The sequence below is a fragment of the Choloepus didactylus genome, chromosome 7 (genome assembly GCF_015220235.1).
Source record: "Choloepus didactylus isolate mChoDid1 chromosome 7, mChoDid1.pri, whole genome shotgun sequence".
Classification (NCBI taxonomy): Eukaryota; Metazoa; Chordata; class Mammalia; order Pilosa; family Megalonychidae; genus Choloepus; species Choloepus didactylus.
Window position 1 is genome coordinate 137,828,447 of NC_051313.1, and position 576,716 is coordinate 138,405,162.

The 576,716-nt window shown below is 40.7% G+C and overlaps 3 protein-coding genes and 1 pseudogene across 9 annotated transcripts; 1 reads left to right on the forward strand and 3 right to left on the reverse strand.

The window, feature by feature from the left end:
- Window positions 1-22,753: 22,753 nt before the first annotated feature.
- Window positions 22,754-23,122, reverse strand: LOC119540831 (glycine cleavage system H protein, mitochondrial-like). Its single transcript, XM_037844746.1, has one exon. It carries the CDS (start codon window positions 23,120-23,122, stop codon window positions 22,754-22,756), a length of 369 nt encoding a protein of 122 aa, XP_037700674.1.
- A 25,170-nt stretch (window positions 23,123-48,292) lies between these two features.
- DTNBP1 (dystrobrevin binding protein 1) lies at window positions 48,293-182,709 on the forward strand. 2 transcript variants are annotated; one of them, XM_037842111.1, is made up of 11 exons: window positions 48,293-48,426; window positions 59,859-59,912; window positions 64,070-64,120; window positions 67,832-67,892; window positions 71,897-72,029; window positions 81,716-81,848; window positions 96,398-96,565; window positions 119,003-119,025; window positions 168,241-168,396; window positions 178,718-178,861; window positions 180,276-182,709. In XM_037842111.1, exons 1-11 carry the CDS (start codon window positions 48,371-48,373, stop codon window positions 180,527-180,529), a joined length of 1,233 nt encoding a protein of 410 aa, XP_037698039.1. In that variant the 5' UTR covers window positions 48,293-48,370; the 3' UTR covers window positions 180,530-182,709. The 2 variants fall into 2 exon arrangements, with proteins under 2 accessions (XP_037698039.1, XP_037698040.1); XM_037842112.1 differs by lacking the exon at window positions 96,398-96,565.
- On the reverse strand, window positions 181,599-424,927 carry JARID2 (jumonji and AT-rich interaction domain containing 2). 6 transcript variants are annotated; one of them, XM_037842110.1, is made up of 18 exons: window positions 424,846-424,927; window positions 314,290-314,425; window positions 281,842-281,983; window positions 241,162-241,331; window positions 228,244-228,420; window positions 212,680-212,915; window positions 204,075-205,119; window positions 201,245-201,747; window positions 198,649-198,741; window positions 196,123-196,241; window positions 195,917-195,987; window positions 195,065-195,179; window positions 191,982-192,087; window positions 191,089-191,271; window positions 190,436-190,566; window positions 189,297-189,480; window positions 186,648-186,755; window positions 181,599-183,143 (listed from the first exon to the last, which is right to left on the reverse strand). In XM_037842110.1, the coding sequence occupies exons 5-18, from the start codon at window positions 228,395-228,397 to the stop codon at window positions 182,961-182,963; spliced, it is 3,231 nt and encodes a 1,076-aa protein (XP_037698038.1). In that variant the 5' UTR covers window positions 228,398-228,420; window positions 241,162-241,331; window positions 281,842-281,983; window positions 314,290-314,425; window positions 424,846-424,927; the 3' UTR covers window positions 181,599-182,960. The 6 variants fall into 6 exon arrangements, with proteins under 6 accessions (XP_037698038.1, XP_037698033.1, XP_037698035.1 ...); XM_037842105.1 differs by lacking the exon at window positions 424,846-424,927 and adding an exon at window positions 423,886-424,450; XM_037842107.1 differs by lacking the exon at window positions 424,846-424,927 and adding an exon at window positions 421,599-421,771.
- Window positions 424,928-425,481: 554 nt separating this feature from the next.
- LOC119540832 lies at window positions 425,482-467,025 on the reverse strand (annotated as a pseudogene).
- Window positions 467,026-576,716: the final 109,691 nt, after the last annotated feature.

Here is a 576,716-nt window from a genome sequence, read left to right on the forward strand (position 1 = left end):
AATCCCACGATAACAGGTCCAGATTCATCCCCGGGAATCATTTCCTGCATTGCCAGGGAGATATACACCCCTGGGAGTCAAGACCAATGTATTTTAATATAACAGAGTACAAAATTTTTATTGCTTTCTCCCCAGATTGATCTATAGAATCAATGTGATCACTCTCAAAATCCCAGTAGGTTTTATCTTGATAAAAATTGACAAGCTAATTCTAAAATTTATATAGGAATGCAAAGAAATTAGAAAAGACAAACAATAATGAAAAAGAAGAAGTTGAAGAATTCATGATACTTGACTTACTATTAGGGTGTAATAATCAAGATTGTGTGGTATTGGTATAAAGATCAGCATGTATATCAACGGAACAGAATAGGGATTCCAGAAATAAATCCGCACGTATGTGGTAATTCTGTTTTTGACAAAAGTGGCATGGCAATTCAATGGGGTAAAAATAATCTTTTCAACAAATGATTCTGAAACAATTGCATAGTCATTTGCAAAAACAACAACAACAAACATTAATTTCATCCTGACCTAACAGCATATACAAAAATTAACTCAAAATTACTACTTTCCTTAAATGTAAGAGCCAAAACTATAAAACTTGTACAGGAAACATAGAAGTGAGTGGCCCTGGATTTGGCAATATTTCTTAACACACAAAAAACACAAACTCTAAAAATAAAAACAAAATCAATTATCTTAATCAAAGTTTAAGTGTTTGCTCTTCAAAATGTTAAGAGAATGAAAAAGCAAGCTACAGACTGGGAGAAAATGTTTGCAAAACATATACCTGACAAAGGACTGGTATCTAGAATATACATATAGCTCTTATAACAATAAGAAAACAACCTAATAAAAAATGAGCAAAAGGTTTGAGCAGACACATCATCAAAGAAGATCTATGAAAGACAAGTAGCATGTCTAGAGATGTTTGACATAATTAGTGATTAGGGAAATGAAAATTAAAGTCACAACAAGATAACACTACTCATCCACAAGAATAGCTAAAATTAAAAAGAGTATTGGCAAGGATGGAGAACAATTGGGACTCTCATACATTGCTAGTGGGAATGTAAAATGGTACAACCAGTCTGGAAAACAGTTTGATAGAAAAGTTAAACATATTCCATATGACTTAGCTGTTCCACTCCTAGATATTTACCCAAGAAAAATGAAAGCATATGTCCACACATTACTTGTTCATGAATAGTCTAAACAATTTTATTTATAGTAGCCAAAATCTAGGGGGAAAAAAACAACTGTCTGTCAATGGATAAACAAATTGTGATATATCCTAACAATGTAACTCTACTTAGCAACAAAAAGGGTCAGATTACTGATACATGCTACAACATGGAAGCATTTCAAAATGTTTTTGCTGAGTGAAAGAAGCCAGTCAAAAAAGACTACATACTTTATAATTTTCATAATCCCATTTGGGATAAAATTTTAGAACTGCCCTCTCCTATATTGTAGCCACCAGCCAGATGTGGCTATTAAGCACTTGAAAGGTGACTAGTTCAAATTGAAATATGCTGTAACCATAAAATTCAAACCAGATTTTGAAGACTTAGTATGAAAAAAGAGAATGTAATATAGCTCATTAGTTTTACATTTGATGTTAAAATAGTTGTTTGATAGTTTGTGTTAAATATATTCTTAAGGTTAATTCCATCTATTTCTTTTTACTTTTTCCATCATGGCTATTAGAAAATTCACAGTTACATATGTGGCTCACATTTGTCATTCACATTGTGTTTCTTTTGGACAGTGATCCTATAGAAAATGCAAAGTAATCTATAGTGACAAAGCAAATCAACGATTGCCTGGGAACAGTTGGGGGGGGGATGAAAGATGGATTGCAAAGGGGCACAAAGAAACTTTTGGGGGTAATGAAAATGTTTATTATCTTGAATGTAGTGATGGCTTCATGAATGTATACAAATGCCAAAACTTATTAAAGTATACACTACAGATATGTATACATTCAAATATTTATGTCCATTAATATCTCAGTCTGTAAAAAATATTTTTAAATTTTATTGATATGTTTTCAGATTCCACATTGCAAATAACCTATAGGAGACTATCTGTTGTCCAGTTTTGGTATAGCAGCAAAGAAGAATATCCATAATTATTTGGAAAGGCTATTAAAATACTTCTTCCTTTTCAAATTATTTATCTATGTGAGGCCATATTTTTTTCAACCACTAACATATCTTGACAGATTGAATGCAGAGGCATAAATGATGATCCAGATGTCTTCTAGTAAGCCAGACACAAAGAGATTTGCAAAACTTTGAAACATTGCCACTCTTCTGGCTAAATATTTAGTGTTTGGGAAAATATAGTTTTTTTCACTTACGATATTTATGTTAAAATCTAATGGGCTTATTATTTATTACTTTTAATTGGTTTAATTAATGAATATTTAAAATTTTTTCTTTTACTTTAAAGATGGAACCAGTGCGACCATGTTTATACAAATAATTGTAGTTTATTTTGTTTACCATGACATTGGAATCCTATGGAATGTCTGGATGCCATGTTATACAAATAAACGTAGTATATTTTTTTAAACATGTCACTGGAATCCTAAAGAATGTCTGGATACATCATGTGATTTATAGCTATGATAATTTTACAACAAGCTTTTATGCAAGCAAGGAGAAAAAATCTAAGTTGTGTTTTTAAATCAGGTTTTATGTAGCCCAGCCAACTGGGCTTTTAGGAAAGCTCTCAGATCTAGAAATGAAGACACAATTTTTTTTCTCTTATCTGCACGAAGTCATCATGAGCCCTGTACATTTCATGAGTATTAACATAGACCTCACTCTCGTTGTAGGAGGCTGCATCAGTGAGGATCCAGAAAGGGGACAGAAATCACACCAGTTATTTTAACAGAGAGAATGCTGCATAAAGGATTGCTAGCCAGACACTGAAAAACTGGAAAAGCAAAAAAGGAACAGCAGGGTATCACAGAGAAAAATAGCAGCCACAGACGTAGCTACTACCCCTAGGACTGAGGAACTTGAGAAGGAGGCCAGAATTATTTAAAGGTAGAAGCTTAGAAAATGGGCTGCACAAACTGGAATTTAGACCTCTTAGAAGGGGCAGATGCTCAGGTAATAGGGTGCCTCAAAAACTTGGGAGAGGGGCCTCAGGGAGTTGGGACCCAGACCTCTGAGGAGGTGGGGGGATTCCCTATTGACTGAGGGCGCGATAAGGCTGGTTCTGTGAGTTTTAGAAAATCTGCAAAATGGAATTGACAGCTGCTTCTAGAAGGAACTACTGCTGAGGGAGTAAAGAAGCTTGACTGAGGTGATGATGAAAAAAACAGGCAGCAAACAGGAAAGAGAGCATCTCTTCTCCCTCCTCTAGCCTTTCAGTCTTCCTCCACTGGCAGACCTAAAGGACCCAACCAGCCAAGGAAAGAGTGGTTTGCAGAGCCCCAAACCTGGCATCACAAAACAGAATATTGAAGCGCGGATTTCAAGCTGAGAGATGATAGCTTAGTAAATAAGACAGTGGCAGCATTTAATTTCCAAGTTTTTATCAATATAATATTTACCTTGATGTGTTGTAATTCATATATATCTTTGTACAAACATATATGAATTATGTATGTATATAAATAATATATGTAGATATAAATTACATATATATGAATTAAGTATATGAATTACATTGTCTTTTCTTCCTCTCTATAACATTGATCCCCATAAACATGAATCTTGTTTTCATCATCTTTGTACCCCAAATCATTTTGGATTGCCTCTCATGGAGCACATTTGTCAAATAAACAATTAAGTAAAAACAGCAAAGGGTTGTATATTGTTGGATCCAAACTTTAAAGCTTAGCAAGGTAAAATCTAGTCTGAGGAATTGTCAGAAGCCTGGGTTATTTATTCCAAAGGAATAAATAAAACAAAAAATGTTGCACTCTTTTGCTCTAAATTTAATGGCATCAAAATAGGACAATTGTTGTGGACCATGATGTGAGATATAATTAATTTGAAGTGATTCTTTACCAATATGTGGAAAGAAATACCGTGAACCCTACTACTCCTTTTAAGTGCTATTAAAGAAATAAAAAATAAGCAACTCATAGCATCTGGGCACATAATTGATTTGCTTGACTTCAAAATAAAAGAGCTCCAAGGGATTAAGAATACAAGAGAGGCCTGTTTGCTTGTTGCATGCGCAATGAGAACATTAGTCTGCACTTCAAATACGGGGGCACCGATACAAAAACGTAATAAGGCCATCACTTACTTGATGTGAGGGACTCATACCTAGGAAGAAGCCTCTTGAAAGTCAACAGAGCCCCACCCGTAAATGGTTCCCTTCCTAGAACGCGTGGTACAGGGGTCCTGGGCCGCGGCCCCAGGATTCCTCTGGGATCCAGGATCCTTGCCCAATAGGGCTTACCGCTCTCCTTGGTCTCTTTTTTAGCGCCTTAACAGAGGCGTTTCCGAATTTTATTTTTTTAAAAACCATTGATGTCAAACGCATTAAAATTGGGAATTATTTTTTTCTGATGCTTTCTCACTCCTTGGTCTCACGTGTACCACCTTCTTTAAGAATGCACCTGGTTTTCAACCTGTGTGCGATGCCGTGGGGAATGCAAAAGTAATAAGACATAGCACTTGCTCGCTGTCATTTTTTTAACCTAGTTGGGGAAATAAGCCAACATCCATGAAACAATTAATAAGCCAGTAGCAAATACTTAATGTTATATATTAGTAAAAGGAAGTACTACTCTCCAGTATAAAACAGCACTCAATTCCTTTCAGCTAAACTAAACCAAAAAATTTTTCAACTACCTAAAAAGTCTTATTTGAATATTCCCTTTATAACGTGTAAGACTTCTAGGATCAAAAGATATGTTTTAAAGGAAGAGATAAATAAAGCTGATGATTTTATGAACATTTCTAATTAGTATTAAACTGTCATTTAGTGTTTGGGGGTAATAAGTGCCATATAATGAATACTGAAGAAAGACCCTGTGAAGTTCAAGTTATGATGGGGCTTCCCTTCTTTGTAGCCACCCAGCCTGGCTGTTAGCCTTTCTTTAACCTAAACCTGTTTGAATTTGTGTGTGTGTGTGTGTGTGTGTGTTTTATGCCGATTTTTAAAATATATACTTAACATAAATCTTAAGTGTACCATCCAGTGACGTTGAGTACATTTACAATGTTGTGTAACTATCACCATTATCTGTTTCCAGAACTTTTTCATCATTCCGCTAAGCAATAACTCCCCATTCCCTCCTGCCTCCAGCCCCTGGTAACCTGTATTCTACTTTCTGTCTCTATGAATTTGCTTGTTCAAGATACTTCATATAAGGTGAATTATATGTCCTTTTTATGTCTGGCTTATTTCATTTAGCATAGTGTCTTCAAAGTTCATTTTGTTGTTGCATGCATCAGAATTTCATTCCTCTTTATGGCTGAATAATATTCCATTGTGTGGATATACCACATGTTGTTTATCCATTCATCTGCTGGTGGACACTTGGGTTGTTTCCGCCTTTGGGCTATTGTGACTATAATGCTGCTGTGAACGTAGGTGTGCAAGTATCTGTTTGAGTTCCTGTTTTCCATTCTTTGGGGTATATACCTAGGAGTGGAATTGCTGAGTCATATGGATATTCTATGTGTAACTTTTGTGGAACCACCAAACTATTTTCCACAGTTTTGCAAAAGGCTCTGCATGTAAACAATGTTATATACTGTGACACTCTCAAACAAGCCCTTTTGATCTAAGAGTTACATAAATGTAGAGAAGGATCTGACCAAGAAGTCTTAGAGTTTCATTTGTAAGTAGAATTTAGCTATGGATTTCCTGTTCTACTCTATCTATCCCACTCCTAAATTCTGAAAAGAGAGAGAGAGCGATCAATACCAAAATGCAGAAATTTAAAGCTCCTAAGCAGTATGAACTCATCAATTAACGTTCGCTAAACATTTTCCTTTCTCAGGAAAATTATTTTAAAATAACAGTGCTTTAGTCGATGACTATCACCAGAAAATGTTTAAGGGTTTGAAACACTTGGCTTCAACCCCCTTTGTCATCAGCCAAATTCATTATGCCTTTCTGTTTTGTAATTATAGATCTTATTAATAGAGATGAGTTTAATCACATAAAAATAAGTCATTACAAATTACATGCTTTCCCAAGGGACTAGAGATTTGTGTCATTTCGTATACCAATATGACTTTGTTTTAACCCAGCCACTAGAGTCCTCTAAATATAGTGAAGTGATACAATTTAATAGTAGCATAAGCTGCACAAACTCCTTCTGAGAAAATGCCACTTGAACCCTCCTCTGAGGAAGTGAAAATGGTATATCATGCTTGTTCCATTAGATTTCTTTCTCCCATACACACAAGTCTATTCATTTGTAACCAATATAGAAATATGCCATTGCCTTAGAATTTTTGAAAATATCTTTGTTTTTTATCATAATGGTAATACGTGGTCACTGTAGAAAGTTTGGAAAATAAAGTATAAAGAAGAAAATAAAAATCACTTGTATTCTCACAATCCAAAAATAACCACTTGTTAGTATTTTAGTTTATTTTATTCCAGTATCTTTGTGAATATATATATTTTGTATAGTTGAGATACAATTTTGTACCATTTGCATGCTGCTTTTTTCATTTAACATAACATTGTGAGCAGTTTCTGATTTCATTAAAAATCTTGGTAACACAGGAGGGGGTGGTGTGGGGGTAGGGAATGGCGAATTAATTCTTAATTGGTGCAGAATTTCTGTTCGGGGTGATGGAAAAGTTTTGGCAATATATAGCAGTGATAGTTAACTCAACACTGTGAATATAATGAACACCACTGAATTATATTAAAAGGGGAAATTTTGGGTGGTATATATGTTGCTATACAAAAATTAAAAAACAAACCATAGGACTGTACAATGCAACCGTGAACCCTAATGTAGACTATGGACTGTAATTAATAGTACAATTATAATAATATTCTCTCTTCAGTTGTAACAAAGGTACCACACTAATGCAAAATGTTAAAAATGGGGGTGGGTATATGGGAACTCTGTATTTTCTGCATGATCTTTCTGTAAACCTACAACTTCTCTAATAAAAAGAAATCTTGGTATCCATATTTTTAATAGGTTTATCCTCCATAGTGTGTACTTTAAGTTAGTTCATCATTCCCCTGTTGATGAATGTTTAGATCACTTTTTTATGACTGTTAGAAATACTTGATGAATATGCATGCATATTAATTCCATGATTCCTATATTTTAAGAAAATAATCCTGGTAGAATTATAGGGTCAAAGAATATAAAAATGTTTGGAACTCTTAATATACAGTGGCAAATGGCTTTCCAACAGATTACCCAAATTTACTCCACTAGCAAAGTACAAAAATGCCTACTTCACCATATATATTTTTTATTAGAGAAGTTGTGGGTTTTCAGAACACTCATGCATAAAGTACAGGATTCCCATATACCAGCCCATTATTATCACCTTGTATTGGTGTGGAACAATTGTTACAATTGATGATAGCACATTTTTATAATTGCACTATTAACTATAGTTCATGGTTTAATGTGGGGTTCACTGTTCGTGTTGTGCAGTTCCATGGATTTTTTTTAAAATTTTATTCTAGTACTATATATACAACCTAAAATTTCCTCTTTTAACCACATCAAATATGTAACTCAGTGCTGTTGATTACATTCACAATGTTGTGCTACCATCACCAGCATCCATTACCAAAGGTTTCCCATTGTTGCAATAGGAAATCTACATTTTAAGCCTTAACACCCTATTCCCTGACCCCAACCTATCCCTGTAACTTACATACTAGATTCTGACTCTATGAATTTGCTTATTCTAATTGTGTCATATCAGTGAGATCATGCAATATTTTTCCTTTTGTGTCTGGCTTATTTCACTCAACATGATGTCTTCAGGGTTCATCCATGTGGTCGCATATATCAAAACGTCATTCTTTTTTGCGGCTGAATAATATTCCATTGTGGGTGTATACATTTTGTTTATTCATTCATCGGTTGATGGATACTTGGGTTACTTCCACCTTTTGAGTATTGTGAATAATACTGCTGTCTGTGTATAAATATTTGTTCAAGTCCCTGCTTTCAATTCTTTGGGGTATATACCCAGAAATGGTATTTTTTAAGGTGAAATGATTTCTCTTCTCAACTTTTTTTTATTTTATTATGGTAAAATATATATTACATAAAATTTGCCATTTTAACCATCTCAATATGTTTTCATTTACATTATTGGATTACTAGTGAGCTTGAATACTTTACTCCTAGGATATTTTAACTCTTGATGCAAGATTACAAAAATAAATTTTTGTGGAATACTTTCTGCTAATTTGGTATGGGGAATCCTCCTTTCAGCCAATTCAGAACACTTAGATGAAATTATCATTCTTAATTTGAAGGTTTTCTTTTCCAGACTAAAAAGGGCACTTCTTGCTTAACATTAAATTTTCTTCAAGCAAAATCTTCAAGTCAAGGACAGTTGGTGCTTTTTTAAAGCTGAAAAAGACCTAAGCATGTTAAGAAATGTAGCATTAAATACAATGATATGCAAAAAAAAAAAAAAAATTATGATTCAGAATTGTGCTGAAAATGTATTTATCCCCTGCAAGGAAACATTTTAATATCACGGGAAAGGCTTCTGAGAGTATGTATACACTTAAGGAAAATAATTTGTTTTGCATATCCATGGCAAATGATTGCCTGTTCAGTCAGAAGATTTTGCTCATTGATTTCTCCTACATGTTTCCTGTGTTTTGAAACTAGAATGTAACATTAATAGGGAATTGACTTTCTCTTCTAACACTTCTAGTTACAAACATAACCTCATTCACTCACAAAATGACTTCTTAAAGGGCTGCGGTTCATTTTTAAGAAGTAGTTCAACATTCAAAATTATGTGCAGTGCTGAGTGATTTCTTCATGATTTCAATACACACTAGTGAAAGAGAGAGATTGGATAAGAAGATAACAGTCAACAGAAGCTAAGGCAATTGTTGACCAAAGTTTACCCAACAGGATGCGGAAGTCCTGGCACAGTCCTCTACTTCACAGCACATGAACTTGATCCATATTAACACTTCCTGGGTACGTACTACTACGTGTATACCCTGTGCTGTTCTTTGTATGTGTTATTTATAAACTACCCGACAATACTGCCAACTCAGCATTATTATTCCCATTCTGTCGATGAAGAAACTAAAGCTCCGAGAAGCTAACACTGGGATTAGAATTTAAGTCTGTCTCATCACAGAATCTGTGCATGCTTTCTTTTATTTTTAATAAATATAACACATACAATGAGTGCATAGACGTGTATTACATCAGAAAATAAAATAAACACCATTTTGCCCACTATCAATTTACTTACATCTTAGAAGCCCCCCAGGTGCCCCTTGGCATCTCATCTTGCCCCTACCCCCACCACAAACTAACGATTCTCCTGGATTTTGTGTTACTAATCCACTTGCTTTTCTTTGTAATTTTACTCCAAGGAATCGGAAAACCCAATGAATGTTGCCTCGGAGGAGCAGAACCAGGGCCAGAGTGTGGGAGGGGCAGAGCAGGGAAGGCTGCTTTTCATGGTAAACTCTTTAATGATAGTTCCCTGTTTTTAACATCAGTTTTACTTTGGAAATTTGTAAATTGTTAAAATGGAAATGAAATGAAAACAATAAAACTAGGTTGAATGTTAAAATAATGCCTCCCTTATAGGGTTGAGAATAAAATGAGAACATGCATATAGAATTCTAAGAAAATTCTGAAGTTCATACCATGCCTGTCTTTTAGATAAGGAAAGGAATAGTATCACCCTGCTGTCCCTGAAGAAACCATCTGATAGCAGGAGAACTTCCCTCAGCTTATTTAATAGGTCATTCAACCTTGACAGGGCCTGTCTGTTTAGTCTTTCTAGTTCAGTGCTCAGAAGAGTACAATACAGCTGAAGGACTTTATAAATACTGTTTATGCCAATGATGGATTCAAGTCACAGGATTTAAATCTGAAGAGGAAAACTCCTCCTGTGCTTCTGATGCAAGGCAGTGTCTTGAGGAAGACAAGATGCCCCTGCCTAACTTTGCTTCTCAAATAACGTGGACGCTGGCTACCAGCTCAAGTGAAGAAATGACTGCCATGAGCCGTGATGATGGCGAGAGGGGTCGATTGCTTGTCAGGCAGCCTATGCCAGCAGCAGTGTTCTCTGGAGGGGAGATGGCACCGAGGAAACTGGTAGCCACATCTTCAGGCTCAGGTCTGCCCCCTCGTGGCTATAGGTGCCATTACTCGTAGAAGAAGTGCTTTTTTTTCTCTCAATTTCCCACAGGAGTGAGAATTAATTCTGAATAACTAAATAAATAAACTAGAGAGAAGGAGAAATGAAAAAACAATTCAGAAGGACACACATCTTTAAGCAGTGGGAAGCAGATTGGGTTTCTGCTTCTTTGGATTTCTTTCCTCTAAGCTGGTGGTTCCCCAGAAATCAGAAAAATTAAAACTAATCTACAAAGCAAAAAAATGCACTGAGTTAAAAAGCTGGTCCCTCGTTCTGAGAGTTTTGTTCTGCAGAATTTTGGGGGCTCTGTGAAATGGTAATAATAGTAAATAGTATTTTTTTTTATGTCCCATGTCATCTCCCAATGGTTTGGACATTTTTACTGATTGGTTGCACCCCTGCTTCTAGGAACCACTGATCCAACTCACTGTAGCAGCCTTTCAAATTCATAATCATAGACTTCCATTGGAATGGATGTCCAAAATCATTAGGTTCAGGGCAAATAAGGTATTCTCCTCTCCATTTACAATTTGACACCTACTCAGGTTAGGTGATCTGGCCATGGTAATTCAGTGCCCAGCACAAACAGGAACTTTATGCTAAAAAGAATGAAGGCAGCCGGTGTGATAGGGCCTGGAACCCAGGTTTTTAGCACCTAATGCAATGTCCTTTTCACCACACCAAGATCACTAAGTTTTCTGGGAAGGCACATGTAATCTGCTTGGTTGAAAACTGCTGGTTTTTTCATTATAAATGGGGGTTGGACTTGGGAGCTGAACAGCAGAATCCAGCAGGGAGAAAGCAGGGTTTGTCATGCTAATCTGAGCCTTGGAAAATCTCTTTAGAGGGCATCCGACAGGCCTCAGGGAAGGTTGGGGGAGATGTTAGCTCCTCTTGATGGTTCTCCCTATCTGCTGGCATTTTCCTTAGAGAGAAAAACAGGGAAATGAAGGCCTATTGGAAAGTGGGAATGTTCTACACCATGGAAGGAGCGAGAGTAAGGGACCTTAAAAGGAGCAGTGAGGTCAAACACATGGCTCCCAGAATATCCAGGCGCTGTCAGTACAGGCAAGCTCTAGATAATTCTGTGGTAAAAATTGAAAATTTTCCAAGCAATGTCTCAGATACCCCCAAAAGTTATATAAATTTAAGCGTCCATAAACTCTGTTTTTCATTTGCAGGAAATATAGTTTTCAAAACTATATTTAATGAGACTAATGATAAACAGATGTGATATATACCCAAAATGGAATATTATTCAGCCATAAAAAAGAATGAAGTTCTCATACATGCGACAACCTGGGTGAACATTGAAGGCATGTTGAGTGAAATAAGCGGCCACAAAAGGACAAATATTGTATGATATCCCTGATATGAAATAATTAGAATAGCAAATTCTAGAGTCAGAAACTAGAATATAAGTTACCAGGGGCTAGGTGGGGGTAGAAATAGGGAGTTAGTGCTTATTTGGTACAGAATTTCTGTTTGGGATGATGGAATAGTTTTGGTAATAGATGGTGGTGATGGTAACACAACCTTGTGAATGTAATCAACAGCACTGAATTATATATTTGAATGTAGTTAAAAGGGGATATTTTATGTTGTGTATACATGACTAGAATAAATTTTTTTAAAAAAGACATAGGATTGTTCAACACAGTGAACTCTAATATAAACTATGGGCTATAGGTAATAGCATAATTTTAATAATATTATTTCATCAATTGTAACAAAGATACCACACTAATGGGAAGTATTAATTATAGGGAAAACTGTGTGCATGGGGGGGGGGTGTCAATGATTTTCCTGTAAATCTACAGCTTCTCTAATAAAATTTATAAAAGTATGTATATATTTAATGAATAGTCACTTCAGTAACTAGGTACTGGTTAAAGAGAAAATGAAAAGAATATTGCAATTGTTTGTAATTTCCATGTGTTCCTCTTGGACCGAGGTAATCAAATTTTAAAGGATTATTTTTCTTCAACTGATTGTGTTTAAATCTTACCAACCCTTTAATAAGTTTTGATTACCCATGCAATTCACTTACGTGGCCTAAGATTAACATTGTGCAAATAATCAGAATGAATAAGAATGAAAAGCTTTCTTGATTGCGTATGCTGTAGATGAATTGCCAAGCTAATAAAATTGAAGCATTCCACAATAATAGAGAGAAAGAAATTTGAATTGCTTAAAAAAAGATTATTGTAGACTTTGGAAATAGGCATCTCGTATTCCTTATTTCACAACGTCTAAAATGCACATTTTTTTCACATTTTGATTTTGCTGCTATTGAGATGGGCCAGGCAGCAGTCAAGAGGTAAATGTCATTCCTGTGCATGTACATCAGCAAGTGACAACTGGATGTCAAAGACTTGGAAAATAGTCCCAAACGCAAGAGTTGAGCACTCTTTTAAGAACATTCTTGTTGGAAGAACATAAGCATTAAAGATTTAGTGTCAAAAGATGATTCCAAAGCATTGGATTCTGAATGTGAAGCTTTAGGAATGCTTAACCAATTCTTTTTAGTTACATTTTCCTATCTATTTGTGTACGAGCATGATCATAGAATATCTTTGTAAATAAGTCTAGATAGAGCTCTTTCAAGAACTGTAAACTAAAAGATCAAGTAATAAAAAAGCATTTTGGCATAATTTAATTTGCAACCTTTTTTTATTTCTTTATAGGACAACAAACATATTGGTGATTCTTATATAATTCAGTGATGCCTTAGATTTAGTGAAACCTGGTAATTATTTTCTATAAAAATCTTAAACATTTGCATAACTTTATAAAATTACCCATATTCCAAATAATAAAGCCAAATGCACTTTCTTATTTATGTGAACATGTTTCAGTTTAGTAGCATTTAGCTCATTTAATAAATATTTACTGAAAACCTGCAAAAACAAAGAAATATGTTAGGTACAATATTGAATACCAAAATATATAAGACAGTCCCTGCTCCAAAAGAATTCACAATCTAGTAAATAAGTGATACTACTGCTCTGGTGTGTTTCATTCATTCAAAAAGTGTTTATTGAGGAATTTCTAGGTATCAGGTCCTGTTCTAGGGGCTGGGAATACAACAGTAAAACACGCACGTGCGCGCACACACACACACCACACACACACACTTTGTCTACTCATAGACACTTACTTATAAAAGAAAAACATTTGATAAACATAGATAAACAAGTAAATACGTATTATGTCAGTGATAAGGGCTAAGGAAATAAAACAACGAAACCAAACTGAAGACTGGAAGAAGGACTATGAAATGTTGGGAGGAGGTTTTTCATTTTAAATAAGTATCCAGAAAGCCTTCACTGAAGAAACCTGAGGAAGTGAGGGAACTAAAGATGAGAATATCTGAAGGAAGAACTTCCCAGGTAGAAGGACCAGGCCAGGTATAGCAAAGGAACCAGCAAGGCAGAAGTCAGTGTGTCCATGTGTTTGAGGAACAAGGAGGCCAGTGTGACTGGAGTTTGAAGAAACAGGAAGAGAGAAGTAGGTGATGGAGTCAGAGAACTGGATGAGGAGCCTTTAGTCAGAAAAAGAACTTTCGCTTCTTCTCTGGCAGGGTGAGAAGTCACTGGAGATGTTTGAGCACAGAAGTGACAGGAGCCAGCTTTTGTTTTTAATGGGATCGTGCTGACTACTATGTTAAGATGAGACTGAAAAGAGGAAAGGCAGAAGCAAGGAGGCCAGTTAGGCAGTGTCTTGGTTTGCCAAGGCTGCTGTGACAAATACCGCAAAATGGGTTGACTTTACAACAGGAATTTATTGCCTCATGGTTTTGGAGGCTGGAAATCCAACATCAGGTTATCAACAGGGCTTACTTTCTCCAGGAGCCTGTAGCATTCCGGCAATCCTCTGTCACGTGGCCATCTCTCTCTTCTTATGTCTACTGCTTTGATTTCAGCCGACCTCTGGTTCTTCTGGCTTCTTTCTGATTTACTGCATCTGAATTTCCTTTGCTTATAAGGACTCCAGTCATGTGGATTAGGCCCTCCCTGATTCAATTTGGCATCATCTAAATAGGATCTTCAAAGATGCTATCAACAATGAGCCACACCTTAACTAGTAATAAATCTTCAGAGGTCCTACTACTAGATGGCTTCACCACCCCCAGGAACAACAGAGTAAGACATGATCATGTCTTTATGGAGTCCTCAACAGGAAAACATTTGAAATAACCCCAATAAGAAGTGATCAGATGTGCTATAATGGAAATCATGAGAAGTAGTTGAATTCTGAATATATTTTGAAGGTGGTACTAATAGGATTTGTTGAATGTGGGGCTTCAGATAAAAAGAGGAGTCACAGATTGTGACACCAAGATATCGGTTCTCAGCAGAATGGAACGTCATTAACAAGATGAGGAAGGCTCTAGGAGGCATTGGTTTGGGAGGTAAATCAGGAACTCAGATTTGGATATGTAACTTTGAGACACTGTCCTGTGAGGTCCATTCCAGCAGGCTTAAAAGGGGCCTGAAGTGTTTTACTGAAATGAGAATATACCTGCACAACACTGATCCCTGCTGAATCATTGTTTATTAATAATATGAGATTGATGATTTGCAACTGGTTTTGGTGAGACCTGCCCCCATCTGGAACAGAGGGCTCTGCCATTGGGCCTATGATGGTTAATTTTGTGTGTCAGCTTGGCTAGGTTATGGTATCCAGTTGTTTAGTCAAACACTAGCCCAGATATTGCTGTGAAGGTATTTTGTAGATGGGATTAGCACCTGGACTCAGTTGACTTTAAGTAAAAAAGATTACCCTTAGTAATGTAGGTGAGTGTCATGCAATCAGTAAAAGGCCTTAAGAGCAATGAACTGAAGTTTCCAGAGGAAGAAGAAATTCTGTCTCAACTGCCACATAACTCTTCTCTGAGTTTCTGGCCTGCTGGCCTCCCTTGTGGATTAAGGACTCAAGACTACAACATCAACTCTTCCTGGAATTTCCAGCCTGCCAGCCCACCTACAGATTTCAAACTTGCCAGCCCCTACGTATATCCTCTTGGTGCTGTTTCTCTGGATAGCACTGACTGATACAGCCTAATTGCATGGGAGTAGTATTCCTATGTGATGCTGATGAGATAAAAGAAACCCCATCTGAGTTCCTATTTTGGGCTCTGAAGTAGAAAGCAGGTCCAGTTTGTTCCTTCCAGAGGGAGGACAAGTGAAGCTTATGCCTCGCCTTTCTGGAGCCCTTGCTATGAGAGAGCCTTTGGCTGTGAAGTATGTCCTTACTTTAATGCTTTTGCTATATTGTATCCTTTCCCTGCAATAAATTGTAGATTGAGTCCTGTGAGCCGCCTTTAGCAATTGAATTCTACTCATCTTCTCCCATTAATGCAGTTGTCTATTAGACAGTATAGTAGATTGATTACAAAAGTGGACTGTAAATGTCCTCCAGAGAGGTGAGGTCTATTTCTCCACCCCTTGAATTGGCCTTGTGACCTTCTTTGGCCAATACAGAGTGGCAATAGTAAACAGAGTGTGCCAGTTCTGAGCCTGTCTCAAAAGACCCTGAGTGCCCCCCATCCCACCACACCCACCATTACCCTGTTCCTCCACTTTTGCCATTAAAAACTTGCCCGGCTAGCCTGCTGGAGGATGACACATGTGGAGCAGATGAGAGTCTTCCTGTTGTCTCAGCGGAGACCCCAGCCACATGAGAAAGCTCAGCGAAGATCAACAGAGCCATCTACCAAACACACAGCCAACTGCAGATGCGTGAGTGAGCCTTCCCAAGCCCAGTTTGAATCAGCACAACTTCCCAGCTGACCCACAGACTTGTGAGCAAAAATAATTGCTTATTCTGGATGCTACTAAGATTTTATGGTTGTATGTTACACGGCCTTATCGTGGCAATAGATAACTGATACAGATATCCAAGTAGAGATGTCAAGTGGCAGTTGAATATATGGGTCTGACATTCGGGGAAGAAGTCTAAGCTGGGAAAAACTTTGAGAGAGATCAGTATTGTAGTGGACACTGCCTGGTGCCCCACCCAGATCCCCTTGGATACCTTTTTATTATTTTTGAGAGCCTCACTCACCACTTCTATGGGCTTTTGCTTCTAACACCCAATTCCTGTGTCTTTTCTTCCGGAATATGGTTCTTGGGCTACAGGAGTTGCTTTGCCTCCATAGGCAGAGAGCCAGAAATGCCTGGAAATTCACTTCCACCCAGGACAAACCTTTGTACAGTGACTGAAACAGGTGCGGGGGACCAGGGGTGTGTGGGCTTGTATGAAGATCTAAAGGCCCAGCTCCCTTGCTTCGAGGAAACTGTCATGCACAACTTAGACTTCCTACATCCGAGGTCAGGTTAAAACTACCCTCTACAAGACTTTGCCTGAGATTGACCCTTTGCTTGGCTTCGTCTCCCCTTCTTTTTGGCTTTTGCCACCCCTTACCTGCCTCCCCTGGGAGCACTTTCTTAATAAATTACTTGCACACAAACCCTTCTCCCAGGGTCTGTTCCTGGGGCACCTGAACTAAGACAAATTCATGAAGGATATTTAAAACCATGAGACTTAGATGAACTATAAGATATCATAAGTCTTGATATTCATATTTATTCTCTTTATTTAATGTTTTAACAGATTTTGTGTTTTGAACTGTCCCTTTTTAGGGGAACCAAGACAGCACTGAATGTTTCCGTATATAAAGTCTGCCTTGCATTGCTACATGTATATAGAAAATGTTCAAGATCCAGCCAGGAATAGGATTTCATAACCAGGTGAGCATCCCCTCAATACATATTTATTGGCCTCTAGGTGCAAATATGTATACAAATGAGTCGAGGAATATGAGTGAGCATGAGTGTATTTGTGAGTGTGTGTAAGTGTGGTGGTTTGATGCTGTATGTACCCTAGAAAAACACATTCTTGAAGTTAAACCATTCCTGTGGGTATGAACCCATTGTAAGTAGGACCTTTTGATGAGGTTACTTCAGTTAAGGTGTGACCTCAATCAGGATGGGTCTTAATCCTATTACTGGCATCCTTCATAAGCAGAATGAAATTCAGATGCAGAGAAAAAACCACAGAGGTTGCAGCCAGAAGCTGAAATCAGTTGAACTTGGAAGAGGAGGGAGAGACTAGGAGATGCCACCAAGTGCATTGCCATGTGACAAACTAAGGAGCAAAGATTGCTGGCAACAAGCCCCAGAACACCACTGCCTTTGGGGAGAAAGCATCATCTTGATGACGCCTTGATTTGGACGTTTTCCCAGCCTCAAAACCGTGAGCAGATAAATTCCCGTTGTTTAACCTGAACCATTTTATGATATTTGTTTGAGCAGCCTAATAAACTGAAACAGTGAGTGTGAGGGTATGAGTGGGTGTGAGTGGGTTGTGTGTGTGTGAGTGTGCATTGAGGTGTGGATACAGGCAGAGGTAAACGAGTTATCTGAGTTTTGTTGGTCAACAGGTAAGGTGAGGAATAGTCCCAATGGAACTAGACAGACTAGAGAATATATTCTAGATTCTGGAATGATTTGCCCCAGATTTGAGAGTAATATGGTCAAGCTCCAAAAAGGGAAAATGACTATAAGTCACTATTCATTCAAAATGAAAATATTTACTGTATGTCTAGCACTGTGCTGGGCACCAGGGCTGTAGCTGAACTGGTCAGACAAATCCTGTCCTCAGTGCACTTGCAGCGTCATAGTAGGAGGTGGGGAAGGGAACGACAGATATTAAATAATACGTAAATAATTATTTACAGTCAGTCCTCATTATTTGCGGATTCTGTATTTGTGGATTCATGTACTTCCTAAAATTCATTTGTAACCCCAAAATCAATACTTGTAGCATTTTTGGAGTCGTTCATGGACATGCCCAGAGCAGTGAAAACTTTGAATCACCCGAGGTGCATGTTCCCAGCTGAGATCTAATGAGGCAACATTCTGCCTTCTTGTTTCAGCTCTCATACTGTAAACAAGTGTTCTTTTCACAGTACATTTAGTGCCATGTTTTTCACATTTTTGTGCTTTTTGTTGGTGATTTCACTGTTTAAAATGCCCCACCCCAAGCATAGTGCTGAAGTGCTGTCTAATATCTCTAAGCATAAGCAAGCTGTGATCCGCCTACAGAGAAAATACGTGTGTTAGACAAGCTTCATTCAAGCTTGAGTTATAGTGCTCTTGGCTGTCGGTTCAATGTTGTGTATGATGTCAATCCTTTTAAATTTATTGAGACTTGTTTTGTGTCCCAACATGCGGTCTATCCTGGGGAACGAACCATGTGCACTTGAGAAGAAGGTATGACTTGCTGTCTTGGGAGTGCAATGTTCTGTGTATGTCTGTTAGGTCTAGTTCATTTATCATATTATTCAAATTCTCTGTTTCCTTATTGAACTTCTGTCTAGATATTCTGTTTATTGATGAGAATGGTGTATTGAAGTCTCCAACTATTATTGTAGAGGTGACTATTTCTCCCTTCAGTTTTGCCAGTGTTTGCTTCATGTATTTTTGGCCACCATAGTTAGGTGCATAAATATATGATTGCTTTTTTTCTTGGTGGATTGACCCTTTTATTAATATATAATATCCTTCTTTGTCTCTTGTAACGGCTTTTGACTTAAAGTCTGTTTCATCTAATATTAGCATAGCTACCCTAACTCTCTTTTTGGGTTACTGTTTGCACGGGTTATCTTTTCCCATCCTTTCACTTTCAAACTCTTTGGGTCTTTGGGTCTAAGGTGAGTCTCTTGTAAACAACGTATAGTTGGATCATGCTTTTTTATCCATTCTATTGATCTGTGTCTTTTGATTGGACAGTTTAATCCATTAACATTCAATGTTATTACTGTAAAGGCAGTACCTCAGCCATTTTGTCCTCTGGTTTTTATATACTATATCTCCTTTTGTCTCTCTTTTCCTTTTTTGCAGCCTCATTTTCTGTATTATTGATCTTTTGGGATGTAACTGACTGATCCCTTTCTCATCTCTGTTTCTGTATATTTTTAAAATATTTTTTGCATTTACCCTGAGGTTTATATTACACAGTCTATGTCTATAACCTACTAATTTGAAAAAAGATAACGTCTTAGCTTCAATAGCATAAACATTCTCTGCTTCCATATTCTTCCTTTTCCTCTCTTTATGTTACTCATATGTTACTTCTTACTGTATAATTTCAATTGTCCTGTCTTCTAGTTTACTGATATTACCTCTTTATATATTGTTTTCCATTATCAGGACACAGACCCGATATGTGTCCATTATCGGGAAATATGACTTTTTCTTGTTCGTTTGCATTCTTACTCTTATAGGAATTAAAGAGTAGAATTGTATGTTGAGGATACTGTACTGTTGGGTTTTGCACTTACCTTTTTAGTTACCCTAACTGAAGATCTTCACTTCTTCAAAATACTCCAAGTCACTCTCTCCTGTTTTTTCCTTTTGACCTGCAGAACTCCCTTTAGTAATTCTTGCAGGGCAAATCTTTTCGTGATGAATTCTCTCAGTTTCTGTTTATTTGTCAATATTTTAAACTCTCCTTCATTTTTGAAGGATAGTTTTCCTGGATAAAGAAGTTGGGGCTAGCAGTTTTTCTCTCAGTACCTTAAATATATCATACCACTGCCTTCTCACCTCCATGGTTTCTGATGAGAAATGACATTAGTCTTATTGAAGATCCCTTGTATGTGATGAATTGCTTTTCTCTTGCTGCCTTCAGAATTCTCTCTTTATCTTTGGCATCTGACATTCTGATTAGTATGTGTCTCGGAATAGGTCTATTAGCACTTATTCTGTTTGGAGTATGTTGTGCTACTTGGACATGTATACTAATGTTTTTTGTAAAAGTTGGGAAATTTTGGGCCATTATTTCCTTAAATATTCTTTCTGCCCCCTTTCCCTTCTCTTCTCTTTCTGGGATATCTGATGATGCCTGTGTTTGTATGCTTCACCCTGTCACTCAAGTCTCTGAGACACTGCTCAATTTTTTCTGTTCTTTTATCCATCTTTCTTCTTACTCTATGATTTCAATTGTCCTGTCTTCTAGTTCACTGACTCTTTCTTCTGCCTCTTCAAACCTGCTCTTGTATGCCTCTAGTGTATTTTTAATCTCCATTGTTGTGCCTTTCATCCCTATAATATCTATGTTTCTCTTTAAACTTTTGAATTCTTTATGCTCACACATTGTCTTCTTTTTTTAATGGAGAAATAGAATGTTTTGTTATTATTAAATAGCTTCTTATTTTGCTGCAATAGTATATTGTAAAATTTTTTTTAATTATTCAATTTTACTGAGATATATTTACATACCATGCAGTCATACAAAGCGTACAATCAGTTGTTCACAGTACCATCATACAGTTGTGCATCCATCTCCAAAATCAATGTTTGAACCTTTTCATTACCACACACACAAAAGTAATAAGAATAAAGATTAAAGTGAAAAAGAACAATTAAAGTAAAAAAGAACACTGGGTGCCTTTTTTTTTTTTTTTTGCCCCCATTTTTCTACTCATTCATCCATACACTGGACAAAGGGGAGTGTGATCCACATGGCTTTCCCAATCACATTGTCACTCCTCATAAGCTGCATTCGTCTTCAAGATTCAAGGGTCCTGGGTTGCAATTTGATAGTTTCAAGTATTTACTGCTAGCTATTCCAAGTCATTAGAACCTAAAAAGGGTTATCTATATTGTGCATAAGAGTGCCCACCAGAGTGACCTCTCGGCTCCTTTTGGAATCTCTCAGCCACTGAAATTTATTTCATTTCATTTCACATCCTCCTTTTGGTCAAGAAGATGTTCTCTATCCCACGATGCCGGGTCCAGATTCCTCCCCAGGAGTCATATTCCACGTTGCCAGGGGGATTTACACCCCTGGGTATCAGATCTCACATATTGGGGAGGGCAGTGATTTCACCTGCCAAGTTGGCCTAGCTAGAGAGAGAGGGCCATATCTGAGCAACAAAGAGGCATTCAGGAGGAGACACTTAGGCACAATTATAAGCAGGCCTAGCCTCTCCTTTGCAGTAGCAGTCTTCCCAAGGGAAAGTCCTGTGATTGAGGGCTCAGCCCATCAAACCACCAGTCCCCAATGTCTGTGAGCACATCAGCAACCATCGAGGTGGGGAAGCCTGACACCCCTGCATTCTCCCCCAGCAATGTTCGCATTAGTGATAGCATATAATATTTCTCTTTCTGTGCCTGGCTTATTTTGCTCAGCATTATGTCTTCAAGGTTCATCCAAGCTGTCATATGTTTCACAACATTGTTCCTTCTTACTGCTGCATAGTATTCCATTGTGTGTATATACCACATTTTCTTTATCCACTCATCTGTTGGAGGACATTTGGGTTGTTTCCATCTCTTGGCAATTGTGAATAATGCTGCTATGAACATTGGTATGCAGATATCTGTTCATGTCACTGCTTTCAGATCTTCTGGGTATATACCAAGAAGTGCAATTGCTGGATCAAAGGGTGACTCTATATCTAGTTTTCTAAGAAACTGCCAGACTGTCTTCCAGAGTGGCTGAACCATTATACAGTCCCACCAACAATGAATAAGAGTTCCAATTTCTCCACATCCCCTCCAGCATTTGTAGTTTCCTGTTTGTTTAATGGCAGCCATTCTAATTGGTGTGAGATGGTATCTCACTGTGGTCTTAATTTGCATCTCTCTAATAGGTAGTGAAGCTGAACATTTTTTCATGTGTTTCTTGGCCATTTGTATTTCCCTTTCAGAGAACTGTCTCTTCTTATCTTTTGCCCGTTTTATAATCGGGCTGTCTGTACTATTGTCATTGAGTTATAGGATTTCTTTATATATGCAAGATATCAGTCTTTCAATATATTGCAAAATTAAGATAGTATTGTTCCTCATCTGACACTGTACAACTAACAAAAACTTATCTCCACTCCCAGTTATTTCAAAGAAAATATTAAGTATTTTGACCCAAATCCAGAGATGGATTAAGTAAGGCTTAAGGTAACAACGTTATCCTTGAATAACAAAATTTTTACAAGTAGTTTTTACCTCAGGCAATTTCATGAATTCTGAAAATAACAACTAGATCCTAGTCTAAATCACAGGATAATATGAACAAGATGCATATTTGTTTATCTTCTATCATTAGAAGGTTAAGGGATATTTTCTTTCTATAGCAAAGTTAGAATGAGTAGTTTCTGTTTTTCTATTGGTATTGCTAAATGTTGCTATTATAACTCTGTCCACCAGTAATTTAAAATATTGCTGGATTAAGTTCTTTCAGACTATTTTATTTAGGGGGTCCTTTTTCTCTCCTTAATATATTTTATGTCTTTCTCATATGCTTCTTCACTCATTAAGTTGATCAGGTTCTGAAGGATTACTCAGTCATCATCTTTATCAGCCACCCATCTTCATAACAAAATTTGTTGCCAGTCCTGGCTTTTCTGCAAGAGCTTAATTAATTTCTGTTACTTCTCCTGGTAGAGGAAAGTAAAGTTCACTAGCAGCTTTCACACTTTCCAAAGCACCATCTTGTTTGTTCAATTTTGTCCCAACCTCGGGAAAACAACAGTAAACAACATCTCCCAAAGCTTCCTGTGCAAAATTGCTGATTCCAACTGTTCCAATGCCATTTCCCTTTGTTATCCATTCATGTTTGTCTGTGAATTTCTGCACCAGGAGCCAAGCCAGGCTGGTGCACGGGGTCTGGATACCACCTGTCCCTAGCCCCGAGGGCCACAGTGGGCACAGTGTGGTAAGCGCCAAGGCCACATGCAGTGTGCACATGGTGGCCAGCAAGTGCCACGCCTCATACAGCGCCATGTTCCCAGAGGTGCAGAGGGTCTCCATGCAGCTGCTTGGACACCAGCCACTGGGGGCAGGACACATTGTCTTCTTAATATCCTTTGGTTCTTGACTGAGCTACATCTTCCTGTTTCTTAATATGGCTTGTAAATTCTGATTTTGATTTGTTAGCTTTGAAGGGCAGTTTCTCCCTTTTGCCTACGATTTTATTGTGTTAAACCTCTTCTTTGATGCTTAGTCCAATGTTTTCTAGACCTTTAAAGTAGCCCATGTTTAATTGCTCAGATTTTCTTAGCTCTTCTGTACCCCATTCTTGCCCTGGAGATGTGGTACAATTTTTAAGATTGCCCTTTTGTGTGCCATTGTTTCAGGATAAAGCCTCCTTTCCTCTCTTCCTTCTCTGGGAATCCTCATCTGTTCTATTTGTTTTGTGTAGAATTTTCTCCCCAGCTCCTCTTATTTGCTTAAAAAATGCAAATCAGTGTCTCCTCTTTGTTACAATGTTCAGTTCTAGGACCCATCCTGTCTTACAACAGTTCAGGCCCCCACCGCCTTTTTTTTTTCCACCAGGCTTTTCTGCTTCTGGTTTCTTCCCCATTAGGGTATCCTGCCTTGGGGAGCCAGCTGGGGTCAATCCAGAAAGATCTGTTTTGCATTTAGATGGTCCAGCAAACAGAGATGGGTTGAGTGTGTGCACCTCTTGCCAACAGTTCTGCTCTGGTCCCTTTTTTCCGTGGCGGCCCTTCGGTTTGCAGTACTCCTCAGCTGCTTGTGCTCTGTCCTGGGTCTCTGCAGACTCATGTCCCTGTGCCTGGATATGTGTGGGGTTCTAACTCACTGCTGTGAGTGGCTCTATCTAGTCTGCACCCACAGCAGGAGGGACCCAGGCCATGCTGCCTCTGTGCAACTCTTAAGTTGTGTGGGATTGAGTGAGGAGGTGGGTCTGCAACTGTCCTACCTGACTTTGGTGTTTTTGTTTTCCTTTTTCTTCAATTCAGCATTTGTGGAGTCCTTCCCCAGTCTCTATTGTTCTCCAGAGTTCCAAGTAAGTTGGATTTGTCCTTTTATTGGTTGATTCTGAGGGGAGACTTTTCCAGAGGATGTCTTACATCTCCATGTTGATAATGGTCACCTGCCAGTTCAATGAATCAACATATATATTAAATAAGGTGTCTTTAAACATAAAACAAGATTAGCTATTGGTTGGTTGACAAAAATATGACCAGAGTCCCACAGTAACCTACCTCTTTGTTTCCCCTTGGAGCAATGGTGTCATTTTCACTAATTCAGCCTTCACTGCCACTTTATAAGATATAACCATTGCAAATAACAAGAATCCACTGTACTTACAACTATGTGAGTTAGAAAGAAAAAGCACAAAGCGTTACTAAAGGAAATAACTGGGGAATAACATAATCTGGACTAACAAGAAAGCCTCTCTTAAGAAATGACCTCTTTTCCCTTGCCTGCATTTTCCCCACCTGGAGAACATCTACTCATCCTCAAGGTTCAGTGAATGCAACTTCTTTGAAGTTTTTGCTGACTTCAGGGTGAGTCAGACACTCCCTCTCTGTGTGTCTTGTGCATTCTTGGCACATCATAGGTACTTATTAAATGCTCATTGGATATTTTTGGAATAAATATAACAGCACTTTACTCAGTAACTTTTTCTCATTTGTTTGACGCATTGCCAGACTCTGAGCTCTCCAGGAGCAGAGGCTGTGTCTTGATCCTCCTCCAGCATGATGCTTGATTTGTGGGACTTTTTAAATGTTTTTTGAGTGAATGCTTGCAGTTAAGGAATTGGGACTATGATAAGGGAGTCATAGGAGATGAGATTCGTTCTCGTGAGACATTCGTCGTAAACTGAGGTCAGATCATGGAGGGCATTAACCATCACCTCATGTAGGGCATGGGAAGCCGTGACTGTTGTCTCAGCAAGAAACTGACATGTTTAGATTTGTGCTTTATGAAGATAACTCTTGTCGATGTTATCTTGGCTCACAATATGGACAAATGGGAAGAGACAGGAGGCAAGGAGGCCAGTTAGGAAGTCCTCAGAGTAGTCCAAACAAATCGGCCTTACTTTGATTAGCAGTGGTAGAAAGGGACAGGATGGAGGAGAAGGTAGGAAGGGAAAAACAGCAGTATCGAACCTGAGAACTGATTCCATGTAGGAGATTTACTCTGGGGCATTTGCCACCAGAGGCTGTAGTTCAAGTAAACTCTCTATGATGTTTCCTAAGAATGCTCCAGAGACACATGAGTTTTCTAGTTAAGTAATTAAGGAATAGTAAAGTTCTCCAGAGAATAGCTAAATGCCCTAGATAATGTCTGCAGTTTTGATTTAGCAAAAGGTTGTGATGAGTATGCCATAATCCGTTTTTGGTTAATGCCCAGTAGTTTCAAACTAAATAACCATTTAGTAATAAACAAACAACATCATTAGCTCAGTTGCTTCAAGAAGCTTTACCATATCAGCTCTTAGATTCTGGCTTCCTTCTGATAACTGCAGTTTATGTTTCATATTTATTGCTCTGTCACCCAGTAGCTTTAGTTACTAGTACTATTGACAATGCTGTGGATTTATTTGTTCATTAAATTAAATAAAATGAAAAGAAAAGAGAGCATACCGAAAAATTATACTACATTCCAAATTTTATACCAGAAATCAGGAAATAGGAAATGTAAGATTCTTGAGGCATGCAAAGGTTAATTTATCTGCCCTGCATACATTTTTAAAGATGTTTCAAATCTAATACTGAATCCATATCAATCGTACGTAATGTGATTGAGTTAACATTAGCATAATTTGGCTTTGATTTTTTACTTCATGAACAATATTTATGAGTGACTATTCTGTGTACTCATACACATTTATGAGGGTTTACTACATGCCAAGAGCTGTATTTTATATCTTTATGTACCTCAAAGTTCAGTCTTCACAAAACTCCTGCCAGATAGTGTAGAATCCCCATTTTACAATTGCGGAAACAGAGGCTTAGAGTGGCTCAGTGTCGTGCCTGAGACCACACAGCTCCTAAGTGATGGATCCTGATGGGAATTTAAGTCTGGCTGGCTCCAAACCCCCCTCCACCACGCTGCCTCTCGAAGAGAACCACATCCAGTTAGCTACACATAGCAACTCAATGAAAAATCTTCCCTAAAACAGGCAAGTAGAGTGAAATCTCTTGTTCATGCTATCCTGAAGTCACAGGAGGGAGCAAGCCTCAGTAAATTTATCAGTTTCAATGAACAAAGAGAAACTGATTCCCGGCAGCAAATTGTATAACCACTACAAAGTCTATGCTGGCTTTATAATAATTTCCTCTTTCTGATGTAACTGTTCTCTCAGAAAGAAGGTCATGGTCCTGTATCAAATATCACCAGACAGTGCAGTTCTGACAATATCACAGGACTCAGTGGACTGTATCGTGTGCTTTCATAAGGAAACTCACACTTTATAAGATTTCAGAATGATAAATACTTTGTTATGAAGTGGAATAATTCTTCAAAGTATGTAAAGTCAGTTGATTGCTGGTTAATATTTACAACAACCCTGTGAGCAGCTTGGAGCTGATTATTGCTGTTTGTATTTCTTTTCATTGGCAACTGGTATCTAGAAAAATTACGACGTCTTTATTGGATTGTGGAATTAAACCCTGGATTCTGACTCTAAGTCAGGTGTTCTTTTGTGCATTTAAAAGATGATCATTTATTAGTAAATCTAAGAAACATAGATACTTTCTTTAGGACTGCAGGATAGAATTAATACCCTGATTTTTTTTTTCTACCTCTGATTATGTAGAGGAAGGAAACTGATTTCTTGCCCTCTACACTACAATTTTGACACTGATTACCTAATTACAGGTTAAGGGTACAGTCCCCGCTAGACTGCCCTCACTTCAGACCTCAGGTGCAAGGTTGGGGGGTTCCCAGGCCCCACACACTTCTGACTAACTGGCTGTAAATTTGGGGGTCCCCACCATCCTCGTTCAATAGTACACTAGAATGCTCACCTAAGCTTCAGTGTCCAGACTTTAAATTGGGGTTTCATTACCTAGGCATGACTGATGGAATCACTGCCCATTTGGTGGAACGCAGTCCCCGGTCCCCTCCACTCCCCAGAGGTGGGATGGAGTCACCTGGCTCAAAGCCCTGACCTCTGATCACATGGTTGGGGTTTCTGGCCCACCCTAAGACGACCCAGTGGCTGGCCTGATAATTTATGCTAAGAGTCATCGCCTTAGCATAAATTATCAGGTGTGGTGGGTCATGAATAACAAAAACACTCCTATCTCTAGGAAATTCCAAGGATGTCAGGTTAAACACACACACACACACACACACACACACACACACTAGGAGCCAGGAGAAAAGGACAGAGACCTCTTCTTGGAGGCTAAATTCCTTATTATACCCTCTCCTACTGCGTACTGGTGCCAGTCATGTTGTGTCACACGTTGTGTCATTTTAACCCTCAGTCAACCACATGTGGTAGGTATTATCATCTCCATTTTACACACAGGGAAACGGAATCTCAGAGATGTTAAGGAAATTGCCCCAGTTGCTTGCCCAGCAAATTCAGGATTCAAATCCAGGTCAGACAAAAGCCCATGCCTGTTTTACCCCCTTTGTACTACTTCCCTTATTATTATATATATTTTTTAATATTGACATCCGTTAGTAAATTTCATAGATGGGACATGAGAAACAGAAGTTAAAATTCACAGATAACTGTCAACTCTTATTTTAGCTTTTCTCCCAGATCTTTAATTAGAAAATCGGATCTGTTAGGTAGTCATATTGGTTAGTTTGAATTTCCCTGCTTCACCCTGACCTATGCTCTGCTGAAAGGTGAATGTGAGAAGACACTGGGAAAACAATATGTTTCTGTAAAATCAGGATTTGCTTTGAAATATATGTTATTGTTTAAAAGAGTTAATTACAGAGTTCATAATTTTACATTTTAAATAGGAAATTCATAGCATCACTCAGAAGTCAAGTTGTATTTTTTCATCATGGAAGTTCAGGATGAATATTTTTATCATAACAAGCTACCATTTTTCATTTCTTTCCGTAAAGCATATCTGCATTATGACACAGATGTTCCAGGAAATAAATCCTTTTGTTTCTTTTTAAATGGATGTAGATATGGAGCTGATTGGAAAGGTTACTGAGCAACTGCTGGCATCAAAAAGAGAGAAAAAGTACCAAAATCCAGTCTCCTTTTATGGTAAAGTATTTTTAATCTGGGTTTAAAATAAATAGAAGCTGCATCTTTTAAGGATTTTTCCAAGATAGCCTTAGTATGGTATTTCTTCTTAGATTTCATCAAATTAATTGCTTTAAAACTCAAAAAATCATAACAAATTGAATATAATAAAAGACATATAACAGACTTTAAGAAATTACCTTACCTGAAAACTGACATTCATATGTGCCCTTTTTTTTAAAGCTTCTTTTAGAAACTGTTAGGAAACAGTTCATGGTACATTATCAAAACGTAGTCAAAATACAGGATGCCTCTGAGTTTATAAATATCCAGCTTATACAGAAAATTCATATAAACAAACACTCACGGCTGTTCTCACGCCACACTCGGGATCCCTAATAATTCTGCCATGACGTGAAATAAAATGGGTTCAGTAATAGAAGAAAGAATGATATGATGAAGCACAGTGACACCATCAGGGAGGTAACTCTAGAACGGTGAAGTGGAAAATCGTAGACATTGGGATCAACTGGATTTAAATATCGATTTGACTACTATGGTAGATTGAATTATGTACCCCCTCAAAAGACATGTTCTTAATCTTAATCCATGTTCCCGTGGGTGTGAACCCATTTGTAAAAAGGACACTTTGGAGATGTATTACCAGTTAAGGTGTGGACTCATTTGTGAATAGGATCTTCTAAGATCGTATTTAGGTAGAGCCTAGTCCATATGACTGGGGGCTTTATACAAAGCCAGAAGTTACGTAAACAATGAAAGAGATCAAGGACTTTGCCATGTGACCAGAGGCAGAGATAAAAGCCACAGAACCCCAGGGATTGTGGCAAGACAGCACCAGAATGCTACAGACTCCAGGAAAAAGCACAGCTTTGTGACATCTTGATGTTGGACTTCAAGCCTCCAAAACCATGAGCCAACAAATTCCTGTTGTTAAGTCAACCAGTGTGTGGTATTTGTCATAACAACCTGGCAAACTAAGACAACTGACTACAAACATATAAGCTTAAAGAATTTATTTAACCTCCCTGAGTCTTAGTTTCTGAATGTATAAAACAAGAGCAATAATATATGCCTCACAAAATTGTTGAAATGATTAAATGAGATGATATACATATAACCCTACTGAAGCCACAACCCATGTGGCTCAGACCCAGATTGACAGTTAAAGAAACACAGACTTTACAGGCAAATATCACAGAAAAGAAATTCAAGTTTCTCAGAATTAAAGAGAATCCAATTCATAGCCAATTGCAATATTTCTCATAGCTGCTTGCTTCTTCTACCTAGCTCACTTACATCCCTAGTCTCTGGAGTTCATCATTTACTATACCACCAAAAAACATCCCCTAACCCTCCTTGCTTTCTATGTCACTCCCTCCCCACTTCCCAAATATCCATTGCATTTCCGTATTACAAAGGTGAAAACCTCTCTTGGAAAGTCCCTTCTCTTCAACTCCAGTCTCTCAGATCCTATTTTCCTGTGGCCATTCTGCATCACAGAAATAGAGGGACCATTCTGAGAAAGACCAATGGTTTGTTTGGGGTGGGGGTAAAGATTGACAGGGAAGGGAGTTTTAATTAAATCCAGAATTATAGGCTTTTCCTTATTAATATGGGAGGATGATGTTGTAGAAAATCTTCCAACACTTCCATGTCGATCATTTTTTACCCCCATGATGTATGCCAGGAAAATAGCACAGTGTCTAGCACAAAGTTAACGATCTCTGTATTTGTTAGTTCCCTCTTCCAGTCAGCATCTGTTCCAAATATCTGTTAATGGGAAACAAACCACGCGAAAACTAAGTGGCTGAAAACAACAGTTATTATTATCTCTTATGGTTCTGTGGTTCACTGAGCTCAGCTGGCCTCTTCTCACTTGGGGCCTCTCATGTGATTGCAGCCAGATGAAAGCTACAGCTGGAGGAATCTGGAAGCAAGCTCAACTGGACAGTCTGGTTCCTCAGTGGGATGGATTTAAGAGCTAGAGGCTGGCCAGATAACTTTCTCTCTCTGTGTGGCTAGTTGGGGCTTCCTCACAGTATGGCATCCTCAGGGGAGTCAGACTACCTATGGCTGCTTTCTCAGAGCTAGTATTTCAAGACATCCAGGTAGAAGCTGCAAAGCTCCTTAGGAAGGAGCCTCAGAAGCCACAGACTATCGCTTTTGCCAAGTTAAAAGCAAGTCCCAGGGCCAGCTCAGATGCAAGGGGAAGAGACTACAACAGGACATGAATACTCAGGGAATATTGGGGGCCATCTCTGGAGACCAGCTGCCCTATGCTCAACTCATCCAAAAATGCCCCGCCATTCTGAAAATTTAGAAATGTTTTATTATACTTTATAGTTAATTTTGCTGAAGGATAGAGAGCCTGGGTCAGATTGGTGGTCTCCTACTCTAAGCCAACCAAAGCTCAATATGAAGGCATCCAGCCCCTTCCTTCTTGGAGAGGCAGTGTAGCACAGGTTGAGTGTGCGCTCTACTGTGTTTATGTCTGCCTATTCTGAACTAGAGAAAGAAAAATATAGGGCTGTCCATAATTGCTTTTTTTTTCCTCCATAAGTACTTTTTGAGGGCCACTTACATAGACCACTAAAGTCTGTATTCTAAACCAGAAGAGTAATTTAACCCTCCTGGGCCTCCAGTCTCCCTCAACTTTTCTGTGACCCCTCCTACCTCTGCCCTAAGACCTAGCAGGTGATCCTTGGCCTCGTCAAGTGACCCAGGGTCACGAAGAAATCAAGTGTAGCCATGAAGCCATGGGCCTAGTTTGAATCCTGGCTCAGACATGTTTCTGATAGTGGAATTAACCATATGAAATGGCAGTTACGCAACTTTTTAAAATTAAGCTTTTAATTTTGAGATAATTGTAGATTCAAATGCAATTGTGCGAACTAATAAGAGAGATCTCATGTATCCTTTATCACTGCCCCCTAATGGTAAGATCTTGCATAAGAACATCCCAACCAGGACATGGACATTAGAACAGTCAAGACACAACATTTCCATCAACACAGGAGCCCTCCTGTTGCTCTTTTATAGCCCCAGCCACCACTCTCTTCCCTGGAAAACACTGTTCTGACCTCTGTTTCTATAATTTCATTTCAAGAATGTTATATAAGTGGGACCATATGGTATGTAGTCCTTGAGGATTGACTGTTTTTCATTCAGCATGATTGCCTGGAAATTCATCCAGATTGTCATGTATGTAACAGTTCATTCCTTTTGATTGCTGAATGGTGTCCCATGGAATGGGTGTACCACTGTTTGTTCAACCACTCACCTGTTAGAAGGTATCTTGTCCCCAGTTTTTGCCTATTAAGAATGAAGCTTCTATGAACATTTGTGTTACACACAAAAAAAACTGTGGGTCCTAGAATCATACTGCCTGAGTTTGACTGTTGAGTACCCTGTGCTATTGCTATGAGCTTGAGCTGGTCTTGTAATTGCTCTGCTTCCTCATCCACCAAGCAAGACTAATATTGTTCATAAGGTGATGTAAATATGAAATGAGATAATGTATATAAAATGCAGATAATGCCTAGTACACAGTATGTGCTCAATACATGTATCATTTTTTAGTATGAATGCTTGGTCTATGTATCAAGAGAATTTTGCATCCCAGAGTTGCTAGCCCATAACTGCAGCAAGACACTCTGGTCAGGATATGTTTTAACCTCAATAAGGGATTCTGGACAGTTGATGTCAGTTTCAGATTATGAGACTGAACTCATGACCTTCAGATGATTCTAGTTTCAAAAAGTACAGGTAATAGAATTTGTAATGTGAACTTACTGAATAAATGGCAGGTATCTGGCAAGCACATTATGAACAGAGGCTAGTGAAATTTGCATGTATTTGGATTTGTGGCACTTCCAAAGTATTTTGTCTTGCACCACAAATGATGCAGAACAATACTCAGTCTGAACTTTTTCAACTCATTTTATTATACTGGTAGGATTTCAACTAGTGACAGATTCATTTGGGTGAACAAGCATAACCCAAGTTTTGCAGACAAATACAACAAAATCTGCTAAAAATCCTGGGTCACAGCTGGCTAGAAAGGAGAGCTTTCTAAACCAGATGGGAGGAGATGGAAGGTCTCAACCTCACCACTCCCAGAAAGAAAGCAAATCAGGCTCCACTGATCTTCCAACAAACCTGTAGGAATTAAACAAAAGAAACCTCAAAATGGCCCAAGGGTTTCCCAGGCCTGGGATTGGGTTTGGAGTATTAGGATTAGGTTTGGGGTAGGAGTGAGTCTCTCAATTGGAATAAGAACTATATCGACCTTTTGCAATCTTGTCCCTGAGTTCATGTGCAGATAGAGAAAGAGAGCGAGTGGAGAGCTGCTGCTTTGTGTCACGCAACAGAAACCAATTCTAGCTAACTTGAACAAGAAGTATTTTTTGTGGAAGGATACGGAGATAGAAGGACAAATTCAAAAAGGACAGGCCCAGAAGTTCTCAGGGGTGGGAATTACTAATATGTCTTGTCTGGACATCCCTACTACAAAGAATGAATCATCCCAACCATTTTCAGTCTTTTCATCATTGTGTTCAAGGAAGAAGATGGCAATTAGCCCTGCTTGGATCATGTGCCTGGCCTTTGGCTAGAGAAAACGTGAACATCATGATTCAAAATCCTACGGGAATATATCTTGTGAGAGAGGGACAATTCTTCCAGATGAGCGCTTTTATCCAAAGAATGTAGAACGGTGAAGGACTGTCAAAAGCAGCACATGTCAATTACGTAAGTCAGTACAAGCCCCACTGGTGAAATGAGGGGGCCTGCCCCAGTCAGAATATTCAGGCACCTGTATTAGGGGAGAGCGGTGTGCTGCTGTATTCCCAGAAGTGGCATGTTTTGTCCCAAGAAGCTAAGAGGCAGTTGGGAAAGAGGGATAATCACAACTTCAGACAATCCTTGGGAATAATAGATTTATTATTATCTTATACCCCATCTAAACCTCCAAATTCAGACAGCCAGGTGAAGTTCCAGACACTGACACATTCCTTTTCAAGACCAAAGCAAAAGGCTACTAAAAAATGAAGTGTTAATTTGAAGTAATTCTGTTTACTTTCCTGTTAATCTCAATGAGGGGTCAGGGTTTGTGTAAAGAAATGAGGAAGGACAGTGATTTGGGTACCCTTGACAACACAGGGCTAACCCAGGTGAAGTGCAAGCGATTAGGGCAAATGAAGGTACAGAGCCCCTGGGAAAGGGGCATTGCAGAGGATGAGGGCAACTAAGGCTGGCCCTGGCCTAGGAAAAAGGGGGAGAAGCGCTTCTTTCTCTTCCTTTCCCACTGAGGACACAGTTCCCCACTCCCAGCCCCAGAATCCAGGCTCCAATGTCATTCAGCCACATTGAGGTTAAGCAGGCTTCCGTAGACGGGGCCTTACAACATAACCACCATATATAACTCACTTTCAGGGTAGAGATGACAAGGGGAGGAATGCGTCATCTTTTTAAACACTGACTTAAAAACTCTTGAAGCACAACCTTTTCATAGATTGGTCACTGTCTATAACACATCATTTGTATTCTGTGATTTCGTTGGTTGAATTTATTCTGAGCGATCTGGCATGGGTAGTTCCATCATCAAGCAAGCATTTGTCACTTGCATGTAATTTGGTTAGGCCCTAGGATATACCCAGCTTTAACATGTCTGTCTCATGTCTTTATTTCGTCTGACTGATTTACTAATTTGCGGCTCAAATGCTGTGCTTCCATGGGGTACAGATAAACAAGGGTTTAAACAGGGTTTAAAATCAAGGATGCCTTACACTCTTCTAGGGGCAAGGAGAAACTTGGGTAGCTGCTCTGAGGTGTTCCAATCAGGAGGGCTGTCTGCCGGGCCAGAACATCCCAGAAACAAGAGGCTAAGGGAGTCAGGATTGCCCAGGTCAGGAAACTGCAGTGGGAAGCCCTCTCCCTCCAAGCTCTTTGCAGAGGATTAAATTGCATGGATTAGTCTGTCCTCTCTGCCCTACCCAGGAGAAGTTAAAACCAGAAGAGGGAAGAAGAGGAAAAATGAAAGGAAAACTAGGCCCCATCCCCTTTTCCTCACCACAGAGGTCCAATGAGCTTAGGCCAGACCTGAGGTGGGGAATGAAGGAGATGAGAATTGGACTTTTAAACTGGACTGCACTTTGTGTGTGTGTGTGTGTGTGTGTGTGTGTGTGTAAAATGGGAGTGTCAAGAAGACCATGCCCATGACAGCTTTTCAGTGTAAAAAAACAAAACTGCAGATACCTGTCAGTTAATTTATCTTGTTGCTTTCTCTGTTAAGTTAGCAAAGCCATAAAGGTGAGACTAGCACCTGACGGTATTTTGGCTTTAAATCATCTATATGGCTAATCATGAAGTTCATTAGGACCAGTCAGAAAACCGAGATGGTGCTTGGAAATTAAGCCAAAAATTACTCCAGCTTTGCATACTGAGGGTTAGAAAATTTCAAATTTATGACCTTAATGTTTCTGTGCCTCAATTTTCCCTCCTGGCAAACACTGGAGATTTTGAAAATAAAGTGAAAATGGAGAGTTCTCGTTCGGCAGTTGGGTCTGTGTTCCCAATGTGCAGCAGCAATATTCCCATAGGTGAAATGGAAGGACCATGTTAGTGGGTCTCCAAGTGTCATTTTAGTTCTGAAGGCTAATAAACCTGAAGGCTGCTGGGAATCACAGTAGTACCCTACAGGCCAGCCTCTAGGCTGAGAAAACAAATGTATCGTGGGGTCTGTATTAATCAGAGTTCTCCAGCAAAACAGAATCAACTGAACCAACCAAGGAGATTTGTTATTAGGAATTGACTCATGCAACTGCAGGGACTGGCCAGTCTGAAAGTTATAAGGCAGGCTGCAGCAAGCAGGAAACTCCAATAATGGTGATGTTGAAGGCCTTAGTCCAAATTCTCCAGGAGAGGCTGGCTGGCTGACAATTCTGACAAGAGTCAATGCTGAAGTTGAGGCAGAAATTCTTCTGGCTCTCAGTCCTGGCTCTTAAGACTGCCAAATGATTGGATGAGATCACCCACATTGTGGAGGGCAATCTTCCTTCTTGATTGTAGATGCAACAACTGATCATATATGTAACCACCGTCTATAAAATACCCTCACAGTAACAGTCAGGCCAGTGTTTACTTGACCAAATAACTGAACTCCATAACCTAGCCAAGTTGACACATGAAATTAACCATCACAGGGTCAGTCAGTACCTAGTATCACAGTGACTTAAACCCTGTGCCGGTTTGGATGTATTATGTCCTCCAAACACCATATTCTTTAATGCAATCTTGTGGGGGCAGACATATTAGTGTTGATTAGGTTGGAAGTTTTTGATTGTTACCATGGAGATGTGACTAGTAACACCTTTGATTAGGGTGGGACCTGTTGATGGGATTATTTCCTTGGAGATATGGACCCCACCCATTCAAGATGGTTCTTGATTTAATTGCTGAAGCCCTATAAAAAACCTCACAAACAGAAGGACCTCGGAGCAACTGAGAGTGACATTTTGGAGAGAGCTGCAGCTGAGAGACATTTTGAAGACAGCCATTGAAAGCTGACATTTTGGAAAATGCCATTTTGAAACACAACCTGGGAGCAAGCAGACACCAGCCACTTGCCTTCCCAGCTAACAGAGGTTTTTCAGACACCAATGACCTTTCTCCAGTGAAGGTACCCTATTTCTTATGCCTTACCTTGGACACTTTATGGCCTTCAGACTGTAACTTTCTAAACAAATAAACCCCCTTTATAAAAGCCAATCCATTTCTGGTATTTTGCATTCTGGCAGCATTAGCAAACCGGAACAGACCCCAAGATATATAGATGGTTTGGGTCATATGTTGTTTAATGGCCAATTTGCTACTAACAGTGGAATTCTCAGGAATCATTTATTCTATTCAAATGAATATATGAGCTAAACTCACAGCCAGGAACTGCACCCTTAATCCATCATCTGGAAATAAATAACTGCTGATTTTACTGCTGGGCAAATAGAGGACAGAATTAAAATATCAATAGAAAGCAATAAACTAAGATCTTTAAAAATCTAGACCCCCATGGCACCATTAAGTCTAAATTATAAGACCTACTGAGTGCCATTGCATGTAGTTCTATTGCAACCCACTTATTTTTCATTTTCTTTAAATAATCTGTGTGTGTGAATATGTGAGTGTTTATAGCTTAAGAATGCTGGATATTTCAATTTTGTGAAAAAATGAAAAATGACTTTGATGTGGTATTTTAATTGCTAGAATTTAAAGTTTCATTTCAATGGCATATATTTAGTATAAACCATTGTGGTTTTGCATTTCTAGTTAAAGTTGATAAGGTACATTGTATTGGTTTTGTTGGCAGGAAACATATTATTAATATTTGTACAGTTCCCTTTTGGTAGGATATTTTTCCAAAATATTTTAAAGGATGCTTAGTGCTTCATTGAGGTTTTCCTACCTAGTATTTACTAATATGGGATAATTCTGGTTGCCCGTCTTTGATTAAGAAAAGTGGAGGTGTGTCTAGATACAGCCCTCCCAGGGTGGATGTAAAGGCAAAGCAGGGGTCAAGAAAGGGGAATTTATTGCATTCACCATCAGTGAATTTCTGATGCTTAAAACCACAGCTGACACTGATATTTCTATTTCCATTTCCGTCCCTAGCTATTTTGGGAGGAAAGAACTTGAGACTTTGCATCGGAGATTATATTTAGTAATGGATGTGAAATGGTGATTTAATGGAAGTCCTCATGCTACCCATCACTGGGTTTGGGTAAAATGAACTTGCCTTAGATGCAAAAAGGAAGTTAAGAAGTGACAGTGAAGAGGGAATATAGGGCGAGTTGGAAGGCTGGCTCTGATCCTTGACTGAATTCCATTTGGTCTATGAGACAAGCTCCAAGATCTTATTTAATTTAGAGCTGCAATAGTGAAAATGCAATAAGGTATTACAAACATTTAGAGGTGATATTCTGTAGTAAAAGGATAAAATAACATGACCTATTTTCCCCAGACTATACCCCATGGGAGTACAAGCAATGGTTGTGGGTCAGGGTAACACATTTATGACTTTCCACATATATCCTGTGTCCTTAGCTTGAGGGGGTGGTGGGATAAAGTTATTATTCAAATTAGACTCCAACCCACCTATCATTTGACTATCTTTCTTCCTCGTCCCATAATCAACTCAAATAGTCAGATAGTCTTAGTTCAAGGAGCAAGATTTGCTTTCTCTTACCTCATGGTGGGAGCCAAAACTCAGATCTAGGCACTTGAGGTTAAAGGATGCCATAAGTACTACTATGTATTGATTGTTCCATGCCAAAATGGTCCTGGGCTTCCAACAAGATAATCTTTGGTGACTGTTTACACACACACACACACACACACACACTGCTTGACCCCTAGCCCCATGCCACCTCAGAACCTTTACTATGCTCACACTATCCCTTCCCTAATATAATTTAGGCCATGCTGTAGGTCCATGTGACCAGTTTGAACCTCTCCGCATGGACTCTTTCCTCTCCCTTCCACCAAGATGTTTTTCCCCTTGGGTGCCCCTAGTCTGGAGATCTTCCTGACAGCTGACCTCAGTGAGACCACTTTGACCTATCTGAGCTGTTTAATAATGTTGGATGATGTTCTGGTTTGCTAATGCTGCCACTATGCAAAATACCAGAAATGGATGGCTTTTATAAAGGGGGTTTATTTAGCTACAAATTTACAGTTCTACAGCCATAAAAGTGTCCAAACTAAGGCATCCTCAAGAGGATACCTTCACTGAAGAATGGTCAATGGCATCCAGAACACTTCTGTCAGCTGGGAAGGCATGTGGCTGGTGTCTGCTGGTCCTGGGTTGTGTTTCAAAATGGCTTTCTCCACAATGTCTCTCTCAGCTGCTCTCAGGGCATTTTGTCCTCTCTTAGCTTCTCCAGAGCAAACTCTGGGCTAGCATCTCAAAGCATCAGCAAGCGTCTGGGTCTGGGCCCACTCTTTTTAAAGGACTCCCGTAAACTAATCAAGACCCATACTGAATGGGTGGGGTAACACCTCCATGAAAATAATCTAATCAAAAGTATCACCTACAGTTGGGTGAGTCACATCTCCATAGAAGCAACCTAATCCAAATATCCCACAAGATTGGATTAAAACATGGGTTTTGGGGGACATAATATATCCAAACCAGCACAGATGACTTCAGAAGAGAAGGGGTTTCCATGAACCTCATGCAGATTTACCCATCTCTTTACCACAACCTTTAAGATCCATCTGTCAGAATGTTCCTCCTGAATTACAGGTACCTATTTGCTTTTATCTGTTTAACTATAAGAGACCACACAGTGGTTCCTTCCCAGAAGAAGATCTGCTCCAACATGACTTTCTGTCTCCACTATCTGGACCCACTGTATGCTTCTCTTTGTAAAAGGTTTACAGTCCCTTGAGAAGGGTGACTAACTCCTACCAAAAATCCTTTGTCAGAGATTGTGTACAGGGTAAGAGTGAGATAGGGCTTTGAGACTGTTCCTGGAGCTGGGCACTCCAGAAAGTTCACCTCGACAGGGTCGGCACTGGGGGCTCTGTGTGGTGCCCTGCGTAGAGACCCGATGCCATATGCGTCACTCCAAATACTCGTCCTCCAGCAGTCATAGGGGGAAGTCCTTAGTCCTCTGAGTTTGAGGAGGGGAGCTGAGAATGAACTGTCTGTGACTAAAACCTAAAGTGGGTAGTTCGGTTTGGTCAAAAGGGTGGACATATTACCAGCCTGAGCTTCCTGCCCCTCCTTCCCTCCCACAATTGGAGTTCAACACCTGATCCTCATGCACACTGGCAAACCTCTTGCTCCCATTAAGAGGGTTTCCGTACCCTTATTCTGTACAGTGGGGTTCAGGGCAGGGGCAGGGTAACCTTCTTCTAACTCCCTTTTTGATGGCAGAGTGTGAGGGTGCCTGGTGTGGACAGGGCCATCCTCTCCCACGCTCTGCTCCTGTGTTTTCTAGTTCCTCGCTCTTGGATCTTGCCAGTCTATGAGGGAAGAGGTGTCATGGCTCTGCTCCCTCTCAGGGGTACTTGAGTTTCCCCATAACCAGATGATATTTGCCAGGAGCCGACCCTGGGAGGCTAAGCCAGATGCCCAAGCCTCACCAAACCAATCACATACCCTTCTAGGAATATTTTCTGACCTGCCTGGATTTAAATTTCTGATGTGAAAACCAACAACAGGGTCCCCTTTTGTGACTCTTTCTTCCAAAGCAAAAGCAAGGTTAGCTACCCCTTGCCTGGGATGTCACAGCATGTTGTCTTGTCTCGATTAAAACACAGTCACCTTGTGGGCATTGCCTGACCACTAGACTGGAAGCTCTTTGTGGGTTAGTATGTGCCTTATGGTGCTTCCATTTCCTCATCTGTATAATGAGGAAAATAACGTGTGAGCATGCTTAGAATCCTCCCTGGCACGAGGGAGCTCTCATAAATGTTAGGCATTGTCAATATTATAATAATAATTTAAGACAAAATCAATACCATTACTGAGTCCCTGGCGTCTGGTGGAGTACCTGGCTTCAACAGTGACATTTGCAGAAAACAGTGAGGTGACCATCCTTGCTGTTCTGAAGGATGCCTGTTAAGAAGCAATGGGGGATGAGGGGCTGGAATGGGCTCCTCCACCCCAGCCCCCACAGCCCCCACCTTATGCTCTGCTCAGTGGTCCAGACTTTCCTCCTCCCAGCAGCCTCCAGGTGAGGCAAGGAGGGGGAACGAATTGGGGTTCCTGCTCTTGAGTATCTTTCTTCCCTTGGCATTTCCACTATTTTAAGAAGTGTGAGACTTCAGTAAAAGTCCTCGGTTGACTAACTCCGCCTCAGTGCTGCACTGCCTCACAGGATGCCACCAGGTGATGAGTGGAGGCTAATTCGGAAGGCCTCAGCAGGTAATTAGACTCACGTCATGGAGAGGACTCTGATGACAGAGGGGGAGACCATTCAACAGACCTCATGAGCTTCTCAGTGGCATATAAAATGGTTTATTAAGACAAATACATCTGTTTGCTTCAATGCTGTGTATAAATAGAGACAATACACTAGTTAAAGCAGAGGAAACCAGTATTTGAGTACATAAGAAATACTTTACTTCTTCTCATTCCCTCTCCCCTCCATTGGGATTCTCAACACAACACAGAGGCAGTGTTTGGAAACTTAAGATTTATTGTCCGTAAACCTCTGAATTGAAGCAACACAAGCGAAAACATTACCAGATACACACTGGATATGTTGTCTCTAATTTAGCTATCAAAGGCTTTTTCCCCTTGCATTGGTCTAAGAAACTGAGTCCTTTATAGACTCCTTCTAGGGGAAATAAAAATACCCCAAAGCAATTCTTGCCCTCGAGTCACCATGTTTTATGTCAGTTGACCCTGAAATCCTTCAGTTGGGATGGAAACTGGTACTTGGCCTATAGGCAGACATGTATAGCATGAGGTGGTTCAGTTCAAGAACTATGTGAGGCATTCTCTGATAAAGCAGCCAGAGCCGCCTTCTTGAGGGATTTAAACACTGGTCACACAGGGAAGGGCATAGTCAGTAGCAGCAGTGGAAGCCAAGAGACACACAGAGAGAAGACAGTAAGAAAGCCTGAGGCAGCAGAAGCCATAGGGAGTAGAATGTAAAAAGTGGAAGCAAAGAGGGTCAGAGATATACACGGGAACGGAGGAGTCGCTAGGAAAGGGAACAATGGACACTTTTACTGAAACGACACTAGAGCATTTGTTGTGTCCTGGGTGACAAGGATTTCCCTGTTTCATGAGGCCTGGCTGAGTTTCTAGACACAGTGGGCTCCTGAGGTTTCCTCACTTCACTGTGTATCCTGATATAAACAACCACAGCAACAAAAAACAAAAACACCACAATCCCTGAGATGGCCTGAGCACATCTGTCCTCCTTGCCACCTGACAGCGCTTCTACCTCCTCCTATCCGATGTCTGGCTCCACTTTCTTTTTTGCCTCCACCTTTTGCCTTCTGAGTCAGCCAGGGAAAGTGCCCGGGCAAGGCTGCCAGGGCTCAGGCCCGTGGTGTGGAGCATCCACTGTTACAAAGGAGATGGTGGGGCTGGGGCCCATTTGAATGAGCTGGGAAAGGTAGCAGCAAATGCCAGCTTTGGATCCTGAAGTCAGGGAGGGCATCGCTGGATTCTGAGGTCATGTTTGCTGCTTCTAGCAAGAGCTTCTGCTGCCTTTTCCTGCAAGCCAGCTTGGTCTGCACGCTCAGCTCAGTGGCACCCAGCCCTGAAAGCACATTAGAACCACCTGGGGGACTTTTTATTTTTTTAATCATAATTTTTTATTGTAGAATGTAACATATATACGTAAAAGTGATAGCTTTCCAAGTGCAATTTAACAAATAGCTCAAGAGCAAATTTCAAAGACTATTACAGGTTACAATTCCACAGCTCCAGTTATTTCCTTATTATGAAATATAACATATATACAAAAAGGTAGCATCTTTCAAAATATGGTTTAACAAGTAGATATATAGGAAATTTCCAAAGTTGTGGGTTATAGTACCATAGTTTCAGTTATTTCCTTTTTGTGAAATCTAACATATATACAAAAAGGTATAGCTTTCAAATTACCATTTAACAAGTAGCTACAGAACAATTTTCAGAAGATGCTATGGGTTACAGTTCCACCATTTCAGTTCTTTCCTTCTAACTATTCTAATACCCTAGCAGCTAAGAAAAAGAAAATTATGTATAGATTTGGTATTCCTAATTCTTTGTTAAATTCCATCTTGTCTGTTGCTACCCCTTCCTCTAGTTTAATCACTTTCCTGATCTTCAGGGATGTCTAGGAAGTGACTTTCCTTTTTTCTTTTTTAATGTTTTATTTTTAAAGTAAACATTTTGGGAAAAAAAAATGTTTCATTAGAACAGTTGTAGGTTCACAGCAACATTGTGCAGGAAGTACAAAGTTTCCATATACCACCCCCCTCTCACACACAGTTTTCCCTATTAACATTCTGCATTAGTATGGTATCTTTGTTACAATTCATGAAACAATACTGTTATAATTATGCTATTAACTTTAGCACACTGTTTACATTGTGTTGTACAGTTCTATGGTTTTTTGGTATGTGTGGTGACTTATATACAAACCTAAAATTTCCCTTTTTTTCCCATTTCAAATATCCAATTCAATAGTGTTAATTATGTAGAAAAAGTCAAGACTCCACCACTGTCATCCATTGCCAAAACTTTTCTATCACCCCAAACAGAAACTCTGTCTCAACTAAACATTAACTCTCCATTCCCCTTCCCCTCTTGGATCCTGATAACCTGTAAGTGCTCATTAGTGTCATCATGAATATACTTATTTTGCTTATTTTATGTAAGTGAGATCATATGGATTTGTCCTTTTGTTTCTGGCTTATTTCATTCAACATGATGTCTTCAAGGTTCATCTATGTTGTAGTATGCATCAGAACATCATTCCTTTTTATTGCCGAATAATATTCCTTTGTAGGAATATACCACATTGTGTTTATCCATTCATCTGTCGAGGGACACTTGGGTCGCTGCCACCTTTGGCAATTGTGAATCACCTGGGAGTTTTTTTACACAGCCTAGATGAGGAAGCTGCCCCTCAGACCAGGTAAATCACACTCTGGGCAGTGGATCGAGGAACTGGTATTTTAAAAATGCTCCCCAAGTAAGTCTGAAGTGCATCCAGAATTGAGAACCACCAACCTAACAGCACTTAACTCTGTCTAGTTTCCTGCTAGACTCAGTATCAGTTTCCACCGACATAGGCACCTCCCATGGGCAGAGGAGATCTTGGGACACAGGGAATTAATAAATGCCCTTCTCCTCATTTTCAATTATTAGGTGTTTTTTTTTTTTTCCACCTGTATTGAGCTGATACTTAATCTAGGTAATAATGATCTGAATCATTTTTTTCACAACGAATTCTTATCAAAAATTTTCATTTCTGTTTGTTTTGTTTTCTCACTCAAAATTTCTTTTCTTTAGTGGTTGAGAAGATATAATTTCTGAGCTATAGTTTCTCTAGGGGAAACATTTGTAGGAGTAAAGGATGTGGTTTCCTTTACTTGTGGAGGTCCCTACACTTTGATGAATGGAGTCACTTGGTTGCTTATGAATATTTTATAGATCATATAGATCCAAACATAGATTAAATAAATATAAATAAACATTAGGTACTAATGCTCTCTGTAGTACCGCTCTTTTTTCTCCTGAGCAGAAAGGCAAGATTAGGTTCCTGATTACTTTTTTTTCTATATACCGTGGTAAATTTCGGGACACAAACAAGATGCAGCTGTGAGGCCTTTCCTTGTTCCTTGAGTTTAGCTCATGTTTAAAGTATTCATTCCCAATTTTGCCACCCTGAGTGTACTTGATGTCCTCCCCTTCTCCCTTCCCTTAGGTTCTTTCACTGGGCTCTCCTCTAACCTTGGCTCCTGCATGCTGGAATTCCCCTCTACCACCCTTCCTCAATCCCATCTCTGATTTCTTTTTCAAAGGTGCCTTGCTGCCATTGCCCTTCCAGCTCTCTATAATTTACCCTGTTATTATAACTACTCATTGTTTCACAAGAAACAGTTATGTACCCCTAAAGATTGAGCAAGTGATTAAATGAGAGGAAGGGGTAGCAACAGATAAGATAGGATTTAACAAAGGATTACAAATACAAAAACTTTATATAAACATATATATACATATATATATTTAGATGCTAGGGTATTAGAATAGCTAGAAGGAAATAACTGAAATGGTGAAACAGTTACCTGTAACATTCTTTGAAATTTGCTGTATATCTATACGTTGAATTGTGCTTTGAAAGTTAGCACTTTTCTGTATATACCTTGTATTACATAATAAGGAAAGAACTGAAACTGGAACTGTAACCCATAACATTTTTTAAAATTACCTATATACGTATAACTGCTTGTTGAGCTATACTTTGAAAGTTAACACCTCTCTGTGTATATATTTTACAATAATGGAAATAACTGAAACTGTGGAACTGTAACCCATAGCATTTTTTGAAATTTGCTCTCTAACTACTTTTTGGACCATCCTTTGAAAGTTATCACTGTTATGTATGTATGTTAAAGTTCACCAAAAAAAAAAAAGCATTAAAAAAAACCCCACAAACATTTATGCCTTTTAAGTGGATTTTCCTGGTATCTTCAAATTCTTAAAAATTAAAGACATCAGAAATATTTACATGCAAGCTTTCTTCTTTGATCATGAAAGAGTTAATAACACACTGCTTTGTGGATAACTACAGATACCTTTAGAAAACTAAGTTAGGTTCCTGCAACTCAAATGACAATAGTGCCTCCCCAATTACTCTTAAAAACCTCTGCCATTAACATGGTGTTCTCTGAGTTCTGTAAATCTCTTCTTTAATACCATCTTCCTCCTTGGTTCCAATTCCACCAAATCCTCATTTATTACTTTGTCTGGAGTGATAATCAATTGGAGACCGGAAGTGCCTTTCCTCAGTGAGTGTCACAGAGCAGTGCTAATCACACATTAATATGAATATGAATCACCTGAGGATCTTGTTAAACTTCGGATTCATTAAAATTCAGGTCCAGGGCATGGGGTAGGGAGGAGGGGGGCGGTCCAAGGAGCTTCTAGGTGATGCTGGAGCTGCAGGTCTGAGGAAGCAGAGAGCAGTTGTCATTTGCCTTGTACGTTTTATCACCAATGCATTCTCTGTGCTTATCTAGTCAGTTCTCAAACTCCTGACTGATTCCTGAATTAACATTGGGCCAATAGCCTCTAACAATGATGCTGGTTCTTTGTACTTAAAAACTGTTTTCCATTTTGTCAATCACTCTTTCTAGTTTTTGGCTAATAACTGTTACTTACATAAAACATGTCACATGCTTTACTTAACTCTGGGTTCTTAATCTTCCTGAGCAACCCATGGGCAAACTTGTCATAGTCTCTCTACTTTGAATTTTTAAAATTTACTTTTGTTTCTTTGTAATGAATTGTCTCTTATTATTCACATTTGTAAAGCTCTCACTCTTTTTGGATTTGTCAGACATGGTGGGATTAAGAATGTTCATAAAACACCTAAAACGCACAAAAAGGCCATAGACTAACAACAATGCAACGTCAAAACACACAACCACTAAAGCTATTTTTTTTTTTTTAGTGACAGGCAGAGCTCTGGTTTGTGTTTGTTGGAATCTATGAAAGGGTAAATTGAAAGCTTGTAATTGAATGAAAAAAAAAAGATTTAATATTTCCCAGTAGCTGCAGTTCCCCAGTTTATTAGAAACTAAGATCTTCTGTCTCTACAGATTTGATCATTTGCTCACTTATTTTGTACCAGGTACTATTTCTGGGGTTGTGGAAGAAGGCTCAATAAACAGCACCCCTCTCTACTACTTATCTGAATCACCTGAGAAATAAGACAATAGAGTCAGCATACGGAAGCCATATCATCACTTTTAGTTTTGATAAGGCTGATGAAGCACGTGGCTTACATTCATGGGCAAGCAGAACTCCTAACACTGAACCTCAGATTCAGACTTGCCCACCTATCACAGAAAGCACTGGATCCCTCCCTGCCCCACCCCCAGTCTCCTCAGCTGGCAGTGTGTTGTTGTACAGCAGAATAAGTATTCTTTGTTGGCACCTTGCACACAAGAAAAAGACAAGAGGATAGAGCCAGCAAGGCTCCTTATTTCCCAGCTCACTAATCAGAGTAGACATCTCGCCTCCCCCACCCCCCACCAAGAAAGGCTGGGAATGTTATGCTAGTGGAGCTTCCTCCAGATAGAAGAGAAATTCAGCAGTGAGGAAGAGTTGTTACCCCCTAACCAGAAGCCTAGTGCTCTATCTGATTTAATCCATACCACCAAACAGTCCATATTGATTGAATGTCTACTATGTGCCTGTAATCATTTTAGGTGCAGGGAATACAGAGCTAAATAAGACAGGGTCTTAGCTTTCTGGCAGTTTACATCAGGGTCTGTGTTTCAATGACCCACCTTACTTGCCTTACCAACCCCAGCCTTCTCAGATCCTGCCTTTATTTAAATTTTGTACATCACAGATTTTTCTCATTAATTTTGATTTTTATAACATTAAAATAATATTTATTTTGATTATTGAGCTTTTTGGTTCCTCAAATTTTGCACGAGGTAAATGCCTTACTTGCCTCAACCTAGTCCCAGCCCTTAATTCAAAATAATTTTGTAAACAAATAAACTAATAAACACTTTTTTATTCATTATTATTAAAATAAATTATCAGATAATGGTAATGATAATGATTTACACTGAGTAGAGATATGGGGTGATGTGATAGGAAGTGATGGGGTCAGGGAAGACCTATCTAATGGGATGATATTTAAATTGAGACCTGAGATATTTAGCTTGTGAAAAGGCTTCACAGTGGGAATGACCCTGAAATTTTCAAGGACCACCAACAAAAAAAGTTAGTATGCCTTAAATGTTAAGGACAAGGTAAGTGAATAATAGTAGATTTGGATAGAGTATCAGGAAGAGTTCAGAGTTTAGGGCTTTGTAAGCCAGAGTAAGGAGTTGAAATTTTATTCTAAATGCACAGGAAGCAATTGAAGGCTGCTAAGCTGGAAAGTGGCATGATCTGATTGATTTTTCAAATAGTTCTTTCTGGATTACAGGGGTGGGGAAGGGGAAAGAATAGAAGCAGGGAGAACTGTCAGTATTCCTGGTAAAGATGATGGTACCTTGGACTAGGGTGATTATAGTGAAGATGTAGAAAAGCAGGGCTTGAATTAATTTGGAGAATGAGGAGAAGAAAAATTGAGTGATTTCAGGTCTTTTAGCTTGAGCAACTTGGTGGATGGTGGTGCCATTCTCTGAGATGGAAAAGACTGGCGCTTGGCACATTAGGAGGTGAGTTGGCAGTCATGTTTTCAATTTTGGATATGTTGAGCTTGAGATGTCTGTTAGACACATGTTGAATAAGCAACCCCAATGCACTGGGGAAAGGGAAGGGAGAACAGTGTTTAATAATGGAAATATGGGCATTATCTGTGGCTTGATGGAATTTACAGCATGGTAAGGGATAGAATAACCAAGGGATAGAGCATAGACAGAGAAGGGTGGTAGACTTAGGATGTAGCCTTGGGAGCAGATGTTGAAGTGGAGGTAAGGGGATAGGGTGGGTGAGGGGTGGAGAGAGAAAGAAGGGTGTCCTATAAGTCAGGAGAAGAATGTGTTTCAAGAAAGGGATGAGAGAGCCTTGCATTGAGTTCTACAGAGAAGTCGAGAAAAAAAATCAGGGCTGAGAAGTAACGAAGGACTGTGGCAACGTCGAGGTCACTGGTGACTTGACAAAGGCAGTATCCTTTAGTGTGAATGGGGACAAAAGGCTGATGGGGCGGGTTGAAGAGAGAACGTGAAGTAAGGATGCCGAGACACTTTACTGTTATTGCCATTTTATAAATAAAGAAACCGACCCTCATAATGGTTAACTGTTTCATCCAAGGTCAAAGCCTGTAGGGTCAGATCAGAGTCCGTGGAACAATTTGTTGCAGGGAGGTCCATGCTATGCGAGAGATTTATCCAACTCTTTCAAACGTTAAAAACCAACGCTTCATTCAAAGGAGCACTCGACTTATAAATTTCTTCCACGATGACACCTTCCATTTTAAGAAGAAAAAACCGCGAAGGCCCGTCTTCAGAAAGCAAAAGGCAGAAGGAGCATCTCTCCACAGCTCCGGGGAGGAAAGGGACCGCCCCTTTTCGCAGATAAATCGGGGCGCGGCCCACTGCGGCTGCGCAGCCAAGAGCGCGCGCGCGCGCGCGCGGGAGGGGGCGGGAACGCGGAAGAGGCGGCAGTGCGGGAGCAAGGCTGGGGCCGGGGGCGGGGCCGGGGGCGGGGCCGGCTGAGGGTGCACGGGGCGCGCGAGTGGGGGCCGCGCGGGGTTGAGAGCGGCGTCCGCAGAGAGAGCCCTGAGGCAGAAGACGCGGCGGCGGCGGCGGCGGCGGCGGCGGCGACGACGACGATGCTGGAGACACTGCGTGAGCGGCTGCTGAGCGTGCAGCAGGATTTCACCTCCGGGTGGGTACACGGTGGGGGTCGGAAAGGGACCCGAGGGGCCGGGGCCGGGCTGGGGTCGCCGCTTCCCTTCACTGCCCGCACGGCGCTCGCCGGTCCAGTCCCGTCCCCCCCCCCCCCGTCCCTGCCCCGCGGCAGGTTGTAACGAACTTTCCGGCGTCGGTCCGGAGACAGAAAGTAACTTATGTCCCTACTAGCTGCGTCTGACCTGCGTCCCCGGCACCGGGAGGAGGTCGGGGTCGTGGCGGACTGCGCTGGGAAGGGTGGGACCCCCTCCCGGGACCTCAGCCGGCCGGAGAAGGGGAGTCACGTGAGAGGCGGGCGCGCCCCTCGGCTTCCGCCCCTCGCGGGCGCAGTGACCCCGCGGCCGCTCGTCCGGTACGAACGCCTCCCGGACACCTGCCCGCCCCGGACCCGTTCCTCTGCGGCCCCGCCTGGAGCTGGCCCGTCGCTTCCTCCCGAGGCGGAGGGTCCGTCCTGCCCCGCAGCCTTCGGGACCCGGGCCGCGCCGTCCGCGTGCAGCCTTGGCCCTCGCTGTTGGCTCACTTTCGTAACCCTTGGCGAGGCTTCTTGCCTCTTTCCATTTCGCTTTCTGTCTGTACCTTTGCCCTGGGTTTAACGCCTCAGTGAAGAAACTTTGGGGCAAGAAAAGCAACAGAACTAAGGTAGCGGTGTTCGTGCATAGTGGTTAGGAGCACAGACCAATGGTTCCCAATTTTGCTGCATATTAGAATCACCGGGGAACCATTAGCCATTCCAATGTCCAGGTGGCATTCCATACCAATTCCATCAGAATAACTGAGGATGGGGCCAAGTTTAGGTAGTTTTAAAGATCACCAGCTGATTCCAATGTGCTGCGAAGTTTGAGAACCACAGGCCGATTGCGCCACCGCTTACCAGTGATCTCGGCCAAGTTGCTCGATCTGTTTTGCCTCAGTTTCCACGCCTATCAAATGGTGATGATGAGAGTATCTCATAGGGTTATTGTGAAGATTAATGAGTTAATGTATATGAAGCATGGAGTGAGCACTATATGAGTCACTGTCGTTATTTTCATTTGAATTTTTTCATTATCTTGGAATGTCACCGTTAGCTTACAAATCCTTCTGATAGCATCTTGGTCATACTATGCTTTAAATTTGAAATGGGAAAGATGTTAGCTAAAGTTTTATGGGAAAAAAAATCTGTACTATTTACCTTTTGGGCACTGAGGAATAAGCTGGCAAACATTTGAGTGCTTGTCATAGGTAAAGCATTTTTGCTAATTTGAGTTAGGTGTTCTTAATGTTAATTACAGATGACCTGCGAGCCACTGATTGATGGATGTGCTTGCATGCTTGCGTTTTTCCCCCATGAATTCAGGAAAAGTAACTTCCTTTTTTCAGAGTGTAAATTATTGTATTGAAAAAAATTTTGTATGATGCTGGAATGGTCCACTTGTAGCTTGAAAATGGTCACGGATCTGCTCATGTGCATACACCCATTTCTTCAAGGAATTCCTTGATGGTAGAACAGTCCATGTTTCTAATAGTTACTCTAATTTGGTTGCCTCAGAACCCATGTCTCCTCCTGACCTGTGCTTAAGAAGGTGATGTACTTAGGAATATGGTGCCTGGACTGCCCAGGCCCAAGCCATCCCGGGAAATCTGGGTAGCTCTAAAAGTTCAGGGTTTAGTAAAGAGAGAGGGTGGAGGGGATCTGGATTGGACTCCTTGGAAACTGACTTGACTTCATAAAGATGCCATGGAGTGAGGCCAGTTTGGGGTTAGCCATCCTGAGAAGGTTTGGTTCCATTTAAGCCCTTTGTTGGCTTCCTCCTTGCATCGGTCTCGTTAGGACTGTCTGTGCACCCTTAGTGTGTCACCTAGCAGAGAAATAACTCATCCCCAAGTGATGTCTTTCTACCAGCTGACTGGCAGCTGTACACTCTGATTTTTACTTTATTCAGGTCCTCAATTTTCTACACGATTCTTACTAACTAAAAAACCAGGTAATCCATTGTAGTAAACTCTTACTTAGCTTGAGATCAACCTATTTTTAAACATAATTGAGTAACATTTTGGAGAAAAGATGACGTTAAATACAGGACACATTGTCTATTGTGTGCCAAATGGAAAGCACCGATTCAAAGATGGAGATTTGCTTCCTGCCTTCCAAAACTATCAGATTTGACCTAGTGTTGCTTGAAAATGAGGGAGCAGTGAGCACAGAATCAAGAACCACTGGCTTCTAAAGTAATGGGAAACCTCAAGTGTTCGGGTTGCCCCAGGGACTCTTAGAAGGCCCAGTGTTTCTGGGCTGCTTCAGTGTGGCACTTACCCGGAGCAGACATTCCCTTTTCTGCTTGCTTTCAATTCCTGAAAATTCATATAACTGGAGTTTAAATGTAGATGAATTTACTTTTTCTTTAAGTGAAATAGGACTGTTCTTTATGAGTCTCATAGAATGTCACAGTGGTGATAAAAGCATGTCCGGTGAACCAAATGAGTTTCTGCCTTCCATTCAAACTTAGCAAAAATGCAATCATGTTAAGGTCATGGTTCTTAGAGGGCCATGTAGAGATTGCTAGTGGCTGGGAACTCTAGTAATTATGCCAAAATTGAGAAAAGCTTAGTAATTACATTGTTTTCTTTCTGCCTTAAGTAGGTTGACTTGGTTAAAGGCCATAAGAGTGAGGGGTATTGGTTCTGGGCCTCACTCAGAGATCTTTTTCACTTGCTCAAGTCAGTCCCAATTTGATCTTAACTCAGAATTCTTGTAGCTTTTTGGAGAATTCACGTAGACGGCCACTTTTTTAGAGATTGGATTGCACTCTGAGAAACTTTTGGACTTACTGAAGCACATACTTCAAATCTGCTCAGATCTTTGATTTTTGCCTTTGGAGCAGTCATGCCCAAGAAACTACATTAAAGTATTTAGACATGCAAAATCCTTCAGGGAACTAAAAATCAGATTTACTGAAGGTTTACAGCTGTCTGTAACAATTCAGTGTTCCTTGTGTGTAATGCTCAGGATTCCTGCGGTCAGGAATAGAAAACCTGTTGCTGTTATTTGTTACAATTAGACAGTGGGTGTTTCCTCTCAAAGCTGCCACTGCTTCCCACTCCCACCACTCCCTACTATCCTCATTCTCTCCCCTCTCCTCCCATAGTATCAAACGCTGCTCAAAAGAGAGACTCTAATAATCTCATTTACAGCTAGGTAATATGGTGATAGTGAGGCTTCGCCTAAAATGTTGACTCTTTGAGGATTACTCACGGTTTTAATAAAGATAAAAATCCCAATGTTCAGCTCTTTGAATACTTTTTAAGTTCTTTTTTTATTGTTTTATTGAGATATATTCACATACCATAAAATCTTCCATGGTGTACAATCAGTTGTTCTCAGTACCGTCGTATAGTTGTGCATTCATCACCACAATCAACTTTTTTTTTAAATTCAATTTTACTGAGATATGTTCACATGCCATACAGTCATCCATGATGAACAATCACCTGTTCACAGTACCATCATATAGTTGTGCATTTAATACCCCAATCTATTTTTTAATTAAATTCAGTTTTATTGAGATATATTCACATACCATACAGTCATCCATGGTGTACAATCAACTGTTCACAATACCATCATATAGTTATGTATGCATTCATCACCCCAGTCTATTTTTTTTAATTCAGTTTTATTGAAATATATTCGCATACCGTACAGTCATCCATGGTATACAATCAACTGTTCGTAGTACAATCACGTAGTTATGCATTCATCACTACAGTCTATTTCTGAACATTTTCCTTACATCAGAAAGAATCAGAATAAGAATAAAAAAATAGAAGTAAAAAAAGAACACCCAAACCATCCCCCCCATCCCACCCTATTTGTCATTCAGTTTTTGTCCCCACTTTTCTACCCATCCATCCACACACTGGACAAAGGGAGTGTGATCCACAAGGCCTTCACAATCACAGTGTCACCCCTTGTAATCTACATTATTATACAGTCGTCTTCAGGAGTCCAGACTACTGGGTTGGAGTTTGGTAGTTTCAGGTATTTACTTCTAGCTATTCCAATATATTAAAACCTAAGAGGTGTTATCTATATAGTGCATAAGAATGTCCACCAGAGTGACCTCTCGACTCCACTTGAAATCTCTCAGCCACTAAAAGTATTTTGTCTCATTTTGCATTCCCCTTTTGGTCAAGATGATATTCTCAATCCCATGATGCCGGGTCCAGATTCATCCCCAGGAGTCATATCCTGCGTTGCCAGGGAGATTTACATCCTTGCGAGTCGGGTGCCACATAGGGGGGGAGGGCAGTGAGTTCACCTGCTGAGGTGGCTCAGCTAGAGAGAGAGAGGGCCACATCTGAGCAACAAAGAGGTACTCAGGGGGAGACTCTTAGGCACAATTATATGCAAGTTTAGCCTCTCCTTTGCAGTAACGAGCCCCACAAGGGCAAGTCCCATGATAGAGGGCTCAGCACATCAAACCGCCAGTCCCAGTGTTTGTGACAACATTAACACCAGTCCAGGTGAGGAAGTCCAACACTTCTGCACCTTCCTCCAGCTCCTCGGGGGAAGGAGGGGCTGTAAATATTTATTTTATTCTCTGCCCAGGTTACTTTGGGATGTGTCACTATTTCTCTCTAACCTATACCAACCCACAGTATCTCACTTCCTATTCAAAGCTCCATGCAATCGTGGTGTTTGAACAAACCGACTGTAGAGTTATACTGTTTAGAAAATATAGATCCTACAGCAAATAGACATCTCTTCCCTTGGTCTCACATGAAGTTTTAAAACACAGTCAGTTTCGACCTTTACCCTTTGGCCCGGTTTGCCCTAGTCTTAACCAGATCTGCTTCATTCATATCACTAATTGAAGTCTGGGCTCTTTTTCAGCTTTTTTTTTTTTGACAGTGGCTGTATGCACTAATACTGACATTCATATCTGCCAAGCTCTAGCTCTGAGTTTCAGATGTCTCAGAGATACCCATTGTTCCAGAGATTAATCAGGTTATACACTTAGGGATCAGCATCTCAAAGTTTAGAGATAGGCATTGCAGTTCAGGAATAGAGTTGACTGCTGTAAGAGCTTACAATCTAAGGACCATTACAATAATTAAGTCCATGTTAGGCTATGTTCTAAGATTCAATTCTGAGTTTACACATTATAGTTAGTCCATATTGGCGAGGCCTTATAGTGTGTGTCTTTATTTCTGGTGTACTTCACTCAAATACTGTGTACAGGATCCATTCACCTTGTTGTGTGTCTCACAGCTTCACTCCTTCTCGTAGTTGCTCAATATTCCATTGTATGCATATGCCACAGTTCAGCATTCTATTCCTCACCCCAGTCTATTTTTGAACATTTTCCTTACACCAAGAAGAATCAGAATCAGAATTTAAAAAATAAAAATAAAAAAGAACATGCAAATCACCCCCCCATCCCCCCCTATTTTTCATTTAGGTTTTGTCCCCATTTTTCTACTCATCCATCCATACACTGGATAAAGGGAGTGTGATCCACAAGGCTTTCACAATCACACTGTCACCCCTTGTAAGCTACACTGTTATACAGTCGTCTTCAAGAGCCAAGGCTACTGGATTGGAGTTGGGTAGTTTCAGGTATTTACTTCTAGATATTCCAATACATTAAAACCTAAAAAGTGTTATCTATATAGTGTGTAAGAATGTCCACCAGAGTGACCTCTTGACTCCATTTGAAATCTCTCAGCCACTGAAGCTTTATTTCGTTTCATTTCGCATCCCCCTTTTGGTGAAGAAGATGTTCTCAATCCCATGATGCCAGGCCCAGATTCATCCCTGGGAGTCATATCCTGCATTGCTAGGGAGATTTACATCCCTGGGAGTCCCCACAGTCAAATTTTGAACATTTTTATTAATCCAAAAAAAAAAAAAAATAGAATAAAAGTAAAAAAGAATACCCAAACCTCCCCCCTCCTCCCAGTATTTATTTAATTTTTATCCCTATTTTTCTACTCATCTTTCCATACACTGGCTAAAGGAGTGTGAACCATAAGGTTTTCACATTCACATGGTCACTCATTGTAAGCTCTGTAGTTATATAATCATCTTCAAGAATCAAGGCTGCTGGGTTGCGGTTCAACTGTTTCAGGTATTTCCTTCTAGCTAATCTAATACACTAAAAACTGAAAATGGATGTCTATTTAACACTTAAGAATAACCTCCAGAATGACCTCTCAGCTCCATTTGAAATCTCTCAGCCACTGAAACTTTATTTTGTTTCATTTCTCTTCCCCCTTTTAGTCAAGAAGGGTTTCTCAGTCCCACTTACCGGGTCCAGTCCCACGTTGCCAGGGAGATTTACACCCCTGGGAGTCATGTCCCATATAGCGGGGAGGGCAGTGTCAGTTCAATAAGTATTTACTGAGTTCCTATCCAGTGCCAGACACCAGGCTGGGTACTCAAAGGGTCTTTTTTTTCATAGAAGCTTTTTTCATTTTATTTAAAAAAAAAAAAAAATTTAAGGGAGCATGCCCTCAGTTTATTAGGCAATGTCTATGTATTGGGCTAGGTCCTGGGGCTACCAAGTTGACTAAACAGTTTCTGCCCGCTGGGTGCCCTTGATTGGCAGTAACGTAAAGCAAAACAGAAGAAACTGATATTAAAGATGCAAGTGAGGTGGGATGTGAGCCCAGAAGAGTCATTAATTCTGATTCATTTATTGTGATTTGTTTACAGAAGGCTACAAAGAGGAGGTGGTTTCTGAACTGGGCCTTGAAGAATGGGTAGGGGTTGTGATAGAAAAATATTGGGCAAGGGCATGTGAGACATGGAAGTAGTTGTAGGAGAAGCTGGAAAGGAAGTTTAGTGCCTGGCAATAGAGGGTCTTGAATGCTTTGCTAAATTAGTTCATTTTTCAAATATTTATTGAGCCCTTATTCCTTGGCAAGCCCTATTCTAGGTGCTTAGGAAACAGCAGAGAACGATAAGACAGCGAATAATGTCCCCACTCATGAGCTTTCCATTCTCATGGCAGGAAACAGGATATCCAGAAGGTGACATGCTGTGGCTAACGATAAAGCAGGTTAAGGGGGAGAGGCGATGGAGTGATTGCTGTTTTACATAGAGTGACCCTGGCTTATTTATAAGTTGACTGACTCTTTTGAAGGTTTTTGCGGAGGGGTGTGGCATGAGCCTTCCTGTATTTCTGGAAAAATAGCTTGGGAGATGGTATGGGGGAGGATTAGAGACAGGGAACAGGGAGATTATTTAGAGGCTATAATTATGGGCCAGGTGAAAGATGATAAGGCAAGCTGGTAGGAGTTAAAAAGAGGGAATAGATGTGACAGTCTCTGATTAAATGTATCGGTGCTGGGATATGGGAGGTGACAAAGGTGGAGAAATTAAAGACGTTAACTTTGGGACATGTTAGATAAATCATGTCGTTTAGCAAATCAAAGAATTTAAAAACAGGTTTGTGGGAGAAGGAAAGGTTGGCTGTGAACATGTTGTGCCCTAAGGGCTTGACACCCAAGAAGCAGTTGGAAATTTTAGAAACACTCAGGAGGGAGGTCCGAACTGAAGCAATGCGTTTGCGGTTAATTAGAATAAAGATAGTCTAAATTATTCTCTGCTCCCCTGAGTCTGTGTAGTTTTTGTATGAATCTCTCAGGCTTTCATGCTGAAGGGGTCATATGTACTCAAGTGTGCTTGATGCTTTTGCTTTTCCTTGGTCTTGCTTAAAAAAAGAAATTTTTTTAAGAAATGAATTTTCACTCGTGAAAATACAGTAGATTTGATTTGTATTCGTAAGCAGAATTTAAAGGTAGAATAATGGAGACATGAATAGTTTCACACTGGTTCAAAGGAATTGAGCCTTTATGTCAAAATATGCTAATTAATATATTTTTATGTAGTATTTTAAAGCAGTAATCCTTACCATTCATAAAAGCTGGTGGGGTAGATGAGTAAAGTACCCCAGATGAGCACCTTGAAGTTGAGGTATAAATAAATGAAATAACATCAAGGTCACCCCACACAGTTGAGTCAGCCAGAGAAAGCAGATCTCCTGCTTATCAGATCTTTGTCGTGCTCTATACACCATTCTGTTTATCTGGTTTTTAAACTTTCTCTTTAAGCAGTTTTGCTAATTTCTACCATTTCTTAGTGAGATGCCTCTATTTTAGTATTTTCTACAAAGCTTGAAGAAATAAATGTGCTGGTGTCAAATTAAGGTAAATCTTTGCAGCAATCTAAAAGTAAATAATTGAACTGTTATGATGAATTTGAGGTCTTGTGCTTTGAACTCCAAAGTGTACATTAGTCTTTGCTGGTAGAAAAGTAATTGTCGGGTGGCTCACTTACGCCTGTGTGTTAATGGACTCACACAGCAGCCCTCAGGTCTTCCTGACGGTGTATGGAATAGGAAACAGGAATGGGGGTGGGGGACACTTTTTTAGGAAATTCTGTTTCTTTCACCCTGGCCTATACATATTGTCTTATTTTTCTGGATGATGGTGATGGTGGTGATCCCTTTCATTTGAATTAGCCCTGTCATTACCAGAATGCTACCAAAGTCATATTTGTAATTTTATTTCATTCTTGCTGGTCCTCACGGTTAAGTATAATGCTACCATTTTACATTTGAGGAAATAGAGGAATCCCACCTGGATCAGTATTTCCCTCCCAGCTTGTCATGACATTTTGGGACAGTAAATGGACCTTATTAATGGATTGTTTCCAGCAAAGGATCAGTGCGAGAAACTTAAACAGAGCTGTCACAAAAGAAAAACGGTATGCTACTTTCAGCTGAATTCTGGGTTTTTGAAGACATGTTTCAGAAAGGGCTCTTACTTTTTTATTGTTGAATGTATCTCACCTTATATTTTTTTCATCTTAAAATAGAAATAATAGTTGTCGTAACCCTTCATCCTTTTCTTTCCTGTGTTTTTTTGACTGCTTCCAACTTCCATTTAGCTGCTTTGTTTTCTCCAACCATTTCTATTCTGAATTTTGGCAGATTGAAGATTTATATGGAGAAGGTGTGTAAGAAAAGATAAATATTTGAAAGACTTTTTTTACAATTTTTTTTACTAAGTTTCAAATATACACACAAAAGAGTCACACTATATCCCCTTATATCCATGACTCAGATTCAATAATTGTCAGATATTGCCACCTTTGCTTTGTATCTCCCTTTATAAAGTAAATCTCAGACTTGTCATTACATCCCTCAAATGTCAGTTTGCATCTTAAAAAAAAAAAAAAAATACAGACATTACATAAATGCAATGCCAGTAGCATACCTAATATAATTAACAGTAATTCCTTGGTATTATCAATTATCCAGTCCATGATCAGACCTCCCTGATTCTTAGAAATGTCTTTGTACAGTTGGTTTGTTCAGATCAAGATCAAGTGAGATCCACACATTACATTTGGTAAAAGATCGGTTTTTAAAGTGGATAGTTTTTAAGGAGCCAATGGGGAAAGTCTTACTGGACATTCCAACAGTTTTATTTTTAGCTCCCTGAAACATTCCTTCCTTGCCTTTTATTTCAAGTTAATTTTTCCTTCTTTTTTTGGAGGGGGAGAACCCCATACTTAGTATGTTATAGTTGAGAAATTAAAAACTTGTTTTAGAAATAATTAATTGAAATTTCAACCTAGAGATTTGCTTGATCGAGTAATTAGAGTGGTCCAAGGAAGATCTTAGCAATTTCCTTTCAAAATCTTTGTCACACCTAACCTTAGGAAATTGTCCTGAATCACTAAAAATAGGACTAGAATCATTTTGTGTGTGATACACTGGTTTGCATGACTATCCTACAGTAATTCTACCTGGGATGTCACAACTAAGTGCCTTGCACAAGTTTTGGAGAGGAAATGGTAGGGCTTGGTTATCAAGATTAGTATTTGCTTAATCTTGGTTAAACTGGATTTACTAGTTTACAAGATAAGCTTAGAAATTTAAATTGTTCCTGTGGGACAGGTTAGATCTTTTTATCGAATTTTCTAGACTCTTCTGTTAGGATATATGCAAATTAGTTTTGTATTAAAGGGGTGGCTGAGTCTTTTGAACATTGTAGGGACGTTTTCATCAATGATTTTACTTTTTGAAATAGATCATGGAGTAACAAAAAAATCTTTGTATGGAACTGGCATTCCAATTTGGCTTAAAAATATGCATTTGATTGGAAGTCCCATTCTGGTGCTCAGCAGGCATAATTGACAAAAAGTGAAATCCCATGTCAGGGCTTGCATGTCCAGTTATGTTTGTGGACTGGGAACAGGGTTGGGGGTAGTCACACAGGAGCTTGTATATTAGGACAGTTTCTGACTGATGTCAGTAAAGTGTCTCAAGAAAGGAGCACTTGTTTCTAGTTTTACAGATGTATTTAGGGGCCAGCAGTGGAACTGTTGTCTATGTTTCTGTTTCTTTTAGAAATGAATATTTGTTGAAGTAGTCAAATTAAGACAAACATGTACAGTAATATCTCATTAATCTAGTGCTCCCTTACTGGCAATCACAATTATCTGCTACAGAGTCCACAGCCAAAAGAAAGTAAAAATAGGTCAGGAAGTGAAATAAAATTTACAAAGTTTACTAACTTGGTATTTTATGTACAGAAGAGCCGATTTAATTTAATTTTATAATTGCAATTCTAGTCCATTTATCTGGTTCCACCCCAATAATTTAAAAACAGAAAGGAGAAGGGAGGAAGGCTGCTAAAGTAAAGTAGCTAGCAGAAGCAGTAATAGCTGATGACCCATGATAGTCAGGAAATTTAGAAAAATTAGACAAAAGAGCCCAACAAACAAACATAAAACACCAACTGTAGCTTAAGTTTCAGGTTAGTAAATGGAGATACACTCCTAGAGTTCAGGAGAGTTCTCTCTTGCCACAAAATGCAGAGTGGTGTTCATAATAATGGCCTGGAGCTACCAGGAAATGTTAAATAGAATGTACCAAGTCCCATTTAATGAAAGAAATGTGTAATGTATTTCCAAGTGCTTTTTATCAAGTTAAAATTTTTAAAAATGTTGAGAGATTTGAGTGCCCAATGGTATCAGTAAAATGTGCTGCTTTGATGTCGTTTCCTATCTCTATTACCTGTGTCAACCACTTATTTTTCTAATGATGCCATATAAATGAGGTTTCTCTAGTCCAGTCAAGTTAAGAATCAGTGTTTCTAAATCAGTGTTTCTAAAAACGAGATTTGGTGCAAGTAAAAATATAAAGATTATAAAAATGTTTGCTACAAATTTTCCATTTGATATGTCTGATATATGGGAAGCATTCAAATATTATCTGTAGAAGTACTTAATTTTTGCTTAAAAAAGAAAAAAAATAGCTTATTCCACCTAAAATTTTAACAGCTGTATAATTTATGGTTGAAAAATCTCTTGACCTGTAATAAATATTATATTGTATACTTGTTGAATTGCAGGCTGAAGACTTTAAGTGACAAGTCGAGAGACGCTAAAGTAAAAAGCAAACCCAGGTAAGCTTAACATTTAATTTACCTTTACATAAATTTTATACAGCTTTTGGTTGTATTCATAATAGTATAATTACTTTAATGAGTTTACATCTGTTGAATATACTTGACTACTAAACAATTTATTGATTCTTTCCAAATTTGTAACACTGGGGAAATTTTCTGATATAATTGTAAAATGATTGAAAAAATGGCGAAGTGTCATTGTGTCACTCTATGAGAATCAGTGACTGATCACAGTTAATCATTTCTCTTTATGATTGGTTTTTTTTTTTTGAGATATATTCACATACTTTACAGTCATCCACAGTATACAATGAATTATTCACAGTACCATCATGTAATTGTGACAGTTAATCATTGCTAATTTGTGTATTAAGAGCAAAAGGAAAAGTCCTGTGTTATTGAAAAGCAAATTAAAAATGAAGCAGGGGAGAAACTAAGATGGCGGCTAGCTGAGACAGGGCGAGAAACGCCTCCATGAAAAACAGTAGCTAAAAACCAGAAAGTGACCCAGAATACCGGTTACAGCGATGCGCCAGCTGGACGAGGGCTCCTAGCTCCAGAGGGGCCGTATACTTGGTGAAACCAGGAGACGGCATTCTGAAACGAGTGAGTAAGCTGGCTGGAAGACCCGCAGCTGCGCGGCGGTCTGGGGAAGCCAGGGTTCAGCATTTGGAGACCAACTGGCTCTTTTTAAAAAAAAAAGTGGGGGGGAGAAACCCAGGAGCTGCTGCAGCCGCGATTGTGGGAACCACACAGTAAAACACAGCAAGAGGGGGCTGGGCCGGCCTCTCGGTGTCTGACCATGAAGATAGCCCGCTGCAGATACCCTTGGGGCTGGGGGAGCGGAGGGGAGAGCCGGAACCAGAAAGAAACCCCGCGGCTAGCAGCTGGCTCCCCGGAGGGCTGGATAAACTCCTGCCCGGGGCCGTGCCCACAGCCCAGAGCCCCACCAGTTATCCCGGAGCTGGGAAGGAGGAAGTGTGTGAGGAGGAGGAGGCTGAGACACCCTGTTCAGCCATTTTTGCTTCAGGCTGAGAGTGCGCCGCCGCATGGCCCAGCGGCCCGGGGCATCCCTTGAGGGATGGTGCACACTGGTGACGTAGCACGGCATTCGCTCGGCTGAGTTCCTGGAGGATCGCAGCTGGGAGAGGGGACCCACTCGGAGAACCCAGGGACGCTATGCCAAGTCCGGTGGTTTGTGGATCAGCGAGAGAGAGGGTCTGGGGCTGAACTGAAGGCTTAGACTCTTGTGGTGGCCTTGAATCTCTGGGAACCGGGGGGACTTGAACATTAAAACTGCCCTTCCTCCCTGGCCACCCATACACACGCCCCACACTCAGGGCGGACGGCTCCAGCAACACACCCAAACTGAGTTCTCCAACTGAACACACAAGAATCATTTCCCCACACACCGCGGGAACAAGGTTGTGAACTGACTTGAGGGATATAGGTGACTCACAGACGCCATCTGCTGGTTAGTTAGAGAAAGTGTACGTCACCAAACGGTGTTTCTGAAAAATTGGATCAATATCCCTTTTTTTTTTTAACAACTTGAAAGAACCCTATCAAGCAAAACAAATGCCAAGAGGCCAAAAACAACAGAACATCTTAATGCATGTGATAAAATCAGAAGATATGGAGAATCCAACTCCAAACACACAAATCAAGATATCGGAAGATACACAGTACCTCGCAAAATTAATCAACGAACTACAATCGAGGAACGAAAACATGGCAAAGGATTTAAAGGACATCAAGAAGACCATGGCCCAGGATATAATTGACATAAGACCCTAGAAGAGCATAAAGAAGACATTGCAAGAGTAAATAAAAAAATAGAAGATCTTATGGAAATAAAAGAAACTGTTGGCCAAATTAAAAAGACTCTGGATATTCACAATACAATACTAGAGGAAGGTGAACATCTCAGTGTCCTAGAAGCTCACAGAACAGAAAATGAAAGAACAAAAGAAAGAATGTAGAAAAAAATAAAAAAAAAATCGAAATGGATCTCAGGGATACGATAGATAAAATAAAACGTCCAAACTTAAGACTCATTGGTGTCCCAGAAGGGGAGAGAAGGGTAAAGGTCTAGAAAGAGTATTCAAAGAAATTGTTGGGGAAAACTTCCCCAACCTTCTACACAATATGAATACACAAAGCATAAATGCCCAGCAAATTCCAAATAGAATAAATCCAAATAAACCCACTCCAAGACATTCTGATCAGACTGTCAAATACTGAAGAGAAGGAGCAAGTTCTGAAAGCAGCAAGAGAAAAGCAGTTCACCACATACAAAGGAAACAATGTAAGACTAAGTAGTGACTACCCAGCGGCCACCATGGAGGCGAGAAGGCAGTGGCATGACATATTTAAAATACTGAGAGAGAAAAATTTCCAACCAAGAATACTTTATCCAGCAAAACTCTCCTTCAAATTTGCGGGAGAGCTTAAATTTTACACAAACAAATGCTGAGAGACTTTGCCAATAAAAGACCTGCCCTACTTCAGATTCTAAAGGGAGCCCTACTGACAGAGAAACAAAGAAAGGAGAAAGAGATATAGAGAATTTTAACAGACATATATAGTACCTTACATCCCAAATCACCAGGACACTCATTTTTCTGTAGTGATGACAGATCTTTCTCCAGAAGGGACCATAAGCTGGGACATAAAACAAGCCTCAAGAAATTAAAAACAAAAAAAAACAAAAAAAAACAAGGAAATTGAATATACTCAAAGCACATTCCCCAACCACAATGGAATATAAATAGAAGTCAATAATTTTTGATGTGTAACTCCATTATTTACTTCCTACATGATATAAAATACACAAACACTAAGGACAAATCAGTGGTTTTCAACTCAATGTAAAATATGTAATTTTAGACAACTGTATAAAGGTGGGGGAATGAAGGAGTATAGGAACATAGTTTATGTGTCCTACTGAAATGAAGGTGGTATCAAAGAAAAACAAGATTGATATGGATTTAAGAGGTTAATTTTAAGCCACACAGTAAACACAAAGAAATTATCAGAGAATATAACCATAGAGATGAAAAGTAGAGTTTGGGTTAAGAGAAATGGGGGAAGGGGCAATGGGGAGTTAAGAAATGAGTGTAGGGTTGCTGTTTGAGGTGAAGGGAAATTTCTAGTAATGGATGATGGGAAAGAGCATTACAACATTCTAAATGTGATTAGTCCCACTAATGGAAGGCTAGGGAGGGGGTGGAAGGGGAAGATTTAGACTGTATATAGGTTTCTACAACTGAAAAAAAAAAAGAAAGTCTAGATGACAATTGAATGCTAAGGATGAATTTGGATGGGATTGGAGGATAGAGGACAGGTGGCTCTAAGGGACACAGTTGAGACATAAAGAAAAGGAAATATAGAATGTAAGCTTTGTATCATTGTTGAATCTCTTCTACTTCTTAGCTGCGCTTAATGGAATTGCATAAAAGAATGTTCTTGTTCATGGGAAGTGTATACGTGAATTATAGTGTATCTTCAAGGATGTGTGCAGCTAGCTCTCATGTTCAGAAGACAGAGCAATAGATGATGGATGATAGATAGGGAAAGAAATAGCAATGTGACAGCATGTTAAAGTTGGTGAATTGAGCTATCGGGGAGGGGGGTCAGGGTATGATGGAATTCTGTGTATGGGGTTAGTATTGTTTTTGCAACTGTTCATATAACTTTGAATTTATTTCAAAATTAAAAAAAAAAAAAAAAAGAACCAGGACTTGGCAAATGAGCCTGTTTAGCTATGTTGTTTGTTTTGTATGAAAACATTGGTATTAGTTGTGCTAATTTTTCTTTCATTTTTTTAATAAGGTAAAGCATGTGCCCAAATTTCTCTTTCATTGTAGGTTTAATCATGCAGATTTATTCTTAGTATCTAGCATTCCATTAAAAATGTTTATTGTACACTAAAAACAATCTCTGTAGGGCAGAGTGACTATTGATAGATACTATAGGATATTACTTTGAAATAAAACAATATATTTCTCTGAAAGTTTAGACAAATTTGTCACTGATGGTTTAAAAGTATCTCATGTTACAATTGACTGTCACATTTTTTGTATGTGCCTTGTTTTTTTTTAGTTGGCCTAAATTAGAAATAATTTTAATAAAATAAGTGTTTCTTTGGGCAGGACTGTTCCGTATTTGCCAAAGTACTCTGCTGGACTAGAATTACTTAGCAGGTAAGTGTTTTCATTCAAACAGGAAGGTTATACTTCTTGCTATTTTATAGTCTAAAAATATTACATAATTTTATAGATAGAAAGCTTAAAACAACTAAATTTTCCTGTAATATAGTGATTGGAAATTGTTTACTTATTCTTTTCCCTAAAGGGCTTTCACTTTTCACTGGTTAGTTCAAAGGCCATTCCATTCAGACTTTGAGCAGATCATTATTGTATTTACTAGTCAGTACTTTATTGTGTGTGTTTTTCTTTTTTCTTTGTTGTAAGAAAAGTTATTGTGAATTTGATTGCTTAGTAATTTTTTGTTTCTTACTTTGATTCTTAATTGTATACCATTTTTTTCCCTCCAGTTCATTCCTATTGAAATTCTGCTGTGTAGACATGTGGATAACATGTTCAAGTATAGGGTTTTCTTAAACATGACCCCCAAATCACAAGCAACAAAAGAAAAAAATAGATATATTGGACTCATCAAAATTTAAAACTTTTGTGCTTTAAAGGACACCATCAAGAAAATGAAAAGACAGCTCACAGAATGGGAGAATATATTTGCAAATCGCATACATATCTGATAAGGAACTTGTATCCAGAATATATAAAGAACTCTTATAAGTCAACAGTAAACAGACAAATAACCCAATGAAGAGATAGTCAAAGAATTTGAATGGACATTTCTCCAAAGAAGGTATAGAAATGACCAATAAGCACATGAAAAGTTGTTTATCATCATTAGTCATCAAGGGAATGCAAATCAAAACCGCAGTGAAATAACCAGTTCACACCCACTAGGATGGCTATATTTTAAAGGCAGACAATAACAGGGATTGGCAAATATGTGGAGAAATTAGAACCCTCTTCCATTGTTGGTGGAAAAGTAAAATGGTGCAACCACTTTGGAAAACTTTTTGGTAGTTCCTCAAAAAGTTAAACATAGAATTACCATATGACCCAGCAATTCCACTGCTAGGTATATACCCAAAAGAATTGAAGGCATATGTCTACACAAAAACTTGTACACATATGTTCATAGCAGCATTATTCAAAATAGCCAAAAAGTGGAAATAACCCTAATGTCCATCAACTGATAAAGGGATAAATTAGCTGTGGCATAACCGTATGTTGCAGTATCATTTGGCCATAAAGAAAAATGAGATACTGATACATGCTGCAACATGGATGAACCTTGAAAACATACTAAGGGAAGGTAGCCAGATACAAAAGGTCATATATCGTATGATTCCATTTACATGAAATGGCCAGAATGGGAAATTCCCTAGAGACAGAAAGTCTGCCAGGGGTTAGGGAGAGGGAGGAAAAGAAAAAGACTGCTAATGGATACGGGGTTTCTTTTAGGGGTAAGAAAATGTTCTGGAATTAGTGCTGATAATTGCACAACTTTGTGGATATGCTAAAAACTACTGAATTGTACACTTTAACAGCATGAATTTTTTATTATGTGAATTATACCTCAATAAAGCTGTCATAAAAAGTTAGGTAAATGGTTTTGTTTTGTTTTTTAATTTTTATTGAGATATATTCACAGACTGTGTAGTCATACAAACAAAGCATACATTCAGTTGTTTACAGTACCATTATATAGTTGTGCATTCATCACCAAAATTAATTTTTGACATTTTCATTAGCACACACACAAAAGTAATAAGAATAAAAACTAAACTGAAAAAGAACAATTAAAGTAAAAAAGAACACTGGGTGCCTATTTTTTTTTTTCTTCCCGCATTTTTCTACTTATCCATCCATAAACTAGACAAAGGGGTGTGTGGTCCATATGGCTTTCCCAATCACCTTGTCACCCCTCATAAGCTACATTTTTATACAATCATCTTCAAGATTCATGGGTTCTGGGTTGTAGTTTGATAGTTTCAGGTATTTACTGCTAGCTATTCCAATTCATTAGAACCTAAAAAGGGTTGTCTAAAGTGTGCGTAAGAGTGCCCACCAGAGTGACCTCTTGGCTCCTTTTGGAATCTCTCTGTCACTGAAGCTTATTTCATTTCCTTTCACATCCTCCTTTTGGTCAAGAGATGTTCCCCATCCCACAATGCTGGGTCTGGATTCCTCCCCAGAAGTCATATTCCAGGTTGCCAGGAAGATTCACTCCCCTGGGTGTCAGATCCCACATAGTGGGGACGGCAGTGATTTCACCTGCCAAGTTGGCTTAGCCAGAGAGAGAGGGCCACATCTGAGCAACAAAGAGGCATTGGGGAGGAGGCTCTTAGGCACAATTATAGGGAGGCCTAGCCTCTCCTTTGCAGCAACAGTCTTCCCAAGGGCAAGTCCCGTGGTAGAGGGCTCAGTCCATCAAATCACTAGTCCTCTATGTTTGTGAGCACTTCAGCAACCATCGAAGTGGGGAAGCCCAACACCCCTGCATTCTTTCCCCGGCTCGTCAGGGGGCTCTGCATATTTTTTTCCCTTTTTTTTTTTTTTTTAATATATAGTTGACTTTAAAAAAAGTTAAAAAAAAAAGAGTAAATGGTTTAAGTTTGTAGTTATATGCAGTTCTAGAGTTAATAGCATGCTGTCTGACAGATGTGTGGCAGAGGCAAAAGGCATGCTGTTTTTCCTTATCTGCATTCGTAGTAATACACGATCATCTATACCTGCCTTTTGCTTTCTCTTTTCTAGCTCTTTATAGGGCTTCTTTTTCCATTTTTTCATTTCTTTGCTTTTTTCCCATTTTTTTTTTCTTAATAGAGCAGTTGTAGGTTTACATAAGAATCACGAAGAAAATATAGAGTTCCTATATTACACCCCCACCACCAGGCACACAGTTTTCACTATTAACATTTTCCAATAGTGTGTTACCTTTGTTACAATTGATGAACCAATATTATTATAATTATTTATTAACTAAAGTCCATAGTTTACATTAGAGTTCACACTTTGTGTTGTGCATTTCTATGGGTGTGTTTTTTTTAAAAGAAAGTTTATCATGGTAACATGTACAACAGAAAATTTCCCTTAAAGTATACAATTCAGTGGTGTTAATTACATTCAAAATGTTGTGCTACCAGCACTACCATCCATTACCAAAACTTCCACCACCCCAAACAGAAGCTCTGAATCAATTAAGCATTAACTCCCTTTTCTCTGTTCTCCTCCCCTTCCCCTGGTAACCGTAATCTCGTTTCTGACCTTATGAATTTGCGTATTCTGATTGTTTCATATAAATGAGATCATACAATATCATTTAGTACCCTGTGGGAAGATACTTGGAGACAATGTAAATATCTTGTTTCTCTTCATACTTCTACCCATTAAATTTACCATCTATTAGGATTCTTGCCTGAAATAGCTCTTACTGTTACGTTTGACAAACGGTAATTTTCTATTTCCTTCATTTCTTCTATGTTTACTAATTGGAAACCTACTCCAAGGAAGCATTTTCCCTTCTTCTTTATTTATTTATTCACTCATTTATTTTTATCAGTATGAACTCCTAGAAACTTGTTTAATTCTTTGAGTTATAATCTATTACTACTGTTATTTATTTTGTTGCTCAAATTGTCCCAGATATGGTCATTGGCAGCCTCTTTAAGTTGGCTCTATCTCCTCTTGACATGTCTCCATTATTTTTTGAGCTTTTTCTTTTTGGCACCACAGGGTATTCTAGCTTCATCTTTAGATAGTATTTTTTTTTTCCAACATGTGGTTTACGTTTCAAATAATTTTTTGCTTTTCTAGGTATGAGGATACATGGGCTGCACTTCACAGAAGAGCCAAGGAATGTGCAAGTGCTGGGGAGGTAAAGTATTTGTTAATCTTAAATTGTGGGAACATTTCTTTTTCAGTGTTGAGTGCTAATTTCTAAAAAATTAAATTTATAAATTGTTTGTATTAAAATGTTTTGCAGGATATCTGAAATAGAATTAATAGAATTTAGTAGATGACTCAAACTCCTTAAATAAAGCTGATTTTCATAATGTCTCAGCAAAGTAATTTCGTTTACTTGTCCTTATGACCTTTATTCTAAGGTCATAGGTAAATGTTTAGTACATCTAGGTATAAAGTTTATGATTTGAGTCTAATGACTGCAGTATGTGTAAATTATAGTTTATGATTTTTTTCCCCACTCACTAATTGAGAATTATTATTTGGGCAAAATTACCTTTGTTCATTCTACCTAAAATAATTTTCTTAGCAAATAAATACAAAAATTTCAAGGAGTCATCCTCACTTTACTTAAAAGAGCAAATGATTTTCAAACACTATGTATGAAAATTATTTGTAATTAAAAGTATTTGGTACATATACTTGAAATCTTTGTTAGTGAAGGTCAAATACTCTGTGTTGATGTCAGTAAGACTATATTTTTTTCCTAAAAATTTCTCTGATTCTAACTTTTAGTTAATTTAGACTGATTTTCTTTACCATTTACCTAAATTTTTGAAGCTGTAGTAGTTATTTGGAACATGGGAATACGTGTGATGAAATTTAGACATTAGTGTTTCTTTTAGAAATTACTGAAAAGGGGACCTTGGATTCTGAGAGTTAGGCAGACTAGATATTTTGAAAAGCTTCACAGCTGTAAAACACATAAATGCTGGGTAGATTTTTAGAAATACTCTCTATACTGAATTGAGTTTACAAAATTAAGGGAACTCATAAAAGGGCCAAAAAACTGAACAGGGAACTGAAATCAGAATTATTTAAAAAAAGAAAAGAAAAAAGAAAGCTGAGATGAAATACTAATACCAAAGTTTTTGGAAATTTATGGAGTTGGGAAACTCTTCCTAACAGGAAATGACTTTGGGAGTCCCATTGTAAAGCTCTTGGACCCTTGAAGTCGCTGCATCCCCAGTGAAAGGTTAGCTAGAAAAAAATCAACAAGAAATCCCATCTGACTTCATAACTACTTGGCGTAAATATAGTCTCTCCTTTCTGAATTTGTTACCATGGTCTTGGCCTTATGTGAATCTGGGGTTCTAATGTATTCTTCCTGCTTAATCGAGAAACCCCTAAGCTAAGAAATTAAAGGGTCACAAGTGACTGCTCTTTGACACTCAAAAAAAAACAAGTGCACATTCTCCATGAATGAATCTATCCTTACCTTTGGTCCCTCAAGATTCCTGCAGATTATTTCAGCCAAGTAAAAATTCAGACTAAAAGAAAAGTACCATGCACACAAAGAAATAAACCACCAAAAGGGTAAGTCACCAAAACCGAAACGTAAAATTGAGACCCACAAAGGACTTTAGATAACACATTATTGGATGTAGACTACTAAATAGGTAAATGTTAAAAGAGAAAAGATGTTAAAAGAGAAAAAATGGATTAAAAAATGAGAAAGGAATAAAATACTATATAAATGATTTTTAAAAGTTATTCAAATAAAAATTTCAACAGATGTTTTTAATAGCAATTAGATACAGCTGAAGAAAATTAGTGAACTAGAAAAGTGAGTCAAAGAAATTACCAAGAATGAAAATGGAAAATAGGTGAAAGAAGAGTTGATAGAGAATAAAACTCTAAAAGGTCTTTAGGTTGAACCAAGTTGAGATTACCAGTATTTTACCAATTTTGATCATAATACTGCAATTTCATATGGTTCTGCCTAATGTATTCAACAAACATTCTAGAAAGAAAGAATGAGGGAGAGACAGTGTAGGAAAGGATAAATGGCTGAGACAGTCTGTAAATGGGGTATGTAAATCCTTGGATCGAGAAAGCATAACATAGAAGTTAGATATAATTATCCACATCTAGATCCCTTGTATTGAAACTACAGAACAATCCAGACTTATCAGTTTCTTTCTCTGCAAAGTGGGGGTAATAGCTATTTCTGCAGTCTTGTTGTGATGATTAAAGATTGTAAAGCACCTAACAATCCCTCACATACAGTAGTGTTCAATAATGTTAGCTATTGTTAGCAGCAACATTCCAAATATCATTTGTCTGTTTTACTCAAACACACATCCAAAACCTGTTTTATGATTTGCTAATTATTAACTGCTTTGTAAATCAGAAATGGTTAAAATTCCCAAATTGTTTATTCTAGATTTTTCAAATTATTAATCTAATTAACTAGGGTAATTAAGATTTAACAAACTTGTTTAAAGATCCATCACAAATCAAGCGAAATGTGTTATTTATCCTCAAAATAGCCCTGTGATACAGGAATTATTTTCTCTTTTTTAGATTTTTAGAGTTTAAAATCTCAGAATTTGTGGAATGTGCTATTAGAATATGAGCACCTAGAAGGCAGGCATTTTTTTGTTTTCTTCACCATTGTATACCCAGTGCCTAACACAGTACCTGGAAAATTGTGGAAGGTCAGTAGAAATGTATTGAATTTTATAAACACAGAACCCTGTTTCAAATCTTAGTTTCCATCACAGCTGTATCTTTTAGCAGCATTCATCATTTTTAAACTACTTTTGGAGATCTTTATAAAGACCAGTTGGCAGCAGGTATTTTAAAAATACACAAAATTAATGAGAACTGCAACTCGAGTAAAGCTTGGTATCACCTCCCAGCTCAGTTGGGCCTTGTATTTGAGAGATGATGTTACCTCTCAGTGTGGGCTGAAAAACAACAGGGAGGCATATTGAACAGGGGGATAGAATGAGGAAACCAGCAGCTTTCTAACCTCTTTATTGTAGCATAGTTCTGTTATTTTATTTCAAAGGTTGTGAATTCCTAGAATATGAAAATCTAAGAACAAAAACAATACAACCCCACTTACAAATAATTTTATTTGGATATATTCCTCTCAAATTCTTATTTTAGTGAGATTCAGTACGAGTTGTATTCATATTTCAGTTCTTGAAGAATCAATCTTGGGGTGTGTAAACTCTTTTTTTTTTTTTTTTACACTTAACTGTGAACTCAGTAATTTACATATAAAATTCAGTTGCATTTTCTTCTGTTGTATAATGAGTTTTGCAGTTTTTACTGTACAGAGTGTATTTCTCAATTCTTGCTTATTTTTGGTGATATTTTCAAAAGAAGACCTTGCCTTGCTCCTTCTAAATCTTACTCAAGGCCCTTTCTCCTCCCACCGTGTTAAGACCAAAACAAAATTGCCTGGGAGAAACTGATGGCTGTCATTTTCTTTACAATCTTCAGGAAAAGAAGTTAGAATTATCTTAGGCTAGCCTAGTATCTAACAACCCTGCTATTAGGAATCTTTTACATCTGAATTCCTTCTTTAACTTAAATCCTTTTCTTTTTTTTCCCGTAATTGCTTCCATAATTCCTTCCTGTGCAGATATCGTTTACCTTACTTTATTGCTTCTTCTAAATCATCTTTTAGGCCCATTTAAAAGTTCTTATTTAAATACAGTTGAATCATAGTATACCCTACGTGGGAACTTTTTTGTTAAAAGAATTCCTTTTGTGAAACAAATGATTACCCGTTAATTATGTTTTGGGTTTCTTATTGTTTTGTTTTCTTTTTGGTTGTTAATGGTAGTTTTTTGTTTTATTTTTTCTGGATTTGGATTTTCAAATATTTAGTTTACTTAAAAATAGGGTATACTTATAAGTGATTTCTAAGGTCATTTCTGAGATTTCTCATCTCTGGGTTAAGATGCAGTGACACAGTCAGTAATTTGAGTTTTCCTGCACTGAATATTAAGTTGATTCTTTCCTAAAGAAGAAAACAACTTCAGTCTTCTTTAGAGTGTACTGTTGTCTATACTCGGTAGGGAGACTGTTAAAGAGAACATTGACCAAATCTCATTGTGCTAACTCTAGTTTCTTTGTGCCTGGACTCTGGTTTTACTTTGCCATTCCTCCTCTTTGCAGCTGGTGGATAGTGAGGTGGTTATGCTTTCAGCACACTGGGAGAAAAAGAAGACAAGCCTGGCAGAGTTACAGGAGCAGCTGCAGCAACTTCCAGGTTTAATTGCAGATTTAGAATCCATGACAGCAAATCTGAGTAAGTTTTATGTTTGTGTATGTTCATTACTTGTAGGAATGAAAGTAATTTGGACATGACTTGGTGTTATTTCAACAGCTTTTTGAGAATACAGTCAACTCTTGGTTAGCAGGAATTTTTGGAAAACAGTGAGTTCCAGTTAATTTCACATTCTGATTAATTGTGGATTAGACAGAAAACCATTTAAAGTGTGGAAATGATTTTTAAAATATACCAGTAACTTTTTCTGCCTCAGTTCAGCTCAGGAAACACCATGTTGTTGATTTTTCTTGTGTCTCGGGGTTGTCTTGTGGATATTGGCTTTCTTTGTTTAGATGTAGAAAATCTAAAGTAGAGTGACCTTGTCATCACTGTAGAATGTACTCAGGAAGTTTTTACTTTTAAAATTTAGTGTCTGCTTAGAGTGGCAGTGTTGCCATATGCTCCTTTCTCCTCAAATGTTGAATGGAGATGAATGAATCCAGTTAAATAAAAGGACCAGTTTGGCTAACGTATACCTGTGGAAGTTTATATATATATATTTTTTGTTTTGTTTTCAATTGGATGGATTATGCTGATGGTTTTTATTTTGGGGTTTATATTTTTAAAATTATCTTTTATGTTTTACACTGCTGTATCTTAGGATAACATTGTGGCTTACTATTTCGTAATCAAGATTAAGTTCTTAGTAAAGTAGGAAGAGATGCTAAGCTCTTATTTAGAAAATAAGTTCTCTTTGAGTGATAACCTGATCAGTCTCATAGTTGAGAAGCTAAGTTTACCCTTTTGTTTCTGTTGTCAGTATTTCCTTATTTAAAACAAACTGATTTTAAAAAGCAGTTAGAAAATCATAAAACAGATTTTTGTGTGTGAGTTAAATAGACAAATGATATTTGGAATGCTGCTGCTGGTAACAATAGCTAACGTTTTCAGGCACCTACTGTGTGAGGGGTTGTTAGGTGCTTTACAGTCTTTAATCATCACGACAAACCTGCAAAAATAGCTATTACCCCCACTTTTCAGGTAAAGAAACGGAGGTTTGAAAAGGTTGTGACTTGTTTTGGGTCACACAGTTAATAAGATACAGATCCAGCATCCCACCATAGAGAAAGAATGGTGTTCTCATGGGTGATGAGCCAGTTAAGAGGGCAGCTGTCAATAGGCCTGTGGGCCGTATCTTGGAAAAACTGTATTCTTAAGGCCACTTGCCTGTTTCAAATGCCTTATGTGGTCAGTGTTTGTTATTTCTAAAGGTAAGATATGGAAAACAGATTCTGGGTCTAGGAGAAATGTAGAATAGCTGTGACAAACAGCTGTGTGGTTGCACTCTGTATTTTTTTTCTCTTTTGTGGGTGTAAGAATAAACCTTCTCAAGCCTTGGATAACTGAGTGATGTAAATAGTCTCCAAGATATTTGGAATTTTCTTTTTTAGCCCCTCTCTTACTTACCTTCCTGCATATTTTTGAGTAACTTGCTTTTCGTTCATTATGTATTTCTTTGCATTTCCTATGGTAACTGCCATTCTTTTTTTTTCCCCAGGAGAAAATAAATTATGTTTATAGATAGATGTTCTTTGTTTAATGCCACCCTGCTAAATAAATACATTTTGCTGCAATTCTCATTATTTTCATTGTTAATTCTGCTTAGGAAATGTAGTCTATTTAAATCTGTCTTAAACTAGAATATACTGCATTTTTATTGTCAATTAGGATTGTAAAATCCTGAAAAAAATTGATATTCAGTGAGGCATGACCTTCTTCTTTAGAAAGTGCGTTTCATATTCTTAAATGAACGGAGTGCATTTCCCAAATGCTCACTTGAATTCTCTCTCGTTATTAACCTGAGAACATCTACCATTTAAGGCAAAGCTAAAGGACTCCCTGAAATACTATTCTTGTCATCTAGTCACTTCCAAATAGTTTGAATCAATGCTTTTTTCCTAATGTATGTTTGTCTTAGTTTGTTAGGCTGCTCTGACAAATACCACACAATGGGTTGGCTTAAACAATGGGATTTTATTGTCTCATGGTTTTAGAGGCTAAGAATCCAACATCAAGGTCTTAACAGGCCATGCTTCCTCCCTGTAGCGTCCTGGTGCTGGCTTGCCACCCTCTGTGGGGTTCTTGCATCACGTGACGATGTCTCCTTGTATCTACTCCCCTGATTTACTCTGGCTTCTGGCTTCAGCTGACTTCTGTTTCTTTTTCGAACCTCTCCTTCTCAGTCTTGTCTAGATTTCCTTTCCTTACAAGGACTCCCATCATATGGATTAAAGCCCCCTTGATTCAGTTTCGCCTCGTCTTAACTACTAATGAGTCGTAGATACCTTAACTACTGATAACATCTTCAAATGGGTTCACACCCACAGAAACACAGATTAAAACTTGAACATGTCTTTTATGGGTGACATGATTCAGTCTGCAAAAATGTCAAACCTATATTGACTTCTTTATGGTGACTTTTTCGGACTGCTTAGAAGAGGGTTAATACCTCTAAAATCTGCGTTGCTTTTATATATAGTTTTTATATACTGCTGATCTGAATTATCCCTTAACATTTGAAATATATACTATATTTGGGTTTTAATCAATTGCAGTTGTTTGTCTGATATTTATACTTGGTAATGAAAGATGACTTTAGAAGGTATCAGGTCAAAACTAGGAATTCCAGATGCCCAGAATTTGTTAGCTTCAAATAAGCTCGTAAAGAAATAATTTGAAATTGTGAAACTTTTGGCTGAGCATCTTAAGCTTCATGAAATCAATGCTGATACTTAAGTTCTTTATAACAGGAAAGCTTTTGAGGTTGTATAAACATATCATTAATGTCCTTTATGAATTCCTTTTAATGAGCTTATTCATCATTCTTATTATGTTGAAAGTACTCAGTGTTTTCAAAATCCACCCACTACTGGTTTTGTGTAGTTTTTTTTTTTTTTTTTTTTGTTAGTCTCAAAATATCTCATCACTTAAATACCTTGATATTATATTCCAAAGCTTAAATAGTTAAGTAATAATGAAATACCTTGATATAATATTCCAAGGCTTAAATACTTATGTAATAATGAAATGAAAACAGTATAGAAGAAAATAGTCAGCAACTTCTGTTTAATCACAGAATTCCCCTAACTTTCTTCAAACATTTTACCTTTCACTGTCAGGTCTAATACCATATCCAGTCCTCCATTTTCCAGACTACTTAACTCTTTTGGTCTTGCCTTGCTGTGTGTTAAAGAATAAAAGCTATATATGAGGTGAGCAATTTGGAAATTTGATGATGCTTTTAGCTGTGTTATCCCATGGCTTAATAAATACATCTGCAGGTTACCTGGCCCCTCAGGAATTACTAAGTAAGAACAGGTAATCCATATTTGATTGTTTCTTTTTTTAACCGGTATGATCCATCCAGCTTACAAAAGCCCATTTAGTTGATAATTACTGGAATTTAAAAAGAAATGATAAAGGTGTGCTAGGAACTGGAAAAGCAGGGGCTCTGGACTCTCAGACCATCTAGATTTCAATTCCACAACTTCTTAACCATAAGACCTCAAGCGGTTTTCTTAACTTCATTAGTTTCCTTGTCTGAAAAATCAGGATAATGAGCATACTTGTCTCGTAAGGTAGTTGAAGGATTAAGTGGATGACAAAAGTAAAGCATTTAGCACAGTGCCTGGTACATGCATCTGCTGTATGCCATGTGCTGTTTATAGGTCCCCAGGATAGAGTGAGAACAGTACTGCCATCAAGATGCTCACCTTCCAGTAGGAGTCTCTCTAGCCTCTGCAAATTTGCAAAACTATCGTTCTGCCCTGACAGAAGAGTTTGGACGAGGTGTCAGGTAAATTGGCTAGTTCTGCAAAATAGTTTAGAGTGCAAAAAATCACAGTATTAAAAGTGGTGAAATGAGCAATGTAGTGTTCTGTATTGATAGAAGGTGAATACAGGTAAAATGGAATATTTTCATCTAGATTCTGTTCACTTTCCTGTTCTGTAAGATAACCACAGTGTGTTTTGTCATAAAACTGGGAAAATTTTTGAAAGGTATTTATTGAATTCTCTTAAACTTCCACTAGAGGGTAGTCTAATCCTGTTCCTTTTTTTGAAGTATAAAATGTCACGGGCTTGTCTGCTTTTTCACTATGCTTATTTTATTATGCCCTACTTTAAAAAGACTGTTACTTTCATCTATAACAGAAGATTCTGTTAATCTGTGTCAGAGTTTGTATCTTTGTTTTGACCTAACCTGATGCATTATTGCTTTGTACAGTTTGAGAGGGCATCTAATAGGGAGACTGTTACAGCTATTAGTGTTTCATGAACTATATTATTCTGTTGTCTGGGGTTCTGTCTGAGATTAGACCCTTCAAGTGGCTCATTAATTTGCTTTATAGTTGCCTTTTAGTATACTGCATTTGTTCCATGATGGCTTTTGCAGGTTAATGCACCTCTTAAAGTTTCCTTCTTGCTATAAAAGAGTAACTTTAGCACTTGAGGAATCTTGCAGCCTTTCAATACCTGGCCTCTGTGATCTGTGGGTTTACAGCCAAAGGTTTGTTTCCTGAAACTAATTATTTTGTTGGAAAAGTACTCAATAAGTGTGAAATAATTAATTTTAGCGTGCTTCTTCATTCTTTAATCAGGGGTTACACTGCAGATAATATGTACTCAAAACAAATGGCACAAAGAAAAATTCCAAACAAAATTACTCTTCCTCTGGGACAGTCTTCTCACAAAGATTTGTGACGCTCTTTTTATGCACAGCTGTCAGGTGTTCCCAAATGGATTTTCACAATAAAATTCCACCTATCTTTTCCACTGATCACTAAATGAGACATATGCTGTTGTTACAATGAGTTAAATGATGAGGTTTGAGCTTCTTGTAAAGGTATATTTGTGCCCATGGAGGCCTACTAGTGTTTTATGTACGTGAATTCTAAGTTTGCTTATCAAATTTACTCATATTTGTGACTTGTTTAGAAATCAGAAATGACAGGGAAATTAAATTTCTGCCAATTATATTAAATTATATTCAGAATACATATCACATATATGCTTGTAATTATAGTTTGAAGAGATTTTTTAAAGTTTCTAAATACAGAAAAAAATTTTTGCTAATATAACTTTGATATTTTATTACTGATTTCAAGCCTGTAAAGAATTAAAATGGAAAATTTCCATTGCTTTAATTCCTTTAACTCACTGACAATATGGCCTAATTTGACACACTATAATAATAAAGCACCATCATGTTATTTAATGTTTTCTAAGTTCTCTGCCCATGCTTAATTTACTATTTTTACAAAATTTAACTTGATCTGTTAATATTTAAATTAGATGAACCTGAATCTTAGACTTGCTTTCTTAATTATTCTTTTAAGTTTTAAATGGGTAGAATTCTAGAAATCTGTCTTTACTGGATTTAACACACTAGGTGTTAAGACTTAGTTTAACTTTTTTTTTTTTTTTTTTGAATGGCAGAGGCAGGTATAATGGTGTCACCTTGTCTCTTTTGTACATTGTAATGAGCCGAACCCCCCCCCCAAAAAAAAAATGCAGGTAAGACAACAACTTTCACTCCCAGCACTTTATACAGATATTATAAAGTAATAGGCTTTCGCATCTCCACTTAACAACGCACTTCGGAAGCACGTCCCGGGTCACTAGGGGTGTTTCTCTAAAGAGATCCAGATCTGGGCTCCAGTGCCACGTTGTCCGTGCGTGGTCGGCTGGTCGAGCCTCCGCACTGCCGCGGGTGTGAAATGTGGCCTTTACCCTTAAAACTCTTCCTGCTTGTGGAAGAGATGGTCGTACACAGACATCGTGTCAGTCCGAATAGAAGTCCCATACTAGGTTCAACGGTCCGTGGAAGCACCGCGGAGGAGGAGAGCCCTGGCGGGTGGGGGGGCTGCATTGACGGGGCCTGAAGAGGTCCACCGGCCCGGGGGAGGGGGCAAGGGAAGGCGTTTCAGGGACAGCAAAGGTGGGAGGCAGAGCCCGAGGGGCTCGCCTCTTCCCTGGTTAGAATGTGTGCCGGAAAGTAGTGGTCAATTGTAAAGGTAGGTTGTGGCCAGAGGGTGAGAGGCTTTGAATGCTGAGTTAAGGAGTTGAGCTTAAATCTGAAAGTACGGAGATGTTGAAACTTTTTAAAGCGGAGAACATAATTTGATGGTAATAATAAAATGAACACTTACTATCCCAAGCATTTTTAATCTAAATTTGCCAGTCTACACAAGAACACAGTGCTGTTGACCTTCTCAGAAGGATGTGTGATTTCTTTCTTTTTCATTGGCTGTTCCCAGCTTGATACCAAACGGTTCACGTATCTTCATCTGGTCCCCATGTTATCTATCAACAGAAGACTGACCAGGGTGGTGTATTAGTTAGAGTTCTCTAGGGAAACAGAACCAGCAAGAGATATCTGTAAATATAAGAATTTATAAAAGTGTCTCACACAGCTATGGGGATGCACAAGTCCAAATTCCATAGGGCAGGCAGACAGGGAGCTGGCAACTCCGGTGAAGGTGTTCGATGAACTCCGCAGGAGATGCCGGCTCCCCGAAGTGAAGATTCTCTTCTTCCCTTAAAAAGTCTTCAGCTGACTGAATTCTCTCATTGTGGGAGACACACCCTTATTGATGCAATCAGTCACAGGTGCAGTCAATTGATGATTTAATAAACCAGCCACAAATATCCTTGCAATAGGTTAGACCTGTGCCTGCTTGACTAGACACCTGAGCACCATCACCTGACCAAGTTGACGCTGAACCTAACCACAGGTGGCAAGGACAAATTGTGCCTAGAACAGAATTTCTCTCTGTGAGAAATTGAATGGCCTGCCTAGGGATCAAGTTCATTCAGGTTCCTGGATTATTTAGCTCTGGTGTCAGTCAGTTGTGCTAGAATCTGTCTAAAAAAGGTAAAATGGACATATACATTTTCCAATATGGTGTAATTATTGACTCCATTACCAGTTTTCTTTTAAGAAAAATCATTTGAAATTTAATCTCCCCCACCGATATGGGGGGTCTTAAGAACATAGCTCAAGTATAATTTACAGGTTTATAAGTTTGTCAGAAAAAGTGAAAGTACTATTGATATTTTGATCCATTAGAGTCCCAGATCCACAGGTTTTGTTTACATCATGATATTTATTGGTTGAGAAAACTATTTGTTTTAAAATGTCTTCTACAAAACTCAGCTGATCATTGTAAATATTTCTCTCTCTCCCTCTCTCTCTCTCTCTCTCTCTCTCTCTCTCTGTGTATATATATACATATATATATATATATATATATATATATATATATTTTAAATATTCAACCATTCAGTAAGCACTTTCTAACTGCCAAATGCTAAGTTAGGTACGTTACATACTTTGGCTCACTTAATTCTTTTTTTTTTTTTTTTTTTTTTTGGTTATTAGAGAAGTTGTAGCTTTACAGAAAAATCATACATAAAATACAGAGTTCCATATACCACTCTATTCACTTAATTTTTATGATAGCTAAGATAGTATCATTAGCTCCTTTTTCACAGCTAAGGTGTTTCATCTCATCTGTAAGGGGCAGAGCTGGGTTTCCATGCTTGTACTTCAAAGCCTTACCCTTTACTGGTCCCCTATGTGCTAAGGATAACATACATGAAACTGAAGAAACCAAGTAGCTTAGCATTAAACGGATTCCATATTAAATTTAAAATTTAATTATTCTAGTTCTCATCACAAATCGAAGTAAAATTCTTTTAAATAATCCTTTTAGCTATGCTCATCTTTTGGACATTTTAAGACCCTGTCAAACTTGTTATAACAGATAGAGCTGAATGTTGCTTCTTCAGTGCTAGACTAGCTCCTAGGCTGAGTTTTCTAGTCATTTTCCACTTAAATTAGCCAAAAATAATCTAAATAGCAATTAATATGATACCATTTTGCCTGTTTTCCCTCACCTAAATTCCTTATGTACCAATTTACCCTTTAGATATAATTAATCATTGATTAAAATGTAGATTTTGCAAATGTAATTGTTTCTGTTAGGCTCTCCATAATCACATACATTAGCTGTTTTATGTGGCCCCGAAGATAGATTCAAAACCGTTATGAACTGCATTATTATTATCAGCCTTTTCCAGACTTACCAGTGGTTTACAACAATACGTTGGTGTGATAAAATTCAGCACTTAAAACATCTTTGAAGAGAAGTGCTAAACGACTTGTCATCACATTTTTACTTTTCAAGCAAATTTCATTTTCCAAAGAATCCATGCCTTTAAGCCCTAGGCCCTACCTAAATAGAAGAGGGGATGGGAATTTTTATATGTGTAAATATTTAATAGAGTTAGAATTTAGGATATTAGAAAATGAGAATGTTTCTAGATTTAATAGATCTTTGGGTCAAAGATAATTAAAAATGGGCAAAAATTTGCATCTTAATAAATTTGCATCTTAATTGCAAGTTAAAATTTGAGGAGTTTGAGTCTAACCTAGATGTTATGAAAGCCAATTTAGAAATCATAGGAAAATCTAGTAGATAAATGAAGTAATCAGATGTACCAACATTGTATTATAGCTTTGTAAGTGAGACAGACTGAAAAGCTGCACAGCCAACTTGCTACTTCTCTGCAGCTCCCTCCCCACTGCCTTGCTATATTTCCAGACTTGGGTATCATCTCTTTCTGAAGCTTTCCCTCACTCACTCCTCTAATGTTAGATGCCACTCCACATCTCTTGCCTAGCTTTCTCATGCTTTGTTGTCATTGAAATATGCCTCCTCTCCACTGTCAGCTCTTTGAGCATAGGACTCTTTTTCAAAATCTTCCTATCCCAGTGACTGTTTGGTAGATGGTTATGATGCTGTTTTGAGTCCTAAAATCTTTTCACCTTGAAAACTTTTCTGTTCTGTGAGAAAAACCCTCACCCCTACCACTGTGAGATCTTGGTTTTCACAGCATCTTATCAATTAGAAATCTTTGTGGTGTGAGAGTGACTCAGTTTTGATTCTTAACTGCCCTTCACTAGCTAAGTGGTGGGTAATGCACTGAATTAGTTTCTCTAGGCTTTGGTCTTGAGTTTTTTAAATGAAAAGGTTTTGACTAGAGGATCTTGGTTTTCCAGTGATGTTTCACAGCTCTGTGGGTGGCCTAGAGAGAGAGTTGAGTATGAAAGACTAGTGGACTGGAGATTACAGCCAGTAACCTCTTCCCCTCTCAACAACTGACTAGCCAGTGAACTGTGCTTACTGAGTGTTTGTGCATACCTGCAGTGCCTGAGTAAAAGAAAGCTAAAGTAATGTGGAATCTCAAATATTAAATTATTTTAAGATAGTATCATGTGTCAATATATATTTGCTATATCCTCATTATTTGAAAATTGGTTATTCGTGTGTGGTACCAGGGATCATTAGAGGATATAACACTAGACTAATGAGGATACTCCATTTCTTCATCATCATGGTTAATTGAGTATTTAAAGTATTTTGGAAACTTATGTCTTGAAAATATTTGAAATAATCTCAAAAACAATAACTTGAAATGTGTTTTAATGTTGGTCAGTATATTTTATTTTACTGCAAGAAAGTTTAATAAAGGATATTAATCAAATACAAAATAATCATAACAATTTAAAATTGTGACTTTTGGACATTTTTTCTTTTCTCCATGATCAGTGATTCTGATTTTTCATGTTTGTTTCTTCTTTTTATCTTATATACTTTCAGCTCATTTAGAGGCTAGTTTTGAGGAGATAGAAAACCATCTATTGCATCTGGAGGATTTATGTGGGCAGTGTGAATTAGAAAGATACAAACATATGCAGTCCCAACAACTGGAAAATTACAAGAAAAATAAGAGGTGAGTTTGAAAATTTAGCCACGATATTTGTCAATGTCAAAGTTTTCCATATTACTTTACATCCTAATCTTTATAAATTTGAACTGATAAATGTCAAACAGTTCAATACATAAAGCTCATTAGTAAGCTTTCAGAAACATGATTTTTCTTTTTTCTTTTTTCTTTTTTTTTTTTTTTGGTACACCAGCTATTGCCACTTTATGGAGATGAGTTCTAAAAGGCTAAGGATAGGGTAAAACTCATGAATCCTGAGTATGTAGGTGGAAGGGGGCAGAGCAAAGAGCCAAAGTTTTCCAAGAAAGTAGGAGTCCTGACCTAATTTTCTCCAAGTGGCAACTGACTAAGCTACCTTTTTTTTTTTTTCTTCTCCTTTGTAGAGCAGGAGGAAAAGGAACCTGACCTTAGTTGTGGAAAGGGGCTAATTGGGCTTGAATTTCAACTCTGTTACATATTGGCCATGGGAACTTAGGCAAATTATTTAATCTCTCTTAGTCTTGATGTCTCTGGCTTATTAGGGGCCTTACTAGTGTATCCTCTTCGAAGAGTTGTGATGATTAAATGAGAGATCCTTAACAAATGTTGACAAATGGAATAAGTGCTCTGCAAATATTAATTTTATTAATAGTTATTATTGTTAGGCTAACCTGAACTGGAAATGGAAGAAAAGTCTAAGGGTAACAGCCTGTGTTTTGTTTTGGTAAAGCTGCCAGAAGGCAGTATTCCAGAAATGGGTTGGCTTTTGCAGTGGGGATTTATTAACTTACAATTTACAGCTCTGAGGCCCTGAAAATGTCCAGTTGAAGGTATCAACACGATGATACCTGGACTCTGCAGACAGGCTGCCAGCATCTGGGACACCTCTGTCACTTGGGAAGGCACATGGCGAGCATCTGCTGGGCCTTCTCTCCTGGGTTGTGTTGCTTTCAGCTTCTGGCGTTGGTGACTTCCTCTCTGCTCTTCTGTGGGTCCTCTCTTAGCTTCTCCAGGGTTTTTCTCTGAATTTAATCTTTTAGCTTTTCTATGTTTTATCCTCTTATGAAAGACTAGTAAGAGGATTGCGACCCACCTTCAATGGGGTGGGTCACATCTCAGTTGAAATAACCTAATACACCCAAAGAATGGATAAAATTTAAGAACATGATTTTCTGGGGTACTTATCAGCTTCGGACTACCATGGCCAGCTAAACTAGATATTGCTTCCTAGCTCATATGGTCACCATCTAGGACAGGGCTGGAAGTTGCAAATTGGGTATCTCTGAAGTCCATGGGGAAATCCATGCCAGCTGAGGCCTGGAGAGAGAGTGCATGAATGATCAGCTATTGTCTGTGTTGAACAGAAAAGCAGTCGAAGCTTCGGCGCGGTTTAATAGATGGGAGAAAACAGAAGTTGTGAGATTGGAGTCTGGGTAAGGCTGAAGAGCAAATTTGCTGGAGAATGGAGAAAGTTAGAGTGGGCAACATATACTGTTGATTTTAATGTTGTTGGTAAATTGAGTAGTTATGGGTCTGGGGTATGACAATATGGGGTTGGTAGCATGACAGGAAATGATAGTTATTGATGTACAGGAGGTTAAAAAAAAGAGATGACGCTAATATGTAGGTGTAGTGAATTACTGCGCTGATGTATAAATTTCCTAGAATGATGCTGAAATTGAGTAGAGAGGAAAACTGAGTCTTTTAGGGCAGAAATTCCCAGCCAGGTCCATGTGTCCTAGGGATGAGTCCTAAATGTTAATGAATCATAGGAATCATCTGGGGAGTGTTAAAAGTGCAGACTTCTGAGTTCCATTATCTGAGGGTCTAGTTCCAGTGGATTGCTTTAAACAGCATTGCAGGTGATACTGATACAGATGGTTCAGTGGTTCAGGGACCACATTTTGAGAGACTGGGGAGGTACGCTGGGGCAGGTTCTCAATAGAAGGACTATACGGGGGGCTATGGAACATTAGTTTGTAAAAGTTTTTATGTATATGAATTTTTGTGAGGTGGTTTCTATCAATTTAACTTGCCCCATAAAGATTACAGCAACAGTATATGACAGAATTAGGAGTAGAGTCCTTGTCAGAGGAAGGACCTTAGAATGAGTGAGCAAACAGTGTGACCCGGGGGATTTCCAGACTGTTAGGCAGGCTTGGAAGATAAAGAACTTTCCCTCAAGAAGGGAGGAGAGTTAGAGATGGTTAACACAGTCTTTACTTCTAAAGGAAAAAAACAGGGAAGTATTCTGTGAATAAGTTAATCATGTAAATTTTTAAAAGAACACTATAAGAGTTTCAAGGAACATGAATTACCTGCTTAGGATTTTGAAAGGAAATTTTTGCAGGAGCCTGGGCACAGGTTGTGTGACCCTAGGCAAGTTACATGGTTTTCTCATCTGTAAAATGGGGATAATAATGCACCTTCTAGGATTGTTCTAAGGACCAAATTAGTGAAGTTTAGAATAGTGCCATACACGTGGTATTTGCTATGTCAGTATTAGCAAACCCCAGCTCACTTGTGTTACTTGTACAACAAATGGATATTTTAACGAGTTCTTGTTTTTAGCTAGTTGGATATAAATGAATATTATGTTCTTTTTATTATGTATTGAAAAGTTCAATTATTTAGAATCATGGTAGATGATACTTTAATACATAATAGTAAATTTCAGGTTTTGGTAAGTTAAAATGATTACATGGAAAAGAAAGTGACAGGATTTGGAACTATGAAATTTTACTTGTCATGCTTTTCCTCACCCTCACCTAATGACTTAGATCTATCTAAATTAATGCATTATGATTTATAAGTTATAAAATAGGGAAACAGTATCACCTGTAATTTAAGTAAAAGCCAAAATGTACTGAATATGTCTTAGTGTTTCATACAATTGAAGTGACAGAGTACTTGTTTTATAGAGGTAGGGTTTTGTAGTGGAAAGAGCATTGTCTTTGGGGTCAAAAGACTGAGTCCTGATTCACTGGTGCTCTTGGACAAGCCAGTCAATTTTCTTTATACCTAATCCTGCTGCAGACTAAAGGCTTGCTTCATCTAAAACTTTCTTGACTGGCATTTGAAACACTTAAAAAAAAAATTACATTGTCTTACACATAGATGTGATAAACAGAGATTTGTTGATAGTACCTGTTAACTGTGAAATATCTAAGAAAAAATAGTGTGACAATTGAGGACTATATTGGGAATTGAACCATGTCCCCCACAACAGGCGTTTTGAGGTCCCAACCCCTGGTCCTGTGGGTGTGAACCCATTTGTAAATTGGACCTTTGAAGATGTTATTAGTTAAGGTGTGCCCGAATTCAGAAAGGATGGGCCCCAGTCAAAAGTGGCTGACGTCCTTATAAGCAAAGGAAATGAGACATGTAAGGAGATAAGCCCCAGAGAGCAGCCAGAAGTTGGAAGTCAATCGAGCCTTGAAAGAGAATAGAGAAGGCACCATATACAGAAGAGAAGAGAGAACACACTGCCATGTACATTACTATGTGATGGAAAAGCCAAGGAACCCCAAAGATTACCAGCCAGCCAGAAGATACCAACCCTGGGAGGAAGCAAGCCTTCTAACCTCTGAAACCATGAGCCAATAAATTCCTGTTGTTAATCCAACCCATTGTTTGGTTTTGTTTTAGCAGATAGGAAACTAAAACAGATTACAAATTTATGATCAGTAACTTGAAATCTATAGGTAAAATAATAGTAAATATTTCATCCTTATGCTGGTTTGAATTTACGATGTCCCCCACAAAAGACATGTTCTTTAATGCAGTCTGTGGGGGCAGACTTATTAGTCTTTTGATTAGGGTGGAACCTTTGGATTTGAGTGTTCACATGGAGATGTGATTCACCCACCTGTGGGTGAGATCTTTGGGTTATTTCCATGGAGATGTGGATCCCACCATTAAAGGTGGGTTTTGATTGGTTCACTGGAGTACTTAAGAGAGCTCAGGAACCAACACAGGCACTGGTGCTTTGAGACACTTGGAGATGCAGGCAGAAGAATGTTTGGAGATGCTAAGCTAAGAGATGAAGCCCAGGGTTTGCCCTTGAGAAGCTAAGAGAGGACCCCCAGATGCTTAGAAATGCCCTAGGAGAAAGAAGCAAGGACGCACAGGAGCTGAGAGAAAGGAGCAAAGATAGAAGCCCAGAGACATTTTGAAGGAAGCCATTTTGAAACACAACCTGGGAGGAAAGGACCAGTAGACGACAACCATGTGCCTTCCTAGCTTACAGGTGTTACAGACACCATCGGCCTTTCTTCAGTGAAGATATCCTCTTGTTGATGCCCTAGTTTGGACAGTTTTACAGCCTTAGAACTGTAAATTTGTAACCTAATAAATCCTCTTTATAAAAGCTAATCCATTTCTGGTGTTTTGCATAAGAGCAGCTTTAGAAAACTGGAACAATCCTCTTAATAGGCCAAACTTAAAAAAAATTATAAAATTACTTTCTAGTTCTCAAGGGCAGCATGAAATTGTCATAAAATATTTTTTATACATAAGAGGAACTTCAAGAGGAGAAATTTAAGTAATCTGATACCTTGATTGACTTTCCAAGACTTTGTCTGGAAAAAAAATTATATAGATGTACATATTTATTTGTTAATAGTTCCTCATAGCATCTTCACAAAATAAGTATTTATTAATAAATACCAGGGTATTTTGCATCTAATTGTCTACTAATACAGCTTTGTGGTTAAAGTTGAAGTCATATTTTTATCCTGAAATGATTCTTACTGGTTTAATTCATAATATTTAACGCATTTTTTATGAACTTTAACATGACAGTGATAAATTTCAAAGTATGATTTAACAAGCAGTTAGAGAGCAAAGTTCAAAGAGTATCATGGGTCACGGTTCCACAACTTCAGCTATTTCCATTATTGTAAAATATACAGAAAGGTGTTAATTTTCGATGTACAGCTCAGCAAGCAGTTATATAGGTGATTTCAAAAATTGTTATGGGTTACAGTTCCACAGTTTCAGGTCTTTCCTTGTGCAATATAGGGTATATACAGAAAGGTGAAGACTTTCAAAGTGCAATTCAACAAGTAGCTATAGAGCAAATTTCAAAGGATGTTATAGGGTACAGTTCCACCATGTCATTTACCTCTTTCCAGCTATTCCAACACCTCAGCATCATATATATATATATATAGTTTCACTATTCAGAGAGCTTTGTGAAGTCTTATCTTGTCTGTTGCTACCCCTTTCTCTCACCTAATCTTTCTCCATCTTCAGGGGTGTCTAGGCAGTGAGCATCCTCTGTTCTCACTGTGGCCATTTGGGATGTCTGGCTGGAACTAGCATAAGAGAAACCTCCAGGATAGCTTCTAGACTTTATTTGGGATCTCTCAGCTACTGGGAACTCAGCTAGTTACTTTTTTTTTTTTTTCTTCCCTTTTGGCCAAATAGGCATTTTCAGTTCCTTGTTGCCAGGGCCAGGCTCATTCCTGGGCATCATGTCCCATGTTGCAGGGAAATTCATTCCCCTGGGAGTCATACCCCTTGTTGTGGGGAGGTTAATGAATTTATTTGCCAAGTAGGACTTAGAGAAAGGCCACATCCGAGCAACAAAAGAGGTTCCCTGGAGGACTCTCTTAGGCATAATTATAGATTTATATGTATATATTTACAGCCCTGAGTTTCACAAGAGCAAGCCTTAAATCGAGGGTGTGATTTATTAAATAGATTTATAAAATAGAGATGATGATATTTTGATGCAAGGTTATGGAAGATAGTCGTCGTCCGCACCCCCCCACACACACACACACAGAAGGAACTGCTTGTTTAATTTAGCAAATTATAAATAGTTTGGTTAATACCATTCTCTGCTTTGTTTTTGTGATTTTTTTTAAATGCAGTTTTATTGAGACATATTCACACATCATAAAATCCTTCTAAAGTATGTAATTAATGGCTCACAGTATCATGACATATTGTGCATTTATCACCATAATCAATTTTCAGACATTTTCATTATACTGCAGTAAGCAAAGAAGAAAAGAAAAAAAGAGAAAACCCAGAACATCCTGTCCACTTTATCTCCCTCATCATTTATCCCTAGCATTGGTGTGGTAAATTTGTTGCTGTTGATGAAAGGATATTAAAATATTGCTGTTAACAATAGTCCATAGTTTGCAGTAGGTGTTTTTTTTTTTTTTTTCCCATACCACTTTATTATTAACTCCTTGTAATAGTTTTGTATATTTGTTCTAGTTCATGGAGGAAATTTTTTATATTTGTATTGTTCATCAGTCATCATCTACCACAAGGTTTTCTGAGTTGTACATTCCCATGTATCTCTGGCTTTCCTTCTGTTGACATACATGACTCTGAACTTCCCCTATCAACTACACTCACATAATTCAGCACTGTTAATTATACTCACAATAATGCATTTCTGTCACCTTTCTCCATTTCCACTCATTGAAATTCAACGTTTAAAAATTCTGCATATCTTAAGCAACCACTCCCCATTCTCTAGCCTCATTCTATCCCCTGGTAACCTACATTCTAGATTCTGTGTCCATGAGTTTACATGATGTATTAGTTCATATTAGTGAGCTCATGCAGTATTTGTCCTTCTGTGTCTGACTCATTTCACTCAACATAATGTCCTCAAGGTTCACCCGTGTTGTCACATGCTTCAGGACTTCATTCCATCTCACCACTGAGTAATATTCCATTATGTGTATATACCACATTTTGTTTATCCATTCTGGAAAATTGGATTGTTTCCATCTTTTGGCAATTGTGAATAATGCTGCTATGAATACCTGTGTGAAAATGTTTGTTTGCATCCCTGCTTTCAGTTCTTCTGGGTATATACCAGATAGTGGGATTGCCAGATCATGTGGCAACACTATACTTAGCCTTCTGAGGAACTGTCAAATCACCTTTCACAGTGGCTGTACCATTTTACATTCCCACCGGCAGTGAATAATAAGCTGTTTCTCCACATCCTCTCCAACCCTTGTAGTTTCCTTTTTATTTAATAGTGGCCATGTGAAATAGCTCATTGTGCTTTGGAATTGCATTTCCCTAATAGCTAGTGAAGATGAGCATCTTTTTATGTGCTTTTTAGCAATTTGTATTTCCTCTTTGGAAAATGTCTATTCATGTATTTTGTTCATTTTTAAATTGAGTTGTCTTTTTATTGAGTTGTAGGATTTATTTCTATATTCTGGATATCAGATCCTTATCGGATATATGGTTTCCAAATACTTTTTCCCATTGAGTCAGCTGCCTTTTCACCTTTTTTGACAAAGTCCTTTGAAGCACAGAAGTGAATGATTCAATTTTGAGGCGATCCCATTTATCTATTTTTCTTTCATTGCTTGTGCTTTGTGTGTAAGGTCTAGCAAACTACGAGAGACAGTCTTTTTAAAGGGCCGTATAAAATCAGAACCATTTAGCTCACAGAATCATGGCTATTCTCAGTTCTAGTTAACTTGCTTTTCTAAATACAATAGTGGAAATAATGAATATACAATATTGCTTAAATCTATTTATAAACTGTAATCTTTCTGAAACTCAGCTTATTTTATTCAATATATAAAAAGATGGAGTGTCTTTAAAAGAAACTTTCTAGAAATGATTTATTCCTGTTATATGTGACTGATTAATAATCGGTCAATATAAATAATATATTTGGTTTGATAATACTGAAGGACTAGAGTAAGTTTATTCAGTCAAATGTAGATTGATCAAAAATATCTTTTAAATAATAAATCATGTAGAGCATTTACTATTCAGAAATGTTTTATTTACATTTTTAGTTCTGCCTTGGTTACTTTAATTCAATTTTAAGTTGTCAAAACTGGGAATACAATGAAAACTAGTGTATTGGCTGTGGTAATGACACCATAATATTTTTAATTGGCATAAGACTTCAGTTTAACAGAATGGATTCAACGCAATCGTTTATCTCTGTACTTTCTGTAATGCTACTAAAATGATAAGTTTTTAAAAGTTACAATTTAAAAGAAAAAGAATGTAAGAGGAACTGACAGTAGACAAGAGATGTTGTCAACATTTTGGAAAATGGATGGATGAGTAGTAACTGATTTAGCAGAGCAGAGCAATCTGAAACCTGTGCTTAAATTTGAATGCCTTTAGAGGGACTCTGACATGAATCAAGCTGGTGTGCACTACAGGTTTCTAGAAAGGCTCAGGAATTGAATGCACCAGGAACCTGTGCTGAAAGCAAGAGACTTGGTTGAAAGAATCTATATGGAGCATTTAGATCTCTGATCTTCTCCTCAGTCTGATGATTATACCAACCCTAGCTCTTCAAGACACATGGAGTTGGACCCAAGCTTCAGGCTTGATGATACTAGACACATTTGAGGGCAGGTAGAGGTACAGTTGAAAACAGAGGGATAAGAAAAGGTCTACATATCAAACAGTGAGTTTCTTCAGACGTCTTTCCACACTGGCTCTGAGAACTCTGGCAGCCAAATTATACCCCCTGTGCAGAAGATTGGAGAGTTCAGCTGAGAAACTGACTAACCCAAGAGAAAGGACTGCACATATGGATATTTGGGGAGTTCCCTGACAAAACAGCTGGGTCCTCATCTTAAGACCCTCTGACAATGAGCTCCACACCTCAGTACATGACTTCTAATCAACTTTATGATGCCTCATTTTAAATATGAATGGAAAGCTGAGGAATAGTATTTAGATAAGGAGAGCTTCCAAAATTAAAGGGACCAGAATAAATGAATATAAACAAACTAATAGTAGTTATAAAGGAAGAAACCCACAGAGGAGTGAAAAATTATGAAGTGAGCAGAAGAAAACTTAAAAACAAGGATTGGAGAAATGTCTATGTGAGTGTTTACCCACTTTTAATTGATTTGTCTTTTTGTTGTGGAGTTGTATGATTTCTTTATATATTCTATATATTAAACCCTATAAGATATGTAGTTTCCAAATGTTTTCTCCCAATGTGTAGGTTCTCATTTTACTTTTATGATAAAGTCCTTCAGTGTACAAAAGTTTCTAATTTTGAAGGAACTTCTGGGGAAGATGGCAGAGTAGGGAGCTCCAGACTCAGTCCTTCCATGAAAACAACTTTCAAGTAGGAAGGAGGTGTGAGAAGCCAGAAGAACACTGTACAGCATCCAGTGAACAGTGGGAGGAAGAGGCTGATAAACTACGGTAGTGAGTTGCTATCTCTGTGCATTGGCTGCCGGTGCCCTTCCCCCACTCTTGTGGCAGGCCCACTTGTTGGGGACAGAAAAGGACATAAAAATCCTCTATCCCCCAAACAGAGGTAGGCATTGTGGATCACTGATCGTGGCTTTTGATTCATGCATTGAGATCTCTGTGTCCCACCTCTGAACTAGTGTTTCAGCCCAACCCAGACAAGGCAGTGACAGCCATTGTTTCAACCCTCAACAAGGGCAGAGGTGGTGGAGATTTAAAGATGAAGTGCTTCTTCAGGACTCTGGCAGAGGTTCAGCTGAAGGCTACATTTGCTGGGCAGGTCAGGAAAGTGCAGGTTTGGGGAACCGTCAAAGAGGCTTTTGGCATCCTTCCTGATCCCCTCCTTATCACTTTGGTGCCAGACTGCACCCTTTTCATGGGTCCCTGGCCCTGCTTTGGCTGGGAAATACTGCATTGGGAATGTCGTCTCCTGGGTGTCCCTCTTCCCAGAATTTGCCCAAGGAAAGGAGAGTAAAAAACTATAGAGGCAAAAGAAAATAGAACAGAACAAGATTCCCAGTGAAGGATCAGAAGAAAAGAAGCTTTTTCCTGGAGGTGAAAGAATTGCACGAAAAATACAGTCTTAAAAATTGTACTGCATATCCAGAGCAAGAGTCAGGGGAAGAAGAGCTGAAAGAAATCTGATTAAACATGGGCTGTTATGAAGGTATAGAATAAGGCAGACTAAGTGTCAATGAAGAGCCTTAACACAAAGCCAGTCTACAATAAAACCATAAACCAGAGAGAGAAACTGACCTTCAGAGTAAACAAATCAAGACAATCGGATGACTAGACATCAGCAAAAGATTACAATTCATACTAAGAAACAGGGAAGATATTGCCCAGTCAAGGAAACAAATTAAAATGCTTTAGAGGAGACACAGAATTTGGAACAACTACTCAAAGATGTTCAAAAAAATCTCCTAAATCAATTCAAGGAGATGAAGGAAAATATGGCGAAAGAGATAAAGGATATTAAGATACAATGTGTGAGCATAACGAAGAATTTGAAAGTATTAAATCAGAAATTTGGGAATGAGATACAATAGAAGAGTTTAAAAATACACTAAAGGCATACAGCAGCAGATTTGAACAGGCAGAAGAGGAATCAGCGAACTAGAAGACAACAATCAAAATCTTACAAAGGACATATAAGAGAAAAGACAGGAAAAAATGAGCACTATCTCATGGATTTGAACGAAAACGTGACGTGCACAAACATACATGTCTTAAATGTCCTAGAAGGAGAAGGAAGGGAAAGGGGACAGAAAGACTGAGGAAATAATGGCTGAAAATATCCCAACTCTTATAAAAGACATAAATATACATGTCCAAGAAGTGCGATGTACTCCAAACAGAATAAACCTAATAGACCTACTCCGAGACACATACTAATCGGCATGTCACATGCGAAAGAGAATTCTGAAAGCAACAAGAGAAAAGTGATTTGTCAGATATAAGGGAGCCTTAATAAGACTAAGTGCCAATTTCTCATCGAAAAGCATGTAGGCGAGAAGGCAGTGTTCTGATACATTTAAGGTACTGAAAGAAAAACTGCCACTCCAAATTCTTTATCCAGCAAAACTGTCCTTCAAAAATGAGGAACAATTTAAAATATTCACAAGTAAACAGAGAGAGCTCGCCAACAAGAGACCTATCCTACAAGAAATACTAAAGGGAGTCCTGCAGGCTGAAAGGAAGAGATGAGAGAGAGTGGCTTGGAGTAGTGTGATAAATGAAGATGTATCAGTAAGGGTACCTAAAAGGGTAAAAAGAGAGGCAGGAAAAAAAAAAGATATGACATATAAAAGCAAAGGATAAAATGGCTGAAGTAAGTGCTAACTTTACAATAATAACATTGACTGTTAATGGGTTAAACTCTCCAATCAAGACACAGATAGGCAGAATGGATTAAAAAAAAACAAAAACAAAAACCCTGATCTAACTATATGCTATTTACAAGAGACTCACCTTAGACTCAAAGACACAAATAGGGTATAAGTGAAAAGTTGGAAAAAGATATTCCATACAAATAGTAACCAAAAAAGAGCTGGGGTAGCTATACTGATAATCAGACAAAATAGACTTAAATGCAAAACAGTGACGAGACAAAGAAGGACACTATATATATTAATCAAAGGGTCAATCCACCAAGAAGAAATAACAATCATAAATAGTTAGGCACCTAACCATGGTGCACCAAAATACATGAGGCAAGCACAGTTAAAACTGAAGGAAGAAATAGACATCTATACCATAATAGTGGGAGACTTCTAGACAGCACTCGCATCCATAGATAGAACATCTAGGCGGAGGATCAATAAAGAAACAGAGATCTTGAATAATATGATAAATGAATAGACCTAACCGATATATACAGAACACCGCACCCCAAAACAGCAGGATATACATTCTCAAGTGCTCACAGATCATTCTCCAGGATAGACCCACGTGTTGGGTCACAAAACAAATCTCAGTAAACTTTAAAAGATTGAAATTATACAAAACTCTTTCTCTGACCATAATGGAAAGAAGTCAATACAGGTGGAGAAATGGAAAATTCACAAATACATGGAAGGTAAACAATACACTCTTAAACAATCAGTGGGTCAAAGAAAAAATTGCAGGGGAAATCCATAAATATTTTGAAATGAAGGAAAACGAGAACACAACATATCAAAACTTGTGGGATACAGTGAAGGCAGTGCTAAAGAGGGAAATGTATAGCCCTAAATGCTTTCATTAAAAAAGAAGAAAGAACTAAAATCAAAGACCTAACTGCACACCTGGAGGAACTGGAAAAAGCTCCCGAAGAAAGCAGAAGAAAAGAAATAACAAAGATTAGAGCAGAAATAAATGAAATTGAGAATAAAAGAACATAGAGAGTATTAGCAAAACCAAAAGTTCGTTCTTTGTGAAGATCCCTTAGCTATACTGACAAGGGAAAAAGAGAGAAGATGCAAATAAAATAAGAAATGAGAGGATGGACATTACTGTTGACCCCACAGAAATTTTTATTTTAAAAGTATCATAAGAGGATACTATGCCAACAATTTAAACAATCTATATGAAACGGACAAATTCCTAGAAAGACGCAAACAACTTACACTGACTCTAGAAGAAATAAAAGACCTCAGCAGAACAATTACAAGTAAAGAGATTGAATCAGTTATCCATAACCTCCCAACAGGGAAAAGCCCTGGACCACATGGCTTCACAGATGAATTCTACAGGCATTCCAAGAATTAATACCAATCCTGCTCACACTCTTCCAAAAAATTGTAGAGGAGAGAGCACTAGCAGACTCATTTGATATGAGGCCAACATCACATAATAGCAAAGCCAGATAAAAGTACTAGAAGAAAAGAAAATTACAGACCAGTTTCTCTTATGAATATCTATTGCAACAAAATACTTGCAAATTGAATCCAACAACATATTTAAAGAATTATGCATCATGATCAAGTGAGTTTTATCTCAGGTATGCAAGGGTTGTTCAACACAAAATCAATGTGTATACCACATTAACAAAACTCGGGAAAAAACCACATGATCATCCTGATAGATGCGGAAAAGGCATTTGACAAGATCTAGAATCGTTTCTTTATAAAAACACTTCAAAAATAGGAATAGAAGGAAACTTCTTCAACATGAGAAAGGGCATATATAAAAAAACCCTCAGCTGACATTGTACTTATTAGAGAAAGACTGAAAGCTCTCCCTCTAAGATCTGGAGCAAGACAAGGATGTTAGTCTTTTCACCATTAAATATGTTAGCTGTAGGTTTTTCTTATAGCTTTTCTTTGCCTTTGAGAAGCATTATAATAGGTGGTTTGATCCAGCTATTCCTGAAATGATAAAGGACATCCTTCTTCAGGTGGTTATCTAATGAAATGAAAATGGTATTGCTAGAACTGTGGAGTTTGAGGGGAAAAAAATCTTTAAATTGCTTTCCTAATAACTCTTCTGTATACTAGTGATAAGATTATCAATAATTCTTAAAAGCAGGAAATAGACACCATCTTGATAAACAGTAAAACATTGCATAGTGTACAAGATACGGCTATATATGGAAGACAAGTTGCTGATACCAGTGGCTAAATTGTCAGTTCAGAAACCAAGTGTGTAGCAGTGCAAGTCTAATTCATGGGCCCCTTGCAGAGGCTTCTGTAACCTGTAAGAAATATATTTTTCATAAGATAATGAGTTAATATTTAGTACATGAGCTTAAAGAATTTAAAACCATTTATGTAGGTTTGTCTAGCTGGCAGTTAGAAAAATGGACTTGAGATTTGGGGGTCAGTTTCTTTTCTTTGTTGGGGTAGAGAAGGATGGATGTGTCAAGAAAAGAAAGAATCCTCTCAGATAATAAAACAGAGTTTGAAGAAAATAAAACTGGAAAATGTTACAGTGGTTAAACATTGCGGGAGGGCAGCTTTAACTGGGGTGGCAGGAAGGTCATTCTGAGAAGAGATACTTTAGACCAGAGACTTGAATAAGAAGGTGTAAGATGCTACCATTCTGAGCAGAAGGAATAATAGATGCAGACTGGATCTGTAACAATAAATGGGCTAAAGGGAACAAGGAAAAAAGAACTAAAAGGAAATGGAGAATCTCAGCCTTCTAAATTTTTAACCTATCCTCTGCCACCATAGCATTCCTTGGAATGCTTATTAAAATTCTCCCACAATAATTAGTTACATTGTACTTAAAATCACACATCAATATGTAATTTCATAAAAATACTTATTTCGAAACTTCTGGATCCCTTATGTTTTCCCCATCAGTACTTAGCATACCATCAGAATTTCTCCAAAAATAGCTACATCTTGTGATGTTTAGCAATTCTACTTAATTATAAATGACTCACAATTTTAACACAGACTTTCATTGGATTTTAAATTTGCTTTGGGGCATGCTAAACCCCAAAACATTTTGCACTGATTCATTTAGACTTTGAACTTGTTGTCTCTTAGAAGCTCTCTCCTGTAAGTGGTTGTCTCTGTTCTGTTGATGCAATTTAGTGCTCAGGCATGTTTTGAGAAAGGCAGCGTTTCTTTGGCTTTATGCTTATATGTTCATAACAGCAAATGCTAAAAGACTGTGCCCTTCTTTTTGTTTGTTAATGTTTGTTTTTGTTCTATTTTTTGGTAACATATGGACTGTGGACTAAGTTTAGAAAATCTTTAAAACAAAGCATAACAGAGTTCTTTGAGATATTATGGCATATTTGTAAGTAGTGTCTGACCAGTTGATGTTCTAGGTAATAACCTGCCAAACTTCTGACCTTCAGGAAATGACTGTCCAAAATAATTTCCTAGAAAATCTGACCTGTGCTTCAATTTCAGAACGTTGGGGATGAAGGGGCAAAAGAGGCTTGGCAGATGTTGGGCACACAGACCTAGCTTTCTTGCTCCTGGAACAAAAGAAACCAATGGCATTCTCCAAGGTGAAGATGGCTCGGGGACCAAAAGAGAATGTGCAGAGCCTCTTATCCAAAGCAGACAGGAAGAAAGGTGGTAATTACCTTCTGAGGGTTCTACAGTAGAGGTCCTTTTGCATGCTGAGTGGGAAGTAGATTAAGAGAACCTTGCCTCAGTCAATGCTTTTTCAGAAAGGTAGTGGATTTCTACATCCCCCCCAAGATAGAGTGACAGGAATAGGATTTACCTTGCCACCTGAAACCAACAACAGTGAAATCCCAGGAAACGTAAATGGAATAACAGTTTTGAAGATACTGGGTAATAAGCAATGAAGGACAGTGACTCCTGATGGACAGGAAACAAGGGAGGTGAGCCCTAGGTTGCCCCAGTGCACACCCTGAGAGTTTCCAGCCCATGGAGCAGGGAGGAGGATCCCAAGAGGAACCTGGCAGACTCCCTGAGCTGAGGAGACAGATCTGAGTGAGTGGCGAGAGGAAGGTGGTTAGAGTTCACAGGAAAGAGGGCTGGAGAGGAGAGAGCTGCCCATAGAGAAAATCCCAGAGATCTGCAGAGGGTCCACCTAGAATATTCAGCAGAGTATGTGAAGAAACTGTCCAAGGCAGGAGAAAAAACAAAAACACCACCCAAAAAGATTAGTTAACAGTGACTGATAATTAGCACCTGTTCCCAATAGCCAGACTGGAAAAATTCATAGTTCACTAGGCTTTGGGTAGAGAACTCAGCCTCAGTAGGAGGAATAATTAGCTCTTGACTGAACGCTGCTCCAAACCTGCCAAGCAAATTAGAAATGGAAGATTGAAAAGGGTCAGGCTCTTCAAGTGAATTCACTATATCCCAAACAAAGTTCAAGAACATTTATAGCAATACAAAACTATCCAGCACCCATTGAGGTAAATTCATGATGTTGGGCATCCAATCAGAGTTTGCTAGGCAATGCATATGGAGGAAGATAACCAGTTCACAAAACCAATTCAGAACTGACACGTTAGAATTAGCAGACAAGGACATTAAAAATAATTATTTTTAATTGTATATATAATTATATTGTGTAAGTTCAAAAAGTTAAGTAGAGATATGGACAATATTTTTTAAAAAAGGCCAAAACTTATATTTCTCTTCTGCAGGTTATTTTTTCCCTCCCACTAGCTGTTAGGTTTTAGATGGTTTCCAAGCAGTTAATTGAAAATACATTGAACGTTTTATTTATTATATTTTATTATAATATAGTAATCATACTTGCTAGGACAAATGACCTCTTGAAAATAGACTGAGGGCTGTGAATTTGTTTCATTAATGTATAATCACATCTTACAATTTCATTGCTGGGTTATATCTAAGTTTATGAGTTGGCAAGGAATTGAACTTAACAAAATTTTTGTTCTGGAGTGCCTGCTAGAGAATAAATCTTGGTAGTTTCAGACTTTTTATGTTGTAATGAGAACAAATGTAGCTAGGATATTTAACAGGTTATTAAATCCTTGGGTGGACAGTAGATATAGTTTAGAACTGATATTTAAGTGCTTTTTTTGAACTTTATTTCAAATGGTAAATATCTGACATTGATATTGAAAACTCATGTCCTGACTTAATTTTTTTTTAAATAATAAATGTTTCTCCAAATCTTTTACAGTAATCTTTCCTGCCCTTTTTTCTCCCAGTTGTATAAATGCTATTCTATAGGTTGGGGTTCATAAAGTCTTTTGTTTTTAAGAGAATCAGTGAAAACCTCAAGTATATCTTTAAGATGGAAAGTAGTCACGGCAAAATAACAATCTTAAGAAAAGTTTATTGAAGTTCAGCAAAGCATAATTATGATGATTATCTTTGATTAAATATAAAAGGTAATCTTTGTCCAAATATAGATTGGTCATAGCTTGTGCGTTATAATTTACAAGGGCTTTGTTCTAAAATCGGTTTATCAAATCTGGAATAATAATTTACATCTTAAGTGACCCATTATGAATTGGTGGTTTGTTTTGTTACTGCTTTTTTCAGAGATGCTTTCAAAATTATGAACTGTTAGTTATTTTAGACTTCAGTTTAGCATAGCTAAAACTAATGTGATCCCTTGCTTTTCTCACTTTTCTGGTATTCTTGAAAGGTTCTAGAAATGGGACAGGCAGAGGCACATTTAACTGCCTCCTCTGATATCAGTGTAAGAGAAAATTTATGCAAAGACAGCAACCAGAAAACAGGCATGCTCCTATTTTCTTACTTTCTTTAGAGCACAGCTCTAAGGGCTGTGCTCAAGCATGGTTATACTGGCCAAGATTTTCAAAATATGGCACATTAACAGGTCTCTTTTCCTGCCAGCCTTCTGCCAATTCTTCTTTAGTTCTGGCTTAGAAAAAAATGGCTCTTTAATTGTTTCAAAGCTTGTGAATTCATTTGGTTCTAGAGAGATTTGGTAGTGGATTTCAGAGAGGGACATTTTCCCACCGAGTGAAAACTTTTTTCATTCTCTCTGGAAGTTTCATGTCATTTTTTTTGTTTATGACTGATTCTTATCTTTATACTGATGTCATAGAAGTGCATTTTTTTTTTTGTCATAGAAAATAAATTACTTCTTTGAGAGAGAGAAAATAGAAGTTGATGGTATAATTTTTGAGTTGATAGTATAATTCAGTTAGATTTTAGAATTTATCAGTTGGCATCAATATTTTGTCCAATACAAAATTTTTCATGGGTTAAAAAAGTTATGATTTTACATGGGTAAAAAAAGTTGAAAAGTATCCTTTAAAATTAAAAAATAAACATTGAACTGATTCAGGGAATGTTAAAATACTACTTTATCTCACAAATGAAGTTTTTAAAACGTGTATTAATACTAGCAGATAAGGTTCTTGGCACATCACGGTTAAAATATTGTTTAATGGAAAAAGAAAAATTGTATTAAGTTTGTTTAACATTAAGTCATTGATAGAGACTGAGTCTGTGATGTTCTCTAAATATTTAATTTATGTCTCTCTTAGCTTCTTAGGTAGCTAAGTGCATTGACAAATCGGTATTTATTTACTTGCCCTTGTGAAGCTGTCCTTTCTTGACTCTTGTAACCCAAGTATCTTAAATTTTCTTCTCTACTTCAGGGTAGTTTTTTGTTTCCTTTGTTGATGCTTTAAGGTTGGTATTCTCTGGGATTCTGTTCTTGCTTAGTACCTCCTCCTGTTCTTTATATTCTTCCCAAGTAAGCTCTTCTGTATCCTTGGCTCGTTTACCACCCATATGATGGTCATTATCAAATTACTATCTTCAGTTCAGGTCTCTTTTTTACCTTCAGAACCAGTTGCCATCTGGACATCTGTGCTAGTTTGAATCTATTATACCCCGCCCCCCCCCGCCCCACACACACAGAGCCATGTTCTAATGCAAGCTTGTAGGGGCAGACTTCTTCATCTTTTGATTAGGATGGTACCTTTTCATTAGGTTGTTTCCATGGATACGTGACCCACCCAACTATAGGTGAGACCTTTTGATTAGATCATTTCTATGGAGGTATTAACATCCATTCAGAGTGGGTCTTAATTAGATCACAGGAGTCCTTAAGAGAGCTGAGAGCCCACACAGACCCAGATGCTTCGAGAGGCTGGGAGATGCAGACAAAAGGACGTTTGGAGATGCTAAGCTAAGAGATGAAGTCCCGAGTTTGCCCCAGAGAAGCTAAGAGAGGATTCCCAGATGCTTAGAGAGAAACACCCTAGGAGAACCAAGCATAGAGCTGAGAGAAGCTAAGAGAGACAAAAACCCAGAGACATTTTGGAGGAAGCAGTTTTGAAATGCATCCTGGGAGCAGAGGACCAGCAGATGCCAGCCACGTGCCTTCCCAGCTGACAGAGGTGTTCTAGAAGCCATTGGCATTTCTTCAGTGAAGGTACCCTCTTGTTGATTCCTTAGTTTAGACACCTTTATGGCTTTAGAAGTATACACTTGTAACATAATAAATCCCCTTTGTAAAAGCTAATTCATTTTTGGTATTTTGCCTAATGGCAGCTTTAGCAAACCGGAACAGCATCTCTACTTGGATATCCCAACAGAGGCCTCAAATACAGTGTACCCCAAATTATTTTCCACAGCAAAACTTGACCTTTTCCTGTCTCGGTAAGGCACCACCATCTGCAGATTTACCCAATCCACAAATGTTACTGTGGTCATAATCGCTCTTTTTCTGCTGTCATCTCCACTTAGTTCCCAGTCTTGTCCAGTGTTTCTTGAATCTGCTGTTGTCTTTCTGTCTTCATTGGTCTCCTCTCAAACTCAAGACCAGTTCTTTCTAGCCTTAGGTATTGTGACAGCCTCCTAATTAGCCTCCTAATTAGTTTTCCTGTCTATACTCTTGTTTCTCAGTCCATTTACACTACTGTTATTGTTCATTTTTTTTCTAAAATGCAGATATGATTATGTCTTCTCATCATCAAGATAAAAATTAAGTGATGACGATGACAACAGCATTTACTGAGCACTTATCATATGCCTGACACTGTGCTTAAAAAACCTTAATCTAAATTAAGTCATAATGACCATTTGAGTAGGTATAATCTCCTTTTTAGCAATAAGAAAACAAGACCAGATGAGATAAAATCACATGCCAGGGGTTGCAAAGCCAGGAAGTGACAGAGCAAGACTGGAACCAAACATTTTCAGACTTCGTCTGTTCTTAACCTTTATATTATATTGTCCCCACAATATAATTGCATTCAGATAGGCTATATTTCCCCCTTGACCTTTCATGCTCTGGGATTGGATGCTGTGGAGTGTGAAAAGGCTTTTGGTTCTCTCAGTGCATTGGCCACTTCAGGTGTGCCTGGCTAATTGTATAAATGGACAGTCAAGATTTTTTAGTAGTATTGCCCCTTCCTCAGGAATACATTTGTATGTGGCATGCATACTTTAAAAAAAAAAAAAAATCTACCTTCTACCCTATTCATCACAAACCCAGCAAGAGTTTAAGGATTTGCAGTTTCAGGTTGTTGGCATGACTGTTGAATACTGGGAAACAACAGATCACTGAGTTGGTAATAATTAATGGCAAAATGGATTGGTGGTTCTTTTCTTAGGAAGCCGGCTAGCCAATTAAAAATAGGAATTTTAAAAATATCATTAGTACAAAGGTATTATAAAGTTTTTAAATAATTTTAGCCAATTAGTTTTCATGGGCTAGTGGCTGAACACTTTTCAGTACATTGGAGAAAAGAAAGATTTTTAACAAACCTAACTGTTCTTAAAATCACAAGATGTCTTCAAGGACTTTTGCACATCATATTTTTATCAGTGATAATGGCTTTCTGCCTTAGTTTCAACAGTTTTTTAAAAATGAACATATTTTCACAGAGCTGGGTGACCTATACATTGCCCAGAAACTTGAGGGTAGTTTTGAGTTTCATATGTCTGACTCTGGTAGACTTGGTGGTTTACTTAGGTAACTTTCTGGTGGGGCTAAAGTATCTCAGATGAGCCAAAACTTGCATTCAGATAGGCTATATTTTCCCCCTTGAACTGTATTCTGGATGCTAGAGATTGCACATACTTGGAATCAGAGTATGGGTTTTACTTCTGGCCCTATTACTTATTAGTGTGTGGCCATACATCCTCAAGCCCCATTTTCATCATGTGTTAAGTAAGGATAGTGATACTCGCAGTAGAGTAATTGTGGGCTGTATGAAATGAGGTATGTAAAGTGGTGTGTGGTATTCAGTAGGAACTGAATAAACATTCCATACCTCTATTTCATCCTAATCCTTCTTGCCTCTCCCCCTTCCCCCACCACCAGCCCTTCCCCTCACCCCCTACAACAAGCATGCTTTCCAAAAGATAGAGGTTTTCATGGAAAACAGGTTTAGAAAAGTAATCTTGCAAATTTGGATGGAATTTAATCCCTAAGTAAATTATTGCTGCCACCCAACCAGTCTGTTTCCTAGACTTTGATTATCTTTTTTGGGTCTATTTTTCTTTGATTCCAAATCTTCTTTTGCTATCACATCTCTGAGGATCTTTTCGTTTTAACTTCCAAGATACTAGTGTTCTTTCATCTTATTACTTTCTAGCTTTGTGTTTGCCCAAAGTAGATAAATGTATAAAATTAACTTGTAATATGTTAATAGCAGGATAAATAAGAGTTTAGTGCAGTTTTTAAAATGAACTAGCTGCTTCTCAAGAGATTTTATTTTACAGATAATGTTAAAAAAAATGTCTTGCCCTATAACACATCCTCTGGGCAGATTCTATTTAAGGAATAAATGACAAAAGGGACTCCTAAGACATAGACAGTTTTGAGAAAATTTACCTCAAGCTTGAAGGATGCCAGCTCGCCTCCATTCTTCCCCATTTCCCCGATCCACATTCTGTCTTAACCACACACCCACTGGGTCTATGAGGATACACAGTTTCAGGTGGTTTCTCATAACTGTAGAATGCTGGGGAACCATGAACTACTAACTTGGTAGGGTGGTTCTTTTTTAGTAAGATCTTTTGAGAGCTTTCCTATGAAGAAGTAGTTACAGTGATAGAGTCTTTCCATTAGCCACAAGGAAAGGATACTATTCAAGTGTTTACAAAAAAAGGTTTCCCTAAACATTTTCAAATATGAAGAAAAATAATAGAGTTGATTTTGAAGTTGGCATTTTAAATGTGGTATTTTGGTGTATAGCATTATCCTGTTACCTTTTTATCATGGATTTGTCCTAGGGAAGCAGTTTAATATTTAGAGAGAGTGTGCTTCTATCTGTGAAATGATTGTGTTTATGGCAACATTTATTCAGTGGTTTCAGTCTGTTAAGTTTGCATTTGTGAGTCTCATTTAGTTGACTTCTGTACATGTAGTGACTTAATTTACTTCTTGCAATGTTCCATAGATAAATTTATTAAAGCAATGCTGTCTTTTGTTTTTATTCTGTCCTCATAATTCAACTCCTGTGGGGAAAATGATGAAATAGCTATTTTACCTTTGGAAATATTATTGGATTTTGAGTCTGGTGTTATTTGTTGAATGTTTCAGTTTCAGGTTTTGTTATGCTGAATTTTGTAAAGACCTTTACTGACTTGGATACGTTTAAAAACCTGAAAGAAGGTGTTTGAATTCTTTCTACTTATTTGATCTTCTGAAAAAAACTATTAAACAATGGGAAACAAGAGACTCAAAACTTTGATCATGCAAGCAACAAATAATTATCAAATGAGATAATATGCGACCCAACTTTATAAAGTGTAAAATATTATATAGTTATATTAGAACTTTTTTGAAGAAGCAGATTCCCTTAGTCAGTCTGCAGCCATAGTACTTGTTAATCATGATTTGCTGAGCATCTATTGGATCTGGCTGTTTGCACATGTATGAAATGGAGGTGGGTGAAACATGGTCTATTCTGGTTTTCTAATGCTGCCAGAAATGCAATATACCAAAAATAGATTGACTTTTATAAAGGGGATTTATTAGGTTGTGCATTTACAGTTCTGAGGCCAAAAAAGTGTCCAGACTATGGCATCAACAAGAGGATACCTTCACTGAAGAAAGGCTTGTGGCGTCCAGAACACTTCTTTCAGCTGAGAAGGCACGTGGCTGGTGTCTCCTCACCCTTTACCTGTGGGTTGCGTCGCTTTCAGCTTCTGATTCCAGTGACTTACTCCATAAACCTCTGTGGGTTCTCACTTAGCTTCTCCAGGGCAAACTCTGGGCTTCATCTCTTAGTTTAGCATCTCCAAACGTCTGGGTTTGTGGCGGCTCTGGGCGTTTTCTCCCTAAGCATCTCTCGACTCTCATAAGGACTCCGGTAAACTAATCAAGACCCACCCTGAATGGGTGGAGTCACATCTCCATGGAAGCAACCTAATGCAAAGGTCCCACCAGCTGCCCCCAGAAGATTGGATTAAAAGAACAGTCTTTTCTTGGGTACATAACAGATTCAAACTGGAACATGGTCCCTGACTTTTAGGAGTTCTGCAGTCTAATTCTAGAGATGATAGCAATACAGAAATGACTGTGTTGCAAGGCAGTGCATAACGTGTTATAACACTGATAGAGTTAAGTACTATAGGAGTTTACATGAGGAGAGGAGGTCTCCAGTTGGTGTCATAGACATCTTCATGGAAAAGATGAAGACTGGTTATGTTATTACCAATTCTAATAGAGCTTGAAGGAGAGTGACCAGAATTCAAAACTCATGCTTCCCTATGCCTTTTCATTTGGTTGTCTGAGACACTATACAACATAATGATTAAGCTCTGGGGCCAGTCCACTTAACGTATGTCTCATTTACACTTCTGTAAAATGGGGATAGTAGGTCTACCTGCTTTCTAGCGTTATTATTAAAATTAAATAATTCACAAAGCACCTACAAAAATACCTGCCATGTTCTCAATAAATGTTACGTGTCAAGTTATACTTGTCCTTCAAAATTCAGTTCATTCCTTGCTTCTCCAGGGAGCCTTTCCTACCAAACCAAAGTATATGAGGTGCCCTCTCCTCTTTATTCCCAGAGAATCCTCAGTATGTCATTCATCACCAGAGGACTAATCTATGGCATTGATTTCTAATTGTGCCTTTACTTCTCCATTTCTCCCACTAAAGTTCTTTGAGGTTATGTTACCTGTATATCCCAAACCTAGCATTATTCCTAACATTATTCCTAGTGGCCAAGGCTCAATAAATTTTTGCTGAGTGAATGACTGAATTAAATGGAGATTAAATATATTCAATATAAGAAAATGGCTGTTTATCCAAGGTTGATGGCAGTGATGATGCAGAGAAATGGATGAATTCAGGATATGTTTTGAGATACGATCAATAGCATTTATTGATGGTTTGGATGTGGAGAATGAGAGAGATGGATGAATCAAAGCTTGATCAACTGGGTAATGACATTAATTGAGATGAGGAAGACTGGGGGAAAGTAGATTCTGTTTTATAAATTTCATTTTGAGAAGCCTACTCTACTTTTGAGTAGAACTATTAAAAAGGCAGTTGATATGAGTCTAGAGCTCAAAGATGAACTTGAGACAGGAAATATAAATCAGAAAGTCAGTAGCATATAGATGGTACTTAAGGCTACATTACTGGATGAAATTGCCTTGTAAGAGAACATACATTAAGGAGAGAAGAGGTCCTAGAACTAAGCTTGCCACTTTCCAACATTTTGTGGTCTGAAAGCTAGGAGAAAAAAGTATCTCAAGGAATCACCATAAGGGTTTAAGATGAAAAGTGAGAAGTAATCATTGGATTTGGTAACGTGATGATATTGACCTTGAGTTTTCAGTAGTGGGGTCTAGAAGCCAAATTGGAAGGATGCAAGAGGGAATGGGAAAATTGTGGGGAGACGGTGGAGTAGTAAACTTCAGGAATCAGTCCTTCCACTAGAACAATTATTAAACAGGCAGGAACTTTCTGAATCAACTGTTTCAAAACTCCGTAGTCTAGTAGAACTGTACAGCATCCAGGGACGTGTGGGAGGAAGAGGCTGGTAAATTACTGCAAATACCTATCAATTGTGTTTCCGGACACTGCTCTCATATTAGGTAGCAGTGGGGTCCAGCCCCTGGACCTACTTCCCCAGGATCTGGGTGGGGGGCATGGGCTGATTGCTGATCACTGCTTTTTATTGGCTACTTTGGATCACTGGGGGCCTGGGACTGAGGACAGAAATTTTTCAAACTTGCCCCAAACAAAGGCAGCTGAGGAGACTTAGGGACAGTAAGCGTCCTCTGAGCTGTGGGGGAGAGTTGAAGGCCTGCATTTGCTTGGTAGGGGCCAAGTTAAGAAAGCAGAGCTTTGGGGAGTCATGGAAAAAGCTCCTGGTGCCCTTCCTGATGTTCCCTCACCCCTTCCCCAGGGCGTTGGGAGCCAGTGAGCACTCCCTTTGTGTACCCTTGGACTTGTTCTGCTTGGGAAACACTGACTTGGGAAACTCCTCTCCAGTGTGCCCCATTCCCACAATTTGCCCTCCAAGCAAAAGCAGCTTAAGGCAATGAAAGAAGTGCAAGAAACAGTTGAGGCAGCTGGCCTGGGGCAAAGACTTACCTGCTTTAAGTCCTGCAGTGGAACACCCAAGAGAGGGAGAAGGTTTATTTCCTGGGAGTAGAAGGGACCGTCAAACTCCTGTAAACAGGGAACTCATAAGGCCGGTAGAAGGCATGAGCCCAGGTCAAGACACAGGCCCAGAAAAGACATGGAGGACTCTGCATGTTGCATCTGCATTTGCATTTGGGCTGACCTTGGAGGACTGAACTCTGACAGAGAGCACCAGCATTGGCAAAACTAATTTTCATAAATGATGAAAGCTGTTTTTTGCTTAGATTTGCTTGATTTTGTTAACACCTGACACTCAAGAAAATATCTTTCGTATCACCCGTGGATTACAAATTCAGGGTAAATCCCAGATTAATATTTTTAAATATTAAGATGTAAAGTGTGCAACAAAAGATTACAAGATAAAGAAATTGAAAATGGTGGCCCATTCAAAGAGGATAGAAATCCAGAAAACATCAGTGAAGAAGACCAGACTGTGGACAAATAGGATGAAAACTTTTAAAAAAAATGATCTTCAGTATGCTCAAGAAGATGAAGGAAAATACAGAGAAAGAACTAAAGGATACCAGGAAAACAATGAATGAACAATATGAGAATCTCAATAAAGAGAAATTTTAAAAAGGAACCAAACAGAAGTATTGGAATTGAAGACCAATAAAATGAAAAATTCCCTGGAGGGTTTCTGCAGCAAATTGGAGCTGATGGAAGAAAGAATCAGTGAACTCAAAGACAAGACAATTGAAATGAGTGAGGCTGAGGAGCAGAAATAAAGAAATTATAAAAACTGAAAATAGCTCAAGAGACCTCTGTAACACCATCAAGAGTACCAATGTACACCTTATGGGAGTCAAAGACAGAGAAAAAAGAAAGGGGCAGAAGGAATGTTCAAAGAAATAATGACAGAAAACTTCTCAAACTTAGCAAAAGATGTGAATATGCACATCTGAGAAGCCCAGAAAACACCACAGTATAAACCTGAAGAAAAATATGCCCGGTCATATATTGATGAAACTGTCAAATGCAAAGGAGAAGGAGGGAGTTCTGAAAGCTGCAAAAGAAAAGCAAGGGAGTCCCACTTAGAATGAGTGCTGATTTCTTGTCAGAAACCATGGAGGCAAGAAGACAGTGGGTTGAAATACTCAGTGCTGAAAGAAAGCAGTTGCCAACCTAGAATTTTATATCTGGTGAGACTGTCTTTCATAAATGAGTGAGACACTCCCTTTATCCGGTGTATGGACGGATGAATAGAAAAATGGGGATGAAAACTAAATGAAAAATAGGGTGGGATGGGGGAGGGAATAGAATGTTTTAGGTGTTCTTTTTTTTTAATTTTATAATTTTTATTATTTTTTGGAGTAAGGAAAATGTTCAAAAATTGTTGGTGGTGATGAATGCACAACTACATGATGGTACTGTGAATGATTGTACACTATGGGTGATTGTAGGGTATGTGAATATATCTCAATAAAACTGTTCAGAAAAATGAATGAGAGATTAAGACATTTCCAGATAGACCAAAGCTGAGGGATTTCATCACCACTAGACCTGTCCTATAAGCAATGTTAAGGGAGTTCTTATCATTAAAAGGAAAGGACACTAGACAGTGGTTCAAAGTGGCATAAAGAAATAAAGCCCTCCAGTAATTGTAACCGTTTGGGTAATTAAAAATGCCAGTACTATGTAATATATTGTATGAGTGGGTGATGGCATGCTGTCTTAATGGTCCCTTGTGTTGCCATGCTAGTTCATGGGCACAAGGCTGCAGAGAAACAGGATCTCTCCTCCATTTCTGGGGGGACTGTGAAATGAACTGCCACTTCTTCTTACTTCCTACAGGTGCTAAAATGCAAATGCCTAACAAGTAATGATGAATCTATCGCTTTGGATGTACAACATACAAAACTATAATTTGTAACAAGTACAAAAAAAGGTGGAGATATGAAGGGGTATAGGAGTGTGTATGTTATTGAAGTAAAGTTGGTATCAAATAAAATATGTTATGTATTTAGAATGTTAATTTGTAACCCCATGGAACCACAAGGAAAATATATGAAAAATATATCCAGATAGAGATGAGAATAGACTCGCTATGGTACAATACGAGTATCAAATATATAGGAAAGTAGGCGTTAACAGAAAGAAGAAGGAGGGACAAAAAAGATATGTCTTACAAAGACTAAATAGCAAAATGGGAAAAACTAGAGTCCTGCATTATTAGTAGTGACTTTAAATGTAAATGGATTAAACTCAAAAGGCAGAGATAGGCAAAATGGATTAAAGACCATGATCCAACTAGATGTAGTCTACAAGAGCCACACCTTAAATTCAAAGGCGTAAGTAGGTTGAAAGTAAAAAGGTGGAAAAAATATATGCCATGCAAGCAGTAATCAAAAAAGAGCTGGGGAATCTATACCAATATCAGTAGCAGGTAAAATAGACTTTAAGTTAAAAACAGTTACGAGAGATAAGAGCAATCATTATATAGTGACAAAGGGGTCAATTCAGCAAGAAGACATAACAGTTATAAATATATATACACCTAAGAGCAGAGCCCCAAAATATATGATGCAGATGGTGACAGATTTCAAGAAAGAAATTGATGGTTCTGCATTAATAGGAGATTTCAGTACACCACTTTCAATAATGAATAGAACATCTACAGAGAACATAAATAGGGAAATAGAAAACATGAATGATACTTTAAACAGATGAGACCTAAAAGACACATGTATAATATTTCACCCCAAAACAGTAGAATACACATTATTCTTGAGTGCACATGGATCATTCTCCAAGATAGACCATATTTTAGTCATCAAACAAGTCTCAATAAATTAAAAAATATGAAATCATATAATGTATCTTCTCTGACCACAATGGAATGAAGCTAGAAATAAAATATTATTGATTATATTACAAATATTGATTTGTGATATTTGGAATATTCGCAAATTTATGGAAATTAACATACTCTTAAATAACCAGTGCCTTAAAAAGGAGATCACAAGAGAAGTTAGATTATATCGTGAGGCAAATGAAACTGAAAATACAACTTTTCAAATTTTGGGGATGCAGCAAGGGCAGTGCTGAGAGGGAAATTTATAGCTATAAGTGCTTACATTAAAAAAGAAAAAAGATTTCAAATCAGAGACCTAACCTCAAGGCTGGAAGAACTGGAGAAAGAAGAGCATGCTATACCCAAAGCAAGCAGAAAGAAGTAAATAACAAATTAGAGTGGAGGTAAATGAAATAGAGAATAAAAAAACAATAGAATCAACAAAACCAAGAGGTGTTTCTTTGAAAAGATCAGTAAATTGACAAATGTTTAGCTATACTGATGAATTTAAAAAGAGAGAGGGCACAACTAAAATCAGAGATGAGAAGGGATGATGTTATTACTGACCCCACTGAAATAAAAAGGACTGTAAGATGATACTGTGAGCTGTACACCAGCAAGTTAGATAACCTAGACAAAATGGACAAATACCTAGAAACACACAAGCCACCTACACTGTTTTAAGAAGAAATAGAAGATCTCAACAAACCAATAGCTAGTAAAGAGATTGAATCAGTAACCAAACACTTCCCAACAAAGGACAGCCCAGATGGCTTCACGGGGGAAATTTACCGTACGTTCCAAGAATTAACAACAATCATCCTCAAAGTCTTCCAGAAAATCAAAGAGGAGGGAACACTTCCTAATTCATTCTGGAGGTCAACATCACCCTTATACCAAAGCCAGATAAAGGTACCACAAGAAAAGGAAATTACAGACCAATATCTCTTATGAACATAGATGCAGAACTCCTCAACAGAATACTAGCAAACAGAATCCAGCAGCACATTAAAGGAATTACATACCATGATCTAGTGGGATTTAACCTAGCTATGCAAGTATGGTTTAACATAAGAAAGTCGATTAATGTAATACACCACATTAACAGAATGAAGGAAAAAAGACATGCAGTTATCTCAGTTGATGGAGAAAAGGCATTTGACAAAATCTACCACCATTTCTTCATAAAAACACTTAGAAATCTAGGAATAGAACGAAACTTCCTCAACATGATGAAGGGCATTCGTGAAAAACCCACAGCTAATTTCATACTTAATGGTGAAAGAATGAAAGTTTTCCCTCTAAGATCAGGAACAAAACACAGATACCCACTGTCACCACTGTTATTCAGTATTGTAGTGGAAGTTCTAGCCAGAGATATTGGGCAAGAAAAAGAAATAAAAGACTTCTAAATTGGAAGGAAGAAGTAAAACTATCCCTGTTGGCAGACGCCATGATTCTATATGCAGAAAATTCTGAAAAATCCACAACAAAACTAGAGCTAATAAATTCAGCAAAGTGGCAAGGTACTAGATCAACAACCATAAATCAATAGTGTTTCTATACAGTAGTAATGAACAGCTGGAAGAAATCAAGAAAAAATTGCCCTTCACAGTAGCAACTAAAAGAATCAAATATCTAGGAATAAATCTAACCAAGGATGTAAAGGACTTTTACACAGAAAACTGCAGAACATTCTAAATGAAAGATCTAAATAAACAGGATACTCCACGTATAGAGACTACCCAAAAGCAATTGATAGATTCAGTGCATTCCCAATCAAAAGTCCAGCAGAGTTCTTTTCAGAAATGGAAAAGCCAATCATCAATTTATATAGAAGGGGTAAGGGACCCTGAAAAACTAAAGCCATCTTGAAAAAGTAGAATGAAGTTGGTGGACTCACACTTCCCAGTCTTAAAGCTTATTACAAAGCCACAGTAAATCAAAAACAGCATGGTACTGGGAGGAAGATGATGGTGGTATAAAGAGGAGTGAAAGTTAGTTAGTCCCCCTGGAACAACTAATAAACAACCAGGAACAACTAGTAAATGATCTGGATAACTGCTGGGGGACAGTCGTGACTGTCCCCTCATCAGACACCAACCTGGATGGGGAGGAATGCCCAATATCGCAGCATAAAAACTGTAAGTTAAAATGGCAGATCCGAGGCAGGAACCCCTCCCCCCCACAGTCCGAACTGGAAAGCCTCGCTGTGCTAGCGAATAGCACTCTGAACAAGTGAGTATACCTCAGTCCAGCTCCCACTGGGGTTTTAATTGGCAAGCGTGGACTGATCGATGCAAGCTGCAAATCCCCAATAAGCAGACAGAGGCTTTAGTGATGACTGACCTTAAGAGCCAGGGAACTTCTCTGTCTCAGGATGGGGAGTCCAGAGGACCGAGTGCTGTCTCTGGCCGATGGGTGAATCTGGGAGCCATGGACTGACCCTGAAAGGGGGCTTTCTGTCCCTTTTTCTCTCAACCAGGGTGGCTCAGTGGAGAAAGCCTCGGCCATTTTCAGCCCGCAGTGCTCTACAGTACAGAAATCCTCAGCCATTTTAAGCTCACAGTGCTCTGATCCAGACAAGGTGGAGATAGAGTCTGAAAAACAAAGAATCTATTTATATGCAAATGAAAACTCCCTAGGGGGCTTATCTGCCCTAAGAGGAAGAAGGTGGTGCCAAGCTCTACTACCCACCTTCCATTCAGAACCAGACCCAGAGCCTGGGGGAAAACACCCATAGGCCACACCTCCTTATACCAGTCTGGAACTACAGGCTGACAGGTGCCACCTGCTGGTTGGGAAAGCACAGTGATTTGAGGCCTCACAGGGTGTATCAGTCTTCTAAGACACCCTCAGGGAAACCGGATAATATTCCCTCCTTCCAGGACTGAACCCGTTCTGGTCTGGGAAAACCTGATTGGGGTAACCAAGGAAACCAGATGCCTAGACAACAAAAACTACAGCCTATACTAAGAAAAATGAAGTTATGGCCCAGTCAAAGGAACAAACTTACACTTCATTTGAGAAACAGGAATTTAAACAACTAATGCTAAATCAATTCAAAAAGTTTAGGGAAGACATGGCAAAAGAGATAAAGGCTATAAAGAAAACACTGGGTGTACATAAGGTAGAAATCAAAAGTTCGAAAAAACAGAATCTGACAGAATCTATGGAAATGAAAGGCACAGCACGAGAGATGAAAGACACATTGGAAACTTACAACAGCAGATCTCAAGAGGCAGAAGAAAACACCCAGGAACTGGAGAACAAAACACCTGAAAGCCTGCACACAAAAGAACAGATAGAGAAAAGAATGGAAAAATATGAGCAACGTCTCTGGGAATTGAAAGACAACATGAAATGTAGGCGTGTATGTGTCATAGGTGTCCCAGAAGAGAAGGGAAAAGGGGCAGAAGCAATAATGAAATACTCAATGAAAATTTCCCATCTTTTATGAAAGACATAAAATTATAGATCCAAGAAGTACAGCGTACCCCAAACAAAATAGATCTGAATGGACCTACACCAAGATACTTAATAATCAGATTATCAAATGTCAAAGAGAGAATCATGAAAGCAGCAAGAGAAAAGTGATCCATCACATACAAAGGAAGATTGGTAAGACTATGTGAGGATTTCACAATAGAAAACATGGAAGCAAGAAGGAAGTGGTGTGATATAATTAATATACCAAAAGAGAAAAACTGCCAACCAAGAATCCTATATCCAGCAAAACTGTCCTTCAAATATGAGGGAGAACTTAAAATATTCTCTGACAAACAGACAATGACAGAGTTTGTGAACAAGATACCTGCCCTACAGGAAATACTGAAGGGAGCACTACAGACAGAAAGGAAAAGACAGGAATGAGAGGTTTGGAATACAATTTTGGGTGACGGTAGCACAGCAATGTAAGCATACTGAACAAAGATAACTATGAATATGGTTGAAAGAGGAAGGTTAGGAGTGGGACACCAGATGGAAAGAGGAAAGATAAAGACTGAGACTGTGTAACTCAGTGAAATGTAGAGTGTTCAACAATTGTGATAAAATATACAAATACGTTTTTTTATGAGGGAGAACAAATGAATGTCAGCCTTGGAAGGTGTTAAAAACGGAAGAATTGGGGGGAAAATGCCATCAGTGTAAACTAGAGACTATAATTAACAGAAACACTGTATTATTCTTCCTTTAATGTAACAAAGGCAATATACCAAGGCTAAATGCATATAAGGGGGAGTGGTGTGGGACTCGGCATTGGTAATGTTATCTGACTCTTTATTCTACTTTAGTTTATCTTTCCTTTTGTTGCTTCCTAGCTGTCATGTTTCTCCCTCCCTCCCTCCCTCCCTCCCTCTCCTTTTTCTTTTGTCTTTCTATCTTCTTTGACTCTTCCCCCTACTTTGTGGAAGAAATGGAGATGTCTTTGTGTAGATAGTGGTGAGGGTGGTGAATACATAAATATATGACCATACAGGGAACCATCGATTGTTTATTTAGGATGGAATGTATGGCGTATGAACAAAACTATCTTAAAAAAACGAGTTGATGAAGAAACTTTGAGGGCACTATGCTGAGTGAAGTAGGTCGGACACATAAGGACAAATACTGCAGGGTCTCACTTATAGGAACTAATTATAATATACAAACTCATAGACATGAAAATATAAGTTACCAGGATATAGAATGAGTCTAAAGAATGAGGAACTGTTGCTTATTAGAAGCAGAATGTTCAATTAGGCTGAACTTAAATGCTTGGAAATGAACAGAGGTGACGGTAGCACATTGTGAGAATAACTAACAGTGCTGAGTGGTGCATTAATGTGGTGGAAAGGGGAAGCTCAGAGGCACGTATGTCACCAGAAGGAAAGTTGGAGGTTAAAAGATGGGAATGTATAAAACAGTGAAAGTTATACAATGTCCGTAATTAACTGTACAACTGAAATCTCTTTCACGAACCAGAACAAATGTATGACACTATAACTAAAATTAATAATAGAGGGACATATAGGGAAAAATATATGTATTGCAAACTATATACTACAGTTTGTAGTATTTTAACGTTCTTTAATAAACAGTAACAAATGTACTATACCAATACTATGAGTCAACAATGGAGGGGGGAGTTTAGGGATATGGGAGGATTTGAGTTTTCTTTGTTTAGTCTTTATTTCTTTTCTGGAGTAATGAAAATGTTCTAAAAAATTGAAAAAAAAAATTGTGGTATTAGATGCACAGCTGTTTGATGGTACCATGTGCAATTTATTTTACACTTTGGATCTTTGGATTAATTGTATGGTATGTAAACAATATCAATGAAAAAAAAATCAAATGATCTTGAGAATCATGAAAGTAAAAAAAAAAAAAAAAAAAAAAAAAAAAACAGCGTGGTACTGGCTCAAGGACAGACATACATACCAGTGGAAAAGAAATGAGCTCAGAAATCAGCCCTCGTGTTTATTGCCAGTTGATTTTTGTCAAGGTGGCAAAGACCATTCAACTCGGAAAGAATAGTTTTTTCAGCAAATGGTGCTGGGAAAACTGGATCTCCATTTGCAAAAAAAAAACCAAAAACTTAAAAATAAATTTTTATTCGAAATAAATTCGAATTCACACCACAAACAAAAATCAACTCCAAATTGATCAAGACCTTAATATAAGAGCTAAAACTTTCAAACTTCTAGACAAAAACATAGGGAAGCATCTTCAGGACCTTATGTTAGGCAATGGCTTCTTAGACTTTACACCCAAAGCATAAGCAACAAAAGAAAAAATAAATAGGACCTACCTCATCAAAATTTAAAACTTTTTTTCCTCGAAGGACTTTATCATGAAAGTAAAATGACAGCCTACACAACAGGAGAAAATATTTGGATACTACATATCCAGAATACATAAAGAAATCCTTCAACTTAACAACAAAAAGACATGCAACCCAATTTAAAAATGGGCAAAAGACTTGAACAGACATCTCTCTAAAGAAGATATACAAAAGTCCAGAAAGCACTTTAAAAGATGCTCAACGTGATTAGCCATCAGGGAAATGCAAATAAAAACCACAGCGAAATACTATTTCATATTCACTAGAATGTCTGCTGTTAAAAAAGCAAAAAGTAGCAGGCGTTAGAGAGGATGCAGTGAAATAGGAACATTCATTCATTGCTGTTGGCAACATAAAATGGTGCAGCCGCTGTGGAAGACAGTTTGTCGGTTCCTCAGAAAGCTAAGTATGGATAGAACTGCCATGTGACCTGCTTTCCACTACTAGATATATACCCAAAAGAATTAGAAGCAGGGACTCAAACAGATACTTTAATACTGGTGTTCATAACAGCATTATTCACAATTGCCAAAAGATGGAAGCAATCCAAGTGCCTGTCAACCAATGAATGGATAAACAAAATGTGTAATAGACATAACAATGAAATATTTATTCATCCATAAAGAGGAATGAAGTCCTAACACATGCGATGTGGATGAACCTTGCAGATATTATGTTGAGTGAAGTAAGCCAGACACAAAAGAACAAATATTGTATGATCTTACGGATATGAAACAGAATGAGCAAACTCATAGAGTCAGAATCTAGAATATAGGTTACCAGGAGATGGGATTGGGGGATAGGGAATGGGAAGTTGAGGTTTAAACTATGTACAGGGTTCCTATGTGGAATGATGGGAAAGTTTTGAAATGGATGGTGGTGATGGTTGCACAAAAGAAATTTTAGGTTGCGTGTATGCTACTAGGATAAAATTTTAAGAAAAAACCCATTGTGCTGCAGAATACAAACAGTATACCATAAATTAACCACTGACTATAGGAAATAGTACAGTTATAAAATGCCTTTATCAGTTGTAACAAATGTATCACTCCAGTGCAAAGTATATCAGAACCCTGTATTTTATGCATGGTTTTCCTGTAAATCCACACCTTATCTAATGAAAAAAAAGAAAACGGAAAAAAAGTGCAAGATACTGTTGTATTAAAAGTTGACGTTTGCAGCCAAAAAAAAAAAAAAAAAAAAATTGTGAATGGTAAAGGAAGGAATAGAAATCTGTAGCAGCTACACCCTTAAGTGGGCTACAGAGAAGGCATCACCATCCTTAGGTTTCCAGTCTGCCTGTTTACCTCATCAGGTCCTAAACTGAACTCATATAGTGCCTTCCAAAATCTGTTCTGCTTCTTAAGTTTTCTGTCTCCATTATTAATAAATTCACCTTCCTTCCAGTGATCCACACTAGAAACCCTCAGGTTTATTGTACTCTTCTCTTTCCTCCACTTCTTCCATTCCTTCCATTCCCATGGGTTCTTGAATCCTCTCCATAGAATTCTTCGAATTGGATGACTCCTTTTCATTGGTATTCCTCTTATGCTGATGTTGTCAAGCAATAATTATCTCTGCTCCAATCTCCTCTTCATTTCCTAAGTAATTCCTGCATTTATTCTCTCCCTTACCAGTCCATTTACCCACCACAGCTAGAATGTTCTTCCTCAATCACAGATTTGTTGTTTTTCTCCTGGTTTAAAAAAAGCAAACAAACGAAAAACAAAAACAACTGTATCCTTTTAGCCTTACACTCAAAACCCTCTACCTTTTTAACCTTATCTCCCACTACTTTCCATTCGACCTGCTGTTTGAAGTATTTGGTCTTGGCTGAATATACTCTGCATAATTTTTATTCTGTGCCTTCACTTCCTGTGTTACCTCTGCTTGAAGTTCCTTTTCCTCCCATCTCTTATATCTTCCATATTTCCAGATGCTTATTACCTCTAATAAATGATGTAGTCTACCATAAAAGTTAGGACGTTATGACATTTCAAGGTGTCCAGTGCTACTACTTAAGATTATCAGTTCTTTAACACCTCCATAAGACTGGTTTACTTAAAACCACAGTTATCTGTATTGTACTACCTCCAGCCAATCTCCTACTTTAGTAATTGGATAGTGGAATGATTTACTCTTTGCGAGGAAGCTCCTTAGAAATTTTATTAGCTGTGTGTGGGTCATGGTACCCTGTAAGTAGAGGATGCCTAGAGAGAACACTCTTAGGTCTGGTCTCGTTTTTCAGCAGCTGCTATCCCTTCATTTGATGAAGGAGCCAGACATTGGAAGATGACATGGTAACCCCAGATGAAAGGCCATTTTCCTTAACTGCGCAATTACTTACTAATGTAATAGACACACTTGGTTCTTTGTTTTATGGTTCTTGGCATTTGTGGGTGGGGAGCAGGGGAAGAACATTGTGAAATTCTCTGAGTTTCAGCTAATTAAAACAGGTGCCTTTTACAAATGTTGTTCACTGCATGTTTACCAGAAAAGCAGAAACTCTCTAAGATCATAATCATAAAAATAATAATTACTCATTGAAATATTGAACTGAGTGTTTTGTCATCTTTCCCCCTCCATCATTGGCCTTAGGGAATTGCTAATATCAGGGCATCAGTAAGAAGTAAATTGAAGGTAGCTTTTTCAGGATGTTCTCTGATGATGCGTGTTTATGTCTTTCCTCTGTGTTAGGTATGTCAGCTTTTATCCCATTATTGGAGTATAAAGGAGGACTTAGGCATGTTTAATTTGTACCTAACTAAGCTTTTAACAATGAAATTGGAATATTGATTAAAGGGAAACAATTGCACGATTTTTTTAGAAAAGATTTTGAGCTAGTTAATGAATTTTAGTGATGGAGCGTGACTGTGAGGAGTTGGTTTTCAGGAAAAGAGGAGTATGATGAGCCTCTGATTTAAGAAGAGCCTTCATTTTGGCTGTTTCAAGAACATTACCTGCTTGGCCTTTCAGTAGGCAACTTGCCAGTTCTTTCTACCAGCTGCTAATTGTAATAAACTATTTTGGAACTTGAGGGATATTGTATTTTGTAGTGTATAACAATGGTTTGAGAATTCAAAACATCTCTAAGATTTTTAGTTAAAATTTAGAGTTCAGATAAAAGGTAAATGCCTCATATTAAAAGTGAGATAACAAACCTTTACTAAGTAAACTCGCCTCCTTTACTAAATAAAAAAAAATTGCCCTTTGTTACTACTTATGAGAAGAAATATAATTACAAATTAAAAGGGAAAATCTGAAGAGAACTTGCTTTGCCTTTGTCAAAAATGTTTTTGTGTATGTGTGTTTCTTCTGTTTTTTCCTGCTGTACATTTCCTCAGGAAATTTTGTATATCAGCAACCTTAATTGACATTGACAAAGTAACAAACCAGAGGATTTCCCGGAGACTTGACCCTTTTGTGGCAGGATGAGCCATGGACCTCAGTCCTTTGAGATGTGCTTTTCCATAGTTGCTCCTATTCTTGATATTTTTTTAATTAAAAATCTATTATTTAACATTATTAATGGAAGGGAAATTGTGTTTTGCTTTTAGAAATTGATTCTTATATATACAAGATAGCTCTCTGTGTTTTATTAGTGTTTAGCAGTTTAAACTTTGGTGGAATGTTTTTGAGCCATTAGTAGAGTAATAGGAATAACTGAAAATAGTTGCTTTAGGCTAATTCTATTGGTAATTTTAGTGAAGTATAGTTGATACATTAGCATTCAGAAATACCACTCTGGTTATTTAAAGTACATAAAATTTTATTATAATGTAAGAGGTTTCCTTTGGAAATAGGTTATTTAAAATTTGCATCTTCTTTTTTTTACAGGACGGAACTTGAAACCTTCAAAGGTAATTTTGTGTTTAATTATTCACTGAAAAGTAGTTGAGAGTTAACTGATGTCAGATGTTCTCTCTTGATGATGAAAGAACTTATTCCTTTTTCTTACAGTCAAGACAGTTTACATCAAAAAGCAAATTTTCCTTATTGGTTTTATTTAATCACACTTGTTTTCTATATTCTCTTTGAGATAGTGTGTGTACCAAGTGAAAGTTTCAGTTAATGACCATGATAAGTAGTATGTTTAGGAAGGCATAATGCTGACTTTGAGCTTGTTGAGAGTCATAGTGCAAGAAGATTCTGGTTCCTGTTGTGGAAAGTCTGGGCCTTGTTGTGAGATGGTTGTATGTAAATATAGATGTGCCCCTGCGATTGACCCAGCAGTTCCTGGAGCTTCCCAGGAGGCTCGCTGTGCGGTGGCCACCCTCCTACTTAATGTCTTGTAACTTTGGATAAGTCCCATACCTTTCTTAGATGCAGTTTTTCCATCTGTAAAATTAGAGGCTCTAATGAAATATATTCTGCAATCATACAGTCACACAGCATTGCATTTTAGTTTTAGGGAACTTAAAGGAGGGCCATGGAAGAACAATTTTTGGTCATGTTGACTCTCATTGGTGATGGAGAAACACTAATGAAAAATAGGGAAAACTGGAAGCTTTCTAGTAGCTCTGGGCCCTTCTAATTTCACTTTTTTTTTTTTTTTTTTCATTTACTTATTAGCAACTGAATAGTAGAAATCACTAGTTCTCAGAGAGACTCATTTCGATAACCAGGAAATGTTTGAATTACCTATTTAATGAATTAATTAAGAATTCTTAATTGTTAATTAAGAATTACTTAATAGTTTTATGTTTATTTCACCTATAAACTAGCATTGACCTTTAGGTTTACTAAATGATTAAATATCTTCCAGTATATACTTTAGAGTTGAATTGTTTTTGCTTATGATCTGGTTGATCATTTTAGAAAAAAAAATGACTAACTTTCAAAAGAAAAGGTATAAGGACTTACACCTATTGTGGCTGTAATTGTACAGACTTGTTTTGGCTGTATTTCTGCTTGACTGACTACAGTTAAGGTAAATGGTTAAGTTCGTGGCCAGTTTGTTGAGGGTAATGTTAAATGATCATGTGACAGATTATCACGGCTATCATTGCTCTTACCCAATTTGTAAACTACGACTCATGTATGTTATTCTTCATCAGTGGTTTAAAATAAAATTTCCTCTGGTTGACTAGTTTAGCATCTTCTTACATAATCTTAAAAGATGGGAAAAAGCAATCAACTTAATATTAAAAGACAGGCAGGGGCACAGATTATGTAAAATGTCAGTTTTATTTACATCTCAGTACTGAGGCTCCCCCCCCCCCCCCGCCCCAGTATGGCAATAATCACAGAAAAGAAAAGACCAGCAGTTTGCAAAAGGTTAGGTAGTGTTGAATATTACTCAGTAGAATAATTTAATTTAGACTCTGATATCTTGTTTATATGCACATTCCTAATTATGCACAACATTTAACAGCACATCAGATCCACCCACAGGCTCTCAAATTTGAACAAACCCAAAGGTGGTTATTGCATCCTGTCTAGTTTTTTTCAGTGTCAGTGTTCATTAAAAATTCTTTCCTCTTGCGTGTTTTTCTAATATTTCAAAAGTATGAATAGTATATAATGAGAATAGAAATGTGACTGCTGTTTCAAGGTATTTGTACTTGTTTTTCTAATATGCATTTTAATTAAACACTGGATTAAATTATGAAATCTTGGTGTTAAGAATTTTTTGTAAGAAAACTAATTTGACTTTTTGGGGAAGACTTAATATGCATAAACAGCTTTTAAAAATTGCTAGATATATTTTACTACAGTTTTAAAAATCAAAAAAAAAAAAAAAGTCTAGAAAAGGTATAGTTAAGAACTATAAAAGACTTGGAAAAATCCAGAGAGAATCTGTACACAGATTTTTTCATACATGTCTTAAATTCTTGTTCTACCCATTTATTGTATACTGTGGATAGAATATATGGTATGTGTTCTGGTTTGCTAATGCTGCTGTTTTGCAAAACACCAGAAATAGATTGACTTTTATAAAGGGGAGTTATTTGGTTACAAAGTTACAGTCTTAAGGCCATAAAGTGTCCACAGTAAGGCATCAACAATAGGGTACCTTCACTGAAGGATGGCCATTGGTGTCTGGAAGACCCCTGTTAGCTTGGAAGGCATGTGGCTGGTGTCTGCTTGCTCCCAGGTTGCCTTTCAAAATGGTGTTCTCCAAAATGTTGCTCTTGGGGCATTTTGTTCTCTGTTAGCTGCATCTCCTTTTCAAAATGTCACTCTCAGTTCTCTGAGATCCTTCAGTCTGTGAACTCCTTTATAGGACTCCAGTGATCCAGTCAGCACCCACCCTAAATGGGCGGGATAACACCTCCATGCGAGTTATCCAATCATTCATTTCACCCACAGCTGATTGAGTCACGTCTCCATGAAACACTCAGTCAAAAGATTCCAACCTAATCAACACTAAATATGTCTGCCCACACAAGATTGCATTGAAGAACATGGAGTTTTAGAGGACATAATACATCCAAACTGCACAGTATGTGAATATATCTTAATAAAACCTGCAGATTTAAAAAAAAAATCAAATATTGAAAATGTAATGGGGAAACTAAGCCTACTTATAACTGTGCCCAAGAGCCACTCCCAGAGAACCTCTTATTGCTCAGATAAAGCCTCTCTCTCTAAGCCAAAATTTGCAAATAAACTCCCTACCTTCCCCCCCTACATGGGACGTGACTCCCAGGGATGAGCCTGGCCCTTACATTGTGGGATTGAGAATACCTTCTTGATCAAAAGGCAAAAGAAATGGACAAAATAAAGTTTCAGTGGCTAAGATATTTTAAATAGAGTCAAGAGGTTATTCTGGAAGTTATTCTTATGCATGCTTCAGCCAGATATTGCAAAAAAAAAAAAAATTCTTGTTCTACTCTGAAGAAATAGACTAAAAATTTTATGCAATACAATATGGGTGGTTTATGCAAGAATTTTTCAGTCAGTGGACCCATGTTCAAAGGATTCATGAATAAAAGTGTGGTTGTGTTTTAAATTAAAGTGTTTGTATATGTACTTTTAAAGGATTCCTCTTTTTAAAAAGTTAAATGACCAATATAGTTCCCAGTTGTATCATATAAATTTTAATCTCCTACTCAACATAAAATTACCTGACCTTGTCAGAAATGTGACTAGCACTGTTGAAACATGTCAGGATTTAAGAGGTGTCATCATCACAGTGAATTTGATCATCATTATAGTATATGGGAAAAGGCAGCTAAGACTAGCATGATATAGTAGGATTGCATTTAAGGCTTAGCTCTTGAAAGCAGAGTCAGCAAAGGAGACTGGGCCAGAGTGGTCAGAGAAATAGAAAGAAAACCAGAACAATTTAGTAACAGGAAGTCCAGAAAAGAGTAAGTTTAAAGGAGAAGTGGATGTCAGTGATTTAAGTAATGCAAAGAAGTTGACACTTTGGGGGGAGCCCATGGGTTTTGATAAAGATTAAGTAATTAGTGACCTAAAAGCTATTTGTAGAGAGAGAATCCAGATTTCAAATTCTGAAGTGTTTGAGAATTAGGAAATAAAGGCAACATGAACTAACTATTCTTTCATGAATGGAAGAAAAGAAATGAAAAAGATAACCTGAGATGGAAATAGGGCCAGTGTACCAATTTGAAACTGTTAAGGACCCCAGAAGAGCCATGATCTTTTAATCCAGTTATTTTGGGTGGAACCTTTTGCTTGAGTGTTTCCATGGAGATGTGACTCACCCAGCTGTGGGTAAGACCTTTGATCAAATTATTTCCTTGACTCTGCCCATTCCAGGTGGGTCTTAATTATATCACTGGAGTCCTTTAAGAGAGCCCACAGAAACCAGAAGTTCAGTGAAGCTGAGAGAGACATTTTGGAGAGAAGCTAAGGTATATAATCCAGAGTTTGCCCCCGGGAGAAGCTATAGGCTGACACAGACCCAGACTTTTGGAAATGCGGACAGAAAAACATTTGGAGATGCCAGGCTAAGAGATGAAAGCCAGAGTTTGCCCTGGAGAAGCTAAGAAAGGACCCCTAGATTCTTAGGGAGAAATGCTCTGGGAGAACAAGCACAGATGCACAGGGGCTGAGAGAGAGAAGCCGAGACAGAAGCCCAGAGACATTTTGGGGAAAACCATTTTGAAAACAGAACCAGGAGCAAAGAACCAGCAGATGCCAGCCACGTGCTTCCCAGATGACAGGGGTGTTCTGGATGCCATTGGCCTTTCCTTAGTGAAGGTATCCTCTTGTTGATGCCTTAGTTTGGACACTTTTATGGCCTTAGAACTGTAAATTTGTAACCTAACAAACCTCCTTTATAAAAGCCAATCCATTTCTGGTATTTTTTGTAACGGCAGCTTTACCAAACTGGAACAGCTGGACTTGGGAGAAGGTGGAAGTGAAGATGTTAGAGATGATTGAGATCCTAGAGAAGATGCAAAGAAATGATATCCAGGTAGGTTATCCTCAGAAAGGATCCAGGAACATCTCTTTGAGACCTTAGAGAAGGAAAGGAGGCTGATAATATGGGAAAATGTTTACATGGAAAGAGGAAATAATTATTGAGGACCCACATGAGAAAGGATAATCTAAATTTGCAGGGCTAGGCTCAGAAGTAGGAATGAAAACCAAAACAAATGTGCTTTGCTTTGCACAAGGTTGAAAATTGGACAAGCATATATGATTAGCCAGGAGGGCTTGGGAATCTTGGATGCAAATGAGGGCATTAGTAAAACGATTGGCGTGAAGTTCAGACTGGAGGTAAGAGGCCTGACTACACCAGCAAAATAAGCAGGGTCACAAAGGGAAAAGTATAGATAAATAGAACACTGTGGTGGAGCTAATGGTCAAAGAAAGCAGTTTCAGTTTGTGATCTTAAGAGGTGGAACAATTCCCAGTGATGATGATGGCTAAATTCAAGTAAACATAGAAGTCATAGAATTGAAAAGTTCATTAAATTGAAGAGTTCTGAGGCTAAGGAAGGTTTGGAGTCTGACTTACGTAGATGACTCTTAGATATAGATTATGCACATACTGGTTTGGGCAGCCCATTGCATGTTACCAATCTGATGTTGAAAATAGTTGATAAATTTTGGTAGAGGTTGTTGGTTCAATTGAAGAATTAGCATAACATGTAAGGCATGTCATGTCAAAGAGTCATTTGGCAATATTTAAGTGAGAGAGATTCAGATTGGCTGATACAGTGATGACTGTGACAAAGCCTCTGCCCTCAAGGAGCTCAAAGGCTTATAGGATAGAAAGGCACATATATACTATTTTAATACAATGTAAAAAATATTATAATAGAAATAAGTACACAAAGGTGAGAGCAGTCAACTGTTTGGAGAGAGGCAGTGACACTTGAGCTGGATCATAATGATGAGTGCTCACTGGGCAGAAAAGGGTAGTAAGGACATCCTAGGAAGAGGAAAGCACAATTGCAAAGGAGCAGAGATGTTTATTTTATTTCAGGAATACAAGTTGAAAATTAATTTCTTGTTCATCAAGGGAACTGCAAATAATTTGTTATTGCCAAAGCATATGGTGTGTGGGGCAAAATGGTGAGGGTTGAAGTTGGAGATGTAGGCAGAGAATAACTGATACACAACCTTATATGTCATGCAAAGAAGTTTGGACTTTTTCTTTGGGGCCAGTTGTCTCTAAAGAGGCATGTGAGTAGGCAAAAGAGTCAAGAAGAATGGAGAAGAGAACTGGAACTTCTATTTATGTTTCTCTTTAATGTCATCCTTCTAAGTTTTTGTTTTTTTATACTATGTAATAAAATAGAACAGGAATAAATGTATATGATATATAAATATACATATTTCGGTATGTTAAAATTTTTTTCTGGTGGGTAGAATACATGATCAAAAAAACTTAAAGGTTACTGTTGTATATGCTAGAGATAGGGTGGGGAGTGGGAGAACCCAAAGGGTTTTAATTAGGATAGTAGGAGAAGATTTGCATTTTAAAGCAAATTTTCTGGGATCAGTATAGAAGATAGATTGGAAGAACAGAGCTAGGGTAAAAGAGACTAGTTGAGAAACAATTAGAAAGATTTTAATTAAGGCGGTGGTAGTCAGAATGGAGAGACAGATACGGATTCAAGGAATTTAGTAGGTGGAATAAAAACTTGATGACTGTTCTGAGTCCAGGATGACTCCTAGAATTCTGGTTAGCACATTTGGGTAGATAGTTTGTCCATTAACCGGGATATGAAATACAGGTAAAAGAGCAGGTTTGGGTGGGAGTGGTATAAATTTTTGTTTTTTGTTTTGTTGGGGGGGGGGGGCGGGTGTATCATGGAGTAGGGCAAAATTACAAGTTTATTAATGACTGCAGGCAAGTTCCCAATAACCCCACAAAAGTGCAGAACTTTTTGGAATCAGCTTAATTGAAAATGGCTTTTTTTAAAACTGACTTTATTGAGGTTTAATTTACATTCCCCAAAATTCATCCATTTTCAGTGTATGATTCAATGATTTCCAGTAAATTTATAGAGTTATGTAACCATCACCACACTCCAGTTGCACAGCATTTTTTTCACCCCAAAGAATCCCTTTCTGCCCATTTGTAGATGTGATTAAATCATTAAATCAGCTGTCTCAATAGATTTGCCTTTTCTGGACATTTCATTGATTGTTAATAAATTTATAAAGTTGTGCAACCATCACCACAATCCAGTTTATGAAAATTTCTATTGTCCTAAAAAATTGTCTTGTGCCTGTTTGCTGTCAGTCCCTATTCCTGCTTCCAGCCCCAGGCAACCCATTCTGTGCTTTCTGTCTCTATAGATTTGCCTTTTCTGGCCGTTTCATATAAGTGGAATTATACAGTATGTTGAGGTTCATCCATGTTGAAGCATGTGTCAGTGGATCATTCCTTTTTACTGCTGAATGGTATTCCATTGTACGAATATGCCATATCTTGTTTATTCATTCACCAGTTGATGTACATTTAGATTGTTTCCAGTTTTGAGCTATTATGAACAATGCTGGTATAAACTTTTGTATTCAAATCCTTGTGTGGACATGTATTTTCATTTCTCTTGGGTAGATCTCTAAGGGCTGAATTTCTGGGTCACGTGGTAAGTTTGTGTTTAACTTTTAAGAAAATGCCAAACTCTTTTCCAAAGTGTCCGTGCTGAATTATATTCCCACCAGCAGTGCATGAGGGTTCCAGTTTCTCCTCAGCCTCACCACCACTTGATATTGTTAGTTCTTACATGTAGGTCTCTGATCCTTTTTTTAAATGATCCATTTTGAGTTAATTTTTGTGTGTTGTATGAGGTAAAGGTCTAGGTCTTTTAAAAAAAAAAAAAAACAAAAACAGGTTTGTGTCCTTTGGTCTCTGAATTATTTGTTGAAAAGACTATTTTTTCTCCCATTCAGTTGCCTTGGCAACTTTGTAGAAAATCAGTTGACCATAAGTGGAGTTTTTGTCTTTCTGGACTCCCAGTTCTGTTCCATATGCCAATACTACACTGCCTTGATTACTGAAGCTTTGTAGTTAAGTTTTGAAATCAGGAAGTGTAAGTTCTTCAACTTTGTTCTTTTTTCAAAATTGGTTTGGCTGTTTTAGACGTTTGCATTTCTGTATAAATTTTATTATCAGTTTGTCAGTTCCTACAAAAAAGCCTGCTGACTGCTGGGAATTTTATAGGGATTGTGCTGAATCTATAGATGAATTTGGGGATAATTACCATCTTAACAGTGTTGAATCTTCTAATCCATAAGCATGGAATGTTTCTCCATTTATTTAGATCTTTAATTTTTCTCGGCAGTGTTTTGTAGTTTTCAATATACAGTTGTTACACTTGTCTTGTTAAATTTATTCCTAAATATTTTCTTTTTGAGTGAATTCTTCTTGAGTGTGTTGAATGTGAGGTGTCTGTGAAATATTACAGGTGGTTGTGTCCAGTGGGCAGCTGGACCTTAGAAGAGCGAGCTGAGCTCGATTTTGGTGTCATCAGCATACATGGGGGAATGAAAGCCTGGAGTTCGGAATAAGGACACAGGGAGAGCAGGTCGAGAGCAGAGTAAGGGGAACAAAGGTAGTGTCACTAAAACTAAGGGAGGAGAACATTTCAAGGAAACATCAAGATGCCAAAATGAAATACAGTCTGAGAAGGGTCGTTTAATTTGGCAATGAAGAGCTGTAAATGTTGGCCTTAAAGTGAACAGTTTCAGCAGCACTGTCCTGGGGTGGCAGGGCAGAGCTGGGAACCAGATGGCAGAGGATTAGGAATGATTGGAAAGTTCTACCTTGTTCACCAATGTGACCTTGGTTCTGGGTACTCATTAAATTTAATATCTGAATTACTAAATCCGTGAATGTGGAATGCTTTCAAAAGTGAGGCTAAGAGAAGGAAAGAAGAAAGGGTAGAGGAAAAGAGGAGGGTGAGGGGAGCCCCCCCCTTTTTTTTTTAATTTGGTAGAAACTCAAGTAAATTAATATGAAAAGGGAAAAGAGGCTGTAGAGAGGGCGAGGTTGAAGATACAGGGAGAGGATGACTGAGGAGGCTGTGATTCAGAGCAGACGAGAGGGAGTATTATTTTGAAACAGGAAAAAAAAACTGACGAATGTTTCTAACTATTGGAATTGTGATGCTTTAAGATACTTATTTAAAAGTATATAGCATACTTGAAGCCACCGGTTAGTGTTTGCTGAATTTGAAGGATACTTCAGGCTAAAGCTACATTAAAAATGAGATAGGGGAATTTATAGATACCCCATGTGTTATGAAATGAGCTAGATCCTTGATCTTTATTTTATTTCTTTCAGATAGCAAGGTTTCTCCTCTCTTTTGGTATGTTACTAAAGCATCTTTGTGCCTAGTTTACAAATTCAGATGGATTTAGTATATTTCCAAGCAACCTCCCCTACCCCTGCCTTTTGAGCAGCATTTGGTATGGTCCCAGCTTTGTGCATACATCTTCCTACCCCAGGGTCCCTGAGAGCTTGCATCTAGCTTTTATAGAGGCAGTAGATTCCGATGATTCCCGGTTAAGCCATCAGCAGAAAACTTAACAGGCTTAATACAGTTTCTTTGGAAAAACCTGCTTCTAGCTTCAGCCTCACTTCCTTTGTTCTGCATACCAGAAGATGCCCGCCACTGGAGCCGCTTAGTAACCGGAGTTCCCAGCACTGAGCTACTGCCCCTCGCTCAGTTCTCACATCCATGTCATCTCCAGGACTCACCGAAAATAGTCAGAGGAATCCCTGTAGGTGGAACTTTATTTTATGTTTTTCCTTAGCTGCTTTTCTTTCAAATTTTTAATTCCATGCTTGGGTACTTTGCAGTATTTGCATGGCATGTAGATGAATACTATTAAAAAGTAGAAATTAAATTTCAACTTGATATGAAACTACAAGTAGTACATTTTAATGAGAGCATTATTAGTTTCCTTATATTGCCAAGAAGTAATAATTACTTCATTAATGCCTAAAACAAACGAGTAATAACTGTTGCATGCAAATCTGGGACTTTTACTTTTATAATAATTTATTTTATCCATCAGGTGAAATTCATCAGACAGACTTTTTTATGGGGCAGCATTTATATTAAAAGATAAATATAAAATACCAGGAAAGTTATGGCAGCTATTAGAATGATGAGTCCAGTTCTTAAGAGGAAGCTTCATAAAATTAATTCAGCTTCCCTTGTTGCTCCTGTGTTCATTTTCCCAAGAAGCATTTAATATAGTTAAATATGTGACCAACATTCAGTGCCATTGCAAAGTTGAAAACCATTCCTTGCTACTATATGGGCTCATCTAAAATGGCTGGTTTTCAAAATGGTCTTTAAATGCCACAGAATATATATGTGTGCTGTTTTCATAAATCTACAGTATTTCAGTGCATCTTTGTCACCTGTTGGCCAGAGGCCATGGCTTTAATGGATGTCTGTGTGGCATGTCTATGAATGAATACATTATATAAGGGTATAGAACTTGTGAAGCTGTCTGCAAAAAAATTATACCTTAAAAATTAATTGATGGGTTTGAATAATTTATTGTGGTTGAGTAATTTATGGTTTTATCTGTGGAAATAACTGAAGAATAGTTTTTACTAATTATTGCATTTTTTATTCCATACTAAGGCTTTAAGGTGGCTTGTGCTATGTATGACATGTTGTATTTCATACCCTGTCAGGTTGAAGTCCACTTGTTTTTAAGGGTAAAATAAAAGGAAAGGCATGTTGTCCCTCAGCTCTCACCTATTATTTTGTTGCTGAGGTACATTAAACTTGAATTAAAGGGAAAGTGCCACCCTTCTTTTTCGCCCTCTCTCATATCCAAAGTTCAAGCTCTTAGCTTAGTCAGACATATCATTAAATGAAGCGAAGTGATAGTTCAGGAATTCATTATAAAATTGGGGCATTAATGCAGTGAAATTCCAACTTGAGATATTACCACATACCTGCTCGTTATTTAAGTGTCCAGGAAAAACTGATAAGAATGGAGGAAGTGAGAACTTCAGTGTTTATTTTTTAAGTATTTTTTTATAGGGAATGTATAATAAATGACATGTTTTTCTCTTCTCTCAGTTGTGTTATCTTAACATAGTGGTTCTAAGAATAAAGATTTGAATTTTGGTATAATCTGGTATTAAATTTTTCTAATTTCAACTATTCTTTTAGGAAATTACTCCCTGAAAATCCTGATTTGTTGGTTAAAACTAGCAAGTTTTTTCAAGTCTCTGCTCTTCTTCTCTAGCAGTATGAAATTTCCACATGTGAATATATGAAAGCCTATATTCTTTTTTTTAAAAGCTGGTTTATATTAAAAATAACCTAGTGTTTAAATAAAGTTAGCAACTCTGTACTTTAGTACAGAAATGTTTATATCCTCTCTGTTTGCTTTGGCTCGAAGACAGTTTATTTTATTTAATTTTTAAAATTAATTGTATTTACACATACTCTGTATCCACTAAACATATGTTCTCCCTTCTTCCCCCTCCCACCACTTGCCCCCATCTCCCAGTAAGACTATTTTAAGACCTGGTTAATTCTTTATTCTAATACCCTGTCAAAAGATAGAGATGTCATACTGTGGCATGACCTGGTAAATCACAGAACTTTCTGAAATGATGTTTCATTTTGAAGGGGAATTGGAACTCTAACAGCTTGTTTAAGTATAAAATGACACAAAAAAAATAGAGCTTTGAGATTAGGGTTGTGATACTTAAATGTTACCTTTCTGCAATTTCTTACAATGATTATATACCACTGTTGTATGATCAATAATTATAGCAATAGAGTATTTTAGAAAAGTGTCAGGATAACTTTTTTGGCATATATGTTTGGTATCATGCATAAATACAGCTATTCTGTTTCATTACGTTTTTGCTGGAACATGGTATAAACTTGACAGCAAAAATTATACCTTTCAGAAAACTAAATTCTGGTACCAATAAAAGGAGAATTCTATGAAAAGTTTTACCTGTCAGCCTCAAAAAGAGGTTTTATCTGTTGAACTCCTGTAGGGCTTTGTGATTTTGTCTCAGCTTTTTAGAGGTTTGTACTGTAATATACTGTGGGATCTTACAGTTCTGCTGATTAAACTGGCAGGCAGCTGATGGAGTTTGCACTTTCTCAGAAGATACGTAGTTGCCTGAAGGTTTTTTTTTTTTTTTTTTAATCTTCATTTTATTGAGATATATTCACATACCACACAGTCATACAAAACAAATCGTACTTTCGATTGTTTACAGTACCATTACATAGTTGTACATTCTTCACCTAAATCAATTCCTGACACCTTCATTAGCACACACACAAAAATAACAAGAATAATAATTAGAGTGAAAAAGAGCAATTGAAGTAAAAAAGAACACTGGGTACCTTTGTCTGTTTGTTTCCTTCCCCTATTTTTCTACTCATCCATCCATAAACTAGACAAAGTGGAGTGTGGTCCTTATGGCTTTCCCAATCCCCTTGTCACCCCTCATAAGCTACATTTTTATACAACTGTCTTCGAGATTCATGGGTTCTGGGTTGTAGTTTGATAGTTTCAGGTATCCACCACCAGCTACCCCAATTCTTTGGAACCTAAAAAGGGTTGTCTAAAGTGTGCGTAAGAGTGCCCACCAGAGTGACCTCTCGGCTCCTTTTGGAATCTCTCTGCCTCTGAAGCTTATTTCATTTCCTTTCACATCCCCCTTTTGGTCAAGAAGATGTTCTCCGTCCCACGATGCCAGGTCTACATTCCTCCCCGGGAGTCATATTCCACGTTGCCAGGGAGATTCACTCCCCTGGGTGTCTGATCCCACGTAGTGGGGAGGGCAGTGATTTCACCTTTCAAGTTGGCTTAGCCAGAGAGAGAGGGCCACATCTGAGCAACAAAGAGGCATTCGGGAGGAGGCTCTTAGGCACAACCATAGGGAGGCCTAGCCTCTCCTTTGCAGCAACCGTCTTCCCAAGAGTAAAACTTATGGTAGAGGGCTCAACCCATCAAACCACCAGTCCCCTATGTCTGTGGTCATGTTAGCAACCATGGAGGTGGGGTAGGTGAATACCCCTGCATTCTCCACAGGCTCCTCAAGGGGGCACTACATATTTTTTTTTCCTTGTTATTCGCCTGAAGGTTTTTATAGAATTCTAGGGCAAGTGGCCCCAATTGACCCAGGAAGTAATATTCATCTGACTTTTCTTGTAGAGGTTTGCCCATGGGAAGGATACCATAAATAAAGACTTATGAAATTTGGTTAATTTAACTGTATTTGAGGACTAAAACGGTGTTTACCTTAAGATAGGGGAAATAGCTAAAGAAATATTGACAACCAAACTGTTTACTTTACTTCTTAATTTTTCTTAAGGGTTATTTGAAGCATTTGTATAAGGCAACAAAGGTTAGTATGGAATACTTATTAATATGCTATTCATCTTTAAGTCTCTAATTCCAGTTTTGAAAGCTTCTGAAAGGTGGAACAGTCAGAAACCTATGTGAAGATAATTCATTAGTTTTAATTATGTTTATTTTTAATTGGAAAATATAAATATTTGTAATAAGACTAATGTGTCATAGTAATTTCCGTGATGTGATGAAAAAAATATTTGAATATATGAGCTTGCCTCAGGATTTTTATTTTCATTTAGTCAAGTTGGTATTTTACAAAATACCAGTCATAGTGCTATAGGTGTATGAGTATAATCCAGTTATTTTTATTAAAATTATAGTAACTTAGAGAAAAGGAAACTACTACTTGTTAAACATTTATAGTTTGCTAAGATGCATAACTTGGCATCAATTATCAGTATCATAGTTACCTTGTGAGACGAGAAAATTGGTACCCAAAGCAGTTGCTCTCTTTGGTCACCCAGCTAATAAGCATTTGAGCAGGGATTTAAACTCAGGAATGTCTGCTTTCAAAACCTGTTTTTCTTACCTCCTTACCATGAAGATTGCTGGGAAGTGCTGAAAAGTAAATAATGAAATGTAGGCTAATTATCTGTGTTCAGTTTCTGTAGCGTTCTTTTTCTTTATGTGTCAAATTTATAGCTAGACCCTTCCTCTCATTCTCTTCCTATACCAGATACACTGAAATTCACAAACTTTAATAGCTAAGTGTTGGAAAGAAAGCTGTAAATGCTTATCCAATTGTGGAGAAGAAAAGAAATTTATTCACAATCTTGCAAGAGCAGGCACTCCACCAAAGAAACGTGGCAGGTGCGCCGAACAGTAGAACAGCAATATTTATATTCTAAGCCTAACACACAAATTCCTCCCATTTGTCCATTGGCTGGATACTCCAGAGGGTACAGCCTATCTGAGAGAGCTAACTAGCCCGTCTTTGGGATTTTAAATTGTACAGCCTATCCGAGAAAGCTAACTAGTCCGCCTTTGGGAGGGAGCTAGCGCCAACTTTGGGCTTACTTCAGGGGCCCTCTCCTTCCCTTTAACCGTGGAGCCCATTTAAGCCAGTCTTGTCTAGTTTCCATTTTCCCTACTCCACGTTGCCTTTATGTGAAAGCTAAACTTAACCCTTTTTTCACTAAGGAGCTTATTGAGATTTCATCTTTAACTCCGTTTGAGCTACTTACTGGCTTTGCACCGTGTTCTCCTTTGGTTACGCCTTGCTATCTTGAAGATAAAGACAAACAAAACCCCTGTGTAAAAGGTGCAAGCTAATTTATGTCACTGAACCATGGAAATGTTCCTCTGAATTTGGGATGTGGGGTAAGCCTCAAAAAACATGACAGGAAAACCCTTGACAGCCTCCAGGTCTCCTCCCCACAGTGTGCCTGAGTCTGAAATGAAATATTTGATTATTCTTAAAAATATGGCATCCTTTTGAGTTCAGATACTGATTTCCAAGTAATGGTTTTAAAACAATTTCAGCATGTCCCCTTTTTCTACTTCTGCAATGGTATCAGAAAAAACCTTTTAAATCATAAAATCAAACACCCTGTCCTATGTAGAATCCCTTTTTGAGCAATTCTGTAAGATGTTTATCTAGTTTGCTGATACTGTCTGCTAACAGTTTTTCTTAAGTTTCAACCTTTTTTTTTTACCCCCAGATATTTGCTTTGAGATGCGTTTTTTTTTTTAACCTTCAAATGTTTGCTTTGAGATGCTATACTCTCCTGGTCACCCTTCTCTGGACACACTCTAGTTCTGATGCCCCTTATAAAAATGATATTTGAGCTGCCTGGTACACCAGAAATGGCGACTGTTACGTAGCTTTTAGTCAGTTTTTCACCCAGTTAGCTCATGTTTATCTTGGATTCAATCATAATGCCCAGTTCTTTTTAACATGAAAGTATGTATGTTCTTTTATTATTCCTTCCATTTCTTTTATGCCTAGCAAGTTCTCTTCCAATCCTAAGAAATAAATACTGACCTGTAATTTCTTCCAGTTTTTATTCTAGTTTAAATTTTACTTGTTGCTATTACTAATTAATCTAGAATTTACTAATTAGTGAAGTGAGCACTCATTTTTTTGCCATAGTTAATTTTTCCAGTACTACATTGGGATAATCCCTTTCTCGGTGATTTTCTTTTTTGGTAGTTTTTTTGGTCAGCATTATTGAAGTATAACTTACATTCAATAAAATTTCACCAATTTTAAGTGTACAAGTCAATGAATTTTGAAAATCTTATAGTGGTATAACTACCACCGCAATCATGGTACAAAATTTATCACACCCCAGAGTTCCCTCATGCTCTTTAGTAGTCAGTCCCCTCCACCCACTCCCTGGCTCCTGGCAACCTGTGGTCTGGTTTTCTGTCAGTATAGTTTTGCTGTTACTGGAATTTCATTTAAATAAAATCATAAAGATTGTACTTTTTTTTTTCACATCTTTCACTTAGCATAGTCCTTTTGAAATTCATCCATGAAGTAGCATTTATCAGATTGTTTATTGTTGAGTAGTATTCCAATGTATGATGTTTCACAATTTGTTTATCCAGTGACCAAGTGATGGATATTTGGGTTGTTTCCAGTTAGAGCTCTTAGGAATAAAGCTGCTATGAATGTTCTTGTTTAAATGTTTGTGTGGACTTTGTTTCCATTTCTACCTAGGAGTAAAATTGCTGGGTCAATTGGTAAGTGCATGTGCAACTTTAAAAAGTAGTTTTAAATAAGTTGTATCTGATACAAAGTGGCTGTACCATTTTGCATTCCCTACCAGGTATGCATGAGAGTTCTAGTTGCTCTACATCCTCTTAAACCCTTGGTATTGTAAGTTTTTTTAATTTTCACCATTCTTGGTGGAGATGTGGTGTTACCTCATTGCATTTTCCTAATGATTAATGATTTTGAGCATCTTTTTGTGTGCTTGTCTTCTTTGATGAAGTCTCTGTTCAAATCTTTTGCCCGTTTTCTTTTTTAATTGGGTTATTTGTCTTTATATTATTGAGTTGAAAGAATTCTTTATATAGTCTGAATGTAAGTCCTTTTTGAGATATATGTTTTGCAAACTTTTTCTCCTAGTCTTTTGCTTGACTTTTCATTTTTGTAACAGTTCCTTTTGAAGAGCAAATCTTTTAAATTTTGATGAAATCTAATTAGTCCATTCTTTTATTTCTCATTGATTTTTATTGCTGCCTCCCCTTTTTTTTATGTATTAAGATCTCAGTATATCAGGATCCTTTCTGAGGTATTTTTTTCCATGGGTCTGTCAAATGATTATTGTGATAACACAGTGCTTTATTTATTGTAACATATCTTAATAAGTGGGCTTGTAAGTCTCTCTCATAATTCTTTCAAAATCTTCTTGTCCATTTTTTCATTTATTCTCCCAGGTATACTTTAAAAGTTATTGTAGTTCTGAGAAAAAAAATCAAGAGTTTTGTTGAAATTGAATATAACATTATTTTCAGAAGGCTTGGCTCTTCATAATAACAGACTTTCCTCTGGCTTGACCTTTTATTTTTTCAAATCTTATGTGGTCCTTGGTAAATGTTTGTAATTTTCTCATCAAGTAATAGTACTTAAGTTTGATTCCTAAACATTTAATATTTTCATTAAAATTGTGATTTGGTTCCTTATATCATCATAGTTTCTGATTCTTGTTGACGTATGAGAAAGCTGATGCTTCTTACATAATTGTTTTGTATCCATTCCTCTTAATTTTTTTCTTGTTCTGTTAGTATTTCAGATGATCAGTAGACATCTGCTGAGTAGACATTCATCTTGTCTTATTTTTCACTCCCCTGAGTGGCTGAGTGACCATCAGACCTACCCCCGGCTCGCCTGACGTCCCTGCTGACCTGGTGTCCACAGGGAGTTCCAGACCCCCAGGTCCTCTCCTGTCTCCACTCTCCTTATCCGTATCCCTTCATCTGACTCACATTCTATTCCACCCCTTCTCTTGAGCCCTCTGAAACTCAAGGTAGCTTATTAGCAAAATCCTCTATCTCGAGTGACTTCACTTTACCTTCTCATTCTGAGGCTCTATTCTCCCAGGATACAGCTTCCCCTGAGGGCCTCTCAAGCAGGGGGTGTTTTTCCTGAACTCTACATAATGATGAGCATGGAGAGGGGCATTCACTCTCCTTTTCTGTGGTGTCATTCCTTTCTCTTCCTTACTCCTTCTCCAGTCCTCTGAAGTTTTGTACAGCCCAAGAGCTAAAAAAGGTTTTTTCACGTTTTTAAATGTTGGGGGTTGGGGGGAAGGTTTGTAACAGAGACTTTTGTGGCCTCAAAGCCTAAAATATTTTCTCTGTGGCCTGTATTAGTTTTCTGTTGCTGTATAACAAGTTAACACAAACAGCGGCATAAAACACCCATTTATTATCTCCCGGTGCCTGTAGGTCTGGCACAGCATGGCTGGGACACTCCTTAGGGCCTCACAAGGCTGAAATCAAAGTGATTTCTGGGTCCCTGTTCCCTCTGGAGCTCAGGGTCTTGTTTCAGGCTTATTCGGGTTGTTGGCAAAATCTTGCTGGCTGTCAGCCTGAGGTTGCTGTCATCTCCCAGCAGTTGCCCTCAGGTCCAAGCTACGTGGCCCCTCCAAACTCAAATTCAGCTGATTCTGGACATTAATGACATCTGCAGAAACCTTCGCCATATCACATAATGTGACCGCAGGAGTGCTGTCCCATCGTATTCTACTCTCAAGGGGTAGGGATTACACAGGGCCAGGGCATTTACTTCAGGGGGTGGGAGTCTTGGGCCAGCTTGCAATTCTGCCCCTTCATAGAAAAAGTTTGTCAACGCTGGGTTAATAACATGTACTCACCATCCCTTTTCAGGGTGATCATATACCTTCCTCTTGATCACTTCCTATACCTCATTGAAGATTTTAGCACTTAGTTCCCTCACCTGTCGTCATTTTTGGTGATTTCCACATCCACATAGGTGAACCACCTCATACCCTGACCGCTCAGTGCCTCCTACTTCCAGTGCTTTTTTCCTGTAGTCCTCTTGGCTAGCCACTCTCTTGTCAGATTCTGACCTGTGCTGAGCAGTGCACAAGCCTCTAGCCACATGTGACTGTTGAGCGCTTGAAATGTGGCCACCCTGAATTAAGATGTGCTGTAACTAAATACATACCCAATTTTGACGATATAGCATGAAAAATGAATGTAGAATATTTCAGTAATTTTTATATGTATCACCTGTTGAAATGATAATATTTTTCGATCTACTGGTTTAAATAATATATATTGTTAAAATTTATTCCATGTGCTTTTTTCTTTTAACAGGTGATATGACCACTAAACACATTTAAATTACATGCATAGTTCGTGTTGTATTTCCACTGGACAGTGCTGTTATAGACCTGGTCTTTAGCAGTGGCCATCCCACTTTCATACTTTCCAATTTAAGCGTTTCTCTATCTGAATATTACTTCTTATTTTTCTCATTTCTTCAACAATTTTTTGACACCTCTGGAATCTTCATCCAGTAACTTTACTACTCTTTCCTATCACTAATATCTCCTTGTTCTGCCTCCCTTGCCCATATTCTCACTTCCTTCCTTACCCAGTTTAAATTCCATTGAACAATTACTATAATCACTCCCTTGCAGATACCATTAACTCCTTTGCAATTCTCTCCCTCTGTTGTACACAGTTGACAAAATTTTAGTGGTAAATTAAATTCTGTCTACACTGTGCCTGGAAAAAAATATACAGCCTTTCCCTGGGGCCTCACTTTCAATTTTGTCCACAGTTCACTAGAAAGCCTTGTGCACAGACTGGCAATCCTATTGCATTTCCCTTCTGCACCTCTTTTCTCAAACTGCCAGAGTCCCATCCCTACCCCTCGCTCTTAATTGATGCCCTCTGATTTCACTGAGAAGGTGGAAGCAATTAAAGAGAACTTCTGTGTGTTCCTACCACTAATTCTCCTGACTCCCAGTGTCTGCTTATTCTCTGGTGTCCTTTCTGATAACTGCCTCTAAAACTAACCCCCCCATTTGGATGCACGATCCCATCTCTTCTCTCCTAGTTAAAGACTTTAACGATTTTTCCCTGTCTCTTCATACATTGTCAATATTTACCTCTATGTTGAATCACTCCCAGCAATTATTGCTGATTTCCCCCGTACTTCTGTCTCCTTTGTCTCCTTGTCCTCTCTTGCCCCTCATCTCCCATGTTGAAGTTCCTCTGGGCTCAGTCCTTAGACCTGTGTGCTCTCTCCTTCTGTGGTCTCATCTAGTCTCAAGACTTTCAGTGCCATCTACTGTCTGTACTCTTGGCTCCAAGCCTGACTTCTCCCCTAAATGCTGGGCTGGTACATCTAACACCGAACTCAGTCCTCCACAACCGAGTTTACAGGCATCTTAAACTCAGAATGCAAAACCTGGTCTTGATTCTCATCCTCCCATCCTTGTCCCTCAGTCTTCTCCATTTCGTTAAATGATTCTATCACTCATCCCAGGACTTAAGCGGAAGCAGAGGGGCAACAAAACAGTTAAATGCTGCTTGATTACTCTCTTCCTCTCACACTGGTAAATTCAGTCAGCTCTACCTTCAGAATCTATCACCAAACTAAGCATTTCTCACTGTCTTTCCCACTACCACCCAAGTCCCTGCTGCCGTAATTTCTCATCTGGATTACTGCGCTAGCCTCCTGACTGGAGTCCCTGGCAGCTACTCTTGCCCTTTGTACAGTGCTTCAGTTCCTTGCTCCATCTCTCTTGTGGCTTGCCATCACAAGTGGGATAAAAGCTGAGTGCTCCCATGGCCCTTTGCCACCTCTCTGACCGTATCTTCACCACTCTCTTCCTGGCTGCTCCTTCCCAGCCCATTGGCCTCCTTGCCTCCCTCCAGCAGGCCCAACACGCCCCCACTCACGCCTGAGTGCTCTTCCTCCAGATATGGTCTGGCACATTCCGCTCCTGTTGCCTTCTAAAGGTAGAGCAAGAATGTGGTACAATTTAAAGTGTGGATACCAGGAAGGGCCACTTTGAAAAGAAAATAAATGTCATATTAAAAGCTATTTTGCAGGCATGTCCCACAACCATGATAGCTACTTCTCCTCCCTCTGCATCCTTTGCTGGGGCATGGTTGTGTGTGGGTGTGGATGTGGGTGTGTGTTTAGCAGTTGCATTTCACTGCTACTTTTGCCAGTTCTTTATTTGTGCATTTGTGAGACTGAATACCAAAATGCCAGTTAGAACTGGAAATGTTACCATAAAATCAAAGAGAAATTGTTCTGTGGTCTCTTGCCCGTAAGTAATTTTGGAGAGCGGTAGCAACATCATAGAGATGAGCAGCTTATTTCAGTCTCATTTTTACTTTTTGGTTTCTCTCATGGTCAGTTTTTTCTCAGATTGCCTTGTCTCTGCATCAGAAGATTTTGTCATATTGCTCAAATGCTTTTTGTTTTCTCCCATCTGTGATAGGCAAGTTTCTATTACTGTACCCTTTTTTTCCAACTTAACACTGGAATAGCCCATGAAAGTCAAAACAAAACTAGGTGAGTTTTATTGAAACTAGATAAAGATGAGCCTTTAAATGACGAATTTGGTTTGTGAAGAATAAAGAGTGAAAAACTACTTTTTCTGGAATAAGGTAATTGTGCTAGCATGGCAATATTACACACTTTGCATTCAGAGAAAATATAGCAGAAAACTGCAGTTACGTTTATAGAATTAATCCATTTTAAATTCTCTACTAGAAAAAGTTAATACTTACAACTTTATGGTGAAAAGCATTTGACTATTACCAAAATCATCTTGCTCCTTTTTAAAAGTTGTATTTAATAGTATTAGAGAACTCAGGGACACTCCATTTTGATTGAGAGAAATATTAGAGGGTCTTAGCACTAACTAATAAATAGGGTTTGTTTGTTTTTTTCATGTCCACATAACTCCAAAAACACTCTCCTTTTAAGTGGTTAGATGCTTGATTGCCATTACCCTTCTCCTCCTCCACAGCTGTTCCTTGAGCCTTTGGGTGGAACAGCTTGCTGAGGTAGTGCACAGTGTGCTGGGGGTGTCTATTTCTGTGCACCTTGGAAAGAGTGTGACAGTAGAATCACTTATAATAATTTCTGGTAAAAGCGGTATGCTCAGAGTGCATTGAAGTAAATATATACAAGATATCCAAAATTATATGGATGATAGACTGAATCTTTACCTTTAGATCTCAGAACCTTGAAAGCTACCTTATTTCATAATGCAGCCTTCTCTTGGGAGTGCTCTGCTTAGTCTCAATTACTGATGTTTTCTCTGTCTAGAAGAGCCTCACTTCCCCCAGACAACCCCCTCATGTCTTGAAACACTGTTGATTCATCCATTAAACACCGGTTAATACTCTGTTGGATGCTAGGAATGTAAAGATGCTGAGTCCTCTGGTGAATGCATCTCTCAGGGGAAGGATTCTTTTGGAGAGTCCTACCAAATAGGGAATAGCAAAGGGGTGCCACCCCACTCCAATGCAGGTGTTGGGGTCACCAAGAAAGGCACAACTCCCACAGGCACCAGATGGAATGATGTTTACTCACATAGAGGAAAGAGAGATCAAGGTTTGCTTCACTAGTGGGTGTCAGTCTCTGCAGCCAACGCAGGCAAATGGTCTACACACACCCACTGTCTGGGTGTGCTGTAGGTAGAGACCCATTCTTCCCTGCCAGAAACAGTTAGTTTGGTGGGGGTGGGCCAGGTGCCATAAAACGCACATAGTTAGCCAAGCAGTCTCCATGTTTACATGTTCCAGCCGGGGTCTGTCCACTAGGGCATGTGTTTTATCTCCAAGCACTCCCAAGAAGGGAGCCAGCCCACAGTTGTCATCCGTCCTAGGAGTCAGGCTAACATATCTAACCTCAAGCCCAGGGTTTATTTGTGGGTTACAGGGAAAGGTGGCAGGCTGTGCTCGGACTCGCCCCTTCATCAGCATCTTCAGCATGTCATGCACCTCTGGGCATACGGTAGGTGCTCAGTTAGTTTTGTGGAAAGGAGGGAGGAACAGATAAGTCATCATTTATGTGATGTTGAAATGTTTATTGGTGGCGATGCAGAGAATCCACCAACAGTTCTGCTCTTGCCTGTGTGCTCAGATTCTGGAGTTGTAGGTCTCTCCAGAGACTAAGGTATCTTTGTACCTTTGAAGCACTTACGCACTTGGATACATTGCCTGTCAAAGACCTTTAACCATAGAGGTAGAGATTCTCTTCTATGTTTTAAAATAGTGCTGGGAGTGTATATTAACTGTAGACAGAAGGTGCTTATAGAGTGACCATTCTCTGCTTTTCATTCTTAAGAGTTTTCCAAAATTGACTCTACAGCGGTGTATGTAAGCTCTTTAGTGTTGACTAGCCCCCAGATGTTACTGATTTGATTAAAAAAAAAATTGCTTGAGTTTCAGATGACCTCTACTTTAGTTTCCTCTTAATATTTGCCATGTGTCAGGTGTTTCCTGTATTGTGCTGAGATGGAAAAGCACCATGCCTACTGTAGTGAATCAGGGTTGACCATTGGAATTTTCCTAATTGTAATATTGAAGAGTGGACTACAAAATACATATGAAAAATCAATGTAGGTGGAAGCAGTAATTTTGCTTCTGTTTAGGAGCTTTGCAAGACATGACCCGTAAGCCACACACATTGCAGGTTGACCCAAGTTTATGTGTACATATTAGAGGACAGTTGTGGCAGGTGGTTAAGAGCATGAAATCTGGAGCCAGTCTAAGAGGGGATGCTCAGATCCTAACTGGGCACATTGTGTAACTTCTCTGAGCTGCACTTTCTCTCTGAAAAATCAGATAGTATTTGGACCTACAACTTTGAATTGTTATAAAGATTAACTGAGTTGTATCAAAATAAACAATTTAGCTCATATAAATTAAGTCATTGAAAGAGTTTAACAGAAAAACTATTCACAAGCAGGGAGATCTCAAACTGATAATGGAGTGGGAATCTCAATGACCATCTCACCACAGCTGCTTAAAGAGGCATTTAGGGATTTTAGAATGAGGCAGACAAAAGTTGGAAGGCCGGTTACTTTTCCCCTCCTTCTGCTGCTTCAGTTTCATCTCCTTGGGTATCCAACGTTCACAATGTCAAGTTTTCTCTCAGTAATTGCATTATAGTGTGCTGTCTTTCTATGACTCTTCATTTAATGTACCAGTTTCAGCAATGGCTTCATCAAAACGTGTCTTTGTGGAAAGGCTAAGCCTGGTTATAATTGTGCCTAAGAGTCTCCCCCAGAGAACCTCTTTGTTGCTCAGATGTGCTCTGTCTCTCTGTCTAAGCCAACTCAGCAGTTGAACTCACTGCCCTCCCCTCTACGTGGGACCTGACTCCCAAGGGTGTAAATCTCCCTGGCAACACAGGACATGACTCGTAGGGATGAGCCTGGACCCAGCATCATGGGATTGAGAAAATCTTCTTGACCAAAAGGGAGAAGCAAAATGAAACGAAGTTTCAATGGCTGAGAGATTTCAAATGGTGTCGAAGGTCACTCTGGAGAGCATTCTTAGGCACTATATAGATACCCCTTTTTAGTTTTTAGTGTATTGGAATAGCTTAGAAGGAAATACCTGAAACTGTTGAACTGCAACCCAGTAGCTTTGATTCTTGAAGACGATTGTATAACTATGTAGCTTACATGGTGTGACTGTGTAATTGTGCAAACCTTGTGGCTCACACTCCCTTTATCTAGTGTATGGACAGATAAGTAGAAAAATGGGAACAAAAACTAAATGAAAAATGGAGTGGGATTGGGGAGGGGATGGAATATTGTGAGTGTTCTTTTTTACTTTTATTTTTATTCTTATTTTCTTTTTGGAGTGATGAAAATGTTCAAAAATTGGGGTGATGAAAGCACAGCTATATGATGGTACTGTGAACGGTTGATTGTGCATCATGGATGATTGTATGGTATGTGAATATATCTCAATAAAACTAATTTTAAATTAAAGGCATTTAGGGAATTGCCAGGTAGGGGGTTACAATAACCAGTGGACATCTAAGTTCCTTATTACATAGGAGGGTCTTCCAAAGCGGGGAGCAGATATACCTGGATTAGTATGGAGTGCTTGTCCATTCTGATGAGCTAGCTCTACTGGGCTGAAACTCGGTTGGTTTATCACCAGGTGTTGCTTAACTGCAGTTCTGTGGGGTGTGTTCTGTTTTCTCAGAAAGTCCTTGTTGTCAGTTGTTTTTGTAAAACCCATCATTTCTTGCAGAAAGGTTGCTCCTGGGACCATCCAGGAACAAGTGGCCATTTATTTTAAGTCATAAATGGCTTACAGCTTGCCTGGCATTTATGTAGACAGTTGCATGTAAGAGTTAGGTACTGTTTCTACAGAGATGGGCTAACAGGTTAAGCGAATTGATTTCTATTATCCAGCCTCCGTCCTGTACTTGCCTCTTGTAAACATATGGGAACAATATACAGATAGGAACATGCAGCATACAAACAGGAACATCCTCTTAAACATGCAAGAACAAGAGGAAAATGAAGTCTAAACTACCCCATGTTATCAGAGATGTGTTTCTTGTAGATAATAAATAGCAGAGGGGAGTAGGTGTTGGTACAGCAGCTTGGCACACAAGCTGGGTTTGAATTCAGTTTCATCACTTATAGCTGTGTGTCCTTGGGCAGGCCACTTAACCTCTGAGTTTCCCTGCTTATCTCTAAAATGGGAATAATAGTAGTACCTACCTTACAGGACTTCTGTGATAATAAATGGAATAGTGCATAACAGCACCAGGCATATAATAAATACAGAGTAAAGGTTGAGCTCTTTGTAATTATGAATTCATACCAATTATAATGCTTATTGATGGGGCTCCTGACTCTTCAGCTTTCTATTCGTCATAGGCTATGTGTTTCTTCAATGAAAACTGGTAAAACTCTGTAAAAGTAAGGTGTTTGTTCACATGTAAATATTAATTGGCTGTTTTTATCATAAATATATCTCCAGAATTTAAACTTTGGTTTGAGAGATAGTTTATCAACAAATGTACAATAGTAAGATTAAACATTTTTAGGCTATTAAAATAATTTTTTAAAATGTCTTGAAATTACAATATAAAACACTCTCAGAGTATTTGGAGGTTGAAGATGAGCAAATGATGTTGAAATTTACAAATTAATTCTCTCATTCCTCAGACATTTAGTTTGTACTTGCTGAATCTAGGCACAGGATATAAGGTGAATAAGACTTGGGAAGTTCATGGTTGTTGGAAATAAAGCGGTTCCTGTAAGGGAATAAACGCTCACTCGGTTTTGGAGGAGAAAAGAATTTATTTACAATCTTGCAAGATAGGGCGTCCAGCCAAACACATGGAAGACTGGCGCGCCAGAGGAAGAGAATGGCGATCTTTAAATCTCCTACTCCTAATTCGCAAGTCCCTCCCCTGTTTCCCCATTGACTGGGTACTACAGAGGTTACAGCCTATCCGAGAACACTAACTAATTCATCTTTTGAGATTTTAATTTGTACAGCCAATCCTAGAGAGCCAACTAGCTCATTATTGAGATTTTGAACTGATCAGCCTATCCCCCTCAAATTTTTATTTTTTTTTTGCTGTGAGTTCCCGCCTCTGATATTACCTCATATCTCTTTACATTCCAGTAACTATGGCTACTTTTCCATATAAAGAGCAGGCAGATTCTCTCTTCTCTTTGTCTGGGGCTTGTTTAAACTGGTTTTGCCTCCATTTCCCTTATTCCATGCTGTCTCTATGTGAAAACTAAACTTATCCCTTTCTTACAATGGTGCAGCGGGGAGACGGTGGAGAGAGGACCATGAGTTGTCCTGGGTGGAGCTTAGAAGGGTCCCAGGGGAGGCCTCTCTTGTGAGAGGTGAGCGGGCTGCAGCAGAAGGCCACTGGGCGTCCTTGCGGTCACATGCGCTAAACCCGTGGAGCTCTGTGCATCTGTCCATGGTACGTATACCCCTGTGCCGAGAAACCCCAGGGGTCAGTAAGTAGCGGTTTCAGCAAAACTGAAAGATGGAGAGAGGGAGGGAAGAAGAGAGAATTCTTTATGGGTCAGTGATTTATAGTCTTCAAAGAGTTGAAGGTGAGGTTTAATGTGACTGGTAATACACTTTTCGGGTCCTTTAATTTAGATTGACAGTTCTTTGAATAAATTTGAACTGTGACTAGCTGAAATCTTTTCTTTTATCAGGTAGGCAATTGAAAGAATTATGCTTTCTTTTCCTTTTCGTGATAGAAGTTTTCAAGCATGTACAAAAATAGAGAGAATAGATAAGCTAATGAGCTTCTCTATCCCCATCACCCAGCTGCAGCAGTCAACATGTGGCCAATCTTGTTTCATCTGCACCCCTGCCTATTCCCTCCCTCACCTCATTATTTTGAAGCAAATTCCATGTCATACCATTTCCTCTCTGTAAATTTCTCAGCATATGCCTCTAAAAAATAAGACTATTTTAAATATAACCACAATACCACTATTATGCCTAAAAATTGTATAATAATTATAGTTATTCAGTACCATTAAGGTAGAAAGATGTTTTAACATTAGGTTTCTTACATTAAGGAATGAAATAGAGGTTAAGCCATATGTTTTATATCTGAAAAACCTAGTTTTATTCATTCCTAATTAAGAGTGTGTGGTTTTGAATTACTCTTTATTTTCCAATTTTCAAGTATTCAGTTAACAAACTGCCTTAGTTCACATTCAGATGTTATTACTTTATCAGGAATTTTTACCTTTAAGTGAAAATTTACAAAAAGCTGTGAGTAGAGTTGGCTTATTTTTTACCACTCCTAGAACAGAGTAATAACTTTAGAAAGTTAAAGTGTTTACACCACAAACGGAAGCAGCATATCTTATGGATCTGCTGGAAGAGGAAAGAATTTAATTTTTAAATTTTTTTATCTGTCCCAGCATACCCTGGTTTAGAAGGTGGAGTTTTTGGTGCTTGCTCAGAAAGGAAGAGGTAAGGTTTCTTATTCAGTTGCAAAAATAGGACATTGCTATGGTAGTTAGTTCATTGTCTTTACTCAAGCTGCCAAAATAACAACAGCCCTTTTTGTGTCCCTCTTCTTTATCCTCCTTTTGTTCTCTTGGGCAGAGAGATTAGGCTAAAGAGTAGAACTATTTTTGCTATTTTTATAATAATTTTTTCAAAGTAGGCTGTGTAGGTTGCACAAAAATTCCAGTAATATCCCATTTGCTAGTTCAGGTTGCTTCATGTGTTACCCTGTGAAGTACAGCTAAACACATTTTTGTTCTTGTATGACAGAAAGGCAGCAACAACTCCAGAATTTAAGTACTCCAGGGTGTATCTCAGACATCTCTTTCCACCTTTTAAAACAAAATTTTGCTAACCTCTATTATTATGAATGTAGAGAATAGATTTTTTAATTAATATATTTTTAGTTTATGTTAACTTGATTTGGCTAATGTTATGATTTTATTGTTAACTGTAGTGTCATATTGAGGCTCCCACTGGTTTGAAGACGCAGGATAGAGACAAATGATTTAATAAGCAAGGCTTCTCAGGTTGACACCCTTCTGGTATTTGCCAGAGTTGGAAAAGATCCTCAAATTTGAGTTCACAATTTAAGAAAGAATTGGGCTGGTATTGTAATGTAGTTAGTTCTAAAAACTTTCAATATTATGTTAAAGCATCTGCAGTTTAGCGGCATTGTGGAATAAAATCCGAAACTGCCTTTTTTATCTCGTGTAGCTCTGTTTTCTCATCGGGGCATAAAACTGTGTTAAGAACTCTTTTATAATGTTAACATTGTGTGAATTGATTTAAGTTAACAGGGTGGTTTGGTTAATAGTCTGTTCAGTACATCAAATAAAAACATTAGAAATAGTACAAAGAAAACATTCTGTACATCACAATCTACTATTGAATAGAACGATAGTTCTATTTTTGCAGAAAGTGACTTAAATCCTAGATCTTTTTATTAAATCTTCTTTGAAATTGTGAAGTCCTTTTCATGGGAGTATCTTTTGGCAGGGTGTGAGGAGAGGAAGGAATTCTTTTCTTTGGCTTCTGTATCAATTTCCATTTTCAGTTCATTACAAAAGATTATTGTTAGTAAATTGGGTATTGATTTAGTCTCTAGAGTAGATTTCAAGGCTAAAATACAATTTTACAAAAATATAGAGATGTATAGCCATGTGTATTTTCTTTTCAGAGCTTTTAATTTAGAAATTAATTACTTGGATTAATATATATATTTGTTGTAGGCATTTTTTATGGAGAGCAAAAGCAGGTTCTTTGGAAATGATGTAGGTGATTTGCCTTTATATTTATGATTAGCTGTTTATTTGAAGCATCAAATTAAAACCATTTATATAACCCTTTATATGTTGGTATCTGTAAAATCGGATTGTTTTTAGATGAATCTCTGCCATAAACAGTATTTGCTGATTCAACAAAGATAATGTGCCTTTTTATGTTTAACTTTTTAAGAATGTGCCAAACTTTTTTCCACTGTGACTATATCATTTTACATTTCCACTAGCAATGTAGGAGGTTTCCACTTTCTCCTCATTGTTGTCAACACTTAGTATTGTCTGTCTTTTTTAATGTGGTCATCCTAGTCAGTAAGAAGTGATATCTGATTGGTGTTTTTGTTTGGACTTCCCTAATGACAATGAGACTGAGCATTTGTCATGTGTTTATCAGACACTTGTATAGCTTCTTTGGTGAAATAAGTATAAAATCTTATGCCCATTTCTTAATTGGGTTGTTTGTATTCTTATTATTGAGTTGCAAGAGTTCTTTATAGATTTTGGATATAAGTTTTTTTATGAGATATAGGATTTGCCAATATTGCTCCCTGTTTATGACTTTTCATTTTCTTTTGACGTCTTTTGATGTGCCAAAGTTTTTAATTTTGATGAAGTCCATATTATCAATTTTTCTTCTTTGAATTGTGCTTTTGCTGCCATATCCAACAACTTTTTGCCAACCTGAATCATAAAGAGTTTCTCCTGTTTTCTTCTAGAAGTTTCCCATGAGATTTTATAATAGATTGAGATTCAGGTAATTTAGGGAGGTCATAGAATTCTTCTGTAAGGCAGTGGTGATTTAGCTGCGCTCTGAAAGATGAATAGGAACTAACAGGGAAGGGGAGAGATTCCTGCCAGAGGGAACAGCATATGCCAAGCCCCAGGCTGGTGGGATTATGTCAAGTTTGACAAGCTAGAAGAAGGCCATTAAGACTGGCATTGAGTGAGTGCAGAGGGGGTGGCACATGAGAGGACTGGAGAGGTGAATGGTTCAGACCATTTAGGCCATGGGAAACAATCCTTCTAAGAGCAGTGGAAACCATGGAGGGGTTTTATGGTAAGCAGGGGTGACATATCAATTTGCTTTTTCAGAAGTCTTTAGAAGAGGACTAGGTAGGAGGCCAGAGGTGATAGCAGCTTGGACCCAGGGGAATTGTGGAAATCAAGAATATGAGGGGCATCTGAGAGCTGCCTGTCTTGAATTTCTGCATGGTCTGTCTTCCCCACCAGGAGATTGTAAAATCAGGTTGATGAAGCTAGTTTCTGTGGCTTCCACTCCATTCTCCAACACATATCCCTTTTTGGTTCTGCTCATTAAGTCGATACACAGCAGTTTAGTTTAAACAACTTCAGTGACTTCCTCCTCCTTTAGAAGACCTTGGAAAAAAATTTAAAGCAAATTGTTTATTCATCAAAGAAAAATTAAGTACTATAAGCCAGCCACTCTGCTATACACTTAGACAGCTGAGAATCTTTGTTGTGGGAAGGAAAAGGTTTAGGGTAAAAGTGGCTTATAGTTTAGTGCTATAGTAATCTAGGATCAACTCACAGTTCTGTTAATCCAAGAAGTTGTTGGGGAAATGTAACCGAACCCATTGAATACAAGAGAACAATAAAAATGACACAGACTGAGCTGTAAATCCACTAATTCAACAAAAGATAATTGTGAGTCGTTATCAGGACAACAGTGTCTACTTTATAGTTAAAGTATGCTTTTATTTTAGTTCTGAAACATGAAATGTGGAAGAATCACTTCTATAATTTTCCCAGAGTGTCCTTTAATTGACTCAGTGAATTAATAGCAAATTACTATTTCTCAAAAGGATTACAAATTCATTTTATCTTTCAAAATACAAAAAGTGCTGAGATTTCTAAGAAATGGTGAAAAGAATCTTGCTCAGAAAACTAAAACATGTATTGTTTTTACTAATTGCTTTTCATTTTATCTGTGAAATTAATACCTGGAAGCATTTCATTTAATACCTGAAATTGTGAAGTCATTTTCATGGGAGTATCTTTTGGCAGGGTGTGGGGAGGGAAGGGATTCTTTTCCTTGGCTTCTGTATCAATTTCCATTTTCAGTTCATTAAAAAAGATTATTGTTAGTAAATTGGGTATTGATGTAGTCAGTCTCTAGATCAGAGTAGATTTCAAGGCTAAAATTCCTTTTCTCCAGTTTTCTGAAGTGTACAGAGAGAAGCTAAGGTTTTTTTTTGATTTAGGTTATAGAGAGAGGAATGAAGTTTTGTTATAAATAAAGAAAAATAGAACATAATGTTGAAATTCCTTTGCTGGATCATTTTAGCTTTGTAATGTCCTCAGTGGTAAACATAGGACCTTTTTGACCATCAAAATTAAGATTCTGTACATTGGAAAATATTCCATCTCTATGTATACACCTGTGATCACTAACAGAAAGAATTAATAGATTTAAGAAATGAAGGAAAAAAGAAAGATGGAAGATTTAAAAAATTAACTATCAGACTTCTGGGTGGTTTTTTTTTTTTCTGCAGGGAACCACACGGCTTTTGATAAGTAAATTTAAGAAATGCCAAAGCTGAGCCAGAGACAAAGCTCACCTATTGCTAAGAGCAGAAAAAATAGTTATTAACTGTGTGTGGCATGAAGAATGGAACAAAGTTGTTCCTCTGTGTATGAGGAAAGAGGAGTAAATGGGCTGCAAGGCCTGAGGTGTTTTTTAACCTACCTATACCAAAATTCCAAGCAAATCATTTATCATCTCTCTGGAATACTGTGTGGTTCCATCTTACTTGAATGTAAAAACAAAAAGCATATATCATGTGGTACCTTCTTGCATAATGTGAAGTTTGTGTGTTAAAGTGTTCAAAAACCTCATGACTTTATCCAGGGCCTTTGTTTATAAGCTAACATAGTTGTGCATGTCCTAAACTTGTCTCTCCCCTCTCCCCTGCTTATGACTGTGTGCAAAAAGACTAGGTGATGAAACAAAAATAATTCTATTTTGGTTTAGAACTAAACAGTTTTTCCTGAGTGGATGTTTCCCAAGTGCTATGCCTTCTTACTCCTATTTTGTAAATAATCATTGATTCTCTCCTTTCACAGTCACTTTTGAGTTTCTACTCTGCACCTAGCACAGTTGAAGACCATGAAGTGCCCCAAGAAAATAACTTATTTCTGTATATTAGATTGGTTGACAAACCTTCATTCTAAGGAATATTGACATATTATGTGACAGTTCATGAAAAGGACACTGTCACATCACAATTCTCAGAACACTTTGTGGGTCTTATTTAGGAATGTTAGCTCAGCTTATAGAAGTTTTTTTTTTTTTTTTTTTACAATAAAATAGGCTTCTTATATATGAATTGCTGACATTTTAATTGGATACATACAGTGGAATTCCCATAATCTCTTGCATGTGTTGAGCCTTTTATTGAAAGGATAAATATCATCTCACAAGTTGTGTACTATTCTAAATAATCTCTCAATATTCCTTCAGTTTCTCTGTCTACTTTCAGTTGTCACCAACCCCAAAGAAAGGTTCACAGCATCACTTTGTGAATATAAATTTTGGTGAGTGGTTCACAGACTATATTTTATTAATCATTTGGGTATGATGCTATTTTTAATGCTTTACAGCCAACTTTTCCATAGTCTTTGGGTAACGGTATTTTTATACTAAAATGAATCCTGTAAGTGTAGGTTTGTGTTTTTTTTTTAATATTTACTGTAATAATTATATGGACCAGTTTGACGTCATTGTCCACTGCCTTTTCCTAAAAGCCTCTTGTAGCCACTTCCTGCTCCCACTTTAGCCTGGATGACTTTACATGTTTGTTCTTAGCCCATATAATGGCATGCTAGTGTTTCCTGCCAGCTGTGGCTGCTGTTTCCTGAGCTGCTGTGCTCTGCTTATCTTTTGCATCACTGACCTTGAACATCTGCCCTGCTGTGGCTGTCCTCTGCAACCTTCCGGTCAAGCAGCTAATTGAAGGCCTCTACCATCTGCTTGTGTGACTGGCTTCTCCTTGTTCCTGACATTTGGCATTTACTGTGCAGTCCCCATTTTGAGATTGCTAACACATCATTCATCAAACTTTTGCTGAGCACCAACTCTGACAGGTACTAAAGCTATAGACTTTTCTGCTGTTAAGGAACTTGGTGTTTGATGGAGTGACAGTAGGGCAAGTGTATGGCAGAAATGAAGATGTGTCCATTATAGTGGGAATAGGGAAGAGAGGAAAGCATGAAGGATGAGCGGAAGTTTGCTGAGTGCAAGCATCCGAGCAAAGGGCAATTGCAGTTACCAAGTCAGAGGCAAGAGGAGAGAGCATGGTTTGTTTGGAGAACCTCAGGATGTTGGTTGTAAGTCTGTTTGTAACTGGGAAAACAGTTTCATGGGGCTACTTTCCTGAGGAGTGTTTTGTTTCTGAGCTGTTCTTATAAAAGTTTCACTGTCCATAATGTAGTTGAAGGTCCAGGAGAAAACAGGGAGAACTGAGCTTAAAATTACCTCTGAACACAATTCTGAATCAGGAATGGCGCATCTTTCACATTTCATACATGTCTTTTTCATGTTCTGGTTCTTCTTTTTGCTAGGTGTTAATAACTTCCTGTTGGCCTGAGTCCCCGCTGAGCCTTCCCACTAGGGCTGCCCTTTTCTGTCCCCCACTGCTTCATTCTGCCCCCCTTTTTCCCTATACCTATAAAGCAGTTGGTTTTAGAGAGGTGTCAGGGAGAAAACAAACATAATAAACTAATTTACATTAAGTTCTGAAAGTTGAAATTTTCTCAAAGTCCCCAAATACAGGATTTTTACTTGGTTAAAAGGAACATGTTAAAACATCTAAATTTGAGTGTTCTGAAGGAGGGCCTATGTTGGAGTTCTCTGTATGGGTTTTGTATTATTTTTGCAACTGTCCTACAAGTTTGAAATTATTTAAAAAAAAAAAAAAATTAAAGGAAAATCCCCATAAGTCTCTAATTGGAAAATTTTCAGGTGGCTCTACAAAGTGAATTTAGCAAATTCAGGTGACTCGCCAGCTGGCCCACGGGTTGACAGCTCCCTAGTAGCTCCTCCTCTCTGCAGCTTCTACTTCTGCTGCCGGACTCATGGACCAACTGAAGGGCTGGCTCCGGCCATCCCTGCCAGCTGCACCACCAGCCTGCCTGGGAAGCCCCGAATCCCTGTCTCTCCCCCATCTTGGCAGCTGGCAGTGAGGGACTTGGGGCGGAAGGAGGGAGAGACTAAGGCAGCCATTCGTTCTAATTTCTTCCTAAGTTATTCATTCATAAGCCTCCAAAAGCTTGTTACTGAACGTGGTAAATACTCATTTCTAAAATATTTTCTGGAACTAGTAAGGTTTCCGGCATACCCATTCAGCTTTCAAGTATGCTGAGATGTGACTATCACTGTGCCTTTTAGAGGCAGAAGCTTTCCAATTTGTAGAATAAGGACCTTTATAACAAGAGGCCCTTGACCCCAAAATTACATTGAATTTTGTATCCTATATGACAAATCTTTTATATTGGTTATATATTCATTATTCCATTTCAAATTTGTATAAATGTTGTGGAGAATAAAATTCAGAGTCATTTGTAAGTGTTACTGAATTAACAGAAGATTTTTGTTTTGTATTTTCTCCATAAATTGCCAATAAGAGTATGTCCACTCTCAGACTTGAAAAGATTGGAAAACACAGTTGTAGATTGCAATTTTGGTGCTATTTAATTTGGAATTAAGACAGCACAAAAAGCCATTTCATTAAAAATAAATTAGCTTCAATGTAGTTATTTTAGGTTATTTGGTTTTTCTTATACTTTGTAAAAAAAAAAAAAAAAGCATGAATGAAAAACATCTCTAAAAGTGATGGTTTTGAACATTAAGTGTTTTTCAACGATATTTAAGTCCAAAGAAATTAACATCTGAATTATTCCAGTCAATGTTGAGAATCATTTCACTAAAGTATAATCATACACTAAACATGATTTTGATGTGCTGGTGTTCCACAGATAGATGGTGGGATGGGTGGATGAAGTAGAAGTGTGGTTAGTGAAATCAGAAGCTGGCTCCAGAGTTGAGTGGCTTGGGTGGTCAAGGGACAGGAGAGCCCCTGCCCAAAAAGATTAGGAGCCAGTCCTAACTTGAGCTTTGTTCATTGAACTTTATAGGCTTTTGGATTCTGCAGTGTCCTATTAAAGTGTAAAGGCCCCCTGGTGATATTAAACTGAAAAACTCAGAATCCTGCCTCCAGTGAGCTGGAAAGTATCTTGTCCTGTTGTACCTTTTCATAGGGGTTAGTTAACAGCTAGCTGAGTATAAAATGCTGGAAAAAATGATAGTCATCCTAGGCTGCTGCGAGGTACCAGAGCACATAGAGGAGGGACTGACCGGAAGGGCAGCTGCCCACCGACAGCTGGGTCCACCGTGTGGGTTGCCTGCATCCAGCCTAAGTCTGTCTGGATTCTGTACTCCAGATTTCCTTTAAAAGGAAGACAGTAATTTTTGCTTCTCACATAGAAGTGCTACGATTCTAAGGCCCTCAGATGGCATTCCTTTGGCACATTCTTTGAGGTCAAACATAAAATTCCAAGTGGTATTATTGGTGTGTGATGGCATTTTATTTTTGATCTGACTCATAAGAAATGGAGTGCTCCTTAGATGATTTCCCCATTCTGAAAGTGAGAGAAATCTTAGGGGGCTGCTGTAAAAATTAGTTCACATTTGTCAAACAGTTGCTTGTTCCTGTAGGGATATGATACCAAAAGATACATTTTTAATAATTAATGAAAATTTAGACAGTATCTATATCTCAGATGGTTTTCACTCATGATAAAAAGCCAACTGTATGGTTCAATACCATGCCTAGTTACTGCCCAAAGGTTTTTTGTTTTGTTTTGTTTTTTAATTAACCTTGCCTTATTTTTAGATGTACTGATTTGTTACTGCCTTTTTTCACTTTTTTCTGCCTCCTCCAAGTCTCTTTAGACAGGCAACATGAATTTAGTTTTTGGATATTTTTTTCAAGATTCTTTTGTAAAATAGCAGCCAGCATACTTCACCATTACCATAGAAATGACAATTGCCTTTCTGAGAAAATTCCATCAACACTTGTATACTGAAATCTAAATGTCAGGAGCAAGAAGATGCTTTTGGTTTTGTGTTCTTGGTTATCTGTTGGCAAAGTAGCGTTTCATCCTTCCAAATGTTAGAGAAGGGAAGAACTGTGTTTTCTTTTGTTTTTAAAGTTTTTTAATTTACCAATAGAAAATATTGACTAGAAACCTGGGTGTGATTTATCTTAACACATAAACATGCATAATTAGTGGTGGTGATGTGTTCATAGCAGGTAGAGCTGTTTTAAAACTTTTTAATATGTGACTATTTAAGTCCAATAATCAACACACCAGGTTTTCAGAGTTGGGAAGTTTCTGGTTAATACAAACCTTTTATCCATTGATATTTCCATTTAGTCTGTTTAAGACTACCACTTTTCAAAACAGTGGAATGTGTTGTTATAAAAATTTTTAGTAATTCAGAAAGCTCTTTAAAATCTTTGAATGCCTTAACATTGACTGCTTATATTGATGAAGCTCAAAAATGTTACTAGAAATAAATCTAGATTTTACTATGGTATTGCTATGAAGTAGTACATTTTAAATTATGAACAAATAAGTTATAAGGAGTTAGAGACCTATAGTAAATGGGCTAATTAAATGTGTTGAATGAATTTAATGCATAACTAATATCACTAAGGAATAAGTGAAGAAATTCATGCATTGAATATTTTTAAAACAAGGAATTATTTGTGTAACATCACAAAACTTAATTATTAGTTTATGACAAATATATTTATTATAATTATTGGAGAATTAAGACATATTTAGCAGATCCACAAAATCTTATTTGAATAATTAGATCTGAAATTATATAACATCACAGAAAAGTTGTTTTACTGAGGGTAATCAATCCCCTATAGCCTCACTGTATTAAACTATTTTTTCATAAATGTTTACCAGTCCTTTTTTGTATGATGAGTTACAAGATGTTTGTCTTTTTTCTTCTCCTTTTCTTTCACTTAATGTTGTAACAGTATTTGCATTGTTATTTTGAATGGCTACATGATATCTCCGGTGGATGTGCCATTTAGTACAGAAATGAGCTTCTTTTGGTACATAACTCTTTTCTTCTTTTGGATTATGTCTTAGGATGCATAAGCTACAAAGGGATCACTAGGTTAAAGTGTTTGGATTTTTTTACGGGTTTTGATATATACTGTCAGATTGCTCTCTAAGAGTCTTACGAGAATTTTTGCTAACACTAATAATGAGAGTATCTCACCTCATTCGTGCTAGTATTGCTTATATATTGGCCAGTATATAACTGGCCAGAAATGTTACTCCATATTTGATAACATATACGGTTTTTCTCTTCTGTGGATTGCTTGTTTTTTCTGTTGAAAAAATTCTATTGGAGTCTTACATTTTTCTCAACAGTTTTTTTTTGTTTTGTGTTTTACTATAGTAAAGATATTTACTATGGTAAAGATATTTGTGGCAGCTGTTTTACCCCAATGTGTCATTTCTCTTTTTTATTGTATTTTTTTAAAAAATCATGAGTATTTATTGTTCATATTACATAAAACTGTCAAAATTTCTTCAGTAGTGTATAAGATTCTTCCCTGCCTTGGTACCTTTAAAGATTTAGTCCTGTTTTCTTTCAGTTTTTCCTTATTTTTGGTATTCAGTTCTTTAATTCAGCTGATATGACTCCAAGTAGTTTTCACAGTGCCTTTTATAATGAAATTCTTTATTTTCTCATTTGTTTCCCACATGTTTATTATGTTGATTCAGCATAAGATCAAGTCTGTTTGGGGGAGAGTCCATTGAAATGATCTATCCCATCTACATATAATTTTCATAATATGTAAATTGTTTAATGAAGTGTTGGCATATCCTCTTTCTCGTATTTCATTTTGGGTGTGTGTATGTTTTCTTAATTTTTATTTGCTAGAGTTTTGTCTAGTAATTTGAAATGCAGATTTATTTTTATACTGTTTACATGAATGTCTAAATGGAGATGACTTGAAAAACCTTTCCACGTTGTCTCTGAAAGTGGAGAGGATGAGAACCTAGCCTGGGTTAGATCTGGAGTTCCAGGACAAAGCAAACTTTTTTCTCCTGTCTGTGGAAGCTGCCAAGCTATTGAGCAGGGATTGGTAACTGATTTCACAGATTCTGGTAGAGTTGCTAAGCAGGGAATCTTGCCCTGTAAGGATGACAGTAGGTAATGCTTGTTTATGATTATGCAGTTTGGTTGCTACTGGAGCTTTTCTTTTTTGGATGATTTTGCAGATATTCTAAAGGGATTTAAGGAGAGGAAGTTTCTGTCATTTCCCTGAATTGTGCAAGCTTCCCCATCTTATAATTTATTTTTTTCACATGTCTTTGTACCATGTAAAAATTTAAATGATGGGTATATACAGATATAATTCACTTAGAGCAGTGGTTCTCAAAGTCTAGTCCTTGGACCTGCAGCATCAGCGTCCCCTGGAAACTTGTTAGAAATGCACATTCTCTGGGCACACTGGATTGCTGAATCTGTGAGTTAACCAGCTATCTAGGTGAGTCTGATGCCACCAGAGTTTGAGAACTGCTGGCCAAGGCACACCGTCTCTATGACCCTTTTAAGTGAAGTCTTTAATAGATGATTCTCACTCATAGACACAGGCAGCTGATTTATATTTTCTTCCTAGAGTCTTTCATGCAGCATTAAAAAAAAAAAAATCTTTTGAGTTTCAGAGGATTCTGTAGTAATCTAAACCTCTTCCATTTTTTTTCCCAAATAATTGTTAATAAGTAGGTCAGTACCATAGGTAAAATGCAGCAAAGTGTCAGATGTGGGAGTTAAGGCTTAGAATATGCAGAGTTCTTACTTGGATGAATGGAAATAGGTGGTGGTGATGGTAGCACAACATTGTGAAAGTAACAGCACTGAAATATATATATCTGAATGTGGATAAACGGATAAATGTTAGGTTATATATATTGTAACAGAATAAAAATTTTAAAACAATCCATGGAACTGCACTACACGAACAGTGAACCTTTAAGCCATGGACTATAGTTATAAAAATGTGCTGTCATCCGTTGTAACAGATGTTCCACACCAATGCAAGCTGTTAATAATAGAGTGGTATGGGAATCCTGTATTTTAGGCATGATTGTAAAAAAAAATAATAATAATAACTTCTAGGAAATTGTGCTGTTTTCTAAATATCCCTTACATAAAGCTCCTGGCCTCAAGTTTTCTTAATCTTACAGAATAAATTGGACACCATCCAAAGAATGGGATAACACGATATATTCTTGATAGTTTATATAGCATTTTTATCTATTGATGTTTCTGTAAAAGGTGCCTTTTGTCAACATACCACAAAATAGCATTTCAGATAGAGGTGAGTGCTCTTTTAAACGGAGAATTATTTTATCCATTGAGCTATTTGTTGAGTCAAATCGCCTGGAAGAGATGCCGCAATCTTATCCTACTTGGACTCCCATTAAGCCACTAAGCTCTACTGCTAAAAGCCTGGTTTGAGCCTGTGAATTCTGAGCAGGTTAATAACTTGTGAAGCCTCTAACCACAGATTGAGCGCATTTCTCACAGAGCCATTAATCTTCAGCTTCTTTGGTCCTAATCATTCTTTAAGCAACAAAGTGGCCAAAAAAATGAATGCATAAATACCTTCAGGTTTTGTTAATAGTTAAATCTAATTTCCTTGAAATGTTGCCATCTAATTCACATCATCCTAAAGTCCTTATTGCTACTCTGATTTTCTTAGAATTTTATCTAAAAATAGGATTTGGGATTACCTCTTCCTGCCCCAATCAAAAGTAGATAAAAACAGAGTCGTAGGGGGCTTGTGCTGAAGAGCAGAGCCGGCAGCGGCAGGATGGAGCTGCTGCAGAGCCCACGGTGTTGGGCATGTGTGCATCACCCCAGAGACACTGAAGGGTGAACCGAAAACCACAGTCCCTAAAGGGAGAGTGCTGGGGAGAGTATGGGCCCTGGGACAAGTGACGGGGGGAGGGAGATGAGCACCGTGGTGAGCGCCAAAGGAGGTCCTAAGTTTCAGGTGCTGATTCCCGCCTAGGAGAACTAACGGGGATGGGCTGAAGAAGGGGGACAAAAAGAGCAAGAGTAAGAAGAGCAGAGCAGCACAGTGAAGGGCACCAACCTCCTGCTTTCACCAACCAACCCCTGAATTGCCATTTTTCCTTTGATTTTTACTTTTGGCCACAAAGCCAGCTTTCTGGTTCCCCGATGGTGGCTGTTTTCGTGTGAGATTTAGGGTCATTGTAGAGGCAAGAAGGGCAGGAAAAGGGCTGCAGTGTTTACAGGGTAATTGTGGTGAGGAGCCAGTTTATTTTAGACTGGCTACTTGCATGTACCCCTGGGTTATAGTTTAAAGTCTCTGTAGCCGCCTTTGTGAAGAGCAGTGTATCCTTAAACCTGTCTGTTCATTAGCAACAGCAATAATAAAAACTAGAATCACAGCAATGAAGACCTGGAAGTGACCTTCTTACTGATGTCATCTGTTCCCTCCCCTCCTGTTACTGATGGAAAATTTGGGCCACGAGGGGGGAGTGTCGAGCTCAGAGACCCGCCACCCGAATGGGGACACCAGGCCAGGCCAGGGTTTTCTAGCTGCCGGGCGCCAGAGTGTCACAGCTGAGCATTCTGTCATACTATTTTCAGCAAACTTTCTTGGTCACAGTGTGTTTCTGAGTGTACATTTGCTTATACCCTAGATAGCAAGGTAATTGCTAGATATTAGAATAGTGTGTCCTGTAACATGTTTGGGGGACAGCTCTAACAGTAGCTGGCTGCTCCTCAGGACTGAAATTTGTGAAGACTGCTCAGGAATTGCAATGAGTTCTTTGTTGTCTAAATGAATTCTTTAAAATAATGGCAGATTTTGCAGACAGAATAAACTACTCTATCTTTGGTAAGGATCATCCTTTTCTATTTGCATATAAAAGAAATAAAATGTACCCTTTTGGTACTGGAGAAATGTGTATGCATGTGTTTACTCTGGAGGCAGGGGGAAGACAGTTTCTGTAAAAGGTTATTTAACTTTTTTAAATTGTGATAATTTTAGAGTATACTGAAGAATAATTGATTCTGAGGAATAAGAATATTCATAGAAATAGCATGTGGTATAAAACGATTATGTCTGTCTTAGATACTAATTATTGATGAAGATTTGATAGAAAATTTTTTAAACTGTAGAAACATGAGACACAGGACTTGATATTTGAAAAATACTCATTTTAAAAAAGCCCTAATTCTGGGATAATATTAAAGATCTTTTTTTGGTCCAATCTGAGCAACCTGAATTCATCTGCTAAAGCCAGGCAGAAAATGGGGAGACTTTAAACGTGATTGAGAATGCCTTATTTTGAAAACTAATTTAAGCTAGAAAGAAAATGTAATTGTTAAATGGTAAAACCATAAAATAGGTGAAATTTAAAATGCAGTAAGCTAGGAAATCTTACATTGCATGTTTTGCTGTCTTTACTTCTTGAATAAAATTTTTCTATTGGCTTTATTTCACTCAGCCTAATTTCCTTGAGGTTTGCCCAAATTGTGATGTCTACTTCATCAATAATTAGTATCTAAGAAAGACATAATCATTTTTTACCAGGCTCAAATGTAATGAAAAGTAATTTAGAAAAAAAAGGAAAATGCCTCAAGGAATGAAAATCCCCTTTAGAAAAATAGCAATTATTGAAACTATTTAAGAGAAACTGAAACTTGTTTCTAATTAACACTTATTCTGGGGAAAAGAAGGAAGAAAGAAACAAGAGTTTAATAGATTCCCTGTATTAAAATTTGCCAGTCCCTAGCATAACACCAAATGCTGGAGGTGATGCAGAGAAACTGAATGGATCATTCGTCTATTGATGATGGAAATGGAATCATCACTCAGGAAAATAGTTTGGCAGTTCTTTTCAAAACTAAAAATGGACTTACCATATGACCCAGCAGTGGCACTCTTTGGCATTTATCCCAGAGAAATGATTTAACTTCATGCAGGAATTTGTATACAAATATTCATAGCAAATTATTTGTAATAGCCAAAGCTGGAAATAACCCAAATGTCCTTCAGTAGGTGAATGGTTAAACAAATTGTGATACTAATACTCAACAATGAAATGTAAGTAGCAGTGAAATACTGTGCAATAAAAAGGACAGTTCTCAGTAGACACCACAATTTGGGCAAACCTCAAGGAAATTAGGCTGAGTGAAATAAAGCCAATCTCAAAGAATATATACTGCATGATTCCATTTGTGTAACATTGTTGAAATAACATAATTATCGCTTTGGAGAACAGATTAGTAGGGGATTGAGATGGAAGAAGTGGGTGTGGCTATAACGGGGGTCTTGTGGGGATAGTACAGTTGAGTATCTTGATTACAGTGGTGGTTCCACAGGGTTGTACGTGATAAATGGCAGCGCTACACACACACTAGTACTCTTACACAAATGGGTATATATATGATCGGTGAAATCTGAATAAGGTCTGTGGATTGCACCAATGTCAATTTTTTGCATTTTACATAGTACTATAATTGTGTAAGATGTTAACTTTAGGGAAGGCTGAGGGATGAGTGCATGGGACTTCCCTGTACTTTTCATTACAGTGACCTGTGAATCTATAATTATCTCAGAATAAAAAGTTAAAACAACAAGAGTGATGTCATCAACATGTCAAGGTAAGACATCCCCTGAAAAAGTCTTCCCTCAGAATCAGTTAATAAAAGGACAAATCCCACTTGCTTAGAACTCTGAAGGATGATAGATATCTCAGGTATGCAAGGATGGTTCAGCATAAGGAAATGTTCATAACAGAATTAATTATTCACAGTGGCCAAAAGATGAAAGCAACCCAAGGGTCCATCACCAGTGAATGTATAAACAAAATGGGTTATAGACACACAATGGAATATCAATCAGCCATGAAGAAGAACAAAGTCCTGGTGCAGGCTGGCTCCGTGCTCAGCCCATGAGGGGATGAGGGAGAAGCTGACAGGGAGCCACTAGCTGCTGCTGCTCGTAAGTAGCCTTTTTCTTGGTTAGGCCCTCGCCCTGTTACTGCAGTCCTTCAACCGTTTTCTGGAGCTTTGAGAAAGATTTTTCTACCAGTGCTGGCTGGTTGTTCAAAGCTTCTGTGGGGGAATGGGTCCCTGAAGCATCTCACTCTGCTATCTTGAGCAGGGTAGCTTTGAATTTGAGTGATTTTTGCTTTTTTTTTTTTTGGTTAAACTTTTTTCACTGTATAGAATTGTTCTTTTAATCAGGAAAAAAAAAACCTTTTAAATAAATGCAAATAATTATAAACATTATTTTTTTTTTTTAAATTCAGTTTTATTGAAATATATTCACAAACCATACAGTCATCCATGGTATACAATCAACTGTTCACAGTATGATCATATAGTTATGCGTTCATCACCACAATCTATTTCTGAACATTTTCCTTACATCAGAAAGAATCAGAATAAGAATAAAAAATAAAAGTGAAAAGAGAATACCCAAACCATCCCCCCATCCCACCCTATTTGTCATTTAGTTTTTACTCCCATTTTTCTACTGATTTTTTTTCAATTTTTTAACTTTGTTTATCAAAAAATTAAAAACAAACAGGCAAACAACAACCAAAAAAACCCCACAACATTTCAAACAAAGCAATGGATTAAGGAAAACAAATAACCTAAAATAACTACTTTGCTTCCAATATGTTCCTACCATACCCCAAGAAAATTAATAAACCATGTCCAAACAGAGGAGTAAGAAAAACAAATAATCTAAAATAACTACATTGCTTCCAACATGTTCCTTCCATACCCCAAGAAAATTAATAACCCCTAAGAAAACAAAGGAATAAGAGAAAAAAAAAACCTAAAATAACTCTATTGCTTCCAACATGATCTTACTATATCCAAGAAAGTTTACAAACCATAATCATAATCATAATCTGTTCTTATTAGATTATCATTCCCCCTCCACTAATTGGTATCTCTAGGTCCCCTACATTCTACAGTATAAAACATTGTACATTTTTCACAGAATTCACATTAGTGGTAACATACAATATCTCTCTTTTTGTGCCTGGCTTATTTTGCTCAGCATTATGTCTTTTTTTTTTTTTTTTTTTAATCTTCATTTTATTGAGATATATTCATATACCACGCAGTCATACAAAACAAATCATACTTTCGATTGTTCACAGTACCATTACATAGTTGTACATTCATCACCAAAATCAATCCCTGACACCTTCATTAGCACACACACAAGAATAACAAGAATAATAATTAGAGTGAAAAAGAGCAATTGAAGTAAAAAAGAACACTGGGTACCTTTGTCTGTTTGTTTCCTTCCCCTATTTTTCTACTCATCCATCCATAAACTAGACAAAGTGGAGTGTGGTCCTTATGGCTTTCCCAATCCCCTTGTCACCCCTCATAAGCTACATTTTTATACAATTGTCTTCGAGATTCATGGGTTCTGGGTTGTAGTTTGATAGTTTCAGGTATCCACCACCAGCTACCCCAATTCTTTAGAACCTAAAAAGGGTTGTCTAAAGTGTGCGTAAGAGTGCCCACCAGAGTGACCTCTCGGCTCCTTTTGGATTCTCTCTGCCACTGAAGCTTATTTCATTTCCTTTCACATCCCCCTTTTGGTCAAGAAGATGTTCTCCGTCCCACGATGCCGGGTCTACATTCCTCCCCGGGAGTCATATTCCACGTTGCCAGGGAGATTCACTCCCCTGGGTGTCTGATCCCACGTAGGGGGGAGGGCAGTGATTTCACCTTTCAAGTTGGCTTAGCTAGAGAGACAGGGCCACATCTGAGCAACAAAGAGGCATTCGGGAGGAGGCTCTTAGGCACAACCATAGGGAGGCCTAGCCTCTCCTTTGCAGCAACCGTCTTCCCAATGGTAAAACCTGTGGTAGAGGGCTGAACCCATCAAACCACCAGTCCCCTATGTCTGTGGTCATAAACATTATTTTTAAAATGAGGATCCCAATGTTTAATCCTGTCACACTGACAGGTGTCTTAGTGGCTGTGCAGTTTCCCAGCCTGTTAGCAGTAAGTTTGTATCAAAAAGAGTTTGGAAAGATGTTTGTTAACCTATTTGTATTTAGAAATTTGCTTAGAAATTTACAGAGATTTCACAATTTGCCCTTGATCACTTCACATGTATTTGTGTCACAGAATTCATACTCTCTACCTCAATATACAAATATCTGAAGTATAAAAGTATAGATTTTTTTAATGATTCTTAGTTTTGATTATCTACCTTGAATGAAAAATGCCCTCAGTCTTTAACAGAGGGATTCCCGAAATTTTCCTCAACTTATGTTTAATTAAATTTTGTTGTTTCTGTTTTAACATTTTGGATTAAAGAGATTTTCATTGACTCCTTAAACAGAGAGGTTTATCTTAGTTTTCCTCACCTCATCCATTTCTTCCTGTAGACAGCTTTTGGGCCATTTTTAGCCATTAACACCTCACCCTCTTTGTTGAGTAGATTGATATTGTTCCTGAAATGAGTTTGATGGATTTTTGTTCTAATTTCATATATCTTGTGCCATCCTTATGCCCCATTGAAACATATAACTGAGAATTGATTCACCAGTAATGGACTTTTTTTTATTGTTTTGAAATTGATGCTGGTGGCTAAAGTGGATTGCAGTCAGATAAAATATGAGCAGTGACTTGGAGTTGAAATAAAAGGAGACATAGCCCTGGGTTTATAATGAAATTACATGATTACTACTGGCTCCTGGTAGAAAATCTACTTCTACTTTTTTCTGATTTTTTTTTCTTTTTACCCTTAACAGCCATTGTTGAAGTTCTTCAAGTCTCTAGCTTTTAGCAGTATAGTAAATGGCATCATAAATATGAACAAGGGGTCATTTTTCCTTGTAGAATAATGTTCTATAATTTAGATTTTTCCATAGTCTTTCTAAAAGCCAGATGTTATTAAACCTCTAGATTTCAAATTTTTGCTTTAGATATCCTTCCATCATTTCACCACTCCCAAATTTGGTTATATCAATAATTTCAGGAGACCCAGTGCAATTAGAGCATCCTCATTCAGTCACATAGTTGAAGGTGAAGCTTTCTTAGCTATCGAGCAAAGTTATTTTTAAATGTCTGCCATGTGCTTTTTCATTATCTTCCTGAATGTGTGGGTGGTAAAGTGTAAATGTCCTCAGTTCTCAGATTATAGCATACTGGTCAACCCTGAAATAAAAGAGAGGCTCTGAACTAAAGTGTGAACCTATACAGGATAGTTATAGCTATTTTAATAACTAGTAAGTAAATAGTTTAAAATTTAAAATAGTGATTTTTTTCCCGTTTCATTCCTCTTTGTTTTTAGTCATTTTAAGTTACCAGTTGTAATCCCCCACTCTTTGAGGGTTGAGACATGTTTGGATTTCATCCTAATATAGAAAACCTAAGATCAAAACTCTGTGGGGCCAGTAATTCATGAACTTCAGACTTCAAGCAGAAGTCTTTAAAAAAATGTAATGTTTTCAAATTATACATCTATAGCTCTATCTATAGAAAGCCTTTATTCAGTTAAAGCAGTGTTTAAATAAAACTCCTTTCATGAATTCAACATTGATCTTTGTTTTTGAGCCACTTATTGTGAAATTAAAAAAAGAGATTAAATGTCACTTGATGTGTTTGACACATACAATGTATTTTAGGATTGACTTATTCTAATGCACTTTGTAGTCATGAAGCATTTGAAAAGATACGTTGATGGCTGAATTGAAAAAAATAAGACATCCCTGAAGATTCACTTTTTAAAAAGTGTACATTCTAAATTCCTTGCAGATTTGTTAAGGGCTGTAAAAGGCAATTAAATTCTTCTTCCATGTGTGAGTGGGGCTGAGAGAGTTAGGGGTGATTTTCAGTGTCATATACTCAATCCTGGTTTTCAAAAGTCTCTTTTTCAAATAATGCTGATATTAATACTACTGGTCACCTGTTGTGTACCCTGCGATTTCTGTATGGTACCTCGACTAAACCTGTCAACAGCCTTACAAAACAGGTGTCATAACCACGTGTCTACAGAGGAGGAAGTTGCAACTCAGAATAGCTAGTAATGGAGGAACTTCACCTAGGTTGCTCTGAAAGCAAAGCTTGGAAGGGATTTTGCTGCAGGTAGTTTTCTTGGGAGGTGGTCCCAGGAAGCAGAGGGCACCAGCTAAGGTGGAAAAGCCACCACAGAGAGACATTCCTGCTGTCTCTCCTGCGGCCATGGAGCGCAGTTCACCGCGATCTCTGAACAGGCTTGAGAATGCATCCTGGGATAGCCCGTCCAAGGATGGAGACTGATTTCTGCCACCCGTTGAGGGAGAGCTGCCATGATTCCCCAGAACCTCTGGGCTGCGCTTGCTTGTGGGTTTCCTGCGATTCAGAGACTACCCTAACCAGAAAAATATGGAACTGCAAAAGCATGGCCTGGAACGGGGCTGGTGGGCCTGTGAATGCGCTTGCATCCAACTGCCATCTCTCCTTGCAGCTGAAAGCAGAGGTGGCCTGGGGAGGTGTGGCGTGGGGCACCAGGAGGGTCTGCTGAAACGGAAAGGACCCACATCTGGAGTGATTCCAAACGCTGTGCTTTTCCCACTGGGTCCCACCAGCTTCCTGTGAATACAAGATGAAATGAGTTAAATCCCTCAACAATTAGGATGGCATGGAAAGGTGGAGAATGCACACAGTAGTTCTAATGCATTATATATAGTTGGGAAAATGTACTCTCCTATTTATGTGTTGCGTTGGTTAATATTTAGCTTGTATTCCTTGCATGTAAGTAGATAAGAGTACCAGAAGAATGCCCAGAATGTTCCAAGTAGTAGAAATTATAGTTTGTTTGGAATTTAAAATATATTCCTTTGTGGAGCTTTTAAAATATACCATGCATGCAGGATTGTGTTGGACTCAGGAGTTGCAACCTGTGTTTTGGGGTCTGTGTGGGATTGTGGAATGACTCAGGCAGATCACGTTGGGCTGTGTAGACCATGGCAGTTCACTGAGAGTTCTGCTGTGTTTGTTTTTTAAAAACATCTCTGGATTAACACCCCACTGGTTGACACTTCCCAAAGATGAACCAGAGGGAATAATGCCTTGAGTGGAATTATGTTTTAGTATTTTGGGCCCTCAGTTTATCCCAGGACAGTAAGGAGGCTGAGACTTTTTGCTGATTATTAGAATTCCTGGAATAACAGAACCACATCCTCCTGGCAAACCCAATCTAGCCCAGCGTTTGCCACGAGGTAGGTGTTCCTAAATCTTTGTTCAGCTGAGAGGACTCAGGTTGTCCTCTTTAAATTCTTCAGCCACGCAGATTCAGGCAGAGGCTGGAATTCATACAGACAGCTTATTTGGAGTAATTCCGTACTGCATGATGTATCACCACAAGCTTAGCAGCTCAAAACGACACCCGTTTATTACTACACAGTTCTATAGGGGAAGAGTCCAGGCACAGTGTGGCTGGGTTCTCAGAGTCTCAGCAGACTGAAATCAGGCTGTCAGCTGGGCCATGTGGTTTCCCAAAGGCTCTGGAGACAAATCTGCTTGCAGCCTCATTCAGGTTTGGGGCCGAGTTTCTGTTCTTTCTGGTCGTAAGACTACTGGTGTTCAGCCAGGGATGGCTCTTGGCTCCTGAGGCCGCCTGCATTCCGTGCCACATGGCCCCCTCCGTCTTCAGAGTCAGCAACGGGAAATGTCCTGTGTCAGATCTGTCTTACACTTCAAATCTCTTTCTTCATGAAAAACCCAGTCCTGTGTCAGGGTCACCCACATAAACTCCCTGTCCTGAAGGCAGCTGTGCCATACGGCATAACCCATCCACAGGAGTAAAATCCATCCTGTTAACTCACGGTCCTGAGGCCCATGCAAGGCGTCTGCACTGGGCAGAGGCCTTGAGACCATCTTAGAGTTCTGGCTACCACACCGTATGAGCAGACCCACAGTCTCTTTAGTTAAGGACAAAGGACTTAAGACTTAAAAGCAAATATAGAAAAAACCCTTGACCCATGTCTGGGTGAGTAATGGTATATGCATGACCCTGGTTTCATTTTTTGTTTTCTTGGGAACATACTTTGAGGAAAGGTTAAACCACTAGGAGGTATTTACCAACTGGCAAATTTGGGGTTCTTGTTTTGAATAGCGGGGCTAACTAGAGGTTCTTGCCTGGCACTCCTGACTCAGCCCTAACTTCAGTGGTCACTGCTACTTTAATTATAAAGTTCTTTCCCATTATTTCATTTGTTTCACATCACTATTGGTTTAATTTCTATCTGGATATTTCAGATGAGGAATGTGTGATTCAGAAAGGCTAAGTGACTTGCCCTGGCTGCCTGGTTAATAAACAGACTGGGACTGGGTGTTCTGCTCACAGTGACCTCTTCCTGCTGTACCATAGCAGCTCCATACTGACTCTTCAGCAAACGTTTATTGAGTGCTTGCTTTCTCTGTACCAGGCACTAAAATGAATAAGATATGGTCACAGCCCTCTGGGAGCTCCACATCTTTACCTGTTGAACTGTAGTTTATAAGTCAGCAACAAAAGTTTGAGCACAGTGATGTGGAAACATCAGGATGAAGCAACAAAGTCTACTTGAATTAGTTGAAGAATTAATTGAGAAGTTGGTCTTGTAAGAGGAATTGCTGCTTATCATGTGAAGAATGGGAAATGTGGATGGGCAGGTCATTCTGGCATCTGCAAAGGCATGGAATTGCAAAGGGGCCAGCCATGCCTAGGTAATGGGGATAAGCTCAGCGGTTGGTGGGAGAGGAGGCTGGTGAATAAGCAGGAGAGGCACCGGCCCGAGTTTGTACGAGGGCGATGTGACACTGGTGGAGGGTCGTGAGGAGGAGTTTAAACCCATTTCCCTCTCAGTCCCTCTTCCAACCCTGACCCAAATTATTCTGTTTCCTTAGCTGAACTAGATGCAGAGCACACCCAAAAGGTCCTGGAAATGGAGCACACCCAGCAAATGAAGCTGAAGGAGCGGCAGAAGTTTTTTGAGGAAGCCTTCCAGCAGGACATGGAACAGTACCTCTCCACAGGTTACCTGCAGATAGCTGAGAGGCGAGGCAAGTTGGGGAAGGGGCTGCTGGCAGCAAGGGCTCCGCTGCGTGTGGGAGGGTGCCATGTACTCGCACCCACCCCCACTAGAGTGGGGCTCAGGGTAAAGTCTGTTCTACCATTAGACTACAAAATCACAGTATGTGGCATGCTGTATTTGTCTTGTCCTTGCTTTCTGTCCTGTAGCTCTTTTGGCTTTCGGTGAAGATCTTTAAAAACATTTTTAAAAATTACAATTTGTAATTTTAACAATTAAAATTTCTTGGTGGGAGAGAGGAATTTTCATATGGCTCTTGCTGGTGTGTGTGTTTGTGAGAAAGTCAGTCTATATCTATATAACTAGCCAACAAACACCCCTACCTTCTCTCTCTCCCCTCTTCCTCCCTACCTCTCCTATAGTATTAAAAATTCTTTGAAAGGGTGTTTTGAAGGCTGCATATCCATCATCATCAGGGTGTTTCCTTGTTTATTTAATGAGTCTCCTAGTTGAACATTTAGATTCTTTTCCTCTAGAAATGATGCTGTGATGAATATCTAGACGCATAAATACTTGTCTGCATCTCTAATAATTCCCAAGAATAAACTGAGCAGGGGAGAAATCAAGGTACTGGGCTCCTTCCTTCGGCCTCTCCTGAAGAACCAGTGCCTCCGGAGGAGTACACGGGTAGGGCAGGTTGAATGTGCTGTTGGATTCAATTTGCAAGTATTTTCTTGAAGATTTTTCTGTCTATATTCATAAGAGACATTGGAGTGATATTTTCTTTTCTTGTATTATCTTTATCTGGCTGTGGTATTGGAGTGCTGTGGACCTCATAGAATGAGTTACGTAGTGTTCCTCCTCTTCAGTTTTTCGAAGAGTTTCAGCAGCATTGATATTAATTCTTGTAATGATTGGTAGGATTCCCCTGTGAAGCCATCTAGTCCTGGGCTTTTCTTTTTTGGGAGGTTTTTGATGACTGATTCAATCTCTTGACTTGTAATTGGTTTCTTGAGATCTTCTATTTCTTTTAGAGATAGTGTAGATTGTTCATGTGTTTCTGGGAGTTTGTCCATTTCATCTAGGTTGTCTAATTTGGTGGCAGACAGTTGTTTGTAGTATCCTCTTATGATCCTTTTTATTTCCATTGGGTCATTGTAATGTCCCCCTCTCATTTTTAAATTTATTTGCGTCTCCTCTCTTTTTCTGTGTTAATCTAGCTCTAATGGTTTGTCAGTTTCATTGATTTTCTCAAAGAACCAACTTTTGGTTTTGTTAGTTCTCTGTTTTTTGCTCTCAATTTCACTTATTTCTGTTCTGATCTTCGTTCTTTGTTTCTTTCTGTTTGCTTTGGGATTAGTTTGTTATTCTTTTTCTGGTTCCTCCAGGTATGCATTTGGGTCTTTGATTTTAGCTCACTTTTCTTTTTTAATGTAAGCATTTAGGGCTATAAATTCCCCTCTCAGCACTGCCTTTGCTGCAACCCATAAGTTTTGATTTGTTGTCTCGTTTTCTTTTGTCTCAAGATATTTTCCGATTTCCCTTGCAATTTCTTCTTTGGCCCACTGATTGTTTAAGAGTATGTTGTTTAACATCCATGTATTTGTGAATTTCCCAGTTTTCCACCTGTTACTCATTTCCAGTTTAATTCTGTTATGGTCAGATAGGATGCATTATATAATTTCAGTCTTTATAAATTTATTGAGATTTGTTTTGTGACCCAACATGTGGTCCATCTTGGAGAAGGATCCATGAGAACTTGAGTAGAATGTATATCCTGGTGTTTTGGGGGTACAGTGTTCTGTGTATGTTATGTCTAGTTCATTTATTATATTATTCAAGTCTTCTGTTTCCTTATTGATCCTCTGTGTAGATGTTCTGTCCATTGATGAGAGTGGTGTATTGAAGTCTCCAACTGTTACTGTAGAGATGTCTATTTCTCCCTTCAGTTTTGCCAGTATTTGCCTTATGCATTTTAGGGCACTGTGGTTAGGTGCATAAATATTTGTGATTGTTATTGCCTGTTGGTGGATTGCCCTTTTTAATTAATATATGGTGTTCTTCTTTGTCTCTTATAACAACTTCCTACTTAAAGTCTATTTTGTCCAATATTAGTACAGCCAGCCAAAGTCTTTTATGGTTACTATTTGCATGGAATATCCTTTTCCAGCCTTTCACTTTCAACCTCCTTGTGTCTTTGGATCTAAGGTGAGTCTCTTATAGATAGCATATTGTTGGATCATACTTTTCTATCTGTTCTGCTAATCTGTGTCTTTTTATTGGGGAGTTTAATCCATTAACATTCAGTGTTAGTATTGTGAAGGCAGTACTTCAACCATTTTATCCTTTGGTTTTTGTATGTCAAATCTTATTTTTGTCTCTCTTTTTACCCTATTAGTTACCCTTACTGATAAGCTTCATTTCTACACTCTCCTCCAAGCGTCTCTCCTGTCTTTTATTTTCAGCCTACAGAAATTCTTCTTATATTTCTTGTAGGGTAGGTCTCTTGTTGAGGAACTCTCAGTTTCTGTTTATCTGTGAATATTTTAAACTTCCTCCTCATTTTGAAGGACAGTTTTGTCAGATAAAAATTCTTGGCTGGCAGTTTATCTCTTTCAGTACCTTAAATAGATCATACCACTGCCTTCTTCCCTCCATGGTTTCTGATGAGAAATCAGCACTTTATCTTATTGCAGAACCCTCATATATGACAAATCACTTTGATGTTCTTGCTTTCAGGATTCTCTCTTTATCTTTGAAATTTGACATTCTGACTAGTATGTGTCTCAGACTAGGTATAGTTGGATTTCTGTTTGGAGTATGTTATATTTCTAGGATCTACATTTGGGAAAATTTGGGAAATTTTCGGCCGTTGTTTCCTCAAACGTTCTTTCTGCCCCTTGTCCCCTCTCCTTCTGGGACACCCATGGTGTACATGTTTGTTCGCTTTGTGCTTTCACTCAAATCCCTGAGATGCTGCTCAATTTTTTCCATTCTTTTCTCCCTCTGTTCTCTGTAACATTTTGTTCTCCTGTGTTCTAGTTTTCTGATTGTTTCTTTTGCCTATTCACATCTGCTGTTGTATGCCTCTTGTGTATTTTTAATGTCATTGTGTCTTTCAACCCCATAATTTGTCATGTGCCTTTTTATATTTTCAGATTCTTCTTTATTCTCAAACATTGTCTTCTTAATATCGTTTAGCTCTTTATCCATATTTCCCTTCATCTCCTTGAATTGATTTAGGAGATTTTTTTAAACATCTTTGATTAGTTGTTCCAAATTCTGTGTCTCCTTTGAAGTTTTAATTTGTTCCCTTGACTGGGCCATACCTTCCTGTTTCTTAGAATGGCTTGTAACTTTTTGCTGATGTCTAGGCATTTGATTATCTTGATGAATTTACTCTGAAGGTTCATTTTTCGCTTGTCTGGGGTTTTATTGTTGATTGACTTTGTGTTAAGAATCTTCTTTGATGCTTTAACTTACTCTAGGCCTTTAGAATAGCAGGTTCTTAACTGACCTAATTTTTTCTTCGCTTTTCTTCATCTGGTTCTGGCCCTGAATATGTGGTACAATTTTTAAGATTGTACTTTTTGTGCAGTTGTTTTCCCTCCAGGAGAAAGCTTCCTTTCCTGTGTTGCTTCTCCAGGAATCTTGTTGTTTTTTGTTAGTTTTGCCTCTGTAGTTTTTAACTCTCCTTTCCTTGCCTGTAGCTGTTTTTACATTTAGGGCAAATTCTGGAAGGAGGGTCACCCGGGAGAGGACTTTCCCAAGTCAGTGTTTCCCAGCCAAAGCAGGGCCAGGGACACACGAAGAGAGAGCGAGACTGGCTCAAGAGTGCTCTAGGAAGGACATCAAAAGCCTCTTTGACGGCTCCCAAGACTGCTTTCCTGGCCTGCCCGGCAAATGCAGCCTTCAGCTGACTGCCCTGCAGCCCTGAGGGAGCCTCCACCCCTGCTTAGGGCAGGGTTGAAATAATGGCTGCTGCTGCCACCTGTGTCATGGGTGGGTTGAAACAGTAGCTGAGAGCTGGGACCAAGTGATTTGAATTTGCTAATCAAAAACCATGATCAGTGATCTGCTGTGCCGACTCATGTTCCTGGGGAAGAGGATTTTATGCCCCTTTCTGTCACCAGCCAGTTAGCCAGGACTGGGCCCCCAGGCAGCCCCCTGCAAGGGTGGGGGTGGGTGCTGGCAGCTGCTGTGTGGTTTATCAGCCCCTCCCTCCTGCTCTTCCTTGGATGTTGCACAGGGGTCTTCTGGCCTGTGGACCCCTAGAACAGTTGTTTCAGACAGTTCCTGTTTACTAACTGCTTTGGTGGAAGGACTGAGTCCTGGAGCTCCCTACTCCATCTTCCATGGAAGTCCTGCTCCTCCAGGGTTTTGTGTCCTGCCATGGGCAGGAGCTGAGTAGGTTGCACACACCCTGGCTGACCTGAAAATTTGAGCATAATGAGACATTGCACCATGAGGGTGTGGCAGAGCAGGGACAATAAAAAGGACGGCAGTGGAAATTCTTATTGCTGAGTCATTGAACTCTGCCTTGTTCAGTTTAATTTAACAGGCACTTATTCAGCACCTGCCAGGCGCTAAGTGCTCAGCATTCTTTTGGGCCCAGAAGTAGGCAGTGGGAAGATGAAAGTGCTTCCTAAGCAGCTCCCCTTCTGTTAGGGGATGCATGGCCGCACAGCCGAGGGGTCCAATGAAGCAGGAGCCACATGGCCAGGCCAGGTGCCCCTGAGATCAGGGGTTGGGCCGTAAACCAGTGACCTCAGTGGCTGGCCTAGGACAGAGCCCAGGAAAGAGAACGGCCCAGCAAATACTCTAGACGTCAATTAAACATTAAGTAGTTGAATTTTCATGGTCTTAAGCATCTTGAGAATAGTTTTTCCTCAAGTTTAGAAAGTGTTCACATTTTTTAAGGTTAAAAAAAAAAAAAGGAGTCAGGCACACGTTAATTTATATGGTTTTTAAACCACTGAAGAAGAATTGGAGGACCTCTTTTTTTTTGTTTTTTGTTTTCTGCTTCGGCTAGAGGTGAAAAGACAGGCATCTCTCCAGAGGGCTGTCCAGAGCCATCCCTTAGACTTCACAACCTAATAGACTGAACATCCCTTTAAGAGGATTTTTCATCTCCTGGGATGAATATGGGAAGCGTAATTTAGAGAACTCAATCCGGGTTAAAAAAAAAAAAGAACCTTCCACAGGGAACATCATGTTTTGGACTCATTCCCCTTTAAATCAGAAATAGCAGTCTTGGTTTTTTCTCTCTCTTTCCAAAGTATCATTTTTTAAATGTGACAAGACCCAGAAAGTTCTCTTCAGAATATTAGAGAATAAAGAGACATCTGTGACCCCGTGGGATGGTGTTATATCTGGATTTTTACCCACAGAGCAGGGAGCCTCGGGGGCTGGGCGAGGGCCAAGACAGAGCCCGTGGGCTGAGCCATCGAGGGGACTGCGGTCTGACAGCAGAACCCTGCAGACCCCAAGGGGATCTGACTCCTCCTACAGGCCAGCCTAGGTGTGGCTCCTCTTTTCTCAGGAAAAGTAGTCATTTTTATTGCTTTTATTTTATTCCTTAGTGTCGGGGTGTCTTGCAGTGTAGCTAGTTATTAATAGGTTGCCCTGGAGATGAACTGTTCTGAACCTGTATTTTCCTGGCTCTCTATTCCCCAGATTAGATTTCAGGTTCCTGTGGATCTTTAATCCACCTCCAGTTGGTTTTTGTGTAGGCTGCGAGGTAAGGATCCAGTTTTAATTTTTTCCATAGCAGTAACTATTTGTCTCACCAGCATTCTTTCCCAGTGAGTCACATGGCCTTGTCTTACTTCAATTGCCATATATTTCAGAGCCTCTTCAGGGCTCTTTATTCTGTTCCTGTCATGTTTGTCCAGCCCTGAACACAAACCATACTGTCTTGGTTTTAATTATTCATTAAGCAGTTCTCCACTGGGGGCAGTTTTGCCCCTTTCAATGGTCTCACCTGAGGGCGATGTGCTGCTGGCATCTCGTGGGCAGAGCGCAGGGACATGCTGCTTGTCCTCCCCCAGGGCGCGGGGCAGCCCCCAGCCAGAACGTCAGTGGTATGAGGCGGAGAAAACCTGCCGTACGTACGCCTGGGTCCCTGGGGGAGCGATGCCCCCTCCACTCCAGCACACAGTCCTCTCTCTTCACAGTGGCCTTGGCTATTCTTGGCTCTTTTTTCTTCTCTATACAAGTTACAGTCATACGCTCAAGGTCTGTGAAAAACTTTCCAGAGTGTGATCAGTATTTCATTAAATTTTCAGATTGAGAATTGACATTTTAATGGTACTGAACCTTCCTGTGCATGAATATGGTTACTGTGATCTTTCACAACTTATTTCCTGAATGTTGGGTAGAACTTGCCTTTGAAACCGTCTGAGGCCAGTGATTTCTTTATGGGAAGAAATTTCTCTTCTTTTTCTGTGGTGGTTATAGAGGTTTTCTATTTCTTCTTAAGATCGTTTTGGCAGATTTTTCAAGAATTTGTGCAGCTTTTCTCATCATTCATAATAGGCTGTATTTGTGGCTAGGATTGCCTTTGTACTCCAAGAATTGTTAATTTGTGCCTCTTGTATCATTTCTTGATGACTCTTACCCAGGATGGGTCCATTTCCAAGTTTTGTTTTTTGCAAAGAATCAACTTGTATTCTTCTACTTCTCTACCATTTATTTTGTTTCATTAATTTCTTCTATCTTTTTTCCTACATGTCCATGTGTACTTGATGGCAAGATTCTAATGAAGACCTAACATGGGGTTCTGTGTCTGTTTCATCAAGCTTGTTTAATTAAGTTGTGCACATCTTCTCTGCCATTACTAATTTTTTGACTGCTTAATTAACATTTACTAAAGAGGTATATTAAACAGTCCCTTTCCCTTCACGGTTACAGATTTGTTATGTTTTCATGGTTGTTCTGCCATTTTTTACTCCAAAAACATAGCTACAAAATATATAGTCACACAGAAGTTAAAAATTATCTTCCTGGTGAGATGAACTCTTTTAAAATCATTGTTAAGTATTAATCTTTACTCCAATATAGCTTGTGTTTCTCCTTTGGGTCTGTTTTGTTTGATACTAATATTGCTCCATCAGCTTTAAAGCTGATCTGTTTGCCCATTATGTTTTTTCATTGCTGTTTAAATGTTTGTGTCCTTACGTTTTAGGAGCCTCTCCTATAAACAGAATGTGGCTGGAATTTACTATTTTAATTCAGTCTTATAATTTCCATCTCTTAACCAGCAAGTTTGATTTTCTGCCTTTATTGTGATCACTGATGTCCTTGGCTTCATGACCATTTTCCTTGGTGCTTTCTATTTTCCTGAAAACTTTTCCTGAGCTATTTAGTCCAATTTTTTCTTTGCTCTGTTATAAACATTATACTCCTGCCCTTTCCAAGAAGATGGCACAGACAGAAAAGGAAGCCCCACACCTTTCAAAAGTGTAGTCAAAGCAAAGGCCAAAAGCCAAGAAAGCCATTCTGTAGACTATGAGAGTTTTTGACACCAACTGCCAATAATTCTGCAGTAACTTCAATGCAATTCCATTCTGACTCTACTTCCCTAGAATCAGTCCAGACCCCGCAGGTTCAGGGGCCTAGGCCACCCACAGTTCTAACCAGCTGGCAGCAAACCAGGGGCTCCCAACCACTGCCTCCTCAGATTTGCTGATTTGCAGGAACAACTCTCAGAATTCACTGGAAGCACCATACAATAAAACCATAGTTTTATTGTAGCAAAAAAGGATACAAATCAGAAGGAAACAAAAGAAGTGATACATGGGTCGAGGTCTCAGCCCCCAGCTCCCAAGTCTTCTCTGTGTGGAGTCAGGACCTGACACCCTCCTACCACATGGATGTGTATCACCAATCAGGGACGCTTTCTGGAGCCCGGGAGTTTTTATAGGGGTTTTCCGTGATTGGTGTAAACACTGCCCCCAGGGGCCCCCTCCCAGGAGTTGTGGAGGCCAAGCCGACATGATGGGACTCTCAGCCCCCACCCAAGTTGCCAGCATATTAAGTACTCAGGTGTGCTCTGCAGGGAACCAGGAACAGTAAAAGGCACAGGAAATTCCCAAGATTTAGAGGGTATCTCCCAGAACAGGGTCAAGGGTCAGCCAAGTTCTTCATCATACTACAGCCATAGCCCCAGAAAAGGAGAGCAGGTCCAGCCCTTCCCGCAGCCCCAGACAGTAGAGCTGTTAAGACGGCGAGCACTCTGGAAGGGCAGGGACCGCTGGGACTTCCCTGAGGGCGCGGTCACCAGCCTGGTCCAGCCCTGGTGGCCAGATCAGGCCAACTTGGCCCGACTGTGGTAATTTGGATGTTGCCACCAAAAGTGGGATCAACTAATAGCCCAGTCTGCTAGTCCTAATTATAATAAAAATCTCCCACCTAAGAGTAAAAGTTATATACTTTGGACCTCTTTATAGTGCTTAACTTATTAATGACTTAGTGTATTGAAGATGAATCTTCACCTTTCTCCCAAATAAAACAGGGATCTTGTACTGATTTCCCTCTGCCCTCTCCTGTCTTACAGACCTTTCTTGTTCACTATTTTAATTCTGCCCAGTAACCTCCCAGTTAGATACTATGATTATTATTTTATTCAAAGGTTTGTATTTACTCACAAATTTGACTGTGTGTTACTTGTTTTCTTGCACCTTCCTTGTTTAGACTTGTTCACTGAGAGTACGTTCATGGTGACGTCTTTATTATCTGACAGGGCCATGGTGTAACTTTTTAGAGCTGAGTTATCTGGCATCTCTGACCATATCCCACTCTCTCCTGACTGTAGCACTATCAGGAAATTGTCTGTTGGTCTGTCCTCATCTTCCCTAATCTGCCCTTTCTGCCTGGTTGCTGAGAGAACTTTAGAGACAATATTCTTCAGTTTTACAGCAACTAACATAGGTGGGAATTTGGGTTTTCTTTTATTTTATCTTGCTCACATCAGCTGATAAAGGGATCTCCTTTATTTATCTTACTTGTATTCTGTTTTACTTCCTAAATATGGGATTTTAGGTATTCAATTCCAGAAAATAATAAGCCTTTTTGAATATGCTGCTCTCCCCCGTTCTCTGCCTTTGGAGCTGTGAGTATGTGTTTAACTTTGGCATTTTCCATCTTTTAACCTTTTATGTTTTCTCTTTTTGTGCTGTATTGTGGGGAATACTTTCAGTTTGGCTATGACTAATCTTCAATTTTACTGATTCCAAGTTTTTAATTTTAGTGATCATTTTTCCTATCTAGAAATTGTGTTTTCAAATGCCTGTCTTTTCTTATTTTCACAACTTGCTCATTTTTAAATTCCTTCTTTTATTTCTTTAAACAATTGAAAGTCATCTAAAAGTTCTTAGCAAAGGATGCTAATAATACCAAGCTTGTTTTGGCTGACACGTATTTATGGTGATGTACTTCCATGTCGTATTGTAAATTCTGAATTGGATTTTGTTCAAATTCCTGTGAGGTCAAGATTAAGGATGCATCCTTCCAGAAACATTCTGTATTTGCTGCTGCCAGGCACCATCATTCCTGGCATGTTAATTTCTTGTGGTTTAAATATAAATTCCTTGCAAGGCATCCCTCACTCTGCACCCAAGATGAGACAGGCTAGTAGTAGTCCTTTTATAATCTCCTTTTGCTGGTGAGCTGATATTTTTTTCCTCCCGAGTCTCCACTTTCATTATAGAGGTCTTCTTGATTCATTACAGGGATCTTCTTGATTCCAAGTCCACATCTTGAAGATGCCCAAACCTTGTCTCCAAGCATAAATTACTGGGACTGAGAAATGTTACAAGGGAAGCCAAGACCTCAGCTTTGGTTTATGTCTTCCAGGCAGTCATTCAGTTTTGGAGTGCCTGGATTGATAGGATTGCACCTGCCCATAACATTTGGGGGCAACTGTAGGCAGGAAGCAGGGCTGTACCGGCAGCTACAGCTTTGTGATGATGCTGTGAACAAGTCCTGTTGGTCCCTTCCAGACTGGTCCCACTCCTGGGAGAGCTCCCCGCCCCAAACTGGGCCACTCCCACCTGCAGGCAAGAAGTGCTTAATGCGGAAATGCTCTGTCTTCAGCATCCGCAAAGGGCTGGGTGAACAGAGTAAGTGTCTGTGGGAGGTGGAAGGTAATGGAAACCAAGGTTGACCTGGGATGGGGGATTTTACCCGAAGGCCCAGGCAAGGATGTATCATTTACTATTTTAAAAAGTAAACTTGGGAGTAGCAGGAGCTGTTTTGTACCTAAAAGATACATTTGTACTCAAATGCAAGTGATGTTCATCTTTTAAGATATTACTGAATAGTCATTTCTTCTTGTGCCGCTCTGTCCTCAGAGCCCATGGGCAGCCTGTCGTCCATGGAGGTGAACGTCGACATGCTGGAGCAGATGGACCTGGGCGACCTCTCAGACCAGGAGGCCCTGGACGTCTTTTTGAACTCGGGGGGAGAAGAGAACACCGTGCTCTCCCCTGGGCTGGGTAAGGGCTGCGGGACATGATGCGCTTAAATCGTCGAGTTACTGACATTAGACTAACAGGAACAGACACAGTGTAGGAATCCCACAGGCAGTTTCTTGTTCCACTCACTCTGATTTCCAGTATGTAGTGACACAAAGGAAACCAGGTTTCAGGAATTAATTTTTCTCAAAAATTGTAAGTGCTCTACTGGAATACCCTTAGAAAAGAGGCAGCTTTCTTAATTTGTGTTTTACGTCCTTTTCTATCTCCGAAATTTTAATCTGAGGTCAGGTTTTCTGGTGAAGGACTGGAATTTTCTGGGAGGTGGAGTCTCTCCTGCACAGCTCACACTTTGGCCTAAGCATGTGTTCGTCTTTAAACTGTTCCCCCTTCGTCCAGCAGGTATTTTAATGAATGCTCTGGGCAAGGCCATGGTGTTCACTAATTGGACTCATTTTTAAATAGTTACAATGATGTGGGCACTCCCATTTAATGCCTTCCTGAAATTGTTTGACAGACAAATATTCAGCAACTACTAACTTGAGGGGCCAGACCTCTCTCTACCTGGGCTCTCAACATTTTGAATTTCAGACCAGTCCTTCCGGGTGAGTCTTATATACATCCTTACAGAGGAAGCTTTTACATTTCCTCCAGGCACAGGAGGCTGAGAACAAAGCTGCTTTGGCAACTGATATACAAAAGCTGTAGCTGCCTTCACATCTAAGTTCTGACTTCCTAAATAGCACGGGGAAGCAGGACAGTGGAGTTCGCCCGCAGTCACATCTTTTCCAACCCTTTTTAAAGGGAAAGGCAGCACTTAGGCACCTCTAGGTTTCCGGTCATCCTGGCTTCCGCTCTCCTCGAAGCTCAGAACACCTCATAGGTTCTTGTCAACCTCTGGCATGTTTAGGGTCTCGATAAAGCAACTGCATCCACCTCTCCCAGCCACCCCTTGAGGACAGCGGCATCCCCAGGACGATGAGGTGTGTCTCCCCCTTGGTCCTGAGCAGGCCCGAGTGTTTGAAAGGGGAGTTAACCTGGCCCCTTCGCTCCCAAGGGTGCATATTATTGATTCCTTTAAGAGCTTATTTAGTTGCTAAGAAACTGAACTCAAACTTCAATATTTCTAATTTTTCTCTAAGCATTAGTTTCTCTGAATTACTAGGTTACTGAAATGCTCTGCTACAGATGCCCATCTGCCCTGTTTTCTGGTGACTATAGTTCTGAAGAACTTGGGCTCTTGCGGGCATCCGGCTCATGGGGCAGGAGGATCAGTGGCACTGGCTCCGAGCCCACTGGCTGAGCAGCTCTGCTCACCCCAGCTCACCACGGGGGTCTTATGCCCCTTGTATTGTGTACAAGTTTCAAAGATTGTGTTCAGTGGCAAGTCTGAAGAGTAGTAATTTTCTGACCAATTTTTTTCCTAATTTTTCAGGACCTGAGCCTGAATTCAGTACCTGCCAGAATGAAATTACACTTCAGGTTCCAAGTCCCTCAGAATTACAAACTCGGCCACCTTCATTATCACCCGCCGGCACCGAGTCGCCCCCTCAGGGCACCACCAGTGGAGGGGGGGCATCGCCCCTCGTGCAGTCTGACGAGGAGGAAGTGCAGGTGGACACGGCCCTTGCCACTTCCAGCGCTGACGGGAAGGTCACTTCCGATGTCAGTGATGACAGCGACTGTTAAAGGCTTCTGCTCTGACCAAGGTCAGCTGTGTGCAGAATCCACCTATGTCAGCAGGCTGCTCCATGGAGGTTCTTGATTTTTACAAAATTGCCTGTGTTTGAGAAACTGACTCAAGGTGAAGCAAACAATAAAGTTTCAGCACTTTAAGCATCGACAGTACAGAGCCCGTTTGTGCCACCCCTTCTCATCCTCAGTGACAAAGCCACCGGCCCACCTGGCAGGTAGGAAAAGTTACTTTCCTTGAAGATTTAACTGGTTGTGGTCAAACTCAGCTGTAACAAGGCTTGGTTTTTCATTCATCTGATCATTACAGCATTCACAGTCCACCAACCAAGAGTCCAAACCCCAAATCCTATTAGACACACCAGGGCCCAGAGGGCAGAAATAAGCCTAATGCCAGAGCTGTATCCCGCTCCTCCTACAAGGAGAAACTGACCATGCTGAGCCCTTCTCCTTGCCACCACGCACAGCCCTCACCCCCAGGGCACCAGGACAGCCTAGTGCCTGCTGCCTGAGTCAGAACACTGCCAGCTGACTGAAAGCTAAGCAAGCAGGACGAAGAGGTGTTCCATTCGCTCCACTCCCTGGGGGGGAAGGAGGCCCCCCTCAGCCCATTTTCAGAAAAGAAAGAGCTCATTTTATCGACTCATCTTCCACAAGACAGACAAATGTCCAAAAATTTTGTTTTTATTATTAAAACCTTGTAGTACAAACCTGAAAAGTAAACAAAAAACTGGCAACAAACAACATGAAGTCCTCCCTCATGCGGGAGGGGTGCAGAGCAGCGCTAATAAATTAAACGTCCAACTGTAAGCCATAGGCAGAAGGCAGAAGTTCACTGTCAAAGAGGGGAAAGTACACAGCAAGGCCATAAAAACCGGACAACCACATTGGAAAACACTTGACTCTGTTTGTTATTGTTAAATATTCCAAAACAGTTCAGTCTTCTGCAACAACAACCAACAAACTGCATCATAGGACTTTCCTGACAGTCACCACTGGCGAGCTCAGTGCAATCGGGGTAGCTACAAAACTGATGACTCAATTATGAAACAAAGGACAGTTTGTGAAACATTTTCCCTTTTTTATTCCACACATACTGTACATACAACCGGAGAAGGGCAACAGCTACTCCATTATTATTATTTTTTGTTGTTGTTCAGTGATGTAAGCAGCACTTATAAATGTTACAAGAAAAACCCTGTAAGCATCCAATCCAACCGATGAAGAAACTGAAATGTAAGGCTTTTCTTCATCTTGTCTTTCATCACCCCCTCCCCACCCCACCCTCACCAGAAAAAGGCTCAAGTATTAAAAACAATTACAGGCATATGTTACAAAAGGGATGGGATTTCTTTTTTTTTTCCTTTTTGTTACAACACGAAGAGAAAAACCAGACAAGATGAGCGCAAATGCATTTTCCACATTCAAAAAGAACTTGCAGACCTCCCAGTGGCTCTAAATGTGACCATAAATGAAACAAATTTCAAAAGAAAAAGATTAATGCTGACTTGTGAAGGTGTAAAACAACAGCAGTGAGATGGAGATGGAATGTTAGAAAGATTGCACATCCATGACAAAGAAGCACTTACGGCTTCAATCACTTTTTTCCTTTTTTTTTTTTTTCTCCTAAGGATGCTATTGAAGGGTTTTTTGATAAAGTAGCCAACAGCACCAAAAAATAACAGGATGGATTTCCTAATGAAATCAGGCACAGTTTTCCCTCACGTGACCCCTCCACGGCAGGCAGTCTCTTTTCCTTCTCTCTCATCCTTTTTTCCTTAAAACAGATGCATAGTGATGTGCTGGTAAGAGAACCGAGTCACTCGAATCTCCGCGTTTTGCCTACGGTTAGGAAACACCGCCTGCCTTCAGCTGCCATAAGCGCCCAAAGCAACAAAATGGGGGCTCTCCGGTTTTAAATATTACAGACTCATCTTGCACATGACAGAGAAAAAGACAGCCCAAGTAAAGCCATTTCTTTTCAAGTTTTTGTGTGTGTATCTCCTCTCCCTTGTCCTGTCTAGAAAATCTGCTGACATGACTGATGGTTTTATAAGTTGTTCTCCAAGCTTCACCCTCTTCAAAAATGGGTTAAAAAGCCTTTTCCCCAACAGTTACAAAAAAAAAAAAAAAAAAATCAAAAAGGCTTTTGTCAGCCTTGGGGTGATACAAATTAATATAGCCCCTCAAGGGTTTAAAACAGTGGATATACGGCAGTTTCAAAAATTGGACTGCAGTATCTAGGTATTCTAAGTACAAAAAAAAGTTCAACAGTTTAATGCTAAAACAAAATTAGTTCTCTAAAACCAGAAGAAAATCTTCTTTAGAGCTAGTGCAAAGACAGCTTGTATCCTACAGCAAGTACTCCAAACTAGAATATAATAATTACAAAAAAATATATATAAATCGACAACGAGTGTTGGCATCTTCATGACGCGCTTGAAGCACTTTTGGATGAACTGGAGGAGGAAAGCCGGGATGGCGGCACGTCCACTGTCGCTCTCTTTCGGGGCCCTCTTTTTGGTGTAGGTTTACTGAGACAGTTCTCAATGCTGCCGTTTTTACCAGATACTTTGCCACAGATCTGATTGACTAGACTGATGATTTGTTCCTGTTTAGGGTTGAAAGGAAGACAAGGAGTTAGCGGAGCCAGGAACAGGACAGAGCCCTCAGTGGGCTGCGGGCACGTGGGGAGGGGGCAGAATTAGGATTTCTGCATTCCCTGCCCCAGAGTGTTTTTTTTTGGGGAAAAACCTTGGCTTTAAAAATATCCCCAAGCCATCCTGAGATGCACCCAGGCTTGAGAATAGACCATACTTCATGAGCACATAAATGGGTCCTCAAAATGCCTTATGGACAAACTGATTCTTGTCTTCCACTAGTATGTGGGTTGTGAGGTGGGCTGCAGCCACTTACCCTCTTGGAGCTTCCAGAGGGTGCTCCCCTAGGAAAGGGGGGCGCTGGGAGGTGAGCGCAGGCCCAGCCCCCAGCAAGAGGCACTCATGACAAACCCGCTTGACTGACTGGGCCAAAACTGACACTTGAACCCACTTAACCTACAGAGAAATGTGAACACTTAAGCAATTTATAAATATTTCCACTTCTCCCTACTTCATTGCAGGGAAAATGATACAGGGAACTAAACAATCCTTGTAATTCACTCACAAGAACCATTTATCACTCAGTATCAAATATACACTTGTAACTTTTGCACAACTCATCCGATAACCATCCAGTTTTAAAAGACGACATGGAAAGAAATCAACATGGCAAACAACTCAACATACACTGCACACATCTGCTCGGCCCCAGGAATAAACGGGCGAGAACCGTGGGAAAAGAGGGAGGCCGCCCCTTGTGTGTTCCAAGGCCCAAGAGCCGGGTCGGCCACGCAGGCCCCAGCTCTGGCCTCCGGAAACCCTGCTCTGAAGCGAGGGTAGGAATGCAACGGGACACTCTCCTCACCCCAGCCCAGGGCTAGAGTGTGCCCTCTGCAGGGGAAAGGTGTATTATCAAAGCTAGAGTCACCTCCACAGCATGAGGAAGAGCAAAAAGGAGCAAGCCTTGTGGCTGGAGACAGGCCCGGACCCCGCTGTGGAAGGCTGCTCAGGTCAGTGGAGCACAGCAGTTCCCAGCTGTGGGGGAGGACGGACATGTGGGTGCAATGCTAACCACAAGGGGTGGCACCTGCCCTCACTCAGAAGGCCCCGCACAGGCTGGCTGCCTGCTGGGCTCACTTGGGCCTGGAGAAAGACCTGGAGATGGGGGATCTTGGCTTTTCTGACACCCAACTAACAGATATATCCACATTTTAAAAATGCACAGTTCAACTCAATAGGGAACTGGCAACGTTTCATTTACTAAAGTAGACCATGCCATCCACCAACTAAGAGGCTTCTAGTACCTTTTTCTCTTCCTTAAGGATCAAAACCAATGATTAAGCGTCACCCTGACAGACAACACGTGTTACTCTCTTTGCAGCATCTTGGTCACATCAAAACACCTGGTTAAAAATGGGCTGGTGGTGGAAACTCTAATCTGTATTCTGTAGAGCTTCCAAATAATTGCAGGCCTCCCAGTGCCTGTGGCTGTACTCCACAAGTGGCCCAGGCACTGCTCTGACTCATACCTTGAGGGTTTATTTTTAACCAGTCTGACATTTGTGAAGGAGAAAAGGTGAAGTGGTTATTGCCTAAATTGAACATGCTCTTTAAAATAAAGAAGATGCAAATGGCTCTATTTTCAGCTTTCCCCTTTTATGAATCATAAAGTCTGACCCATCAGCTGGATAGACAGCCCGCACCATCCAGATGCACCTCCCCTCCAATGATGGGGGCCCAGGACCTGTGCCTCTCGGCCAGCCAGGGGCCTTGCCAGGCCAGTGCCAACAGGTGACAGCAAGTGCGGGGGGGGGGGGGGGGCTGCATGCCAGGGGAGCCCTGGCCTTCGGGTCAGGTTGCGCACTGCACAACTCAAGGGGGCTACCCAGCTCAAGGGCGCTGTAGATATCTACAGTGATTGTGACACTCTTCCACAAGATGACAGTCAGGAGGACTAAGGGCAGGCCCCTGGGCCTACACTGTACCAGGCTGCAAGTGGTGCTCATCAGGCTGGCAGAGGTGCCCCCTACACACCCAGGGCGAAGTGTTTCAGGAAACAGGCTGTATCTAAAAACAGAAAGCATTTATGGTAAATGCCAAGCAGAGTAGTCACAGGGCCCCAAGTGCCAACAGCTTTTGAAAGCTGAAGCAGAAGGGCTTTCCCTGCTTCCTGCTGGTTTCCCTGGCAGCTGTGGGCACTGTCCTCACTTCAGGGAGAGGGAGGCTGAAGAAGTGCAGAGCCCAGCAGCAGGTGGTGGGAGCCCCAGGAAGCTGTCTCGAAGATACCTGGAGGTCCTGCATAAAGAGTGGCATGGGCCGGAAGAACAGAAAATCAAGGAAACACTGGAAGACCGATATGGGACTAAATGATGGCAGCCCGGACAATGGTGGAAGGAGGAGAAGGACTCTGTTCCACTGAGGGGTCCCCTTCAGCCAAGAAGGCACAAAGCCACCCAAATGCTGGAACTCACACTAGTGGGGAGCTGGAGCTTCTACAGCCTCCAGACCTCTCTCTACTGGGAAGTTGCTAACGTGGATACCAAACGGAGCTTCCTCATGGCCAAGGATAGAAAACCTAAGCGCAGATGGCCACGGGGTTTAGGGGCCTGGAGAGGAGCTGGTGCTGAGGCCTCGGGCCGTTTCCCAGGAGGACCATAAGCATGTCACAAGCAATCTGACCTAAGACTCACGCCCCAGGACTGGGCAATGTACCACTACTCGCCCTGGCAACCAGGATCATTTACTAAGAGCAAAGAGCAGCTATATAAACTAAGAGGCTCCACCGAAGCTGTCAGGCTGGGAAGGCCTTGGAGCCACCCATACGGCTGCCCTGGGGTAGCAGAAACGAGGATCCTGGCAGAGCCCCACCTCCTACACAACCTGCCAGCTCCTGCAGCTTTAGCTTTCCCCTACAGAGTATCTTGCTCCAGTGCTCTGGGTAGTCTGTTGCAAAAGGACTAGTACTGAAAACCGGTGAGGGAACGCTGGGCCTGCCCGTTTACCTTCCGAGGGAGAAGACCCCACCTGCCACAGCCCAGCTCATGGGCCAGAGGCCATCAGGGCTGCAAGAGGGATGGAGGGAGTAATCTCCACTCCCGAAGGGAAAGGAAAAGGGCTACAAAGCCATCAAGTTCAACAGGTGAACATGACATCTTTATAAGTAAAAAAAATCCTATCGCTTCAGTTCCTGGGTTAGACCAGGACAGCCTGTGGGCCCAATACACATGGACACAGACTGAACCCACCCAGTTCCTCAGTCTTGGGGTCAAGAGCTGCTTTGCCATCAAGTCAGGTTCTGTCTTGCCAGAAAGCGCCTATATCTAGGCCAGCTCCACTCAGCCTCAGCAACACCGAGCCCACCCAGCTGGGACACTGGCAGCCCCTGGCTGCCCACATCACTGCTCCCCAAGGGGCACATGTGCCACCGCCACACCTCGGACCCAGAGGCCCGCGTCAGGCACGAGCAAGCTCAAGCGCCGTGCGTCACCTCGGCCTGGCCCCGGGGACAGACTGACCTCATCATAGCGGTACATGAGCTTCAGCCCTCGGCAGGACTTCTGCTTCTCCACGTGGCGCAGCGCGCACTCCAGGCAGAACACCACGTTCTCGTTCTCCTGGACAACCTGCAGGGGAGAGGAGGACACTCATCTCGGGGACGCCCCAGGGGCTGAGGCAACCCAAGGACGGGAGAGCAGGCTCAGCAGGAGAGCAGGAGCTGCAGAAACAAAGCCAGGAAGGTGGGACCCCAGACAGCCAGTGCCCCAGCCGAGGGGCCTCCACAAGGGAAAACAAGCACAGAAGTTGGCTTTAGAAAATGAACTAACTAGAAAAACAACAGAAAACTAAACCTAAGTGACCCTCAGGCACTCCAGATTTCTGATGCAATTTCCTGGGAGAGGTTCTTATCACCATGAGGCAAGTGAAGGATGACAGAGCGATCTCCTTCATAAGCTCTTGAGTTCTAAGGAGTTTTGAGACTACTTGTTAAACAAACAACCCTAGTACAAAAGCCGTTGGAATGGATTTGGAGGGCGGAGGATCATGGGTGGAAGCAGCTGTAAGGAGGACACACTGGCTCTTCAGTGCCGGCGGGCTCCCCCCATCGTCAGCCCACCTGGCTGCCTACCAGGGTGGTCCCCTGCTCACCCCAAAACTTCTAACACCAACAGACCTCAGTCCTCAACCTGACCGGCGCCCGCCTGCCCCACGAGCACACTGAAGGGGCACGAGCCTCCACCTTCCCAGGACCCTCCGCTGGGGTACCTGGCCCTCACAGGGACGAGGAACAAGGAGAGCGGCTGCCTGGTTTGTGTGGGGGGATTCTTCTCCCTCACCCCAACTTCCATCCCACTGTAATTCTATATTAGAACAACAAACAACTAAGTAAAAATTTTGTCTTAACACACAAGACACAAGAGATTCAAAGGCCTTTTCCAGAAAGGAGTTAAGAGAAAAGCAGAACTCAAGGCTTGCATTGCTCATCTTCCAAGTTTCTAAGCAAATAACACAAACTAGAAGAGCAGCGTATGACACTGCCAGACAAAGACACACTGCCTTTTAAAGCCCAGGACAAAAACGTGAAACACAAAACCGAATTTAGTAGTAATCCAAGTAACAGAAGTGATCAAACTAAGTAAAGCACAATGCCCATCAATCGGGTCACAATCTGTTCTTTCGTAAATGACACTCTCAGCACAGGTGAGAGACTCTCGTCAGAGGTGCCTGCTCTGACGATATGACTTTCTCAAGGGCAGCTTGGGAACGACCCCACCCTTGGCCACCTTCAGAAACCCTGGAACAGGGTCGGTTCACCACAGCACCGGTCACATTCAAGAGAAACAGGAAATGAACAGCGTGCACTCAGCAGGGGGAACGCACCCTGAGCTCAGCGGGCTGTATGGGTCAATGCTTACTAAACATCGCTGAGAGCCGGAGACTGTATTTCTTTTTTTCAATACAGTATATAATACGGCATGGTTCTCAGTATCTTTTTAAAAATACCCAGAAAAGGTAAAAATAATAAAAGGATAGAAGATACAAAATGGGATGTTATTTTTCCCTTCTTTGCCTATTTTCCTGATCAAGTTTTATACAAAAAAACAACTAATTCAACCCTTTTCTGCAGGGTCCCGTCACCATCGTGCTGCCTGGAGATGGGGGGAGACACTGGCTCTCGGGCTGCCCCAGCACTCCCCAGCAGGTGCTCTGGGCGTCAGCCCCCCAGCTGGAAGGCCGGCACCTCACGGACAGCACGTCCTCTCCCAGGGCTGCTTCCTGGGCAATGACAAAGTGGGATGGTGGCTGGCCCAGCCAAGGAGCACCTGCCCAGTTCCCCGGGCAGCAAATGGTCCTCTGAGAGCCCCTCTGGCCTGGGGTACGAGGAGCTGAAGGAGGACCGGGCTAACAGCTGAGCAATGCACACAGCAGGCACAGTCAGGCCCAGTGTAGCATTTCAAGATCCTCTAGTGAACTCCGGGCCAGGCAGGCGTGAGGAGACGGTCAGGAAAGGGAAAGCCCTCTGCAAAGCATGAGATGGGAGAGCTGGCCCACCTTGGCAGGTGGAGACAGGAAGAGTGGCTCAGGAGGGGAAGCCAAGCACTCCCAGCAGCTATGATCAGAGGGGGAGGTGGGGAGGGGAAATGCGAACACATTGCTTAGGAGAAAAATCAGCTTTAACTAAAGACAGATTTCAGAGGCTTCAGGGCAATGAGATTCATTATGTGGATGGATGGCGCATGTCCTGCTGCAGAGGGCAGTGCATGGAGAGAATGTGGACAGCACAGGCAGGACGTGAGGACCAACTTTTCCAGATGTGTTGATGCAGGAGAGGGGAGAGGCTGGGCAGGAGCTGCGAGGGGGCGGGAGGGTGGGCCCTGTGGGGTCAGAGCAGAGGGACTATGGCGGGGGGGGGGGGGGGGGGGGTGAGGGGACGGACAGACAGGGTTCGCAGCTGGGGTCTCCTTCAGTCCCTGTGTACGCCAACTGTGGGACTGGGGTGGTCTAGTTTGAGGAACACCACGTTGGCAGGGGGTGAGAGACATGCCTGAGGTCGAGCAAAAGGCTCTCTCAGAGGACATCCTCACACACACCCTGGTGCTGGAAACTCCCGGCGTCAGGAGACCTTCCGACAGGCCTCCAGAAGGGCGAGTGGACAGGACTCTCACCATGGACAGGTAGCACAAGTGTTGGCAGATCTGACACCTCCTCTCTGACGTCTCCAACTGGAGCCATTTTCGAGGCTTTTTCTTCCCATCCGCCACCGCACTGCTGCTGTCATGGCTGCCATAGCGGGCAGAGGAGTGGAGGCCGGCCTCAAACAGCTGCCTCCGCTGCCGCAGCTCCGTATCCCTGTCCAGACAACACATGCCACCGGCCGTCAGGCAACTCCGCGTGGCGGCAGCTCCAGTGCCGTTACAGCCAGGAGGTACAGTGAGGCCCTCCACGCAGACGGCCCCCGTCGAACGCCCCGCTTCATCAGGGAAGGGCCAGGAGACCTGCACACGAGCCTTGGGAGCCCGGCTCACCCTACCAAGGCCCTGCTGGGGACACAAGTCCTTTAACCAAAGGGTCAGACAACCCCCCCCCACCCCGCTTCCTTCCAAGGCTACTCTGGTGATGTGACTTTCCCTATGGCTACATGCATGGCATAAATGTATTATTAAAGCTACAGAAAGGGTTTTCCTTCTGTTACAAGCCAAGGACTGAGTTAACAAGCTATTTGTCAGTATCATCATCAAAGGTTCGACCAACACAAGTTGATAACCCAGTGCAGTCTGTCAGCACTCCCAGGAACCCTCCCTTGAGAAGGGAGAGAAGTCACAAGGCTACATGGTAGGGAAAGAGAAGAGCAAGGAACACCAAACAATCAAACTTCTCAACCTCAAGAAGCAAATCCGAACCCTGTGGGGTGAAAGGTGGTGACGGGCTGGAAGCCGGGGCAACAGCCCCAGGTGCTGTAGGGGAAGCCGTGGCAGGATGCTGCAGGGACCCGAGGCGGCCCCCCACATCCTTCCCTAATGCCTAGCGTGCACTGAACTCGGGCCGGCAGCCCCTGGCTAGACAGGGTTGGGGTGACGAGCTGCCTTTGGTTTAGCCACAAAGGGCACCACACATCTGACACCAGGAAAGTGTGAGCACCAAGTGTGAGAGAGAAGGGGAGGCACAAAAGCACAGACCCCAGTCTTCAACCACCTGCAGCTCTGAGGAGGCTCAGCTGCTGGGCAGGAGTTTCTCCCAAAGACCCAGCATGTCCGCTCACACCCACCTGCAGAGCCCTGGAAGCCAGAACCAGTGCTGGGGTTACCTGAGCTCATCCAGAAGGGCGGAGATGGTGCTGAGAGTGGGACCATTTTCCTTTTTTGCTTCTGCTTGTGCAATCTGGTAGAGTAACTTCTCCATGGAGAATGGCTTAGCTATATGGCGACGCTTCATTTCCTGAAAGAGGCAGGCAGACATGCTTTCAGGGTAGATTTTCATTCTGGAGAGCCGTGAAGGTTTTCCTTTAGAGTGGGTGTTACACAAATTTAAATTTTTAATTCAATCTGGATTTAAAACAATTGAAAAGTGTACAATGAGCATGCTAGCCTGTAGAAAAGCTCTTTCCTTCCTAAGGAAAGTCTGAGATGCCCCGTCAGCAGTAAAGCAGGTGCGACAACTTCCAAAGTGTCAAAATGTCTATTTGTTTATTGGACAGTCTTTCCAATGTGGTGTCCATCTGTCCTATGTGTTACCACTTCCCAGGGGTTACTCAAGGGTCAATGATGGACCCGAGAATCTCATGATACCAACTAAGCCCAAATAATGTTCCTTGCCTAGAAAACCCTTTGAGCTGCCTAGCAAAGGTTTTAAAAACACCCTGAAATTAAATGCGAAGCTGGAGCTCTAAAGGGAACTGTACATGCAGGTGTGTGTGCCCCGCAGGGGGTGCGGCGTGCAGAGAAGCAGGCCCCGCCTCACCTTGGCTGTCTCGAAGCCCATGCTCGTCCACTGGGTGGTAGCAAAGTGCACAGTTTCAGAGACACTGTAGCCACAGCACACTTTGGACACAAAGGATCCCGGGAAGCAGACAACAAACTGGCCGCTCTGCTGCACCGTCCTGTGCACCTTGATGCCCTCCTTGCACAGCACCTCTGGGGAAATCTGGGGAGTGGGTGGGTGTCAGAGAAGACCCTGGAACCGTGGCAACACTGCCTCTGTCCCAGCAGAACTTTTTAAAAGCACACCCGCCTTCTAAAAACAGGCCTGCTTGCGAGAAGGCAGCTTACGGGTACATACAGAGGACCTTTAGTTTTCATTCTGGAGAGCCTCCCCCACCCCATCACTGCCCGGGCTGGGAACACACAGACCAGCCCCAGGAGGGCCGCTGGCTGCAGGGCTCCAGGGCCACGAAACACTGGGCTCAGCTGGTCAGAATACCACTTTCGGCCAAAAAGGCTCCCGGGAGTCAACATCCCCAAGGCTTTCTGAAAATAGGTGAAGAAGCCTCACTACTCATTTAGTAGACAAGGAGGGGGAGTGGCGGGCCCTGGGGAGCCAGCCAGAGCGCCCATCCCAGGCCCCCACCAGATGCCCTGCACAAGCCCATATTTGCAAAGTGACCAAAACCTGAACCAAAGCTGAAGGCAAGCATGTGCCTGAGCCTGGTGCCCTGTGCAGTCTGGCAGGAGCTCTTCTCTACCCAGAGAATGTTCTAGTTTGGCCCCTTGAGGATTTGTTTTGCTTTGAATTCTTGGCCTTTTTGAAGGCAGGTCTATAGGGAGGGTGACTTCATAAACACCACCAAATCAGTTCACAATTCCCAAATCCCCAAGCCCGGGCCTGGGAGGCCCTGCAGCGGCTGGAAGACGCACCATGACGTTGCTCTCGAGCATCTCCAGCCCTGGGGTGCCGTTGGCTTGCAGCAGGGTGTGGACCACGTCCTCGAGCTTGTTCTCCTCCTCAGCAGGAATGCAATACCTGGTGGTGGGGGGACAAGAGCAGAAGCAGAGGAAATGTGACACAGTCCCTGCGCATGGGAGCGAAAGCTGAGTCTGCCTCCTGAGTGTGGCAGGGAAAAGCCCAGCAGACAGTGGCCTGGAGCACGGCCCCGGGGCACGGGACAGTGAGGCCGATCCCCGTGGCCTCAGCGGTGCTTCCCCCCAGCACATGGCCAACCCCAGGCCCAGCGACTCAACATGATCGTCTCTTACATCTCTCGGGCCATGCACGGTAAGCCAGAACGCCTTCAAAACAAAACCAAATGTTGAAAAACTATAAATCATACGCAGACACATCTGCAGAGCCAATTAGCCTTCTGGCCGTGTGTCAAAGCTGCGTCCCACCCCTCTTGCAAAGCCTGTGGGCTCCACGGGCCTCCCCTTCTGTTCTCCATAACAGAAGATGTTGCAGACACTTAAGGTGGGGCTGAAGGACCGGGATTTGACGCTGTTGGTGACTGCTCCCCAGGCCTCCAACATGAACCCCACCCTCCAGCCGGGGCAACCACGGGGGCCAACGGTTCTCAAAAGCAGGCAGGCGTGGCCTGCTCTCGGCCTGCCCGTGGGGGCGGTGCGTGTGCAAGAAGCCGCCAACCGGCATCAGGCCAGGGCGGCAAGACACACGGAAGCAAAACGGACAGGTCTGTAGGGTCAGCAAGGCCCAGCACAAGAAGGCTGCCAGGAGGAGGCCAGAAGGCAGGAAAGAGGGGCTCGGAGGTGCCTGGGAAGGGTCCGTTCACACAGACCCTTCTAAATGGAGCTGAAGGAGCCCGCAGGGAAGCCGCGTGGCAGAAGCTGAACTCTGCCAACAGAAGGTTCTGTCACCACTTCCCTCCAGCACGGGGGCCGGGGGGTGGGGTGGGGAGTTCTGGTGACGTTTCTTTGTATGTCCCAAGGGGTGACTGGGACAGAGCCACCGTCCACCCTCGGGAGCCGGGGCGGGTGTGTGCGGCTCCTCCCCAAGGCCCCCTCCTCCAGGGCTGGGGTGGGGGTGGTCCCGCCGGCCCCACTGGGTGTTGCCTGGCTGCAGTGTGACCCCTGCAGGCTGAGGCACTGACTCGTGGGCAGGATATTGGAGGGGAGCCTGCCTTCCACCCAGCTCCAGGGAGGCTGCTGCCCCAGACCGTGCAGCCACTGCCACCAGCAGAAGGGAGAGGGGCAGTAACTCTGGTGGGGAGTCACCTCCCCAATCACCCCCAGCAGTGTCTCCCCATCGTCCCCCACCTTCCGGCAGGCCCTGCTGAGATGAGCAGGCAGCCCACGCCCAGCAGCACATCAGCAGCTGTGATGGAATCATTTTGCTTTGAGGCTGAACCCTGGTTTCAGCTGTTGAGTGCAGGGGGCAGCCAGTCACCACAGTGAAATTCCCGTCTTTTAACACTGATGCTATTTCAATGCCAACATCCTGTTACTGATTTGTGATTTAAACACAAGGTTTCTAACCTAAATCACATGTTTTAAGAAAAACCACACACCATAAAGTCCTCTGATCATATCGCGGCCTCCTTTTCATTCCCTTCAGTGAGGTTCCAGGGATTATTCTTCAAAAGGCCCACAGAATCTCGCGTTTCACTACCTGTGACTCAGTGCTCAAGCAATAAAAACAACCTGCAGGGGCCACTGCTTTCACCCAAGCTAAGTCCCATCACTTGGCAACTACACCTTCAGATGACACAACTAAGCATCTGGCCTCAGGATCCAGGGTGGGGTCTCCACAAGCTGAAGCCAAAGCCCCCAGTCTGTCCGGTGCTGGCCCCGGGGCTCCCAGGGTGGAGGGACTGACTGCCAGCTCTCCCCGAGGACAAAGCGGTGTCTCGGGGGAGCCAAACCAACCAGGCAGGTCAATCCTCCAGGCTCTGGCTGGCCGCCTCCACTTCCCCAACCTGCCTGCCCACCCTCACCACCTCACCACAAACAAAAGCTGCAGAAAGTTCAAGACCATCCTCTTCAGTCCACAGAGCCCTCACGTGCCCTCCCAGCAGGCTGCCTGTCCTCTGGTCCTACCACGTACCACAGCTTGGCCTGAGAGCAGGGAAAGCCATAATTACGAGACTGCTGGAGACTGGCTCCTTGGAGGAAGAACACAGGTTCAAAGACTGTTTATTTTAATAAAAGAATGCTTAATCACCCCATTGAGACGATAAACACAGTTCCCGGGGGACAGATGCAAAACCGGTAGGCGATGACACTACAAGACATCTAATCGTCTGCAGTAATTTCCCATCTGCCACTGCAGACACAGAAACCAGGGAGCCCGGCCCAGCCATCAGGACTCGCTGGAGGGAGAGCGAAGGGTGCTGGGCAGACACCAGGGCAGAAGGCTCAGCTGCACAACTTGCAGACGTACGCAGGAGAACACCACGTGCCTCTCCATGCAACAGGGACGAGATTCTGGGTAAAAGCTATGCGCTATGTAACCAATGGTGGGTGGGGAGACACCAGCTTTAGAGACTTCAGGAAATAACTCACCTGCTCCACATCGATAGTGGCAGGTGGGTTAGCAGCAGGCAGACATGGGCACCACTAGTAGTTAACTTTGGTGGTAAATTTACTACTGTTTCTCATCCCTCATGTGAAATAAACTCTCAGAAATCACCAAAAAATATGGATGTCTGACAACAGCAGCAGCAACATCAAAGGGTATAAGCAGGTAGTTCACAGAAAAGTACTCAACCTTGTTAATCACCAGAACAAATTAAAATACTCTGCCGCCTCAAATACAGTCAAGAAAGGTACAAAATCCCAGGTTCTCAGGAAGCTTTGACGGGAACAGAGAAAAGTCAGCCACCAGGTCAAGTAGGAGGCTTCCCCTGCAAGGCTGACTTCATGTCCTAACAGTGGCTGTCCATAACCCCCACCCTCACCCCGGGCCGCCTGGACCGCGGTGAAGGCCTCACCAGCCACCCAGCGGACCCTCCTAGGCTGGGAGAGGGAGCGGAGAGGCCCCAGGTACTCACCAAATGCAATCAGCACCAGTGTGTAAGTAGTCGATATATGGAAGGTGATTTTGGTCTCGAGACCAGCATGAGGTAGAAAAGACCATGCCAATATTTAGCCAGGGAATAGTCACTCCTAAAACATAAAGGGGGAAAGTGTCACTTCAGTAAAGGAGTACAGCAATGGCTCACAGTAACAGCAATGAAAACTCACTTTCCCCTCCCCAAACAAGGGGAGAAAAAAAACAGAAGACAAAAACAGACAAAACTTAGCAAGAAGAGGCCTTTCCTGCTTGCTTTTCAGAAATTAAACCGGGAACACGGACTATGGTGCAAATGCAGCAGGCACTGCTCATCGGTTGGTGAGGTGGCAGGCAGGACGGTGGCCCTGGAGGACAGCTGGGGCCTGCCGAGCCGCAGTGCTGAGCACAGGGAACCAAACCCAAACTCCCCGTGACAGAGGTGCGAGGAATCAAACACCTCAGTTCAGAGCTGCCTCGAGTTACGTGGGTCACAGAGCTCCGGCTCTCCATCCCAGGCTGCCTTCTCCTGGGGCCCATCCTTCAGCCCCCTAAACCTCCAGCATTCCCAGCTTTCCCAAAGGAGAGCCTGCAGACAATCCTGAGAACTTATCATTTCAGCCTGAAGCCCCCTGAAAAACATCAGTTCTGAGGTTTGTCATTCAATTCTGCCCAACTTCCAGACCCTGAGATCAAGTTCACCTCTCCACATTTTTACTGACTTTGTTGATTATGATTACATGCCTCCTGCTCTTCTCTGCACCTTGGAGCACTTCCCTTTGAAGGGAGCCCTGGCTCTAGCGCACCGTGAGAGGGTGCAGGGTCCCGACCGCGCGTGTGCGGGCAGGCTTACCAGGCACAGCACCGAGGTGACGCAGGATGGACCCTGTGTTGTTGGGGAGCACGGTGAGGTTCCATCCATGCCTGCGGGGGAAACCAGAGGTCACGTCGCAGGCTCAAGGGTAGAGCCAGGGTTCTAGAGAGGACACGGTCCAGTCCCCAGCACTGGTTTGGATGGGTGGACTTGTAGGAACTCTGGACAGGAGAATCCAACTTTACCTTGAGAATGGTTCTGATTTTCCCACCGGGAATCCACTCCCGTGAGTGTTGGTGTCCACCTTCCCGCAGTGGACCGCCACATGGCAGTCCTTCTCTTCTACCAGCCTCCAGTACTCTTGCTGCAGGGTAGAGATCGGGGCCGGTCAGCACGGACACTGTGGAGTAGCCAGGGCACAGTCCAACAGACCCCTCCCAGGAGAAAGCCCGTCCCAAATCAGAATAACAAGCACACCCAGGAAGGCGGCCACCGACTTCTCACAACCCCTTGGCCTCTAGGCCTACCATCCAAGACGCACACATCTAAGAACTGCTCACCCACCCCTGGCGGTGAGCGTGTTAGGATCGCCAGAGGAGCTCAAGCTACAATCACAGCCAAAGCCAATTTAATCAGAACAGGAGGGGACCCAGACCCTGGCAGGTTTACAAGCCTCCCACGAGATTTTAACGAACCTCATCCAAACGAGTCTGGGGTGAGGAGTGGGTCGGGAAGGTGTCTTGCTAATAGGTAAGCAGATGTGCTCCATTTCTCTCTGAGATAACTTCCCCCCACTAAAGGTACTTTTTCCCTTTGTTTTCAATTATCATTCCAGAAGCATTGCCTCACCTTCCCTAATCTTGGCAAAACCCAGTAAGCTGGAGCCAGGTGTGCACTGAGAGCGCCTAAGCAGCACACCCTCAGCCCCACAGTGGAAGTGCTGCTGACACGGACACACGTGTCCACGACACTCCGTGGAGTCCACCAACAGGGTCCGGCTTGGAGGGGTCAAAGACCACAAATCAAGAAGGAGCCCTGACATCACTAAGCAGGTTTACTGAAATGTGAGGTGTTAGGAGGGGGGTAAGCAGAGTCCCCCCGACCCCGGCTTGCATGCTGCATTCACTGAGAGCAGGCAGGTGAGTCCGTGCAGGGGAGGGAGGACGGGAAGCCCAGCTCCAAGTGGCAGGCAGCCCCCGCTGCGGCCACCTCCAAGGGAAGGACCCGGCCTTCTCTGTAAGAGCCAGGGAGCCCTAGACTGAAACTTGCGATTTTGGCAAGTCTTTCTATTCTGTTTTAATATTTACACAACTACTAAAGCAAAATCCAGACTTAACATTCTCAAGCAGAAAAGTCAGAGGGAATTAACTCCAGAATAGGAAACTGTAAAATATACCACCATTTCTTTAAAAGATAAACCCCTCCACCATCAGGAGACTCTCACAAGGACAAGTATTGCAAAACAAAGGCCTCTTTTTCCAGCTCAAATCACAGCCCAGAGTTGTGGGGCCTCTAAATTCCCTACTACAAAGACCATAAATGCTCTACAAGCTGCTGGGGTGGTAGCGTGTGTCCCAGGATCAGGACGCAGGTAGCACCATGGTGGAGAGCACGAGGCAGTGGTGGACCCGGCATGGTGACCAGAGCCATGTGGCTTTGGTGGGGCTGGGAGGGGGCAGGCATGGCCTGGTGTCCACAGGTAGCACCTTGGGGTGCAGGGCTAAAGCAGCTGATGCCAATCAGCAGGAACTTAAGGCCTCAAATGAATGAAAAGAGAGCCTAGAGCAGATGGTGAATTCTTCAGACCAGCAAAGCAGGCTTGACCACCAGGAGCGGACTTCCATGGGCTGCTCTGAGTTACCACCCGGGGGTCTGGCACCACAGAGAAATGAGGGAACGTGTGACCAACCAGCCCAGTTTGGCTGGAATAGTCCTGATCTCAGCACTTTCCGTCCCACATCAGGGAAACCACGCAGTCCTGGGCAAAACAGGAATGTCTGGTCACCCTGGTGGTCAGAATTATGAACAGGACAAACACACCCAGGATGGAACTTAAAAGAGGTGGCACATATAATTAAAGACAAAAAAGAAGTGGCCCGGTCTCAGTTATACATCAAAAACCACACTGCTCTCCAAAACCCCCTGCTCCTGGGAGCTGCCCTTTACCCAGCAATGCACTGGGTTTCTCTTCCCTTAAGGGTATGCCCAGGTCAGCATCTGGAAGCTCACCCCAACAGCTGGGCAGAGGCGCGCGCAGGGAGGTAAACAAACAGATCCCCTCACGCAACAACTCCTCTAATTGGTCTGGGCGAAGAACTGTTCGCCGTCTTTCTGACGTCGTGCTAATCCAAAGAACAGAGTTGGCAGCAGCACAAAAATGGCAATCTGCCAATCCCATTTAAAAAAAAAAATACAGAAGAAAATGCACAACTGTGGTCTGGAGGATTCCAAGCATTCTCTTGCGTCACAGAAGATGGAGCGAGACGCAGCCACGAGTGAAGGGAGGTGCCGGGAGGGCCACCCCAGAGCGCTCAGTCCTGAGCCTCCACACAGCTCACACCCTTCAGATCTGGGCAAGCTCAGTCCCCTCATTATACTGTCGTTAACTTTTGAACCAATTTGAGATCAAATTGGTCAGTTAAAACTTCTGGCCGCCTACTGGCACACATCCAACACACAAAACAAACTCAGCCCACACCCAAGTCCTTCCAGTTCACCCGCAGCTCTCCCTCCCCGACTCCCCAGAGGCAGAATGTGGGTCAACACCTCACCTCAATTTCAGCTGGTGCAGGCTCTTTGCTGAAGCACATGTTCATGATATTTCTTGCTGTTCGATAAAATGTTGTTAAAGAAACAGACCTTCCCTGAAAACAAAACAGAAACAGAAGAGTGAAGCTTAAGAAGCAAAGTTGAAACCCTAAGCCCAATTTAAGCCACACTGTGGTCACGGGCCAGTGCCTCGGTGCTTCCCCGTTGGCAGGGGCAGTCTGGCTCTTGACTTAATGACGTGCAGAAAATATCCTCTAAGAACCATCAGTGCCAAGAGAAGGAGATGGAAAAGTCCACCAACATCACCACCACGTGGAGCAAAGTGACATCATATCCTCCAGGAACAGAGAAGCTGAGTGCAAGATCTCTAAGCAGATACGAATGTGAAGCGGAAGGTCCACTTCTGCAGTAGCAGGTTTAAAAAGCATCTTTCACTTTAGGGGGGACAGGCAGAAGTGGGAAGGCTGTGAGCAAGGCCGTACAGGAGGGGGCAGGGGGTGCCTTTTGTGGCCTCCCCCTCTGTCCTCAGAGAAGGAACCAACAGCTTCAAGGAGACAACTGGCCAGGACTCAAGAACCAGGGCTCCAGAGGCAGGGATCCTGCCTTCAGAGAACCCCGGGTTCCCCTGAGGGTAGAAACGGAGGCCCACTCCCACCCCCAAGGGTCCTCACACCAGAACTCTGGGAAGTTGCACAGCCTGAGCCCACTGACCTGAGGGCAGCGGGAGCCGGAAGCCAGTCCCCCTGCCCTCACCCAGGCCACGGGCTGAAGGCTTTGTGCCTCCTCCTCTCCGGGCAGGGAGACCCAGAGCACCTGTGGACGTCCAGCACCACTTCCCTGGGCTGCCCTTTCCCCAGTAAAGCAAGGAATTGATCTCTTTAGTAAGGCATCTCACTGATTCATTTTTTTAACTTGGAGCTCCAGAGTTATCTTCAACTATAACAGAGTAATCCTTGGCCTTCTAAGACCCGTTCCTTTCCCCCTTTCTTAACCACATTTGTTCCAAAACCATCTATGAAGCACCTACTGTGGACGAGGCCTAGTTCTAAGGACTGGTGACAGAGCAGTGGACAAAACAGACAAAACCTCTGCCCTATGGAGCTGGCAAGTGGCCTGGGACGGCAGGCAGGAGCTTGCAGACACTGAGCTGTGAGGTAGGGGCTTGGCAGGAGGGGAGGCCTTGCTAACCAGGTGACACCTACTCACAGTGGCGTGGCAAGGGCTGCGGGTTCTTCTTGCCTTGCCTCCTTCAACCTGAGGCATGGTGAGAGCTGTCAGTGCAGGGACAACCACTTCTGCTTTTCAACCTGGCGAATGATTAAATACTTCCTGGGACTCACACCTGCCCAATGTTGTATTCATTACGAATTTAAAATGTAATCATAGGAGAGACCCAATTTTGCATTAACTAGGGCAGAGTGAGGTGGATGGAGAACCCACCTTTCAAGGAGATACTCTTTCTTGGCTCCTTCTCACAGAATTGGCTTTCTTAAGTAAAAAATAACAAAATTTGAAAGTCTCATATTTCTAAGTCAGCGAGGGAGTCAGGTCTCAGAAGCCCATGACCTCCAAACGACTCAGGGCCAGCGCTAGGGCTGGCGGCAGTGGGGAGCCCGTGCCCTGACCTCCCCCTACAGAGGCTGGTCCTCAGGAAGGGCCTGGGTGGGGCTCACTGGTGAGGGCTGTCTGACCCCAGAGGAAACCTTCCTCGAATAAATCCAGAATGGGGACCCCTGGGGTGAAGTCTGTGCCCCAATGCTCATGCAATTCAGCAGAGATTTCCATGTGGAGGTCACAGAGGGGGCCTCCCCACATGCCCCTGGCCTCCGGCTTTGCGCTTGTCACGGGGGGAGGCGGCCCCACCTCAGCTCTGAGCCAAATGGGTGAGTGCCCACCCCAGCTGCACGCCGAGGGCCACAGAGAAACGAATGCCAAGCACAATGGTGCGAGCGTTCACACTACGATGCTTCACTTCTTGGAGGAAGGACTCTTCTCAGGACGGCTGGCGTGGCAACAAGCTTTGGGGGAACCCAGAAAAACGGTGTACGCATTCCAATTTGCTGGTTTCTCCCCCACAGCGCGCCATCGGTGAGACCTGTCATCGGGGACTGTCCTCTATGAAAAGGGCCCGGCAGGGCTGGGACCAGGAGCCAGGGCAGCGGCAGGCTGTGTGGAATATAAGTAAGGAGGAAGAGAAACGGAGCCCCTGGAAGCCTCCGGAGGGTCCCAGTCGGTCCCTGCCTGAAAATCCCCAGGCACTTCTGGGAAGCCCTTGGCCACCAGAACAAGGCGGGCAGTGCACAGAGGGGAGCCCCAAAGCTCACGTCCTGCCACAGGCCATCCAGACTTGTGGGCAGGCCACACATTCTGCCCTGTACTGGGCGCGGCATCTCCCCAGGACGCTTGCCGGATGCTCCTTTGGCCCAGGTCAGGACAACCAACACACGCAACAGCAGGGCATTTGAGGGCACCCATCACAGGCCCCCCACAATCCCATTCCCTCCGCCATCCCTGCAGCCTGGGCGGGGAAGGGGGGTGGTGGTGGGGTGGTGCAGCCACTGCCACCAAAGAACCCAACCTCAGGCAGGAGGCCCCTACCTTATATATACACTTGTGGAAGTCGCTGAGGACCCCTTTATCCTCCTCCTCCTCCTTGACCACTTCCTTTTCCTGAGCAAAGAGTCGCCGCCTGCCCGTCTTGAGCTGGGCCTGGCCCACCTCCTTGAGCTTGCTGCGGAAGCCATTCCTGTGGGCCACGCCATTGATGAGCCCGTTCTTGGGCTCGAAGCGGGGCAGGGAGTGGAACTTGTTGTGGCCGTCCTCAGTGTGGCTCTCCAGGGGTCCCTTCCGCCTCTCCAGGCTCTCCTTCTCCATCAGCACCTCCTTCTCCAGCCGCCGGTGCTCCTCGGGCGAGAGCGAGTCGTAGGACAGCAGGTACTGGCAGTAGGCCTCCTGCAGCTTGGCCAGCCGGTCCTGGGCAGTTTTGGGGATGCGCAGCATGTCCGCTAGTTTGTTCCATTTTTTGAGGTCAGTCACTTGCTGCATGCCGCCCATCTCATTAATCAGCCGGAAAAAGCAGGCCAGGTCGAGCTCACAGCCTCCTGGGATGATGAGCAGCAGGACAAGGGCAGGGAAGGAAAGCACAGGAAATGGCGGGTTAAAAAGACACTGAGAAAGCAAAAGGACACTAACAAAGATTTCATGGATGCCCACAGTGTGCCAGGACTCTTCCAGGTCCTGGAAATGATTTCCAGGCTTAGAGTAAAGCCTAATGTTCTACAGACATTAGACAACATTGGATGACGGCCTGGTGCTGTGAAGATAGAGCAGATTAAGGGGCTTGAGAGAAACCTGGGCTACTGCTTTAGGTAGGACAGTCAGGGAAGGTGTCCCCGAGAAGGTGACACTGAAGCAGAGGCATGGAGGAAAGGAGATCCCAAGCTGGCCAACATGTGGGAGGAAATGTTCCAGAACGCTGGAACCCCATGCACAGCGTGCACACGGCCAGGCCCTCCTTCCGCTCCCCAAGGCAGGTGTAGGCAGACAGGGAGCAGTGCTCATTGGTGAGGAGGAGCCTCCTCACCCCACACACACCCGGCAGCAGCCAGGCACACACTGACACTGCTAACCGCACACACACACCACGGGCTCTGCTGGGTGGGAACGTGTGGACAAGTGAGGGTCAGGAAAGGAGGGAACTAGGGTCACACCCTGAGATGTGTACCTGGTGTCTCCAAGCCCCCAGCAGGACATGTCAGGTCTCCGTCTCCATCAGGGGCTCTCCCAAGGGCTGGAGGCACCAGCCTGCCTCGTGGAGGGAGAGGATGAAGCGAGTCACATGTCACAGTGGGAGGGGGAAATCCAGTAGTGCTGCCGATGTCCACAGTGTCGGGAAGCGAGTTACCTCAGGGGCCCCTCACCTCCAGCATCACACTCATTTACAGAGAGGAAACCAATGCTGCGGGGTACTGAAGGGCAGGAGAGCACACACAGATGCACGGAGACATGGAAGGGACAACAATTTTGGTGGATTCTAGAAAGTTCTTTCAAAACTCTTAAGTACCTTCCACTGCTAGATGGTTGAAGCCAGACCTTGAGGGACAACGTGGAGAGTCAGTAAACCTTTATTAGATTGCTGAAACGCCTCCAACGTTTATGTGGGGCCAAGAGCATCAACAATGACAGCGAAGCGTCCACTTAGCTCCTGGTGCTACACGAAGGAGTCAAGGTTAAAGGAAAACCTGCCCTGGTTGCCATCGTGGATGCTGCCTGTGTGCCATGCCTGTGCACGGAGGGGTCCCCATCACGGAGCGGAGACGGGGGCCTCGGGACCTTGCACGCTGGCTCAGGATCAGCCCAGTAGCCCAGAGCCTCCCAAGGCACGGGCAACACCTGGCTCGGCCTGCTGGGCCAGTGCAGAGGGAGGGCCTGCAGGTGGACGTGCCAAGTCTGCTCCTTCCTGGCAGCAGAGCACAGAGCAGGAACGTTTGCAAACCCCGTGACTCACAGGAAGGCCTCAGCCCTGCCAGCCACCTCCTGAGGGGAAGAAGGAACCCTCCATCATGCCATGCACCGTATCTTCCTGCCAATTCTCAACACGTAAATGACTACGACACGTCTCCTTGCCTTTGAAACATCTGGACCTCCAGAACAGAGGTGGCACACTCTGCATTTCCCTTCACAGATCTGACGCTAAAAGGGAAGTGTACGACATGTAGTCCCGGAAGGAAAGCCCCTGCCCTGCAGAATCCACTCACCGAGTCGGATGGAGAGAATTATCCCAGAGGCAAAGGAGCCAGGAGAGAAGGGCAGGGAAAGGGGGGCAGCAGGAGGAGTTCTAAGTGGGCTTGGCCTGGGGCCTCCACTCTGGATAACAAGGGTTTTCCTACTGCCAGGGCATAGTCACTAAAAGACTCAAAAGAGTGAGGTTTACAACTGTACCAACTACTGTGAACCCGGTTCAGAGAGAAATGTAAGCACATCCTTTGTCCTGCAAAGTAAAAACGAGGCGGATGGAGAGACAAGAATGAGAGGAAAGGGGTGATGAAGAAGAATGGGGACACGGGCTGATGTCTACTAGGGGCAGCCTCTCTGTCCCCTCTGGATGCTGTGAGGATTCCAGCCGGGACTCCTACGGTGTCCTGGGCAGCAGGTGCCTGTGACAGCGCAGCTGGGGAGAGCACGGGGCCTGACGCCACGCAGAAGACCACCCGAAACCTACTTTCCACTGCCATCAATACCACCACCAACATACAGGACCTGGGGCAAGGAAGGGGTTCAGACTCCACCCGAATAGGGCCAGAGGGCTGCTCCTGTGAAACTGGAACCAAGACCTGGCAGGGGCAGGATCGAGATGGAAGCTGCCGGAATCTGGCAGGAAGAGGGAGGGCACCGGCCAGGCGCCAGTCACGGGGGCAGGCAGCCTTACCTATGAGCGGGAGCTCGTCCATGGTTATGCCCTGAGATTTGAGGTGCTTCTTGATGCAAGCCAGCCGCTGCACGTTGGGGCCCCAGCGCCGGCCCAGCTTGTGGATGTGCTGAATCTGCGTCACGAAGCGCATCTCGTCATTGAGCTTGCACTCGGGCCTCCAGTCTGGAGGGGGGATCACCCTGCACATCCCGTACTTCTCTACCTGAGCGCGGACCGACTCGATGTAGATCAGCGGGTCGTGGAACTCCTTGGCGGACGGCCTGAGGACGGGGATCTCGTCCATGGCTGCCCAACCCGACCTGCCACTCCCCTTTTCGTGCTTTCCCGACGTGTCGTGTGGCTTGTGCAAGGACTCAGTTTGCGAGGTAGAACAATTTTCACAGGAGGCGCTTTCCACTTTGCCGTGTGCTTGTCTGCCTGGCGTGCTCTTCCCAGCCGTGGCCCTCTTTGGCCGGTTCCGTTCCAGACTTCTCTCCGGCACTTCCTTTCTCACGTGTCCATTCAGCAGAGGCTTCTCTGCCAGGACTGTGGCCACCGCCGCCGCAGACTTTTTGCTGAGAGCTTCAGCGCTGCCAGCCGCCCCTTTCATCTTCTTGGGGGGCGACTGCAGCTTCTCCACCTGGTGTGCCTCTTCCAGTCTCCTCTTGGAATTCCGCAGCCCCTCCCTCAGCTGCCGCCCCCCCACCTCCTTAGTGCATGACTTTGGGTTCAACCTGCCACTGGCCTTGACGCCGTTGATGGCGGGCCCGGTGGACTTGGACGCCCCTCCGAGGGATAGCACCTGTTTGCGGGTTTTTGCATTGCTACTTTCAATTTTCCCTGAGATTGTGTGGTTGACAGCTGAACTGGGCTTGTGGTGGCTGAGTTTGGTTTCCTTGACCAGTTCCCTCTTGGCTTTGGTGTATGTGACGGTCCCCTTGGTCACCGTTGCAGTGTACTTCACAGTTTTGGACGGTGAAGGTCTGACTTCTCGCATCTTTTTGGCACTGGTTGCGCTTGCACCCAGAGAAGACATTCGAGTGACTCCATTGACCTTAGAAACCTGGGGAGGCAGCAGGAGAAGCAAAGGGAAAGGAATTAGGATTTGTCAGGATGGCTCCTGCCCCCACATTAGAGAAGGCTACACCTGGTGGTAACTTGGATGTAACAGAGGCACCTGCCTGCTTTCGACAAGAGGAGACATGGGTTAATGGCACAGGCAGACAAAAAAACAGCCATCAATTAAAACTGTGTAGTACTCCTTTTCAGAGTCCTGGTACTACTAATCAGCTACTCTGCACAAAAAGACCAAGACTGACGCAGTACTTTGCAGTTGAGTTTCTGGGTATGTTTTAACATTAACATTTGTTCCCATGACTCTTCTGGGAAATCTGTTGCACTATGAGGACACCCACGAGGTGCCCACCGATCACCTGTCACAGGTTTACAAGAGTTTATGATAACAAGATCTTGCACAACTGGGGGAAGAAAATATATCTATCCCTGTTCCAAGAAAAGACATGTTCAGTGTTCTTTGCCCCCAAAACAGCATGATCTTCCCAAAGAAATTTAAAATTCATGTGCACTTAAAAATATAATCAAAAGGGGGGAAAAAAAAAACCCACAGGTAAGAGTTTAGCTCAGGTACAGGGTCATATTCCAAGCCCAGAGGTGTGGCTTCAAACTGCCAGCATCTGCTGTCTATCTGTGCCTTTGAGACTGAGCCCTATAAAATGCCTCACTGGACTTAATGATAGATGCATCTAATCTTCTGGGAAAAGTAAAACCTCCGGCCCTCTTCTGCACACGTGGCTCCTGTTTTCCCACCTGAAACAAAATTCCATATTTGGTTCAATGTGATTTGCCTAAACAGAAGCTTCTCCACACTGGCAGCCTTACAGCACAACAGCTTGGTAGTTTTTTGACACATAAAAACCAACCTGATTTATAATGAGAAAACTGGTGTGAAGGTGTGAAACTGCAGAAATGGATTAACTTCAAAACCGGAGCCATGATGAGTCTGTAACTGGGGCTGCTGGGCTGGCTGGTTTCTGGGTCAAGAGCCCCTCCAGACTCTGCCAGGAATTGCAGCTGGGTGGACTCGGGAAGTGATTTAACTTCTGGGGTTATCAACTCCTCATCTGTGACATGGGTTCAGAATCAGGGACTCCAGAGATTCATAAGCCCCACAACCAGGAATACACACAGTTAGCTTCAATGGAAAGCAAAAACATCAAACTTTCCTGCAGGTATCCAAGCCTGTGGCTCTCAAACTTTGGCAGACCTCAGAGACAGATCTCCCAGCCACATCTCCTGAGGTCGGTCTGCAGCGGGGCCTAAGGATTTTGTATTTCTAACAAAGAAATGCAGGTGCTGCTGGCCAGGAGACTACACCTGGATAGCTATTGAGCCAAGCTCCCACCTCGCAGTGACCCACATTTCTCTGTATGCACCAATTACACATGACGCAAAGTCATAAATGCAAAACTCTCTTCTATGGGCCAAACCAAGGGTGACGAGTGAGCCAGGCCTGCCTGGAGCCAGGATCCTCTGTGCCATGGGAGAGGCTGAAGGAAGGCCTATGAATGACATCCTTCACGCTCAACTGCGAGCCACCCTACAAAGAAACAGACTGACAGGCTCAGATGGGAATGGGAAAGAGATGCCTCTGAAATAGATAAAGGGAATTTGGGGGGTGGGGGCAGTCTGATAACAATGAATTAAAAACAAATTTATAAAATCAGGTGGAAGCAGAGACAGTTTTCTCTGGAAAGTACCACTTAGTTAGAATAGGAGATACAGTGCAGAACACAAACACCTTTCATGTTCATTTGTTCTTTCTGCTGACCGAAACCAAACTATTCACATGAACAAAAGCAACCGTAAAATCCTGCCACAGTCAATAGAATTCTCTATCATGGAAACCCTGGGACAGGAGGTGTCCACGGAGGGTTTCCAGATAGAGGAAAACAACGCCTCTTTAGGCTCAACTTGTTCCAATGGTTCACCCATGTCACCCTCAAGCCAACTGCACAGTGGGGTCTGACCTCCTCTGGAAGATGGAGCATCACCTGTGCAAACGCACACCCCAAGTGGTGCTACACGCCAGTATCTTCCAGAGACACAGCAGCTTCCTACAGAGGAAGGTTCAGATCAGTGCTTCTCAAACTTGGAACCCCTGAGAATCCCTGGGTGGGGGCGGGGGGCACTTTTTTAAAAAGGCACATGCCCTTATCCCACCCCCATAGATTTTGCTTTCCTTTATAAAGTCTTTCACCAGCTGCCAGGTGACAGTGCTCCCACAAAACCTTTGTCCCTGCCTTTCTCCACCATCACAGGGGCGAGGGGTACACAATCAGGGACATTCCAAATCTCTTACAGACTCTCTCAAGTAACAGTGGTTCCATTTCTTCTGGCTTCCCCAGGCACCTGAGCCCCTGCTGGCTGTGCTGCAGTGAGGTGTGTATTCTATGATAGAACACTGTGTAAGTATTTCACCATTTGCAATGGCAGGAGGATCAGCCTGCCGTTTACATTTTTTTTTGAAACTTAAATATTGCTTATTGCCAAGATATGCAGTCAACTAACTTGTTCTATCAGGAAAATGAGTTACTCTAGTCACCTGCTTTCTTGCCGTGATAAGCTGTCTTCAAAAACGTCTACCCAACTCTTGTCCATGCATGTCCATAACAAGATTAAGCATAGCTCTCCTTGCAACCCAGCACACGAGATGAGCTTTGATTCAGAGAGAAATACTCTATGAAGACTGAAAAGGGCATGTTTCATGGCCTGTATTTCCTCTCCCCACCCAAGAGCCCACTGAGTGCCTGTCTTTGCCTATCTGGCCACAATGCTGACAAACTAACACAGGAATCCATCTGTCCCCCAAGCTGGGCCATATTTTCTAAATGGAGGGATTAAGCAGAACCCATGACCCAGTCAGTTCCACTGCTTGAAACCCCGAGCCCCCCAACACAAAGAAGCCCATTCCGGGGCCTGTACTTGCCCCTAATGTTCAACTGGTACCAAATAAAACAACATAACAGAGGAAGACATGTTCTTGCCTCACTCCTGAGGACCACCCCCCCCCCACCCCCAATCAAATCAAACTACACACACTGAGCCTCAGCTCAACCGAACGCCCAGGCCGCATGGCCACTCACCCCACTGGATGGGAGGGTGCCTGGTGTCACTGTCTGTCATCCAGAAGCAGTGCTTACACTAAACACAAGAGACAAAATTCATTTTATTGACTGGAGAATCAACACAAAGGAGCTTATGGCAGAAGCTGCTAATGCACAAGAAATGTGCTCTGGCTGAACAAACTTTGTCGTCTCCTCGAGTTGCATCTCTCAGCTCTGGTGTGGACTTCTGACTATGCATCAGGGTTTATACATTCCTACCAGGTGCCCAGCTCTGCAGGAAGTGCTCCTTGGCCCACAATGACCAATTCTGACACTCACATCCCGGATCATCAAGGCACACAGCATGAGGCTGTACAGAAGCAGAACTCCACGGAGACAGAAGGTTGCCAAAGTGCTGCCCCAGAGCCATGAGTCATCTCAAGACCTGGGCAGGATGCCTGGACCTCAGTGGAAATTGCTCAGGAGCAGAGCTAATGGGGACCCCTCCTTACATTCACCCACCTCCCTGTTAACTGCACCCTAATCCCCTCTTTCTGAGCAACAGCAACCCAAAGCCACCCCCTTTGGGATAGCCTACAAGGTGGGGGTGACCCACTGCTCCCACTTAAAGCAGAGGTGAAGGTGGAGCAGAAAGTCACACCGTTCAATGAAGCAAGTAAGATTTCATTCAGTTTAATATGCAAGGCCAAGAGCTGAAGGACTAGGGCTCCCAGTCTCCCAGAAAGGCAACACCTTCTTCTTGCGGAGGGATGTGAAAGCTCCCAGGATATCAGGTATCTTCTCCTGAACTTTTTTCTTAACAGAAATATCATTTAAAAAAAAAAAAAATGCACCCACTATACAACATAATAATGTGCTTACTCAGAGAATATAAAATTCTCCGCCACCCTTACTGGTTTTTTCTGCACCACCTCTTACACACGATGCTTCAATCAACTCGAGACGACAACATGAAAAGGAGTAACACACATTGCCAAGGCAGACCAGAGATGAGAAACAACACACCAACGTTTGATGTTAAATAAATGAAAATGCTTTGGCCACCCAAGGTTCTGGGCTGCCCTCAGCTCAAACCCCGATTGCCTGGTCACACTCTCTCGTCCCGCTAGAGGGAGCCATTGAGTTGGATGCCTCTAGCCCAAATTGTCAAAACAGAAGACAACAGGGAGCGGAGCTCCAGGGAAGCATTTGCTGGTTTAGGGTAACTTTGCTTTTGTTTTTGTTTGCATTTGGACCATGGAACTTGAATTAAAAGACAGAGGAGCCAAAAACCAACTCCGCTGGTCAGGCAGTGAGTTATGGAAGGGGGAGGAAGGCCAGCTGGTGGGGCAGGCCCCTTCCTTAGGAAACAGGTAAAGACTTCGTGAATGCACGTGCATCAGGCATTTGCCAAAGCAGGAAAACAGGACGGAGGCCTTTCAGGGCAAGGCCAAGCCTAAGGATCTCTAAAAAGAAAACCTGGGTGTGGGGCGGAAGGTTGTTGGCAAGATCATTTTTTAACACTGATCCCACCCCAGGAAACTTAACTGAGACAGAAATATAACCCATTCGGCATGCAATTCAAACTGCAAGCATAATCTGATGAGAAGCAGAATAAGTCTTTAAACATTTCTACAGCTAAGGTTGTTTTTCTGGCATTTTCCTCTATATATTCATATTTCATTTTCCAGAATATTAACCCAACTTTTGGTTTGAGCAGAGATTCAATTCAACTCCACCTCTCTGAATCTTAGAAGTCAGGTCTTTTCTACAACCCCTGGACATTTTCATCAGTACACCTATTTTTCCCAAAGATAACACAACTCAGTCGATCATCTTTCTGCTAAGTGTGCCTGCTGGCTGCCCATGTGAGCTGATAATTTTCCTTCTCCAAGTTACAGCTCAGCTTCAGCGCAACAAATAAGAACAGGTGACCACGTTCGGTGCTGCTTTCCCACATCCTGCATATAGACCACACAAGTTTCCACAGGAGTAAAAGCTCCTCATTACTCTTCTGGAAAACTAAAGTTTCGAAAGCTCTCTCTCTGGGTGAAAGCACATTTGGTTTACCATCCTGAATCTGTTACTGCCTTTTACTGCATTTAACGGAACTACTATCTTCAGAAACCAAAAGGAAAATATCATTAGCTCCTTTGTTTGGCACCTACTAGACACCCCGACTGTTACCCACAGCAGCTGCCCCACCCACAACTCCGGACCTACCCACCGGAGTAACTTTCCATGACAGAGAGAGCACACTGGTTATTATAGACAGGGCAGGCCAGGCCCTTCACACTAAGAAAAAGGCGTATGTGAAGTGCACGTTCAAATTTTCTGAGTCTAGGACCTTTATAAAGCACCAGAACTTTCACATGGCCTTATTCCAGGTAATACGGCAGGGGCTCTTTTCCTGGTGTAAAAAGAATGATTAGTCAAACAGCACGTTCACAGTTCAAGAGAGCAAGGAGTCACTCCTCAGCACCATTTCCTACTTTTGTACCCCTCCACCTCACCCATCTAAATTTCATGCAATTTATCCTTCTCTGTAACAGAGACATAAAAAATAAATCATATTTGAAATTAAAGATCAGAGGATCCTTTGGGCTCCTCCTTTATGCAGTCAGGAATATGAAAAGTCAGATTCTAATCATTTTCATCAACCAGCTGCAAAGGAATCTCCAACTTGCTTTTATTGACCTTATTTTCCAAGTACCTAAACTAATGAGATTTGATGAGATTCAAAATTATCCTTTCATTTCTCACTAAGTCCCTGTGAGTGGAGTTAGCACTGTTGGCTCCAAATGAACAAAAGGGTACAGAAAGACTAACTCTCACATTTAAGTCCCCATGCGGTCAGCAACAGAGCCAAACCAGCACCAGGATCCCAGGTTCATTCTACCAGGGTAGGTTTTAGGAAGGGGAGGGAGGGGAGGCCGGTGACACTGAGTAAGTAAGTGAGGGAGGAAATCAGTCACATCTGCCTGAGAGATTTCAACTCCACTCTGTGCCCCGACTCCTTTATAGGACACAACCTGTAATGTCTAATGAGAAAGTTTATGTCTCTATGTTTCCAATATTAAAAAGAAAGAAAGAAAAAAAGAATGGCAATTTAATGCAATATATAATACTTGGTCTGGATCTAACATGTGGGGAAAAATTGCTCAAAAGGACTTTACTGGGACATATGAAAAAACTGAAATATATACAACATAAATTTTTTGAACCTGATAACTGCACTTCAGGTGGATATGTGAGTATCCTTGTTCTTAGGAAATGGATGTGGCAGTATTGTGTTCAAGGAGCTTGATGGATACAACCTACTCACGAGTGTTTAGAAAATGGAAAGACAAGTTGATAGGGAGACAGAATAATATGCAAGTATGGCAAGATGTTAAAATTGGTGGATCTGTGTATGGGGGAGTATAGAAATTCTATGGGATTTTTAGTTAATTTTGCAACTGTCCTAAGTTTGAAACTTAAAAAATAAGTTTAAGAAAAATAGAATATCCAAGCTCACCATGTTTGAATATGGCGTGAGGACAGGAACCAAGTGCCAAATCCTTTCTGTCAAGTACAGGGCACCTGACCAGGCCCAGATCCGCTGCCCCTGAGGCTCTGGACACCTGCCCTGTCCTTCCAGGGCTGGGAGAAATTGCTGCCCAAGGACCTGAACTTTTGAAAGCAACCATGACGAAGCTGAAGACCATTTCTGTAAGAGCCGCCCCAAGAGGACCTGTGCTATCTAATGGGACCCTGACATGGTGGGAAATGCAGATCGGGCTCGTGGGTGTGACATCAGGGCATGGCAGGGCACGGGGTGCTCTGCTGATCCCAAGGCCCAGGGCTCCCCCACTGAACCAAAGGCCGCCCAGCAGCACACAGAGATGGCTCAGCAGCACACGTGTCCCCTTAAGTCTTCTCTCAGAAGTTTGGGGAATAACATGTTACCTTGTCATGTAAAAAAGAACTCACAAATATCCCAGGATCTCTGACAATGCGACACATTTGGCAGCCCTGTTCAAAAATCTAAGTTATCTGCCCTTTGCCTAACTTGCAATCTGTCCTGGAAAAGAAAACAACGGTGTTTCCTCTTTATAAGTCATCTGGTGCCCAAGGTGGGTAGGGTCGAAAAGGGGTTATAGGAAGTCATAGAGCTCCAACCATTCTGAGACACTCCAAAATCACCAGAAATTCAACAGGTCACGGAATTCGGTGAATCTGGTGCCCATCCAGGGATGAGTGACAGTTCACCAATGGCCAAGCTCTAGTAAGCCCTTACAGGAGGAAAGGTATCTGTGCAAAGGTGATGTTTCTCTCTCACTTTCTCACCCCCGAGCATCATTTCCTGCTTTTGGACCCGTCAAAACATGGACTGGTTGAGGCTATGAGTCCTGGTTTCCCTTCCGTTGAAGTGGGGAAACAGGAAGGGGGCGCTCAGCACACACATAGGACCCTCCTGGCTGAGCCACGGTCCCCTCCAGTGCAGGGCGGGGTCTTACTTGTTTCCGTAAGTCCTGAGCCGACCGATGCAGAGGCGGGTGGTGGTGGTTGGCAGCGAGCCCCTTGGCCGAGGAGCCCGTGGAGGGGGCCATGGGGGGCTGGCTCACGGCAGCCTGCTCCCTCCGGCCGTCAGCCCGGTGATCGCTGTGCTTCTCCTTCCCGGGAGTGGCCTCTTTGCTTTTGTGTTTTTGAACAGGTTCTTTCTCCCGGGATGACCTGCTGGAACCATTGAAAACTAGAAAGAGAAAAGAAAGGAAGAATAAAGCCACATTTAGTACCCAGCACATGCCATCCAAACTTCCTTGAGATAAAAAAGAACCATCGAGTATCTAGTATTCTCTTGAGAAACCCCAAATCAAAAGAAAACCACCACTAAAATGCAAACTACAGGGAAAAACACCTGTATTTATGACTTGTTTTTTGACAAAAAGTCATAAATCATCCTAAGAATTGTTTGTTTTGGCTGAATCTCAATGGAAATATGCATTTTTTAAAAATCGATGAAACAAAATATCCGAGGCAGCCCTCACAGTATCAACACATCTTCAAGAAAAAGAGAGGAATTAAACTTAGGACCCAGTCATTGTCTCAGATTTAAAAGTCATACATTTGTGCCTCAAAGGACTTATCGTGACGGTAACACGACAACCTACAAAATGGGAGAAAAGAATTGGAAGCCCTATCTCTGATAGAGGTTTAATATCCAGAATACATAAAGAAATTCTTCAATTTAACCAAAAGAACAAAAAACCCAACTAAATAATATTTGAAGCAAATATGCAAAGATGCTAGCAGTAATGACAATATACCTTACTGTTCTTTACTTCTTTTTAAATAACTTAAATTTCTAAAAGTTAAAAAAATAAATGTTATGTGTTTTGAGGCTGGAGATACGCTGATGTCGAGGCAGAGTACACTGCTTTACGTGGTCTATGGATAACCAGAGAACCGGAGGAGAGCGGCAGGATCCCACTGACAGCGTGGCGGCTTTGGGCCTGTTCCTATTAGCAGAAGTCATAAGAGCAAAAACAACTAGCATTGCCGAGTTCTTTCCAGGAGCCAGGCAGCCTGCGCCAGCCCTTCTGAGCACCAGCCTTGGAATCTTCTCAACCACCCCATGGCCAGGGCACCATCGCCAGCCCATTTTACAGATGAAGCCGTCAGGTCGGGAGAGACCGGCAGCCAGTCAGCAGCAGGGGCAGGCTACTGGGTCCGATTCACTTAGGGACTGCTACTTCAAAAAAGAACAATGATGCTTGGGGTTTTTACAGGTGTCTGTGAACTTCTTCATGAACCACATTGCTGTTGTTAGCTTTCTCTTCTGCTTTATGGCTGAGACTTGCAAAATTAGATGGACTCCTTCATTCCAGCGCCTCTCCATGGAATAAAATCTGTTCCCTTGTACCTAGGGATCTCGCCTCCCCACAAGCAATCCTAGCCATTTGCCCATTTCTTCCAGGAAGAGGGAAGGACACCCCTATCTTGGGCTGCATGGGGCCGAGAGGCCTGGGAAAGAGCAAGCTTTTTAGCCATCACTGAAAAAAAGATTCCTGGTGCATTTTGTTTCTGAGGGCACCTTACACAGTCACTGTGTCTAACCGTCCACCCGGTGCCTGAGCAACTCCACCACACCCACCCCAACCTGATCAAGACGCTCATTCCAGGTAGAACTCACGACCTGTCCAGGCAGCTGTAAAGAGAAAATTCTTGAGAAGAATTTTTCAACTTCCTTGAGTTGAAAAGTCTTCCTCCTGGCTTGAGGAAGCACAAGCCAAATCTCCCCTCCAAGCACCATCCCTTCAAAAAAGCAGAAAATCCTTTTAAGGATTCAGTTCTCCAAAATCTACAACCCAGTCCCTTTCAACTGATTTCTCATTCATAATTAATTATATTTATGCTATAAATATAATAGCCATTTGTCACTCACATCTTTGTTTGTTGTGCTAAATCTGCTCATTTCCAAAGTTTCTTTCTTTGCTTTTATGCTTAGAAAACACTTCCATATTTTGAAATTGTAAGATATTTCTCTAAGTTTCCTCCTAATTGTTCAATTTCTGAGATTTAATTCTTTAATCCATTTATTATTACTTTTTAGATGGTATAAGACAGATTTACATTTTTCATATCTGAATTTGGATATGAGACTTGATCCTGAAATTCCTTCCAACACCAGTGATTATACATTCAAAATAAATTTAAATACTAAAGTAAAGACCAGGGCATAGTAAAAAAAAAAAAAAAAAAAAGGTATATGACCCCACATCCTATAAGGTTCTCCTGGATAATCTCAGTTACACAGAAAATGGAGAGCTTTAAACGGTTGGCATTTATTCTGAGTGTAACTAACTACACACTGTCAGAACCCATCAATCTTACCCAAGCTGGCAGTATCTGTGCTTGCTTTCAAGACAAATTAAAAGCAACATCCATAAGAAGTCATACTTCAACGTGATTAAAAATCAAACCAAGGAACATAATTCTGGCAATTCTTGACCACTCACCACTTTTCTAAAGCAGTGAGCACAGCTCCTTTGTTGAAACGGAGCACAGGCCAGTTGGGTGTTCTCCCCCTTGATCTCCAATATTCCAAACTTCTCTGTTTTGTTACTGCCACTAGGACATGCCGCCCTGTACAGTCTGCTATTAAAGCAGGACAAGTTCTGTAATCACCTCTCTTTGTTCAGTTAAAAAAATTTTTTTCATCTGGCCCCTCTCACTATAATGTGCAGTTCAATTACTAGCCTGTTTGAAAGTGGGCAAGTGATTTAATCCTCAGTTTTCTCATCTGTAGACTGGAGATAAGAGAAGCTCCTAAGCAGGGTCATTTTAGGAATTCACTCACCTGCAAAGGATTGGTGTTTTAAATGGGCTGAGGACTTGAATAGACATGTCTCCAAAAAAATGGATAAAACCTGGCATGCCCATACAATGGATTACTATTCAGCCATGAAAAGGAATGAAGTACTGATATGTATGCAACAACATGGATGAACCTTGAAATCATTATGCTAATGGAAAGCAGCCAGTAACAAAAGACAAGGTATGATACCATTTACATGAAATGTCCAGAATATGCAAATACAGAGATAGAAATTAGAGGAGTGGCTGACTAGGGCTATGGAGGTTTGGGAAAATGGGAACTGCCAGTGGGAACAGGGGTTCTTTCTGTGGATATGAAAATGTTCTCAAGTTGATTGCAGTGATGACTACACAACTTCATGAATCACTAAAGTAATCATACCCAAGTTCTAAGAAAAAGTGCTTTAATGACTAAGTTGCACAGCAATTGTTTTTTTTAAGGAATGTCATTTTTATTTGAAACGACTGAATCTACAGTTATTAAGACTTAGAGATTTGGCATCCAGGTTTCCAAAAATGAGTAAAAATGAATAAAGTAAGCCTGTTCCTTCAAGGAAGATAATAGTTTTTGTTCTCAAAGATAGAATTCAAGCAAAAATGAGAATTTTGGAAAACTTTTATCTGTCACCGTGAGTTTGATAGCCTCTCAATACTTGAGGGCTCTTCCGATGAGCTCAGTAGAGGTAAGTGATTTTTGGAAACTGTATCATGAAATGTACCAATAACTGGAAAATGACATAACTCGGTTAAGCCTCATTTTCAAATGACCACTAAGTCTGATGTTGTAAGATTGTGCATGTGTAAAAGATCCATTCATACCGCAAGACAGACCAACGGATGCTAATATATCAGTATGAAAAGTTCACTGATAAGGGTTCCTATTCCAACAGCAACTATCCTTTAAGAAACTACCACTTGTGGAGTCTGGGTGTAGTGTCCCAAGAATAAAATCCCGAACTGTCTACAGGGGCTCCTCCCTTTTCCAAATGCATATGTGGCTGACACTGATTTTCTTCATACACTTTAACCCCAACAATGTACTGCAAGAGACTGAATGCAGAAGCAAGTATATAAATCTAGCTGTCTTCTGTAAGCCAGGGATGAAAGAGATTTGCAAATATGTAAAACAAATGCCACTCTTCTCACCAATAATTTTTTGGCTTAGGAATATCATAAAAAACATTATTTAAAATGTTATATAAGGAACATAAAAATGTAATTTATGTGACCATGTACAGGTCCATTTCTTCTGTTTAATCTGGTAAATATCAATAAATACAACCTGTGTTAACAAAAGCCCTTTGGGGTCCTCAATTTTTAAGAGTTGAAAGGAGTCCTAAGAACAAGAAGTCTGAGAACTGCAGGGTTAGATCATGTTGTCCAGCATCTTGGCTACATGACAGTTTCAAGAAGCTTTGGTGGATCTCATACTTTTGTCAATCACAGCACCCACATACCTCAAAAGGGGTGAGGCTCTGTGATGAGAATCCAGCAAAGTCATTTCCTCAATAATTGACCTTGCGCTGCTTATCTGTCCAGTTGAAGCCTTAATCTCCCCATATATAAAATAGAGATGGTGTTAGTATCTATCGCACAGGGTTGATCTGAGGATTTAGTGAGAGAATTTTAGCCTAGAGAGGGGTGTAGCAGGGCATGAGGCAAGCACCAGATAAATGTTAGCTTGTTCGGATCGCCACACTACTTCTGAGGGAGTCGAAGGTCAGCTGTGTAGCAGGATGCAGGTAGCAGGAAAAACGAGTTCACAGTTTTACAACACTCATGTATGAATGACCCGTGGAGCGAGGCCAGTTGCTAAACTGGGATGTCAAGGAAATTTGGTAAACATGACCCTGTTGTTAACCAGCAATATCACTTTTGATCTGGGGGGAGAAAAAGAGCCTTCATCAGCATTATTGCTGCCTCAAACAGAATGCACAATGCTTTGGTTCTATTATAGTGTTTGGAGGACCTTTCAACCACTACCACCGAAGCTACTCCTCAGTAAAATGCTCCGAAAGCCAAGTTCTGCAAATTAAAGACTAAGCCGTGAGGTGCCATGATGAAGGCAAAGGAGGGGAGCAGGAGGCAAGTGCCAGTAACGTCACCCAAACCTCTGGCTGCTTTGCAGACCTCAGCAACTTACACATACCACTAAAGAATATTCTGAAAAGATAATTGAAGGGGAAAAGTTTCCAAATATACAAAAATTTAAATCTGAATCAAATTAACTTTGATTTGCAAACAGAGAGGTGGTTTTCAAATGAATCCACTTTTTTGTAACCATCTTGCTTTTTCACAGCAGCAATACACCAAAGTGGCAAACATAGCCCAAAAGTCAAATCATGTGTTAAATGGGCAGAAAGAAGGGAGTGGGAGATTGGGCAACGACGACAGAGCCAAAGACAAGGTACATTTTGTACTCAACAGCTCATTAATTTTAAGTGTCGTGAGAACCTGCCAGTTTCACCCTTCCAAGTAATTATCTTTTGTCTTAATTTGTTAGGTTCTTGAGAAGGGGAGAGAAGGGGAAAGGGAAAAAAATATCCACACTCACAGTGAAACACTAAACCCTGTGAACATGAGACCAAAAGATAGAAAGTCAGACCTATAGGCTAACACGGTCCCCAATTAACAGTAATAATTGGACTACTTTCTTTAAGGAGAGGAAAAGAAAGCATTCAGCACTTCGAGCCATATTAGGAAATTGTATTATACTCAGATACAAACAGCTCTACATTAATGAACAGAGACAAATATATTGATTTGTATACACATACTCTAAAAGTTCAATGGCCTTTAGACAAGTGTTTTCAGTTGACAGCACACAAAATCTTTAAGTCCAAAGGCCAGTATTTTGGACCAGGGTCACTGCATGCCTGAGAAGACAAGAGTTGTTCCCCAATGAAGGATGAAAAAGAAATGGACAAGAAAAGTCACTTTAGAAACCATCTTTAACACAATCCCGCAATCATTTCAACAGGAAAGCTACACTTTTCAAGAAGAAAAATCACATTTATAACTCCACAAGGCTGGTACTAAACCATGCTACCCAAGATCTCCATCACATTTTCAGACCCCAACAAGCTTCCTGGGTGAGATCCGTACAGCAGCCTCTGAAGAGCCCAGCATAATGTCTTCATTAACCTCACTACGTACAGGGACTCTTGAAGAGAATGTGGGTCACTAGGTTTTCATTTCTACTTCCCCAGCTCCCTCACAGAGAGGCAATCAGCAAAAACAACTAGGCCTGAATTCCCAAAACTACAAACCAGCTGCCTCCCCCTGATCTGTGCCCCCACCCCCAGTAGTGTCAATAAAACATATAAAATGCTTCATGCTATTCAGAGAAAACAGTTATGCAACTATAAGAACAGGCTCATCTTTTTAAAAGCTGCTGCAATAAAAAAGATACATTTGAAAAAATAATTCTTTATAAACAGAGCTGACAATGCCAGCACATCAACGCCTGTCTGTATCCATGTCCTTCCCATAACCAGATGCCCCCATCTCGTTAATTACTCAAGCTAATGAAGGCACCGTGTCGAAATGCCAGGAGGCAATCCTTAAGATTTTTATTAGGTGAGGAGGAAATGAGAATCCTTGCTTGGCGCCTCTGTTACATGATATCCTGGAATTGCTTAGTGTCTGACCTGAGCTAATGGAGTTCTCAAGCCTTAACCTCCTTATAAGAAAAGTATGGACAAGAGGAATTTCACCAAGTCAGCAAAATGTGTGCTAGCAAAGAAACCAAGGACAAAATGGAAAGACAGAACACAAGGCCCCGAAGACCATACTGGACTAACCCCCCAACTGACAAGACAAGAACCACTCCCTGGCCCCAAAACAAATGGAAGAGACAAAAAAAAGAATCCTTGTAAATAAAAGAGCTATGTTAAGGAAAGGAAAAAGGCACCACTTCAAGTTTCTGGTCTGCAGCCAGATATTTAAATGTAAGCTTCATGTCATTATAAGGTGCCCCAACCAGGGGAAGACACCGACTCCATCATCTGGCATTAAATCCTGGTTACTGTACCAAAGCAGCACTTGCTCCCTGGAGCCGGTTCAACTGTGAGTCACGATTGCCTGAAAACAATCGAATGTCTGCCAACCTGTCCCAACAGTTCAAAAGGACTGAATGCAGCATGTGTGAGTGCTGGAACCCGGTGTGCCCTGGGCAAAATTAGCTTCACTAAGCTAGCTACAGCATCCATGCGTAAAACTAGGGAAAGCCAGAAGGACAGGGCTGAGGTCAGCAGAAGCCCCATTTTAATTACATAGAGAGCAGCTCCTTCGCATTGGGTGCATGCAACAAGCAGAAACGCGCCAGGGCCCCGTGCACCAGTATCATAAGCAAGATCCACTGGTTGACCTGTCTTTGTGAAAAACTTACAAAGCTTTTACAGAGTGAAATCTCAGTCACTTTGGTTATAAAAATGATGGAGGAAAAAAATCTATACATGGATTTCAAAAGCCAATTAAATTCTCTTCCTTTCATTTTCTGTAAGAACTTAAATTTTGTAAGTCATGTTTTTTTTTTCCTCAGTGACAATTTGGTTACCACTGTCCCCAGATCTAAACATGAGCATGTATTATGTGAAATATAAAATATCTAACAGAAGTGAATGTATTCATCACTTGAATGTGCTTCTTGGGTATGTCCCCAATAATTAATGATATTGCAGTTTAACGGAGCACAAGACCTTTAAGAGAAGGTCAAGGTCAGAAAGGGCAACAGAAAGAGCATACATTGGAAGCAATGGTTTTCCCCTGGAAAAATGGTTTCTGGGTCCACATGGTCCACAACGGAACCGAGGCAAAGGTGAGACCAACAGCCCGTGGGGCTGAGCCCACACCAGTGTACAGCTCTGCAGTTGTAATGAGTCCCACTCACCCCTGTGCCAGCAAGGGGCCACTGGGGAATGCCACGGCAAATGTACTTTTGGGGAGGCAGGCAGCAGGGCCCCAAAGCATTATTGCTTTTAAAGAAGAAGACAAGAGTAAAAAAAAAAAACAAAAAACAAACAAACAAAAAAAAAACTACAGGGTAAGAGGAGGATATACGCTAACTCTTTGACCAAAAAAAAAAAAAAAAAAATGTGTTTTGCAGTTGGGTTTCCTAAAACCCAATATCCAAGAGCATGAATTCTGAAAAGCCAACCACTTCTAAAGTAAAGGATAAGATTTCCGACTCACTTTTGGATTTGAAGAAGGAATCTATTCACAACACACTGGGAGAGAACTAGCTCAAAAAAGCTAATGCTTTAGGAGTCAAACAGAAAGGCATCCATTTACATAATTATACAAGTTAGAGTATACATGTATACAAGAACTGGTCATTTCTCAGAAAATGTTAGTAGAGAATAACTAAATATGGAAATATTTGCACTGGAGGACTAACTGCAAGATTTCCAAATAAACACTGTGGACTCACTATTCTATCTCAGACTCTCCAGCCAGAAAACAAATTCTACATGCACAGTTGATAGTCTCAGGGAACAGCGTAACTTCCTGAGTAGCTCAAGTTCCCCTCCAGATAGACCAGATGACTTTATTTGAAAATATTAAATACTGTGCAGTCTGGGGATCACACTTGGTGACCCAATTCACAGGGTGCATGCCTACAAACTTATTCAGCCAATTACATACAACAAAATGCATTAAAGCTTCCGAGGACTGACTGAGTTACATTTAATTTCTTTAGAACTGCAGGGGCATCACTGCAGGGGCATCACAGTTCTTTCAAAGGAAGTCATGAGGCAGGAGGTCACTGACAGGAACAGGAGCCACCCAGCACCTTCTGAGAACCCACCACTGTACTGAGCAAAGTACATCTGTCACTTCAATTCAATGTACATCACAGCGTTGTACAACCATCAACACGATGTAAGTGTAGAATATTTTCATCACGCCAACAAACCATGCAGCCAAATGAGGTGACTCCAAATCCCTTGCAACCCTAACTTTTGGAGCCAGCATTTTATAAAGGGGGAAACTGAGGCTTAGGGGGACCGAATGATACATGCCTAGGATGATGTACTGGAGCCAGAAGCTTCTCTTCATCCATCAGGCTCATTTCCAAGCCAGGCTGTCACTGAAATACACATATGAGTACTCCACAGAAGATGGAACCCCAGGAAGAGTCCCAGGAAGAGCCCTGGAAGGCTCCTACTTCCACATGTGGAATTCACCCTTTAGAAATGTGACAATAAACGGATACAAATAGCATACTGACATACGGGTGTTACTGGAGCTTCTAGGACACTTGAAGCAGATGAGGTCCCCAGTGTCACAACACTAACAGTGGTTAGCTCTGACTCTTAGATAGCCCTTAGCATGTGCCAGGCATTTGGAACATACTAACCTTCTGGGGTCCTCTTAGCAACACAAGGTAGTTTTTCTATGCTTCCAGATCTTTTCAATCACATGCTGCGTTAATGGTAACAGTATTAGCCAATACGTAAAATATGTACACAGTCCTTTCTACCAGTCATGAACTGTTGCAACTCATGATAACTCATTTAATTTTTGCCAAAAACCATGAATAAGGTATCACTATTATATCTTCTTTAAAGATAAGAAAATTAAAGAAAGTTGTCCACAGTTGCGGAAAAACAGCCATTAGGCCAAGTTGTGGAAAAAACAGCCATTAGGCCAAGTGGCCTCTAACAAACCACAATACCCCATGTATCAGGAAGGGGTGGACGGTTAGGGACACATTATTTTAGACTCTTGATTCTGCATGTACTGTTACTCTCCAAAAACAAGCTCTCATCCCATCTACAGGAATACTGGGATATTCACTTGCCTCAGCAGGAAAAACAGAGGTGCCAAGGTAAAGGGGCTGGCCCATGAAAATGTCTATTAATCCTGTCAGCTAGAGAACGTCTCCTCGGTGAGCACGGCTGTGGCGAGACCCCTGCCCCTGCAGTGCTCACCTCCCACACCACCCACACAAAGAGGGGGCTGAATGGACCTGGGAGGCAACCACAGAGCAGAAATGTAGTAAACGCGTCCAAGTGATTGCTTTTTGGCCCTCACACAACATGCCCCCCGGTGTGAGTCCAAAAGCAATTAAATCATTCCAGCTGGGAGTGCAATGACATGTTGTTTAAAAAGTCTTCTGAGAAATGCTCTGCTTCAGATAGATGCAGACAAAAAGGAACAATGGTCTCTGCTATTTCTCCAGTTTTTCAGAAGCACAAAGAACATTTGAAGAATATATACTGGGTGGCTGGTTTATGCAATTAACTTTCACAAAGTCTTCTGTGCAAAGGCTCCTGTGTAAGAGGGTAACATGGATTCACTACAATTACAACACTGAGGGAAAACCAAGGCCAAATTCATTCCAAAATAACTCAATAAAGCCTCCAGTTAGCAGCCTCATTCCCACTGGAAAAAATAATCAATTATGAGAACTTTTCACAAAATAAGCCATTTCCAATATCAACTTGTAATATAAATGACCATAAAGCAGTGTTTTGGTTGTACTGTTTTATTTCTAAATAATGATTACTTTGGGCTCTATTATTAAGATCATCTGAGATATCGTATATTTAAGAGTACTTTGGAAACTCAGAAGAGCTACTGAAACACAAGTTGCCGGTAGGCACTGTTATTGTAACCCCTGAGAATAACCTAAGGTTAAAGTTCTCATGATGCTGTCCATGTCACTGGAGAGTATCTATTTTAATAAACAACTCCATTTCCATTAGAATGTTCAGTGAGAACATTACGAGTCCTGCCTAATGTTGGCTAAAGTAAACAAAGCCCTGTCTGGGGACACAGGGCTCCAGAGCTGGTGGGCTCAGAGCTCCTATCTCAGAGAGTGAGGACGGGTTCTAGCTTCTAGATCCTGCCCATCCAGCCTCATCAGGATGGCCACAGCCACCCCAGTAATAACGTATTAGCTTTCCAGTCTGCATTCTGGGCATTTATTTCCCAACACTTCAGTGAGGGGGGATTTTGACAAACTACCTAAATCGCCCTTCAACAACATCCCCAGCATATGAAGCATGGAATAGCACCACTTAGAAAAAAGACATGTTTTGCAATGGAGAAGTTACCAAAAAAGCTGCCTGCTCTCCACGCTCTCTTGCAAAGAGGTCTGGTTATGAAGATCCACTTGACCACAAATTATTATCCTCTCGCCCAGGTTCTTCCTGTTGGAGACTCTATTTTAACACTTGCACATTCTTCACCCAAGTCAGAAACCAAAAGGAAATGGAGGTATCCTGTCTCGATCTTTTAGATTTTGGAAAATGAGGGAGTAAAACTGAGAGGCCTCATCTCATTCACAAATGGACCCCAAGCTGTTTTTCCCATGCCATCAGAGCTCATGGTGATCTGAAGACGGTTCCTTTCTGCTGACAAAAGCCCTCTGAAGCACGGAATGGGAGGGGGTGGGGGACGGAGGAGCACCTGAACAGGACACACCATCCAGGGCTTCCTAATGACACTGGCGGAGCACTACAGGGCTCACTCTGGGGAGAGGCAAGAGTGACAGGGGCAGCCACAGGGCTCTGGAAGCTTCCAACACCCTCCTGTCATCTATTTGGAGGTAATTAGGCACTAGAGCCTAGCTAATCCAATCAAGCTTGCTACTCTACAGGTGCTCTCAGAAGAGAGGACAGCAATTTTCTGAACCTCAAGAAAGCCTCCTTCTGAGCCCCAGAAAGAGAACCAAAGTTGAGGACACCTCAGGAGGCACCAGGGCAATGGGACATCCATCCTAGGTAACCTGGGGCCTAGCACTTTCTTCAGACATATGACCACCAACCACCAAGGTAAAACGGACAACACCCTCCATACTCCCACCTGGAACTCTCCATTTCAAGTGAACCCACTACAGGAATATAAGATATCACATTTAAACAAATGTTCCCTTTTACAAATGATGGGTACCATAATGAAATCCCATTATGAGGAATTCAGTTTAAGATTAGCAGAAGAAACAAATGTTAGTCCCAATGGGAAGTGCTGCCATGTTTGATCTGTATTTATTAAACACAAAAATAAATCCTGAGGATACCAGCTTGACCAGAATATTTTAGTGTAAACCACTAGAGTCCTGGGATTTACTACTGACATTTTGCAACTCATATTTTGACCTCAAGACAGAACAAACAGATTTCCTTCTGAGGTATAAAATGGAATTAAGAATACAAAGCACAGATTTCTTTTTGCTGGGAAAGGAAAGAATGAATGATACTCTAATCTCTAGTATGCTAATTAGCTGAAAGGGGAAATTAAGAAATCAGAGAAGTTAAATGTCTTACCCAGGAACACACAGCTAATCAGTAGCTGAAAAAGGGTGTGAAACGAGGCCCCTGGTGATGTTAAAGACCTTTGTAAGAGATATACAGGCAACTTGGTATGATAATAATAATTTGATTATCCAGAAGTGGTTGTGGAAAGAGTAATTCTGGACATCAGAATATTCCACCCCCGAATACTTCAACAAATACTACATTTTAGTTTTACCACACTTGTATAACGAGCTTTAATGCCACTAACTCCTTTCTCTGCTATTGAAAATAGCAACGGCCTTTTCTACCACCTTCAGAAGTACAGAGCTTCTGTACTTACTCCCAAGCATCACCAGTACTTGCTTTAATAAACCGCTGACCTCCGTTTGTTTCCATGGAATCTGCAGAATAGAGACTATCAGGCAGCACAGCAAACTAGGAAATGTGAATACAGTGTTTTCCTGAAGTACCCGCCGAACTGGAGGCTCAATTGGCTTTCTTCAAAGCTGATTTCTCTGTACCAACAGAACCATCCTCTTTCCTGGACCATTTCAAAGTGAAGGAGCATTCCAAATAGCCTGTATGCTTCTGAGCTGGCTTCACCAGGCAGCACTCCCCATCTGCGGGTTTTTACTATTTGGCTCCTAAAGACATTCAGGCCATGTGGCAACAGCACAACTGGAGACCCAAGGGGAGCTGTGTGTCATAGTCACGAGTTTGTGGGACAAGCCTGGTGGCATCTGCTTGTGTCTTCCAGAGGACAGAGCAGAACGCCATGGCTCCATCACAGACGCCACCTATCCCAACCCAGGGCCCCAGGGTGGGAAGTGGCATTTCAAAAACCTTGACTCTTGCCACTTGGAGCAGAAAGACCACCACCAAAAAAAGCTACAAAAATCAACAACTGTGAGCATATCTACAGATGTGGCTACCAGAGTACCCATACAAACAGTTCACATAATCCCTGCCTTTCAGATGAGGAAGCTGTGCTGGTCTGCTGATGAAGCCCAGCTGGTTTTGAGGCACTCTCCATGGAATCTCTCTCTTGCTTTCTAGGAGCGGCCTCCCATGTAAGCGAGGAAGACAAGTTAGCTGCATCAGAGATGAAGAAGGGAGTGAGGAGGACCGCCCGGTCCTGACACCACCTAGGCACTGCCCTATCGAGAGCCAGCAAAATTCACTAGTACCCGAAAATACCCCCAGAGTTTTTAACCATCTTAGTGCTGTTTTCAGACAACCACTAACTATTTAAATTAGTAAAATCACACAGCATCTTCAAAAGGTAGAAGTCTGTCTGTGAGTGTACTTGGACCTACAGATACATAGACACATGTAGACATGACAGATAAAGAACACTCTCCCTTGACTCCTAACGGTAATGACAGTTGGTCAGTGCAAAATTGTTGCCCTCTTTCCTTCAATTCCTCTACCCTCACCCCACCCCTTTGGACACCTCGCTGCTGCCAGGTAGGTCACTCCCCTCCACATAATAATGCTGCAGCTATGGGAAAGGAGATTCAGAAAAGTAAGATCCATGGACACACAACAAAATCATTTTTGACGTTAGAGATTGAATCTCTGAGAACACTGTTCAGCGAACCAGAGTCTCGTCATCAACCTCAAAAAAGAAGAGTTGGAGAACCAAGCACAACCACAGCAAGTAAACACAGGTTTAATTCACCCAATCAATGTACCTGTCAATTCACTGTAAGATGATGGGGAACAATAACATTGTAAGGAATCATCCTGATATTATATTGTTGAAATACATTTCTATCATATGGATACCCAGAGACAAACAGAAATGAGTCTGGTTTTCATGTTTTGTTCATATTTATTTACTCTTATTCTCTTCTATTAAGCCAAAAATAAAACTGGAAAATGAAATCCCTTCCCAGGGTTTTTTTTTTTTTTTTTTTTTAAAAAAGATTCCGTCAAGTCTTTCTTGCTACATTCTAGCTCAGAAAAAGCTAATACCAATGGCTCCATTAGCAGCTCCGTGATGACAAATCCCCAGTCTATTCTCAGCAGTTCTGTTGTCTTCCACCATCACCTCAAACTCCACAGACAATAAAAGTCCTTAACTACCCCAAAAAACTCCTTACCTAACTGCAATTCTATTACCTTCAATCCTTCCCATCCAGTTGGTTTTTACCTCACGATGCCTCTTGCACTCATCAGTTCTGCACGATATTCCAGAGTCCAGGCTCTCAGCAGTTTCCTGGCTGTAATCCTCTAACTATTCATTTTCCCTTTCATTTCAGACTAAACTCTGCTGCCAGAATCATCGTTCTGGACTTGATCTATTTCAGCTTATTTCCACATCTAAAACCAACAACAGTTCCCTATTCTGTGCAAATTATTATATAATAAATAATATTTGAATTCTTCCTGATTAGCAAGGGCTCCCCATTAGCAACTATCAACTCAACCCTGTCCTTCTTAAATCACCCCAAACTGCATCCTCTGACATGAAGATGGGGGTAGGTGCTACTTCCCCACCACCGCACAAAACAGGCAATACTGTACATCCGTGTTTATGTAGCCCTTCTTCCCTCTGAAGTGAACCAGCACATCTTCTACACTCTCCACATGTCACCCAAATACAGCCCCAGCAACAGACAGGGCAGATGAACAATCATTACATTGACAAGGTAGGAATGAAACCTAGGCACAGATTTCCATCACCTTAAAGTTATGCTATGACAGCTTGCCTGCCCCAAGCCTTTATTTCCCACTGAATCCAGAAAGACTACCTTTACCTGTTGAAATAATGATTAAGTAAAAGCTGATCTCAAAGTGACCCCTCCCCCAATACATCGGGTCCACTAGGAACCTTATATGACAATAGGATCTCTGCAGATTTAATTAAGGGAAGGATTGAGTTGAAATCATATTGTATTACTGTAGAGTCTAAATCCAAAGAGAGAGACCCAAGGAAGACAGAGGCAGAGACTGGAGTAACAGTGCCACAAGGCCCGGAATGCCAAGACCCACCAGAACTCGAAGGGGCAAGGAAGGCCCATCTCCTAATGCTTCTGGAGGGAGTGCAGCCTTGCCAACACCTTAATTTCAAACTTCAGGCCTCCAAAATGGGATGAAGAATTTCTGTTTTTAAACCACCAACTTGTAGTAATTTGTTACATGACAGCCCTGGGAAACTAATACACCATTTAGATGTGATCTCTTCCTCTCCAAATCCTAATATCTGCAACTTTTATGAAATTTAACAGTCTCCACCATAAGAATATCCATACTCATATTAATAATCCACTCATCTTAGTGCCCTTGACTGTAGTGTGTTATACTAATCTCATTGCCCTTAAAGTGTCTGGCACTTGGAGAAATTTCAGAACTAGCTCTGTACTAACCAGCTTTGCAGCCTTTGCCCCTTTACCCTGTTCTCTCCCAGAGCTCTGGACAGTATCATTTGTTACACAAATTCAGAACTGGACCTACCGTGCCCGTTGGGAACATGCTTGTGGGTTTTTCCTTTCCTGGGGGTTGACTGGCATGATGATGAAGCATTGGTGGTGGCTGCTTTGACGTCTTCTGTCTCATCATCTTCCTCTTCGACGTCCTCCTCATCCTGAGAGCTTCCGAAATATACCATGCTGTTGGGCAGCGCAGGAGAACCTGGTGGGTCAGGAAAAGACGGCTCCTGAGCACGGGCCTCCATCTCACCCCTCCAAAAGCAGCACTACAGCGGAGACACTTCTGAAGTTACAAACCTCAACCCCTACTACTAAGCAGATAAAACAAAGATATTCATCTCTGCTGCCATTGCAAATTTATTTTTCAAATATCCCCCAGGAAATAGAACTCCACTTGAATCCTTTTAAAAGGTTTCAAGCTAAATCCCACAGGAGGGGTATGATACCATTCACCAAACAACAAATCAAAATTTTTAAAATGTCACTTGAATAGATGAATAATTCTAGAGGACTGAATTGAACAGAAAAACAAGTAAAATAACACCTACCCACATTGTCTAGGAACAATGAGGTTATGCATTTAACATACTAGACTTTAAAAATAACATTTTAAGCAAATGAATTTTAAAGCGATAGAAAAGATAACCAAAGAGAAGAATGTGGTAAACAGAATGTAACATGTCCTTGTGTGAGGTCACACTCTTCTGTTAATAAGGGGTGAAGGACAGACCTAGATTCCCAAAATTCAAATGGGGAAGACACTTCAATGTTCTGATTAGGTTAACAGCATGCAAAATTATCAAAATAAAATCCTGCACAACACTAAAGAAAAGTGCTAGGTTAAAATAAACAAGAATACAAAATACAAGAAAGCACACCACTTCACTGCTTTTGTATCTTTACCTCTCTACCCCTCAAATGTTTTCATTTCTGAATTAAATATAAAGCAAAAGTACCACAATAAGATCTGCATTATAAAGAAGTACAATATTTTGCTTATCAAACAGAATGGCAATTCAGAAGGAGCTGCAGTCAAGTCATGAGTGTACTGTTTGGGTCAGGGGCTCTAAAATCCAAAGATAACCTCACAAATTAACTTCTGGCATCAACTTCAGTCCTCTGTCCCATTGAGCATTTTAGAAGAACTGCTACCAAGCAACAACTAATAAGTGAGAAATTCATTTCTTATCTTGCCCATTCTCCTGTCAGTGAACTCCAGTAATATCAACAAAGATATAAGTAACCACTTTGCTGTTCCCTGCCCCCCAACATCACCACAGCCACCAAATGGAGATCTCAAACATCAAACACAACGGTTAAAAATCAATTCCTGTCCAGCTTTGGAACCACATGGCCTGTGGGAGAAACTAGCAATGAATGAGCAGTTACAGGAAGCTGAAGTGGCAAACAAAATGCCTTTCTCCCCCAAATGCAAAAAAGCATCTCCAGTCCCCTTCCTTTTGTTTCAGTTTTCCCCAGGACCTACCAATATTCCTAAACCCGGAAAGTTATATGGATCACACCACTAGATGGAAATGAAACTACAAAGGGCCAGCTGTGGATAACAGAAATGGATACAGTCTGACAAAAGCCATTTTCCCTGGATTTTTTTTCCTGATCGTTTCCATTTGGAAGTAGGTTCTCAAAAGAAGGAAGGCCCTAAAACTGACATAAGACTTTGGGGAAAATCATTTAGCTAAATAGGAGCTGGAAGTTTAAAAACAGAAGGAAATAGCCAGCAAATGGAACAACATAGTATATACTCTTATTCTAACATGGTTTTACAATTATAAGACTGCTAGAAAAAGAGGAGACCGCACCCTTCCAGGCTTCTTAGGGGTGTATAGTTAGGAACCACCTTTCACAGATATATACATGCTGTTGATCAGACTATAACAGGGACCTTCAACGTTTCAAAGTTTTCGACAACACCGTGAAGTTTTCCTTTTCCTTTTCTGTAAAATGAGAAGGAACAAGTTAATGATCTAAAAGTTCTTTTCAGATCAAAATATTTATGTTGAATTTCTTTGAAAGAAATTATCAACCGACTAGCAAGGGGCTGAAATAAGAAAGCACGTTTGGTATAAAAAATGACAGCTTTTGGGATAGATACTATGGTGACTTCTGCAAGTGACTCTGCCATTTGTTGAAAGGGGTAAGAGGGTGTGTATTTAGGCAGGTGAGTCATACACTTCTTGCCTTCCTCAATGGAGGCCATTGGGAGCAGTGTGAAAATTGGGGCAAAGTATTATCTGATAAAAATAATTCTATGTTACAGTGAGAAGCAGGTAAAATCCACATGGAGCACATGAGAAACAGGCAAGGAATTAACTTCCATGTGCAAAATCTGCTGAGGTTTTAAAAACTCATTCCTTACATAAGTAGCACAAAGCAACTATCAAATTCCTTATATTCAATTTTGAGAGACTGCAGGAACACTAAGTTTATGTTTTAAGGAACTGACATGGAGAAAATGTCTGGAAACTCAGTGCATCGTCCAGGTTTAGTTAATACACCCTAAGGAAACTTAAAGGGTAGTTTCTTCAACAAACAACAACAACACACAACCTTATGAATGGAACTGTCTTAACGGTTTGTCTTAACTTGCTAATTATTCTAAAAGAAAGAAGCTAATATGAGAGAGAATATAGAAAGGAGTGGAACAGTGAGACGTAGGGGTTTATGAAAGTCTAGCTCTGAATCCAAACAAAGTTCTCTTGATGGAACTGGCTGTCACCGTCCAAGGTGGGAAATGATTACAGGAGCACCAGGAAGATAAAAGCAGATTGCCCCCATCCTGAAAGGTGATTTTGGTTTTACTCAGACTGACACACTGGCCTGGACATACAGGTAAAGCATCAGTAAAGGAAAAAAGACAATGGCTCATTCTCAAACCAGATGGTGAATGGAGGAGCTAGTGTGAAAAAGGACAACTTCTACGTCCAAGCAGTAACAGAAGAGTTTCAGATGGGACATCACTTAACTAACTACCAGAGGCAAGAAAGAGCCCCAATTCTCCGTTCTGGAAGATACCGCACAACAAGAACAACATCCCCTTCCCCTTCAGCCTGGCTGGGGGCACCGTTCTCTAAGGAGCCACACTGCCAATCCACAACCCACGCTCCAGGAATAGCAATCAGGGACATTTACCAGAACTATGCTGGGTAAGATCATCTTATATTTCATGTAGGAAGTGAAAATGATAAAGAAATACTGTCGGCTAATATCCAGAAAGCAGCTATATAACAACCTCAAATACAGGAAGCAAATTCATCTTTCAAACTAAAATCATACAGAGCACAATTTATTTCTTCTTAACTTACATACAAGCTTGATTAGAAGTTTAGAAGAAAAGGAATCAGCTAGAAACACACGCAAGATAAAGAAAGCAAATTACTAACAAACTGAATCCAACAGCACATAAAAAGCATTATATGTGATGAATTTTAAAAGCATATTTAGTATATAAAGATTTAAATCAAAATTACAGCAGATTTTCTCCCCCAATTATTCAAGTGCATTAGCAAATGTGAGAAAAATCTGAACTTGGATCAGATAAGTGGAATCGGGAGCACGGGACGCATCTGTGCTTTGCCAGAACCTTATTTCATTACTTTTCAGAATTAGCTGGCAATGTCTCCACAATATTTACTGAAGCGCAAACCAAATGTTTTCATCTGGACAAAAATCAAACTGTGGTATGTTGCAACCACAACAGAAATCATTTTAATCCAAAAGCTTGCTTTCTCTAATTTGGGCTGTGGTTTCTATAAAATTGGATTCTCCTGCATGAATCATGCACACAGACCAAGCCCTCCTTTCCCATTTTCTTCCCTTCTCTGAGTGGTTCAACAGCTCAGCTCTTATTTTGGAAAGACCCTGGAGGGATTCCCTGCACACATTTAGCTGGGGAGTCAAATTCTGTAGTTTGACCCAATAAACACGTGGCTGGCCCACTCAGTCATTTCCAGTGATTCATCTTCAGGATACACAGACAGAATGAAAGAGAATCAGCCCTAGTATCATATTTAACTTTAAACAAAACTTCCAAGTGATGTCGAAAACTGGGGTCAGGGATAGAGGGCATTTAGGAGAGTGGGAGATGCTTCATCCTTTGAAACTGGAGAGACAGAAAAAAAGTATTTGCAAGAACTGCCTTTGTTCATTAATCCAACAGAATACCCAGCACTGTTCCAGGTACAAGTGACGAAAGCAGACCAGATGTCCACACCCATCTCATGCACAGATGAAGCGCCCCGTGGGACAACTGTACGACATTTCATGGCACTTTCTTCTGTTCCTTCCAGATCTGCCTTTATATCTTATAAGAGAAAAATTTACAACAGGATTTCCCAAATTTCATCATTTCCATACAGCCTTCAAATTAGATCTGCCATATCTAGATACCCTACGTGCTATTATTTTCTTATTCTTTTCAAACTGATGCATTTTCATTACAATTAATTACTGCCTGTCCTAATGTAATAATTTAAATTACCATAAACATAGTGTTTATCTAAAAATAAGTAAATCATCTAAAACTCTCTAAAAGTGAAAAGTGTTCATCATTACTGGTACCACAAGCAAGTAGTACATGTAGCAGACTTGGGGAAACAGCTCTCTGGGGCAAAGACCAAGCTCAAAGGGAAGCGCCTATTCCTTATAACAAGCTGGCTGTCCAGTGCCACCCAGCCTGGGACTGAGCTTCCTTTTCATGTGTACATATATCGGTGCCCGTTTGGATGTATTATGGCCCCCAAAACGCCACTGTCTTTGATGCATTCTTGTGGAGGCAGACATATCAGTGTTGATTAGGTTGGAACCTTTGGATTAGGTTGTTTCCATGGAGATACGACCCACCCAATTATCTAACTCTGAGTAGATAATTTCCATGGAGGTGTGGCCCCGCCCATTCAGCATGGGCCTTGATTAGTTCACTGGAGCCCTACATAAGCTCAGACACAAGAAGCTCACTGCTGCTGCAACTTACAGAGACATTTTGAAGATGGCCATTGAAAACAGTTTTGCTGATGCTTTGGAAGTAATAGCCCAGAGTTTGCCCTGAGAAGCTGGCACAGAGACATTTTGGAGAACACCATTTTGAAACACAACCTGAGAGCAGCTTAGAGTGACATTTTGGAGAGCTGCTGCAGCCTAGAGAGGAACATCCTGGGAGAAAGCCCTTTTGAAACCAGAACTCCAAGGCACGTGCCAGCCACATGACTTCCCAGAGGTTTTCTAGACACCACTACCCATCTTCCAGTGAATGTACCTGATAGTTGATGCCTTACGTTGGACACTTTATGGCCTTAAGACTGTAACACTGTAACCCAATACACCCCCTCTTTATAAATGCCAATCAGTTTCTGGTATTTTGCAAAATGGCAGCATTAGTAGACTGGAACAATAAACAAACAAGACACCAACTACTGGAAAGGACACTTCATAGAATCCAAAAATGTAGATCAAGCTTCAGCTTTGGCAGTCACTTACTTGCCATAAGACTGGAAGTTGTCTTCACAATAACAATTATTATGACCTCAAAGGATGACAGGTCATTTATGCAAAAGCCCTCCATGCTACACACACTAAAATGAGATCATTGGGTTAGTGCATGGATTCTGTGAAAAAGCAATTCATAGCTATAAAAGCAGACTGTCATTCTCTTTACTTCTCTTTATTTACTGCCCTTCAATTTATTTCCCTTAAATGGGAAAATAAATAGATTGGTGACAAGAATATAAGGGGTAGGGAAAAGCAAATTGTACCAAAAGATTAAAGAGTGTGAGAGTCGTGCAATGTGAAAGCAAAGCTGGAGAACTTCAGCCACAGGGGAGTTGGGTTTTTAAGGAAGAAAGACAGAGGAAGTAACGACCCTCCTTGCCCCGTGGCCAGCCTCTCTGCCCCTTGCTCCCACACACAGGAAATCCCCCATATTCAGGCATGTGTTCTATCTACAAGAGCCTTACCATGTGGAATTCAGGAACGAGAGCTCCATGGATAACAAACCACTCTCCCTCCCAACAGTGTCAACCTGAAAGCTCATCTAGCCAACAGCAGATGGAGAAAGCAACTTTATAAACTAAAAGTTGGAACACTCACCAAACATTATCTTTTCCACATTGTTCTCCATACATTTGGCTTTAAACAAATACAAATACCTTTCAAATCTAATGCAGTAAGCTCTCTGGATCTCAACTGAAGCCTCAAATTGTATCATCTAACAGCCACAATGGTACACGGTCCACAGTACCTCCAACCATCATGGCAATCCAATGAGAAGGGATTAGACCAAGCTTAGAAGGGAGCCAAGTTAGGAAAAAATATGATTCAGGGCACACAGCCATGATGTGAACACAGAAGTCTGTGATCTCTGCACCACATGAAGCTTCCACACATCCCCCAAACCCTAACGGAGACACTGAAGACTCACTTGAAAAATTCACCAGTTACCAGTCACCCTGGTGCAGTCTAAGTCATGCCACCCGAGCAGCCATTAGGTACTCCATAAAGAAGAGAGGACCGGCTCATCTGCCTTCTCAAACCGGATCGCAGAAAGGACATGAAACACCAAGGGAATCTCCAGAAGCCAAGGGGAAGGCCAGAGAAGATTCAGATATACCCTGCAATCTGTGCCAATAGCCTGTGAGGCAGGCAAAAGGAACCTGCCTTATCTTCTGGGAAGACAGCATGGTCAGAGGTCATGGTCAGGGCTGGAGCAAGGCTAATCCTGGGGACAAAACGTTTCTGATCAAAGTCACAGAGCAATTAAAAGGGACCTATCCTTCTCCTCAGAGCTTAGGTATTCCATGGTTTCAGATTTCTTAACTAGCCTGATAAACTGTTCTAGCAAATAAATTGCTTGTTCAGCCAAACTAAGTCAAGTAACAGGCTCTAGAGGAAACCCAAGGAAGCAAGAGTTGACGACTGAAACCCTCCAGATAGTAACAACACCATTTTGGATCATACTTTCATCATTACTCCCCTCATAAATGAAAATGCAACACCTCTCAGAAGGGACCATCAAAAAATATTATCTACCTCTGCAGCAATGTGCTTTCCTCCCTAGAGAGTTTATATTATGCAAAGTATTCCTATTTTGCTCAAGGAAGTTCATTATTAGCACCGCAGTGTTCCTTGCAATTGGGGGATTATTTAATTGCTTTCTAGCAGGTTAATCCCCTCTAAATTACCCTAGGCTTTTGCATTTGCCCTATTTAGAATTCACTGCCCCAAAATACCCTATGCTAGTAGAACCACAACAAAAAAAAGTACTCCTTGCCAAGAAGGCCATAAATACCCTTATAGAAAACTCCATGTGTGGGCTCTCTTCTATGACCTACAGTCCATTCAGCTGGAGTGTTCCTCCCGGATCTCTTTCAAATCAAACCCTCTTCCTATCCCCTCCCTGATACTGTGTGGGCTAAACTCCCTGGGAAATCATTAATGTATATGACTATTTCTGGGCCTGTTTCACACCCATTAGCTTGAGTTCAATGCCATAGCCAAGTGTACTAGAAACATCAGAAAACCCATTTTACAAATGGGGAAACTTAGGCCTACTAAACACAGCCTATGCTCCTATAAGGACCCACTAGTTGGCCAGCCTAAAGCTGGTGGGATCATCTTTCTAAACTACTGGGCATATTATGTCATCTATCAAGTGAAGGGCTTGGGTATACCTCATTATCTAGCCCAGAGCCTGCAGAATCAGACACATCCTAACTTCCTGGTTTAACTGCTGGACCCCCTCCACACATCCCCAACACCAATCCATTATCCTTCCATGCCTTGACAGGGGATTCTGCAGAACTCTTGCTCAGCTTCACCTCCTTTGTGAAAAGGTTGCTAACACACCCTGTAAGGCCCAGCTCAAATGTCACTTCCTGTCGGCAGCCCTCCCTGATAGCCCCAGGGAAATGGCCTCATCCTTCTCCCCAGTGCTTCCTAACGGCCTGTCTCTCCGCGGCATTTCCCACATTACTGTGTTCCTGTCTACCTCACCTACCACAATGATGCTCCTTTCTCATTTCCAATCTCAGTGTCTAGCAGTAAGAAGGGTTCAATAAAAGTCTGCTGAATTAATGAGCAATTGGATGAGGGCTGATTAGGAAAGATTGCTGATCATTCCTGAAGACATGGGGGAAATGAAAGGCACCCAGTTAGGATGGCTTTACAATGGCTGGCAGTGAGGCTCTTGGCTAGGGAGCCTCAAAAAAAGGCTCTCTTCATTCGGCAGAACTGTGACACCAATGTTCAGAAAAAGGAACTGTGAGTAAGGTGTACAGGTTTCAGGAATCCCCAATGGGAATCTCCCTGGGAAAAATGTAAATAAGAGAATCATTCAACCTGTCAGGGCTCTGCTGCATTAAGCTTTTTAATCTGCTAATAATCACAGTCAGAACAAAGAGAAGATGACAGAACTCATTAAGAACAACGATACTTGTGACAGGAAATACAGCGATGGTAATACAGCAAGCGGCACATGGCATATACACTCCTCCCCACATGTACTAACCAAAGATACTAATTATGTCTCTGGCAAGAGACACGTGGACCCTTTCAAAGCAGCTATTTAAAGATAAATAGACAGCAGGCAAACACTTAAGGCGCTGCGGCACTATTCATTCCATTCTCCTTTCCTTTAGAAATTTCAGGTCATGATATTAAATAGGAAAAGGAGCAGAGCCTTGCCAAACTTATCTGATAGGTCTCCAAATGCCTTAAAACAGATTTAGAAATCTCTAAAGCTTTTTAATCCTGAATGGCTGGCTGGTGTGTTTACATATATGAACCAATCCCAGCGTTAAATGTTATAGCATTTTGTGTTTTCAATGAAAGAATTAATGGGGTTGCAGGGAAAAGGCAACGTCCTGGGCTCTCTCACTGTACTTAATGGATCACAAAGAACAGGGATTAAAGAACTCCATTCCCTGTCTCTCCTCTCCCTCAGCCTCGAGATTGATTCCCTTCCATATCCCAAATTAGAGCCATGACTATTAAAGGTAATAATTGGGGACTGGAGAGAAGAATGACCTGCAATCGTAACAAACGTGACTTCCAGTTCTTTGACTTCATTCCTTCATTATTTTTGCAGCCCGACTTTCTTCCCTCTAAATAATGAGCTTATTAAAGACTGCTTTCTCTACCCCTAACAGTGCCCGCTGTCACCCAAGGGTGATGGACTGACTGGGTTCTTTATGCTGAGCATTAGGTGTGGGGCTCTGACAAGCTCTATTTGGTTTGGAATCGGCATCGAAAAAGAAAAAACAGCATTAGAATGCACGTATAAGAATGCACGTATAAGAATATTAATCGGATTCCCAACTGTCAGCTTAGCCTGAAAGACTTCAGATGATACAAAGATTTAACTGAGGATATGCATCATCAGCAGTTATTATCAAAAAGTTAACAATATAGCTAAATGTAAATAAAGAATTAGACTAATAAATTATGACACATCTACAAAATGGAACACTTCTAAAGTATTAACATGACTTGACAGACAGGTATTTATATGATACTATTAAGTAGGAACACCAGGCCACAGAATTAAAAGTATACTGCAATACCATTTCAGGGAGGTTGGGCAGATGTAAATTATATATGCATATAGAAGATTTAGTAAGATATGCACCAAGGAGTTAGTTAACAGTGGTTGCCTCTGGGAGACGGAAAGGAGGTTATTTTTGCTTACTTATCCTTTCTGCTGATATTCCCAGGAGGAATATAAAATACACTTATATAAAAAGACCTTTTTTTATTTTAACATCTTATTGTTCTTAATATGAAATTAAAAGAAAATTATTCAGTACCACAGCAGCAGGGATCATCTCTCTAATTCTTTTACACTTCAAAACAGGCATTTTAATTACCTCATGCAATTCACATACTAAAAGACGTCATCGAATGCCATGAAATCCACTAGGTTTCCAGAGAGCTAATGACACTATAGGAATCTCTGCCATTTGGGGCTTTTTACTGCTGGATCAGGTACACATACCTGACATCACAGAAAATTAAAAAAAAAAAAAAAAAAAAAAAAAAAAAAAGGCTAAAGCTGACTCATTTTTAAAAAGACTTCAGATCTAAAAACTACAGAGGGAATCGTAAGAAAGTGAAATGCTTTGTCAATTCCTACAATCAATCAGCTAAAAACAAAAATGACAAAATCTATTTTATTCCCTGGCTCAGATACAGGAACAAATTTCCATGTTACCAAAAACGCTTTAAACATCTCCTAGGTTTCACCTTTGCTCCATTTAACACCACAAAGAACCGTACCTATGAAAAGACATATGTCTAAAGTCTTAGATGTATGTCTAAGAGTCTAAGTCTTGAAAACTTCAAAGCTCCGTACAGTAGTAATGTTTTACTTAGATACCATTTACTTCGGCAATAAGCATTCCTCTCCAGGTCCCCCAGAAACACAGAAAATATAATCTTAAAAAATAATACAAATGGGAAGCCCATAAACATTCCTTTCTACCTATAGGAACACCCCCTGATGTGTGTCTCCATTCCTCCATTTTCAGGGCCTAAAAACGGGAGCCACGCCCATTCAATGGTCAAGGCTGCCTATTGGATCCAGTTGCATTAAAAATGCCATGTGTGACCAAAGTCCAAAATAGAAGAGACCCACCAACACCGCAGACCTTTATTTACCTTAACCCATACTGTCTCTGATGACACTTCACAACTCTTCCAAGACTCCTTTGGCCCAAATTCCTCTCCCTCTCACTCTCCACACACCATACCAGCCTCACAGCCTGTTGCTCAGTCTTACCTTTTCTCCTCCCTTCAACCCTTCACATCCAACCCAACTCCAGATTCTTTCATACTGGGCCCTCAAACTTGCCTTTCTTCACACCCAAAACTAGGATCACTAGTATCAAGGAGCTATGAAAAACTAACAGAGATGAAATGGTGGGAGACCCTCCTGCCTCATCTCCTTTCATCCAGGCTGTTAGAAAATTTCTAACTGAAATATAATTATTCTCCTTATGTATGTCTTAGAGCCTCCAGGGAATATGAATAGCCTGTAATATCAAACACAAACTCAGCACTTTGTTTGCCTTTCTCTAAAAAGTCAGTGCTAAAGCCACTGGGTAAAGCAGAGCAAATGGGAAGGAGCGAGGAGCTACCACAGCAGGCCACAAGGGGTGTCAGAGCCAAGAGCCATCAGAAGCTGCCACACAGGGGAGGGTGGCAGCAGAGACAGAAGGTGGGTTACAATGACAAAAGATCAAAAAACACACATTTTAAAGGAAATGATATCCAGGTTTTTCACTGTCCAAAAGAAATAGGAAGAAGACCAGACTGACCCTTCGGGTGTTAAATGGGAACCGGAGGTACTGGATTAAATAAACAGAGATGTAGATATACCTGTAGATAGAATAAATGGGCATGTGTGTACATACATACGTACACACACGCACACACACATACCTCTCTGCACACTAAGAGCACTTGGGAGAATGACACCCCAATAGCCATGAGAATACCTAGCACACAAATCAAGGCTTCTAAATAGCACTTTTCACTAAAAGGAATTAGGGTTCCTTCAAGACATGGGTGAGTCCAGGGCTGAGGGAAGGAAAGTACAAGATGAGCCTGGAACATTCTGTTGTATCAGGAAGCAAAGCTGATAAAAGGACGGGGATACATCAAAAGGACTAAGAAGTCAGCTTCAAGGAACTCCACTGGTAAAATCTGAGACAATCTAATCATGAAAATAAACAATGATTACAACCTATGAATAAAATAGAAGTCACATTTATACCAAAAAAATGAATAAATCAAGTTTGATGAGAAGTGAGATTACTGTACAGTTTCAAAGAACCTCCTGACAGACCCACCTTAATCAATGTGAACAATAACTGTAAAGAGACAGGCTGAAATTGTGTCTCACCCAATAGAATGCAGTGAGAAGAATGAAGAACCACTTCCATGACAGTCCTACCAAAAAAATGCAAAACCTGAATCTAATCATGAAGACAGACCAAACGAACCCAAACTGAGGAAGATTCTACAAAATAACTGGCCTGTAATATTCAAAATGTCAATGTCATGAAAAACCAAAAAAGGCTGAGTAATCATTCCAGACTAGGCAGATTAAAGAGAAGACAATTAAAAGCAATACCAAACTCTGAGCTGGATCCTTATCCTCTAAACTTGGACATTACTGGGACATGTGAAGCACTTTGAAATGGGGGGCTGAGGATTAGATGGTAGTAATGTATCAGTGTGAACTCCTACTACTGATGGTTGAAGGAGAATCTTTTTAATTGAAGAACATACACACTAATTTATTGAGAGTGATACAGTATATCAGTTCATGAAAAAGGAATAAGTTCTTTGTATTATGCTTCTATCTTTCTTTCAACCTGTACTCTGTTAATTGGTCCTGTTCTTATATATGGACCAATATTTTCACTATCAACTGTATTTTAAAACTATTACTTCTATTTCTCTTAATGTAGTACAGGGCTGGAAAAACAGTGACCATAAGTCAATGTGGCTTATTGGCAGACCTTAGGAGAAACAAAGAAAGGAAACTGTATATCCATCAACATGGGGATGGGACACTGGTGGTCAGAGGGGCCTTGAAGGGGTGGCAGGGAGACATCTAATTATAAAAATTAAAACTAAGCAGAGCTTTAATAGAAAAGTACAAACTGTATACCTGTATGATAAGAAGCCAAGAAGGGGGATTAAGAGTCAAATGAAAAAGAAAGGAGAAATGTTAAGATTCATACAGCTGGCTTAAAGACAACAGTGACAAAGTTCCCTCTGGGTTGGAATTCTCCATCGAGCCAGGCTGGGGAACCAAAAGACGTGCGCAGCAGAGATCAGAGCTAACATCTAGTCCACGTGCACGATTTTAGTCCCTTCTCTCTCAACCAGGCTTTTCCCCCAAAACAGACAGGTAATACAGTCTCACCTCGAAGGCAGAGAAAGGTAAGAAAATCTTCTGTCTTAGGCTTCCTTTTAGAGAGGTCAGAAATTTGAGTAGCTGGAGGGGGTAGCAATGGCTCCACTATCTTGACTGGAGTTGTGCTGGGACTATTCGGCTGAGATTGGGCAAACTTCCTTTGTGCTTGCAGCCTGGGCCTGTAAAAACAAAAAAGAAAACTAAAAATATATTAGAGATCAGAGGATACAGGCCTATGTGTAGCAATAAAATCATGACACAAAAGATAAAGAAGACCATCTTTGAGGCAAACACTTTTTATTCTCACACTCATAAACTACAAGTCTGCATTAAAGTGCAATAAATTTGGTTAAATGGCTGTGTTTTATACACTGATAGAAAATACGTACCATGAATGTGTGTGTATGTGCAGGTACAAGTGCCTGCCTGCAAACAAACCACACATGTGCCCTTGTATTTTAAAAACCACTGTGTTTGATGACACACTATTACGACATTTCTGTACTTTTAATTCACCCCACAGTAATTATGAAGAACAATACTGCCATATTTATACAGCATTCTATGTTTTAATCTGATGCTGCTTCAAGAACACGCACAATTTCCTTTGTATGGGCTCCTGCACTCAGTCCACCTTTGCCTATCTATACTCATCACAGTCTTATTCTCCAGATTAAAGTGGTGTTCCAGCCTCTAAACTCATCTGACTCCAATTCAGCCCCAAAGTTCACTAAACTGTGATACGGAGAAAAATAGGTCCCTCTGGCCAAACCTCCCCAAGTTAGGGGTTACTCTCTGCCATTAGAGTTAAGTCCAAACTTAATTGGGGATTCAAAAAACTGACCTTATTCTACGTTTTGAGCATGTTCAGCATTACAATCCTACACAGATATTAACCCAGCTTAGCTACCTGATGAGTACAAAGCTCAATTTAGATATCCTTTACAAGACACCTCTGACCTACATGGTAAGACATGCCTTTCTATCAATATGGATCTTAATGAATTTTGCAAAGGCACCTTTGTGATTTTCCCAACACCAGACTTAATAGTGAATTCTCTATTCACTGTGTATAATTCTGTATGTATAACTAAACCTCACAATCATTGTAAACTGCCCCATTTTAACTCTTTCATTAATCGTCAAGGTCTCACATCAAAGGAACAATAAGGGTGAGGGTGAAAACTTGCTTGTATACTTCTTTAAACTGTCTATCAATACTTGCTCATAGAGATGCTCAAAAATATTATTTAAATGTAGGAAAGAGAAAGAATCAAGAAGCAGACCCATTTATGGGGCTTTATACAGATCTGAATAGGGTACAAAATTATAATCAATCCCTGTGCAGAATGATCTTTACATGCCCCTGAAGGTTGTATAAGAAAGAAAATAAATAAGGATATATTTATAAAGCACAAATATGCCTTTCTTGTACTGTTGTTGGGAGAAGTAGGGATTATGTAAAATAGCACAGTATCTAACAGGTGGCTGATATTCAAAATGCTATTTACTTATTTACTATTTACTGATTTTTAAAAAATTCTTGTATTTAGCAGAACATGACAGCAAAATATGTGTCTATATATATTCATATACACACACATCATTTTCTACTCTGAAAATTAACACATGTAGTAAATTTAACAATCACGCCCCCAAAAACGTCAAGGGGCACAATGTTACAAGCTGTTTTCTTGCCTTGCTTAATTAGTAAAAATGCTTTCTTGAATTAAGTTACCTCTTATATTAATCTTAACCTCCCTCATTTCTTAACCAATCTCTATTCCTGCCACCCTTTACTCCACTAAAAACACCACGAATGAATCTATTTGCACATGGCTAGAGATAATATTCCTAATAAAATACGGCATTAAATCAAAAGGGAGAGAGCATGACTGCTTCAGCCATTTACTGGGCAATCTGTAAAACAAATCTACAACTACTGAAGTTAATCAAAAGTACTTCAGAACCCAGAAAAAAAACAAAGCGAAACAGTCACATTAACAAAGTACCAGTAGAAAAGGTGGAAAAGCTTAATAAAAATTCCCAAAATTTAAGATCTAAGGCAATGCTGCTGTATCCACGTTAAGGGAAGAACTGTCTTGCAACTGAATGACTCCTTCAAGAGACAGGCCAGGAAGTGGACAGAAAGTCCCAGAAGGAACTCTCAGGGGGACCCAAAAGGTTCAGAGGGCAGAGGGGTGGCAGTGTCCGAGGTCTACTTCTCAAATGGAGATAAGGATCACTTCTGCGGCACCCACCCCCTGGCATTTTCTATCTATTGCAATATAATAAATTAGAAAAAAATGAGCACATAAAACACCAGCCCTCATTGACATGGGACATCAGCTCACACCTACAGAAGCACGGCTCAGGGGAAGGACAAGGCTACAGAAAAACTGCCCCCATTCCAACAAGACACATACTGCAAGACAACAACACCCTCAGGGTGCCCCCAACAGAACTACCCTTTGTAGGAAACTACAATGCTTCTCCCTCCTCCTCCTCCTCCAATTTACCTCTGGTTGTTCTTATTTTATTTTGTGGTACTATATATCACTTATCAATTTCAACCAATTTTAAGGATTCAAGTCAATGGCATTAATCATACTCACAATGTGCAACCATCACCACCATACATTACCAAAACTTTTTCAACACCTCAAACAGAAAATCTACCCATTAAGCAATTAAGTTCCCATTCCCTACTCCCCCAGCTCCTGGTAACCTCTAATCTACTGTCTTGCTCTATGAACTTGCCTATTGCATATATTTCATAAATGGAATCATACAGTATTTGTCCTTTGGTGTCTGGCTTATTTCCCTTTGTTTTAAAACAAAAGAAAACCTCTGTAATTCTTTTCTGGGAAGTTTTTGTTTTTTTTTTAATTGGAAATGTTATAATATATACACCACCTTCTTTCAATGGACATAATTTATGCTTTGCATATTGCAGGAATTTTATAGAAATATTGCCTGCATATGAACAGGATGTTAAGCGTTGATTGCTTTTTCAAAAGTCAGCAACAACAAATGCCACACATTATGAGAAGACTGTGCAGCCATAATGAAAAACAAACACACAAACACAGACAAAACACAGATGACAGAGTAGGACACTGTACGATATTTTACAATTTCAGTGCCTCAAAGATAAACTACTCCTACCATGATTCAAAGAAAAGGCACTTTGTGCCTGATGACTTCCCCAGTGAGACTATGAAAAATAAGGCAATAACAGATTAAAAAGTGGCAGGAAAATAAATTACTCCTCAGAGGAATAAGGCAAGCTCCCAATGATTAAGTATTTTTGAGACCCCGAAGCAAGCAGGAACTGAAGAACACGACAAACCAGTATCTTTTTTAAGAGAGGCAAGAAGAATCTGTATTGTCCACAAAAAGGATGGCTGTGCACTTTGGCTTTTCATCCTGTGGAGACCCATGAGGATTAAAAAGGTATGGTCTTTGGTTTTCTGGCCCTAGATAACAAAAGGATTTCAATGACACATCACAGACCAAAATCCTGAGAGCACGAACTAGTACCAGGACAGTATATTTTGGGAATAAGCACTTCATTCTAGAATGGTGGATGCAAGAAAAATAGGTTTATGTTATTTAAAACCAGTAAGAAAAGAGAAATCCAGATGTGCTAAAAAATGGGAAAATCCAAACCTGGCGGTGTTGGGGGCAGAAGCAGCAGGCTAACATGTGGAGGGGAGGGGAGTCTAGGCCACCCACCTATGGTGAAGGGGAAAGAGGCCCTCCCAGGGCTGCACTAAAACAGCTACAGGGAATGGTGATATCTGCACCCACCTGTTGCCGCCCTCACTTCACCCTCCCCCTCTACATCAGCTCACTGGCATTTTCACCAGACACAAAACCTTCCCTTCCATAACCAGAGCAAAAATATTTGAAAAGCATCATTGGAGGGGAAGAGAGCACATAGGGACCCTGGGGCTCAGAGCAAACCAGGGGACAGAGAGAATATGGCCCCATGACTTTCAGTCTTGATTTTACCTAGGATGACCCTAATGGGATTTGGGTAATACAAAGAAAAGCACTGTTAAAGGTGGTTCCAGACATTAAAACTTCAGCATAATTTACTTTCATGATTATTTCTTATTAATGCAATTGATCAAGGAAGGATTTTCCCTTAGAAAAGACTCATTAATTTTAGGAACTTCATGTGTACCCTTTTGTCAGTGAAAGGAATTCACCCAGCATGTCAAACCCTCCAGCATGTCAAATCAAACAGACCAAATAAAATAAACTTCAATCAACTGCTTAAGAAATGAATAAATATATGAAGATGGTAATGTTTTATTTACAGTGGGGTGAAATCTGGGGTTTGGTGCAGTGGGTTCCTGCACATCACTCACTCACCTTCCATTGTGTAAACGTGTGGATTAAAGGCCCAAAAATTTAAATAGCAAGCGCATAAGATAATAAATACTATTTCAAAATAGTATATTTCTGCTTTTTCTGTTTATTGTTTGGGGCTTCAGTTTGTTATAATTCACAGATAAATAAACTGAGGGAAGTTTGAGGCCTGCCCAGGGCCACCCAACTTGGATGGCAGAACAAACAGGACCAGAAGCCAGACCTCGGGTGCCTGGTCAGAGCCTTCTCTTTCACACCAAGTCTCCTAAGTGTGGGGGGCGAGGAGAAGCCAGGTCATGGGCAAGGCCATCTGCTGTGTGGCCTATTTAAGCAACTCTTGGGTCCATGAGCCCCGTGGCATTTCAGTCATGACAAAAAATCAGCCCTGATGATGGGAATCTCATTTAACCTAAAATGTCCTGAAAATGAGGAAAGAAAATGCTGATATTAAAGTTAAACTACTGATCTGATCCCACCTAGTATGCAGAAACGAATGTCCTAAAATAGAGGACAAAGGTTACAGAATCGGTCAGAGGGACCAGGATTACTCAAGGCCTTTGTTCTCGACACTCCTCCGTCTGGAATGCTCTTCCCCTTTATCTGACTGTGGCTGGCTCCTTCTCATTACCCAGGCAAGGGACAGGAGGAGCCCATTCCAGACCTGTTCATATTTATGGAGGCTGCTGTTCCCATGTCTCTCCTCAAACGTCACCTCCTCAGAGGGACCCTAAAGTAATACACCTCCCATGACCCAAAGCCAATTCCATTCCTTTGCCTTTTTCTTAACCTTCACAGGAATCAGCACCCTCTGAAATGATCTTCTATTTAACTGTTTACTTGTTTACTGCCTTCTCTTCACTGCCTCTGTACACAGGCAGCTGGATCCAGACACAATGGAGATGCTTCATAAATATGTGTTGAAAGAATGAGTGATTGCACCTCTGCAGTATTTAACAAATGCCATCAATAAACCAGAAATAAAAACAACAATGTATTATCACAAAGACTTCAATATATATTCTCTCCACTACATTCTCCTCTTTACGGCCCATTTCTGCATATAGGTGTCATCATGTACACAATACAAGCCCTCCATAAATGCTGGGAAAGAACAGCAGGAAGAATACACTGCTATACTACTTACAAACTGCAGAATGCAATATTCATTATTTAGGAAAAAAAATATGCACTGGAGAGTTTTGAGCAGAGAGGCAGACCGAACGGCACTCCAGAAGTTTCAAAGGGACAGCTAGATAAAGAGGAGCCAGACCCAATGGAATTAGAAGAGGCCTTCCATTCTCCACCAGGTGAAGTTAATGGCTCTCCCAGTGTAAGAGTCTTAACTAAGGCAGACCAGAATTCCGTTTCATTAGGGACTCTTAGTAGATTACTAACGATGTGCCTGTGTGTGGTCACAATTTCCACCTTCACCATGGTCATCATTTAATAAGCACTTATGAAATCCATCAGTGCCAAGGTCCAGCCACACATGGACTGCCTCTGTGTCTCAATCACCACGAGGTATCAGGAGCCCTCCCAGCACCATGTGTGCCAGTATGTCCCTTTGCCCCCACACCACACTGATGACACGTGCCACATCATCATGTTGGACCCAGGAGGAAGATCCTGCCAAACACCCGTGCAGAACAGAGACCACATAAATGATGTGTACTTCTCAATCAATCTGCGTAAACCCTTAGAACTACTTGAAACCAACCTAGAGTGGAGTGAAAGCGACCTTCTCTTTCTTACAGGTCCCCCAGAGCCATCTCTCATTTGGGCTTAAATGATATCGTCAGAGCAAAAAGATTGTTTTGCTTTAGCACTTAAAATTTTACCCAAATAAACCTTCAAATATTTTTCACTTCCAGGTTAAAAAAAAAAAAAAAAAAAAAGGTACCCTGCCTTTCTGGTAAGAAACACACCAAAATTAACACTGTCATTATTTTCCAAATTAACACAGAAATTTCAAGAAGTTGCTTGTGAAGAAACCCCACTGATGAGCTGACAAAGCCCTGTGCCAAATTTCCCCCCTTTTTCCTTTTGTAATACCCTCCCTGTGCCCCTCCTTCCTTTCCCCCAGTCATGGATTAGAAGCTCCTGGGCAGCCTGCCATCGAGAGCCTCGCTGTGAGGAGGGCGGCAGTGTTTCTCCAGGTTTCCTCTGGGCTTATCAACAGTGTGGAGTTAACCAGATTACTCATATCTGTGCACTCAATCTCCAGGGCAGCCCTAAATACGGCACAACAGCAATTTCTAGGTTAATTAAATTCCTTTTCTGTCCAGGATTTCTGATAGTTTACAAATCCAAGGAGGGTACAGTTTATGCACATAATTTTGTTTGGAGAAAACAGGAGGAAGGGGAACCTGGCAGTTTAAAGAAATGCACAGCTGGTCCCTTGCTGAGGGACGTGTATGCCAAAGCACCATTTTATTAACTTAATTTCCAATATTAAAAATGTAAACTGGTAAATCCAATTATTTAGATTATACCCCAAATGGAAACAAAGGACAAGGAATGGGTAGGAGGGGAGGGTCTGTTCATTCAAAACCTAAGACACTTTGTGTCTGGCAAATGCAAAATGACCAGCATGGCTGCCCTCTTTGTGCAGATGAGGTAGCAAGCCCTGAAGCTATGCCAACTCACTGAAAGGCCTATTCAAAAACAAAACAAAACAAAAAAATTCCCCAAAATAATTACCCACTCTATTCTACCCTAGACACACACACTACAAACTTGGCAGCTTCTCAAAGAAACACGAGCATGCCCATGTGCGTGGGGGAGGTGGTGGGGGGTCGGGCGAGGGGATATCCTCAACCCAGGGCAAATTGCCCGCCAAATTCAAATGCAAGTGCAGTTGCAGGCAAACCACACAGGATGGTTGTAAACATCCTGAATAGTAAAGGGAAAATAAACACATCCTCTAGTGAACCCAGAGGCTAGCAGAGACCAGCTCATAATAAACTGCAAGCCTTCGCAGTAGCTTATATTCCTCTAAGCTTGCATTCTACCCTGATCCCCCAGTGTTCACTGTACCAGATCATGGGGACATCATGCAATGACAGAATAGGGAGCTCAGTCGGCTCCGGAAGAAGAAACATTTCCTACAAGGAATGCCTGTTTTAGGGTATTTCTGGAGACCTCACCATATTGGTCCAGAAGCTCTCATTTTTTGGTGCTACAGAGAGAGAGATGAAATCATGTGTTTATGCTAAAACCACAGGATATTAAATATTTGCAATACTGACCTTAATTAAATTACATAGGGCACTATTTAGAGTAAAAGTTTGCTCTAACCAGATTTGCCTAGAGGAACATTTTATTGGTTGAATCCCCTTGAACATAAACTCTTTAAAATTCTGCTTGGTCAGTGTGATCCAAGAGAATGAACTGCTGCATCACAAAACCTGGGCATTATTTCAACTAACTGGTGATCTGGAGCAGGTTGGGCCTCGATTTTCTCATTTAAAAAAAAAATTAAAAGAGACTATGAGAAGCTAGTTCCAAGCTTCTCTGATCTCTGGGTTCATTTATAAAATGAAGAGTACCTGAATATAATAATTCCTGTAATAATTCCTCTTGGATCAATGATTTCTTAATTCTAGACACAAGAAAATAAGTACTGGTCTTTGGCCAGTGCCCAGTGGGAAATATGAACTGAAATTTCTAAATTGCCAATGTTGCCAAGTTAACAATTCCTAACACTGGGTTTCTAATGGTACACTGTCAGGTAACACAGCAAAATATGGTAACTTTGAAACTTTGTGATAAGTGTACACTGCCTAGCAAATTAGAAGAGGGGACTGAGAAATAATGAATAAATCAATAAATAATTTGAAAAGGTGTCACAATTCCAAAAATTGCACTGAAATTCCCTCAGGAGCAATACTATCTACACTCTGCTAGCTAAGACTTAAACCCTTGCAAAGAAGAAGTCACTCATTAAAAGAAACACATCAACTTCTTTCAGAACCTGAGACATTCTTTGCCAACTCACTGAAAGGTCTATTCAAAAAAAACCCCTTAAATAGTGTAACTATTTATACATATAAATGCAACAGTTGTAAACCCCCAAATCACCAAGTTTGGAAGGTGTCACAACTGCTCACAGCCATTGGACACCCCTCAGCACTCGGGCACTGGAAAGCTGGCCCCAGAGAGAAAGGGAGACCTTTATTTTCCTTTATTCACCTTTTTATATGGAGGGTGGAGGATCAGAGAAGAGGAAGAAGAAAAGACTACGAAAGGTTATGTACAACGCTGTGCACAACTTCTTCCCAAGTAAAACATTACTTGCACGTGTAAATCTTAGGAAGGTGCTGACAGCCCACACAAACGGTACTAAAAGTAATACACAGTATAGCTTTTGACTCAATTAATAAAATTATTTGATTATTCTTAAAGTCTTGTGAGCCATCCTGAAATGTCAGAGAACCGAGACTGCTTGGAAATCAGGATTCTATCATGATAAAGGAAATATCTGACATTGACTTTCTTTGTGTTCTCAAAAGCAACCATGTCAAATGTGAGAGGGATCATCATTAATCAACAATTGAAGTGGCAGCAAAGCCCCTTTGTCCTGTCAGTCATGTCACATGTGTTATCGTTTATCACCTATGGAAAGCTGCCTATCCTGCCACACCCCCGGTGGCATAACCCTGTTCTTATCAGGGAGCCAACTCCAAACCCAGGGTCTAAGAACTGCAAATTCTCTTTCCAACAAACGCTATCAGTTTCAGGACAGTCTTGAGCAAAAGTTGTATCTTGCTCAGAAGCAACTAAATCAGGAGGAACACACGGAGATTAAGTACTCTATGTTAAGAAGACAGCCAGGATCTAGGCAAAGGAATTCCTAGAATGTCATCAGAGTTATAAGGGGTGAACAAATTATCTAAAGTACATTCAGTCTTAAAAGCCACCAAGAGCCAGTTAATCTGTCTTTCTACCCTCTCCGGAAGTTGGATTGCCAATTTAGTTTTTTAAATGTTTCCACAAAAAACCCAGCAGTTTCTCTACTTGAAGTTACTCAATATCCAATTACAAACTGCCAGCAAACTCCTTTAATCCTGGCAAAGATGAGGGTGGGGGGCGTCAGAGTGGATGACACTCTGAAACGAGATTCGTTTTCTACTTCCTTCTTTCAAGAAAAGAAAAATATATGAAGCAATTACTTTCCAAAATGCTACACAGCTGAGTTATTTAAAACTAAAATTCAGTGGAATCCTTCCAAGAGTATAACTACAAAATCAGTCCTGTAACAACTTCCCATCACATTCAGACTGGGCTGCCTGCAATTCTCACGTCCATTCATCAAAAGGAAAACATAAGCCCCAAGGCAGTGCTCACAACGCCGACCAGCCCCCAGAAGAGCCCATAGCTGGCTTTGGCTTCTGCCTGCCCTGCCTCTAGACAGTCAGCTCACTAACAGAAGTTGGCTTCCCTGGAGGGGTAACAAACAGAAAAGAGGGCCGGACAATTTCCCCACCCACTGGAAATCTCATGAAGTAGCCACCAAGCACCAATAGATGGCAATAGAGTCTTTAATGCCCACAGTCTTTGGAGCCCTGGAACCACTCGGAGAAAAAAAGCATCGTGATCTTTGCTCAATTTTTAGAGGACCAATTTTTCTTTTTAACCAAATTTACCTGCATTAAAATGGGTGCCAGCTAAGAAACCAGTCATTGTTGATGGATAGTAGTAACAAACTCTATTAGCAGTAACGTTTCACCTCATTGACTCAATGTCTCAGTTTCTCACTTAACAAGATTACATCTGTTTGAATAGATGGGAGTATAAATGGAAAATCAAGAGACCCTTAAAAACAAGCTTTGTTATACACCAAAAATTTTCCAAGAGCCAAAAACAGAAAGGGTTGTTTTCTGAATTATCCTACAACACCCAAAAAAAGTGATTTTTACCACGAAGAAGAGTCGAGAAAGGATAAACTATATATACCACTACCATGGTTCTAACATATGCATCCTTCAAGAATAATTCCGAAGTATTCATTTTGGGGTCTGTTGGAAAATTTATTTCTAGGCTGAAACATAATCATGTGTTATTTTTAAAGTATGAGGAGTTATTATATCACCAACAAAAATGCTGAGTGAAGTCTGTTCTATTATAGAAGGATTCACTACTATTCACACACTGTCTCTCCTTGAATGTCTGTAAGAGGTCTATGTTTTTAAGACAATTGCCTAAAGATGAGGAAACATGATCATAATCAAAGAAGCTGCTAATAGTTAATGAATATAAGAAGAGCAATTAGTCTCCTTTTTACTGTTTTTGCTTTATAATCCTAGAGTAATGGTAGATTCTCTCACTGGAAAAACAAGAACTCACACGGTATTACAGATTGAGCTCCTAAAATCAGGCTCCGCGTCACTGGCACATGCCACGTTGGTTAGAGAGACATCAGTGGTATGGAAATTTAAATAAAAACCAAGGAAACAGTTTCAATGCAAGAGAGGCAAAAGCAAGTCAAGCCATGGAGAGGACCTTCCTTTCTAACAATATGTCTGAAATATCCCCTAAGGAACCTTGTATTTTTATCAACATTCAAGGCTGTTCAGCATAACCTTATTTCAGGCCAGGAAGGAGAAACATCCTTCCAAATGGCACCACCGTTTGGAAATCAATCACCAAATATATCTAAACAAAATGACTGACCTCTCAAACCAGACCTCTCTTTCCAACTCACAATACTCTATCCCACTTACATTCTTCATAACCATTGCATGACCTAAGATAACTCTCCCCAGTACAAAATGAAAGACCTCCCATTCTTCCCCACCAACCTCCTGGCAAGCCCAGTCTGATTACACAAGATGGGAACCACCAGTCCTCTACCTGATCTCAGTCCACATCTGCAGGATATACTAGGGTCTGCCAAAACTATGTTTGGCTTAAAAAAGTCCTCAAAGGGGGGGTACCAGGAATGTTTTCTGACAAGAGTTTGCTTACATCATAAAATGAAAATTTCTCCTAGAGGAAAAAATCAGTTTCTGTTTGATTCACAATAGGACCTGATGCCAAAGATGTATCTGCCTTAGGACCATTTAACTAACAAAACTCTCCTGAAGCATCAACAAGCATTGCTATTAGTAAGACAGGGGCTCCAATACTTAGGACTAGAGCTCTTTTCCAGAGATGATATATTTGTATTTGCTGTGAGATTGCAATAGTACCTCAAAGGGCTTTTAAAGGATTTGAGCAAAACATGTAGCAGAAACCCCCATATGTAAGGTTGGGGCATAAGAAGTCACAAGCCCTCTTGGTCATCCAGTGTTGACTTGTCAGAGTTGCCAAAAAGGGGTAACAATTTCTGATCTCCACTACTCCCCAAGAAATAACATGAGGAAAGTCCAACCTTTTAAACAAGTCACAAGATAAACAACAGGGCCCTATGTATTACTTCAGCAACACCAAAGGGCTAAGAGACTTCCTGTTCAGTAAGTCCTTTGTTAATCCCTAATGGCATGAGCCCATTTTCCTAGTCCGCTGACAGGAAATGATAAAGCCACAAGGTCAGCATCCTTCAGCTCGGCTTAAACCCTCCAAAGAAGACTGTAACCACAGATCTATCAGATATTTCCACAAAACCTCCATATCACCTACTCTACTCCACTCCTTTTCTCTGTATGGCATTACAAAAGGGAGGGGAGAGGGAAGGAAAAAAAAAAAGAGTGAAAGAACTAGGAGAGAATCAAAATGTTATGGCATGATCCTATTAAACATGAAAATAAGTGGCCATGAAAATGGAGTGGGGTAGAGATCCATGAAACACATCAAGCTCCAATAATGAAGGAAGGTATTGATAAAATAGCTAGAAATATAAAATGACTATCCTCCAAAAAGGGCTAGTCTTACTCTTTTCCCCATAGCTTCTATCTAACCACAGGGTGTCTTTCCAGACCAGGAGTAGTCAACTTCCATTGTCAGGGGTTTCTCAGAAGTGGTCCTTCTCCTCCCTATTCCATCCCCCAAACAGAATCAGAAAAGGCTATTTCATTTGGGCAGATAACGCATACCACCAAGAGGAACTTCCTTGACAGCTCTTTTCAAGCTGTACTGCACCCGCACTACAAGCTAAGCCGAATCTGAGGAAAAAGGGAACATTTCCTAAGGAGCATTGCAAGACGGGGGAGGGGGGCCCTGCAGGTGGGGACCCCAACTAAAGATGTGGGGGAGGGGAGGAAAGAGAGGAAAATATTGACTGAACAGTCAGAAACCAATGATACGCTGAGAAACTGTGAAAATAATCTACCATCCTTTTCTATTCTTCAACTTACTGATTAACTAAGAGAAAGAGAAGCTACGTGTGCATTCTTCATCACTGCTGGTTCTAGCAATTCTTTTTAAGCCTGTAAACTGGGCAAAGGCACAATCACCTTCATAAAGATGAGGGTGACAGGCACCCTGAGGAGGGGCATCGCAACTCTTTCTATTTAGGCTCTTCAATTCTGCCAGCCTAAACATACCCTAATAGCCTCGCTTTGATCAAAGAGGCATCAGTCTTCAACTGTGTCAATATGCTACCAAACACCACATTGCCAGCCATAGAGCAGCTCTGGGAAGGGTCAGGGTGGCTCTAACCAACAGCAGTTAGATGAGCCTGACATACAAAATACCATCCAAAAGGACTATAATAGCCTCACAACCCAGAGAAGACCCCAAGATGTTAACCCTGAGGAGCCTGTTTGGGAAAATGAGAATAATTCACTTCTCCCAGCATCCTCCTTCATCTGCTCTCTTCCTGATGTTTATCTTTGGTCTCAATATTTTACACAATTCCAGGTATCCCTGATTTGATCCAGTATTTTCCGAAGTGGACATCTCAACCGCAATGTGGAGTATAGTAGTCTCACATCGCAGGGCCTGTTGGTTTGTTTTCTTTTTTATGTTACCTGTTTTTAAAAGAGAATGTTATCCAGTAAAAACCACAGGTAAAGGAAGAATTCATTGCTGGAGCTGTTGGTGCTACCAGGTAAATTACCTCCTTGTTCTAAAGTTCCATGATCTCTCCATTCTAGGATTATACAAACACTAACCATCCTGAGCTAGAAATAATAAAAAGAAACATTACTCAGTCACAGAATCAATAAGCAATGAAAAGTGTAAATGTAAATGAAAGGCGACTGAACAGCAAATTCAACTCAGAAAACTATCCTTTCCTCATTCAGCTTTATCCCAAAAAGAAGAGAAGTGGCAAAAGCCTAATATTAACTGGTATAAGGGGGGGCACCCCACAATGTAAGTGCAAGAGACAGTGCATTTGAGAAGGCCTGAGATAGAGAGATTTCATGGTACAGTTGAGGTAGACAGAAAAAGGAGCACTGGGAATGGGCAATTAATGCAGACACACACACCCAACCTTCCAGGTCTAAACATGAAGCCTGAGGTTTCAGGAAGCACGTTCTAACCTAGACACAGCAAGACAACATAAAAGATGACCGAGGCTAACCAGGGAGTCAGCTGGGGCTGCCATTCCCTGTCAGCGCCTGAAACAACTTCCCACTGGGCTAGAAATCAGCTTGGGAACGCAATCTTGCACCACAAAGGAACTTTCCCAGAAGAAAGGTAGAATTTATTCCCCTGCCTCCCTTCTGATAAGTACTTCTCAAAGCAAACAGCTACACAACAAGACAACCTCACACCCCTGGGCACCTAGGAAGAGCCTATGCTGATTAGCTCAATAATAAAATCATCCAGGTAAAGCAACTAAGTTGGAGAACAGGGGAATGGGAAGCAAGATAGGCTCTGAGTGGGCCAGGAACTGCAGAGTAGACCATTTAGAACTCCAGAAGCCCCAGACCCTAAGAAGCCAGACTTCTGACGTGCCTGCAGAAGCTAACACCACATACCAGATGAGGAATCAAATGCTATTTCTGGGAAAGGGCTGTCCACTGAGTCTCGTTCGCTCATGAACTCATTTTAATGGAGTGTGAAACATAGAATATAAGCACCAATGCAGGAAAAACTATTTAATGAAAAGCTATACAGACTGCAGCCCATGCCATGGAGGCTTAGAACCCTGGAAAGAAGAGATCTTTCCAAAAGGAGACCTTGAAATGGTGCCGTGGGCTACTGGAAGCCACAAGGTGTAATACCAATTTACTTCAATGGGCTATTCCCAGGAATATGGAAGCCTAAGATAGCCCAACTAACCCCTTAAAAGCGTAAAGTGCTGAAATTTACCAAGCTACAGATTAAAAGTTGGAACCCAGAGAGCAAAATGGAGAAATGAAGCTACTCTGGCATTTCTAAAGTAAGCAGGCCTGAACTTGGTTTTCCCGGCCTTATGAGAGTTATGAGGGTAAGAAGACAAGCCAGGAGCCAACACCCAAGTGCCAAAGGGGGTCTTTAATAGGAGATCCTTTTTACTTGAAGCCAAGATCCCAAAAGGCTGTATCTCAGTATAAAGTGGAATCCTTTCCCCACTCCCACAGCCCCAGGAAAATGTCACATAAATTGCCTTAGCATGAAGCAAAGCAGAAGCGGCAAACATCTATTCCCGAGAAGTTGTAAAAATGAACTGGCCCTTATGAGGATTTGGAATTCAAAAATCATTTCTCAAAACCTTGAATTTACTTTAAATGGCAGTGGACTGATAGTGTCCTAAGGTGGGTGGCAAAAGCAAACAATTCCTCTCTGAAGGAAGGTTGGTTCCTTCATCTCCACAAATAACTTCTCATTCAGGGAAAACGAACAACTGATTGCCAAGGAAGTAATGCAACATGAGCAAAAATTCAATAGAAACAGACCTGGGAAAACTCCAGCAATTTGAATCAACAGGCTATGTTTATCATGTTTCAATTAAAAAAAAAAAAAAAAAAAAAAAAAGGTTTGAAAATATTTGCAGAACAGGAAGCTATAAAAGGTAACCTAACATTATAAAGGAATCAAATAGAATTGCTGGAAGTAAAAAAATAAACTAACTAGAAATAAAAGATTTTACTTGGGGGCATTTTTCTATTGAAACACATTCAAATTTATTTATGAAATACATAGTTAAAATTTCATGAAGACAGAACACAAGACTTAAAAGAAATGCCCCAATTACAGAGAAATGCTCTATCCCGATCCTAGATTCAGAAGTTTGAGACACACTGTTCTGTAGATGAGCATCTTCCCATCACCTCCTGAGAGATGAGGAAACAGCAACACAGGGAGGACAAATAAGGACTTGAGTAGGATTAGGCCACTATTGAATAATACTGCAAATAACATTCTATTAAAATATTTGAATTAACACTCCATGGAATTCACATAATGGAACTGTGAGACATATTTGGATAAATCTTTGAAATGGGTTCATTTCCTCTTGCGCCCAGGAGGGGGACCGCCTTTGTTATCACAGCAATGGTATTCCACTCCACTTCTTTCCACACTTCTTAGTGGTTAAAATGCACACAAATGAAGAGCTGGCTCTATCTGTTCTTGTGAGAATGGTGCTTTCCTGTCTTTCCCCATCAGCTCCTCTAGGGAACTGCCTCCAACCCCATCTCTGTGCAAACCTCTGGGAGATACCACCAACCCTAAACAACTCATAAGCCTAACATTACAAATTCCATTTTAAAACATGTCACTGAGAAACGGAATTGGCCTTCACAGCAAACACGACTAGAAGCATCAATTCTGTGTGGCAACGGACAGCTACAGTATTATTTAGTGTCATCTCTCCCTCTAGACACAACAGAACTTGTCTGGTAAAAACCAGAAACTAACAGGAATATACTCAAAGGTGGAAACAGACTTTTGGGGGGATGTTTGTTTATAGGTAGATTCCCTCTCTGGGTATAAATTATATTAGATCTTGTGCATGTGGAAATGTGTGAAACCAAAGAAAGAACAAGAGGTGTACTGGAACATACATATAAACATATTCTCACCCCCCCCACACACACACACACCCCCTCCTGGAAAGGGCTACAGGAAAAACTCGAAGGCCTGCAAGAATCATAAAAACAGGACTTTGACGGATTTTGGATTCTTGTCTGACTGTAAGCCAGACTGACATCCCAAATACTTAAGAACAAAACAAAAGAAATAACTTGACGAGACATAGAATTGTTGTCAAATTTTCCTCCCCATAGCCCAGAAAGAAAGGGAGAAAGCATCACCAGTCCTTCACTGTGCAACTGGTGTGGATGCACCTACCTGGCCAAGTACCATGTTCTGTTACCTAGGAAGAGCTGGGAATAATCTTACAATATGAAAATAAAGCCAGAATACCATCTTAGACAGCAAAGGCAATCAAAGATTAAATCACATTGTCAGCTTTGATGAGTTACTTACAGCAGGATTATACTTTCACTTATGCCCTTACCTAGGGCATACTGAATACAAGAAATGATCTAAACTGAAATTACACCAAGAACAGAAGTTGAGGGTTGGAGAAGGGGGTGGGGGGGATGAGGAGGTGTGCAGCTACATTACTAGTCTATAATTTCAAATAAACCACAAAGAAAAGAAAAATTATTACTCTTCTCTTTCTGCACAAGGCAGACGAACAAGCTGAGGAAGGAAACACATACATGAGAAAAAGGTCTCAAAAGGACAAGTAGGAATGAGTATATTTGCTAGAGCCTAAACCCAAAACTGAGGGAAAGGATTAATTTGTACCATGCTTCCCTCATTGTCTGAAAAGGGCTGCACAAAAAAGAACCTAAAACAATAAACAAAACAATCACAAGAAGAACAGATTAAATTCATTTACATTCTTATCTAAAGGGGTCACTAACTATCAAACAAGTGAAGCAGAATTTTAAGAGAAGAATAAGTCTTTGAGCAGAAGCATTTCAGGGGAAAACCAAATCTACCTGATAAAGGCTCACTGGCCTGAAGAATTCTCAGGTTAACCAAGCCCAGAGATAATCACCGTCCATTTACATGGCTACCATATACATAGAAGGACAATAAAACGCCAGGGGCTTTAAATCAAATGCAGCATTTAATTCATACAGAATGGTTCTCAGACAAGCATAAGAATCAACTGGGACCTTATTAGAAATACAAATTCTCGGGCCCAACCTTAGGCTTCCAGAACCAAAAACTGGGGGAAGGACCAAGCACAAGTCCTCCATATGTGCTCATGTCTTTGCAACACTGAATTAGAGGCAACTCTACAAGGTTCCATTCATCAGGTGAGGAAACAGAGAATCAGAGATGAAGTAACTGTTAAAGCATAGATGCAAAGCAAACATCGACCTCAATCCAAAGCTTATGTTCTATTATGCCAAATTACTGTCACATTCTGTACCCTAAAACTGGACATGAAGCCTGGTTTTATTGGTGGGACAGTGTCAAAGACCTTCTTTACATTTTGAATTAACAAGGGCAGATTCAGTTCGAAGCTGTTGTAATTCTGGCTTCCCCCTTTCACTTTTATCAACTCTACTTCCAAAACAAAGGATGCTACAGTGATACTACATGAATTATACGGTCCTTATTCCGTTAGTCAAAATCATGAGCACTGCGGCTCAGCACAGTAAGCCTGCATACCCAGCTTTGTAAGACTCCTGGGAACAGGCCCCAGTTGGTCTGACTTAACAAGAGAAGTGCTTCATTCACACTACTGTGCCTTAAAAGTCTGTTGGGTTAAGGGGATTTCAACAGAAGCAGCAGGACAGACTGCTTACAGTTTTGATTCAATGTTCCTAGATAAAAGGTTAACACAGGACATATAAACCCTTTGGAAACCCATGATGTCGCGATCCACAAACGACATTTGAAAGTTTCTTCCCTTCCTTAAATTGCTTTACTGAAAGGGAAAATGCTTACTCGAGTTCTTCAATTTTGTCTTGCCCATCTGAAGCTTACACCAAGAAATTTGAATAACATGTACAAACAAGCACACGGTTAATAACAAAGGTCTTATGTGCAAGCCTTCAATATCTTCAATATGTGTTTGCTGGCATTTTTCTTCATTACCTTCAAAATAAACATGCCTCCTTGCAGAAAGGGAAGTCAGTGCTTGCCATATCCTCTCCTTGCCATCCCCCAAACTCCCCAAAGCCATACAGCAGAAAGGCTTCTTTTAGGACAAATTGGACTTTGGGTGTCTGGAAAAGATCAGTGTACATTTTGGTTCATAAATCATGTCTAACATTAACAGCATTCTAGTTGTGAGGACTTACATTTCCCCAATCTTCTCTAATGCCTTAGCTCCCTCATCTACAGACTGAGATGGTCTCAAATACAGATGATCTGTAAGGGCTATATTTATCCCAGCCCAGTTCAATTATACTTGACTGCAGGAGGCATAAGAAATGAGAACAGTAAAGGAAATTATGGCAAAGGCGGCTTAAATCCCTAAATGGGGAATAACTACAAGCTCCAGAAAGGCCAAGTGCCAGTCCGCATTACACAGTGGCATTTGCCAGAACAACAAGCAGATCAGAGCCCTGCAATGCACTATCATCTGGTGGCTGTCACAATGAATGCAAACATATTCCTTGGGGGTTGAATCACAGGCTGCACAAATTCCTAACTATGCTCTAAGAAAAAAGAGTGATGAACACCTCAAAAAACTACCAATATTTAGCAAATGCTACAAAATTATCATGAACCATTCCAAGTTGACAGAATAACAAAATAAAGTGTGAGGTGATACACCACAGATTGAAGTACAGACACAAGGAACTCCAAAGCTGGCCTGAACTGTATTCATGGTTGCTTATACCATCTTTTACAGGCCCATTTACTCCCCAAGATTTTGTGGAAGATAATGTGGGCTTTAGCTTGAAAGAACACCCCAGCACGAAGACGGCTGTGCCGGTTTGAATGTATTGTGTCCCCCAAATGCCATTATCTTTGTGGTCTTGTGGGACAGACGTTTTGGTGCTGGTTAGATTTGCTTGGAATGTGCCCCACCCAGCTGTGGGTGGTGACTTTGGTGGGATACTCCCATGGAGGCGTGACCCCACCCATTCAGGGTGGGCCTTGATCAGTGGAGCCATATAAAACATGCTGACTCAAAGAGACTGAACGCAGTGCAGCTATGAGTGATGTTATTTGAAGAGGAGCAAGCTTGCTAGAGAGGAATGTCCTGGGAGAAGCCATTTTGAAACCAGAACTTTGGAGCAGAAGCCAGCCACATGCCTTCCCAGCTAACAGAGGTTTTCCGGATGCCATTGGCCATCCTCCAGTGAAGGTACCCGATTACTGATGTGTTACCTTGGACACTTTGTGGCCTTAAGACTGTAACTGTATAGCCAAATAAACCCCCTTTTTATAAAAGCCAATCCATCTCTGGTGTTTTGCATTCCGCAGCATTAGCAAACTAGGACAGATTTTGGTACCAGGAGTGGGGTGCTTTTGCTGCTGAGTTTGCAAATACCAAACATGTTGGAACGGCTTTTTAAGTGGATAATGGGGAGTTTCTGGAAGAATTGTGAGGAGCTTGATAGAAAAGGCCAAAACTGCTTTAAAGAGACTGTTTGTGGAAATATGGACTCTAAAGATACTTCTGACGAGGCCCTGAACAGAGATGATGAATGTGTTGTTGTAAACTGGAAGAAAGGTGATCCTTGTTTTAAAGTGGCAAAGAATTTGGCAAAATTGAGTCCTGGTGTCAGATGGAAGGAAGAATTTGGAAGCGACAACCTGGAATACTTAGCTCAGGAGATCTCCAGACTACGTGTGGAGGAGGTACCCTGGCTTCTCCTTGCAGCTTATAGTAAAATGCGAGCAGAGAGAGATAAACTTAGAACTGAACTCTTGGGTTCTAAGAAACCAGAAGCTGATGGCTTGGAAAATTATGAGCTTCCAGGGGGTGGAATCCCAGAAGCTAGAGCCCAATGTGAGGACGTAACCAAACATGGAAGCCAGCTGCCATATCAGTACAAGCCAAGATTGGAGATGGAATTATCCAGAAAGGATTTGTGGAAAGTCCTATTGTCTGATGGCTTTGACCCCTGCATGCTTCATGCAAAGCCAACGGAATTTTTGCGAGAACTTTATAGACAGAGCCGCTGCCAGTCTGGACTGAAGGAGACAGACAAGGAACAAATTGCGGGAAAAATTTCTTCAAAAACAGAGCCATGGAGGTTGAGGTCTGGAGTCAAGAGGCCTTGGGCTGGGAGAGTGGAGCAGCCCACACGCATGGAAAGGGTGAGTTTGCCCCGGAGGTCGAGGGTGGGCATTCCACCTCGATGCTCTGGAAGAGTTTTGCCACCCGAGGTCCCAAAGAGGGTGGAACACATTCCTAGGGAATTGGGGAGAGCCTGGCTGCCACCACACTGTTCTGAAGGGGTTGAGCGTGTGCCCCGGAGATGGAAGGGAATCCGGGAGCTGCCCCGATGTTTGAGGAGGGTGGGGCCGAGAAGGTGGTCTCCGCAATGTGTGGGTATGTTGGAGCACTCACCTAAGCGTTTGGAGAGGAAAGGGCTGCTGAAAAGGCCCTTAGGAAGGTTTAGGCTTCCACTCTCTCAAGCCCCAAGGATGCAACGTTGTTCTATAAATGACTCTCAGACTCTGAAATCTAATGAAGTCTGTCCTGCAGGTTTTAGGAACTGTTTTGGTCCTGTTAACCCTGTTTTCCTTACTGTTTCTCCTTATGGCAATGGAAATGTTTATCCTATGACTGTCCCTCCTTTGTATATTGGAAGCATATAACTTGTTCTAAGTCCACAGATCCAAGCTAAAGGAAAAGTATGCCTTAGGACTGACCACATCTATATTTGATTTTGATGGGATTTTGTGCTTAACTTTTGTTACTGAAATGATTTGAGTTTTTGTGATATTGTGATGGAATGAATGTATTTTGTATTTGGAAAGATATTGTCATTTTGGGGTCCAGGGGGTGGAATGTGCCGGTTTGAATGTATTGTGTCCCCCAAATGCCATTATCTTTGTGCTCTTGTGGGACAGACATTTTGGTGCTGGTTAGATTTGCTTGGAATGTGCCCCACCCAGCTGTGGGTGGTGACTTTGGTGGGATACTCCCATGGAGGTGTGACCCCACCCATTCAGGGTGGGCCTTGATCAGTGGAGCCATATAAAATATGCTGACTCAAAGAGACTGAATGGAGTGCAGCTATGAGTGACGTTTTTAAGAGGAGCAAGCTTGCTAGAGAGGAACATACCGGGAGAAAGCCATTTTGAAACCAGAACTTTGGAGCAGACGCCAGCCATGTGCCTTCCCAGCCAAGAGAGGTTTTCCGGACGCCATTGGCCATCTCCAGTGAAGGTACCCGATTACTGATGTGTTACCTTGGACGTTTTGTGGCCTTAAGACTGTAACTGTGTAGTGAAATAAACCCCCATTTTATAAAAGCCTATCCATCTCTGGTGTTTTGCATTCTGCAGCATTAGCTAACTAAGACAACGGCCGAGTGAGACACCTCAGGCCTCCATCCCCATACAGAAGCTTTGAACAACCAGCAAGAACTGACAGAAACATCTCTCCCAAAGCTCCAGAAAACAGTTAAAGGACTGCAGTATCAAAGTCAAGGAAAAAGCAGTAGGATATAATAGCACGCTGGCTGGCCCCAACTCCACTCATAGTGCAAATCCCTGGATCCTGGGTACAGAGAGAGCTGCATAACCCTTGTGCAATACTGGGAGCATGTTATGTCTGGCCCAATCTGTCTGGCAGTGACCTGAGGGACTCGTCATCCCAGAATTTGCCCTACATGTACAAGGAGCTAACAGAGCTCTCCTACAGAATGCTATGGGAGAGCAGTCAAGTAGCTGCCTGGAGCAAGAGACTGCTGGCTTTGGACATATAGTGCAGTGCCCAGGAATGTGAGGAAACTGCTTCCTAGGGAAGAGGGGACATTTGTATTCAGGTAAACAGGGAATTTCTAGAGCCACACACATGTCCAGGACAAGACACATGCGCAAAAACAATCAGGAAGGCTCCTAAGATTTGACCTAGACCTACGGTCTAAATTCAGATGGCTAAGCCTTAAAAGAGAACACTCCAACAGGTCAATCTACAAAGACTGGGAAAGGTGTTTTGTTTTCCTTCATTTTTTGTTAGCAACTGGCATTCAAGTAAAGCTCTGTCATAACACTAGCTGGATACAAGCTTAAGGAACAGATGTCTCAGAATCTAAATTCCAGCAATAACACATTAAAATATCAAAATGTCCAGGTTTTGAACAAGAGATTACAGAATATACAACAAAACAGGAAGCAATGGTCCAGGCAAAGGAGAATATTAAAGCCTTAGAAACCATGAATGAGGAGGACCAGACCCAGGACATATCAGACAAAGAGCTTTTAACAACAGTCCTAAATATGCTCAAAGTGCTAAAGAGAAACAAGGAAACTGGACAGAACAAAAAGGAACAAAAGGAAATCAAGTAATCTGTGGATAAACACAAAGAGAATATCAATAACAAGATAGAAATTATGAAAGGAACGACACAGAGCTGAAGACCACAGTAACAGAAATTAAAAATTCCCTGGAGTTCAATAGCAGATTGGAGCTGTCAAAAGAGTCAGAGAACTTGAAGATAAGAAAAACTTGAAGATAAGAAAACTGAAATCATCCAATCTGAACAGAAAGAGAAAAAAGGTGAAGAAAAGTAAACACAGCCTGAAGAACCTGTGTGACACCATCAAAGGCACCACAATAAACAACTGTGGGAGATTCAGAAGGAGACGAAAGAGGTTTCAAACAAATAGCTGAAAACTTCCCAAATTTAACAAAAGATATGAATATACACATCCAAGACACTCAACAAACTCCAATCAGAACCATGCTGCAGCATATTATAATCAAACAATGCCAAAGACAAAGAGAATTCTGAAAACCCCAAGAGAAAAGCTACATGTCACATACAAGGGAGCCTCAATAAAACTAAGTACAGATTTCTCATCAGAGTACATGGAGGCAAAAAGGCAGAAGAGTGACATAGTTCAAGTGCTGAAAGCCAAAAACTGCCAACCAAGAATTTTATATCTGGCAAAAGTGTCTTTCAAAAATGAGAGAGAAATTAAGGCATTCCTAGATGAACAAACGCTGAGGGAGTTCATCACCCTTAGACCAGCCCTAAAAGAGCTTTGCAGGTTGAAAGGAAAGAACAATAATAGACAAGAGATCAAAGCTTCATGAAAAAATAAAGATTTCTGGTCACGGTAACAACAGGAATAAATATAAATGCCAGTACTGTTGTGTTTTTACTTTGTAACTTTTTATCCACAACAAGATCTAACATAACTCTACTAAAAGAAATAGAAGGGGACCTTAAAAGACGGAAAAATATTCCATGTTCATGGATAGGAAGGCTAAATGTCATTAAGATGTCAATTCTACCCAAATTCATCTACAGATTCAATGCAATCCCAATCAAAATTCCAAAAACCTACTTTGCAGACTTGGAAAAGCTAGTTATCAAATTTATTTGGAAAGGGAAGATGCCTCGAATTGCTAAAGACACTCTAAAAAAGAAAAACGAAGTGGGAGGACTTACACTCCCTGACTTTGAAGCTTATTATAAAGCCACAGTTGCCAAAACAGCATGGTACTGGCACAAAGATAGACATATAGATCAATGGAATCGAATTGAGAATTCAGAGATAGACCCTCAGATCTATGGCCGACTGATCTTTGATAAGGCCCCCAAAGTCACTGAACTGAGCCATAATGGTCTTTTCAACAAATGGGGCTGGGAGAGTTGGATATCCATATCCAAAAGAATGAAAGAGGACTGCTACCTCACCCCCTACACAAAAATTAACTCAAAATGGACCAAAGATCTCAATATAAAAGAAAGTACCATAAAACTCCTAGAAGATAATGTAGGAAAACATCTTCAAGACCTTGTATTAGGCGGCCACTTCCTAGACTTTACACCCAAAGCACAAGCAACAAAAGACAAAATAGATAAATGGGAACTCCTCAAGCTTAGAAGTTTCTGCACCTCAAAGGAATTTCTCAAAAAGGTAAAGAGGCAGCCAACTCAATGGGAAAAAATTTTTGGAAACCATGTATCTGACAAAAGACTGATATCTTGCATATACAAAGAAATCCTACAACTCAATGACAATAGTACAGACAGCCCAATTATAAAATGGGCAAAAGATATGAAAAGACAGTTCTCTGAAGAGGAAATACAAATGGCCAAGAAACACATGAAAAAATGTTCAGCTTCACTAGCTATTAGAGAGATGCAAATTAAAACCACAATGAGATACCATCTAACACCGGTTAGAATGGCTGCCATTAAACAAACAGGAAACTACAAATGCTGGAGGGGATGTGGAGAAATTGGAACTCTTATTCATTGTTGGTGGGACTGTATAATGGTTCAGCCACTCTGGAAGTCAGTCTGGCAGTTCCTTAGAAAACTAGATATAGAGCTACCATTCGATCCAGCGATTGCACTTCTCGGTATATACCCAGAAGATCGGAAAGCAGTGACACGAACAGATATCTGCCCGCCAATGTTCATAGCAGCATTATTCACAATTGCCAAGAGATGGAAACAACCCAAATGTCCTTCAACAGATGAGTGGATAAATAAAATGTGGTATATACACACGATGGAATACTACGCGGCAGTAAGAAGGAACGATCTGGTGAAACATATGACAACATGGATGAACCTTGAAGACATAATGCTGAGCGAAATAAGCCAGGCACAAAAAGAGAAATATTATACGCTACCACTAATGTGAACTTTGAAAAATGTAAAACAAATGGTTTATAATGTAGAATGTAGGGGAACTAGCAGTAGAGAGCAATTAAGGAAGGGGGAACAATAATCCAAGAAGAACAGATAAGCTATTTAACGTTCTGGGGATGCCCAGGAATGACTATGGTCTGTTAATTTCTGATGGATATAGTAGGAACAAGTTTACAGAAATGTTGCTATATTATGTAACTTTCTTGGGGTAAAGTAGGAACATGTTGGAAGTTAAGCAGTTATCTTAGGTTAGTTGTCTTTTTCTTACTCCCTTGTTATGGTCTCTTTGAAATGTTCTTTTATTGTATGTTTGTTTTCTTTTTAACTTTTTTTTTCATACAGTTGATTTAAAAAAGAAGGGAAAGTTAAAAAAAAAGAAGAAGAAAAGAAAGAAAAACAAGGAAAAAAAAAAAAGATGTAGTGCCCCCTTGAGGAGCCTGTGGAGAATGCAGGGGTATTCGCCTACCCCACCTCCATGGTTGCTAACATGACCACAGACATAGGGGACTGGTGGTTTGATGGGTTGAGCCCTCTACCATAAGTTTTACCCTTGGGAAGACGGTTGCTGCAAAGGAGAGGCTAGGCCTCCCTATATTTGTGCCTAAGAGTCTCCTCCTGAATGCCTGTTTGTTGCTCAGATGTGGCCCTCTCTCTCTGGCTAAGCCAACTTGAAAGGTGAAATCACTGCCCTCCCCCCTACGTGGGATCAGACACCCAGGGGAGTGAATCTCCCTGGCAATGTAGAATATGACTCCCGGGGAGGAATGTAGACCCGGCATCGTGGGACGGAGAACATCTTCTTGACCAAAAGGGGGATGTGAAAGGAAATGAAATAAGCTTCAGTGGCAGAGAGATTCCAAAAGGAGCCGAGAGGTCACTCTGGTGGGCACTCTTATGCACACTTTAGACAACCCTTTTTAGGTTCTAAAGAATTGGGGTAGCTGGTGGTGGATACCTGAAACTATCAAACTACAACCCAGAACCCATGAATCTCGAAGACAGTTGTATAAAAATGTAGCTTATGAGGGGTGACAATGGGATTGGGAAAGCCATAAGGACCACACTCCACTTTGTCTAGTTTATGGATGGATGAGTAGAAAAATAGGGGAAGGAAACAAACAGACAAAGGTACCCAGTGTTCTTTTTTACTTCAATTGCTCTTTTTCACTCTAATTATTCTTGTTATTTGTGTGTGTGTGCTAATGAAGGTGTCAGGGATTGATTTAGGTGATGAATGTACAACTATGTAATGGTACTGTAAACAATCGAAAGTACGATTTGTTTTGTATGACTGCGTGGTATGTGAATATATCTCAATAAAATGATGATAAAAAAAAAGATCTAAAAGCAAATACATAAAATAAGTTTTGAAAAATCAGTGGCTTTGGACTCAATATATAAGCATGTAATCTGTGACAAGAACTACATAAAGGGGGGTAGAAGAATATAGTTTGTGTATACTATTGAAGTTCAATTGGCCTCAAAGCAAACAAGAGTGTTGCAGATTTAGAATGTTAAATTTAAGCCCCAACTACAAAGAAAATATCAAGAGTACACAGGCTCATAGAAACAGAAATTAAGAGTACAGGTCGCCATGGGTGGGAATGCTAATTAATGCATTATAGGTGTCGGGTTTCCATTTGATGAGATGGAAAAGTTTTAGTAATGGAAGGCTGTAAGGGTACCACAATATTGTGAATGTAATTAATCCCAGTGAATGGTATGCTTCGGAGTGGCTGAGATGGAAAAGTTTATCTTGTATATGTGTTCTCACAACTGAAAAAAAAAAAAAAAAGGGAGAAAGAACGAAAAGAAAAAAACAGTTAAAGGGACAATGACAATGAAATGCAATCCCAGATGGAATCCAACAAAAAAGGAGGAAAAGGCTCAAAGGGACATTCTTTGGACATATGAAAATACTGGAATACAGACTGTACGCTTTATATCAATGTTAAATTTCCTGAACTTGATAACTGCGCTTAAGGTGGTTACATGAGTGAAAAGGGAACAAGGAGGGGACAGGAAAAATGTGTTTGGGGGTGGAGGGGCGGTGGTAATGAGAAGGAACACTCTATTCCATCTTAGTGAAAACAAGGTGTACTGCTTTTAATCGAGCTGCTAAGCAGTCAAGTGAGGTAGCATCAAGGAACTTCACAAGAGGCATGTCTAACAACCCCACATAAATACTCACATGTGAACCACAAGTGACACAAATAGCTGCCGTCTCCTTTACAAACGAGGTGAGTCCAAACCTTAAAAAGACAGCATCTACTGCCTTTCGTGTAAAACGTCTGGAACTAGTGCCTATTTCATCAAAAAAGATTTATGATAAAACATTTCCAGGAGGGTCAGGTACCACCAAAATACATCAGTGAGTGGCTTAGATTTGTCTTTTTGGGGTGTAAAAGATAAGGAGTGCAAAAGCATGTGACAGAGACATTCATATTGAAAAGACTAGAAAGATCTGTGCTACAGGAGGAAGGAAACTGGTACCCAGCCATTTCCATAGCAACCACAAAGCATGGGAGACAGTAATTTGCATGGGAGGTGGAAGTGATATCCCTACAATTTGATCTCTGAGGTAACAGAAAGGAAATGGCGTCAGGAGTAATAAAAGTGCCTCAAGTGAAGTTCTAACCATTTTCTTTAAACAAATAAAATGTGGCAGAAGTCTATGTGACACCAAGAACCATGCGCAAACAAACTACAGGGCCAGAGGTTCATTCCTACAAGGGTCTAAGAATTTGCACCAAAGAATGACCAATTAAACTAGGCCTATTTCTTCGATCTTCAGCCTGCAGAGGACACCCCAGCAGGTCCGTGGCCATTCCTTCCTTCCTGCCAATACACACCAGAATTAGCCTCTGAGATGCGTTAATGCAGAAGGCCTGAGTATCCATAAAGATTCCCCTAGACAGAACTCCACATCTAGAGGAAAAAGGACTTAAAGAAAGGAGCCCAGTTTCACTAATGAAAAAGCTTAATGTTGATAATTACTTTCTGGAAATGCATATTAAGCTCTTAAAAAAAAAAAAAAAAAAAACCGTCAGCAGCCACAAAGAGATGCCAGAAAGATTTCTCTCTCCTCGTATGCCAAGGTGCTGTCACACAAATTCCACTGCCTGATGTACCCCCCCACACACACACACACGTGGAAATTCTATGATAACTTCAAAATTGAAGACAGTTTATACTATAAGCCTTTTGAACAAATCAACCCTCTAAGAGCTCTGCTGCTGGTATAACCAAAGGAAGCTAATGCCGTCAATTCAGTGAATACTGATTCAGTGCTACACACGTGATGGCTCAGATTGATCTGGGTGCTGGTCCTGGAGCATACCAAGCTCCCCAGTGCTGAGACACATTATTTCAATCAATTTTAAAAACCACCTGGGTTGTTGGTCATTTCAAGTCTGCCTAGTCTGCATTACAGGGCTCAACCACACCACAGTGCAACTGCAGGCCTGTCAATAGGTTTCCCATATCCAGGAAGGGGTAGGGGATAAGTGCCACGCACACACTACAAGTGATTCCTTAAATCAACTAGGAGAATGTGGTGTAAGTTCTGAGGATCCCTGCCAGACAGAAAACTGAAATGGGACCTGATTTTTTCCACAATGAGCATGTGTACCCTTTCAAAATATCAACTCTCCCTCTTGCCTCAAGCTCACCGGCTTGGTAAAGAAACGTCAGTAAATAAATCCTGCCCTCTGCCAGCCCTCTTGTGACATCAATGAGATGAAGAGAATGTCTGGGAGGCACACGAGGCTCTCCGGAAGAAAGCTGCTACCGAAGCAGAAAGAACCACTTCACATGTCAAGGCTGAACCCCCAAAGAAGGATTAACCAAAGGCTCAACCTCATCAACTCCAAGCCCCTTCTGCTCTACAAGTCTCAAGCAGCTGTCTCATTCCTGGGCAAACAGCCCAGCACTCAATATGTCCACCACATCCAGCTCTGGGGCAGGTCCAGTCCCAGGCATTGGGCCTGACTCCCTGCAATGTGGTATGGGGCTGAGAAACCTGCTGCCAGCAGCCCACACCATGATCTGTCAGGAAATCAAAGAGCCGTAAGTCACCAACAAGATTCCATCATGGGTCTAGAGCTTATCAAGAATAAAGGCTTCTCCCCCTCCTGTGCCCTTACTGCCCCTCTCCCTACAGAAGGAAAAACCCCCTTACTGAAGGTGTCCCAACAGCCCCAGACACTTCCCTAGTCACCCCACCTGTGTTCCCACAGACATCCCACTGTCGGCTCAAACGGCTTTTGAGATTATCTGCTTTTCCATTTCGTCTCCGTAGAATGGAGGTTTCCTGTAGCACAAACTTAGGCTTAACCAATTATATTTACATCTACCCCAGTCCCTGACAAATTATTAACACACTTTCATGGGGCGGGGGGGACACATCACACCCACCTACACTCCGTCCTGGAAAGCACACTCCTCTGAGAGCTAAAAGGGGATCACTCTGCCCACCCCTCAGAATCTCAGGCCACTCAAAAAAAATCCTGGAATCCCAACTCTTATTTCTCTTTATCATCACCACATCACAGTGCTTCTTCGCTGATTCACCGAGCATGAGGCGCAACCATTTACTCCGTCTTCACCATATGCAGAGAGCAACATCGCTAGAAAACTAAGTTCTCTGTTTCTCAATTTCCTCACATATAAAACGGGGTTGACAACAAAATGACCTATCTCTAAAGGTGTGCTGTGAGGATTAAATGGGTTAATATATATAAAGCATTTAGAACACACAGAGGGAGGAGAAACTGGGATTTGAACCTGATCAATGATTCCAGAATCTCATCGATTTCTCCTTTCTCCTGATTTCTAATCAAGGGACTAGTAACAATGTGCCAGAAAAGCATGTTCCACTCAAACCGTCTAATTATGAAGACCACTCAAGAAAAAGGACCTCTGGAGTCATCTGCAAATCAAGACAGGCAAGAAGAGCCTTAAGATCAGGAGGTAATCAAGCACGGAAACACACTAGTCTACACCATGTGCCTTTATGCAACTCATGGACCCAGAACGACTCATATGCCACAGCCTTGGAAGGCGGCCTGCCTGTCCCCTGCAAGATGGCCCCAGGGAAAGACAGTTTGGTCCAGAGCAGGTTTCTCCTCTCCTGGAAGATCAGGAAGCTCAGAGAGTAAGGGTCTGATTACTGATTCTGGGGATACACCTACTGAACAATGTCAGGCAAGAGAGGAGGCCAAGAATTTAGGCTCAGAATGCTAAGAACACATCCTGGCCCCACTGCCTAGGAGGAGAGAAAGTTATCACTAGGGAAGGAAAGTGAAGTAACACAAAGGCTCTCCAAGAAGAGGAGGTTCCTTAAGAAAAAAGGAATAAGGAGACAACACCCAGGAAGAGGCAACCAGAAAAGAGGCAGCAAGATACCAGTAACGTGCAGTCAGAGATGCAAGGGTCCTGTCCTTATGTTATTCATAGGGAGCCCCCACCATGGCCCTAGGAAAAAGGTGTCAGTAAGAGCCAAGTGGAGAATGGAATTGCGGGCAGCAACCTTGCCTCCAACACCCTCATCCACTAGGCTACAGTACAGGCACTTAGCCAAGGGTATCGTCCTGCATGAAGAGGCCCCTCTCAGCTGTGACTTGCCCGCTCTGAGAACTGCTGCACCATTCCTCCGCATTCACCGCCCAGTTCCAACCTCTTCCCTCTACAATAGCAAATTCTGCACTTAATATTCACATGTTCCATCACTACAACCCAGAACCCCATTCCACTACCACCCCCCACCAAATCACCCATTTGGGAGCCAGGAATTATGGAAAAGAGGTACTTGCGGAATTCACAGTTCTCAGAGTTAAATGTTTTCCCCTCTGTCATCTTCTTTACCCATTCATTTGTATTTTTTGCCTTTAAAAACATTTTTTCTTCATTATACATCCCATAAAATTAGGGCAAGAAAGTGCAGCCTAAGTGCTGTTTACTTGGATATATAATTTGTACCACTGAAGTTGCCCTGAGGACTTAAAAATCACCCTTCACTAGATATAAATTTTTCCACATTTGGTTTTCACTATTAGGCTGGTTTGGATATATCATATTCCCCCAAAAGAGCCATGATCTTTTAACCCAATCTTGTTTGGTGGAAAGTTTTGATTGTTTCTCACTCAACTGTAGGTAATACCTTGGATTAGATTATTTCCAGGGAGTTGTTACCTGCCCATTCAGTATGGGTCATAACTAAATCACTGGAGTCCTATAAGAGCTCACAGACAGAAGGAACTCAGTGCTGCAGGTGAGAGACTTTTGGAAAAATGTTTGAGAGCCAACAATGATGCTTAGAGATGCTAAGAGATGACAGGCTGACTCCCCCCTACGTGGGATCAGACACCCAGGGGAGTGAATCTCCCTGGCAACGTGGAATATGACTCCCGGGGAGGAATGTAGACCCGGCATCGTGGGACGGAGAACATCTTCTTGACCAAAAGGGGGATGTGAAAGGAAATGAAATAAGCTTCAGTGGCAGAGAGATTCCAAAACGAGCCGAGAGGTCACTCTGGTGGGCACTCTTACGCACACTTTAGACAACCCTTTTTAGGTTCCAAAGAATTGGGGTAGCTGGTGGTGGATACCTGAAACTATCAAACTACAACCCAGAACCCATGAATCTCGAAGACAGTTGTATAAAAATGTAGCTTATGAGGGGTGACAATGGGATTGGGAAAGCCATAAGGACCACACTCCACTTTGCCTAGTTTATGGATGGATGAGTAGAAAAATAGGGGAAGGAAACAAACAGACAAAGGTACCCAGTGTTCTTTTTTACTTCAATTGTTCTTTTTCACTCTAATAATTATTCTTGTTATTTTTGTGTGTGTGCTAATGAAGGTGTCAGGGATTGATTTAGGTGATGAATGTACAACTATGTAATGGTACTGTAAACAATCGAAAGTACAATTTGTTTTGTATGACTGCGTGGTATGTGAATATATCTCAATAAAATGAAGATTTAAATAAAATCAGTGAAATATAATAAGAAATTTGGTTACTTTAAAAAGTTGGGTTATATGTAATTTTTACTTTTTCTCATTGAAACTTTTATATGTTTTCCAAATTTTATTCAAGGAGCATATATTTGTGTTGTAATCAGAAAATAAACAATAAACATTATTTTTACTGTTATCTCTAAAAAAAAAAAAATTTGTATTGTTGATATTATACCTTTGCATCATGCTCTTAAATGGCTTGGCATGGCACCATTACCAATGTTATCTGTATTTGAAATTTTGATATTTTGTTCACCATGGACTTTTTGCATTACTTTTGATTTTTTAAAACCTTGCATTCAAATACTATTTCCTGAGTTTTTTGGTGCCCCTTAAATTTGGGGCCCAAGGTAAATGCCTCACTATCCTTCCCTGCTTTAAAACCTGAAGCACACTTTTTCACTTTAATTATTATTCTGGTTATTTTTGTGCGTGTGGTAATGACGGTGTTGGGGACTGATTTTGGTGATGAATGTACAACTATGTAACAGTACTGTGAACAATCGAATGTATGATTTGTTTTATATGACTGTGTGGTATGTGAATATATCTCAGTAAAATGAATATTAAAAATATATATATATGCCCTATCTTGAATTTCTCTAATTCAAATAAAGCCACATTTTGGCTTTTAAAAGCTAAAAAAAAAAAAAAAAAAAAAAAAGAGATGACAGGCTGAGTTTGTTCTGGAGAAGCTAAGAGAGACAAATCCAGAGACATTTTGTAGGACGCCATTTTGAAAGGCAGGAACTGAACACAATCCAGGAAAAGCAGCTGCCAGCCACGTGCCTTCCCAGCTGACAGAGTTTTTCTGGACACCATCGGCCATTTTTCAGTGAAGGTATCTCTTTTGGATGCCTTTGTTTGGAAACTTTTATATCCTTAGAACTGCAAATTTGTAACTTAATAAATCCCCTTTATAAAAGCCAAAAAAAAAAAAAAAAAAAAAAAAAAAAATCACCTAGACCATAGCTTTCCTTCCTCTGATAAAGGACTAACTGTTCCCACCTTTAGGCCTTGATGGGGGGTGCAGGAGCACGGAGAGAGGAATGTCTGGCCCCTTAAGAGACTGGAACAACATGCAAAGGTTTGATTTATAAACCAAAATCTAGCTATGTAACTAATAATCTAATAAGCATTTAAAATTCCAATACAGGAAGGGGGGAATCTCCCATGAAAAATTTTATGTGCAAACTGTCATGTTTATTTGAGCAGCTTCCTTTGTCCTGCAGAAACCCTTTGTCAGCCTTTATTTCATGCAGAATGTGGGTAAGGGTATTTCGTGGGGTATCTGGGTAAGGGGAGGTTCCTCTTTCATAGAGACAACCAGCTTCCTGTGTTACCTAAGGGGACTTGGTTATCGTAGAGGTCTGAATAGCAGCCCCAGAGATTTTGCTGCAGGGAAAGAAAACCTGAACATGAATGTGGGGTGACCAGCATGTGCTACCCTGCAGTGAACAGAACACACGTGTACCTCAGCCAGCAAGGACCTCTAAAACAATCAGAAGAAATGCTATTCTACTACAGAATCTAAACCAGGACCCCGAGATCCTCAGATTCACCTTGGTGGCCATTTTTATCTGAAGAAAACACTTAAGATCAAGGTTAAGGAACAAAAAGCTAAGAGATACAAACTCCCCCTCTCAAACCTGTAATAGCAGAGAAAGGTGAAGCATATTCACAAGCAGGTGCTGTGGCGTGAGCCAACACTTTTACCCCCCACCACTACCACAAAAATTTCGGTTAAATGAATGGAAAGTGGAATAAAAGAGAATTCTCCCATAAGGGGAGAAGACTACGACACTAAAACCAGAGTAATCACAGATCAACTTGGAAGAGCCACCTGAAACAGAATGGTCAAGGAGGTCCTAATTCTTCTCACATCTGAATGAACCTCTCTCCCCAGGTACCTTGTACACAAAAACCTGACCTATAACCTCTAAAACTGCAGAACTTCTGTTCACAGAGGATTCCAGAGACAAAACATGTTTCCAAATGTGAAATGATCAAGATAAGCTAAAAGAGAATCCATCTTGGTCATGAAGCTCACTTCAGGGGTAAGGTCCATACATGGTTGTGGACATCTGAAAACTATGACCACGGTTGTTGCATAAGACACCATTATTAATTTTGGTTGCTGCAAGCAAAAGTCAGAAAGAAAATTATGATATTCAAGGAGCTCTGAAAAAAAAATTAAAACTTTCAAAAATTTTCTCTATTCTATCTACTGATTTACACACGGGGGGGAGGGGGGATATATGTATATATATGTATGTGTGTATAAATATATACGTATGTATATAATTTTCATTTATTTCAAAAATAATGGGCAGAGCAGAAACTATTTGGTTTTATCACCGGCTGTACACAGATGAAATCCAGCCATGGTCCAACTCATCAACCCAGGTGCTGGGCCAAAGGGAGCTGTCAGCCAAAAAGAAGGGCCCTTTAATAAGTTGTTCAGGTGGCAAATGAAAGGCAACCATTCATCCTTTTGAAGGTGACATGGTGTAGTGGAAGGGGGCAGGCACTATAGACAAGAGGACAGGGATTCAGGTCCTCATTCTGCTATTTATCAGAAAGAGTTTACCTTAGCTGTAAAACAGGGATAATAAAATATTACAAGTATCTCATGAGGATTAAGGTAAAGATTTATTATTAGCACAATATGCATTTGCTAAGGAATAGTTATTGATAATGGGCAGATGCTGCTGGAGACAGAGGTCCTGCAGCTTCAGGGACGGGATTTCTAAGAATCATATGCTTATTGGGACTGAGCTTTTTTATTTACAGGACAATCCCCTCTTTATTCATTTTGAAATTTTCTTTTTCATTTTGGGTAGGGGCTGTTCACTCTTGTCTTTTTTAACAACTAACAAAACTGAATGACAGTTTAGGACTTACGACTGAGATAAAGGGCAAATATAGCAGCTACATTTTCTGGTGTTATTTCCCTGCCCCACTCCCCCAATACAACATTCAAATAGGAACTTCTGCCCTAGCCAAGAAAGAATTCACATGGACAGGAGTCACCCTCCCGCCTGAAACAACTGAAAAACCAGGCAAAACACTGACAAATCACACAACAAACACTGTGATCTGTGAGAGATGGGAAACAATGAAGGCTACAGCTTAACGCCCTGAGAGTATTTCTAGACCACGGCTTAGGGAGAGAGAATTCAAGGAAAGCCTGAGGAGCTGAGAGTCTGAGGAGGCTAAGGTGAACCGAGTCTGCAGGACAGAGTACTACAGAGGTGAGAACACCACAATGAAATAACTCTGGGGATTTGCAGAAGGTGCCTTTCAAGTGTTCAGCTGAGTACTGACCTGCACTTGGGTAGTTTTAACAAAAAAACTACACAAGAGAAAGTACCTCCACAAAGGATTAGAAGGAACTGACCCTCTAACAGACCAGCAAGAGCGCCTATTTCTACCAGCTGAAGTGGAAAACATAATTCATGAGACATCAGGTAAAGTACTCAGGAGGGTTTTGCCTGAATAATGGGAAAAACTTAACCTTAAACTAAACACTGCTATTGAGATCCTAAAGTTTATAAGCAAGATGCAAGGATGAAACAATTTCCTGGTAACTTAACTATGCCCCAGAACAAAGCTCAAAAATATTTACAAAGATGCAAGAGTCCAGCAGCCTAATATCCATAGAAAATTACCAGGCACACAAAGTAGCAAAAAAGTAAGAACCACAATGAGAAGAAAAAAAGGGGAAGAAAAAAATTGATCAATCTGAACTAACCCAGAAATTACTTAGTAGACAAGAACATTAAAACATCTATTACAAATTGTATTCCATATAATCATACCAGCCGACTTACGAGAAACATGAAAACTATACCACTGATGCATTGTTGAAAATATGTAAAAATTACCTATATTAAATTTTTAAAATTGTAATATGAGTAGTGAATGCTTAAGGATTTTCTCTCTTCTTGAACAAACCCAATTTCTAATAGCTCATACTGCCAAGTAAGAATTCTATGCATCTGAGCCTATTTTCCTTCCAAACTGGGAGGTTGGAAAGTATTTTCCGCCAACAAAGTAACCCAGAACAGAAGAATAAGGAAAACAGTAATACTGACATTTCAGCTGTGAAAGGAACACCTGTTAAAAGTGTGCAAGAATTCTGACCATTTTTAACTTGTTTTCATACCCAGAATCTAAACTGTATTAATGGCATCCCAACTCTTAAAATAATTCTTTACATTCAAAATTCAATTTACTTGAACAGGACAAACTATCTATGAACTGAGTAAGTCCCACAGTAGCAAAGGCCTAACTGAAAAACAGCAGCTCTTTGACAAAAAGAAAACAATTATTCTCCCTCCAGAGGCAGCCTGTACTTTTTTTTCCAGCAGTTCTTTAGTCTTTTGGAGTCGGTGGTTAGCATACAAGAAGTCCTCCACACTTGAAAAAAAAAATTTTGTCAGGTGGCTCTATTTTATATAAGCTATCAGTATTGAGTACAACAGGATAGCAGCCACTCCCAAAGGAAGTAATGACTATGTGTCAGCCAAAAAGGAGAAGAGCAGAGATGAAGAGCAGAGATGGAATCTGCTCACCAAACCCACCTTCAAACCACAAACTCACCCACTAGTGCCTGTTCCAAACATGCAAATACCTGGTCACACCACCCTCTATGGAAGAAATTCACACTCTACCACAAGGATCCTTCCTGTGACTCAGTAACTTCAAATGAAGGACACACGCCCACGCTTTTCCATTTGCCTATAGACTGCTGCGATGGGGCGCCATGGAGAAAATAAATAAATCACAATGTGTGTATAAATCAAAATCCCTGTCAAACATGCTTGTCTCCAAAGTAGCAATTCATATCTTAAATACACAGATGGCTAATCAATGCTAACACCAGTACAGACACCTACGAGCTCTGCATGAACTGTAATGAACATTTTTCTACCTATACCCTACACTCACCCAATAAAAGATAAAGTAAAATAAACACGCACAGTTTTCCTATACATTTAGGTGACCAATTCAAATGACCCCTTTTGGACCATGCACCTTAGATCTTCAATTTACTTACAACTAAAACTATGGCACCACTAGCTCTTTTTGGGGTGGGGGTGGGAGTGGGGTGAATAACTTCTTTTCAGCTAGCCAAATATAATCCCCACCCCCATAACCATGATTCCAAAGCGTTTCTCATAGTCTGCCCACACCTGCCATAATGGCCTCTGCAAACACCAAGGGCACAGGGAGGAAACACACATTTTGCAAGAGCAAACAAGTACAATGGCATGATCAATGCAAAGCAGTAGAGGGTAGGAAACTAGGCATGGCCACTATCAAATGCAGAAGAGCTGATCAAAGGCTGAAAGCTCCAGAACTTTTCTAGTCTGTACATTAAAAAAGCTACATTAACATATAATAATAAAAACTCACCAACCACAATAATCAAAAAAAAAAAAAAAAATTAATACCAAGGGAACTAAAAAAATTCAGCTCTCAAGGTGAGCTGTGCACTGCACCAGGGCAGAGTCCTTCCTATCTTCATTGACTGCGCCATCCTCTGTCCATCTAATAAATAAGCAGAGTTTCTAAAGTAGGATTGACTTCCTTTTACCAAGAATGATTTAGATGGTGACCTTTAAATGGTTAGGTTTAAAAAACAAAGATACCTGTCCCTTTTTGAGGGCATGTGCCTCCTTAAAGAAAAATACTGAGGGAAAGAATTATTGATTTGAGACAAATACAAAATCTTGTAGAACTATGGATTCTTCCACTGCTTTCTTTCTGCCAAAAAGATCCCCAACTTCAAGTAAGAACAATGGTAACAAGCATACGGGGCATGACATAGCTAAGGGGGTTTACCACAGAAATATAAAACTCCTTAAACACAAGGGCTATTATACCCGAAGATTTAAAAAGACATATTACAAGTATCATGTAACAGAAAATACAATCACTTCAATTTTACAAGTTGGAAAGTCAGACTGGCTAAGGTCAGAACAGAGGATGGCATCAATCTCTCCCACAGATTTTTATTTTTTTTATAAGAAAGAAGTCAAACACAGGAATTTCCTTGTCCTCCTCCTCTCTATTGAGCAAGACAAAATACACAGTAATTAATCCTACAAACATCTACCTAAAAAGCGGTGCATTGCAGGAGTTACTTTCAAGTGTACAAGAACAGCCAACCATTGGCATCAATTCTAAAAAACAGAGAATGCTTTTTCCAAAGCAAATATGTATAACTTGGTCTTGGGTTTTTGGGGGTTTTTTTTGGATTCAGTGTTTTGTCCCAGAAAGTCCAAACACCAAATGAGAATTCAAATGGCCAATCTTAAAACATGCTCTAGCTATATACGTATAATGGTAAGTACTGCCATCTAGTCAACAAGCCACCCAATGCTTGATTCAACATATCAAAACCACCACCACATATGGTTACTCTGGGCTTGTCTTGTCATCTTCACCAAAGACAGCACATTCTTATTAGAAACAACTTATTAGAAAACATACAATATAGGTAAAGATGAAGGAAGGTCAAACACTGCAGTCTGAAAAGAGAACACCAACATAGCTCCAAGAATTCAGATTCTAATTATCCATCATCTTTCAAAAGGCAGGGTTCATACCAGATGTACTAAATACTAATGACGAATCAAAACCAATAAGAAATTAGAAACCTAAAGTATTAATTTAAAAGCTATCCTGTATTGCGCACTTGCTATGGACACCACACCACTGGAAGAAATGTGTTCCCTAACCACACAACCTGTTTGAAAGCTAGAAAGCCCTGTTCCAGTACTCAGGGAAACCCCAGACCAGCCTCATCTGTAAATCCTTAATCCACACACATCCCTGATGGATTTCTCTACTAAAGCATCACCATAAGGAAATAGTGTGGTGCTACAAATCCTTAATTCAGTAAGACAAGATTTTTGGAACAGTAATAATTGAAGTAGAGTCGCTTTGTTAAGTCTTCCTTGGTGATACAAGCTCTACCAGAACAGAATTTCTCTTTTCCATTTCCCTGGAGAAGCAAAGTTCAATGAATGCTTTGCACAGAGCTACCAAGCATCATTGGGGACAAACAGCCACCTGCAAGCAAAGGAAGCTGACTGATCACACTCACGTGCTGACTCATATGCTCAAGGTACCACAGCCAGAGGTGAGGCTCAGGGCCAGCCACAAGCCTAAAGGAGCAGGGGCAGTTATTTCACACCACACTCAACAATGGGGATGCCAGATGCATGAATGTTCGTTCACAGTGAGAGGCATGGGCAGGAGTACACATTTCAGTGTATCTACTGATACGATTTTTTACATATTCTTGAAATCCCCCTCATATGATGATTAATCTTCAAACTGTGGGGCAGGTGAGGAGACTGGAAGTTATGGAGTATTTTTAATATAACAGGATCATCAGTGAGACATTCGCCCAAGGGTCTTTAGTAGAATATGTGAAGCCCTCTACACTGGTAGATCATCTTCCTTATGTATGCTTTCCAAGTATACTAACAGCAAAATCTAATGACATCTTCTAGACATGATACTGAAGATTAAGAGAAGATGAGGAGATGGAAGTCAGCATATAGTCAGGGTACTGTGGGCTATTTAAACAGAAACACTGTAAGACGGAGGAAAATAAGACTTGGAACTATGCCCCTCAAATTTCAGTTTTAAGGATTTCTTACATCTATACATGGCTAATCTTGTTCTCTTTTAATTTTCCATTTTACTCAGTTCTTCATTAGATACACACATCAAGATAGTCTCTGAAAAGAACTGTTAATTCTGCAGAATGAATAAATAGAGGACGACGCCAGGGATTGTTTTCTGTCCATTCTCCAAACACTCAAACTAACAGATTCTAAGAAAAAGTAATCAACCGAGTCACCCAGGAAAATATTAAGTATATGACTGGAAAAAGAACAAAATGAGATACAAATTCTAAAGGGAAAAAAATTAAAGTAAATAACACATGAGATATGCAATAATGCAGGTACTAGGTGAGAGGTTTTTAAAACCTCCAATTTAAAACATTATTATAGAATGTCATTGCCATTGTTTGACCAGGAAATCAACAACTCTTATCAAAAACTACCATAGCTAACTAAGCTCCTTATCAAGCAATCTTAAGCATTTAGGAAAGTCATATACAAACAACTGCTGATAAATCCACAACTGCTAACTTGTTTAAGAGCCAATGGATTAAAAACATCCACAATTTAACTTTTCCTTTCCTACAAGGGGAAAAAAAACAAACTCAGAAACAGCACATTTAATTCTTAAAACTTTCAGAACTGTCTCTTTTCAGTGGCGAAAGACCATCTAACATACTTCCTCAGGATTACTACTCAAGAGAATCAATCAATTAAGATTACCAGTTAAGGCAGGCAGGCACTACAAGCTGGCAACTCTTCGGCCCATCCTTACGGCAGGAACATGTTATGATTGGTCCACAGGATCTTTCTGTTTATTTTTAATTTTAATTAGAGAATATTTAAAGATTAAGGTATTTCATTAGAAAATCCAGAATTCTGGCTCCTCTAGTAAAATCAGGATATTGGGTGAGTGGGCTCACAGTCCCCTGTGACCAAGTTGCACCTGAGTATGCAGTCCCTGGTTTAAGGTGTCAGTTTTCAGCCTTGGGTACTAACCTTTTCCTCGACGGCCCTTCTTCAAAATCTGAAGAACTAACATCGTTGCTAGTGGAGGACACTTGGGATGCATCGTCCTTCTCATTCTCTGACTGTTCTGATGCTGGTCCTAATCCCTTAGACTGGCCATTACCAAGGAGCCCTACAGATGAGAAAAGGGGACAAACACTTAAAAAATACATCAGGAAGCAGCACTTTACCACAGTTGTCCCTAGGCAACAGCTGATGGAGACAGACAAGGATTTGGATAGAAGAGGATTAAAAAGCACATATCCACTTTGAATAGGGAGAAAAGTTTCCTCTCATCCTACTTTAGACCCTTTAGGAGAGAGAAATGCCTAACAAGGAAAAAAAAAACTCAATAGTAGGAAATTAAGCAGAAATTTTAGAACATAATATGCTTTAGGATTCTTTTGTAAAGTATATAAACAGCTTTTGGGGGTGGAAAGGAAGAAGACATCTCCTAAAAGACATCTTATATATTATCAAATCTAACTAGTTATCCCTGAATTAAATATGAATTAATTACTCTAGAAAGACTGAAATTATCATAGTTATAAATTTCATTTGTACGAGACCTTTTTGGACTTGCTCTCTGGAACCAGTACTTGCCACAGACACAAAAGCTTTAACTAGAAATCCTATTACACAACTTGCTCTTCACAACAATCCATCAGATTAGACTCTAACCTGGACTGGCCTCTGACCAATGCCTCTGATCTATGCCACAATGCAATGGCGGGAGAGTTGTGGGGATCCTGGCAGTGCTTTTACTAATTAGAACAGAGAAAGATCCTGGCAAAGGGGCTGCCGGCCCTCACAGGGCTTGAGAAGCAGTTACTGACAAGTATTATGGCAGTATCTTAGCAAGCAGCAAGGCCACACTGATGGGTGACAGCTGAAAACATGGCTCCTGCACTTGCACTAGAGCTCCAGATTTAATTACGGTGACTGGGCCCCACTGTCCATTGGGCAGTGGCAGTAATTCCAGCATGTATCTGCTGATCCACAGCTCCATGGGGTTTTGTCCTTGCAGCCAAAATTCCAGCGAGGTCTTCTGATTTTTGCTATTCCTGCCCCTTGCACCACTTTTCCCTGTATTAAATTGAATTCCCTGTATTAAATCCCTGAGGGGTTCCTATGCAACAGCTGATGGAGACAGACAAGGATCTGGATAGAGGAGGATTAAAAAGCACATATATATAGAATTAAAAAGCACACACAAAGAATACAGTACTCTGTATATTTGATAAAATTTCTTAAGGAATGTAGTATGCTACAGGAACACCCTAGGACCTGGACTGTTTATGCATCTATTTCCCCAGTCATCCTTTTTTACATCATTTTCAAGTATAAGTAATAACATACTCTGGTGCAGTATGTTGTGGAGAGCAGCCACCCAAACTTGAGTGTGCATCAGACTCACCTTGATAACACAGTCTGATGATCCCACTCCCAGAGTGTCAGAGTCTTACAAATTCCCAGGTGATGCTGCTGGTCCAGGGACCACATTTTGAGACCCCTGGTGTAGAGAACAGCAGGGTCCAAGCCAACAAGAGAAAATAATAGGCATCATAAGCCACTATAAATCTGTGGGCAAGTATGAATTAAATTCCAGGGAACTAAAGGAACTTGCACAATCTATTACAATAAAACTCACCATAAAGTATCAACAAAGTTCTGTTTGGAACATGCTTCTACCTTTTATCAATCTAATTTTGTGAAGGCAACAAAGGTCTGCTTACAAAGCATGTCACAAAGCTAATAAGGAAACTATGGACTAAAAAAAATTAACACTGACATGCATACTTTTTCAAACCTAACAGCTATGAATGTTAAAAAATAATAATAATTAAAAAGCAGCGTAGGTCCCACCACCCCTCAGAAAAATCAACTGTACAAGTACAAATTTGGGAAAAATGAATTAACAGACTTGAAATTAAAAGACATGAAAAATGCCTGGGAAATTCAATTGACTGTATTGAAGCGCACGTGAGACAAAACAGAAGAAACTGCTCTGAAAAACCTATGGCATTGTTGAACTAAATTAACAGAAATCCAAGTACTGGGTCCACTGTACCTAGATAGCTAATCTGAAAAGAACTCTAAGGTTTCCCCCATTTGAAAAATTAAAAATGACTGACTTCCTGGACCAAAATCAGATTCACATTCCAAATTAGAGAAATGGGCTCCAAACACAAGGAATTAATTGCCTGTTAAGCAAGGAAAGCCCCACACCTTTTCATAGCCTTTATGAAGGGGCAGGACCAGTTTTCCACATGAGAACCTTTCACACTGAGAACTCTCATTCTGTATATATTAGCACAGAAAAAATTTACATTTATTTTAAAATAGTCTATATGATTAGATAAACCAGGCTTTTTTTAAATACACCCCCTGCTTTTTTTTATACAACCCCCCCCCTCCTTTTTAATACCTCCAGCACACTGGCTATCCACCCCATTTTATTTTCAATATTTTATTCCAAGTCATATTGTCTGCCCAATCCAGAAGAGCCGGGTCAGCAAGATGGAATATGATGCCACGGGGCAGAATAGTCATTATTATAGCATTAGCCAAGCTGATGTGAGCTGCCTTTTCTTTCCCCTAACAAAGCCTGCCACCAATGTTTTAAATTATTTTTTAGTCAATGAGAAATAATGAAATGACATCCCCTCCCTTCAAACACAAACCGTTTTTATTTTCCAGACCCTGACACCTACCAACAAAAACCTTTGTTGGGGAGAGAAGGTTAAACAGAGGAAATTGAATGGCCCATAAGATTTCAGTCTCCTCACATTTGCATTTGTTCTCCTCTATTAATATTCAGCAGGTTGAACTTAAATTAAAGCACGTCTATTGTCTTTCACAAAAGCAATAAATATGAGCTGAAAACTCCAGCTCACCGCAGTCAAGGCAGCTTGGGGGCCATGTCTGCAACCTTGGCTAGTCACTATCAACTGGCAGGGGGATCGTGGCACAGGCTGGGACCACACGGCCACCATAAAGCAGTGTCCATTCTCACAAGCTGAGAACAGAACCCCAAAGAAAGAAAATAAAACAGAATTCAGCCATTGACAGCTCTGCAAATTCAGAAGCATTTCATCCCACCTCCCACACTAACAAGAAATGAAAAGGCTACCAAAGCCACACAAGGTAATACGACAAAACTGACTTCCTTCTGAGTCAAGAACAGCAGCAGAGAAAAGGAATAATCTGTTTTTCACTTGAGATCAGAGATGTATGTTGCTCTAATATATAGGGGGCCGGGAAAAAATAAACACAAATCAGGCCAAGGATTCCTTTAGCTGAAGGAACTTCTGGTAAGCATTTGATGAAACTGTAGATTTCAGAACACAAACATATAGAAGATAATTCTTTCCCAAATATCTGGGGAAAAAAAATGGGGGGGGGGGGGGGCCTAGAACATCCAGTGTTTGTAATATTTTGATGTTTTAGACACAAAGAAGTTTGACCAGTCTTCCCATTAGCTACACACACATACAGAACTCAAAGGGAGACCTAGTGCCTCTCTGGTCCACAAAAGCAAAGCTAATGTAGGGTTAAAAAAGAAAGGAAAAACAAGGAGACCTTTGAAACTGTTCCAGTGCTTCTAAAACATCTGGAGCACACCAAAATAATTAGCATATTAGGGAGAGTCAATGTATTTAGCTTTGTTGTAAAAGAGCTGCACAAAAGGTAATTCTGTATTATAGAGCCAAGGCCGTCTGTCACCCTGTCACTGTGAGACAAGGTATCACATTACATATTAAACAGTCAAGCATCCAAAGAGAGCTTTCATTTTTAGCAGCAGATTTCTTAGTGTTTTTTTTGGGGGGAGGGAGAAGGGGGAAGGGGGGCTGTAGCATTTTAAGTTAAGAGAAAACTTATAAAAGAGACTCCAAAGGGCTCCCCAGGTTGGGGTTGAATCCTTTCTGACTTATTTGGAAGGCCTTCATTACTAATGAAAAACAAAGCTCCTATTTTCAATCAAATTTTGAAATGACAGAAAAAAGTCTTAAAAATAGGACAGAAGAAGAATGTGGATTGTTTATTTTTCAAACAGGATACGCATTCTGATACCAGGGAAGATCTCCCTTGGCCCAGCCTCCAGGTTCAACATGAATATGGAGTTTAAACCCAGTTTTACACATTCAGGTCAGCAGCTAAGCTTCAGATGAATTCTAAGCTTTTAGGGGGAGGGAGGGGACTAGTAAGCAGTACAGAGAGGTCTGGGGAGGCAAGCTAAGCTTGTCCTTCGACATGCTCTCCACACCAAAAACACTGATGTGGTTGTAAACAAGTGACAGTCCTTAAGCAGATGTCACTGACAGACTCATGGTCAGCAATGTGCAAGTAAAAATGGTTTAACACCTCGGCTTAAGGGTAACTATATCTTTCTCTCATGAGAATTGGCCCCTGAGCAGACTACGGCTCCCCTTTGTCTACTCTCACATCAAATATGGAGAGTACCAGTGAAAATTTAATCTACAAATAGGGCCAACAGTCCTTTAGAACAGTCTCAAGGTACAGGGGAACATAGACTTTTGTTAGTTGAAGACCATTAAAAAAAAAAAATCAGTAACCCACAAGAGCCCTTCATACCCACCGGACACTTTCACCTGAAAACATTTCTCAGCCATCCAACCATCCCTTACATGCCCAAGTTTTTGAGAAAATGTGGTAAAAACCTGACAGAGTGACAATGATTGACATGGAAAAGTTGGGCCACTGGGTAGACAAGGAAAGTGTCTGCCCTGTCCCTTTTTTCCTATTCCCGAATCAAGCAAATGACTACATTTGAGAAACACTGAGAGCAAGAGACAGACAACTCTTTAGACCAGAAAGCATTTGCTCACCTTGAACCACACACACACACACAAATACACCCACCAGACACGAGCAGTGCTTGGCTACCACCAAGATGCGCCCAAACATAGCCATCTAAACCGAGAAAAGAGCTCTCTGCTTCCTGCATCCTAACCAAGAGTCACAAAGAAACTCCCTCCTCATTGAGAGGCTCCACAAGTAACACTTGAACTTTATTCAGGAATAAAAATTTCTCAGTGGGATGGAGCCATGATCTCTAGAAAAAATTTCTGGACCAACCCAGAAGCTATTTAGACTCTGATGATCATAACAGTGGGCAAAGTGTGCCGAGCCTTTTGTCACCACTCCCTTACTTCCTGGGGACAAGGGGTCTTCCTCCCTATAAGCTCCCTCCTCTCTTCACTCAGTCTTCATCCTGAACATGATTTTTATTAAATCAGAAAAAGTTAGTATTTACTGGATACTAATTATTTAATTATAAACACCCACAGTGCTCTACGTTTACATCCAAGCATCTTAACTCCTCTGTCCCAAGCCATAACTCGTCTTGGTCCAGGCCTCGTTCCTCCCCCTGGCCCTTTTAACTGTAGGCTGGCAGACCGGTCAAACACAAGCGTGATAAGCGAGCTAGTTACGACTGTCCACCCAGAGCATGGATCCTCCGAAACCCCCAAGGCATTCACCTTGTGTTTCTATCGGCTAAGTAAAGGGGCTGCACAGTACAGAGGGCCCAGTTCCATCAGCCAGTGGTCAAAAGGTGACTTCCACATTCCGAAGAAAGGTGATTAAAGGCAATGCTGCGCTTAGGCTGGAGTGCAGCATGAACAGCAGAACAATAGCATCACTGGATAGCAAGGGAACCTAGAGCCACACACAGTAGAAGGAAACACAACGGCTTTTTTGAGAATATTTTTTAATAGACAAATGAGAGAAACATGTTCAAAGCCTTATTTTCAGAAAAACTGACGTGCCAAAATTTAATTTTACAAATCATGGAGTGTGTGCTTTCCATATAGACACATCATGCTCAGACATAGCTAATGACATTCTGTACTTCAGCAATTCCAATACATATTATATATTTGCCTTCATAGTTTTATATAATCATGTCCTATACCCACAAATGCAATGTGCCAACAGAAACAGACCTTCAAATATTAACAAGTCCCTACAAAGGTAAGCAAAGCTAGCTTTAACTCAAATCAACAGAACACCATCAAGTTATCAGTTTGTGTACTAGCCTGATGATTACAGGATGAAATGAGTAAACTCCAAATACTTTGTGCCCTAAGATCACAATCTGTGGATAAAGAAACAGCCACACTCTTACCCCCAAAACTGTTCCAGCCACATTTATTCTCCAAGACCATAAAAACGGGTCCTTTCAAGTTCTAGTTTATGTTTTGTTTGGGAGATGCAGTAGTTTCCCAGTTTTCTTATTATATCACACAGACAAATCAACTGCATACCACTTTTCAGATGAATATATTAAGAAAGCATAAAATGGTCTATTCAAAGTCAAAAAAATCTGCTGACAGCAAGCTGGCATTAACGTTCAGAAAGGCCTGCTGCCTCCCAGAACAGCCTCTTTTCTAGTACTGAAACATAAAAGCAGCAGCACAGAAAGCAGAACTACAGTTATGTGGCAATGGAATCTGCAAAGACTGGAGGCAACTAATGGTCAGCTCCCAAAATTCATGTATGTTTATACAGCTGGTAATATAAACATGGAGTAAGGCACAAAACATGGGAGAAAAATCGAGAGCACTCGAAGTTTAAAGCTTTAAGGTCTAACCTAGAATCACCTGAGAACTGTGGACAAAATGCTTAGCATCCCTTTAAATGCCTCAGTTTCCTCCATCTTTTAAGGCAGATGAAAGGAGGTGGATGAAGAGACGATTAAGGGAAATGAAAACGCATGCTGTTTATAAACTAAGCAAAGCCATGGTGAGGATGAACAAATTAACTTTAATCAAACACCTATTTTTAAATGCTGGGAAATGATCAAATAAATTGGCAATAAAATAAAGGGACCAGCCATAGCTAGATGGCGTTCGGTCCCCAGAGAAATGTCTTAAATTCACACGAGCCTGGTTAAAATCGCAGATTTGGCCAAAATGGTCAAACAGAGCTTAATGTTTTAAGAGCGGCATTAATTCTCTCTTGTAAATTTCTACAGTGCCTTTGCAGGAGCCACCATTGCCCCTAGGGAGGATATCAAAGCTAAAAGAATAATAGTATTAAGCAAATCGCAACACTTTTTACATACTCATATATAGCACCTTGCCATCCATAATGGATTTAATCAAGACCCCAACAGGGAAACCCACAAAGGCCTATTTCTCCAACAAAAGCCATAGCAGCCTGAAACAAATCTAGAGCGATTTGGTTTTTATTTTATTTATAGGAACAGACCTTCTATCCCAGGCTCCTCAAGATAAGCCACCAAAAACTGCACCTGACAGACCCGTGGAGCAGCCATCCTCAGAGCCGGATCATTGCAGAGAGACAGAGAGAGAGGAAGAAGGACAGAGGGAAGGAGGGAGGGAGAGCAGCGGCGAGGCAGGCTCCAGAGCACTTGTCAACAATCCTCTGCTGTACGTAATCAGCAAGCGGCAGTGCAGATTCAGCGCGGCAATAGGACGGCCGGAACAGCAATGGGGCCGAGGGGGAGGGGACAGAGCCAGGGAGAGAAGGTTATTTATGGGGAGGGGAAGGAATCCAACACCGAAAAGGAGGGGTCTCTGGGCTTTTTTTTTCCCCCTGATAAATTAAAATGAGAAAAAGGAAAAGAGCTTTTCATCCTACAATTTCCCCCAACCTGCAATGCAGACCAATCAGAAATACAGAATTTCTGACATGGGGAGACCCGCAAGGGGGCTTGGCTGGGGTGCGGGATCTTGGGGAAGAATGACTATCTTTGAGGGGGGCGTTCGGTTTAATTGTCCGCACTTCTGCAAGCCCAGTCGCTCCGACACCCCCAGGCGCGCACCCCACCCCCAAGGACAGCAGACTCAAAAGACAGATTTTCAATAGTATCCCTTCTTAATATCATAATTTGTGTCATTCAGCACTTGCCTTTTATTTATTTTTATTTGTTTTTCTGGCTGGGAAACCTGGGCAGCGCTCCAGACAGACTGCAGAAATCTCCCTGCACATGCTTCTCGAGGCACCTCCTCCTCCAGCCCGCCCCCCGCCCCCCCTTCGGCTTGCAGCTACCACGGGGCTTCATTACTTATGAAATGACCTAAGAAGGCTCAGCAGCCGCGGCCAGGACGCCCTCCCCACCCCCAATGCAGGACACCCTTCTCCCAGCCCTGCCCCAGCCCCTCCTCAGGCACATAAATTTATCTAATCTAATAAAACGGAGGCTGTTTTCCCTCATTGTTTCATGAGAAGCTTCCACAAAACAGGATCTGTGGCCTGGCAGCTGCTTAGAGGAGTGAATAAGGCAAGAATCCAACTGAGGGCTGGCCAGCTCCCTGGCCTCAGACAACTGGAGTGCACATCTCCTTTCATAAGTCATAAGCTTTCTGATTTTTAAAGTCAATTATTTTGAGGCTTTTCAACTTCAGCTGGCAACGATACTGTCCAAAAACACATGCTCTGAACACCACCCCACACTCTTCTCTTTGTGCCCTTTCAAGAGGGAAAAAAATATGGTGGCAAAGCCCTGTGAAAACCCACATGCAAGGGAAAGAGTGCTCATACTATTACTTTTAGTTTGTTGCTTGTTTCTTGTTTAATGAGCAGCTTCTCTTCTTAATACTTTACCCCCACGAACTTAGTTCTATCTCACAAAAATCTTGAGGGCCGACATCAGCTTTGCTCCCGAGTAAAGACACCTGGCTACCAGTTGCCCAGGGCTGTCTGTCTCCAGAGCCAGAATGTTCTTTCCACTATGGCAGCCTCCTGTTCCTACATCATTAAGATTCCTCTTATGTGCCCACTTTTAAACAAAAAGTATCACCAAGTAAGGACAGACTTCCCTAATCTGAACTTGAGAACCACCACTTTAAAATCAGAATTACAACAGGGTAGAGATAGATGGTCTAGGATTCCCCACTTTGTCGAGGAAGAAACAGATTTAGACAGGTTTGGTTCTTGACCACGATCACAGAGCTCATTTCTCATCATGCCTCAAAAGAAAAGAGACCATTCAAGGATACTGTGACATGTGCTAAGACACCGGAGCAACCCCACGCTACAATTTCCTACAGAAAGTAAAGGGTTGGAGACACCTCCAATAATGCCCGCCCCAGGGTGAGCTCAAGAAGAGACCCTTACTCAGTACTCGCTGCAATGTGGAACAGTCACTTGGCAGGTATCTCAGGCACCTAAGTCATATGCAATCACTTAAAGGACATTCAGGGGACAACTATTTGGCTTTTTTCCTCTTCCTTCTATTGTGACTTGGCTCCTTCACTAATCAATAGCACCCAAAGCAGAGAATTGGAAAGGAGATATGAAGCAGTTGCTTTGATATATGGTAACTGGATAAAAAGTTAGTTTTTTTTTTTAAAGCTATAAAAACAGACCAAAAATGAAGTTTGAGGGTCATAGATGGATTCTTTATCCCCAGCTCCTATTATACTGAGAAGGGTAAGCAGCGACCAGAGTTTCCAGCCATCGACAGTACACCTATCAGCAGTAAACAGTATCTGCTCTTTTCAATTCACCCCTCTCCCAGAATCCACCGCTTCCTTCTCTTCATTTCAACTTTAAAAATGACGTGCTATTTCAATTTTGAAAGATAGGATAGACCTAACAGAAGGTTGGCTGCAGACTGCATTTACTCCACTGTGTCCACAGCATCTGACCTTGCTAACTGAGGTATTCCCTGAATTATACACCTTGTGTATACATACTGGCCTGTGGGAAGGAGAGTTGGAAAAATCTTTATGAACCCAAGTAGGCTTTGGACTGCTTAGATAAAATGCTGGTCATCTGCTAAAGTGGCAACAGGCAAATAATATCAGATTAATAGCACTCTCTGGAAAGAAAAGAATAAAACTGAAACTAAGTACAGTTTATGGATATCTTAAACACTGAACAGGAGAGAGGACAAAGGGAAAACTGAGGAAAAATATTTCTATTTCAAATTAATGAGGACAGCAAAACCAGCTAGGTTTCAATATCCAAATGTCATAGTAAAGCCCACCTCTTAAATGAAGACTACCTAAACATTATCATCTTTAGTCTCCCCCCACTTTTAACATTTAATAATATAAAGAATAGTGTATAACCCACAGCCTAACCCAATTACTAAAATACCTACAAGATTACCTTTGTGATGCCAACCCATTTCTTTTTTCAAGTTATACCACAAATGCATATGACTAAAGTTTTGTACTGTGCTATACTGTGATTACAAACGTTACACACAAGAAAAGGGTTTCATAACTGTAAGAAAGGGATAAGTTTAGTTTTCACATAGAGACAGCATGGAATAAGGGAAATGGAGGCAAAACCAGTTTAAACAAGCCCCGTGATAAAGAGAAGAATCTGCCAGCCCCTTATATGGAAAAGTAACCATGGTTACTGGAATGTAAAGAAATATGAAGTAAAATCAGAGGCAGGAACTCACAGCAAAAAGAAAAACTTTTTTTAAACTAAATGAACTCTCTGGGATTGGCTGTACAAATTAAAATCTCAAAAGATGAATTAGTTAGTGTTCTCGGATAGGCTGTAACCTCTGTAGTACCCAGTCAATGGGGAAACAGGGGAGGGACTTGCGAATTAGGAGTAGGAGATTTAAAGATCCCCATTCTCTTCCTCTGGCGCGCCAGTCTTCCGTGTGTTTGGCTGGACGCCCTATCTTGCAAGATTGTAAATAAATTCTTTTCTCCTCCAGAACCGAGAGAGCATTTATTCCCTTACAGGTACCGCTTTATTTCCGACAATAACCACACTATGAAGTCAGAATTTTTTATACTCAACATTGTTTACCATGTTTTTGCCTATTGCTCTAGCCCATCAATCTACACTTACATATATTACTACATTATATGAATATACCACAATTTATTTTGATTCCCCTGTCCAAGGGAATCTAAACTGTCACCAGTTTTATCATAAGCAATGCTACAAACATTCCTCAGCTCGTCTCCTGGAAAGCACTGGTTTCTCCTGGATGTCCTAGTGGATTTCTGGTGTAAATCCTTGGGTAGGCAAATGTTCAAGTTACAAGATCATGGCAAATTGGTTTCCAAAGCAGATTAAATCAATTTTTGCTTATGTACCAGCAATGTGTCACTGTAATCTCTAAGTATTTAAACATAAAGACCTTTTATTACTCAAGACACCAGAGAGGGAGGCACTCTGCTCAAATTGCTACTTCAGAAGAGGTCAGAATTTCAGACAGGATCTCATTTCCAAAGAAATGCTATGGAGCCAGCCAGGTCCGTGGCTGCCATCCACCTAATTATCGCCTACACCCCACAGGACATCTGAGGACATGAGTCTGTTCCCTCCATGTTTTTCTTCTTCTAAGCACTGCGAAATCAAACATATACCTAAGGTCCACAACCATTTCATTACCGCTGACTTGGGAAGACTCCAGCAGCCTCAACAGATGCACTTAGCATTTTAAAAATATACGACCGGCGTAAATCTCAATCTAGGATTTTGTTAAAGCTGAGAGAGCAATTCATTCACACATCTTAATCAAATGTGGATACCTAATAGTGTCCCTGTGTTGATTAATTAAAGAACCTGCTGCCTCAGTAGCATAAGACCTTGTTTTATTCATGTATCCAATCAAGAAAGACAGCCAGCCCACCTTGAGAGCTAGAGAAAGGCAAGCTTTACAGCCTTGTAGCAAATCAAGGAATACTCCTCACCTCTTCTTCCATGATCTATTTCCAGAAGCTCTTCAATTCCTACTACCCATACAAGTTACTGCCTGCCCAAGGTGATGCCTTAGGCTTTAAACTGTGTGTAGTTAAAACAGTTTCCCCAAAATGCTAAGAATAAAGGAGGGGTGTGAAAGTTGGAGAGTTTACAGGGTTGTGGAGCCTGAGAATTTTCATGCCGGAAAGATAGGATTTTAGTGATCACACTGCATGGACCACATGTTGATAATATTATTTGGGTCAAGTTACATATCCTAGGTTATGAAGAAAGGTGGTACTGAAAGGTGATCGACTGTACTTTCAGGAATATGTAGGCACTATACAGAATTAGTCAAGATAATAATAAATATTACCCATTAGAATTATATTACAATCAAAGTTATTACTAAAATAAAAGTTAATACATTGGCACTATGAAGAACCGGAAACATGCAGAGTCTGGCTTGGATTACTTTCAAGGAGATTTGGTAATTCCTGAAGCACCAATGGCACTGAACTGTTCAGTTAATGTGGCTAGCCCTAGAGGAAACCTGATCTCAATGCCACCCTGCACAATTAAAAAAAAAAAAAAAAAAAAAAAAATTACAACAATACAGCAGGGGGGAATGGGTTTGGTGACAATATATTACCTAGTAGAACTAATGTGGTAGATTTAGTCATTAATAATAATGCAGTGACAATACAATCAAACCAGAAAGTTCAAATTCAGAAGCTATCACAAAATAGTCCATATAACTTTTTTTTTCCTCCATTTAAAAAATTGGTTTGATAAGAACTATGCACCAAGAACTTTAGTGGTTCAGAACTCACACAGAGGAACCTTAGAAAAAGGTTGGCTGGTTCAAATCCTGGTTCTACGACTTATTCATTGTGTGGTCTTAAGGCGCGCGGGGGGGGGGGGGGGGGGGGGGGGGAATCACTGAAACCTCACTGCCTCTTCATCTTAAATGAAAATAAGAACAATGCTGGTTGCTGGGGACATAATTACATAATTATATATGTTAAAGTGGTTGTGATACACAGTAAAAGCTTCAAGCTTACATCCTAGCGAATTACAGAATCTTTTGTTTAACATATATTTCCAATTATTTGATCAGAAAAAGAGAAGATAAAAAAGATAAAATGTACTTCAGCGTTTAATACATTTAAAAATGATTCACCCGGTGGATTAAAAAAAGTAAACACAAAAATGATGCCAAGGTAAAGATTATCAAAAATTGGGGGACAGGGGGAGACGGAAGATTACCCAAGCAAGTATAAAAAACTTACATATTGTTAGGGCGATTATAAGTTGACATAATATTTCTAGAGAGCACCTTGGTAATAGATACTAACACATTTGAAAGTATATAATAAAAACTAATTCCACATCTAAAAATTAATACGTATGAAATCAGAGAAAAATAACTTATCTGAAAGGATTTCAAAATAGCTTATTTTAATCATTGCTTTCTACTACTGGTATAAATTGTACCTGCATCGGTTTTTAAAAACAAAAAATCAGCTTCCTGAGTCATGCAATGGACTGCCTAGCAGTGATTTGGTTTTGAAACCTGGAGATGCCCCACCATGGTCCATTAAGGCATTGCAGTTCCTACATGAATGGCAAATGACACCTTTTCTCTGTTACTTGATCTCTCAGGCCTCAGACCTTTGCACATGCTGTTCCCTCAAGCTGGACTACGGTCTCCGTCTGTATGCCTAGAATAGCTCCTACTGCTCTTTCAGGTCAGGTGTTACCTCCCCAGAAAAGCCTTCAGTGACACTGACCCCCACCAACAGTCACCTGACTGCCATGTCCAGTGAAGAAAAGGATTTGCCATCTTAATAACCCTCAAAACCTAGCAAGGGACCTAGAGAAACCAGGTAACAATACTGTAAATAAGTAAATACTGTAAAAACACAGTATTCTTACTCCTCCAGAATATTCCTGCAGGCCATTTCAGGCCCTTCATAAGCTATTATTTTGGAGGCTCCATTAAACATTCCTATTCCACACACAATCAATGTTTTCCTCCTGGAGAGAAAGCGTTTCAAAAGATTTTTGTGTTTCAAATTACCTGGCTAGGAATACCTTATTTAATTAACATTAAATAAGGATTTCTTAATATCCATTGTTCAAAATTAGGAGTTCAAATTTTCAGGTGAAATCTTTTATGCATACAAAATCTAATCATAAAGAAACATCTTTATATTATGTGTTATGTTCCTTAGACATGAAATCCTTTATTTAAAATCACAACTTTGCAATTTTTTTATGTTTTAGACGGTTTTTCTCAGTGCAGTTCCCTGTCTTCCTCTGAGTATTTACCATTTATATACTGCTGACTCATGTTGTTACTAAAATGTTTAAATAAAAGTCAAAATTACTCTTGATCCCAAACATCATTTTTATGATGTAAAATTATCCAAGCCGCAACACATCAGAAGTAATCATAAGAAACAATTTGATGTGTATTCTTTTTGGCATATTCCTTAAAAGCCTAACTATGAAACAATTTCTTAAATATTGCACATGATTTTTTTTTTAAAAATCACATTTTCCAAAACTTCCCAAAGTAACACAGGGAAAGAGTCACCATTTTAAACTGCAGGTATTCTACTGCACAAAATGATTATAGTTGGGAGGAGGAGGAAGACGAGTCCGAAAAGCAATCCAGAAGGAAGTAAAACTCATAGTAAACACTATTCTCTCCAGTGGCAATCTTCTTTATGAAATTTTCCATATAAATGAATAACAAATATTACAGTAACGGAAATTTTTTAAATGACTTCAATGATACCTCAAGGAATTTGGGGGTGTTGACAGCATAGAAATAGTAGTCAATCACAAAATTATTACTTGATAATGGAAATAAAAGTTATATTTAAAATGGCTTATGTGGAGCTAATGAAAAACCGAATAAGGTAAAAGAGCAAAGGTAGACACACGTAATTTTCAAGTCAATATTACATTGTTGTACCACAGTGGAGGATAATAACAAAATAGTGACATGAGTACCACAGGCAAAAACATTCTAAAATTGCTCAAAACACTAAAAGGCATTTGAATCAAATTTTAATGCTTTTCTCATTTTGTCAAAATTGTCTGCACTACGTGAGAGTAGTTAAAAGAAAATGTTTATGAAATGAATTACGATGGCTATTTAAAAGTTAACCTCCTGAAGAAAAAAAGAAAAGTAAGGCATTCATATGAAAAAAGGATTCACCACTATGCTCAGCTTGTCTTTCTGTATTTTTGCTATCTAAATTTGGCAGTATCGAGCCACATGTGGCTTTTTTAAGTTTAAATTACCTAAAATTAACAATTCTGTCCTTTAATCACACCAGTGAGGTTTTACAGCTATTGGCTACCATATGATGGACAGTGCAGATATAAACCATTTCATCGCAAAGCTCTACGTTGACCTATAGGTTTTTTCCCTGCACTTACAGTCTCAAGACCCTGTCACCAAGTCTGCAGGCAGCAGCAGCAGCCCCTCCTGTCTCTGCTATCCTCTGCTCCATGCAGTAAACAGGACAAGTCAGACAGACCGTGACTTCTTTTCAGGGGGCAGGGTGAAAAGGAGAGGAGGGGCAAATGGAGCAGCAAGCTGACAATCCCCTTAAATTGAGCAGCAGATGGCTCAAGGTGGTAATCAGTCTAGCTTTTAAATCGAAGGAGAAGGGAAAACAGAGCATGGAACCGTTAAAAAGCCACAAGCTTGCTCAGAAAACCAAAAACTGTAGAAAGTGTTTGTAAAGCAATTACTCCTTATACGTGGTTTTAGACAATCTTGGTGTGTTGCTTGAGGGTAGAAGAAGGGCTCAGAGGTCAACAATGATCAACTAACACCCATGAACAAAGAAAAGAGGCCTGTGAAATTATTCTGACTTGGACTCACATTCTGTAGCCTCAAGGCTACAGGCACAAAGAGGTGTAAACCCACACACAGATGACTCTGGACTCACTGCCTTGGTTCTTTCTCTGCTTCTCACTCTCCCTAACACACACACACACACACACACACACACCCGGACACTCACACACAAACTGGCTCACTCTCAAAGAGGCTATATTCTTCTGGGATACCTCTAGAGGGAAATGTGTAGTCACGCTGGCTGGGGGAAGGGAGAGCAGTGTGCACACACTTTTAGGGGAGAGAGAATAGCCAAGGAATAAATTTCCTCCAGATTAACTGGACACCCCATCCTATACTCTTTCCTCCAAATTCCCGAAACCGTCAAAATACCAAAACCAGGGTGGATACATCAAGTTGGAAGAAGATAATAAGCATGCCCTGAACACCAACATTCCACTCATCACTAAAACAAAACCAAATGGAAGGAAGGGATCCCTAGTGGCTTGTCCAAAACTTTTGAAGTGTTTTATTTTACAAAAGAAGGAAACCAATAAAGGGATGACACCTAGTTAACTGGGAGAACTAGAGTTAAAGTCCAATTTGTCAATAATTGTTCCACTGTATACATTTTCTGATGAGCTTGATATTGCTTAAAATGGCCAGCATCCATGCATTCTGGTTTACTACAATTTGACAGATTTGCAAAGTGAATGGTTACATAACATAGCCTCTATCACTCCTGAAAAGCTTTGGAAAATACATAAGGCCTAGAAATGTTCATTCCTTGGTCCTACTCTAGAGCTTCATCACCATGCTGATGAACTGTCTCTAGGCTCCAAACTCCAACCCAGATGACACAGATCATCTTTCATGTACCACATACCAGCTCAGAAATGCTCCTCCAGGGTTCCCCAGAGCCTGCAAAATCAAGAGCTCTCTGTCCAACAGAGGGGGTACCTACCTATATGCCAGGAATGACCTCCTGATGAAAAATAGACAACTTCCTTCTTGCTGGGTCAGAGGCCTAATTACAAGACACTGGCATTCAGAACCAGGCAACGGGGTTTTATGGCACAGCTACAGCTTTTATGGAAAGGAATCAGTAAGGTACTTCTAGAACCTCGGTAACAATCATCCTTTGAATTCTTGCTTTCTGCCAGGTATTAAGTACTCTAAATCAATCAACTCATTAATCCTAAGAATAACCACCCTCTGAGGAAGAAATTATTACCCCGTATACGGAGAAGGAAAACCATGAACTATGACGGCATCAGGTTTGTTTGTTGTTTTAAGCCCTGGAGGGACTGTAAGGCCATCCTTTCAGGGATGACAGCCTGATGCTCCCTGCCAATTCCCACTAGTAGAGTAAAGCTAGTTGGAAGGCTGAGGCCTAAGGGCCAAATGTCTCTGGCCCACAACTGGCAGAAGGGTGAATGCCCAGTAATATTCTCTAGTAAGCCACTAGATCCTTTTGTGTTCACATTTCCAGGGCCCTCATCTCAGATTACAACAACTAAACCTGCCTTTAGTCCACAAAGGATAGTGCAGTCTGGGCTCACATAGATGACTTCTTTTTAAGGCTGTAAAATACACAGACATTGTGAGCTCTCTTTACAAAAAATTTGAAAACGATGGGCCTGCCAGCTTGTCCAAAAGAATGCACTCATGAACTTGACTGTTTTCCACAGAGGGATAAGTAGGCAGTGGTAGCCAGTATCCACCCAACCACTACCAACGGCAGCCACTTGATGGCAATCTTAACCTATTCCCTTGGAATTGCTCCATAAAGGAAGACCCCCCGAGGGTAGAAGCACCAAAAGTGGGCTGCACAGTGTTGCCAGAGCCAGAAAAAGCATCTTTGCTGGAGTCTCAGAATACTGGGCAGTCAGGAAGGCTACAGGAAGGGATAAATAAAGAGCCTGTCCCAAAATTCTCCCCTGGGTTAGTATCTAATGGCACATCTCCACAGGCTTCCATGAAGGCAGACAGAGGGTCTGCAAATTCAGACACAACTCAGGCCCCATGCCACACTCACAGCAGACTTTCCATCAACAGATGAAAAGTCCAAGTCAGCCAGATAGCAGCAAACAGGACGATAAAGCGACTACAAGCTTCTGATCCTTTTATCTCAGCATCTTGTACCCTGATACCATAGGAAAAAAGCAAAAAATGAAAAATGTCTTCCAGGGAAGACAGAACATCTGAATACCTGTTGAAAAAAGCACCCCACAGCTTTCCTTCTTTTTACTTAAATTGTAAAAAAGAAAAAATATAAAACCTACATACATCTCAAATATTCTGATTCATAGTGTGCATCTTCTGGAAAAGGGCTCTCCAGAACACTGCAAATTGCACGCACACATTTCTATTTTTAGTGACAAGAAAATCACCCAAAGATCTCTTTGAAACACCAAAATTGGGGGAGTTAAGGGGAACTGTATCAAAATGAAAATACTTCTTAGCATGGATAACATTCCCCCACACAACTCAACCTGGCCCTGGGCGACAGCTCTTGCCTTCTCAATTTATAAGAAGAGTTCAGGCAGAGTCAAGACTTTGCCAATATTTTCCTCTGAGGGATTCAGAAAGTGCCAGCTGAGAGCCTTCCAGCTCACCCTTTAACACTCTGTAACACTTTCCAACTGAGCAAACTGGAAAGGCTCTTTTCAAAGAACACTAGTAACAAAGAGTCTGATTTGGGTAAACTCCGGTGCCAGTACAGGGCAAAGCGTCTAGGGAATTTAACAGGCCACTTAAAATGTAGATCCCTTTAAAAGTTACCAGGCCTCCTGCATGCCAAGACAATACTACAGAAGAGTTACAGTCATGTGTCACTAGCCCTTATCATGTCTGGTCTGGAAAGAACCTGGCAACATTCTAGAATCACTTTAGAGGAGGTGAGGCCCAACTCTCAAATGCACAGATTTAAAATTATATGTCCCTTCATGAATGTTCCCATCACTGAGGAAGGCAAGAGAGGTTAAGTGTTCATACCCAATTCATTTCTGGTGGGTATGTAAAATGGTACAGCCACTGTGGAAGACAATTCCTCATTAAGTTAAGTATACAATTACCATATGACCAGGCAATCCCAATATTAGGTAGGTATATACCCAAAAGAATTGAAAGCAGGTACTCAAACAGAAATTTGCACACTGAAGTTCAAAGTGACATTATTCACAACTGACAAAAGATGGAGGCAACCCCAACGTCCATTAACCAATGAATGGATAAATAAAAATGTGGCATATACATACAATGGAATGTTATTTAGCTGCAAAAGGGAATGACATTCTGCGCATGCAAGCAAACCAGTACAGTTTTATAATCATCAGGAAGAAATTATGAAGAAGTTTAAAACAGGCCTAGCAGAAGGGTCCTAGACACTATGGAGGAATCTAGAAATATATGAGATGTGGCAGCAGGTGAAATTAAGAAACAAACTGTAATTCAAGGAACTTGTGATTTGCAGTGTAATTTCCAAAAAGCATATACAAAAATCAGTCTTCTGGCTTTAAAGGTAAGACTATAAAGGACATTTATAAAGGACATTTAATGTGTGGTAAAGTCAAAACAGGTTATTTCCAAGAACTAAATAAAAGGCCCTCTAAATTTGGGGAACATGTGATTTAAGAAGTTTGCAGGCAAAGCAAAACTGCACTAGTCCTTTGTGGTAATGGAATCTGACAATAATTAAAGCTCCATAAATATACACATCCCAGAATTCAAATCATGAAATAGGTCAGATTTAGAAAACACATAAGACCTTCCTTTACAAAGAAGGAAGTAGGAAACATAATTTTATGAGAATGATCACAAATCTCATTGATGAGGCAAGTCTCCTCTGGCTGAGAGCAGCCCCAGCTGGTGATGCTTGAGGACCTTCCCACTCGATGCTGGAAAGGCAAGATGGCTGGATAGTACTGCCCTCAACTGCCTGAACAGCTCAAGATTCAGGCCAAGACGACACATCAGTGTACATCAAATATGATTCCCTTAACATCAAGGGTTCTCAAATAATCCCACCACTTTCCCAAAATCTCTAACTCTATTGCCCTCCCCTCGCAACCTAAAGACATCTGCACCACCCAGTCTGCCTCTATCTCAGGACTCTACCTTTTTTAGGCAGCTTTCCTTGCCCTTGGATCATGCTATTCTCCCCTCTAAGGAAGGGAGCCCCTTAGGTTAGCCCCTATGGCCTCAATAAATAAAGTGTCCAAGCTTAATTCCATTCACATGAGAGGAACAACAACTTATCGAAGGTTCAACAACTACAAGTGTTCAAACACACACACACAGAGAGAAGGAAATACTTTGAAGATTAACATGAAAAACAATCTACAATTAATCCAAATTAGAACTGGCACCACCTGAAAGCCCTATCTTCACCACAGTACTAAGAATATAAACAGAAATTACAGATCCCACTACAATGCTGCCACACCTTTGCATCCTTTTGGCAAAAGGCACATCACCATTTGCCAGTTTGGATATAGTATGTCCCCCAGAAAATCCATATTCTTTAATGCAATCTTGTGGAGGCAGACTGATTAGTCTGTTGAAAAATGTGGAAAAGTTTTGATTAATTTACTTCCATGGAGATCTGGACCCCACCCACTCAGAGTGGGTCTTAAATCACTGGAGTCCTATAAGAAAGCTCACATACAGAAGGAGCTCAAAGCAGATGAGAGACTTTTGAAGAGATGCTTGCTGATGCTTAGAGATGGTTGGAGATGCAGACAGAAGGACATTTGGAGATGCTAAGCTAAGACATGAAGCCCGAAGTTTGGCCAAGAGAAGCTAAGAGAGACCAAGAGACATTTTGGAGAACAACATTCTGAAACGCAAGCCGGGAGCAAAGGACCAGCAGACGCCAGCCACGTGCCTTCCAACCTGACAGAGGTGTTCCAGATGCCATCGGCCATTCTTCAGTAAAGGTATACTCTTGTTGTTGCCTTAGTTTGGACTCTCTTACAGCCCTAGAACTCTAAATTGGTAACTAAATAAACCCCCTTTATAAAAGCCAATCCAATTCTGGCATTTTGCATAAAGGCAACTCCAGCAAACGGGAACAACCAGTTTAAGCTGATTTTTGTATATGCTGCAAGGCAGGGTTTTTTCCGCTCATGGACATCCATATTACCCAGCACCATTTATTGAAAAGACTATTCTTTCCCAATTGACTTGGCACCCTGGTCAAAAATTAGTTGGCCGTAAATATGAGGTTTTATTTCTGAGCTCTCAATTAGATTCCATAGGTCTATATCTCTCATTGTGCCAGGACCATGCTGTTTTGATTACTATGGCTTTCTAGTAAATTTTTAACTTATTAAGTATGTTTAAGAATGAGTCTTCCAACTTTGTTCTTTTACACGATGGCTTTGATTATTTGAGGTCCTGTAACCCTTCCATATAAATTTGGTAATCAGCTTTCCATTTCTGCAAAGAAGGTTGCTGGAAATTTGATTAACAATATTTAGTCTTTCAATCCATGAACATTGAATACCCTTCCATTTATTGAGGTCTTCTTTGATTTATTTTAGCAATGTTTTATAGTTTTCTGTACACAAGTCCTTTACACCATTGGCTACATTTATTCCTAGATATTTCATTATTTTATTTGCAATTGTAAACTCAAGCTTTTTCTTGATTTCTTCCTCAGATTGCTCATTACCAGTATATAAAAACACTAACGATTTTGTGTGTTTATCTTGTACCACGCCACTTTGCTGAATTCATTTTTTAGCTCTGTTACAGATTTTTTGGGATTTTCTGTATATAGGATCATGTTATCTGCAAATAAGCAGTATTGATTCTCCCTTTCCAATGTAAATGCCTTTTATTTATTTTTCTTGCCTAACTGCTCTAGCTAGGACTTCCAATACAATATTGAATAATGATGGTGACAATGGGCATCAGTGTCTTGTTCTTTGATCTTAGAGGGAAACCTGCCAGTCTTTCACCACTAAGTATAATGATGTTAGCTTTGGGTTTCAAGAAGGGGTGCTGCATTTTGTCAAATGCCTTTTCTGCATCAACTGAGATGATAATGTAGTTTTTTATTCCTTCATTCTGTTAATGTAGCATATCACATTCATTTTCGTACGTTGAACCACCCCCCGGCATACCTGGGATGAACCCCACTTGACCATGATGCATAATTCTTCTGATTTGCTTTTGAAATCAGTTTGCTACTATTTTGTTGAAGATTTCTGCATTTATATTCATAAGAGATATTGAATCTGAAATTTTCTTTTCTTATGGTATCCTTATCTGGCTTTGGTATGAGAGTGATGTTGGCCTTAGAATGAATTAGTCAACTTTCTGAAGACTTTGAATTCTTCTTAGAATGTCTGGTAAAATTCACCTGTGAAGCCAATCTGCTCCTGGGCTCTTCTTTGTTGGACATGGCATTGTGAATTTAATTAACAGCACTGATAATTTGACTGTATAATATGACTGTAATTAAAGGGGAAATTTTAGGTTGTATATATATTGGTAGAGTGAAAATTTAAAAAAAAAAGCAAACACAGGACTGTGTAACAAACAGTTAACACTATTGTAAGCGATGAACTCCAGTTAATAGGACAACTATAAAAGTGTACTTCCATGAAATCTAACAAATGTACCACACTAATGCAAAGTGTTAGTTACAGTGTATTGGAATTTTGCATCTTATGCCTGATTTTTTCTGTAAACCTACACTTCCTCTAATTTAAAAAAAAAAAAAAGGCATGGGGGCATATCACTGGCTCCTCACAAGAATCAATCTAACTGAAAACAAAAAGCATATGGCCTAGAATTCCTCTTGCACATGCCCTGGGGTCTGTGACCCCAATTCCATACTATGTAAAATTAAAACCTGAAGACTAAATAATCCTAACACTCACAGAATATTAACAGGGCTGGCTAAAGCGCCATAATTAAAGAGGATGAGAACTAAAACTGTTCCAAGAGCCCATTTAGTATGGCTTGTGGTCCAAAGTGGCTCATAACCAGAACTACAGCGATGCTAGCCACTGATACTGAGAGAAAATCTGGTTATCAGAATTTCACCCCTTTGAGGTTCTTAGCCAAACATTTATTAACTACTCGAAGCAAAGCCCTACAGGTGCTGCTTAGGAATATACATACACAAGCCTTCGGCCTACTGCAGGTGCTGCTTAGGAATATACATACACAAGCCTTCGGCCTAGAAGTGCTCGCAGTCACCAGCACACACTCTCAGACATCTGGTACATTCTGGGGAAACATAAATCCATGTACAATCATAAAAGCTCCCAAAAATAGAGACAAAGACAGTAGTATTGACAACCTGAAAAACAAGTACGCACTTTAAAGACATTAACTGGACTGGAAAGGGGCAAGAGAAAACTTCTGAAGGGCAGGACTGCAGTGGAAAAGTCTCTTATCTACAATGGGGTACTGGTAACAGGCATATGTGTATTTGTCAAAATCATGAAGATCTGGCCTCAGGAGTCCGGGGTTCAAGTCTTGATTTGACTATTTATTAGCTCTGTGGCCTTGTCAAAGTTCCTCAACATCTCTGAGCCCCAGTACCTTAACCTATAAAGTGATGACAATTACTACGTTTTAAGAATTAAATCAGGCAATTTGTTTTTTAACCAAGTGACATGGGTGTAAGATACAAGGTTATCCAATTCCAAGAATCTGTATGAAGGTGAGATTATCAATATATCATATTTGCCTGTTGCCGATAGATCATTGGCAACAGGCAAAGCATCATGAGCAGCAATCAGAGGGGTTCAAATGTCAGTTAGTGTACACATCCACAATGAAATCTCGAGTCCAAGTAGAAACACTCAATAAGTTGAAACACTCAACTGAGAGCAGCACATCTGTTGCATGGCAAGTAGCGGTACTGGCAACAGAGGAGGGGATGCAGCCCATGGGCAGGCAAGCTTTCTGCACACTCAAATAACATGCACTTCACAGAGAGCCTAGGCACTGGGGGTACATCAGCAGTCAAAATGGCTGAAGCTTCTCTTTCATGGAATTTACACTCTACTGTGTAAATACCTAGAGCAATAAAAAAACATAATACTGAGGGAGCCCCTGGCCTCCAAGTGTCTCAAAGACTGCACACAGCAGTTTGCTTGACCTAGGACAGTTAAGGTTTGACCTATTCTCCTTGTAATACCAGGTGCTAAATGTAATCTACATCTCCTCCCTGAGGTACTGTTCTCTCTATAATCCTCCCCTCCTCCCTGTTGATTACAATCAACCCCTCCCTATGTTGCACAACCCTGCTCCCTGCCTTATGCTCTCATACCCATTGGAATGTCGAGCCCTTATAACCAGCTTATTCAGCCCCCTCAAGTGGGGACTATTTCCACTTTCTGCTCCGAATACTCAGACATTCAAAGCAGCTCCTGAATCCACTCAGAGAAGCTCCTGATTTTAGGGCAAGGTGACTCGACTTCCCCACCCTGTAGGTAAGCCCTATAATAAAAGCTCATGTCTCAGAACGTGTCCCGTGCCTTCTTCAGTCCTTTGGCTAGAAAAGCCCCCTTGGGCCATGACAAATACAATGTCAGGCAGAGAGAAATGCTATACAAAAAAACAACAATGTAAGGAGTTCAAGATCAACAAATGTCCACAGACAACCTCTCAGATAAGGGGGCATTTGAACAGGAAGCTGAAATCCAGTAAGGATATCTTATCACACAGAAATCTAATCACAGAGGGAGAGAGGTCCAGATAGAGGTATGGGCAAGAGCAAAAACCCTGGGGCAAAACTATATGTGGAAAAGCAGGAATTCAGGAATAGGTGGGGAATGAGGAAGAGAGAAAGAGATGAGGTCAGAGAGGTATCAAGTGGGCTTTCAGTCTAAGGGGAATGGGGAACAGGGACAGAGAATACAGTAATTTCCATTTTAAATGGATTGCTGTGGCTGCTGCTAAGGCAGAAGTTGAAAGAAACTTCTTTCAACTCAACACCAGTGAGAGGCTCACCACCAGTCCAAGCTAGTGAGTTGGACGGGACAGGTGGTGGCAGCAGTGGAGGCTCACAACCAGAAGGTATTTTCAGTTTAGAACAGGTTTTTGCGAAACAATATGAGGCAAGTATGCACAAAAGAGAAAAGTAGTGGATAACCACAAGGTTTGGGGCCTAAGCAATTAGAGGAATGGAACTGCCATTTATTGACAATAGGTGGGAGAGGAGCAGGCTTTGGGACATACCAAGTTCATGAGGTCTATCAAGAAGTAAGAAAGCAGATGTCAAACAGACAGTTGGAAATACCAGTCTGGTTCATGAAAGGTTCCACTATATTAAACACTGCTTAAAGTGCACAGTGACTGAAAATTAGATTTGGCAAGTAAGATAATTATTGACCCTGATAAGTGGCCTGGTATAGAAGCCTGGCTCCAGGGATTCAAAAGAGGGGGGTGAGGTAGGATATTAATATGAATATAAATAGGAGTACATGGAGACAGCTCATTTAGACACTTTCTTTCACAAAATTTTGCTATAAAGGAGGAGAGAGAAAAGGAACAGTAGGAGAGAGACACAAGATCAAGGGAGGATTTACAACAGGTTTTGTTTGCTGATGAAAATGATCTAGTATGGAAGGGTAAATAATGATGAAGAAAGGAGAGAGATTTTCCAGAGTGATGTTTTTGTAGAGACAAGAGAGAAGGAGAACTTAGTATGCAAGTGGAGAGGTTTCCTAGGAGTAATTCTAGAACATCTTAGATCTCCCAATGTCTAAGAACTGTGACAAAGAGGAAAACACTGGACCAAACAGTACCCAATCACCCACACATCACCTATGCCCGAGGCATGGCCTCCCCTCAAATGTGACACTGTTGCTATATGCCTCTCCTACCCATGCAGTCCAACACTGGACAAGAAGAACACTGACATTATCAGGGAAACAAAACAGACTTCATCAGGGAAACGGAACCGCTTACAGAACCAACAGTGCAACTGGAGGGGCACTTGGAAGAAAGCACAAAGTGGCCAGGAAGACGAACACATTAACCTCCACGGGCACTCCCACTGTGAACTCTCCATGAAATACCTGCACGTAACCACACTTTCTGGGAAGCATGGTGCCTCGCTCACATTTAAATTGGATTTCTGGTTCCAATCAGACTTCAGCATGATCCATTCCTTCCAGTTAAGCTCATCATCAAGGCTCAAAATTCTTCATCTGTGAAATGATGAGTTTGATCTATATTCCTCCAAACGTCTTTCCCTGTTCTAGCAATCCATAATTCTGAGGCCTAAAGGGCTACAGTTAGGCTCAGCAAACCCTTGGTACTAGAATAGTATGAGAATCCTGACCACAGAAGCCTGCCATTCCATGCATTTCTCCCAAGGGATGCTCAAGTCTTCATCCCTAATACCAACACCACCTTCTCCCAAATCTCCAGACCTTGCTCAGAAAGCTCCCAAACCTCTCAAGGCCCTTTGTTAAGGCTCATGGGAACGCAGCTTCTTTAATGAAGCTTTTCCGGGTAGCTCAAGAGGGGGCCTCCCTGCTAGCCTCCTCACGTTAGACCAAACACGCAGGTATACATACCACTTCTTTGATTTTTAATGAATTTATTCTACACAGTATTTTATAGTACCTCAGTGAATTTTAGTCTCACTTTTTATCATGCATCTAGAATATAAGAAAGCATCTTACCATTATGATGCCTTATACTTATACATAAAATAAAGGTGCATCACTCAATGGCACCTTAGACTGGATGAAATAAGGTTAAAAAAAAAAAAAGAAAAAAGAAAAAGAGACTCCTCCAAAATAAGCATCCTGAGCTCAGTTTTTAATCACCCACAATGTGCCCTACATATTAAAAACTAAATCAAATATTTACTAAATGCAAGCTTTATCAAGAAATGCCCCATAGGCATACTTAGGTCATAAACAGACTGAATACAACACAGCTGCAGATAGAAAGAAATCAAGGCTTCTCAAGTCTACCATATTTCAGGAGAGAGACAGCTATGTTGTTAACAAAGAATAGATTTAAGTTGTTTTCGGTGAAGTTTATTTTCCCTTCTTTTCACCCAGCCTTCTTACACCTGGGATGCATCTCACACATGAGGGGACAGAGGACTCGAAGAAAATTCTCAAGAGAATTGTAGTGTTAGGGAAATCCTACTTCCCACCCAATCTGCAGCTGCTGCCAAGAGCAGGCTTACTGAGGATGAGACCGGTGCTTACATATTAGCAGTTATAATTGTGCCAAAACACAATTATAAGCTGCTTGCTTCAGAATTTTTTAAAAAAGGGGGTGGGGTAGGTGGTTCTTGTCCAAACAGAGACCATCCTTAGAACCATGAGACCTGAAACATTCAGGCCCAAAGCAGAAGTAAAAGGATACCTTCCCTCAACATTCATTTCAAATATGGCTCCATAAATAACTTCCACTAATCAGACTACGTGCCCTGACTTTTTTATTTTAACTCACAAGTTTGTGTTTCTATTTCATCCTTTGAATGATGAATTTGCAGGATTTGGGCATAAGACATCAGGGACCTTCAAACAAAGCCTAACAAATTGGAAGAACTCAAGGCTCTCCTTTTAAAAGAAGTCCAAATTTAATCCTTGGCTCCAAACTAACAGCAGATTTTTAGAAAATCTCCTGCCCACATCCTGTCAACACACTGGGATGACTTGGACCCTCCTGTGATTTCCATACGGGGGGGGGAACCTGGTGAACATCAGTATTAAAGAGACAAATTTCGAGGTGAAGAAATTGAAAAAAATAATTAATGCATCTGTGTGCCTGTGACTGAAGGAGTGCAGATTCCTTTACCCCTCTACCAATTGAAACACAAGCTCTGATAAAGCCCAGGAACATATCTGCATTAAGAAGACACTTTCCCCTCCCCCAGGTCTCTTTCCCAATGAAAAATTTGGTATATCTCCTTTAAAAGAAATTGGTAGAAAACGATTCCTCCTACAAATTCTTATTTTTTATTATTTCGGCTCTATTCACTATTGGTGATTAAAAGCCTGGAAACTCTAATCCAAAATGCCTGGGTTTATATCCTGACTCACTAGTTATGTAGACATTTTGCTAATCCACTCCACTGCAGTTTCTCATCTATAAAATGGTTTCTTCTGGGGACTACAGCATGTAAATATAGGTAAAGTGCTAGAACAATAACTGGCAAATAGTAAGCACCCCATATAGATTAACTACAGACACTATAATAATTATTTCTTATCTTAACAAGTAAAAGGCCCCAGGTTTCATTAAATCTAGATAAGACTGTTTAGCTGGCCAAAGTGTTTGCTGGATCTCAGATGACATTTATAGCAAGCAAATGAAATTCAAATACAGCTAATAGCTCCCCTCTCTTACTGTGTAATTATGTATACTCATTATTTGTGTACCATGTTATTATTTAAATGTCCCTAATTTCAGCCCCAGCGGGCAAGGGCCCTCGAACAGTGGCCAAGGTCTCAGCCTCTGCCATTCCTTTCCTAAGCTTTCCTCAATTTATTACAGCCGGAAAAAGTGGCATTGTCTACAGCAGGAAGTAGATGGAAGGCTCACAATCAGCAAATCTTAGCGCTGCCTCCCCTCAGCCCTGCTAAAACCAACAAGCTGTAACAAACAGTGGCTTCAATTCCTAAATGCACAATACACCAACATTCACATTTGCTACCTCTAGCAGGGGCTTAAAAATTCATTCCTGTCACTTTAGAATCACAAAAGCAAGACTGACGGCAAACATGGATTCTGTGGCATAAAATACGAGGTCTATCTACTATCTATGTCTGCGTGGGTTATTGCTACTATAACTAGACCTGCATCCACAGAGTGGCTGAGCCCCGTCTCTCAGACACAAGCGGCTGCTGTCCTTTCACTGACCCAACCCCCTTTGCACAAATGGTAAAGGGCAAGAGACTGCTGGCTCATCACCACAGCATGCCAATTATTTAGCAGGAGTGATGTCAATTTGTTTTCAAATTAGATAAAAATTATGTCAAACCCATTCTATTATAACTGCAAAATATTACAGGGAAACTGCAAAACATTAGAGGGAAAAACTGAATTTTCCAAGGAATCTCTGCAGAAGCATCATTGCAAATTAGATAAAAATTATGTCAAACCCATTCTATTATAACTGCAAAACATTAGGGGGAAAAACTGAATTTTCCAAGGAATCTCTGCAGAAGCATCATTGTTTAAAAACTGACAAGAGGGAAAAAATAAAACACTTTGCATTATTTTCATCCTAAAATAAGCACTGGGATCAAACGATGTACCACTGAAAAATAAAGAGCTGTGAGACCTTAGGAAAGTCACTACGGAATATACAACATCTCATGTAATGCTCACAAAAAGCCCCACAAGGCAATCTATTCAGCTTACAGATGAAAAATCCAGGACTCTCAGAGTTATGTCACTACCCAAGATGCTAATGCTACAAAGCATGAAAAGGGGGCAGAAGCCCTCTTCCACCACCCCACATATGGGGGATAAAGGCACATGCTCTTGTCCCCCCCACCCCAGTTTCAGTCAACCCCTCCCAGAGACATTCTCACAACTCTACCAGACTCACTCCCATCACAATTAAAACTAGACCAATGAAATTACTGAAATGGAATCCCAAGGGACAGAGAGAGAGAGAGAGACAGAGACAGAGACAGAGAGACAGAGAGACAGAACAGAGACAGACAGAGACAGACATGTCTATATATCCACATGCATGAGTTAAAACCTCCCACTCCTCCATCCCCCTGTAAGTTATCTTCTGCTTTTACTTGCCCCACAATGAAGCAGCCCAGGATAAAATATGCTATATTTTAAAGTTTAGGTTAGGATTAGGTTATTCTGTTGTGTATGAGTAATGACCTATTATAAAGCACCCACACAAACTCAAGTGATTTAAGTACATACACATACACACATCAGAGAGAGGATTGATTGTAATAACCCCCACTCCCAGGACCTTCATCCCAAAAGAGTTTGGGATACTCACTGCTGTCTCAGCTGTCTCTGGCTAAAACCCCCTGAGCGAAGAACTCACAAGATTCTGGAGCATGGGACCTACAGAAGAGGTTTTCCAGGTTTCCAGTAGCCTCCAACCAACAAATCATATTTTGTGCAGCATGTTAGATATCTTTAAGAAAGTTATTCCTAAGACAAAAGTTTAGTTCTGGAAAAAATGAAATGTGTTTAACACAGAACTACTATTGAAACCCAATATATAGGATAACAAAAATGTAGTCTTGGAATACTGCTTTAACAAACACTAACACTAACCAGAAAATGGCATATTGACAACAACTTCACAACCAAGAGAGAGGAACCTCAGTGCTTAGGAATTAGAGAGATGGAGAGGGAGAGAGGAAGAGACACAGAGACAGAGAGAGACAGAGAGAGACAGACACAAGGCTTTTTCAGGGTGAAAAATAAACCACCACTGTGAAAACTAACTTTTCCTTATGAATGCAAGAAAGGAATAAGTTTAGCTTTCACATAAAGACAGCATGGAATAAGGGAAATGGAGGCAAAACCAGTTTAAACAAGCCCCAGACAAAGAGAAGAGAGAATCTGCCTGCTCCTTATATGAAAAAGTAACCATAGCTACTGGAATGTAAAGAGATAAGAGGTAAAATCAGAGGCGGGAACTCACAGCAAAAAAAAAAAAAAAAAAAAAAAAAAAATTGGGGGGGATAGGCTGATCAGTTCAAAATCTCAATAATGAGCTAGTTGGCTCTCTGGGATTGGCTGTACAAATTAAAATCTCAAAAGATGAATTAGTTAGTGTTCTCGGATAGGCTGTAACCTCTGTAGTACCCAGTCAATGGGGAAACAGGGGAGGGACTTGCGAATTAGGAGTAGGAGATTTAAAGATCCCCATTCTCTTCCTCTGGCGCGCCAGCCTACCACGTGTTTGGCTGGACGCCCTATCTTGCAAGATCGTAAATAAATTCTTTTCTCCTCCAGAACCGAGAGAGAGCGTTTATTCCCTTACAGGTACTGCTTTATTTCCGACATGAAGCTACTGCAAGAATTATTTAGTCTTTAATAATTCTGATAGACAGGTCTTTGCCAGCTTTTCTTAGAATTCTTTCTGTCACAACTTTACACCAATAAAATTGAGAGCTACATCTAGCCAACTGGTTGGCAGCACTGGTTGCCTCTGGAATGACTAACTAGCTTCTGTTCTTGTACCCAAATTCCACCTTTATTAAACAGTGGACACCCAGTTAATAGTCCTTCCTAGAAGCTGATTTATTGCCAGTTAAAAAGGGATGGGTTTTTAATTCAGTTCAAATAAGTACTAAGACAGTACCACTTCTGAAAACCAATAAGAGAGCATTCCTTATCTGAACAGTAAAATCTGAAAATTACAGCAGCTATTCGTCTACTTTGACTCTAGGAAACAATGACATTTCCCCTCAGCATTCCCCCACCAAAGGCTGGGTTCAATGTAGTAATGACAACAAACAATGATAATACCTCAATAGACACAGGATGGATGAGTTCTCTAGCCAGTGGAGACCCAGATAAAAAAGTGAAGGAACCATGAGGAACGTAACATGTGGGAGTCCAAATTTTATACATATGACAATGGATTCCACTACACTCAAAGACAGGGTTACACCTGACTTATTTTGCTTCTGGGAATACAAAAGAAACTTAAAATAGGTCTTTCCCATGCATTTTGGTGGGAGATAAAACATGATAAAACCACTACAGCCTTTCATGATTGAACCTCCAAAGTTCACAAGAAAACCTGGGGGTAGGAGCAGGGGGTTGATTTCTCATTTCAAATTACACAATATCGGAAGAAGAGAGTGAAACTTGATCCAAGTGGGGGAAGGAGGGGGAGCAAAGTGGAGTTCAGAAAGATGTCTCTGAAAACTGTGCCATGGACCATGGAAACAGAGCACCAACTGATCCTTGTCCATAGGCACCAATTTCAACAACAGGCTCCCAGACAAATCACCTTCTGACTAAACAGGCTGGAAAAACAACTGGAAACCAAATGGGAATCTGTCATTCTGCATCCTGACAAGCTATCAAGGAGCCCACAGATGAAGACTTCATACTCCAGGACCAGAGAATTTCCTCAAGAAGGAAAATCACTCTAGAAAAGAACAGAATCTCCTCTCCTTGATCTCCTTGCCCCATGCAAAGACAAACCAGATCATTGTCAATTCATTCACATTTCTCCATTACTCAAGGAGAATAATGAGTTCAGCAAAGACTGTGGATTGCCACTGCAGTCACTTCCCCCAGAATTTGCACCGACATGGTTTCCACTGAATGATTTCATCTGAATCATACTAGCCCCGTTAAAAGGGGGCATCAGAATAAACACAGGCAGGATCAAGTTTCAAGGATGTATTTGATAACCATCCCAGGAAGAGGTCCACTTTCAGATGCGCAGGAATTCTATGACACTGCATACCTGCTGCCGTGTAGCAGCCTGCCCAGCCTACAGCAGCACGTACTTAGAAGCTTATTTGGGGCATGGAGCAGGAAGGGCAGTAGGCAAGTACATTTAGACTTTTTCCTGCACACACAGAGGATAAAAATAAAGGTTCCACATTTCAGCAAGATAATGAAAGGGTTCTGCTTTCCCACTTGTGTGGAGACAGGTATTCACCAAAAAAAAAAAACCTGTAAGCAGACTCCTAAATCAACCCCAAACTTAGCTAAAAATAAGATTACAGCCTGGGCTTGTCTATAGAAAGCAGACTAAATAAAGTACTTTGGAAATTATATTATGCAGTATATAAAGGAATCTACAAATTGATCTATAAACCCAACAGAGTGACCAGAATACACATTTGTCCACTCCAAAGATGCCCTTAAGAACCTAGCCCAAGAAGCACCTGATGCCCAGAATACATCCAACTCAGAGTTAAGGCCATGCCTTGAGATACCCTCCGATTCAACCAAAATGCACAACTCACCATTCACTGTTTTGAGGCTCCCAGCAATTCCTTCACCATGCTGCCTCTTCTGGGCATTCTTGAACTCCTTCAGAGACAAATAAAGGACTTTACGTACCACCCTTTCTTCTGACCATGGAATCCCATCACTGTCATCCTGGAGGAACATGAGAAAGAAAGGGAAGGGGAGAGTTACTTAAAAGAAAACAAGGATTATGTGACCTAAGATCTGGGCATCAGAATTACATCATACAGTAAAAAGGGAAAATGCCAGCCCTTCTCCTAAAGGGCTGTTTTCTACAAAAAGGTAGTAAACATACAACCATCTCACTTCCTTAATACATGTTCATTAACTAGTAAGAATGTGGCTTTACATCCCTGACAAAGCTTAGAAAAAGGAGTTTTTATACCCACAACCAGAGGTGAAATGGACTATTTTTACCACAGTTTTAAAAACTCACTAAGGCCAGAATGTGTACAACATTACAAACATGTGCAGCCCTCTTCTGGAAATTGTTGTCACTGACAGTTCTGAAGATACAGCAAAACACAGATCCTATCTCAAGGAATTGACAATTCAGTCAGAAAAAAATGAGTATTGACCTCTTAAGGAAATGAAACACAAAGAAGAAAGAGATCACTGCAGAAAAGAGCATCACGGTGGAGGCTAGATAGGGTGGTTGGTGGTCTTGAAAACACAAGCACATCAATAACAGGCCTTGAAAGACTAATTCAAAAGTGTTGCAACCTTATACATAGTTTAAGGGATCACATCCAAGATCCAAGAAGCAAGTTCTTGAGAGAGGAGTTAACAAAATGAAGATCACATGGTGTACTGGATATAAAGATATAAAGAAAGGCTGGAATTAAAGAAAAAAAGAGAAACTAAAGCTGTTTGGGGGATCCAGCAGGTTATTAAGTGGTGACTAACATGGTTAACGATATTCAGAGTTTTCTGCAGGTGTCTGCATCCTGTTTGATAATTTTAGAAACCCTTACATTCACACAACTACTTCAACACTTAAGCATTTTATAATGGAGTTCAGTTTAGGTATGGAAGTATTTGAGCTTCTCATACATTTTGGGGCTTAACAGAATGAGGAAAAGATTAATACTCTGTGTAATAGCAGGATTTTGGCTATTCCAATCTCCCCCACCCCACCCCACCCCCTAGCGACCGCAGGGCACTTGACTTTATGGGTCGGGCTGCTGATGCAGAAATGGGGTGAACAAAATAACTGGTTTCAACTCCCTGCCAATAACCATCTGACTCCAAGAGAGGTTACCTAAAACCCTCACAGCACTCAATGAAAACAGCAGGTGATCTGGGGCCTTTTCGAGCTCTTGGATTCCTCAACTCTGCAGAAACATACAATTTATCTTAGAAATCCAGTCATATAGAGACTCTAAGCCCTAAACAACTCTTGTTAAGCTTTAGGGATTTCCTAGAAGGAAAACAATTCTCCGTCTTCTATAATAAAGAGAAGAGAAGCCCAAGGAAAGTAGAGGGCTAGGATCTGCACCTTCTCCTGGACATCCTTCACTGCTGTAGAGCTATTTTCTAGGCTATAACTCTAGGGGAAGAAGAAGGTATATCCTGTCTTTCTAGTTGCTCTGAGCACATCTACAGACCTGCACCAGTTACGGTTCAGACTAGAAGGCTCAGAGAAGATGCCCAACTTTACCTAAACAGGAATTCTCTGCGTGGAAGCAGAGACTATTCACCCTTATTCAGGGTCTATTTCCTACACCAAAATGAAATCTGGTCCATTATAAGTATTCAAAGAAATTGAACTGGACAAGTTAAAAACAAAAACAAAAACAAAAAAAAAAAAAAAAAAAAGGGAAGGAAGGGAAAAAAAAAAAAAAACCATCACGCAGATTGAATTGAAAATTCTAGACATTAAAATCAAGCTACTTCTTTTTTTTAACATGTGTATTGTTTTGCAAGCCAGAGTGCTAGTCAAGACTTGTCACCTCCCTTCCTTGATGCAAGACACAAAGCTGGTATGTAACAAGTAGACTCTGTTCTGTTTCCTAAAGCTGAAAAGAGGCAGGTAATAATCTAGAATATTAAAAACTAAGCTAGCTTTCACAGCTGCAACGTCACAAAGAATCACTCTACACTGATCTTACATAATCCTCTTTTGGAGTAGATTTCTAAATGCCTGCACCCAATCACAAGAAAAAACAGAGTCTGAATATTATGGAAGACCAGAAAGAAGGTGCTTCACAGTTTTAACACTTTCCTGTGGCTTTAGCAACAAAAGTACTGAAGGCTCTAGAATAGATGCCAAGCAAGGCACAAATACAAAAACCTCTCTCTCCAGAGTTTATTATGGCATTCCTCTCTGTTTTCCTCTTTCCAATAACTCTGTCTTATTTAACAGCCATTTAATAAAGCAATCTTTCGTTTCTGCTTATGTCACCCCACTCTATGACATCAGGAAATAGTTTCTCTTGTTTACTACTGCATCTCTAGCACCTAAAATAAGCCTGATAGAGCTCAATAAACATTTCTGGAATCAATAAAAACTCAGCCAATTTTGATCTCACCCTTCATATTAATTTTGACCCATACTTGCCTTGCCAGCATACTTTGTGTGCATTGCCTGAAATCACTGCAATTTTCACTGCTATGCCCAGAACTTCATTCTTCTTTTCTGTATTCCCTGTATATAAAGAACACTCCCCACAGTGACTGATCCAATAAGACTCAGCAGAAAGTTTTTCATATTACTAGAGACATCCCTCCTACATACTGGGTGCCACCACCCCTTACTCAACAAGGATGCAACCCACCTCTACACTTAACCACCTAGGTTCCTTACAAGAAAACAGTGGCTAAAAGTTCACCAGGTTTGGAGGGCCCAAATCCAATGGCCCACTAACAGTTCCTTACCCTCTGAAAATACTGACCAATTCCTTTTTAAAATACCTCTTTCTATATTTCCTACTTCTCTTCCTGAATCAATATGTCTATATATACATATATACATAAGCTCCTTTTCCTCTGAATCCTCCAGGATTCTCTCATTATATTCTAAAGCCCAACCCAATATTCTAATATTCCTTCTGAAATCTCTCTCCTCAAATCAAATGGTATCTCACTCATGCCTCAATGTTCAAAAATCCAAACTAACCCCTTGTAACTAGTTCTCCAAACTTACGGGTGGTTTAATAAACTGCAGGCAGTAGCAAAACTGAGTGCAAGGATGTAGCCCAGACACCAGGACTTCCCAGCCCTCCTCAGGCCACGTGGCTATCCTTCCTGGCAGATGGAATCACTCAGGATTAACAGAGCAGACCCTTCCTTGGCCTCACCAGGAATGTTCCAAAAACCAAGCACCCAGTCCACTCCAGTTTATTGGTCAGTGGTTTACTGGTGTACTTTAAGTTGCACATACGTTTAAGTTCTTCATGAATCTTTACTAGAATTTGTAAAAAGAAACTATTACCATACAGGGTTTTCATTTAAAAAACTATGTTAACAGCCCATCACAAAACTGGGAAAGTGTGATTCAAAATCCCAGGAAACGTGCTACCCTTCTGTACTCCTATCCCCCCCATCTCTTACTTGTAATTTACCCATCCCCAAAATAAATGCTTTGGAACCCATGACATATAAAAAACACTCAAGTCTGCTAACAGGAAAAAACAGAAACATCACATAAATCTAGACTTATTTTGACACTGACTGCCCCCAAGTCACTTTCTTTGGTAAATGGAAGAATGAGTAATGAGGTCTTTAAAAGTGAAAATGACAGTTTCTATTAATTCAAAAAATTTTTTGACATTTTTTAAAATAATGAGGGAATTCTTTTTTTTTTTAATCAGAAATGGCAACTGATCAGGAACTTGAATGCTCATAGTCACAATACTGTTTACTAAAAGGGGAAGGGAAAAAAAGAGCACAATATAACCCTAAGTTGGGGCAAAAGAAAAAAAAATTGTTGAGATAAGGGAATACAACCAACAAGCAAAGGAGCCAGTCCCATGCTTTTGTCAGCAAAGAGTACCATCTAGCAGTTCTCCAAAGCTTACAGTGCAGTTTAGAGATTCAACGGCCTGTACCATCTCCTTTTATATCACTATAACGCCAAATGTGGTCCCCAAAACAGCAGTATCTTAACCATTTGTCATTTTGTTAAAATTGCAGATTGGGGGACCCCACCGCACACCTATCTGCATTTTAATAAGATGATCCCCCTTGCCAGGTAACCAGGGGTCCCCCCTGCACAAGAAAGTTTGAGAAGCACTCCTTGTATACTAGTAGCCTTCCCATGCCCATCTGATATCTCCTTTCTCATTTCTGTTAAGACTACACAGTCAAAGGTAACAAATGAAACTCTATGAAACGAACAGTCTGGAATGTCAAGAGACCTAAAAGCTAAGACACTGGAATTATCCACTATCCAAACAATACTACAAAACACAGAGACAAAAAAATGAGTCACCCAGAGGCATTCCCCATGGGCTCCAAGTAGTGACAAAGCTCCCTATCCCAGCCAGGCTTCTCCAAGGGTCACAATCTCCACCACTTCTAACATCCATATCCTGTTGCCATTTCTACCAGAAATGAGAAGTCTAATACATCTGAAAAATCCCCTCACATAGCTGAAGCTACAGTCATTTGAAACTTCTCTTCACTAAGCTAACAGAAATGATCAAAGAGCATAGATGAAGACAAAAATGGTAAGACATTAAGTAATAACAGTTCCTTTATTCAGTCCTTAAATAACATGGTCTCTAAAAATCCTCATCTTAGGATCATCCCGACTTTGGACAGCTTCCCTTTAAAAAGAAGATATCTAGAATTAAATACTCATTACAACAAGTGAATGATATTCCAGAACAGGAAAGAAATATACAGTAAGATCAGTTCTATTTCTATTAACAAATCCAAAAATTAGGATAAATTTCATCAGCTACATTATACTGTATGTAGAAGTCTCACTAGGCCTATCGCTAACTATACCCTCCATGGTGATTTTGTTTCCCTTTCAGGGGGCAGGGAAAGTAGTACATTTAATAACCAGAGGAAGGCCCCAAGCCCACAAAAATAACAGTTCCCAATAACAATTTTTTGTGGTGCTGTCCTCAACTGCTAAAGCAAAAAAAAAAAAAAAAAAAGGTCACTGAGAGGACCTTATGTGCACGGTAATATAAACCAAGTTGTACTCAAAACCAGGTTAAGTTACAAGAGAGAAAATAAAGTGCAGAATCTGTTTTGATGCAGGTGGTGTTTCTTTTACCCACCCACTTTCATGGAGAAGGGAAGGGGTTGAGGGCATAATCATGGGTTGAGGGCATAATCATGAAGAATTTAAAATGTGTCTGTTTCTGATGTACCTCAGTTATCATCTACCCAGACCTCAAATAACAATATAAAATCAAATCGATGTTGGCTTAAATAAAGTCTGAAATTAGGCATCGTAACATGAATGAAACTCAAAATGTCTCCATATGACCTGTGCTTTACTCACCGGATTACTGATTTGGTAAACTCTAACTGCAGCACAACTCCTTAGAATTTACTGTCTCAAGACTGTCTCAGATCAATGATCAGGTAGAACCTCACACTCCACGTAGTCCCAGACAGAGCCTCCACAGGGTCTCCAAGGACAGCCGACCCTGCAACATCACAGGTCTTGAAAAATCTCTTCACAGCCCTCAAATGCACTCGTAACTAGAACAGTAACATCCAGGTCAGTAACGCACCTAGAAAAGGTGCTAGACAGAGGTGTCACAAGGGACACACTCCATCAGGATATGAAAACTGACAATGATTATAATGATAGGAAACGCCTCCTGGGTGCTCACTACACATAGGCAATTTGCTCACGCCAATGCTTTTTCTCCCTTTAGTTGAAATTGTGTGTGAAAGGAAGTAACCACAGAATTCTTTTAGATTTACTTATTTCTTATAAATGAGTTGCAGTGTCTTGCCCAAAGGTTATGCAGCTAGAAAAACAAGAGCTGGCACATAACATCAAGCGGCCTGTCCACTACATCGCAGATGCAAAACCAGGAAGTCACATCAGCCATGTAATTCACTCTCATGCCTAACTGAAAGCACAGTAAAAATCACTAATTTTCAGAGGCAAAACATAAATGACATATGAAAAGCAAACACTAAAAGCAACAGCTCGGTTTGGAGCCCAGAATAACAAAGGGACGGAAGGAGAGGATAGAGGAGAGAAGGATAGAGGATGAAAATGGTTCAAAGAAATAATGTAGGTATAAGGAGGAATATAATCATTTGTGGTGTCTCTTCTACATAGGTGTGATACTTAGAAAAGTACACCAAAACTGTTTGATCCTGTTGGCCTCTACAGCTACCTTATGCATCAGACTCTAAATGTATCTCCAAAACCAACCTTTGTCCAGGTTTCAATTTGCTTAAGAGGCTCATGCATCACAGATAGGGTGATGAAGTTAATTCATCATCCAAACCATCATCCAAACTAGGGGACTTTATTATTACTGGACACACAGGTCAGCAAATTCCACTAGGGTGCCAACAAATCTGGATCCATTTGAAAAGGTCTACAGTCACAGAGAGATCTTTTTATAAACCACCTTACCAAATCCAAGGCACATCAGAATTAAAGTGTGATAACCTCCTGTCTTGTAATTCGAAACCTCTCACCAATGCCTTAAATATCCATCTGCTTATAGAAGGACCCAGAGGGGGGAAAAGGTGGAAACACGCACAGTTCCAGAAGCCACTGCATGCCACAAAAAAACAGTCCTATTTTCAAGAAAAGAGTGCAGAAGTCAACAGCTGTTCCCAACCTCTTGTTAAAACAGACAACCTGGAAATGGGAAAATAGCCTTCAAATTAACTGGGGGAAGAGGTGAGAGACCTTTCAGGTTCACAGGTAGGAAGAACATCTCTCAACATTCCAAACAAGTCAGTATTTGGATAACAGGTGCTCCTAGATGAATTATCAACAAAACCATCTGCATACAATCTGTTCCTACCCACCTTGTCAAAGGGTCTGAGGGCCAGGGATTTGTGACTTTCTCATCATAAGTTCTTTGAAAAAGAAACTGAATGACAACTCACAATTCCAACAGCCAGTCTTATTCCAAGTTGCAACAACATGAAATACAACATTATTGGGGATGGGGAGGGTTTCATGTGGTATGATCTGACAGCTACACAGAGACACACAAATAACAGAAAAGCAGAGTTTGGAAGTCCTTGGGGAAAGTGTAGAAAAAGAAAAAAACTGATAGTCCTTTCCTCCTCCCAGGAGAAAAACTTCACATACACCTGCTGTTAAACCAAGTCTACTTAATGCAATTTGTTGCTGTCTGAAATGCCTACCTCTTCCATCAACAGTTTGAAGAAAGAACAATGAAAGAAAAAGAAAAAGGAAAAAAAAATAAAAAAAGCTGGGGTGTCGATTCTTGAATAAGCACCCTCTTAGCACACATTACATATAAACAAGTTAAGACAGGCTAAAACTGTTTCTTCCCTTCAACAAAAAATAATATGATGATAAATAATAAAAATAATGATAAATAAAATAAATACTTTCCCTCTTAGAATTCTCATCAGTTCCATGCTAATCCATCAAAAAAAAAAAAAAAAATCCATAATATGGCTAAACTGACAATACTCAAACATCAATGTGAATCCAGAGGGAAACTCAAACCTGGAAATAACATAAGTGCCCAGGAAACATTCTACAAGAAGCAACCAATTTATTGAGCTTGTGAATGATGCTCCTTTACCTTGACTTTAAATTAAAAGCACTTTATGAAGCACATTTCCTCGGATAGACAAGCTTTCAAAATTAAAGCAAAATGTCTGAAAATGCTTATGCAAGGAGAGTTTGCCTCTTCAAAACTCCCATTAAATAACGTGTACTTATCTTTGATTACTGCCCTTTTTTTTTTAAGGCTATAGATGAAATTGGATTAAGAACTTCTGCTGAAACTGATGTATTGCATAACACAACTCTGACAGCCCGAATCTCCGGCCACCAACTGAGCCCTTTATAAAAATCTGCTGGGTAGCTGCCAAGTCAGCTCTTTTGAGTCTGAGCATGTCAGACATGCAAGGCAGTCATCAAGGCAGCAGCATGTGCCATGACACCGCAGTCTGACACGTCCGTGGTTAAATGGTACCGTCAGGGAACAGAGCAGTGAGGGCCGCGCACACAGAGGTAAAGCCTCCTTCCTACAGCTCTCAGCTGACAGTTTATTTTTTCAATATAATCAAAAAGGACCCAAGATCTTACAGCAGGATTATATCCAAGAATCCAGCAGAAATCTGGGCTGTAGATTTACCTTCAAGGGAGGAATAGGGGAATAAAATCAAATCACAAATACTTGACCTGTGTCTTCGAGAAATAAATCAAAATGAGAGACAATGCCATTCTAAAAATAGCACAATTGCATGTTGTGTATAAATTACTAACAAATTAGTTCGCAATGGAATTTTAATTTACCGGGATCTTTTACTCATTAAAGCCCCTTTTTGTGTGTATAAAAACACTGTAATAATCCCAAAAATACCAAATTCTAAGCTATACTGTCCAAAAGGGTAGCCACTAGCCAAATGTGATTTAATTTAATTTTTAATTAAAAATGTAAAACTTCAGTTCCTTTAGTCCTATTGGCCACTTCCCAAGTACATATCGCCATTAAACACATTGTAATTGTCAAACCCAATGCAAACATTTTATTGGCAATTTTATGCTACCCAGTTTTTCCCGCCACACTCAAGTTTTTTCCCCTTTCTCTCATTCTGGTTCTTTTGCCCTTCCCAAATACCCGTGCCTACTAAATCTTTCACTTGACAACCTCCTTTTTCTCTTCCTTCCTCTCCTCCTCAAGTACCTATCACGTATCACATGCGCACATGCAACTCCTTGGATGATTAACTCTTCTGTCACGTTTCTAGCTTACCCATAGTTAGAAACTACGAAGCTTCTTTCTCACCTTCCAAAGTTCACTCTTTCAATCCAGGAAATGCTATCTCCAAAATTTCTCTTACTAATATCATCTCTCCATTCCTTGGACACAGACTCTAAACAGTCCTTCATCTCCTTTCTTACAAAAGAAATCTTCCCAAAATGTTTCTGCGACCAACCAATCTCTATTACAATCATATTCCCCGCACTGTTTCTATAAAAACATTACAATGAGTTTTATGACGCTATCAATCCATTCCACTCCTCCCCTTATTCAAAAAACCTTCCATAGCTCCCCAATGTTTACAAGGAAAAATATAAATTTCTTACCATGGCCCACAAAGACTCTTCAGCCACACTTTAGGTAAGTCTAGGCGACTTCTAGCCTTTAGTTCCCCCACACAGACTGACAGGGTGTGAGAGCATCCAACCACCACAAATACAAGCAAAGAATTGAAAAATAACAACAGGAAATCATGAGTGGACTTTCTCAGTAGACAGGGAGAAGTGTTCCTTCTCAATTCTTTTATTCATATAGCAATACTTTCGGTAACCAGAAATGGTCTAGTATACTCAATTCAATGCTGTGGCTGTTTCTATATTTAACCACAGCTCTTTTACACCACACAGACTGTAAGAATTTTACATGAATAGGACACTTAGCACAAGATCTTAATTACCAATCTACTTCCAACAATGAATACATTCCCAGTCCAAAGACAAAATCTAAGCATAACAGTATTTCACAATGGTTTGCAAAGATCACAATTACTTAGACCACCTAAAAAACGGAAACTAAAATCCTGTGCCTTTGCTAGTCACTGCAAACCTGGATACTTCTAGTATTTCTTCCTTCTTGCAGAATGAGACTTCCTGCAGTTATGTGCCTGCATAAAGCTGCAATCATTTATCAGGTCAATGAACAGATCCATGCTTACCTATAGTTTGGTAAAACTCACCAAACCATGCAGACAGACCCAAACAGATGGTGTAGCAACATCAAAGCAAAGAACGTAGGAAAAGAAAATACAGCTATCCAGAATCAAAGTCATGATTCTTCCTATCTGGACATTTCACAATGATAAGAGAAACAAAAGACTTTGTTATAAATAGGGTGGAACTAAGTAGTCAGAAGTGTGCAATATAAACTTCAGGCAATGTGTGCCTTAAGACTAAAACCAAAAGGGGAGGTGACAAATTCACTCTACTTGAGAAACCACCAGAGAGTTTTGATCAAAGAAGAGAAATTGATTTACATTTTAAAAACACCCCACTGACCACCGTAGTGAGAATAAATTACGGGCAGTGGGTGGGGATTAAGGGAAGAAGCAGGGAAAGCTGTGGCACTTGGGTAGGCAAGGGAAGAGGTCAAAGATGGCAGCAAGATGCTTGACACCTTATTAAATTCTGGAACAGCTGAGCCAATAGATGTGAGAAAAAGGCGTCAAAGGTAACACAAAAGTTTGTCATGTAAATAAACGGAGGTGCCTTTTATTTGGGGGGGGGGGGGGTGAAGAAAGTATTCTCTTGCAGAGAGCAAAGAGGGAGGAACCAAGAGTTTCATTTTATATATGTCTATTACAGGCCCCAGTGGAGATGTCAAATAACCCAGAGTTCAGACCAGATCTCAGAGCTGGAAAGCTGAATGTGGCTGACAGTTCAAAAATCAAACCTAGAGAACAAGAAAATCAAAATTGGGTACCCTAATTTAATGAAGGGCAGAAAAACACAGTTAGGGTTGGTTGAACTGGAAAAGTCATATTAACCCTAGGAAGGGTTTCAGCCTTAAGAAAAAAGATGCTTTAAAATAAAGAGTGAAAGAAGACATAAAAGAAAAATAAAGAATGGAAGGAAGGAAATATGTGTTTCACACACTCGAGCCATTCTCTAAAAATATACATTTGACATCACAGCCATAAGGAAGTGGAGTTGCAATAATACAGCAGTGGAGGAGGTAGAAACCCATTGCTCAACAAAGCAAGGTTGCTGGTGGTTAGGCATCTCTACTAGCCAGGTCAAGTCAACAATCAGTCTCTTATCCACTCTCACTCTAAACACAGTCTTGTATTTCAGAAAATTAAGTGCACTAGGCAAATAAGAAAAATGATGGAATATCCACCCTTGAGAAGCAGGGCACCGCCTCTGTGAAGCCCATGCCCACAGATGGCCAAAATATGGTCATAAGATGCCCTACAGACCACACTAAGACTATGAAAAGCGTGCCGTTTTCAAGATCACAAAGAGGGAAGACAATATGCAAAGTGTAGAGGTGAGACAAACCACAATCTCTTTTCTTTCGTGTGAATTCAGAAGGATTCAGAGCATCTACCTCTGGATACCAGCTCCTGGTTGAACCTACACATAGAAAAGGTCTCAGGGAAAAAAGAACATGGTAGCAAGGAAGCCAAAGGAAACTTCTTTCAACGATAAACCCTAAACTTGGAGAAGTACACAGAAAATAATTTCTACTAAGTAACAAACATTATTTTAGCGACCTAAGTAAGAAGTTGCTTTCTATACCTATGTTGTGCTTTCTATTTCAATTTCTTCTTCAGTAAACCTTAAACACCTGAAGCAAAGATTCCCCCAACTTGTCATACACATTGCTGTTTTCTCATCTTCTTGCAAAGGAGTGTTCTAGTGCCTTCAGCTGACCAAAAAATATGATCCACCAGCCAGCAACATCAACAAGCTGAGGCAACTTTTTGGAAAGAAGCATACCAGGCCCCACCCAGACCTACTTAGTCAGCCCCTGAGCTTTACGAAGACTTCCAGGTGATTTGTGTTCAAGTTTGGGCACTTCTCTATAACAGTGGTTCTCAACCTTGGCTGCTATGGAAATCACCTGGGGAACTTTAAAAAAATACAAAACCCACCGCTATTCCGGTTTAACTGGTGTGGGGTGCAGGGTGGACCCAGAGATTTTTATAAACTCAGAATCACTCAGTCCTTGGACCTCCCATTTCTCCCACACCCCCTCCATTCATGAAATCACATATAGGGTCTCTGCATTAAAATCATCTCTATTCTAAATAGATTGTGGTGATGAACGCATAACTATGTTATCATACTGTGGACATTGGATTGTATATCATGGATGATTGTATGGTGTGTGAATGTATTTCAATAAAACTGAATTTAATTAAAAAAAATCATCTCTATTCTAACAACACCCCTGAATTTTAGCATGAAGGCTGGTACATGTTAGAAGCTCAAAAAGTATTTGTGGAGGGAGGGGATAAAGGTTTTCTTTTTCAAATGATATCCATGTAACTAATGAAATGAGGTGTGCTCTTTTTTGTGTTGTCTTTAATAGAGCACACAAAATTTCTTCCTACAATTTTTTTCGACCATAGATTAACTATGAAATCACAAGAAAAAGGAATTGAGAATCAGTTGGAAGTTTTCGCTGACACCAACTAGGTTCAAGTGCAATAAATCTACTCAAAGATCCTGTCTATGAGTCAGACCAGAAGTAAATTCTGGTCTGCCAAAAATAAATACAAACATGCAATCCTCAAGGACCGGCAAACTAGGGTGTGGCTACTCGTTGTGATTGGTCTTCCACTGTCAGGAGGGAGGCAGCTCATCTCTGACCCAATATCCCATCATCGGGAAGGAATAACCCAAATTAAGGTGAATTTACAACAAGGAAAAAAGGGTTTTATTAGCTCTTTGTTTTTAATCTCATTAACCTAAAAAAACAAGCTACCACAGAATACCCCCAACTCCCAAATTTCCTGAAGGACATAAAGGAAGACTTCGTTATTCTAGGCTGTGGCATCAGGCTGTACCCTGTGAAACCCCCTTCCCACAGACAACTCCATTCTTGTTTCCAGATAGGTCAACCTCTAGAACACTTCAAGAGACAATGAACTGTCTGCCTGCCCTCTTTTTATTCCTAACATTCCCCAGTTGACAAGGCAGCTCTGCAACAAAGACATGGTCCCTTCAACACCCAAGAGAAATTTAAATCCTTCCATCGCAGCAGTTACGAGAAGTCCACTTGGTCCTTAAATTTGAGGCTGAAAATGCATAAACATAGGAAAAGAGGTTATCCTATACCCAAAAAAAAAAAGCAGGCTTGACAAACTTTTCAGACCATTTTACAAAAGCCCTGACCTCAAAGAAAACACTTTCCAATTTTAACTTACATGTTCACACAAAGAAACACAGCAGGCACTCCCCAAGGGCTAAAATAAAATGTTCTCTAGTAATTACCATAAATAGAAAAAGGAGATGGGCTTCCTGAGTCAGAACACAAGAAAAACCACCACAACAAAAACATCATAAACAAAATTAAATGGCCAACAATAAACTGGGAGGAGAATGGAACTGCTTCTTAGTGAGATACAAGGAAACACATCTGGAAGCTGCTTAAACAACAGAGAAGGGAATGTCTGTGTCTGCAGAGGACTGTGAATAAATAACGTGTCAGTATGTTGCTAAAATACAAAAACAAAATCTAATGAATGACTTTCTTATTACTCAGGGATTTTATTATCTCCCAACCAAAGGTATGCACATCACGGGAGGGTGAGGTGGGGAGGGGGGGCACAATTCCAATTTCTGTTTTTTCTTTAAATCATTTTTTTTTAATCAACAAAATAAGGAGAATCTCCCTTAAAAACTACCTGCAATCCTCCCAGAACCCCTCAGGTGAACACGTACTAAGCTCGCCACTGAGATTATACCCCACTGACATTATCAGTTTGAAACAGAATCATAAATTCTGATGTAATGATTAAATCATATCAATGATGACTTGTGACTAAGGTCAGAAAGCACAGGAAAAATATTAAATAAGGAGCATAAAAGCATTTCTACACATTTGCTTCCTAATCCTCACCAGTCTGTAAATTGTACTCATCTGAAAATAAGTTAATAGAACATTGAAAATTGATAAACCATAAAACCTAGTGTTGTGTATAGTCATGGTTGCATTTATTGAGCTTAGTAAATGCTGAGCACCGTTCTACGTGGCCTACCTGAAATAATTCATTGACAAAGAAGAAAGACAGGAATGGAGATGAAACGGCTTGTTCCAGGTCGTAAAAGTAAGAGGAGGGGGCAAAGCCTGGGGGTCAGGGTCCAGCACACTCTGCTTAGAGATACTCTCCTTAGAGATACCCTCCTGATCAAGACTTGAGCTTTGCACTGAGCTAACGGACTTCGGTTAAACAGCAGTCTGAAGCCCCCCCTTATCCTTTAGAAACAAAACTTTGAAAATTAAGTCTTTTTCCTCCTGTATTCTCTTGGTCAAAGTGGTCACAGAGCCCACCCAGATTCAAGGTGAGAAGACACAGACCCCACCCTCTTGACAGGAGAAGTGTCAAATAATTTGCAATCCTCTTTAACATGCCACAATTCCAAAGTCAAATCTATAAAACAAGTGTATCTCTATCCCCTCCATTCTGTTCCTTCCATCCACCTGTAAGTAGCTCTATTGTTTTTGGTTTATTCTTCCACTTTATTAAAACCAAGTTTTAACAGAAATAAACATCAGATCATGAAAACAACTTTGGTCTATCTACTAGCTCTATTTTGATCATATAGTCACATTAGTAAAATGGACACATTCAAACAATTATAATGAACATTTCTTTCAAAACCAAGCATAGATTTTTAATTTGTTAGGGGAAAAAAATTATTACTTCCCATACGTATTAAACATCATGCACCCCTCGACAAATAGGAAGTTAAAATGTGCATACTTAGTGAAACATCACACACCATTAAAACAAATGTATACATAACCACTTGGTGGTTATATTCAAAAAGAAAAATCAGAACTGTTGGCGAGGAGGTAGAGAAATTGGAACCCTCATATATTGGTGGTGGCATGTCAAATGGCACAGCCACTGTAGAAAACAGTACAGCAGTGCCTCAAAACGTTAAGTACAGAATAACCATATGACCCAGCAATTCCACTCCTAGGTATATAACCAAGGGAAATGAAAAGAGGAGTTCACAAAAAACACAAACGTTGATAGCAAAAGTAAAAACAACCCCAGTGTCCATCAAAAATTAGAAATGATGAATGGATGAACTAATGATGCATAGCTCAAAAAATTTATTTAAAAAAACAAACCTTTCCTTCCATACACTACCACAATACCACAGGATCCCCGCAAAGGAACAAAGCACTGTGCCTCCGCGGAAATTGTGATCTGTGTGTCTGAGGGTTTTATTAGCCCGATGTGCTTTCTGCACCTGTAACAAATAGCCTGTGGTCTGCTGAAGTATGTTTATTCACAAAACTTACTCCACTTTGCACATTCAATAAATACAGACTTATAATCAAGTCAGAAAAGTAAAGAGTTAAAGGTGCCTGCTACCTTTCCACTGCTCCACCAGCTGAAGCACCCAACCATTGTCTGTTCCCTATGTAACAGGACAACCAAGTGAACTGCTTAACAGACTATTCAGACAACTTCATGTTTACAGCAGTTAAGGGGGAGAAAGTGGGGAACTAAGTGGAGGAGGGAGGGAAAGTGATCTACAAGGAAAGCACTCCAGGTTTCCTGGCCTGGATCTCCCACACCAAGGACTGTACTGGTTCACGAAGGAGGGGAGGGCCACGTCATGTGTGCCTCCTCAGGAGGTTCCTTTTCGAGGAGTCTACATCAAAACACCTACAAATACAGTGCATTTGTTACTGGGAAACAACCTGAAGACAGAGGACACTGTGACATTAAAAGTTGTGGGGAAGGAAGATGGGATCTAAAGAGGGTTTCTTGTTAACAATCCAGAGAGCTTTTACTTGTTAAAGCCTACAGCCTCACAAGAACCTTGCTAAGCATGAATGCTCAGCGTTACAGCAGCCTTTAATGTTCAGTTATAAAGAATTACATGTCCATAAATTAATTTGAGTGCAAGAAACAAAGAGAGGAATTTCAGGCAGAAGGGAGGGCAGGCAAGGAAGACTCCTGCCATCCTGTGGGGAAATAGTGTCCATGGTTGTGGTTCTTGGCCACATTTCTGAAGATTATTAATTTTAAAAGAAACAATGTAGGGAGGCGGGGCAAGATGGCAGACTGGTGAGCTATATGTTTTAGTTACTCCTCCAGGAAAGAAGGTAGAAAGCCAGGAACTGCGTGGACTGGACACCACAGAGCAATCTGTCTTTGGACATACTTCATACAACACTCATGAAAATGTCGAACTGCTGAGATCAGCGAAATCTGTAAGTTTTTGAGGCCAGGGGACCCGCGCCCCTCCCTGCCAGGCTCAGTCCCGGGGGAGGAGGGGCTGTCAGCTCCGGGAAGGAGAAGGGAGAACTGCAGTGGCAGCCCTTATCGGAAACTCATTCTACTGATCCAAACTCCAACCATAGATAGACTGAGACCAGACACCAGAGAATCTGAGAGCAGCCAGCCCAGCAGAGAGGAGACAGGCATAGAAAACAAAACAACACGAAAAACTCCAAAATAAAAGCAGACGATTTTTGGAGTTCTGGTGAACACAGAAAGGGGAAGGGCGGAGCTCAGGCCTTGAGGCGCATATGCAAATCCCGAATAAAAGCTGATCTCTCTGCCCTGTGGACCTTTCCTTAATGGCCCTGGCTGCTTTGTCTGTTAGCATTTCAATAACCCATTAGATCGCTGAGGAGGGACCTTTTTTTTTTTTTTTTAATCCTTTTTTCTTTTTCTAAAACAATTACTCTAAGAAGCCCAATACAGAAAGCTTCAAAGAATTGCAATTTGGGCACGTCAAGTCAAGAGCAGAACTAAGAGAGCTCTGAGACAAAAGGCAATAATTCAGTGGCTGAGAAAATTCACTAAACACCACAACTTCCCAAGAAAAGGGGGGTGTCCGCTCACAGCCACCATCCTGGTGGACAGGAAACACTCCTGCCTATCGCCAGCCCCATAGCCCAGAACTGCCCCAGACAACCCAGTGTGACGGAAGTGCTTCAAATAACAGGCACACACCACAAAACTGGGCGTGGACATTAGCCTTCCCTGCAACCTCAGCTGATTGTCCCAGAGTTGGGAAGGTGGAGCAGTGTGAATTAACAAAGCCCCATTCAGCCATCATTTCAGCAGACTGGGAGCCTCCCTACACAGCCCAGCAGCCCAGAACTGCCCTGGGGGGACGGCACTCACCTGTGACATAGCACAGTCATCCCTCAACAGAGGACCCGGGGTGCACAGCCTGGAACAGGGGCCCACTTGCAAGTCTCAGGAGCCATACGCCAATACCAAGGACTAGTGGGTCAGTGGCAGAGACAAACTGCGGCAGGACTGAACTGAAGGATTAGACTATTGCAGCAGCTTTAAAACTCTAGGATCACCAGGGAGATTTGATTGTTAGGGCCACCCCCCCTCCCCGACTGCCCAGAAACATGCCCCACATACAGGGCAGGCAACACCAACTACACACGCAAGCTTGGTACACCAATTGGACCCCACAAGACTCACTCCCCCACTCACCAAAAAGGCTAAGCAGGGGAGAACTGGCTTGTGGAGAACAGGTGGCTCGTGGACACCACCTGCTGGTTAGTTAGAGAAAGTGTACTCCACGAAGCTGTAGATCTGATAATTTAGAGATAAGGACTTCAATAGGTCTACAAACCCTAAAAGAACCCTATCAAGTTCAGCAAATGCCACGAGGCCAAAAACAACAGAAAATTATAAAGCATATGAAAAAACCAGACGATATGGATAACCCAAGCCCAAGCACCCAAATCAAAAGACCGGAAGAGACACAGCACCTAGAGCAGCTACTCAAAGAACTAAAGATGAACAATGAGACCATAGCACGGGATATGAAGGAAATCAAGAAGACTCTAGAAGAGCATAAAGAAGACATTGCAAGACTAAATTAAAAAAATGAATGATCTTATGGAAATTAAAGAAACTGTTGACCAAATTAAAAAGATTCTGGACACTCATAGTACAAGACTAGAGGAAGTTGAACACCGAATCAGTGACCTGGAAGATGACAGAATGGAAAATGAAAGCATAAAAGAAAGAATGGGGAAAAAATTGAAAAAATCGAAATGGACCTCAGGGATATGATAGATAATATGAAACGTCCAAATATAAGACTCATTGGTGTCCCAGAAGGGGAAGAAAAAGGTAAAGGTCTAGGAAGAGTATTCAAAGAAATTGTTGGGGAAAACTTCCCAAATCTTCTAAACAACATAAATACACAAATCATAAATGCTCAGCGAACTCCAAATAGAATAAATCCAAATAAACCCACTCCGAGACATATACTGATCACACTGTCAAACACAGAAGAGAAGGAGCAAGTTCTGAAAGCAGCAAGAGAAAAGCAATTCACCACATACAAAGGAAACAGCATAAGACTAAGTAGTGACTACTCAGCAGCCACCATGGAGGCGAGAAGGCAGCGGCACGATATATTTAAAATTCTGAGTGAGAAAAATTTCCAGCCAAGAATACTTTATCCAGCAAACCTCTCCTTCAAATTTGAGGGAGAGCTTAAATTTTTCACAGACAAACAAATGCTGAGAGAATTTGCTAACAAGAGACCTGCCCTACTGGAGATACTAAAGAGAGCCCTACAGACAGAGAAACAAAGACAGGACAGAGAGACTTGGAGAAAGGTTCAGTACTAAAGAGATTCGGTATGGGTACAATAAAGGACATTAATAGAGAGAGGGAAAAATATGGCAAACATAAACCAAAGGATAAGATGGCCGATTCAAGAAATGCCTTCACGGTTATAACGTTGAATGTAAATGGATTAAACTCCCCAATTAAAAGATATAGATTCACAGAATGGATCAAAAAAAATGAACCATCAATATGTTGCATACAAGAGACTCATCTTAGACACAGGGACACAAAGAAACTGAAAGTGAAAGGATGGAAAAAAATATTTCATGCAAGCTACAGCCAAAAGAAAGCAGGTGTAGCAATATTAATCTCAGATAAAATAGACTTCAAATGCAGGGATGTTTTGAGAGACAAAGAAGGCCACTACATACTAATAAAAGGGGCAATTCAGCAAGAAGAAATAACAATCGTAAATGTCTATGCACCCAATCAAGGTGCCACAAAATACATGAGAGAAACATTGGCAAAACTAAAGGAAGCAATTGATGTTTCCACAATAATTGTGGGAGACTTCAACACATCACTCTCTCCTATAGATAGATCAACCAGACAGAAGACCAATAAGGAAATTGAAAACCTAAACAATCTGATAAATGAATTAGATTGAACAGACATCTACAGGACATTACATCCCAAATCACAAGGATACACATACTTTTCTAGTGCTCACGGAACTTTCTCCAGAATAGATCATATGCTGGGACATAAAACAAGCCTCAATAAATTTAAAAAGATTGAAATTATTCAAAGCACATTCTCTGACCACAATGGAATACAATTAGAAGTCAATAACCATCAGAGACTTAGAAAATTCACAAATACCTGGAGGTTAAACAACACACTCCTAAACAATCAGTGGGTTAAAGAAGAAATAGCAAGAGAAATTGCTAAATATATAGAGACGAATGAAAATGAGAACACAACATACCAAAACCTATGGGATGCAGCAAAAGCAGTGCTAAGGGGGAAATTTATAGCACTAAACGCATATATTAAAAAGGAAGAAAGAGCCAAAATCAAAGAACTAATGGATCAACTGAAGAAGCTAGAAAATGAACAGCAAACCAATCCTAAACCAAGTACAAGAAAAGAAATAACAAGGATTAAAGCAGAAATAAATGACATAGAGAACAAAAAAACAATAGAAAGGATAAATATCACCAAAAGTTGGTTCTTTGAGAAGATCAACAAGATTGACAAGCCCCTAGCTAGACTGACAAAATCAAAAAGAGAGAAGACCCATATAAACAAAATAATGAATGAAAAAGGTGCCATAACTGCAGATCCTGAAGAAATTAAAAAAATTATAAGAGGATATTATGAACAACTGTATGGCAACAAACTGGATAATGCAGAAGAAATGGACAATTTCCTGGAAACATATGAACAACCTAGACTGACCAGAGAAGAAACAGAAGACCTCAACCAACCCATCACAAGCAAAGAGATCCAATCAGTCATCAAAAATCTTCCCACAAATAAATGCCCAGGGCCAGATGGCTTCACAGGGGAATTCTACCAAACTTTCCAGAAAGAACTGACACCAATTTTACTCAAACTCTTTCAAAACATTGAAGAAAATGGAACACTACCTAACTCATTTTATGAAGCTAACATCAATCTAATACCAAAACCAGGCAAAGATGCTACAAAAAAGGAAAACTACCGGCCAATCTCCCTAATGAATATAGATGCAAAAATCCTCAACAAAATACTTGCAAATCGAATCCAAAGACACATTAAAAAAATCATACACCATGACCAAGTGGGGTTCATTCCAGGCATGCAAGGATGGTTCAACATAAGAAAAACAATCAATGTATTACAACACATTAAAAACTCGAAAGGGAAACATCAATTGATCATCTCAATAGATGCTGAAAAAGCATTTGACAAAATCCAACATCCCTTTTTGATAAAAACACTTCAAAAGGTAGGAATTGAAGGAAACTTCCTCGACATGATAAAGAGCATATATGAAAAACCCACAGCCAGCATAGTACTCAACGGTGAGAGACTGAAAGCCTTCCCTCTAAGATCAGGAACAAGACAAGGATGCCCACTGTCACCACTGTTATTCAACATTGTGCTGGAAGTGCTAGCCAGGGCAATCCGGCAAGACAAAGCAATAAAAGGCATCCAAATTGGAAAAGAAGAAGTAAAACTGTCATTGTTTGCAGATGATATGATCTTATATCTAGAAAACCCTGAGAAATCGACGATACAGCTACTAGAGCTAATAAACAAATTTAGCAAAGTAGCGGGATACAAGACTAATGCACATAAGTCAGTAATGTTTCTATATGCTAGAAATGAACAATCTGAAGAGACACTCAAGAAAAAGATACCATTTTCAATAGCAACTAAAAAAATCAAGTACCTAGGAATAAACTTAACCAAAGATGTAAAAGACCTATACAAAGAAAACTACATAACTCTACTAAAAGAAATAGAAGGGGACCTTAAAAGATGGAAAAATATTCCATGTTCATGGATAGGAAGGCTAAATGTCATTAAGATGTCAATTCTACCCAAACTCATCTACAGATTCAATGCAATCCCAATCAAAATTCCAACAACCTACTTTGCAGACTTGGAAAAGCTAGTTACCAAATTTATTTGGAAAGGGAAGATGCCTTGAATTGCTAAAGACACTCTAAAAAAGAAAAACGAAGTGGGAGGACTTACACTCCCTGACTTTGAAGCTTATTATAAAGCCACAGTTGCCAAAACAGCATGGTACTGGCACAAAGATAGACATATAGATCAATGGAATCGAATTGAGAATTCAGAGATAGACCCTCAGATCTACGGCCGACTGATCTTTGATAAGGCCCCCAAAGTCACCGAACTGAGCCATAATGGTCTTTTCAACAAATGGGGCTGGGAGAGTTGGATATCCATATGCAAAAGAATGAAAGAGGACCCCTACCTCACCCCCTACACAAAAATTAACTCAAAATGGACCAAAGATCTCAATATAAAAGAAAGTACCATAAAACTCCTAGAAGATAATGTAGGAAAACATCTTCAAGACCTTGTATTAGGCGGCCACTTCCTAGACTTTACACCCAAAGCACAAGCAACAAAAGAGAAAATAGATAAATGGGAACTCCTCAAGCTTAGAAGTTTCTGCACCTCAAAGGAATTTCTCAAAAAGGTAAAGAGGCAGCCAACTCAATGGGAAAAAATTTTTGGAAACCATGTATCTGACAAAAGACTGATATCTTGCATATACAAAGAAATCCTACAACTCAATGACAATAGTACAGACAGCCCAATTATAAAATGGGCAAAAGATATGAAAAGACAGTTCTCTGAAGAGGAAATACAAATGGCCAAGAAACACATGAAAAAATGTTCAGCTTCACTAGCTATTAGAGAGATGCAAATTAAGACCACAATGAGATACCATCTAACACCGGTTAGAATGGCTGCCATTAAACAAACAGGAAACTACAAATGCTGGAGGGGATGTGGAGAAATTGGAACTCTTATTCATTGTTGGTGGGACTGTATAATGGTTCAGCCACTCTGGAAGTCAGTCTGGCAGTTCCTTAGAAAACTAGATATAGAGCTACCATTCAATCCAGCGATTGCACTTCTCGGTATATACCCGGAAGATCGGAAAGCAGTGACACGAACAGATATCTGCATGCCAATGTTCATAGCAGCATTATTCACAATTGCCAAGAGATGGAAACAACCCAAATGTCCTTCAACAGATGAGTGGATAAATAAAATGTGGTATATACACACGATGGAATACTACGCGGCAGTAAGAAGGAACGATCTCATGAAACATATGACAACATGGATGAACCTTGAAGACATAATGCTGAGCGAAATAAGCCAGGCACAAAAAGAGAAATATTATATGCTACCACTAATGTGAACTTTGAAAAATGTAAAACAAATGGTTTATAATGTAGAATGTAGGGGAACTAGCAGTAGAGAGCAATTAAGGAAGGGGGAACAATAATCCAAGAAGAACAGATAAGCTATTTAACGTTCTGGGGATGCCCAGAAATGACTATGGTCTGTTAATTTCTGATGGATATAGTAGGAACAAGTTCACAGAAATGTTGCTATATTATGTAACTTTCTTGGGGTAAAGTAGGAACATGTTGGAAGTTAAGCAGTTATCTTAGGTTAGTTGTCTTTTTCTTACTCCCTTGTTATGGTCTCTTTGAAATGTTCTTTTATTGTATGTTTGTTTTCTTTTTAACTTTTTTTTCATACAGTTGATTTAAAAAAGAAGGGCAAGTTAAAAAAAAAAAAAAGAAAAAGAAAAACAAGGAAAAAAAAAAAAAGATGTAGTGCCCCCTTGAGGAGCCTGTGGAGAATGCAGGGGTATTTGCCTACCCCACCTCCATGGTTGCTAACATGACCACAGACATAGGGGACTGGTGGTTTGATGGGTTGAGTCCTCTACCATAAGTTTTACCCTGGGAAGACGGTTGCTGCAAAGGAGAGGCTAGGCCTCCCTACATTTGTGCCTAAGAGCCTCCTCCCGAATGCCTCTTTGTTGCTCAGATGTGGCCCTCTCTCTCTGGCTAAGCCAACTTGAAAGGTGAAATCACTGCCCTCCCCCCTACGTGGGATCAGACACCCAGGGGAGTGAATCTCCCTGGCAACGTGGAATATGACTCCCGGGGAGGAATGTAGACCCGGCATCGTGGGACGGAGAACATCTTCTTGACCAAAAGAGGGATGTGAAAGGAAATGAAATAAGCTTCAGTGGCAGAGAGATTCCAAAACGAGCCGAGAGGTCACTCTGGTGGGCACTCTTACGCACACTTTAGACAACCCTTTTTAGGTTCCAAAGAATTGGGGTAGCTGGTGGTGGATACCTGAAACTATCAAACTACAACCCAGAACCCATGAATCTCGAAGACAGTTGTATAAAAATGTAGCTTATGAGGGGTGACAATGGGATTGGGAAAGCCATAAGGACCACACTCCACTTTGTCTAGTTTATGGATGGATGAGTAGAAAAACAGGGGAAGGAAACAAACAGACAAAGGTACCCAGTGTTCTTTTTTACTTCAATTGCTCTTTTTCACTCTAATTATTATTCTTGTTATTTTCGTGTGTGTGCTGATGAAGGTGTCAGGGATTGATTTAGGTGATGAATGTACAACTATGTAATGGTACTGTAAACAATCGAAAGTACGATTTGTTTTGTATGACTGCGTGGTATGTGAATATATCTCAATAAAATGATGATTAAAAAAAAAAAAGAAACAATGTAACAAAGAAGAAGGAAAAATCCCAATACCTCATGGCCTCAGTTTCAGCACAGTAATTTGCCTTTTATAAATGATATATACAGGAGTATCCATTCCTTTGCATCAACTCTCCAGCCCAGCCAAAACCGGTTTGCAAAACCACTGCAAAACCTGTAATGGGATGGGCAGAGAATCTACGAGTGGGGAAAGCTGGAGAGAGCAGTAGGGAAAGTGACTCAGGCCATCTTCCTGCCAAATGAAGTAGCTACAGATGCCAAAACATCCAATTTATAATCCTGCACAAAAGCTTGAGCATAGATGGACCACACAGCAACTTTACAGAAGCCTAGAATAACTTCCCCAGTTTAACCACCCATAAAGTGGACACTCTGCCCCCCCACAAAAAAAAACCCAAAACCCAGCAAATATACAAGTAAGCTAATATAGGATTAGCCCCAGAGAACAGCTGCAGTTAAGAGGCCCACATGATATAAATGTACCTACTTACCTAGCAATAGAAGGCTATACATCACACACAACTGTGTGCACATTGATAAAGGCCACCATTTGAAGAATGTTAAGACCCAGAAAGCCTGAATAATCATCACGCTCATTTGAACCCTACTAAGAGTGACAAGGATGAAAATGCAGGTATGACGAGTCCTGCTCATTAGAACAGTGTCATTCCATTGCACTACACTGCCATCTAAAAGGATTTTCTATTTCTGACTTTTTAAAAAAACAACCCCAGACTTTGGGTTTAACCTCCCCACCTGGCAGCTACCAATGGGAGTAAAACCTTGGCCTTGGAGTTTAGCTGCTTTCCCATAATGAACTCACAACAGCTGAAGAGGTCAATCAGAAAAGCATTCCACAGACTCCATTTCCCAGACTAGAACCACACAGATTCTAAGCAATACTTTGCCTAGAAAATTAGGCAAATTAGAAAACTCCAGACAGTTCAATTTTGCTCATCACAGATAAGCAAAGTAAACTCATGTTATTTCAATGTAGCAACATCCATCCTCTTCCTTCACCAAAAGGCACCCTTAAGAAAAGATGTCAACAATTGTAAGCTTCACCATTATACAATATACCTCTAAGACACAAAGCACAACTGCCAATAAACTATGGACCAACCCCTTTAACAATCATGCTGCCAGACACTGGCCTTTCTGACTTTTCTTCTTGTCCAAAGATGTGGGCATTTTCTTTTGCCTTCAGATACCTTGGAACAGGCAATCCTCATGGACCTAAGAGAACTATTTGGGGAACACCTTTGTTATTTTAGGACCTGTAAAACACTTGGCAGTTGTTTTGCAAGAAAAGATTCTGAAGTAGTGGTCACACCTCCTGTAAATATTTGTTAAATTCTGCTGCTCTCTTTCTGTGCTCCAAATAGCTTTATGTTATGATTTGACAATGAAATGAATTCTTTCTGAAACTTACTTAAATATCAATTAAGGAGGATAAATGAAGAACCAACATTAACTATAACTCAGTTGAAGTGATGACAATATGGGGATAACAACTATGACCAAATTCACTCTGCTCAGGTTTATAGAAATTCTGAAATGAGAATGAAGTGTATCTTAGAATCAATGAAATGTAGTAATTGTTCTGGTCAGTAACTGCAAAGATTCCTCCACTTGCTATATGGTCTCCCAGTTATTAATGCAGAAATTACTGCCAGGTGTATACCTGACTAGAAACAAAAGTTTCTAGATACATTTACAGAGAATTTAGTGAGCTGGACCAAGAAGATGCAGTTGCCGGCCTTCAACATGTATCCAGCAAAACACAGCCTATTATTCACTTCAGCTGACAGGTTACTATGTGGCAAAACACAAAGGGAAAACAATCATACAGAACGTCTTCCCAGCCCAAGAGATCCTTTTGAAGGTGATTCTGTGACCATGTAGATATTTGCCTCTCATCTCTTGCCCAACATGCTAAATTACCAGCTTGATCCTCGAAACTCTACACCTGCTTAGAAGAGATTCTGGCTACTCATCGAGTTCAACAAAAAAATCCAATACGCAACTTGTATTTCTAAGCCACCGTGGCCCTAGGTGCCACTATGAAACAAATCGGTGACTCTCCTCATCTAATAGATAAACATATGGTGGCCACATACACACACATACTCTCACTCAAATGATAAGATTTGACATGTGGCTAAAACCTGACAAGGTACACATATTAAGGGTGTTTGCATTCTTTCTCCCAAGGATTTTAGCTAGGAATGAGGCTATGTGTATGTGATAAAATGACGGCCAGAATGAGAAATTGCTTTGTCTTTTTGGTGTTTTTTTTTTTTTGGATCCACCAGATCTTCAGCTTTTTCTACGTCTTGTAGATACAACAAAACTGGAGCCCAAATTATGGCAAGTTTTAGCATTTCCTCAGATTTGCCCTTTGTGGTATCCACTCCTTTTTTCCTTCAGTGCTTCCTCAGGAGCTGTTCATGGTCAACGGGCCAAAACCCATCAATAATCTTTTGCCAAAACTGCCAATTATCAAGCTGGCAACGCCAAAACCCAGTCCCACTTCTAAAACAGTGCTCTTTAATTTGTACTCTACCTCCAGACTGAACAACCCTTAAATAGAAATGGGAATTTTCCAACCTGGAAATAGTTTATACTAAAAATTTTTCTCTACTAATTCTTTTTGGTAAATTCAGTTAGGCCCATTTCATGCGCATGCAGCTAATTAGGGCATATAAAGAGGTTGTGAAAGTAGATGCAGAAGCTAAAAATTTACCCGCCCACAAAATTCCATTCTCAGACTTAAGATTTTTTTAGTGTCTCAAATCACCAAAAGAAAGTGACAACCTGAGATTAGAGAATAAAAACTAAAATAGCAACAAGGTCCCTCAGAACTGCATGTCTAATCTATGACATCATCCATAGATAGCATCCACATATTTAAAAAAAAAAGTAGTGAGCAGACCAACAAGGTCAAAACAAAAGCTGATCACTGAAAATATTTTCCACATGTATTACAGGCACACGCCATTAGCTTGAAAAGTCTTTTATACCATGTCCCTGGAGTTCCTATCATGGCCTTAATTAACTTCCATCCACTTACACTGAAATAAATGATTTTTTATCAGATTAATTGGCTTAGTTTTTTTTTTTCTCTAAAGCAGGAGTAAATAGTAAACACTAAACCTCAGCAACAAAGCATATTCTAAGTTACATCTTCCCACCCTGTTCTCCTGGTGCAGCTGCTTTTCATCTAGCAATGAGCTGTTCATGTCTGCATAGGCTTGATTATGGAATGTTTTTTTCTTCCTCTAATGGTTTTAATGAAGAATAAAGGATAGCTTAAGTTTGACATTTTCATACTTCAGAAGAAATCGAGAGAAATGCTCTCGTCCCTTTCATGTATAACTAAAGAGAACAGGAGAAGAAAATCCACAAGTTAACATCCGGAACAAAAGATTAAATCAACTTAAAACTTTAATCCGATTCGATGAACTTCAGAAACTTTAAACCAGTCAACAGAAGTTTCCCAAAAACACTTTTTTTTTTTTTAAATTGAGAATACTGTTGCCCTCGAAAATTGTCTACTACAATGAACAGTCAAGAGAGAAAACAGCATACTTGAGAGCATTCCCTTGTCCTTTGGAACAGATTTTAAGCCACCAGCAGCAACTATATGCACAAACTGAAAATGTTTAAACCACAAGAAAATTCTATTTTTAAAAAAGTCTGTGCTAATTTGTGAAGAATGTCTCCTGCATTGCCTCATTTTCTTTCACATCTTCAAAAATAAAACATCTTGCAGTATACCCAGGAGTTAAAAACACACATCTAATGGGCACTGAAGCATTTCTCACAAATCATCATCGATAAGGTAAAATAGATTCTGAAGGCTTAAAAGCAAGACCACTCGCTTCCCCAAAATTAAAACAACCATTTCTTTTTTATGAGCAAGAATGCTCCCCATTCTTCCCTGTCTCACAAAAAAAATACACGTTCATTCAATCCTGCATTATTATCAACACATTTGCCTTTCTCTCTAATTAAAAAGGTCTAGGATGATTTATTTTACCTGGATCCTTCTCCCTTATATCCTCATTCATATCAGGCAAATTTGCTCCACCAAAAAAATCCTTAGGAGCTGTTTGCTGAATGTTTACTTATCTTGTTTACTCAGATTGCTTAACCACCTAAAAAATCTGAGGACAGGTGAGTCTAATACTGCTTAAAGAAATCATTCCACCTAGTTTTTCCAAAATGTATGTGAGTCAGAGCATTGCATTATTCTTTGTGGAAGTAAAATAGCTAAATTAAAAAGAAAGCAAAATAGCTAAATTATCTCAACAGGGGGAAAAAATTGACTATATCCAAGCGTGTTTTTGGAATTAAAAATAGCTAAATGCTTACATCCATTGGGGCATATTCAAACCAAATGGAATCAAGCAATCCTTCTGGAGGCTGCCAGGAAGATTTTTTTTTAATGATGGCTTCACATCCCATATCCCAGAAAAAGGAAGGGAAATTCTTTTCACAGTTATGTACACAGGTACATCAGCCAAATGCAGAAAGGCAGGAAGGAAGAAGGAAAAAAGCCACACCAAAGACCACTAATCTGCCATACACCCAGAGAGCCATCAGTATATTAACTGAAACCAGAATCTGGGAAAGCCAAGAAAACTTAAAGGGGGTACAAACATTTAAAACAAGAGGAGGAGACTCATGGATTTAATTACTTCCACTGTACATGACAATTAAGAATAAATGCTGGAAAACCACAAGAAAAATCAAATGTTGATTGCCATTAGCATTAACATCAGGAGTTTCTAACACCTGCTATAAGCTACTGTATAATAAAAAAATGAATTACTCTCCTAGGGAATAAATGAATACATTAATGTAAGCCACATTCTTTGGAACGCACATTTTAAACTGTTTTATGCCACCAAAGTAACATTCAGCAAATAGAGGCCTCAAAGCACAAAAGAGACGTGTCCATTTGACAGGATGGAAACGGTCTGAACCTCTTGCAAAGTTTCCAGTCTAAATCTGACAACAAAACAAATGAATGTACAATCACTAGACAGGAAATTCACTTAATAAAAATTTATTTCAAAAACAAACAGCTGAATAACCACAAAAACAATGGAATGCTTGCTATATGATGTTCTAAATCCTGAACATTTCACGTGTATCACAACTCATCCTCAGAACTCCATGAAGGAAGGGTTCTTACTCTACAGTGCAGAACTAGTAAGCATAGCCGAGGTTCAAATGAAGGCAGTTAGTTTCACTCTAAAGCTTAAGTTCTCAAGTTAATCTATGTGGGCTCTACTTCTAGCTTCCAGTCCACCCAAGGCTCAACGAGACCCCAGCAGTGTATGCACCCCAAGGTGCACGAACCTTGCCCAGGTTACTCTAAAGAATACGTAAGAAAATGGAATCCCACTGCAGAATATTTTATTCCCTTTAAGTGGAAATTAAGTCAAAGCTTGTATTTCAAGGCAAAGTGAATTTATAAAATACAGTCTACTTCATTCCCAACAATTCAATGTTAATAAAATGTTAACTATATTAAATTTTGTTACAGCCATATTCCTCAATTACACAGGTAAAAGATAGGAATACCATGTCTAAACCCGGGTCCACTGGTAAATTCGACCTTCACATGTTCAGCTCACCTACGGGTACAGCTCCCCTTCTTGCTAGCATGGCTCCACCACAGACTTTTTTTCCATGGTTGTTGCAGAAAGAACCACAGCTCCACCTTGGACTTTCCAAATTAGCCTCTAGGGGTGGAGCCCAAAGTGGTGAGAGTTTTTATCAAGTTCCACAAGGGATTCAGATGCACATCCCTAATTAAGAATATTAGACCATGCTGCATTCCTGAATCTGTTCCATTTCCTCTTCTCCAAGCCTTGAAAGCAAAACCTGTCTACACATATGGAGGCAAAACAGGGTGTAAGTCTCCACTCTAAAATGAAGAAAAAGAACTTAGTCGGAAAACCTGGCAACAACCATCCGTGAACCTGGAAGAAAACAGCAGCATCTCACCAAGGGGAAAAAAACAAGAGAAATCACATTTGATATGAATTAATTTCTGCAACAACAGCAAATTTACTCTGCTAATTAAATTAAGCTTTGGCAAAAAAAATAAAATCTTCAATTATCCATATGAAAGATTCAAAACAGCAAATAACGCATGCCCAGAAAAACCTATTTGTAGTGTTGGTGGCACTTGTATAGCTTGAACAGTTAATAAAATTAAGTATAATTTGAAGTCCAGAGCACTATAGGAGTTAGTAAAGTAAAGGTTTATTATAGGTAATCAGAAGTTGACTATTAGAGAAAACATCTGACTGAAGCAGACAACCAGAGAGGTCAAAATTTTCTTGAAAGAATCTACAAAGAAAGTAACATGTAAAAAAAAAAAAAAAAAAAATCTGCACATTGGCTGGAGCAGAACCATTCGACATAACTACAACTCCCAATAATATATATTCATGGAAAGAAGTATTCAAAGATAATTTACTTCTACAATCAGAGAGCTTGGGGCTGGGAATGTTCCAGAAGTGAACTGTGGTGATGGTTGTACAACCCTATGAATTTACCAAAAATCACTGAACTGTACACTTTAGGTGAATTGTATGGCATGCAAAATTACATCTCAATAAAACAGTTAAAAAAGATAGAGCACAGACTTTCATGAGCCCCTATCAAAATTATAATTGTTTTTCATTACACCAGCTGGGTCTGCAAAACCACACTCACTCCATGTCCCTCCTCCCCCCACCAATGGCCAACCCCAATTTAAGTAGGGAAATCCCTATACACTGTATTATATGAAACATGACAAAATGGAAGAGAGGAAAAATAAACAGTCTTTCAATGAAAACAATGAAAATGAAGTAAAAATAATGGAGATAAAGTATCTCTTTCATCTACTTTCCAAAACTGTGTTAGGGTTCAGCATGTTACTTAAAGTACGTTTCACAGTCATCTTTGAAGTTTCAAAATAAAATAAAAATTACACTTTCCAAAGTGTAGTAGAACATCATGTACTTGTTACAATTCAAGCAAACTCTGTAATATATGCATATCTGTTTTAATGCATATCTGTTTTAATGCAAACATCATGTTAAACTGATGCTCCAGGATAAGTGCCCAACAGTGGGGTTGCACATAGTTGCAGAAAAAACCAAAGAGCTACCTGTCTCCCTCACCTCCCTGGAGGTCTAGCACTCACTCCCCTGCCCAGATCCACTTAGCAGAATCAGTAACATGTGGCTTAATAATCTAAATCTATTTAAAGGGTTCTCCCAGGTAAAACTAAAAATAGCATGTATCCTTTTACAAAATGAATCTCTAATTTGAGTCAAGGGCACTGAAGCTATTCTCCAACTGTTAATTGCTTTGTGTTTTAATCTAACAATCTACCACCGCCTTTTCCTGGTCTAGGTGGCTTCCAGTCTCGTGATCACTATGCCAAGATCAATGTACATCAGTCTAAGAGATCTGATCTTACACAGAACCCTGCTTCTGTCAAAGATAACTGAAGAGCAAAATTAACTCAAAGAGCATCTGCTAAATGTTGGAGGACTGAGAGACAGGATATAAAGCTGCCCTTTTTCTCCCTCCACAGACACTGAGAGAACCACATTAGTATAGCCCTCTTTGATTTTAGAAACAGCAAGGATTTATTATACTCTCAATACGCATACCCATCTCACCCACCTTTTTGGGAGTTTTTAATACAATACTGACCATCTTTGAATTTCACCAGCAATAAGCATGCCCACCAAAATCACAGTACCAATGTGGTTGCATTTGAAGAGAACTTAATGACACATTTCCTTTGAAGGAAACATCCCAGAAACCAGAAAACCAAATTTGAAAAACATGCATAACAGCATTTTCTTTTTTTATCTAAATTAGGATATCTAAGGAATAGTAGCTGTTCACCACAACAATCCTGATTGTTTTACTTCCATAGGCCTCAGCTAACTCACCTCAAAACAAAGGTAAACACTAAAATCAAGGTATCTAAATGATTGAACAGTACTACTAGTACTAAGTACCTAAATAATGGTTAAATAAGGAGAGTAACTAATCATTAGAGTAGAGAAGGGTCAAGATACCAAATGTTCATTTTGAAGAAGTTCTTGGAAGAATCCTAGGAAAATACTGTGCCAATAAAAACTCTCTCTTAACTTTTTCCATTAGTTATGACTAAACTAGGAAACTTTGCATGACAACACCATTAATTTTTAAAGTTGTCTAAAAAGTAAGACTTATCAAAACCCATTTAAAGAATATGTGTGTAGTCTGACCATGTAATTCACTCCTTTATATCCTAAGGAGAAAATTGTGGATGGACATCAAGATTTAGCTTTGACGGTATTCACTGTGTTACAGGAGAGAATTAAAAGAAATCTTAAGATATTCCAACACGAGGTAGCAAACAAATTCTAGGAGGCACCACAGCAGGCTGAGCTGGCCAACTGACTGGGTTGTCAGACCAACAGTTCTCTACCCTTATAAGCACCCCAGTTCACATATACGTAACTAAGTCATGGGGTTTTTCCACAAATTAAATAGGCACAATAGGGTAAAATAACACCACCTGGAGCAGAGTGCCTGTTCAAAAAATGTGGGCGGTGCTACTGGTGATTCAATTCAGCTGCACAGTGGAATGCTATACAGCCAATTGCAAAGAAAGCTGTGGAAAAATATTTGAAAATAGACTTAGAGAAGCACCATAAGCAATATGCTTTGGGGAATGTCCTTGTTCTCTATGTTTCAATCTGTTAGATAAGGGGGAAAAGAGAAAACTGGTGTCACAAAACTAAGGGGGAAAAGAGAAAACTGGTGTCACTGCTATATATGTGGCATCCACACTTTCTAAACTGAAAATAAGTCACTGCCATAATTCAAATAACTATTTTAAATAACCCAAACACAAACTAGGGCTTATCAAACGGTATCAAGTTACTTCCCTCTTTCCGCACTGACTGTCAGAACCACTTAGTACTACCCTCTCTCCCAATAATGTTTAATTACACAATTTCATTTGTTAAACATCTGAACATCTAGCATGGTACTATGAGGAAACCGTGCTTCTGCCTGTGCCTGGGCACTGTTCCAAACCCAGGTTTTAGTCAATCTGATTTCTCATCTCCATTTACCAAAGAATAATGCGTAACACAGCAATCAGTGGCAGAATTGGCACCTAGACCTTGTAACAGTGGTCCCTTCAATAATTCCTAGAGTGCATTACCACCCAGAGAAGTGTGTGCCACTCTCTGGTGGCAAGATGCAAACGAAGTTGAAATAAAACTATTTATTGAGCACCTATAATATGCCAGGTCCATGAAGAGTAGGCAACATTTCTGGCTATGTACCCTAAACTGGCTCCTTCCCTATCTAAGCAGAAAGCTCCTATGCTTAAGGCAGCCTGTAGATATTGCAGCTGCTGTTTCAAAGAAAAAAGCTAGGTATAAAATGATTTTTGTTTAAATTTTCCACTCAAAATGTCAAAGAGTGGAGAGGAATACATAGCAGGGGAAAACATTCATGTAAATAACTGGTACATTTAGCAAAAGAGAAGAACTATAGACTGGGGAGAGAGAACTAGTTCTATGAATATTTAGTACTTTTCCATCTCTAAGGAAAAATCTCAAAATTGCAGAGAAGAAACCATCAAGAACTTTTATATAACCCTGAAAATAACACTATTTCTAACATCACAAGGGCAGGAAGTAGAGAGCATGGGTACAGAAGAAAGACTTCCTTTGAAAAGTCTTTTTCCTTTCGTGTTTTTTTTTTCTTAAGATAAAGGTCACTGAGTTGATTTGAGGTACATTAGCACTGCAAGCCCGCCTCTTGTCTCCCTACGAAAGTTCAAGGCAGTCCAGACTTTAACCAGGTTTAAACTATTGTATGTACAGACTCATTCAAATACGTAGCTGAGAAGCCAAATTCCATTAACATCCCATAGGTGAACTCAGGATAGGTCACAGGCCACTTGAGACCTAGGAGAGTATAGATAACTATCTTACATAGTTATATATAACTATATATATATACTTATATAGCTATATATGTGTGTATAACTATATATATACACTTATATAGCTATCTTTAGATAAGCTATCTTATATTCTGGAAAGAACCCTGCAATTTTTCCCTCCAAAGCAAAATCAAGATACATTTCTGCCCTGCAAGGAAGAAGATGGGAATGGAATTAAGATCGTAACAACCATAAATGGATCTTCACCATTGCAGCTATTAACTGTAGTATACCAGCAGCAGGGCTCTCAGGTCAAACAAATGGAAGGCTATGCTAAATAAATCAAATACTTCCTACAAATCAGCTCCACAACTCTTCCAATATTCAGCCACTGAAGGCACAGTTCAAGCAAGATGGGGTGGGCAGATGTAACCTGGGGGTTGGGCACATTTAGTCAAGGAATCAAAACTACCTTTTTTCATTAGCACCAGACTGCTCACAACCACTCCCATGTAGTATTTAAAACATATAACCCCAACTAATGAAAAGCAAAGAATCAAAGTACCATGCATGTCATACGAAGGTTCTAAACGTTAGCAATTACTACTTTTTCAATTTGATAATCAAAGTATTTCATTCAAAAAATCTTAAAAAGCAGATGTTTAATCTTGGATTCCTATTTTTAATAGTGACCAACTCTTTGTGTCAAACACCAGTGTGGTAAATACACATGAAGTAACACTTGATATACTTTTCCTTCTCAAGCCACATGCTGAGCCACATTTTTAAGGGACAGAAGCCCAGGCAACCAAGATGATGTAAGGGCCTCATCTACCAAAAAGAGAACACACAAAGCAGCAGAACAGTGAGTAGACAGACATGAATGGTGGGGGCTTGGAGAAAACACTGCAGACATCTCAACAACAAGGAACAAGCAAAGAGAGGGGAACCACAACAGGAGAGTAGTAGGAGACAGGAAGAGAACAGAAATGCCCCAGACGCAAAGGAAGGCCAGAGAATTTCAGATGAAGAATCAAATGAGTCGAATACTATGTTATAAGTAACACGATCAAGTGAAGAAAGTCCTTGACCTGAGCAAAACCTCTGCCACTAGCAAGGTGACACCAACTTCTCTAATATTGTGAAGGTACCAAAATGAGAGGTGAGGACAAAGTAATCCCTCAGACCTCTCCACTTCTACACCTGGACTGACCTTCAATTTCCATTTATAAAATCAAGATTGAAATGAAGCTACTGAGTTTTTAATAATCTGAATAAAGAAGAAATTAAGTATAATCCACTGATTTAATACCATTAAATTTGAAAATTAAATCAATGAAATTAAATTAATAGCAGCATTCATGAGCCTGGGTGGTGTCATCGGCTATTAAACTTCTTTAAAATGGCAATGGTACTGAGTTTTGAAAAGGGACTAGAATTTTCCCAAGAACCACATTAATTTTTTACTGTTAATATTTTATTGTTACACCAATTAGAATTCCAAAAGGATCTCATTTACTACACCCAAACCCTATCCCAAATACTACAGTATTAAGAAATTGAGAACGAGACATAGAACAGGGCAAGATGTCTTCCCAGACACTCTTTGGTAACAATAGCCAACACCTGCTTGCTCCATCTGGCAATCGGTCTACTGGCATTTCAAATGCCCTGTAGGAGAGCAAAAGGAACAAGCACTTGGTCAAATGAGTCAGTTACACTAAGCCCAGAGCAGCCTGAAAATTAAGAGGGTTCAGAAAAGCAGTGACAGTGGAAAACAAAGAAATTTATGGAAATGATAAAACATATTTATATAAATAGCTCATCAGAAACATTCTCTAAGATCTGAGTTGATCCAGAACAATTGAAGAGGGTCCTATGTTCCCCTTGGTGACCAGGGCCATCACCCCACAGGGAACCCCTGCTATAATAAGGTCTAACTGTGACCCATTATGCAGCACACTGACGATGCCTCTTCAGAGACATGATCTGTTAATGTCTGATTTATTGTAATTAAGCAGCACAGTTTAATGTCATCAAAAGGCTTTAATTAGAGAAGGCTGCCATGTCTTCACGCTGTCAGATCAATTCTTGTTTGCACATGTATACAGACTTATACATGCTATGAGAACACCTCTGCATGTAAAGAGGCTTCCTTTGGGGCCATGGACTAGTACTCTTATGCAAAGCACATTAAGTGGGCAGTTTGTCCCATCCCAATAACCACAGACTAAAATTAAGACGAAAAAATGCCCCTTCTCTATTCTCCAAAATTCCCTAATAACTGATATCTTGGTTTCATTTCTTTGCTGTTTGGTATAGTATTAGGTTTCCCTTGTCCAAGATTCCCTGGATCATTTTTAAGTTCAGATACAACTTTAGATCTCATTTCTGATTTCCCTAAGCTAATCATATATAACTGAATCTCCATTTCATTTAATCACCTTTTACCTACACACTCCTGAACAAAAATATGGGCACTCAACCAGCTATAAATAATCCTTTCAGCTAATAATACTCAGATGGATACGTGATAAAGAGGGGCATGTAAAAAAATCCCTGTTAACATGATTAACAAGACAATAGAAGATAAAATGTTTGCAAATCATATCTATGATAAGGGAATTGTATCTAGAATATATAAAATTCTTACACCTTAACAATACAAACAATCCAAATTAAAAATTACTCTCCAATAAAGTTACAGTATGACCTAGCAATCTACTCCTAGATATATAGCCAAGAGAAATGAAAACGTTTGTCCACACAAAAAACCATGACTGTTCATAGCAGTATTATTCATAATAGCAAAAAAAAAAAAAAAAAAAAAAGTCCACCAACCAACAAATGGATAAAGAAAATGTGGTACAGTCATACAGTGTACTATTTGTTATTCAGCAATAAAAAAGCATGGAGTATTAATACATGCCAAGACATATATGAACCTTGCAAATATCATGCTAAAGGAAAGACATCAGATACAAAAGGCCACAATTCCACTTGTATGAAATGCCAGAATAGACAAATCCAAAGACACAGAGGATGAATTAGTGGTTGTCAGGGAATAGGGAAAAGCTGGGTGTGGGGCGGTGGCTGATAATGGGCATGGAGTTTCTTTTTGAGGTTATGAAAATGTCCTGAAATTAGATACTGGTGGTGGCAGAATGACCCTGTAAATATACCAAGTTGTACACTTTAAAAGACTAGATTTTATGGTATGTGAATACTGAATATCTCAATAAAGAAAATTTTTTAAGTGGGAAGAAGTTTAAGAAAATCAGTAAGAAAATTCTCAAAGAAAACAGAAAAGACAAGGACGTATTTGTTTGTGTTTTCAAGACAAATCTACAAGTCCTCAAGTCTATGGACTTACGTAAGAGGCCTGTCAAACTGGCAGGAGACCAAGAAGCCAACTGTTACTTACTAACAAGCATTCACCAAATCACCAAACCAAATTCTTTTTCTGAAGGCCTGGGAGTCTCTTCTGGAGCCAAAGCGTGGGCTTTTGTCACTATAACAAATATTCCTTTAGAAGTATAGTTATGGGTAACTATAAAGATAGTTGTTAAACTTTGCTCCTTCCACATAAAACTGTCTTTACACACTGATGTTTCCAAAGAATTGCCCATTTAATGAAAAATAATATAAAGACTTTTCACTTGTCTTACGATAACACTCCAATATACTGTATATTCTAATTCATTAATAAAAAGGAGGAAAAAGAAAAGAATAGGGTGGCATGTTTGAGCTCCAATTACTATAAAAATATATCTGAAATTCATCAATTGCTAACTTTACTAAAATAACTATTTGACCCCTCTGGGAAGAGATGAGGGGGGAAAAAAAAAAAAAATCAATGAAACAGCTTGTTCCTAATTTGAAGTCATGTATTTTTTTTAACTCATTTTAATCCTCACACCTTATTCCTCCTCCTATGCCCCAATACATGTGTTAAGAGTAACTGGGTTTTAGTTTGGCAAGCAGCCTTTCCAACTTTCTCAGCTGGAACCTGACTGGTTCCTATGCCCTAGCATAAATTTATAATGGATTACCTTAACAGGCATGCTCCCAAGTCACATGACGATTTTAAAGCTTGCTTAAACTGTTACTCAAATTTAGGTAGAGCAAGTGGCTGGGGCTGCAGAGGCCCCGGCACAGCACTTTCGGCTTTCCTTTCCCCCGTTAGCATACACATTTGTTTTGCTTGTTTAAATCAGGAGAGAAGTGTTCCAGAAGTACTACTCATTTCACAAGACATTTAATATTTAAGGTTTCTCACCATTTATAAGACTATCTTTAAAAAAACTTATTTCAACAACTAAAAATATTTCACAGAACTTGAATAAAGTCACCTTTTCAAAACACTGATCACTTTGAAGTACTCAGCCCTTTCTGGTAGGGAAGTGGAGAACTGAGGGAGGTGTTTTTAAAACAAAAAAAAAATTTAAGAAGGCTTTTGATGTCAATTTCCTAGTATTAAACAATACCTCTAATGCAATGCTGGCATCTTTTGGTTGATTCACTAAAAATAATGACCGAACTGAGACCGTTCTAACCACACTATTTTCATTACTCATGCTGGGAAGTATTCAAAATGTAATTGTTTTGAATTTTCTGATTTTACATTCCATGCCATTTTTGAAATACAATCATCCCTTCAATAAACAACATGCACTAATCTAAATTTGCCAACCTAAGCCCTTTATAACCTTTCTGCTCAAACAAAAAATGCACTCAAACAATTAACATTATTGGAGAATAAAATGAATAAAGAAGGAGGGAAACCCACACCCTGACACCAGGTTTCCTCCGGTAATTTTAAGTCAGTGATTTTAAGTCGTAACCACTGTGTTGTAGCACAAGCGCTGGCCACACAAGTGGATCAACTTAACCACCCCGGAGCGGGCGCAGGATGTGGACGCAGTGGCATTAATGAGAGCACGAACTTATAGTGTAACCTCACCAGGCCGAATAACCTCCTGGCCACACAAGTAGAAAATAATTAAAACAAGCACGATTCCAATTTAGCTTTGTAACCAGATGGTGAATGCAAAAGCAGACAAAGACTCATTTTGTGAATAACCTGGGGAACAGCCCTTACAGTTTCTTTTAAAGTTACAGCCTCACTTGTGAAATCAAAGAAGAGAGGGGAATACATGGGCTCTCACCAGAATTCACTCCCAGTGAACATCTATGTCCCGTTCACTAAGTCAGGACCACAGAACATGAGAGGTCATTCCTTAAGTGAATGCCACCTTTAATTACAGTAAAAACCCAGGAAAAATGAAGTGAAGGCAAGCTTCTGTTGAACATCTCTTTCATTGTTCACCACCGCACTGTACACAAAAAGAAATAAACAAGGTAAGCTTTTCAAATCAAAAGAGAGTAGAGTATATTGACTTTGAAAGAACATGAAACTCCACCAAAATTGTACGAGTTTTGCAAAAATGTAGACAATGTTGCAAACCAACAGACTCAAGCCCTTTGTTTTCCTCCCCACAAAGAAGATAAGGGCATTTCATGGGTAGGGAAAGGAAGAAGACATCTTAAAACCCAAAGAATCCTAACTTTGCTGATAGAGCACAACAGCTCTGGCATCATTCTGTAAACGGGAAGACAAAAGCCAAATGGCTGTCTGACCTTCACAGACTACACAGAATGTGTGCAGATTAACCCACGTATTACAGATGAAAGCTCTTGCTCACAGAAGGCAGATGTTAACTAATCTGGTCACCCTCACTGGGGACGGGGACAGCAAAAGAAACTACAACCAGTCCAGTATATGCTGTTTATACATACACTCTTCCTGTGGTGTGCAATGAGCCCCAAGACCATACAAGCTGAATCTTACGTGAGCTCATTTCAGCAAACTGCCACAATCATGCACAAACATCTCTCCCTATAAAATCTCCATTGGCTGCAGCTGCCCTCCCCACTCCCACCCCTCCCAGAATCCCAGCCACCCACTCTTTCCCCACCTCACAAATTAATCACAATCACGAAGCACAAAAGAATCCAAGGCCAGAGCCCTAAGGGGTGGTAAATTTATGAATAAGGAGGGAAATGGAAGGCTAAGAAGATAGCAAAATAATACAAACAAAAATAGTAAAGGGACATTTGTTTCTGTCTCATTAAATTCAAGAACCAACGCACAAATTGTATCTTAGGCAAGGGTGTGCCTCCATGCCCATCCCACCTGGGTCACCTTCGACCCGAGACCCACTTTACTTACACGCCAAGGAACCTTCCTGTAGCAGGATTTTCAGAGAGCAATTGCTCCATCTTCTCTATGGGGGCCACTTCCCAGGCACATTTCCCCACCCTGCATAAACAGATGCCGCCCCCTGCTGCCAGTGAAGTCACTATCACATTTTACAGAGGGGAGGGGACTTTCTTGACAATTTTCATTTCTTGCCTTGAAGCCACCGAGACACACACACACACTCTATGATTCTATATTGCTATGAAGTTCAGAAGAAGGCACACAAGTTCTGGCTTCAGCACATCCTAGCTCTATTACTTTGAGGAACTTGTTTGCACCTCTTGTTCTTCCACTTTAAGCATTCAATAACTGTTAGCTATGGCCTATAAGCCCTGTACCTGCATCATCAGTTAACGCTTCCAACAACACTAAGTAGTACATTTTACTGGCACCTCATTTACCACATTGCTTCTAGTAACTTGCCCAAGGTGGCAGAGTAGGAGAAATAGCAACAAAAATAGGAAATAACACATGTAAAGCCCATCATCTCATATAGTGCCGGGTATATAGCAGGTGCTCAGTAAATAACAGATATTTGTGACTGACAAGCTTAAGACACTACTGACAAGAACCTGCTGTGCATTCTATAAACTACCTGAATTTCACTCAGGTGCCTCTGTGCTTATTTAGACCTGCAGACAATGTAAGATTAGTGTATTTCAAACTTTCTGTCAGGACCTACAAGGGTGCACAGAATGCTGAAAAGCCCTCGCTGGGGTGTAGCAGGAAGTTGACACTTCACTGCCTCCTGGTATTTTTCCCTGATTGAAAGGGGATTCTTTCACTCAAACAACATTTACTGATCAGATACAAATGCCAGGCAAGTGATAAAATATGCACTGGATCAAAGGAGGCCAGAGTAGAAACAAGAGGAAGGCGTCTCTGACAAAGAGCCTGGGTGACTGGTGGTGTGAAAAAAATGGGAATGAGGTATACACAAGAGATTGTCATCTAGTTGGGGGATGAAGGCGACTTCACAAAGAGCGTAACAATGAGTCTTAAAGAACCAAAAGGTAAAAATATAAATGGTAGAAACTTCGTTTAGGCCCAGTACATCTACAAGTGCAACAATCTTATTTTTGAATGTATGCTTTTTGTAAAAATTGCCTAAAACAAAATTCCTACAGTTCTCCTGTTTCACCCCCAAGAGTGTGCTATGGGTTCCTATTTACACAGGATCCTGCCTTGTCATCTTAGTGCTTGCCCTCCCCTCACTGTTTTTCTCCTCCCCAACCTTGACCCGCAAGCACCACAGGTCAACCAGCTTCCAAAATGGACAACAGGAAGGGGAAGGGGTAGCAGCTGGATTCAGCCCTCACACACTCATACACCCTCTAAGATTCCATCATCAGACACTCAATCACTGACATATACATGTGTGATGGTATTCACATACCCAAAGAGAAAAGGACCTTCAAGAAATTTCCAAGACATCATTTGAACATTATTATACCCTGCATCTGTGCCCTGGAAAAATACGGTGAGGGTCAGAAAAGGGATTCAAATATTTGAAAATGTGCCGGGTAAAAAGTAGAGCCACCATTGGTGCCTAGAAGAAAATAACCATGGATGGTTATCTCTCCCAAATGCTGCTGGCAAATAACCCCCTTTTCTGCAGATTCACACCTATGAGTTGTGCCCATACAGGACAAATAGTCCCATTTCTTGAACAACAAATTACAAAAATAAGATTGAAAACAAACTTAAAACCATATTAGCCAATCTCAATGTAAACATCTTATTTTACATCGATCTTTTTTTTTAAGTGAGAAAAAGATAAGGGAAATTTGAACAATGAGAGCTATGTAGTATTAAGAAACTTATTTTATGCTATCTGTATCATGGGTATATTTCCTTTAAAATCAAATCCTTGTCTCTTAAAGATTAATATTGAAATGTTTATGGAATAAATGATGTAGCATATGGAATTTACTACATAACAATCCAAGGGGCAAGAGTAGGGGTCAAAATGCAAATTATATTATTAAGGGGGAAAAGTTATATTTAAAAGGGGGGGGTAATCCTTGAAAAAAGTGCTTTAATTTAACCCACAGAATATGTAAAGTAGAGAAACGATCTCCAACAGGGCCACTAATTGCACTCTTATTGAGGACATCGGAGAAATGTTAGTTACATGGGTAATATATCTATCACTCTCTAAATATACGTATATATACACAGATACATATTCATACACACACAATAACCATACTAGAAACCTAAAACTGAAACATTTTATATTAATTCATGTAGAAAATTTTTAATAGAACAATTACATGTTAAGAAAAATAACATATTTTAGTATTTCCCAAACCAAAAATTCCCAAACCCCAAAAAATTAGTGAGAAAAGTATATGCTGTTTTTTCCCTTTTGCAAATCTCTTTATTGTCTGGCCTAATACAAGTCAGCTGGATTCTCATAACTGAATTCAATCTGATGTGGTATCACACACCATGTAGTATCTGGAAAGCCCCATTGCATGTTGAGGAGAGAATGAGAGTAAAACAGGAAAACATTGTCATTACTATAATAATAGTTTTGACCTTGCAACCCCCAAGGGTCTCTGAGAATGCCAGCAGTCCCTCAACAACACTTGGATAACCACTGAGATAGAGGAAAAATCTGTTGTAAAAGGGAGAATTTCCTTAAATTGCTGACAGGCCTTGCCCCCATTTATTGTATGGTGAAATGAGGCACAAGTTCACCTGCACAAAGCACCATAACGAAGGGTTTCTGTGCACTAATGGTATAAATTTCTCCTTAAATAGTCATATATATAAATCCAAGAAAAGTTGTGACTATTTGAGATGCACTGTTTTCAAGATGGCTGTAACCTAATGGTATGACCTTACTGAGTCCACAGAAAAGCAATTTTCTTTGTATTTAAGTAGGAAAAAAACAGGATAGATCAGATCATGGATAGTAATGATAATAAGGATAATGATTCATGAAATTTGTTTCAGTTGTGTGTGTGTGTGTGTGTGTGTGTGTGTGTGTGTGTGTACAAAAAAACAGGTTTCGATCCAAAATATTTTAGTTCAGCTCTAAGATTAACAAGACACTATCCTTCTGAAGGTGCTTGTAAAAAAAAGAAAACAGAAAACCAGCATTTGAAAAGGAAGCCAGTGAAGGTGGAAGGTGATGGTGGGTCATTAGGGGAGGCCTGGTGACTAAATGGGAAAGAACCTGACCTCTGGGAAAAGAGAAGGGTAAAGGGGAACAGAATCACCAAGGCCAGAACGGGGAGGGGAGGGAGTGGGAGCAGCTCCCCTCTCTAAGCATCTATCCTATGGCTCTACTTACTGAAAAGCATACACACATGTGGGAAGATGTTCAACAACAAAAAACAGGAAGCCTGACAGTCAATGGTGATCTTTTTCTTCAAGTATGAAACACACCCAAAAAAGAACAAAGTACTGAGCCACACATAAATACTGCAGAAACCTGTGATGCAGATAGCCTTACAAACTTTTGAGAACTTTCAAAGACAGGAACTGCCAGGCCGTTAACAGCCACAGGTGGCAGTCGCGATTGTCTGCAATTGGCCCTTATGTGCTTCTGTTACAACCTTTTGGAAGGTAACCAGACTAAGCAAGGGGGCTCCTCTATATTAAGTGGAAGTAAGCAAATTGAAAATTGTGGGTTATACCACACAGACAAATCTGTAGAAAAACTTCCTCCAAAAAGAAGGACTGGACAGGTTAAGGTGGGGAGGGCTGGATAGAAATGAATGTTTTATTCCCTTCTGTACTGCTGTCCTTTGACAAGAACATGGTTTACTTTCAGAATTGTATTTTTACAGAGATATTCATTGCCATCCCCATTAAAAAAAAAAAAAAAATCAACCTTGACCCATGCTTTGCACCGAACAAACTAATTCAAGTGATCATAACCTGAGTGTAAAACCTAAAGCCCATAGACAAAGCAGAAGAAAAAAACCCTTGTGATCATGAGTTAGGCACAGATGTCTTAGGACATAAAAAAAAAAGGATGAATCATAAAGATTTTCCATTTTGTCAAAATTTAAAATCTCTTTTCTTAGAATAACAACCCTAAGAAAATGGAAAGCATATCTGCAAAACACCTGATAAAGAGCTGGTATCCAGAATGTCTCAAACCTCAGTAAATAAGAAAGTAAACCCAATTCAGAAATAGGTAAACAAACACGTCAGAATGCAAATACATGAAAAGTTGCTCAACATCACTTATTCATTAGAAAAATGCAAATTAAAACCACAATGAGATTCTATTATATACCTACAAAAATGGCTAAATCAAACATTTAAATGGTTAAAATTTTAAAACGACAAGACCAAGTACAACAGAACTCTCATACATTGCTGGTATACAGCCATGCTAGAAAACAGTTTGGCAGATTCTAAACTTTTGTCAGGAAAAGTTTTAAAGAAGTATAAGTTTCACTTCCAAATAAATAAAACATAAGTTTAGCATATGACCTAGCAATGAAAACCAAAATCACACAAAACTCTAGCATGGTTAAGAGTGGCTTTATTCATAATCATCAAAAACTGGAAACAACCCAAATGTCCATCAACTGATAATAAACTTTGGTTCAACCATACAATGGAATAAAACTACTCAGCAATATAAAAGACTGAACACAACATGGATGAAATCTCATAAACATCATACATGAAATTCGTATTCAAAACGCTGCATGATTCCACTTAAGACTTTCTAAAAAAGATCACAGAAGGTCTTTAGAAAACAGATCAGTCATTGCCAGGAGCTAGGAGAAGATGAAAAGTTTAACTACAAAGTGGCACAAGACAACTTTTCATGATCAACTGTTCTATATATTTATTGTGGTGGTGGTTACATGACTGTGTGCATTAATCGCAATTCACAGAGCTGTATACCTAAAACAGGCAAATTTAACAGTCTGTTAATCATACTGATATAAATGTGAATCCATCTGACTTGGTGTTCCGGTTTGCTGAAACTGCCAAATGCCAAACACCAGAAACGGAATGGCTCTTACAATGGGGACTTATTAGTTCACAAATTTACAGTTCTAAGACCAATGGCATCTGGGGTTCCTCAGTCACATGGGAAGGCACACGGCTGCAGTCGGCTGGGCCTCTCCCAGGGTTAGCTTCTCCATTCGGCTGCTTTCTACAAAATGTCTCTGGGCTTCTGTCTCAGCTTCTCTCAGCTCCTATGCAGCCTTGCTTGTTTCTCCCAGGGTGTTTTTCAATTAGTGTCTGGGGGTCCTCTCTTAGCATCTCTGGGGCAAACTCTGGATTTCATCTCTTATCTTCTCTCCTGGTTCTGGTTTCTACATAGCTGTCTCCAAAAATGTCTCTGGACGTGTTTTCTCTAAGCATCTCTGGGTCTGTGCCAGCTCTGAGCTCTCTCTCCCTGAGCTCTCTTAAGGACTTCAGTAAACTAATTAAGACCCACCTTGTATCAGCAGGGTCACATCACCATGGAAATAATCTAATCAAAAGGTCCCGCCCACAACTGGGTGGTGTGCCAGTTTGGATATATTATGTCCCCCAAGAAAAAGCCATGATCTTTTAATCCAATCTCATGGGATATTAGGATTAGGCTGTTTCCATGCAGATGTGACCCACCCAATTGTGACACCTTTGGTTAGGGTGTGACCTCTGATTCAATGTTTCCACCCATTCAGCATGGGTCTTGATTAGTTTACGGGAGCCCTATAAAAGCTCAGGCAAAAGAATTGGGGTAGCTGGTGGTGGATACCTGAAACTTTTAAACTACAAACCAGAACCCATGAATCTCGAAGACAGTTGTATAAAAATGTAGCTTATGAGGGGTGGCAGTGGGATTGGGAATGCCATAAGGACCAAACTCCACTTTGTCTAGTTTATGGATGGATGTGTAGAAAAGTAGGGGAAGCAAACAAACAGATAAAGGTACCCAGTGTTCTTTTTTACTTCAATTGCTCTTTTTCACTCTAATTATTATTCTTGTTATTTTCATGTGTGTGCTAATGAAGGTGTCAGGGATTGATTTAGGTGATGAATGTACAACTATGTAATGGTACTGTAAACAATCGAAAGTACAATTTGTTTTGTATGACTGCGTGGTATGTGAATATATCTCAATAAAATGATGATTAAAAAAAAAAAAAAAAAAAAAAAAGCTCAGGCAGAAGGAGCTCACTGCTGCAGCCTAAAGAGACATTTTTAAGACAGCCATTGAAAAGAGACTTTAGCTCCTCCCGAGTTTCCCTGGGAGAAACTGAGAGAATACCCCCAGATACCTAGAGAGAAACATACTGGGAGAAAGCCATTTTGAAAGGCAACCTGGGAGCAAGCAGCTGCCAGATACGTGCCTTCCCAGCTAACAGAGGTTTTCCAGATACCAATGGCCTTGCTCCAGTGAAGGATAAGTATCCTATTGTTGATGCCTTACTTTGGATACTTTATGGCCTTAAGACTGTAACTGTGTAACCAAATAAACCCCCTCTATAAAAGCGAACCCATTTCTGATATTTTGCAAAACTGCAGCATTAGCAAACCTGAACAGCTGAGTCATATCTCTGTGGAAACAACGAAATCAAAAGACCCCACCTACAATAGGTCTGCCCCCACAAGAGTGGATTAAAAGAACATAGGGTACTTAACAGATTCAAACTAGCACAAAGGGCATACAGGTTTTCCTGAGATCCTTGCACACTATAAACCAACAAAAATATAATGCAAGCACACATGTAATTTAAAATTTTCTACAAGCGACCTTAAAATTTTAAAAACAGCTGATTTTATAATATATTTAGCTCCCATCTAACATATTATTTAAACACATAATCAGCATGATATAACTGAGAAACTTTTTCTTGATAGTAAGTTTTTGAAATTCAGTGTCTATTTTACACTTACAGCACATCTCATTTCACACCAGGAATGCCCTGAGTACTCACATATGGCTAGTGGTTACCTGTACACTTGAAATAACTGAGCCCTAAAGTGCAGAACGGAAAGGTAAGAAGCATGACCAAGAAAGAAGCATGAAAGGGGAAAATCTCCCCTGGTCTCACCCTTCGAGGGTAGTGGAAAGACACCACAGACCTACAAAATCTGTGGGTCACTCTGGGTGGACAGGATTTTCCTGGTGCTGCAGCTAGGCTTAGCCAAGCCACCCCACACACCACCCCTACACATACCAGCTCATTCCTGTGGCTGTTAAGAAGGAAAAAGCAAAGAAAGAACAAGAGATAGTTATTCCTACCCAAATCAGATATGCTTAGTGGATGCAGAAAGCCACCCAAGAGAAATGCCTTTGGAAAACCAGGCTAGACCTGCCTGTCTAGCACGCAAAAGACCACCACCCACACAGATCTAAGAGTTCCCTTCCCACAGCCTCAAGGGGTGGGAAAGGAAAGCAGCAAAAATGATTTTATTTGAAAACCTGTAACCACAGTCGGCTGGGGGGAAAAGGAACCTATAGTCCTGGTGCTTGTTACTTTAACACTTAATTTAAATGCACTATGAGAATGAGCCTTGCCACAACAACCAAGTCTAATCTCCAATGAACCACATAATTCAGAACAGCTTGGCAGCCCCCTCCCAACCCACCCCCGGCTTAAGAGTGTACTGTTCTAGTATGGTTACATCTGATATTCTGTTACTCAGAATAAAGTTTTAATTTGACTGCAGACATAATCTGGATGTAACTAGGAAATCATCTCATTTTCTCAATCCTGAAATCTCCCCCTGCAAACCACTTGCCCCCTCCCCCGCCCCAGCTTTACAGGCACCTCATACAAAGATCACCACAAGATGAGCTGCTGGCTCCCTAATTTGCTAATTTTGGCTAAATGACTCAGAGAGGTTTAAGTCTGGTTCCGCCAGTGGCTTACTGCAGATGTTCCCTGACCACGAGATGAGAATACTGTCCAGGATCTGTATTTAAAGGGATCCCTGAAAGACACTAGTCTAGGCATTTTGTCATGTGACCAAAATTTATTTAATCCTCATAAGTAGGTGTTACTATTTTGTTGGTCCTCTTTAAAAGAGGGGAAAAGAGGGGGTGAACAATGCTATTTCGCACACACACCCACACCCAGGCAGTCTGTCCAGAACTCCTTTTGGACAGGGAAAATACACTAGGTAGCAAAACATTTTGTGGACAGTTGCAAATCAGTAATAATACCGAGTAACGAGTAAAGGTTTTAAAACCTGATAACCCTGTTCTTTTAGCCAGGTAGAAACATCAGAATCACTCTTTTTTACACAATGGCTGCTCTTGCACCCTCCCCTTATTCTTCTTACTGTTCCTTGAAAACTGAGGTCAACGGGTATTCATTATATCTGCTTCTTGAAAAGTTTGAAATTACATTTTTTCATTCTTCTAATCAGGAGCTACAGAGATTTCTCACCCTCCTATCAACCCCTAGACACCAATTTTAATAGGTTTTAAGAGCCCTTCCAATTATAAAATTAGATTTCTATTCTTCCTCATGTTCAACTCCACCGACTAACTTCTTACATCTTCAAGGAAAGGATTTTCTTTTGTTCTTTGGTGGTGTTTGTAATTTGCTTAGTCACTGACCCAAAGAACAGTGCAGCAATAAGTTTACAAATCCAAGAGGTATTTACACATGCAGTGGCATCATGTAGATGTATATAGTCCATGTGTACATACACGTGTGTGTGTGTGTGTGTGTGTGTATATGAGACACAACTGACAAGTTACAAACCAGTACCTCAAGCAATCACATTATTTGTTTCTGAACAGACATCTTGATTTCACTGCAAACAGTACTTAAAAAACACAGAAACAGAGCAGAAATAAGAAGTTGCAAACCATATGTTTCATGACCAAACCAAAAAGGACTTCCAAACCCATTATTTCCTGGTCAAACACCATCTGAATTGCATTGCCGTTACAGTTCGTCCTTTGGTAGGTCTGCAATTTCGCATCAAAGAAATGTGTACCATGTTTAATATTCTGAGCTCTCATGTGAGTGTCCCATTAATCTGCAAGTGGACAATATACAAATAACTATTAAGAATTAATTTTATGATTTCTTTCTTCTTCAGGTGAAATAGGGAACATCCTTTTATCCCCACAACAAGGAGGTGGCTGATGACAGTAAAACGCAACATAATACAAACTGGCATGGGGCCAGGCCTTCTGTAATTGATAACATCAAGAAAATCTAGTTATCTTTCTTCCTCAAATTTTTTTGTATCTGATATTAAAATTTAAATGGCACACTTCAAAACTCTAGCCTTTTTAATCTTCTTACAACATGCATCTAGTGCCCAAAATACTGTCTTAATATATATTTCTTGAATGAATGCTATCACAGCCCCCCCGCCAATTAAAAAGCTCCAATTTCAAACAAGTGGACAAATGCACCAAGACTATAAAATTACTCCAAACTGCAGACCATATTCATAAGCAAGTTACAAAAAAACGGAGTATCATATTCCTGTAGGCCACTGACAGAAAACACCAGACTGCTCTTCCTGATTTTATTTTCATATTCAATGTTTAAGTTAGAGACCACATGGTTAATTACAAAAATGAAATATAGTGGGTAATTATTTCCTATGTTATCCTTTCTGGGTAATACCTAATCTAGCTGCTCAAGAAATATTCCTGATTAGATAAGGAGGAAACATTTTATGTCATTAGCTATAGAATTTCATCATTTTTAGGAACCACAATGTAGTGAATACCAGGAGTTTAAAATACAGTAGCTTTCAAAACAACCTCCAAATCACATTTATGTAGCCTTTTAATAAGGAACAGTCAATGTTTCACCTTCAACTTCAATCTGCTCATGTAACAGGGCCTCGAGCTACCAAATCCAGGCTACATTAGTATAAAGAACAATCACTGCGTTTCTTAAAAGCCTATTTTCCTTTTCTCCCCGCTACATTCTGTGTCTTGCCTAATTAAATTTAAAATTTTTCTCTTTCTTTCTAAGTTGGTCATCATGGAACTAAACCAGGGTTAACCTTTTTGCAATATTGGCATATAGCCAAGACTTTACTGGAGTCTTAATTAAATATTAAAATTAAAATAGCAATGCATTTTTCAATCTTCACAACAACAGCTTCCTTCCACTATGCTTTCGCTGAATTGAGTTTTGAACATATGGGGGGGGGGGGGGGACAGCATCACGGAAGAGACCAGTAAGCTCAGAGTAACCAGGTTCTAATAATATGCACACTTAAAATTACAACCTTTTATTTACACAGATATGATGTTTCTAAGTATGACTAAAATTTCTCAGAGCTGAGATCCAGTTCAAAAGAACAGTCCAGGGGCCTTATAATGAGAAATGTTATGTTGTATATATGTTACCACACACACAAAAAAAGTCAAGGGGTTGGACTTCTCTGAAATCAAAAGGTAAATGATGTAGCGGAGCAATAAGCCTGATTACCGCATCAAATTTACATAATTTGCAACAGTTGATTAGGGAGTTTTTCATCATAGAAAGGTAAAGGGCCATCCTCAAGTTAAACTTTTCCTTCTACCTCTCCTGTACAGTTTTGTTTTCTTAATGTGTATGCATTCATACACATAATGTTAATTGCAGACCCAGGCAGAGGAAAAGGTTACACAAGACGGGAAGTAATCCAGGCACAAAAATGGAGATACTGTATGTTATCACTAATTTGAACTCTGTGAAAAATGTAAAATAAATGTTTTATACTGTAGAATGTAGGGGACCTAGCAGTAAACAGCAACTAGTGAAGGGGGAATGATAATCTAATAACAGATAAGTTATGAAGGATAATCTCAATGTTATGGGAATGTCCAGGAATGACTATGGTTTGTTAATTTTGGGGGGATATGGTAAGAACATGTTGGAAGTATGTAGTTATTTTAGGTTATTTGTTTTTCTTATTCCTTTGTTTGTGATTTGTTAATTTTCTTGGGGTAGGGTAGGACCATGTTGGAAGCAATGTAGTCATTTTAGGTTATGTTTTTCTTATTCCTTTGTTTTGGCATTGTTTGAATTTCTTTTATTGTTTTTTTTTTTTTTAATTTTTTGATAAAGTTTTAAAAAAAAAAAGGTTACACAAGATGGAATGACTGTCAAAGCCATTCTTTAAAATGGCATGTAACGCAGTGCCTCATTGGTCCACCAACATAAAACCTTCCCATGTATCCAAACAGAATGAAACATCTGTCAGTGGCTCATGAAGCCCTTTGATACTGTAGAATGTTTCAGACCCTGGATATCCTTTAAGACCTCTAATGTGTGCGTGTGTGCATGTGTGCAAGTGAACAAGCCAGTCATCTGCTTTTTCTGAAACTACCAAAGGCCTGATTTCCAGCCCCTTTTAGCCCAGAAATCTGATTGGAACTCAATGTCTAAGCTGCTTCCTCATGCCCTTTTAATAAAGCCAACCACAGCAAAGAAAACAGAAATTAGTGGGAAGTACACAGCTTTTTGCCACTGGGATTCACAGCAGCCTTTGGACAAGCCATTATGGCTGTCCGGCTCCAGCTCTCTTCCCAATAACCATCAGTCGTGCCCCCCTCCCCTTTCTAGTCTACCTCACATTGCCCTCCAGGATCAAAGACAGCACTTACTGTTTATACCATCCTGAGCAATCCAGGGGTCCCAGAGGTTTTTGTTACCTTTCCCACCCCTTGTCTCTGCTCCAAAAAATATTTTCTAATGAGGCAAGCTAGCCCTGGCCCAATCACCTCAGAGAATCAGACCAGTCACAAACGATGCTCCTCGCAAACACCCTTTGGTTAAGGGGCATGGGGGGCCCTCTGGAGACTGCAGTGGGGAGAAGCCCTTCAGGAGCCTGGGGCTCCCAGGCTGCTTCTATGCTCCAGCACCGGGACCGTGGCACAGGAGGGCAACAAGGGGGCAATGAAAACCGTCCCAGTATCCTTAACAATACCGTCTTCTTAAAAGCCACAGGCTCCAGTTGCTCTTCCCTCACGGCAGAATGAACCACTGCGGAGAGAACACCTGGAACTGAGCCACAGCCACCAGGCTGGGTGCAGGGCAGGGCTCCTTTCTCCTCTGGAAAAGGAATGGCTAATGGGCCTTGGCTTCCTTCTCCCCTCACCTTTTAATCCTAACATGCCAGCTATATCCATTTGTCCTCCAGCCTTTCCCTGCATTTCCGCTTTTTCTTTGAAGTTTAAACACACAGCCAGAGCAAGATCTGTTTCATCAGTCTTATTCTCACAGCTGTCATGTTCACTTTTTGGGGAGCCTGCTCAAGGCCCACTAACGTCACCAGCAAACCTCCACAGCACCAGAGAAAACAGACTGGCTTCCACCTCCCCCTGGATCCTTCTCGCTCCTGGGCTAGGACTTGTTAGCACCACCCGGCCAGCCGCCAGCAACAAAAGGGCCAGAGTGGGGCCCCGGGGCAGGATGTACTGAAAACAAACCGCTGAGAAGGATGGATGCCCTACTCCTGCCCTCAGCTAGCTCAACACCCCAGCTCTGTGCACTGCAGACATCCTCCCCGGAGAGCCCCTGGGAGGAGAAAAGAAATACCCAGGCAGCCACAGCCTAATCTGGGAGTAGACGTTCTCACCAAGAGAAACTAATTCAAACCAATACCCCAAACATGCCTTCCAAATCCAGCACACCTCAGGGATTGCAAGGGCATCTTCTGGTTGGGATTATGGGCCCATTGGTTACATGACAAGCACTCAGGTACCTTTTGAAAACCTTTACTGATCACATAAACAGAGTGAAAACTCAAGCAGCAAAACTCCAGCTTTAGTGAAGTAACAGGTAAAAATTTCCTAGGGAGTTTTGGGGGAAATTACTCTTACCACAATGTTTGCAGAAAACCTCAGATTTCAAACAAAAGTATGACTTTACCTGCAACCCAATGCCTCACCTTTAAATGCCTCCCAAAGTTATACCAAACCATAACAACCTCAGAACTTAACCTACTATCCTAAGTGAGACTTTGCATTTTCATGTAAAGGAGAAAAAAATAACACTGTCTATGTTTTACAGATATGGTTATCTTTGAGCTGCTCACAAGAGCTAAGGTTTCCTCCCCCTGAGTTCTCAAGGGGATTTCACAGAGAGCTGGAAAGAAATTATTTCTGACTCAAAAAAATTCTATTGCTAAATTGACAGAATCAAATTAAATGTTGCAACACAGTATTTTTCTAATTATAAAAATTGATAGGGGAATGAAGTATAACGATGCAACCACTAATAATTAGAGAGTGTCCACCAGGTTCCATTCTAGATACACATACTCATTTAAACCCCACAGCAGCCCCGTGACAAAGATACAACTATTATCCCCTTTTTACACACAATGAAACTGAGGCTGAGTGCCTCGTCAATTCCACTAGGAAGAGGCAAGACTGAGATCTAAACACAGGGAGTCTGGCTCCAAATCCATGGTCTTAACCAAATTACAATCCTGGTCACTGAGTTCTTTAAACAAATGATGACATTCTTCCAAAAGCAATTTTGATAGATGATAGATAGACCCCTATCGTGGCCTCAGCACATCAAACTTCACATGGTGAGCAGACAACCAGAACAGCCCACTCATCAATATTCATTCTCTCCTCCCTGTCCCCAACAGGCCCAACAGCAAACACTAAAACATGTCCTGGTCTCTGTTAGTGCTATGAGCTGTTTCCTATTATGTGAAAAGGGTAAACAAAGGTGGCTCTTACTACTGTGATACCACAGTTTATTAACAGCAAGAACTGTCCACAAAGCATAAGGAGTACTTCTGCCCTCAACAACCGTTAATATTATGAAAGAAGAAATCTTCATGATAAAATATTCATAGCTGACAACTTCTGCAATTGAATGAGACAGAAATACATTATATGTATTTCATGTAGCTTCTCAAGCCAGCTGACCCCTTTTTAGAATCAAATTGTATAGGCCCCCACTTCAGTTGCACTCTTAGTAATAAATTGAGGAAACAGAAGCAGGACCCATATAAATTACCTATGTATGTTCTAATCCTGGCCTCAGACTTGACTGAAAACTCTAGCTTATGCCCTCCCTCAGTCACTGGGTAATCAGTCTGAAGATAGAAAGAGGATTAATTATGAAAGTGTCACTTTCTTCTTTCATACATTTAACAACCATTAAAAAAAAAACTTTTTATTTCAAAGGTCAGTATTAGCAGAGGCTGAATATTCTGACAGCACACTGGGCCCAGCAAGCACACGCCACAGGACCTGCTTCATCAATGCACTTTCCCAATTCTGGTTACAGTATTAGAAGTAATACTGAACTAGCCGTGAAGGATAAGAAAGAACTAGGCAGAAAATCCACTCATTCCTTGAAATAACTCAGGACTACCACAATTAATGGAACTCTGCCTTCAAGCAGCTGACTCTAGTTCACTTATTTGGCCATATCCTATCCTAATTACTCTAGTTGCACCCCAGAAACATTGCCAACTCCTAAATATACAACATGCTTCCCAGGTTAAAGATCAAAGCTTGTATCAGGACTGGAGTTATAAGTGAGATAAGCTGCTATTTTGTAGTCAACAGGTGATGACCTTGGGAAACCAACTGGGAAAAAAGTGAGGCATCAACTTGAGTTGGGTGTCCATAATGGAGTCAACTAAACAACATGCTAAGGCACCAAAGCTCTCGACCCAGATCAAAGTTATAAACTGTTTCTGAACCTCACGGTGCTATGGATCGTCCACTGTCTAGCCTTTTAAAGAAGTGATCTTTGTGCTAAAACACATATTTAAACTCTTCTTTCTGGCAGAGTCAATGTACTTAAATACAATGATAACGTGTGGAACAAGCATGACAATCTTCCCTTTATTTCTTGTGAAAGACTTCTACAGAGACAGCCAGAACCAAATTGCATTTTTTGCCTTAACAAAGTGTCTAGAAACCAAGAATAGTAACAGTAACCAAGAGTGCACTAATCATTTGCTGTGCATTCATCTCACAGTCTCCAAACTTTTCCTCCAAGGTTTAGGCCTGGCATTGCTTGTTTCAAGTTCAAATTTCCTCCCTCCTCCTACTCCAAGATCCCTCAACTGCATTTCCAGGGTTCTGTCAGTCTCAATAAATATGTACCAAACTCAAGTAACATCCAATGCACTTAGCTGCCAGTAACATTAAGTGATTTAAAGCCCTGTCTATTAGAAACACCAGAAGTCACAATGTGAACTACAGAGACTTTCAAAGTACTACTTCATTCATTCATTCAACAAATGTTGAGTACCATGTGCTGGGGACTGTCTCAGATGCTTCATGTAATCTGTGGCACAACATCAAAAAGATTCCTGCTCTCAGGGAGTTTGTATTCTAGAGAGAAACCAAAAACAAGTGAATAATAATAATGAGCAAGTGATTTTAGACAGCAGCAAATGTGATAAATAGAAGGAGGCAATGTGATAGAGACAAGACATAGAACTTGCAAGGAGCCACAGTAACCTTAAGGGTTGATCAACACCTGAATTCAAGGCCAGCCTCTGCCATTCACTATCTGAGCACACTCCTTCACTTCTGGAAGCCTCACAGGTGTCCTCAACTGTGAACAGTAGCATCTATTCATTGGTGCCCAGAATGAGAGTGACTTGCGCTGCCTAGACCTTGGACTTCAGGCATCTGGGTCCAAATGCAGTATTTTCCCCTGAAGAAGATACTGAAAATGGCAAAACAGGAGCAGGCACTTCCATGACAGTACATAGACAAACAGGAGCCAGTGGGAGGCACAAGGCTATTTGGAAAGAAACAGGTGAAAGATAATCACCACCTCTACCCAAGGCAGGGCTCAGCTGCCACTAGGAGGAAGGATTAGCTGACAAATGTAAATAAGGCATTTCTTTGCCTGAAAAGTCCCCCAGGTAGGAAGAAACTAATTTCCTAATAATCTGTTTCTTAAATACAGTTAAATCATCAAGTTCCTATATACCAGTCAGGGAAGTTTTCCACCAAAACTAGTTTCAGACTTCTTATCCAGATTGGCAAGTCAAAACCTAGCGCCACTTTTGAAAACCGCACTGTACATCATGCTGGCTCCCAATTCTGCAGAACTCACACAGGCAACATGCTGCTTAAGCACCAATCACCGGCATGCCTTGATATGCAGGGCAACACTTCAGTTTTGCTGGCAGATTTTCCTGAACAGCTGTCTCTCTTCAAAATGTGAAGCCATCAATGCAGAGGTAAATACAGCCCCATGGCATGTGGGACTGGCACGCTGAAGGATTCCAAACCTGAGTCTCCCCCTATTGGAGACTGAATCATGTACCCCACAAAAACATGGACTTAAATCTTCATCCTGTTAGTGTGAACTCATTTGTGAATAGGACCTTTCAAAGATGTTACTATTAGTTAAGGTGTGCCCAAATTGAATCAGGCTGAGACTTAATCCGTATTACTGGAGGCTTTATAAAATGAGGAAATTCAGACATTGTCAGAGAAGCCATAAGTCAAAGTAAGCCATAGGAGACCGTGTGATGGAGGCAGACATGCAAGCCACAAAATCGCAAGGGTTGCCTCAAGCCAGCACCCAAATCTACAGAATTCGGGCAGAAAACCTGGCCTGTCAGACTTGGCTGTTGTTTAAGCCATCCCATTGTGTAGTATTTGTTAGTGCAGCCGTGGCAAACTAAGATATCATGCTGGCCCCAAAAAATGCATGTCCTCAACACAGTGCTTTCTTCATACAACTGAAAAACATTACAAGTATGCACAGAACCCACAGAATGGGACCCTTCCTTCTACAAGAAGTGCATCAGCAGAGATTATTACACGTTCCTGTTTACTTCAGGTTCCATGGGCCCTCGCTGCTCTGAGGTGGGAAGCAGTCAGCTCCTCCTTTCCATTAAAGGAAAGAAAAGAAGTACAATTTTCCAACTGTATTGGAAAATACAATTACAATCCTTTTACAGCAGTGAATTCTTTTTCAAAAAGGTAAGTTTAAGAACAAGCAGCACAAACCAAAAACTCACATACTCTGTGGAAGGCCCTCTCGGAAGTGAAGGCTGCAGCCTGGTTCAGTGAACACTGAAGGAAGAATGGTGTTCAGTCCCAGCTCTAACAGTAACTCACCAGGGGACTTGAAGCTATGGGTCTGTTTATATGTCTGCTTGGTTTTCTTCCCCTCATGGGGGAAGGAGGAAATTTGCTGGATAATCTCTCCAAGTTACTTCAGTCTTTCAGTTTGTGGGAAAGATAAGGTTGCTTGAATGCCCAATTGAGACATAAGTTCTACAGGGATCAATGGAAGGTCTAGGCCATGCTTTGCCAGAGGGAGGGGGGGCGGAAATATTTAAGTTCAAAAAGACTATTTTGTCATTAAAAGAAACAGACTACTGATGCTCACAACAACATGGCTGAATCCCAAAAACATTATACTGAGAAGGAATCCAGACTCAAAAGTGCTTCCATTTATAAGAAGTTTTAGAGCAGGCAAAACTAATCTATAATGCTAGCAATCAGGTAGAGGTGAACCAGAGGGGCAAGTGGGCAGGGTCTGACTACAATAGCATAAGAGAACTAGAAATAGTGAGCATCTTGATGGGATGGTAGTACCCCATGTCTGCAGCTGTCAAAAGTTATCAAACTGTACATTTGAAATGGTTGCATTTGACTGTTTTAAACTATACTTGAATAACAATGATTCTTTTTTAAAAAAAATCAGAACTGATCTATAAATGTTAAAGGAATAGGGATGAGAAGGTAGAATGAGCTGTGACAATTCGTTAGGTTAAACAGATTCCTCTGGAAGTAGCCATCCAAATCAAATACAAGTCAATGCCAAGCACCACACCTTGGAAGATACAATCCAGTGGCACGGTCCAAATGTGGAAATTTTACCCCAAGTTTCATGATGGCTTATTACAATATTTACAAAACAACATTTACAAAACAAACTCCCTTTCAGGACTGGAGCACTTAAAGGAAATCTATATTTTATCTTTTAGAAAAAGAAAAGAGAAATACCAAGAATTCACTTTTTTGCAAGTTGAATCAGGGTATAATTTGTGGTTTCAATTAAGAAATTTGCTTTTGTATTGAGCACAAAAGCAGATTCATTATTCACCTATGGGTGGGTGGGGGGGTACACTTTGTCACAAGTTTTCAAACTTTTTCAAGCCCAAAAAGCCCAGAGGGAAACCCTACACTGGCAGCTGACAGAGGCTCTCTGCACATGGAAAGGAGAGGACCAACCAGCACTCCTCGAGGGTTATTGCAGGACTTGGGGGGGGGGGAGGTGCTAGGGGGGTTGGCTAGAGGGAGTCTGAAATCTCTGCCTAGGATTTCTGGTTAGTCTCATGCTCTTGTCAGTCTCACTGAGAATCTCTCTCCCCACCCACCCCCTCCTATTCTATAGTCGACAGGGGACGACATCTGAGCCCAACAGCTTGCTATTATAGGAATATCACAAGAACTATCCCAGTGCAGCACAAAAAGATACAGTGCTGAAGCATCTTAGCACTGGCACCCAAATCTCTACATCCCAAAGGAGCCCAGTCCTCACGTCCTCTACTTCAAAAATTGAGAAAAGTCCAAGGTGGGGGGCAAGGGGGTCCTGGCCAGGTAGACAACTCTGAGTCTGAGCAAAGAAAATCAGAACAAATTCTGGGAGTTAGAATCAGCAACCTCCAGCCCAAAAACCAAAGGCAGCTCAGTTACTGGCACAAAATGATTCACAAATCATCCTGGCAATGTTCACATCCAAGATTTATTTTAAGACAATAATTGTGGTCAAAATCTCAACCTCCAGAACTGGGCCAACTCCAGGAGCCAAATGGTACTGACTTTGTGAGGATGAAATGGCAGCTCCTAGAAAGAATCAATAAATATCTGAAACTCAAGAGGACCCAGACCTGTTCTCTTTCAGCATCTCCAAGAGGTTAAGAAGGCCAAGACATCCCTTCTTTCCAGAATGAGCTGGCATGAAATGAAAGAGGGGAGCATGAGCTGAACACTGGAGAGGGGAGGCAAAGGCAAGGCAGAAGGGCCTGTGCCACCTTTGAGAATCCCTACTAGCATGCAGGGTCATGCCTGTTTGATTCACTGGTCTTTTGCTCTGTAAATCACTATTTCTGTTTTGGTAAGGGTAATATGGGATGGAGCAATTGTTAATGCTATCTACAAATGATAAATTCAACAGACAGTATTTTCCACTGTGACTAGTCATTCATAAAGAATCCTGATTTTCTTAATTTTATTCTGTAAAGTGGCTATGGCAGGAAGCATCATTTTTACACTGTTCTGCAAAGTTAGGATAAAAACTAATATTCATGTATTTTTACATAAATCACATGCTTGTTTGCTCTAATGAGGCAAAGGCATTTAAGCAGCACCTTTGGAAATTAAATTTCTGGAGTCCATTGATTTCAGACACACAAGCATATCAAGTTGGCCTGGGAAAACCTCCCCTGCCTCATTCGCCTTCTCCCTGTCTCAAGGATTGTGGGGTTCCCAAACCACGGCTGGATTAGCTGCTTCTCCATGAAAAGCCCTTCTCCATTTTCCCACTGCCTTTCCAACTCTCTTTTTTCAGTGAAAGAGTAAGTTTCTAGATATCTTTTTTTTTTTTAATTACAAAAGAAATACATTGGAGAAAATACAGATAAGCCTCATCTCCTGAGCATACCTCCCAAACTCTTCAATGGTATTTCTCCCCTCTGGGTCTTTTCACTTTCCTCTGTAACACCAGGCTCTTCCTGGCACCTGGTTAATTCCTACCCTCCAAAAGTCACTACACTGTGTTGTCCTGAAAGTGTCCTTTCAAACTCTAAGCATAGATTAGCTGTCCCTCCAACCTGTGCCCACAGTAACCTGGAAACTTCATTTATCAAAGCACTTGGCCCTCCTTCTACACAGTACTGTGCTATTGCTCACCATCAATTTCCAGCATCTATCACAAGCAAGGCATGTAGTAGAAGATCAGTAAAGACTTCAAGTGAACAAAAATAAAACTCGACTTTTTTTGTCCACCCAGACATAAAACACTGATGTGGGTACTTTAACTATTTTTGTGAACAAATATATAACTCATAAAACAAATACAAGATTAAATGTATATACTGTTTCCTCGCTTGCTTTTTTTTCATTTACCATATTATGTCATTAACTGTTCTTGCTACCAAATCATTTTAATGGTTGCATGGAACAGATGTTCCATAATTTAACCAATATCCTATGGGGTACAATTTTCATTGCAAAACACACACTTAATACACATCCCTGTGGCCAAATCTAAATAAATTCGTAGAGGCAGAGTGTCCAAGTGAAACAGTACACAAAATATTATGGCTTTTTATATTCATAGTACATACCCAAAGCTTAAAGCTTGGGTTATTATTTTTTAAGGAGGCTGACAATCTCCTAATCAGGTTGGGTGGTCCAGCAGATAAGCAGTGAGCTTGTCTGGATGGGAAAGAGATAATGTTTAGTTACTTCTGAGAACAAAACTGGAACAGACTGACATGTAAAGAGGCACTCTGTTCAAGTGAAGGAATGGAATTTTCCCAAAGAGCTGACCAGCCGCAATCTTGCTGAGGCAGAAAGGAATCCTGACAGGACAAAGATACTTACTGGACCAGTTTCAGAGGAAAGTCAGTCAGTCAACCAAAAAGGTCATTCATGATCAACTGCTAGTATTTCATCCCTCCAGTGGACTCCCCTCTGCATTCTTCAAGTTATACTGGAGAAAAGCAATAATTAACTTTCCTCTTTAACCGGCATGCTATCAGAGCATATGCTGTATTTACTACACACAAAATGCTTATGAGGGACCCGATCTCCCCAATAAGCAAAAAGTCATGGGGACCCAAGGATGGATTTGGTCAGTGACTACAGTACTGGGAAAGCCTTATGCCTTTTCAAAATGGGGAGGACTTCCCTTAGCCTCACACTTATGGCTCTCACTGTAACAAAAATGTAAAGATTTCTATAAGAGGAGATAGTAGTACACAAATGACAACGTGTATTTAATTGTTTAAATTAAACAAATGCTTTTAAAAGAAAGTATTCAACAGATCAACTGTCACTGTTCAACCACAGGGGAGGGATAAGATTATCCTTTCTCAATTTTTATCAGAAAAAAAATTTTTTTCATATGTAAATCAAGTTCCTAAGAGATATTTAGTTTTTTAAAAGAGACGGTATGAGGAAAACAACCTTGTATTTCAGCTTCTTTGAAAGTCTATTAGAAAGGCAAAATGACAAGCAGTGCCAACAAGAAGCACATTCTTGGTGGCAAAGAATAAGGCTCTGGGGCGAGACAGCCTGTGAAATGTGTCCCCTATGGCTTCACGTTCCACTTGACTAACATGGAGTTAACAGTACCATCTTCATATGGAGGCTACAGGATCAAATGAATTAATATCTGAAAAATGCAGATACAATAATCAGATTACACATCACCATCAGTATTATTTCCACATTAAAACAGATGAAGATAATGAAAATGCAGAACCCCCGAAGAGGTTATTTTAAAAATACAAGTAGAATTGACTTCAAAAAGTCCACCGTCTAAAAGTTCAATTATTGTTTATTTCTTTGTTTAAAATCATTAAACATTAAAGTAAATTTTAACATATATTAATAAACAGTTTAAAACTAAGAATACATTTCATCATAAAAATGATGTCTCAAATGATGGCTGGGTTCCCAAACCAATATGATGTTTTTAGACAAAACTCAGTAGGTTGTTTAATAATGAGAAAAGAGTGAAAGATTAAGGAAAATGACTAGAAGCTGCTAGAAGAAAAGTAGGGGGGAAAGGCAGAATTCCCTGCACCCCTTCAGAAGAGTAGAAGGATGAAAGGGTGAAAAAAAGCATGGCTACTACTATGCTATGGCGTAAATAATTCTATTGAAAGCTTAGGTTTGAATGAGAAAAACCAAGACAGAGTCTATTGTTTAGCAAGTACTTGTTTCCATTGTCACTCGCCTGGCTCCAGAGAACATAATTAAGTTTTAGGCTACACTGGCTGGGAGTCTAGGACCCTATGAATTAGGCAATGTAATGAACTTGACAAATTAACTGAAACCAGACTCTGCCACCCTAGCAAATTTGACCAATGAATGCATTTCTGTTCTGCAACTAGTAATAAATCTGAAATTAAACTAACCACACAATTAAAGGAAGAAACTAGCTAAAGTACAAAAAGAAAAATAGACAAAATTTCTCCCCATGAAACAAAAATGTTCTTGATTTATGGAAGTGTCTCATCAGAGAAGGGAAATATCCAGACAATTTCCAAAAGCTGAAATACTATATAATGAAATTCCAAAATGGACCAGCCAGTGTCCTGGTGAATAAAACATGTATTTTTGGAAGCCACAACACCTGCACAGGCTAGGGTCCAAGGAATTTGAACTACATTCAAATTCTAAGTTTGAATGTAAACATTAACTGCAATATACTAAACACAGAGCAAAGAAAACATGTATCTAAACTTCAAAGTATACTGATGAGATCAGAAGAAAAGATTAAGACTATCCATCTTCCCCACATTCCACTCTACGACGTCAACTCTCCATCTATGTCTCTGAGATATTATTCCTTGGTTCCCTGTACCCTGTTTCTGCCCTTGTCTTGTAAAACAAGGTCTCCCCATAGTGGTTTAAAAAGTCTAAAAAAAAAGCTCAAAACTAATCTGTGTTGTTGAAGACAGCTTCTAGGGATGTACTGACAAAGTCTTGCTTCTTGATGTAGGTGCTGGCTCAACGACTGGTTTACACAAACTGAACACAATTGTGCATTATGCATTGTGCACTCTTTCACATGAGTATGTTACTTGAATAAAAAAGTTCAAAGATATTTAAAAAGTACATGAAACCAAGTTTAAAGACGACAATGTTCTTCCCATTTCCCAGAATTTGGAGTAAATGGCATAATTCTTAAGGTAAAATACTGCCAATCCGGCGGTTTCATGTACCGAACCCTCTATCACGGGACTTGCCCTTATGAAGCTCGTTGCTGCAAAGGACAGGCTAAACCTGCTTATAATTGTGCCTAAGAGTCTCCCCACTGAGTGCCTCTTTGTTGCGCAGATGTGGCCCTCTCTTTCTAGCTAAGCCACCTCTGTGGGTGAACTCACTGCCCTCCCCTTTATGTGGGACATGGGTGTAAATCTCCCTGGCAATGCAAGACATGACTCTGGGGATGAATCTGGGTCCTGCATCAGGGGACTGAGAACATCTTCTTGACCAAAAGGAGGGATGTGAAATGAAGTGAAACAAAGTTTCAGCGGCTGAGCGATTCCAAATGGAGTCGAGAGGTCACTCCAGTGGGCATTCTTATGCACTATATAGAGAACCTTTTTGGGTTTTAATATATTGAAATAGCTAGAAGTAAATACCTGAAAGTGTCAAACGCCAATCCAGTAGCCTTGACTCTTGAAGACAATTGTATAACAATGTAGATTACAAGGGGTGACAGTGTGACTGTGAAAGCCTTATGGATCACACTCCTTTTATCCAGTGTACGGATGGATGAGTAGAAAAATGGAGGATAAAAACTAAATGAAAAATAGGGTGGGGAGGGGTGTTTTGGGTGTTCTTCACTTTTATTTTTTATTCTTAATTTTTACTTTTTCTGGTACAAGGAAAATGTTCAAAAAATAGATTGGGGTGAACAACTGATTGTACACTTTGGATGAATGTATGGTACGTAAATACATATCAATAAAACTGAATCTAAAAAAAAATATTGCCAATCCAACAGCTATTGCTCTGTGGCTAATGAGACTGGTCGGCAGTTGGTTGGTTTGTCAGGCAGGAATGATAACTTAAGATTTTATTGTTGCTGCTGATGGGACTGATGATACTCAACGATCAGGACACACCAGATGATTCTCACCCTCAAATATAACAACACAACTGTGAAACACTCAGAAGTATCTGCCATTTGTGATCTCCAAGTATGAAAACTGAAGTTACTTGCTGGAAAAATCCAAGAAAACTGTGAGCCTTGAAAAACTGCTGTTGGTACAGCTTCTAAAAACCTGACATTTAGGAAAGACAGATTTGGACCCACATGTGGGTCTCTAGAAATGTAAACTGAATTCTTCTTTGCATTTACAAACGTATAGCCAAAACCACAACAGTGAATGCTAGTCAATTCTCTCCCTTAAAAGTTTCAGAATAGTGCACGTGTAGAGCATAATATGTGTAACACAAATACCCCGAAGAAACGGTGAAATCCCTTGTTAAGTATACATAGTGTTCAAGTAATTCCTAAGACTTCACTGGAACTGTTAAGTAAATCTCTCACATACAGAATGTTACCAATAAAATGTGTGCTCCAAAAAGACCAGAAAAATCAAGGCCAAGACCCCTTGAACTCTGTTTATTTTCAGTCAACAATGACATCTGCTTCTACCTATTACCCAGTGACAAAGCTGTGGTCTGGTGGGAACACCACCATCAGCTTACCCTAAACTCATGCACAGACAGACTTCCTATCAGCAGGAAACACATCCAATATTAACTCTAAGCGTGAGCAATGTTGTAGGAAAAGATGGAAGAATGGGATTTATCGTGGAGAAAATCAGTGGCCAAAGGCATCCAGCTGTTTGGGGGCAGGTGCGGTGTTCAAGATGACCAGTCAATGTAAATCTTCAGTGGACATTTTTAAAAACCTATCTACACATTTAAATTGGTGGATTTAGGTATCTGGGGGGATAGGATATGTTGGAATTCTATGTATGGGTTTTATGTTATTTTTGTAACTGCCTTGTAAGTTTCAAAGTATTTCAAAACAAAGTTAAAAATTAAAACAAACACACACGCAACTTCTTTAACAATGCTAGCAACATGGCTAACATTTCCAAAGACAGAAGGCCTCACAAAGGCCAGCAGCAACTTCCTGGGCATAGGTTTATCGTCCTGCTGTGCTAGTTCCCATGGGGCGCCTCTCCTGCCAATCACTGAAAAGGGGAAACCGAAATGTGATGACACCAAAACAGGTTTCAAATGTTCCACACCACTGGATGTAAAGGGCCTTCATACGGACAAAAGGGCTAATAAATGGGATTGAACACATGGTGGAAAACAGTTCCTCAGCCACTCTCCAGGAAGCAGCAAGATGCACTGCCCCAAACCCAGATCTGGACTACTCCCCGGACCAGCACACACTCTGGACACACACACTGACTGAAGGTAAAAGAGTGTGTTCAACTCTGGTCCGTAACTCAAGAAAACAGATACTAAACAGACTGCTCATTCTCCCTGGATGAGTGTGGGATTCAGGGCAGAAATCTTTATAAGACACAGAGTGTGGATGGAGCTTGAAGCCTACAAGGAAATGTTCCAAAAATATTTGTTGATTGATATTTTTAAAAGAGATGATTAAAGGGCTGGAGGAAAAAGGCCAAGGTACAAAGGTCAAAAGTACAAGCATCAATCAGGGGGAGGTGTGGAGGGCCATTTGATAATGGTCTGGAGACAGGATTCTGCAGTGCACTGTAACCCATGAGCTGGCTGCTTCTCTGTCTCCCGTAAGTCTGACTAGCTGGAGGGAAGACAACAAACAAGGAGAAGGCTGCCAGAGAGACTTAGAAACCTCCTACTTTGGAGGCTGTCATGGGTTGGACTGTGACCTCCAAAAAGAAATGGATCGAGACCTAACCCCCAGTACTTGTAAATGTGACCTTATTTGGAAATAGGGTCTTTATAGACATAATCAATTTGAAGATTCCAAAATGAGATCATACTGGATTAGGGTGTGCCCTAATTCCAATAAGAGCATCCTTATAAAAGAGAAAAGGACACGTGAAGGCCATGTGAACAGGAAGGCAGAGATTGGAGAGAGGCATCTACAAGACAAGTAATGTCCAGGATTGCAGGCAAACACCAGAGGCTCCAAGAGGCGGGGAAGGATTCTTCAAGGAGAGCAAGGCCTGGGACACTATGCCTTGCTCTCACACTATGAGAGACTGTGCAGGAATGCTTGCAAGAACTTGACATTTAATCCTCACAGCAATCCCATCAGGAAGGCTGCTATGATCTCCATTTTCAGTTAAAGGAACTGAGGCACAGAGAACATAAGCAACATGCCCAAAGTAACACAGCTAAACGAGCCAGGATCTGAACCACTAAATCATGCACTGAATTTAGAGCTGGTTTCAAAATCACATATTACTAAATCCATAGTCAGGATTCACCCAGGTGAACTAAAAAGAAGGCACCTAACAGTGAAAATATAAATAAAATTTCTATTTTATATAAACAAAATTTCTGCACGAACTACCCTTGAACTAAACAAAGTTGAAAGTCTTGTCAACGATTACCAACAACTATACTAGTTCACCTTGTTGAACAGTGCTTTGGTTTGGGTTCTTCCTGGGGCAGGATACTGAGACCAGTATGAAAAAATGCTAACAAATGATTTTCATCACAATTATTTAAATAATAGAAGAGGGGCAATTCGTCTCACTCAGCTCTTACATGGCTGGGCAAATAGGCTTCCAATATATCAATAAAAAACAATCAATCAAAATGTTAGCTGGACTCTCCTTGAGAGGAAAGGCCGGCAGTGGCAGCACCAGGAGTTAAGTGGCCAGCACATGGGGCAAGGGAACACTGGCACCAGCCAGCTCACCACAGCCCACCTGATTCTCTATAGCCATGCTATACAAAGAGTATCAGCACTACTAAGGATTTGTGAGAAATGCATTCTCAGGCCCTCCCGCAGAATCGGAATCGGCATTTTAAAAAGAGGACCAAACACAGGTGATTACTGAGCACGTTGAAAGTCATACACCTTCTACCAGAAAACAAGTGGAGGCAGGAAAAGGAACCAGTTGCCACCAGTTTGTCCTAAATTTCTAGAATTTATAATTACAAATAAGAATACCGGCCATCAAGCATGAACAAGAGGAAATCTACTGAAAATCCTTTGTAGTTTTTAACTTCTAAGTATTGCCTATTTTGAAAAATAACCACCAGAAATCTGTGGCCACTACGAATGTGTATTAAACATATATTCTTTTTTTGTTAAATGCTATCTGATTGTGCTGGTAGGATTACATTTCACTTTGACTACTAAAAATTTAGGGACTGAATTGAGATGTGCTATAAAATGTAAAATACACACCAGATATCGGAGACTTAGTGTGGGGAAAAAAAGAATGCTTAAAATCTAATAATTTTTATGATTAACATGTTGAAATGATAAATATTTTAGATATGTTAGAATAAAATACATTATTTTTTAAAAAGCACATTAAATGAGGTTATCTGTTATTTTTCCCTTAAAATTGGCCCTCCTAGGTACTGTACAGCCCTGTTTCGGGAATGGGAGCAATTCTCACTAAAAATGCATCACTATATATTACACTGCAGTTATACAGTGAGAAACTGGGTAAAAACTACAAGAGATCGCTATTATTTCTTAAAACTGCGTATGACTCTACAATGTCTCAAAATAAAATGTTTAATTAAAAAAAAAAGTATTGGCCAAAAAAAGCACCATAGCAAATATAAAATTTAAATGACTTCTTACTCAAATTCTTTATTTATATGCCGATATTTGAAGCAGGTTCAGACAGAAACAAGATAAATTTTGATGAAAACTTTGAAGAAGTTCCAAGTTACTGGATATTAACGTCACTTGTCCATTATTGTGCCTAATATCACTTCATATTAAAATGTTTGGCTTTAAAAAAAAACTGGTTCACTATAAAACCAACAAAGCTAACAGAATAAAAAAAAAAAAGAAAATAGAAAAGTGAGAGAGTAAAGAAACTTAAATGCTGTGACCACACTGGATGATAGAAAGCATAGAAACATCCTGAATATGAGCAATGCAAAAACAGGACTCACATCATTAGGTTTTTAGCTAATAAACCCGCAGTGAACAGTTCTTTCTTGATCACTCTTAAAGTAAGGCATTCATAATAAATCTAAAATGAAAGGTTCGGAGATCCTGAATCATCCTCTTTCATGCAGAAAGGTATCGCCTTCCCCTCTTATGCATAAGGAGCTATAAACCAGTTTCTTCCCTTCAGAGATACACTTTTCTTTAAGTTACCAGTGACACAGAAAACCAACACTGACAATCTATGTTAACTAAAATTTTTACTATTCCAGAAAAATAAGTAGTTCTCTCCTTCCTTATTACAACCTTTGTCACTAAACCAGACATTTTCTTCACATCCTAATAATAAAGCAAGTTCATGAGCCCAGGAGAGGGGAGCCCCATTTCCTGATCAGAATTTAACACCCAAGTTTCCATGTATTTAACCTTATGTTTCAAATAGTCAGGAGAACCACGGTACTGTATTCATTCTTCTGATCAAACCACAGTGGGAAAAGGTAACAAAATCCTGCTGCACAGACCACTATTTAAGGACAGACAGCTTGTAGACTTAATTCCATAAAAGAAATAAGATTTGGTCAACTTTCCCCCATTTACTATGATACTCTCATAATGGGAGATGGATTATAATTATCCATTAGGGTAATATAGCCTCCTTAGACAATAAATAAATGTCACTTCCCATCACATGAATGAAACCTGGGTGAGAGGGATAGAGAGAATTAAAGATATAAACAAGATTCAGTAACCATCAAACACACTGCTGACTGATTTCAGGACAAAATGTTACAGAAAGTGAAATGCCCATGATTAATATGGTCTCATTCATAAATGCATCAAAAATATGTTGATACTTTCATCAGTCTCTGAAAAAGGCTCAACTATCAGTTTGATAGTCTAGCCATACCCTATGATTTAGTATATCTCCTCCTCATGTGGCCCCTCTGTTCTTTGGGAATTTTTAAAGACATGGGATTCAAGCAATTATAGTCAATTCAGTTTCTGAACCCAGTTAACTATACAGTTTTAAATGTTTGCATTTGATTCTCTGGCTTCGAGAGAAAATGGGTGGGTGAGGGGGTCTTACCTTGTTCTTTTATATTCGATAGAACACTCTCACCTCAATACTTTGCTTCCTGGCTACTAAAATTCTTTCATTTCAGTTGCCTCCTGAAAGATAATTATTTGCAAGGCACTGTGCTTGATCACTGACAACTCTTCCCATTGACAGAGTCTGAGTAACCCCAACCTTTCTTTAAAAAACTGATTCAACCAACCCAGTGGCCTTGATTCTTGAAGATGACTGTATGACAATGTAGCTTACAAGGGATGACAGTGTGATTTTGAAAACCTTGTAGATTGTACTCCCTTTATCCAGTGTACAGATGGATGAGTAGAAAAATGGGGGCAAAAACCTAAAGGAAAAATAGGGCGGGGGGGGGGTTAGGTGTTCCTTTTTCACTATTTTTTTTTTTTATTCTTATTATCACTTTTTCTGGTACAAGGAAAACGTTAAAAAAAATAGATTGGGGTGATGAATGAACAACTATATAACGGTAATATGCTCAATTGATTGTATATCTTGGATGATTGTATGATGTATGAATAAATCTTAATAAAGGAATTAAAAAAAAATCATACCAAAAAAAAAAACTGTTTCAAATTAAGAATGCGAGCTTTGTGCTGATTTTGCTGTTACTGGATCCCTTAACACCTGAGAATAGCGGATGACAAAAGTGGACTGCCTGCTCCCCTCCTCACCTGCCCCTCACTCACAAACTCTCATACACACACACAGAACACAAGCAACAGCAATGACAACATGGGGCCACTTGCTCTTTCAAACCAGGCACAACGTTCCAATAATTGGCTCATAAATTTCATTCATAACTTGAATCAGAAAGGGCCAAAATGAGCAATCTGTAATTTTAAATGTTGTCATTACTCTCCTGGCTGTAAGCAGTTAAATAAGGCCTTGTAAGCCCATGAATTACAGTGCGGTTTATTACTCCGAATGAGCTCAGAGCAAGCACACTATCCCAGAGGCTGGAAAGGAGAGGCCCCGATGCTTCCAGGGAACGAACTTAAATGTCACTTATCCAATTGTGGAATGACCCAATCTGCTCCAGAGGACTACCCCTTCCTTTTCTGCCCAAAGCACAACTTTTAGGAGGTTGCAGAATTTTCCACATGTATTACAATGCAACTTTCCATAAAATATATCTCAGATAAGGCCTTGCTTATTACTCTTTAAGCAGAGGTTTTTAAATGCTTATGAGAAGATGGAGTGGGCAAAATTAAAAATAGGAAAGAACACACAACCAGCTTTGCTGAAAATTTTTCCAACAAATTTCAGTCTGCACATAAGTAACAGTCACACACCATCTCCACCCCAAATAGAAAGATAAACAAACACACTCGGGAACTGATGGCTTATTCTTGTAAATACTGCTTATTCTTGTAAATACTGTATCAATCAAATTTCAGGCGAATCTCTAATCCCATGCTGATCATTTGCTAAAGAATCAAACTTGGTGGAGATGACATGTTGAGTAGTTCAACAGATGCTTAGATGCTCACCCCTACAGGTCCTGAGGACCTGGCACTGAGCAGAGAGGATACCCATCCTCTTCATCAACAGTGGGCAAAGTGATAATCAGGAGAGAACTAAGTGACCATCCTTGGGGCAAGCAGGTCACACTAACAGAAAGAGTGATTCAGATCTAAGTATCTTTTCACATTCACCCACGCCCACTCCCTCCTCACCCCTACCTCAACCCCCATCCTCGCTCCTCAGAAGTGAGTAAAATTGGCAGAAGCTGCTTCAGCAACTTCCGGCCAAAGGATTGCTCTGGGAACTGCAGCACGGCCAATCATATGGACCCTGAGCTGTGGCACAGTAAAGGGAACTGAGACAAAGACCACAAGTTTTGACAGAGCTGGAAACCAACGGCTCTGAAGGCAGGCCAGCCTGCGTTTAAATTCTAGCTCTACCCCTTCTCCAAACCTCAAATGCCTTGGTATAGAAAAGGGGATAATGACTTCTGAGAGCTGGCAGAAACGCTTAATGAGATACAGCATTAAGAGGGCACAGGAAAAAGCTGGAGCTCAACAAACGTTGTGGTTCCCTCTAATACTGTCCCAACCATTTCTTCCCAAAGAAAAGTATTTCGTCAGCACGCAGATGCTGTTCCTTATCACTCGCGCCTTCCCTCTTGTCAAAGACACCTGTGCCTCTGAGGCATAGGAATGTAAAATTTTAGAACTAGATAAAGTCTAAAAGTTCGCCCTCATTTTTACAAATTAATTGGTATGGGAGGGCCAGGATTAGAATCCAGTCAATGTTCTTGACTCCAGGCTTTCCCAAAGGAGGGTTCAGAGAACCCTGGATATAAGGGATATTGTTCAACATAGGGGCTCCCTTGTCAACCAAGTTTGACAATTGTCCAATTTTCATTCTTTCAGGTTTGCTCATGTGTACCAGGATTCTCTAGTACCCCAACAATTATTCGGCTCCCACAGCCTCTCCACCCAATCCCCCAAAAATAACATATTTCTCAACTAGTGTATTACTACCTCTTTGATTTTTTTTTTTTTGGGGGGGGCGGTAGTTTGGTTTGGATCTCTGAGTGTGGGGGATAATTTTCTAAGTAATATAGAAACAAATTTTCACTATTCAAAAAAACTATACTACTGTATAGTACGAGATACGAAAGTTTATTTTTGCTAGCTCAGAGAAACTGAAGAAGGAAATTATCCTAATCTTTTGAGATTCAATTGCAAAAATAATGGAAAGTTAACAAAACCTAACTACAGAAATCCATGGAATTTCAAATTGTTACATAGTAGTGGCCACTTAGGAACCTTAGCAGAACAATGATTTTATTACAAATTGTCTAGCAAACAACTGGTTGTCTCTTTTTCAGAAAACATCTTATTCTGTGAAAATAGGGGAGGGAAAGTCCTGAGACTTTTTTTTTTTTTTTTTTTTTTTGCAAGTTAGCAAACTGGAAAAAATGACTTGAACTACAATTTCGATGTCGTTTTGATTACATTAAATTATTCTGATTACATGCTTTTCTGCTGTCATATCAAGAAAAGGTGAGATGAACTCCCTAAAATGCCTTGGTTACTAAGTGTCTTCTAAAGAGCTCCTGAGGAGAGCCCTTTAAGAAAAAAGTATTACACTGTAAATCCAATTTAACTCTCTCAGATCTATTTGTACACAGATTTGGATTACTACAGGAAGAGAGCATTAAGAATATTGCATTTCCCCAGCCGGTAGAAGTATTAAACCTCTAGGATTGGTCATTTTTCATTTTCTTTTTTGCTTGCTGAATTTTCTGTTCTATATTTATGCTACTTTTCAAAAGGAAAAACACTGGCACGTTACAAATGTTGAGAAAATATAGAGTTTACTAAATACTTACTGGAGAAAAAAGGCTTGTTATTGTTTCCCCTTTTGCCAACTCCAGTAGGTAAGTAGAGGGCTGGCAGGAATGTGGGATAGAAACAATTCTGAGGAGTTAGGAGAGCCACGACTTGCCGTAACTGTGGCACAGAGGATACACCAAGGATGGAACATACTCGCCATCCTGGTGAGCAGGGGCAGAATTTCTCTAAGACGTGTGCTATAGGGGGAAGGCAATTCAGGAAGGATCTGTGTTTCACAAAAGCATAAGCAAACAAACGGTACGTGGATGACAGCTGAAAAATTCTTAACATCTGGTTGAAAGCAAACCTAGGAAAATGCCATAATTCACAGGTACGTACTAGAAGTTGGAGGATTGAAGAGCTTCACTGCAGATACTCAGACCAAGAGCGATGTTTCAAGGGTAGGGATGATCAGGCAGTAGGTAAGCAAGAGGCCAAGAGATGAGCAAAAGGCCAAGGCATTAGGAATATTGGATGGCTATGTAAACCAAAACGGAGACGGAAATTTAAAAAGCAATACCTTTTACAACAGCGTCAAAACCCACTTAATGAAAAAAAAAAAGGAAAACCATTTAATGATCAACATCCATAAGGGGCTAGAAAAGTACATGATGAGCCTGGAACATATCGCTGTGCCAGAAAATAAGGAAGTGCTCAAACAATGATGGGTATAAGGACGCAAGGGGCAGCTTAACAGGCTCCTGACATTAATTTCCTCATTGGAAACTGTACCATGGTTTTGTAAGAACATACCCTTATTTTTAGGAAATGCACAGTGAGGTATTTCGGGATAAAGAGGCAGGCATTACATCTGCAACTTACTCTCAAATGGTTAAGAATTTTTAAGATATGTATGTGGGGGAGGGAAAGAGAAACAGAGGAGGATAGAAAATACGACAACACAAACATGATAAAATTTCAGTATTTGGGAAATCCATGGTGCCATTTTTGAAAATTTTCTAAGAAATCTGAAACAAACATTTTTAAAATTACCACAAACTGAGAAGGGGGGGGGTATGAAGGAGGGGGAAAAACGTTACCTGTAAGTCAGAGATATGGGAGGATATGGGAGTTATCATTAGTTTACATTGATTCACTGTTACTGTCTTCTCTAGCAGAGAACTTCTTGAGCCCAAATACTCCCAAATGATTACATTACAATACACACTACAAATGTCCAACTTACACCAAAAAGAATAAAATATTATAGCCATTTCCTTCAAACTAGTAAAAATTGTACTGACAGGACCACTTATGAAAATGTTGCTGACAAAAGGTATCGTTTCTTTTGCAGGCTATTTAAAAGACAAAGAGAAACTTCTCTTTTTGGAATGAAAAGCAGCAAGAACAGAAAATGGAGGTGGTTGAAAACAAGATCAAAAAATAACTTTGTGCCTGAGGTTCTGGCCTCACAAAAGGGGAGAAAACCAGACCTGGCAGTTGGGGTCCTTCTGCATACTGGCAGTTCCCAGTGCCTCAGGATGTGCACCACCCCCACAGTTCACCCCCACCTCAGCTTAAAAATCATACAAAATTCATTTATTCTTGCTACCAATAGAACCAAGTTCTACCACTCCAGCCTCATCAACCTCCAGACCCTGCACTGACCTCTGCACACCAGCAGATGTATACACTGACACACGTGCACATGCACATGCGCACACACATGCACATCACGCTGCTCTGGGCCCTCATGTTTTCACTCCTTTTTTCCTCTTTACCTACAATGTTCTTTCTGACCCTGCTTGCAATCCCAGCCTTTTACCTGAATAACTATTAAAAACTGACTTCCTCCAGCAAGCTCTCCCTGACCCTAAATAGGTTAAGTGTCCCCTTCCTAGGAGGTTCCATAATGGCATTTCATTTCCCCCAGTATATTTACCATATAATGATCAGTTTGTGTACCTATCTCCCCAGCTAGACTGTGAGATCCTTAAGATAAGGGGCAAACTTAACTGGAAAAATGCTAAGAAAACCCTCATGTTTGCTAAATAAATAAAAGAATATTTAACAAGGCCTTATCCAAAGCATTTACAATGTCCAGACAAAAGTACTGCCCACTAATTACTATGCTTACCAAATATTTACCCCTTCAAAGAACTAGAGTTCTTTGCAAATGAAAGATAAAATAATGTATAAGTAAAAAAGTCTAACAAGCATCAACAAGTTCATAATTTTGATAAGAAAGAAGGATTAAATACGGCCATTTTATCTTACAATTTAAAAGCACCAGGGATTCATAATGCCTAACAGTTTCTAGAGGTCCACATGGGCTCTGAAGGGGAAAAAAAAATGCAAGTAGACCCAAATGCAACCACAAATCAAGAATCACAAAGGTTTCTGACACTGTGTCACACTCCAGCCCCAGGATCCCCGCTAGTGAACTAAAGATGGGCACCAGGGCAAAGCCCTGGAATAGAAAAGGCCCGCTGCACTTCCCCTCTGTAAGAGACTTCATCTACTTGAAAATCCTACGCATACAGGGGCAAAGATAAGGAATTAAGCCAACAGCTAGCTGCTAACTCTTTAACCTGTTCCGTTTCTTGTATTATTTTAGGCATACAAAGCTTTCAAAAAGCAAACTTTTCAAAACTTGAATGGCAGTCGTAAATGTGTCCAGCAGAGAAGTTTTTATACTTGTCATTACATATGAAATATTTCTCAACCAGTGTCCTGCCTAGAACTAAGAAAATAAACTACAATTTAAACTTCCAGGTGACTCCAAGTTTTCTAATGTTTCTAATCCAATACTACAGTGGGACCCGGGGAACTGTAGTCAGACACTCTCATACTTGTGGGGAGGACAGCATACTGTAATATTAAAGCATTACATTTCTGGTAATAGCAAGAGGCTTTAAGACGTCCATTTCCATTGACTCAAGAATTCCATATTTGGTAATCCTATCAAAAGAAAACAATCTAGGTTGATAAAAATTGAATGCAGAGTAATCAAAATGCAATACAATTTAAAAATATAGTGGAACGGTTTTTAAAAAAAACAAACTGGTTATATGTTCCCTGAGTACATTAAAATTGTTACTATGAAAAAAAGGGGGCACACAAAGAGCAAAAGTAAAAATAAGCTTCATGAAGGAGGGCTGCCAAACTCAGGGAGGACCTAAGACTTACCCATTATGAAAACCTAAAGTGAAGGATTTGTTTCAGAAAAGGAAGAGTCAGCGATGAGTGCGTGGGGGGGGGGGGGGGATATGGAAAGTGTGTAGTAAACATGAGGAAATGCTTAAGATAATATCTGATAAAAAATGCAGAAACAAAACTGTATATATACAGGATTATAAAAATATTTGCATGGAGGGAAAGAACAGCTATAACAAAAATACAGCCAATTGTTTACAACAGTTGCATGGGGGCAGTGGAACTACAGGTAACTATTTTCTTTCCTGCCTTTCCGTGGTTTCTGTATTACTACTATCATAATGCGTGGGGGAAGGGGCAGAAAACCCATTATTTAAAAATGTGCATGTATTCTATGTGCAGGAAGGCGTGTCCTACAACTACAAAGATAGACAGTCTAGTTACTGGTTCAATACACCGTTCCAGACCATGACGATCTGGGCTCTCACAGGCTCTCTACCACAGTTTCATTTGCAGATCTGTGCTCCTCCAACAGTCTAAGAAATTCCCCTTCTTCACTTAACTCTTGCTTCAGCTCTTGGTACCAGGTGAAAAACCAGATTACTTAAGTCACTGAGAACTGCAGGTAAAAACAGGAGATTCTACCTGTAACAGTTCCTTCAAACTTCACATGGGAAAGTGAGGGTTTTTGGTAGCAGAACTGAAACTTTACAAAGATGAATAAAGGAACATTTTCAGCATTAAGATCAGAGGACAAACACCTTAACCGAGATGTTAGTCAGTGACTATACAAGCTCAATGGGACATGAATTTTTAAAATATTTTTAATCCCATCCAAGAACCATTCTCTAACTCATTAAAAAAAACAGACAATTGAAAAATATTTCTACCAGCCATTTGCAAAATATTTGCACCAGCCATTATACACAGACTTGCTTTATGACCTAGCAATTCTACACATAAATTTTTACCCAAGAAAAATGAAAAGTTATGTCTATACAAAGACATGGACACAAATTTTTACAGCAACTATATTCCTAACAGCCAAAAACTGGAAACAATCCCAAAAGCTCATCAGCCACTAAATGGATAAACAAATCATATATATCTAGCGAAAGGAATACTACTCAGTCATCAAAAGGAACAAACTGCTGCTGGTAAATGCAACATTAATGAATCACAAAACATTATGCTTAAAAAGAATGATCAATACTCATTCTTTTTTTGAGATAGAAATTAGAACAGTAGCTGGAAAAGAGGATTGACTGAGGGCAAAGGGTATGATGAAAATATTTTGTATCTTGATAGGGCAGTGGTTACATGGGGCAGTATGACTGTCAAAACCCCAAGAACGGTATACTTGAAACAAGTGCATCTGATATAATCATACCAACAGATATTTGCTAAACGACTATTAGCAAAATTCAAGACTCTTCTCCCTCCCCCTTTCCATTAAGATAGATGGCTCACTCACAGACTTATAGAATTACTGTACCAAATTTTCAACAGAAGCAAGACAGACTGACTTCATAAGACAAGAACGATTTTGTTTCGAGTTCCACCCCCAAAAGACTTTCACAGTGTCCTGAGTCCACCATGCATTAACCACTCCTCCTTATTCTTGTTGCTCACCTTAATCCACCCCACTTTGGACTCACCCTTCTGTTGGAGGAAGCCGTGAACACTTAATAAATGAACACTTATTAAAGGCCCAGGCTCAAGTACCACCTCACTGAAGTGAACTGGGTTTTGCCAGTCCCAGTCAGGATCATTCATTGGTCTGTGAAATCAACTGTTCCCAATGCAACTGTCCCAGGTATGGACATCTCTCTGGCGTCTCTTCTCCTCCTCCATGGCTTGGACACCACCCCTTCTCCATGCTTGGCTGGCTATCAACTAATACTGAGCTCAAATGATCCATTATAAGCAAATCTGACCTAATCATCAGCCCACTGGACTGGGTCCTAAGCATCCAATCAGCTCAAAGGACATTCTCCCCTCCTCCACACTCGCTGCTTTAGGAACCTCCCTTACCTGTCTTCCCCATTTGGAAGGCAAAATTCAAATACGATTCACCTTGGTAACTCCAAAGAGCCTACAGTAAGTTCGCCATGAACTTTTTGAAAAGGGGCCCTAGAAGGAAATCCCCCTCATTTTTGCAAATGAGCAAACTAAGGTTCAAATAAGTTACATACTCAAATATTTGATTACAAAGACTTGCGGTCTTCATAAAACCCCAGGATTTTCACACCATCTTTTCTTAATGAGCGCCTTTGATAACCATGCTAGGCACTAGGCGCTCAGCAGTAAACAGGACAGAAACAGGCCCTGCTTCCCCAATGCTCACAGTCTATCGGGGGAAACAGGTATTATAACAAATAATGTAATAAATGCCGATGATCTACAGTGCCGCAAAGGAGTAAAGGAGGGCTGCTATGAGCACACATAACAAGGGCCCCTAGCCAGGAAAGGCCCCTTGAGGAAATGACACTTAAGCTGACGCCTGAAGAGCTGCTGAAAGCAGTGGGATGAAGAGCATTGCAGAAAAAGCCAAGGAGGAAGGAAAGGAGTCTGGTCAGTTCAAGGAGGAGATTCACAGCGGTTCTTCAATCCATGAACTTGGATGGCCAAACAATCACGTGTTTGTTTTCACCAATCTCTGAAATTTAGAATTTCCTTCAACTATTAATGTGGGCATAGAGATCACTACACCTGTGAGTTTGACATCAACAGAAATCAAATGTTCTTCTATCACATTATAGTGGTTGCAGATAAACTGAAAGACTGTTTATTCTTACGACTATTCTGAAATTATAATAATTAGACCCACCATTAAGGCTTGTTATTCAGTAAGGGATGAAGAAGCACATATGTACCACAGCACAAATTTGCTTAATATTTTGATGACTATATTTCAGTGCAGTTGTTTCCCTTTGTAATCCTGAGTATTTTATTCTCAGCATTTGGAAACATTCTAAGAAACATTCTAAGATTTCAACAGGCTTGACCACATTGTGAAAGGTTAAGTACCTCTGGGATAAGGAAAAGGCCATGTGACTGAAGGACAGAACAAGAAAGGCTCAAGAGTCTGAGGGTGTGAGGGCTGGGTGGGGGCAGGATGTGCACAGGGTGCAGATTCCACAGGACCTGGCAAGCCCTAGCCAGAATGCTGAACTGATGGTAGAAGCACTGGGAGGCCACTGGAGGGTTTAACAATGCTAAGAGGATCACTATCACTGGAAAATGTCTGGAAAATGGACACAAAGGGAAGTAAGAGGAAGACTGATGCCCACTAGTGTGAGGTTCCAGGTGTCAGTGCTAGGGAGGTAACAAAAGTGAAAACTCTTTGAGAAAACCCAATGATTTGAATTAAAACATTTTCATAATCCTACTAACAGGAGACACTCTAAACTTGATGCAGTCCATATATACAGAATAATCTTGTTGCTCATTGTTTTTCTTCAGAAGTCACAGGTTGCTCAATCTGTGTAAATCTGCTGTTGTTGCATCACGCAGGCTTTGATAATACATAAATCTGACAAATAATGCATGTTTTATGCCAGCAAAATTCCCTTTCAGGCGATTCCAAAGGCTTTCCAAATTGTGTTTTTGCAATATAAATTTTGTCAAGAGTTGCATTGCTAGGAATTACATTTCTTGTATGCAAGGTAGAATGATTTAGCATGTGAAACCAGGCGCTCACACTCGGCAGAGGAAGCAAAAGGTTAGAATTCAGTTACTCTATAACCTCATTTATTAGAGAATATGTTAGAGAACTAGAAAATAAGCAAAACCTCTCTGGGGAATCACAAGCAATTTCAAAGTCCATACTTGAAAATAATACTTTACTTACTACAGAGCCCCCAGTCACACTCACACAGGGACTTTTTACCTTTACTTTATATAATAATAATAATAAGAGTTAACTGGTTTTCCTGAATTACATAAGGAAAATATACTAAAATATACAACAGCAACCTTAGGAAATCAGGAAAGTCTTGAGTTAATGAAAAAACAAATCTAAAACGGTTATTTTGAAATGTTTTTAAAGCAGCTATCTCACAGGCTCTAAATACGTACAACAGATAAAAAGCAAGCAGCATCAACTGAAATCCAGGGGAGCATCTCAGAGCCAATCCTCAAAGTGATTCGACAGTGCAAATCTGACCACATCCTAAAGCTAGTTTGTTTCAGGGCAGACTCCTAGTTTAATCTCTATGCTACCTTTTATCTATGAAACACAATCCCAAGTGCACACACACATACACACAACAGTACAAGAGGTGTCATCTTTTAATCTAATCCTGGGGGGGTGGGGAATGTGCTTTTTTCTTTAAAGGCTGTAAGACTCAAAGAGATTATGTATTAAAGTGGATCAAAAATCCAGAAACTGATGAATAGGCCTGTGCTGTTTATTAATATCATTACATCATCTAACACAAGATGATGGTCATGACAATAACTGAGTACCAAGACTTTTGAAAGTAAATTTTAGGCCTTTTGGTACTTTAATAGGAGTAAATTCTACAGTATCTATAAAACATAACCATCATTAGTAGTTATTATTAAAGGATTTCGGACAGCTGAGGTATCTTACCATTTCAGTGGCTGATATAAGAGTGCAGAGGTATAAGAAGTTGGTAGGTGTATTTAACTAGATCAGGAGTAATAAAGAGAGAAGGAATTTCTCAGAAAATAATATTTTCATATTCTTGAGGTCAGAAAAGCATTCTAAGCAAGACATAAACTATGAAAGAAAATGCTGACAAATTGGACTACAGAGAAATTTATAACTTCTGGATGACAAAAGACTTTGTAAACATAGTGAACACTAAAGGAAAGACAAGAAGAAAATATTTGTAAAATTTTTGATAACTATCCAGAACATAAAGAGCACTGACAAAAATAAAACAGTCCAATATTAAAATGGGCAAAGCTTATGAATCAAAGAAATAAGGATGGATAAGGAGAAATGCAAATTAAATGCAATGATATGTTATATTTCAGTCAGATTGGCAAAAACTAAAGAATATGTATAATACCAATGTTGGCAAGAAGGGAGGGAAATAAGGCCTTTCGTGTGCTGTTGATGGAAATGTAAATGAATTAAACCTTTCCGGAAGGAAAAACCTCTTCCCACTCTGATAACTAAATAAGCACATAACCTTGGTCCCTGTACTTCCAATTTAATATTATGCTACAATTCCCATGTGCATGAAAAATGTTCGTAAAGAAATGTGTTTACTGCAGCACTGCTTAAAAACAGAACAGTGGAAACAACCAAAAGGTTTATTGAGTGTCTCCTAAATGCCAGGCGCTCTTCTAGTCAGGGACCCATCAATAAGGAAGTGGTTACTTAAATTACAGCACACTATTACTATCGATTCTGTACAGCACGGAGAAGAATAAAGTTATCATTTCTTTGTAATGGCATGGAAAGATCTTCAAGACGTGGTTATGTGAGAAAAAGCTAACTCACAGAACAGGACTCCATTCCATTTATATAAAGAACCCCCCCCAAGCAAAATAGAGATTTCTATATAAATATGCATATAAATAAACTGAAAGGGCCAGATTGGTAGGATACACAGCCCACCAGTGCAGCTTATTTCTGAGGGTGTGGGAGTGATGAGGGATATAGGAGTAGTACTTCATATTTTGCTCTGAACACTTCTAAATTTTGAATTTTGTTTCAAATCCAAAATCCATCTGAATTTTGTACAGCAAAAGGTATTCATATATTTTTCTCCTGGACACAAAGTTATGAAGTCAAGCAAACTGCAGTCAACAGTCAAGAACAGTTACAAGGGTTTTATAATACATACACACTAGGACCCATGTGCAGACTGACTCAAAACCTGTCTCCCAAATGTATACTGCACTCGACTCTCCCACATGTACACATATCAAATAATGACATACTAACATACTCCTAAATCAGTCTTTAATACTAGCTAATCCATAACTGGGTTATCACACAGTGGCATCTAAGTAGCTACTTAGATTTCCTAGATGGTGATAGCCACACGTTTGGAAAAAGGCAAAAAAACATATGCCTAAAACCAAAAGGATAAGAGCTTTACTTAGCATTTTTGGATTGAAGAAACTGGACTGAATCAACTAACCTCAGAATGAGCTCAAACATCCTATTTTAAGATTACCACCACCACAAAACTCCCATAAATATGTAACAGCTGGGTCTTTGTTCCTTCCACTGACATCTTAGCCAAATCTCTACTTATCTTTTTTAATGCAGGAGGAGAGAACCAGGAGGAGGATTATAGGACAAGAGCAACCTAGATTTTTCTAAATTTGAAGGAAAAAAGAAACTGAGAAATTAATTTTTCAACTTGGCCCTGCTTTAGTTTAACTAGAACAAATTTAGAGAAGCTACATTACTACACTGACAGAGGGCCAACATTTACTTTGGCAGAAAACTCATTGAAGTTATTTTTTATTACTACTAAAGTACTGCGACTTGAGCAATAGCATGTTTTTTAATGGATAACCAAGGGCACTATTTCAAATTTTCAAAGCTGCAGATTTGAGGCACAAAGTAGACGTTGGGTAATATACATACATTCAACATGTTAATTGTTTCTAGATAGTGAGTGTCCAGGTGTTCATACTGTTCTTCTAATACAAAGCTGAGGAAGGGCAGTTAATCAAATTCATCTGGATGAATCTAAATTTAAAATGGACTGCAAAATTAGGATTAACAACCAACATGTACGGATTGCCTCCTAAGTGCCGGCAGCTACACATGCAGCAATGAACCATGCAGGTTATTCACTGTGTCAACACAAGACTGTGCATTTATTAATGTTGTGCTCCCAGAACACCACCAAAATCTGGCACACAATAGGTGCTCACTACACTGACAGTGCCAACAGCATACACTGGGAGCTCAGATGTCCTTGAAACCAAGTTTTTTTGGGGACAGAAGAGTTCATCAGTAGTAAGTGAAATGGGAGAAAGGAAGCCTTAGAAGACCATGACCCTAACAGAAAAAGGGCAAATGAACAGGAATGAATGCTGCAGAAGATGAGACAAGAAGAAGGGTGAACTAGTGAGGGGATTTTAGGTAAGGCTTGAGAGTTCAGATTTTATCCTGTAAGCAATGGAGAGCCACTAAGGATTTTTAAGCAGGAAAATAACTTTTTTTAAAAAGATATCTATGTAACAGTAGGGAGCTTAGAGGGTGTGCCTTATCAACAGTGACCAATCAACAGATTAATAATGCTTGTATTTAATTTATACCATTATTTAATTTATACCACTATTAATCTGTATACCATTATTAATCTGTATAAACTAAATACAAGCAAGTTGTGCAGAAAAGCTAAGGGAAGAGGTAAGTGGTGCTTATCAGGCAAGTACTCAGAGGTAAAGGTTAATTTATTAGCAAGAAGGGACATAATGTACTTGGGCATAAACCTTCATGACCCCCATGCCAGGAATATCACTGAAAATACGAGGTAAACTGTAACATGAAGGTCAAAATGTGATACCACACACAGATTAAAAGTCAGAATCACAAAATTTAAATTAAAAAAAAAACAAAAAACAAAAAACTGACCTATCAAGAAAGTGTATCACCTGGGACACAAACAATGGTGGTAGGAGTAAACTGGGCCAACACTGGAGTATTTGCTAATGTTAAAAATGCATATATCCCTTGACCCAGCAATTTAAACCAGAGAACTTCATATTATGTGAATTGGGAGATATAAAAATGAAGGGTCAAAGCTACACAGAACTTGGTAGCAAAACAAACAAAAAAAGGCAGTTTTTTGTCCATCATCAGTATGTATTTATCAATTGTGTTACATGAATTAGTTTTGTGCTTTTTTTGGAGGGGGGGCAGGGATTCAACCTCAAAGCATTTCCTCCCTAAGTCCCATTTCAAACAGACACGTTTTTCCTTTCTAAGGCAGCCAACTATGAGGCCCTACAAGTTTCTCTCTCCTCTGCCTGGACACCTATGTCTTTTTCCCCTCCCAGGTCCTCCTTCCCAGAGGCTCCTGAGCCCCCTTTGCCCTACCAAGTACTTTGCAGGTACTTCACGTGAAGGCAAAGATGATGTTTTTTTTTTTTTTTAATAAAGGAAATACCACAGGGCTAGGTTCTAACCCAGCCATGCTCTCCTCCGCTGGTGCTAAGGTGGAACCACATGGGACCTCTGGGCTTCAAATGCGTCAAGAGAAATGAGACGGGCCTTCCCCACACTCAAGTTTTAAGAACCAAAGATCTCTTTTTCTTAATTCTGAAATTCTTCTCAATCTACTACCTAGAATTCTTTCTTTATACTCTGTGAGGATCTAGCTTTCTTGTTCTCTGAGTTAAAAAACATTCATGTCCCCCCTCCCCACTTTATTTTCACATGGGCTTAAGACCATCAAGCAAAAATACCAGATAAAATGAGAACACTGGGCTATGCAGGCCTCAGATGGTGGTTCAAGTCCCACAATGGCTTCCAGAAACCACCATTCTGGGGCTCTGCAGAGTGGGTTTAATACAACCCTGGATGATCCCAATCCCAATCCACTCTTCTACCATCAACTCCTCATGCACCAGGCTTGGCAGATGGCAGACTCTTCCTTAAATATCATCAATCAACTGCATCAGTCTTAAATTCACATTTTTATTGGGATTATTTTCTTTTCCCTTGCACTGGAATATGCTCTCTCCCCCAATAAGAGAGCTGTTTCCAATTTCTCTCCAACTATCCATATTGTTCCTGCTGCCTTTCTCCTGAAATTTCCCCAATTGTTTCTAAATAGACAATCCTTGATTGGTTATCTATTAATAAGCTATTCTGTAGAGAATTTTTTCTGTCTTACCTCTTAAAAACACTTTTGGATCAATGTAATAAATGTAATGTCTTCAATAACAGCTATTCAATTAGTAAAGTCATAATTTACCTCATTAAACAGTATTGTCAACAGTTAGCTTAAAATGCAAAATGAGGTCTGCAGGACATTGATTAGCGACTACAGTTTAAATTCTAGTTCCTCTTTTCATTAGGGTGCCCTAAAAAAGAGCCTTACCATGAACCCAGGGGAGCTTTACCCAGTATAGATAACAGAGTCAAAATCTCTAAATACGGAAACCTGGGGATACAGAATTATCATCTCATTACTAAAATCGGCACAATGGAGAAAAACCGGGCTTCTGGACTAAACATGTCACCCTTTAACTACAGCTTCCCCACCCAGTGTATTGCCTCAGCCCACTTATCTATCAAAAGCTCAGTCTGTTAACCAGCATAAAAAAAATTCTACTTTGAAAAGGTGTGAGAATATATACAAATTAATATATTTAACATTTAATTTAACAAGCAAAGCACTCAAAATATAGTAGTTACTACCATGGAGAGAATTCCACAAAGCACTTTCACTAACAAACAGCCCATTCACAAACCACTGAAAACTTGAAGGAGCTGTCTCCTTTTAACGAAACATATGGTGAATTTTTTTTGTCAAATGTGATCCCTTGTCCTTAAGGTATACCTAGAGCTTGCGTGCCTTGTAACTTGGGGGCAAGACCAAAAATCAAGTAAACTGCACCAGGTCTAGTTCCAAGATATATGGAAGCTACCGAACATGTCAGGTTGCATGCATGGGCCACTGAAGAACGCTCCGGCACACTTATCCTCCAAGGCCAGGCTCTGTCCCAGCCATCACCTAGGTATGTGGGCCCACAAGACCCCTTGGTTCCTTCTCTAGGCCCCAAGAGACTGAATTATTTCCATAACTAAGCCAGGAGTACAGATCAAGGAGGCACAGTAGAAAGCACAAATCTAGTCAAGGCAACAAGTGCCAACAAATGTATATCCTTAGGCAAGCTCTTAGAAGATGTTTGCTCATCTGTGAAAAGGGCAGACTAGATGGGAGGGACTATTTGGTTGTTCTGATGATCAACTTCTACCCCCACAAATAGCTTACAAATCCCACAGCTCCTTCAGTACTCCCAGTTCTCAGTATACTAGACAGTGCCAATCATTTGGGACAGATCCACAAAGACGCACATAATTCCCTCAACATGTTGACAGGTACTTGCTTTTTCTTCCCAGGGTTATTTTAAACTCCTTTGTGGGCAAAGATCATGTCTCCTGCATCCCTTTAAATTTCCCACACCAGCAGAATCCTTAAGCACTATAACAAGATCTGTGTAAAATCTGTGTTCCCCTGGACACTAAAGGGGAAGAGAGGGACTAACATAAAATAATATTAACAAGGACATTTATCAAGTCAGACTTAGTGGTCAAGTTAGGTAACAGTCTGAATAAAAAGGGAGGAAAAATAAATCCCTCCAGCATTGCCTTTTTCCCCAGTAGCTCCACAGAGAAAGAAATGCAAAGCAGTTTTCCCTCTGATTTTTGTTCTGGTCTTTTTTCCTACAAGCTGCTCTGTGAATATTCTACATCTATACAGAAGCCACTAGACAAAAAGCCACATCATAGCACTTAACTTTTTTAAGAAAATATCCCACTGCCCCAAAGTCCCACTATAAATAGCTGAATTTGCAAACCCCATTAGATGAAAAGTACCAGAAAATTGCTTGTCCCATTTCATGCAGCACCTTCCCTGTAGCAGTGACACAAGCAATTAGGCTAATATGCCTGTGTCCCAAGAGGAAAAAAAAGGACAAAAGTCTCAACTTTTCTAAATGGAATGAAATTTTCTCCCACTACAGAAGCAAGGTTCAGAGGGCGAGAAAAGGGAATTGCAGTGCAGTTAAATTCACTATTTAATAATACAAGACCATAATAAACTGCAAGTCCTTGAACTTAAATTATGCCCTTCTACTGAGATGCTCGTGTAATTTCAAATATATTACTGTAAAATCCCAGTCATTGAAGAAGCAAGAAGACGGGGGGGGGGGGGCGTGTAAAATGGTCTTTAATTAAAATAGGAATAATCCAAGTCCAGCTAATTCAAAGCATCTGACTTGAACACCTAGTTAAATGGGAAACAGCAGCTGCCTCCAATTACAAGGGAGTTGGAATTAACTGGTATCAGTATCTAATGAAGAAGCAGTGTATGTAGGAAAGTTGCCCACTCTGAACATACAGCTGTGCACATGGCCTTTAAAATAAAGAGAGAGACCAAAAATCCAAAGGCCTATATAACCTCCTTCTAGGTCAGGACAAACTTTTGCAGCTCATTCTTAAGTCATGACCCCTGTAGGGTACCCCTCCTGTCCCAGAGCCTGAGCCAGAAACACCCCTGGCTCACAGGGAGATCGAGCAGCTTTCCTCTTGCTGTGTTACACCTTCTTCCTTTCCTCTGACCCCAGGTCACAGTAACCCAGCAAAACACATTTTTAATACAACACAAAATGGGAAACCTGAAGGGAACTCACAGACCCCATCAGATACGGCAAAGCTGAAGGCCTAACCAAAACCTTCTCTGGCCCAGAGGTTCTTATCAGCTTCCCAGGCAAAGAACATTCCAGAAGGACCACCAGCTTCTAACTGCAGGTGGAGCTTTAGACCTGCAGATTGTCCAAGACTTTTTTAAAGGTCCCACTGACACAGTCAGAAAATGGGAGAGTGAAAAAAAGCACGGAAAGGGGGAGTGGAAACCCATAAAAACCTCCTTCCTAGACAAGGACTCACCATTAATAGAAAAATCCAGAATCATCAGTGAGCCAACAGAAATAAACATTTGCTCTGGTTTTGTAAACTTCCCCTACACACATAAAAACGAAAATCTACCCCTGGCCTCCTGGGCTGCTGTATAATGAGCCACTCTGGAAATATTAGTTAATAGGCTGTGTTAAATTATCTGAATGAAGGAAAATGAATTTGGGTCTGGGAGCCCAGTGACATGCTGAATTGCCCTTTTCCTTTCTGTTTCATGTTGGACAAATAGAACATTTCAACACAACAAAATACTAGATATTACATAGAAACATTTAGCTTTTCTGTGAAAATAAAACAGAATCACATAATTATCTAATTAAAAGATAAAAACACATCAGCTTCTTCCACATACTCTACAGAAATAAAAACATTAAGGACATTTTCCCAAAACAATTCTCATGAAATGCAAAGAAACAATATTTCTTGATGCCCAAAAACTTAATTTTTAAAACACAGAAAAGAAAAATAAAGACAGAAAAGATTCTGAAAGAGATACAGAAGGGGAAAACATAGAACAGTATGTTTTTCAGAGCGTATCCATGTAAGAATGACACAAAACCAGGGTCCTACTAATTTGTATTATTTCTAAAACTCACTACTTCAAACCGTCCTTAAAAATCAGTTTTATTAAGAGCATAATCATTATTTGAAGATAATGTCCTCTCTTTTGTTAATATGAGCTTGTCAGGGAAGGCAACACCAGTAGGGAAAACTTTTAAAAAAAGAAGATTTTAAGTGCACATCCCACTTATAAATCTTTAATCACTTGGATATTCAATCAGTATACATTTACAGAGAGCACATTATGTACATTCAACTTTGTTAGCAAGTCAAATATTAAAAAATAGTCCCAAGACTACACTGAACATCAGTTTGGGCGAGACCAGAACATGCAGTATTTTAAAATGAGGAAGCTGTCTAAGCAGAAGGAATCTCCCAGCAAGGGGAAACTGTGCAGGTAAGAAATGGAGAGACTTGGACATGATCTACTAAGCACCATATTCTGGATCATCCAACTTCCTTCTCTGTAAATGGCCACTTACAAGGCTTTGTTTCATGTGCTGATAGCATTAAATTAAATAGCATCACATCTGTTAACCCCATAGAGAAAAATCACAAAGAGTACTGCTTTTAACAACCAGGAGAATTATTTTTGAGAATCATTTTTTATTTTCTAAATCCAATGACAGTGCCACAATGATAATAATTATTATTGTTATAGAAATAAAATGTACAGCAAGTGAAAGACTCAAAATTCTGTAAGAGAGATGCTATTTGTGACCCCTACTTTACAGATAAGGAACTTGACACAGATTAAGTAAATGAAGAGGTTAAGTGACAGAATCAGAATTCAAACAGAGGATCCTGCTGCAGAGTAAAACCACTAGGCAGTGCTGCTTCCCAAGATGGTGATAGCAAACATGGGCTTTAAAGTGTAGCACGTTCAAATCTCAACTGAGGTGCCTGAAACTGGCCCCTTTGTCAGCCTTGTTCCTCAGCTGCAACAAGGGGGAAATGGCTACTTCCAAAAGTTGTAGTTACAACTTAAATAGGTAAACTACTGTACAAAAAGCATTTAGCTAGGTGTGCACTCAATGAATGGCAGCTATTATCCAATAAAGAACTTTTCTCTTTTAAAAGACAAACTTTGAAGACTAGTAATATACAGACACCAGTAAAACAGAAAAGGCTCTACACAGAAATTCCTGAGGCTGCTCTATGTTTACCAAATGAGACACGACGGAGTTCTGGAAGAAGTATGGTAACATTGTACAGACAATGTTTCCTGCCAGAATAAAACCTGAAGAATGGCCCTCAGAAAGCAGAGCCTAGAGGGCACTGAGCCAAAAGGGCTTTTTCAAGCCACACTTGGGCTTTACAATCCCATCACTGTTTTTAAGTATTTTTAAACTGCTTGATGTCCCTATTGGTTCAGAAAACTGGATCTCCTAAAATGATGGTTTTCACATTTTTGAGGGGTAGCCCAGATCTTACTGAGAACCCCCAATGAGAAAGGAGCTCCTCGGTTAGGTGAGTTTCACTGCACGAAACCACCCACAAAAACACCTGAAACCCAGCAGCATCCACATCCCCTGCGAGCCTGTTAGAAATACAGAACATCAGGCCCCACCCCAGACCTGAATCAGAAACTGCATTTAACATGTCTTGTATGCACGTTAAAGATTGGGAAGCACTGGCCTAAACATCTGGAAACTTTCTTCTCAATCCAGAATGCTGAAGGTAGCACCCCCATGTCTTTTCCCATCACAAAAGAAAAAATATAACTGGACAAATAATAGCACAATGTAGATCGTTAGTATTTGTGGAATTCAATCTGAATAAAATGAAGGAGCAGTCAGGCTACAAAGATCTAGGAAAACAAAAATCACAACATACACTATGACTTCACAACTAAGAAAAACTCAAATGGAGAATGTGAAGTAACTTACCCCACGGTCTCACAGCTTTTCCAAGGCCAAGCAAAAATTTCTATAACCCAGTCAATGGGAAGCCTGGAGTCCAAAGGTACAGTTTCAAGATTTAGCTCTACTAGATATTACACCAAAGACTATAAGCATCAATTTCTTTACCAATAAAATGAGAAGGGGATTGTAAATCTACCTAAAAATGGTTAGAATTAACTATTAGAGAATTCAAGAGTATCCTGGGCAAATCATTTCCTTAAGTTTGAAGAAAAGAGGTCCTAGGACTTACAGAAGTACTAAGGAATGACTATATTCCTTTTGTATGTATTCCCTGTATCTACATTCCTTAAAATTCTATGTGACTCATTCCCTTTATCGTGTATGGACAGATGAGCAGAAAAATGGAGACAAAGAGTAAATGAATAATAGAGGGGGTAGGAGGGGTAGGTTTTGGATGTTCTTTTTTACTTTTATTTTTAATTTTTTTTTATTTTTATTGTCTAGAGTAATGAAAATGTTAAAAAATTGATTGTGGAGATGAACACACAATGATATGATGACACTGTGATCAATTGTACACTTCAGATGATTGTATGGTATGTGAATATAACTCAATAAAGCTGCATTAAAAAAAAAAAATTCTATGTGACTACTCAGGAAAGAAATGAAAAGGCTAGGGTGAAGCAAACCAATTAATTCCCTGGCAAAACTCAACTTAAGTCCATGTCACCAAATATTAAATTTGCCTATCCTCCATCGGTGAGGTAAACTTCTCGTTGACAACTCAGGGAGTGACTAGACCACTAATTCACTTCTAGACACTGATTGAGCTCTGTGGTATCTATAGTCAAGGAGAGCACTTCAGACACATTTAAATACTGCCTTAAGAGCAGAGAGGCTGTGTTTCCCTACAGAGTAAATGTAGTTGCTTGTGAACCGTTGACAAGGTTCCTGCATCAAGAGACAAACTTACAAGAAACGGGCCTATCAGTAAAAATGCTGAGGGATACCTCCAAAGGATTCCTAATCCAATTATTAGGAAGCAGTTATCAAGTCAGCAACTTCAGTTTTTGATGTATGAACAACTTCTGCCCCATGGCTGGGTGTAGGAAGTGGAGGTGGTATGGGGACATTCAGATTAGGAAATTTCTGTAGAGGGTGGAGAGGAGACAGAACTGTATATGGGTTTTTCCACCTCCAATAAGAAGGGGACAACCACATAACAACTGGCAAACACTGAGGCCACCCAGAGACGATGGCTCAGCACATCTTCTGATAAACTCTAGGATATTCCAAGTACAAGCTAACAAGTAAACCTTAAATTTCCTAAAAGAGAACAACCACTGGCATTTTCTACCTTGCCTGCCATCAGCACATGCCTGACTTTAAGAGACTGAACAAGTGTTATGGCCCCAACTTCCTTGACTTTAATTACACTTGGCTTCAACTTCTGAAAAATCCTCAAGCTTTTATTTTGTTTTGTAGTCCCACTAATGCTTAATTTTAAATGAGCGATGCTGTGAAAAGGAAAAAGCAAATTCTTTGCAGCTGCAAGTGAGCCTTCTGCCAACTGAAGCACAGGAAGAAGCTCTCCCATGTTAAAAATTTCCAACTGGGAGATTTACAAAACAGCAGGGGAGAATGGATGTGGGAGAGGGAGACATGTGCGTGTGAAAGATCTGCAAAAAGCTCCCTTTTTTGTTTTCAAGTCCCAGGAGCCTTTGGAGTCTTGTCATGCTTCAGCGATTGCTACTCCCCTCCCATTTTACCCCCTTTCTAAAGCCACTGTCCCGTCCATACAGGCTTTCAGATATAAGTACACATTCTGCAGAACCACTTCTTAGCTGTTCCTTTATTTTACCCCATCTCCCCAGGCTCCCCAACAGTCATTCTGCCACAACTGGATAATGGAAAGAAGCTGAACAGGGAGGGAGCAACAATTTTGCTCTGACTAAATAAAGTCCTGGTGTTAAGCAGCACTCCAAAGAAGGAAATGACAATCATTTTGGCAATGATAACCACTATCAACAATAGCAAAAGCTCAAAGATGAGGTTCTTGGTGTGTTTTTAAAGCTCTTACGAAAGTCTAGCTCAGTTCTTACAAAAAGCTAATTCAGGTCAAATATGCAATTTGAGAGGGCGGGGGGGGGGGGGTTGTTTTAAATATCTATATTGTTTGGTCTTTCCAGAAGTGGTGAAAATGGTAGTCTCCACCCCAATCACAGTTTCTAGTAAGCAGGCACTTGAGCAAGCAAATGCCCCATTATCTTCCACCATCCATCCCTTTGGTGGGGGGAGAGGGCTCCATACTTTGAATATCCCTACTGTGGCCAGAGGGTTAACCTGTTAACTCTTGGGTTAAGAAAGAAGTTCTGATCTGGTAGCACTCTGGCAGGCTGTGCCCATTTGCATTTCAAGGAGTATAGGTAAAGTGCAGACCCCTCCAGAGACCAACGTGCACACAGCCCAATTATCTCCTATCCCATCTAGACCCATGTTCCGTAACAAAAAGCTGTCAGAGGATCGGCCTGGAGGAACTCAAAATCCTAAATCGTGAAATCTCATTCCTGCACCACACCAGCAGGAAGGCCAGTGACACTATGTCCTTCATAAAAACTTTCAACAGTCAACCAGAAAACTCACTAGAACCAGCTTTCTCCATTCCCAGAGTATTCTGAATCTGTCTGCATTTTACTATGATTTGAAACCTGATGCTAAAAGCAGCTTTCTACCTGGCCTGTTTGGAAGTATCAAGGAAGTATCAGTTCCCTCCTCAGCCAACTACTGCTGTTTACATCCAGCTGGTTAGCTGGTTAGGCATCACCCACCCCCTTCTCCAGTAGCCAGCATCCTTCTGCCTTTTGCTTCCCCTCCAGCCCTCTCTTTTTTAAAGAACAGGCACTCCAGGTATACATCGGATACTGGTTAGTTGCTCTCCAAAAAAACTTTCTGATGGGTAGGCGAGGCTGCGGTCAGGAGAGGAAGCTCAGGCTGTCTGTGGAAACGCTTTTGATGTTCAGATTCACAGGATTTTGACCTGTTTGCCATTTACCAAGTTGTACCAGCAGTTATCACAGCAGCTTTGGGAGGAAGTGCAGGAGGATGTGCAGGTGGGTGTGCGGCTGGAAGGCAATGCTGCAAGGGAAGGGGGCACAGTTACACCTCTGCTAACACCTACTCATCCCATTTTACAGTAGGGAACACTGAGGCCTTAAGACAAGGAGGAGTAAAGCTTCCTGGGCCCTCAGCTAATAAGTGGCAGGGAGGACATTCGGAGGCCGGCCTGCTGCCCTGATTGCTGGCAGTGTGTCTTCAAGGGGGCAGGCCACTGAGAACCTTTGGGGTCCTGATATGACATCAAATGATGTTCACACAGGGCTGATGTACTGACAAAACTTTCTCACCATCACCCCCCCCCCCAAAAGAAAACCCCAAGAGTCCCGTAGTTCAACAAATTAAAATAAGAAACTTTTGCCTCAAAATTGACATAAAAACACGGAGGGGGCTTTGATAAAAGATTCCTAAAGCCCAAAATATAAAACAAACACCCTAGCCGGGAGAAACAGGTTGAGCAGCAGTTTCCTGAAGGGCAATCAGGCGCTGCTAGGCAGAGAACAATGCCCATGAAACTGCTGTTTCATTACCAGGCCCTGCAAATTAGTCCTTACCCTAGGGGGAGAGGATGTGGAGTTCCCTGTTAGCGATTTGCCTTTTCATTGCTACTGCTGAGGGGGGAGGGGGAGGAGTTAAGAAATAAGTAAAAACCTAGCCTGACATTTTACTTGTTCTTTGTTGCAAGTTCATTATAACTATGAGTTAAAATACACTTGTCAGAGACCTTCTCTTTCCTCTCAAGAGACCTCTTTAAACTGGGAAAAATGTGACGATTAGGGACCCCCAGGGAGAGGGGAATTAAGGATCCCCAAACTCTGCTTTATCAGCACAAATACCACATGGGAGTCATCGGATCCCAAGTGTTTTTCTTGGGCTCCAGACACTCCACAGGGCAAAATGTGGAGAATTAAGAGGAATTGAGAGGCACCTACATGACAATTATTACAGCTTTTTGAGATAAACCTGATCAGTATGCAAGGTGGGCTGGGACAACTCCACACTGGCTCGTGAAAGACCATGGGTTCCGGTCCCAACTCCCACTTGCCCAACCCAAAAGAGACTGGACATGTTGCCAAGGGCACACACCAGGTTCCTCGAGGAGGGGCCGCCTTGCTCTGTTAAGAGCATTTCTGTGGGCCCTTCAGGGATATTCCTTAATTGGCTGGAAGGTGACCTGTCCAGGGGTTCTTTCATGCAGCCAAGAAGTAGCCTTAACTTCTATATCCAGGGAGAGAGATGAGGGCAATTCCCAAAGCAATATCCTTTCCCAAAACAAATCCTGTACAGCCAAATCTGGAAATCAAATCTGGAATGCAGAGACATTTGAAATCCCAGCTGACAGGCCTATACCTATTTGGAATCGGGAGGACGATTAGGGCTTTAAAACTCAATTATAATTACGGAACTCTTAAGTAACTGACTTTAAAAAAAAAAAAAAAAAAGGATTGCAAACCTAAGTTTCAATACAGAGCTAAAAGGACAAGAAATCAGGCCCCACTTCATCCAAAAGACGGTCAGCCCCAAAGCACAGACTGCAGCAGTGGCTGGTAAAGAAAAGGGCTGGGCTGGATCCGGCAAACATTACAAAGACAACGAACTGATCCTGTTCCTTACTCTTGTGCTTTTAAAGGGCAGACGATGTGCCAACTATTTTAAAGCTCCAACACACTAATTCTGTAAACAATAATGGCTACAGCCTGCACACTGCGCACTGGAATGGATTCCTCAACTTGGCCTCATCGCTTATGCAGCTGATGAAACAAACACTGACAGCTTTTTTGCATTTGTAAAGGCCCCACAGCAGCTGTGGCGATCCCACCATAGAGCAATGAATTAAGCCTGAAACCCAGCTGGGTCTGAACAGAAGCCTTTTTTGCACAATACAGCAAGACTATCATTGTTAACCTAGGCATTACTGGGAAATATTCCGCATTACATTATAGGGCAGTTCTAACTCAATTCTTAAAATTAGCGCTAATAAGCAATTTTCGTAGGAGGGACGTGGCATTTGCTTTTGAAATAGCACAAATATGTGTATACATTATAGGTATACTACACAAAGGCAGCCCAGCAGAGAACACAGATTTCCAGTTAAATAATGCCAAGTTTAAAATGTTAACTCCTTAGATAAATTCTCTCCCCCACCTCAGCCTTCTAAATTGAGGAGGGTACCTAACCTTACAAATTCTTGGTTATTTGGAGACTACAGAGAAAGTATTTAATATAGCTGGGCTGTGAGAACTCCTCATTAGGTGAGCCAAATCAAGGATCTGAACACAAGAGTCAATTTGGAACAGAGAGCCCTACCAGAAAAACTGGAGAGTGAAAAGCACGATTAACACCATTAGCAAAGAATTTTTTGACAACGAACTCAAGAGCTATGTAATAAACAACATTCCGAATACTGACGTTGGCCTTGGCTTCTTTTCACTAGGAAACCTAGGAACCTACGTATACACCAAGAAGTGCACTCCCAGTCAGAGAATTATAACATACACACCCACCCGGCCTCAAAATGCTTCATACACCCATCAGGTGACATTACCTTTTCCACCCCTACCATTCTACTTCTCTTTCTGCTGTCTTTACAGTTTGTACACTTAAAAATAAGCAAAAATTTCCTGACTAATTAGAGACCAATCTCATCTGACCCAATTTTCACACCAACTTGGAAAAAATTAGGCAAAATACATCTGATAAAATCAGAAATAGCAAGAGAAAATATGGCACCATCCCTCTGCTTTATAAGAACTCCCATTTCTTAAAGGAGTTAATTATGAAAGATATTTTAAGTGAATCAAGCTTAAAGAGAGCAAGAAATTCAGTGAAACTTCTAGTCAGACAATCGTTCTATTCCCCATAATCCTTTGTCAAAGAACATTATCCGAGTTAACCACAAGAAAGTAAAACCTTAGGTAAGGAAGGAAAACAAGTCCCTCCTACAAGAAAGTAAATCACACATGGTTTCAAGCTTCCTGTCCTCTCCTTGCTCCTAGAGGAGCCAGGCTCCGGGAAACCAGCAGTCTTCCTCTATCACCTCCCCAGCCTTCCACCCCCACCAAAATTCTGTGTAGAAAATACTGAGGAAGGAATTCATCTCAAGTCCCATAACTACAGCCAAAAAAACACCTGAATACCCAAAAAGATCAGACCAAGATGAAATTCTAAGCCCCATCACTGATTCACACTTAAGCAAGTGGAGCATATGGTTCTAGCATAAGCGTTTGTGAACAATTTTTACAGTTTGCAAAGAGGTAAGACCACTCTTGGCCACCCACACACACAGTAGAGTGAAGAGTGGCTTCAGGCAGTGAGGAAAATGTGGACCTCCCCCCCACCTAACGCAAGGCAAAAGCCCACAAAGGGAGGCCCAGTGTGGCACCCTACGGAACAGAAGAACAGGAAGCTCAGAAGCACAAACTGAATAAAACAGTTTGGCAATAAATAGAAAAGCACAGCAAATAAAGTTAGTAATAATGTATGTTTTCCTAACTTTTGAGGTTTAAAAATCACATTTGCTCTAGGTACATACACACAGGAACTGAAAACATGTTCACACAAAAGCATGTATACCCATGTTCTCAGGAACATCATTCACAATGGCCAAAAGGTGAAAACAACCCAAATGTCAATCAACTGCTGAAAGGAATACACAAAATGTGTTACATCATACAATGGAATACCATTCAGCCATAAAAAGAATAAAGTACTGACACATGCCACAACATATTAAGGGAAAGACGCCAGACATAAAAGGCATTTTTATATTTAAAAAAAAAAAAATGACCTTTACACCCAAAATTACAATTCATCTTGATTGAACTACCACTAAAAAACCAAGAGAACCCTAAAGAACTAGAATAAGTAGGGTATATAAGAGTTCTTGTGTTTGTTTTTTTTTTTAAGGTTATACTATAGTTATTAACAGAGAAAAAAGTGCTAAGAGGCAACTTCAATCTCCCAACAAATAAAAACTGCATCTGTAGTATTTCTATTTGGGGCTTAATTAAAAGAATGAGAGTTTACCATCTAAATATACTTATTCAATGTCAGTGCCGACTTGAACAAGTCCCTTAAAACCATCCACAAATTCATAAATTAGTATTACTTATCAGCTTTTAACATTCAGCAAGGGGGATCACTTGCTGTTGATCGTAGGAAAGAAAGCAACTCTGAACCATGTTACTTGAAAGAAAAACCATCATCCAAGGCACTCCCTCCTATCATACATAACGCCTGTCCACAGAAACAAGCTGTTATGCCAGGCAAGGTGACATCTTCCATTCTTTATTGGAATGACCTCCGTGTACAAAGGAGTAAAAGGACTCCTCTTCAATAGGTACCCTTAAGGTCTTCATTTGTATTAAACCACTGTAAGCAAACAATGTTTGGCTGTAAAAGCTTTGCAAGTCAAAGATAATGGCCTTCCTTGGTAAACAGACTGTTCTTTATAATCATCATTATTTATACTCCCAAGAGGCTTTGCCTACTGCTCCAATAAATTTTGGAAAGAAATAGTATGACAACTTCACTGTCTCATGGAAGAAGGAAAGGAAAAAAGGCCAGTTGGACAGAAAATGTTTCATTTTTAGGTATATCAGTGTTGGGTTAGTGATAACATCACTTAACTAGAGCAGAGAGTAGAATGAGAAAAGAAGGGGAAAAAAACACATATTTCCAACTCGGACCCATCCTCCCTAGTCCACAAAGCTTTCTAGCTTACCAGGGCCAAAAGAAAACCCTTTTTAATAGCATTGTTAGAGTTTTGATTTATCACAAGTACCGTAGAGTGTACAGTCTTGTACTCCTTACCTCATCTAGACAAAAACTCGGTATAACAAGAAGCTTTCCAATTTCTTATTTACAGCAAGAGTTTCTTCAGGACTAACTTATGGTGTTTATATTGAGCTCAGAGGGAAAAAAATCCAGTAGAATGAAACAAGTATTTTCCCGATGTCTTTATCCATGTGACCTGGCCCATGGTTTAGCTATGCCAAGAACCTAGACTCTGGGACAATCAGGCAAGCCAAATGTGTTCTTTATTTAAAGGAGGTTTCCTTTCACTCTGTCAGCCACCTTTCAGATTCCAGCTAAGTTTAAACCACAATGGTTTGGGATCCTAAAAGCAGTTTTGAGGATTATGATACAGAATAAGTATTTCAGAACATTTTTAAAGACACAGAGCATTGAATCATGCAGTAACATCCACCAATCACTCCCCTCAAAGTAACCACTGAACCTCTGGTTCATTATTAAATCCAGACCCTCCCCCAAACCCCTGCACTGTGGAAAAAAAAGTAATAAACTACATTGGCATTTAAAAAGAAATCTGATCTCTGCCACTCAACGATGTTATCACCACTGGGGATTACTTGCATACATCTTTTAAATTCTTCCTGATTAAAAGTACTGTCAGGGTGTCAACACCAATACTACTTAACAAAACTTGTCTTTAATTAAAAAGTCTCAGGCCAAGTTTTTAAAACTAAAACAAAAAACTGCTCATCTCAAACACTGCTGGTTGAGAGTGACAATTATTCACTGCCCATATTTTCACCTGGCTGTCAATTTTTGGATTTAGAAAATGAACTTCAGTCTGATCAAAGCAAAAATTATTTGTTCCTGGATGATAGCTCAATGTGGCCTTAAATCCCTTTTGGAATGAGCAGTAGTACATAGAAACAGATCTGTAAAATAAATCCCCCTCAAAAACAGTATCAAGCCCTAGTGAAAAGGATGAATAGTGGACGTGAATGTCAAACACAACCACATTCAAATAATTACCCTCATTAATAAGACTGGGCTTCCCGTGCCCATCACACCCCACCCACCTACCACAGAGCTCTACCAATCACTTCATGCTTTCAAGATGTTAGGGACTGCTCAGAATGGTCAGTTTTGAAAAGCAGTCTCCTGGCATGTGTGGAGGACTGAGCTCTGAGGTGTCACGGTAGACACAGCTCCAGCCAAAGCCCTTCAGGGCAGATGAACACCATGTGCTACCAATTTAACTGGGACTCCAGACCATTGCTCCTTATTAAATGCCTTCCATTCACGGTGGCCCTTTCATCCTCCAATATCAAGACATTATTACGGGCTGAAAATGGAAAAAACGGAGCTCGAGCGCTCTGGGCATCATTCGAATGCAAAAGGGGCCAATATGGGTAAAACCAATAAACATTAAGTTCCCCCTCATCCTTAAAGGGACATCTTGACTGGAGAATTTAAAAAAATTAAAAAGAGCAAAAAAGATCACCCAGAACATTCAAAAACACAAGTAATGCTTCTCCTTAGCAGCACTGTGACACCACCTTCTCCTTACATACCAGGAAAAATTCCATCATCTGAGCAATTTTAAAAATTATGTCTAGGTGTAAAGAAAGTCACACTGCATTTTCCCGTTAGGAAGAAAAAACAAGCCTTAGAGAAAAGCTGTGCACCCATATTAGTTTAATTTCTATCCTCCTCCTCAGACAACCCAGACGTGTTGTAATCAGCAAAGATGACCCAGAAACACTATGTTCCCTAGTCAACCTTGAGGTTGGAGAACTACAGTCACAAAGTTAAAGTTCACAAAGCACTTCACACGTTTACTTTTAATCCTTCCTCCCCCAAAATGACCTTGGGTATTAGTCTCCTCCATTTCATAGAGGAAGAAACTGAGACTTAGGAGTGGGTTTACCAAAAGTCACGAAATAAAAACAAAGCCAGGAATCTCAATTTTGGTATGCTGTCCTAAGACAAGGAGAAGATATTTTCTATCTCCTAGCACAGTGCCCAGAACACGGTAGTCATTCAGAAAATACCAGCTGCATTTGACAATCTTCCAAGCCAGAGCAAAACTGGTGGGACTTTTGTAGCTGTACAAAGCCCACCTCAGGAATAAGACTAATGAGAAAACAACATGCTTCTGGGTCAACTTTATTACTTTAGGTATCTACCTGGCCTGACAAGAAAGTCTTTCATGAATATAAAAAATGTAATTGTACAATTATACAGGCTCTCACCTTCACTTCACTAGTACAATCGCTCCAATAATGACATCGTGTTAAGGCTATTTTGTTTTACAAAGTACTTTCAACATATCTTATCTCATTTAGTTCTAATGCCCTGAGAGGACAAGGCAAGAAAATAGAAACTTAAATAAAACTCAACCGACATCTTTACTACTCACTACAAGTGCCTGTATTGGTTTTTAAAAGCCAACAAACAAACAAGCCCCCTGGCCTAACATCCAAGGCCCGTGGGACCATAAATCAGTACAGCCTTTCCCTTGAAAACAATGTGGTTCAGGGGATCTAAACATAAACACAGACACTTCTACGTAGGTCAGGAATTCCACTTTTAGGAATGTGGCATTAAGTGCAAAAAGATACCCATGAAGCATTCTGTACATGTCCTTAAGCACATCAGCCGGAAACCTGCAAAAAACCCATCAACAAGAAACCAAACTGTAGCAGATACAATTGAGTACATTGCAGTCATTAAAAATAATGGTCATACAACTGTATTTTGATATTGAAATGATCTAAATGAGAAAACCAATAAAAGAACACTTAAAAATATGAGCCCATATATGTAAAGCTGTAGAGATCCACAAATGGAGGAATGCAAAACATCAGTGATCTTTATCTTTGTGTACTTGTCTAATTTGCATGACTTATAAAGCAAAAAAGCCCTTCTCAAAAGGAAAATAAAGCTGTTGGTATAATCAGGTATGGGGATCAAAGGTGAATTTTATTTTTCCATGAAAATGATTCAACCACTCCTGTAACCACGGGTATCTGAGCATCCACCAGCAGCACCTATCTGAATGACTTGTCCAATGACAATGACAATGACAGCTAGCCTTCTACTGTACCCTGCAGGAGTCAGGAGCTGGATTTCAGGCCCCAGGTGTGTCACCAATAAAACTGTGTGACCTCAAGTCACCTAACAGTATTATTTCACCTAACAGTATTATTAGATATCTCAGGTTTTCTCAGCTACAAGTAAAATTAAAGAGTCCCTGGGGCTTCCGAATTTCTGATTGGTCAAGTTCATCTTTTTCCAATAGGGCTATAGCAATCCCTTCCCACTACTGGTAGTAATCATCCTCCAAAATCTTTTAAGTCAACTTAAGTCAACTGTGTACTATGTGCTTGCTAGGTGTTAACCCAGAACATGATTTAGGGAAGAAAAAAAAAAAACACCTGCTCTTGTGGGGTTAATAGGGTGACAGGCCTGGAAACAAACAATGGCAGAGAGGTAAGCACAGTAAAGAGTCTGAGCTACAGGCAGAAGGGACACGGCTCTGCCTCACTTGGAGGAGGGGGTAGCAACTTCCCAGGAAGACCTCCCAGGGGCAATCCACTCATTGAGCAGATTGAGGAATCCAGATGTGCAAAGGCAAGACTCAGGATTGTGCGAAATGCAAACAGTGATAGGAGAGGCCTAGGCTACAACACAAAGGGTTTCTTACACTGTGCCGAGGATAAACATGGTTTAGAGTAGATTCCAAAGGCCACAGGGAGCTATGGAAGGACTGTGATCAGATTTTCAACTTCTAAGGATTCCTGGAAGATCAAGTTTTAACATGATGGTTAAACATCTCTGTACACATTCTAATCTTAATTTGTAATCTGTGTCCCCACCCAACCCCACACCCCCATTTCTAATTCACCATTCAGACATGTCTGAGACTTAAGTGTTGGATAATGCAAAAGAGATTCAACCACTCAACAGGAGATAAAAGTTGGAGAAGGTTACATCTCCTTCTAATCTTGAAAGCCTTGTTTCTAGGTCCCAAAAAGAACTTTATAATATCCGTTGAGATTCACTTGGTATATTAAGAGGCCAAGTGTAGCATTTGTTTGGTTCATTTATTTCCAAGTCAGCCAGGAAGGCGACAGGCAGGTCTGATGTCTCCTGGTTTGTGATTTCCAACTGTGTAATAATACCTTGAGCATTTGTGCAGTAGTATGCAGTTTACAAAGTGCTTTCACATCAAAAACCTCACAAGCTCTCCCAACAACAAGCCTATGAGGTGCATGGAAGTTTTCCAGATAAGGAAGTAGCCACTTTGCCCGGCGTGCCCAGAGTCACAGCAGCAGTTGAATGCAGAGGCCAAACTTGAAATGGCTCATATGCCCTTCTTGTCCATCTAAATTGTAAACAACTCTGTCCAAATCTGAGACATTTAATTACTGAAGCCCATGCACTAGTAGTAATAAGGCACATACACAAAATTTTCCAAATTCCAAGTTTTAATAATGCCGACCTAACTCCTGCTTAGCAGAATAAAAAGCACTCATTCAGTCCCTTTCTGCAAAAGTAAGAAAAGAATAAATACAACAAACACATGCTCAGTCCTAATCCCTTCTCATTTCCTCCTAGCACCTGTTTCTTCCCCCACAGGCACCACACTTTCAACAGCTGGCAGAAATGAAAACCAAGAGAGGACACACTCAACCAACACTGTAGATCAAACCCCAACCAAAACCATGGTTAGGAAATAATGGAGGAAAAAAATCACCCAGATTAAAGAGAGCAAGAAAAACGGGGCACCAAAAGGTTTCCCCTATCCTCGTGGATGATTCAATCACCAGAGATTCCTAGGCCGCTAACCCAGTAAACCAGAGGGTCTCCTGACACCCACAAGCCACTCCTGTTTCTTACGCCTCCCCACACACACTCCTGCTGCCCCCAAATGCTGCTGGATAGAATTCCTGGTTGCATGAGGGAAAAGTCTTATTGGGAGGATGAGAGGGAAGGGGCAAAACTGTCAGTATGTGCTTTGTTAACCTTCTAGGATCTGTGATAACTAAAAACCGCTGTTAATATTTCAATGCTCACTGGCCTTCCTCTTCATGGGTGGTGAGGCTTGACAGACTTACAAATCCAATTTACAATTTAGGCCTTGCAGGCAGTACCAGCTCTCAAGAACCGCTCTGAAGAACATCCACCAGTAGGGTTCGCCTTTCTCTAACACCCTCATATCATACATCCTATGAATATATGAGTAATGATGTGTGAAGTTCCCATTACTCGTATCGTTGTTTACTGGATGGCCCAGATCCTGATGAGAACTGAGGGTAAATGATCTCTCCAAGCACCCATTGCTTTGCACCCTAAGCAACAGAGTCAGGGGAAACAATACAAGTGCAAGAAGAAGTATGGAAGCAGATTGTCAGTCATGGGAAATTCAACCAGTTCCCAAAAGCGTGGAAAACTTCTGCAGCCCCCACTGGCCACAAGGGGGCTGAGGTGGGGATGCCTGCAAAAATAGAGCACAAACCAGGCAGTCCAGAGGGGTACTGGGGTCTCAGTCCTCCTTCCCAGGGTGACTCAAGAAGACAGCCAGCTGGGGATAAGGGGGTGGCTCCACCAACTGGTGCTTTGAAAAACAACAAACACAAATGCACGCTTGAGATAAGCCTTCCCTTCCTGGAAAATGACAAACTGCCTTAACTTCCCCAGCCTTCTGAAGCAAAAAGCCTCTCCCCAAAGGCTGCCAAGAGAGTACCTTTTATGACCTTCTCTACCCTTTCCAGGGCTTCACTTATTGCTCATTTTATCTCTATTGCATCTGGACTAAAAGATGGGGAGGGGATGCAGCCTTTAACTACCTGGCCTCAGCTTTTTCTGTAAAGTAGACTTAACCCTTTGTCTCATGTAAAATCACCACAGAAATAATAAATGGGTGGTTATTTCTTCATGATGGTGCTTTCAAAAGGGGTGGGTGTTGTCTGGCCATCTAGAAGTGTTTTCTCCAATCCAAGCTTCTCTGGTATATTTCCTCACATGGCGAAGAGAGTCCAGGAGAGCAGGGTAGCATCCTCGAAGGAGCAGTGAAATCCGTACCAAGAGAACCGGTGGGAGAACAAAGAAGCCCCAGCAGAGACCCTGGGGCCAGAGGCTGTAGTCCAGCTTCTGCTGCTCACTCAGGTTTGACCTAGACTTCACCTGAAGAACAGAATCTGCAGCTGTAAAGCATGGGCCTGTCACTTCAACCATCCCAGACATCTAAGAGTGTAAGAAGAGAATAAGATAATAGCCAACTGCAAGAACTGATATATCAGAGCAAGAGGTTCTAGAAGCAGGCAGGATTACTTTAATGCCAGCAAAAAGGTATCCAGCCTGCGCTGCCTGCCACTGAATTACATGGGGTCTAATCTGTTTCTTAATGTTTTTATTCTGAATCACAACTGAATAAAAAAAAAAAAATTTTTATTAAAAATCTGAGACTACCAGAAGGCTAGTAGTCTGCAGGCTGACTTAAGTCCCAAAAAAGAATAAAACCTTACAGGATAACAAGAAAAATCTCACTCCCCACCCAAGTAACAATACTAAATCCTAACTTTAGGAAACCAAATTCATCATTGTTCCCGCTTCCTAGAATAAAAGTGGCCTGCAATGGTGATGCCAGTATGAAAAAGGCTTATGGACAAAAGGGAACAAGAAAAACTAAGACTGAGGCCTAGCAAAACAATTGGAAATGTGGGGGAGTGTCAGAGAATTGAAAAGAACAGTTATCTGGGAGATGAAAAGAAACAAGATAACAGATTGAAACTAAGAGACAGAGATTCAATTTGTCTCATTTTCATTAAGAGGCAGACTTAAGTGTTTTAAATAGAACAGACGTTCAGCAATATCTCATAAGACAAATAATTAAAGTTGCTGGATCACAAGATACCAGCATCTGAACTCCATGAGTTAGGGGTAAAATCGCTAATCTTTCAGCCCTCATCTCCTCCACTCTCCCCCCCAATTCCAGAAAACGCCGTGATTTTTTTAACTCTAAAAATTAACAAAAATCACCTCAGGAAGACCACTCCTAACAAATCCATATCTTACTAAGAATATGTGGCATCAAGATGTTAAGGAGTCTAGTTTAATATTTAGGGATTAGTGGAAGTACGTAAGGTAATAGGGACCAGAAACTAGTTAGTGGGAAAAGGTGGTTAGACAGGAAACCACAAGCACAAAAAAAAATTTTAAAGATTCCTTACCTTTTTATTTTTACTTAAAACACATAAACGTACCTTTAGTTACAATTTTTTTGATATAGGGCCATGGTCTTATTTCTGACTATGAATCCCTTTGGGCAGTTCTGGTGTTTCATGTCAGGCTTTTTTATTGGCTGGGGAGGACTAGGAATAACTGAAGTCTGGTTCTTTAAAGGGAATCAAAACACTTGCAAAGCAGATGAAGAATCCCTACAGATTTTCCCAAAACTTTTTAAATGCCTGGCCCACATCTAATTTAACAATTTTACTTATTAGCAATTCACTTTTATCACGTCCCCCAAACCATTCAACTTAAAGGTTTCATTGAAACCAACTCTCTTTTTCACACTCATTCGAGGTTTACATAATATTTAACCGTGTAATTATAATAATAAGTCCAACTGGAATAACCAGATTTGGGAACAAACAACTGACACTTGGCAAGCAAGAGGCCTTCTACATGTGGGAGCCAAAAGGGGGCAGAGGCACATCCCACTGGCCAGGAGCTTCTTGCTGGGCTATTGGCCAGAATGTTCAACAGCCAACAGGACAAGTAGGCTGGTTAAGTAGAAGGTGGTTGGGAGAGCTGTTACTGCATTCCTAGGGGAGACTTAGGCACTTACGCATGGATCAGTAACATCAGGAGGATTAGAACAATGCAACCAGCATTCCAAAACTCAATTCTTGGACTGCAAGGCTTTTTAACCATTCACATAAAAAAGGACAGGCATCTGGGTCCTCAGACCGTCATGCTCAAGGGCAAACCACTAGACAAAAATTACTCCAGCTGAGTATTTACAAAGTGTTTTAATGTACGATGCTTAACATGACTTTTCAATGTCTTCTTTGAAAGCAGGAAAAGAAAATTGTTCTATTTTGAATGTAATAGACATCAGTTATATACCCCACTAGAAGATTTTCTCTTTCTGAGAAGGAAAAATTTAAATAAACTTTGGGGCACAGTATACACTGGAGTTATTTCCAAAGCACTTGGAAGTGTGTCAATAGCCCATAGCCCAGAACTGATTTAACCTACTATGAGATGAGAAACAAACATGATACCCTCTGGGTGCCAAGTATTCTATATGGCTACTTGGGCCAATAGTCATGGGGAGAAGTCAAATATTAGTGTTCAGTAAGGAAACGACTGGCCTACAGTAAGGACAAGGAATAATAACCCAGAGTTTGGATTATTTCTGAACATAATTTATTTTTCCTTTTAAATCTTAGTGACATACCTTGGACTCTTCACTTGATAGTATTCCTTCTGTGCCATCTTCACCATACAATGATACCTGCTAAACAGCCTCTGCCAGACTTATTTATCGTAACAAACAGAAAGGTTTTCCAGGACCAGAGAACAAAGACAGGCAGAAAGAAAACCATGTAAACAAGTCAATAGCCCATGAAAGAAAAAATATAGCAATTAAATAACTTGTGGCAGTTCTAATCACCCCACCCGAAAAAGCCCAATTACAGAATTTGTATAAAATAAAGAGGGAGTGGGAAAAGAAAGCTCCTAAATCTTTCCACTACATTTCAGTATAGCAGAAAATTTTCTTTTTTTTTTCTTTACTGCGTTATGTAATTGTAATTAGAGTCAATTTTGCTTTTGAATCTGATAACATGAGCTTTTTCCAATTTTTTCAATCATATTGCAATTTTATACTTAAAACTTACAGCCTAGTGGTACAAATTCTGCATGAGGTATCCTGGAAATAAAACTGGTAATTTTTGTGGTAACTGCGACATATCTTCCTTCATGTGCCACAAAGATTTTTTTGTTTCAAACTTACACCTGCTATGAAGCATCAAATATCAAATGATTCTGAAACCTGGATATCATGTCTGTTCTTTTCCCTAGGAATAACCAACCAGTGGAGTGATGAAAATGGCAGAGGATGCCAGGAGAGCAAAACATGTCACTGTTTCATTGTCCGAGTGGATTGGGTCTTTAAAAGGCAAATGTTTTGGGTTATTTAAGGTATTATTGTGGGAGTGGTGCCCAGCACCATTAGGACAAGATTACACAGCAATTTATGAGTTTCTCAAGGATAACATTTAATATGAAATACAATAATCATTGCTCCCAAAGCCTACCATCTATAATCCCAACTCCAAACTCTGCTTCGAAGCAATAAATCTAAATGGCAAATCAACAGGCATCCAAGGCTTTTGAGATGAATTGTAGGAAATGCGGCGCCTTCCACCAGCTCCAGTAACAATACACCTTACATACAATAAGCAGTGTTTTACAACGTTCACGTACATGATCTCACTGATCTCAATGACTTAGAGAAATGGTAAAGGCAGGTATTACTTTTTAATTCCACGGAGGAAAGAGGCTGAGAAAATGTGGGCCTCTTGTTCTCACGTTCGGAACACGAGCTAGAACAGGAATACCTAAGTGTCCAGTGGTCTTCCAAGCAGAAATTTCAATGATAAGTCTTCCCCGTATGCCCCCCACCCCCAAAAAATACACTCACTAGGCTTAGAGCTGGCATACCAAGGGAGGAGCGATCCCCCACCCCCTTCCACGGCACTGCAAGGCTTCCAGAAAGTGCAACAGCTGATAGTAAGCTGCGGTGCATTCAGCCATCACCCTGTGGCCACAAGGTGCACATCCTGTGAAGACACCCCTAACAAGGTGGCCCAATCCGTCCTTCAAGAAAGCAAAGCTTCCCCTGCATGAAGTTTCCTTCATTTTCAAAAGCCTGGTAAGGCAACACCATCAGGAGACCTAGAGCGGAGGAAGCGGAAAGGTTTCTGCATAAAGGAGCAGTTTCCTCTTTGCTCCCCACCCCTCCTCCGTGGAATCAGTGCAAGGTCCGGGGGTGTCTCCTCTTGGAACGACAGGTTCAAGGCGCTCACCTGGTGGGAATCGCAACCTTTCGGAGCGGAAGGCGGAGGCAGAACGCATCCTCCTCCTTCTCCCACGCGGGGGTTACGGCCGTGGCGAGGCCACCGGGCTCCTCCGCAGCCACTGCCCGCGCCGCGCTCCCTCCTCCCACCGCAGCCCCAACGCGCCTGGAACCTCCCGCCCGACTTCTGACGTCACGGAGGAGGAGGGGAAGGTTCCACCCAGGCCCGTCCCTTTGTGACGTCACAATGACAACAGAACGCGGCCGGGCGCGCACGGGCACCGGGAGCAGCCGGGGGTGGAGGGCGGGGGCGCCGGCGGGAGGCGGGGGGAGGACCGGGGGATGGGGGGAGCGCTCTGACGTCTCGCTGGCTTAACCTGTTGCGCTGGAGACTGCGCCCTGGACCCCGCGGGCACGGCCGCGAAGAGCCGGCCGGGCCGCCTCCGCCGCCATGCTTGCCGTGGGGACTCCCGCCTCAGCTCTGAGCGGCGCGGGCGCCTCCCGGCACGCTCCCGCACGCCGCCCCCTCCCCGGGATAGAGCAGGCCTCGCGACCCCCGCCCGGGCCCCACCCACCCGCGCGGGCCATCCCGGGGCGCACGGCCCCCGTCTCAAGCCTCTGCCCGGAGCCCGCCCCCTACAGGCCGGCCGGCCCGGCCCACGGCGACCCCCGCGCCCCGTCCCCGGCTGGCCGGACCAAGTCGGGAACCCAGCTCCTCTCCCCGAGCGATTAACTCGGACTCTGCCTCCCGCGGCCGCCGCTAGACACGGGATTGCTGACGCCGGACTCGACACTTGGGCGGCCGCACAATTCGCCGGCGAATCACAACAACAACAAAAAAAATCCACCCTACACTGCTCTCCAACTTAACGAGGTCGTGGCGGGGTGGGGAGGAGAAGGGGCGGTTCTTGTCCAAGTTCTACCCAATTTGCTTTGTGGCTGCATCCCAAACGGACGTGCCCCGGGAAGGCTTCCACGCTCGCAGGCGAGGTTGCCTCCATGCAGTTCATACAGCCTGAGTTTAAACTAGTGCTTTGCATTCTCCCCGAGCCCTCTGCAATGCGGATGTATTTTAATTCGTAAATTCTTTGTGGAACAGCATTTTAAGTTGGGCTTGATTATTTTACCTTGTATTTCTTCCACAGGGGAAGTTCTAAGTGTCTAGATTAGGATCAACCCTCTAGAAGAGGCATTCATCTTTTCCATTAAATATATTTTTTACAAAACCAGTGCCCCGAAGGTCATCTCCCACCACACAGATCAAAAAGGAAAAATATTAACACCAATTTGTCAGCTCGAGTCAAATAAAACTTTCTCATAACGCTGCATTATTCTTGATGTATGAATATTTGGCCTTTTTTAAAAATGGGTTCTTTCATTTAACGCGTACAGCTAATAACCGACCATTCGAGTACGTATTTGGTTAATCCCCCAATTCCCCTCTCCCCTCCCTCACCCCAAATTAAAAAAAAAAAAAAAAAGCCACCACACACAAAACAAAAACACTCCCCATGCCAATCAAAATGTAGCTGTACTATGCAGGAAATTTAACTATTCCAAACCATTTAAATCTCTGAATAATCTAATCAGTTAAGGGGAAGAATTTATTTGTAGTCACTTACACATGCATTTACACACATACTTAAAAACATTAGCCAGTCTTTTTTCCCTAAAACTGGAAACCATGAATTTTTTAAACAAAACCAGTCCCATTATTAAAGTCAATCCCAACACATGCATTCGCTGAAACATGATTCCCAACTGGTTTATGCTGCGAACCAGATAAACCAAAACGACCACATACATTAAATTTGATGGGCCACAGCAAGGAACAAGATCGCCAAAACCGGACACTTGATTGCAACTTAAAAGGCTTCCACTACACGCGCGTTATGCGATTTTCCAAATAACATTAATAATAATAATAACAGGCTCATGTGCATGCAAAGTGCAATATGAGGGCCAAATCCGCCCGAGAAGGCAGTTTAGTTACATTACCGCAACCGCCCACCCCCTCAAGCTCCACCAAAATCCCCTGCCTTTCATCCAAAACTAGATTATGGTTGTGTCATTCGAGGTCAATTTATTCACTTGAGGTATCGCTACATCAATCTGTTTTTTCGACCAAACTGAGCAGACACGACTTTGCCTGAAAAGCCCTCTTCCAGAAAAGAAAGAAACAGCCTTATCGGACGCTGTGTTCTAAACCCTTCAGCTGCAGAATTATCTATAAACTTGACATTCACAGCCATTGCTTAAAACTGCGAGTCAAAGGATGTGTTGTTAAGAGGACTTACGTATTTCTTCTGAATGATATTCCTCTTGGGTCTTTCCTTGCTCATTCTGAGATCCAAATGCTGATTGCAAAAGGGGACAATTGCTTCATGAATTTAAAGCCGTCAGAAATTTGCAAAAAAATATCCTGGTGGTTTTTATTGTTGTTGGTGGTGGCAGATCTTGTAATCCGACTTTTCTTCCTCTTCCCCCAAAACCAGATTCGTCTTGAAATAAATCCGAAATTGGGAAGGAAAAAAAAAAAAAAAGAGCCAAAGACGAACGAAGCAAACAAAAAAAATTCACTTTAGTAAAACACTCATAATGGAAAATTTCCCCCGAAACACACACACACACAAAAAAAACGACGCCCTTCACTCCCCCCTTTTTCCTCCAAAAACTACATCAGCCAAACGTGAAGGTCCTTAGTGTCTGATCTGTAGTTACATCTTGGAAAAGAAAAGGGAAAGATAAATAAAAAATGTTGGAAGTCACGTTTGTGCTGCAGCAGCAGTGAGAGAAGAGTCAACTCCGGCGGCGGCGGCGGCACCACAGCGAGGGCTCGCCGAGTCTCTTTTTTCCAAGCCCCCTAACCAATGAGAGAGAGGCTATCCAGCCCAACTTTAAATGGACTCTGCTTTTATACAAGTTAGGGTTCCTCGGGTAATTCCCCGTCGGAAACTAGCCGAAAACTCCCACAGCTGAGCCACCGGGCGCCAGCCAACCGCGGCGCTCACCGCCCCTGGCCCAGTCCAGAGGAGCCCCGCAGCCCGGTCGACTAGATAACGAAAGGCCGCGATGAGCCTTCCCCAGTCAACCGCCCAGACATCTCTCCCACGCCGTGCCTAGGACTAGAATTGAGAGAGGCTCCCTAAACCCAATGCATGGCACGCTCGGTAGCTCCACCTCACCCCCTTTCCCCCGGGTTGCCGCTCGCCCCACAGCCTCCACGCGCTAGCCCCTGCCACTGCCCTCGCGTCTACCTGCAGCCGGGCTGCTGGGTACGAGTACCCCAGGACGCCCGGCCCCGGGGAGAGCCGCCTATTCCCGGGGCACCTTAGAATGGTCCCCTTGATCTTCTGGAAGTTGTAGTCCCCCGAATACAAAATGGCTATGGCCACGGGAGCTGGGAACTACAACTCCCAACCTGCCCCGCGAGCCTGTCACTCAACTCCCCTCCCTCCCTCTCGCCCCCTCCCCCTCACCAGCTCTGCCAACAAACGCTTGGACGTGTCCCGCGTGCGACACTGCTAGAGGCTGGCTCGGGATTGGCTCGCAGGGCGTGTGGTCCGCGAGCGAGGAACTCCCCTCGCCGGCTCGCCCCCACCCCTCCGCCGGCGGCTGCCAGTCCTCTCCCCGTGCGCCCCGCCCCCACCCGGGCTGCGAACCGCCTGTGGAATCGAGGAATCGCGCGCGCGCGCGCCGGCCAGAGCCGCGGGGGGAAGAGGGGGACCGCGCGGCTTCCCCGGGAGCGGGAGCGGGGTTGGTGTCAGGGAGGGGTTGGAGCGGGTCCTGAGGAGAACTGGGTCACGCACCAAGAGGAATCCTCGGTGCGAACTAGTTGATCGGCGGCGCCTGCTGCTTCTACCGTGCAGCCGGTGTCACCTCAGGACACCGCCTCACGCGTCTCCACAGCCGGCTCCGGTCCGGCTCCGGGGTAGTCTGAGGTCACCTCTTCCTCCGCTCGACGCCCCGAAGCCGCACGCGCCCCCACGCGCGGGGTGAGCGGCCGCGGGGTCGCGGGGACCGGCGTGTTTAAAGGGCGCCCCCGCCTCGGCGCGCGGCACGGCGTTCGTGAGCGCGACGCCTCCCGACGAACGAGAAAGGCGCGAGGGGTGGCCCCAAAATGATACCCCAGGGCCTCCTGCAAAAAAGATAGACGCTTTTTAAAAGCTTAAACGTGATCTTTGCTCTCACGGGCCGATTGGCATCCGGTGTGTCCATGAACGAGACTAAAACACTGAGTGAAAACGAGTGGAATATGGAGACTGAGCCGCACAGCCGTGCAAACTGTAAGGAAGCATCTGGAACACCGAGTGCCAGGAATATCAACTGAGTTAGCCACGGGAGAACCTGCTTTTTTACCTCCCCGTCTCCACCCCTGTCGCGCTGAAATAAATGAATAAACGAAGTAGCAGGCTCTGGTGCATTTCTTTGAGTCTTTGCCTCATTAACAACTTTGACGAGTCTCACACAGCCATTCTGCGTTGTTAGTTTTTTGTTAGAACCGTGGGTTTGAGGAAGTAATGTTTTTAATTATCGCTCAGAATATCCTCTGAATAAATAGTAGGAGAAGTGCTCCCTCTTACTTCTTCCTCTCAATTTGATTCTCCTTCCGTTGTGTTTACCACAAAAGTTCAAACACACAAATAGGCGGGTAACACCATTGTTAGATTTTATTTGCAACGCTGGGTGAAGTAATTGGAAGGTCTCAGAAATGCCTGTTAAGAGACCTGGATTCAAATCCCACCTTGGCCACTTCCTAAAACATAACCAACGACCACTCGGAGCTGGTCAGTTTCCTCATCTACAAATGAGTGAGTGACCCAACCTTGTGGTGAGAATTATGTAATAATGTTTACTTAGCTAAGAGCCAGGCACTTTGCTGGAAGCTTCCAGTAAAAGTTAGCTGGGAATGAAAGGCTTTTTTAAGTGACTTTTTAATTACTGCAAATCTTCCCTGGTGCCATTTGCTGGTAGGTCCCAAGAGAACGGAGGCTGCTTTAGTATTGACCACCCAAGCAACTTTTACGGTTAGGTTACAACGAGGTGTTTTCAAAAGACTTTCAGATCATTTGACCTGAATAGTGGGAGTCTGGACTTCTCCACACTGTGGTGGTTTTAAGCCGCTTTCTGGGGGTCTCATGTCAGACCTGTCATTCCCCAGGCAAATATTAAAGAACAAAGGTGGGTTTTCTTCCAGGTTTCCTTAGCTAGTCCCTGAGGCTGGGCCTCTCTGTCCTGGGCCTGTGAATTCCCCTGCTGGGCTAGCAACTCCAGATGACCAGGTATTAAAAACCATTCCGTTAGTTTAGGCCTGAAGGCAGGGGGAAAGAAGGAATTTGCTCATTTCCAAAAGATTTGGATAACTTTGCTGTTGTTTTTCCTGAAAAGGAAACTAGATTGTCCTTTTTAGCAGTTGAAAGCCTTTCCTGTTGTGGAAGTAAATGTCTCTTGATGAACTTCCTTTCCCTGCCATCTTGGCAATTCCATGTATTACCTTTCCTTTCTTTTTCCTCTTCTTTTTCATTTTCAGTAAGTCTAGTTCACTCTTTCTCCTACCGAATTTTACCACTCAAAGCACTCCTCTAGACCTCTTCAAGAGGGTAGGGGGACACCCCACTAGGTATAGTGATTCTACAGCTCAGTAAAAAAGAAGGACTTTGCAGTCAATTACTAAATAGACAAAACGTGCTATATTAGCAGTTTGGTAAAGGTGCTAAAGAATGAATAGCTGAGCTGACCAGGAATTAGGAAGTTTTGAAGGATGAATAGAGGGTCAACAGTGTGAAATAAGCAGGGCAAATTTCCAGCAAATAAAATAATCATGAGAGTTGAAATTGCCACTTTAGGGATGGGGTGCACTGTTTGTTTGGGAGTGACTAAAATTGAGACTGAGAGACAGGCGGGAGCCAGGGCCTGAAAGGCTCTGTGTGCCAGGCAGTGGGGTTTGGATTTTGTCCTGAAGGCCAAAAAGAATCTTAGAAGGATTTTACCTATAAGTATAAAGCAGATTTGCACTTTTAAAAGGTAATTTTGCCTGTGTGAGAGACGGAATTAAGTATTAGAGAATAGAAAGAAACACTAGAGGCAGAGGCCTCGAGACCAGTTGAAATGTGATTGCATAAATGAGATGAGAAGTGGTGATGATCCAAATCAAGTGGCAGAGGGAATACCATATGGAGCAGAGGACAGGTTGAGAAATATTTAGAATGTGAAAAATCCATAGGACTTCAGAACTATTAGTTGGAGGGAATGGTGAAAAAGAGGGTGGTGTCTAAAATTACTCCTTGATTTAACCTTTTATGCACTTTTAATTAAATCAATTATCCTTTCTAAGAAGAATGGGAACCGGATGAGATTGAGGGAAAAAGAGGTGACAAGTCAACAGAAACGAATAAGGGTAGGCACTATTCTGGGTTTAAATCTGCTTGGGTAATCATATTTAATTAAGCATTCTTGTCCACCATTTCATTTACTATAAGAAACGACAGGGTAAGAATTAAGGAGTTAATAAAGATCAAGTAGAAAAAGTAATCCATAGTCTTGTGTTAAATGCATATTGAATTGTCCATCTTAATGCAGGGGTGACAGATTATCCAACATGCTTCCAAACATCAATCATATCCATTGTTTTCCTGAGAAAAATTCAAGATTCAGCTCCATGTTACAGTCCATTGCACTGTATCTTTATTTGTTTACATTCTCTAACTTTTTTTATGTTCCCATCTCTTCTCTCCAAATAAAACAATAAGCTTCTTAAAGTCAAAGATGCTGTCATCTACTTTTCATATCCTCCCCAAAGTTACAGAAACTTCAAAGAATTTGGAAGGGATCCAGGAACCAATTACTGTTGAATATTTCTCCAAAATTGCAATTCCCAACCATCTAGACTATTGCCAGCCATTCAGCCTGTTTCTGTCATCCCCAATTCCCTTTTGGAACACTGCTATTTTTCCTCTTGCATGATCCAAATCTGATACAGCGTTGTAAATTCTAAGACCCCAGCTTCAGCCTTGTCACCAGTTCAGCCTGGCTGCTTGGCCTACTCATTCTGGGATTCTCACTGCCTTTGCTACCCTGGCCACATTTTTTGAGCTTTCAAATTTTGTTCTCTGTTGCATTGCTGGCTGAATATGTCATTTGTTTATCTTGTCTCTCCTAATTAGAAAGTTTCATGGGGGCATGATGTGTCTTATATTGAGGTTGCCGTTGGCAATGAGGCCAATCACTAGATGGGAATCAGATGTTTCTAATACGAGTGACCTTCTGCCATTCACTTGACCCCTCTGGGCCTCAGGACCGTCATCTATAAAATGAGAGGATTGAATTTAATTACCACCAAAGACTTTTCTGGACCTAACATGCTCTAATCCTACTTTGACCTTTGTACCATGCTTCCTTCTTCCCTTCTCAGAACTGGCCCTAAAGCAGACTTAAATACACAAATGTTGAGTAAGAATTGCTAGGGAAAGTTTCTTTAGATCTGTACATCATTAATTTCCTAATATAACTTTATCTTTCTCTATGCTATCTAATATCTTTCATTTGTATAACTTTTTTTAGTGTTTAAATCATACTCTTATAAGTTTCATTTCATTTGTAAAACAACCCTGATCAAGATAGGTATTATCATCCTCACTCTACTCTTGTAGAAATAAAAGAATAAAAAGTTGTGATTTACTTAGGGTCATACAACCAGTTGGGTGGCAGATCCAGGAGTCAAACCCAGGGATCCTAGCTCCATGCCCCTTGGGCAGACAACCTCCAATGCTTTCCAATAATGTGTGATCCAAGACACATTATTCCATGAAATGTTACTAGGTTTGGCTGGGAAAAAAAAAAAAAGAAAGATTTTTTGGTGAAATAAATTTGGGAATGGCTAGCTTCCATTCAAGTTAACCTGATTACTTTACTATAGGATTCTGAAATCCCAAAGGGACATATAGTTCTTCAAACTTATTTGGCCAGAGAAGTCTTTTTTTAAGGCGCAGCTGTGTTCATGGAACACTGTTAGAGACATATTTCACCTAATATGATGAATTTATGCTCCATCAATGATTGCTGACTGACAATAATTCTTACCTAAGAGACTGACTACCATACGAGAAGTGTCTAATTTTATCGAGGTCTGTTTCATATGTAAGGGGAAGGGAAGAAGGAGAAAGGATGTAAAAAATAATCTTTGACTGACTTCAGGTTTATAAATAACGATGAGCCAGTGTACTGAGAAAGTGGGGGTTCCTATTGAAAGAAAGGAGAACAGCTATTTCAAGGAGATTGAGATTTGCAAGAGTATTTTAAAACACCCTAGGAGGTAAACTTAGAAGTAAACAGCCTTCTTCAGAGTGAGTGATGTCAAGAAGACATTAGTTCTTTTTGTTACTCAGTGTTTCCTGCCTCTGAATTTATGGTCTTATTTATCAAGCCTCACTAAAATGCCACAGCACAAGCCAGATACAATAAAATGATGTTTTAAAATCTACTGGTTGTCTGTGGAGCTCATTTATACAAATCACTGAAAGTCTCTGGTTCCTTAGATTATTTTAAATTTTTGGACTATCATTACTATTCTGTTTAGATTGTGTCTTGTATTATTGAAAGAGAGCTGGCCCTGATTCAGAAACTCTGGTAAGGCAGCCAAGCTGGGAAACCTGCAGTTCCTAAGAATAGAAGTCACTGTTTATCATAATACTGTACTCTGTGTTTGCGAAAAAAAAAACTTATCAGTGATCAACTAATCCATGGGGGATCATTATAAGGAAATCAAGGCACAGAGATTACATGGCTGCCCTTAATAGGCAGAGAAAGAGGAAAAGGTGCTGTTGCAAGTGAAAGAAGTCCAACTGAAAATGGCTTAAGGGGAAAAAAAAAAAAATGGGGGCAGGTGATTTTTTGGTTATCCTAACTGGGAAATCCAGAGTCCTGGTTTCAAGTGCTTCAAATGATGGCATCACCCTTCCCACCCTCCTTTCCTTCTTCCGTATTTCTTTTTTCTGTCAGCCTCTCCGGGCAGCCATGGAAGAGAGCTCTAAAGAAACTCTTCTTTCCTACCATGGAGGTAGGATTGGAGCAGAATTTGGATCACAATGGATGAGAGAAAAACATTCTGGGCAGCAAAAAACAATAGGGACCACGATCCACCACAGAGTCACTCTGTTAGGGCCACGCAAGTAAGGAGGATAGGAGAAAAGTGCCTAGGGATTCACTGGATTCCAGTTCAATACAGTTCAGTCTAGGGCTTCACCCTCATTCACCCCAGTTTGAGGCTTTTCAGAGACACAATGCCTCCCAAGATGCTGGTTGATCTCCATACCAGACACTCAACCCATAGCGTCTACCATACCATGCACTGCTAAACAAATCAGAGCCAATCTCCTGAAAAAAAGGTGACAGCTGCAACGTTTACACTCTATTTTCCAAAACTTTAATCTCTTCAAACCCTAGATTCACCCATGCCTTTCCAGCAACCCCATACCATCTCCCTTTCTAACCTAATGTACATACACGTATATAGTAAAACAGAAAGAATGTCACATCAACAGTTACACTGAGACTAAAATTAGTGGAATATTCATTTCTAGATTTTTGCCTTTCTCTCACTGTCAAGCATTCATTGAATATCATTTTATTAAAAACTTTTTACGGATGTAAAATTAAATGAAATACAGACCCTGTCCTGAAAGCATGCACACGGAGCACGAAGAGTTTTGCCCCCAGTGAAAAGAATGTCAAGTAATACAGAAGTGGGGCAGATATTTGAGAGTAGAAGGGATCCTTTAGCTGTCCTCAACTAAAGGCTGGCCAGGAGACGCTCCAGTCTTGAGCCTCACAGCAGGTTGCAGAAGAGGGCCGTGCCCTAGTCCTTCACTTCAGCCCCTCTCTACCCATCTCTCAGCCACAAGCCTCAAAGATATCAAAGATCCAGTAGGTCATTCCCTCTCCACCCCTTTTAAAAATTTTCTCCCCTTCCAGCTTTCCTTCCTTCCTTGCTTCTTTCCTTCCTTTCTTCTTACCTTCCCTCCTTCCTTTCTTCCTTTCTTCCTTCCTTCCTTCATTTCTTCCAAGGGTATCCATTGACTGCTTTCAATGCTCATCCTTATTATGTTCTTTCCCCTCTCCTGATCCTTGCAGCCCCTGAGTGAGCAATGCAGACTTCTAATAACTGATGCAGGTAAAGTACAGGGAACCAGGACAAGGCGAGGGATCTGGGGTTGTCAGAGTCTGGCCTTTACTATGACACAGTGACAGTGTTTTTTATGTGTCCATGTGTGCATATGTATGAGAAAAAGAAGGTGAGGATTTTCAAAATATATAATACCTAGAAAACGTGGGGCGTTTATGATTCTAGACAAATACATGTACAAAGAGAAAAACCATAACATTAATGCAGTTATTTAACACAGTATGGCTTGAGTTTTAGTCTCAACTTTTTGTGACCTTAGGGAATTGCCTTGGTAGGCCTCATTTTCTTTGTGAAGAAGTGAATGGACCTAGATGATCTCTAAAGATCCTTCCAGTAGAAGCTAATATTTTATGATTATATTCAAAGCAATACTGATCTTGATAATTTATGATCATACCAATTTTACACATTATGGTTAATTTTGCTGTAGCTTTTGAATACAACAGTAAATTCTTACTGTTTATGTTATGCTCAAAAAGTCATAGAATATAAACAGACATCATTATCAGAAAGCTGTGAAGATAGATAGATAGATAGATAGATTTATAGATAGATAGATAGAACAAGCACTGGTCACAAATTATTATGCTTCTGGCAGTCTTACTGATTGAGCTGATATTTTTGAGGATGAGATTAGGGGCACAGTTGGTGGGAGAAGCCGTATCTCCCAAAATGAGTCCCCATGGATTCTCTCCTTTTTTTTAAAAAAAAAAAAAAACTATCATGGCAACATATATACAACATAGTATTTCCCATTTTAACCACTTTCAAGTACGCAGTTCAATGGTGTTAATTATATTCACAACCATCAACCATTACCACCAACCATTGCCAAAATCCAGTGATTCTCTTAACATATAGGACAGAAGCAACCAGGAAGAAAGAAGCCAGATTTTCTGAAGTTACTAGGTGCATATCCTCTGAGATTTCACAAGCCATGCCAATATACCTGGGCTGTCCCAAACTTTCCCAGATCCCAGACATAGACGGTCAAAGTCACATTCTTTCTACTCTCCATTTGTCCACTTAAAAAGTACCTAGCACTTACCTAGGAAATCACCTAACACCTAGTAGATAAATGTTCATTAAATAACTCAGTGGACATGGGCAATGTGCCAATTACCATTTTATTCACAAGTAATTCTCTATATCTGGGGTATTCTTTCAAATAGCTCAGCTACCACCACAGAGTTGCAATTATTGGGGAAGTGAAACTGTTTGACAAGTGGCATTTAAAAGATCTCCATTTCGCTTTCTAGCCAGAGCTCCTCAATTATGAAATGTCCAAAGAGAGTTCAAAATGAAAATTTCATGGTAGTCCAGTAACATAAAATTCCCAGACACTTTTCAAATCACATGTTTAAAACTCAAGACCAATATGGTCATCTGACAAATGGTATTTGTCTGCTCCCTTGTGAATTTAACCTTCATATATGAAATGAAACTGGCCAGTGGCCAAAAGATCCTGATATTGAGTTGTTTTTCTAATAATGGGGATAGACTGTGTGGATCTGTTCTCTCACTCACTTCCCTGTAACTTGAATTAATTAGATGAGTGGGTCAGATTAGGATCTTCTATAGATTCTACTCCCAGCCTTCAGTCTCTTAGCCATCTACCATGCATCATGGTTTAGTTAAAAAATATATATATATGTAAATGATTACCAGCCCATATAATGGCTTAACCTGCCTATCACAAATCAAAGCACCCTTAGGCTGAGCCATCCTATCCTACAAATCCAGAGAATGGGAAACATCATGAGGGGCAGCAACTCCCAGCCAACGGGGTCCTTTTGGGAGCCTGGATGCAGTGATCATTGATCATCACTGGGAGTAACCTTGACGGCAGCTAGGTGGGTGAGAAAGAGGCAAGAACCAGTAGGTATCAAAAGGCCAGAGATGAATACAGAGCACAATCAGGCCATTAAAGCAACCCCCTTCTATAAGCTCTCTTGAGCCCCTTGAGATGACCATTCTGTCAATTTTAGCTTGTGATGACCTGAACACGACTTACAGGGTGGAGGGAAATAGGAGTACTCAGGGCTGGCCTGCATCTCAGTGCAGGTGGAGGGAGTGGAGGAGCCCTAAACCCTGGAAATGTTCACATACATTTTACGAGGTTAATTGTCATCCTCAACCAGTTTTGCAAATTAGCAGCACTGGCAAAACAGGTCTGAGAGCCAAAAGGGACCTCAGTCCACAGATTTGTGTATGTGTGTTTGTTTTCCATTTGTAGTTTTGAAAACAATGCCATTTTCTACCCTCCCTGGCTCTCAGACCTCTAGGATTTACCAACGCCCTAGCTTCAGCCCCTAGGATTTATCCATCCTGACCAAGCTAGCTTCCCCACCTCCTCAGTCTTCTCCCACCCAATATTCTGTATCAGTTATTAGAATCAGTCAAATGGATAACAAAGACTAGATATTGGATTAAGTCTAGGATATTAACTCCACAACCCCTCCCAAAATGAATGAAAGAAAGAAACCCACCCCTCAAAAAATATCAATATAAAATTTGAATTTTATATCATGCTCAAAGTCCTATTCTGTCTGCAATAAAATGTAAAAATAATTATTAAATTATTAGTTGGGCAAAGACAAATATATTAGCCTGAGCATGAAGACGTAAGGAGTTCTCAAGTATAATGTAGTAGCTTCTACCCAAGGAGGGAAAATGAAGAGATACAATAACAGTTAATGGTGTTTTGAGAGGTTACTATCTCTCTCTGGACTGCTCAACATGCCTTGGAAAGGAAGTGGCAAAACATGCATTACCTATCTGGTGAGGGTAGCATAACATTGTGAATATAATTACCACCAATAAATTGTATACTTGAAAGTAGTTAAAATGGGAAATTTTATGTTGTATGTATGTTATTACAATAAAAATCCTTTTAAATTTACTCATCATTTTAAGTGTGTGAGTCCATATAAGTATAAAGAAATTTCAGCCTTCTTTAACAAAATAAAACTCAGAGCTTTCAAATTGGCAAAGGAGGAAGAATCTCATTCCACCTGGAGAGGGTCAACCAACCCTGGTAGACCTGATTCTTGATCCAAAGATTTCCAACTCTGGGGAGGTGGGTATGGAGATGAGGAGATGAGGGATGATGTATCTCAATTTTCATCACTGTGGTACAAGAATGGACCCAATATCCACAGCCAGGACAAGGCTAGAGCATCTTCCCTATTAAAGAAACTGCATTTTAAAAAAGCTCCACGTTTCTCCTCTCCAGCATTCATCCTAGGGTCCTGCCTCTTCCCAAGAATTAGCACCATCAATTGGCCATTTGAATCCTTTTTCTCCTAAAGGTTAGGGAAAGAAGGCTTTCAAAAAGATAAGATGGCTTTCTATCCCTAAAAAAATATTTTCTCCCAAATTTGTAAATAAAAAACCACCAATGTTTTGATGGGTTGAGCCCTCTACCATAAGTTTTACCCTTGGGAAGACGGTTGCTGCAAAGGAGAGGCTAGGCCTCCCTGTATTTGTGCCTAAGAGTCTCCTCCTGAATGCCTCTTTGTTGCTCAGATGTGGCCCTCTCTCTCTGGCTAAGCGAACTTGAAAGGTGAATTCACTGCCCTCCCCCCTACGTGGGATCAGACACCCAGGGAAGTGAATCTCCCTGGCAACGTGGAATATGACTCCCAGGGAGGAATGTAGACCTGGCACCGTGGGACGGAGAACATCTTCTTGACCAAAAGGGGGATGTGAAAGGAAATGAAATAAGCTTCAGTGGCAGAGAGAATCCAAAAGGAGCCGAGAGGTCACTCTGGTGGGCACTCTTATGCACACTTTAGACAACCCTTTTTAGGTTCTAAAGAATTGGGGTAGCTGGTGGTGGATACCTGAAACTATCAAACTACAACCCAGAACCCATGAATCTCGAAGACAGTTGTATAAAAATGTAGCTTATGAGGGGTGACAATGGGATTGGGAAAGCCATAAGGACCAAACACCACTTTGTCTAGTTTATGGATGGATGTGTAGAAAAGTAGGGGAGGGAAACAGACAGACAAAGGTACCCAGTGTTCTTTTTTACTTCAATTGCTCTTTTTCACTCTAATTATTATTCTTGTTATTTTTGTGTGTGTGCTAATGAAGGTGTCAGGGATTGATTTAGGTGATGAATGTACAACTATGTAATGGTACTGTAAACAATCGAAAGTACAATTTGTTTTGTATGACTGCGTGGTATGTGAATATATCTCAATAAAATGATGATTTAAAAAAAAAAAAAAAAAAAAAAAAAAAACCACCAATGTATTTGATTTTGCTGATTTAATAAATGGGTTTATACTGTACTAGAGTATTAAGTACAATTTAAATTTTTATAATAATTTGCAATAATTTAAAAAGCCAAATATGGGTGTCCTTTCAATCCCCAAAAGGTCTTATGTTATTTATTCAGAGTCCAAATTATTATCTATGTAAAGAGAGGCACTTAATAAAATATCTGCTTTCTCACATCTATGGTCAAGGTTGACCACTGGTCATTTGCTATCCATTTGCTGGCTTTCATGGTGAAAGCTCTACCATTAGAAAACACTCTTGAAAAGAAAACAAAAATTTATCCCTGTGGGGTAAGACATTCCAAGCTGTCTGAATCCATTGTTTTTTTCAAGGAAAGTAGGGGAATGGAGTATTAACCCATTATCAGTCGTTAATAGGAAAGCATGAATTAAGTATCAGAGATGAGCAAACTAGAATCTAGCAAAGTCTAAGGAAATGCAATGAAGTGTTGATGGCATCCTTCTTAAATTTTAGGATAGGCAAGCAACTGTTTGAAATGCAGATTTCTGGCCTCCAGCCTAGAATTCTTCTTTCCTATATCTAGGGTGGGGTCCTGGAATTTGTCATTGAACAAGTACTCCAGATGCTTCTTACGTTATAAATCTTTTCATCCACACTTTTGAAAACCAGGATGCCCCTTTGATTCTCTTTCAGCGTCTCCCAGGCCTTTCAAAGATGGCCTAAAAGCCTCATTTGGTCATCTGGAGGGACCCCTGGGGTTTTGCTCTCTCCAGGATAATAATTTTTCTCTCTGTACAACGTGTTGCTTACTGACATTCCTAACCACCCAGTTCTGTGTGAACTAACATCTAGAGCTAGAGATGTGCTGCATTCTGGCTAGACAATGTCAAGAGGGTGCTCAGGGCTAGAAACAGCCAGACCTGAGTGAGGTTCTACATGGGCAAAAGTAGACTCTAGGTTGGGTATTTGGAACAACAAAGGTTTGGAGGAGTTAGGATGTAAGAAAAGAAAAGAGGGTAGATGAATGTCAGAGATTATTTATTTAAGGTGAGTCCTGCTTATAGACAATTAATGTTCTTTCCACTTACTCTTCTCTAGAGAGTACAATATATTAAAAGTATCTTTTATATCTCAGTTTTCTTATGAAAATAGAGAATTTATCACATGCTTTAATGTGGATTTTCATGAAAAAAATGGAACTACAAAAACTAATTAAAAGGAAAAATAGCATAGAAACACAAGGTATTTTTGTAGAAGCCTATAAGATGTGACACAAATACACTCCTGAAATCTTGATTATGCAGCAAATCATGTATAGAGAATTTGCTTTTCCTGGGTTCTCATTAGAATACTGGAAAAGCATTTTTATGGAAAATTACGGTAAGTATGAACTTTTGCAATAGCCCTCTCATATCCAATTTCCCAATCTACCATTCTACCCAGGACTATCTGCTGTCTTAAAAATAATCATAATTACTCCATTCTTCAAAACCTGATAATGTAGGCTAATTAATTAAAAATGTGTATGACAACCCACAGAATTCAATCTAGGCCCAGTCATCAGGTGTTAGGAGCAGTTTCTTTGCCTTCCCTGTCAATGCTTTTAGGCTAAACACTAGACCAACAGCCTCTTCTCTTTCTTTGCTTTGACTACCCTGATCTCCAGTGTCTTCAGAGAGAAATTTACCAACCCAAATCTTCTGTGTTCTTCACACTTCCCCCTTAGTACTTACTTCTACTTTAAAACTGATAAAATCTTTTTTAATCCCCTAACTCCCCCCAGAAAGAAATACTCTTCAACAGATTTGTCAGTCAAAAGAGAACACCTCCCTCTTCTTCTTACCACCCAGTGTTCTCAGTTTCTGTCTAACTTCTCTTTCAGCATCCACATATCCAGTGCTCAATAGCTTATATGTGGTTAACACTAGTGTGTAGTACCCAACAACAACTCTATAGGTTCAAGCAGAATAATTTATTATTGATGGACTCTTGAGCCCAAGTTCATGTGAATGACAACCATAGCCAGGGAATGTTGGGACCAGGCTTAAAAGTCTACTAGTTGATGGATTATCAACTCATTCTGGTTTGCCCAGGACTTTCCCAGAATTAACACTGAAAGTCCCACTTCCTGCAAAATCCCTCAGTCAAGGACACGGTTGGCCCTCTCGCTTAGAAAGACATTCTAGACTACAAGCTACATGAGGGCAGACCTTTGTTTCACTCTTGACTATACATCCAATGATAGGCAGAACAGACCCTCAATCAGTACTGTCTGAATGGCTGAATCAATGAATGGCCTTTGAACAAAGTCTTCTTTAATAGTACCCATTCCTCTGAACCCTTGGGAGAAAAGATGTAATATAAATTCCAGATATCAGTTGATCAGTTGCCATCACCATCATGCACTCTGCCTCTCTGGTCCACAAAGGATTTTTTCTCCAGCTGAGTTACCTCTCCAGGACTCCCAAGAAATTCTTCCAATTCTTGCCAGTGTTTGCCAAAAGACCTGCAGGCCTATCTTTAAAAGCTGTGATTTTAAAGCCAGCTGCCTTGGGGAATCATGGGAGTGGCACAACTTCCAAAATCCAAGGTTAATAGGCTGTGAATTGTCACTTTCTTCGCACATTGTCCCTGCTTCAGCAGTTCCTTTAACCTACTGTCATTCAGCCTAGGGAGGAGAAAAAAGTGGGAATAGCACCAGCTGGGAGGGCAGCTGACAACAATGCTCTCTCCTCCCCACCCTGCCCACCCCTCTGCCCCCCAAAAGCACCAGGCATTCAGTTATACAGTAGATGTTTATACAGTCTGCCCAACGTGAATTCAAATTCATTTACAAGTCATTAGGGCTAATTACTCACCTTTGGATCCTGTAATATCATTTGCTCTCTGCCAAACTGACAGTGTTTGGTTTTTTGTTTTTGTTTTTGTTTTTGTTTTTCCTGTAGCTGGGTAGGTAAGGCTGCTCAAATCACGTTTAAACTAATTCAGGTTGTTGCAGGGGTTGGAATGAATGAATGAATGATTCTTTTAATTTGAGAATAATTCAGTCCTACTGAGGAGAACTGGTTTACTTGGAAGGCACTAGTATGAATCCTGGTACTATTTATTTCCTTTAATTTGGCCAAGATTTGAAAGCATGCAAATGTTTCCTTTGTCTTTCTTTTAGCCATCAAAGTTCCAATTTTCTTTCTTCTCCACTTTCAAAGATGTATTGAGTCACACTCAGTATAAAACACTGTGCTAAGATATGAGATGGCTAGAAAAAAATTAATAAAGTTGTCCCTGCCCTGGAGGAGACTGCAGTCTACTTGAAAGAAAAGTTTACACACAAGGGGAATGGACCAAGAGAAAACATACAATCATTCTGTGATTAAGCTTCCGAAATGGTACAAGTGTGATCCCCAGACTGGCCGCATCAGCATCACCTGAGGACTTGCGAAATATGCACATTCTTAAGCTCCACCCCAGACCTACTGAATCTGAAATCTAGGCATGAGGCCTGGCCATCTGTGTTTTAACAAGTCCTCCAGGAGACTGTGATGCTTGCCCAGGTTTGCGAACCACTGGTGTTGACATTTAGTTCAGAGAAGGTCGGGGAGGGATGGGGAAACTGGAAAGGAACATGTTAACCAAGTTCCAGTTTCCCAAATTACCTAGGAAATTTCTGTATAACTCTCTTTACAACTAAGTTGTTTTTTTTTTTTTTTTTTTAATCACTTGTGTTAATAGTTATTTATTTGTGATTGTCTTCCCTTCTTCCGTTAGACTGCAAGCTCCCCATAGGTAGAACCTTCGGTTCTACTTCCTTCCCAACCTTTGACAGTATGCTGAAGACAAAACTTTATGGTGTTTTGTGCTGTTCCTGGATTTTATATTTCTTCTGTGATTCATTGCATATATATTAAGGGCCTGTTACATGCATGATATTGATATTGAAGGGAGTGGGGCAGAAAGGTGTGTCAGAAATGACCCTTGTCCTTATAATCTAGTTGGAACAAAAATATATCCTCAAGAAAAATTAAATAACAGCACAAGGTGGCATATGACTAAGTACAAATAAATAATTTAGATAGTAAATTCCATAGGATTAAAAAAAAAGGGAGACCATGATCCTGCAAACTGAGAAGGCTTCCCAGAAGTGGTGACACTTGAGAGGTTTAGAGTGGCCTAGAACTTTGGGGAAAGACAGAAGAGGGAGAGAAGAAAGGGATTAGGTTGTCTTGGGGAAAGAATATAGGTATTCAAGGAACTTCAGTAACAGCCTGGAGGGGGGGAATTTAGAGAACCATGAATGACAGGCGCAGTTAGAACTTTCCCCTTATGTGTATGCTTTGAGTTATTTTGCTTTGGGGGCAGAGCGAATGACAAAAGGAAGATTAGGCTGAGGGTCTTGTGCAGAAGTAATTAGAGGTAGAGAGGAAAAGGAGCAAAGAATACCCAGAAGGGGTTCATGTAATAACCTCAGTCACTCAACCCCACTCCCAAGGAGCTTACTCCAATATCCTGGGGTAGAAGAGAGGGATTCTAGTGGTGACAGACTATTGGGGATTGACTCATGTTCCCCACAAAAGGCGTGTTCAGGTCCCAACCCCTGGTCCTGTGGGTGTGAACCCATTGTAAATAGGACCTACTGAAGATGTTAATTTTAGTTAAGGTGTCGCCCACTAAATCAGGCTGGGTCTTGACCCTGTTACTGGAGGCCCTTTAGAGAAGGCCACAGTAAGGAAGCCATGTGGAGGAGAAGTGGAAGTCAACAGAACCCAGAAGAAAACGGAGAAGTCATGGCCAACATGGCCACATGACAGAAAAGCCAAGGACCACGGATCACCAGCAACCAGCCGCAGAATGGCACAGTCTTCAAGGAGAAACCACTGCCATGCTGATACCCCGATTTGAGGCTTCTCCTAGACTCAAAACCATGAGCCAATAATATTTCCCATTGTTTAAGCCAACCCATTGAATGGTATTTATTTTAGCAGCTAGGAAACCAAAACAGAGGCAGAATATTCTATCAAGAGTGCGATAAGCACTACCCTAGAAGGATTGAGAGGGAACTTTGGGGTTAGCCAGTTTGGGCTAGGTCAGGGAAAGCTTCCCAGATGAGGGGACCCCAGAGCTGAGCATTTATCCAAGTGCAGAAGTAGGAGAAGGGTGATCCAGAAAGGAACATCCTGTGCAGAACACAGAAGCAGGGGAGCACATTCCAGAAATGGCGAACACATTGGTTGGCCTTGGAAGTGAGCAGAGACGAGATCATGAAGAGCTCATGGTAGAGCGGCTTAGGGCTTGCTTTCATGGTGTCAGGGAGATTGACAGGGCCAGGAAAGCATTTTGGAAAGAGCACTCTGACGATGGCCTGAAAGGATCGAAGGGGCTGGCATGGCATATGGAGGAGTAAAGGGCGAAAGGCCAGACCTGGGGGGAACTGTGCGAATGTCAAGAGCATTTGGGTGGAAGAACCGGCCAGACTTGACAATGAGTATGAGGGGTGAGGGACACGGAAGGGGCAACGCATAAAAAACTCAGTTTTTTGAGCTTGGGCCGCTCAGAGAATGCTGTTACTGTTGAGAGAAATAGGGAAGTTAGGAGGGGAAACTGGTTTTTGTGGGGAAACTGGGGGTGGGAGAAAGATGATTTTTTCAGTTTTGGACATGTTAAGTTTTCTTTCTTGAGCTGGTATGTTTGGTTTCTATAGTTGTTCCTTCTTCCCTTAAAACTTAGTTTTGGTGCTTAGAAAAAAAAATTAAAAGAGCCCAGTTGCATATCTTGCATAAGATCTAGGCGCATCTATTTATACAACTGAAAATTGCCCAAGAGCCTAAGGGATCAATAGACAACTGAGTTGCTCCAGATTTTCAGCGACAGGAGCCAAGGTAAGGAGGTACACTGGGAGGCTGTCCTGCCTGGGGTTTTATTCTTGTCTTCTCCAGCTGCAGTGGAAGGGAGACTTGGGAACCTTGCTTGGTTGGCAAGACTTTTGTTTTTCTGAGGAGTCCTTACTCCAAGAATGAGGGCTTCCTGATGGACCTGTCTGACTAGAATCACAGGTCTCTCGTCCTGGATCATACTGGTTCAGCTTCCAAAAGAAAAAAGCTTCCTAAACAGACTCTTGCTATCTGGACACAGGAGCCAAGTTGTTTGCACCTTCATAATACATTCACTTACCTGGAATATTTTAGAGTCCTACTCACACTAGTAGCTGGGGCTACCTGTCAGAGAGAAAATGGGTCAGCCTGGCTTTCCTGATCACTGGAGGGGAGAAAATCCCACAGTGTGAAGTTCAGACAGGGCAGAACAGCCTGACCCTGGCTCCCCTCCACAGGGGCTAGAGTAGAGCTGGTTGGAATGGGGTGAGCTGACCTCCCTGGCTCCCAGCAAACTCCTTAAAATTACCAGCCGTGCTGCTTCCTGGACTCTCATAAGCATGCAGAGAGCTCCCGACTGACCTCTTTGTGCACAATAATAAGTTTAGCTTGATTTTCTTGGGATCAAGCTAACCCTACTTGGACAACTTCCTAAGCAGGAGTGAAGCATTGCTGAAAAATAACAGTGACTTTCTTAGTTTGAGAGTTGATGGAACTGCAGCAGCGCTTCTGAAATCAAGGAGAAACCCTGATTCATCACTGACACTTGTCTTTATCCTTCTGGCACCAACAGCCAGTCAGTCTTCCTCCTATACAAGGTGTCCTTAGAAACCCATCTACTTCACTTCATCTTCACCACTAGCCTCCACCTCCAACACTTGCCAGTTCCACTGTAATACACTCCAAACTGGTCTTCTTGCCCTCACTTTTGCCCAGCTATAATCCATTCTCTACAGTGAAGTGATAATTGTTCTTCCCACCATATATATCTTCTCATGACCTGTGTTGGCTTGTCTGCAAAAGTGACTGCCAAGAATTACTCTCATCCCTATACGTGCCATCTTCCCATCAAGAGATAGAATCTATTTTCCCTCCTCTTGAATCTGGGCCTTATCACTTTATTTTTCCCTGAAAACATTTATTATGTAAATATTAAAGCTATGTGATAGTCAGTTGTGACAAACTGGTGGGTTTGCCCAAGGTTGGCCCTGGAGCAGAATCTCCAGGGCAGGGGCTTCCTTGCCTTCTACAGGCCCAGCTCTTGCCTCAAGGGGACCTTGGACTCTCAGCTGGTCCAAACAGGACAGATAGACGGCCAGTCAGATGACGAACCATCGGAAAGGCCGGTGGAGACGAAGGTTGGGAGGGCAGGCTGGTGGCCCTCTCCTGCCCCTGAATCATCTTCAGGCTGAGCTGTGGACAGGCTCTGGGCTCCTGGTTATCTTATGGCTCATTCTGCTGCTGCTTTTGGTGACAGAAGGCTTGTACCAGCCCACCCAGAACTGGGTGTCCTAGACTCCCTTATCACTTGCTTTAACCAAGAGAAGGTAGAGAAAGTGACATTCTGGGACCTCTAAACCCAGGCATTAAGAGCCCAGCTTCTTTCATGGGATTCAGCAGCCATGTAGAGAAGTTTGGGCCAGATTACTATATGATGAGAGGCCAAATGGAAAGGTGGAAGACCAGGCAGGCCCTAGATGTTGCAGCCACCCTAACTGAGGCAGCGGATATGTGAGTGAACCCATCAAGACATTCCAGCTCCAGAGACGTTGGATTCTTCAGTTCCATTCAAGCCACTGCAGCTCACACCAGATGGAATAAAGAAGACCCAATCAAACTGCAGAATCATGAGCAGAAAAATGGTTACTGTTGTTTTAAGCCACTAAGCTTTGGCATAGCTTGGTTCCACAGCAATAGATAGTTGAAGCATATTGTAGTTTTTAAATAAAATCAAATTTCCTTAAAATGGCTCTAACCTGGCGCTTACTTCTCCATCCTCATCTCTCACCACTCCATCTCATCTTCCACTTATGAACCTCACTTCTCCCAGGAAATCTCTGATTCTATGAGACTGGGTTGGGACCTTATCAAGGCTTCCCGTAGAACCTGTATTTACCTTACTGTAGCACTTAGCAGACCATATTGTAATGGCCTGCTTACTCATGGGTCTCTACAATTATGCTTTTAATTCTACCAAGGTGAGGACTGTCTGCCATTTCAAATAATTGTGTCCCTTGCCCCTAGTATACTATGCAACACAGCATGTGCTCATTTAATATTGAATGAATGAATGAATGAGTGAATGAATGCCCAACCAAATAAGGAGTTAGAACTATGAACTATTCTTTTTAGATTTGATCGTTTTTACCTTTCTCTTATCATCCCCAGCAGATATATCCTTCTAAAAATTTTGTTTCCTATACTCTGAATCTTCAATTTCTCCTATTTCAGCTGTTTCCAAAGGGACAATAACATATTCTTAATAATCAGTCCCAGGACATGATGAAACCTTGAAGTGATGAATCATCAGAGATTAAAATGTAGTTTTAATTTTTTTTTAATTTAGTAAGTCAATTGATGACAATCTATGTCAGTAACTCAATCAACTCAAATGATAAAAACAATCCAAATATTTGCCCATCCTCGATTACAAAAGCAAAACAAAACTTGCTTCTATATGTGTTTTCACTTTCTGAGGGGATTCCATAGCTGTTACCCATTTGATTCTCACCGCAATTATGTGAGATGAGTAGAAGAGGTGATGAGTGATAAATTTCTATTTTAGAGGTTTGGAAACAGAGGTCATATTGGTGTCCAAGGTCACATTGCTGGTAATGGAAACAAGTGAGCTAGAAGCAATATCTCTGATGACCAGTCTACCCCTTATGGTTTTTGCCCCATATAGTCTCCATGAAGACAGTAGGAAGACCAGTTTATTGAATAACTAGAAGTTGTACTTGAGATGTTATTTTTCTTTATGGTATTTAGTTATTAAACTTTCCTCATCCCTTTTTAAAAAACATTTAACTTTTAATTATGGAAACATAAACACACACACAATAATGTAAGTAAAGTCAATAGCGTGATGAACCCTCATATACCATTTCCCAGCTTCAACAATTAGCAATGTTTTGCCTTCTTGTTCTATCTAGACCCTCATTTTTTCCCCCCAGAGTGTTTTAAAGTAAATCCTAGACATCATTTCATTTCACCTGTAAATGCTTCATTAAGTATGTCTGAAAGATAAGGGGCTTTTTTCTTTGTCTAAAATGTAACCATAGTACTATTGCATACCTACCAAAATCAGCAACAGAGCTTTAACCTTATCTAACGTGCTGCCCATATTCCATTTTTGCAGTTGGTTAATTCAAATCAGAACCTAAACAATTGCTGTTCATTATTTTTGGTTGATATATCTCTTGAGTCGCTTAATCTACCCCTCCTCCTTATCATTCATTTGCTGAAGGAACAAATTTGTTTGTCCAATAGAATTCCCTAGGACCTGGCAGATTGTATCTTCTTGGACATAAAAAATTATGTTGATACATAATGCATTGCATGTAATCCATCAACGCTAATGAAATATATTGGAACAATTTATGAACATGCTATTACACATAATAAACACTGCCACATTCCGCAAATCTTTATTGAGTATCTCTTCTGTAAGGGCTTCCCTTTCTAATCTCTCAGTTAATGGGTAACACCTCCCATGCAAGAAGCCATGGTGAAATATTTGCCTTCTTGTTTCCCCTATTTCTGCATCATAGATCCCATAGATCCTGCCTAAGAAACTCAAACTCACCCCATATTTTTACTTAGTTCCTACCGTCACTACTCTACTCTAAGACCACCTTGACTGAGTCTGAATCCCCATAGTGGACTGCAGCTAGATTGTAAGCTTCACATAAGCTTCATGGTACCTTGTCTGTCCACCAAACATAAAGATGTCTCCACTGCCTAGCACACTGTGCAGTACACAGTCAGTACTCAGTACATGTTACTCGAGTATATGCATGAATAAATGGGCTTCTTACCTCTAATCATTGTTATTTCTTATCCAATCTGAAGACTTAGACTAGATTCATCTTCCTAAAATTACCATCATCCATCTCTCTTTACTGAGTACATTCTGCATTTAATGGTGTGCTGGAACCAGCTCATATGGCTTCACAAGGGCCAATTTTAAAATGCAGAAAGTGCTCAGCTGGGTTCTTGGAGTATCTTGATTACTTGGAGTCATCTTACCTATCCAAATATTTTTTTCTATGCCCTCTCCTGTGAATCATCCAAACTAATTAGACTGTCCTCACTGCCCCACCCCCCAGCAACCTGGCACCTTCTATTTTTACTCTTAGCTGCTGCTTCTTCTTTTATGTTTTTTTGTACCATGTTACTCTTCATACCTAATACAGATAGGAGTTACCGAGTCCTAATCCAATGCACATTATAGGTAACACACACACACACCCCACATCCACAGCTTGAAGCTGGAGTGTTTGGGTTAATTAAAAATTGTTGTGAATAAGCAGTTACAACAGTAACAGTATTAGCCATCTATACATTACAATTTTAAAAGCCCTACAATAGGAGAAGAACCCTAAAACCATCCTGTGCATGATCTCATCTCTATTTCGAGCTCTTAGCTTCTTGGGAGCCATTGAAAACCAGCACATGGCACAATGCTTAGAGTATAGAAACAACAATTAACATTAATTGAGCACACACTGTGTGCCTGGCTTTCAAAAATTTTATTCTCTTTTTAAAAAATTTTATAACATAAAATTTGCCATTTTTAAGTGTACAATTCAGTGGCATTAATTATGTACACAATGTTGCACAACCATCACCACCATCCATGACCAAAACTGCTTCATCACCCCAAACAGAAACTCTGCACCCATTAAACAATAATTTCTCATTCCCCTCTCCCCCCAGTCTGGTATTTATTTTAATTAATATTCTCCATAAGTTTATGAGGTAGGTATTGTGGTCCCTATTTTATAAATGAGGAAACTGAATCACAGAGAGTTTTCCCCAGCAAAAGCTTTTCATCCCTCAGTCTTCATCTCCATCTTAGTAAACATTACTACCACTCACCCCATTGCTTAAGACACTAACCTTGATCCTTCTCTTTTCCCTCAGTCCCCCAATAGCCAGTCATCATGTCCTGTTGTCTCTACCACCAGATTCTACTCTGAATGGCAATCTGCCCACTTCTGTGCCTATTGCCATCAACCTAGCTCAAACCACTATCATCTTTCACCGAGATCACTGGTTCCTCTGCTTCCCGTTTCCCCTGATCTGGTAGTCAGAGCAGTCTTTGAAAAATGTAAATCAAACTTGATAATTGTACTTAATGTGGTTACATAAGTGAATATTTTCTAATATGTTCTTAGGAAATGTACATGGAAATATCAGGTGTTCAAGGAGCATGATGGATGCAATCTGCTCTCAAATATTTAGAAAATGAGATAGATAGAGAGATAGAGAGATAGAGAGATAGGATGATATAGCAAATGTAGCAAAATATTAAAAGTTGATAAATCTGGGTATCTGATCAGGGGGTATATTAGAGTTCTCTGTGTGCTTTTTTTATTTTTGCAACTTTCCTGTAAGTTTGAAACTATTTCAAAATAAAAAGTTAAAAAAATTAAATCAGATCATATTACTCCCTTGAGTAAAATCCCAGTGACTTCCTCCAGCATTTAGACTCCAACTTTATTACCTTTGGGTAAGTGCTGTTGATCATGGAACAAGACATTGCAGATTTTTTTGCTTATTCGATTTTGTTTTGCTTTATCACTACCTTTGCTAGTCTCAGAGAGTTTCCCTTCCTTTGAGTTTATATTGTCAGGATATTTAGGAAAAGATTTTAGGAACTCCCCCATTCTTTGAGTTTTCCTTCAAATGCAAATAAAATCATTTACCATTTAGATATACTGTAAAAGAGGAAGAAGCTTCTTGAAGCTAAACCAGACTTCCTTTTTCTGTGTGTGGTCTCAGAGTCATTTAAAGGCATAGAAGGGGTGAGCAATTGGAAGGGGGGGGTGGTGGTGGTGGTGGTGGTGGTGAGCTAATTCCAGTAATATAAAATAATTGAAGCTGGATCAAATTATAAGACAGCAAATCCCACACGATTTGACATGAGACAACTTTTTATGGTAAAGTGTTAAGTACTTAATATTTTATTTTCATTGCAGGTCATCTTGCATCGTGCCTGAAAGCTATGCAAATGTTCTTAGAACAAATGTGCATATGCTTATTAGATTTAACAATCCACTGCTCACATTTAGTAAAAGGGTCAGGCCAAACCTGACTCTCTTGAATGAATGAGCCTCATTTGCACTTCTGGTGACAAAAACCTTCCTTCACAAACCAAAAGGATGGGATGGGGACTGGAGGGATAATAAGAGGACTGTACATTTAGTGAGTAATGCTGACTTAATCACTTTTCACCCCATATATTTTATTTTCCTGGGCCCCTGTACGTGTGGCATGTTTCCCCCCAAGTGTTTTAATTTGTGGCTGGATTATCTAGGAAGCAAACAAGGCAGCTGTAGAACGGAAGCCAAGGCAAAACACTTGTGTTTACCCAAACTCCATTCTTCACTTTCCCTGTGTATGAGGGACTTTTATTGATTGTTTGATTAGGTAAACTGGAAAGGGAAATAATTCAGTGGAATATTAGTATTATTTTAACCATTCTGCTGATTTTCATGTGATCAGAGGGAAATTTGATTCATTTTCCTACAACAATAGTGACTTTTGACAATGCTTTTGGATTCTCTCTTTAATAATATATTAAATATATGATATACTGGTTGCTGGAGGCCCAGAGCTGAATCAGGAGTTTAGCAGGAGGTGGACAGATACAGTTGACGTATTGGGCTGCATTTCCACTGCTCTTCCAACCACCTTGTAACACAGCCCTTCTCTGGGGACGCGAGTGAAATTGTGGGAGTGAGGCCTTCCCCAGTTGATGAAATGCTTCGTCATTTCTGTCATCATGGGCTAGGGTGAGCACCCATCTTCAGTAATAAGGCATGACTGTAATTCCTCACCCTCTGGCTAGTATTAACCATGATTCATTTCATGAAAGAGGAATCAAAGCCTCTGTGGGCCCAAAGCACAGCTAAACTGGAAGGATTTCAGGTTTGGGCGTGGGAGGCCTTTCCCTTTATAAAGAGGGGAATGAGTGTGTTCTCCTAAGGGAAAGATGTCTGGCTCTAAGGAAGGAGACAGATCGCCTCTTCTATGGGAAAGGTTTTATTCATTATCATGAGAAACCAAGCTCAATCTTTTTTCTTTCTCTCTCTCTCTTTTTTTTTTTTGATGGGGAAGTTGTCAGTTTACAGAACAATCATGCATAAAATACAGGATTCTTTATCCCACCCCAACTCCATCACCTCGCATTGGCATGGCACATTTGTTACAAATGTTAGCACCTTCTAATAATTGTATCATTAATGAAACTCCATGGTGTAATTTAGAGTTCACTGTTTGTGTAGCATAGTTCCAGGGACTTTTTTTGTAATTTTTATTGTTGCCATATATACAATCTAACATTTCCCCTGTTAATCATATTCAGATATATATTTCAGTGCTCACTCTTTCCTGACTCTCCATTATCAATCTGGTTGACTTAATACTCTACAGTGAACTTATTTTCCCTCTCCTCCACCCCCTCAAAGTAAAGCCATGTGCAAGTGCCTTGGGATATATATCTAACCCAGCCCCAGCCTAGAATGATTGGAGGATTATTCACTCTTGCTAATGAATAACTCCCAGGACTGCATAGTTGGGAGGATTTTAGAGATAATCTCGCCCATCTTCTCTGTTCAGAGATAAGCAAAAAAACAAGGTTGATAACAGATGAAAGGACCTGCCCAAGGACACTGCTACTTACCGACAGAAAGGAGACCAGAAGCCAGGGTATTTGGCTCTGGGGCTCTGGGGCTCTGGGGCCTGTGCTCTTTCCACTGCAACACGATTTCAGCTGAGTGTGGGCCCTGGCGAGTGCATGGAGCTCAGTAAGAGGGGTGCCTAATCAAACAGATGGCAACCTGGCTCGTGGTGGTTAAGGTGTAGTTATTAAGGAGGGCAGGCTTTTGGGAATCAGAGGACCCGGGTTCAATCGAAGCTTCACCATTTATTAACTCATGGTTGTGGCAGGCGATTTACCTTTAGTGAAACTAAAATAAACTAGAACACCTCAGTTTTCTCATCTGTAAAATGGGTCTCATAACCCTACCAATAAGCATTGGTTATTGTAGAGATTGTTTCCAGAGGTGCTCAGCAGGGTACATGGCATATAGTTAGCACTCAATAAACATAGGTTTGTATGGCTATTGTTATTTATAAAGAGGTTGCCTTACTGAGGCTGAAATTAGATTAGAGGATTGGGAATATATGGATTTTCTCCCAACCATGATTTGGCAAGGCGCTCTTTTCTTCTCAGCTAGACAGCTTTTCTGAGCAAAGGGCCCCCTTCTACTTCTCGGTCTGCAGCCTAGAATCATGAGGATGTACATGGTGATAGTTCACTCACTCTCCGAGACAAAGTGATGTGAGTTGTTAGGGTTTATTACTCCCCTAGCTCAGCCCAGGTCCATGTTCAAATGGCTGGAAACCAGAGATAATGCTTCCCTCTCTCCCTTCTCCTCCTCCTTTCCTGTCTCTGCTTTTCCTCCTTCTCTCCGTCCTCATCCTTTCCTTTTTCCTCCTATCCTTTCTGCTTCTCTCCCTCGTCCCCTCTTCCTCCTCGTCTTCAACTGCTACCACTGACCCAGCGTGGAGGAGACTAGGAAATCCTCCAACATCTTCTTTATTCTGGGTTTTATTAAAACAAATTTTCTAGCATTTGTTGAAAAGAAAATTTGTCTTCAGAGTCATGGCAGATGTGTAGCTGTATCTTGGAGAAAAGGACCTGCTGCTGGACTGACAGCCTCCAGCTGTCTCCTTTGGGGTCACGCCATCTCAGAACAGCCCCCTGTTGATGACTGAGCAATGACCATACAAGGGCTTAGCAATTTCAGCCCAGTGAGGGACGCCCTTAACGGGCAACCTCTGCTTCAGGGCTCCTTGGGTTGGTGGGGACTTTGTCAGATCCTCATCCTGGTCTGAATTCTTCCCCATGCCCCATCCTGCTTCTCTTTTTCTTTCACAGATATCCCCTGGGAAACCTTTGGCACTTCTACGTCCATCTCAGTATCTGCTGCCCAGAGAACCCAAGAAATTACGCTAAAAAGCATCACATCCCTAGGGAGCATATGTGTGGGGCACATGTGTTTCAGGAAGGGTTCAGACAGCAAGTAACATCTGAGCACCAACTATGCACTGGGCGCTGAACCAGGTGCTTTATATGTGATTTAATTTCGTCTTTGTAATGAAACTGTAATGTAGGGTTTATTATCTCTGCTCACTGTTAATGACACTAAAGCTCAGAAAGGTTAAAAAAACTTGCCTGAGGTCATCCAGATACTAAGTGGTGAAGCCATGAATTGAACCAAGTTTGATTTGAGTGTTTGTGCTGCTGTGCCCAGTGTCTAGCAAAGGGTAAGGCAGCACAGTGGGCCCTGACTTCCTTCCTGAAAGCCCCAGAAGCCAAAGGCACCTCCATCCACGCTCCGTAATTCTATCAGAGCCAGGAAAACCATTCAGTGTGCTGGGCAGGATCTAGAAATTAGAACCCCTCATTTCACTCTGCAGAGCCTTCCTGATCTCCTGCTCTGATTGACCCCTCTCCCCACATCAGATTTCAGGCAGACCAAAAGCCAACCCTACAAAAGGCAACAGTAAGATAATTATTATAAAGTAACAATAAAATAAAGTTAGCTTGTATTCAATCTGGGGGGCTCTCGGGATACATACTTCTTCATCTACACACAAACATTCACATTTCCTTGCTTAATATTTGTTCTTACATCTGCCTGGCAAAGAGCTCTCTTCCCTCCTGAGTGCTCTTGTGGTCTGTCCTCCTGCTGACCCTGAATTTCAAGGAGGAGGCAGATGCTCAGCTGCTGCTCAGCCCTCTGGCTATACTTTGAGCCTGGGAGAGACAAGCAGGTACATGCTTTTCTGCTGCGTTACAAATAGGGGAACATTAAGGAGTAACTTGGGTTGTATGTATTATGTAGTGTAGCTATATGGGGCTTGATTGTCTTCCTGTGTGTTTAGGCTCAAAGGAAATGACACATGTCATCAAGTGTTTCTTATGCTCTGTCTCCCGGGAATTTCTCTTAGAACTTTGATATATATAAATGCAAGATCTGGTTTGCAAGAGTATCATTTACTGGTGATTTCTTAGGTGCTAGGCGCAATGATAGTGCATTTTATGTGCATCTATTCTTTCAACAGATGTCGAGGTAGGTATGACCATCCCATTTTACTTATGAGCAAACAGAGGTTCAGCAATTGGCTTAAGATCACACCACTAGTTAGAGGCAGAATTAAGATTGACTTCCAAGCTTCTTCTATGCACCAAGCTTTGGGAAGAAATGGGCTTATGACACCTTAAACCTTAATGTTTGTTTGCTCTTTAAATTTTTATGGCAGTAACAGGTACAATTGTAACAGTCCCATTTTAACCATTTTCAATTCGGTGGTGTACATTACATTCACCATGTTCTGCTATCATTGTGGTCATCCATTACCAAAATTAAGGTTTAAAAATAGATATATTTTTTTTTAATCTTCATTTTATTGAGATATATTCACATACCACGCAGTCATACATAAAAATAGATATTAAAGTCATTTAATATCTGTTGTATCCTCAAAACAAAATTTAATGAGATAGACCACAATATCTTCCATCCTAAAGCACCCTTCCCTCTTATGCTTTGTATTTTCTTTCCCCAACTACGCTTTTCAAGGCCAATCTTCTGAAAGAAAATTAGTCCCGACTTCCTCATATCCCATGTTCTCCTCAGCATGCTTTGATTGGGTCTCCAGGCCTAACTCGTCACAGTCAATAGTCTTGTCAATGTCATCAGTCATGCCCATGTTGGCAAATCCATTGGACTAAATTTTATGTGTATATATGTTACCACAATAACAAAAATTTGGGGGGGGGGGATGGTGGTTAGGGGAGTCTTTTTTTTTTTTTTTTGCCCCCTTCTGCCCAAACACTACACACATAATAAACCATCAATGTAGTATCTCCCTTTCTAAATTTTTCCTTCCATGTTTATAGTGTACTTCACAACATTGGCAAAAAAAGGGTGAACAATAAACAAACTCCCCAGACTATCTGAGTTTACCTTCTAGTGTTACATATATATATATATATAAACATATAATATAAAGAAAGAGGTATATTCAGGTGCAAATATATTAGACAGCTCTTTGAATCTTTTTTTTTAAATCAATTTTATTGAGATATATTCACATACCATGCAGTCATACAAAGTGTACAGTTGTTCACAGTACCACCTATAGTTGTGCGCCCATCACCAAAATTAATTTTTGAACATTTTCGTTACCACACACACAAAAGTAATAAGAATAAAAATTAAAGTGAAAAAGAACAATTAAAGTAAAAAAGATCACTAGGTGCTTTTCTTTTTTTTTTTTTTTTGCCCCCGTTTTTCTATTCGTCCATCCACATACATTGGACAAAGGGGAGTGTGGTCCATATGGCTTTCCCAATCACATTGTCACCCCTCATAAGCTACATTTTTATACAATCATCTTCAAGATTCAAGGGTTCTAGGTTGATAGTTTCAGGTATTTACTGTTAACTATTCCAATTCATTAGAACCTAAAAAGGGTTGTCTATATTGTGTGTAAGAGTGCCCACCAGAGTGACCTCTCGGCTCCTTTTGGAATCTCTCAGCCACCGAAGCTTATTTCATTTCCTTTCACATCCCCCTTTTGGTCAAGAAGATGTTCTCTATCCCACGATGCCAGGTCCAGATATCTCCCTGGGAGTTATGTTCCACGTTGCCGGGGTATTAACACCACTGGGTAGCTCTTTGAATCTTGATTTTCTTCCTCAGTATAATCAAATCAACTTGTTTAGCTCCTATTCAACCATTTTAATGATTGTATAATACTTTAAAATATCCCATAATTTGTTTGACCATTTCCTTGATAATAAGTATTCCAGTCATTTACCATAATTTTTTTTTCCTAGTAGAAACATCCTTACACATATGTTATATTATTCTGGTTCTTTTATTTCAATGGATTAGATTACTCGAAGGACAAATTCTGGGTCAAAGGATATGTGTACATTTACATCCAGAATATATAAAGATCTGTTAAAAATTGATGAAGGAGGGACACCAAGACAGAGTAGCAACCAAGAGCCAAGCGAAAGAATTTTCAAGGAGGTTTGCATGATTAGCTGTGTCAATTGAGAAGTCCAAGACAAGTTTGACTCCTTCCTAATTCTTTCACCTAGGTACTTTTATGATTTGTTTCTTTCTCCTTAGAGTTTTGTGATTTTACTAGGATATGTCAAGGCATACGCTTTTCCTGATTAAATCAGCCTAAAACCTGGTTAATGCTTTTTAAAATCCAGTCTCAGGTTTTCTTCAGTCCAGGAAAACTTTCTTCTGTTGGTTCCTTTTTCTCTTGCCCATCCACTATTGGTTCCTTCTTCCCTTTCTCCTGCTGCTATTCACTTCAGGGTTTTAGGATCTGTCCTCTCTGCTGCTTGTCCCTTTCCACTTGCTTCCCAACTAGTTGTCTTTGCCCTGTGCTTCAAGATATTTCCTCCCTTTCTTTTTCATGGATGCCAATTTGGGTCCTGTTTCAGTTTGCTAAAGCTGGACTCTGAAAGGCTGCTGGCATCTAGGGTTCTCCGTCATGTGAGAAGGCACATGGCCACATCTGCTGGTCCTTCTCTCCTGAGTTTCATTGCCTTTAGTTCTCTGGCTCCAGTGGCTTCCTCTCTCTGAGGTTCTGCGGATCCTTGCTTTCTTCTCTGGGGCTTTTTCTCTCTCACCATAATAAATTAAAAAAAAAAGAAAAAGAAAAAGAAACAGAAAAGAACTGTACAATACAAAGAATAAACTCTAATGTAAACTATAGACTTTAGTTAATAATATAATTATGATAATATTGGTCCATCACTAGTGTTCTAGTTTGCTAATGCTGCGGAATGCAAAACACCAGAGATGGATTGGCTTTTATAAAAAGGGGGTTTATTTTGCTACACAGTGCCAGTCTTAAGGCCACAAAGTGTCCAAGGGAACACATCAGCAAACGGGCACCTTCACCGGAGGATGGCCAATGGCGTCCGGAAAACCTCTGTTAGCTGGGAAGGTAGCCAGCGTCTGCTCCAAAGCTCCGGCCTCAAAACGGCTTTCTCCCAGGACGTTCCTCTCTAGCAAGCTTGCTCCTCTTCAAAACATCACTCCCAGCTGCACTCCGTTTCCTCTCTCTGAATCAGCTCATTTATATAGCTCCACTGATCAAGGCCCACCCTGAATGGGCGGGGCCACACCTCCATGAGAACATCTCATCAGAATCATCTCCCACAGCTGGGTGGGGCACACTCCAAGCAAATCCAACCAGCACCAAGACTTCTGCCCCACAAAACTACAAAGATAATGGCATCTGGGGGACACAATACATTCAAACCGGCACAACTAGTAACAAATATACCACATTAATACAAAATGTTAATAATAGGGAAAACTGTGGGGGAGGCAGTAAATGGGAACTCTGTCCTTTCTGCATGAGTCTTCTATAAACCTACAACTGCTCTAAAAAATAAAAATTAAATTAAATCCATTGGACTTCTTTTTCTCTCTCTCCTCATCTTTTTTGGGTTTTTAAGAATATTTTCCCAGCTGATCCCACCCTCCTTCCAGTAAGACTCTCCCCCTTTGGATGTTGGGACACCACACGCTCTTGATTTCCTTTCATCTTTCTTGCCACTCCTCTGTATCCTTCATGGAATCTTTATAACTGCAGGTGGCACAGGTTACTAGCTCTGTTTGCAATCACCGTTCCTTCCTCTTTCCTTACAAATAAAACCCCACTGTTATTCAGGGCTCCAATGTGCCCAGCTATAAAGACTTCCTTTTCTGGATTCACTTGGAGTCAGGGGTGGATATATATTTTAGTTCTGGCCAATGAAGAAGTGGATTGAGTAACGTCTCCCAGGAAAGCTTTGGTTTTCTTGATTAAATGGTGCTGACTTGCCTTTTGCCTCTTCCTGCCTGCCTGCAATGTGGTTGTGAACCTAACGGTGCAAAGACCATCTCGAAAGCTTGAAGACACAAGCATAAGGATAAAAGTCCATAAGCAAAGATGGCAGAAGAGAAGGAATCTGGGTCTCCAAAAGTATAATTGACCAGCTGCACCAACCTTGGGCTGCCTGGCTCCAGACGTCCTGTTATGTGAGAAGAATGAACCCCTGTGTGTTTGAGACACTCTGGTAGAGTTTCCTGTTATCTGTCATCAAATACATTTCCAAGTGATACATCACCTGGATTCTGAATCTTGAAAACACCCAGGAATTCGTCCTTGGGGCCTCTTCTTTTACCTTTTAATGCTGTCACTAGGTGACTCTATGGATTCCCTTAGCTTGAAATAATAATTACATCCTGAGGATATACACATGTTTGCCTCTAGCCAAAATTACTTGGCACCTACATTTCAATGTCATAGATTTCTAGGTGTTGTAGATTCTTCCCCATCTCACACATCTGGGCCAATAGAAAGTCCTGTATTCTCTGCCTCTTAAAAATATTAATGATCAATTCACTTCTCTCCATCCCCAGGATTGCCACCTTAGAGCAAGACACATAGTAGGAAAACCATCTACCCACACACATAACTTGGAAGCTGAGGACAGAAAGGAACCATACTTGCAGAGCTAACTGTCTATATTAACATGACTTTACCACTCCTTTGTCTTCATTAGCATGATAACTATTCCAGGAGACATTTGCCCAGACAAGTTACCTGGATTGTTGATTACAGGAACTTCCTGAAAGATCCACCACAATTTCAATGTAAAGCATCACCAGATATTTTCTGCCCAAAGATTTTCTGAAGCCCTCGCCTCAAAATTCTTGCCTATTTCCAACAATCCCAAACAGTTGTGACAGGGTCCTGAATCCTAATCAAGCTTCTGCATCAAAAGACCTGCTTTAAACCAAACTCAATTCTCAATAAAATCCACTCTTGCCTCCCCTCCACCCCATGACACTGCCAAAACTCTGTCAAGGTGGTGTTCCTTTTCACCACAAAAAGCAATAAACAGCTTTGTCTTATCCACAGGGTTGAGTGGGTGATATTTGGGGAGTCAGGTTTTGACAGGGCCCTCATCATCTCCCCAGGACTACTTGACAACTTCCTTATTGGTCTTGTATATTTCTATCCCTGCAGTCCTCAAATCTATTCTCCAGATAATAGCCAGAGGAATCCTTTTAAAAAAATCTCATATTGGACCTCATTATTTCCCAGCTCAAAATCCTCTGTCAGCTCAGCCTCACTTCTGATTCCAGCTGGGGGAGTTTGAGCCAAATGACAAACAGTCCCACTTCCCTTCCGTCAGACATTCTGTGCACTTCTCAGGAGGTGGCAGTGGGTGAAGTCCCAGTTGCTTTTGTTTTAAGTGGCGACCTTACATTGATTTTTCCTCCTTTCCTGTCTTACTCTCTTGGTCTCCCCTCTTTCCTGGGATCATTCCAAGCAAATAACCTGAAAACACAAGTTTTTGTTTCTGGCTCTGCTGTCTGGGGGAACCCAAGCTCAGGAACCCTATCATGGCTTTCCTTTTCACTTGGAATAATCCATATTCTGTCCTAAATCCCTGCTCACCTTTTGTAGCTCATCTTATTCTATTCTTCCCATCTTCTACCATACAATAGGCACATTGAACTTTCCTAGTTTCTTGAATACGTGCAAAAGTCAAAACCCCAGTTCTTAGATCTCAGCTGGAATTTGTCCTGGCTGGATAACCAGGGACAGCTACCTGTGGATTAAGTAGGTGCACCTGGGAGACTGGGCTCAGCCCCTGAGAGTGCTAGGAGAGCTGGGAATGAAAGGAAAGGAGGAAAGGTGCACCCAGACACCCTACAGCAGGGACAGGGACTACCTCTTCCCCTTCTCCAGGGGTCTCTCTGTGGAGATCCTGCCAATCCAGTCCATTAGAGTTGAGATTCTCCTTGGAGCAGGAAGCTAAGTTGACAAGGTTGATTACTGGTGTTCCTTTCCCAGAAAACTGTGCAAAAGCCCCTTCCCTCTCGTACCAGCTGGATCCTTTCACCCCCTTCCATTCCATCACAACAACCTTGTCTCAGATATCTATTTCAATTAATCACATCATAACTTGGAAATGGCACTTACATTCCACTATGCTTCATGTGGTTTGAGAGATATCCTAAACCTCCCTGATGAAGACTTTGTTGATTTCCTAGTTTCATTAGTGACATCTCTTTTTCCAATTGGTTTGTGTCATATTAACCCCCTGTTGTCAAATTAATACAGCTCCTTCTAGAATACTGGGAAAATACAGAAGGGTGCAAAGAAGTGAGCAAACGTACCATGATTCCACTGGAAGAAGAGTGTTATATGTCCATAGACCTTTTTCTTTGCATTGTTTCCCTATACATAAAAGCACCAGCATACTTCAAAACTGTCCTCCAGCCTGTGTGACATCCACAGATGATTGCCTGCATCAGGACCTGGCCAGGCAGTCTACTAATGGGGAGGCACATGACTTAACAGGCCCAATCAGAGTCCTTCCCTGGGAAGGCTACATTCTCTCTGGGAGAAGAAAGCTTCCTTTTTCTACTGGAGTTGCTAGGCTGGAATGTGGGATGACTGGCAGTATTGGTGGACATTTTTCTTACCTGTGAAAGAAGCCCATTGCAGAAAGAGAATGAAAACAACATACAGGATAAAGTGGGCGTCCATACATTCACAGTTTATGGGCGCCAATAAATTCCTTTTTCTTAAAGTAGCTTTAATTGGGTTTCTAATATTTGAGCCAAGCAAGTCTTGATTGATGAATTGCTTGCACATATCACCTCATTTAATCCTTCAACAATTCTGTGAGGTGCATTTTAGCCTTGTGTGCCGATAAGCAAACCGAGATTTAGGGAGGTTAAATATCTTATTTAGAATCACCTGGGCAGAAAGTTTATCTGACTCAAAAGCTAAATTCTGATTATTTTCCACTTTCTTACATTCTATTTTTTATTATTAAAATAATCCGTTTTTTCCCCTCTGTATGAGGTCTGGCTTGAATGTACAAATAAATCAACTGATGATGAGTGTGAACATGTTTCTATTTATAGAATTATTGACTCCTACATATGCAGGACTTCAGAAGCTAAATATTCTACACCCCTATTTATAGGAGCCCATAGACATAAAAAAACTTGCTACTTATTTTTCCCTTGCCTCATATCCTCCATGGCTCCTCTCCACGACAAACAGAATAAACTGGAAACAGGGCCTGTAAGACTTTTTAGGACCTACCTTTTCAGGCTTTGTTCCCTTCAGTTTATTCCTTCCTTTTGTGGCTCTAGTAATGGCAAATTCCTTGTTATCCCTCTGTGGACACCATATTGTTTTATGTCCTGATGGCTTTGCCATGCAGGTTTCCCCCAGTTCACTCCTACCCAGGTAGCAGCCCCCCTGGTGCCTTCCCCCAACCCCAGCTTGCTCTAAGCCTCCATACTCCACAGGACACAGTGAATCCATACATAGCAATTCCCCTGAATATTGAAATTAGCAGAATCCCCCAAATTATAGTTCCCTTTAGGTCAGAAATCATGCCATCATTATTTTTATCAGCCCTGTACCCCACTCAGAGTCCGACACATGATAGACACTGCATTAATATTTATTAAAACTAAACTGAGTTGCTTTTACTCATAAGTCAATGGAAAAATCAGGACTGTTATTGTGTTTTTCTCTACTCTGGCACACTGCATTAAAAAATATATATTTTATTTTTGTCTCAAAGTTCAACTAAGATTACTAAAATTTGTCGTGGCTCTTTTCCCCATGGTTCAGTTCCTGGGTTGTTTCTCTTTTTTTGAGAAATGGCTATGTCCTCCTTAACCCTATAGCCTGTCTCATGCGGTTTCCTTTTCAGGCATGTACTGTCCATGACGGGAATCACGCTTATGTTTCTGGGCATTTCTAATTGATTTACAACACAGTTGAGGTCGACGGAGCACACACACAGATGGGGAGCATCAGAAATTAGTAAAGGGGTTCCAGAAATTTTAATCATTATTTTGAGGAAACTATCATAGTATTTCTTTGTGAGCAGTTATGTTTTAGAGCAGACAGATCTTATTACAAATTCCCCCCATTTTTTTCTCTTCATATGTCAAAAGCTAACAGAAGCTAGAACATGGGGATATACTCACCCTGATTACTGACCAAAAATATCCCTTCTTTCCTAAAACCCCACCATGCTATACATTTCTAGAAAATGCCCATGATACTGAGCTCAGACTTCAAAAGCCATGGTGGCAAGAACTTGTAAAATAAGCACACAGTCTGAATGCCAAAAAATCACTGAAATATCAGTTTAATTTCAAGTAATTAAATGTGTAATTCATGTTTTAAAATAATTGATTGCTATTGGAAACATTCAAAAATTAAAAATAAGGGAAAGAGATCACTAATTTCAACTAAAAATAGAGAAAACAAATTAGAATCTAAAAGTTACGTTGTGTGATTTGGTACATATTCAGGGGGCAAGAATCACCTCCCCAATTTAAAACCCTCAGAACCTATTAGAAATGGATGATTTATCACTGTTTCACTTTTTAACTATTACTATTAATTCAAACAGGTAAAAATTACAATTAAGGAATGAAATATGGATGTGCTATACAAATATGGATGATTGAAAAATAATTTTGATAGGGAGAAAGACTTTCTAAACATGACACAAAAGGTGCATGCTAACGAAAAACTTCTGTATGGAAAAAAAATCACTATAAACAAAATACAAAGACAAACTTGGAAAACATTTTCCAAAGTATATGACAAACATATGGTTAATATCTATAACACATAAAGAACTCTTTATTAGTCAATAAGAAAAAGCATAAAAGAACAAAATGGCAAAGGATATAAACAGGCAATTCACAAAAGAATACAAAGAAATAGCCAATAATAATCTCATTTATATAGTCACTAGTGAAGGAAATGATTTTACTAATAAAGAATGCAAATGAAATGACAGATTATATCTATCCTATTGCCAAAGAAGAAAAATTGACAACAATTGGTAAGGAAGTAGGGAAACAGATACCATCATGTATTTATTGATTATAATTTAAACCTATCTAAACTTTCTGGATCCCTGTTGTACCATATACACCAAAATTTAAAACATCCCTTCTCAATTGAGCCTCCTTCCCCCAGGTTTTGTAAATTATTTTCTCACAAGTGCAAAGATATATGCACCTGGGTGCTTACTGTATTATTTTAATTTTATTCTGTTTTGATTTTTAAAAAACTTTTCATGTACCTAATTTCAAGGGTCAAAGAGTTCTACAAAGCTTATTACCAAAAACAGCAACCCCTAATTATCTCTTTCCATTTCCTATTCCCCAGACACTTTCAACACTTTTAGTTGATTCTTTGAGTACTTATTTTCATAATTTTAAATTACAAGTTATATGCCTACTTCTTGATTTCTCAATTTTAGCAATGACCAATTGATTTCCCAACAGGAAGTGAGCCCCTACCTCTCTCCCACTGCCTAACCTACAACATACACACTTTCTGCTCCCCCCAAAAAATATGTTTTTTTCGCTCCCCCAATATGTTATTTACTATCATTTAGTTTGGTTCAATATGCAGTATGTACTTGATCTAGTGACAATAAATTACGCAGTATGTACTTTTTGTTACTATGTAAATGCTAATCATAAATTAGCCATATGGTATAATGTGATTAATTTTCATTCCTTTTCCAAACTTTGTTTTCCTTGTTAATAATTACCTTTTTGTTTTGTTTTTGGGTGTGCCATCTTCTATGTACTTATCATCACTTTGTCTCAAACTTTCTTCCATTCATGCAAGTTAGCAACTTGAGGGAATCTAAAAGTTATATAGTGAACATTTTTGGAGGAAATAATGGGGTACCCCAGAACATGGGGCAGCAGATATTGATCAAGCTGGTAAGGGTCTATTGTAGACAATACAGAGGTTCAGAGTGTACTTTGAATGCCAGCTCCTCCACTTTCAAGCTGTCAAATAATTTCATCTCTGAGAGCTTTACTTTCTTTATCTGAAAGGTGGGATTATAGTATTGCCTATGTTGTAGTTATATTTTAAGGAATAATGCTTAAATGAGTAGTGATGTTCAGCACATAGTAAATAATTAAGTGCTGTTTTTTTGTTTGTTTTTATTCTATGAAAGTAAAAGTAGTAGGAACTCAAGAGGCTAATCTCCATCCTGAAATGTATTACCTAGTTGTTCCCTTACATTTTTTTTCCTGAATAAGCAACACATTTTCATTGGTACAAAATTTTGGAAAGTGCTTTAAAGTTGAAAGAAGCACAAAAGAAAATTCCCCACAATTCCACTATGCAGAGGAAACTGCTGTTAACTTTTTGACATATTTTGTACCATTTTTTCCTATATAATTTTTTTAATTCACTGTGATTATGATTACAGCATTTTGAATTCTGCATTTTGTTTTTGTTTGACATATCATAAACACTTCCGCATATCATTAAAAAATCTTTATCAGCAGATTTTAAAATGAAAACTGCACAGTACTCAACTGTATTGTTATAGGGCAACCAACCAATCAGCACCATTTTCCTAAGTCTGAAGGGGTTCTCTGGGGAAATATAACTTTCTGGAAAGTCCTGGGCAAACCAGGATAAACTGGTCACTCCACTTTTACAAACCCCTATAATTGGATAATTAGGTTGTTTCCATTTTTTCAGCCTACAGATAGCACTGATATGGATGTTTTTAGCACTTGATGTTTTTTCAAATTGCTTTATAATATCTGCCCTCTTCTAACTTCTCGAGGGTAAAGGCATGATCTTTTGGTTTACATTTTTCTGTTTAAACTAAAGAGCCTGGAACAGTTCATAAATATGGTAACAATCAACCCACTTTGGGTGAAAATGGAAGAGAAGTAAAACCAGAAGCCGAGCAACATGCGCGGAACCGTGTAGAAGCAGAGAGCTTCCAAATTAATTGGTATTTCCATTCTCTCCTTTGTTCACAGCCCTTTCTGAATAGGATCCTTTAGAGATGTACTTCACAAGCAGATGATGAAAGAACTTTCATCATTCCAGGATACTCTAAGAGGTGCTTCATTTCTGTCCTTGTTCTTAAAGTGGCTTTTTCTGAAATAAGAACAAAAACTAATCAAAATCCTTTTTCAGACTGTTTAAGGCTCTAAAATGATGTATGGCATTTTTTTTTTTCTTCTGGTTGTTCTCTCCACACCCGATTAATTATGAAGACTCCCTAAATATTACTGGTTTTGTGGGTATTTCATGAGTGGCCATAAATTGATGGCTCCCATGGGTACACTGACCATATTTCAGAAGCTTTTATCAAGGCAGCAGTGATAGACATTTCCATTCAGATCAATTTTATAAACACCCTATTGCTTTTTCTGAGTACATTTGAGGCTACTCCTGCTCACATTCTTGGATAATGTATCTTAAAAAAAAAAGAAAGTAATATGTTGGGCCTGTCTTTGGTGAAAACACTAGAGGAATAGACAAAGAGGGGCTATTATTCCTGATGCTTGTTTCCCAATTAATCAACAGTGAAAATCTTGCCCTTTTCTCACCCCACTCTTAAGCTGGGAGACCACCTCGGGTCACACACTTTGATATTTGAATCAGGTTACCTCTCTGATATTTACGTATATAGAAATACTACAGAAACACAATTTGACCTCAGGGGTCTGGTTTAACTTTTAAATATAATATTAAAGCTGGAAGGTAATTCAAGAGGGGTGGTCAAGACTTTCTCCCAGGACATCTGAGGGCATAAATCATCCAGGGCACAGGACGTCCATCCTATCTATTTTTAATCTTCTCCAGCAAAGAGGTAATACAACTTTCCTTAGTTTTCCATTCTAGTGTTAAATGACCATTACAATTAATAGATCTTCTCTTTGAGTCTTTCTACCATCTTTATAGAGTTTAAAGTTTTTCCTGGTGTATTAATTTTTTTTTAAAGTTATACTTTGGTAACGTTGGAATGGAGTTACTAATAAAAATTTGGGGAGAAGGCAAGAGTAACAAAAACATTTGGGAGACATATTAGTTATCTTATGCTTTGACTTAGAATATAGTGACTTGGATTTCAATCTCCAGAGGACAATTATAAATTAAAGCTTTAATTGTTTAAGAATTCTTGCCATTATTTGAAATGTGCATGTTAAACATACATGATTGGTAGAGACAAAGAAAACATTGTATGAGGAATGGATGCCAAGAGTGCATGGCCTCTCACAAGGTCAATTATGTTTTAAAAGCAACAGAATATTTTTATAACATGTTCTTCTAATACTCACTGGCAGAGCCAATTCAGGATGTGCAAAGGGAGTTCCAAAAAATCAGTTGTATTATTACAATTTGTCCCCAAATGGATCATGTAATATCTTTTGTCTAATTCAGATTGTTGGGGAAAATGCCTTAGTCCCTGCTGATTAAACTAATAAGCATTAATCAATAGTAATTGGTGTGATGATCAAGATCCCATTGCTTCCTCAGGAGGAAGAGGTAAGCATCTCTCTCCTATACACAGATCAACACTATCTTCCAGGTTGAACTCAATGTAAACTCCTGTTTTGTGTGGTCAGGACAAACAATATTAGAGTTCCAGGTGAATCTATGGAATTCTTTACAGTAATATTTATCTAATCACATGCCCTATAGAGTTATTTATGATTGCAGTGGTGTCCATCTATGAAATTCACAGTAACCACCAGACCTGTGAGTGAGGCCATCTTTGACCCTCCAGCCCCAGTCTAGGAATCCACGTGAGTAACCCACGTGAGCAGCAGAAGAGCCTCCAGGCTGAGCCTAGCCCAAATTGCTGATTCACAGAATTGGGAGCAAATAACATGGTTGCCATTTCAAACCACTAGGTTTTGAGGAGGTTTGCTATGCAGCAATAGGAAACTGATACAGAGCATTCCAGGCAGAGGGGAAAGCCTGGGGGAAAGTTCTCTGAGAGAAGGGAACATAGCTAAGTAAGATGGACTGGAAACAAGCTGATATAGTTGGAAGGGACACAGGAAAGAGCAGGTGTTGCTCAATGAGACTGAAGAGACAGAGGCCATGCAAGTCGAACCCGTGAAGAGGACTGTGTTTTATCTTAGCTGCAGATCACTCTGACCACAGTGTGGAAGATGATATGAAGGGCTGAAGGACTGGATGCCATTAGAGCCAGAGGGAAGCTATTGCAGAAGTCTAGATAAGAAACAATAGTGACGGGACTTGAGTCATGGTGATTTGGAGAGAAATAGAGAGTGAATGAAAAGTTTAGAGGGTAAAAACAACAGGACTTTACGATGGATGGGAAGGTGTTAGGGTGGAGAGGTTTGTGAGGAGTTGGACAGCAGCTTGTACCACTAGATAAAATGGTGGCTTCTTTAACCAAAGATGGAATCACTGGAAGAGTTCAGTGGGGATGACGGTCATGAGAACCAAGACATTTGGTTCTGAGCCTGTTGAGTTTGAGGTTCCTTTTAGATATCCAAAAGCAGATTCCAAGTAGGCAGTTGGAGGTGATTGGTAATTGAATCATGCCCCACATAAAAGACACGTTCAAGACTTAATGAATCCATTTGTCAATAGGACAATTGAAGATATTATTATTAGTCATGGTGTGGACCCACTTGTGAATAGGATGTTCAAAGGCCCTGTTTAGATGAGGCCGAAGTGAATCAGGGTGGGCCTTAATCCATATGACTGAAGTCCTTATGAGCAAAGAAATTTGGCACAGGAGTCAGTAGACGCTAGAAGTCAGCAGAAACCAGAGAATGAAGCAGATTACCATGTGACCGCAGTAGAGAAGCAAGCCAAGGAATCCCAGGGATTATGGCAAGCCAGTAACAGAATGGGAGAAAGCATGGCCAGTAACAGAATGGGAGAAAGCATGGTTTTGGACTTCTAGTCTCCAAAACCATGGAACAATAAATTCTTGCTTGCTTAAGCCAACCAGTGTGTGGTATTTGTCATAGCAGCCCCGGCAAACTAAGATAGACGTATATGTCTGGAGCTCAAAGGAGATGTATTCTTTAGGGAACACATGTCTATCTCCCAAAAATTTGGATGGAAATTTTTATCTTAATTTTTGTGGAGGATATTCAAACCTAAAGGAAAGTTGAAAGAAGGTTACATTGAACAAACACAAACCATTCTCCTAGATCCACCAATTTTTAACATTTTGCCACATTGGCTTTATTTTGTTCTTTCTATATAATTACACATATTTTTGCTAAATCATCTGAAAGTATGTTGCAGACATCATAACAATCTACCCTCTCTCCCCTCTCCCCACCAATACTTTATCCTGCATCTCCTAAGAAAAGGGACATTCTCCTACCTAAGCATAACATCATTATCGCAACCAAGGAAATTAACATTAATTCAATACAGTCCGTATTAAATTTCCCCAGTTGTCCCCCAAATATATTCAACATACCTTTTACAGCTTTTTTCTGCTCTGATTTAGAATCCACTCAAGGTTTACACATTATATTTGATGTTTGATGTTTCTGATTGATTTGTATTTATTTATTTATTTATTTATTTTTGGTTCCCATACAAAACATTGCCAGAGAAGTGAGTTTTGGTCCTCATCTTCCTTTTCTCTGTGTCCTGGGTTAATCTGGATGTAATGTTAATTCATAGCTTTGTTTGCTATTAGCAACTATACACAACCAATCACAAATATTTTTTGGTGAGATATTTTGAATACCTTTTGGAAAAAGGCATTTCTAAGCTTGTGGTAGTCTTGTTCTTGCTACTTTCAATGGTTACAACCCCTCCATTGAGATTACCTGCTTTTTCATTAACTTTGGTTCTTGAAGAAACTGCTCAAAATTGGCAGCATCCACGATTCCATCTTCTACATGGTGGGTACATACAAGGGTGAACTTCAGAACCTCCTTTTTTTTTTCTCGCCACAAGTTTTTCACGGGCGCCATGGCAGCAATGGAGGCAGATAGGTTCTGATTGATTTTCAAAATCAAAATGAATTCAAATAAGTTATTTCTGCCCGCGATTGAGAATCTTTTTGTGAACATCATGGGTTTCCCTGCAATAGTTGTGCCTTGGGCTTGGAAATAAATGCATTTTTATGTTAGAGTGGAAAGAGACTGAGCTAAGCAGTAAACATTCTAGATTCCAGGTCTTGTCCTGCCACTAATTATCTGCACAAACTCACAGAAGTCACTTACTTTGTTCTCTGGGCCTCATTCTATTACCCGTAAAAGTGGTGTCGTATGGTAAGAAGAAAGTAAGTGTCTGAAGATCTAATTCCACTCTTGCTTCTGTACTAATTGTGTGACCTTGAGCAAACTCTACTTTTTCATTCATCTATGAATTGATTTGATAAATTTGCATTAAGTGCTTACCAGGTGTCCTTGTGAATAAGACAGACCCCACCCCTGTCCTCACAGAGCTTAAGGTGTAGTTTATGAGGCAGACAGGACCACAAATAGTTATACAAGAAAATAATTAATTTCAAGCCTGGTGAGTGCTCTGAAGAGAAGAGCTGTGATGAGAATAACAGCAAAGACTAATCTAGATTGGAAGTGGTTGGGGTGGAGAAGAGAAATGGAAAATCCAAGAAAGGGTCTTGAGGAACTGACTTAAGTGAAGTCAAGACAGAGGACTAGGCATTGGCCAAGTGACGTGTGGGGAGATTCCCCTCTGTTAGAGCTAGTTTTTCTTTCTTTTTCTCCTTCTCTCTTTCTTTCTTTATTCCTGCCTTCCTTTTTTTTTTCAATTTAGTTTTATTGAAATATATTCACATACCCTACAATCATCCACAGTGTACAATCAATTGTTCATGGTACCATCATATAGTTGTGCATTCATCACCAAAATCAATTTTTGAACATTTAATTTTTCATTTAATTTTTGTTCACATTTTTCTACCCATCCATCCATATACTGGATGGAGGGAATGTGAACCACAAGGTTTTCACAATCACACAATCACCCCATGTAAGCTACATAGTTATACAATCGTCTTCAAGAATCAAGGGTTGTAGTTCAACAGTTTCAGGTATTTCCTTCTAGCCACTCCAATACACTAAAAACTAAAAAGGGATATCTATATTATGCATAAGAACAACCTCCAGAGTGACCTCTTGACTCCATTTGAAGTCCCCAGCCACTGAAACTTTATTTTGTATCATTTCTCTTCCCCATTTTGGTCAAGACACCCCTGGGAGTCATGTCCCACATTGCCAGGGAGATTTTCACCCCTGGGAGTCATGTCCCATGTATGGCGGGAGGGCAGTGAGTTCACCTACTAAGTGAGCTTAGAGAGAGAGGCCACGTTTGAGCAACAAGAGAGGTTCTTTGGAGGAGACTCTTAGGCACAATTATAAGTAGGCTTAGCCTTTCCTTTGCAGTAACAAGCTTCACAAGGGCAAGGCCCAAGATCAAGGGCTCAACCTTCTAATTAGTAGTCCCAACCTTTCTTTTTTCTCAATTTAGAAAAAGTAAAATGTATGTGGTAGAGAGTGATAGGGGCCCCTCCATAGATGCTCTCTACCCTTCTTCCTTGTCATAGAATCCCATTGTCACATAATAAGACTACATTTCAAAAAATCTTCCAGTAAGCTTTGCAGCTACTTATGGCCTTGTGATTAACACTGGTCAGTGGAAATGCGACTCCTGGGATGCATCTTTCAAAAGGGGTGATGTGTGTCTTCTTCACGCCGTTCTCTGTCGTGCAACTTGTAGCAACAGCTGGGTGTGTATTCAGGGCAACATCTAGGGGTGGCAGAATGGCGACTGGAGCACCCACTGTTCCTACCTCCCTATAGTTTCTCTGAGATAGAAATAAACTACTGTCATGTTTAAGTCATTTTGGGGGGAGGTGGATCACTGTTATTTGCAGGTGAACTTATATGCTAACCAATACTGTAAAACACTCAAACTAAATAAAATAGAATATAATGAAAATTGATTCTTCTTGTCACCAGGCACCCCAGAGATGCTTTTGTTTAAAAAACGTATATATTGTGCTAACATATGTACGAGAGTTAACATTTCCCATTTTAATTACTTCCAGAGTTGCTTTTAAGACATTATGATACCCAGAGCTGAACACTAAACTCCAAATGCAAAGTTACCTGTCCCCAAAAAAGTAGGACCAGAATTTCCTTCACGATGCTCACCGCACATTTTTCAGTACACTGGAGGGTATCACTTACTTTGTTGTCACCAGATCAAATTGCTAACTTTTTGTGTTGCTTTATGACATCTAAGTTCACCTCAAACTCCACCGCCATAGAGTGGGCCATGCTTAAAGATTTCAGGTGCTGAGCTCTGGTTTTATAGCACTTTCTGGCCTGTGAAGCATCTCACTAAGCAATAGTGGAAGTGACCTAGGTCGCACATCCCCATCTTACTATTCCCTTGTGTGCACCCCTGGTCTCTACCCTGCCCCACAAACCAAACTTCCACAGCATGAATGACTTTTGTTGATTTTTACTATTATTTCATATTATAAGCAAAAGTATAAAGATGAATACCATAAAAAGTAAAGAACCTGAAGAACATGTGAAAATGATTCATTGATCCTTTTATGAAAACAGAACTGTTTGAGGTACTACAGTGTTCATTAGTATTGTAAGAAATATACAAATATTACCTAAGGGTATTAAGCTAATATGTAGACATAGGCACACACACACCCACACACACACAGCCTGTTGTCGTCGTCTGTTTCTCTAGACTGTAACTGGGTTCACATAAGGATTAGGATTAGCTATAAAAAGAATTGCATATGGAAAACTTGGTTGCATTGTCCTAAAATCCTTCATATGTGGGTGAGTCCACAAATTTACGTGGCACAATTTTTTTCCACATCTGGAAGGATCCATTCGGTGGCACAGAGAAAGTCAGCTGGAGAGTTCAATGTGGAATCTCATAATCAGATTTCTGCTCAGGTTGAGTTGATTCTGAAAAGCAAATAGAAGCAATGTGTTAGAGAATAATATTTTGAGCAAAAGATTTTGTGAACCAGCACAAATCCATTCAGTATAAATAGTCAATTGAACATTCCACTTGTCAAATACCTGTAGAGTAAGGGGGACTTTTGTGGGGGAAACATAGGTGTGTTAACTTGGGGTCACCAAAATGCACGTCTTCTCATAGTCATTTCCATTAGGGCTAAAGTCTGCTGTAAAATCATTACTTTTGAACAGTTGCTTAAGATTTTATTAATATGGTCATTTTAAGAATAGTAGTAAAAAGGATGATTTGATCCTGAGATCTGTTTTTAACCCCCACTGCCCATTCCCATGGTATGCAATGCCTTTTGCCTTAGTTTGCCAGGCTGCTGTGACAAATATCACACAGCGCATTGGTTTAAACAATAAACATTTATCAGGTTTTGGAGGCTGTAAGTACAAAATCAAGGTACCTACAAGATTGTGCTTTCTCCCCAGTCTGTAGTGTTCTGGTGCTGGCTTGCCATGAGCCTTGGGGTTCCTTGGCCAGCATCTCTCCCTCTGACTCAGTTGCGTTTTCCTCCCTTCATAAGGCCTCCAGTTATAAGTGTGAAGGCCTGATGTCATTTGGTTGATCACACCTGAATAGGATCTCCCAAGGTCCTATTCACCAATGAGTCCACACCTTAACTAATGATACATTTTAAAAGTTTCCTATGTACAAATGAGTTTACACCCACAAGAATACAGATTAAAATTAAGATGCGTGCTTTGTTGGGGCACGTCTTTCAATAGGCCACACTCTTGTAAGCCTGGCTTCTGTCTCTCTTGAACCCCAGTTCTTACCACTTGCTAGCTCTCATTCTGTTCTCCAGCTGTACTGAACTATAGATCTCTCTGTCTTTGTACAAGTTGCTCACGCTTTTTGGGAAGCTGTTCTCCTTTCTTACCTTATTTTTTGTCTCCTTCTTTAAGATTTAACATAGACACCGTCTTCTCTATAAATCCTTCTCAGAAACCCTGGTCTGGGATGTCTATCCCTCTTTCATGATCCCATAGCAAATTTCTATTTCTACCATTATTCCACTTCACCTTTTTGTCATATTGTGAGGTTATATAATAACAATAGTGCAAAACCTTTGGCATCTTATCTATTTAGTTATTGCTCAATAACAACAGTTATTATAATATTTATCGGCTGTATTCTGATCTTGCTTACTAATCTGTCTTTCCAGATTATAAGATCCTTGAAGACAGGAGCTGCATCTTTTTTTTTATCTGTACGTTCCCAGAGCCTAGCAGGATATGTGGCACATGGGTTTTCCAAAAACTAATGAAAGTTTGGATAATTCATGGAAGCCTAGAGTGGGAATGAAACATAGGGTTACACTGAGTCCAATGTCATTGAGCTCATATATTTAAAGTGCATTACACAATTCCTGCACATAGTAGGCATTCTATAAATGTTAGTTCTTTTCCTCTTTTCCCTCATTTTACAGAGAAGAGAATTGAGGCCACAGAGGTGAAGTAATTGACTCAGAGTTAAACAGCTTAGTAACAGAAGAAACAAGCACCATATCTTCTGGTCTAGTGAATCCTTTTTTCCTATAACATGGGAAACATGGAATGTGGGAATGACCCCTGACCCCAATAGTAACAGGTTTACAAGTAACTTTTTATTATGGAAAGATTCAAACACACGCAAAAGTAGACAGCATAATGAACTCTATGTACTCAGGGCTCAGCTTCAATAATGATCAAGTCTTTGCCAATCTTTTTTTCATCTTTTGGTGACAAATCCTAGACACTATATCAGGTTCTAACTGTATTTTTTCACAAAACACTTTTTCATGTGATTAGTCTCTAGAAAGAATCAACTCAGTTGGAAAATATTTCAATTAGGCGAAACCTCAATTCTTCTATTAAAAGGTTTTGGAGATCAGATCCTAATACACCCATGCTATTTGAAGACCTTTAGAATCTTGCCAAAGTGTATATGTCAAAACAGAAGTAACGGCTGGTTTGGTTTAACCTCTCGATATATCAGTAGGTTTCTTCTAACCCTTATTTCTCTGCTGGGTTTTCATGTTCCCATGTTTTTGTACTCAGCTTTTCTATGTGATTGTCTGTCCCCGCACCCTAACATCAACATTTGTGCTTTTCTTTGTATAGTTTTCGCTTCCTGGAATGCCTTTTTTTCTCTCAAATCTGTCCATCCTTCCAACCCACCTCAGGAACTTTATCTTCCCTGAAGCCTTCTTCGCAGACCTCACCCACGGAATGTGATTTCGTTTATAGTCATGGCACTGTTTTGTACTTTATTATTATTCCATTGTTTCACATGTATCTGTTTTCCCTCCTTAACAGGATCCTAGGTTCCTTGAAGGCAGTTCCTCCTGCCCCCATCTGAAAGCCACTAACCACGTAGAGCACATGGTAAGTTGCTCATCTTAGATTTGGGGCCTTTGGTAGACTCTTACGGTAGTATAGTTGAACCTATGCAGTGGTCTTGCCCAAAATATCAAATTTGTATCTGATCTGCTCTCTTGATCCAACTTCCAGTTTTCAAGAAGACAGAAAATGGAGGCCACCACAAGGATATGAGCAGCAAAATCTAGACTATCGGAAACTTTACAGGAAAAGTTTCTTCAAGAAATAATTTGCAGTGGGGAAAAATTGCAGTGGTGGTGGGGAAAACAGATGGAGGGGGAACATACAGATGAAAAAAATCTGACATATATTATCAACCAACCACAGTATGTCGGCCATATGTTCATTCTGGTTCAAGCAAACAAACGGAATAGAATTTATGACATTTATGAGATAATTAAACACTTAGTGAATAGTTTATGATAGGAAGGATTTTTTTTTAAGGTTAGTAATTGTTTTGTGCTTCGTTAAAAAAAGAGTCCTTATCTTTTAGAAATACACACTGAAATATTTACAGATGAAATGATATAATGGCTGGGATTTGCTTCAAGATAACATGGGGAGGCATGGATGGGGATAGAGCAGAAATAAGATTAGCTGAAATTATTAATGGTTGCAGCTGGGTGATAGGTGAAAGGGGCCATTATAATATTATGTGTACATTGATCTATGCTTGACACTTTTTCATAGTGAAAACCTTAAAAAAACCTTGTATCTAGAAGGGAATGTGTTGACTACTTAATACTTCTCTCCCCTCTTTCCCTCTCTCACCTTTTGCAGGTGAGAACATTTGTGGTCCTGGAGGGAGAAAGTCTCTGTTTTCTGCAGAGGCAGAACTGGAGTCTGTCCAGAATTGTTTACACTGGCACTTTGTGCCCAGTGATACACTGCTGAGGTTGCATATAAATCAGGTATCCCTTAGCCACTCTTGTTGATAGATTTATCTGGCTGGGCTGCTTAGAATCTGAGTAGGTATTTGGAATCTAGACACACAAAGTCGGGGGATTTGTCCTTGTGCTTGTTGCTTGCATGCATGAATTTATCCAGCATTACCCAGCCTGCCTCAGACCTGAGAAGGACCCACACCCAGTAATATGCAGTGCCCCTTCCAGTGAACCCCTTCTTGGGCTTATCAACTGTCAGGGGGGCTTCAGACAGGGGTGCAGAGGGAGGACGGGTTCAAAATTATCCTCCTCCTATTAAGCTCTGCAAGAGGCTGGCTCATCCTCCAGGGGAATAGAAAGTAAATTGCTTCCCTTTAGGAGATGAATTAACTCTTTCAGACCATTAGAATTAGTTCAGTGATGACAGTTCCATTGTTTCCGGATTTCCCCTGATCATATTTGTAATGAGCCATATCTACCCAATGCTACCCAGGTCAAAATTTAACAGAATTTACTGGAAAATTCAGCCAACAACAGGTTTGACTAATTTTTTTCCCCTTCTGAATAGACCAGGTGTTCTTGTGCAGGTATCAAATTGACTGCTTGTTTCTGAACTGAGAAGGCACAGCCTCATTAGAGACTGCCAGTTGATGCGCCCACTAATCCTTATTCATTTAGAGAGCAAGGATTGGAGTTCCTTCCACCCCAGCCCATCAGCCAGTCCTTTGTGCTGCTATCAAGTTTTAGTTCCTTGTTTCCAATTTGCTACATAATTTCTCTTCAGACTTGTAGCTTCAAGGAAAAGGAGTAACCATAAGCAAGTTTTAACTGACAGGTTTTGAAACCCGAAAGGTAAACATCCAGACAGGTTAGCAGTTGCATTTAAAAAGCTTTAGAGAAGATTGCAGTTGAACTGATTTTCAACTTTGAGGCAGTGGTGTTTATAATTGAACGGCTCCGAAATTAGAAGAAAAGGTCTACTTTTATTTACTTTTGTTTGCAAAATATCTCCTCTCCCCCAGCAGTGCAGAAAGTTGAACTAGGGAAAATAAGGATTAGTATTTTTTAATGAAAAGCAATCTTGGGAGGTTTTTAAGGCCTTTTCCTCATTACCTTTTGGCAGAAAAGAAGTGAGCTTGCCTACAACTGGCCTTTCCAAGAAAAAGCTGCCTAAGACAGTGAGAATTGATGCCGAAGTAGGTTAGTAAATGGCTCCCATTCGAGAGATAAATTTACTCCGGTGAGACCATCAGAGTGTCATTTAGTATCTGGGAAGAGATAATTAAACCAAATATTAGCCTGGTGCCTTGAAAGGGTTAACTTATCTCTCAAGGCCACACAGTTTATTTCCAGAGAGCACTTTATTCATCTCCCCCACATCCCCCTCCTCCAGGAAGGAGCCCTTTGTCCCGATCCCCTTGAGCTCCTGAGCGGGGCCCTGCAGCTGCACTTCCCAAAGAATTAAGTGCCTTCAGAATCAGGCCCTGTCTGCACAATCCCCCCCAAGGAGTCGACAGTCTGTTGAATGTTAGCACACAAATTTGTCATTTGTGTGGCTGCCGTGTGCTGGTTAACTTAATAAAACCACATATTAGTAAACGCAAGAGAGCACTGTTCTTGGGAGTGTAGGCTTTGGAGTGGCACATTTTGGGGTTTGAATTCTGGCCCTAACCCTCACTAGCCAGGTGACCTTGACTATGTTATTTAGCCACTGCAAACCTTAGTTTCTTTCTGTATAAAATGGGGGTGGCAAGGGGTTCGTGCTTCAGTAGAGGAAGGGCTCAGCAAGCGCCTGTAGCACAGGGTCTGGTACCGAGGGATTTCTGAAATCGGGGTTAGCCATTGCTATTGTCGATGTTGTTATTTTAATACTTATTACTACAAGGGCCTCTCGTGGCTCTGGGCACTGCCTCCCTCTCTAGCTTCAGCTTTCTCTCCCTGACTAAATCCTCTGCATCTTCTCTGCGAAGTTTCCCCGGGGTCTCCAGGCAAAGCTCAGGACTCCTTTATTTGTGTTCCATCACAGATTGTAGGTGCCACCATTCTAGCACTTACCACGTGGTGTTCGTCAAGCTTGTCTATCCCACCTTGAAGTTGTAGGAATCAAATAAATTCACGCACATGAAACACTTATCTCCACGGCTGGCACACAGGAGGCAATCAATGAAGTATAATCTCATTTCACTTATTAAATGACTGTCTCAGTAGACACACTTTTATTCAACAAATACCCACTGAATGTCCACAGGAAGCTATGATCTCATGTAACCCTCACAACAATCCTGGGAAGTTAATATCATTACCTTTCCCATTTCACAATAAAGGAACAGAGGCTTGGAAAGGTCAAGGAAGTGACTCAAAGCCATCTAGAAGTAAGAGGGTGGGGCTAGGCGTGAAACCCGGGTCTGGGACAATGTTACTGATCTTTTTATTCTTAGCACCTGGTAAATGCTCCATAAAGATTAGGATGAACACATTGGAGGCAGTTATAATTCTTCGTCCTGCAGAGCTGGAGAAAACTCCAGTGAGTCTTATTTAGTTTTGCCACCTGTGCTGGGCATTTACCTGTTTTATTCTCACACGTCTGATCTGCTCTGGGTCATGCACAAGGATTGACCTCTGCAAAATGTCTTTCTTAGGCTGCCTTGCCACCTGGCTGCCAGCTGAGTGCAACCAAGGGGAGGCTGCCCAGTGGGAACTGCAGAAATAGAGAGGAGGCAGACACAGCCAATGATGCAGCCCCACTCTCCCGCCAAAAAGAGGGAGAGCCTCCCACTGGCTGAGCATAGCTATGTGTCAGTTTGCAAGGCAGGTTGGGAAATGGAGTTTACAGCAGATCAGTTCCCTCGTGTTATAATCGAGAAGTTAGGATTTAAGGACTGGTTATGATTACTGAATCATTATATAGATATTCCTTTTTTACTTCCTGGTATATTAGAGTAGGGAGAGGGAAATACCTGAAACCTGAATTGTAATCCAGCTGCCTTGATCTGTGATAATGATTGTATAGCCTTTATCTTGTGCCCTTGTGATTGTAAAAAACCTTGTGACTAACCTTCACTTTTACCCATTTATCCAGTTTTTCTACTTTAAGTCTTGTGTTTACTGAAGACAGCCCTTAATGTTGATTAATGAAGGGCCTTGGGTCAGCCCAGAATGAACCCAGCCCAGCTCCAAAGTTATCTTGATAACTGAAGCTGGATGTAACCAAAATGGGCCCACCTGACATGTGCAGTAACTTAGTCTTTAACCTGTAAGTGACCTATACCTCATTATAATACTAAAAATCATGCCATCATCATATTAAGGCTGCCATTTTCTTACATACCTTCTGTGACTAAGCATGTACTCAATCTGCACATGCTCAATAATTAGATGACTTCTAATTATATCATCCAGAAACATTGTACTCATTATCCTAAAACCTTCCCAACTTTTGATGCTTTAAAACTACCAGAATTATTGCAGTTCGGGGAGACAGATTTTGGACCTTCATGCCTAACAATAAAACTTTCTCTCTTTGAAACCCCAGTGTCTCAGGAATTGGTCATTTGAATGCATCAGGCAAAAGAATCGACTGCCTTGGTCTGGTAACAGTGGTACATGTGAGAAATGGATTAAGTTTAGCTTTCACACAGGGTGGGGACAGCTCAGGGGAATGGCAGAGGGTCAAGAAACCAATCTATAATCGGTGGCCGGTCCTCCTGTTTATCTGCCCTCTGTCCTTGCAAGGTGGAGATTGGTGTGTGTGTGTGTGTGTGTGTGTGTGTGTGTGTGTGTGTGTGTGTGTAGATGTTCGTCAAATAGCTTCATAAGTTGTTATCAAACTAGCTCAGACTGGCTCTGCAGTTAAAGAACAAAGGAAAGAGGGGTGGAGACTTGTTTCAAATGTTTCAAGTTTGCACAGGAGACTTTTTTCAAATGTTTCCAATTTGGGTGGGCTGCATGTTTCAAATTTGCGTGGGGTAGTTAGGCTTGCCAAATAGAATGTAACCTCTGAAGTATCCAGCCAATGGAGAAACAGGGGAGGAACTTGTGGTTAGGTGTAGGGAATAAATACTGCTGGGTCTATTGTTCTGTGTCCTAACTCCCCGCATTTTGGTTGGGTGCCCATTCTTGCAAGATCGTGAATAAATTCTTTTCTTCTCCACAATCAGGTGAGCATTTATTCCTTTATAGTAATAGTGCTTGTTTCTCACAGTACAGAACACAGGGTCAATGAATGGATCTGAGAGCAAACTGGCACACTGTCCCTCCTCTCTAGGCCAATGTTTTCTCCAATCGGGAGCTTTGTTCAGAGATGGAAGGTGCTGAATTGGGATAGGATATCTGGAAATGGAGATGGTGGTAGTGGTGGCAGTGGTGGGAAGCCTGTCTCTTTTGGTATTTTCCCTGTTACTGGCACACTGAACTTTTGCTGGTTGATTGGGTTTTGTGGGGCAAGTCAAAGTGTATCTTAAAGCAGAGGTTAATAACGTGCTTTTAAGTTGCACATTAAAAAAATAATAATAAAAGAAAGCCCATTTACCCAGTGGAAAATGTCCACTTATCCTGAACGTATTGTATCTACATCAGACTCCCACTCGAGTGGCCACGGGAACGTGGTTCATGAATTTGTGGCAGAATGAGACCTGTCAATAGCTTGCCTAATAAACAGAGTTTAGAAGGATATCCAATATCTACCTTCAACCCACAAAGGAATATAAATGTGCAACAAGAAATCAAGACTCTAATGAAGGCAGCTGGAGATGACTTTAAAGAGAATTCCCTGTTATAGCTTGATGATGAAAATCAGTCTTAGCTGTGCATTTAATTTCTTTTGTAGGTTCAAAGCAGATCCCTAAAGTTGTATTCAAGGAAGGTTAATCGTGATGGTCTTTGAAACCGATAAAGTGTCTAATATTGGGTGGAGTTAGTAAAAGTTATTTGTATGAATGACAATGTTTTGTCTATTTTAACTGAGGTGTTCTCTTAAAAAAAAAAAAAAAGAATGAGAGAGAGAGAACCTGAAAAAATTCTCTTTGTAGACATCCTTGAAGAAAATGTAGGGAAAGATATGGGATTCAAAACTACATGCATTTATTTCTAAAAACACTTCTTTAACTCTCCACAAGACCCATATTTCCTTAGTAAAATTCTGTGTATTGAATAGGGAAAGGAATCTTTTTACTTAAAAAGGAAAAAAGGTAGAAAGTTTCTAGAACAATAAAATCCCTCTCTTGAGGTAGCAGAGACTTGTTTATTGCAGAGTAACATTTTAGAGGCCCACAGAAGTCCATAGAAGTTGTGTACTCTTCCTCTCTTTTTTCTTTTTGGTTTTCCTTTTTGCTTTCTCTGTGCCTTGAAGGAATGGCCTAACTTGTCAAATAAGCCATACTTTATGAGTGTTTACCTATGATTCCACACCCTCCAACCCCACACCTTCCATTCTTGCTTTCTCTCTGTCTCTAGCCCGGAAGTTCTCACACTTCACTCCACATGAAGACTGAATAAGAATTTTGGTTTAAATTCCCGGGATTCTGATTCACTGATTCAGTGTGGACATCCAGGAATCTTGAGTTTTAACAAACAGGCTAAGGATCTCTGTTGTAAGTGGTTGCCAGACTACATTTTCAGATACACTGTTGGGTTATCAGATAATTCATGTCCTTTCACCCATGTGTTACATTTTTAGATACACTGTTAGGTTAACAGATAATTCATGACCTTTCACCCATGTATTTTCATTTTATTGGGAGATGAAGCAATCTCTAATCCTGGAATTACTCCCCTTTGCAAGTCTTGTGGCTAGTAAGTGCCCAGGAGGGGCAGCTCCCTGATAAATCCTATCATAAAGCCTGCAGTTCTCCTTGCTTCTATTTCTACCCCACCTTTTCCTCTATTAATTAACAAAAGGCAATGGTGGGGACGGGGGGCACCTGGTGGCTAAGGTGATTTATTAGTCTCTGGTTTAGAGATCAAGGATTCGGAGAATCAGTGACCCTCATTCCTTGCCTGACCACCACATCCGAGCTTTGTTTTTTTGTTTTTTAATTTTATTTTTAAAATTTAAGACAAGCGAAGAGTATTCAAAACCTGTACTGGGAACTTGCCTGATATATAAGAAGTTGATTCCATAACATGAATTGAGGGGAATTGACTTCAGTATTTTAAAAAAGAATGGCTCCCCCACTGTCTGTCAATGTGCCTGAAACCCGACCATTACAAATGGTGTCCTTTGGGCCTTGGACGAGTGTCAGGCTTCAAATTCAGTTAGCATTTTGGTGGTATTCTAAGACGATTGAAATTGGAACCAAAAACATGAAACAAATGGGGAGAGGATAGGAGAAGGGGTTTCTTTTGCCAGAGGCCAGTTATGTTCCAGGTAAGAAAAAAGTTGCCTTTTTTCCTCACTTACTCTAAACATTTATACTGTGAGCAAATAAGAAAGAGAAAAAATTGAAGAGGGAAAAAACCTAAGTAGAAGTGTCTCTTTGGATGAATTCCAGACAAATTCTAAAGCAACTCCCACAAGCTCTTCAAATCTGAATATATTAGAGGAAAAGTATTTTCTTTACTGTATCTGTTTTCTGACTTCAAAATACAACAATGTAATAATATACTTATTTTTAAATGATACCATACATCTTAAAATCTATTTTAAAGTATCACTTTAAAATATTCAATTCCCACTATTAGGTTTTGAAATATTAGGAGAAGATAGTCAATATAATTTTAAACTCTGAAATTAAAAAGGGAAACTTTCAGGATTAAAGTGTGGATTTGAAACATGCAAGTTGTATTACATTATGCGGAAGCTTTATAAGACTCTGAAAATTTGTCTCTTTTTGAGCAGGAACAGAATAGAAATAACTTCTTTATGGAGTAGTAGACCAACCTTCAGTTTTGTCTCTTCTTTCTTTCCCTCTTCTTAATTTACCACCTGCATCTACAAAAGTTACTCCTCACCACTTGTGCAAACAAAGATAATTTCTGAGCAGACAATATAAAATGGATTTTAGGAAGCACTTGTCCTAAATAACAGGCTCCAAAAGCTGGAAGCTGCAAGAACCGTGGAGGGCTGGGTTTCCTGTAAGTCCTCGTGAGCAATCTATGACCTTGGCAAGTTATCTTTGGATGCCTTGATTTCCCCACCCAGCAAGTGGAGATAAAATTGCCAATTATTCAAAGAGGATTTGAAAGATACTATCTATGAACTTTACTGAAGTCTTTGATAATAGCATTTTGTTAAGTGCTATTGTTTCTGTTTCCTCAGCATTATTATAGTTTTACCTGGTGACTTCAATTTGGCTTAAGGCCCTCTAGTTTGTAGCTATTTTATAAGAACTGATTGTGTATGTGTGTGTGTGTGTGTGTGTGTGTGTGTGTGTTAAACATTTATTCTGAGGCAAGGGAAAGAGGCAGGAAATTTCCCCAGTAAAACCCCAGTAAGAACTATACTATGACAGATTGAAACTTTATGTTAATTTAGGTATCTTCAGCATTTAGTAAAAATCACTTTCTGAAAACCATCTCCAGTTTGGAGAATTTAAAATTTGGAGTATCATTTTCAACTCCACTTTTATAGCACTTGCTTTACATTGAGACATAAGTTGCTGAACTGTGAAGGATTCTAGTAAAATAGGTTGTAGCCATTGAAAATAAGCAATTATTATTCAAGGAGTTATTGCAGGCTACAGTTTGAACCTGCCATGTTATGTTGATAATCAGATGGGTTTTTCTTCTCCCCCAAGACAATTTAGGGCCTTTTTGCTATCTCATTGTTTAGGCTCTAAGCTTTGGTAATAAGAAGTGCAAACAAGTGTTCAACGGTGGATATGTTTTTGATAATATTTCCAACTCACAAAGTATGTGCATTTTGCTGGGAGGACTGGATGCTTTGCAGCAGGCCGTTGCACATCACTACCCATGCACGGCTGTAATGGGAAACAGTTGAGTCTGGTTGTGAAGATTTGCTCAGTGTGAAATCTGTTCCTAGCACAATGGGCAGATTGCAAGGAGTTTCATTACATGGTCGGGCATTTCTTTTTTCTTTGGGGAATATAAAAGGTGAATGCAATGCTTTCCAGTTTAAAGTTACCACGAAACATCATAATCTTAACCTGAAAATCTACTCCAAATTTCCACGGAGGACCAGAGGCTTTGAGCTGGCTGAAACTGCGTGTTTGATCTTGGTTAAGTTCCAAAAAGCCAGAGAGAGTTTCAAAGCAGGGCCAGGGGCAACTCCATGTTTTAATCCATACTCCCCTTTCCCTTCCCTCTGTACCCCCTCTCTCCATCCTTTTCTGTGAACCATAGTATATATACATTTCAATAACCCTAGACACTAGATTCTAGAACAATGACGAATACGTCTTTCCTTATTGATCCTGACAGGCCCTTTGGTCAGAAACCGTCCCTCAACAGATGTTAGGGACCAAGATCATCAACCAGAAAGATATCTGTTACAACTTTTAAAGCCATTTTATTTCCAGCTCTCTAAATTCCACCGGATAAGGTTTAAAAAAATTATTTTTTTTCTTTGAAAAGCCCCTCATGAGGTTTTAAGAGAGGGGAAAGTAGTTATGGCTTAAGATAACTTGCTGACTTTGCTTTTGCTTTAATTACCCCTTTCTCCTCTTCTCAAAAAGAGATAAAGAATGGACATAAAGGACAATTATGAAAGTAATACCAATAACAAAAGAAGAATGAGTCCTTAAACATTTTATTATTCAAGGTACTGTATTTGGAAATTGGGTAATGATTTTTTTTTCTCAATCTAAACACTTTTGATGTTATTTCAGTTCAGTCGTATTGTTGAAAGAAGGTTTTAGATTATTTTAACTCAGGCGAATGAATACATTCCATTGATAATAAGAAGAGTTCAATTGAACTGGGACTTAGAGGGCCTAAAAGTGATTTATTGTCTTAGTACTGACCCAGTCGGAAATTCACTTTCTAAAAAATGGGGTCTATCAAATGGGCCACTCAGCATAGAAGAATTCTGACTTAAATTTCTAAGGATGCCACAAGCATTTTCCATAAATAAATAAAATTGGAGTTTTAACAATGTGCTGTAATGTCATCTTCTTTCCCGATGAGATTGATTCTCTACAACTCGAGCCAAACAAGTAGGACCAAGAAACAATGAAAAAGAGAAGAACAAAAAGATAGAAAATGGCATGCTGACACAGGTGTTCGTGCTGACACTTGCATGGAGTTTTGCTATCAAGTAACCCAGAACCCAAGTGAGTTCTCTACTTGCTGAGTTAAGCAGTCCAAGTGTCCCACTTTCATACCCCCACCCCCACCCTGTTCTGAGTTTTGGCAGAAATGGGCAAGAGCACTGTTCTGTTAGTATATTCCTTGCAGAACTTCTGAACTGCATGGAGAATGTGACGGTTACAGTGCGGAGAACTTGCAATGGGAATGCTGGGAAAGCTTGAGTGTTATGGCAGACTGTATGCTGCAAAGGATATAAATATACATGCCTCCCATTCCACAAGCTCACCTTACCATATGATGTTGACATGCCTCCATTGAGAAGGTACATGCCCTACCCTTCAACTTGGGAAGGTCTTTGTAAATGCCTCAACCAGTGGAACACAGTGGGAGTGATGGGTCTGACCTCTGAGGCCAGGGCGTTACAGGCAATCTGGCTTCTGTCTGGTTGTCTCAGGATGCTCCCCTGGGGAGCCCAGCTAGCCACAGAGTTTTACGGAAGCCCAGGCCACACGGAGAAGCCGTTATAGGTGTTCTGTGAGCCTTAGCTCCAGCAACAGCCAGCAGCAGCTGCCCAATATGTGAGTGATAATTCTAGCTCCCACCTTTGAGCCTCTCAGCTGATGCCAAAACCATGGTGAAGCAGAGATAAGATGTCCCTGCTGTGTCCTGTTTCAGTTTCTGATCCATGGAAGTTGTGAGAGATGACAAACGATTATTTTTCTTTTAAGCCAGTAAAATTTGGCGTAATTCGTAACATACCAATAGATGATTAAAACTGTTTTCCAGTGGTTCCTTTGACGCTTCCCCTCTTCCGTGGAGTTAGCCTGGGTAACTTGAAAGTTCACTGCCTAGCCCAAAATTTGTCCTCAACTACTTCCATTTCTCCTTTCCTGGTCTCTCTGGGTTTCTTTGAGTCTGTCTCTGGAGATGATACTAAAACACGAGCCTGGTGAAAATATGTGGTAACACAGTGATTTTTATTGTAGTTTTTCTCCTCATGCTAATGGTTAATTCTGTTGAGGATGATTTTTAAATCTATATTGCATCCAATTCTCTGTAATGTTAAAGACATATCTAGCACAATGATCTTTCAAAATTGTTGTCAGGTATTTAGTTTTGGAGAACATTCCATAGAATTTTCCAATCATGTTACTCAAAACCTCTCAAGATTTTTCCTCTCAATGAAAGCCAATGACCTGCCTCTATCCCTAACCCTGGTACTCCCTACCCTTTGTCTGCTTAATTTTCTCTATTGTATATTTTATTTACTAATTTATCTATTTATTGACTGCCTTCCTTTAGTAGAATATAAGTTACATGAAGGTAGCTATTTGTCTTTTTTGTTCACAGCTGTCCCACAGCCTCTAGGACAATGCCTAGTACAGATGAGAAGCTGAATAAATACCTGTAAAATGAGTGTATTTTTGAGCAGCAGTATGTTTACTTCCCTCTTCCCCACTTTGCCATCCTCTTCCTATCATAGGCAGCCCCTCTTGGCTCCTTTAAAATATTCAGTAAATTTAACTTACTGTGAGAATCAAGTACAGATTTTCTATAACTCCTGACCAAGTTTTGTAATTACAGTGAACACGTTTCATGGGAATTAATTTGTTCTGGGAAATAGAGTCCCTCTATATTACAGATGAAGAACAAAAGCTCAAGTAAATGGTGATTTCATGTGACTGATGGCCACTAAGTCACCTTACCCCTAAGTCTTATTTTATTCTACGAAATCCACCATAAAGTCACCATGCTCACCTTCAGATAGCAACGTGTCCTTAATTTGTTAGAGGACCGATGTACCTACCTAGAAGGCAGTTAGGTGGAAAGATCAGAAGACCCCCTGTGCCAGTTTGAATGTATTGTGTCCCCCAAATGCCATTATCTTTGTAGTCTTGTGTGGGGCAGAAATTTTTGGTGCTGGTTAGATTTGCTTGGAATGTGCCCCACCCAGCTGTGGGCAATGATTCTAATGAGATGTTCTCATGGAGGCGTGGCCCCGCCCATTCAGGGTGGGCCTTGATCGGTGGAGCTATATAAATGAGCTGACTCAAAGAGAGAAAAGAGAGTGCAGCTGGGAGTGATGTTTTGAAGAGGAGCAAGCTTGCTAGAGAGGAACGTCCTGGGAGAAAGCCGTTTTGAGGCCGGAGCTTTGGAGCAGATGCCAGCTGCCTTCCTAGCTAACAGAGGTTTTCCGGAGGCCATTGGCCATCCTCCGGTGAGGGTACCCGATTGCTGATGTGTTGCCTTGGACGCTTTGTGGCCTTAAGACTGTAACTGTGTAGCGAAATAAATCCCCGTTTTATAAAAGCCAATCCATCTCTGGTGTTTTGCATTCTGCAGCATTAGCAAACCAAGACACCCCCCCACCCCCATCCTTTTCCGGACACCCAGCTAGCTGGGTGAGGTAGCCTGTTGTGCTTTCTTCTCTCAGGGCACTTGCTGCCTGTCTGCCTTGCTGCTTGGGTGTCCTTCGAAGGTAGAGTCAGTGAAAACATCATTTCTGGATCTGCAGTGACTAGTAGAGTGCTGAGCCCAGAATAAGTGCTCCATGAAGTTTGGGGGTCTTGAGTGAATGAATGTATGCTTGGGTAGTGCCACCCACTCCCTGACTCCAGCCCCTCTCAGCTGATTGTACTCTGTTTTCTTGGTCACACTGGTCTGTAAGCATGTGCATGCACTAGCTAGCTCCTCCTTTAGGTTCTCTGCCCAGCTGCAGACCGTGAGGTTGGAAGACAGCCTGCAGCTCTCAGCTCCTCCAGGGTCTGCTTCCTCCAGGATCTGCAGAGACCCACCTTGCCCAAGGTCTTGCTGTTCCAAGGACAGCCTGCATGCAGTGACTGAGAGAGGGGTGAGTGGCAAACATAGACATAGAAAACTCCTGGCTATTTTTGCCCAATGGGGGTCAACTCTGATGGGCAACATTTATTCCAAAGCTCCCTGCCAGATTGCCAAAGCTTTGTTGAGCCTGCATCACAATTCCACTTCTCCTTCTGTCCAGCCCTCCTCCCCACTGTTCCTTTCACAGATGTTGGTCCCTAATAAACATCTTATATCCCACATTCCTTCTCAGCATCTGCTTCTGGAGAACTCAACCTGCCCCAACTTTCTCTTGCTTTTGATTCATTTGTTAGGCTCTTTACCTTTGGTTACTTGATTATTCACCAAATTAACCCATATCTATTTTGTTAAGGCTTAAAAATATTCATTTCTTGTTGGGGATTGAATCGTGTTCCCCACGAAAGACATGTTCAGGTCCCAATCCCTGGTCCTGTGGGTGTGAACCCATTTGTAAACAGGACATTTGAAGATGCTATTAGTTAAGTTGTGTCCACACTGAAGGAGGGTGGGGCTTAATCCAATATGGCTGAAGTCCTTATAAACAAAGGAAATTTGACCTGGAAGATAAAGCAATGGGAAGAAACTGAAAGTCAATGGAAGCTGGAAGGGAAAGGAGAAGATACCACCATATATGTTGTCTTGTGATGGAAAAGTCAAAGACCCAAGGATCACTGGCAGCCAGCCCCAGACACCACAGTCTTCTGGAAGAAAGCATCACCTTGCTAACACCTTGATTTTGAATTTCTCTTAGCCTCAAAACATAAGCCAATAAATTCGTATTGTGTATGCCATACCGACTGTACAGTATTTGTTTTAGCCGTTGGGAAACCAAGTTCTGATTATGGTCTAGGAGAAAGTTGTCAATTCCAAAATTGACAATTTTCCTAGCCAAGCTCGGAAATGCCTTTCTCCTTCCTTTTAATAACATATAATTGGCTGAATGTAGACTTATTCTTATGAAATCACTGCCTCAACTGACCATGTACAGTTGCTTTAAATCATTAGATGTCTTGAGATTAACGAGGTGGAGTGGGGGTCAGTTATAAATTAATTTGCCATTGCTGGAGGCAGACTTATCCAGGTTCACCCCAGCCCAAGCTCATTAATCTTAACCAGCAGAAGTGATTTGAAAGAGTAGACTGGATCTTTTAGTAAAGAAGAAGAGGAACTCAGATTTAAAGGTCAATAGAGAAAAAAATTTTGCATGGTTTTCCTAAGATTGAGCAGGTTCTTAAAAAGCATGTGTTAGATTCATCCTTAACTAAAAAAAAAAAAAAAAAAATTTGACTTCCACTTGAGTACAAACATGTTCATACTTTAATTCTTCCTATCATTAGTTTTTGTTTCCTTTTATTAGCTTTCTTAATTCCATTACTTTAACTACATTTAATGGAATGTAAATTAATCACAACATAAATTTTTAAGAATTTAAGAACTCCTTTATTCTGAAAAAAACTTTAAATTTCCAGTTAATTCTTAATTATCTACAATAACAAGTAGAGGGATACCTTTATATTCCTAATGTAAAAAAAACGGATAATTTTTTAAGGTTATCTCTGGCTTTTAATGAAGGTCATATTTTGCCTCCTGATTGTATTTTACTTAAACCATATCAGTTATATGGTGTTTCATGGTCTTATGTAAGAAACCCCATAACAATACTGTGAATCAGAGTCCTCTGTAACTACTGATGCTTTCAGCTGCACGTAAAGTTAAAACTTTCTTTCCCTCCTCCCTGCCTATACTGGACAATATCAATACTTCGTGTCTCCACTGTGTTTCATATTCAAGGAATTTCAGAGACTTCACAAACAGTGACAGTGTCAAACCCCACATGGCTAGTGGGTGAAGACCTTCAGTATAAAGATGAAAGAGACAGGCAATGCTCAAATTAAAAAAAACAAAAAACACAAAAACAATGAAAAAGCCCCTCCGTGCAGATTAGAGTACAATCCAGGTCTACTGAAAAATGCATCTAGAAGAATGACCTCTTGTTGCGATTTGGTTGGAAACTTGCTGCACAGAGCAAAAGCTGTTAAGTTAGACCTTTCTCTGAAGGAGAGCCCCACTGCTGTTGTAACATGAAAACTGCTTACCTGGAGAGCCAAGGCAGCTTTGCGCAGTTGGGTCTAACTCTTGCCAAATTCTTTATTTTCTTATTCTGAAGACACTGACAGTGATGTACCGACTGATACTCAACTTGGGCCCAGGTTATTTGTTCATTTATTCAGGGATTTTTTTGAGACATGGTTTGTGGGAGGCGCCATACCAACACCCATTGTTTATGGTGTCTTCCCTTTCTGGGGCCACCAGGGAAGACCCACCATTCCCCTGTGTCCCTTCCCCTCTGCCCTTCCCCCTTGCTCGGTCTCACGTTTTCTCATCTTCACTCAATCAGACCCTGGGTGAAAGACTCAGGAAAGGAAAGAGATGAGGGGGAAGCTCATCCCAGAACCTACTTCTACGACTGTCGTTGATTCTCCAGCCTTTATTCCAGTTTGGTTTTTACTCTGAGGTCTCTGCTCCCTTAGCATCTCTGTTGAAAGATCCATGCTATATTGTTGATTTTTTTCCCATAAATGTAGACAAAGTCTTTAATGTACCTGGAGTCACATTTAATATCTGCGTTTGGTTTTGTCATTCTGTGTAGAAACAAAGTGAATAAAGAGAAGGGATTTGGAGGAGAAATCCTTTTGGTCCTCATTTCTCAGTGTTATTGACAGTAAAGATCTTTAGAAACTTCTAAGGGGCCCTATACTTCAGAGACAGGAGAGGAGGAAGTTCTTGGAGTATATCTTTTTCTGTAGTGGGCCCGGGAGGAGACAGACTTTGGTCATAAGGAACAGATGGTGGTCTATGGGATAGGAGATCCAGGACCAATTCTCGGCGTCTCAGAAGAAAATAAAGAGTTTTATGGAGCACCATCTGTGGCAAAAGCTCTCACATGCATGATCTAGTTCAGCATTTCCAAATATCTTCTTGGAACATTAGTCCCAGGAGACGTTCTATGAGAAAAGTGATCAGTACAAGAAAAATGCTACATATTACATTTCTGTCTTGAAGAAGTCCTGAAATAAGAAATAAATTTAATCTCCCCCCTCATCTCATTACTGGGAGTGCTGTGTCAAATGGCATGTACATTTAAAATGCAGACAGATATTATGAATCTGTCTGCATTTCTATGCCCACCAATGATGCATAAGAACTCTTGTGACTCAGTTTTCCATTTTTATTTGACTGTGGAATCTTTTATTTATTTATTTATTTATTTGGTCACAACTGTTAATTTCCTATAGAGCTAATGTTTCCCAAAACACAGTTTGGGGATACTTATCTAGTTTTAATCTTCTTTCTATCTGTGTACAGTATGTATCACTGTCGTCATTCTATAGATGAGGAATCGAGGCTCAGAAACTTGACAACTTCCCATGAGGTTGACTCTGTCTTTCAACCTTAAGCCTATTGGACCCCACCTGTTCCGGTTTGCTAAATACCAGAAATGGATTGGCTTTTACAAAGGGGGTTTATTTGGCTACAAAGTTGCAGTCTTAAGGCCATAAAGGTGTCCAAGCTAAGGCATCAACTATAGAGTACCCTCACAGAAGAATGGCCAATGGCATCTGGAACACCTCTGTTGTCTGGGAAGGCACATGGCTGGCATCTTCTTCCTTTGCTCCCAGGTTGTGTTTCAAAATGGCTTTCTCCCAGGACATTTCTCTCTAGGCGTCTGGGGGTATTCTCTTAGTTTCTCACAGGCAAACTTTGGAGTAGCAAAAGCCTACTTTCAGTGGCCATCTTAAAAATGTCTCTCTTGGCTGAAGCTGCTCTGAGGTCCTTCTGTTTGTGAGGTCTTGTAGGGCTCTAGTGATTAAATCATGACCCATGCTGAACGGGCGGGGCCACACCTCCATGGAAATAATCTAATCAAAGGTTTTACCCACAGTTGGGTGGGTCACATCTCCATGGAAACAGCCTAATCCAAAGATTCCAACCTAATCAATACTAATTCGTTGGCCCCCATAAGATTGCATTAAAGAACATGGCATTTTGGGGGACATAATACACCCAAATGGGCACACCACCCTAGGGCACAGATGCAAGAAGAGACTGTACTTAGAGGCACCTGCTCCTACTGCTGGGGGTGTTGTGACATGTGGATCTGGCAGCCCAGTGGAACTCTGAACACTTTTCCTCTAGACGCACTCTGAGGTACATGGTGGTTAGGTTTCTATGGTCTTTTGTGTATTAGCACAGTTCTCTATTTCTGGTACACTGTGGGTTTTCCCTGTGATTTGAACTGCCACAGAAAGCCGGGTTTTAAAAATAATAATAGTAGCAATAATTGTGATAGACTGAATTATATACCCCAATCTTCATGTTCTTAACCTTTATCCACATCCCTATGGGGATGGGGCTTCTCTGTGTGGCTTGTTGCTGCTGCTGTTTTATTAAATTACTATTTTATTATTGTGCAAGTTAAATGTCAAGGGCTGTTGGAGTCATGCCCCCACTCATCCTTCCTCTTCGTAGGCACAGGGTCCAGCAGGAGACACAGGGGAGGGTCCCCAGGCAGGGCCACAAAGAGCAGCATGTGTCCCAACTCATTCTCCTAACAGGGGACACTCAGTCTTATTCCAGGAGAAATCATTGCGAAGTTCACCCTGGACTTGGAGGAGAACCCATGTTTATGAACCATACTCTGTGCTAAGGGAGTTAGCCTGGGGGAAGGTGGGGGTCATAGAGTGGCTTTCATTTTTTTCTAGTGAGTCAATAAATCTGTTACATGTTCAAAAAAAAATGTAAATAGAACCTTTTGAAGATGTTATTTGTTAAGTTGTGGCCAACTGAATCGGGGTGGGTTTTAGTCCAGAATATTGGAGGCCTTATAAGGATAAGACCAAGGGAAAAGTTGGATGTCAGGGGGAATGCAGAAGGGAAAGGAAAGGACATTGTCATGTGATAGGAAAACCAAGGAACCCCAAGTAAGGCCAAAAAGCCAGCACTAGAAAGCCACAGCCTATGGGGAGAAAGCATGGCCTTGCCGATGCCTTAACTTTGGACTTCTAGCTTCTGACCCCACAAGCCAATAAGTTCCTTTTGTTTAAGCCAACCCATTAGGTGAGAGTGGCTCAGGCAAACTAAGAAATAATAATAGCCATCATTTATTGAGAATCTAGTATATGTCAGGCCCTTAGAGATATCATTACTTGTCATAACAATCCTATGATGAAGATATGTTCCTAAAAAGTATCATCATCTTCATTTGAGACTCAGAGAGGTTGTTACTTGTCCAACGCTACATAGAACCAAGGTTTACTTGGTTTTGTCTGACTTTTCCGTATCTCAACGCCTTTTTGGGAAAATCTGCTTTGAGCCCCAAGCAGCAACTAATGTTTAGAAGAACTTTGTTCTATAATTTGGGACTGCTCATAATCTGGAGTCTTATTGACAATGACTGGCTGCCTTTGTCTCCAGATGTGATTCCTTTATCACCCATTTGCCTAATCATATTTTTCCCCCTCCCCATTACACCCTTACTTTTTCCTCTCTTTTTTTCCTTTCCATCTCTTCTTTTTCTTCTCTCTTTCCTCACAAGACCAAAGAGGTTTTGTTTCCTTTCAGAATATAACATCTTTGCCTTCTGTCCCGATGGTCATTAAGCAAAAGACCTTGTGAAATAAATGAAGGTGGAAGGAGAATGTCAGTGATTTGTATCTTGTAAACTGCTCCCACCCCACCCTTCGCCTCATTTATTCCATAAGCCAATTTTTCCTATATCTTCCTTCACCTCCTTCCCTTTGTTCCCCATCTCCCAACCCCAAAGTAGGGATGCATTCCTTGAAGGGGCCAGGGCTAAGGAAGGATGAGAAAGATACAGTAGAGACCAGGTGGGGGTGACATGGGCAGGTAAGGCGACATTCAGGCAAGGCACAGCACGGAACAGAGAGGAAAGTCTTTACCTCCCACTGGGGCTGAGGCTATACAAAGTGAAAATTCCAGGAGCGAACAGAAGAGGTAGAGGAAGGAGTCACGGAAAGGAAAGGAGACCTGGGTCAGGAGGCAGGAAGGAGCCTGCCGAGGAGGTAAAGCTACAGAGCCAACAGGAGGAGGCAGAGGCAGGAGGCAATGCAGACATTTTGGGGAACAGAAGGCCATTGAGGGAGGAGAGCCAAGGCCACAGAGGGTAGACTTTTTTTTTTTTTTTTAGAGGATTAAGAATGAATCACTGTTTTCATAAGCATCAGTGCACACGCCATATGTTAGGTGTTGCTAGGGTGGAAAAGATTGTAACCCTGTCTTAGAACAGGTTCAGTGGCCTCATGCTGAACCCCCACACCCCTAGGGAAGGTGAGTGAGAGAGCTCCGTGGGTTTAGATTCCCCTAGAGATGAGCTCATGCTTCTTGGGCGTCTCTGGGGGAATGATCCTCTCCCCCTCCCTCCTATAAAATGAAACCCAAACCAATATAAATCCTGTAAACCTTCCTTGGCTACTCAAGGGTTGGGTGAGAAGCCCATGCTAGCTGCATCACTAATGACAGATTCCATGGTAAGGGTTCAATAAACACTTGATAATTAATTACAGAGAAAAGAGGGACCGGATGGTAATTTAGGTCATAGACTCCTTTGAAAATCTGATGAAAGCTGCAGACTCTCTCCCCAGAAAAAAGCAAGTATGCATATACACACTCAGTTGTATTTATAATGTGAGAGGTTTTATTAAAATCCTGGGGCCAAGGTCAAAGGGACCCATGGACCCCAGAGTAAGAAGCCCTGACTTAGAGCATGTGAAATACTTTGGCATCCACATCTCTAACCAAGTCAGAGATCTAACCAAGTTCCTGGAGGTAGGACAACTGCTGCCAGCCCTGGACACATGGGAGACCTGGGTTCAGAGGTGGTGACTTGCTCCCACATCTGTTAAATGTCTACATGGAGTTGGAATTTAGAGCTTTTTACTCCAAGGCCAGTCTTGTTCCATCACCATTGGAAATGTGGGATTTGCTGTTAGGAAGACAGACTTTTAATTTTTTTTTTGTTGTTGTTGTTGACTTTTTTGGTAACTATAGGGGCTTTTAGGAAAGGGAGAAATTAGATTGAGCTTCCTTTTTATTCTTTCACTGAGCTAAGAGCACATTCTCTAGCTTTTTCTTCCTTCCCCTACTTTCCAAATAGTAGACAGTGGTAGAGTGTGGGGGCATGACATTGAGTGAATTTGAGAAACTACTGAATGAATAAAGAGAATAAAATAATATTAATAGCAACTACAAATATCCTGGCTGCTGTACCTTCCCCTTGGTCAGAAAAAATCCTGTCAGAGTGACCATCTTGGGGTTCACTTATCGCTGGATGTTAAAGAGAATGATATTATAGGGAGCCGAGTTAAACAGAAACCTTGCAATGCAATCTGGATATTCTGTCTTCTTGAGCAGTCTTCTAGCCAAAGCATGGAGCAGGCAACTTTCCAGCCGCTCGCTGGTCTGAGAAGCATCCTTGACTAAGTAGGCCATCCATCTCCTTTAGGGTTTACTAATGGAACAACACATGCCAATAACAGGTAAGCAATGGAAAATGAGTATAATACTGCATGGAGGTTATACTTCATTAGATGATGAAGATATGCCAGTTTATATTTTCTTTGGTTGGGATAACAACTTCTCCCTCTCCTTCTTTGTCTCCTTCCTGCTTTGGAATATCACTGTTACAACATTTGGTACACTCAGATCTCAAGAACTTATCACCAGTGTGGCAGCTCTCAAAAGATAATGTGCATAGACATCACCTGGAAAGTTTGTTAATCACTCCCAGGCTTTGACCACCAGGTTAAATGTTTGATTCTGTAGGTCTGGCAATGGGGCTAGGCGTCTGCAATTTAAGAAGTTCAAAAGTGATTTTGTTGCATAAAGGCTGAGATTCTAATTTAGGGGATATAAAGTTGCTGCCTGGCATCTTGTCCATATCTCTGTCCACATTAGGTTCTCATAATGTGCACTATCATTTCCATTTTATTTTTCTATTCCCCACTCATCAAAGACCATGGGCTCCTTGAGGGCTGAAACAAATCTGTCAGACACATTGGTATCCCAGGATCCTGGCACAATTACTGGTTGTTGACTGAATGAGTGAATAGAAATAGTCATTGAAATGTCAGAGTGTTAATAGTAACGTGGAATATTTCAATTTAACACTACAATGAAGAAATCTTGATTTATCCAGTAGAAATCCTATAGGCTGTAAAATTCTAAAATGAAGGCATTTCTGTTGTGCATGTTTTAGGACTCCCAGTAATTCTTTGCTTCCTACCCTTCACATGACTTTCTGGATATACGTCTTGAATTACAACATTTTCTGCTGTTTGGGAAAACCCAAACTTTGGGAAAAAGCAACCGCGTGTAAGCACATATTTTGTATAAGGCACTGTGGTAGATGCTGTGGGAGATAAAAGAACCAAGAGATTTTGTTCCTGTCCTCCAAGAGGTTATAATCTCGTAGGGGAAATATTACGATGTGTACAAGCACACGGATATCTACAAAACAAGGGAAGAATTGGTGACGGCCAGGAAGAGGAGGGGAGCTGGAATTCAAGGTTGCCAGTTAGTAGAACCGACTGGGGTTGGAAGAGGCCATCCCATGTTTGAGCAAGAGCAGGACTGTGTGTTTGTAAACATCTGTTAGTTGTTTGCCCATCTAGCATTGTTTTTTTTTTTTTTTTTTTTTTTCTGTCTCTATTTTGGTAATAGTCCCTCATTTTTCTCCTGGAAAACTCCCCACCTCTACTGCATATGGGTCTAAGTGGTTTTGACCTTACTCTAGCCAACAGGTGGGCATTTGTTTAGACTAAGCAGACTCTATTTCTCTGAAACTTGGCACTTGAACACAGATTTTCTAAGGTAGATAAACACCGGGCCTGAATTATCCTGAGGATGGGGCTCTAAAAATATTGACCTTTAGCTCCTGCTGCCTGGATCCAAGCTTCTACCCTTCCAGGGCTTGACTCTTTCTCTTTTCCTTCAATTCTTCCCAGTGAACTTCCTGTTTGCTTCAGGTGACCAGAGTTGGAATCTATTGCTTGAAGCCAAAGAATCCTAAAGGATTCAGAGAGGGAGAAGGCAGGAGTTTAATTCAGGATACTGGCAGAGACTGTGTTTGGCTGAAGTGCAAGATTCTGACACAGGAAGAGACAGAGATAAGGTTGCATAAATAAGTTGAGACCAGACTGTGGAAAAACTTAAGTGCTCTGGGGGGTAATAAGTTCCTTGTTACTGGAGATATTCAAGTCTTGGTTGGATGACTGCTTGTTAGGGATGTTACCTAGGAGATTCAAACATTAGATGAGATGACCTTTAAGCTCCTCTTCAACCTAAAATTCTAAAACCCCTTGCTTGTTGTCTTGGATTCCCAGGGCTGCTGTCACATTGTACCACAAACTGGATGGTTTAAAACAACAGAAATCTATTGTCACACATTTCTGGATGCTAGAAGTTTCCATCTGTAGGCCCTTCGTAGCTTCTGGTGGTTTGCCAGCCCTCTTGGGCTTCAGTCCCTGCCTCAGTCCTCACATGGCCTTCTCTCCAATGTCTGCGTGCCCAAATCTCCCCTTCTTATAAGGACACTAGTCATAATGGATTTAGAGCCCATCCTAATCCATTTTGATCCCAATATTAACTAATAACATCTTCAAAGACCTTATTTCCAAAGAAGGCCATATTCATGGAATCAGGTGTTAAAAGTTGAATGTGTCTTTTGGGGGACATAATTCAACCCTTAACACTAGTCATTCATTGTCCGTGACATAGGACCATAAAATATATCCTGACTGTGTGGATGAATCGTAGCACATGCTGATGGAGAATGTACAGGTAAGAGTTTTTCCAGGTCTGTGGTACTTTTAACGGGTACTTCAACTGCTAGAGAATCTTAGCTCTAAACAGGCAAACCACCCCATAGGATTTGGCCAAATGCACATCCACCTGGAGAAAGATAATTTTGCTTTCCCTGCATGAGGCAATAATTTGTAAGCCATGTGTGTTACGACTAGCTTTTAAAGCAGCAGTCACTGTCATAAAAAATTCAACTTATGGGAAATTTCAACCTCTCTCTGCATAGCTCTTCTGTTCCCGATGGGGTTTGGCTGGGGCTTTGAGAAAGGAAGAAAATTTCATAGTAGTCTTTTCAAACCAAGCAGTTGGAACGTAGTCATGAATAAGGTTGGAATGAGAAGCAGGAAATAATGAGATGAATATATGATATATTTCAATGTCTTCGATTCTTAAAGTGTGTTTTTAAATGTATTTTTTTCTGGATGCGACTTTACCTACATAGCTTGTTGTGTGCTGTTGGGCTGGAGGGAAAAACTTATGTTGTAAGAGCATAGGTTGTAAGAGCTTTTAGCCATTTTGGCTCCTAGTTAGAGGCTATGGATAGCATGTCCATTACTGACTACCATTTACAATCGTTTGCCAAAGGTGATCAGGAGCAGATCACTTTTTCTGTTTTAGCACTTCAGTGAGGGGATCCTTAAAAATGTACTCCCTCGGGTTTATGTGTCAAGATGGCCTTTCATTCAGCAAGTACATTGGCATCTGCTATTTGCTAAATGTGGCCCAATTTAAAATTTGATGGGGCAAGATATGACTCCCGGGGATGAATCTGGACCCGGCATTGTGGGACTGAGAACATCTTCTTGACCAAAAGGGGAATGCAAAATGAAACGAAACCAAGTTTCAGTGGCTGTGAGATTTCAAATGGAGTTGAGAGGTGACCCTGGTGGACATTTTTATGCACTATATAGATAACACCTTTTAGATTTTAATGTATTGGAATAGCTAGAAGTAAATACCTGAAACTATCAAACTCCAACTCAGTAGTCTGCACTCTTGAAGACGATTGTATAACAATGTAGCTTACAAGGGGTGACAGTGCGATTGTGAAAACCCTGTGGATTGCACTCCCTTTATCCAATGTATGGATGGATGAGTAGAAAAATGGGGACAAAAACTAGAAGAAAAATAAGGTGGGATGGGGAGGATGATTTGGGTGTTTTTTTTTACTTTTATTTTTTATTCTTATTCTGATTCTTTCTGATACAAGGAAAATGTTCAAAAATAGATTGGGGTGATGAATGCACAACTATATGATGGTACTGTGAACAGTTGATTGTACACCATGGACGATAGTTTGGTATGTGAATATATCTCAATAAAACTGAGTTTAATTTAAAAAAATTGGTGGGATGTCTTATAAACCATCTGGCTCCTTCTGGAGCCTATTGAATATGTAAAAATGACAAGAGTATGTGGCTAGTGTCATGTTCAATATTCATTCAATGAACACTCAAGCCAAGGCTACTTTTGTACACTGGATAGATACGGAGACAAGGATCAATAAACATGGTCCCTGTTGTTGACTAACTCAATCCTGCAGGAGGGACCAACACATAAAAAAAAACACTCACTATTCAAAGTGGTTCGACTGCATGTGAAAAGTACAGAGAAGGAAGCCATTCCTTTTGCATAGTGCTGAGATGGTACCCTGATGATTTCTAGAGAAGAAATGAAATTGTGTGGAATTTATAGAGAGAGGGTGGGGAAGGACATTGCAAGCAGAAGGAAAAATATGAGCAAAGTCTCGTAGCCATGACCACATGTGACCTTTTTAGGGAATGATGAGTAATCGAAAGGCTTGCTTCTCTAAGTGTGGGCTCCAGATAAGCAAAATTGTTACCACCTGGGGATTTCTTGACTGACAGATCCTAATTTAATAGGTCTGGGTTGGGGGCCTAAGAGTCTGCATTTCTCACTACTTCTTGGGTGATGCTAGTGCTGATGGTCCACGGACCAAACTCTGAGTAGCAAGGAGCGCAAGCATCTGAGCCTAGGGTTGAGCCTAGGGTTGGTGGTGTGGATGACAGCAGACGGGGCTGGGAGTGTCTGGTGCCAGGCTATGAAGGTCTTCCATGCATGCTGAGGAAGGTGGAGCACTGTCTTTGGGGTAAGGACATCTGAGTTCTATTTTTACCTTCACAATTCTCTCCCCTTATCCGTGGACATAATTTCATAGGACTGTTAATTATTGTCACTCACACTGAACTACTTTGAATTCCCTGAGTAAGAGGCATTATTGAGAGGCTATAAATATGCCGATGCTTGGGAGATTGGAGGGAGGCTAAGAGAAATGACTAAAACTAACACCCGGTGGTGTCAAGACACGCAGCAGATGGCCTGCATCCTAGCACACTAGAAATAGTGCCTCAGAACCTGCTGGAACAATTGTTCATGCATTTATTCATTCAATCATTCAGTCCTGTGCCTCGCTCTATATGGGGGCCTTGGGAGGGGGGTGGAGGTAGGCTGCGGAGGAGGAGAGAAGGGACCATTTTGACTTGGATTTGAACCCGGATTTGGAAAGCAGTTTTTGCTAGCCAGAACAAATGAAAAAGCAGGATCTGTGTTATATGTAGGATTTGAATAATTGTAGAATAGGAGTTTAATATATAGTGATGAAGTGTCTCTGAAATGTAGATAATTGTTGTACACCGTGGTAGGAGAAAGCCACAATCTGAATGCACTCTTTCTGAGTAGTTTTTGAACAACTCCAAGAGGTCAATAAGATAAGATCTAATCTGATCAAGACATGGCCAAACACACCATCTTGGAAAAATGGCAAAAATTTTGGTTGGTCCAATTTACAATCTTTAAAGAATCAATGTTATCTAAGTGGGCAAGTTTTTTTTTGTTTGTTTTTGTTTTTTTAGTTTATTATTGTTTGGCTTTTAGCTTGACCAAGATGGAAAGGACCTGAAAATTTGCCAGGAAATGGGTTGCTGTCTGCTGGGAAGAGAAATGCAAAAGTGATTGGGATTCCCCCTACCCAGTACTCCACTCAGATAGAACAAAACAGAGCATGATGGCAATGGAGACCAAGGACTGAAATTCTTTCCCTTGTGAAAGGCCTCCCCTTCATTTATTGACTGGTAACTTTGGACCTGGTACTTTTCATAGGATATCCCCCTTAATCCTCTATCAGCCTAGTGATTAGCTACCAGTACCAATATGATACACTGAAGTAAGTTGAGATTCAGGAAATTAACTTGCCCAAGATTTCACAGCTAGTAAGTCATGGAGTCAAAATTTGAGCCTGGATCTCTCTGTTACCTGCGCTCCCCGCCTTACAGTGAAATGCAGTCTATGCCGTGGACACTTCAATTTGTTTTGAAAGGAAAAAGATCCCAAAATAATGATTTTCGGAGCACTAGGTCCCCATACCAGTGGGCCCAGTGAAGTTGTCGGGCTCAGTGATGAGAGCTTAGTGAATTCTTGGGAATGTTTCTTAATGAGAGGCCTGAGTGTTGTCATCTTGAAAACCCATAATGGTTTTCATCCCTGTAGGAAAGAGTAAGACTTAGTAGTGTCTTGAATCCTAAGGAAACCATGTTTGGTCCTCTAGGAATAGAGTCTTCTTTGTTAGAGAAGTTTTTCCAGAAGGATTGGGACCGACTCATGAAGCTACCATTAGAAATCTGGAAAATTAAAATGAACCTAAGATCAGGCATATTTTTGAGCCTTAGAGCACGGTGCTCTCTTTTCTGGGTAGGCTCCAAATGGAACTTAAGGAAAGGGTGTATTAAACCCCTGGTGCAGAGAATTCTATTCTTTTGGGAGAAGGTATAATGAATGGTCCACTGAAGTAGATGGATAATCCCAAAAGCTACTTGTGGCACTGGGAAAAGGCTCAGGGATAGTGTGGTCTGATAGAAACAAACAGATGAAAAAAAGAGACAGCTGTGGATCCAATGGATCACTTAGCATCAATTAAGCTTGAACATGTTATTTAAACTCTGAGAATTGATTTCACCAGCTGCAAAACAGGATTAGTAACCCTACCTTTCATGGAGGGTAGGTGAGATGATGTATGAGCAAAGAGCCAAGCATGATAGCTAACGCTCAGAATGTGTTGCTACAGTAAAAAGATTATTTATCTAAGAGTCTAAACTTTAATGTATGGAAACAATGAGATTATGAAATTGTTCTAATAGGATTTTTTAAAAATAAAAGAGCATCAATTGTAATAAAAATAAAGGCATTGCAATAATTGAGGGACCCTTTGTTATTATTTTTTGGTTGAGATGGGGGTGAGGGGATGGAGGCCCGATCTGTGAGATGCAGACAGTGCATGCAGTGATGTCATGGAGGTCTTGTGGGCACTGGTTCTTGTTTTGCGGTGTGCTGGTCCTTGCTCACTGATATGTTTTGACGGGTAACAGCTGTTTTAAGGCTTTAAATTACAAGTATGCAAGGATGAATCACGAGAAACGAGTTGGAATTTGCTCCACTACACCTGGATGCAAGAAACCTCACTTATTTCATTTTTCTTAATCAAATTGAAATTTGGCTCCTTGAGAGCCACCTCCTGGGGTTGGTAATTTGACCAACACCGGTTGTTCATGGTGGGCCTCTCCTCGGTTTGTATGAGACCTTGCTACTCAAAGGGTGGTCCTCTGAAGCTTGTTAGAAATACAGAATCTTGGCTCTTACCCTGGACCTCCTGAATCTGAATTTGCATTTTAACAAGAAACTCAGGTGATTCATAGGCAAATCATAGTTTGGTAGTTTTGGAGATCTATGCAATCCAAAAGACTAAAGGAAAGGCCACTAGTCTTTGGACCTCCTTGGTTACTGCTGAAATACTTTTATGCTTTTTAAAAAAGTATGGTAGTATGTATACTCTAATATATATAATAAAATTGCCACCTCAACAATTTTAAAGTGTACAATTCAGTGGCACTAATTATATGTACAATGTCATGCTGCTGTCACCACCATCCATTACCAAAACTTCTTCGTCACCCCAAACAGAAACTCTTTCCCCATTAGGCAATCACTCCCCATTTCTCACTCCCTCTGACTCCTCCCCTCCACCACCCCCTGGTAATCTCTAATCTACTTTGTGTCTCCTGTGAATTTCATATAAGTAGAATCATACAATATTTGTCTTTTTGTCTGACTCATTTCACTCAACATGATGCCTTCAAGATTCCTCCATGTTGCAGCTTGTGTCAGAATTTCATTCCTTTCGGTGGCTGAAAAATATTCCATCGTATGGAGAGACCACGTTTTGTTTATCCATTCATCTGTTGATGGACATTTGGGTTACTTCCACCTTTTAGCTATTGTGAATAATGCTGCTAGGAATATTGGCATACAAGTCTCTGCTGAAGCTGCTGCTTTCAATTCTTCTAGGTCCACATCCAGTCTTTTGAGGTTCGTTAGAAAGCAGGCAACTGCACTTCCTCAAGGCCTGTATTGTCCCTTCAGAGTTTCTGCCACCACAGCAGCCCTGGGTGGGCAATTCCCTGCTTCCTTCAAAGCACCAGCCTCACCTCCTGCTCCTTAGACCCAATCACATCCCAGACAAGAATCTTCTCCTGCATCACTATTAGTGTCCCTAAGAAGTTAGTACCCAGGTGAGGTGCCCCACAGACTGGTTCCTCAGCAGACTGCAAGATGCTCTTTTTCTGAGGCTCTGTGAAGTGGGTGCTCAGTGTGGTTTACCAGCAATTCCTCTCCTGGGGAAGTACACTCAGTTCTAACAGGGACCCGGAGCCAGCTGCCAGCAGCCCCTCCACAACGTGGGAAACACTGGAGGAAGGACGTCCAGATGTGGGTTCAGGCCGGACCAGCCAAACTGGAGGTGTGGCTTCCTTTGTTTTATGGAATAACCAATGTGCGAGTTTGGCCACGTATACTTTTTCTCCGGAGCTGAACATATGTTAAATGAGCAATGGCTGCATTTTGTGTGCCAACATCAAGATATGCTTTTTAACACAGGGTTATAGTGACATTTCCATTCCTTCCCCTGCCACTCAAGAACAAACAAACAAGAATTTCCGGGGCATTTTAATTATTTATTGTGAAATGGTGACAGAAAATTTGAAATTAAGGCTCATTCATGGAATCCCAAATTTAAGCCTTTTTTTTTTTTTTTGGTTAGGTATTTGATGTTTTGGAAAAAGTAATTTGATGAGAAAACCTAATCCACTTTTATTGTAATTGAAAATGACAATACAGATGCTGTCATTGTAGTGTTGGCTTAAGGCTTTAAGAATTCATGTATTCTTATTAGGTACCATATTTTAAAGGAAAAAGAAAAAACGTCACAACAAAAACTTAACATGAAATAAGTTTTGGAACAAATGTTTCACAAATGTTCAAAATCGAACTCTAGCCAAGTCTCTGATGAATTGTGGTCTAATTCCTACTGACCTTTTGTTTCTATAATTAGAATCACTACCTAAATCACCATTAGTTAAGGGGGCCTAATGTTTAGATAAACTTGTTTTAAAATGGCATTCTTTAGGTGAAATCAGGTCCTCTGAGTCCAGCAGTCTTGAAACCCAAGGTGAAGGCTCTCTCATTTTAGCACTGTCAAACAAAAAAGAATGGTTTGATTGCTCCTGAATTTTGCATATGTCAGCATAGCAAAAACTTAGTCATGCAAATCTGTATTACTTAGCATATCCATAGTCCAGAAATACAGAGCTGTGTTTCCATATTTTATCTGTGTTTGTAGTTGAAAGCAAACCTTCTATTGTGCTTTTAAAGAACAGATGTCAGAACAATGTTTAAAGCCCATAACCCCAGTTTTGAAAAATGTTTTTCTGCTTTGAAAGAAAAAAAAAATCATAATAATGAATTCAGTCCACTAGTTTTTATTTTCAAGGAATATTTTAAGTATTGAGGGACTTCCCAGCTCCTACCCTTTAAATATTGCCCTCATACTGTCAAAGAAGGCCAAAGCAATTTTGAACTAACAGTATCTTTTGTAGACTCACCAAGACAGCAATATGTAAGTGAGTTTTTCAGGGATTGAGACTCCCTTAGAACTTCAGGGCTCTGTGTTGTGCTCTCATTTATTGAGCAAACAGCACATGAGGGAAGCAGTAGCGGGCACAGCTATTTTGAAGATCTAGATGAGGATGAACCAGTGGCAACTTAGTGCTTAGGAAAAATCAGTTGTAGTCGTGGTTGGCCAAGGATGCGTCTCCTGAGGAAGTACACCCAGTCCTAGCAGGGAACCATAGGCAGCTGCCAGCAGTACTGCTCCACGGTGTGGGAAACACTGGAGGAAGGACGCCCAGATTTGGGTTCAGAATAGACCAGCCGGCCTGAGGGCTGGGAGAGAGGTGCAGGCAGATGATGGGCCATCTCTCTGGGGATATGGTAGGTGAATAGGGATGAACTGAAGGTGCCCAACAGATGGTTCAATGTGAGGAATCAGTGGGATCCCTGCCAGGGTGGTGACAAAGAGTGCCCTAACTGGGAAATGGTGGGCAGCCCACACCCAACAGGAGGGCGGATAAAGGTCACTAACCTATTTGCCCACACCTGGCAACCATTTGTCTGAATTGAACTCCTGGGACAATTGGAGTGGTTCCCAGTCAGGAGAGGTGAGGTCCCTTACCTTATCTCACAAGGCAGAGTTTATGGTGGGAAAGACGATAACAGGAGAATAAACTGCAGTCAAATGCATGGAGCTGGAATAGACTAGAGCTTGCTGAGTCCGGTTCCCTCTTTTAGTGGGGGACTAAAGCCTAGATTGGAAATAGGTTATTTACTATCTCAGGGTTTCAGCTTCTCATCTGTAAAGCAAGAAGGTTGTCATATTTCTAAAGCAAGCACAGGACTCAGTCAAACCCATATCTCCCCTTCCCCTATCCTGCTCTCCACTTGATCTGCATTTTACCTCCCTTAAAAACTCTTTGCAAATTAGCACAAGCCCATAATTGGGTCCTGGAAGATAGCCCAGATGAGGCCTAAAATATATGATGCTATGGGGAAGCAACATGTTAATAAATTGTAGAAAGAGACCCTACTTTCCTTTTTATTGAGTTCTATCAATCTGGGGCGCCAGTGGGTTTGAAGTTTGGGAAAAAATCTAGGAGTGGGAGGAGGCAGTTTTGGACCTTGAACCCAGTGCCTGCGGCCTTAATTATTCTTTGACATGCAACATCTGTGAGCTGCACATGAGAACATGATTATGGAATTCTCCCACCTAGAAAAACAAAAGTGGCACGATCTGCTGGTGCTTCTCACAGTGCTTCATGAATAACCCCTTTTTGTCTCTGTTGACAACAGAGTCAAGCAAATGATTCCAGGGGCATCTAATGAATCACTGACTGGGTATGGACTTGTTTCGGGAGCAAGCTTCCTAGGATCAGGTGTGCATGGCAGGAAATGAACGGCAGTGAAAACGGCGGCCGGCTCCCAGCACCACCATCGTTTCCTTCTGTGATTTGAGAATATGTTCTAGATATTCTGTGTAGAATATCTGCTGCACATCCGAAGCTGTCTCGCTGTGTGTCAGGTTACCCAGGGCACTCAAGGTAGGTCCCTGCCCTTGAGAAACTTACGCTCTACAGAGAATCCAAGACCCAGGCTTCAAGTACTTAGGAAATAATTACAAGGTACCTCGCCATTCCTCTTCCTTTGAGGTGAAAGATCAAAAAGGCCGTGGTACAGTGGTTCATCAAGCTGGTGCCTGTCTGAACTGCCCAAGTGCTCTGGGGAAGGCATCTGGCCTGGAGGTGAAGTGGAGCTGGAGCCAGGGCTGACTTTTAGAGGCTCTTTCTTTTCCCACTCCCTCCCTTGGATCTGTATCTTCACCGGGAGCCTGGGAATTACAGCGCCGGTTCTCTGACTCACAAAGATGTTGTAAAGATGGGTGAGACATCGTCTGTCTTGCACCTTCCGCCCTTTGACAGAAAGGCACCTCTAGAGATGAGTACAGGGGTGTGAATGCCAATTATAGCAGTTTCGATTTGCATTTCCATAAGCTAGACAACCTAATCCACTCTGTCTAAACACGGAAATCCCATAACTCGGCCCGACTCATCCCTCCATTAATCCACTTAACCCCTGGCCAATACATAATCTAAATATTTAATCTTGTCTATTTGTTATCTGTGTTTATTCCACGGTCATTCATCGTCTGGATCTCCTCTCTGTTTATCCATTTCAGTGGAATCTAGCCACTGCTAAGAGTGCCCCAAGGAGGGGAGGGAGGGTGTCTTATCCATTTATTTCTTTTCTATTATTTCTTTCCAACACCAGACTGCACAATTGATGGTGAAGGGCAAGAATCTCTTGTAGCAATTTTTCTCATCCTCAGAGAGAACTTTGATTATTGCATGAAGAGTCTTACTGTCTCAAGTGTCCACCACAATGCCTGGCACATGGTATTTAATGAGCATTTGCATAAATAATCTTGGTCATATTATGGAAACAGTGGAATATAAACAAGAGGACTTGTCTAGGAATCAGGAGATCTGTACTCTGTTTTCCAATTCTGCAATAAGCCAGCCATATGAGTTTGGTCAAGTCATTTAAAGCCTTTGAGGCCTCAGTTTTCTCATCTGGCTCAGGGACAGACAGGATTAGATGTACTCCAAGTTGCTTTGACTCTCCCACTTTTTCTGGGCCTGGGGGGGTCCCGGTGTCAGGAGAAGCAGGAGGAGGGGTCATGGAAGGTTGAAATGAACACCTCTTCCCACCATTAGCACTCAGGAATCAGGGGAATGGGCAGGAAAATGGGGGTGCCAGTTCTCCTCGAAGCCTCCTTACACATTCTCCTTGCCTGTCCTGCCCAGCCTGGCTGTTTGACACCAGACATCTGCTCATTCCATCTGCATCAGTTAATGTTTATACGATGCCCCCTGGATGTGAAAGCCTGGAGTCACCTGGCGGAGGGCATGTGTGGGAGGGCGGGAGGGTGAGTGGAGGTGGAGTGTGGGTCCTGCGTACTTCATAGTCTCCAGATGGACTGTATTTTTCCCATGCAAAACCCAAGCATGTGGGAGGTAGAAGGAGAGTGAAGGGGATCCTAATTTATTGCTCAGTCGTGTTTATTTTCACTCTTGGCTGATTTAGGGCATTTTTCTTAATGTAATAGGGTCACAATTTTATTGACTCCAAGGATGCTTGAAAGCTGTGAGAAAGAGAGAGAGAGAGAGAGAGAGAGAGAGAGGGAGGGAGGGAAAGAGAGAGACTGAGAGAGAGACTGTTAAGATGACTTGGACATCTCTTTTCTAATGAATTTTTTCCCATGAATTTTTTTCCCACTAAAATTTTGATTTTTGAATTTATATCATTAGCCATCCTAAACAAAATTCCCTTCTCAGAGGAACCATCCTATAATGATCATTTTACTTGCTTAGATCAAAAATCAGGGTCTGATTTAGCCATTTCTAAAAGAGGCTCCATCAACTTTTGCTGGAATTTCTTTGTGGTTTTTTAACAATAAGAGGATGAGCCACTGTTTATTAAGCACAGCACCAGATCCTATGATAAGTAGTTTACATAATGAGGTAGGAAATATTACCTCCATTTTACAGATGAAGAGTTTAAGGTTCACAGAGGTTAAACTGGGATTAAAACACAGGTCTTGCTGGATCTGTTCATCTGCTGCAAAGGGAGTCTGAGAACAGAGGATTTAAAGCATGATTTGGAGAGCAAAAGATAGATTTTTTAAAAAATGTGCCTGACTTGAAAGTGGGTCCAGGGAGGGACCCAGCAAAATTAGGGCTCTATGCTCCTGGGAAAAGAGGGAGCAAAAAGCAGGAGGTGTGGAATGCAAGGAGGGGGCTCTAATGCACCAGCACCCCCATCCTCCACCCCAGCCCCCAACCTGGGCTAAACATGAGAAGTCAACAGAGCCAAGTTCAGATCTGGGGAAACAGTAATTACCACTGCTACTGCCCCAATGCATCTGTCAGCACCGGGAAAATTTGCCCTCTGGAGGGTGCAACTTCTGGTGGCATTTCAGTTCATTCATCTACAATGTTAGGCCCTGTGCTAGGGAAAGTGGTTGAAAAGATGAATTAGACCTGATTCCTGCCCTTAAGGCGCTTGCACTTTAGCTCTGCCCAAGGTCTGTCCGACCTAGCGGCACCCAGCCAGGCTGAGAACATGGCACCTAGACATGGGCAGCCCAGTCCCCAAGGTCCCAAATGAATCTCAGGCTGCAGAAGAGTCAAAACCCTGGTTCTCCTGCCCAGCACGGGTCTTGCTGTGACCCTAAGGTAACTGAGTGAGCATCTGAGATGTCACGTACATCCAAAGCGAGCTCCCTCAGTGGTACTGGCAGTGTTGGCTGCGTAGCAATGATTCATTTTTTGAATGTGTGTTCTGTTCAATGGCCATTAGGTAATAACTTGTTATGACAGCCTATGACAATGTTTTCTGTGTTAGATTTATGCTCCTGTGGAAAGGACAGTGTCTGCCAAACTATCAAGGCACTGCCAGGATGGTACTTACATTTAAAAATCACTTTTTTCATGCTCATGGAAAAGATGTCCAAGTTTTCTTACTCTTGAGCTGTTTCCCTGTTTTTCTTTCTTACCGACATCTTCCTTCTTGCTCCTTACAAATAGTAGGGGTGGAGAAAAGTGTTAGGATAGCAATTTTAGGATGATAGACATGTGGCCATATGTGTAGCAAGGGGCATTTTAGGCGCAGAAATTAGTGATGGTTCTGAAACATTGGTAATGATATGTTTTATTTGTAGTAGTATATTATATTTTTCACAATTGAATTTCATCCAGAAGGGTGAGGATGATTACAATATGCAAATTCATAGAGACAGAAAGTAGACTATGAGTTACCAGGGTCGGTGGCGGGGGGGGGGGGGTTGGGGAATAGAGAATTATTGCCTAATGGGTACAGAGTTTCTTTCTGGGGTGATGAAAAAGTGGTGGTGATGATAACACAACACTGAATGTAATTATCACCACTGAAGTATATACTTGAAAGTGGTTAAATGGGAAATGTTATATTGTGTATATGCTACTACAATAAAAATTTTAAAAAAAGAAAGAAAAAGGAAAGGTGAGGGTGATTTAATCTTTGTTCCCTGTGGAACTTATATGGAGGCTATTGTTTCATTCTTTCCGTGCATTATCCTGTAGAGAATGGTTTCCTATCAGCAGTATTAAAAACTAGTTCTAACACATTGAATGGTGTTAGGGGTTGAAGTATTTCCCCCAGAATGATCTGTTGAAGTCCTAACCCCTGTTACCTGGGAATGTCACCTTATTTGGAAATAGGGTTATTGCAGATTAAATTAGTTAATGTGAGGTCATACTGGACCAAAGCAGGTCCTTAATCCAACAGGACTGGTGTCTTTATAAGAGGAGAATGGACACAGACACCAGGAGAAGGCTGAGTGACAGTGGAGGATGCAGAGGTTGGAGCGATGCATCTAGAGAGGTTGGAGTGATGCATCTAGAGAGGTTGGAGCGATGCATCTACAGAGGTTGGAGGGATTCGTCTACAGAGGTTGGAGATGTGCATCTAGAGAGTTTGGAGTGATGCACCTACAGAGGTTGGAGGGACTCATCTACAGAGGTTGGAAGGATGCATCTAGAGAGGTTGGAGCGATGCATCTACAGAGGTTGGAGGGACTCATCTACAGAGGTTGGAGGGATGCATCTACAAGTCAAGAACAATAGGGATTATGGGCAAACATCAGAAGGTAGAAGACACAAGGAAGGATTCTCCCCTGCAGGTTTCGGGTGAAGTGTGTCCATGCTGACAACTTGATTTTGGACTTCCAGGCTTCAGAACTGAGAGACGATGAATTTCTGTTGTTTTAAGCCATCCAGTGTGTGGTCTTTTCTTAGGGCACTCTAGGAAACTAAGACAGATGGGAAATTTATTTGGATTATATTTAGGTATTTATTTTGGTTTTGTGTATATGTAGGTAGTTCTGGGGGGAGAAACTTGGCCAAAGGAAATTGATCTGTATCTTCCTATACACAGCACTCTGACAAACCACACAGAAAACTGCTACATTGCAAGAATGGTGCACGTGGACTAATGCATGCAGAGACCTAGGGTTCATTTAAGAAACATCAATTATGAAACTGCTCCATGTCAGGCAGTGTAAATTCTTGACAAATTAATAAATACTTTTTTGGTTGAATGAAACATTTTCCTCCTCAGTGTTTCCAACCTGTCCATCAATGAGAGGTCAAGCAGTATTAAGTCATCTTTTGGTTTCTGTGAATAACAGTTAAAAATACTGTGCCGGTTTGATGTATTATGTCCCCCAAAATGCCATTTTCTTTGATGCAATCTTGTGTGGGCAGAATATTAGTGTTGATTAGAATTTGGAATCCTTTGGGTGTTTCCATGGAGATGTGATTCAATCAATTGTGGACAAGACCTTTGGTTGGATAATTTCCATGGAGGTGTTGCCCCACCCATTCAGCTGGATCTGAATTAAATTACTGGAGCCCTATATAAGCTCAGACAGAGGGAGCAAGCTTGCTACAGCCAAGAGGGACACTCTGAAGAATGCACAGGAGCTGAGAGAGGAACTGCAGTTTACAGAGACATTTTGGAGACAGCCTTTGAAAGCAGACTTTTGCTCTGGAGAAGCTAAGAGAGGACAAATGCCCCAAGAACAACTGAGAGTGACATTTTGGAGAGAAGCTGAAGCCTAGAGAGGAACGTCCTGGGAGAAAGCCATTTTGAAACCAGAACTTGGAGCAGATGCCAGCCACGTGCCTTCCCAGCTAACAGAGGTTTTCCAGACACCGGTGGCCATCCTCCAGTGAAGGTACCCAATTGCTGATGTGTTACCTTGGATACTTTATGGCCTTAAAACTGTGACCGTGTAAACAAATAAACCCCCTTTTATAAAAGCCAATCCATCTCTGGTGTTTTGCATTCCGGTAGCATTAGCAAACTAGAACAAATACTTTCGAGATCTTTGAGCCTATTCAAAGACTTGTGAATCTCTCTTTAGAAAACAAACATGCACAGGTTATCTGTCAATGCCTTAAACTTCTTTATACCCATTGTTCCGGTTCGCTAATGCTGCTGTGTTTCAAAACACCAGAAATTAATTGGCTTTTATAAATAGGGGTTTTTGATTACGAAATCTCGATAAAGTAGGCTGTGAGTGTGGAAGCTGAGGTCTGAACCCAAGTCTCTGATACCAAATCCTATTATTTTCCATAATTGTCTGCTGGTTGTTGTTTCATTCAGGACAAAGTATTATGTAATATTTAGCCAGAAATTTCCGACATTAAATTGGTATGGCTAGTTTCTATAGGTAGACATATAATGTAATAGATCTTTCACTTATGTGGTATATTTTATTTAATATATTTTTAGATCTTTTTCAAATATTTATTTCACACAGTCTTTAGGGGTAAATATTAATGTGATGGTACTTAATAATATAAGCATACTTTTAGATTTATAGCATCCCTAAAAAATTGCAAGCATTCTCAATGGGGTGAATTTTTAAACCATTTTGCAACTTGAGAATGTGCAAGTGGGACTAGGTAAAACTCTGATGGCAGAAATGGAAATCAAAAACAGGAGTCATGAGTACCTAACTCCATGTGAGAAATGATCTGTTTGGCAGACTTGAAATTGATTTTCTGTGATTAGAGATTTAGTTGGGATAGATTTAGCAAGTGGCATGTTCGGAGTTGTAATTAGAGTTCTTGAGAAAACTTGACATCGTTAAGATAATATTCTTTTTGTTTAAATGAATGTCTCTAGGGAATTGAAACATTATCTCTGTACTCCCCAAATTTTCTTGGTGGGCTGGAGATTCCATTCGTGTCATTATCACCATCATTATGACAAGGGCAGTTAAGGGGAAACTGAGGCATTGAATGACAAGTGAGATGTCTGAGGCCACAGGGGCGGTGAAGGTTCATGGTCACGTTCTCTAAACGAAGAGATTTAGGACCTTGATGTGATAACTTTAGCGCTAAAGTCTGTGAGTCAAAGACAGTCTGGAGTAATGGCCCTCAAACTTTCTGAGGGTGAGGACCCCTTGTTACTATCAGAAAACTTAATGAGCCCCATGTGATAGTCATTATGCTTTTAATTATTTTATTGCTAGAAATGACTTGGCATGAGTATGGATTGCAACCACCTTGCAATTACTCCCAAGGGACCTGTGCCCTCCAGGCTGGGAGCCCCTGGAAAGGAGGAAGGAACCCTAGTTTTTTGGAGCCCAGCTCAGATGCCACACTCCAAAAAAACAGTCTTGCTTTCAACTTGCCTCTCTCTGTTTTTTCCACCCCCTGTGCTCTGAGTTTCTGGAATTAAGAGTATGGGAGTGTGTTCTCTAAGGGAACCTCCTATTTTGTACATCTGGGTATAGCCTCTAAGAAAACTCAAACGGAGCCCATCGCACCAGATAAGACTGCTTTTAGGAAGCTCCATTGTGAGTTGCTTTTTAACCGAAAAATCTGCTTTCCTTGTGTGTGCGTGAAGTTTGAGGTATTCGCAGGGAAGCTATTGCCTCAGCTCATCTTTTTTTGTGTGTTTTTTGTTTTTTGTTTTTTGTTTTTTTTATCATCATTTTATTGAGATATATTCACATACCACGCAGTCATACAGAACAAATTGTACTTTCGATTGTTTACAGTACCATTACATAGTTGTACATTCATCACCTAAATCAATCCCTGACACCTTCATTAGCATACACACAAAAATAACAAGAATAATAATTAGAGTGAAAAAGAGCAATTGAAGTAAAAAAGAACACTGGGTACCTTTGTCTGTTTGTTTCCTTCCCCTATTTTTCTACTCATCCATCCATAAACTAGACAAAGTGGAGTGTGGTCCTTATGGCTTTCCCAATCCCACTGTCACCACTCATAAGCTACATTTTTATACAACTGTCTTCGAGATTCATGGGTTCTGGGTTGTAGTTTGATAGTTTCAGGTATCCACCACCAGCTACCCCAATTCTTTAGAACCTAAAAAGGGTTGTCTAAAGTGTGCGTAAGAGTGCCCACCAGAGTGACCTCTCAGCTCGTTTTGGAATCTCTCTGCCATTGAAGCTTATTTCATTTCCTTTCACATCCCCCTTTTGGTCAAGAAGATGTTCTCCGTCCCACGATGCCGGGTCTACATTCCTCCCCGGGAGTCATATTCTACGTTGCCAGGGAGATTCACTCCCCTGGGTTCAGCTCATCTTTTGAAATAAATTATGCTGCAATCCAAATTAGTTTCCAAACCTGGTAACAAATTCCCTTTTCCTCCCTTGTTTTCCTCTGTATTTTCTAAACTTTCCATAATCGTGTGGATTAGTTGTGTAATAAAAATGAGTTTAAAAGGATAACGACTTTAATTTCTCTTCTCCAGACTCGGTGGGGTTTTCTTTTCTTTTCTTTTCTTTTCTTTTCTTTTCTTTTCTTTTTTCCCTCTGCCTTTTCCTCTGACATCCTTCTTCTTGGCTGATGCTAATAGAAGAATGTATGTTACTAATCATGATGTTTGTGTAAGACCACATTGGTCTGGAGAAGGATTTTGTGCCCTTTAGGTATGCTCGGATCTAACGGGGTAAGATTGGAAAACATGTTTGTGGGTTGTTGGATGTTTTGGAAACTGTCTTCCAAGCCAATGTGTATTGTGTATAAAAACAATAATTTTCCAGGCAGGGCTTTTTGTTGTTGTTATTGTCATCGTTTGTCAAGTTCAGTAGTGGCTCAGCAGGAGCTCTGCGATGATAAGAGTAGTTGACAATTGTGATCCAGTAGGGAATGGTTCACCTCTGATATGCTGGCTCCCTGGGAGGTCTGGCGTTTGTGTGGCACTAACAGGATAATCAGAAGTGAAATTTTACCCATGTGATATAGATATTGCACCCAGGCCTGGCTGGTTTCTCTCCCCCTTGAAGAATAAATTAAGCTGTTTATTCTTGTGATGTTTATTAGCTCTGCCTGACCTGATTTCCATCAGCCGGAATATGTAAACATGGAGCCCCAAGTTCTCTGGCAATAAAAACCTGACTTCACAGGAGTCTTTATTCTATTTCTTAATCTACAGGTGAAAATAGTGACAAAGGGGGTGTTCTAGTTTGCTAATGCTGCCGGAATGCAAAACGCCAGAGATGGATTGGCTTTTATAAAAGAGGGTTTATTTGGTTACACAGTTACAGTCTTAAGGCCATAAAGTGTCCAAGGTAACACATCAGCAATCGGGTACCTTCACTGGAGGATGGCCAATGGCATCTGGGAAACCTCTGTTAGCTGGGAAGGCATGTGGCTGGCATCTGCTCCAAGTTCTGGTTTCAAAATGGCTTTCTCCCAGGACGTTCCTCTCTAGGCTACAGCTCCTCTTCAAAATGTCACTCTCAGTTGCTCTTGGGGCGTTTGTCCTCTCTTAGCTTCTCCAGAGCAAGAGTCTGCTTTCAATGGTTGTTTTCAAACTGTCTCTCTTCTGCAGCTCCTGTGCTTTCTGCAAAGTGTCCTTCTTGGCTGTAGCAGCTTGCTCCTTCTGTCTGATCTTACATATTGCTCCAGGAATTTAATTCAGACCCACCCTGAATGGGCGGGCCAACACCTCCATGGAAATTATCCAATCAGAGTCATCACTCACAGTTGGGTGGGACGCACCTCCATGGAAACACTCAAAGAATTACAATCTAATTAACACTGATAGGTCTGCCCACACAAGATTGCATCAAAGATAATGGCATTTGGGGGGACATCATACATTCAGACTGGCACATTCTTATTTTCTTTGATTCATGGCATTTCAGAGCACAGCACAGAGGGAGAGGAAAGGAAATGGCAGCAAACTTACTCTAGGGTTCAAGTCCACCTGCTGTGGGGTTTCCAGAAAGGACATGGATTTGAATGTCAAGTGCAGTTGTCCAGTTCCTTTAGGAGGAAAACTTCTCAACTCAAAAGAGTTCAGAGATAGAGAAGGCTTCTAAGTATCCCGATGCTAGTAGCTAATGTAAGTCAAAACTCATCATTCATTCACATATCTAACCTAAATGTCTGTAGGTCTTACAGACTTGTGGGTTTAGAGTAGATTTGGGTGGCTCAGTTGCCCTCCCTTGCCTTACAGGCAAGATCTCTCAGGACCTCCCCCATCTCATTCTGGTCCCCCTGTGGGTGCTCCACATATAATATGTGCTGTCACCTGCTCCTCTACCTCACTCATCTTCAGCGTGGCTGCCTGGTCTGCCTTGCTTGTTGCTGCTGCTTGGAATCTGTTTGGGCCAGTGATGAGCTGATGTCACCTTGGGCTGGTCTTCCACAGGCCCCCAGCATTTCTTTGGCACAGTTACTCTTGTGTGTCATTATGTTATACAAGTGCCCAGAGTCCTTCCAGCTGCTCACTGGCTGTTCCTGGCGCTGTTGCTGATGGCTAATTCTCTCTCTTCCCATAGGCCCCTCTTGTCCTATAGGTTGACACTGCACCTCTGGTATACCAGTTGGCAGCAATTTGAAGTTCCCTTGGGCCATTGCCATGCTTTCTGCTCAGCTTCTGCGTATGTCCATGTCAGGAACAGACATACTGGGATAATAGTTGACAGCACAGGCTCTGAAGCCACTCAGTGGTTTTTCTTTTTTTTTTAATTATGGTTATATATATATATATCATAAAATTTGCCATTTTAACCATTTTTAACTGTATAATTCAGTGGCATTAATTTACTTTTACAATGTTATGCTACCATCACCACCATCTGTATTAGTTTCATGGCTGCTAAAACAAATTCCCACTGCAGGGCTCCTTCTTTCTTTTTTCTTTTTTTTTTTTTTTAATCTTCATTTTATTGAGATATATTCACATACCACGAGGGCTCCTTCTCTTAAGGCTTAAAGAGGAATTTATTGGCTCATGGTTTTGAGTCTAGTTGAAGTCAAAAACCAAGGCATCAGAAAGTGATGCTTTCTCCCAGAAGACTGTGGTTTTCTGAGACTGGCTGCTGGCAATTCTTGGTCCTTGGCTTTTCTATCACATGGCAATGCACATGGTAGCGTCTTCTTTCTCTTCTGAGCTCCACTGACTTCCAGCTCCTGTGGCTTCCTTTCTGTGTCCGATTTCCTTTGCTTATAAGGACTTCAGCCCACCCTCCTTCAGTGTGGGCACACCTTAACCACTAACATCTTCAAAGTTCCTATTTTCAAATGGGTTCACACCCACAGGACCAGGGTTTGGGACCTGAACATGCCTTTTGTGGGGGACATGATTTAGACCTCAACACCATCCATTAGCAAAACTTTTCCATCACCCCAAACTCTCTACCCATGTGCAACAATTCATTTCATATCTACCCCTCCTGCCAGTCCCTGATAACCTCTAATTTATTTTCTGTCTCTATGAATTTTGTCTCTGTGAATGCTGCATAGGCAGGGCTGGCCACCCTGGGTGGTAGGGAGGACATAGTCTCGTTTCATGGATAAGGACCCTTAAAGGCTGGGAGAATTTCCCAGGGCATGAGAGTGAGCCAGTGATTATCATGCTGGGAGGCAGAGCTGGGTCTTCTGACTCCAGAATTGGAATAAATCTTTTTTAGAAAGCAAGTCACCCAAAGGAACTTGCCTTATTATTATTATTATTTAATTTTTATTGTGGTAACACCATAAAATTTCCCATTTTAACTATTTTAATTTTTTTTATAAAGTAATGTAACTTTGGGCTCAGGTTCTTTGGTTTCTAAAAATGCTTCATAGCTCACTTTGTCACAATTAACTATGGTTAAAATCGAGTGGGGAGCCCAGTATAATTTCTGTTTGTCTTGTAGATGAGGACAGACATTGCTACTCAGCTTGAGAGGTCCTCTTTTGTTTCAGAGACTTTAACACATCCTTTTAGATGAATATGTATTGCTCTCTTCCTGAAAACATTTCTAATAGTCTAAATACCCTTCTCTTTCACCATGTATTTCTCATTTGTTTTTTGAACTCTTCAAGCATTTTTGCCTGTCCTGCATCAGTAAAAAATGTTTAGACATACACTCCTGATATACATGTATTTATGTGTTCTACTCCCGAGTTGTAAAATGTGTCAATAAAAAGTGGATTTCATTATTTTTACAAAGTAAAATGGAATAAAATAAATAAAATAGAAGTTTGATTCTCTCCTTTCTGTGCTCCAGCAGATTATCTTACACAGTTCTAGGGTACAGTTTCCTGACTTTGGAACTCCCAGCCTTACGTTGAGAGAGCATGTTTTAAACAGGAAGGGTGCAAAACCCGAGAATGTAATTTGTTATGCTCTTATTAGTGGTAAGACAGAATTATTATTATAGCTGACACTATCAATTTACTAACACCAAATCCTACAACAAAGTATTAGAATTCTTGTAAATAACATGTCTAAGAATTATCTAAAGCTAGAGTTTTTTCTCAGTGGGTATTACACCAGCAAAGTGACAAAATGCTGACAACATACATTGTTTTCAGTGTATTTCTCGATGTGTATCATTTACTCATTTACTAGCATTAGTAATCTCACTGTATGAAAACTTCCAGGCTGGCAACATTACAGATAACGAGACACGAGACATGGAAAATTCCTTCAGACTCTGATAGCAAACACACAAATTGTTGGTAAAAATGGCAGGATCCAGGCTTGTCTTTCAAGACATTGGAGACATAATCCCCACACAGGAAAACAAATATTCAACCTATTCAACCATCTCTCTGTGCTTTTTTTTTTTTTTTTTTAACCCGACATTAATTACATGACCCACCCAGGGAATTCTTCAGAAGTGAGAAGTTTCTAGAAGCGGCCCTCAGCAGGGAACACCTCCCCAGAACTGGACAGGATGGGCTTAGATGGCAAGTTACACAACTGGAAGTGGACTTTCTCTGTCTTGGTGTAAAGATTAGTGTAATTAGAGCCTGTGCTTGTGCAGCACTTTGACATTCTCAGATGAAAAGTTCTAGATGCGCGTAAAATTTTATAACTGTAATGGAATCTCAGCAAATAGCATGTAATAAATGAGTCTTGCTGCTGATACCGCATTTAAGTCCCCTCTTTATTAGCTCATGTTTACTATATGTGATGAACCGGGGTGATTAATGCCGATGATGATAATTACTCCTGCTGCACTTGATGGTCTCAAAGGGCTTTATAACTTGTTCATTATGTAATCTTTAATCTTCACAGTAAGTCAGTTGTGTTTTTAAAATTTTTCAGAGAAATGGGAGAAATCTGAGGAACAGAGATAGGGGCTAAAGTTTTCAAGCTCCCACAGCAAGCCAACGTGGTGGGCTCGATTTTAATTTGGAAAGGAAAGATTTTATCATGGACTGGAAAAGAGGATGGAGTAGGTGGGGGAGCAGAGAAGTTGAGCTATCGATGGTTACCATATCGTGGGCTCTGCTTGCTGGTGACCAGATTGCTATGCCCTGAACCCCAGAAACTGAAATGGGGGTGTTTGGTGCATCTACCCTGAAGGGCAACTTGATTCAGAGCTCAGACGGTGAAGTTCCCACTGCAGAGCTCCTTCTCTTAAGGCAACCATTTAAGGCCTGGGTGCTCTAGTGGAATTTCTGGAGCCGCCTCTGTTTATTCAGCGGTCTAGTATTTAACACTTGGTCAAAGTTGATCAAGGGGAGTAGGGCTCGATGTGGCAGCTAATTGGGTGCTATAAGGTACAGACCCCCAAATTGCAGTGTCAGCAACTGTGCCTTACATAATCAGCTGCTTGGAATGCCCACCTGGGGATTCGCCCGAGATAAACGAGTGCTGTAGGTATCTGCGGGACAAGCAGTGTGCCAATTACATTGTGGATGGCCAGATTTATGTGCTTTTTGGCAGTGCTGCTGAGCTATTAATCACGTCTCATGAATAGTTCCCGTGTAAACCAATAGCAAGTGGCATGCCTCATGGACCATCCCAGTTTAAAAAAAAAAAAAAAAAAATCACATTTCCTCCTATAGCTTCTGCTGACATCTAAGGTACTGAAAACGAAAATGAGGCATCAAGCCACAATCAAATATCAGCCTACCTTGTTTTTTTTTTTTTTTATTATTATTATTAAAATAAAGCCTTAACCATGTTTCCTGAGCTAGGGCAACCACATTTCTCACCACCATCTGGAAATGGCATATTTCACATAAAATTGCACCCGTTACAACATTTTCTTTTAATGATGAAGTGAGGATTTCATCGCTTTGCTTTACTTTTATGACATTCTTGCTTAGATGGGCCATACATGTAGACTTCTTATTACTTACTAAGCTACATATCTCACGAAGTGCAATACATCTAATGTCATAATTAAATGTCGTCAGGCTAATGTGTATGAGTGTTTTGAGCTTTATCACTAATTGCTGTGTTAGCATGAATTAGACAGTGGAGTAATTAGAAGCCCAAATGCAGCTGTGTCTTCTGTGCTGCCATTTCTGGGGTGGGCTGTGTGTTTGTGTACAAGCGGGAGAGGGTCTGCTTGTGTGAACCTGTTCCACGCCCTTTCCTCCTTGTTCCGGAATTGCCTCAAATTGTCTCAAGGTCTTTGCTAGTTTCCCCTTTTTGTGGAGAAGTCTCTAAAATGATGCACTGAACAAAGCCATTGTCTGTAAGAGGGATTCCACGTTCCTTTCAATAAGCAATGTTATGTAATCAGTCAGCAGGGAAAGCTTCCTGCTCAAAATCAGAATCAATGGGAGACAGGTTTTAGAGTTTAAAGAATGCGTGTTTATCTTCAGGACAGATTAGTGGGTATGTGTGTATGGTGAGAGGCGCTGGGCATTGTTAAAGAGAAAATAGCAAGACATTTGTTTTAAGCTTGAGATCTTTTTTAATCTTCTCTACATTTGTCAAATCCTTAAGGACTCATCCTGTCAACCATGTGACAGCTGAACTTTTCCCCCACCCATTCTCCCCTGCCTCCCTCTTCTTGGTTTTGTACAAACAGGAGTTAGATGAGAGGTCTAGAAAAGTCGTGCTTTGGCTTCCAGCTACCACAACTCTCCCGGGAAGTTAATGACACAAGGCAAGTTCTTCGGGGCATTGCCCCTTGGTCCAGGGGAGACCCCAGGGCGCTGTTCTCCTCCCCAACTCAGGACTCCTCTGGGGTGCATCTCTAGTCAAAGGACACGTTTCCTTTCAGAGTGTGGCTGTATCAACGACGCAGCTGATTTTAATCTGCACAAGTTTCCGTGCCATGGAGCTGAGGTAGACAGTGTTACAGCCTCAGGGAAAAGTCTGTCCTAGGATAACTTTTACCTGCCAGAGAGGCGATTCCCACCTGCTTGATTTCTCAGGCAATTTTAATTCCTTACTGCTTGATGATAAGGAATCTGAGAGAGAGAGAGTTACCCCATAGGCTGTTCCCAAGCCCCAAGATACACCGTGTACCTGGCCTGTCCCTGTCTTATTCATTCCAGATATTTTTAATATGATGGATTGACATGTGGGTCCTGCTAACATTTGAGCAGCTTTTCACTGTGGCTTTTGCTCTTGTCCTCTAAGGACAGGCATAGCCCTCGGAGTAGTTTCCTGCCTGTGGTAGGAACTAGACAATGAAAAAGACTCCATGCGATTGCCTGACAAGCTTTGACAAGCCTTGTCAAATTCCCATTCCCAGAGGTGCCTCTTGCCCATTAGGAGGCTGATTGCTTCCTGGGGAGCCTTCCGAATTCGAACAGAGACAAGATCAAGGCCTAACGTACAGTTTGAGCATGGGGCCTCCCTTTCCTTGACCAATAAAATTTGATAGAATGGCTTATCAACAAACAGGCCTGGGGTAGGAAGATAAAGAGTTGTCACTGAGAAATAAATGCTGTTATTTCTCTTCACAGTTTGTAACCGTTTTTCCAACTCTTTTTCTCCCACTCTCCCTTCTCCCTAATCCCACATGTTGTTTATTAGCAAAGGGCCCTCAACAGCTATAACTCGACAGTCTCACACTGAGCAGGTGTGCACTGGTTCTGGTTCTGGGTGGGGGTTCTTGCTTCTTACTTTTCTAAACATCCCCTTCTCCCCTTAAAAATAAAAAAGGTAAAAATAAGTTTCCCAGGGTCAAAGAATGTTAGAGGCAAATCAACACAGTTGTACCATGTGTATCTCTAAAATGGGCAAGAGGTATCTTTAATTTCTCCCTCTTTGCTTGGCTGGCCATGTTCCCCATTCCTTGTGTTTTTGGCAATTTTTAATCTAAATCATTTATATTTAATATAATTCCAGGAACCCTTCTTCACTTGGCAAGGCATCCTTTAGGTCTCAGGTGTTGTCGTCCGTATGACCTCATATATCATCCTGTATTTCCTGTGTCAGAGCACTTACTGTGCTGTTGTTGGTTGGTTTTTGCATTGTTGTTTCTTTTCTCTGTATCCCCCATAAATTCACAAGCTTCGTGAAGGCAGGGTCTATCTTGTTTATTATTATATGTCACTGTCTAGCTTTGAGCTTAGTGTGCAAGAGATGCTCAATAAATAGCTGTTGAATTAATGCATAAACTTATGCGTGCTTGCTCTGCAGAAGATATTATGCTAACTTGCTGGAGGGCTGACACGCTTTTTGAAAATATTTTATGTGGTAGGGACGATGAGCCCCAAATTCACAAATCCAGAAAATAAATAGCAGAGTTGGAGAACTGCCACAAAACAAATCACTTTGGTGGTAGTAGAGAGGCAGGAGGGGGTCAGGGAAAGTTGGATAAAGGAGAATTGACAGTGGGCCTTGAAGGATGGATGGTATCTAGATGGATGGGCCAGATCGGACACCTGGAGGGGAAGGAGATTGAGGTAGGCATTTGTTGTTTTTGGCCACCCAGATTCATTCACTCTACTTTTAATAACAGCACTTGGTTTTCTTCTGGACGTCTATCCCAACATCCAGTGGGGCTGATGCCCTGGAGGTATTCCCAGGCCTGGCCATTGAGAATCAGATCTAGATATGAAACAAGAGTTGGACAGACACATCACAAAAGAAGATACAGCGAGCACATGAAAAGATGCTCACACCTGTTATTCGTCAGGGAAATACAAATTAAAACTACAATGAGACAGCACCACACACCCACTAGAAGGGCAAAAATTAAAGGATTAATAATAGCAAATGCTGGAAGTATGTGGATCAGCTGGAACTCTCATACATTGCTGGTGGGAGAGTAATATGGTACAGCCAGTTTAGAAAACTGTGGGAAGCAATACCTTATACTCCAGCAATTTCTCTTCTAGGCATTTACCCAAAAGAAATAAAAACACGTATCTATAAGAATGTTGCAGTTTTAATCCTCAATGCAAAAAAACTGGAAACATCCTAAATCCCTATCAGCAGGTGAGTAAATACAGAATGTGTTATCTCTGTACAGTGGAATCTACTCAGCAATAAAAAGGAATCCAGCAGCTTAGATGTATCTTAAAAACATTATTTTACTGAAAGATGCCAGCCACAAAAGTTTGTATACTTGATCCCATTTATATGACATTCAAGAACTGACAAAACTAATCTAAGGGGATAGAATTCAGAATAGTGGTTGATTCTGGGCAGGAAGGTATATGGATAAGAAAGTGGCACTGTTCTATATCTTGGCTGTGATATTGGTGTATATTTATTTGTCAAAACTCATAGGACTGTGCCCTTAAGATCTGTAGAAATTAATGTGTTTAAATAATACCACAATTTTTAAAGGCCAGAAAATTTAGAAAAAATTCCAATTGTTCTACCACCCAAAGAAAATACTACAACAAAATAATTGGGATAGTCTTTACATTTTATTGTAAAACATGGCATTGCTTGGGAGTCAGATGATTTCCTTCAGTGTCTTCCCCTGTGCATATTCTCTGGGTACAATACTTGGCCTGAAAGTTGAGTATGTAATACAGCTCCCTGGTATAAATTAAATTGGAGCCCTTGGGCAATAGTTTAGAAGCAACAAGTTAACGACAACCAAGTATCTCCACTGTTAGTATTTTGATGCACGACACGTTTTTATTTTTAAAAAATTTTATGTTATGGGTACTGCGTTATAACCTGCTTTTTAAGCTTTTCAATAGATTGTGGACATCTTTCTTTGGCAATAGATAGATATTTGCATCATCATTCATAATGGCTGGGTAAGAGTCCATCGAATGGTTACATCATAATGAATCAGGCTCCTACTCCAGGTCCCCGAGGTCGTTGACTTCTCTGTCGGGGACGATTCCGGTGATGAACCCACAGCCTTCCATTCCTGGACGGCCCTTGAGGTGTCCCTGAACTATTGACAGGACTGTAATTTATACTCGATGGTTCAGCCATGTGGGTAGGATTAAAGGGGAAGTGTTTTTCAAACTTGAAGGCTCAGATTACACCCAAGGATCCCAGTTTGAGAAATTTCCATGACCACAATCCATGCCAGGAGTTACCATGTGCCTTTGACCCCTCAGCCAGGGCATCTTCTGAGGTTGAAGCAGCCCCGTGTTCCTTTCACTTTACTGAGCAGGACCTTCCTGCTCCTTACTCAGCGGGCATCTACCCTGTCTTTTGGGGTTGCCCGCGGTTCTGCTCTCCCTAACAGCCTGATGGCAGAACAGGTAGCAGTGTCCCCCACATACAGCATGCAGGCATACTGACTTTGTGTTTTGTTTTGTTTTAGAGGTAATTGTACTATTTATTACTCCATGGAGAAATGGGACACCAGGGATGCCAGGACCTTACAATGTTTTGACTTCTTGTTCCTGGTATGGTTTTCCTACTCCATTTTGAGATAGTCATTGAAAACCTTCCAGATGCTCTCTTTCATTCCCTGACCTCATCCCCTCATCCGGCTGCCCCTCATCCCTGCAGACTTGGCTCACAAGAGGGGCCCCTGCCTTAGCATCTCTGGGGACCCAAAGGCTGGAGTTCCGGGCATTTCCTAGGAATTTTCTCTTTTGTAAGTCCTGGAAATGCACAGTGTATTTTAGAAAAGTTCCATTTCAAACTAATTAAAAAATTTTAAAAGGAATGGCTTTAGGAGGGCTAAATTTCAGACATCTGAAACGTTTACCTATGTGGAACATCTCATTCCCAAATAAATGAGGAATCGCTGTATTCATTTGTGAGAATGAGAAACAGCTGATCTCAGTGACGTGCGTTTAAAACCCAATTATAGGCTGGGACTTAGTGGGTGTGTCCCTTAACCTCTCTGGTTCTGTTTCTTCATTTGCAAAATATGGATCTCGCAGGTGTATCATAAGAATTAAATGAGATGGTGAATGCAGAGCTTTTCTTACAACCCGAACCAGAGCAACTGCTCAAACTGCCAGCAACTAGCTTTTTATGAGCAAGATAATATTTAATCAGAGCAAGTAATTCAGAATAGAGACTGCCCATTCCTCCTTGCCAGGGAATACCTGGTTCTAAATGTCTAAATTGTTAGTTATTCATTATTTAGCTCTCCCTGGGGCACCGTCCAGCTGTGTGCCTTAAATTCGTTCAGCAGAAAGGACATGAAAGAGTTAAACGGAAATCAATCTTTACCCTCTTTTGGAGTTTTTCCTCTTTGTTTAGCATCAAAGCGGTCTGCAGTCCATTTTGCCAGTTTATACATATTGTTGTACTCAGAGAAGGGCTGGGGGAGCTGAGCTGGCCGCTTGATTAGCTGTGACTCCCTTCCAGGCTGGCTTCAGAGACCAAATGGATTCTACCCCTTTAAGGTTTAATGACAAAGGGAGGTGGGGAGGGGGACCTCCCTCCCTTTTCGAATGAGACTTTGTGGAGGCCCGATAATAAATCATTTGTTCCCTCTAAATGCACTCTAGCATTCACACAGGCACATACTCAGATGGTTCCCACTTGAAATTTCTCATCAAGTGCAAATAGCTCCCAGCCGGGACGGCTGAGCCGCTCTCCGGCCTCTTTGTGGAGGGAGGAGGCTTCAGCGCGTGGCCAGCCCTGGGGACTCACGGGTGCACAAGGTCTGGGCCCCACAGGAAACGCTTGCTTTGTCTCCTACCCCCCCCCCCCCCCCACCCCCCCCCCTCCTCCATGAATTTTTCCAGAGGAGAAAATCTGCAAAATAAAGAATTTGGAAGGTCAACCAGCTTTCTGACCTGGTACCCAATCCCCCAGGGATCGCCTTGGGTTTACCTTGGAGCCTCCCCTCTCCCAGGGAAAGTTGCTTCATGTTGCAGCTCAGCAGGTTTGTCCAGCTCGCTGGAAGCTACAGAAGGCTCCAGAAAAAAAGGAGCAGAAGAAAGTGGCTTGGTGGCAGACCTGGGCGTGGGCTTGTACTTACCTGCCTGACTCCATCCTGCTCCTCTTCCTTCTACCTCGTGGGTGGAGAGCCCTGGGGGTGCCCTGTGGCCGCCTGCAGGTGACCTTCGCCAGGGCCTGCCTTCCTGCCCTTTCAATCCAGCTCTCAGGAAGTGGCCTTCACTCTCCTTCCATCCCGGTTGTTTTGAGCAGGCCAGGTTCGCCTTTGCATACAGGTGTGTGGACGGGATAACCAATGATTAATGTGTGTGTCTGGCAGGGCCTTTGGGGTAATTTGATTTGCTTGATATGTAGAGGGATTGCCCCTCTTTCCTCTCTGCTCCCTTTCTTTTCCTCAGTTTGCAGCAGTGTTTTCCTTGGTCCATGTTTTAAGTTGATGAATGGCACGTGTTGGGGATGCCCCTTGTAGCCCAAGTCTTACACTGAATTTTGCAACAGGCTTCTGTAATTATGGGATCTGGATATCTCCCTTGTTTTACCCCTCCAAAGTTAGCCAGCTTTCAGAACTCTCCCCAGGTTTCCTTTCTCTCCTCACCATCAAGCCCCAGTTCTGCCATCCCTGCAGGAGGTCCCCATTTTGCTGCCATTGCCCCTAGGACTTCATGATCTCTGATGGCGAAAGCCACATCCTGCCCCTGACAGAAGCCAGAGGAGGGAACCAACTCCCAGAAAGATCAGTTTGTCTGCTGGAGAAGAGCTTTGCTGGGCTCTAGGTAATCAAACATCTTAAAAAATAATCCCTTGAGGCAGATGCTGCAGGGGCTGCCCAGGAAGGCTGTCTCTACAAGAGGCCTGGTGGAAGCCCTCTTTTCTTTCTTTCTTTTTGTTAACAGCTGTGTGGAGGAGGAGGCAGCCTATATATTTTCTGGTTGAAAGACGGCCCATGCCTCGGAGACAGTGAGAGCAATGGACTAGGAAATAAATGAACTCACCCAAGCCTGGGTTACAATCTGCCTGCAAAGTTGAGATAAAATTTGAGCAGGGGAATCTGGTTCAATTTATGGTACATTTCCAGTTAGTTTCAAGAAGTAAACTGAGCATGCGTCTGAGGTTGCAAAAGTGGTCTGTTCATTTAAATATATTATCCGCGTACCTTATTTTAGTTTGCCTAATTCACTCTTAGAAAGCTCCTAAGGAAGGTAATTCTTGGCTGTTCTGACTCGAAGAGGAGAGAAATATCTTATTCTCAAGAAACTGTTAGGAGAATTTCAGAGCCAAGCGGGTAAGGGGATGACCTAGAAACACCTTTATGGTTTCAACATGGACTTACTAAGACTGTGCTGAGTGTTGGGAGGATACAAATGACTTAAGATGTGGTCCTTGCCTGCCCTGATGTAGCTTCAAGACTCTGTTGGGGACAACAAGGCTGACACATTTAAACTAGTTAAACAGAAGCAACCTGGAGTTCTGGAGAGAGAATGGAGTAGAACCAGGACGTGGTTTCTATTCCGTCCTCTGACACTAATGAGTGCTGGGATCTTGGGCAAGTAATTGCTCAGGCTTGGTTTCCTCACTACAAATTAAGGGAGTTGAACTAAATAATCTCCTAAATTCCTTAGAGCCTTAATCTTCAGGATCTAATTAAAAACACCAGTAGATATGTTGTATAATCAAGTAATAAAAGGAATGTCGCGGGCAATGAATGTGGTGAGAGAGAGTCCAGAAAGGGCACTGATAGCCAGGAATTGGAAAACGGTGAGAAGGTACCACTGAAGAGCTGGGACTCAGGCCGGGTTTTGAAAGTTGGGCAGGAAATCAAGTGGCAAGTGATTGCAAGGTGGTTTGAAATCCAAGGAGTAGGCCAAATCTCATTGGAGCAGTTAGCACAGTGGGTAGTGAGAGAGAAGCTAGAAAGTTGGGCTGGGGTTGGATGAGAGGGTCTTGAAGGCTGACCTAGGGAGTTAGAAAGTGAGCTTGTAGGTAAAAGGTAGCTATTGAAGATGGGATGTAACAGAGGTAAGAATGGACAAGATGTGTTTCTGGGACGATGTAGAAATAGACCTGCCTTCATTTGTGGCATAGGTCCTGACCTGTCAGTGGTTTTCAGAAGCTTTCATCGTGTCGGACTCCACTCCCTCCTGGGCTTGGCTTTTCCCCTTCTTGGCCATACAAAATCAACGATAAAAGATTGGGTCAGAAGAAAGGGCAAGAAGACAAGTAGTAGCCTGTAGGAGACTGATCATTGTTTTTTCACATTTGAAAATTGGCTGAGAAAAGTGTTTTTTTTGTGTGTATTTGTTTTTTCTGCAGAGAACTTTGAGCACCTGAGATGAGTTGAGATTAGTAGGATGAATTAGAGAATGGGGATCTGAGGGTTTCAGGGGTGTGGAACTGTCAGAAAAGCCAGTTGCTCAAAACTCCAAGTCTTTAGCAGTATTGCAAAGGAGGCAGAGAGTCAATCCTTTGTGTTCCATACCTGTCTCTGGTTCTCCCCTCTTCTCTCCCCTCAATTAAATCTACTCTCAAAGAAGGACTGATTGTCAAAACAAGCATGGCAAGTGAGCACTGGCTGACCTTAGAACTCAATTTGTCATTTCTACTAGGAGTATTTGCATTTTAAATCTTATCTCTTGTTAGGGAATAAAACTGGACTTTGTTAGCTGTCAAAGGGAACCCAGTATTTGACACTTAGTTGGAGGAAGTATGGGAAAGTCTTTCCTGACCTCTTGCCTTCCATGTAAATCTCACTCAGGTTCCCCTCAACTCATATACTGTTTGGGGCTAGAGAAGAAGGTATTGGCCCTTTTGGGAAGTCTTTGCCTTCACAGAAGGAATGAGAGAAAGCAATTAGAAAGCCAAAGAATACTAGTGCCATTCCCTTGCTTTTGCTCCTTCTTATTGCCATCTTTGCTAGAGAGAACCCAGGCATTGTCCCAGGTGCCTGTGTAAATCTTGCAATTTCTAAACTTTTCAGGTATAGGGGAAGTTGAGGACGTGACTCCCTTTCAGGACTATCTAGAGATTTTAGCACTGAGGAAATTTCCCTTAATTAGTTTTACAGAGCTTTTTTTTGCCTGGATAAGGGGCACCCCAGCTGTTTGCATGCACACCTGAAGGTGAGGCAGACACCTGTCCCTCTCAATGCTCTGAAACCTGGTGTGGGTGACCAGATGACTACAGGGATTCCCAGCCCTGGGATACAGAGGAGACTTGCTCTATCCCAGGAAACCTCACAAAGCTGAGATGACAGGAGCTGGGTTTTTCTGTGCTTCACCGTGGTGGAATAGAAAGAGAAGGTGAGCCTCAGGAAGCAGCCACTGTGGCAGGACACGTTAAAGGAGTTTGCAAAGGGTGCCTTCTTTTTGGATACTTGATAAAGAGGACACAGGTTGTAGGATGGCTGCCAAAAATTCAGTCAGTCAATAAATATTTATTGAGCAGTTCCTATGTGCTGAATATAGAGGATAAAGGGATAAAGGAAAGGTCTGTGTTTCCTGTGTGCTCACAATCAAGTTGAGGAGAAAGGCAAGTACATAATCATTTATAATACAGAATGCAGAAGATTGTATTTCCCCCAAAGGGCTGTAGTAATATTGCTGGTCCCACATGCTTTTCCAGAACCTTGCCACCCCCCTTTCAAGAGGTAGAATCTATTTTCCCTTCCCTTGATCTTGGGAGGGGCTTTGTGAGCATCTCAATGGATAGACAGTGGAGGGAGTAATACTACGTGAGTCCTGAGGCCAGGTCATAAAATATGATATGGCTCAGCTCTCTTTCTCTTAGAACCCAGCCACTGTGATGTGAGGAAACCCACATCCCATGCAGAGGCCACATGTCTGTGTTCTGGCCGGGAGCCCCAGCTAAGGTCCCATTGATAGCCAGCAACAGACATCAGGCATGTGCACATGAGTGAACGTGGCTTTAGATCCCAGACCACAGCCTTTGATAAACCCCAGCTGATTGATGCCAAGGTGAATGAAGAAAGGCTGTCTTCAGCGAATCTGCCCAAAATGCAAATGTGGGACCATAATACATGTTCTCATTGTTTTAAGCCCTAGTCCTGGGGCAGTTTATTATAGAGCAATTGATAACCAAGGCACAGGATAAGTATTATGTTGCAAGGAGAAGTGACTGTTTGGGGGATACTTGGGGAAGCAGGGATAGGGATGGGTATGAAGACAGGTGAGAAAAGGAATCTGAGGGATAATAAAAGCTGTGATGGTTAATTTCATGTGTCAACTTGGCCAGGTGATGGTGTCCAGTTGTTTGGTCAAGCAAGCACTGGCCTGATCATTAACTGTGAGGGTATTTGGTAAATGGATTTTTATCATAAGTCAATTGATTGCGTCTACTGCCATCAACAAAGGAAATTGCCCTCAGCAATGAAGGGAGTCTCTTTATCCAATCAGTTGGGGATCTCAAAGCAAGAACTGAGGATTTCAGAAGTCAGAAAGAAGAATTTCTGCTTACTCTTAAACCAGCCACCTTCTCCTGGGGAACAGAACTTCACCTTCATTGGAGTTTCCAGCTTGTGATCCACCTTGCAGAGTTCGGACCTGTCAATCACCACAGTCACGAGAACCAATTCCTAGAATAGATCTTTATATTTATACCCTATCTGTGGTGGTTTGGAGCTGTATATACCCCAGAAGAACATGTTCGTAAATTTAATCCATTCCTGTGGGTGTGAATCCATGCTATGTAGGACCTTTTGATGAGGCTACTTCAGTCAAAGTGTGGCCCAGTCCATTCAGGATGGGTCAAATCCTATAACTGGAGTCTTTTATAGCAGAATGAAATTCAGACACACAAAGAAAGTCACGGAAGCAAGAAGCTGAAATCAATGGAAACTAGAAGGGAAGGGAGAGGCCAGGAGATGCTGTTGTGGGCCTTGCTACATGACAAGCTAAGGACCAAAGATCGCCAGCAGCCAGCCCCAGAACACCAGTCTTTGGGAAGAAAGCCTTGCCTTGATGACAACTTGATTTGGGCTTTCTTTTAGCCTCAAAACCGCAAGCTAATGAATCCCCATTGTTAAAGCCAACCCATTGCATGGTGTTTGCTTGAGCAGCCAAGGAAACTAAAACACTATTGGTTCTGACTAGAAGAAACCTGTAAGACCTTACTATATGCCCAGACACTGTATAAGGCGCTTTTTATGCATTGACTCATTTAATCCTCACAAACCCCCCATATGTTATTACTATTCCTATTCAAGATGAGGAAACTGGACTCAGAGAGTCTCACAGCTAGAGGAGAGTATACAATTGGGATTTCAGTCTTATAGCCTGACTTGTAAGTGCATGCTTTTAACTGCTAAATTATGTTGGTTTATTGATTCAACAGCCTCTTCCTTTATCACAGAAATAACAGGGACCATTCGTTCATCCATTCAGCAAACATTTACTGAGTATCTAGTTTGTGCTGAGCAATGATGCATGAGCTGATTTTGAAGAATGAAGAGTTAGAAGGTAGATATGATAGTGATAAAAATGTTCTAAGAAAAGAGATAAGGACATGAGAGATCTTAGCACATTTTATTTTAAACTTTTCATTTTGAAATAAGGAGGGATTCACAGGAAGTTGTAAAAACGAAAATGTACCCACCACCCTTCCTCTCCCAATGTGAGCATCTTGCATCGTTATAGTACAATATCAACACTATGAAACTGATGTTGGTATAATCCACAGAGCTTTTTCAGACTTCACAATTGTATATGCAGTCATATGTGTGTGCGTGTGCGTGTGTGTGTGTGTGTGTGTGTGTGTGTATGGTTAGTTCTATGCAATTTTATCAGATGTGTAACTTTGTGTAGCAACCACCAAAATCGAGATGCAGAAGTATTCCATCACCACAAGGCTGGGACAATTTACTGTGAGTGAAGGATAGATCTGGTGGGGTAGAATGATGAACTGGCCAGAGAAGAAAGCAGAGGCTCTGTCCTGGAAGACTTGCTCACATTAAGGAGCTTGAATTTTGCATTGGAGGTTTAAAACAGTGGTAAGGGTTAAAATGGAAATACCTTTAGAGAGAGGGATTGGTGTGCCTTACTTCACCAGGAGATGTAAATGACCACTGTTAGGGAAGAGAGAGAAGGTGGACAGGGATGTTTGTGTGTGGATGAGTGTGGAGTACAGAGGCTGGTCACCCCAACCCATGAGCAGCCCCAGGTCAATCTTTCCCCTGTCCCTTTGCTTGGTAACTGCCTCCTGAGCTGTCCTCTGATCAACGATTTACCAGCGTTCCTGCTTCCCTCCCACCATCTACCCAATCTGACTCAGGGAATGACTGAAAAAGATGATTGCATTTTGGGTTTTTATGAAATATGGAAAGAAATGTGGAGCACACCTTTACAGTTTGTCTAATTTTCTTCCTGTCACCAAGGCAGAGTGTAAAGAAGAGTAAGTCATTCTGTAGTTGTTGCAGCTGCTACTGAATATGGATTGGAAAAATGATTTGCTTGAGCAAAGTGGCTATCAGATAAATCCCATGAATTCGTCTTTTAAATAAATGTGTTTGTTAGAGAAAGAGAGCTGCCTCCTTTTTTTTTAGCGGGTGAGGCTACAAGAGCCTTTGTGTTTGGAGGGGGTTCCATCAGTTTCTGTCCACTTCAGAGAATCTTTGGGACTAAGAATTATGAAGCCATTCAGCCCTTTCGCATCAGATAAAACCCTTGCCTTTTTCATGATCTCATTTAATCCTCACAACAAGCATGTGAGATGGGTAGGGTCGGGTTATATTATCCCCAGTTTATAAATAAAGAGAATGAGAGATGAACCCACAACTTCACAGTTAATAAGCAGAGGGTATGTCTGGTGACCTCTACATCTATGCAAAGCCTCTGCTCTTTGGATGACCCATCTGAGTACATGGTGTGACTGGTTTTCAAATGAGTGTCACGCTGTCAAAGAGAAGCAGGGAAAGGCAGTTGCCCTTTATTTGGACTCATTTTTGTGCCAGGGACAGGGTGGGGTGGCTTACATTTATTACATCTTTTAATCCAAGACTTGAGAATGCCAGAACTCAAAACAAACAAGAAAAGCGTTCTCCAAGGCTGGCTTTGAATACAATTATAAATGATCAGAGTTGCTTTGGGGGGCTAGGCCTCTCTTTGACTAAGTCTGTCTCCTTCCATGCTGTATCCTGCTTGCTCCCAGGGGGCGGAAGCTTCCTTATTGCTACTGAGTAGTAAACCAGGGTGGGGGCAAGCAAGGATCTGAGCCTGTCATTGCGGGATCCCGGGGCTGCGTCTCTGCAGGCTTCTGCAGCCCAGGGTAGATATGGGGTCCTTGTTACTGCAGCCACTCAAATGTCAAGGGCCCTTGTCATCACAGGCTCTGCAGGACCTCCAACCCTCTGCAGAAGCTCTACTAGGTATTTCTGAGGTTGCTTGGGGATTCTCACTGGCCCTCCCAGGGAGCCATCTCTACTCTGCGGCTTTCCAATGAACTACAAGAGCTCTGGGTTTCCAAGCCATGCAGTGGTCTTTAGAGGTGGTCAAGGGACATGCCTGCTCTCCTTCACATTACACCCTTTCGCTGCAGGGCAGCCTGGGCCCCAGTGTTTCTCAGGATTTCTGTGAAAAAGCTACCAGCTTCTTACATGACTCCTGGTCTCCCCAGGGCCCAGCTATGGGTGCAGGGTTCTCGCTGGGATTAGCTCAGGTACTGAGCATGCTTGACACACACTCTTTTTTGTTTTATTTTATTTTATTTATTATTTTTTAGAGTAATAGTAGGATTACAGGAAAATCAGGCAATAAATACAGAGTTCTCAGGTACCACCCATCCCCCATCCACGGTTTTCCCTGTTATTCACATTTTGCATTAGTGTGGCACCTTTGTTAGAACTGATGAACCAATATTATTATAGTTATATTAATAACTAAATTCCCTAGTTTATTTTAGGGTTCACTCTGTGTTGTGAGGTTTTTAAAAAAACATTTATTGTGGTAACGTATGCAACATAAAATTTCCCATTTTAACCACTTTCATGTATAAAATTCAGCTTTGTCAAATACATTCACGATAGTGTGCTACCATCACCACCGTCCGTTGCCGGAAGCTTTCCATTCCCCTAAACAGAAACTTTATACCATTTAAGCATTAACTTCTCCCTGGTAACCTGTATTCAAATTTCTGACTCTAAGAATTTGCATATTCTATTCACTTCTGATACATGAGATCATACAGTATCCTTTTGTGTATCCTTATTTCACTCACCATGATTTCAATGTTCATCCGTGGTGGAGCAAGAATCAGCACTAACTTCCTCTTCATGGCTGAGTCTTCTGCCATGGGAGGGACACAACACGTTTGGCGCACACGCTCTCGAGTGACCACAGGCACCACGCAGCTCTCAGACTCCACCATCCTCTCTGCAGGGGAGCAGGGTCTGGTTACTGGGTCAAGGTGGAGAGCCTGGCCCTTCTCTGTTCTGGAGAGTTCTCTCAATAAAATACGCGATAAGAGGATGTCCATTATTTATACACTCTCCTCCCCAGTCAATACAAAAAAGTGAGTGACTGATAAAAAAAAAAAAAAGTCAGTATTTGTTGATTATCAGCACCGAGCCAGCTGCTATGCTAGGAGCTCTAAGTATGTCATGTCCTTTTAATTCCCAGGACAATCCTGGGGCAGCACAATGTAATGCCGGCAGGATCACAGGTCAGGAGAACAAGTGACTTAGCGCCTCAGTCCCTTATCTATGAAATGAGGCAGTTAGATCATATGTTATTTTAAATCCTTTCCAACTCCAAAATTCAATTCTGTGGCCTTTCTTGGGAATATTTGCAAGTTTATAAAAGTCTAAACTAAGCCAAGATAGATAGATTGGTAGGTAGGTAGATAGATAGATGCTGAGAGAGAGAGAAAGAGAGAGAAGAGAGAGAAAAAGAGAGAGAGGGAGAGAGAAAGGCAGAGGGAGGGAATGATGTAACAAATGTGGCAAAATGTTAAAAGTTGGTAAATCTGGGTGTCTGGGTAGGTGATATATTGGAGTCCTCTGTATTATTTTTGTATTACATTTGCAACTTTCCTATAAGTTTGAAATTATTTCAAAATAAAAAGTTGAAAAAGAATCAACTTTAAGCCAAAGGAGGCATAGGACTGATTGTAGAAATATATATGTTACATATACATATATAATAGTATATTAATTTATATTAACTGATTATTAATTACCTTTGTAGTAATTATTGATACATTAATATATAAGAATAATCTGATATGTGTGTGTATGTGTGTATGTATGTATAGATAGATAGATAATTATTCTGAGGAGAGATTGTTTAAAACTACCAGTTAATATTATTCTTTAATTTCAAGTAACAGAAATCTCACCATAGACCAGCTGGGAGCATAAGGGCGACTTACTGGCTCCTGTAACTGCAAAGTCCATAAGACAAGCCTCCTTATCTCTGCCATTTGCTGGGCCTTGCCCTTGCCGGGGCTTCACCTTTGTCCTCAGGCAGGGCTCCTTCACTGGCAAGATGTTTGCCAGCAGCCACTGCAATTTAGTCCTATCAAGGGGAGAAAAGCATAGTGACTGAATAGTTTTTACTTGCGCACTGAGTGGCTCATCCCTGAACCAATCTAAAGAAATACTATGATATAATTGGCTTGGACCTAGATTATCATGCAAACTTAAACCAATCACTGTGATAAAGTAATGACATTATACAATTAACATATGCCAATCAGGCTACGTCTCTTTGACCTGGAGGTAGGTTCAGTCTGCTCAGAGCTGCAAGAGGGTGGCAAGATGCCCCAAGGACATTCTAGGTAGTCTATCAGTCAGCATGGAATAAGTTATGCTGCAGTAATAAACAAACCCCAAATCTAAGTGATTTGAGACAGTGAAGGCTTCTTTCTTGCTCACGTTTGATGCAGATTAGCAGGAAGTTTCTGCTCCTAGTGGTTAGTCCAGGAACCTAGCGGATGGAGGCTTTATCTCAACGTGTCCTTTCATTATTACTGTGGCAGGGGAAGAGAGTTGAATGGACCAGCACTAGCAGATCAGTGTTTCCACTTGTATCCTCATTGGTGAAAGCCAGTTAAATGGCCATGCCTAACTTTGAGGGGACAGGGAAGTGTATCTTTTTGTGTGCCTGGAAAGAGAGGAGAGCTTATTGGTAAACCCCAGTCATGTCAGACAGGGTAAGAATGGATGCTGATAGGTCTTTGACAAATATTCAAGGACATGCTTTTGAAATCATAACCAGGAGACTGGGAGGTGGCTGTGATGAACTGGAAGGAGCCATAATTTAAGAGTCAGAAAATCTAGATAAGAAGGTGATTGAAATGTACTGGCTATGCACCTCCAGGCAAAGAATCTTTGAGCATCAGTTTTCTCAAATGTAGTAAGAGACATAATATTTATCATGCAGGGTCTATGTGCAAATTAAGCAAAAATAATGAAATAATGTAAATGTACATTGTATATTTATAAATGCTGTCTACCACTTGGAGTCATTTTTGTTTCTCCTTCTACTTACATAGAACCTTAATAGTAGACTTTGTCAGGTTCTGGAATGAACTTTGGGAAGGCGATCACTGACCCTACCCTTGACCTCTTTCCATCATTCTGCCCCCACTAGGCTCTCCCAAAATGTCGATGCATGGTAGGAATGTTCCTGATTTTTCAATGAGTCTCCTCGGGGGGAAATGCTCTTATCTCTTTTATTTGTGCTTTAATTCCACACCTATTTCCTCATATGTGATATAGATGTTTTAGTTCCATAAAGCTTTTGGAAATGCGAGCTTTCTGCACTAAACAGGAGGAGCGGGTTGCCTGGGTCATGGCCTGATGACAAGCACTCCTTCCAGAAGTAGGAAGATCCGCCTTCTGTTCTGGGCTCTGCTTACTAGAAGCTGTATGACCCTGGGCAAGTCGCTCAGCAAATTTAGCTGCATTTTGCTCTTTTGTAAAGTGCAGTTGCAATTCCAGCCCCAATCTCCTACAGAGGATTTTTGAAAGGATCCAGGAATTAATATTCTCATCATATATCCCCAAACATGTATTAAGTACTTACAAAGTGGCAATGAGGTGCTCTGCTGGGTACTGAGGGGCTATGAAGATGAATTGTACATGCAGGATGTCTGCGTGCGTGTGTGTGGCCTGTGTGACTCCCTGGGGGGAAGGCTGGTGGGTGAAACGCCACCCAGTGAGCCCTCTTTTATTATAGGTGGTGCCAACACTGAGGCAAGATGCGAAGTGGGAGGAGGGGAGAGCTCAGGGGAAGACAGGAATCCCCATGGGGGTCACAGTGCCTGCCCCCCTCTGTTAACCCCTCCCCACTTTTGGTAGTCCCATAAAGGAAGCTGAAAGTGGGTGATAGACGGGGTGGGCACCCAGGCTTGGAAAGGCAGAGAGCGACATGCAATAAGTATTTTCATCTTGAGGACCCCACTTGGCATTTGGTAGCATACTCAGGGCGGTGACTCATCTGTACAGGTGGGGAAGGAAGGACCTTATTGGGTTTTGTGTCTCACTCTTTAGATCCAGCTCTGAATCCCGGGGGGAGCAAGGGAAGACGTTTGCAATTGTCTTTTCACCTCTAGCGCTGTCACCCACTCCCACCAACCCCTTCAGCCCCCCGCTGGGGGATTCTTGCCCTCCCAGAGACACAAGGAGCTCTAGAGTCCTTAGTGTCCCTGTAGGGGCTCCACAGAGTGCTGCTTTCTGAGATGGTTTTGCTGGAGCAGGGCTTTCGCTGCACCTCCCGGGGAGGTAGGGAGGCCTAACTAGATAAGGTCTGTGAGCTACTGTGAGTTCGTTGGAGATGGGTTCTCTCTCTCTATGTATTATTAACAGTGCTGGAGTGCAGTGTTTCCAAACAAACAACAGGTACCCACTAAAAAACCCCAGGGAGGAGGACAAAACCCCTGGGAGGAGGACGGGCAGTGGGTGGGTTGGGGTGGGCAGAAGCAGCCTGAGAGAGCCCACCCTGCAGGGAGGCCTTTAGCTTTGGCATGTGATTTGGGAGGCCCAGACAGAGGGCAGGGCTGCCATTAAGAGATGCAAACTTGAGCGGCAGCGGGGTCAAGGGTAGTTCCTGTAGGCCGGTCTGCGGGGTGATGTGGGCACTGAGGACAGGGTGTGTCAGCTTGGGGCTCAGCCACGGTGCTCCCTCGTGGATGTTGCCAATCGAGGAGGCAGTGCAACCCCCTGGGGACCCTCTGCAAACTGGCTGCTCTCCTTCCCCTCCCTTTTGTGCACTGAGTGTTTGGGGTACGCAGATTTTAGTATCAAATGGCTGGATCATTAAAGGCCTAATTTGGGGGTTTCTAATCCTGTGTCAGGGGTTGTGACTGTCCTCCCACGGGAGTATTTAGCTGGTAGACCTCACACCTCTGCCCCTGCCTGGATGGGCAGTGGGCTGCAGCCTGCGGTGACCCCTGAGGGTCTCAGGATCTTCAGTTGTTCCTTTAAGCTGACCCCAAACACCTCCACTGAGGTAGAAAGCCAGCCACACCCAGCAGGCTTCAGTTCTTTTGGTTTCTCTATTTGGGGAAGTCTCTATACTTGGACTCCCGGGTTCTCCCTTTGGGGCCAGGCCTTCTGCTACCAAGTTGCTCACACAAAATGTTCAAAACAGCTTAGAAGCCCAGAGGCTGGTGGGAGGGCAGAATAAAAGCTATCTTCCAGTATAGTGAAAGGACAAGTGTTTCTCAATATCAAAATCACAACTCAATATTAGTTGTTCCCTGTGAATCATGAGGGATGATGTCTAAACTCATCATAGCTCGGTCCCCTAAATTACCCACTGGCAAACAGGCAGTATAGCTTTGGATAATAAAATCCCAACCCATTAGGGGATCTGGCAGGATGCTCACATCAAAACATCTTTGCTGAGCCTGTCGGTCACTCCATGACATTAAAGAGCTATCCCCGTCCCTTCCCCTACTCTCAACCCATTGAATAATTCCAGATCACAGGGCTCAAAGTAGATAACTTTTTGGCACACAAACCCTCAGCTCCTGTGTGTCATGTGTGTGAACAAACTCAATAAAATGTGTCATGTTACCAGAGCCGGTTGTGCCCTGTTATTTAAACTGGTAATTAAGAGTCTTAGAGCTTTCTGAAGCCGCTTAACACACCAGTGTCACCTCCCTGGTACTGGGCAGAGGGGCAGGCGCAGTGGAGGAAGAGGCTCAACCACAGACATGTGGAACCGTCTTAGGTTAGACTGCCTTTCAGAGTAAGCAGCCACCTCGAGACAGGAATCAACCTCTAGAAGGCCGGGTCAAAATAGCACCCTGAGGCTTTGCCTTCGGGGAACCCCCCACCCCTGCTGGCATCCTCTCCTTGTCGCTGGGAGGGAGGGACCCAGACAGTTGCCCGAGGAAATAAAGCCTTGTTTATTTGTGTCAGTTAAGCTGCCCAGTTGATGCAAACCAAGCGAGGTTTTCTGTTTTGGAAAGTGAAGCGCTTGAGTAATTTAGGTTGGAAAAAAAAGATACAGAGACTTCTGTGTGAATAACTAAGTTTAACATTTGGGGTGCTGGAGGCAGAATGCCCTAAAGTCACTGACTTCTGGTTGTTGAAAATGCATGCTAATATAAACCACTAAGTATTAGTTGATGTGGGTAGGTACGAATGTTTTTTTAGAACTGGCAACCTGCACAGGTTTTTGTTTGTGCAGGCATTTCAAGTGTTGAGTGGAGGCCTAAGTAGGGCTGGCCCTTAGATAACTCAGGCTTGTTAATGAATTGAGCAAACTCTTCTTAGGTGGCTGCCCTGCAGGCATGAGGCACTGTGCTAGATGCTGGGGGAGATGAATAAGGAATAGTTAATTAGTTCCTTCTAAGGGCAGGAGAAGAGGACTGACTTTTAAGGTGTCCCCTTTAAGCATGGATAACACTCTACCTGCAATTTCGTATTGAATTCTTGTTATTCTCACTCAGAGGAGTGAAGTAACCGGCTGAATCTCCCAGCCAGAAAGGCCCAGGCTGAGACCAGAACCTAAACCAGCTTAATTCCAAAGTCCTGGGGACAGGCTAATCCTAAAACAAGATGAACTGTGATAACTGGTATAAAGTTATCCGGAAAAAAAAAAAGCCCGAGGGTAAAAGAATTGAAAGCAGGGGCTCAAACAGATATTTGTACACTGATGTTTGTAGCAGCATCTTTCACAATAGCCAAAGGCAGGGGCAACCCAAGTGTCTATGAAAGGAAAAACAAAATGGGGTATATACAGACAATGGGATATACTCAGCCTTAAAAAGGAATGAAGCTCTGACACATGCTACAACATGGATGAACTTTGAAAACATTATACTGAGTAAATAAGCCAGACACAAAAAGACATGTATTGCATGATTCCACTTACATGAACTATTTAGAATAAGCAAATGCATAGAATCAGAAAGTAGGTTACAGTTTACCAGGGGCTGGGGGAGGGGGAGAATGGGGACTTATTGCTTAATGGGTGAAGAGTTTCTGTTTGGGGTGTTGAAGAAGTTTTGGTAATGGAGAAATGGGAAATGTTATGTTGTATATATGGTACCACAGTATAAATTTGAAAAATTAAAGAAATAAAAAAGATAGCCCATGAAATCAAAACCACAGCGAAATACCATTTCATACCCATTAGAATGGCTGCTATTAAAAAATGGAAAATAACAAGAAGAGGATGCAGAGAAATAGGAATGCTCATTCATTGCTGCTGGGAATGTAAGATGGTGCGGCTACTGTGGAAGACAGTTTGACAATTCCTCAGAAAGCTAAGTGTAGATCTCTATTTGATGTGGCAATCCCATTACTAGGTATATACCCAGAAGAATTGAAAGCAGGGGCTTGAACAGGTATTTGCACACTGATATTCATAGTGGCATTATTCACAAATGCCAAATGATGGAAGCAACCCAAGTGTCCATCAACTGATGAATGGATAAATAAAATGTGGTATATAACACAATGGAATATTAGTCAGCCATAAAAAAGGAATGAAATCCTGATGCAAGCGACAACATGGATGAACCTTGAAGACATCATGTTGGGTGAAGACACAAAAGGATGAATACTGTATGATGTCACTGATTTGAAGTAATTAGAATAAGCAAACTCATAGAGTCAGAATCTAGAGTATAGGTTACCAGAGAACAAGATGGGGATACAGAATGGGAAGTTAAGGCTTAAAATGTACAAGTTGCTATTTGGAATGTTGTAATTTTTTGGTAATGGATGGTGGTGATGGTAGCACAACTATGAATGTGATTAATAGTACTGAAATACATTTCTGAAGGTGGTTAAAGGGGGGAATGTAAGTCTGTATACATGGTAACAGAATAAAAATTTAAAAAAAAATCCATGGAACTATACGACGTAAACATTGAACCCTCAGTTAAACCATGGACTATAGCTAATAGTATGATTATAAAAATTAATGTGCTTTCATCAGTTGTAACAAATGTTCCACACCAATGCAAGGTGTTACTAAAAGGGTGGTATATGGGAATCTTATGTTTTATGCATGATTGTTCTTTAAACCCACAACTTCTCTAACAAAGAAAATAAAAATGCACATAAAATGTTTTCAGCTTATAAAAAAGTTACCAAGGACCATAAACAATATGATCCCAACGTTGTAATAATATACATATGTATATTCATATATGTGCCTAGAACACAAAATATGACGATTTTCTTACTGGCTAAAAAAAATAAAAGCCCATGGAAGGATAAATTGATTCTTACTGGGAAAGACAAGTAAGATTTTGTGATGGGGACAGCGGTTGAGCTGGTCCTTTCAAGATAGTAAGACTGTAATAAGCAAAGAAAAGGGAGGGATGTTCTTGGCAGAGAGGAAACACCTGAGCAAAATCTCGGAAGTGGGCAAGTGTGGGGATAGCACAGAAAATGGGAATAATTCTGTGTACTTGATCTGAAGATTGTGTGGTTAGAGACAATTCAGACAAAGGCCATCTTTGTCAAGGGCCTTGAATGCCACCGTAAAGGACTTGGATTTCATTCTGGTAAGCAAGCAGCAGTGATTACAGCATTTTAAAATTGCACAGGGTGTAATTAGAGCTGTTTTCTGGAAAAAGAATTCTGATGGCAGTATGGTTGAGGGATTAGTGGGACACAGGCTCAGACCTAAATAAACTAGCCAAGAAGATAATGCAGTTGAAAGGTTTGAGCTGTTGAGAGCTGGAGAGAGGGTAGTGGGGGGTGAAAGAAAGGGACTGAAGTCAACAGAAGGTTGAATCCTTTGGACTTGGCTGATTGAAGGGATTTGGACAGGGCTGGGTGCATGGATGTGTGACTTAGGCAGTTTAATGTTCTGCTGTCGCTGAACTGAAAATTATCGATAATTTTTGGACAAGGAGCCTCCACATTTTTCTTTTGCACTGGGTCCCACAAATGATATAGCTGCTCCTGGACTTGGGTTTTAGAGCTGGATAAACTGAATTGAAAAATCTTGGCTCTGTCTCTTACAGGCTCTGAGGACTTCTGCAATTCACTTAACTTCCCTGGCTACCTCAATTTCTTTGTCTGTAAAATGAGAATAATATTAATTACTCTACAAGGTTCTCAGGAGGACTGGAGGAAAAAATGTTATTAACTATTGTTTTGAGTGCTTGTGTGCCAAGTGCTGGGCTGAGCAATTTTATGTAGACGATAGATTTAATTCATATGACACCGTATGAGGTAGGTACTATCATTTTTCCGATTTTACAGGGAACAGACTCAGAGATGTCATGCCACTTACAGGTAGGTGGTGGAGCTGGGATTCAGTTCCTGGTCTGTTTAATTCCAATGCCTAGCTTGCACAGTACATGATATTGTATTCAATCATTATCATTGCCATTATTATTAATAGTATTAATGGGTGTAGGTGAGGAGGGAGGGAGAGCAGGAGGCAAAGGTGAGCACGGGTGGCTGGCTGGCTGGTTCGGCTTTCCTCTGCATAGGCGGGTAACCCAGGAGGACTATCCAGCTGGAGCAAGGGATGCAAGGATGCCCTTGGCCTTGGGCAGCCCTTCTTGGGAAAGTCTGGTTTCTCTTTCCACACATCATCTCAGTTAACACTTACAAGAAACCTATGACCTAGGTGTCATTTCCTCTGGTTCATAAGGTATGAGCTGAGAAAACTTAGAGGGTAGTCACCCCTCAAGAGAGATCAAAATTCCCCCAAGGCCCAGGAGTCAATCTCGATGGTGGAACTGAAGTCACCTTGACATTCCAGAAGAATAACATGATTCCCAACCCAATCCTCAACTGGGTCTGGTGACTGGGTCTAGCTGTATTTTTCCCCCAGGGTTGTATACTGTAATGGCATTCATGATCTTGAATCTCCAATGTATTGTTTACGGTAGAAGAGATTATAAACAAATTGAAGACAACGTGTTTTTGTAACAAGCGATAACCAGGTATTTGTGCAAGGATATCATAGGGACTGGCTTGTTGCTAGCCAAGAGGGGCACTCACTCGATGAAAATACTGATGATCAGAACTCTGAGGTATAAAAACTCAGTGGGTGGGCATCGGGTAGGGCAGGCCTGGTTGCTTTCACTCCTGGCCCCACTTCCCGGGCTGTGCTGCAGGGCTCCCTGTCACCCTCCCTGCACACCACGTGCACCTCCCGCTAAGGGCTGCAGACCCTCCAATGGTGCCAAAGTTGGCCGGTTCCTGGACCTCTTGGGAAAGTCACCTTTCTGCTTTGTGTCGGCCCTCAGGCCTGTGGACTTTACAGACCCTGCTATCCTCCACCTTTAAATGTGTTGTGTGCACTTGACATGGTTATCGTGTCTTGGTGGTGTTGGAAATTTGCAATTAAGCTAGTCAGTAAATTGCATTGAGTATCCAAACCATCATGTCGAATCTGCTTTCAAGTGCTGAATCTACTTTCAATTCAATCTGCTTTCAGTTTGTTACGTCTACAACTGGCATCTTCAGCAGGATTCCACCTCCAATTAATGTGATTACATTGTGACAATTACACAACTCCCAGAGATGTAAGTAACGATGGCCGATGTTGTGGAGGTGTCTTGAGGTAAGGATGCTCAGGGCCTGGTATAGGGCCAGGGTGCATGTTGGGTTCTCTCTCTGCTTTCCTCCTGATCCCTCATTTGCAACTTAGTGGGTCTGAACTCATTAGGTCCTTTCCAGAGGGCAGGGCCTGAGAAGCTAAGAGGGTAGGGGAGACAGGGACATGCTGGGCTTTAGGGTGTGTTGGGGGATCCTGGAAAAAGGCCGAGGACAAGGAGACCAGATGACCTGCTGTCTGATGTCACCATTGTGAACAGGCTGCCCCTGTGGTTATAACGTCAGTGATAGGAGTGCACCTACGGATTCTGGCGGATAGAAGAGGGAGTACGCCAAGAAATCAGCATGCCTGTTCCTGAGCCTTCTGCAGGTGCGGCAGGAACACCCTTCCCTGCCGAGCTTGCCTGTGGATAGTTCAGAACACGGTATGTTTGAGCTGGCTTTTGCACACCTGCCCTAGAGTAATCCAGCTCTGTAGGAGGGTGAGTGAGGGCGTATGGAGATGACAGAATTGGGAAGGCCTGTTACACCCAAAGGGACACATCTAGAAAGACTGCCTGGGTTTGGAAATGATCCAGAAAACTCTTTTTTTTTTCTTTTTTTGGTGTGATAAGGGAGTAGTTCTTCATTAGTCAATCACTTGCTGTAATTAGAAGGGGCAGGGACAGGAACTGCTTCATGCTTATTAAACAAATGCACCAGTTTCCTTGATATGTAAAAAGATAGCTTTGTATGCTTTGTAAATACTTCAACCACCATAGAAGTCCCAGTTCATTTCCCCTCTACCCAAGAATACCACTTATTTTGAAGTGGGAAAGGGTACTTTGCCTCTTGCACACCGTCTTCAGTAGCTTGGAAGGTTTCCTTTGAATATAACATAAACAAATGCCAATGGAATGGAATGGAATTTGATGTAGTAGAAGAAGCATTGGGCTGGGAATAAGGAGAACTCATTGCTTACCTAGATTCTGCCACTAGCATATTGTCTTGCAAGGTCTTCCATTGCAGACTGCAGCCTGGGCCCATTTAAGGCCAGGTGCTATTGCCATATGGCAGCCTCGTGACCTGAAGATCTATTCTGGCCCTTCTGCATTTGACCTATGATGTATCTGGTCCCAGCCCTCTCTGACCAGGCCTCTGTTTGGGTTTTGACAATTTTCTGCCTCTAAGATCTTGGTACTTTTGTTGTCTTCCTGACTTATCTATCTGACGATTAGCCTGGTACTCTTGCTGGTTTGATGCCTTTGGATCGATCTCACAAACTTTCCATAGAAATCTGTGTTAATTTGGGCAAATAATCTATAAAAGGAGGGGTAGATGATATTGGTGACCATTATTGAGCACTTGTGTGAATCAGGCATTATGCTAAGCACCACAGATGCACTATCACATTTACTCTTCCCAACATCCTAGGAGATAGGGTTTAAAGGGTATCCCCATGAGGGTGCTTTTGGCAGCAAGTAATAGAAAACTCTCAAACCGGCTTTAATAGTAAGGATATTTATTGGCTCACATAGCTCTCAGGAAGTTCAAAAGCTAACTGGGCTTTAGCATTGGTTAATCCTTTGTCTATAAGGATACCCTCAAAGAAACAGTTTTTTTCTGTGTCTCTGCTCTACCATTGCAGTGTGCCCTTTGTCTTTTTTTTAATTCAATTTTATTGAGATTTATTCACATACCCTGCAGTCATACAAAGCGTACATTCAGTTGTTCACAGTACCATTATATAGTTGTGCATTCATCACCAAAATTAATTCTTGAACATTTTCATTACCACTCACACAAAAATAATAAGAATAAAAATTGAAGTGTAAAAGGACAAATAAAGCAGAAAAGAACACTGGGTGCCTTTTTTTTTTTTTTTTTGCCCCCATTTTTGTACTCATCCATCCATACACTGGACAAAGGGGAGTGTGGTCTATATGGCTTCCCTGATCACATTGTCACCCCTCATAAGCTACATTTTTATACAATCATCTTCAAGATTCATGGGTTCTGGGTTGTAGTTTGATAGTTTCAGGTATCCACCACCAGCTACCCCAATTCTTTAGAACCTAAAAAGGGTTGTCTAAAGTGTGCGTGAGAGTGCCCACCAGAGTGACCTCTCGGCTCCTTTTGGAATCTCTATATCACTGAAGCTTATTTCATTTCCTTTCACATCCCCCTTTTGGTCAAATGTGCCCTTTGCTGAGTCTCCTCATAGTTGAACGTTGGCTGTCAGCAGCTCTCAGGGCTCCCTGCTTTCTTCTTTATGTGTACCTTGAGAGAGGGAATCACTTCTGCACTTTCTTTCCCAGGAACTCTGGGCAATTATCCTTGTGTCTTATGGGCTTGATCTCTATCACGTATGGATCCACTCTGATTGATTTGAATAAATCAAGACCCACTCCTGAGTCACACTGGCTGCCTGAGGAGAAAAAAAGCAGGGCTCCATTGGGAAAAAGGAAAAGGGAATATGGATGTTGAGTAGGCCACCAATAATATCTACTAAAATGAGCTTACCTAACTTGCCCAAGACTGACCTTGGGCACAGTAGCATCTTTCTTAACCGCTGTACCATGTTGCCTAATGTCTCCTCCATCTTCAATATTGCCTAAATCTAAATCAATTAGAAACATTACAACCAGTATACAGGAAGAATGTAAGTAAATTGTTTTAATACCTAGACACATTTAACTTCTCTATATAGAAGCCATTTTTATGCAATTTCATTGAGATATATTCACATACCAAATAATCATCCAAAGTGTACAATCAGTGAATCAGTAGTTCATGGTATCATCATACAGTTGTGCATTTATCACCACTATAAATTTTTGAACATTTTCATCCCTCCAAAAAAAAAAAAAAGAATAAAAATAAAAGTAAAAAAGAACACCCAAAACATCCCATACTCCTTATCCCCCCTATTATTTATTTATTTTTTGTCTTTATTTCTTATTCATCTGTCCATACACTGGATAAAGGGAGTGGCAGTTGCAAAGTTTTCACGATTACACAGTCAGGCTGTAAAGGCTGTATACTAATACAGTCATCTTAAAAAATCAAGGCTACTGGATTACAGTTCAACAGTTTCAGGTATTTCCTTCTAGCTATTTTGATACACTAAAAACTAAAATGGGATATATATGTAATGAATAGGAATAGCCTCCAGATTGACCTCTCAACTCTATTTGAAATCTCTGAGCCACTGAAACTTCATTTTGTTTCATTTCTCTTCCCCCTTTTTGTTCAAGAAGGTATATAGCCATTTTTTAATGGATACTGTATAAACATCAGTTAACGCTGAAAACTGTATTGGCATAAGATATCTGATTTTTAGTTTATGAAGGGTGGTATTTCAGTTGCAAAGTTCCGGATCTCTTTTCGATTCCAAAATATGCCACTGTACAAGATATCATTCTAAATGATAAATGAGATTAGTTTTTCCACAATAAAAGCCAGAAACACTAAACAACATTTATTGTCCCTTGAGTTTACTTATTAAGACAAATTCCCCCAATGCATCTTAAATTGGGATAAAGAATCAGAACCACTGTGTCAGTTTTCAGTTTCAACAACAGCTCAAACTGACTTAATCAATGGAATATATTGGTTTGCATCTGCTGAAAAATCCAGAGCTAGGGCAGGATTCCTGCAACTCAGTAGTGTCAATAGAGATCCTGTTTATTTCATTTTCTCCTCTCTGCCTTCTGTGTTTCTGCCTCATTCCAAGGCTAAAGCTCCTCTCAGGGTCACAAGATGGCTGCCGGTAGCTCCTGTGACTAAGGGCTTGCCTGTCCACGTCTGTTGGCAAAGGAAGTGACTTGAACAAGGAAGCTTCTTTCCCAGAAGTCCGCAGCAATGTGTCCTTGAAGCTCATTGGCCTGAACCAGTCTCTGACTCGGGGAAAGAATAGGATAGTTGGTGTACTCTATGCATATACCTTAACCCTGGAGTTGGATCCTCAATGGGAAACCCGAGGCCTGTAGGGAAGAGAAGGGGGAAAGAAAGAAACTGGGGATGGAAACCACGGAGGTCAACCGCAGTAGTTTACAGGAATAACTGGTTTTCTAAATCCAATTGACCAACTATTTCTCACAGCCTTCCCAGAAACCATGTAAAGGGTGGTTTCTAGGAGAGGGCAGAAAGAGGGGAATGGAGAAAAAGAGGACAGAGATCAAACGGTAGGCACAGGTTGTTGGGATTTAGCAATAGTTCTCTGACCAACCCAAATGTCTGTGGGTGGAAAGTTGTAAATTCTTGTCCTGACAAAGCTGGCTGAGTCATCTCTCTCCCCAAAGGCTCCTCCCCCCACCCTATTTATAGGACGCTGTCTTCCAAGGGCCTCTGAGAGCCTCAACGTCAATTTGATTTTTCTCGTGTTTAATCTAAAGTTCTAACCATTGGCTAGTACCTCCCAACTCTCTTCCCTGAAGAATTTATTATAGGAGAAGACCATGATCAAGTACACTTCATCCTCAAAAGTGAGGAGAGTGGCCCCTGAATCATCTTTAAGCAGTTTCTCAGGCACTTTCATAGCAGTGAGCAAACAGAGAGGCTCCAAGCCATAAGGAGCAGAAGGCCCTTGTTTTTTCTCTTCAGTTTTTCATTCAACTTTTTCCATTCACTCATTCATTCATTCATTCATTCATTATTTTATAAATATTTATTGAGTGCCTACCATTTGCTAGGCGGGATTCTATGTACTAGCTTACAGAGTTAAATAAAACTCTGAAACTCTCCTTCCCATGGAGCTTTCATAGTAGTGGAGGAGACGGATAATAAGAAATATATCTACATTCTAACGTTAGGAAGTAATACATGCTATGAAGAAAACTAAAGCAGGATAAGGGGCAAAGAATATACGTGTGGCGTGGTGACTTTTGATAAACTGGTCAGGAACATCCTCTCCATGGAAGACCCCACACGTAATACCTAGCTGTTCCTAAGACACAGAGAAATCCCTGAATAATTACTTAATTAGATAACTAATTTAAGTAGACCCAGAAGTGGGGGTTCTCTCAGCCCTTTCCCTGGAAGCAGGCCTGTTTATTTCAATCCAGATTGAGTACAAATTCTTTGGTTTCCAAAAGAAGGATTAAACTATCCTTCCTTTAAAAGTGCAAGGGTACAGTGACAGAAGAGTATATAAATACTAATTTGCCTTTGAATTCTTTGCACATTTACAGAGAGGTTTAAGAGCGGAGAGGTGGTCCTTGGGTCTCATCTGTCTTTTTGCAAATGATCATTTTCCCCAAATGGGCCCAAATGGATGCTCTTCCCCTCACTGGTGGGCTAGTTAGTGAAGCCCCTGGGGATAAGAGAAGATGAAAGCAACCATTTGACCCATATTCCTTGACCTACATGTTTACGTGAGGATTAAGGGTAGAATGAGTTGTCACTGAAAATATGTGCTTCTGGTATTTAGAAGTATATTTTTATTGTTAATTAGTGTTGGAGTCACACACATTTGTCATGTTGGTATGTCATTTTCATCTGTCCTTTGAAACCCAACTGCCTCAATCCATCTCTTTCCATCCACTCTCAGTTTCAATCTGGCTGTAACTTAGAGTGCTAGATTCTCTGTTAGTGGGTTTTCTATTTATGAAACCTTGAATTTTTAAGCTAAATGCTGATATAAAGAAGACGTCAAATATAAGAACTAGCTGCATCATAGTGGACCCACTAAATGGGGAGATGGTGAATATTGTGCTAGTCACATTTCTAAGACTTGACTCTGGAATCATTTTCTCCGCGAAGCATTTCCTGAACGTACCCTCTCCCTCTAAGAATCGGACAATACTTCTTCTTTTGTGCCCAGGTAAGACCTTTACACAAAGGACTCAGATTATTGCTGATTTTATTTTTAATTTAATTCTATTGCAACTGCTTGTTAACCTATATACTCTCACACCAACCATCTGCCTCCGGTCAGTTCCTTCCATAGCACAGGAACCTTATTCACATTTGTATCCTCAGCATTCGGCATCTTGCCTGGCACACGTGAAAGAGTGACTCTTTAAGCACAAAATAAAATACGTAATGATTTTAAATCGGAGTTCATCTGTGGAAGCAGATCTCAATGTTTAAGAAAAATCTAATTGATGATAAATTCCGTCATTGATTGAATTTTTTTCTGAAGAGTGAGCAAAGACTGCCATTATTCAATTTTGATAAAAGAGTATTTTTTTTGGAATATTAGTGTCCCCCTTAAAACAAGTTTGAGAAATATTACTTTAACAATTAAGTATTCCAGTATAAATAATATTCTGACCTTAAAAACATAATAAATTATGAAATTTGCATATCATCTTACTGTTTACAAGGGTATTCATATCTATTCTATTAATTGACCCTGAAAAGAGTTCTCAGTTAATTATTGTAATTATTCCCATTTAAAAGATGAGGCAAGTGAGGGTGAATTATATTGTTCCAATTCACACATCTAGTGCGTTAGTTTCCTAGGACTGCCATAATAAAGTGCCACAAATTGGTGGCTTAAAACAGTAGACATTTATTCTCTCACAGTTCTGAAGACTGGAAGTCTGAAAACAATGTGTCAGCAGGGCCGCACTCCCTCTGAGGGCTCTAGGGGAGAATCCTGTCTTGCCGCTTTCTGGCTTCTGGTGTCTCCCAGCAGTCCTTGGTGTTCTTGGCTTGTAGCTGTATCTCTCCCATCTTTGCCTCAGTCCTCACATGACCTACTTCTCTGGGGTTTGTTTCTGTGTCCTCCCCTCTTCTTATAAGGACACCAGTATCTGGTTTTAGGACCTACCCTAAAATGCAGAGTGATTTCATTTCAAGATCCTTAACTAATTAGATCTGCAAAGACCTTGTTTGCAAATAAGGTCACCTGTTTTAGTTTCCTTGTTGCTAAAGCAAATACCATGTAGAGGATTGGCTTAAACAATGGGAATTTATTGGCTCCCAGTTTTGAGGCTAAGGAAAGTTCAAACCGAGGCGTGATTAAGGCGATGGTTTCTTCCCAAAGACTGGCTTCCTGGGGCTGGCTGCTGGCGGTCTCTGGTCCTTGGTTCCTCGTCACGTGGCAATGCATATGGTGACCACTCCTGGCTTCTCTGTGTCCCATTGACTTCTGGCTGTTTCATTTGTCTTTTTTCTCTCTTACGAGCTTCCCTATAAGGCTTTTAGTAATAGGATTAAGACCTCTTTTGGGCCACACCTTATCTGAAGTAACCTCATCAAGAGGTCCTCTTTACAAGGGTTCATACCCACAGGAATGGATTAAATTTTTCTGGGGTACGTAGCTCCAAAGCACTACAGTCACATTCTGAGGTTCTGGGAGGGTGTAGATTTTGGGGGGATGCTATTCAATCCACTACATCTAGTAAGTGGAAGAGTTGGGACCCGGGTCTGCCTTCAAAAGCCCCACATGCGAGTCTTAGGGGGTGTATGTGTGTGACTGTGTTTATGTGTACGTGTGAGTATAGGGGTAGCACTGGAGCATAGAAATGGGGCCTACTGATGCCTGGAGACCCTTCCCAGGCACCTGATTTTCAGCATTTCAGTTGTTCTAATGATGATGCTAGAGTATCTATGGACCCAAGATGTATAGTGATCAGGAGGTAGGGGATTTCAAGTCCTTTCATAGCTTGTTTTCAAAGTAAAGCAGTCTATGTGTCATGACCATGTCCTTGTGATATATGGTCTCTGATGGACGATGGTGATGAATCTAAGACCAGGGAAGGAAAAGAATTAGGCCAAGTGCTAGTCTCTCATCCCTGGCTGAGTTTTCTCATTTCAGTTTTGCCTGTGACTGGTTATTTTACCAGCCCCTGAAGGAGAATTTTTAGTGATGGTAAGCAGGCCGATCCTTCAAATGAGCTCAAGCTAAGAATAAATACAGCTCTAGGGAACATGGTCATTAGATAGTGGCAGGATAGTAGCAACTACAGGGCCATATCCAAAATCCTTGAGGCCAGATAGGTTTCAGGACTTACAGTGAACTAGTGGAGTCTCCGGCAGCATAGTGTAATTTAACAACTTCGTATTTTTGCAGCAAAAAGGATGGATATTCACACTGATTGAGATAATGATTATAAACAAGCTTACCTCAGTTCAGGTCAGGCCTTGGCACCCAGTGAGTTATGACATGACTTGTGGCTGTCAGAGTTTTTTGAATTTCATATTTGTGGATAAAGAATAATAGATCCTTATCTTCTCTATACCCTTACCACATCTTTTTCTCCTTATTATTCATCTCAAAGGCAAAACCTATTCTTACGGCTTGCCAGAATTGACAATTGCCAACATTAGATTCCTCAGAACTACATGTCGAATCACCACCCTCTGGGTACATCTCTATGTAGAAGCCTGGGGTTGGGCCTGAAAAGCTACCTTCATGTGTCAACAGTCAGAACTGGTTTATGGAAGAGTAAGCAAATGAGCAAGATCCCCAAGAATGGCTGGGATTTTGTAGACAGAGGGGACTTGGAGTATTTCCTCCGTGAGGCAGCTATGGCAGGAGTGCTCAACGTATATTCAGGGGACGGGGACACGTCCAGCTGGAGCACCAGCTTTATGGGAAGTGCGATTTGAGCCGGATCATGGAGGGCTCAATCTCCCACCGGTCAGTTCCTTCCATAGCACGGGATTGTAAAACTAAGGGTTTAGATCGTATGCCTTTATTTTTTTTTTAATTTATTTTTTTATTGTGAACTTTAACATATATGCATAACAGTGGTAACTTTCAAAGTATGATTTCACAAGTAGTTAGAGAGCAAATCTCAAAGAATATCATGGGTCACAGTTCCACAACCTCAGCCATTTCCATTATTGTAGAATATAACTTGTGTTCCTTTAATAATGAAAAGTTGGGAAACTGCTTGGCCATTCTTCAAAAAGTTGAATGTCGAATTACCATATGACCTAGCAATTCGCTCCTAAGTATACACCCAAAAGAATTGAAAGCTGGGACCCAAACAGATACTTGTACCCTGATGTTCACAGCAGCATTATTTGCAATAGACAAAAGAAGAAAATAACCCAAGTGTCCATGGATAGATGAACGGATAACCAAAGGTGGTATAGCTGTATGATGGAATATTATTCAGCCATAAAAAGGAATGAAGAACTGGTATATGCTACAACATGGATGAACCATGCAGATGTTATGCAAAATGAGCAAAGCCAGACACCAAAGGACAAATATTGTATGATTCCACTTGTATGAGCTACCTTGAATAAGCAAATCCATAGAGACAGAAAGTAGATTGGAGGTTACCAGGGGTTGAGGGCTGGGGGATGGGGAGTTACAGCTAATAGGGTGCAGAGTTTCTGTTTGCGGTGATGAAAATGATTTATTAATGGCCAACGACAATGGTCACACAACATTGTGGCTATAAGTACACTCAATTGTACACCTAAAAATGGTTAAAATGGCAAATTTTTTTTGTTATATATGCTAATTTTTTTAATTAAAGAAAAAAAAGTCCCTGAACATTTTTGAGCAGAGTCTGACATGGAACCTAAAGAAAAATAAACCCCGTACTTTTGCTGTCCTCTTCCAGCCTCTGTAGCATTCCCCCTGTCCTTTACCTGAGATGCCCTTCCCGGGCTCCTTCCCGGGCAAAACTCCTGCTCATCTTTCAGGACACAGCTCAAATGTCACCTGCTTTGTGTAAGGGAGCCCCTCCCTGGCCTCCCTGGGGACAGTTAACTGCTCCTTTCTCTTGGACCTCACCACCCTTTGCAGGAACCCTGAAAGCACTTCTCTCTTTGCATGCCATTGACCTTTTCTTCCTTGACTTCTCTTTCCCCCTGTGTGGAGCCACGAACACCTCTCCCCCACCCCCAACACACAAACACACTGTGTCTTTGAAATGTTTACTCTATTTTGACTGGCACCTGGCACAGTGCTTGACCCATGGGAATTCTAACTCATTGTCAGCTGAATAAACGCTTATGTGTCTTCTGTCACCTCTTAATATGATCTCCATTTCCTGCATGTTTTTTCTGTTTTTTTTCTTTAATGAGTCACAGCTCTGTAATTGGAGTGTTAAGTAGTATAAGGACTAAATTCTGAGAAGTAGGAATTGCCACGATCCTCCAGTAAGGGATCATGGAACTGTGTGAAAATAAGATTCATAAAAGATGGAGGTGGTTGCCAATGACACTTTCCCTGTGGTGATGTTGAGGAGCAGTATGGTATAAAGCCAGGAGCAGATTAAGATCTGATGGAATCAGAGTTTCTGTTTGGGGTGATGGAAAAGTTTTGGTAGTGGATGGTGGTACAACCTTGTGAATGTAATTAGTACTGGTGAATTGTATACTTGAATGTGGTTTCAGTGACAAGTGTTATGTTGTATATATGTTCCCCCAATAAAAATTAAAAAAAAAGGATTAGGAGCAGGATCCCAGCTAGGCAGTCCAGATGTAATTCCATTTCTACTCTCTAGGCCTCAGTTCCCTCATCTGAAAAATATGGGTGATATGAGATTAGTGCACACCAATGTTTATAGCAGCATTATTCACAATTGCTGAAAGGTGAAAGCATCCCAAGTGTCCATCAAAAGACAAATGGATAAACAAAATATGGCATATCCTAACAATGGAATACTATTTAGCCGTAAAAAGAATGAAATTCTCATGTGTGCATGCTACAAGATGGATGAGTTTTTGTTTTTTTTTAATTCAGTTTTATTGAAATATATTCACATACCATACAATCATCCGTGGTATACATCAACTGTTCACAGTATGATCATATAGTTATGCATTCATCACCACAATCTATTTCTGAACATTTTCCTTACATCAGAAAGAATCAGAATAAGAATAAAAAATAAAAGTAAAAAAAGAACACCCAAACCTTCCCCCCCCATCCCACCCTATTTGTCATTCAGTTTTTGTCCCCACTTTTCTACCCATCCATCCACACACTAGACAAAGGGAGTGTGATCCACAAGGACTTCACAATCACACTGTCATCCCTTGTAATCTACATTATTATACAATCGTCTTCAGGAGTCCAGACTGCTGGGTTGGAGTTTGGTAGTTTCAGGTATTTACTTCTAGCTATTCCAATACATTAAAACTTAAGAGGTGTTATCTATGTAGTGCATAAGAATGTCCACCAGAGTGACCTCTCGACTCCACTTGAAATCTCTCAGCCACTGAAAGTATTTTGTCTCATTTTGCATCCCCTTTTTGGTCAAGAAGATGTTCTCAATCCCACGATGCCGGGTCCAGATTCATCCCCGAGAGTCATATCCCACGTTGCCAGGGAGATTTACACCCCTGGGAGTTGGGTCCCACTTAGAGGCGAGGGCAGTGATTTCACCTGCCAAGCTGGCTTAGCTAGAGAGAGAGGGCCACATCTGAGCAACAAAGAGGTACTCAGGGGGAGACTCTTAGGCACAATTATATGCAAGTTTAGCCTCTCCTTTGCAGTAACGAGCCCCACAAGGGCAAGTCCCATGATAGAGGGCTCGGCACATCAAACTGCCAGTCCCAATGTTTGTGACAACATCAACACCAGTCCAGGTGAGGAAGTCCAACACTTCTGCACCTTCCCCCAGCTCCTCAGGGTTGGGGGGCAGGGGCTGTAAATATATTTTTTATTCTCTGCCCAAATTGCTTTGGGATGTGTCACTGTTTCACTATAACCTATACCAACCCACCGTATCTCACTTCCTATTCAAAGCTTCATGCAATCGTGCTGTTTAAACAAATTGACTGTAGAGTTATATGGTTTAGAAAATACAGATCCTACAGCAAATAGACATCTCTTCCCTTGGTCTCACATGAAAGTGGAAGTTTAAAAACACAGTCAGTTTCGACCTTTACCCTTTGGCCCAGTTTGCCCTAGTCTTAACCAGATCTGCTTCATTCACATCACTAATTGAAGTCTGGGCTCTTTTTCAGCTTTTTTTTAACAGTTGCTGTATGCACTAATACTGACATTCATATCTGCTGAGCTCTAGCTCTGAGTTTCAGGTGTCTCAGAGATATGCATTGTTCCAGAGACCAATCAGGTCATACACTAAGGGATCAGCGTCTCAAAGTTTAGAGATAGGCATTGCAATTCAGTTACAGAGTTGACTGCTGGAAGAGCTTACAATCTAGGGACCATTACAATAATCAATTAAGATGGATGAGTTTTGAAGACATCATGTTGAGTGAAAACACCTGACATAAAAAGGCAACTATTGCATGATCTTGCTTTTGTGAAATACCCAGAAGAAGTGAATTTCATAGCGACACATAATAGATTATAGGCTATCAGGAGCTGGGTGAGGGGGATGGGGGATGGGGAGAAGGAGTTAATTGGTGCAAAGTTTGTTTGAAATGAAATAGACCTTCTTGAATGAAAAAGTTGGGGTAATGGATGTTAGTGATGGTAGCACAATATTGTGAATGTAATTAATGCTATTGAATTGTACACATGAAGTAGTAAAAATGAGAAAATGTGGATTGTATATATGTTACTACAATAGAAAGTAAAAAAAAAAAGATTCATACCTACTAATTTGGGAGGGGAGGGTATTTAATATGTATATTGGAGACAATAAATATCATTAGTCAACTATTAGATAGAGGCAAGAGAATAGTTTACTGCCCTGTAAATGTTACAAGGGCCATAGTGGCAATGTATTTGAAAGTGATAGTAGTTACCTTCCAGCTACTCAGAATTCGAAGTGTCCTCCTCTTCTTTTTTAGTAACATTGTCATATGCATCAAGTATGTTTCCTTAGGTCATATATTTGTACTGATTTGCAGGCATCTATTAAGTTATCAGAATAATTGAATTTTAGAGTTTATCAGTCATCAAGTGAAGTGTTTTTCAGCCTGGGATGCCCAGAGGACTCAGGTTTTGTGAATGTGGTAATGGTTGTCCTCAAGCTATTTTCAATATTTCAGGATGTCTAACAGAAACTGTCCATCAATTATCTATGGAAAGAGGGTATAGCATAACTGAAATGGTAAGGACTTTTGTTTTAGTTTTTGCCTATCATGAAACAATACTTTGCAGGTGTGATAACACTGATTCTGTCATGGAAAATGAATTAATCTTTACAGTTTGTTTCATAGATAAAAATTTTACAAAATGTAGGGAACACAGGGGAAATAATAAAAGTCTCTTACTAACCTGTCCCAACAATTTTATGTTATGTTACATTACATTGTGTTATGATCTCTTCAAGGCCAAAAAAGAGGCCCAGAGAGGTTCAATAAAATGTCCATCAGTTATTATATCTTGGAATCAAAATTGTTACATGGGATTTTGATTCCCAATCCAGGACTCTTTGCCAATAAACATCCTATTCCATATCTTCTGAGGATCAGATATTTGGCCTTCATCGTACATCCATTTGTTCAACATGCAACTAGACAGGCTGCCCCTAAATTCACAGAGCTGACAGTCCAGGTGGAGACATAGCCCGAGGGCTCCTGGAGCACAAAGTAACGGAAGTCCAACTTTAGCAAGAGTTGGGGTTTATGAAGAAGATCTTGGGGAGTTTTACTTTCCTGGGCTGCTCAAAGTAATACCATGAAATGCTTTGTCTTAAACAATGGGAATTTCTTCACTCACAGTTTTTTTTTTTTTAATTGTGAACTTTAACATATATACATAACAATGACCACATTCAAAGTATGATTTCACACGTAATTAGAGAGCAAACGTCAAAGAATGTCATGGGTCACAGTTCCACTACTTCAGCCATTTCCATTATTATAAAATATAACATACATACAGAAAGGTGTCATCTCTCGACATACAGCTCAACAAGCAGTCATAAAAGTAATTTCAAAAATTGTTATGGGTTACAGTTCCACAGTTTCAGTTCTTTCCTTATTATGCAATACAAGGTATATACAGAAAGGTAAAGACCCTCAAGGTACAATTTGGTGAGCAGCTATAGAGCAAATCTCAAAGGATACTATAGGTTACAGCTCCACCATGTCGTTTACCTCCTTCCAGCCTTTCCAACACCCCACCATCCAAATATATATATATAATTATATAAAGTTTCATTATTCATAGACCTTTGTTCAATCTTATCTTGTTTGTTGCTATCCCTTTCTCTCACTTAATCTCTTTCTCTGTCTTTAGGGGTGTCTAGGCAGTGAGCACCCTAACTTGTTCATATTGAAAGGGGTGTCAACAGTATGGGGAAGGGGGCTGCATCTGACTGGAGAGGGATCCAGAATATAAAAAGAAATCCTTCAACTGAACAAAAGGACAAACATAACCAATCAAAAAATGGGCAATAGGCTTGAATAGCTATTTCTCCAAAGAAGATATACAAATAGCCCAAAATCACATGAAAATGTGATGCTCAACATCATTAGCCATTAGGGAAATGCAAATCAAAACTACAGTGAGATACTCCTTTACACTCATTAGAAGGACTATTATTAAAAAATGGAAAATTACAAGTGTTGGAGAGGATGTTGAGAACTAGGAACTCTCATTTTTTTGCTGGTGGGAATGTGAGATGCTACAGAGACTGTGGAAGATAGGTTGCAGTTCTTTAGAAAGTTAAGTATAGAATTACCATATGTCCTGGCAATCCTATTACTACATATATACCCCAAAGACTTGAAAGCAGAGACTTGAACAGATATTTTTGCACGCCGATGTTCATAGTGGCATTATTCACAATTGCCACAAGATGGAAGCAACCCAAGTGTCCATCAACTGATGAATGGATAAACAAAATGTAGTGTATACACACGATGGAATATTATTTAGCCTTTTAAAAGGAATGAAGTCCTTGGATGTGACAACATGAATGAACCTTGAAGACATCATGAGGAGTGAAATAAACGAGACACAAAAGGACAATTATTATATGATCTCACTGATTTGAAATAATTAGAACAAGCAAACTCACAGAGTCAGAATCTAGAATATAGGTTACCAGGGGATGGGGTAGGGATAGCCTACAGTGAAGGCTTAAATGTATAGAGTTGCCATTTAGGGTGATAGAAAAGTTTTGGTGATAGATGGTTGTGATAGTAGCACAACATTGTGAACATAATTAAAAACCCCAAACTATATATTTGAATGTGGTTAAGAGGGGAAATTTTATGTTGTATACATGTTACTAGAATTAAAAAAAAAAAAAAAAAAAATCCATGCAACAGCAGAACCCAATGAACCCTAAGTTAAACCATGGACTACGGTTAATAGTACAATTATAGAAATGTGCTTTCATTAAAAAAATGTATTTCATTCATAAAACATCATTCTTAGATTAAAAACAAAAACAAATGGGGTGGGGCAGGGGATTCACAGAGGGGAAGAAGTACGGACAAATGGAAACCTCAGCTTCTCCATGATCCTGTCCAGCACTGCCTCGCCTGCATTTACTTACACATGGAACCATTCTACACATTCTTTCCCCAGGCTGGAATCCAAGGCAGGGGACCCTCTTAGATTTGGAACCTTACACACTTGTACACCACATGGATGAGAAGTGATCTTGGAAACTCTTGGTTTCTGTCATCTTGGGCAGACGTTATTCTACAAGCAACTATGCGGTTTCCACCTCCCCTTCTCGCTATACCATGTTTTACATGATAATCCCTCCTGTGTCCAACACTGCTTTTTCTTTTAAGCCTGAAGAAAAACACATTTTTTCCTCCTTTTCTTTTTTAGTTATCAAAGCACTGAAGTCTTTGACTGAAAGCAAAACTAAAAGCAAAGCATGAGGCCAAATTTCACCCTCCATGGATAGGAACTGTGCGTGAGGATTAAAGAACTGACTTGTTTCACAGAGTGAAAATGACATGGGTTTTTTAGAACAGATAGAGGAGAAAAGTAGGTCAGATTTTTCAACCTATCAACCCTGTCATTGTCCCTTTAAAGCTCTTACCGTCAGTCTTGTTGGGAAGTCTGTGTAAAATGATGGATACTGAACTCACACCCGGGGTAAAATAAGGAGCTTAACATTTGAGAAAAGTGGAGAAACACTGGGGCTCCATAAAGACATTGAGAGGGAGAATCAAATACTTTTATTTTCCACGTTTCCAATCAAGGAGAATTGATCACCAAGCAACACTTTTCCATTGTGGCCCACTTAGAATGTATAGTGGGAGGAAGAATTCAAATTAGATCACAAGAAACTAGCTTTAGAAAAATATCTTAATGAGGTATTTTTTCCTTCTGAATCAAAGCTGGTAGAAATAAGGACACAATCATTCAAATGATTTTCTTTTTCCCCCACACAAACCTACAAATATTGACAAAGTGTGTTATGTGTGTATTAGTTTCCCAGAGCTTCTGTGACAAATGGCCACAAACTGGGTGACTTAACATAACCGAAAAGTATTTTCTTACAGTTCTGGAGACTAGAAGTCTGAAGTCAGTGGGTTGGCAGGGCTGTGCCCCCTCCAAAGGCTGTAGAAGAGACCCCTTCCTTACCTTTCCAGCTTCTGGTAGCTGCAGGGGTTTCTTGGCTTGTGGTTGCATAATGCAAATTTCTACCTCTATCTTTACATGGCCTTTCCCTCTCTGGGTCTCAAATCTCCCTCTCCTTTCTCTTATCAGGACACAAGTCATTGGATTTAGGGCCCACTGGGATAATCCCATAGGATCTCATCTGAAGTTGCTCAATTACATCTGCAGAAGTCCTTTGGGGCCACTATTCAACTCAATGTGTGAGATACTGGGCCAGGTAGTATAGAGTGAAAGACAGCCTTGCTCTCCAGGGTCTTATGTTGTTGTTCTGGTTTGCTAAAGCTGCCATTATACAAAATACCAGAAATGGATTGGCTTTTATAAGGGGGATTTATTAGGTCCCTCAATTATTGCGTAAGTGCACCTCATCGGCAGAGCATAAATCACATCCAGAATCCTATTTGCAAAGAATCTGAGAATTGTGGCTGTCTTAGTTTGCCAGGGCTGCTATGATAAATACCACACAATAGTTGGCTCAAACAACAGGGCTTTATTAGCTCACAATTCAGAGGCTTAGATTCCAAAATCAAGATGTCACCAAGGCCATGCTTTTTCCTGGAGTTTGGAGAATTCTGGTGACAACACTCTTCTATCACATGGGCTCTCCCTCTCTTCTCTGGTTTCTCACTTTTGGCTTCTATTGCCTGACTCTGTCTGAATTTCTTCTCTTTATAAGGAATCCAGTCGTGTAGACTTAGACCTACCCTGGTTCAATTTAGCCACACATTTACCAATAACCTCTTCAAAGATCCTATTTACAAATGGGTTCACGCCCACAAGAACATGGGTTAAGACTCAAACATGTTTTTATGGGAGCTATGATTCAGTCCCCAGTAGTGGCTTTTAGTCTTCCAGCCTCTGTAATATTGGGGGACATTGTAGGAGGTGAAAGTGGATGCCTGGTGCAAACAGCACGTAGCATGGTGGCTTATCATCTCCACAGATTCATGCTCTCTCACATTATCTGGGTCTTCATTGCTCCCAGGCCATCTTCAGTCATGATCATCCTCTACTATCTCAGCTCTCAACTTTCTGTCATTTGAAATTACCCTACTCAGCCTCATTAGATTTTGCATATTTGGAGTATGTGGGTTTTTTTTTTTTTTAAGTCCATTCTTGTTATTTGTTAGCTATGCTCTGTACTTTTTAGCATTCAAGTCCTTCATCCAAATTCCGCCACAAAAAGTTGAGGACATTAAATAATAGATAGTGTCTAACCACCATTACTTTATTCCCAATAGCTAACGCAGTAGAATGTATATAGAAAGATTGCTATAGCAGAATTTGCAAATCCATTCAGTAAAATATCCATTGAAGATCTTCAGTTTTCCCAGTGCATGGAAAATAGCAATTCTTCCTCTTTAAGTCTAAAATACAGAACAATGATCAACTGCAAACTGGACTTAAATTTTGGGCCATGGCAGAGAGGAAGGCAGAGGGTTGGAAAGAGGATTCCATAGAAAGTACTCTCTCAGGGAAAATAATTGTGGGTGCTGCGAAGAGATTTAGCACAATCTTGCTTTTAAACTCATCATTTTTCATACTCTCCACTTCCCCATTCCCTAAGCTTTGTTCTTTTTCCTTTATCATTTGCCATGAGCTCCTAGGGAATGTGTTTCCTGAGGAATTGAATTAAATCTTAAGTCCCATCTCCTTCCTTTTTTGCATGACTATATTTTGCCATCTGGCAGTGGAGGCAAATTGACAGTGTTTTAGAGGCCATATCCATCCTTCATTTACTCTATTTGAAGTTTTTTTTTTTTACTCATCTGTGTCAGGGTATTAAATGTGCGTATGTTATTATATTTTGTAAAAACACATGCTTCCCTCTTTACACTTGTTAACCCTCGATGATTATACGGTAATGTTGCATAGAGTTATGTCTTTAGTGTCTGTTTGTGATATGATATCTAATTCCTGTAATTAAAATTGTTCATAATAACAAGACAGATCCCTGAGTTGCTTGGCGACCCATTTCTTGTAAAAGGGTACTTTGCCATGAAGACGACAATTTTGTACAATCAGACTCAGCCTGTCGGTCCTCTCAAGCTGAACACCAAAAATAGAAAACAAAATAATCGAGGTAAAGAACCTTATCATTACTATCATTACTTATTATAGTTACTAGATAGAAAGCCATAGAATCAGATGATGGTACAGCCTGGACTTCAGGCCAATGGAAGAAAATGTTAGCTTCTGGAAATGAGGCTCAGAACGAGATGGAAGTAGCTGTAAGTCATCCTCCTCGGTGATTTGGAGATAGATTACTTAGGAAATTAAAGTGCCAGGAAGCAACAGCCCTAATATGTAGCTAATGTCAGATAAGATGTAATCTAGGAAATTGTAATATGCCCATCATGAGGTAATGTTGTAATGACAGTAGCTTTTGGTAGCTGATACGGAATATTGACAAAGGTGGCAGAGTGTGATAATAGCAATGCTTCGTTTCTCCGGCAGTGACCGGGCTGGAGACGTCCTGACCGTGGCTTTACGTAGCCTTCTCTGCTAGGCAGGTGGATGGCAGTGTTGTGGAGAAGGGTAGCTCAGACACCCACTGCCAAAAGGTATTCCTAAATACCTTCCCTCCCCTCTTGATGTGCCTCTGTATTCCTTCAAACTGTATCTTTATCAATTGAATTGGTTCCTCTAAATCAATTGATTGGAATAATCTTAAATTGATTTCCTGAATTGATTTTCCTACTGGAAGGAGAAAGTGCCTAGCAGCTTGAAGACTGGAAGGAAAAGAGGATGGTTAAAATCTTGGCTCTGCCACATTCAGTGTTTGGGAGCATTTGGCTTCAGTCACTTCTCCAAGTCCATTTCCTTACCTGTAAAATTCCCACACGATTTTCTTGTGAACTTAATATTAGGCAATGTGTTTGAAAAGCTCAGTGTCCTCCCATCTCCCCTTACATCTGAATATTCCAGTTAGTTTGGTGATTTTCTATCTCTGCAAATTTACAAGCTTGCATTCTGTTTTTATACGTGGATTCTTTCTTTGTCTGCACTCATGCATTTATGCAACAATATTTATTAGGTGAACTTTAGGTGAGTTTGGGTGATGTGAACTGGACCCTCAGAGAAGGACACACTGTGTAACTTAAATTAAATGACCAGGCAAATCTGGCCCTCATAAAACAAGATGAAAGTCTTTGGTTGCTCTGGTGGACATCGCAGGGCAGGGCACTGGGCACAAGGCTCCTTGGGCTCCTTCTGGAAGCCTTTTCTGAGCACTGGGCCCCTCCTCTTTGCTCTCCTCGAACTCTGTGCACACGTCTGGCATAGGCAGGTGAGGGTAGAGGTAAAGAGCATGGGTTCTGGAGCCGGGCTGCCTGTGATTGAGTCCTTGCCACTTTCTCACAGCACTGGCTCAGCCCTCTCTGAGCCTCGGTTTCATCCTCTATAAAATGGGCATAATTATAGTACCCACCTCACAAGCTTGTGAGGATGAAGTGAGTCTGTGTGTAAAGGAGTTAGAACCTTGCCTGGCACATAGGAAGTGCTTTAAAAGCATGAGCTGTTCTTATCATTATTGTTGTTATTAGGTTGAACCCTATAAAATAGCTGCTGTGGGTTTTTTTTTTTTACTCTTTTTTGTTTTGTTTTGTTTATTTTGCTCGGCATAATTATTTTGAGATCTATCCATGTTGTTGCATGTATCGGCAGTTCATTCCTTTATATTGCTGACTAATTCTCCATTATGTGGATATAGCACACTTTGTTTATCTACTCACCTGTTGATAGATATTTGGGTCATTTCCAGTTTTTTTGTTTTTTTAATTTTTTGTTTTGTTAGAGAAGTTATAGGTTTATAGAAATATCATGCACAAAACATATAAAATATGGAGTTCCCATACTCCAGCCTATTATTAGTACCTTGATTTACTGAGGTACATTTGTTATAATTCACGAAAGAACATTTGTATAACCGTGGGTGGCCCAGGTCACCAAGCAGCACTGCCACTTGAGCACCAAATGCTTTTTCTGTGCTCCCTGTCACAGTGCCCAATAGCCGCTCACTGGGGGCAGACTCTTATCCCGGGTGGTCATCATGATTTTGCGGTTTTTCATCTCAACCCTTATGACCAGGATTGCTAAACTATCACCCTGAGTTAGATCTCCAGTCCAGTCTTTCCTATGGTTTATTTCAAGAACAGTGCAGGCCCTTACCTCCCAGGCCAGGCAAATCAACGGTCAGCCATATGGAGGATTTAATTTTTAATTTTATTGAAATGATTTTATGATATATAATTTTATTATATGTTAATTTTATTAAATTAATCACAATTAAATTAATTTAAAACTCGTGTTCTCGGGAACTCACAGAGGCATAGGCCTTACTTAGAGACACTGGGAACCACCAACTATTACATGACGATTTGTCAGGGATGAGAAGCCCGTCCCAGATGAGCAGGCGTCCCCAGCATCTTCCCGTGATTCTGTCACACTTCTTCCTTGAGGAACTTACTCATCTTCTGTATCTGCAGCACCAAGTACAATATCTGGCATAAAAATACATGGTCAGTGATTAAAAAAAATTTTTTTTTATTGTGGTAACATTTATACAAGTCAAAATTTCCCATTTTAGCCACTTCCAAGTATACAGTTCAGTGACATTAATTCAGTGGCATTAATTCACAATTTTGTGCAGCCATTACCACTATTTCCAAAATTTTCCATCACCTCAAACAGAAACTTGTTAAGCAATAACTCTCCATTTTCCCCACCCCCACCCTTAGCCCCTGGTAACCTGTCATCTACTTTCTGTCTCTGTAATTTGCTTATTTTTGTATTTCATATAAGGGTAATCATACAGTATTTATCCTTTGTGTCTGGCTTACTGTTCTGGTTTGCTAATGCTGCCAGAATGCAAAACACCAGAAACGGATCGGCTTTTATAAAAGGGGGTTTATTTGGTTACAAAGTTACAGTCTTAAGGCCATAAAGTGTCCAAGGTAAGTCATCAACAATAGGGTACCTTCACTGGAGGATGGCCAATGGCATCTGGAAAACCTCTGTTAGCTGGGAAGGCATGTGGCTGGCGTCTGCTCCGAAGTTCTGGTTTCAAAACGGCTTTCTCCCAGGATGTTCCTCTCTACACTGCAGTTCCTCAAAAATGTCACTCTTAGTTGCTTTTGGGGTATTTGTCCTCTCTTAGCTTCTCCGGAGCAAGAGTCTGCTGTCAACAGCCATCTTCAAACTGTTTCTCATCTGCAGCTACTCTCTCAGCTTCTGTGCGTTCTTTAAAGTATCCCTCTTTGCTGTAGCTCCTCTTCAAAATGTCACTCTCAACTGCACTGAGTTCCTTCCGTTTGTCAGCTCATTTATATGGCTCTAGTGATTTAATTTAGACCCACCCTGAATGGGTGGGGCAGCACCTCCATGGAAGTTATCCACTCAGAGTCATCACCCACAGTTGGGTGGGGCATATCTCCACAGAAACACTCAAAGAATTACAATCTAATCAACACTGATATGTCTGCCCACACAAGATTACATCAAAGATAATGGCATTTTCTGGGGGACATAATACATTCAAACTGGCGACTTACTTTAGTCAATATGATGTCTTTAGGGTTCATCCATGTTGTCATGTGCGTCAGAACTTCATTCCTTTTTATAGCTGAATAATATTCCATTGTATGGACATACCACATTTTGTTTATCTCTTCATTGGTCGGTGGATCCTTGGGTTGTTCCCACCTTTTGCTGTGAATATTGGTCTCCAGATATCTGTTGGATCTCTGCTTTCCATTCTTTTGACCAATAATTATTTACTGAATTACTGAAGAGCAGGTCCTCAGTAAATGTTTGTTGGTTCTTCCTTGTATCTTCTGGGGTCATTGCCTTTTCCCTGGATCTGGACTATGGTCACTTTTGAGTGCGGGCCATAAGATCCAAAGGGTAGTTGGGTTGTACATTATCCCAATGCATGTGTCAACATTCTCTGAGCATATGGTGGGACCTGGTGTCTCCTCTCCTTAAGCCAGTATGAACCATCACTTTGGAGTGTGGGCTTCCTTGACTTTCCAAGTTAGGGTACTGGAGAGATTGAGAAAAGGGCCCATCTCAGTCTGGCCTCCAGTTCCTTAGGCCCTTCTTATTAGCTTCCTCCTTCTAACCCTATGTCCACAAGAAATGTAGACATTTATTCTTGCAATAAGCATTTATTGAGCTCCCACTATATGCCAGATTCTACAGAGAAGAAAAGAAATGTCCCCTGCCCTCATAGAGCTCATGAGTTAGAATGAATGAACTTTGGGTTTTGAGAAGTTGAGAATCACTGAGAAATAATGAGGGAGAAAAAGCAAATCAACTTGGAGCAACCATCACCAATAAAAACCTATAATCAGAATAACAAAATATGCATTAAATTCATTCTGTGCTTGTCATTTTCAATTTAAGTTCTTGTAAAATGCTCTCTGTTCCTAGATTTTAACTCTAGCCAATATTTAACATGATAAATATATTTAGTTTCAAACACTTAGAAGTAGTTTTAATTTTTCCTTCAGCGCAGATTCAGAAATAAATTTTATAGGATCTCTTTTCTGCTCCAAAATTTGTTGAGTTTAGAGAGGTATTTGCTAATATCTGGAAGGACACGCGCTCAACCTATGCATTTAAATAACAGATGTAGCCGGAAACCTTCTCCTTTGTCAAAAATGCTAACATTGCCCCCTGGTTTCTCCATCTCTTTGAGAGTGTTTCATAACAAATGTGTTTGGAAATAAAGATGCAATTCCCGAATCTTATATGTATTTTCAGTGGCATGTAATTCTTGTTGATTTAATGCACGAGCACAGATTTTATTTATCCACCGTACTGTGGCATCGGGGAGGCACACACAGGAGCTTTAAGTGAATAATGCGATGGCACTCAAATAACATCTGTTCCCCAAACCCACACAGCTCAGCCCCTCTCCAGGAACTGAGGGGGGCTACCGTTGGAGCTCAGAGACACTGCCTGATTCTGACCAGCTTCTTTTCATTTAGTTCTTTCTCATATGTATTGATACATATTTATATAATACTATGTATATTCAATCAGTATTTGTTGACTTGCATTATGTAAATATTTGCTCTCCCATAGAATGAAAGCGATCCTGTCGGGGCAGGAGCTCTCCAATCACACTGTGGCTCTTATTTATACACCTCATAAAAAATACTAAGCTGTGAGGTATCTGTAGAATCACAGCTTTCATTTATTGCTGGAGAAAAATATTTACAAGCCAGAATGTGGAATTTCATTTGTTTTGACATATTGTGGGAAGTGTTCTCAGAAAGGTGTTTCATGAAAGTGCAATGTCACATTCCACTGATCTTATTTTGGGTTCACCAGTCTGTGTGGGGAAAATGAACAGACTGTCTTAATGACCTTTTCTCCAACAGGAAATGTTCGTTTCTCACTCTTTCCTGCTCCTCTCTCACTTTCCCTCAACTTCTTTTCATCTCGTCTTCTTCCTTTTTCTTCTCTGTACTCTCCTTTTTCTTCTATTTCTTTAATTTTTCATTTTCCTTTTGTAAGACAAAAAATTAGTCAAGTTGTTGATCAAACTTTGTTTTTTCCCATCGGCTTGAACGTGTGGTAATGTTGACAGGAGACAAACTGTCTGTTTACGGAGAATTTTTTGGAGATGCTGTTTCACTATTCCACCTAAAATGTTGGGAGGGGAAAAAAAAACAAAACATTAGAGCATTAAAACATTAATTCCATCCCCCCCTCCTCTGAACTTTTGGGGAAGATTCTGTTTCTTTCTGCTGTCCTGGCTGCCCTGTTCCAGGTTGATGAGAAGAAGCCTCATCTGTGTACAGTTCCAAGCACACAGCAGGTGCTTAATAAATGTTTGCTGAATCAGTCCCTTTGCTCAGGGTGATTATCTTCTTGTTGGAAGGAAAATACTATCACACCTGAAAGAGAAAACCATTTAGAATGAAATACTAAATGCCAAAAAACCGAAAACAAACAACCACCAAAAAAACCCACGGGAAAGCCATAAGGGAAGAAAACACGTAATTCTTGGGCAGACTGGATCCCATTAGCTCCTTCTCTTCCAGTGAGGAAACCATCAAAAATTAAATTAAGATCAGAAGGTTGCTTGATGAATATAGACCCTGAGCGAAGGAAATTGGATTTCCTAGAGGGTGTATGTCCATCACCTGGTGACTGCCTGGTGAAACATCCTTCTTCAATGAGGGATATATTTGCCCGGTGGACTGGATGTTTGTGTTGGCCAGCCGGGCTCTGTCCCTGGTCAGTGCTGGAAAACACCTACAGTGTCTTGCCTCCAGCTCTCTTTCTAGATTCCATGGCAACTCTCCACTCTCTGTTTGCATTTGTCATTACAACATCCTTGGTTTCCACACTCTTCTGACCTTAGAATTTCCAGGTCTGCAATTTATTTTACATGGATTAGAGTGCCTGCTCCTCACCATAGTGGGCAACTTGTCTCCTGATCACATTTTAGGGGTGACTTCTACAGTGAATGAGGACTTGTTAGCCTTAATCAAGGAGCTAGTTTGTTCTAGCAATGTTTTTGCATTTTCCTAATGCTTAACTTAAGGGCCTATTTTTCTGTCGGAACTCTGGCTCTCTGAATAGTGTAGGGTGATTTCCAGACATGTATACCCATACCTATAACTGTATGCACATACACCTATACCTACATATATATGTAGCTATATACATTTTTTAATTTGACTTTTAAGTTTTGAGATCATTGTAGGTTCATATTCAGTTGCAAGAAATAATACGTGTACCTGTTACCCAGTTTCTCCCCAATGGTAGTATCTTGCAAAACTATAGTACAATATCACAACCATCGATTGAGTCAAGATACAGACCATTTCCATTACCACAAGGATCCCTTGTGTTGCCCTTTCATAGCCATGCACTGCCCTCCTGCCCCCACCCTCTCCTTAATCTCCTTAATTTGTGGTGAACACTAATCTGTTTTCCATTTCCACAATTTTGTCATTTCAAAACAAATTGTATAGCATGAAATCTTTGGGGATTGGCTTTTTTTTAATCAGCATAATTCTCTGGAGATCCATCCAGGTTGTTGTGTTTTTAACAGTTTGTTCCTTTTTACTGCGAGGTAGCATTCCCTGGTACGGGTTGTACCAATGTTTGTTTAACCATTCAGTCATTGAAGGATATCTGGGTGGTTTCCGTTTTTTGGCTATTTCAAATAAAGCTGCTGTAAACATTTGTGTACAGGTATTTGTGTGAACATAAGTCTTTATCTCTCTAGGATGAATATCCAGGAGTGCAATTGCTGGGTCATAAGGTAGTGGCATGTTTAGGTGTTCAGTAAAATGTCAACTGTTCCATCAGCAATGAATGAGTGGTCCAGTTTCTTCCTCAATCTTTGCCAGCATTTGTTGTCACTTTTTTTTCTTTTTTTAGCCATTCTGATAGGTGTGCAGTGAAATATTTCAATATGGTTTTAGTTTGCATTTCCCTGGTAGCTAATGATTTTGAACCTCTTTTCATGTGCTTATTTGACATTTGTACAGCCTCTTTGGTAAAATGTCTCCGTGTGTTTTGTTTATGTTCTAAATGGATTGTTGTGTCTTTTTTTTTTTACTGTTGAATTTTGAGGGTTCTTTATATATTTTATATATTAGTCTTCTGTTGGATATATTATTTGCAAATATATTCTCCCATTCTCTAGCTTGTCTTTTTATCCTCTTAATGGTATCTTTCATAGGGCAAAAATTTAAAATTTTGATGAAATCCATTTATTAATTTTTCCTTTTATGGGTCATGCCAGGTCTAAGAACTATTTGCCTAGCCCTAGAGCCTAAAGATTTTCTCCTATGTTTTTTTCTAATAGTTGCATAGTTTTACATTTAAGTCCATGATCTATTTTGAGTTAATTTTTGTACAAAGTGTGAGACTTAAGTCAAGGTTCTTTTTTTTTTTTGCCATTGATGGCCAATTGCTCTAGTAACGCTTGTTGAAAAATTTCCTTCCTTCCTTGAACTTCTTTGTCACCTGTCCAAAATAAGTTGGGCATATTTGTGTGCCTCTATTTCTGGGTTCTCTATTCTGTTTCAATATGTGTGCTTACCCCTCTGCCAATATCACACAGTCTTCATTTACTGTAGCTATATAATAAGTCTTGGAATCAGGCAGACTGACTCCTCTCCCTTTATTTTTCTTTTTCAAAATTGCTTTGACTATTTCTTTGCTTTCCATATTAATTTTAGAATAATCTTATCTATTAACTATGAAAACAAATCTTGCTGGGATATTGTTAAGAAATCTGTTAAACCTGTGCATTAATTTACGGAGATTTGGCATTTTTACTATGTTGAATCTTTCAGTCCTGAACACACTGGTTTTCTCCTTTGATTTCTTTCTTCAGCAATGTGCATTTCTCAGTATACAAGACCTGTAACATGTTTTGCTAGATTTATACCCACAATTTCAATTTTTGTGTGTGTGAATGTAAACAGTATTGTACTTTTAATTTTGGTGCCATGTGTTCATTGCTAGTATATAGAAATACAATTGATTTTTGCATGTTTATCTATATGTATTCTGTATTGCTGAAGTCATTAATTATTTCTAGGAGCTTTTTTCTTTTCTTTTCTTTTCTTTTCTTTTCTTTTCTTTTGTAGATTCCCTGGGATTTTCTGTATAGATAATCATCTCATCTGCAATGAGGGACAGTTTTATTTCTTCCTTTCCAATATGTATGCCTTTTATTTCCTTTTCTTGTCCTACTGCATAGGCTAGAATGTCCAACACTATGTTGAATAAGAGTGGTGAGAACAGATATTCTTGCCTTGTCCCTGTTCTTAGGTGGAAAGCATTCAGTCTTTCACCATTACCTATAATGTTAGCTATAGGTTTTTTGTGGATGCTCTTTATCAAGTCCTGGAAAGTCTTCTCTATGCCTATTTCTCTGAGAGTTTTCATTATGGTTGGATGTTGAATTTTGTAAATGCTTTTTCTACAGACAGTGGTATGATCATGTGGTTTTTCTTCTTTTGCCTATTAATACAGTAGATTACATTGATTGACTTTCAAATATTGAACCAGCCTTGTATCCCTGAAGGAAACCCCACTTAGTCATATTTCTTTTTACATATTACCAAGTTCTATTTGATAATATTTTGTTAAGGATTTTTTTAAATCTATAATTATGAGGGATATTTGTCAGTAGTTTTCTTTTTTTGTACTGTCTTTGTCTAGTTTAGATATTAGGGTAAAACTAGCTTCATGAAATGGATTGGGAAGTGTTCCCTCCTCTTCTCTTTTCTAGAAGAGATTAATTCTTCTTTGAAAGTTTCATGGACTTCCCCATCGAAACTATCCGAGCCTTCCATAGGTGACTCTCTTGAAAATAATGGAGCATGTTCTCTTGGGTTTTGGAATTGTTTGGGACCTGTGACCTCTGTTTTCCTTCCAGTTTCTCCCTATGGGAACGGGAATGTTTATCCTATGCCTGTCCCTCCACTGTATATTGGAAGCAGATAACTTGTTCCTTAGATTTCACAGGGCCACAGACAGAGGGGAATTGTCCTCTAGGACAGAACACACCCATAACTGATTTTGATGAGACTTTGTACTAAGCATTGTTTCTAGAATGCATCAGGCTTTTGGGATATTGTGATGGAATGAATATATTTTGCATGTAGAAAGAACATGTCTTTTGGGGGTCCAGAGGGGTGGAATGTGGTGGTTTGAAGCTCTATGTACCCCAGAAAGACATGTTCTTAAATCTAATCCATTCCTGGGGGTGTGAACCCTTTGTAAGTAGGACTTTTGATGAGCCTACTTCAGTGAAGGTGTCGCCCAGACCAACCAGTGTGGGCCTTAATACTATTACTGTCATCTTTTATAAGTGGAATGAAATTCAGACAGAGAGTGAAAGCCACGGGAAGAAGCTGAAAACAAGGAAACCTGGAAGAAAATGGTGAGGCCAGGGAACCCGGCCGTGTGAAAGGGCAGCCAAGGTCTCCAGCAATCAGCCCCAGAGCAATCTTTGGGGAGAAAGCATCACCTTGACACCCTGATTTGGACTTTTCTTTAGTCTCAAAATCATAAGCAAATAAATTCCCATTATTTAACCTGACCATTTCATAGTATTTGCTTGAGCAGCCTTCCAGGAAACTAAAACCATGCATAATAACAAGATTAGCTAGTTTTAAGGGACAAAACCGAATCTCTTGAGTGAAACATGCTGTTGAAGTACTGTCTCCATAATAGAAAATTGCTCTTCATAATTTTGGAATGAAACTCCTTAACCAAAGCTTCACTTTTTTTTTTTTTTTTTTTTTTTTAATTCACATTTCCCTTTGCACCTTCTCTGTTTGCTTAACAATAGGATAGAAAGGCAAGAAATATCCGTAGGGTGACTTTAAGAGCAGGTGCAAATGTCAGCCATGCCTCCCTGTCTGACACATAAGCCTCTGTCTCAGATTATTCCCCTGTTCATTGCCTGCTATTTTTATGTCTTTTGCAAAATTATCCACCCCCTGCAGGCCTTGGTTCCCTCATCCTTCGAACAGAGATAATAATTGGACAGGCACTTGCTTCATAGGAGGCTGTTAAGAGCAATGTGTAAATGCTCAGTAATTCCTAGTTGTTGTTATTCTGCCAAAGTTAAGAAACTGGCTTCCTTTCATTGGTTCCACTTTTAAACAAGGCTATTCCATTTAGATGCTTATTGGCCTATAGCAGAGTTTATCAACCGCAGCACTCTCGACATTCGGAGCAGGGTAAACTTGCCTGTGCATTGCGGTGTGTTTAGCAGCGTCCCTGCCCTCGACCCACTAGGTGCCAGTAGCAGCCCCGCATCCTCTGCCCGGGTGTGACAATCAAAAAATGTTTCCAGACATCGTCAAATGTCTTCTGGGGGGCAAAATCGCCTGCGGTTGAGAACCACTGGCCTATAGTCACATGAAGTCTTGCAAAAAAAAAAAAAATGTTTTTTTAATTAATACATGCTTGTGGGGAAGTATGGAAAATACTTGCAGTGGAGGTGAAAATACTCTTTCAAACCACAGCACACTGCAGCTGCTTCTGCCCCTGAGGGAGTGGCAGAATTCCTCTCTGGAGGAAGTGGCCTTTTGTTCTGGTCAAATACTTTGACAGGCCATTTTATGGGCAAAATGCGAGGGGAGGCCCTTCAGCCAGGCCTGGTTTAAATGGCGTCCTGAAACACAGAGGTGGTTACACAGCTCTGCATAGGAAATGAAGAGAGGAATTCGTGGGCGGTGGTGGTGGAGAAAGAGGGGCCAGGCGAGGAGAGGAAGGGGTGTGAGGGAGGGGAAGTGGGGCCGAGCTGTGGGGTGACAGGTGGTGGGGAGAGGCTGTGGGGACGCGGGAGGTGGAGAAATTTGCAGGGGTGGAGTGGCTGGAGGAATTTTAAATGCTGTGATGAACTGCATACACCCACCCCTTCCCCACCTTCAGTAAAGCCTGTTAACACGCAAATGCATGGTGCAAATGGTGTTTTAAGAAACAAAAAAATAAAAGGAACCTTGCCAGAGGGAAGGGGGGAGCTGTAGCAGAGTGGAGGTGCAGCTGATTTGAGGTGACAAGCCCTCTAGGATTCATTTCTTTCTTGGGGGACAATCGCAGACTTCATCTTGGGAGAGGACCCCAGATTTCACTCTGGATATGGGAGGAAGGGCTTTGAGTGAGATGTGTGTAAATTTCAAAAAATGTGCAGTGACTTAAGCCATCTGTATAGGGAAGAAAACCATAGAGAAGGAGGTAAATGCCACACCCAGAAAGAGCCATTTGCTGTATTTCCTTCCAGTATCTTTTTTTTTCTATGCATATTTTTAAGGTGGTGAATCTTACTATATACAGAGCCCATATATATATATATAGAGTGGACACTAAGGTGCTGGAACTGCACGGGATCCTGCAGAAGGAGGCGTGGGGAGGAGGGAATTGGTGGTCTCTTGCTTCTACCATTTTTATGATACTGTGGTCCCCCAACCAGGCTCTCAAGGTCTCTCAGAGAGTTTAGTGAAAAGATCTTTTGGTTTGTCACTTGCCTTCTCTCCCTATGTCCCAGGCAGGGAACCAACCTCATGAACTAGGTCCGAGGGTTATTTGGAGATAGAGGGTGATGTGGTCTTGCCCGAGGCCTTTTGGGGGCCTGCTTCTTTCCCAGGAGCCTCCCTGACGTCTTGCAAATAAACTCCTCACAGGGCCACCACTGGCGCTCCAGATGGCCTTGAACCCTAGGAGAAAAGTGGCTTAATTCAAGTTGAAGTTCAAACCAAGACACCCCTTTCTCAACATTCTCTACCATCCCCCACATCACACCTATCAACTCTAACACTGTTAGCCAGTGGAAAAGAGACCCTTTAAGATCAAAAGAGAAAGCTCAGAAGGCCAGATAGTGGTGGCTCCAAGTGACATTGTGAGGGAAGGAGACACCCCACCTTAAACTCGGGGTTCACCATCCCCTTCTTCCCTTCCCGTTCTCTTCTCCAGTCCACAGCTCTGCCCCTGGCTTGCTGTGTTTGTTTTTCAAAGATATTTAGTCCCAGCTTGCTGTGTTTGATTAACTGGAGAAGCAGAGAAGTAAAATAGTCTTTACTGAGGAGTAAAATAGTCTTCAAGAGGCGAAGAGGTAAAGTTAAAAAAAAATGGTAGCCTTGTAGGTGGGGTTTGTGCTATTTTACGGTGGGAACCCGAACTGGCCTACCACAGAATCAAATGACAGGGGGAAAGCAGATACTTCTAAAACTTCTGAGGCCAACTGTGGTGAGATATCTCAATTTTGGTCAGGAATCAAAATTTGCAAATCATGTGTATGTGCTGCTAAATGACAGGAATTGAATTACTTGAAGCCCTACTCCTGCTGATGTTCTTTCTTCCAGAAATGACCTTGAGCAGGTTCAAGGTAGACATTACCTGCTGGTGAGTCAAAACCTTGGAATGCAGCTGCAGAGCCTCCCCTTCTCCCTGATCCAGGAGGCACTTAATGGGATGCGAGCTATCATCTGGAAATGATTCAATTCCCGAGGACACATAGAAGCCATGTCGATAGCGTTGATTGGTTCCTTATTTCTGACTTGGGCCTGCTTCATTGTTTGAGAGTCCACTCTAATTTGTTGGGATTTTCTCTTCGGTATTGTAAACGGCAAACTTACTTTCCTGGATGGGAACAGAACCTTTTTAAACCGGGCTTTGAAGTTTGCAGCTTTGTAATGTGTGAGCCATCTGAACGCCTCTGCTCTCCCGCCAGCTCCAACCAACACACAGCCACCGATTATCATATCAAAAGCCAGGGTGGGCCGTGCTGGGGGGCTGCCATCCTGGCTGGGGCCCACGTGGAGGGCGTCAGGACACAGAGGGGCTTTCGAACGTGCCCCTGCCCCCCCCCCCCCGCCTGGTTACCCAGTTCACCTTTAATTTCATTTCCTCTTCTCTTCCAGCTGTGCACTTTTGACAATTAAAAACACATACCGCACACATGCACAAAACCCAACCCTCATTCCGAAAGAAAAGAGGAATTAGAAATTGAAAAAGGAGAGGGAGGCTTTTTAAAGGGGGATAAATGGTCTCTTGGCCTCCCATCTCTCGCTAAAATCCAAACAACTCCCCCAGATAAATACGCTAAGTATTCAGCTAAGTATTCAATAGTTATTTTAGTGCCTTCGTTTTGACTAATTGCTGGGTTAAAAAAGAACTTGCGAAAAGGTTGGCGGAAGCAATTGAGAGTCAGTTTTACCATCGCGCCCTGGGGTGCTGATCCGAAGTAATCGGAGCCCTTAATAGCCAACCTGAGCTGTAGAGTGCCTGGTTATTTTTATCCCAACTACAGAGTTGTGCAAGTGCCAAGGAACTTGTCCCTGGGCGAGGATTTCCTCTGTGACTCTACCAGCAGGAGTAATAAGTCTTTGGGATTCCCAAACAGGCATGTAGACGGGGGTGACCTTGAATACAGATGGAGAGAGAGAAGAGAGAATTGACAGAAACCCATCGTGGAAGTAAACAAAGGGCTACAGAAATTAAATGAGGGATGGAAGTCAGAAAGATCCCTATAATGAACTGATTTGGAAAGAAAGGCACTTGGATGCTTGTCATCGTAAAAGTATATCCGAGGTAGCTCTGTCTTCTTGGCTGATAAATGAAGTGACTTTTGTGTGTTGATCCCTACAACATATAAGGTAAAGTATAGCAATATATTAATTACTTCCCCAAGCTTCAACTGTTACTCATGTTAAAAAAGAAACAGGAAGGAATTCATCCAAATATTAATAGTAGATATGTTTGGGGAGATCATGAATGATTTTACTTTATTTTTTATGCTTGTTTAAATTTTCCAATTTTGTCTACAATGGGCATGCGTTAATTTTACATAAAACAGTAGCATGTTATTAATATAGTCCATATTCTACCTTTGGAAACTTGGGGTAGGTCTGTCCTCTTACTTGTATACAAATTATGGACACTATAGAATTTAAACCAGAGAGAACTTAGGTGATTTCCTTTCCTCATTTTAAAGGTGGGAAAACTGAGAAACAGGGAGGTTAACCCCAAGATCAGAGAGCTAGTTTGAGGGAACCCAGAGTTAAGCAGCCCTGTCTAGTTCAGCAGCCACCAGCCCCATGTGGCTACCAGCACTTGAAATACGGCCAGTATGAATTGCCACATCCCTTGAGTATGAAATGTACATTGGATTTTGAAGACTCTTTTTCTCCACATATGAAAAAAATGTAAAATATCTCAATAATTTTTACATTGATTGCACTTTGAAATGATAATATTTTGGATACATTGGACTAAAGCTAATTTTACTTGCTTCTTTTGACTCCATTTAGTGTGACTACCAGAAAATTTACAATTGTGAAAATGGCTCGCGTTGTATTTCTACTGGACAATGCTCATGTAGACTACAAGTTTTCATTTTCAATTCAGTGTTCTCTCCACATGCTCCTTTGAACTAGAGAATCTCAAAATGGTAAGGAAAAATGTTAACGCCCTCTTTTCTAGAAGTAGGTAAACATTACTCAAAATAAAAGTATTAATATTGATTTGATGATTTCTTGTTTTGTTGAAGATACATAGTTTGTATCTTCCAGAACTAATGGAGGTTTGTTCATTGCATAATATTCTTGCTGGCAGTGTTTCCGGGAGTTATTTTTTACAGTTATACCTCATTACCACTAGTGGTCAAGTCATCTTCCTTGCCTCTTCCTCAAAAAAAAAATTTTTTTTTTTCAGTAAAAAAGGACTCAGCACACACCCACACAATAAATATGGGTTCTAAATGCAACCTCCAAGATTTGAGAGAAGATAGTTTTTTTTCTTGTAGTGTTATGTAGCACATTTTGTTTATCCAGTCATCCTTTGATGGACACTGGGTTATTTCTACCTTTTGGCTATTGGAAAAAATACTGTGATTGGGTGAAGTTAGTTTTAAATAATGGCTTGCAACTCTATGCACTTATGCAAACATTTCTTAAATACATAGACAATCCTATTTCTGCCTGATCTCTGCTCTTGCCATTCCTGATGCCCCGCTACTGCTTGCGGTTTAGCAGTGTGGGCAGCTAGAGCTTTGTTTATTTTAAAAATCAGATGACAAAGTGACTGATATTGGAAAAATCAATAGAGATGTTTTAAATATATGTATTTAATCCAACCTCATAGATGACACTTCAGACAGAATTTATTTTAGCCTATTTGAGATCCCATGTAATTTGGGGACAGTAAGAATTTATAGACAGCCACAGAAAGAGAAGATTGCTCTGCCACCTTAACACTAAGAAGACACGTCCTGCATCTCACTCAGAGAATTAAGCAGTTAGTTGGTGTGAATCTGTCTCGGGCCAACACTGTGTGCTCCGTTCAGGGGCAGAGGAGGGGGGATAACACATGAAGATGGCCTTGGCCATCAGGGAGTTATAATCCAGTTAGGAAACAAGGCTGAACCACAAGACACGTTTTAAGAGCCTTATGACCCAGCACTGAGTGACGTGGTGTCCACTCCAGGGATGGCTGCTGCTAGCAAAGGGAAGCCTCAGAGTCAGGATGAGAGAAATTGAAGGATTGTAAGGAAGGGGTAGGACTCAAGCTGGACTTTAAATAGATGGGTGATTATTTGAAGGAAAAAAGAAGCAAAGAGGAAATTCTGGGTAGTCTGGGCAAAGGTGTGGATTGACAAGTTGTGTGGGGCCAAAAAGGAGGTCAATAGAAAACAAACTCTAGCAAAGCAAGTCCTTGTGTCTCTTGTTGCTGCCATATACAAGAGTACCAGGCACACTGAAGATGACTGCCCTTAGTTTTGTGAATGAAAGAATATTCTGGAGGAACAGGAGGATCTGTAGGAGGGATCATCCCAGGAGCTTTCTCTCTGGTTCAGCAAGGGGTAGGGCATGCTTTTGGGGTCATCTCTGGGTTTCTAGGTGACCATGTTAAGCACCTCCTGAGTGGGCAGCACTCTGTGTCCAGAGCTGTTAGCATGAGGTGTCACATTTGAGGTTGAGCCGGCTCAGGTTCAAAGAGTTGAAAGAGGAAGAGGGAGGGAAGGAACTGATAATCCTTTCCTACCTATAGTCATATGTTTTGGATGCTAGATGTCTAATGTTTGAGATCATTCACAAGCTGTTCAAGTAGGATAGAGCAGGGAGAAGTACGTAACATGTATTGAGCATCTAATGTACTAGGCATTTTCACTTGAGTCATTTAATTCTCACAAAGATTAAATGAGGGAGGCATTTTTATCCCCATGTTACAAATAGGGAAACTGAGGCCTAGGTAACTCCTGTGAGTTGCTCAAGATCCCACAGGCAGACGGTAACAGAGATAGGTCTGACCCCAGACTCTTGCCTCTGCCCATTTCCATCCTCATTCTGAGGTTTCAGCCTTATCTACCACATTCAAATCTATACCCAGGTTCAACTTGGAAAATTGGGGATTACATTTATGCAAAGTTTTGGCAGCAGCAGATTTTGTGGTTTACATAATTGGAAATGGGAAGTTTAGAGCTCTGTTTTGTCCAAGGTTCAAGTTGCATAAGTGGTTGACAGTTATAAATTGGTTGAATTCTTTCCTG

Excerpts from the sequence above, each read along its gene's own strand:
- LOC119540831 (XM_037844746.1), bottom strand. The coding sequence starts at position 23,122 with ATGGCGCTGTATGAGGCGTGGCACTTGCTGGCCACCATGTGCACACTG.
- DTNBP1 (XM_037842111.1), top strand. The coding sequence starts at position 48,371 with ATGCTGGAGACACTGCGTGAGCGGCTGCTGAGCGTGCAGCAGGATTTC. Across the intron at positions 64,121-67,831 it reads GGACTAGAATTACTTAGCAG|GTATGAGGATACATGGGCTG; the intron begins GTAAGTGTTTTC and ends TTGCTTTTCTAG. Across the intron at positions 119,026-168,240 it reads GGAACTTGAAACCTTCAAAG|CTGAACTAGATGCAGAGCAC; the intron begins GTAATTTTGTGT and ends CTGTTTCCTTAG.
- JARID2 (XM_037842105.1), bottom strand. The coding sequence starts at position 423,930 with ATGAGCAAGGAAAGACCCAAGAGGAATATCATTCAGAAGAAATAC. Across the intron at positions 201,748-204,074 it reads GGACGAGCTCCCGCTCATAG|GAGGCTGTGAGCTCGACCTG; the intron begins GTAAGGCTGCCT and ends TCATCATCCCAG. Across the intron at positions 191,272-191,981 it reads TGCTCGAGAGCAACGTCATG|ATTTCCCCAGAGGTGCTGTG; the intron begins GTGCGTCTTCCA and ends CCCACTCCCCAG.